This window comes from Eschrichtius robustus, chromosome 2 (assembly GCF_028021215.1).
Source record: "Eschrichtius robustus isolate mEscRob2 chromosome 2, mEscRob2.pri, whole genome shotgun sequence".
NCBI classification, from domain to species: domain Eukaryota; kingdom Metazoa; phylum Chordata; class Mammalia; order Artiodactyla; family Eschrichtiidae; genus Eschrichtius; species Eschrichtius robustus.
Window position 1 is genome coordinate 30,542,514 of NC_090825.1, and position 576,716 is coordinate 31,119,229.

Genomic DNA, 576,716 nt, shown 5'->3' on the forward strand with positions numbered 1-576,716 from the left:
TTTTAAAAAAAGAGTGACGTCCCACCCCAAAATTTAGTCTGTCAGTGTAAAATCATTTTAGGAATACGTTAACTGATTTATTTAGCTTCTATTTTCTTTTTTATGAATGCGCAAAAATGATATAAAACTCTATTTTATAAATCTAAAGATCTCTCAATAAACATAAAATAAAAATTCTAAGTGATGAGTCCATTATGTCAGTTTGATTGGCAATATTTTTTCCTTCTTGGTAGTATATTAAAAAATGATTAATTGATGACATTTGAGACTAAATGAAATATTTAATGTTTCCTATCATTAGGCATGTCATTACTTTCACTATAAACTATTTTTTATTACTGGAGTGTGGAAATACATTGTAGTCAATTTACCCTACGATGTTGCTAGCCCTCTTATTTTCTTATCACATTGTGTTTTTGATTCACTTGGTTTTTCAAGATATGTAATCCTGTTACCTTCACGTGGAATTATTTTGAGACTTTTACTTATATTTATCCTTTTACATTATGAAGTTTATAGAATTCTTTTTGCGTGTATCTTATTACAATTGCTAGCATCTGAATTATTGTGTTCACTAAAAATGGTGTCAGAATGGATGGACTCTAGTCCTTTTTCTTCAGGATATGAATTATACAAGAGAACAAATACACTGGCAAAACGTTAACTGTGACAATATGTGAAAACAACGGGTACTTTGATTTGATTTGCAAAATTCTTATGACTTATAAAAGATTGTGTTGTCCTGGTCTGGACATTGCTTTTAAACACATAGAATTTAGGAATTAATGTGTATTTAAGTCACTTCTCAGAAGTGACATAATCACATGGATATAGTCTCCATTAATCTGACCCAGTACATTATTAATTCTAAAGTTATCATGTAAAGTTATTTTTTATTATAAAATATGTATTAATTCAATTCAGCAAAAATTTGGTGAGGCTCCTACTACAATGTAGACCATTTGTTAGGCTGAGAAATAGATACAGAGGAGAATAAGACAGTCCTCCTTGTCCTTAAAAAGCTTGTGTGTTGTTTTTTTTTTAACATCTTTATTGGAGTATAATTGCTTTACAATGGTGTGTTAGTTTCTGCTGTATAACAAAGTGAATCAGCTATACATATACATATATCCCCATATCTCCTCCCTCTTGCATCTCCCTCCCACCCTCCCTGTCCCACCCCTCTAGGTGGTCACAAAGCACCAAGCTGATCTCCCTGTGCTATGCGGCTGCTTCCTACTAGCTATCTATTTTACATTTGGTAGTGTATATATGTCCATGCCACTCTCTCACTTCATCCCAGCTTACCCTTCTCCGTCCCCGTGTCCTCAAGTCCGTTCTCTATGTCTGTGTCTTTATTCCTCTCCTGCCCCTCGGTTCTTCAGAAACTTTTTCTTTTTTTCTTTTTGATTCCATATATATGTGTTAGTATACGGTATTTGTTTTTCTCTTTCTGACTTACTTCACTCTGCATTACAGTCTCTAGGTTCATCCACCTCACTACAAATAACTCAGTTTTGTTTCTTTTTATGGCTGAGTAATATTCCATTGTATATATGTGCCATATCTTCTTTATCCATTCATCTGTCAATGGACACTTAGGTTGCTTCCATGTCCTGGCTATTGTAAATAGAGCTGCAATGAACATTGTGGTACATGACTCTTTTTTTTTTTTAACATCTTTATTGGAGTATAATTGCTTTACAATGGTGTGTTAGTTTCTGCTTTATAATAAAGCGAATCAGCTATACATAAACATACATGCCCATATGTACTCCCTCTTGCATCTCCCTCCCACCCTCCCTATCCCACCCAACTAGGTGGTCACAAAACAACGAGTTGATGTCCCTGTGCTATGTGGCTGCTTCCTACTAGCTATCTATTTTACATTTGGTAGTGTATATATGTCCATGCCACTCTCTCACTTTGGCATGACTCTTTTTGAATTATGGTTTTCTCAGGGTATATGCACAGTAGTGGGATTGCTGGGTCATATGGTAGTTTTATTTTTACTTTTTTAAGGAACCTCCATACTGTTCTCCATAGTGGCTGTATCAATTTACATTCCCACCAACAGTGCAAAAGGGTTCCCTTTTCTCCACACCCTCTCCAGCATTTACTATTTGTAGAGTTTTTGATGATGGCCATTCTGACCAGTGTGAGGTGATACCTCATTGTAGTTTTGATTTGCATTTCTCTAATGGTTAGTGATGTTGAGCATCCTTTCATGTGTTTGTTGGCAATCTGTATATCTTCTATGGAGAAATGTCTATTTAGGTCTTCTGCCCATTTTTGGATTGGGTTGTTTGTTTTTTTGATATTGAGTTGCATGAGCTGCTTGTATATTTTGGAGATTAATCCTGTCTCAGTTGCTTTGTTTGCAAATATTTTCTCCCATTCTGAGGGTTGTCTTTTCATCTTGTTTATGGTTTCCTTTGCTGTGCAAAAGCTTTTAGGTTTCATTAGGTCCCATTTGTTTATTTTTGTTTTTATTTCTCTAGGAGGTGGGTCAAAAAGGATCTTGCTGTGATGTATGCCATAGAGTGTTCTGCCTATGTTTTCCTCTAAGAGTTTTATAGTGTCTGGCCTTACATTTAGGTCTTTAATCCATTTTCAGTTTATTTTTGTGTATGGTGTTAGGAGGTGTTCTAATTTCATTCTTTTACATGTAGCTGTCCAGTTTTACCAGCACCACTTATTGAGGAGGCTGTCTTTTCTCCACTGTATATTCTTGCCTCCTTTATCAAAGATAAGGTGACCATACGTGTGTGGGTTTATCTCTAGGCTTTCTATCCTGTTCCATTGATCTATATTTCTGTTTTTGTGCCAGTACCATACTCTCTTCATTACTGTAGCTTTGTAGTATAGTCTGAAGTCAGGGAGCTTGATTCCTCCAGCTCCGTTTTTCTTTCTCAAGATTGCTTTGGCTATTCGGGGTCTTTTGTGTTTCCATACAAATTTTGTTCTCCTTCTGTGAAAAATGCCAGTAGTAGTTTGATAGGGATGGCATTGAATCTGTAGATTTCTTTGGGTAGTACAGTCATTTTCACAATATTGATCCTTCCAATCCAAGAACATGGTATATCTCTCCATCTATTTGTATCATCTTTAATTTCTTTCATCAGTGTCTTACAGTTTTCTGCATACAGGGCTTTTGTCTCCTTAGGTAGGTTTATTCCTAGGTATTTTATTATTTTTGTTGCAATGGTAAATGGGAGTGTTTCCTTAATTTATCTTTCAGATTTTTCATCATTAGTATATAGGAATGCAAGAGATTTCTGTGCATTAATTTTGTATCTTGCTACTTTACCAAATTCATTGATTAGCTCTAGTAGTTTTCTGGTAGCCTCTTTAGGATTTTGTATGTATATAGTATCATGTCATCTGCAAACAGTGACAGTTTGACTTCTTCTTTTCCAATTTGGATTCCTTTTATTTCTTTTTCTTCTCTGATTGTTGTGGCTAAAACTTCCAAAACTATGTTGAACAGTACTGGTGAGAGTGGGCAACCTTGTCTTGCTCCTGAACTTAGTGGAAATGGTTTCAGTTTTTCACCATTGAGAACGATGTTGGCTGTGGGTTTGTCATATATGGCCTTTATTATGTTGAGGTAAGTTCCCTCTATGCCTACTTTCTGGAGGGTTTTTATCATAAATGGGTGTTGAATTTTGTCAAAATCTTTTTCTGCATCTATTGAGATGATCATATGGTTTTCCTCCTTCAATTTGTTAATATGGTTTATCACGTTGATTGCTTTGCGTATATTGAAGATTCCTTGCATTCCTGGGATTAACCCCACTTGATCATGGTGTATGATCCTTTTAATGTGCTGTTGGATTTTGTTTGCTAGTATTTTGTTGAAGATTTTTGCATCTATGTTCATCAGTGATATTGGCCTGTAGTTTTCTTTTTTTGTGACATCTTTGTCTGGTTTTGGTATCAGGATGATGGTGGCCTTGTAGAATGAGTTGGGGAGTGTTCCTTCCTCTGCTACATTTTGGAAGAGTTTGAGAAAGATAGGTGTTAGCTCTTCTCTAAATGTTTGATAGAATTCGCCTGTGAAGCCATCTGGTCCTGGGTTTTTGTCTGCTGGAAGATTTTTAGTCACAGTCTCAATTTCAGTGCTTGTGATTGGTCTGTTTATATTTTCTGTTTCTTCCTGGTTCAGTCTCTGAAAGTTGTGCTTTTCTAAGAATTTGTCCATTTCTTCCAGGTTGTCCATTTTATTGGCATATAGTTGCTTGTAGTAATCTCTCATGATCCTGTGTATTTCTGCAGTGTCAGTTGTTACTTCCCCTTTTTTCATTTATAATTCTACTGATTTCAGTCTTCTCCTTTTTTTCTTGATGATTCTTGCTAATGGTTTATCAATTTTGTTTATCTTCTCAAAGAACCAGCTTTTAGTTTTATTGATCTTCGCTATTGTTTTCTTCATTTCTTTTTCATTTATTTCTGATCTGATCTTTATGATTTCTTTCCTTCTGCTAACTTTGGGGTTTTTTTGTTCTTCTTTCTCTAATTGCTTTAGGTGTAAGGTTAGGGTGTTTATTTGAGATGTTTCTTGTTTCTTGAGGTAGGATTGTTTTGCTACAAACTTCCCTCTTAGAACTGCTTTTGCTGTATCCCATAGGTTTTGGGTCGTCGTGTTTTCATTGTCATTTGTTTCTAGGTATTTTTTGATTTCCTCTTTGATTACTTCAGTGATATCTTGGTTATTCAGTAGCATATTGTTTAGCCTCCATGTGTTTGTATTTTTTACAGATTTTTTTCCTGTAATTGATATATAGTCTCATAGCGTTGTGGATGGAAAAGATACTTGATATGATTTCAATTTTCTTAAATTTACCAAGGCTTGATTTGTGACCCAAGATATGATCTATCCTAGAGAATGTTCCATGAGCACTTGAGAAGAAAGTGTGTTCTGTTGTTTTTGAATGGAATGTCCTATAAATATCAATTAAGTCCATCTTGTTTAATGTATCATTTAAAGCTTGTGTTTCCTTATTTATTTTCATTTTGGATGATCTGTCCATTGGTGAAAGTGGGGTGTTAAAGTCCCCTACTATGATTGTGTTACTGTTGATTTCCCCTTTTATGGCTGTTGACATTTGCCTTATGTATTGAGGTGCTCCTATGTTGGGTGCATAAATATTTACAATTGTTATATCTTCTTCTTGGATTGATCCCTTGATCATTATGTAGTGTCCTTCTTTGTCTCTTGTAATTGTCTTTATTTTAAAGTCTATTTTGTCTGATATGAGAATTGCTACTCCAGCTATCTTTTGATTTCCATTTGCATGGAATATTTTTTTCCATCCCCTCACTTTCAGTCTGTATGTGTCCCTAGGTCTGAAATGGGTCTCTTGTAGACAGCATATATATGGGTCTTGTTTTTGTATCCATTCAGCCAGTCTATGTCTTTTGGTTGGAGCATTTAATCCATTTACATTTTAGGTAGTTATCAAAATGTATGTTCCTATTACCATTTTCTTAATTGTTTTGGGTTTGTTTTTGTAAGTCTTTTCCTTCTCTTGTGTTTCATGCCTAGAGAAGTTCCTTTAGCATATTTGTGAAACTGGTTTGGTGGTGCTGAATTCTCTTAGCTTTTGCTTGTCTGTAAATGTTTTAATTTCTCTGTGCAATCTGAATGAGATTCTTGATGGGTAGAGTAATCTTGGTTGTAGGTTTTTCCCTTTCATCACTTTAAATATGTCCTGCCACTCCGTTCTGGTTTGCAGAGTTTCTGCTGAAAGATCAGCTGTTAACCTTATGGGGATTCCCTTGTATGTTGTTGCTTTTCCCTTGCTGCGTTTAATATTTTTTCTTTGTATTTAATTTTTGATAGTTTGATTACTATGTGTCTTGGTGTGTTTCTCCTTGGATTTATCCTGTATGGGACTCTCTGTGCTTCCTGGACTTGATTGACAATTTCCTTACCCATATTAGGGAAGTTTTCAACTATAATCTCTTCAATATTTTCTCAGTCCCTTTATTTTCCTCTTCGTCTTCTGGGACTCCTATAATTCGAATGTTGGTGCCTTTAATATTGTCCCAGATGTCTCTGAGATTGTCCTCAATTCTTTTTTTTCTTTTTAATTATTTTATTTTTTAATTTATTTTTGGCTGTGTTGCGTCTTTGTTGCTGCACATGGGCTTTCTCTAGTTGCAGCGAGCGGGGGTTACTCTTCATTGCAGTGCACGGCTTCTCATTGTGGTGGCTTCTCTTATCGCAGAGCACGGGCTCTAGGCGCACGGGCTTCAGTAGTTGTGGCATGCAGGCTCAGTATTTGTGGCTTGGGGGCTGTAGAACACAGGCTCGGTAGCTGTGGTACACGGACTTAGTTGCTCCGTGGCATGTGGGATCTTCCCGGGCCAGGGCACGAACCTGTGTCCCCTGCATTGGCAGGTGGATTCTTAACCACTGTGCCACCAAGGAAGCCCTATCCTCAATTTTTTTCATTCTTTTTTCTTTATTCTGTTCTGTGGTAGTTATTTCCACTATTTTATCTTCCAGGTCACTTATCAGTTCTTCTGCCTCAGTTATTCTGCTACTGATTCCTTCTAGAGAATTCTTAATTTCATTTATTGTGTTGTTCATCGTTGTTTGTTTCCTCTTTAGTTCTAGGTCCTTGTTAAATGTTTCTTGTATTTTCTCCATTCTACTTCCAAGATTTTGGATCATCTTTACTATCATTACTCTCAATTCTTTTTCAGGTAGACTGCCTATTTCCTCTTCATTTGTTTGGTCTGGTGGGTTTTTATCTTGTTCCTTCATCTGCTGTGTATTTCTCTGTCTTCTCATTTTGCTTAACTTACTGTGTTTGGGGGTCTCCTTTTCACAGGGTGCAGGTTCATTGTTCCTGTTGTTTTTGTTATCTGCTCCCAGTGGGTAAGTTTGGTTCAGTGGGTTGTGTAGGCTTCCTGGTGGAGGGGACTGGTGCCTGTGTTCTGGTGGATGAGGCTGGATCTTGTCTTTCTGGTGGGCAGGACCACGTCCCGTGGTGTGTTTTGGGGTGTCAATGATCTTATTATGATTTTAGGCAGACTCTCTGCTAATGGGTGGGTTGTGTTCCTGTTTTGCTAGTTGTTTGGCATATGGTGTCCAGCACTGTAGCTTGCTGGTCATTCAGTGGAGCTGGGTTTAGCATTGAGATGGAGATCTCTGGGAGAGCTTTTGCCGTTTGATATTACATGGGGCCGGGAGGTCTCTGGTGGACCAATGTCCTGAACTCGGCTCTCTCACCTTAGAGGCTCAGGCCTGACACCCAGCCAAGAGCACCAAGACCCTGTCAGCCACACAGCTCAGAAGAAAAGGGAGAAAAAGACAGAAAGAAAGAAAATTAAAAATAAAGTTATTAAAATTAAAAAAATTATTAAAAATAAAAAAATAAAAAAGTATTAAAAAAAAAAGAAAGAGTGAAAGAAAGAAGAGAGCAACCACACCAAAAAACAAATCCACCAATGATAACAAGCACTAAAAACTATACTAAAAAGAAAAATGGACAGTCAGAGCCCTAGGACAAATGGTAAAAGCAAAGCTATACAGACAAAATCACACAAAGAAGCATACACATACACACTCACAGAAAGAGAAAAAGGAAAAAAAAAATATATATATATAAAAAGGAAGAGAGCAACCAAATCAATAAACAAATCTACTGATGATAATTAACTCTAAATACTAAACTAAGAGATACATAAAACCAGAAACAAATTAGATGCAGAAAGCAAACCCCAAGTCTACAGTTGCTCCCAAAGTCCACCGCCTCAATTTTGGGATGATTTGTTGTCTATTCAGGTATTCCACAATTGCAGGGTACATCAAGTTGATTGTGGAGGTTTAATCCGCTGCTCCTGAGGCTGCTGGGAGAGATTTCCCTTTCTCTTCTTTGTTCGCACAGCTCCCGGGGTTCAGCTTTCAATTGGCCCTGACTCTGTGTGTAGGTCGCCTGAGGGCATCTGTTCCTTTTGGGAAGTCTGAGGTCTTCTGCCAGCGTTCAGTAGGTGTTCTGTAGGAGTTGTTCCACATGTAGATGGAGTTTTGATGTATTTGTGGGGAGGAAGGTGATCTCCATGTCTTATTCCTCTGCCATCTTGAAGGCACCTCCAAAGCTCGTGTTTAAGTGCTTTATTTACAATGACTAAATGATTCATAATAATTCATTCAAATGTTTGTTTTCATTTAATTGTAAAATGTAGTATATACACAGAAATATATATAAAATACATATGTAAGATTTATAAAATATGGAGTAAATATCTATGACACATTACCAACCAGGTCAAGAAAGAACATTAACTTCCTAGAAGGCATGCACATCCCATACCCACAAAGTTCCCCTCTCTCCCCACAGCCATCTCTCTCCCTACTTTCTGGAAGTAACCATTAGACCAACTTTTATGATAACTTGGTTTCTTTAGGGTTTTGCCACCTATGTATACATATCTAAACAATCCAGGGCAGTTTTTTGTTATTGTCTGTTCTTGAACTTTGTGTAAATGGAATCATACTACATATATTCTTTTTGCTACTTAACTCTCTCTGAACACCATATTGTTGCTTATACTGGTATGGTACTTCATTGCATGACTATACTACAATTTATTATTTACTCAACTGTTATTGGAGATTTTGGTTGTTTCAGTTTCTGGCTATAATGAGTAAAGCTGTCATGAACATTCTTGTACAAGTTTTTCTGTGGACCTAAGTTTTTATTTCTCTTGAGTAAATATTTGGAGCAATAACTAGGATTACAGGGTCACAAGATTATATGGTTAACCTTAACAGAAACTGCCAGTTTTCCAAAGTGGCTATACTGTTTTGCATTCCTACTAATCATGTACAAGTTCCAGTTACTCTGCATCCTTGCCAATGGCCAAACTTTTAAAATTCTAGCCCTTTTTGTAGATGTGTAGTGGCATTTTATTATATTACATTTCCCTTGTAACAATGTTGAGCATGTTTTTGTGGGCTTATTTGCCATTCAGATATTTTCTTGGGTAAAGTATCCAAATCATTTTGCCCTCATTTATTTTTTGGGGGGTGGGGGTTGTCTCTTTATTGAGATCAAGTGTTTTATCAGACCTGTGGTTTGCAAATATTTATTCCAGTCTGTGGCCTGGCTTTTCATTTTCTTAATGTGTTTTTTTGAAGAGCAGATGTTTTAAATTACAGTAAAGTTCAATTTATCAGCTTTTTCTGATTTGGGGTTTTTTTTTTTTTTTTGTCCTAAGAATTCTGCCTAAAGTTACAAGATTTTTCTTCTCCAGTTTTCTTCCATTAGTTTCATAATTTTGCCTTTTATATTTAGGTCTGCGATGCATATTAAGGTAATTTTTGTGTATGTTATGAGGTAAGGGTTGAGGGTTTATTTCCATGTAGATATTCAATGGTTCCTGCACCATTTATTGAAAAGACTGTTCTTTCTCCTACTGAATTACCTTGCCACCTTTGTTGAAAATCCATTGTCCATATATGTGTGCATCTACTTCTGTACTCTTACTTTGTTCCATTGATGTGTATATCCTTATACCAATGCCACATTATCACAATTACTGTAGCTTTATAACAAAATCTTGAAATCAGAGTATATTCTCAAATTTTATTCTTTTTCAAAACTGTTTTGGCTATCCTAGGACCTCTGATTTCCATATAAATTTTAGAACCAACTTGTCAATTTCTACAAGAAAGTGTACTGGAAATCTGGTTGACAGTGCATCAAATCTATATATCCATTTGATGAGAATTCATGGTTAATAAGTTTAGTTTTCCAATCCATGAGTATTGTATATTTCTCATTTAGGGTTTCTTTAATTTCTTCCAGCACTATCTTATAGTTTCCAATGTATAGGTCTTATATATATTTGGTTAAAATTAACCTTATTTTATGGTTTTTCATGCTATTTTCAGTATTTAAAATTTTTTGATTACTTGCTGCTAGTATATTGAAATGCAATTGGTTTTTATACATTGACCTTATATCCTGTGATCTTGCTAAACTAATTAGTTCTAGCAGTTTGTTCTACTTAGTAGTTCTACTATTTTCTGTATATTCTATAGGATTTTTAACATAATTATGTTGTTTGTGAATAAGCACACCTCTAATTCTGCTTTTCCAATTCGTGTTTCATTTCCTTTGCCAAATTGCACTGATCAGGACCTCCAATCCTATGTTGAATAGAAACACTCGTATTTTATTCTCAACTTTAAGGAAAAAGTGTTTAGTCTTCCACCATTAAGTGTAATGTTAGCTGTACATTTTTTCATAGATGTCTTTTATCAGGCTGAGGAAGTTCTTTTATTCCTAGTTTGCTGAGAATTTGATTATATTGTGCTTAGGTGTGATTTTGTGTCTTTCCTACTCTGGGTTCATTGAGTTTCTTGGATCTACACTTTTATAGTTTTCATCAAAACACAAGGAATTTAGCGGTAAGTAAGGTAGGTGGACAGATACAGTGGACTGATGTGTGTCGAACATCCAGTTCTTTAGGAAAGCACTTCTTTCCTGTTACGTAGAGTTTGGGAATGATTCTGTACCCCAAAACTGAGTCCATAACTCAAGCTGGGTCAATCACCACCCTTCCTGGGACTTGTCTGTTGAATATACCTCTGGGTTAGATTAAACAGAATGAAGTAACTTGACACTGTCTGCACTCTCCCAGGGCTTATGGAGCAAACTGTAGAAAGACAAAAAAATAAAGATGGAAAGAAAAGCAGAACTGAACTAGAGACAGCCGTGAAGATATTGAGGTTCTGGATCTAGTCATGTGGAAGTAGCTCTATATTTGGACTTCTTAGTTTTGAGGGCCAATAAATTCTTCGTTTGCTTAAACTAACTTGAGATTCTTGTTATTTTTATTTTTGTCAACTTCAGTGGAGTCCTTGTACGTCACACCAGGAATCTGAAATTTCTTCTGAAGGAAAAGGTGGGGGTATAATATATTTAGGTTTACATTTTTAAAAGAAAACTCTGACTTTAGTGCAGGGAAAAAATGAAGACGGGGTCCAATTAGAGGCGGGAAAACCACTTAGACACCATTGTAAGCATCCAAGTGAAATAGGGTACCTGATTAAACTCTAAAAAACTAAAATAGTGAGGTAATTGGACAGATATTTCTTCATCAATAAATAGACTTGCTTAGAAATTGGTGACTAACTGGATTTGGAGGGAGGGGAAGGAATTTACAGATGAGACCTGTATTTCTGATTTGAGTAATTAGACGATAAAGACAGGTAGAAAATAGAGGAGGAAAAGGAGGAGGCAAAAGGCAGAGAGATAGAGGAATGAGTGCAGATTTGGTCACATTTTGAATGAGGATCTTTGGCAGTCATTCAAGTGGAAATGTTGATTACACAAGTAGACACTCAGCTGTGGGTTGCAGATATGAGAGTCCTAGTTCCCACATGGCAAACTGATTAAACTTAAAAAGAGTTATTCTTCCTGCTAATAGGAGCTGCCAAAATACAAGAAGCATAGCTGGGTTCTAAAACAAATGTTTAATTTCAAACATGCCATAATGCAGTAGAAATGTTTATTTGAAATGAAAAAGAGTAAAAACAATAGTATTTTAACTAATATGTGAAGCAGAACAACAAAACTGAATAAAAATAGATTACATTAGTTCTTACAAATTTTTGGATTAAAAAAAGTCTTATCATTTAGCTTCAATTTCCTTATGAGGAAACTTTCCTTATGAGGAAAATAAAACTTCAGAGTTTAAATGATTTACTAGAAGACTCAAAAATATTCTCCAAAATTTTTTTATTATTAAGAGAATTTAAATGAAAAAACTGATAGAAAATGAAAGGAAAGCATGTGCCTTTCAAGACCTTCAGATTCAATGTTCTATTTCTTTATTTTCCTGATACAACTGTATCACTATCATAATTTCCCCCTCATGAATAAGAGGAAAAAAGATGGAGGTGGGAAGCATCCTGAGGAAGAGAATGAGTAATATGTGAGTCCTGAGATGAAATCAACTATAAAACATTTAAGTGGAGGAAGTTTATGTGGTTAGCAGAGAGGTTTTCAATGAACAAGTCACTAGTAAGTCCAGGTATATTATACTAAAATGCTGAACATACATTTCATGAATTTCAGGATCAATATCCCATACCTTGTACAGTTAACTCAAAATAGATTTTTCTCTTTCCTAAACATTTTGCCATACTAAAAAGATCTGTCTAAAATATAAATATATGTCAAAACCAAGACTTTCAGTGACTTCTCACTGCCTACAATGAATGCACTGTTTCATATGTTTCACTTATTACTCATTGCCTGCATATGTTTAATAGTCACTATAAAGAAATAATGTGTTGAATGAACACCAAATACAAAGTGTATAAATGAAGTGGATGAATGTGCTAGAACAATGCTACTCCAAGTCTGATCCACTTACCAGTTTCACCATCACACTGAAGGTGGAATATCTGTTTTAACAGGCTTTCGAAGTGATTCTTATGAAAGTTAAAGTTTTAGAAACACTCTTCTAGACAACTAAAAAGAAGGAGGGGATCTTAATTTCTCTTAGGAATCTTACCACCCTCCAAAGGATACTGAAAACATCTGCTGTGTGGTTAGAATTCTTAAACCCTCTCAAAAGATGTTATGTAAATGAAAGAAACAGGGTTCAGATTTCTGATTCTTAAGGACCATTTAGCCACGTTAGCCATAATGAAAGATGTAGCTTCATTATTTTCAGTTCAGTATACTTAACATATATATTAATGTGCTTATAGGTAAATGTGCTAAAACAAAAACATGTAGCAGAACTGGAGTTGTGGCTAAGTACAGCATTTAAGCAAGACTTTCATTTTAAGTAGACATGACAGAATTTTAAATTTACAGAATTAACAATGTGTAGCATACATTCATTTTACATATTCAAAAAATCTAAACTTAGGGAACTGAAAAGCTGAAAAACATGAGAGGTAGTGGTACCTAATGAGTGGTATTTTGACATTCTATTAAATATTATAAATTAGAAGATTATAGGAGAAAGGGAGTTAAATTCTAAGAGAATACGGAAAGGGCAACCCATGGTCTTGGGAAAAAAATGAAAGTGGAAGGAAAAATATTTTCAAAATGTATTTTGAAAATTGTTAGACATACATTAGTGACAATAGGTAGAAGGTAATTACTCTTGGTAGCATAAAAGGTAAGAGGAAAGGAGTCCATGTTCTTGTTTTTTTGTTAGAACTGGTCATTCCCACTTTTTTCTCCCTCCCTGTTGCCATGACTTGGGGGCACTTGGTTTTGTCATCCTAATTTTGAAGATTAAAAACTATATTACTAACAATTTTGCTTCATATATGGTGTGTCTTGGGTGAAATGTGTGTTGTGGTTATTGATGGGGGAGGGAGGAGGAGGAATCAGATAGGGAGCTCAATCCATAAACTAGTTGTATCCTCTAATGCAATGGTTCTCAAACCTGACATGTACCAGAATGTCCTGAAGGGCTTATTAAAACAGAGTGCTGGGACTCATCCCAAAGTTTTGGGTTCAGTAGGTTTGGGACTGGGCTGGAGAATTTGAATTTCTAACAAATTCCCAGATGATGCTGATGTGATAGTTTGGTGCGTACACTTTGAGAACCACTGCTTTAAAGGAATCAGTAGTCCCAGGCCAAAGAAGAGCTAGGTGAACACTGAGGGAAAACAGTTATCTCCCTGCATAGGTTTTTAAGACATAGAACATTAGTTACAAGTTTATCACTTGCTCAAAAAACAACCAGGTGTGTATTACAAGGATTGTAACTGACCAAATCAGTAGTTGGAAGACATTTCTTTCCAAGGTTGAACCCAAAACCTAAATAACTTTTAAAAAGAGACAGTGTTTATTTGCCTATTTAGGAACTGCTGTAGAATCTAGTATTATGGGACTGGACCTGTTCAGCTAGCCTATTTAAGTTTTGATACTTGAACTAACTTGAAAATGAATACTATAAATTCAAAATAAGAGTTTTTTATTTTTTTATCTTTGTGTTAAAATCATAAATAATCTTATTTCATTTGTTTAACCTGATTATTAAAAAACAAAATAGTATTATGTAGTAAAAAAGAATTCACCTGCAAATGTACTCTCTGCTGATACCAGCCACTTATTAAAAACACGTTTCTACTAAAATTATTCTTAAATTCTTAGATTTATAGCACCTGAAATCTGGACCCAGCTGAGCTTTTATTTTACAGATCAAAATGCATGGATGAAAATACATTACAATAATTAATGAAGCCGTTCTAGTTTAGCCTGAAGAGATTTAAAATTCCCAGTGATGGCCTGTACTGCTGCTGAGGAGCTCATAGACTGGAGCTCAACCAGATAACCACAAACGGCATCCAGGCAGAGATTTGTGAATCTCCTCCTGAAATGAAAAAGACACCTGATCAACCATCTACATATTTAGAAACATTTCCTCCTATAGGACCTCCCTTCAACTTCTGCTAACCTTACTCATTATAGTCCCACATGAGAGCAAGGATCATGTGATTAAGTAAATGGCAAATAAATGAAAATAGAGAAGGAAACTCAGGGGGTAGGTGGATTACCACATCACCACCATTTCCCTTTTGAAGATTATTATAATGAGAAGGAGGCAGTAAGGGATGACTCCTTAAATTAATATTAAATTATTTACATTCATTTGGCCTTTTCAAACAAATATATCTTGAAATGGCCATTAATATCACAAATACATAATTGAACTTCCTAGGCCACTAATTCAAAGTGAAAGGAGTTTAGGAGCAATTCATTAATTTTATCCTGTCACCTTTAGAAAGACTTCAGGACAAGGGTTGAAAAATGGAAAAAACTCTAACCTTTCATAAATACTGACTGGTATCATTCAAATAGTTATTGCAAACATGCACAAGAGCTTAAATCTCCCATACTTCTTTTAGTTTCCATATCGTGCCCCATTGTCTCCAAATTTGTTACCCAGGTATTTATTAGGTGCATTTAAAAGCCTTTGGTATATAATAAAGCATATCTAATTCATACTTACCTCTCACAATTTAAAACTTGGCTAGGATTTTCAACATATCTTGTCAATAGTACATGTATACAATCCAAAAGGTGCAGTGGCTTCTTCATTCTGTTCCAGAATGGATCCTATAAAGAAAAAATACATCTTGAGTTGTAAGACAAATTGTGTCAACTGATTTTTTAATCATTTATGTTAGTTAAAATAGTCATCAGCGTTCAAAGCAAAATTTACTGATATTAAAATAAGTATTTAATATTATGTGGTTACTAAATTATATATCTGATTATGGTTAATAATGAATAGCACTGAAAACTTCATTGTGATGTTATTTAGGAAGAATATTTGATGTATCGATCCAGTGTGTAGAGCATATAAATTTCCTGTTTAGGAACCTGAGGTAAGAGAAGAAAATCCATCTCTTCCTATTGGCTGTGACACCATTTTTACTTTGAACTTATGCAGACTTAATCCGATAGTGTGAATAAGAGACTAAATCAGTAGTCAGAGAATCTTAATTCTAGTTCTGGCTTCATCATTACCAGCCATGTGACTTGGGCAGGTTATTTAACCTCTCTGCCCTTGTCAGATGTAGTAGAAGATGGGGATACTACTACTTGCTCATTTCCATCATGGGCTCATTGTGAGTTTTAATGAGATATATAAGTGCCTTGTAAAGCACTGTATGAATGTTTTGACGATGCTACTATAATCATGACTAGTATTAAACGCAATCCAGTTCAACAGGTTTTGTTTGGTTTTTGATCTCAGGATAAAAATTACAAAATATACAGTCCAATAAGGTTAAATATGGTGAGAAAGATCATTTAAAAAAAACTGAGGTATAATTGACATATAACATGTTAGTTTCAGGTGTACAATATAGTGATTCACTGTTTGCATTCACTGCAAAATGATCACCATAGTAAGTCTAGTTACCACCCGTCACCATACATAGTTAAATTTTCTTTTCTTGTGGAAAGATCTTTAAGCACTGATATTTTAGATGAGGTTACAGTGAATAAATACACTGATATTTTGTTCCTTTAAAGTAAATGATAATTCTTCATATATTTAGCCTGTTCCACTAAAAGTAAAGCATATATAATTATGTTTATTAATATTAAAAAATATTTGATTTTTATCATGATATATCGCAAAGCAACTCTCATTATTGGTTTTAAGTCTGAAGCATAATTTGCTTAACCAATGAAGCAAATTTCTGATACAACTGTATTAGATGAGATACTTACAAACACACAAGCAAAATACTCAGCTCCTGTATCTAGAAAGTTAATTGATTTAACTAAATAAATTATTTTATTCTATTTAATATTTTCCTTACCCGTGACTTGAACAAGTGATCATATACTTCCAGTAGTCTAGGTAATGGCACTCCAATTTCATTCATGGTCTGTATCACAAAACCCACATCCCAGTTCAAAGTACAAACTTGCTGCTCTAAGAACTGCACAATAAAATCTGGGGAGAGAAAAGGACCAGAAGTTGGGATTGTTAACTTGTTTTTTGCCCCCAGCATTATTGAGATATAATTGACATGTAACACTGTCTAAGTTTAAGGTATAAATGTGATAATTTGATACACATACATATTGCAAAACGTTTTCCACAATAAGGTTAGTTAACATGTCTTTCACCTCATATAATTAACATTTTTTTGTTGTTGTAGAATTGTTAACTCTTGATACTAAAAAGTAGGCCTTACTCATAATTGAACAGTTTCTACAGGAAAAACTTTTAAAAAACAATTTAAAAAATTCTTTTAATAAAAAATAAGGCATATACCAAAATATAAGCAAACCTATAGAGATAGAAAGTAGATCAATGGTTGCCTAGGGCTGAAGGTGGATATAATTTATTTTTTGGGGTGATGAAAATGGTCTAAATTTAATTGTGATGATGGTTGCACAACTCTGTAAATATGCTAAAACCATTCAACTGCACACTTTAAAGCTATTAGAGAAAAAACTTATTATAGTGAATTTGGAAAACAGCAAAAGAACAAGAAGAAAATAGAGACCATTCACAATTCCACTATTGGAGAGGATCCACTGATAATATTTAATATCTTGAAATACTATATCTTCAATTTAACAGCTTTTCAGAAAAGAAGCACTTACTGCATCTAGATTTTAGAAATATTAAATGTAATATTCATAAGATTCATAAGTTATTTATTTTGATGATTCTAATTGTGGTCCCATTCTCACTTTTTACTACCTGTTACATCGTAAATAAGATTTTTTGTTTTAAACTATCTATCTATCTATCTATCTATCTATCTATCTATCTATCTATCTATCTATTTATGGTTGCGTTGGGTCTTCGTTGCTACGCGTGGGCTTTCTCTAGTTGCGTCCAGTGGGGGCTACTCTTCGTTGCGGTGCACAGGCTTCTCATAGCAGTGGCTTCTCTTGTTGTGGCTCGCGGGCTCTAGAGCGCAGGCTCAGTAGTTGTGGCACACGGGCTTAGTTGCTCCGCGGCATGTGGGATCTTCCCGGACCAGGGATCGAACCCATGTCCCATGCATTGGCAGGCGGATTCTTAACCACTGTGCCACCAGGGAAGTCCCATAAATAAGATCTTAACAGTAACAATCAAATTCTTATTTATGGTACCTAAAATCTGAGACCGACCAATGTGAGTAACCATGGGCAAGAGGAGTCACTGAAAAAAGTGCCACTGAACCTGCATCTCCCCTACAAGTTATCATACAGAGATTGTGGAAAGGTAATAAAAATTCTAAAGACTCAATTTGTTCTAGTTTGAAGCCCCCTGGAACCTGTTTGCCATTGAGAGAGTGATAGAAAAAGGAAGGCCTCTTCTACCCTAAATTTTATTGGGCTCAACAATTAAAAATCTTAAGTCAAAGCAGAAATACCCTCAAAAGGGATTGTGTACAATGTGGCCTTTTTGCTATTAAAATTGTCAGGTTTCACATACTCATAAGACATATATATACAGTTGCTCTTTATTTTCCTGATCAATGAAATGGCATGGCAGTTATTTTGGCATGGCAGTTTTTAATACTGTACTTACAAGAAATAAGGGTATGATTATAATAGTTTTATTTCTTACCATGTCCAGGGAATAAACCCTAAATCAGAGAAGGTCTATAAACAAGTCTGGATCTTCATATTTTAAAAACAATTTGATGTTATAAGCATTTTCATGTTTCTCAACATTTTTCAAAAACACAAAGTGCTTATTTAACATTCTACTGTATGAATATATTTATGTTGAGTCTATCGTTTTACAACCGAAGAAGACATTATAGGTTGGCAAATGGCTTATAACAGAGTCTCCTACATAACAAAGAGTCAGTATATCTGGTTAAGAAAGGAGTTCACAAAAATTACATTTTTAACACAACTACTTGCTATTTTAAAGAAAAATATGCCCTCAATATAATAGGGGGTAGTTGAATCAATCACAGATCATCCATGCACAAAAACATCAGCTATTTTTCCCTTCTCTTCAAGCGTGTATAGGGTTACCAGTAATATAATCACTACGGTCTGTTAGTCAGACTATCCCAAGATAGATATATCAACTTGGAAGGTCAAGCAAAGAGAGTTTCATACCCAACTATTCATCAACAAATTCTGCTATTCTTTGGAGGTGTTTCTTTCTGGAGAGGTAGAATTAAATTGCAGAGCTAATAAATAGCAACAACAAAATGATTTTGCTCTACAAACCATTATTTTTCCATGTCAATGAAGAAAACCATCAAAACAAAAAGATAAAAGCCTCACGACCGTAGCTGAGGTTATGGCTTACCTAGAGGAAAGAAACGCGGTGTGCCGGCATACATCTTGCCAAGGAGCACAATCTTGAGACTAAGAGCATGCATCCTGTCTGGGGAGCTCAACGTCACACTTTCATTCAGTTCTGTAAGAAAGAGACATGTCATTAGAAACCCAAACTGTTTTTATTGTGAAAATTTTAAATTGACTATTTTATTCTGTTTCAAGGTACAAAATACTAGAACTTGTATGCACGTTAATATAATGAGCAGATTCTGTGTTTCTGTTACTGTCTGATATACTTTCCACTTACCAGGGCACTAGTTATGAGATTCCGAGCTAAGTGTCTCAGAATCCCTTATTAAGCAGTATAAACCACAAAAATGACACATCTTTTCTGAGGGTCCTCTCAAATATTTACTGGGATCATTCTCTACAGGATCGCCCTCCACCATATCAAGTACCCTCTACTTCCCTCTGTTTAGGTATATACAATTCTCATGAGCCCTAAATATATGACCATTAGCAGCTTGCATTCACTCTTCTACTAAGTCACTAAATAACGTACAGCTAATACACCTATAAATGAACACTTACCTTTCTCTATGATATCTTGCCAAAGTGTCTGCACCAGTATAGGGTCTGAATAACCGGCACAATGAATTATTGCAAGTTTACATTCTGCAAGTTTAAATGGGTCAGCAAATTCCCCATAAAGCTGTAGGAGAAAATGCCAACATCCAACCAGAGATTAGTATTCAGAAGTTAACAGTGAAGAACTCCCTGAAAGTTAAAAGTAACCAAAGATTTTATCTAAAGTTCCTAAAATATGATACAAAGATGTAATGACATGTAGGTAGTCGTAATGCCAGATTAAGAATGGTAAATGCATGGAAAACACATTTAAACAGATTTCAATATGTGTGCCTTTTTTTTTTCTTGGCTGATAGCAAGATACTGCAATGACATTTCTTTTAGAATTAGTGTTGTCTAAACTAAGGTTTGAAAAATCACGGAAATACTGACAAATCTAACGGTGCTTTCAGGGTACTTAGAGAAATGTCCATGAATAATTGAAAAAGAAACTGTTCAGAAGGGTACACAGAGTGGGAGAGGCTTGGAGAGTTAAGCAAAGATAAATTACTTTTTCAAGATAAGAAACAAGGCCATAAAATAGGTGGCAGGAGTTTTAACAAAGCCCCATGTGAGGCTGATAGATTCTTGATAGAAATTGGCCTGGAAAGAGATACATAGCTTTTTCTAAGAGTGAGATACCACAGTGGTGATGTGTCAGCCCAGTGATGTGCTTCCAAAGATGGCTTATCTTAAACACAAAATAAAATGCAAAAGAAACAAGATAATAGGTGACTACTATAGGAGTTTCACTTGCTTTTTTATTACCTTAGTTATGTCCATTAGCTCAGAGTCCAGCTGAGAAATTGCATCCTGTACAGAAGAATGATGGGAATATTGCCTTTGTAGTGTCTCTTGTATCTGAAGTTGGATCCTAGCAACCTAGTTTGCGTAGAAAAAAATCAAATCTTAAGTTCTTCATGATAAATCACCAGGTACTTGAAGGAATGACTCCTAGTATCTGACTTTAAGTTTGTTAAAATAAAAATAATATATAAATAACAGCATAGTGACTACAGTTAATCATACTGTGTTGCATATTTTGAAAGTTGCTAAGAGAGTAGGTCTTAAAAAGTCCTCATCACAAGAAAATAAATATTTTTGTAATCATTTATGGTGACAGATGCTAACTAGACTTACTGTGGGGATCATTTCTCAATATATAGAAAAATTTAATCATTATGTTGTATACCTTAGCAACTGTTATATGTCAAGTCTACCCGAATTTTAAAAAAATGTATAAATAAAGACTTCTTTCATAACAGACTAGCAACCTTTCATTACAACATAGAAGATTACACAGGGACTGTGCTGTGACAGAGAGCCTTTGCTACTCACCAACACATGTTTCGCCCATGATTAGAGCCAGACAAACTGGTCAGCCTCTACTTCCCGGCCTCCTCTGCTAGGAGTATGGCCGTAAGACTATGTTCTCTTCAAAGGAATGTGAACAGAAGTACAGTATGCCACTTCAGGGTTGAGGTTTTTTAAGAGTGAATGTGCTTCTTACATGCTCTTTTCACTCTTCCTCCCTTTGGTCAAAGAAAAAGGTAAGGCCATTGGAATGGTAGAGCCAGAAAATAGAACTTGGGAACTGACATCAACCAAGTGGAAGAAAGCCACATGCCAATCAGGAACACCAACTCTGGATTTTGTGAATGAGAAATAAGCTTTTGTATGTGGACCATTATACATTTTTGTGTCTCTTAGTAAAGGCAGTTTAGCCCACTCTACACAGCTACTTATTAGCCTCCAGAATAAACGGTGAATGTGACATAATCTGCTTGGTGTTAGAATAGTTAGGATAAATCTCTAGAAATGCCATAGAGAAAACTTTTAGATTACAGCAATGTCCTAGGACCCAAATGCTGTATCATTAAAATCTTTTAAAAGATTTATATATAAATATGAAAAGAAAAAAAGAAGGCATAAGAGATTAAAATTAATACTGACTGCTACAGACCTATTATTTACTAGGGGAAGAGAGGAAGTGGACTAACATGCAGCTACTAATCAATGTGGATAAGACTTAAGTGTCGTTAGCACTTACTTCCATTTTTTCTTCTAATTCATGAAGGAATTCACCATCTGCAGCTATTGATGAAATGGCAGTGGAACTTTTGGCACTAAGAATGGCACGAGCAATGTACTCTAGTCGCTGCTGAAGTGAAATTTCTGTGCTGGGGGGAAAATTCTTATTTTTATTCATGTGAATTCTTAAGGATCCAATATACATATATATCAGCTATGAGGTACGATTTATGCCAAATTAACATAAAAGGCCATTTGAAACTTGAAAAATTAGAGGATTTCTAATAAAAGAGATCCACAATTTAAGTCAACACATAAATACTTATGTTTACCTCCAAAAAGTAACTTCCTATTTTAATACTTCAGTATATTAAAACTTGGATTATTCTAAAATTAAACTAAACTTTTTATTATTCCTCATATTCTTCACTTCTCTACCTTAATGTGGCAAATACTACATTTCATTTTCCACACAGCAACTAGAGTGACCTCTTAAAGCCAAAAATCAGATCATGTCACATGCTTTCTTAAGACCCTCCAATCTCCTTTACCTACTCCTCCAACCTCATCTCATTCCTCCCTTGTTCACCATTTCCAACCCCACTGGCTTTCTTTTTTGTACCCTAAACATGATAAACTTAAATCTGATGCAGTGCCTCTTCAGAGACCATCGCTTCTGTGCTTAAACCACTTCCTCCATTTCTTTAATAGCTGCCTCTTCCTGTCATTTGAGAATCAATTTTAATGACAATTTGTCTGAGGCCTTCTCTGACCAATCTTAACTAAACCAGCTCCCCATTCCCCAAGGCACTTTCTACTGTAATATCCTGTGTTTATTGTATTTATAGAATATGAACTTGTCTGTCTATGGTCTTTGCCCACTAGAATGAAAGCTCCTTAGAAGCAGGGATGGTGTCTATCTTGTTCACTACTCCCTTCCTCAATGCCTTGAATTATCACTGGTACTCAAAATCTATTTGCTGGCTGATTGACTGACAGGTGTCAGAAAGCCCTAAGCATGTATCCACCTCCATGATTACCATCTTCAGTCCTTTCTAATCCCCTAAGTCCATCAGACCTGGTTCTTTGACATTATAAAGCAACTTGGCATTAAAGACAAACATACTAACTCATTTAGTTGTTGGCAACCCCTCAGATCAACCAGTATTAAATGAAACTTTTGATATCTCCATTAATGCCAATCTGAATCAGGAAAAAACTGGCTTTCTTTTACTTTCAGAGAAGGTCTTACTTAAAAAACTGTCCTTCTACATAGCTATGGCTCCTATAAGTTTTCCCCTTCCAAAAAGAAACCAAAAGGAAGAAAGGATTAACTCCTTTCTCCTATCTTGCAAAGTACGTGTGTGGATGACAGCACTGACCATCTCTTAAGATCAAATATGAAGGACTCTGTACCTTTAGGAGCTTTGCTTATAAAAGGCTTTCCTTTACCTCCCCTCTCATCTCTTAAAAAAAACCCACTTGAAACAAACATTTTAAACATGGGTAATATTTCCAAATTATTTAAAGTAGAACATTCTATAGCCGCCAACTTACTTGGTGCAGCCTACATATGTAAAAAGAGTGTCGTGAGGGCTTCCCTGGTGGCGCAGTGGTTAAGAATCCGCCTGCCAATGCAGAGGACAGGGATTCGAGCCCTGGTCTGGGAAGATCCCACATGCCGCGGAGCAACTAAGCCTGTGCACCACAACTACTGAACTTGTGCTCTAGAGCCCGTGAGGCACTACTGAAACCTGTGTGCCTAGAGCCCGTGCTCCACAACAAGAGAAGGCACTGAAATGAGAAGTCCGCACACTGCAACGAAGAGTATCACCCCGCTCGCCGCAACTAGAGAAAGCCCGCGCACAGCAACAAAGACCCAACGCAGCCAAAAATAAATAAATAAATAATAAATTAAAAAAAAAAGTGTAGTGAGAAAGAGAGTAACATAATAGTCGGAAAAAGATTTTATTGTGGAAAGAGATGGTAAGCTGAGAGCTGCTAAGACGTATAGGGTCTCTCACATGAGGAGGAAATTAGGTTATGTGTTTGTGTGTGAAGTAGATACGGACAATGGGCACTGTTCTTAAAAGTTAGAGGATTTCTGAATATTTTATAACAAGAATATAGTAACTGTTATAACAAGGAACAAGGTTAGTAAATATTAATGAAAGGGCAATTAAGAGCCACTCTAGGAGGCTTCCATGGTGGCACAGTGGTTAAGAATCCGCCTGCCAATGCAGGGGAAATGGGCTCGAGCCCTGGTCTGGGAAGATCCCACATGCCGCGGAGCAACTAAGCCCGAGCACCACAACTACTGAGCCTGCACTCTAGAGCCCGCAAGCCACAACTACTGAGCCTGCGTGCCACAACTACTGAAGCCCGTGCACCTAGAGCCTGTGCTCCACAACAAGAGAAGCCACCGCAATGAGAAGCCCACGCACCACAACAAAGAACAGCCCCCGCTCGCCGCAACTAGATAAAGCCTGTGTGCAGCAAAAAAGACCCAACGCAGCCAAAAATAAATAAATAAATAAGTGTGTGTGTGTGTGTGTGTGTGTGTGTGTGTGTGTATGTATATATAAAAAGAGCCACTCTAGGGTATTCCTTGGCGGTCCAGTGGTTAGGACTCTGCGCTTCCACTGCAGGGGGCCCAGGTTCGATCCTTGGTTGGGGAACTGGTATCCTGCAAGCCGCAAGGTGCGGCCAAAAAAAAAAAAAAGAGCCACTCTAACACTGAAAGCATTGAGCAGCATGACAGAAATGACTTACAAAGATTTGTATAGTAATGGTATCTAGGACGCACTAAGAAAAATGACAAGAGTAATCCAGAAATGAGATACTGAAGGCCTGGATAAGGGCACAGTCCACACGTGCCTCTGAGTACAGAAAATAATAGGCATTCAAACACTGGATAAAGGAATGAATTACATAACCTTAAGACAGAGCTACAGTGAATTAAATATTTAATAATGTTGTCAAATTTTTTTTTTCATTTGAACTTTTTTTTTTTCCCTTTTTTTTAACATCTTTATTGGAGTATAATTGCTTTGTTGTTTTAGTTTCTGCTGTATAACAAACTGAAGCAGCTATACGTATATTTATATCCCCATAGCCCCTCTCTCTTGCGTCTCCCTCTCAATTCTTAATTGTACAAAAACTATGAATTGACCGAGGCCTTTACTAGAAACTACCTTTTAGGCCTTTACTAGCTTAAATTCCTTTTCTTTCCTTTTATTAAATCAAAGACAAAGAAATTAAAGTCACTTCGATATATGTGACAGAAGATGTATATGAAGGGAACTTATAAAAACCAAATGACTGGGCTGCCCTCGTGGCACAGTGGTTAAGAATCCTCCTGCCAATGCAGGGGACACGGGTTCAAGTGCTGGTCCGGGAAGATCCCACAGGCCGTGGAGCAACTAAGCCCGTATGCCACAACTACTGAAGCCGCGAGCCTAGAGCCCATGCTCTGCAACAAGAGAAGCCACTGCAATAAGAAGCCCGTGCACTGCAATGAAGAGTAGCCCCCACTCGCCGCAACTAGAGAAAGCCCACGCACAGCAATGAAGACCCAACACAGCCAAAAATAAAACAAACAAACAAACAAACAAAAAAACCCAAATGACTATTATGACCAAAGACAACAAGAAGACCAAAAATGCCTTGGGCCCATACATGCAACAATTACAACTGCATGAGCACACACACACACAGATACACAAACCCTCACACTTGCTATTAGCCATATCTGGGTGATTTAAGTAACCATTCTGATTAACTTGGTTTAATAACAACCTTGTCTCAAACACCTCCTTGTCCTAACTTAACCAATCTCCAGATTTTAGAAATAGCACTGCACTATTGTGGCAAAGAAAATTCCAAATGAAAAGAGGGTCAAATTAATGATCTGTCCAAAATTTTAAGTTGTCTTTTGATACGACAATCTAATTAGAAATTTCAATGCACTCTTTAACAGGATTCTTAACAATCCTCAATACATATGCTCCAAGACCTATTCAGTAATTTAAAGAGAGTAGAGGAAATTAGCCTGGAATTTGTTGAACGTTTGAAATTATAAAGACTTAGAGAAGTATTTTTTGTCCTTTAGTTAAGAATAGTAATTAAGGGACTTCCCTGGTGATGCAGTGGTTAAGACTCCACGCTCCCAAGGCAGAGGGCCCAGGTTCAATCCCTGGTCAGGGAACTAGATCTCACATACATGTCAGAGCTAAAAGTTCACATGCCATAACTAAGGAGCCAGTGAGCCGAAACTAAGGAGCCCACATGCCGCAACTAAGCAGCTCGCCTGCCTCAACTAAGACCCAGCCCAACCAAATAAAAATAAATAAATAAATATTTAAAAAGAAAAAGAATAGTAATTAATTGCTGTTAATAGGAAAGAATCTAAAGACATACTTTAAAGAAAAGGATTTACAAGATAGTTTGAATAGAGAGTCTATTTAGTAGGAGGTATTTGGTACCTGCTACACATTATTAAAAACAAACAAAAAGAGAAAACTATAAACTTTAGGTAAATCCAAGCAAAAGCATAAAAATTCTATATATGTATAACCTGAATAAGGTTTTATTTAATATCTGAAATCTGGATGTAACTAGATATAGCCCAGTTATCAATTATTCGTCACAGTGAGAATATTAGGCCATACCTATGCATGTCAGCCAATTTGGATAGGACACGAGCAGCATTGTTAAAACTTCTGTTCTTCTCATAATACCTCCAGAGTAAATCCATGTAACGAACTTTGTTTTGATCAACTTTGGCCATTCGGACTAGATGTGGCTCCAGAAATGGAGAAGCAATCTGGAAATTGTAAAGTTACTCAGAAACATTTTCTGACTACCCACTTGCTCTTCAGATAGTAAATATATCATTTTATAGGTGTGCCTTGTTTTATGAATACATAAGCAATTTTATAATCCAGTAACAGATAAGAGAGGGCAATTTTTCTCATTATAAATGATTGTTTTACCACAGTTAATCAAAGAATTGCTATGATAGTTGCATTAGGTTGATAAAAACAATTTATTATAATCCAATTACAAATCTTTTAATAAACTTTGAGAACACAGCTATTGACTCCTAGATTCTGAGCTCAAAACCATTCTTGCAATTATCAAATGCCATATATTCATTTTACAGAATGAGGAACACTATGACTTAGGGTAGTGAAAGGACATTTATTTGTGAAGTGGCTTAATGGCAGAGCTAAGACAAAGTTCAGGTCTCCTAACTCATAATCCATTGATTTTCACCCCACAATATAAACAATCCCAATCAGCTTCTAAATAACAAGAAAACTAGACCAAAAGACTACCTTGCTCACTAGGAAAAGGCATTACATTACTTGGCTTTTCACTAACACCTAACGGTTGGTACAGGGTGAAAAACTGAATTTCCTTATGACTATATATGTGCTTAACCCACTGAGTTATGCTACTTAAAAATATAAATTAACAACATTGGTAGAAAAAATATTTTTTACCTGTAGCAGTTTATCTGCAAGGTCAGCTTGTATTAGCCAATTATAAAGGGCAATACTAAAGAGTTCATCTTTGGATCTTTGAGACAATTTAAGCATTTGTTCAAACTAAAATAAAGAAAACAGTAAAAATTAGCACAGTTAAAGGCTCAAAATGACTCCTTAGCCTTATAGGCTTCTGGTAAGAAATCAAGAATCCTTAAATGGTAAGTTCTAAGAGTTACTACCCTTTCCAAGATGGTTATGCTACCACCACCACACAGAACATCTAAACACAGTGTATTTTCAGAACGAAAACATGCTATGTCCCTTACATGATGGCCTGCTTCTTCATTACTCAGCATATTGGGATCAGATGACAACACTGGAGGTCCAGGTTTTTTGGGTACACTGGGAGACTGAGGAGCAGCCTTACTTTGATTTACCAGTTCTTGAAGTGTATCTGTAATACACTTGTAACTGTTTAATCTGAAAAAGAATGAAAAAGGAGCAATTACATGATTTAGTTATCAATTGGTTTATCTTATCTAATTGAAATATAAACTAAAGAGAATTTTGGAGAAAATACACACACACACACACAATTTGGTATTAAAAATAATACAAATCATTAGTTATCTATTTTATACATAGTATCCATAGTTGAGAACCTACTGTGTAGCACAGTGAACTCTACTCAATGCTCTGTAGTGACCTAAATGGGAAGGAAATCCAAAAAAGAGGGGATATATGTATACGTATAGCTGATGCACTTTGCTGTACAGTAGAGAGTAACACAACACTGTAAAGCAACTATACTCCAATAAAATTAAAAATAAATAAATAAAAATAAAAACAATACAAATCATATGCTTTTTCAATAGGTTTGAGAAGCACTTGTTTAAAAGGGTAAAGTCATAAAAATGAAACACATCTTAGATTGGTTATATATTTCCTTTATGGACATACTTTTTTTTTAAAGCAGTCTCTAATAATCTATGAACATTTAAAAATCATCCTTTAAAATACTAATCTTCATCCAGAACCAGACATTGGGGGTGGGGCGGGTGAAGCAGCAGTTTTGTTTCCAAAATCGTTATTGCATTTCAAATTGACATTAATACAATCTCAGGAAAACCAAAGAGGCAAGTTCAAAAACATTTAGGTCCTTAAGAATTCCCACCAGGCTATAATTTTATCCCTAGGCTAATAATTAGAATACTGCTTCACACCTTTGATAAAACAAGACATTTTTAGGTGAAAGCATAATTCAATTTTATGAGTTGTACTTGAAATATTATTTTCCTAATACCATCAGTCAAACTTTACACAAAGAACAGTCTATATCCATAAAGTTTCATCTGCTAAGGTGATAAAACTCACCTTTCTTGGAAAGCCTGAAGTCCCACGATGTCTTCTTCTGGTTCTCCATGTTTATAGAAATGAAGTCCAAGACCCTGAGGATCTTTTTTCTCTGCAGCAGTCAGAGAGAGCTCCACTACACCCTCATAAAAACGCACTAACAGGAAAGCCAAAGGACAAAGAGTTAAGGCATATTATTAAGTGGATACATTTTCCTTAGATGGCTTATAAAAATACTGACCAAGGTTATTATGTTTACTACTATGAGGTTTCTACTGTATATCAGTAACTCAGGTGACAGCATCATATAAAATATTTCTGATGAGTCTACTGAAGAACTAGGTTCCAACATGCTTAAAAGGCAGCTATTATATGTATTTTCTTCACTGCAAAAAAATTTCATACTTAAAATAGCAAAAAGGAGGGTTGCAGTTCCTTGATGGAAAAAAAATCTTAGGATTCAAAGTAGTACCTGTACTAACAGTTACTACATTATGTTAGATTTGATTTAAAGTAATTTTAAAGTGAGCAGACAGGTAGTATTTTTAAAATTAGTCAAAAGAGTCTAAAGCATCTGAAAAATAAATGTAACCCAGAAAGCAATCTAACACAGGTAGTAGTTTAACTGGAATAGGACTGAAACCCCAATGTTAAAAAGTTACACATTTCAAGATATAAAAAGAGCATTATAGCTTTTGTAGCCGCTGGTGCAGTCATCAAATACTAAGACATAAGAAATGAATTCCCTATGTCATATCACTTGGGCTACTGAAAGCTGAAGGAAGATCTCCCTCTGAGTTAAGCAGAAGGTATGAAGAACATTTTGTTTCTCACCTTGTCTATACTGAGCACAAACACTGGACAGGTCCACTTGATTGCTGATTTTTTGATACTCCTTTAATGATTCCCTTAACATTCTTTCCTTTTCAATCTTATTTTGAACTTGTCGGGAACGCTGGAGAAGCTCATTTGCCTAGAAGTAGAGATGACAAGAACTTAAAAAGATACAAGCACATGGATGATGCTGTCAATACAAGTTTTGTTTAGTCTACGTCTAAATTTACATCCGGTTTATTATCATCAAAGATAAAAACAACTCTACAAACTTACTTCTTCTTAATTTTAGGCAGAAAAGTTTTTGACCAAAAAATCCTAGCTATTCTTAATTCCTCTCACAAATATGTAAGCAAGACAGCTTTTGACTGGTAAATCTCTCGCCTAGTCAATACATTATTGGTCAGCAGGCAGTCCAAGCAACACTGATTTTTTAAATTTTTTTCACCTGTAGGAAAGGATCAATAAAAATTGCCCAATTAGCTCTAATTTATTACAGACAAAGTTTTAGTGATTTTTTTCTTAATTTTTAAGGAAAGGCATAGTTAACTATTTTAAAAATACAGTCTAGAAATACTATCAAAGATTCTTTATGAAAAATTTATATACGGATTTTAAGAAATAATATATTCCAACGTCTTTCTTACACAGATGAGGATCCTGACGCCATGGAAGGTTAAAAGACGTAACCAAGGTCGTATGTCAAACAAAAGACAACAGTTCCTGATTACAATTCTAGTGTGCTTTCATCATACCATGAAACCTCCTGTAAGAAACACTGAAATGAGTAACAAAGCATCATACCTTAGAACAAACTGCATCATCAGTGCTATACAGAAGTGGGCAGATGTCCTGTAAGTGTAAACTAATGCCATCAACAGCAGCATTATCTCTGATGTAGCAGTTGATTAGAGAAGCAATTAACGCCCCAGTCAGTTCCTTGTCCCTGATTACCAGATCTTTAAAGGTGGTGATTTTCAACTGTTCTTGAAATTCCTAGGAGTATAAAAGAAAATCCTCTTCTGATCAAAAATATAGAAAAATGTATCAAAAATGTATTTCCACACAGAATGAAATTTCTTTAATAATTTAAAATATCAAAACATTAATAGACTCTATAATTCAAAAGATAAAATATACTAAACTATAAAAAATAATAAAATTTTACAGATTTTCATAGAATCATTGAGAATTGTAAAAGAACCCACAGTATGCCTATTCCAAATCTCTCACTTTACCAATGAGGAAAGCAAAACCCAGGTGGAGTCAAAATTCGAGACAGGCTTCCTGACTTTAGTTATAATCAGGAAAAAACAATCAATTAGCTACATTAAAAAATCTTGGGCTTACATTTATTTTTCCAAAATAACATTTGAATTCTATTATTCAAGGACTTCTAACATTGGAGTTTGATCTTATTTAAACAAATCTGCTTGCTAAAATGGAGTTCTAAAGTACTGAGGTGATTTATACTATAGTAACATTCTGTTTAGTGATCTGACTGCTATTTCTTTTTCCTAAATTTCAGCAAATATACAATCTATGTTCAAATTTTTTGGATTAATATTTAATTTACATTCCTTGAGCATATAGGGAAGGAAAGTTTTGAAGATGGATCACAAAAAAGATACCTAGGCTAAAAATTGACCTACATTATTCTTACCAGCCAATAAAACTAAAAATCATTATTCTACCTGGCATGGAAAAGGAAGTAGCTTTCATAATTAAACATATTCACTTGAGTTTTTAAAAGAGGAAAAAAAAGTATGTGCTATTCTTTCTCAAATAAATGGACCTGGGGCTTCCCTGGTGGCGCAGTGGTTAAGAATCCGCCTGCCAATGCAGGGGGCATGGGTTCAAGCCCTGATCTGGGAAGATCCCACATGCCGCAGAGTGACTAAGCCCGTGTGCCACAACTGCTGAGCCTGTGATCTAGAGCCCATGAGCCACAACTACTGAGCCTGTGTGCCACAACTACTGAAGCCCATGCACCTAAAGCCTGTGCTCTGCAATAGAGAAGACACCACAATGAGAAGCCCGTGTACCGCAATGAAGAGTAGCTCTCACTTGCTGCAACTACAGAGACCCCGTGCGCAGCAACGAAGACCCAATGCAGCCAAAAATAAAATAAATAAAAAACAAACAAACAACAACAAAAAAACCTGAACTTATCAAGCCTCTGTAAACTTGACTTCCATTTCATAGAAAATTCAGGAAATAGATGAACAAGTTGACTACAAGGAAGGTAAAGACAACCTCAGAATGTTGGGATTCTACAAGATTGATGACCTGATGCCTACAAGGCAATAGCAACCCCCTCCCACCAAAGAGAGAGAGAGAGAGAGAGAAAATTGCTCTAGACTGAGAGATTTAAGAGAAAAAACAACCAAATTCAATGAGTGAACCAACTGTTTAGATTCTGATTAGAATGAACCAATCTATAAAAAGATATTTTTAAGACACAGAAATTTCATTATTTTAGATGTTACCCAAAAGAATTAGTGGCAATATTGCTAAATGTGATAATGACATTGGTATTCAAGAAAATGGCCAAAGGAATACATATTAAAATATAGAGGAATGAAAGGACATGATGTTAGGGATCTACTTTAAAATAATTCAGTAAAGAAAAAGAAAATAAGGGATAGATTAAGCAAAGTTGGTAAAATTGTGAAAATGTTGAATGCAAATAAATTGTGTATGGGGGATTAGTTGTTGTACTTGCTGTACTTTTGTGTACGTTTAGAAATGCTCCCAATTAAACTAATAGGTAGGAATACATTCCCCCTAAATGACCTAACATTTAGATAAATGCAAATTACCTTTATCCTTAAAAAGGATTCCAATGAGGACAGCAAACACCATTCATTTTCCACAGTGGCAAACATTTTTCTTTAAAGTAGGAATGTTTAATTTTAATTTAGGTCACTGGACTTCTTGAAATTACATGCAAAAATTTTATGTATGTGTCTGTATGCATTCTTTGAAGGTGGGGAGAAAGAGTTTTGATCAGATTCCCGAAGGGATCTGTAGCCCAAATAAAGGTTACAATCTACTGTTTGAAAAATATTTTTGGTAAAGTAAGAGTTCATTCACATATCACAACAAAGTTCTCATATACTGTAATAACTTGTGGTTTTGACAATGAATCCCTCAAGTTATCACGCTTTAGTGCAATTTTCTCATAACACATTAATTTGATCATAACCTAAATGCTTCCCAAAATAATCCTCTTCTGAACCTAAGTGAAAGATTACAGCTCACTCAAAAGCAAACAAACTAAGCACAGAATTAATAGCACGATCTTAGGGGGAAAAATATCCTACCTTCTGAAGTTCTCCTACAATGGCAGTGAACTGATGTTCACAAAGAAGTTTCCATAAGGCCAGAGCCTGGTATGATTTTCGAACCAACTGCTGGATTGCCTGAAGTGAAACCTTTTCACTCAGTTGAGCCTCTAATTACAAAACATAACTCATGAAGTTTTGAAAAATGACAGGTTAAGTTGTTTTAAGTAAAACAACACTTTATCTCAAATAACGACAACTATAGTTAAAGTTGAAATCCTCATTGTTCTCCTTCCTCCCCTCATAGGCAACCATGCTCATGAGTTGTTGAATTCACAGTTTTATCTTCTCACTATATATAAGTGCTTCTGTGTGTATGCATACATAAACAGTAAAAATGTTGCAGTTTTTAGACAATTTACACCATTGCTTTTTCTGCCCAGTTATATTTTCACAGGCTACCCATACTGATAAATAAAAATCTAGTATCAATACATTTATTTTAATTGCTGAGTGTTCCATTATGTAAGTATACCACAATTAGGTCCATTTTCCACATGAAGGACATTTCTGTTGTTTCCAATGTTTTGCTACTACAACAATAATGCAATAAATATCCTTAAAAAAGGTCTCCTCGAAAACACAGTCAGGTTTTGCTACGACTGTTTTTCAAATTAAGATGCATTGGCGAATCATGAAATCAATTCAGTCAGTCATGACAGCTTTATTTTTTTCCCCTTAAAAAGGAAAAAAAATATTAGAGTATAAAATAGGTATAGTTATTTCTTAAAATTCTGTTGCGTGTATATGCTTTTAAATATCTGGGTCATAATATAAAAATTATTACTTATTGTGGGAAAAATGTCTGATAAAGACTGTTCCTGAATATATACCTAGAAGTGAAACTGCTGGCTTTGAATGCATATGCATTTTTAGCTTTTAATATATATGATCAAATTGCTCTCCAAAGTGGTTATTTCAGTGCATACTGTCAGCAATTTGAATGCTCCCCTTTGTATAAATCCTTACCAATGCTTGTATTTTGTCAAGCTTACTTGAAAAGAAGTACTGAAAGAAGAATTTACAAAATAGTGAACAGAAAACTAGGTCCAGCAGGAAGGAAAGAAAGTACGTTGGGACAAAAGTAAATAGCTGAGTCTTAACTAGCAAAGTTCTATCAGCCAGAATAACTGGCTCAAACAATAGAAGGCAAAAGAACTTAAAAAAAAAATTGAATGGTAGGCAAAATTTAAACAATATTTTATTACTATGCCAGTTCACATCTGGAATAATTATTGGTTATAAGAACTTTTCAGTTCCCTTGCTGTTTCCTTAGTTGTTACTTTTTATAATAAATAAAAAAACACAACTTAACATTTGATTCATATTTTTAACTCTACAAGAAATACCACTTCACACACATTAGGATAGAAATGTTTTTAAAAAAAAAAAAAGAAAAATTATTGGTGACAATGTGGAGGAATTGGAATATTTTGTGTACTACCAGTGGAAATGTACCAATACAATGGTATAGTTGCTATGGAAAAGTTATGGTGGCTCCTCAAAAAATTAAAAACAGAAATACACATAATCCAGCAATTACAATTCTGGATATATAATAAAACAATTAAAAGTAGGGACTCAAATTTCACCATGTTCATAGCAGGATTATTCACAATACCCCAAAGATGAAGGCAACCTAAGTGTCCACCAACAAATGAAAGGATAAACAAAATGGGGTTGATACACACAATGGAGTACTATTCAGTCTCAGAAAGGAAGGAAATTCTGACACATGCCACTACACATGTGAACTCTGAAGACATTATATGCTAAGTGAAATAAGGCAGTCACAAAAAAACAAATACTACATGACTCCACTTACATGAGGTACACAGGGTAGTAAAATTCAAAGACAGGAAAAAAAAAAGGGTGACTGTCAGGGGTTGGGGGCAGGGGAAAACGGGGAGTTATTGTTTCATGGGTACAGAGTTTCAGACTAGAAAGATGAAAACGTTCTAGAGATGGATAGTGGTGATATTTGCAATCACCATGCTACCGTACAAAATGTGAACTTAACTTACTGAATGCCACTGAACTGTACACTTAAAAATGGTTAAAACGGTAAATTTTATGTTATGTATATTTTAGCACAATAAAAAAATTCATTAAAAAAAGGTGTGTATTGGGGAATTCCCTGGTGGTCCAGTGGTTAGGACTCCTCGCTTCCATTGCAGGGGGCCTGGGTTTGATCTCTCGTCGGGGAACTAAGATCCCACAGGCCACGGGATGCAGCACCCACCCCCGCCCCCAAAAAAAGTTAAAAAAAAAAAAAGTGTGTATCATGCTTTCTGGTGGAAGAAATGAAAACCTTTTATGAGCTGAAAGTTGTGGAAATACATGATGTCCATATCATCTTACTTTTCAAATCACACTAATATTATTTTAATAAAAATATTTGTTACCACAAACGATCTTATTAAGAGATGTCCACTGTTTTCTATTCACCTAATAAGATTCTTTACTGGGGTCATGTACATTTAACTGATCAGAAGCAATAATTTACCATGAAACTTCCTCTGCAGCTCCTGTTGCATTTGCTGGGTATTTCCATTTTCAGGGCGCATGAATCCTATCAGCCTCTGCTGCACTTTGGCAGTAGTACTGAAACAAAAATTCCAGAAAGTATATTCATAGGGTTGTGCAACTATCACCACAACTTAATTTTAGAACATTTTTACTCACTTTCCATTAGCAGTCTATTCTCATTTCCCCCGCCCTACGCTAAGCAACAGCTAATCTACTTTCTGATTCTATAAATTTGCCTATTCTGTATATAATGAACTGGAATATGTTGTAAATATTCTTTTCCTCTGTAGATTAGTGAAATAATCACTGACAAATCAATTCAACAATTTACACCTGGAGCATTTTAATCTCTCAGATGCTTAAATTTTCACTGAGAGTAAATGGATAATAACAATAGCTTCCATTTATCAAACCCTTGCTTTCTGTCCCCACCAATGATTTAACATAATACAACAACTCTGTAAGGTACGTACTATTAAGAATACCATTTTACAGATATGAAAACTTCAGGACAAAAGTGAAAAGCAAAGAACCTGCTGTCAGGAAATACTGGTCACTGAGAGAAATGAGCTAATAAAAGCATTTGGTGCTCATTTGGTGAAGAATCTGATTATTTCAGCTCTTAATGCAACTTCAGGGATGCAAAGAAAAGAGTGATGAACTTAAACAAAAAATGTATATGCAAAACAGAAACAGACTCACAGGCATAGAAAACAAACTAGTGGTTACTAAGTGGGAGAGGGAAGAGGGGAAGGGCAAATTAGAGGTATGAGATTAAGAGATACAAAATACTATGTAAAAAATAGATAAGCAAAAAGGATGTGCTGTATAGCACAGGGAATTATAGCCATTATCTTGTAATAACTTTCAATGGAGTATAATCTGTAAAAATACTGAATCACAATGCTGTACACCTGAAACCAATATAATACTGTAAATGGACTATACTTCCATTTAAAATAAAAAAGAGGGACTTCCCTGGTAGTCCAGTGGTTAAGACTCCATGCAGGGAGCACGGGTTCGATCCCTGATCAGGGAACTAAGATCCTGCAAGGCATGGAGCATGGCAAAAAAAAAAAGTATGACTACTGAAGCTATAATAGGTACACTGTCAGATGAAGTTCATAAGTGATTATGTCAATGTTGTTAGAAAACAAAATTTTTAGGGTAAAAGCAATACAACTATACTATAAAAGAAACTGAGCAAATTCCCTTTAATCTTAAATCTGAACTGAAAAACAATACAAACTCATAATTTTGTTGTATTAAAAAAAATAAAAAACAAAACAACATACAGCATGACCAGTAGGAATTAATACCTCTAGCTGTAGTCTCTAATACCCTTTCCTACCAAAAGAAACCAGGGCTCCCTAGAGAAATGGCCAAATCCATTTCTAGGGCAAGAATTGTACCAAATGAGCCTGAAATGTCCTGTCATGCTAGAAAGCAAAGATGCTACCAAATACTGTCAAAAAGGACTCCAGAGCAGTCTGAAGAGGCAAAAGGTTGGGATAATTTTCCACTGAAAAAACAACCTGCAATGGATTGAAACACATTAAATACGTTTGAAACCAGATTCACATAATGATACTAAATAAAAAACTCAACTGATGGTGCTGGCCAAGATGGAGTAAGCCTGCTACAGTCTCTCTCACTGACTACAACTGGGAACTTTGGACACTATACAAAAAGCAACTACTCACCTGAGGACTCTAATAGCACACAGATTGATGAGGGGAAGTCAAAACTCGAATGATAATCCATATGGAGGTGAGTATACTGGGTTCCCCCCCACTCCTTTATCTTCAGGCTTTGTCCAAAGGTGAACTGAGTCTCAAAACAGTATGGTGAGTAAAACTCCCAAGGAACATTCAGCAACGTCTGGAGACATTTTGAGTCATAACTGGGGAGAGCTACTGGTATCTAGTAGGCAGAGGCCAAGGATAATCCTAAACATACTGCAATGCACAAGACAGCCCCCAGCACGAAGAATTATCCAGTCTACAATGTCTACAGTGCCAAGGTTGAGAAACACTGGAGCAGAAGAACTGAGAAAAGGGGGCCCTGTGGTCCAAAAAGTTTGGAGGGAATCAGTTATTTCTCTTGATGCTTTGCCCCAAAGGCACCACCACTTCTCCAAAGCTGTATGACAAGACAGTGAAAACTGGGAGAAAACACTGACTTTCTATCCAGAGGACCAGTAAAAGAGGCCTCTGGGAGCTAGGGAATATATGGGAAATCAGAGCAAGAAGAGGCCGGAGGAGGAGATCCCCTAATTCTGAGGAAGATGAACACAACTTCTGGGCTCACCTCCCAGGCTGTATGTGCATGGAACATACCTGAAGAAGCAAAGCAAAGATACTAAGACTCTGAAGACCACACACTGTATGATTCCATTTATATGAAATATCAAGAATATGTAAATCTACAGAGATAGAATACATTAGTAATTGTTTGGGGCTGAAGGGTAGAAATGGGGAGTGACTGCAAATGAGCAAGACGGATGTGGCCTAAAAATGGATTGTTGTCATGACTGAAGAAATTCTATATATTTACTAAATCACTGAACCTATTTAAAACAAGTGAATTTTATGGTATGTAAGTTTTATCTCAAAAAGCTATTTAAAAATTCCCATACTCAGTGAGACTAATGTTGTGAGGGTTGGCTGAAATTAGGAAATCTCTTAATAAAGGTAAGGAAAAAAATTATACAATCATCTCTATAAGATGTAGACAACACATTTGACATACTTCAATACTCACTTTATAAAAATACTCAATAAAATAGAAATGGATGGATATTTTCTTATCATGTTAAACTATATCTAGGCATCTTCTTTAGTGGGGAAACACTATACACTTCCCCATTGAAGTCAGGAATAAGAGCAGGATGTGCACCATTATCTCCACTCTTTAACACCATGTTGGAGATATTAGCCTATGCAGACAGGAGAAAGCAACTAGAGTTAGAAAGAAAATGGTAGAACTATCTCTATTTGCAGATGACAGGATGACATATTTGAAAAATCCAAAAAACTCAATGAAAAAAACTACTAAAAACAGTAAAGAGAAATTAGCAAAGTAGTTGGTTACAAAATTGAAGGTTATAATTGAGGCTACAATTGTAAATTCAATAAATTGCTTAGAAACTATTAACAGAAGAATATAATGGTGGAAAAGAAAAAGAAAAAAAACACCTTCCAACTAAAATTCCAGCTATGTAGGAAGAAGAACAGTGGTAGAGGGCAGGGGAAGGAGGTAAGATAACAGATTCTGTTCAATTATTAATGATGACTGAGATGTATATTTTTCAGAATTTAAAACTATCAGAAGAAGAAAAGTCATATATAAAACTTTAAAATCAATCCAGTAAAACGGAAGGGGAGAAAAACAAACAAACAAACCCAAAACCACAACAAAGCCCACAAGTTCAGGATGGTGAGAAATATGTCAAACATTTAATTAACCCCAACAAAATGAGATGGGGTTATAAAGACAAAGATTCTTAAACTGAATAAAAAAGTGGCAGGGGCTAGAAATCAATATATACATGTTAAGATACACTTAAAAGAGTTCTCAAGGCTAAAAATAAAAATAATTGGTATAACCTTCACAGGGGACAACCAAATACTACATACCAACATTTTTAAAAGCTCTTGTACCCCAAATTTTACTTCTAAAGAAATTCATCTGAATATTACTGAACAAGTACACAAACATGTATAAAGAATACTCACTGAACCCTGTTTATACCATCAAGAAATAGAAACAACCTAATTACGAATAGAGTTATACCACTAATTGCTTGAATATAATGGAATAACATGTAGCCAATACAAACAAAATTTATTCTATTGATTTGGAATGCTCTAAAGAATATACTGAATGTAAACAATGTTTCACAAAACGTATGCCTACTTAGATCCTATTTTTACAGTGGACTACTACTCAGCCATAAAAAAGAAAGAAATTTTGTCATCTGCAGCAACATGGATGGACTTGCAGAGCATTATGCTAAGTGAAATAAAACAAAGAAAGACAAATACTGTATGATATCACTTATATGTGGAATCTAAAAAATACACAAGCTGGTGGATATAACAAAAAAGAAGCAGGCTCACAGATATAGAGAACAAACAAGTGGCCACCAGTGGGGAGGGGGTGGGGGGGGGTGGGCAATATAAGGGTAGGGGAGTGAGAGGTATAAACTTCTGGGTATAAGACAGGCTATGAGGATGTATTGTAAAACACAAGGAATATAGCGAATTATTTTTTAATAACTGTAAATGGAGTATAAGCTTTAAAAATTGTATTAAAAAAGAAGTGCATATTCATATATGAATATACATTCATATACGTATGTGTATATTCATATATTCATGTATGTTCACATATGATTTGAAAGTTTATATTGTCATACTTCAAATTAATTCATCAGGGGAGTGATGTGAATTTTTTACAAGTCCATATTACTTTTATAACAACAGCAACAAAAATTGCTCATCCTAAACATGTGTCCACACAAAAACTTTTACAGGAATGTGCATATCAGCATTATTCATAATAGCCAAAAAGCTGAAACACAACATTGTGAATCAACTATACTTCAATAAAAAACAAAAAATCAATTAAAAAAAAGAAAAAGAAAAAAAGGTGAAACAAGCCAAATGTGCATCAAACGATGAACTGAAAAATGAAACCAAGTACTGATATACACTACAATATATGAACATGACAATATTATGCTAAGAGAAAAGCCAGAAACAAAAGGCCACATACTATATATCTGCATTTACATAAAAGATCCAAAATATGGCAGGTCCATAGAAACAGAGAGTGGATTAGTATTTGCCAGGGACTAGGGGAAAGACAACTTTGCAGTGTTACCAACTGAATGTTTGTGTCCCACCAAATTCATAGTAATCCCCAAAGCGATGGTATTTTTGGAGGTATGGCCTTTGGGAGGTAATTAAGTTTAGGTGAGCTCACGAAGGTGGAGACCCATGATAAGATTACTACCCTTCTAAGAAGAAACCAGAGGACTTGCTGTCTGGTTTTCTCTCTGCCATGTAAGGACACAAAAAGAAAGCAGCTGTCTGCAAACCACGAAGAAGGTCCTCACCAGAACTTGACCATGCTGGCACCCTATCTCAGACTACCAGCCTCCAAAACTATGAAAAATAAATGTTTGTTGTCTAAGCCAGTCAGTTTATGGTATCTTTGTTATTTCAGCTTGAATTAAGACACAGAGTGACTGCTAATGGGCATAGGGTTTCTTTTTGGTGTGACGCAAATGTTCTGGAACTAGATAGTGGTGATGATAGTTTAACCTTATGAATATACTAAAAACCATGAAACTTTTTAAAAGGATGAATTTTATAACATGTAAATTAAATCTCAGAAAAAAAAAGGGAAATAAATCTTATTCCTACTTTGGATTTCCTAATGGTCCTCCTGTAAACTGGGAGTTTCTGTCTAGAAATTCTTGCAAACCTTTCAGTTCTTGTAGCACTGACTCCAGCAGCTGGGAGGGAACACTACTTTCAATCTGAAAGAAAGGATATATTTTCAAACATTTAAAAACAATGAAAAAAAAGTTTCTATAAAAAACACATATGCTGTATACCCATAATTGAACATGAAGTTTTAATTCTGAGGTACCCTATCTTCATAAACAGTAGTTATTTCTTTTATCAATTTATACTTGGTGACCAGAATAAAGGGCTAGACACCCACATCCCTCCCCGCCCTGCTGCTCTGGTTTTAATGAGGTATAATTTACAGACAGTAAAATACACAAATCTTAAGTGAATACCTTGATAACTTTTTACATCTTTATATAGTCAACACCCAGATCACAATATAGGGTATTTCCAACACCCAAAAAAGTTCCCTATTGCCCCTTTTCTAGTCATTAGTCATTCTACCTCCTAGGTAACCGACCACTTTTCTTACCTCTATCATAGAATATAGACTGGTTTTGCCTGTTCGAAATTCACACAAATGGAATCACATACTATGTTAAGTAAATACATTCTGATTCTGAGAAACTTTAAAACTTAGAACTTTAAAATAGAGTATCAGAGTTAAAAAGATATTTAGTATCTTTCCATTTTAAAAAGAAAAAAAGCTTAAAATAAATTGCATGCATACTTCACATTAAAAAAACCCCTTAATACCTGAATTTATGATAGTACAAATTTCTGTGTTTCTTAAAGCACTCTGGAAAGTACGCCAATACATGGAAATTAGTGCTAGGTTCTTGGAGTTTGGGGGCATATAAGCAAAACATTAAATCGTAACTTTGAGCAATATTAAGTATTAGGACTGATTCTATTTAGCCCTCATAACAATGTTATGAGGGAGATACATTCTCATTTTACTGTGAGATATCAGGCTCTGAAATGTTAAGAAATTTACTCATCATTAGTGAGTGACAGAGCTGAGATATAACTCAGGGGGTGAACAGTTTACTGGACAAGTACACAAACATGTATATAAAGGAATAATCATTGCATGTTGTTTATAACATCAAGAAATATGAAACAATCTACTTCTCCGTTAATAACATAAACTGGTTCCATAGAGATCATGGAATACTGTTATTTATATAACACACTTACTGCAGTGATCTCTCTGTTGCCACTCTTGAATACTCTCTCCACAACTAAACTAGCATCCCAGATGTTTCTGGAACAAAAAATGTTTTAATGATTGTGCTGTAGATGAATAAAAACAATTACAATATGTAGTAAATTCCTTTGTACGTGTTTATTTAGTTTTTAAAGTGTAGCAATGACTTTGTTTAACATTTTACTAAGTTATCTGAAAGAACAAAAAAACCAGGAAAATTTCCAAACCTGACAGATCTAAGTCATTTCACAAAATGAAATACTGTTGAAGAAAAATCAAAGACCCTGGGTAATAAATTGTAAACAAGGAAGCTTATAAAGTGAGTTCTGCACTGTTTCACATTTTTAAGCAAATGATTCATATGAAAGCATACATCACAAATCTAAGAAAAATACACACCAGACATGATAATTAAGTGGATCTGGTAGAATGATTGAAAAATGGCTGTAATTTTTTATCCCTCCCTACACCTATCCTCTTTACAATATGACTCTGATGCCTCCCTTATAACGAGGAGTCTATTTCCCACCTTTTGAATCTGGGCAGGCTTGGAGATGTCCCCCTGCCAAGTAAGTCAGGCAGAAGTGATAGTAGAGCAATTCTGAGCCTAGGCATCCTGAGGCTCTCCAAGTTTCTACTCTCTCTCATGGAACCTTGCCACCACCAAGTCTATGATCCCTGACTAGCCTGCTAGAGGATGACAGACCACGTGGAGAACAATCCAGCTGTCCCAGCTGAGGTCATTCTAGACCAACACACAAACATAACCCTAAACATGTGAGAGTCCAGCCAAGAGTGACAGAACTCTCTTCAACCTCAATGCTGATTTCAAATGCATTGTGAGCCTAGCCAAGACCAGAACTGCCTAACTGACTTGCAGACACATGTCACTGAGTTATGGGGTGGTTTGTTACACTACATATTAGTATATGTAGATATATTTTGAAGATATATATACATATATAAAACACAGTAACAAATATAGATGGTTAGACAATAAAAAAGCTGAATGACAGAAAACAATCTTATTAATGGACAAATGAGCTTAAACTATAAGTAAAATTTAGTAGGGACAAATGATGTCCCAAATTTAAAGTTAAAAATGTTCAACTATACACAATATAACAAGGTAAGCAATAGTTAATTATCCCATGAAAAACTTACCCCATGATTCGAGAAAAGTAAATGCAAATACCATTGTGTTTTCCAGAGTACACAATCTCTGGCCCAGCCATACAACTCATACTTGTGGCCTGAGTTGCTGGATTTCCCACAGCACACACTGGAGTTGACATGGCAGGAGGATGGACACCTTGTACACACGTAAGAAAAACAAATCTTAAAATTTAACCTTAAATATTCAGAATTCTCAATAATCCAAGTCAGTTGTCCCTAGACCCATAGGTAAAAACAATTACAAAAATACTGAAATAAATAGTTATTTAATTTGGTTTTCCTTGATAAGAAGAGAGATTTAGACTTGGAGAGGAACTCCCAAGTTGGCTTTCAAGTGTGGGCAATGCAGGATGAAAAGGAAAGCAAGCTTGCAATCACTGCACCTTAATGCTAGGAGTAAAACAGGACTAATTATACAGTTCAGAGCTGGTAATTAAGTCCTGATACTCAAAAAGGGGGCTTTCCAGGTACACTAAGTAAAGGCATTCATGGCCAAATGCCAATACTTGCTTGGATGCCACTTCTATTAAACAACATTATTTTCACGGGAATAGGACAAGTTAATCTTTCCCACTCTAAGCATTAAGAATAATAATTCACAATGTTAGCTCCTCAAAAAGTATAGTAGTAGCAACCTAAAACAAAGAAAAGAGGTACCTTGAGATGGTGTTCCCAAAAAGGATGGATTCAGGTATGTACTACCACTAGGAACAGGAGAACCTAAAAAGAAAGAAGAATATAAAGATTTATAAAATTATCTCCCAATTTTTTTGTATCTGATCAAAATTAGACACAGAAGCTGTTTCTAAGCATAAGAGTGAGGAGTGGCACCACCCATAATATATTCAAGAATTAGGGACTCATTTCCCAGCAACTTTCTAACAATCCCCACTTTGGAAAACATTGAGGTGGGAGTTTGTTATTAAATCACTCAACTCTTTCCTTTTGAATAAATAACAAATGAGTTCTGTAAATACTACTGGTTACATCTTATTTTGTTTCCCAGTATACACTAAAGATTCAATATTAATATATCATAACACTAAGAGTCAGACATCTATAGAATTATTCCCTAATAATGCAGTAGCAGTAAAGAAAATACAATGAAATTTTTTATCCATTAAAATATGCTACAAAGCTTCTAAAATTCAACTCTATTAGAGACAGTTTCATTTCAATGTTTCATACTCACCAGAGTAGACAGGAGACCCCAGGATGGGACCAACATTACTCGGAGTGGGGAGAGTGGCTGGAAATCTCATCTGTGCTTCACCACCATACCTATTTTTATGACAACAAGGGCTGAGTTTATTCAGTGAAACTATACATCTTAAAAGCTAGAACTGTTTCAAGTCCTGCTTAGCTTCAAAATAAACGCTTTAAACACTAGAGACTTTCCTGGTGGCACAGTGGTTAAGAATCTGCCTGCCAATGCAGGGGACATGTGTTCAATCCCTGGTCCAGGAAGATCCCACACGTCGCAGAGCAACTAAGCCCGTGTGCCAGAACTACTGAGCCTGTGCTCTAAAGCCCGCAAGCTACAACTACTGAGCCCGAGCGCCACAACTACTGAAGCCCACGCGCCTACAGCCCGTGCTCCGCAATAAGAGAATCCACTGCAATGAGAAGCCTGTGCACCTCAACAAAGAGTAGTCCCCTTTCGCCGCAACTAGAGAAAGCCCGCGTGCAGCGACAAAAACCCGACGCAGCCATAAATAAATAAATAAATAAATAAATTTATATTTAAAAAAAACATTAGAGACTTTAAATGCATTGTGTTGACAGTGAAATATACACAGATACATAATAAAATACTTATTTAGTAAATGTTGACTTCAAATTGCTAACAAGAAGAATCATAAGGGGCTCTGGCAATTTCTAAAAAAGAGTCTGCAATGCATAGAATGTATTTAATATGTATATGGTACTGTAATTTTCATACTAGATTATGGTTAGACTACTCAAAAAATTCTTTTAAACAAAATTGCATTTTAAATTTATTCTTAGCTAAATATTTTCCAAATAATATCTCTTTGATACCACGTTTTCTTAAAGTGACTCAATCTCTCAATGCAAATGATAGACATAAAGCAGAACTGGTAGTGTTTGAGGAAGTAGAAAAGATAGATGAGATAATAACTGAGGTAGAAGACTAGACAAAAGAAGTTGGAGAAGAGAATCCAGAGAAAGAGTAACAATGCGTAAATTATGCTAATCTAGTTGCTTCCAGTAGTATTATCACCTTTCCAATTTAAATTTTACTAACTTGCTTATATAGTTGCTCAACTGTTTTGCAAACCCTTAAACAACCACATTAGCCAATGCAACCATTAAAAAAAAGTGGCCAAGAACAAAAGAAAAGTGATATATACCTGAAGAAAGCCCGAGTGGCCCAAGCAGATACTTCTCTGTCACAGGCAGCAGTGGAACAAGCAAGAATAAGGCAAGTTGCACAGGCCTGGTCTTCCTGTAAAAAAAGAGTATCTTTCCTTATGTAAAACATAAACATTTCAAAAGAAGTTTTGTTTACTTCTGTATCCAGTGTTTCAACCGGTGCCTAGCACAGAGCAGGTACTTGATAAATATGTGCTGAATGAATGAAATAAGCTGGCATGAAAAAGGAGAAGTAAACACTATTGATTTTAAAGTTTATCATAGGCACTGTTATTAAAGGATGTTCTCTTTTTCTTTTTATCTAGATTCTACTTTAGTTTCTGGTTTAGTCTCCCCCCCACCCCCAGGTTTTTTTCTCATGGTGTTTTAACCTTTTAGAAAATAACAATAATAGCTAACATTTATTAAGTACTTGTCATGTGCCAGGCACTATTTTAGGAGGTTACAGCATATTAATCCTCACTCCACATATTATAATTTAATACACATTTTACACATGAGGAAATGGAAGCTCAGAGAATTCAAGTAATCTACTCTGATGGTGGAGCTGGTAGTTTGAATTCAGAGTGTGTATATTTAACTTTGATCTGATATTCCTGATTTTAAACTAAGCATTCCCAGTTTTACCTCATCATTTCTAGTTGTGGCTTTAAAATACTAAAGTCCCCATCATTACTGCCTCAAGTATTTTCCTCATGTCATTAAGCAAAAAAAAAAAAGTTTTTAATTAAAGAAGTTATTTATCTATAAATATCTTGTCCTTTTAATAAAAATACATTCATCATATAATTTGAACATCACACTCTTACTAGTACACTTTAATGATAAGAATTTATCAAAAACAGAACAAAAATCTGAGCATTTACCATAAACTCTTATAGCATATTAATACTGCTCCCAAGTACCAGTACACATACAGTGATTAAGGCAAAGAAAGGAAGACTGGTATTAATCACAGTATTTTGATCCTAACTTACATAATACCATCACAGTAAAAAAAAAAAGGTACAAATAATTACCTGATGTAATTTAAAGAATCTTTCAATCTCTTCTCCATCTCCACCCACATTACTCACAAGTAGATGCCTCAGTTGATCTACAGGTCTAAGTTTATGAAACATAAGACTCCCCTAAGAAGTTAAGAAAGAAAGAGGACGAATAATAGATTTATCAAGCATGGCTAGTAGCAACTGACCTTGCTACCTTATTTAATAAAAGCAATGAAACAAAAAAATAACTTAAAGAATAAGAAGTAAACTGGTCAAAAAGATCATCTACATTTCAATTCCTAACCTATACTAGATCTATATATCCATGCAGAAAACTTAATAAGAGAACACTGCCCCTCCCCCTTAAAAAAGTAAAGCAAAAGGGTGCAGGCTCTGTCAGACACAAACATATTATAAACCTTTATCTTATGCATGGTATTAGCACATGAATAAAGAGTCAGATAAGTGGAACAAAATAGAAGGTTCTGATATAGGCTCAAGTAAACACTAGAATTTAATATATGATAAAAGCTGCCCCTCAAACTAAAGGATCAAAGTTAGATTATTCATTAATCATGTTGGCACAAGTATGTCCACTTTGGAAAAAAATGAAGCTAGATCCATACTCATACCTAAAACAGGATAAATTCCAAACAGACAGGACAAAATAAAACTGTAACAGTACTGGAAGAAACTCTGGGTGAATTATTTTATGAACTTCAGAGTGCGGACGGTTTTTTTTTTTTTTTTTTTTAAACTTTAATAGAAATCCCCCCAAAAAACTGAATATTTCAACTACTTATAAACTTATCCACATGGAAAAAAAAATCTCAATAAATAAAATAAGATGGCAAACCAGGAAAAATGTTTGAGACTAAATCACAAAAAGTTAGTTTCCTTGACATATAAAGAGCCTCTATAAATAAAAAAGAAAAAGACAACTTAATAGAAAAGTGGATATATAATAGGAACAGATAATTCACAGAAAAATAAACACTAGAACAGACAGTCAATCTCACTCTTAATAAGATGGCATATTGTACTTGCACAAGATGTAAGGAAACAAGCACTCAACATTCACTGATAGTGAATGTATGTATACAGGGAACCTGGCAACATCTATCAAATTGATAAATACACATACTTTTTGATCCAGTAGATGTAATTCTACAGCTTTACTCACACACAGGCAAAACAATATATGCACAAGGTTGCAGCATTATTTTTAAAGGCAAAAGATGATCTATTAATAGGGGCCTAGTTAAATATGGTACATCCATATAAAGGAATGCCTTTCAAGTATAAAATAGAATGAGAGAGTTCTTTATATAGTAATATGGAAAGATATCTAAAATGTATCTTCGAAAAATAAAAAGCAAAGTATAAAACAGTGCATACAATATGCTATTGTTTGTTTATAAATATAGTTGTATTGTTTGTATATTGATATCATAACATATCTCTGGAAAGATACAGATTCTGATGACATGGGTGTCTGTAGGGAGGGGACCCAAACCAGAAGGGAGATATTATTGTGTATACCCCTCTGCTACCAGTGGAATTTTGTCAATGCATTGCTACTCAAAAAATAAATATTAAAAAATTATTTTTTTTAACAAGTGAGGACTACATGATAAGAAATAAACATAGCTTGTTTTACTAATTTTATGCTGAATACTGTTGATAGAAATGCTACTTTAGAAAAAGTATAATATCAATACTTTATAAACAGCAAGTTCTTGGGACTTCCCTGGTGGCGCAGTGGTTAAGAATCCACCCGCCAATGCAGTGGACACAGGTTTGAACCCTGGTCCAGGAAGATCCCACATGCCGCGGAGCAACTACTGAGCCTGCGCTCTAGAGCTCTAGAGCCCGCGAGCCACAACTACTGAGCCCGCATGCCACAACTACTGAAGCCCGTGCGCCTAGAGTCCGTGCTCCACAACAAAGAGAGGCCACCGCAATGAGAAGCCTGTGCACTGCAACGAAGAGTAGCCCCCCCTTGCCACAACTAGAGAAGGCCCGCATTTTTGGTATTTATAAACTATTCCTTAAGAATATTTTAAGAATAAACATTCCTAAGTACTTAGGTAAACGACTCTATTAAGCAACTACTGCAGAATACTTTGACCAAAATGTTAAATATGGCTTCTCTTCTTTTTCTCTCCACCTTAACAGATGATGTACATACCTGTGCTGAGAGGAGAACAAACTTCTTTGGAGGCAACATGTGCTGCTGTACAACAACTGGTGAGTCAGTTATGGGAATATGATCCTTATTTAAGGGTGTGATTATCTTATCTACTTTGAACTCATCTATTGCAGAAAGAGCCCAGGAATGACCATCAACACGAGTAGTCATCTATGTAGAAGAAATAAACGTTTTATACATATTATTAAAGTTACATGAGGCAAAACCTTCTAAAAAGAAAAAAAATACAATCTTTAAATAATGTAGGGTTTAACAGATTAATAATAATACATTAGCACGAATATTCTCAAAAGTCTGTATTTAATTTTCTAATGTCTATTCTTTTAATCAGGCATCTTCTATGATAGTAAATCTTTTCATACCAGAAGACAAAGGCAAAATTTTCTCAGGATGAACTATAAATAGTATTTACTAAAATTACAATTTTTTCAATAACTGAAGACTATACTTTCTACCCTCTTTCCAGGGTAAATTGATCTACACTGGTAGGTTCAGTGCTTAAATCTGCTGACATACAGTTTTTGTTTTCTTCTGAAGTTATATCTGCTTTCTAAACTAAGATACTCTCTAAAAAAAGTGTCTAGTCTTCTCAAATACTTTATTATAAAAAATTTTAAGCATTAATAAAATGTTGAAAGTACAATAAATGTCCATATGCCTGATACCTAGATTCAACAATTGATAGCATTTTGTCCTATTTGCTTTCTTCTTTCTATATTTTTTCATTTATTGAACCATTTGAAAGTTATGAATATCATGTCACCACTAAATACTTTTGCATGCACCTCTTAAAAATAAGGATGTTTTCTAACATAACCACTATACTATCCTAACATGTAAGAATATTAACATTTCTCTAATACAATCTAATGCCCAGTCAATACAGAATTTTTCCATTGACCTAACGTCTTTTATAGCTGTTTTTGGGAGACCAGAATTTGATTAAAGTTCATGAGCTATATTTTTATATATATATATATATATATATATATATATATATATATATTTAAAGTCCACATTTGTTTGAGAACTCAAGTATTATAGAGATGAAGTGATACGATGTATAGTATCTACTTTAAAAATAAAAACGATAGCTAACGTTTATCAAGTGCCTCCTGTGTGCCAGGTAGTGTTCTGAGCACCTTACACACATGAACTCATTTAATCCCACAACCACCCCACAGAGGTAGGTCCTATTAAAACTGCTATAGATTAGGAAATTGAGGACCAGAGACATGTTAGTCCTTTGAGTCACTGCTTTGAGGAAATAGAGCCAGATTTCAAACCTGCACCCCCTAACACTGTGCTCCCATCAAGACAGGGTTTATATCTTCCTGAGTTCTGAATCCTTACAGTCTGTCGCATAATGAGGCACACAGTATGTGCTCAGTAAAATTCAAAGGATAAAGAAAAGAATTTGAGAAAGGTGCTCCTTGCCTCCATACCTGCCTCCTGACTCTACCTCAGCTGCTTAGGCCATGTCAGAAACTTGGAAGAGCCCATTCAAACCATGCCCCCATTCCCAGGAATTGGTTCTTCCTGCTCCCATCTACACACACCTTTTCCCACTCCCCCTAACCAGAAGGGTTCACGTTTGAAAATAACCAGAAGCAGCTAGTGACACTAGAACCAAAATGCCTTTAAAGAGATGGCTCCAAAGAGAGTCTCAGACATTCACACCCTAGTGGGGGTTGGTCTATCTCGTTTGACCAGCAGCCTCTGGGGGCAGGTAACATGAGCTATGCTAGGGCATCTAGGAGGACAGATGGGAGTGGAGTAGGGGACAGCAAGGGGAGTGAGTAGAGATGGCCTCCTCTCAGCATCTCCTGGGCTGGGGGCTGGGGGGGGTGGCCTAGGTGTGGGATTGGGCCAGGATAGGCTGGGGCCGCACCTCTCACCCAGGACCTCTCCGCTGACTTCGTGGTATACGTGATATTTACTTTTAAAACACAATCATGTGTTTGTGTGTATACATTTATATATGTGGGGAAGAGATATGAAACAAGATGGAGAAATGGGTAATTTCTTAATGTGGGATTCAGTTTACCATTCTATTTTTTGCATATGTTTGAAATTTTCTATAATTAAAAGAAAAAATGTTAAATATTTAGGCGGAACTACAAATTAAAGAGATCATAAGAATAAAATTCTAAGTCATAACTATAATGGATGGCCTCAAAATAACTAAATATATAATATATTTAAGTGGGACAAAGATCATTTCAGAAAAGATATAGGCATTTTCAGGTACATTATGAAGAATATTCTAAAAGGGTTCCAATGTTTTTGTTAAAGGTTTTTTTAACGAGTACCATAATGACTTCTAATCTCACAGAGGAAAAACAAAAAATTAACAGTATATACTTCTTTTCAGTATGACTGCTAATCATATAAGATTATTAGAAGCAAACAGGAATAAATCAGAAGATAAAGTTTCTCATAATTTTATTCTTCACTTAAAATTATGTAAAAAATTCTTTATAATCTCTCAGGATAACTTACCTGGGTTTCCATCATTGGCTTTTGGAAAGGAAATGTATCATGGTTGACACACCACAAAATGTCATTATCTTCATTTTCTGAGGCTGCCATCAGTAGAATACCTAAAAGTTTAATATGTAAAATCTTATATGATGTCAAATAATATATATCCTCGATAATCATAATTATTATGATTATTAGTGACATTAATACAGATACATAGATATACAGCATTAATCTTTATAAACAAGTCGCAAAATAAACAAAAATAAATCCCCTAAAAGGATATATAATTAGTGCCAGGGTAGCATTATTAAGTGTTCTAGACCTTATACTGCACTTCTTTCAGGTAAACACAACTTTTTTTTTTCACATTTTAACATTTCTAAAGTTACTATATGATCCAGCATTCCATTCTTAGGTATATAGCCAAAAGAAATGAAAACGTGTCCACTCAAAAACTTGTACGTAAATGTTTATAACAACATCATTCATAATAGCCAAAAAATAGAAACAACCCAAATGCCCACCAAATTATAATGTGGTACACTCACACAATGAAATATTATTCAGCAAAAAAAAAAAAAAAAAAAAAAAGAACCTGCTACAATAGATAAACCTTGAAAGCATTATGCTAAGTGAAAGAAGCCAGTCCTGTATTTTCCAACTCCATTTAAATGAAATGTCCAAAAGAGGCAAATCCATAGAAACAGAAAGTAGACTAGTGATTTCCCAGGGCTGGGAGAAGGGGGAAATAGGGAGTGACAGCTAATGGGTACAGGGTTTCTTTCTGCAGTGATGAAAATGTTCCGAAATTAGATAGTAGTGATGGTTGTACAACTCCGTGAATAAACTAAACACTAACAGATTGTACATTTTAAAAGGTATGTAAATTATATCTCAATTAAAGCTGTTATTAAAAATGTTATGAAGGTACATGATACAATGTACTTGAAAAAATTCTATTTGTAAAGGAAAGTTTAATTTGGGTGTTGAAAAATAAAATATTAGAAGACACAGTAGAATAAGCAGAGAAAAGGCTTTAAAATGATTAGAAAATAAAAACAAATTGTTTTACAAATGCTTTCTCATATTGGGGAAAACCACATACAGATTTTTCAAGTTTTGATGTTTAACTAGAATCTCATTTTTTAAACTTAATTATGAATCCAAAAGAGTTTGTTATTAAAATTTCATATTTTGACAGGCAAAACTCTCCATATCCATAAAGACACTGACAAAGCAGGCGTGCTATCAGGAAAGTCATTTTAAGTTTGTAACAGTTTATAACTGTTTATAACAGTTTATAACACTGATTTTGACCAGTGAGTTCATGTACAAGGCTAATAAAACAATTTTAAAAGTACTTAGATATTTTAAAAAACTATATTTTTAATATATATGCCAATGAAAAATGTGAAATATAAGCTAATATAAAAAAAGAGTTCCTGGATTAAAAAACCCAAAACATCCTGAACTTCATTGGAAATCTCTGTTATTTTCAAATGCCTCAAAATGCATTCTAATTTTAATAATTTTAAGAATCTAATATTAAATCTGATAGTATTTCAGAATTTACCTTTACTATAAAGAGCTTTATGTACTTTTGAAGGCTTTTCCACCGTTGAAGATGCTGAGAATCCAGGAGGTAAGCGGATGTGGACCAGTGTCAATGTATTAGGGCGTGCCCATGGCTGTCTGAACGGACAAGTGCTGAAATATAGTCTTACACCTGATGATGGGGTAAAATTATCCATCATTAACAGGAAATAAAAGACATGAGGTACATGTGTTGTTGAAACAATTCCACAGAAAAACACAGAACTCTGTTAAAGCCATATATCACTTTCCTGACTGATCTTAAATCACCATGCGTACTACCAGCTGAAGTGGTTTCTAAGACATCACTTGGAATTGAGAGGTAAATCAACACATTTCAGTAGAAAGAACCTACAAGTATAAGACAAGGGAGCCTGCGTTCCAGTTCAGGCTCTGTCACTAAATGTTAGCCACTTTACCTTTCAGGCCTGGTTTTACATCTATAAAATGAGAAGACAGAGTGAGTGGAATCTTCTGATTTTTCAAAAGCCTTAATTTTATGAATTATTAATACAGCTTATAATTGATACAGAAGTAAAAACATATTTTCAGTCATAAATTTCCAAACCTTAAGATTATAAAAAGTTATCACAGTAATAGCACACATATAAATAAAACAACATACCTGCATGTGTGACAGCCAATAACTGACAGTCCAGTGATTCGGAGTTTTCAATCACTGCTATTTGAACAATTGGTTTAAAAACAGAACGATCTATGGTCCTAGAAGAAAGAAAAACTAAAGTTTATTTTTAAAATATATCTACTCACTTACAAGGAGTATATTCCACCAGGATTTTTACATGTTTAAATATGCTAAAATAGTTTAAGGCTACTTTTTAGGAAAGTAGTGCAAAAGCAGCAAGAACTGGCAAAAACCCTTGAATGTGTGTTCTTTACATTAATATTGTTAAGAGTAATCTTTTTTCAAAGACCATAAAAGAAAGCTAAATCCATTGGGTAAATGGTTAATGGGGAATAAGCTGTTCTTAGAGCATCAAAATATCATTGAAAAGATTACCACTAATGAAAAAGGGGGAAAAATGAACCTTCATAATGGTGAGATCTGGTGAATACCACCTTAACCAAGTGTTCATAATAGGAAAACTGGTACTATGGGCCTCTTAATGTAATACTGTAAGAAGTTCGCATCATGTATGTGATATTGGCTAAAAACAATATTATCCTGGGACTTCCCTGGTGGTGCAGTGGATAAGACTCTGTGCCCCCAAAGCTGGGGGCCTGGATTTGATCCCTGGTCAGGGAACTAGATCCCACACACATGCTGCAACTATGAGTTCTCATGCCACAACTAAGGAGGCCTCGTGCCACAACTAAGGAGCCCTGGAGCCGCAACTAAGACCTGGCAAAACCAAATAAATAAATAAATAAGTAAATAAATAAACAAAGAACAATATTACCCTGAATCTATAGATAAGGAAAAAAAAAATTCAGAAAATGGGATATTCTACAAATAACTCTCTTGCCCCTCCCCACTAAATGTCAACATTTGAAAAAGGCAGTAAGAGGTCTGTTTTATATTAAAGAGACTAATGACCAACGCAGCTCATGTGCTCTGGCTGAATGTGGAGAAAAATGTAAAGAAAAACAGCTATGAAAGATTTGGGGGACTACTGAGTAATTTTAATATGGACTATATAATTAGGATAACATTACAAAATTATTAATTTTTTAGGTGTGGTAATGATAATGTAGTATATGAGAGCTTAGGAGATAGAAGCTGAAGGGTTTAAGGGTGAAAGTCATGTCTGCAACTTACTTTCAAATAAGTCTTAAGAGTGAGCAAATAAGGCAAAATGTTAACAACTGGTGAATTTAGATAAAGGGTATATCAGATTTTATCATGCTATTCTTTTCATTTTTCTGCGGATTTGAAAAAATCTTTCCCAAAAAAATTAGGAGAAGAAAAAGGAAACTTTGTTTCAAATTGCTTGCCTTGAGAATTTTTTGGTCATTGAAGACCAAGGAAAACATGCTATCACTAGGATAGCTGATTGTAGCAGTGACCCAGGCACACAGAAAACAGAAACTGAAAATCTGAGGTCTTTGTTAGGTGAAGAGAATTTCTGCAGCTAAGTCACTTGTGACATATGCAAATAGCAGTGTATAGTGTCTGAAAACTTGGCTTTTAGGTTGGATATCAGCACTTACTTAGGAGTTAGACCTCAGGCAAATCATAACATCCCTTAGTTTTAGTTTCCTCAAGAATACAGTGAGGCTAATACAACTGTGAAATCCTGTATTTTCCGAAACGTACTTGTGTCCGTTATCAGACCAATGAAACTACCATGTAGACCTGTTAAAAGGGTGGAGTAGTTACAAAAGGGGAAACTTTGAGACTTGCAGTTTCCTAGTCATAATACCTATACTGCCTGCATAGACCACTTAGAGAATAATTTCAAACTCCAAGGAAAATCACAGGTCAAGCTGTCCTTTACACTGTAAAATCAGTCTGCCTTATGTTTCAAACCATCCAACATGAGAATAAAAGGAAGCATTGCTAGCAACTGTTTCAAACATAACCTACGATGTCACCTCCTTCAACGTTTCTTATTTTCTGGAGATATTTCGAGGAGGAAATAATTTTAGTATACTGCATATAAATAATATAATTATGCCTGCAAATGAAATGCCTGAGAATAAATTACATATTACCTAGCAATGTTTCCAGCAGCAGAAACAATAGAATTCTGTGACACTGAGGCAACTCTGTTCATTCCTTGTCCATCATGGCCCAAATCATACACCTGTGAATAAAAAATCATACCCACTTAAACATGATTATAAACTGTATATACTTTACAAAATAACCTTTTAAATAAACTTTTATTAAATAAACTTTTCCTTTTTAGGGATCCTTTAATTTTGGTACTTCATATAGGTATGAAAACATTCAGAGATTAACAATTTCATAAAAAGGGGGCCTTAAGAAGCGGTTTGGGTTTTTTTTGTTTTTTTTTGTTTTTAAAGCACACACTTCATAGGAAAAGCCCAAGAGTGACTAAATCTTGTTCCTTAAAAACAGGGATGTTCTTCCCCTCTTATACGGTGGTATAATATTAATACTTACTTGTATTACTCCTTTCTCCGATCGTGTATATAAAATATTTCTTGAATTATCAATTGCAATTTGAACAATAGGATCTAAGAATAAGACAGAAGAAGAAAAAAAAAAACAGAGGTTAACAAATCAAACACAGTAGCCACTTACAACACATTAAAATTGCTGATTTACATTCAGGGCTTTTCTTTTGTTTTATAGGTAAGTCTTAGGGTAGCTGCACAAGGACAAAGCCAAGAAGCATTCAGGTCAGACAACACGCGAAAAAAAGCAAACATCATATACTGTGACTGGGTTAAGAGCATCACGAATAAGTTATTCTGTCCTTTAAATTAATCTTAAGCCAAACCAAAAACAAGTTCCAAATTATTCCTTCATTCAACATTTAATGAATGTTTACTATATGCTAGAAACACATAAAATAATTACACCTGGTCCATTCCTTCAAGAAACTTCCAGCTTAGTTTAATAATTCATTGTGTAAAAGAAAATAATTAAAAAATTCAGTCATATTAACTTTTAGATATATTTATCTTACTTTACTGAAGCATTTTAAAATTACTTCACCTGCCTAAATCTCTCAATTAAAAACTCAGATATATTCATTTTATGCTGGGAATTTCTTTCAGACCAGGCAAAACATGTATTAAATGTCTGAATGTCTAACTCTCTCACAAACACAGACACGGGTGGTTTAAGTATATATAGCTGTTGTAGACACATGTTCTATGGTGCTACATTTATAGGAACTTGGGAATAAAACTCATGCTGTTTTATCATCTCTTCTCCCTTTAAAAGACGATATGAATATATAACAAATACTGTTTAGTAAGAAACTGTTTCAATTAAGAATGAGAATTTCTGAAGAAAATGTTAGGTCAGTGATTTGTTAAAATTTTTTGTTTGCCAAATTTGTTTTCTACTCACCATCTTCTGAGAATGTGAACTGTAGTAACGAAGGAACAAGGAAAGAAAGTGCACTCTTTGAGTGGTTTATTTTCCTACACCTCTGGCTAAACCAGCCTGCTTCTGCCTTAAAAGAAAAAATTGAAAGACATAAGACTTGTAAATGTAGGTACCTCCATCATAGCAACTATTATATACTCATGTTTATAAAGATTCTCAAATCTTAGTAAAATACCAATAATTGTAAACTAAGACATACTACTCAAAAATAAGTACTGAGAAGTACTAAGTTTAGTCCTGTAATTAAAAATAGAAAATGTATTTAATGAAAATCAAATCACTGCTCTCAATGAAATCGGCTATGTCTATTGCAGCAACCTCAGTAATGCTATGTTAGTGAACTCATTTTAATTATCTTAAAAACTCCTATTTGAAAGCAGTAAGGGAAATAATAAGCGTAGTTTATAAGTGTCAAAAGTACATAGGATAGAGGTATTTTTATCTCTTCCCACTACTGCTAAAAGGCAATTTAAAAAATAGTAGCCACCACCATCATAATCTACAGTCTGCCCCTCAATGATCGAGTTTTGCCATACTTAAATCTACAACAAAATCTTTTTTTTGTAGTTAACAAAACCAAGAGAAATTGGGTAAGTAAGAGATACAATATCATAAAAAAGCTAACCTCAGTTCTAATCCTATCTCTGCCACTAATTAGCTGTGTGCCTATGAGAATACTTGTCTTATCAGTTTCCTACTGTTTACCTTATGATAAAGGCAACAATACAGTAAAGGGGAAAAATAATGGAGCAAAGGATACAAAGACATTTCAGAGTAAACACAAATGACCAATAAATACATGAAAAGATGCGCAACCCAACTAGTAATAAAAAACAATTGTCTTCTATCTGACTGGTCAAAATTAATAAGTTATAAAATACCAGGGTTAGTGAGAGTGAGGAGGGAGAGGAAAGGGATACAATCACAGATGCCTGCTAAGAGTCTAAAACTCTTAAGAGGGCAAAATGAAAATAGAAAATTCAGTTTTAAATACACATATACTATAATACAACTATTAGAATTCTAAGTCTCCACACTAGAAAACCTCTACACGTGTGCACAAGGTAGCTTGCAAAAGAACACTTATCACGCCACCATTTCTGAAAGGTATAATAAAAACCTAGAAGTCTATCAAGAAAGGAATTGTTCAATCATGTATCAATACATCCATTTTATGGACAATCATGCAGCAATCACAAAACATAACACATAGTCTATCTATCAGATACTGACAAGGAAAGACTTTCAAGGCACAGCTAAATGAAAAAAAGCCAATTATGGGAATTCCCTGGTGGTCCATTGGTTAGGGCTCACCACTTTCACTGCCTTGGCCCAGTTTCAATCCCTGGTCGGTGAACTAAGATCCCGAAAGCCACACGGCGTGGGGGGGAAAAAAAAAAAAAGGCAGACAAAGGAAAAAAAAGCCAATATGAAACAAAACTTAAGTAATAATACAAGTAAAAAAATACATACACAGAAGTATACTATGTATTTGTACACGTGTATACACACAAATAAATACACATGTATTATCTATAGATATTTAAAGACATTTATAGGTATTTAGAAATGTATGCATCATGTTCTACAAGGACATACACAGAAATGACAATGGCTGTTACCTTTGGGGGAAGGACTGGGTTTTACACGTATGGTGTAGTCAGGAAGGACTACAACTTTAACTGTGTGTTTGACTACTTTCCATAAGAATATATTAACGTGCTATATAATTAGAAGATAAAGACTAAAGCTTATCAGAGACTAACACAACACTGTAAATCAACTATACTCTAATACAAAAATTAATTAAAAAAAAAAGACAAAAGCTTATGTATTCTTACTACATTAAGAGGGAGAGGGAGAGAGGAGAAGATGACGGAAGAGTAAGACGCGGATATCACCTTCCTCCCCACAGATACATCAGAAATACATCTACACGTGGAACTGCTCCTATAGAACACCCACTGAACGCTGGCAGAAGACCTCAGGCCTCCCAAAAGGCAAGAAACTCCCCACGTACCTGGGTAGGGCAAAAGAAAAAAGAAAAAACAGAGACAAAAGAATAGGGACGGGACCTGCACCAGTGGGAGGGAGCTGTGAAGGAGGAAAGGTTTCCACACACTAGGAAGCCCCTTCGCGGGCGGAGACTGCGGGTGGCGGAGGGGGGAAGCTTCGGAGCCGCGGAGGACAGCGCAGCCACAGTGGTGCAGAGGGCAAAGCGGAGAGATTCCCGCACAGAGGAGCGGTGCCGAGCACCACTCACCAGCCTGAGAGGTTCGTCTGCTCACCCACCAGGGTGGGTGGGGGCTGGGAGCCGAGACTCGGGCTTCGGTCGGATCCCAGGGAGAGGACTGGGGTTGGCGGCGTGAACACAGCCTGAAGGGGCTAGTGCACCACGGCTAGCCAGAAGGGAGTCCGGGAAAAGTCTGGACCTGCGGAAGAGGCAAGACTTTTTCTTGCCTCTTTGTTTCCTGGTGCTCGAGGAGAGGGGATTAAGAGCTCTGCTTAAAGGAGCTCCAGAGACAGGCGCAAGCCGCGGCAATCAGCATGGACCCCAGAGATGGGCATGAGACGCTAAGGCTGCTGCTGCCACCACCAAGAAGCCTGTGTGCAAGCACAGGTCACTATCCACACCGCCCCACCCGGGAGCCTGTGCAGCCCGCCACTGCCAGGCTCCCGTGATCCGGGGACAACTTCCCCGGGAGAATGCACAGCGCGCATCAGGCTGGTGCAACTTCACGCCGGCCTCTGCCGCACAGGCTCGACGCGCATCCGTACCCCTCCCTCCTCCCGGCCTGAGGGAGCCAGAGCCCCCGAAGCAGCTGCTCCTTTAACCCCGTCCTGTCTGGGCGGGGAATAGACGCCCTCAGGCGACCTACACGCAGAGGCGGGTCCAAATCCAAAGCTGAACCCCAGGAGCTGTGTGAACAAAGAAGAGAAAGGGAAATTTCTCCCAGCAGCCTCAGAAGCAGCGGATTAAAGCTCCACAATCAACTTGATGTACCCTGCATCTGTGGAATACCTGAATAGACAAAGAATCATCCCAAATTGAGGAGGTGGACTTTGGGAGCAAGATATTATCATTTTTTCCCCTCTTCCTCTTTTTGTGAGTGTGTATGTGTGTGCTTCTGTGTGAGATTTTGTCTGTATAGTTTTGCTTTCACCATTTGTCCTAGGGTTCTGTCTGCCCTTTTTTTTTTTTAATACTTAAAATTTTTTTTTCTTAATAATTATTTTTTATTTTAATAACTTTATTTTATTTTATCTTATTTTAATTTATTTTTTCCCTCTTTCTTTCTTTCTACTTTTTCTCCTTTTATTCTGAGCCGTGTGGATGAAAGGCTCTTGGTGCTCCAGCCAGGCATCAGGGCTGTGCCACTGAGGTGGGAGAGCCAACTTCAGGACACTGGTCCACAAGAGACCTCCCAGCTCCACATAATACCAAACGGCGAAAATCTCCCAGAGATCTCCATCTCAACACCAAGACCCAGCTTCACTCAACGACCAGCAAGCTACAGTGCTGGACACCCTATGCCAAACAACTAGCAAGACAGGAACACAGCCCCATCCATTAGCAGAGAGGCTGCCTAAAATCATAAGGCCACAGACACCCCAAAACACACCACCAGACGTGGACCTGCCCACCAGAAAGACAAGATCCAGCCTCATCCACCAGAACACAGGCACTAGTTCCCTCCACCAGGAAGCCTACACAACCCACTGAACCAAACTTAGCCACTGGGGACAGACACCAAAAACAACGGGAACTATGAACCTGCAGCCTGCGAAAAGGAGACCCCAAACACAGTGAGATAAGCAAAATGAGAAGACAGAAAAACACACAGCAGATGAAGGAGCAAGGTAAAAACACACCAGACCTAACAAATGAAGAGGAAACAGGCAGTCTACCTGAAAAAGAATTCAGAATAATGATAGTAAAGATGATCCAAAATCTTGGAAATAGAATAGACAAAATGCAAGAAACATTTAACAAGGATCTAGAAGAACTAAAGAGGAAACAAGCAACGATGAACAACACAATAAATGAAATTAAAAATACTCTAGAAGGGATCAATAGCAGAATAACTGAGGCAGAAGAACGGGTAAGTGACCTGGAAGATAAAATAGTGGAAATAACTACTGCAGAGCAGAATAAAGAAAAAAGAATGAAAAGAACTGAGGACAGTCTCAGAGACCTCTGGGACAACACTAAACGCAGCAACATTCGAATTATAGGGGCCCCAGAAGAAGAAGAGAAAAAGAAAGGGACTGAGAAAATATTTGGAGAGATTATAGTTGAAAACTTCCCTAATATGGGAAAGGAAATAGTTGATCAAGTCCTGGAAGCACAGAGAGTCCCATACAGGATAAATCCAAGAAGACACATGCCAAGACACATATTAATCAAACTATCAAAAACAAAATACAGAGAAAAAATATTAAAAGCAAAAAGGGAAAAGCAACAAATAACATAAAAGGGAATCCCCAGAAGGTTAACAGATGATCTTTCAGCAGAAACTCTGCAAGCCAGAAGGGAGTGGCAGGACATATTTAAAGTGATGAAGGAGAAAAACCTATAACCAAGATTACTCTACCCAGCAAGGATCTCATTCAGATTTGATGGAGAAATTAAAACCTATACAGACAAGCAAAAGCTGAGAGTTCAGCGCCACCAAACCAGCTTTACAACAAATGCTAAAGGAACTTCTCTAGGCAAGAAACACAAGAGAAGGAAAACACCTACAATAACAAACCCAAAACATTTAAGAAAATGGGAAGAACATACATATCAATAATTACCTTAAATGTAAATGGATTAAATGCTCCAACCAAAAGACACAGACTGGCTGAATGGATACAAAAACAAGACCCGTATATATGCTGTCTACAAGAGACCCACTTCAGACCATGGGACACATACAGACTGAAAGTGAGGGGATGGAAAAAGATATTCCAAGCAAATGGAAATCAAAAGAGAGCTGGAGCAGCAATTCTCATATCAGACAAAACAGGCTTTAAAATAAAGACTATTAAAGAGACAAAGAAGGACACGCCATAATGATCAAGGGGTCAATCCGAGAAGAAGATATAACAATTGTAAATATTTATGCACCCAACACAGGAGCACCTCAATACATAAGGCAAATACTAACAGCCATAAAAGGGGAAATCGACAGAAACACAATCATAGTAGGGGACTTTAACACCCCACTTTCACCAATGGACAAATCACCCAAAATGAAAATAAATAAGGAAACACAAGCTTTAAATGATACGTTAAACAAGATGGACTTAATTGATATTTATAGGATATTCCATCCAAAAACCACAGAATACACTTTCTTCTCAAGTGCCCATGGAACATTCTCCAGGATAGATCATATCTTGGGTCACAAATCAAGCCTTGGTAAATTTAAGAAAATCGAAATCATATCAAGTATCTTTTCCGAACACAATGCTATGAGACTAGATATCAATTACAGGAAAAGATCTGTAAAAAATACAAACAGCTTGATCTTTTGTTAGCACTTTTATGAGTTCATCAGTTTTATGAGTTCATCAATTTTCACTGCAAAGTAAAGGAGCTGTTACAGTGGAGGATTACTGGACTGAATGTCAATATTATGACATAGTATGAGTGTGTTTCATGTTTGGCAATTGCAATCATTGTTGCTTTTGTTGTGGTCATCCATGTACAATGCTTGGTGTCAGTCTATTTATCGCTTGTAAAAATAAAATACAGTGTGTGTGTGTGAAAAAAAAATACAAACACATGGAGGCTAAACAATACACTACTTAATAACCAAGTGATCACTGAAGAAATCAAAGGGGAAATCAAAAAATACCTAGAAACAAATGACAATGGAGACACGACGCCCCAAAACCTATGGGATGCAGCAAAAGCAGTTATAAGAGGGAAGTTTATAGCAATACAATCCTACCTTAAGAGACAGGAAACATCTCAAATAAACAACCTAACCTTGCACCTAAAGCAATTAGAGAAAGAAGAACAAAAAAACCCCAAAGTTAGCAGAAGGAAAGAAATCATAAAGATCAGATCAGAAATAAATGAAAAAGAAATGAAGGAAATGATAGCAAAGGTCAATGAAACTAAAAGCTGGTTCTTTGAGAAGATAAACAAAACTGATAAACCATTAGCCAGACTCATCAAGAAAAAAAAAGGGAGAAGACTCAAATCAATAGAATTAGAAATGAAAAAGGAGAAGTAACAACTGACACTGCAGAAATACAAACGCTTATGAGAGATTACTACAAGCAACTATATGCCAATAAAATGGACAACCTGGAAGAAATGGACAAATTCTTAGAAAAGCACAACCTGCTGAGACTGAACCAGGAGGAAACAGAAAATATGAACAGTCCAATCACAAGCACTGAAATTGAAACTGTGATTAAAAATCTTCCAACAAACAAAAGCCCAGGAGCAGATGGCTTCACAGGCGAATTCTATCAAACATTTAGAGAAGAGCTAACACCTATCCTTCTCAAACTCTTCCAAAATATTGCCGAGGGAGGAACACTCCCAAACTCATTCTACGAGGCCACCATCACCCTGATACCAAAACCAGACAAAGATGTCACAAAGAAAGAAAACTACAGGCCAATATCACTGATGAACATAGATGCAAAAATCCTCAACAAAATACTAGCAAACAGAATCCGACAGCACATTAAAAGGATCATACAACATGATCAAGAGGGGTTTATCCCAGGAATGCAAGGATTCTTCAATATACACAAAACAATCAACATGATACACCATGTTAACAAATTGAAGGAGAAAAACCATATGATCATCTCAATAGATGCCGAAAAAGCTTTCAACAAAATTCAACACCCATTAATGATAAAAACCCTCCAGAAAGTAGGCATAGAGGGAACTTTCCTCAACATAATAAAGGCCATATATGACAAACCCACAGCCAACATCGTCCTCATTGGTGAAAAACTGAAACCATTTCCACTAAGATCAGGAACAAGACAAGGTTGCCCACTCTCACCACTATTATTCAATATAGTTTTGGAAGTTTTAGCCCACAGCAATCAGAGAAGAAAAAGAAATAAAAGGAATCCAAATCAGAAAAGAAGAAGTAAAGCTGCCACTGTTTGCAGATGACATGATGCTATACATAGAGAATCCTAAAGATGCTACCAGAAAACTCCTAGAGCTAATCAATGAATTTGGTAAAGTAGCAGGATACAAAATTAATGCACAGAAATCTCTTGCATTCCTATACACTAATGATGAAAAATCTGAAAGTGAAATTAAGAAAACACTCCCATTTACCACTGCAACAAAAAGAATAAAATATCTAGGAATAAACCTACCTAAGGAGACAAAAGACCTGTATGCAGAAAATTATAGGACACTGATGAAAGAAATTAAAGATGATACAAATAGATGGAGAGATATACCATGTTCTTGGATTGGAAGAATCAACTTTGTGAAAATGACTCTACTACCCAAAGCAATCTACAGATTCAATGCAATCCCTATGAAACTACCACTGGCATTTTTCACAGAACTAGAATAAAAAATTTCACAATTTGTATGGAGACACAAAAGACCCCGAATAGCCAAAGCAATCTTGAGAACGAAAATTGGAGCTGGAGGAATCAGGCTCCCTGACTTCAGACTATATTACAAAGCTACAGTAATCAAGACAGTTTGGTACTGGCACAAAAACAGAAATATAGATCAATGGAACACGATAGAAAGCCCAGAGATAAACCCACACACATATGGTCACCTTATCTTTGATAAAGGAGGCAAGCATATACAGTGGAGAAAACACAGCCTCTTCAATAAGTGGTGCTGGGAAAATTGGACAGGTACATGTAAAAGTACGAAATTAGAACACTCCCTGACACCATGCACAAAAATAAACTCAAAATGGATTAAAGACCTAAATGTAAGGCCAGACACTATCAAACTCTTAGAGGAAAACATAGGCAGAACACTCTATGACATACATCACAGCAAGATCCTTTTTGACCCAGCCCCTAGAGAAATGGAAATAAAAACACAAATAAACAAATGGGACCTAATGAAACTTAAAAGCTTTTGCACAGCAAAGGAAACCGTAAACAAGACCAAAAGACAACCCTCAGAATGGGAGAAAATATTTGCAAATGAAGCAACTGACAAAGGATTAATCTCCAAGATTTACAAGCAGCTCATGCAGCTCAATAACAAAAAAACAAACAACCCAATCCAAAAATGGGCAGGAGACCTAAACAGACATTTCTCCAAAGAAGATATACAGGTGGCCAACAGACGCATGAAAGAATGCTCAACATCATTAATCATTAGAGAAATGCAAATCAAAACTACAATGAGGTATCATCTCACACCGGTCAGAATGGCCATCATCAAAAAATCTACAAACAATAAATGCTGGAGAGGGTGTGGAGAAAAGGGAACACTCTTGCACTGTTGGTGGGAATGTAAATTGATACAGCCACTATGGAGAACAGTATGGAGGTTCCTTAAAAAACTAAAAATAGAACTACCGTATGACCCAGCAATCCCACTACTGGGCATATACCCTGAGAAAACCATAATTCAAAAAGAGTCATGTACCAAAATGTTCATTGCAGCTCTATTTACAATAGCCAGGACATGGAAGCAACCTAAGTGTCCATCATCGGATGAATGGATAAAGAAGATGTGGCACATATATACAATGGAATATTAGTCAGCCATAAAAAGAAATGAAATGGAGGTATTTGTAATGAGGTGGATGGAGTTAGAGTCTGTCATATAGAGTGAAGTAAGTCAGAAAGAGAAAAACAAATACAGTATGCTAACACATATATATGGAATCTAAGGAAAAAAAAAAATGGTCATGAAGAACCTAGTGGCAAGAAGGGAATAAAGACACAGACCTACTAAAGAATGGACTTGAGGATATGGGGAGGGGGAGGGTGAGATGTGACAGGGTGAGAGAGTGTCATGGACATATATACACTACCAAATGTAAAATAGATAGCTAGTGGGAAGCAGCCGCATAGCACAGGGAGATCAGCTCAGTGCTTTGTGACCGCCTGGGGGGGTGGGATGGGGAGGGTGGGAGGGAGGGAGATGCAGGAGGGAGGAGATATGGGAACGTGTGTATATGTGTAGCTGATTCACTTTGTTATAAAGCAGAAACTAACACACCATTGTGAAGCAATTATACTTCAATAAAGATGTTTAAAAAAATAAATAAATTAATTAAAAAAACAAAAACCAAAAACCAAAAAAACAAAAAGAGTCATGTACCAAAATGTTCATTGCAGCTCTATTTACAATAGCCAGGACATGGAAGCAACCTACGTGTCCATCATCGGATGAAAGGATAAAGAAGATGTGGCACATATATACAATGGAATATTACTCAGCCATAAAAAGAAACGAAATTGAGTTATTTGTAGTGAGGTGGATGAAGTTAGAATCTGTCATACAGAGTGAAGTAAGTCAGAAAGAGAAAAGCAAATACAGTATGCTAACACATATATATGGAATCTAAGGAAAAAAAAAAAGGTCATGAAGAACCTAGTGGTAAGACGGGAATAAATACACAGACCTACTAGAAAATGGACTTGAGGATATGAGGAGGGGAAAGGGTAAGCTGTGACAAAGTGAGAGAGTGGCAAGGACATATATACACTACCAAACGTAAAATAGATAGCTAGTGGGAAGCATCCGAATAGCACAGGGAGATCAGCTCGGTGCTTTGTGACCACCTAGAGGGGTGGGATAGGGAGGGTAGGAGGGAGGGAGACGCAAGAGGGAAGAGATATGGGGATATATGTATATGTATAACTGATTCACTTTGTTATAAAGCAGAAACTAACACACCATTGTAAAGCAATTATACTCCAATAAAGATGTAAAAAAGAAAAAAAGAAGTATTCCCTACAGATAGGTGATCACAATGATTAGTTAGATGAAGAGCAGTATAAAAGTACTTTGGATATACCTCTTATGAGATAGACTTCCAGTGTTTATGCACTCAGATGCTTTCTTTAACATACACTTTAAAAATTTCTAATTATGAGGCATCTAAAATTTTACAAAGATAACATCACTGACACATATGTACCCATAACTAAGATTAAACATATGTTAACATTATGCTTTATTTACTTCCTATCATTCCTTTATTGAAAGAAATAAAACATACTCCTCTCAACACCCTCATCCCTCTTCCATTGCTTGATCCTTAGAGGTAAATTTTATGTTAAAATTGCTGCATGCCATACCTAATTACTTTTATATTTTTATTAATCAGGCATTTATTTGATCACCATAATGACTAAATTTTCTGTTTTAAAATGATAAATAGTATGATGATATACTTGTTATTTTGTAATGTAATTTTTGTAATGCAAATTTACTTAATTATATATACATAGTATGATTTCATGTTGTTTTAGAATGCCATTGTACATATATTCCACATTTATTTATTCTTTAGCTACAGAAAACATTTTTTTCTACTAGTTTTCTAATATGTCTTTGTACATGTCTCATCATGTATATGTGTTACAGTTTTTGGAGTTAAACTCCTAGTTATGGAATTTCTCATTCTTGGGATATGCACATCTTCAAGTTTTCTAGAAATGGGTAAAATTTTATCTAAGCTCCATGAATATGAATGAGTTTCTCTCTCTTACCTCTTCACCAAGGCTTGTTATTAACAGACTTATAAAAAATTTACCATGTTATGGATATGAAGTAGCATCTCATTATTGTTATAATTTATTTTTACCCAATGACTTATAAAAACAAACCTCTTTTGGTTTCTCGACCCTTAAAAAAAAAAAAGAGGGAGGAAAACGAAAATGTTTACAAATGCCAGACTTACTTGGTATGCTACTTCATATAAACAGCCATCCTTTCCAGCCAAGAAAATTCTGCCATTATCAGTGGAAGTTATTGCTAAAAGGTAAGTATTATCAGTAGGAAGAGAATATAAAGGATCTGGAAGTAACTGCATTCCACCACACATACTGTCATTGAGAACTCCAGAACCTATTTTTTTTAAAAGAAAGAATATAGGAATCACTTTAAGAGCTTTTTAAAAGTTTTAAAACAATCACTGTATTATCTTCAGAACTGATATTCTTACTGAATTCATGATACGCTCAAAAATTTCAAAAAAATTACGTAAAACATACATTTCAAAATTACTATAAAAAGTCTGATATGAACAGTTTTATAATTCATGTTAAATAGAACCTACAGTATGTATATATAAAATATGTAAAATATACAGCACACATATATATAATATAGTAAAACATCAAACAAAAAAACTAACCCGAAGTATTAAATTTTGGAAAAAAGCCTAGGGATATGGTAGTAATAATCATTAATTTTTTCTTTTTTCCCCCCACCCCACCCCAATAATCATCCATTTGAGGCTCTGAAATTCAACATTATTTTACTGGTAGAATGCAAAAGAAACCACTGAATGTGCATGTAATAAATTAATTGATGGCTTCTTACTTCAAGGGAAAGAATAATATATATTTCAATGTTCCATATGTTAAAATGGCCATTCAAAAAATCAAAAATAAAGAAATTGAAGGCATTATTTAAAAATTACTGGGGCAACTATTTCTCTTCTACTACCCTTCCTTTATATTGGACATTTAAGAAATGTAGACTGATATGGTAAATAAATCCAAAATAATTTCTGGTGGAGTTATTAACCTGAAAGATACCATACCTACAGGGAAATATTTTCCTATGAGCAAATAGCCCAGAAAGTTAACTTAATGAAAAAGATTAGTTTTCAATTATAATATTAAATTGGGCAACATATTTTTATTTTAAAAAACACAATATGTGGGGACTTCCCTGTGGTCCAGTGCTTAAGACTCCGGCTTCCACTTCAGGGGGTGCAGGTTCCATCCCTGGTCGGGGAAGTTCCACATGCCATGCAGGGTGTGGCCAAAAAAAACAAACCCTAAAACCCCCCACAACATGAGGGTTGCTATACCTGTTTGCAAATTAGTATAACTGAGTCCAAGAATCACTACATCCACAGGGGTTGCCAAAACCAGGAGATGTCGTACGTGAGGTTGAAAGATGCCTAAGATAAAGTAAATATGAGTTAGGCACTATTTTCTGGAAAACACCCATCATTTAAGCATTAACAGAACATGGTTACCTTTAATATGAGCTATGGGTTAACCAGCATATGAAAAGTGTGAAGCTAATTTAGTTAATGTTGATGCTAAAACATTACCACTTATGATCATTTAAATAGGTAGATATTAGTAAAAAACCAACCAAACAAACAAAAAACCCAAATCTTAGACACAAACACTTCAGTATTTAATGACATTTAAAATCAGTGTTACAACAATCACAGTAGGGGACTTTAACACCCCACTTTCACCAATGGACAGATCATCCAAAAAAGAAAATAAATAAGGAAACACAAGCTTTAAATGATACATTAAACAAGATGGACTTAATTGATATTTATAGGATATTCCATCCAAAAACCACAGAATACACTTTCTTCTCAAGTGCCCATGGAACATTCTCCAGGATAGATCATATCTTGGGTCACAAATCAAGCCTTGGTAAATTTAAGAAAATCGAAATGATATCAAGTATCTTTTCCGACCACAATGCTATGAGACTAAATATCAATTACAGGAAAAAAAATCTGTAAAAAATACAAACACAAGGAGGCTAAACAATACACTACTTAATAACCAAGAAATCACTGAAGAAATCAAAGAGGAAATCAAAAAATACCTAGAAACAAATGACAATGAAAACACAACGACCCAAAACATATGGGATGCAGCAAAAGCAGTTCTAAGAGGGAAGTTTATAGCAATACAATTCTACCCCAAGAAACAAGAAACATCTTAAATAAACAACCTAACCTTACACCGAAAACAATTAGAGAAAGAAGAACAAAAAAATCCCAAAGTTAGCAGAAGGAAAGAAATCATAAAGATCAGATCAGAAATAAATGAAAAAGAAATGAAGGAAACAATAGCGAAGATCAATAACACTAAAAGCTGGTTCTTTGAGAAGATAAATAAAATTGATAAACCATTAGCCAGACTCATCAAGAAAAAAAGGGAGAAGAATCAAGTCAATAGAATTAGAAATGAAAAGGTAGAAGTAACAACTGACACTGCAGAAATACACAGGATCATGAAAGATTACTACAAGCAACTATACGCCAATAAAATGGACAACCTGGAAGAAATGGACAAATTCTTAGAAAAGCACAACCTTCCGAGACTGAATCAGGAAGAAACAGAATATATAAACAGACCAATCACAAGCACTGAAATTGAGACTGTGACTAAAAATCTTCCAGCAAACAAAAGCCCAGGACCAGACGGCTTCACAGGCGAATTCTGTGAAACATTTAGAGAAGAGCTAACACCTATCCTTCTCAAATTCTTCCAAGATGTAGCAAAGGAAGGAACACTCCCAAACTCATTCTACAAGGCTATCGTCACCCTGATACGAAAACCAGGCAAAGATGTCACAAAAAAAGAAAATTACAGGCCAATATCACTGATGAACATAGATGCAAAAATCCTCAACAAAATACGAGCAAACAGAATCCAACAGCACATTAAAAGGATCATACACCATAATCAAATGGGGTTTATCCCAGGAATGCAAGGATTCTTCAACATATGCAAATCAATCAATGTGATAAACCATACTAACAAATTGAATGAGAAAAACCATATGATCATCTCAATAGATGCAGAAAAAGCTTTCGACAAAATTCAACACCCATTTATGATAAAAACTCTCCAGAGAGTAGGCACAGAGGGAACTTACCTCAACATAATAAAGGCCATATATGACAAACCCACAGCCAACATCATTCTCAATGGTAAAAAACTGAAATCATTTCCTCTAAGACCAGGAACAAGACAAGGCTGTCAAATCTCACCACTATTATTCAATATAGTTTTGGAAGTTTTAGCCACAGCAATCAGAGAAGAAAAAGAAATAAAAGGAATCTAAGTCAGAAAAGAAAAAGTAAAGCTGTCACTGTTTGCAGGTGACATGATACTATACATAGAGAACCCTAAAGATGATACCAGAAAACTACTAGAGCTAATCAATGAATTTGGTAAAGTAGCAGGATACAAAAGTAATGCACAGAAATCTCTTGCATTCCTATACACTAATGATGAAAAATCTGAAAGAGAAATTAAGGAAACACTCCCATTTACCAATGCAACAAAAATAATAAAATACCTAGGAATAAACCTACCTAAGAAGACAAAAGACCTGTATGCAGAAAACTATAAGACACTGATGAAAGAAATTAAAGATGATACAAAAGATGGAGAAATATACCATGTTCTTGGATTGGAAGAATCAACATTGTGAAAATGACTCTACTACCCAAAGCAATCTGCAGATTCAATGCAATCCCTATCAAACTACCAATGGCATTTTTCACAGAACTAAAACGAAAAATTTCACAATTTGTATGGAAACACAAAAGACCCCGAATAGCCAAAGGAATCTTGAGAAAGAAAAACGGAGCTGAAGGAATCAGGCTCCCAGACTTCAGACTATACAACAAAGCTACAGTAATCAGGACAGTATGGTAATGGCACAAAAACAGAAATATGGATCAATGGAACAGGATAGAAAGCCCAGAGGTAAACCCACACACATATGGTCACCTTATCTTTGATAAAGGAGGCAAGCATATACAGTGGAGAAAAGACAGCCTCTTCAATAAGTGGTGCTGGGAAAATTGGACAGGTACATGTAAAAGTATGAAATTAGAACACTCTCTGACACCATACACAAAAATAAACTCAAAATGGATTAAAGACCTAAGTGTAAGGGCAGACACTATAAAACTGTTAGAGGAAAACGTAGGCAGAACAGTCTATGACATACATCACAGCAAGATCCTTTTTGACCCACCTCCTAGAGAAATGGAAATAAAAACAAAAAAACCCAAATGGGACCTAATGAAACTTACAAGTTTTGCACAGCAAAGGGAACCATAAACAAGACCAAAAGACAACCCTCAGAATGGGAGAAAATATTTGCAAATGAAGCAACTGACAAAGGATTAATCTCCAAAATTTACAGGTAGCTCATGCAGCTCAATATCAAAAAAACAAACAACCGAATCCAAAGATGGGCAGAAGACCTAAATAGACATTTCTCCAAAGAAGATATACAGATTGCCAACAAACACATGAAAGGATGCTCAACATCACTAATCATTAGAGAAATGCAAATCAAAACTACAATGGTCAGAATGGCCATCATTAAAAAACCTACAAACAATAAATGCTGGAGAGGGTGTGGAGAAAAGGGAACCCTCTTGCACTGTTGGTGGGAATGTAAATTGATACAGCCACTATGGAGAACAGTATGGAGGTTCCTTTAAAAACTAAAAATAGAACTACCATACAACCCAGCAATCCCACTACTGGACCATAATTCAAAAAGAGAAAACCATAACTCAAAAAGAATCATGGACCACAATGTTCATTGCAGCTCTATTTACAATAGCCAGGACATGGAAGCAACCTAGGTGTCCATCAACACATGAATGGATAAAGAAGATGTGGCACATATATACAATGCAATATTACTCAGCCATAAAAAGAAACGAAATTGTAGTGAGTTGGATGGACCTAGAGTCTGTCATACAGAGTGAAGTAAGTCAGAAAGAGAAAAACAAATACTGTATGCTAACACATATATATGGAATCTTAAAAAAAAAAAAAAAGGTCATGAAGAACCTAGGGGCAGGACGGGAATAAAGACGCAGACCTACTAGAGAATGGACTTGAAGACACGGGGAGGGGGAAGGGTAAGCTGGGACAGAGTGAGAGAGTGGCGTGGAGATATATACACTACCAAATGTAAAACCGATAGCTAGTGGGAAGCAGCCGCATAGCACAGGGAGATCAACTAGGTGCTTTGTGACCACCTAGAGGGGTGGAATAGGGAGGGTGGGAGGGAGGGAGACACAAGAGGGAAGAGATATGGGGATATATGTGTATGTATAGCTGATTCACTTTGTTATAAAGCAGAAACTAACACATCATTGTAAAGCAATTATACTCTAATAAAGATGTTAAAAAAAAAATGGGTAGGCAAATGTAAAGTAGATAGCTAGTGGGAAGCAGCTGCATCGCACAGGGAGATCAGCTCGGTGCTTTGTGACCACCTAGAGGGGAGGGATAGGGAGGGTGGGAGGGAGACAAAAGAGGGAGGGGATACGGGGATATATGTATACATATAGCTGATTCACTTTGTTATACTGCAGAAACTAACACAACACTGTAAAGCAATTATACTCCAATAAAGATATTAAAGAAAAAAAAAGAAGATATGGCACATATATATAATGTTATATTACTCCGCCATAAAAAGAAACGTAACTGAGTTATTTGTAGTGAGGTGGATGGACTTAGAGACTGTCATACAGAGTGAAGTAAGTCAGAAAGAAAAACATAAATACCGTATGCTAACGCATATATATGGAATCTAAAAAAAAAAAAAAAATGGTTCTGAGGAACCTAGGGGCAGGACAAGAATAAAGATGCAGACGTAGAGAATGGACTTGAGGACACGGGGAGGGGGAAGGGTAAGCTGGGACAAAGTGAGAGAGTGGCATGGACTTATATACACTACCAAATGTAAAATAGATAGCTAGTGGGAAGCAGCCGCATAGCACAGGGAGATCAGCTCGGTGCTCTGTGATCACCTAGAGGGGTGGGATAGGGAGGGTGGGAGGGAGACGCAAGAGGTTGGAGATACGGGGATATACGTATATGTACAGCTGATTCACTTTGTTATAAAGCAGAAACTAACACACCATTGTAAAGCAATTATACTCCAATAAAGATGTTAAAAAAAATAAACAAAAATAAAATCAGTGTTACATTACAAAACAGTTTAGGTTTATTACAATATAAAAATTTCTATTTGTATACTCATGTTCATAGCATTATTCACAATACCCAAATGGTGGAAACAACTCAAGCGACCATCACTAGATAAATGGATAAACAAAATGTGGTATGTATATACATGGAATATTACTAGACCTTTAAAAAAAAAAGGAAATTCTGACATATCCTACAATAGCGATGAACCTTGAGGACATCATACTAGGTGAAACAAGCCAGTCACAAAAAGATAGTACTATATAATTCCACTTATATGAAGTTCCTGGAATAGTCAAATTCATAGACCCAGAAATGAGTTTATAGATCAAATGAGTTTATGTACCAAAGCTGGATAATTTACAGTTTCGAAGAGGGAATTAAACCAAGCACAAAATTTTTAAATGTTAATTCACTCTAAGGTATCATTTAACTTTAAAAAGTATGGAGTGGTATGAGGTTTTATGTGTAATTATGACTCTCTTCATGTTATAACATCCAAAAATAGTGTGTCACTGATAAGAATAAAAGGAAATATATCTTATCTTATGATAATGAACATCTCTTTATATGTATACGTTTGGGTGTTAAATGTCAGAAAATTCAACAAAGCTTCTATTATCACTTGGTTTTACTTTCACTGATGAATACCAAGGGGCACAAAGGCCACAATTTTTTGTTTCAAGGTTCAAGTCAATAAAGCTGAAGGCACAGACCTTCTACTTAATGACCTCAAAATATACCTGATATTTCAGGATTTGATTTTGAAAAACTTGAGCTTTATGAAAACTTATCAAAGATAACACCTTTGCTGCTAAATCAAAGACTATGCCATTTCAATACTGTACTGAAATTTACATTTGAATATAACAAAATTTTACTATTTGTTTCAGACGGACAATTAATATTTATTATGATAGAGAGCATGAACAGGTGTTGACTTGTATATGAATAAACTTTTAAATTAAGAAACAAGATAGAGAAACATACAGCTGGGTAAAGACTGCTTTAAAATTTTATGTAAAGGAAATACATTTCCAATGCAATCACATAAAAACAGTGTTTAAAACTGCATGTTTATATTTATGTGAATTAGCATAATTTCAAAATGGCTGTGACCTTCAAAATTCCTACTTAGGCCTTGTAAACAAGTAAATTTCATCTATTATTTCCTCTTGCAGGAAGTTGCATTCAAGGGATGTATATTAAATTTAAATCAATCAATTCTGCTTGTCAGTGGCTACGATAAAAGATCTAGTGTACTGAAGTTGAAACTGTAAGTTAAACAATGCTCGTGACTTCTCTTAGGATTTATTCTGAACTCTGTTCTCACTTCCATGGGCTATCAGGACTAAAAAAATAGAGACAAAAATGGTTTTAACATTAAATTCAGTAATTAGTGAAAAATGTATAATGCAAAAAACTTTAGGTAAATCAAGAAAGACTAACAAAAAGCAAGATAAAATTCAAGAATTATAGCTTAACAATTTTAAAGGCAGACTCACTTATACTATAAGGTGAGTAAATTGCTAAATATTCCTAATCACTTTTTATATTTCTAATTAGAAGTAATTTAGAACAAAACTTCAATAGGAAATTTAATTACTTAAAATATGATATCATTTAGTCCTAAAACATTTGGAATCTTATGTACAAACATAATTTAATCTTTATATTTTTATTTCTTACCAGCTTTTGGTTTCACAAGCCCCACAGCAAGAATAGTCTCACTAAGTCCATCAAAATAGGCAAGGTCTCCTCTGTCAACAGTTGAAGAAAAACATGTTATACATGTAAAGGAAAAAGTTTTATAATATTCTTCAAGACTATAGAATATAATGAACCAGCAAACAAAACTGTTTTAGTTCTAAGACTCAGGCACACAGGCCTACCTAAGGCTAAGCATAAACCAGGAAAAAGGGGAATGCTGGTCCCCATTCCAAACATCCCCCCACAAGGTTGCAAGTCTCAAGTAACAACTAACTACTGCTGCGGCAGGGGCAAGAGGACCCTCTCAGAAGAACAGGCTCACAGGAAGAGCCTATTGCTGGGGGAGAAACAGAAACACTGAGAAAAAATCCAGCAACCCAATCTGTACGCTAAGTGCAAAATAATTCTAAAGGAATTTGAAACCTGTGGTCCACTGAAGGTAACCTCTGCAACAACAAAACCAAACTCGGCTTAACTCCTGAATTGGAAAAAGTCAACTCCCTCGCAATAAAGGCCTACCTGCTAGGCTCTAGCAAAGGAAGAGACGTGCCCATTTCTAAGGATAAAGGGTATTTATTGCAGTATTCACTGTGCTATACGTGGTCTGGCTTTGAGTAACAAAACATGAGCAAAAAAGCAAGCAAAAAAAAAAGCCCCACTGTCAAGAAACAAAGCAATCAACAGAACCAGAGTCAGATGTCTGAACTATCAGACAGGAAATTTAAAATAATCAATATAGTATAGGCTCTAATAAAAAAGATGAGCAATATGTATAAACAGGTAAGGAATTTCAGCAGAGCAATGAAAATAATTAGAAATAAGTCAGTGAAAATGTTAGAAATAAAAAGCACAGCACAAAGAATGTCTTATATGGACTTTTCAGTAGACTTGACGAAAGCATCAGTAAACATGAAGTTAAAGGTGAATAGAAATTGTCCAAATTGAAATAAAAAGAGAAAAAAGAGTGGAGCATCCAAACAGAGCATCCAAAATTTGTTGGAAAACATCAAGCAGTCTAACAAAAGTATAACAAATCTCAGAAGAGAAAGGAAGACAACAGGAAAGAACAAATACTTTAATAAGACAATGGTTGAAAAATTTTCAAAAATAACAAAGACTTCAAACCTAGATCCAATAAGCTCAGAGAGCAGCAAGCAGGATAAGTACCAAGAAAAAAAAATGATCCAGACTTTGAGGAAAACTTCTGGTTGTCCTGCAAAGGGCCACACAAGTGGACAGAAAACACCTACATGGCAACCTATGTGGGGCCAGGTTTCCCCATTTTCCCAATGCTGTGGAATTACACAGGCTCCTTCAACAACTGACACAGCCCCCAGAACTAAGAACAATACTGGGAGAGCTGGGGATTAGAGAACAGTGAATTGAACAACATTACGTTTCTATCATCCAGATGGAATTGGGATTTATAATAGAAAGCTATCGGAATAATTGAAATTAAGGCTAAGGTTTTTACAGAATTGAATTTACGAAGTAAAGATTTATATCCAGTACCTGTGCCTTGATTTTTTTCAATAAACACAATGTTCAAATAATTTTTCTTTAAATGAGTTTACTTTGAACACACAATAAGGTTGAACCACACTTTCCATGTGGGCAGGGACTACGTTTATTCAGTACTGTTCAAGCACAGAAAGTGTCTGATACATGATAGGCTCAATGTGGTTGTTAAATGAATACATTAGAAGTCAATGGAAATATAAAAATTTCATTAAAGTGAAAACCCTTTTCAACAAAATGATTCTCACATTTATCTATTTTGTAATTTTCTTGCATTAGGTTTTCTTGAAGAGATCAATGCCTAAATGAACAGGTTCTACTCTTTAGTATAAAAATGACTATGTTATGTGTAATATAACAAACTGGGGCAACGTTCATGATACGTGAAGAACAATCACAAACTTATATCACTACTATTATGACTATATACCATTTCAACAATAAAAATAGCTAGGAAAATTTCTAATTAAAAAAAAATCAAACAAAAATGGTTTAAGCTACAAGTTCTCATATAGTGTCAATTTTGATCCAATGACACTGTGTGCGTTTCTAACAAGTATGTTAATTACTCAGGAGCAAGAATAACATCTTAATATGGATCTTCCTCTGGTTATCTCACCCCTCACCGGAAGATAATATGATGGAGAACTGGAAGGTAAAATTTTTCTCCAAATAGCCAAGAGTAAGATCATCAGATTAATAAACTTTATTTAAGCAAGAATGCCTTGGGCCTTCACTCAGACTCTTTTATACACATTTAATTTACACAAGGTCAAGCCCACAGAATAACAAAAAAACTGTTAAGATACTTCAATAAACTAACATCCTCCCGCTCCATGATATGCAGGGAAAACAGAGGTCTTTGAAAATCTCAAACCGTCCCTCAAAGAATTACTGATAGACTATCATTATTATAGGAGTTTGGGAAATAAGACTGTTGCTACTCAGAGTGGTACCCAGATCCCCAGCATCACCTGGGAGCTTGTTACAAATGCAGACTCCTGAGCCTTAATGACTAAAACATAATCCACATTTTAACCCCATCCCCAGGTTGGTATGTATACTGAGAAGCACTGACCCGGATGTTAGAAGAATGAAAGATAAACCAGGCAGCTTTTAATGAGCAGAATACTAGTTGCAATAAAGATAATTTAAATTCTAATCATGCTAAAGCAAACCAGTCATAAATACATACCCATCTTCGTAGTTCCACATGAATATGTCACTGTCGATTGTGAGCCAAGCTCTACTGATAGGAGGGAACACGCCCATCATGCAGTTACACTGCATATCTGAGGTAGTGTGGATGTAAGGTAGAAAGATTTCAATCTCATCTTTCTTAAACTTGTTTCAAAAGATTTTGATTTAAAATGTATGATTAAAAAATCATGACTTACTCACTCTTCAATCAAAAGAGCAAATGAAATATCTTTATTTCCAATGAGTTTAATGAAAGCCATAGTGTATGACAGAAATACTTATTATAATTTCTAAACAAAGCTATCTGACCATTTAAAATGTACTCTAAATAACAAATGTAATGTTTTTGCCGTTACTAACTTAAAAAAATATTGATTCTGAGTAATATCATTGGACTTTAACATTATAAACTGTTTTACTGGACCAGGTTTTCCAATGGTATAAAAGAGTGATTAAAAAAACCCAAAAAAACCAAAAAACAGGGACTTCCCTGGTGGTGCAGTGATTAAGAATCCGCCTGCCAATGCAGGGGACACGGGTTCGAGCCCTGGTCCGGGAAGATCCCACATGCCGCAGAGCAACGAAGCCCACGCGACGCAACTACTGAAGCCCGCAAGTCTAGAGCCTGTGCTCTGCAACAAGAGAAGCCCCCACTTGCCACAAGCAGAGAAAGCCCGCACCCAGCAACAAAGACCCAATGCAGCCAAAAATAAAAACAAATAAACAAATAAATTTATAAAAAAATGAAAAACAAAGAAAAACAGTTGGCATGCTAAAGTCACAGCCAGGTGACAATCTACAAGCCTCGTATAAACTGAAAAATAGACAAAGAATTATTTACGTAATTATAAGATAATGAAACAATTGTGAAAACAAAATAATTTGCTGCTTAAAGAAATATCTCTTGTAGAGTATAGTATTATCAGAGAATTAAAGAATATTAAGAAACTAAGCAAGGGTAGAGTATATGGTAAGGTGTATTATTTATTTAATAACACTATTTTACAAAGTCTCAGAGAAACAATGAAAATATAGATTAGATTTTACTAGTTTTTCTATTTATTTTACAAGCATTTTCCCTAATTTTTCACTTCTTTTCTTTTTCTAAATCACACTGTATTGAAATATGAAGCCCTTTACCATGAACAGATTAACATACTTTTAAAAGTCAGATTAAATTTTTATATAGCATCTTGATGTCTTTATTATGAGAGTTACAGACTGATTTTTATAAAAGCTTCCTAGCAAAGAACTATAAATATAGTCCTTTTATAGGGTATGCGACACTTTAAGAAAAACAAATAAAATCTTATTTTTAGAGGATAAGAAAACTCCTCTAACTTCTCAGTCTATGAAGATGGCATTAGTAGCAATACTTCAGTTTCTTATACCTTTAGATACAGATTCTTACTGTAATCCTTAGAAATACAATAAATTATAAACTTCAATTCTAAGACACCAGTAAGTGTAAAAACACACCAAAAACTTTTCGGGGGGTATTTCCAGGAGAAAATACCTTGCAGTTCTTTTTTTTTTTAAATTTATTTATTTTATTTTATTTACTTATTATTTTTTGGCTGCGTTGGGTCTTCGTTGCTGCACGTGGGCTTTCTCTAGTTGCGGCGAGCGGGGGCTACTCTTCGTTGTGGTGTGCAGGCTCCTCATTGTGGTGGCTTCTCTTGTTGCGGAGCATGGGCTCTAGGTGCGTGGGCTTCAGTAGTCGTGGCTCGCAGGCCCTAGAGCTCAGGCTCAGTAGTTGTGGCGCACGGGCTTAGTTGCTCCGTGGCATGTGGGATCTTCCCGGACCAGGGCTTGAACCCGTGTCTCCTGCATTGGCAGGCGGATTCTTAACCACTGCGCCACCGGGGAAGCCCCATACCTTGCAGTTTTATTTTAAACATTTTCAGAGCCACTTCCCAGTTTTAAAATGTTAACATACAGGAAAAAATAAAAACAAAAATCATGGGTCTTTGAACTGAAAAAGAGTGGTAGTAAAAAAATTCCCTGCATAGCACTTAATTGGAAAGTAATGCCTTGCCGTATATCATTCAAAAATGCAGAGTTGCTTGTAAACAATTTACTCTCCTCAATGTCCCCAAACAATTAAAATGACTCAATTTTCAACATTCAATTTTACATGAAATTTTCTAGGCACATGGCAAACTACCCACATACTTAAAATGTATTTTAAATAAAACCTTATATGAACTTATACACAATGTGCTAATTAAACACAAAACTAGAATTATAATAATGAGAATACCAATTTTTAAATTTTTTAAAGAGTTAAATACAAAGTAATAGGATACGTCCAAACTGTTCAACAAGTTCAGGTGGGAGAGGAACTCTTCGAATGGAACTGATCTCTGGCAGGTTGGGCACTGACAGCAAACCAGGTCCTTGTAGAGGATAATCCATATCTGACATGCCAGAAACAGTGGGATTATCTACAAAAAATAAAATTAAAAAAAAAAGCATTTATTTAAAATAATAATGTATTGGGCATCAAATGGGCATACAGAAGTATTGCAAGCTACAAAAATATTGTGCATCTGGTTCTAAAGGTATAGAGAGAATAAAGTAGTTCTGATCTGACACAAAGGAGGCCTGAGAAATTCCAATGTTAAGATGGGGTGCAATTACTGGTTTCAACACTGAACAGAAGGTTATCTTTCACAAAGACTTTCTCCATAAGAAAAGAAATGTTTAGTTCAACAATTTATAGTGTTTTCCTATTATTTTACTAATCTGAAATGGGAAAAAAATTGTAAAACCGCTTTGTTATTCTCAGATAAAAACAACTGTGGACAAACAAAATACTGACTGGGGAAAAAACAGCATTTCCTTTCCCACTTAAAAATTTAAAGATTAAAACAATCCATGCCTTTTCCCATTATGTACCCACCCCCCACCTTCACACCAACATACAAATAAAGGCATACCTCAGAGACATTGTGGGTTTGGTTCCAGACCACTGCAATAAAATGAACATGCCCAGAAGCGAGTCACATAAATCTTTTGGTTTTCCGGTGCATGTAAAAGTTATGTTTACACTATACTGACGTCTAAGTGTGCAATAGCATTATGTCTAAAAAAACAATGTGCACACCTTAATTTAAAATATATTACTAAAAAATGCTGTCACCTGACAAGGCAGGGGTGCCACAAATCTACTGTTAAAAAAACCAGTATCTGCAAAGCACAATAAAACAAAGCACAATAAAATGAGGTATGCCTGTAATACCACAAAAGCAATATTTTATTGGGGGGGGGAGTGGGAGAGAATCAGACTACTCTATAAACTGCTCTCAACTGGCAACCTTCTCCTCCTCTAAAGCCCAGACACTAAGGGCAAGAGCAGGCTGGTCTACAGCCTGTCCTTCCTAGTCCTGAACAAGGTGTTTTAGTTCTGACTATTTACTATTACTATTTACTCAGGCACCTTTTCAGCCTCTGTAAAGTACAAAGATGTTGGGGGAAACTGACATATAAAACAAATTTTTAAATGTATTATGAAGATTTTTAAAATTTATACAACTAGAGAACAAATGCAATCAATCCCTGTATATTGAGTATCCAGCTTCAAAAATTACCAGTAACATGCCCAGTCATGTTTCATATATGTCAGTCACCATCCACTTTTTCCCTAATGTATTTTTTGAAGCAAATCCCAGACGTTCCATTTAATCTTAAAACATAATTTTAATAGAACGTTACACATGTTAAACTGCAGTAGGAACACAAAGGATGGAATTAATAACTCTGGTGAGGATATAAACCTCACCAGAGTTATTTCTGGTTGAGAAAGCCTTCAAAGAGAAAGTGGTATTTAATGGAGTCTGGAAGAATAGCTTGTCAGGCAAAGAAGAACATTCTAGAAATCCTGAAGAGGGGGTTCTTATGGAAAACCTGTTAAATTCGGTATAACTGGAACAAGGAGGTCGAGAATAGGATGGAAGAGGGAAAGGAAATTTGGTTGAAGAGGCAGATGTGTGTAAAGGTGGATGAGTTGGACTGGGGTCAGATATGATGAGAAGACCAGAATGTATGGACTGCTTTTACACCTTGCTTTCAGAAATAAGGAGTACAAAGGGGAGAGTGCTATTCAGTTTGAGAGTTGCTAATAGGCCATTCAGTTCTTTTAAGACAAGCCGACTGGTAAGTAGCTGTCAGGAGTAAATACTCTTTGCTTTGTTTCTGTCTTTTCTCTGATTACATGTCAATTAATGACTTTCTATAAATCGTCAGAGCTGTCTTTTAGGTTTACATTGCAGATTAACCTGGTTAGATTATCTTGGTTCTTGTTTACCAAAAATCTTGTTTTTATCTTATTTACTCTTCTCCAATTTCCACCTCACAAAAGGGGTCACTTTTTTTCCAGCAACTTGTGTGATTCTATACGCCTTGAGGAGCCTGGCCTTAATTTAAAACCGATACACAGAATATTTTACGGACACCTCTCTTTGTTGGCACAAAAATCTGCTTTACCCTCCTTGTTCACCCATCATCAGTGCTGATTTCCCTGTCCCCTTCCTTCATTCCGCTGGTAGTTCTTTTTAACACCTTTAAGGACTTCATATTACACTAACTCCATACATAATAAAGCATATCTATGAGCGAACATAGTAAATTTCCAAATTAACTTCGTATGCTCTTCAATTTTACTCCAACATTAATATGAGGTATTAACAAGGATGAGAATTGGATCAGGTGATCCTTCTCATCTGGTCTTGGCGATACACACTTGGAGGCAATGAGAAGCTCATTAAGGTTGGAAACTGCCTCTTTCTGCTTCAAATGGGGGCTTGCTCCTCATTCCTATCCTCTCAAGTGCCTGTAACGAAGAAAGTGAGAGAAGGAAAAACATTGAAAATGGGCTCTTTTCCGCCCTTCAAAATGCAGCAAACAGCGTCCCAGATCTCAGGATATGTTCGCCGATTCACCCTGCGGATAAGGACCTATTTAGGGAGTCAGACGAGAGTCCTTTGGGCTGAGAAACAGTCACCAACTGGGCAACGATCACTCACTTGGGGCAGACACCATGAGCAGATCGGAAAGGTCCGGGTACATGCGGTCTTCTTGCAACTGACGGTCGATGAGCCGCCCCGCATTTTCCAAAGCTTCCTGCAGGGCTGCGGCCGACGTGGAGGCCGGCATTGCCGAGCCCAGCAAAGAAGACGGCATATCGAAAATCGGAGACAGCAGCGACCGGAGAAAGTCAAAAAGCAAGGAGAAATAAGAGAAAACCCAAGATGCTAGCTCAGCCCCAAAGCTTAGAGCGCGCGCGCCAAACAAGCGCCCCGGCGCCAGTGCATGACGCACTTCCGGTTCATAGGGTGGGGAATTTGAAGCCAGCTTTTCGGCGCTGGGAAGAGGAAGCTGTTAGAGGGGGCTGGACGTTGGGGGTGGAGCTAGAGAATGGGTGGTGCTCCGAAGGGGGCGGGCTGGTTGTTCTGGGCGGGAGGGGGAAATCGGTAGTGGGAGTGGAGGAAGGGAGGGAAGGAGGGAGGAAAGGGAAAGGGGAGGGACTGGGGAAGGGGAGGGACGGGAAGGGGTCGGTAGGGGTGGGGATGGAGGAGAGAGCGGGGTCCGGGTAAGTAGGAGCCGGTTAGTGCGGGGGCAGCGCAGGCTGCTCGGGTTCTGGTGGGTTTAGCGCGCGCTTGGATCTGAGTCCCTCGAGCTTCGGGGATCGGAAACCGGCAACTGCAACTATTTTGAGTATGCGTGTCAATTTGGTGCTGCAAATAACTTGTCTTCTGAGAGTGGATAGGAGTTGGTAGCTGTTAGAAAAAGTTTACATATAAACCAAAATTTCACTAGAAATATGGGCTTCGGTGTAAATTAAAATTCATCAGGTTTTCTATTTCTGTGTCGTTACCATTTGACTTTGTGGTACGTTACTGTGAAAAATTATGAAAAATTATGTTTATGGAATCTTAACAGCGTGCAGGGACCTGATGCCTTGCTTTATTTCCCATTTCAGAGGGGAAGCAGGTGGTTCTAATTCACTGCTTCATCCCCAGCACATAGTAGAGGGACTGGTATAGAGTAGGCCACCTAATATATCATCTTCTACAGCAACTGAATTCTGAATTTGTGTCAGGCATTGTACCTGTGCTGGGAATATCAAACTGAAACAACATTCCTCTTCTCAAGGTGCTTTATGCAGGGACACACAGGCAAAAAAAACAGAGTGCATCACCATATTTTGTCTATGGGGTATGTATTAACTGCAGTAAAAGGGTAAGAGAAATGAGTGAGGAGAGGCAGGATGGGCTTCATTTCATGCAGAAGGCAGCTGGAGTGGTTAAAACAAAGCAGTAGTCTTCAAAGAGCAGTCCTTATTTAGAATACTTAGAATTAGTCCTTATTTAGAATCTCACCTAAGTTACATCCGATTATATTCGTAGTTTAGCAAATCAATAGCTGAATTGCTCTGAATTGGTCTTTTGCTATTTGAATTACTTTTTACTGCCTCCAAGCGTTGACTAAATTTCTGAATATTAAAAATACTGTGATATTACAGATCTATACGTATAATTTAAGACTTCATAGCAGGTATACCAAGAAAAATTAGATTTGTATTACCGGTAGATAAATAGGCAGAGGGGTCGCCAGTTGTCAGTTTTCTTTTATTTGGTAGAGTACAGATTGAAAACTGACAGTCTGTCACAGGGTTGGTTTGTTTTTAATTTGAGACAAAAAATACAATAGAGAGTTTTCAACTCTACAAATTGGATATCTAACAATACTGGTCTAATAGTCCTGCACACAGCAACAGCATTTCCAAGGGTCTAAGTCCAAGACCCTCCATTCATTTCCATATTGCAATGGCTGCTCTGCAGCTGCAACTGTTGAGTTGAATAGTTGGTACACAGACCACATGGACTCAAAGCCTCAGATATTTACCATCCAGCCCTTTACGTGAAAATTTTGCTGAAGACGTCTCAAGAATAAAGATTCTAAAACTTTTGATACCTTTAAAAATTATTAAGGAGTCCAAAGAGGTTTGGTTTTGTGTGGATTGTTGATAAAAAATTAATCAGTCGATCTAAAAAAGAAATGGAAAATTTTATTTGTGCCAAGCCGAAGACTATAACCCGAAACAGCATCTCAGAAAGCTCTAAGGACTGTTCCGCTCATTAGAAGTCAAAACACAGTTATGTAAGTTTTTCGAAACAGAGGGCTGTACATTAAATGATGTATTACTGACAGTTTACACAATCCAGATCTAACCATCATCTTGGCCACTTTCAAGATCAAGAAGGAACGTTACCTTTTAGGGAGTTGTCTTGTTGATGCTAGGAGAATGTTGCTCTTTATGGTTGAGCAGGTATTTCCGCTGATGGAGGAGGTTTGGTTGATGCAAAATGCATATACACAATGCACAGTAGAGGGGAGAGAGGAGGTCAAAAGGCAGAGAAATGTTTTTGTGTTTGAATTTTTCTTGTCTTGCGATAAAATATGAATTTTATTTCACAGGGTTATTTTTGTTAATAATTGCTAATATCTCATAAGAATGAGAAATTAAAAAAAACTTATTTAAAAGAATAAGCCTAATCCTCGTTAATATAAATAACACATATTTTATGAAAAATCGCCATAGTTTCTAAAACTAAACCATTAGTGAGAAGAATGCTGTTATTTTACATTTTTGCAGATCTCTTAAATGTTTGGCTAAATAAGGGATAACCAGATTTCATATCTCTTGTTGTTACTTGTTTAGTTGAAGTACACGAAGAAAAGGGGGCCTCACAGAGTTATGTAGCTGGAAAAGGGAGTATTTTAATAACCTTTTTAGACACTTGTGACTATTTTCTGACAGCATACCAAAACTTACCAAATGGTAGTTTCTTAATGGTTACTTGTGATGTGGAATTTGAAACCATCTTTAGAATTCTGAGGATTAAGTGTCACCTTGGCAGTAAACGCGTCTGTTTTTTTTTTTTTCGGCTGCATTGGGTATTCCTTGCTGCGTGCGGGCTTTTCTCTGGTTGCAGCGAGTGGGGTCCACTCTTTGTTGCGGTGCGTGGGCTTCTCATTGCAGTGGCTTCTCTTGTGGGCTCAGTAGTTGTGGCTCGTGGGCTCTACAGAGCAGGCTCAGTAGTTGTGGCGCACGGGCTTGGTTGCTCTGCGGCATGTGGGATCTTCCCGGACCAGGGCTCGAACCGATGTCCCGAGTTGACAGGCGGATTCTTAACCGCTGCGCCACCAGGGAAGCCCCGATAAATGCGTCTTACAAAGTAAAAAGTGTTACAGAAACTCCAGCTAATATTCCCCTTCCCGTGGGTTCAATTCGAAGCCAGCTTCTGTGGCGCTTATACTCCGCCAGCCCGCTAGGGCGGCGCTGCTTAGGAGGCCTCTGTCCCTCCGCGGAAGGCGCCGCTCTTGGCCTTGGCGGCGAGGCTGACGCTCGGAGGCGATACTTCCTGCCTGGTTTGCCTCTAGTCTTTAGCAGCTGTTGGGGCTGCAGGTGTTGCTGTTTCTGGGGCGTGTGGCCGACCATGGAGCGCCCCGGACCCAGCGGCGGTGGGTTCAGTGGGGCGAGCGGCGGCGGGGTGGGTCGGGCAGGGCCGGCGGCGCTGTCGGCGCCGCACTAACAGGGCCTTTTCTCTTTTCTCAGTGACAGGTTCAGACGCATCAGGACCGGACCCGCAGCTGGCGGTCACCATGGGCTTCACGGGGTTCGGTGAGTGACTGCCCTAGGCATGGTCCCGTTTCATTTTGCAGAGATTTTAAGAGCCGCAGGTTGGGAGGGGGGCCCGAGCTGTCACCTGTGTTCCGCCCCTTCCGCAGTGCCAAGTCCTAATTACTTTAGCTCTAGTGTGTTTATCTTGCAATTTTTAGACACAGTCTTCCGCCTCCGTTTTCTAACTCCTGCCTATCTCTTGGGACCAGCTCAGGTGACACTTATGAGAAGGCTAGTGAGAAAGAAAGATTGCTTTGTGACCCACGCGGTGGAGGGTGTTGGTTGATGGAGGGAGTTGTCTCTTTGCGTCCTGAGACTGAGCGCTAACCACTGACTCTGGTCTGTAATAAGATGGCCCTTTTGGCAACAAATGGGCCATTAGGTGATGTTATAATAATAAATCTTTTATTTTATTAAATTATAGTTGATTTATACTGTCATGTTAGTTTTAGGTATACAGCACAGTGATTCAGTTATATATACTAACATATATGTATATTCTTTTCCCTTTTACGTTATTACAGAATATTGAGTATAGTTCCCTGTGCTATACAGTAGGTCCTTGTAGGTTAGTAAGTCTTTTTTGATTCAAGTTTTCCTACTCCAGAATCTTCATTTCAGTCTCTCGTTTGTTCATTCATACATTCATTTATTCTGGTAACGTCTTGAGCCACAAAACATATTTACTATCTCCTAGGTGGTCATGTCTACAAAAGTACTGTATACTTCTGTAGTATTTTGGTACTTATTTTTGTTTCAGTTCTTTTAAATAGCTTTCTCCCTCATTTCAAAAGGAACACATGTGAATAGCAGGAAAATATAAAGAACCCAATAAATAAGAAGGAAGAAAGTAACATCATTCATAATCTCATGATCTAGAAATCAAGACTTAAAAGTTAGTTTGTTTTCCAGTTTTTCCTGTTGTAAGATCGTATATATGTACAGTTTTATATTATTCTTAATTATATAGAATTTGTTTTAATTCTTAATATTTTGAGGATTTTCCCATATTATAAAATGCTTTTCCAAAACATGATTTTTAATGGTTGAATAGTAGATAGAAGTGCTACAATTTGTAAAATTTTTAACTTTACCCCACATAGTTTCTAACTTTTATCAGTAATACTAAAATAAACATTTTTATAAATAACTCTTTTATCTCCTTTTGTAAAAGGAGTTTTATGCATATTTCCGTAGGGTAGATTTCTAAAAGAGAGACTACTTTGATAAAAAATACAGATATTAAAAAGTAACAAAAAATTGGGCATATAGCTTTTAAAGCTTCTTGATATATAGTGTCATAATGCTGCTCAGAAAGGTGATTTCAGTTTATAACAAAGTCAGTAGTGTGTAAGAAAGCCATTTTTACCATATTCTGGCAAACACAGAATAGGTATTATTATTAAAAAAAAAAAAAAGGCAGTAAAAGCAAATACAACATTGCTTCCAAGCAGATTCAGGTTGTCAGAATGTCAGTTCCTTGTGGTTTCCTTATTTCCTTACTGGCTGTCTGGTGGGAGTTTCTTAGCTCTTTTATATACCTACATTACTTGTCTTCTTGCCCCCTTCATCTTCAAAGGAACTGTAGCCCTTCTCAAGTTTCAGGTCTCTCTGACTTTTGCTATATCTATTCTGCATCTTTGCTTGTAAGGGCTCCTATGATTAGATTGGGCTGGCCAGGATAATCTCCCAGTTTTTAAGTCCATAACCTTAATTAATCTGCAGAGTCCCTTTTACCCTGTAATGTATTATATTTACAGGTTTCAGGGATTAGGATATGAACATTCTCTATTCTGCGTAGCACACCAGTGTTGTAGTTTCAGGGAGTAGGGTCTAGATGAATTACAGGAGGATGGGAAAGTTGGCTGGTTAATGTTATTTAGCGATAAGATTGTAATTAAAAATTCCCTGAGAAGTAAACTCTTTCTTCATTGATATTTTATGGTTGTTTTGTAGCCCTGCTATAAATTAGATAGACTTAAGTGGTTATTGGTCAGTCAGTAAGTATTTATTGAGTACCTAAAGTTTGGCCAACTTAGTTCAGGAAAATCATAGTCTGCTACTTATTTCTGTTTTAGGGAAAAAAGCTCGCACATTTGATTTGGAAGCAATGTTTGAACAAACTCGAAGAACAGCAGTGGAAAGAAGTCGGAAAACACTGGGTAAGAAGTTCAGTTACTTGCTCTTTTATAGGATTAAATACTGTATCCAGCTTACACCAGTGTCCTACCAGTTAGAAAATTATAAGACTGAAAAAAATTTCAAAATTGTTAAGAGACCATATGTGCTGGTTCCTTTGGAAGCAGATGCTTTTTTGTCTTTGTTTTTTTAAACACGATTAAAGTTGCATCTAAACAGGATAAGGAGGTCTGAGAGCTAAAATCTTTTAGAAGTGTGAACTATGAACAAACAAGGATTCAAAATTAATTTATAAGAATCAGAGTAGTGGTTTCTTTATTACCTCTTCTCCCCCCCTCTATCTGATTCTCATTTCATTTTTTTCTTTCCTGCTTACAGCGGAACCAGTATTTGGAAGGCTGGGCAAGAGGTGGCTCTCAGAGCTGTGTACATCACTGACCGTTGACCCAGACAGTATAGAAAATTGAGACATACAGTGAATGTGGCTGCTGCTGTTGAATCTCTGCATTAATAAGTTGTATCAGACATTTAATGAAGGTGTTAACTTCCAGACTGTCTGGTTTGATACCAGGTGGTTAGCAATTCTAGGTACCACCTCAGGGCCTTAGAAGGAGACTGACTCCTCTACTGCTTTCTTTAGATCTGATTCAGATCATTCTTACACTAGAGAAGGGATAGATGTAACCTGATAGAGCAGAAGGGGCTAGAAGCCAGAGACAGGACTCCTGGAAAAATTTAAGTGAATGTTATTCCAGCACTTGTCATTGTTGGTTTTAAAATGATAAATTATATAGCAGTAATATCTCATATTTGGGAAGTGCACTTGACATGAAATGTTTTTGGTTTTTGGAAGAATAACAGTTTTTGTTGTGTATGTGTGGTGAAAAGACAGCTATCTACATATAGTATGTATTTTAAAAAAAAAACTTTCATTTCTACATGCAGTGTAACATAGTAATGAACTCCCATATGCCTATCACACAGATTTAACTACTGTAACAGTTCATGGCCAGTGTTAGTTCCATTTACTTCTCCTCTCAGATTACTTTGACACAAATCCTAGGTACATTATTTCACCCATAAATATTTTAGTATGTCTTTAAGAGATAAGGATTTGGAAAAATCTTAAACAAAAAACTGTTACTACACCTAAAAATATTAAATAATTTAATATCATCAAACAATACGTAAAGACATGCTATCTGCAGCATATACACGAATGCGTTATACACTTAATTTTTAAAGGTTTTAGTGAACGCTTATACTGTTGCAATATAACTTTCTTGTATTTACCTCTTTCAGTGTGTGATACAAAATGCTTTGAATAGGGATTGTCTTATTCCCCTACCTAAGTTTTATAACTTTCTTGTATTTACCTCTTTCAGTGTGTGATACAAAATGCTTTGGATAGGGATTGTCTTATTCCCCTACGTAAGTTTTATAGTCCCCAGTACTGTGCCTTCCAAGATAGGTTCTCAATATATATTTGTGAAGACTGAATTGAATTTAAAACTGCAATACTGCCTTTAAAAAAGTAAATCCTGCATCTTTGAAGAATGTCTTTAAATGGCATGATGAATAGTAAAGAGTTTGGGATTTGGAGTTGGAGGATGCAGGTTTAAGGGTTAGCCCCACATTCCACTAGATGAATGACATTGGATGGATTTTCAAATTTCAGATCCTTAATTTCCCCATCAGTTCGGTGGCAGTGATAGTAAGATCTCTCTTAGAAGATTCTTGAAGGAATTAAGATGTTGGGCATAGTACTTTTTAAACAGTAGTGTTATAAATATCACTTTTAATTCCTGTCATTTTTCTTAGTAAAGTATGTCTGCATTTAGCACCTAAGAGGAATTCTAGTAAAGAGTTATTAACATTTTTAAAATTTTGAAAAGTTATCTCAAGACCATGTACTCCTATTGACATTTGTGGATGAATTAAATGAGTTGAACTTTCTTGATTTAGTGTTACAGTCTTGGATATGGACTGCTGTTTCTACCCCTGATCTAAACACAAGAATCCAAAGTTTGACTTACTTTTCTTAAAAGAAAAGTTAAAAAATTCTGATATGGGCATATTTTATGTAATGATTGGTATTAGAGTCTTTTCCTGGGCTTTGACATCAGACTTGAGGAAAATAAGAACTTTGGTCCCTTTTAATGGCAAGTTTAATTGTCTGTGTATATGGACGTGAAATTTTGGTTGTTAAACGCTCTAACAGAAAGGGTGAGTTACTGTAAAACTTCAATAAAATATGTGTTATGTAAAATGTCAGGGAATAATGTTTCAAAGTTTTTTGTTGTTAATAATCTTTTACTTTTTACAAATTAATTAATTATATTTTTTGGCTGCATTGGGTCTTGGTTGCTGCACACAGGCTTTCTCTAGTTGCAGTGTGGGGGCTTCTCATTGCCGTGGCTTCTCTTGTTGCGGAGCACGGACTCTTGGCACGCGGGCTTCAGTAGTTGTGGCACATGGGCTCAGTAGTTGTGGCGCGTGGGCTCTAGAGCGCAGACTTAGTAGTTGTGGCGCATGGGCTTAGTTGCTCCACAGCATGTGGGATCTTCCTGGATCAGGGATCGAACCTGTGTCCCCTGCATTGGCAGGCGGATTCTTAACCACTGTGCCACCAGGGAAGTCCGTGGATAGTTTGCTGTTAACCTAAATAAGAGTTGCATACATCTGGGGTGCTTTTGCAGAAATGGCTATCCAAAATTGGTAACTATCTGAGAGTAGGGAATTAACAATGAAATGAGTTACTTGGAAGAAAAAAATGAGGTGTTGGGGGGTAGGTTAATTCACTTTTGTTAAGGGAACATATGGAGCATTTTTACAGTGTTTACAGTGTACTTGGTCCTATGTTCAGTAAAAATATATGAAAATGATCCCCTTGGTCAGGGAGCTACAGTTTATTGAATTACGTTTCATTTTGGTTTGTCCTCAGTCAACAATGAGGAAAAAAATTATTTTTTTCCTCAAAAATGTCTTTTCTTTTTTTTTCTTCTTGCTTTAATGAAGCAGCAGGTGACAGCAGAAGCCTTTCTGAATAGAAAATCCTTACTATTGTTAAAAAAAAAAGTTAAATTTTAAATTAAAAAGTTAGATCTTCACCAGGATGGGGCAAATAGTTTGGAGTATTCATCCACTGGGAAGGAACTCTAGGTGGGTGGGTCATACTTTCCAGATAGTCTGGTGACAAGTAAGCAGTAAAGGGCTGTACTTTATGGCCGTTTGGAGAGAGAGGCAGGCTCACTGTTTTATAAGGTGGGTAGTAGTCGTTGGATAATTTTACAGTCTCTAGAAAGTCTGGTCACATCAAGGAAAGTTGCAGTTGTGGAGCCTCAATTCACTGCTTTGAGGCTTAATAGCTCTGTTAATTCTCTGCCTTGGATTCGTCAACTATAAAGTGGGGATAGTAATATCTACTTCAACTGTATTGTATAATTGAAATTTGCTAGGATAGTAGAACTTAAATGTTATTACTCCCCCCCCCCAAAAAAGGTCAATATGTGGGGTGATGGTTGTGTTCATTGACTCCATGGGGAGAATTCTATCACAATGTATTTTTGTACCAAATCATCACATTGTGCACTTTACATATCTCACAGTTTTATTTGTCAATTATACTCCAATAAAGCTGAAGAAAAAAAGTTTCTACTTCAGGGATTGTTATGAAGATTAAAGGAGTTAATTTTTTTTTAACATCTTTATTGGAGTATAATTGCTTTACAATGGTGTGTTAGTTTCTGCTTTATAACAAAGTGAATCAGCTATACATATACATATATCCCCATATCTTCTCCCTCTTGAGTCTCCCTCCCATCCTCCATATCCCACTCCTCTAGGTGGTCACAAAGCACCGAGCTGATCTCCCTGTACTATGCGGCTGCTTCCAACTAGCTATCTATTTTACATTTGGTAGTATATATAAGTCCATGCTACTCTCTCACTTCGTCCCAGCTTACCCTTTCCCCTCATGTCCTCGAGTCCGTTCTCTACGTTTGCGTTAAAAGAGTAATTTACAGGAAATGCTTAAAACAATACCTAGTACATAGCATAGTAAGCTCCATGTATTAGTTGCTATTATTTTTGTTAAATTAGGGTTGATGTTAAGATGCTAATGGTTACTTTCAAAGAAGTCATAGAAGACCTAATAAAAAATTGCTTAAATAAGAAAGGTTTAGTATTGCACTATGACAAGAACTCTGGAATGGGGCTGGCCTGTCTTCTGAGTCCTGACATGAAGGACATGAAGTTTTTTCCCCTTTTTTCTGCTTTGCCAGCTTTAGAGTGTTGGCTTGTCCTAAGCAGACTGTCCTCTTGTCTCAAAATTTTGTCAGCTAAATTTTGTTACATGCAGGTGACCACCTCCACAGGCTGAAAGGAGACTTGTGTGTAACACTTTTTAGGAGCAAGAAAACCTTTCTCAAATGTACCTTCTGCTGACTTCCCCTCACATGTTATTAGCCGGTATTAGTGTGGCACATCAGTTGCAAAAACAGCCATTGCAAGAGCACTATGGTTGACTTGGAATCAAACTTCAACCCCTCTGGGCAGGGAGGGGCCCAGCAGCTCCTGAAACACAGTGTTGCTTCTTACCTAGGGAGAACTGTGGTTTTCTTAGCAAGGAGAAAGAGAGAAGTGGCTGTTGTGTAGGTGGCTAGTAATGTGTGCCTTAGTATCGTTTCCTGATTAGAGTCAGAACTGCCCCTAAGACCTGAGCCTACAGTCCAAGTGTGGCCTTCCCTGCTTCACTCCCCAATCCCCCCTCACCCTGGAGGGAATGGAGGGAATGTCTGGAGAAGCATGATGAAGGTAGGAGCCCAGCAGGCTCACTCTTAAATTTGGGCATTATCCTTCTCTTATTGTTTTCAGCCTCCTCCAGCATCAGAGTGCCGAATTGTTAACTCCTAACCCAGCCCAGTGGAGAGCACAAAAAAATTAATCTGAGCTATGCCTTACCTCTTCCTGGAGAGTTTTATCTTCCATGTTTGAAACAAAAGACTGGTGTTGACACTTGCTGCCTATCTCCTTGTTACTCATCCTCTACATCCTAGCAACAAAAGACCTAAAGAGTACCACATTCCAATTAATAAGTGCCCTTTGACACCGCTTAACTTTGGGTGTATTATTCTTCATTATTAACTTAAGAAATAAATGCTAAAGATTATCTCAGTTTATTGAGGATGGTGGCAATTGAGAACAAGCCTTATTCATATAATTAATTTCCTTCCTATGTGCTTCCCATCCTCCGCCCCAGTTGTTGAGTGAGATTATCAGAGGAGAAAGATTAGATTTCCTTGGATAAATTTTTTTTTTCTTTCCAAGGTAAACAATTCTGGAAACTAAATGTAATTCAACTTTCCTCATAATTTTGGTAGGAAGTCTCTGACCAAAAATCCAGTTTGGGAAATTCAGAAAGGAATGAAGTACTGAATTTTTGGTTTAAAACATTAAAACTAAAAGGTGAGATTACCTAAAATCTTACCTTTGAATGCTTTCTTCTGGTCACTTGCCACATCTTTTTACATAGTACAGTCATGGTTCATATACTGTTCACGTGCTAATTTTGCTTAGCATATCTGTTTATATTTTCTCAGATTTGTACATTTTCCATTACTATTTTTTTTTTGGCTGTGCTGTGTGGCTTGTAGGATCTTAGTTCCCTGACCAGGGATTGAACTCAGGCCACTGCAGTGAAAGCACTGAGTCTTAACCACTGGACTGCCAGGGATTTCTCTTCTATCACTATTTTTATTGGCTGTATTTTATATTATGTTGATACACAGTAAACTTCAATTATTTTTTCAGTGTTGGGCATTTAGATGGATAATTTTTTTGCTGTTACTGATAACACGTCTGTTACATCTTTGTAACTATGTTAATTTATAGCGTTTTAAATAATAACAAATTTTGAAGCCTAACTGTTGAAAAAATTTTATAATCTTTTCAGAAGCAAGAGAAAAAGAGGAAGAAATGAACAGAGAGAAAGAATTAAGAAGGCAAAGCGAAGATCTTGAACCAACATCTTCAAGCTCAAATGTGGCCAGAGATTGCTCTAAATCATCTTCCAGGTGCTTGTCTTTCTCAAAAGAATGCTATTAAACTACCTTTTTGTAGGCGTTCATAACACAATTTAGGCAAGTTCCTGATACTAAAAGCTTGCATAATTTCTCCCATTTCAGGCAATTGTGTATGTCTAGGACCAGGAAAAAGTCATTTGTCACATTGTAAATCAATTGACTTTTTCTAAAGTATTCCAGATGTAGTATTAAAATCTATGCCTTTTGACTGCAGAGCATAACTATGTAAAGTTGGAAAGATGTTGACAAGTTTATTATTTTTTTCATGTTTATTTTGTCATTTACATCTTTTGTCCCTTTCCCCTACCTTTTTTGGTAGGATCCTTTATGGAAATAGATAATAAGAAAGAATATAAATAGAGGCACATTATAAAGTTTATCGAGTTATAGGAGAAAGCAGCCATTAAAATTACTTTAAATTGAAATTTAATACTATGTAACTTAATTACTAAGAACTTTAAACAATATAAATAGGTATTTAGATATCAAATCTGGGTGGAATAATATGAGAATTCTAATGTTGTTTAGATATATTTTAAGTCATCAAATTGGTTACATAAACTATTCATGGCAAATTTCACCAGTGGATTTCACTATTTCCTCTTTTTACAGTAGAAAAACGTAAAATATCTAAATACACAAAATATCACTTATACTATGTAATTTCATTTTTTGTTCACCCAGAAGGTGCATTCTTTGGTATCTCAGTCTAGGCTCTTGAGCAGAATATCTCTCCATAATAGTGTTGGTTGGTCTTTTCTATAGCTTCTCTTTGTGGAGGGAGGGGATATCTATATAGGACTACAAGTCTGGTTCTCCCTTTTCATAACAGTGCAGCCTTAACATCTATTTAGTCTCTGAAGCATATGAGTATCTTTGCATATATTAGTAAAGAGCAGGGGTCAGCAAACTTTTTCTGTCAAGGACAGATAGTAAATATTTTAGGAATTGGGGTCCATGTGGTCTCTTTCTCAACTACTCAATTCTGCCATAGACGACGTGTAAATGAATGGGCTTATCTGTGTTCAGTAAATCTTTAAAAAACAAACACTGGGCCAAAGTTTGCCAACCCCTGCTATAGAGTGTCCTTTCTTTATATTAGTCAAAAAATTCAGTTTAGCATTGTCTATGGTTTTATATCAGTTGTCAGTCTCACAATGTCCTTGGGTTTCAATATGATAGGAAAAAAAACCCCTTTTTCCTAAGAGGAACATTTAATATTTACCTTTAGTTTCTTACTTTTGGGATGATTTAAGATGTCAAAAACCTACTGTTGTGTTTTTGGAAATTTATCTTATTGCTAAGGTTTTGACAAACAAATGATTCCATTAATTGAAAATTGTAAAAATTTCAGTAGTTTTGTTGATTCTGTTTTTTCTGCAATACTAACTTTAAAGTCCAAAGATAAAGAACGTGCAGTATTGGCATTGAGAATAAATTTTATTGATATAACAAAACCCAGCATTACTTTTGTCATTAGTGATTAAAATTACAGAACTACTGTTGAGATTATAATTACAGATCTTCTTGACTTATGATGGGGTTATGTCCAGATAAACCCATCATAAATTGCAAATATTTTAAGTTGAAAATGCATTTAATACACCTAACCTACTGAACATCAAAGCTTAGCCTAGTCTAGCTTAAACGTGCTTGGAACACTTATATTAGCCTACATCTGGGCAAAACCATAGAACACAAAGCCTATTTTATAATAAAGTATTGGCTATCTCATGTAATTTATTAAATACTATACTAAAGTGAAAAACAGAATGGTTGTATAGGTACAGAATGGTTGTAGGTGTACTGATTGTTTACCCTGATGATTGCGTGGCTGACTGGGAGCTGTGGCTTGCTGCCACTGCCCAGCATCATGAGTTTGGTACTGCTTATCGCCAGTCCTGGAAAAGGTCAAAATTCAAAATCCAGTGTATGGTTTCTACTGAATGCGTATTGCTTTCACATCATTGTAGAGTTGAAAAATCGTTAAGTCTAAATTTTAAGTGGGGACCATCTGTATCAAATATAAAGATAGAGATGATCATCAAGAAAAATAAAATAATACAACTTTATTACAGTATTTTGTTGATCAAAGAATGGAAGTTTACTTATCCCTGTTTCAGAAGGCCTCAAATGAATAATCCATGGCAGATGAATAAGCCTGTCAGAAGCTTAACTGAGACTATATTAATATCAGATATGTTTTATGTAGATTTTCTATCTCTATTATAGGAGTCTTTAAGCTATTTCTGCTTAAGCATTGAATCATGTTACTATGAAATAATTTCACTGTGGCTAAATAAAATTTGAAGTCCTTTTTAAAAAAATAGCCATTTTAAGAACATCTTTAGGGACTTCTCTGGTGGCGCAGTGGTTAGGAATCTGCCTGCCAATGCAGGGATGTGGGTTTGAGCCCTGGTCTGGGAAGATCCCACATGCCACTGAGAAACTAAGCCTGTGCGCCACAACTACTGAGCCTGTGCTCTAAAGCCCGCAAGCCACAACTACGGAAGCCCGCGTGCCTAGAGCCCGTGCTCCACAACAAGAGAAGCCACTGCAATGAGAAGCCCGTGCACTGCAACGAAGAGTAGCCCCCGCTCGCCGCAACTAGAGAAAGCCCACACGCAGCAACAAAGACCCAACGCAGCCCAAAATAAATAAATTAAAAAAGACCATCTTTATTCACTACAAGTTGTAGTCCAAGATATTTTCCACTATATTAGTGTGCATCCAATAAGTTATTTCTTGAATTTAGCACCAGGACGAAAAAATTCCTCTCTTCCCTAAGTGCTTTTTCTTCTTAGACACTTGGAACACCATTGCTATTTTTGCCATGGCTCCTCGAAAGTTTTTCACTCAATTTATTGTTCTGTGATTGTCTCATTCCACAACTCCAGTTTAGGGAACAGTGATTTTGTGCTGGGAACGAGCCTCATGTTATGGGAAATGTTGGAACCATCTGGCTATAACTGAGTGTTTAGTTAGTTATCTTAAATGTATTGCAACTTTTGCTTCCACTATTCAAAACATTAGTAAATCAGTGCCTCTAACATTTTTCATATTAAGGAAACACATGGAAACATCTAGAAATCAAGTAACTTTTACAAGGCCATTGAAATCAATGACTGAATTGGTAATGTATGCAAACAAAACATTGGTGACTGACCTTTTGCCTATGAATTGTTTTTAAGAAAATATTTTAAGTTCATCTATGGGCGAGGCAGAGTTCTATTCTATATTCTAAGAAGTAAAGACAGTTAAGATAGGTTCCTAGGACTTCCCTGTTGGCGCAGTGGTTGAGAATCCGCCTGCAAATGCAGGGGAGACAGGTTCGATCCCTGGTCCGGGAAGATCCCACGTGCTGCGGAGCAACTAAGCTCGTGCGCCACAACTACTGGTCCGGGAAGATCCCACGTGCTGCGGAGCAACTGAGCTCGTGTGCCACAACTACTGAGCCTGTGCTCTAGAGCCCATGAGCCACAGCTACTGAAGCATGTGTGCCCTAGAGCCCGTGCACTGCAACTGCTTAGCCCGCGTGCTGCAACTACTGAAGCCCGTGCGCCTAGAGCCCATGCTCCGCAACAAGAGAAGCCACTGCAGTGAGAAGCCCGCGCACCAGAACGAAGAGTAGCCCCCGCTCGCCGCAACTAGAGAAAGCCCGCATGCAGCAACGAAGACACAACACAGCCAAAAATAAAAATAAATAAATAATGTTTTGAAAAAAGAAAAAAGACAGGTCCCTATTCATAAGGACATAACAGGCTAGGAATTCTTTATAGCTATGATTAGATAACTTCTTTCACTCCCATTTAGGTGTTTAAGTTTACATTAGCTAGTGAAACTGTGTAGTTTTCTGTTAGAAAGAAAAGAAAGAGGATAAAGATAGTGATTTTGTTCTAAGGAGCTCATTTTTTCTTTTTAAAGACCTTCAGTTCTAACCAGAGATCAGCAAATAAATACTATCAGATTTTAGTTTTCCCAGAGATATAAAGGAAGTGGTAACTTCTATGGCTGATCACCACAAGTACTATGCATTGGCACTATATGAAGCAGTCTTTATTGGTCCTGAGAAGGGACATGGTGTCCTTTTCCGTTGGGGGAAGAAACCCATAATTAAAGGTAATTCTCTATTGAAGTTTTGTAAAACACATTTTTAATAAAAAATAGGAAAATTCACAGTCGTTAAGGACTTTTAAAGACCCTTTTGCCAGTGGCTTTCAAAATGCTTAAGGTATCTTAAAAATAATTCTCTCTCATATATTAGGAAAAAAGTAACAGTAAATTATACAGGCAGAGAAAAATGTTAAGTTTTCCTCAGTGAAGCATCTTAAAGTTTAATTTTTGCATATTCTAATTGCCTTGAAGTTATGCATTTTTTCTTGTGATTTTGATATATCTCCTTTTGAATAAATCTGATTACTTCTCCATTTATTTGAATTTTGACCTCATATTTTATATGTAAATAAACTTTTTAGATTTGATATTTTTTCTCATTCTCATGCTTTAAAAAATGTTCTATCACATTTCATCGTACAAACATTTTCCCATCTGTTTGATAATGTTTTAATGTATTTAAGATATATCTCTTAGGCAATCAGTTTTCTTCACATACACATAAGAGATTGTTGTGCTATTTTCTTTTTTCTAGATTTAATAAAAATTACCTTAAGAGTTTAAATGAGAAATTATTATGAAGTATTTAAGACTTTCAAAATGGTGATAAAGTACAATACCCACTAGACAAGAAGTAAACTTTTGCTATTAGGAGTGAACACTTCTGAGAACTATCTTCATTTGCATCCCCTTCCCTTCTTGTCAGAAGTAGCCAACCTTCTAAATTTGAATTTTTTCCATGTATCTCTTTATAATTTTATTGTGTATCTCTGTTTCCCTAAGACTTAAATAATATTGTTTTGCATATTTTAAAATCTTTCTCCCTAGTGTCTAGTGTGGCACTTAGCATGTTGTACACTTATCATGTACTGTTTCTGTAGTGTGTTCTTTTATATGATTGTGGATGCTGTAAGGTTAGGGATGTTTTTCCCCTTAATTAGACAAAAAATTTTTGTTACGAAGTTTGTCATACATATAAAACTTTAGATATCCTTCATTTAAAGTAAAGAGAACAATGAAACAAGCACCCAGCATGTGAGACAGTGTGTAGAGCTTTATCAGTGCTTTGAAATCCACTCCCTACTCCTTTGCTCCACAAGGGAAACCTTCCCTGTATTTATCTTTCCTTCCTGTTTTTAATAATTTTATTATATATGAGTGTATTCCTAAATACATGTTGTTTTGTATGATTTCTTATTTTATATGGATGTCATTAATGCTGTAACGAATGTATTTTTTCAGTTTGCTTTTTTTATTCAATAAGAGGTTTTTCACATTCATGTTGACAAGTGAATCTATAGTTCATTTCATTTTCAGTGCATTTTAGTTTTCTAAGTGCACTTAGAAATATACTACAGTTTATCCATTGTCTAGTCAATTTAGGTTGCTGTTTTTCTATACTATTATAAAATATGCTTTTAGAGGTCTCCTTATAGCCATCCTCTGTTTTACTGTACAAAAGTTTCTTTAGAGTATATACCTAGTAGTGGACTTGCTAGGTCTTTGAGTAAGTACACGTTTATCTTTAGATTTGGCTCAGTTGTTTTCTAAAGAGTTTGTACCCACTTACTTTCCCACCAGCAGAGTGTAAGAGTTCCCGTTGCTCCACATCCTCATCAACACTTGTTATTGTTAGACATTTTTATTTTTGCCAATCTGATTGTTGTGAGGTGGTATCCTTATAGTGTTCATTTGCATTTTGATGATTACCAGTGTGGTTGTACATCATCATTTCAAAAGTTTACTGGTCATATGTTTTTTCTTCTGAAGATATAGTAAGAACTATGTCTTCTGCAAGATTTTCTGTCGGGTTCCTTGTGTTCTCCCCTTAATTGGTGGTTTACTATTACTATTTTTTTGTTTTTCAGTGGTATTTTTTTAAAAATAAGTTTCAAATGTTAATATATTCTTATTTTAACCTTTTCTTTTGTGATGTGTGCTTTTGTGTTTTGTTTAAGAAATGAGTCCTTACTCTGAGGTCATAAAGATAACTTTCTATATTTTTATCTAAAGTTTTTAAGTTTTGTTTTCCATATTTAGGTCTTAAATCAACATAGGATTAACTTTTTGTGGGTAATGTAAAGATGTTATTCATTTTTATTTTTTGCTCCATATGAATAATCAATTTCCCCAGCCCCTTTATTTTTAATTAAAAAAAATTCAGTAGAATTTTTTTTAGAGCAGTTTTAGGTTCACAACAAAATTGAGCCGAAGGTACAGAGAGTTTTCCATATATCACCTGGCCCAGTACATGCATAGCCTCCTCCATTATCAACAGCCCCCACCAGAGTGGTATATTTGTTACAGTTGGTGAACCTACACTGACACATCTTCATCACTCAGAATCCAGAGTTTACACGAGGGTTCACTCTTTGATGTTGTACATTCTGTCAGTTTGCACAAATTTGTAATGACGTGTATCCACCACTGTGGTATCAATCAGAGTAGTTTCACTGCCTTCACCATCCTCTGTGTTCCACCTCTTCATCCCTCCCTCCCCACAAACCCTTAGCAACCACTGATCTTTTAAATTTTTATCGAAGTAAGGTATACACATTACAAAATCAAACATTATAAAGTCTCATTTCTCCCTGCTCATGATTCTTGCTTCCCAGAGGAAACGATTAAAATTTTTTTTTAGCATTTTTTTCTTCAATTTACCTCTGTATTTCTAAAGGTTTTCTTTTACTATGGTGTCTTGATTTTTTGAATTGGGGCAAAAATTTTTTTAACATAAGAATTTCCATTTTAAACAATTTATACAATTTAGAGGCATTAGTAATGTTTATAATGTTGTACAGCCATCATCACTATCTATTTCCAAAAATTTTATCACTCTAAACAGAAACTTTAGCCATTAAGCAGTAATTCCCCATCTTTCATTGATGAACACTTGGGTTTCCATCTTTTGGGTATTGTGAGTGCAGTGAACATTGGCATACAAGTATCTGAGGCTTTGATTTTAATTCTTTTGGGTATACGCCTATGAGTAAAATTTCTGGGTCGTATGGTAATTTTATGTTTAACTTTTTGAAAAACTGCCAAGCTGTTTTCCACCATGGCTGTGCCATTTTACATTCCCACCAGCAATGTGTGAGGGTTCCAATTTCTCCACGTTCTTGCCATCACTTGTTACTTTCCCTTTTGTTTTGTTTTGTTTTTATTATAGTCATCCTGGTAGGTGGGAAGTGGTATCTCCTTGTAGTTTTTTTTTTTTTTCAATATATTTATTTATTTTTGGCTGTGTCAGGTCTTGGTTGCCGCTTGTGGGACCTTTCGTTGCAGCATGCGGGCTTCTCTCTAGTTGTGGCGTGCAGGCTCCAGAGCACATGGGCTCTGTAGTTGGGGCATGCGGGCTCTCTAGGTGTGGTGCGTGGGCTTAGTTGTCCTGCCGCATGTGGGATCCTAGTTCTCCGACCAGGGATTGAACCCACGTCCCCTGCATTGGAAGACAGATTCTTAACCACTGGACCACCAAGAAAGTCCCTCCTTGTAGTTTTTATTTTCATTTCCCTAATGTCTAATGATGTTGAGCATTTTTTGATATGCTTATTGATCATTTGTATATCTTCTTTTGAGAAATGCATATTCAAGTCCTTTGCCCATTTAAAAATTGTGTTGTTTGTATTTCTGTTGTTAAGTTGTAGGAATTCTTTATACATTCTGATTATTAACTCATCAGATGTGTGATTTGCAAATATTTTATTCATTCTTTAGATTGTTTTTTTACTTTCTTAATAATATCCTTTGATGTATGAAAGCTTTTAATTTTGGTGAAGTCCAACTTACCTATTTTTTCTTTTTGTTGATCATGTTTTTCATGTCATATCTAAGAAGCCATTGCCAAATTATAGGTCATGAAGATTTCTCCTGCTTTCTTCTAAAAAACATAGCTTTGGCTCTTACATTTTGGTTATTTATCCATTTTGAGTTCATTATGTATATGATGTGAGGTAGGGGTCCAATTTTTTTGTTTTTGTTTTTTGTTTTGGTTTGATTTTTGACCCATCTTGGTGATTCTTTTTTTTTTTTTTTTTATAAATTTATTTATTTATTTTTGGCTGCATTGGGTCTTTGTTGCTGCGCGCGGGCTTTCTCTAGTTGTGGCGAGTGGGGACTACTCTTTGTTGCAGTGCATGGGCTTCTTATTGCGGTGGCTTCTCTTGTTGTGGAGCATGGGCTGTAGGGCGGGCGGGCTTCAGTAGTTGTGGCACGTGGGCTTCAGTAGTTGTGGCTTGTGGGCTCTAGAGCGCAGGCTCAGTAGTTGTGGCGCACGGGCTTAGTTGCTCCACGGCTTGTGGGATCTTCCCGGACCAGGGCTCGAACCTGTGTCCCCTGCGTTGGCAGGCAGATTCTTAACCACTACGCCACAGGGAAGTCCCATCTTGGTGATTCTAATGTGTAACGTAAGGTGTGATTCCAGAGTAGTTTTCTATTTTATTTTATGAATGTTCAGCATTCATTATATGGTGATCATTTTCTTCACTGTTTTTTTTAAAATGCACACTTATTATATATGTTATTTATTATGATAATTTGAATTCAGTTCTGGAATTGGTCTTCTGCTCTCTTGGCTGTATTTCATTTGGTCCTATATATTTTAAATATGTTTCATGTTAGTTTTTCTCCTTTGTAGCATGTTGAGAGTCTGTTTCACAATGCATACAGATAATTTAAAAAACGTCTACAACGCTGTTAAAATTTGGTTTAGAGAAAGACAGTAATCTAAAACTACCCTTCTTATTGGCTTAAAGAAATATTATATGGGTGTAAGTTATCATTCAGAAATCAAGTACTGAGAAGAAATACGTCATTTATCCTATGAAAAATAGCTGTAGGATAGTAGAGAAATACTGATATAGTCCAGATTTATAAGGTAGGACTCATTTAGACATTTGCACTTCCTTTTAAGAAAGTAGTACCAGAAACAATGAATTTTGCCTATGAATTTAATGAAATTGTACAACCATACATATTATTTAATGCTTAGCTAAAATCTCACTTAAAAAGTCAGCTGGAAAAAAAAGTCAGCTGAGGAAAACGTTAGGATTGACTCAGCTGTTTTCTCATCGAGTACATGTAGTTTCTCAGGCTCTGGTTCATATTTGGGTACCACATTGAATCAAGGCATATTTTTTTTTAAAATTAATTAATTTATTTATTTTTGGCTGTGTTGGGTCTTCATTTCTGTGCGAGGGCTTTCTCCAGTTGCGGCGAGTGGGGGCCACTCTTCATCGCGGTGCGCAGGCCTCTCACTGTCGCGGCCTCTCCCGTTGCGGAGCACAGGCTCCAGACGCGCAGGCTCAGTAGTTGTGGCTCGTGGGCTTAGTTGCTCCGCGGCATGTGGGATCTTCCGAGACCAGGGCTCGAACCCGTGTGCCCTGCATTGGCCGGCGGATTCTTAAACACTGCGCCACCAGGGAAGCCCAAGGCATATTTTAAACATGGAATGTATTCTGTTTTCAGTCAGGGACATTTTTGGACATAATTTCATGGACTTTGTTTTTCAGGATATTGAAAATATGTTAAAAATGGTTCATTTTTTTTGGCTTGTGCACATTAGCAGCAAAAAGCTAGAAGCAGAATTAGAAGCTGATACATTCTATCAAGTTTCATGTGGGTATTAGGCCTGCATAATCAGCCATGAAATCTATATGGTTCTGTTTAGTTCCCAGTTCAATGATTATTTTTGAACTAGTTACCTGGGTTAAAGCATGGGTGCTAAGGATTAACATTTCAGTTTAGAGCTCTCTGTGGCCTTAATTTTGCGTTAAGGAAGTCTGTGACTTGTAACCAGTACAGTCAGAAATTTGTGATCTGATCACAAGAGAGAAAATTTGGGAGCATGAATACTTTAATACAATTTTATTCAGTCATTCAAGTATTTATTGAACATCTGCTGTGGGTTAGGCACTGCTTTAGAAATTGGTGATACAGCATTTAGCAAGTCAGATGAGATCTCAGCTCATATTGCTGTGGGGACATTTGAGGGGATGGATAACAGATTACAAACAACTAAATAACTAATCAAACAATATAATTTAGCAATGTACATAATAAAGATCATCAAAGTAAGGTAATTAAGGTAATGGTGACTGATGGGGGTGTGTTTGAAAGTTTAGAAAGGACTGTGTGTCTGAAGGCCTCTTTGAGGAGATGACATTTGAGGAGACCTGAATGATGAGAAAGAGACCGTGTAACAAGTGTTTTAGCAGAGGGAACTGCAAGTGCAAAGACCCTCAGGCTGAACCGAGCTTCAGGTGTTCAGTTATGAAGAAGGCCTGTGGGGCTGGAGCACCTTGAGCTTAACTGTTGAAAAAAAGAGAAATTCTCTTTATGGAGGTTTGCTAGCTCCTGTCTTTGTATAAGGATAACATGTATGTGAGTATGTATTCCTTTTAATATTGAACCTAGATGAAAATAAAAAGAAAAATCCCATTTTTTTTTCTTCAGTAGTTATCGACTGCCTATGTCAGGCATCATTTAGGTGCTAGAGCCACAGCAATGAACATAACAGACAAATTTTTGCTTTCATTGAGCTTATATTCCAGAGATACTTCATTAGAAGGCAGTGACACTTTGAATCCTAGAAAATATTTGATAGATTAATTGATATAATTAGGAATGCAATTCTCAACCTTTTGGGATGGGGTGGGAGGTAGAGGGATGGTGGATGGTGGTGGCTTCGGAAGGTATAGAGGTGTTTGATAAAGACTTTAATGAGAGTGTGTGATAGTCCTCAGGTGTGTTGGGTAGAAAAACAGTTGAGAATCAATATGATACTCCCTAGGGTAAGGTATCTTTACAATTCAGGAAAGCTATCAACACGTTTAACATTTTAGCAACTCAGCAAACTTGAATTAGCACTGAGAAATAATTTGTATTTCAGAAAATATACTGAAACATTTTGAGAGTAATATTAACTTTCTTACATGACTGACTTTATTTGCTCCTATGGCAGACAGTGATCGTATTCACATATAGTGAATAGAAGCATTGGTTATCTCAGTAGTTTTCTTTCTTATGGTGTAGTATCTAGTAGTTTTTCTTCCACATTCCAGTTGTTCTGCTGGCTCTTTATGAATGAGGATTATCTAATGGGCCTCTAACATGTAATTGCTCTGAGCTTTTGTCTCTGACTTTATATTTAGGTAAGATAGATAAAAGAAGTTTTTTACTTTCTTTAGGTGAAATAATATTTGAGTCACACATTCAATGTTTGAATTACAAATTTAAAAACATTTAAAAAACTCAGTTGTTAAAAGGAGAGTCAGGGTTTCCTGAGGAATCAGTATTATCTCCAGAGTACGTTCTTTGTTTCAGCAAAGGCAATGAGTTTCTGTTTCTGTATTTTCAGGGATACAAGCAGCAGTGAAAGTGAAACGAGTTCTGAATCTTCTGATGATGAGTTAATTGGCCCCCCTTTACCCCTTAAAATGGCAGAAGAACCAGTTAATCATATGGAGGAAGATATCCTCGGTCCTTTACCTCCACCTCTTGGTGAAGATGTGGAAGATGATGATGATGATGATGATGATGATGATTCAGAAGAGGAGGAAGTAAGTATTTCAGTAGTAATTTAAGAATTCAGTGGAGTAGTGTCTTTTAGAGTAGTGTAGAGATCAGTTCCCTGCTAGACAGTTATTCATGAATGAGATCAACTTAAAAAAAAAGTCTGAGTTTACTACTGACAGCCCCTTGTTGAAAGAACTCTAAAGAATGTATTTCAGGAATAAGGAAGTAGAACTCAAAAACAATAAATGGACAGTAGGAAGCAATGTGTTAAAAAGTTAATAAACATTTTATTAAGTTTATGTAGCATTGAGTGTCATGTTGATGATGAATAAATCTGGGAAGATTTAAAAATAAAGTGGATCTAATATTTTGAACAATAATGTGGAAGATAGGAGAGTGGAATCAGTTCAGTCATTTTGAAGTCATATTATTTGGATGGAGGCTAGAGATGTTAGTTAATTTTAGATTAGCTTAAGTCAAGTTGCAAGTTACAATTTTAAGAGTAAATGCCCAAAAAATAGAAATTGTGTAACCTCCAAAATAGTAAAAGGAAAAACATATGAAGAAAACCGTTGATGTACTTTGTATTTTTGGTACCTAGAATGGATCATTTTTTAATACCACCTTTCTCTATGTGACAGATTATTTTCAGTCATAATTATGAGTTGAAACAAATAATAATGGTCAGAAGAGAAGCTGACAGCCTTTGCAGATCTATCAGTGACTTCATCAAAATGGGCATTCTTTGCTTATTTGTATTTACTACACAGTATACCAAAGTTGTCATTCTATGTCTATTCCTAGTTTATTAAAGAAAGCTTTTCATGCACACATGTGTATGTAAAATTAGGAAAAGAGGAACATAAGGATAAATCAGGCAGTTTCATTAAAAATTTTGTTTTACAATAAACTCCTGAAACTGCAGTGTTGGCCATATCATTTTTCTTTTGATGTCAGTCCTAGTGGCTTTTAAACATCTCTGTTCTTAAAACACTTTCACTAAAATCTCTTCTTCCAGAAAATCCATCATTTTCTAATATATTTGGTAAAAACTTCTAAAGTTTCCTCTGAAAAATCAGAGAAAATGGCTAAATAATGGCAGATGTTGTCATTAAATGATCCATTGCTTTAGAATGTTTTTGATGAAAACAATTGAGGTGTTTAAACATTCCCATTTTGAATTCTTCTGCCGACCTAGTCTACCATCTTTTGTCTTTTTCTCCTGGCATTGAAATTATAGCAGAATGGAAGACTCTTTTTGTTTCTTTGACTTTACAATCATTGTTTATTTTGAACTTACTGTTTAAATGCACAACATGAAGTACACCAGGGATTGGAGATATGAAACCACCCTTGAAGTAAGCTTGAATGATTCTGAACCATTAAAAATATTACCTGAACATGTGTGTAGCTGAGTATATTTGTGCATGTATGTGGTGCAGATAGTATAACTGGGAGTGCGCCAAACTAACTTCGTGTAGAATGCAATGGTTATTAAAAGATAAGTAATAAAAATATGCTAATTTGAAGCTTACGTATGTGTTATCAAAACTCAGCACTAATCATAGCAAAAAAAAAAAAAATTTCTAAACTGACAATTTTAGAATTGCCAGCACCTGGTGATAATAAAAAGTAGTCTCATCTTTAGTTGATTTTATTTTTGTTTTTAAATTCTCTAAAGAAAATGTACCCCCATATTGGTCTGCAATACTACCACTGAAATGCTTTTGATATGCCATTGAAGAAAGCACAATCATTCCAAAAAAAGACAGTAAAGGGGAAAAAAGAAGTAAATGAAAATCTTGGTAAATAGAGATCGCAAAATAAGATGGTAAGCATGAATACAAATACAGTTGACCCTTGAACAATGCAGGAATTAGGGGCACCGACTCTCTGAGCAGTCAAAAATCCGAGTATAATTTACAGTCAGCCCTCCATTTACATGGTTCCTCCACATCTGAGGCTCCACATCCTCAGATTCAACCAACTGTGGATCATGTAGTACTGTAGTATTTACTATTAAAAAAAAAATCTGCTTATAAGTGGACCTCTGCAGTTCAAAGTCATGTTGTTCAAAGGTCAGCTGTATATCATTATTCACAATAGATGTAAATGGACTAAACTTGCTACTTAAAAGACAGAAATTCTCAGATTGGATTAAAAAATTCAGGCATATTCTACTTATGAATGATACATCTAAAATGTAATGACATAGAAAGGTTGAAAGAAAAAGGAATAAAAGAGACTACAGCAGGAAAATGCTAACTGAAAGATAACCGATTAGTATTATAAAATTAATGTAAAGATAAAATGAGTGTCATTAGCTAATGGTAAAAGAAACAATTTATTCTCCAGGGAAATTTGATAGTCCTTAACCTGTGTGCATTTTAACACAATATAATCAAAGCAAAAATTGACAGAATTATAAGGAGAAATGGACAAACCTACAGTGATAATGGAAAATTGTTCAGAAACAATTCAGGAATTGTTAAGATGGCAATTAGAGTATAGATTTTAGCAATACAAATGCACAAGTTTTATCTATTGAACATATATAGAACCTTCATCCAACATTTTCTTTTCAAGCATACATGGGTAATCAGAAACAACAGCAACCACACGTCTAGGCCACAATGTGTGATGGACAAGGAAAAGATGTGTTTAATTATTTTGGGTAGTTCATAGAGTAGGTAATATTTAGGTTGAACTATCATATGTGAGAATGACTTATGTTTGTTTGTTATGAATGTTTGTGTGCCCCCCAAATTCATATGTTGAAGTCCTAACCTTCAGTGTGACTGTATTTGGAGATGAGCCTCTTTGGAAATAATCAAGGTTAAGTTAGGTCATAAGGGTGGGTCCTGATCCATATAGGATTAGCCTCCTTATAAGAAGAGAGATGCCAGAGAGCTAGGTCTGCACATAACAGCAAGAAGCTGGCTGTTTATAAGCCAGGAAGAAAGTCTGCAACAGAAACCAAATTTGCTGGCACTTGGTCATGGACTTCTAGCCTCCAAAACTGTGAGAAAATAAATTTTTAATCTTTAAGCCACCCAATCTGTGGTATTTTGTCTGAGCTGATGAATGCAGGTTTGCAATGCTGGCAAGGTACCGGGGAAGAGAGAATAGAAGTAAGAAGGGTGTTGTGAGGAGAAAAAAAGTTGCTATAGTGAGGAACTAAATGTGTGCAAGTACATGATAGTGTGGTGAAATGTCATGTGATTAGTGCATAGCTGTTTTTTCTTACTAGGGGGAAGTGGAAAGATGAGGCTGATGAGATCAGATCCAGAGAAGAAATACAGTAATCCCCCCTTATCCAGGGGGATATGTTTCAAGACCCCAGTAGATGCCTGAAACTGTGGATGGTACCAACCCTTACATATACACTATGTTTTTCCTATACATATATACCTGTGATAAAGTTTAATTTATAAATTAGGCACAGTAAGAGATTAACAATAGTAACTTATAATAGAACAATTATAACGATATACTGTAGTAAAAGTTACTGGCATACCTTGGAGGTATTGCTGGTTGGGTTCTAGACCACCACAATGAAGCAAATGTTGAAATAAAGCAAGTCACATGAATTTTTTGTCTTCCCAGTGCATATAAAAGTTACGTTTACACTGTTCTATACTCCATTAAGTGTGCAATATAGCATTATCTCTAAAAGAAAACAATGTACATACCTTAATTTAAAAATATGTTATCGCTAAAAAATGTTAACCATCATCTGAGCCTTCAGCGAGTTGTAATCATTTTGCTGGTGGAGGGTTTGAAATATTGAGATTTACCAGAACATGACCCAGAGACATGAAGTGAGCAAATGCATGGGAAAAATTGTGCCAATAGACTTGCTCCAAGCAGGGTTGCCACAAACCTTCAATTTGTAAAAAACGCAGTAAAGAGCAATAAAACAAGGTATGCCTGAATGTGAATGCGGTCTTTCCCTCTCTCTCAAAATATATTATTGGACAGGTATAATGCCTTTTCGATCTTAACTAAGCATTTATCATGCACTGTGGTCATAACTTTTTGCAGTTTGAGGTGTGATAGCAAAACTAGCATGAATTTCTTTTTGCTTCTTCATGATTTCACAGATAGGAGATTTGTTCTTACTGTAGATCCTAGGGACCTCTGCATACCATTTTTTTCCTTATCAAGTTGAGAACTTTTCAACTTTTCACTTAAAGGAAGCACTTTATAGCTTCTTTTTGGCATTTTCAAATTGCCAGCATCACTCTTGCGCTTTGGGGCCGTTATTAAGTAAAATAAGAATTACTTGAACACAAACACTGTGATATCTTGACAGATGACTACTAAGTGACTGCTGGGCAGGATACACTATACAAAGGGATGCTTTACTTGTTGGGCAGGAAGGAGCAGGATAGCTTGAGATTCTGTCATGTTACTCAGAAAGGCACACAATTTAAAACTTATGAATTATTTGTTTCTGGAACTTTTGATTTAATATTTTCATACCAAGGGTAACTGAAACTGCAGAAAGCAAAAACCAGGGATAAGAGGGGATGCCTGTACTTTGTGGAGGAGGTGGAATTTGAATGAGCCTTGTAGAGGGTAAAATTTTGATGGGCGAGGTAAGTGGAGGCCACCTCCTATCTAGGAAGAGTGAATGGCCGGAACAAAGGCACAGTGTACAAGATTAGATTTGGGAAGATGGGAAAATCAACTTTTCTAGAATAGAGGGTTAATGAAGATTGGACCTTTGACTTGGAACTGATAGGTGAGTAAACCCAAAGTGCAGCTATGCAGAGAAGGAAAAACATGCATGGGTGTGGGGCTCAGAAGTCCATTTGAAATCTTATCATGGCTGTAATTAAAGTGTATCAGGAGACTGAATAACTGCTTTCTGGTTTTTTATAAGATTATGTACTGGTTCTTTTTGGAAGTAAAACTTTAAGTCTTTTTATGGTGTGCCTTTCCTCTTGTAAACATAGTAAACAGAAAATGCTAATTAAATAACAGGCAGGTCAAAACAAGTCTGTTGGTGATTTGTGCCAGTAACAGCTTCAGTTTTAAAGTATGCACTAATTGATAATGCAATACTTGTTAGCATTGTTAATGGATTAACTCTGAAACTAGATTGGAGAGAAAACAAGAGTGGGAGATTCCTTATTTCCTCTCCATTTCTCCTTCTATTTTTCTTTCCAACATATATCACAACCAGCATTTTCAAGACTAGGGCAGAGGTGATAGATGAAGCAGATAGCTTGGAAATTTGGAAACATTGTGAATGTGGCTTTGCAGTAGCCTTCCTAGATTCAGGTAAATTATGTTGGCCTTGAATGGAGGCCTTTGATTTTCAGACTTTGTGGTTAGATAGTAGATGAGTGGCAACATCAGTCTGTTTTTTAAGTCTGAGTGAGAACAAACTTTTCTACTTTATTATATTTGGTAAGTGGGATATTGGCAGCCTTCTAGATCAAACAGTAGTAGAATTAGGGATCATAGGCAAAGGAAATCTGTTGATTACTATCTTGAATATGAATGTTATTGTGGAATCTAGACAAAGTAGCATGATTCATTTTATTTGCATTACAGTGTTGGGCCTGTGTTTCAACACTGAGTTTCAAATGTTTCTGGCCTTTGAAAGAATTTTGTTTTTGTGTTTGGTTGGACTTAGGGCCTAGTAATTCTTTGCTTGTTGATTCAGAAACTTAATTTAGTTCCTTCAGGAAATCAGTCTGAGGTAATGCTAAGCAAAATTATAAGAGATTGTTTTATATATCAGAATGCTAGTTGTATTTTTACAGTTTGGGATATGTCAGAATTGCCCCGTCTACTTATTAAGGCTTAACCATTTTGTAGGTGCCCTTGGTTTCCTTTCCTTTTTTCGCTCATACTTGGATTCATCACCATCAACCTTTTGTATTTTTTGTTTCCTTTTGTTTTAGCCTTTTTCTTTCTACTTGCTCTTGGCTCTAAGCTTGCAAACATACTGAAATCTTCCTTTAAGTCAGTTTCCCCTCCAACCTACTGTCCAATTTCCTCTTTTTCTTTATCAGCTAATGTCTCGAAAGCAGTATTTATATTTGCCACCTCTGTTTTGTCACTACACAGTTTCTCCTTAAATCTTTGTTGTCAGTTTCTGCTCTTACCATTTCATAGAGATCCCCAGTGACAAAATCCAAATATCCAAAGGCCCTTTCTCAGTTCTCATTTTGTACCTACCTCTGCATTATTGGACAATATTGACTTCTTCTTCCTTGAAACTCTTCCCTTGCCATTTCTCTGTACTGTTGGCTTGCTGCCTATCTCTTTGACTGTTTTTTCAGCAGATATTTATTGAGCACATCTTATGAGTCAGGTACTTTGCAGGTGTTAGGGATACAGCAGAAAATAATGCAGACAAATCCCTGCTCTGGTGGTGCTTACATTTCCGCTAGAGCCTCTTTTACTACTTCATATTTCCTTACATTTCTCCAACCATAAGCATTCCCTGAGGGTATGTCCTTGTGTACCTTAACATTTCATATTTGGCCTGGGTGGAGTTTCTTACATCTTCCTGTACTCATGACTCCTATTCACTCAGAGCAACTGGAGGCATACCTCATTTCATTTGAACTTCAGATTCAGCTTTCTAACCACTCATGAAACATGTCCATATTTAAGCTCCCACAAGATTCTAAATTCAGCATTTAAGATCAAACTCAGGCATTTGCTTTCCCACTTGAACTTTTGCTGTGGTCACTTAGCTTATCTCTTTGCCTCCAGGATCTTCAGTCCCTTTTCCTCACTGCTGCAAGATTAAACTATTGATAACACAAGTCATATTGCAAGTAATGGTACTCATTCCCTAGATGAGGGAAAATAAACTACCACAGCAAGTGGGCTTGACTCATGGGGATTCCTGAATACAATCTGATTTTTTTTGTTGCTCAGAAACTTGCAAAGCACTGTGACTTTTTAGAGAGACATTCTACTTGGTAGGAAAGCAGCCACATTTACATACTTGAGTGGCTAAATATTTCAGCAAGTATTATTGAAATTAATGGAAAAATATTTTTAATAACCCAGTGATTCTTAATCTGAACATAAGAATCATCTTTGGTACAATTAAAAAACATGTATTTGTAGGTTCTGTAATCCAGAGATCAATTAAGTAGGACTAGGGTGAACCTGCCTCAACTCCTGCAATCTTGTGTTGTAACAAAAGGCTTCATAGGTTATTCTGATGCACCTCTTCCCAAACCACTTGTGACTGCTCACTTAAATAGTCACAGTTGGGGTCATAGGTTAACTCAGTTAGGGTGCCTTCATAGGTTATGATCTGTATCATGCCTCATGGATGCCTAAGGACATGGGCTATTGCTTACAAAATAATGTTTCCTAAAAACAAGGATATGGAATTGCTGACCTGTTTCTCTGTGCTAATGAAGCCACTTTGAAGTTTTCATATAAAACATACAAGAATATTCTTTCTCCCAGATAGCTTAGAAGTAATACTTATTTTGATTTTTATTTTTTGAAAAATGTTTCTTTTATGATATGTGAAGGTTGATGTCTCTGAAAAGCATTAGTGTTTAATTGCTTCTGAAGATGACATGGGAGAGATGGTAAGTTCCTGGCCTTTTGAATCTCTCATTTTTATGTCTTTTTATGCCTATCTTGAATTATACCTATTAAATTATAATTGTCAGATTTTGTGAAGGGCTATGAAGAGGTAGGTATTCTAGGAATTGAGCCAATAGCTGTGTCAGTTATTGAGACTATATTACTAAATATCAGGAGCCTTAAAAATGTTCATTTCCTTTAAACTTAGTAATATCACTTCTTGGATTCTAGCCTAAGGAAATTTGGAAAAAACTTTATGCACATAGATGTTTATCATAGTACTGCATGTAGTAGTGGTTTTCAGAATGTGTTCCGTGGAATGCTGTTGGGGGGCAGTTGTGGTAGGGTTGGGTCCCTCCCCTACACTCAACAAGGTCAGCTCTGTTTTATGTTAGGCTTGCTCAGAGCTTTCTCTTGACAGTTTCCATGTCTAAAAAAGTTTGAAAATAACTGACATATTTAAAATATTAAAATAATTAGAAATAATGTAAAGAAATATCTAATAATGGAAGAAGGACCAGTAAATTGTTGTGTAGTCATATAAAAGCATTATGTAGTCATTAGACATGTTTAATAAGAGTTTTCAATAGCAATAGGAAAGGGCATAAAACTGTATAGACAGTATGATTTCAAAACTTTAAATATTGCATCGGTATGGAAAAAATCCCTCCCATTGCTTACTTCTGCATTATGGGAGTGAGGATAATGCTTATTTATGCCCTATACTTTTCTGTTCTTTTCCAGTTTCCACATTGATCATAAACTGTGCCTGTCATTAGAAACAAATGATGGGAGTACAAACAGCAGTCCTCTGTTATAAGGCAGTTATGATCTTAATTCAAAAATCTAGGACAGACAGAGAAAAAAACCCAAACAGAACAGTATTGAATATAAAATGTCTTAAGTACTGGTGAGTACACTTACTTTTTGTGTGTTTTACCTTGTTCCAAAAAGGATTTAATTAAGTGAAATGCTATAAGAAAGCAGAAGTTAGGAAGAATGAATGAAAAAAAGGAAAACCAAGGTACATAAATAAAGTGAATATAAAACACACAGGAAACAAAGTTCTGTATTTGCTATGGGTAAGCCACAAAACCTCATCACCATTATTGATTCCTTTCTTTCCTTCCTACCCTATATCCAATCTCTAATTCATTAACTAGTCTTACTAGCTCTGTCTTCAAAGTTTATACCAGATCTCTCCATTTCTGTCTCCATTACTACCACCTTAGTCTAATCTGGTATCACTTCAGTATCAGTAGCCATGTACGTCATCTGTCAGCTTCCGCTGTTGACTGGACCACTATGATGGTAATCCAGGCAATAAAAAGAGACAAAATATAGATATAGGGAGGCAATATAGAGTAGTGATTAAGGAAATGGACTTGGAAGACAGATGGAGCTCTTTCACTTTCAAGCTGTGTGACTTTGGGCATTACTTAACCTCTCTGTGTCTTTCTTTCCTCCTCTGTAAAATAGGGCTAACAAAACACCTAACTCGAGTTGTGTGGATGATTGAATAAGTGAATGAATATATATAGAACCCTTAGAACGGTGCCTGGTATTTATCATTATGATCATCTATTTTAATATATAACAAAAAGAGAATTAAAAAAACTAACATGATTCCTAATAAAAACATTTAAAAATGAAACTAAAAGGGAACTTTAATATTGTATTAAATGATTCATTCATGTTTCATACCACCAGTCAGCGTTATACATAATTAAGGAGCACTGGAGGTATTCCCTTTAAAATCAGAAATAAAAGATGGTAACTGTCACATTATTATATTATTCTAGACATTTTTGCTAATTAAACAAACTGAAATAATCAAGAGTATTAAAAGAAGTGAGAATATTGATGTATTTGATATGACTCTACCAAACAACAAAAAGGGGCTAATCAAAACAGATTAATAAGAGACTTCCCTGGCGGTCCAGTGGTTAAGACTTTACCTTCCAATGCAGCGGGCGCGGGTTCGATCCCTGGTTGGGAAGCTAAGATGCCACATGCCTTGCGGCCAAAAAACCAAAACGTAAAACAGAAGCAATATTCTAACAAATTCAATAAAGACTTAAAAAAAAAAAACTAAAAAAAACAGGTTAATAGTGTCTAGTTTAATAGTGTCTAGTTTAAAGGGTTAAAATTGAAAAAGAGATACCTGTTTTACAACAGGAACAACAACAAAAATTAGAAGTAAGCTTAGTGAGAGATGCATCTGAATATAAATATAATATAAACACTATAAAGCTTTTCAGTACAAAAAAGAAGTAAGAACCACTAAATAATCAGTAAATATTAAATTTTTTCCCACAGAGGTTAAATAATTTGCCCAATTTATTCATTTACTCACTTATCTCACTATTTAGTGGTAGAGTTGCTGTTCAAACCCAGGCTGTCTGTGCTTTTAACATTACTGTGCTGCCTCCCATACTTGGAAGGCAGTGGCATTGAGCTTTGAGCCTTTGTTAAGTGGTGAACCCATATATCAGTTAGTACATTATTGATTTGGCTGCCGGTGACAGAAAATAACAGTGACTTAAACAGATAGAAGTCTTTTTTTTTTTTCCTGTCTTACATAAATGAAATAAAGAATTAAATAGACCAGGGCTACTTTGCAGGTCCAGCATATCACAGATCTAAGCTGCTTCTGTCTTTTTGTTCTTCCATCATCAATGGGTGGGCTTCAACATGGACGCTCTAGCTGTAGCCATTATTTTTGCAGTTTTGTCAGCAGGAAGGCAGAAGGGATAAAGAAGGCAACTCATTTTGAACTTTATATCTTTCTGTCACATGAGAAATACAATATTTACTTTAGGGATCCAGGATTCTAGCTAAAATTCAATGCTTCCATTACAAAGGATGGATGATGGGGGCAGCCAACTAGCAACTATGTAGTGTGTATGAATTTATACTCAGTGCTTGGTACTTTCACTTATAGTAATGGCAAATTATTTATTTACTTTTTAAATCTTTTTAGGCATATTGAATAGTCCTTTAATATTGTATCGATATGACATACATATGTATACTCTATTTATTTGATTTCATTTTGCACATTGTGAACATATTAGCTGCCTTTCTCCAAAGTCTCAAAAGACATAGTTTATGTTTACTAATGCAATCTTTAAACTCCTAGGATTTGGTTACTATATTAGCATGTATGAATTTCATTTGAATTCCTGTCTGTTTCATCTTGCTATTTAGTTATTCTACTGTTTTTATTTCTTCTGGAATGAGGTGCAATCTTTATGGTTCATTTTGTTAAGGAGAGATTCCATAAAACTAGTCTTGGCTAAGATTTTAGTCAAGTTCGACTATATATGTCAAGTTCGTTTTTATAGAGGATCTTTGAAACGTTCATAAAAAAATGGAGGCATAGGAGTGGATTTTTGTTTTTAACTTTACAAAAGCATTCCCAGTAAGAGATCTTAACAAAGAAAGTACATTTTAAATGCTTTTACTTTAGGAGAATGTGCTTCTTCAGTGAAGCAAGTTAAAACTGTAAACAAAATAAGCAATTTTCCCTCAATTGAATTTATGATTGTCATTATTTTTAAAAAGAGTTTTACCTCCTCACCACTTTCTTTTATTATTTCCCACAACTGACATATAATTCATTGCTCATTTAGCACTGGCTCTATCAGTAATTCAAGATTTTTTTTAAGGACATGTCTAATCTCTCATTAGAATAGGATAATATAGAGAAGGCCTGATTTGTAAATGTATTAGACCTCACCAATTCCTCTTTGCCCATTAATTCTCTCTGACAAAAGAGTCTGTTAGTTTTGAGTGGACACTGATCCAAACTGTAATGCTTCCTTCCCATTCCTCCAGTTTCTGCTTGTTAAAATTCTGTCTAGCCTTTGGAGACCATTTCAAACGTGATTTCCTTCAAACAGCCTCTCCAGATGCCAGCTGCACGTGCTACTTCCCAGGCCTGTTTTCTCCCTTGTATAACAAACTTAAGCTATTTTTCCTGTGAAATCATTACTTGTATTCTTGTGTTAACTACTGTGCCTCTCCTTTGCAATCCTTTGTGATGACCTTAGGTACAGGGATTTGTATATAAATAGTACAGTAGTTTTTAAAAACTTGCAACCTCTGGTGTAGTGCCTTTAATGTAGTACATAGAGTAAATATTTGTCAGTTGGAATTGAATGTGTTTGGTTTTTATAATTGAAAACCTCATTTTATGACATTTGAGAGTGTTTTCTATTTTTGACATATAAATCCCTAGTTTTTACATGGAAAATGGAAGTTGGGATAGAGGACTGAACAGAAAACATGTGAGCATGAAAATGCAAAGAGACACCTGCTTTGTAAGAGCCATTATATATGCCTTGTCCTAAGCTTAAAATTTAGTTACATAATAGTTGAATAATTGTAAGAACTGCCCTACAGTTGAATGAGATTAGTTAATTTAATCGTATAGACTATAATTGCTTATGAACCTACCTTTTAAATGAGGCAAAAAAAAAGTTGTAGTTTTCTCTTCTGAAAACAGTCCCACAAAGCTTAAAATGTGATTGTTTTGATTGAGGTATAATTATATATAGTAATGTGCACAGATCTTAAGGTTTCAGTTTGAACAATTTTGACAGTTTTGTATACACCAGGTGTAGCCACCATCCTAAACAAGATACAGGACATTCCTGTCACCCAAATAGTTCTTTGTGCCCTCTTCTAGTCACAAACTTTTAAAAAATGAGCTCTTGATAGCACTAGAATTGGAAGGAAAATTACCAGAGAGCAATACTGATTGTTTTACGTTAAGAACTATGTGGATAGCTCCTGGTTGTGGTTAATTTTTTTAATATGCATTTTACTTTAGTTGCTGGTTAGTAGTTGTTTTAGTGTTGCTGCTGAAGTCACTGGATTGGAAGTGTTAATGTTGTTTGTTATAATTTTTTTTGATGACAAGCTTGCTTTTCACTCATTTTTCCTTTGTTCCATTTTACTCATCTACAGTGGTAATAAAATTGTTCTTTCAAATAGAATGCAAATGAAAATGGTATGCAAACCATAATTGAACTTTGCCAAACTATACCAACTGTTAAGTAATTAGAAGTATTTAGTGAGTATTTGAACTTATATTATTATTTTGCTTTGAACTGAATAAGTGAACAAAAATTCAAGAGGATAGAGTCAGGAAAGAGGTGAAAAATGCTTTTTAAACCATATCTATTATATGTACATAATTCTGATTTTTATTTTAAAGGTAAAGAAGGTTGTAACGTAATCAAATGGAAACTCTGGGATTATTGAGGATTTTCATTATCCTTGCTGTCCCATTTCCCGTTCCTACAGAGAACTGAAAGTTGCATTTTTATGACTGTAACTAAAGGCTAGATGTAGCAGTGACTTTTTAGCTGTGAGCACCTGTTTTCCATGAGCTTTCTCTGACTCCCTGGTTGGCACGTTCCGTGGTGGAGAGTCCAATTTGGGTCACCACTGTGCTTCCCTGACTTCTGGGCTGAGGCTTCTCATCTCTTGGCCTTGGTCATTGCCAACCACCTGTATCAGTCAGTCTCTTTCCCTCATGCATAGGCAAAGGTTGAAGAATTAAAAGTGGACAAAAACTCTCTTTTATTCTCAGGAGTTGATCTATGTGAGGAATGAGATGATGCCTGTAAACACTTAACATATGGACTGACACATACTGAGTACTCAAAATTGCTGGATTTTAACGTTGTTTTCATCATCATTACCAATATTTGATTAATGACCAATTTTAATTTAATTGCAGCTGACTGGAGAAAAAAGTTTTTAAAAAACAATGTGAGGAAACTTAATGATTTTAACTTCAGAGGAAAATCAGTGTTCTTTAAAACAGAGCAATTTAATTACACCAGCAAGATTCTGTCAGCAGAGGATGCTAGAAGCTCTATTCCAAAATCCAGTGAATGTGTTCATTACTATTTCCAAACTAATGTGGGAAGGTCTTCATTCTTTAAGATGGGCACCAGGGGGCAATAGAAGCATTTTAGCTTTTGGCGTGAATCCATTTTTTTCAACTGTCTCCTTTCTACAGTGGAAGGAAAAAAAGAATCTTATAAACAATGTCTTCTAAAAGTTGGAACAGGTGAGGTTTAGGTTGAGATTAATGTTGGAGTAATTACCTTTTTTTGTTTTTGAAGAATAATGTAGAAAAATTCTTTATTGTGATTTGAGAATATTATGACAGTAATATAAAGTTTGTTTTTTTATCTTTAAGCTTTTAAAATCACTAACAGATTCCTGTATAGAATAAGGCTTAATGGCAGGAATTTTAAGGATAGCTTCTTTATAATTTAAGTCTGTAAGGTCAAAGAAGAAGGTTTATTTCTCTGATCACCAGAGTAATCCAAACTTTAAAAAACACATATCAGATCTTGTCACGCCCCTGCTTTCTTTGTTACTTTCCTGTCAGTAAATGCTGCAATTTCTTCCTATCACATTGTTAAGAAATCCTCGTTCCTTGCCTTGATCTCTAAGGCCCTGCATGACTTGGCCTCTGCAGATCTCTCTGACTTGATCTCCTTCCACTCCTGTCTTACTCACTTTTCTCTACCCGTGTTGACTTTTCTGCTTTTCTTTGAACAGCTATGCTTGTTCCCTCATAGAGCCTTTCTATTTTGTCTTTCTTCTACTCGAAATAACACTCAGAGCTTCACATGACTCCCTCATTTCATTAGGATTTTTGTTCAAGTGTTACCTCTCTGACTACCTTATATAAGTACTCCACCTCCATCCCACTGCTTTATGGTGCTCCATTATAGGACATTTTTGTTTATTGGTTTATTGTCTTTCTTCTCACAGTAATTTAAGTTTCCTGAGGGCAGTAACAGTGTCTCTTTTACTGTTGTATCCCCAGTGGCTTGACCTGTACGTGGCACATAGTAGATACTCAAGGAATATTTGTTGAATGAATGGCCATCTTTGGCTCTGGTTATAGTTACTCTCTTTGCCCTGGACGTTTCATGGAATCAAAGCCAACTTCTGATATAATCACAGTTAACCTTTAGAAACTCAGGAGCAATATTCCACTCTTACACTTCCAGGCTAGTCCTACCACAGTTCCCTTGTCAAAACTCTGCAGACCTTTTTAAGCTCCCATTTCTAGGTGGGCTTTTGTATCCCCTCAGGTGGCTTCTGAGAATGGTCCGTAGTATGGGTCCTTTCTGCCTCTAATCAAGGGTTTTTATTTTGTGCACCTGCAATGTGAATGACTGCTAGTATGGACCATTTTCTTTATTTTCAGTAATTAGTGTATAGTGGGGACTATGCAGACAATATGCAGACAATACAAAGGACAGTTAAGTGCAATGAAGAAGGCAGGAGGGTACTTTTTATCTGACTGATTGTAGTCTCCTCAAATTACAAGTTGTTTTAATATTTAAGTATTCAGCATTAAATTCTGGTAAACTTCTATCAATATAATGGATATATAGTGAATTGCAAATCTTGCAGATGTAAAATTTCTTTAAGTCTATGGAAGTGATGTTAGGGATGTCCCTCACTCAAAGCCGTTTTCAAATGAGGATCTAGTTAAGTTAGACCAGTTCTTTTTTTTTTTTAAATTTATTTAATTAATTTATTCATTTTTGGCGCATTGGGTCATCGTTGCTGTGTGCCGGCTTTCTCTCTTTGTGGTGAGCGGGGGTTATTCTTCATTGCGGTGCATGGGCTTCTCGTTGTGGTGCCTTCTCTTGTTGCGGAGCACGGGCTCTAGGCAAGCGGGCTTCAGTAGTTGTGGCACACGGGCTCAGTAGTTGTGGGCTCGCAGGCTCTAGAGCGCAGGCTCAGTAGTTGTGGTGCACGTGCCTAGTTGCTCCGCAGCATGTGAGATCTTCCCAGATCAGGGTTTGAACCTGTGTCCCCTGCATTGGCAGGCGATTCTTAACCGCTGCGCCACTAGGGAAGTCCCAGACCGGTTCTTAATTGAAAAAGAGAAAATTTACAAGGATGATAAATGATTTGAATATTATGGGATTAAGAGCCTTGGAGAAAATTCACGAAGGTTTTGAATTTTTTTTGCAAAAACAGCCCCCTTGATGATGATGCCAAAGTTGATCCTGTAGTCTCTGATGCCATTTTAAAATAATTAATTAATTAATTAATTAATTAATGTTTGGCTGTGTTGGGTCTTCGTTGCTGTGCATGGGCTTTCTCTAGTTGCGGCGAGCAGGGGCTACTCAGTGTGATGCCATTTTATGTTGTCTAAATTTTAGTTGGAAAAATTGCTCCCTACTTCTTATAAAGTAATACCTGATTCATTCTTTGTGGATTGTAAGATTTAGTGTATTCTGAGATTTGATGTAGTTACGACTTAATTTTTGTTAAAGATTAAATAAACTATTTAAAAATTTAAATTTCATTTTAAGATAATTTAGTCAAACCTTTTAATGCCCCTTTTTAATGAAAATTTAGGTCTCCTTTTCAGTTGACTACTTATCTTGTAATCATGAAAAAAAGTTATGATGTTCTCCCTTGTATCCTTTATTATTTATTACAGCCATATACTTATCTTCTGGATTCACAGAACCCTTGTTCATTTCTGCAAACAATCCCTTGGACATCTTCTTTCTCAGAACTTCTTTTCCCCTTTACCCAAGGATTTTTACTATCATCAGTACTTTATATGAAGTAATGAAATCCTCTTCTTCTTTTATTCCCCCTGACTCTCTCTGCTTGTAACACCACAGTTTTTTTTCACACTTTGTATTTTTGATCTTACGTTCAGCGGGTTGCATTATTTACACTTCATAGTTCTATTAATACTGTTGTAATTGGCCCTGCCAAAGTCCTTCACTTGTTATTTATCTATGTGTAATCCTCCTCTTTTTATCTTTTGCTTTCATTGCTCTGTTTTTCCAGTTTCTTATGTCTTCCTACGTATGCTTCACCTCTTGGCTCTGTTTCATGTATGTTTCATTTTACCTTAAATTTTTTTTTTTGACATCTTTATTGAAGTATAACTGCTTTACAGTGTTGTGTTTCTGCTGTATAACAAAGTGAATAAGCTATATGCATACATATATCCCCATATCCCCTCCCTCTTGCGTCTCCCTCCCACCCTCCTTATCACACCCCTCTAGGTGGTCGCAAAGCCCCGAGCTGATCTCCCTGTGCCATGCAGCTGCTTCCCACTAGCTATCTATTTTACATTTGGTAGTGTATATATGTCAGTGCTGCTCTCTCACTCCGTCCCGGCTTACCCTTCTCCTTCCCCGTGCCCTCAAGTCCATTCTGTATGTCTGTGTCTTTATTCCTGTCCTGCCCCTAGGTTCATCAGAACCATTTTTTTTTTAGATTCCATATACATGTGTTAGCCTATGGTGTTTGTTTTTCTCTTTCTGACTTCACTCTGTATGACAGACTGTAGGTCCATCCACCTCACTACAAATAACTCAATTTCGTTTCTTTTTATGGCTGAGTAATATTCCATTGTATATATGTGCCACATCTTCTTTATCCATTTACCTTAAAATTTAAAAAAGAAATTGCATGCAGTGTAATTAAATTCCCCCCCCCCCCGCCATTTTTTACTCTCAGTTTATTACTTTAGAGTTTTACTTTGAGTTACTTTATTTATTGATCTCATTTTGTTTTCTTCTGTCTCCCAACTAGTAAGTATTCTTAAGAACAAAGGTCATGTAATTAATTTTTGCACTCCTCTAGATGTTAAAGAAGCTGTAAAAACAGACATCAGTTTTTCAGGTTAGTAGGTATAAACACAGTGTTTGAAAGTGAAACATCTCCGTTGATCTTTCACCCCTTCTATTTACATGGGTAAAAGTGGAAAATTTGCATATGTCAATTTTGAAAAAGATTTCTTAGTGCTTTAATTCAAAAAAGTGCTTTTAAAGAATCTTTACAAAATCATTAATATTTACCAGTATGGATATGTCTTTTAGTAGAATTGTACTTTCCTGTTACCAAGATTATAAAGTTTGCATTTGAATACATTTTATATTTTTAAGTGCCAAATTGATAAAATAGCATGTAAGTAAATATTAAAGCAGCACCAACAGAGCTTACTTAAAAAAAAAATTCTTCTATAGACCTTGATTCTTATTTGGAGGGACATTTTGTTCATACTGTTTGTGCTGAGTGCTGGAAGTGCAGCTAACTGTGAATTTGAAATAAGACCAAGACCACCAAGTTGATTCAGATAGCCTACCAGGCAGCTGTTGGATAGTAATTTTGCCATTTCTCTACTCGTCTGGGTTGGAATCAGGGAGTCTTTGTTCACCTCTGCATGCTGCAGAACCTTGAACACTACAAATGGTGTTTAAATTTTTTTTTTTTTTTGATTAAATGAAGGAGTTAATGGCATAGTGTTGATTTTTGCTCTCATAAAAAGTGTTGCTCGGGACTTCCCTGGTGGTCCAGTGGTTAAGACTCTGCACTTCCACTGCAAGGGGCACGGGTTCGATCCCCGGTCCAGGTAGTTCCAAATGCCACACAGTATTGCCAAAAAAAAAAAAAAAAAGTGATGCTCTAACAAACCAGGAATTCAGTGTTAAGCCACAGTTCAGTATCTGCAGTCCCCTTTTGTTTGATTTATGATAAAGAAATAAGCATATGCTCAAATCTAGAGCCCAGCAATAGTGCTGACAGTAAGTGGATACTTCCTTTGTACAGCAAAGTTCTAAGCACTTAAAGTGAAATAACTCATTTAATCCTCCTACTTCTATTATCCTCTTTTGAAGATGAGGAAACTGATACTCAGAGGCACTAACTTCCCCAAAGCCACAGTAAATGGTGGAGCCAGGTTTCAAATCTAGGGAAGTCTACTCCAGAATACATGTGTTTAACCAATATGCCTTCCTTTACCGCTGGTTGTGACCTATTCTCCTTCTCAAGGTCATCAGTTGTCTCTCCTACACTTGTCTCATACCCCAACCATACAAGCTATTAGCAGTCTTTGAATATGACTACTCTTTCATGCATTCCCGCATGCTTTTCCTTCTGTGTGGACCCTGGTCAATACTTAGTACAACTCCATTCTCTTGGTAGTCTATGTAAGTAGTGCCCCTGTGGGTTACATTGTGACAGACCTGTCTCCGTCAATGAAGAACCTTTTCATTTTGCAGGATCCAATTTTTCTCATTGTGAAAGGAGTGTATTTTCTCCTTTTAAAAGCGTTCACTGACAAAGGGAGAGTTGAATACCTCCTTCCTTATGCTACTTGTGTATTAGTTATATTCCTCTGTTATTTTAAAATTTTTATAACAGCTTTACTGAGATATAATTAATACCCTCAAATTCATAATTTTCAGATATGCAATTCAGTGCCTTTTAGTATAACCGTAGAGTTAGTTGTGCAACCATCACCGCTATCTAATTTTAAAACATTTAAATCCTTCCGAAAAGCAACCTTGTAGCCTTTTACTTTCATTCCCTATTCACCCTCTGCTAGCCTTCCTCCAACTCTTGGCAACCACTAATGTACTTTCTGTCTGTATGGATTTGCCTATTATGGACATTTCATATCAATGGAATAATACAGTAAGTAGTGTTTTGTGACTGATTTCTTTCACTTAGCATAGTGTTTTCAAGGTTCATCCATGTTGTAGCATGTATCAGTACTTCATTACTTTTTATTGCCAAATAAGATTCTATTATATGGACATACTACATTTAAAAAAATGTATTCACTAGTTGATGGGCATTGGGTGTTTACATTTTTTGGCGATTATGAATAATGTTACTTTGAATATTTGTCTAGAATTATTTGTATGGATGTATGTTTTTGGGTTTTTTTGGGGTGTATATGTAGGAGTAGAATTGCTAGGTCATATGATAACTCTATGTTTAACATATTGAGGAACTGCCAAACTGTTTTCCAGAGTAGTTGCACCATTTTACAATCCCATCAGTAGTCTGTGAGGGTTCAATTTCTCCACATCCTCACCAACACATTTTATTGTTTGTCTTTTTGATTATAGCCATCTTGGTGGATGTGATGTGGTATTTCATTGTGGTTTTGATTTGTATTTCCCTAAAGAATAATGATGTTGAACATTGTTTCATGTGCTTATGGGCCATTTGTATGTCTTATTTGGAGAAATGTCTCTTTAGCTCTTCTGCCTGTTTCAGTTGGGTTATTTGTTTATTTATTATTGAGTTATAAGGGTTCTTTACGTATTCTGGACACAAATTCCTTCTTAGATACCTGATTTGCAAATATTTTCTTTCATTCTGTGGGTTGTCCTGTCACCTTCTTTGATGGTGTACTTTGAAGTGTAATAATTTAAAACTTTGGTGGAGTCCAGTTTTTCTGGTTTTTCTATTGTTGCTTCTGCTTTTGGTGTCATATCTAAGTAGCCTAACCTAAGGTTGTGAACATTTACTCCTATGTGTTTTTTTTTTTTTTTTCCTGCGAGTTTTATAGTTTTAGTTCTTACATTTAGGTCTTTGGTATATTTTGAGTTAATTTTTGTGTATGATTTGACGTAGGACACTCTCCTATTGTTGTACTTGTCACAACTATGATAAAATGATCATTGTTGTGATAATTATTTGTTTACAAGTGTGCACCTTCTGTAGTTTCTGAGCTCCATGAAGACAGTGCCTGTGTCTTCCTTATTTTGGGTTTCCTGGTGTTTAGCATATAGTACCTGGCACTTAGGCTTTATTAGGTACAGCTTACAGTAAGTCTGTCTGTGGCCTTGAATGTTTTATCTTGAAGATACAGAGAAAAATTTTTAAGAGTAGATATAAAATATAAATAGTTAATAAATACGTCCCCATATTTTAGAAAGGATGGATAAACTCTACTTGTGTATTTTTTTTTCTCATGGATTTCATGTTTATTTTCTTTTAAAAACAAACTATCATTACTAGATAATTTATATCTTTAGTTAAGAATGAATATATTTGAGCATGTACTGTATGTCAGACACTGTGCTAAGTACTGAAGATGCAAATTAAATAAGACTTAGTATCTGTCCTCAAGGATTTTACAGACTAGTGAGGAGATGGCCAGTAAATAATCTGCTTTTGTTCTCTAGCAAGAAATGCCCAAGAGCAATTTAAAATATTTTGTTGTAGTAGTGGTGGCTTTAGACATTATGGAAAGTATGATGGAGTGTTAATAATTTATCTGTTCCATATTTGGTGGGATGAATAGGGTGTAGAATTGCTAGAGCTAGGACTGTAGAATGAATACAAGAGAATCTATACAGATTGACTTTGGGGATGCCTTTAATTTTCACTATACCTTTTACAGTTGTGAAGCATATACATGCTTTTGCATGTATGCAGAGTTACATTAAATAATATGTGGTGTCTATTCTGCAGTGTTAGTTTTCAAGAGAGCTATAGTAAGGGAGAAGGATTAAAATATATTTTTTCTCAGTACCAGGTGAATTTGATAAAAATTTATTATGTCTCAAGCTTCTTTTATTTTTCCAAATAAATTAATTCTCACTAATTTGACTGATACCTTGACATTTTTTATAGTCAAAATTAGTACAGTCTGTGCATCTTTAACTGAATATCAGAAGATTGCCCAAGTAATAACTCAATTTTTATAAAACACAGTTATGAAATCTTAAACATAACTCAAAATACTACAGTGTATAACCCATGTTGAACTAATTCTGCACTGCATATCTAAGATTCTGAAAGTTGGTGAAACTTTTCTATCTCAAGGCATTTTGTACCTGGTCTCAAACAATTTCTCAAATGTGTACTTTCAGGATAAAACCTTTATAGCCATAGGCTCGTAATAATGTCTTACTTATAATGGGGTTGTAGTTATAAAGTGTTTTGGCACATTAACTCATTTGGTCATCACGGCAACTCTGCGAAGCTAACAGGGTAAGTGTTACTATAGAGGAGACGTTATGTTGTAATGATTACGTGCACAGACTTTGGGGCCAGACTTCTAAGTTCAAATTCCCTCTCAGTCACTTACCAGTTATGTGACCGTGGACAAATTACTTAACCTCTCTTTGCCTCGGTGTCCTCATCTTTAAAATGGGGTGATAATAGGACCCATCAGAGAGTTGTTGTGAGGATTAAATTACTTAGTATATATGTGGTGCCTTGAGCAGTGCTTGGCCCATAGTATGCACGTATATGCTAGCTGTTAACTATTATTATTTATATACAGTAGATGGTTAAGGAAATAGAGGCTCTATGAAGAAGGGATTTTTTCATTCTTACCACTAGTAAGTAACAGAATCCAGATTCTTGTCCTGCTCTTGCCTTGACTCTTTAAAACAATATGAGTTTTATTAAGTACCTGTTGAATGAATGGTTGTATGAATTGGGAAAAAAAATCCCATGTTGCCTGGCAGTTTGGAAAATTGAATTATAGAGTAAGATTTTTGCTAAATTGAAAGTTAAATATGACTTCCAAGATTTTCCAATGAAAGAGAAAGACAAATACTATATGATATCACTTATATATGGAATCTAAAAAATAATACAAATGAATGTATATGCAAAAGAGAAACAGACTCATAGATACAGAAAACAAACTTGTGGTACTAAAGAGCAGAGGGAAAGGGGGAGGGACAAATAAGGGGTATGGGATTAACAAATACAAACTACTATATATAAAATAGATAAGCAACAAGTATATACTGTATAGCACAGAGAATTATACCTATTGTAATAACCTATAATGGAGTATAATCTGCAGAAATACTGAATCACTATGCTGTATACCTGAAACTAACACAATATTGTAAATCAACTATACTTCAATAAAATAAAATAAACATGTTACATGTTAGTCTTCCTATTCCAGGGTAATAAAAAATTAACAAATGGAAAAAAAAGATTTTCCAGTTGAATATCTTTTTTTAGGTTATAGAAATTATCTTAAGGTATAAAATGTAGCTCAGGCAATATACTATCAAGCTGTAATAGGACTGGTGAACTTTTGTTGCAGTAAAGTGGTAATCTCAGAAAACTTTTGCTTCTCATACTTTATTATTATTATTATTTTAGCCGTGCCACGCAGCTTGCAGGATCTCAGTTCCCTGACCAGGTCAGGGTGTTGAAGGCCTGGAATCCTCACCACTAGGCCACCAGGGAACTCCCTGCTTCTTGTGCTTTAATGTGCACATAAATCTCCTGGGGACCTTATTAAAAAGCAGATTCTGGTTTAGTAGGTCTGGGAGAGGTCCAGCATTCTGAATTTTAACAAGTTCCTGGGTGCTGCCCCTGGTGCTGCTCTGTGGACTGTACTTTGAGTAGCAAGGCATTAGAGAGGCTTCTATGAGAACCGTGGCACTCTCAGACTGAGGTTTGTATTAATCTTCACTCCACTTGTAAAAGTGCTTTGCTTCCCAAAAGAATCATTATAACAAATTCTTATTCTTTGTAGATAAGAGGCTAAGGGCTTGAAGTTTTGAGGGGATAATTAGTTCAGGTTGTGAAGATGTGAGAATGGTGTGTACATTGTTGCCACTGACATGGTGGAGGTGGGCCTTTTTAAGGAATAGGACAAATGGTAAAACTCAGGGACTCCAGTCTGAGCTGGTGAAATTTTCCCTCTTCCTTTATAGTTGTAAAGGAAAGCCTTCTCTTTTGGGTAGGGGTAAAGAAGTGGGAGAGGAGAGTTTCATTATAGGGGTCTTAGAAAGCCAGGTTGTTCCTTCTTAATTCTGGCAAGCTCAACCTCTGTTCTTCTATTCCTGCCTGGAGTGGTTAATTATGTGGGTAAGGGTGGGATCTTAATGCATACATTGATAAGTAATCATTGATAAATAAGTATCACTGCAAATGATAGGAATATTGATAGGCTCTTTAGAGATTAATGTCTTTTAAGAAATGATCTGCTTCTTGATTATGTATGAAACTTTTTTGTTGTTTTTTTTTTAAAGTGAATCTAGTTCTCTTTTTTTAAAAAAATTAATTAATTAATTAATTAATTAATTTTTGGCTGCGTTGGGTTTTCGTTTCTGTGCGAGGGCTTTCTCTAGTTGCAGCGAGCGGGGGCCACTCCTCATCGCGGTGCACGGGCCTCTCACTGTTGCGGCCTCTCCCGTTGCGGAGCACAGGCTCCAGATGCGCAGGCTCAGTAGTTGTGGCTCATGGGCCCAGTTGCTCCGCGGCATGTGGGATCCTCCCAGACTAGGGCGCGAACCCGTGTCCCCTGCATTGGCAGGCGGATTCTCAACCACTGTGCTACCAGGGAAGCCCTGTTGTTTTTTTTTAATGATATTTATTTCCTAGCTTTATTGAGGTATAACTGACAAATAAAAATTGTATGTATTGATACTTAACATGTATAATGTGATGGTTTGATATATGTATACATTGTGTAATGATTACCACAATCAACTTAATTAACACATCCGTCGCCTCACATAGTCACCTTTTTCTTTTTTTTGGTATGGCAAGAACACTTAAGATCTATTCTTTTAGCAAATTTCAAGTATACAGCACAGTGTTATTAACTGTAGTCACCATGCTGTACATTTGATCCTCAGAACTTATTTATCTTATAACTGAAAGTTTGTACCCTTTGACCAGAAACTTCTTAAAAACATTAATTTTTCTAAACGTAACCTGGAATAACATTCTACAAATGAAAATTTCTAAAACAATATGTGTGATGCTCTGAGAGGTTACAATTGGGACTAAAGGTGGTGGAGAAACATTGAAGGTTCTCAGTGAGAAATGCAGTAGGAAGAGTAATATCCTAGTAGTGAGCAGTGTGGAGTAAAGTAAAGAAGATGGAAGTCAGGGAAGGACATAGGGTAGTGTTCCTAGTTCCAGATGTGAGTTTAAGGTAGACCATGTCATCATAGAATGTCATGAATTACCTGGTCCAACTTTTTCACTTTTACAAGTTGAAAAGCTGAGGTTCTATACAGTTAGATGGCTGAGTGAAGATTACAAGTGGCAGTCAATGTCAGAGTCATGTCTAGATTTCAAGTCTTTGGACTTAGAGAGCAAATAAGAATAAAAGCTGACATATTCATAAAATTTTAGGGTGTTAGGAAATGACAGGGCGTATGTTCATGGTAGCTTTGAAAATAAATGTCATTTGATATAAATCCTGTTGGCTAATTACCTGCCATTGTTTTATGGTAAATAAACATAGAAAATTGTCATCTTTGCGTTTATTGCTAATGTCGTGTTTTTTTTAAAAAGTGATTTCTGATAAAATATAAGAATGAACTATCCTTTTTGAGTTTCTCGGCCCTCACACAGGTATAAAAATTATCTAACAGTGTGCTCTTAAGTCATGTTACTAAGAAATGTTCTCTAAGATTTCAGCTTGCAGTAGGGCATAAATGGTTTGAAGGAAATTTAGAAGTGGTTTGGGAATACTGCTAATTGAAGGATTGGAACCAGCTGTGAGATTTAGCTAGGAAATTGTCTTTCCTTCCTGCAATATTTTAGACATGTAACTTTACATTTTTGGAGGAAGATTTTAGACATTTGATAAATGATTTATTATGATGCTTACCTAACATTTATTAGAGTATTGAGAAGTATTCACGCATAAGAGTATGCATCTTTTAATCTTTTTTTGTTTGCTTATGTGTGTTGTATCTATTAAAATTTTTTTTAGTTTTGGCAAAATACACATAATGTAAAATTTACAGTCTTAATCATTTTTTAAAATTTATCTTATTTTTAAAAATTAATTAATTAATTAGCTTATTTTTGGCTGTGTTGGGTCTTCGTTGCTGCACTCGGGCTTTCTCTAGTTGCAGCAAGCGGGCATCTCACTGCGGTGGCTTCTCTTGCTGCAGAGCATGGACTTTAGGTGCGCAGGCTTCAGTAGGTGTGGTGTGTGGGCTCAGGAGTTGTGGCTCGCGGGCTCTAGAGTGCAGGCTCAGTAGTTGTGGTGCACAGGCTTAGTTGCTCCATGACACGTGGGATCTTCCCGGACCAGGGATTGAACCCGTGTCCCCTGCATTGGCAGGCGGATTCTTAACCACTGAGCCACCAGGGAAGTCCCAGTCTTAATCATTTAAAAATGTACAGCTCTGTAGTGTTACATTGTTGTGCAGCCAGTCTCCAGAACTTTTTCATTTTTGCAAAACAGAAACTCTATACCCATTAAACGACAACTTTCATTTCCATCTCTCCCCCCAACTCTGGCAACCACTGTGCGTTGTGTCTCTGTGAATTTGACTACTCTGTATACCTCAGATGAGTGCAATTATACAGTATTACTCTTTTTGTGAGTGGCTTATTTCACTTAGCATAATGTTCTCCAGGTTCATCCCTGTTGTAGCATGTGTCAGAATTTCCTTCCTCTTTAAGACTGAATAATATTCCACTGTATATTTATACCACTGTTCCTTCATCCATGGATGGACACTTGAGTTGCTCCCACCTTTTGACTATTGTGAATAAAGCTGCTTTGAACATGAGTGTACAAACATCTCTTTGAGACACTGCTTTTCAATTCTTTTGGGTATATACGCCAATGGAATTGCTGAATCACGAGGTAATTCTTGTTTAAGTTTTTTTAAGAACTACCATACTGTTTTACCTAGCAGCTGCACCATTTCCCTCCAGCAATGTATGTGTTCCAGTTTCTGTTCGTCTTTGCTAACACTTATTTTGTTTTTCTTTTTTTCCCTTAAATATTAGCTTTTGCATTGGGTGTGAAGTGGTATCTCATTGTGGGTTTTTTTTTTTTTAAATAAATTTATTTATTTATTTTTGGCTGCTTTGGGTCTTCGTTGCTGCACACAGGCTTTCTCTAGTTGTGGCGAGCGGGGGTATTCTTTGTTGCAGTGTGTGGGCTTCTCATTGCAGTGGCTTCTCGTTGTGGAGCACAGGCGCACGGGCTTCAGTAGTTGTGGCGCACGGGCTCAGTAGTTGTGGCACGTGGGCTCAGTAGTAGTGGCTCAAGGGCTCTAGAGCGCAGGCTCAGTAGTTGTGGCACACGGGCTTGGTCGCTCCGCGCATGTGGGATCTTCCCGGACCAGGGCTCGAACCCGTGTCCCCTGCATTGGCAGATGGATTCTTAACCACTGCTCCACAAGGGAAGCCCTTTCATTGTGGTTTTGATTTGCATTTCCCTAAGGATTAGTGATGTTGAGTATCGTTTCATATGCTTGTTGGTCATCTGTATAACTTCTTTGGAGAAATAAATATTGAAGTTCTTTGCCAAATTTTGAATTGGGTTTTTTTCGTTGTAGTTGTTGAGTCATAGGAGTTTTAAATATATTCTGGATATTAACACTGTATCAGATATATGATTTGCAGATATTTTCTCCTGTTGTGTAGGTTGCCTTTTCACCGTGTTAATTGTGTCTTTTGATGCCTCGGTGATTTTTTTGAAATCTCAAGTCTTATCAAATTACTCTACATGGCTCAGAGCTTAAATTTCAGATTCTTGGCATTGTATACAATCTGGCTCATAACGAACTCTCTGGGTTAACATTAAAAAAAAATACAACCCCCCCCCCCACACACACCACACATCCTTCTCCTTTTTCCTGCCCAGCAATTTAAACTCTAGCCAGGCAAAAATATTTGCTACTCAGAAAGTGTCAAGATTCATCTTATTCTCGCCTAGATGCCCTCCACATTCATCTAGGGAACTTCTGTTTTTCCAAAAGCATCTCAAACATCTCTTGTATGAAGCCTTTTCTAATCACTCTCTCCTTCCCCAGGCACAGTGGAATTGAGCGCTGAACCCTGTGTATCCTTCTGTCATAGCATCTGAAACATTTTAGTTTGCCTGTTTGTTTACCTGTCTGTTTTGCTTTGCTGGACTGATAGTTCTTCATGAGCAGAGTTTTTGTTATTGGTCTTTTTATCTTTAACTTAGTTCCTGGTATGTGGTATGTAGTATATAATTAAATACTCAATAAATGTTGTTAAGTGAATGTGTGATTAGTGAGTGAGTGAATAAATGAATTAATTTTAAGAGTTACACCAGAATGGACTCTAATTCTGGTTGCTTATGGTTCTGCACTGGTAACTATTTCCAAAGTGGTTTCTGGGAGAAAGTGGCACTCATTTTCAAACTCCTGGTTGGAAATCCCCATTCTCTGTCCCAACTGTTAGCCACTTGGCAGTAGATCTTTATTACTGAGTAGACTTTTTATTTTGGCTCATACTACTATACATATATAACTTTTAAAATTTATGACAAATTACCCCAGAAAGGTTGTAAATGATTTGCAAGTCTTTTGAAAAACATTACAAGGATGTATGTATAGTACATCAGATGGAATTGCTCATGTTATTCTAGATATGTTTGCTATCATTGTTCTTACTGGGGTAAACGAAAGAGCCTGGGAAAAATAATCCTTTGGTTGGCATTTAAAACCAAAACAAAACAAAAACTGGTATCTTTTCCCCTCTTCCATTAAGACTGTAGCTGTTGTTATGAATTTTGGTAATAAATGACTTCATTGAAGTCTTGTAGTTTATGATGTCCCCTGGCAGGGAAATCTTGAAAATATTTTACTGTTACAGCAAATTTCACACTAAGCCATATTTCAAAAAGTCATTAGTAAAAGTTCTGGAAAAAGAACAGTCACCATCAAGTGATATGCTACCAAAAGATGGATTGCTACTATTTTAGATGATTTAGTTGTGCCAATTACATGGGCTTTTTATGAGTTACGCCCTACATGATTTCCAGTAAAACTTTGATTTTAAATGTAAACAATACTTATTTAAACATTTAATTCATTCCTAATGTAAATACTGAGTTGTTCTGTATTCTTGTAAGTTTTTTCTTGAAATGTCAGAAATTGTCTGTATATAGGCACGTTCTGCATTGAATTCAGTGAAATAATTTTCATCCTTCCTTCTGGTGACAGTGTTTCTCTTTCCTGAGTGATGAAAAGGAATTGGTTATGAAATGATACTATAATAGATTCTTCTTTAAGTAAAACGTTTGAACTGTTCTCCTGTTTCTTTCAGGAGTACTTATCACCTTTACATGAGTTTTTATTACTTACAAATATTGTCAACTGCAAAGGGAGCAGTGGTTTACATAATTTAATGTAAGGGTAGTCCAGAATTCATTTGTTCAACTTTTAAATTATTTTGGAATTTGTGTTGGAATATTGGTATCTCCGATATTGGTGTGTGCAGGACTTTCCAAAACATAGTAAACCGTACTGTAATGTCTTTGTCTTGAAATAAACTGCAAACTCTCCAGCAGTTCCTTGGGTTACTATGAGGTGAGTGTTTTTGTTCAGTGCCTCTTGCTTCCTGATCTCCTTCTGTACTGATCTGTGGTGGTAATGAACTATAGCCACTTCTCAGATGCAAATAGTTTAAAACAAAATTGCCTTTATTTCTCTATACTTGCAACTTTACATGTGCTTTTAGTCTGGGATAGAATCATTTGGCCTTCAAAGGTTTTCACTTTTGGAAAATATGACTCTCACTCACCAGGCTCACCTGATGGATAGCACCTACCTGTTCTTCTTTATGGACATAAACATTAATGTTTGAGGTAAATTAAAAATTATCTAATGTGATTTACGAGGTAGACATTGTAAGGGCCATTAATACACTCCAAAACCTCTTGTGTCTGCCATACACCCGGTGTTTTGTGGATTGGGGACCCGGAGACGATATATATACACGGTCTTTGAGAAGCATCTCTTGAGTTTGGTTACGGAGTGTTGTGGAGGGAGACCGGTCAAAAATTACAATGTATTATGATAGGTTCTGTGATAGAGACAAGGAGAGGGTGTCATGGGAGTGCATGGAAGGGTATTTAACCCAGAGTTTGAAATGTTGAGAAATGCTTCCAGGAGCAGGTCACAGCTGAATTGAGTCTTAAAGGGTGAGTAGGAATTAGCCAAGTGAAAAGGAAGAGAAGCCTGGAAATAGACTAAGATAATATGACAAGAGAGACAGGAGGTAAGCCTTAGAATAAATGGTGGCTGTCATTTATTGGGTACCTACTTTGTGCCGAACTCTGTATTATGAGCTTTAAACCACTTACCTCACAGTAACCTAAGGGGCAGGTGCTATTATCCTGTTTGCAAATGAGGAAACTGAGAGTCATTACTCTCCTGAGGTTATGACAAGGTTAATGAGTATCAGAGCTTGATTTTAAAACCCTAGATTTTCTGGCTTTTTGTCAAGGCTGTTTCCTCCCAAGAAAGAATAGTTTCAAGTTGGAGGAAATAGTTAAGTAGTTATCATGCTGTTGAAAGGTCAGACGTGCAGATTAAGTTCTGAAAAGTGTCCTGGGGCATTTATAGTGACTTATTTATTCATTCAAGAAATATTTACTAAGAGTCCTTTAAGTACCAAGAACTGTGCTAGGTATTGGGAATTAAATGACAAGTGCCAAAGTGGTAGAGGTAGAGGGGTGAAAGAAAGTAGAGACGATGAGTGAAAACTGTAGTGTGAGGTAGCTTGATTGTAAAGGAAAAGATAGTGATACAACAGTAAACCTAGGCGAAATTGGGGTGTGTGTGTGTGTGTGTGTTTTAATATGGGATGCACTTTTTTTTAATATAAATTTATTTATTTATTTTTGGCTGTGTTGGGTCTTCGTTGCTGCGCACGGGCTTTCTCTAGTTGCGGCGAGTGGGGGCTACTCTTTGTTGCGGTGCACGGGCTTCTCATTGCAGTGGCTTCTCTTGTGGAGCACGGGCTCTAGGCACGCGGGCTTCAGTAGCTGTGGCGTGCGGCCTCAGAAGTTGTGGCCCATGGACTCTAGAGCGCAGGCTCAGTAGTTGTGGCTCACAGGGGCTTAGTTGCTCCACAGCATGTGGGATCTTCCCAGACCAGGGATCGAACCCGTGTCCCCTGCACTGACAGGCAGATTCGTAACGACTGCGCCACTAGGGAAGTCCCAATATGGGACGTACTTAAATTGTTCATATTCTGAGGAGAAAGAGCCATGGTAGGGGAAAGATTTAAGATAAAATAGAGCTGGTGATCGATTGGTTCATCAAGGATCCTAAAGAAGGAGGGAAATTAGGGACCAAAGTCTGTAGATTGCACGTTTTTGTTTGTTTGTTTATTTGTTTTGGGCATGCCACGTGGCTTGTGTTACATGGCTTGTGGGATCTTAGTTCCCCAACCAGGGGTTGAACTTGGGCCCTTGGCAGTGAAAGTGCAGAGTCCTAACCACTGGACCTCCAGGGAATTCCCTGAACATGTTTAATTAAGTAGATTGCAAGGTAATCCTAACATGAATTTGTAATGGCTGTAGAATTTTAGTATAACTACCCTGCTCTTGGATAATGGAGACTTGACTAAACAATGAAACTTCTTATTTAAATGATCAGTGCGACCTCTTATGTCTGATTTATGCATCCATCTTCTTCATCCCTCAGTTATTCTGTCCATACCCTTTCTAACATAGCATGTATTATATTGAAGTAGAGTCATTGATGTTTCCCTCTTAGAGCATATGCTTCTTGGGAGGAGAGAGGAGTAGAGGCTGTGTCTAACGCCACTTAGCATCTGGTATAATCTCACTTTAATAAAGCCTTATTGAATCGATGAATCAGTGAATGACTCTGTTCCTTATTTGTACCATTTGAATATCAGTTTTTTGTTTTTTGATCTTTTATGGGTTAAAAGGTATGTATCTATCCTGTGCAAATTTTGTTGTCTGTTATAAATTAAGTACTTTAAGGTATGCGCAAGTACCAGTGAAAAGAGGACTTAAAAAATTTTCCGTATGGGGAGGACCTTATGGTTTCATACAACCTAAAGAGTATCTTAGGTTTATCTTTTTAGAGATTTAAGATAAATTTATTATCAGCTCAAAGTGACCAACTGTAATCTATCTAGAAGTGCAGAAATAAGATACGCTCACACTTTAAAAAAATTTTTTTATTTTATTTTATTTTTATGTATATATTTTTGGTTGCATTGGGTCTTCGTTGCTGCACGTGGGCTTTCTCTAGTTGCGGCGAGCGGGGGCTACTCTTTGTTGTGGTGCGTGGGTTTCTCACTGCAGTGGCTTCTCTTGTTGCGGAGCACAGGTTCTAGGCGCGCGGACTTCAGTAGTTGTGGCACATGGGCTCAGTACTTGTGGCTCGCGGGCTCTAGAGCGCAGGCTCAGTAGTTGTGACGCACGGGCTTAGTTGCTCTGTGGCATGTGGGATCTTCCCGGACCAGGGCTCGGACCCGTGTCCCCTGCATTGGCAGGGGGATTCTTAACCACTGCGCCACCAGGGAAGTCCCACGCTCACACTTTTTACTTCCTATTTTTTAAAAGTTTTGTGTTAAAAAGTCAGTGATGCAATTTTTAAAAATTAAATTTCCTGTGAGTGTGGTATGTAGTTCCCCCAAATATGTTATCTTACTCATCAATGTCATGGAATTTTCTTTTTTCAGAATCCTGTCCAAAAGATCCCTGACTCGCATGAGATAACGCTAAAGCATGGCACTAAGACAGTAAGTTTTAAAAATTTAATTCTTTTCCCTCAATAACAGGGCTCTCATGGAAAAGTGAACTAATAAGATATATTTATATTAAGGCCAATTATACAATCAGCTGGTATCACAAAGCTATAGACATTAAGGAAAATAGATTACTTTTCTGTTCTTCTGTTCAGTCAAAATAACCATTGCATTTCATTTAAAATAAGAACACTTACTGCCATTGTTATTGTTGGCTTTAAAACCTCTTTCTTTGATATAGGAACATTACAAGTGAAAGAAAGAAAGGAAACTCAAATACTTTTTTTTGTTATGATGTGGGAAAAATTTTCATTACCCTTAGCTTCATTTCTATATCAGTAAGAGGCCTGAGTTCATTTTTTAGGTGGATGTTGAGATAAGAAATGAACATAAGATAGTTACTGTATGGCTCTAAGATTATATTACTTAGATTTATGGATTATATTTTTATATTGTCATATTTATTTATGTTATTTAAAAATTAATAATGTAAACATTTTGAGGTATAAGATTAAATCATTTTATTGTAAAAAAAGATTTAATAATATCTTATTAAAAAATGATAGTTGAATGAATGAAACTTGCTTATGAATGAATGAAAGGATAAAATTATCTTGCTTTCCCTTTATAATTAAGCTACCTTTTTCTAGAAGTCTGACATGTAAAGAAGTAGGAAAATACATCCCATAATGAGGGGGAAAACATCAATCAATAGATATAGGTCCAGAAATAACACAAATGATAGACTTAATAGCCAAGGATTTTAAAATAGTGATAGTCTTTCCACTAAATATTTTGCTTTTGAAAATATCATTTCCATAAAATATTTGTGTTAAATACATTGGGTTTATTATTATTTTAAATGAAGTAAACAGTGAATATTTTAAAATGTCTTAATTTTAATTTTTGCTATGGTAAATACTGACACAAATAACTCATATAAACAGACATTTTGGGGGTTCTCAAAAGATTTTGAGTGTAAAGGGTCTTGAAACCGAAATATCTGAGAACTGCTGCCTTAAGAAATCATTTCCATCTAATTCTTCATATTATACCTACTTTTTATTAAATCACACTTTTGATATTTGTATTCTGAAATCAGGAAAGAATTTTACTAATTTTCATGTTTTTAAGTAAATCAGAAAAAAAATTATAGACTGTAAATAGTTAAAAGGAAGCTTTCCTATCATTGAGTCCAGAGATTTTTACAGCTGAGAGATAGTTCATGTTTAACACATGTTTTATTTAGATATGCATATTTTTTCAAATCAAATTTTATCTTTAAAAATGTATATAATTAAAAAAATACTCCAAGTTATTTTACACATTAATAATCAGAGCTTCTAACTGTACTGTTAGGTTAACTAATTTTTTTTGCAGTCCTGCCTTTGCCCTGCATGTATTTCAACTTTTTGGAAATATGTCAGAGACTAAGAAGGTGACTGGCTCGTCTTTTTTGTTTGTTTGTTTGTTTTTAAACTAGTTATTGTAAAAATGTTTACACCTTCACAGAAGTATAGAGAATACTGAGAGGAATTCCCGTATATTTATCTCTGAACCTTACCAATTGTCTACATAAGGCCACTCTTATTTCCTATATACTTTACATTTCTAGTAAACCTCCTTCCCCCCATCCCATCTACCTACCTTGTGGGATTGTTTAAAAACAAATTCCAGACTTCATATGATTTCATCTGTAAATATTTCAGTATGAACCCGTAAGAGCTAAGATTGGTCTTTCTCTCTCTCTCTCTGCTCCTCTCCCTCTCCTTTTCTCTCTCTCTCTCTCATAATCAGAACGTCTTTATTACGTCTAAAGTTTTTTCAATAATTATTTAATATCATCTAATATCCCATTATTCAAATTTCTTCAATTGTCCCATACTTTTTTTTTTTTTTTTTTAATTTTTGGCTGCGTTGGGTCTTTGTTGCTGCGTGCGGGCTTTCTCTAGTTGCGGCGAGCAGGGGCTACTTTTCGTTGTGGTGCGCCGGCTTCTCATCGCGGTGCCTTCTCTTGTTGCGGAGCATGGGCTCAGTAGTTGTGGCTCGCAGGCTCTAGAGCACAGGTTCAGTAGTTGTGGCGCACGGGCTTAGTCGTTCCGCGACATGTGGGATCTTCCTGGACCAGGGCTCGAACCCATGTCCCTGCATCGGCAGGTGGATTCTTAACCACTGTGCCACCAGGGAAGCCCCCATACATATTTTTCCAGTTAGTTTGTTCAAATCAGTATCCAGACGGTATCTGACTCACTCTGAGGAGAGTCATCATTGTTTATTTGTTATGTCTCTTAATCTGTATGTTTTTCCTTTTCTTTTTTTCTCCTTGCCATTGAAGAAATATATCTATTTTGTCAGTATACTTACCGTTGACCTGAAACAAATACACTACCAGATATTTCTTCAGCAAAGATGGGTTTATCCGGGATCAGCAGAGAATTACAATTTGGGGTCTGCAACCATGGGGAGCCATGCTCAAGTTCCTGCATGGCAAGGGAAGGAGAACCTTTTTATGGGCGTGAAAAGGAAGTTTGGAGGGCTAAACAGAGTCCATGGCCTTTCACTGGCTGATGAGTCCTTGCCAGGAAAGAAGAGGAGTCTTTATTCTTCCTATTGAGCTCTACTATCATTGCAGGGTTTCCCTTTCTGGTATCCCAACTCTATTTAATTGAGGTTTCTGTTTATTAATTTTTTACATTTACCCCTTTGATCACAAGATTTTTCTCTGAAAGCATCACTGATTAAATGTCAGGTTGCCTAGTTTCAGCAGCCTTTTGTCCCTCAGTGTCAGGAAGGACCTTTCTTGGGTGTAGTGTCTCACATCAGAAGGAAATTGCATAGATTAGAAACTTATTAAGATCACACTCGAATAACAAGCAGAGGTAGGAGGGAGAACTTTCTGGTACTTTTTATCTAAAGTCCATATGTTATCAAGATCATAGATACTGGAGATCATCTGGAGCGTTATGTCATCATCAAAGGTTTGGTGACAAACTTCTAACAGGGTTTCTCTGGATATCTTGGGAAAGCTGTCTCATCAGATGTCATCTGCTTCAATTCCAGGAAATCTTTACTTTCAGGTCACCAGATGATGTGCAGGTCCAGTCAGGGTTCAGTGCTTTCTTTAGGTGTGTTATGTTACATGAATTCAAGAATCTATTCCTTGGAGTTTGGTGGCAAAAATATTGGTTAACAGTGCCTGATAGGGGCCTCTCCAGGGAGGTTGAAAAGAGTTTTTCTGGAGGTGTCTTTTCCAATAGATGAAATCTCCAGGTTGTAAGGTGTGATGGTTAAGGTCTAGATTCAGTTTGCTGATATTTTGTTGAGGATTTTTCTGTTTATATTCATAAGGGATATAGGTCAGTAGTTTTCTTGTGGTGACTTTGGTTTTGGCATCAGGGTAATATTTACCTCATAGAACGCTGAAAGCATTTATTTCTCCTATATTTTCTGGAAGAGTTTATGAAGGATTGATTAATTATTCTTTAAGTGTTTGATAGCATTTACCTTGAAGCCAAATAGATATAGACTTTTCTTTGTGGGAAGATTTTTTTGTTTTTTATAAATTTATTTATTTATTTGTCTGCGTTGGGTCTTCGTTGCTGCGCGCAGGCTTTCTCTAGTTGCGGCGAGTGGGGGCTACTCTTCGTTGTGGTGCGTGAGCTTCTCATTGCGGTGGCTTCTTTTGTTGTGGAGCACGGGCTCTAGGCGTGCAGGCTTCAGTAGTTGTGGCTCGTGAGCTCTAGAGTGCAGGCTCAGTAGTTGTGGCACATGGGCTTAGTTGCTCCACGGCATGTGGGATCTTCCTGGACCAGGGCTCGAACCTGTGTCCCCTGCATTGGCAGGCGGATTCTAAACCACTGGGCCACCAGGGAAGTCCTGTGGAAAGATTTTTGATTACTAATTTAAGCCCTAATTAAAAATCTATTCAGATTTTCTTTCTTTCTTTTTTTTGTTCATGAGTCCATTTTGGTAGTTTGTGTCTTTCTAATAATTTGTACGGTTCATCTAAGTTATATAACTGGTTGGCATGCAATTCATAGAATTTCCTTGTAATCCTCTTAATTTATGTTATCTTCTCTTTCCTTCCTGATTTTAGTAATTCTTTCTTTTTTTCTTGGCTAATCTAGCTAAAGTTTCTCAATTTTCTTGAAATTTTCAAAGGACCATTTTTTGGTGCCTTTGATTTTCTTTACTTTAAAAATTTCTCTTTTCTACTGAATTCTGCTCTAATCCTTATTTCCTTCCTGTTGCATGCTTTGGGTTTTGTTTCCTCTTCTTTGGTAGTTTTTTAAGGTGGAAGCTTAAGTTATTGATTTGAGATCTTTCTTCCTGTCTAACATAGGTGTCATAGCCATAAATTTCCCTCTAAAGCACTTCTATTTTTATATATTGCTTGAATGAATAATTTACTTCTTTTTTTTTAACATCTTTATTGGAGTATAATTGCTTTACAATGGTGCGTTAGTTTCTGCTTTATAACAAAGTGAATCAGCTATACATATACATATGTTCCCATATCTCTTCCCTCTTGCATCTCCCTCCCTCCCACCCTCCCTATCCCACCCCTCTAGGCGGTCACAAAGCACTGAGCTGATCTCCCTGTGCTATGCGGCTGCTTCCCATTAGCTATCTATTTTACGTTTGGTAGTGTATATATGTCCTTGCCACTCTCTCACTTTGTCACAGCTTACCCTTCCCCCTCCCCATATCCTCAAGTCCATTCTCTAGTAGGTCTGTGTCTTTATTCCCGTCTTGCCCCTAGGTTCGTCATGACCTTTTTTTTTTTTTTTTTTTAAGATTCCATATATATGTGTTAGCATACGGTATTTGTTTTTCTCTTTCTGACTTACTTCACTCTGTATGACAGACTCTAGGTCCATCCATCTCACTACAAATAACTCAATTTCGTTTCTTTTTATGGCTGAGTAATATTCCATTATATATATGTGCCACATCTTCTTTATCCATTCATCTGTTGATGGACACTTAGGTTGCTTCCATGTCCTGGCTATTGTAAATAGAGCTGCAATGAACATTTTGGTACATGACTCTTTTTGAACTATGGTTTTCTCAGGGTATATGCCCAGTAGTGGGATTGCTGGGTCATATGATAGTTCTGTTTTTAGATTTTTAAGGAACCTCCATACTGTTCTCCATAGTGGCTGTATCAATTTACATTCCCACTAACAGTGCAAGAGTGTTCCCTTTTCTCCACACCCTCTCCAGCATTTATTGTTTGTAGATTTTTTGATGATGGTCATTCTGACTGGTGTGAGATGATATCTCATTGTAGTTTTGATTTGCATTTCTCTAATGATTGATGATGTTGAGCATTCTTCCATGTGTTTGTTGGCAATCTGTGTATCTTCTTTCGAGAAATGTCTATTTAGGTCTTCTGCCCGTTTTTGGATTGGGTTGATTGTTCTTTTGATATTGAGCTGCATGAGCTGCTTGTAAATTTTGGAGATTAATCCTTTGTCAGTTGCTTCATTTGCAAATATTTTCTCCCATTCTGAGGGTTGTCTTTTGGTCTTGTTTATGGTTTCCTTTGCTGTGCAAAAGCTTTTAAATTTCATTAGGTCATATTTGTTTATTTTTCTTTTTATTTCCAGTTCTCTAAGAGGTGGGTCAAAAAGGATCTTGCTGTGATGTATGTCATAGAGTGTTCTGCCTATGTTTTCCTCTAAGAGTTTGATAGCGTCTGGCCTTACATTTAGGTCTTTAATCCATTTTGAGTTTATTTTTGTGTATGGTGTTAGGGAGTGTTCTAATTTCATTCTTTTACATGTAGCTGTCCAGTTTTCCCAGCACCACTTATTGAAGAGGCTGTCTTTTCTCCACTGTATATTCTTGCCTCCTTTATCAAAGATAAGGTGACCATATGTGCGTGGGTTTATCTCTGGGCTTTCTATCCTGTTCCATCGATCTATATTTCTGTTTTTGTGCCAGTACCATACTGTCTTGATTACTGTAACTTTGTAGTATAGTCTACAGGGAGCCTAATTCCTCCAGCTCCATTTTTCGTTCTCAAGATTGCTTTGGCTATTCGGGGTCTTTTGTGTTTCCATACAAATTGTGAAATTTTTTGTTCTTCTGTGAAAAATGCCAGTGGTAGTTTGATAGGGATTGCATTGAATCTGTAGGTTGCTTTGGGTAGTAGAGTCATTTTCGCAATGTTGATTCTTCCAATCCAAGAACATGGTATATCTCTCCATCTATTTGTATCATCTTTAATTTCTTTAATCAGTGTCTTATAATTTTCTGCATACAGGTCTTTTGTCTCCTTAGGTAGGTTTATTCCTAGATATTTTATTCATTTTGTTGCAGTGGTAAATGGGAGGGTTTTCTTAATTTCACTTTCAGATTTTTCATCATTAGTGTATAGGAATGCCAGAGATTTCTGTGCATTAATTTTGTATCCTGCTACTTTACCAAATTCATTGATTAGCTCTAGGAGTTTTCTGGTAGCATCTTTAGGATTCTCTATGTATAGTATCATGTCATCTGCAAACAGTGACAACTTTACTTCTTCTTTTCCAATTTGGATTCCTTTTATTTCTCTTTGTTCTCTGATTGTTGTGGCTAAAACTTCCAAAACTATGTTGAATAATAGTGGTGAGAGTGGGCAACCTTGTCTTGTTCCTGAACTTAGTGGAAATGGTTTCAGTTTTTCACCATTGAGGACAATGTTGGCTGTGGGTTTGTCATATATGGCCTTTATTATGTTGAGGAAAGTTCCATCTCTGCCTACTTTCTGGAGGGTTTTCGTCATAAATGGGTGTTGAATTTTGCCAAAAGCTTTCTCTGCATCGATTGAGATGATCATATGGTTTTTCTCCTTCAGTTTGTTAATATGGTTTATCACATTGATTGATTTGCGTATATTGAAGAATCCTTGCATTCCTGGGATAAACCCCACTTGATCATGGTGTATGATCTTTTTAATGTGCTGTTGGATTCTGTTTGCTAGTATTTTGTTGAGGATTTTTGCATCTGTGTTCATTACTGATATTGGCCTGTAGTTTTCTTTCTCTGTGACATATTTGTCTGGTTTTGGTATCAGGGTGATGGTGGCCTCGTCGAATGAGTTTGGGAGTGTTCCTCCCTCTGCTATGTTTTGGAAGAGTTTGAGAAGGATAGGTGTTAGCTCTTCTCTAAATGTTTGATAGAATTCGCCTGTGAAGCCATGTGGTCCTGGGCTTTTGTTTGTTGAAGATTTTTAATCACAGTTTCAATTTCAGTGCTTGTGATTGGTCTGTTCATATTTTCTGTTTCTTCCTGGTTCAGTCTCGGAGGTTGTGCATTTCTAAGAATTTGTCCATTTCTTCCAGGTTGTCTATTTTATTGGCATAGAGTTGCTTGTAGTAATCTCTCATGATCCTTTGCATTTCTGCCATGTCAGTTGGTACTTCTTTTTCCATTTTTAATTCTGTTGATTTGAGTCTTCTCCCTTTTTTTCTTGATGAGTCTGGCTAATGGTTTATCAGTTTTATTTATCTTCTCAAAGAAGCAGCTTTTAGTTTTATTGATCTTTGTTATCGTTTCCTTCATTTCTTTTTCATTTATTTCTGATCTGATCTTTATGATTTCTTTCCTTCTGCTAACTTGGGGTTTTTTTTGTTCGTCTTTCTCTAATTGCTTTAGGTGTAAGGTTAGGTTGTTTATTTGAGATGTTTCTCATTTCTTAAGGTAGGATTGTATTGCTATAAACTTCCCTCTTAGAACTGCTTTTGCTGCATGCCATAGGTTTTGGGTCATTGTGTTTTCATTGTCATTTGTTTCTAGGTATTTTTTGATTTCCTCTTTGATTTCTTCAGTGATCTCTTGGTTATTAAGTAGTGTATTGTTTAGCCTCCATGTGCTTGTATTTTTTTACAGATTTTTTCCTGTAATTGATATCTAGTCTCATAACGTTGTGGTCGGAAAAGATACTTGATACGATTTCAATTTTGTTAAATTTACCAAGGCTTGATTTGTGACCCAAGATATGATCTATCCTGGAGAATGTTCCATGAGCACTTGAGGAGAATGTGTATTCTGTTGTTTTTGGATGGTGTGTCCTATAAATATCAGTTAAGTCCATCTTGTTTAATGTATCATTTAAAGCTTGTGTTTCCTTATTTATTTTCTTTTTTGGATGATCTGTCCATTGGTGAACGTGGGGTATTAAAGTCCCCTACTATGATTGTGTTACTGTCGATTTCCCCTTTTATGGCTGTTAGTATTTGCCTTATGTATTGAGGTGCTCCTATGTTGGGTGCATAAATATTTACAATTGTTATATGTTCTTCTTGGATCGATCCCTTGATCATTATGTAGTGTCCTTCTTTGTCTCTTGTAATAGTCTGTATTTTAAAGTCTATTTTGTCTGATATGAGAATTGCTACTGCAGCTTTCTTTTGATTTCCATTTGCATGGAATATCTTTTTCCATCCTCTCACTTTCAGTCTGTATGTGTCCCTAGGTCCCTAGGTCTGTAGTGGGTCTCTTCTAGACAGCATATATATGGGTCTTGTTTTTGTATCCATTGAGCCAGTCTGTGTCTTTTGGTTGGAGCATTTAATCCACTTACATTTAAGGTAATTATCGATATGTATGTTCCTATTCCCATTTTCTTAATTCTTTTGCATTTGTTATTGTAGGTCTTTTCCTTCTCTTGTGTGTCCTGCCTAGAGAAGTTCCTTTAGCATTTGTTGTAAAGCTGATTTGGTGGTGCTGAATGCTCTTAGCTTTTGCTTTTCTGTTAAGGTTTTAATTTCTCCATCAAATCTGAATGAGATCCTTGCTGGGTAGAGTAATCTTGGTTGTAGGTTTTTCTCCTTCATCACTTTAAATTTGTCCTGCCACTCCCTTCTGGCTTGCAGAGTTTCTGCTGAAAGATCAGCTGTTAACCTTATGGGGATTCCCTTGTGTGTTATATGTTGTTTTTCCCCTGCTGCTTTTAATATATTTTTTTTGTATTTAATTTTTGATAGTTTGATTAATATGTGTCTTGGTGTGCTTCTCCTTGGATTTATCCTGTATGGGACTCTCTGTGCTTCCTGGACTTAAGTGTTTCCTTTCCCATATTAGGGAAGTTTTCAACTATAATCTCTTCATATATTTTCTCAGTCCCTTTCTTTTTCTCTTCTTCTTCTGGGACCCCTATAATTTGAATGTTGGTGCGTTCAGTGTTTTCCCAGAGGTCTCTGAGACTGTCCTCAGTTCTTTTCAATTTTTTTTCTTTATTCTGCTGTGCAGCAGGTATTACCACTATTTCATCTTGCAGGTCACTTATCCGTTCTTCTGCCTCAGTTATTCTGCTATTGATCCCTTCTAGAAGATTTTTAATTTCATTTATTGTGTTGTTCATCACTGTTTTTTTGCTCTTTAGTTCTTCTAGGTCCTTGTGAAACGGTTCTTGTATTTTCTCCATTCTATTTCCAAGATTTGGGATCATCTTTACTTCTGTTATTCTGAATTCTTTTTCAGGTAGAATGCCTATTTCCTCTTCATTTGTTAGGTCTGGTGAGTTTTTGCCTTGCTCCTTCATCTACTGTGTTTTTCTCTGTCTTCTCATTTTGCTCAACTTACTGTGTTTGGGGTCCCCTTTTTGCAGGCTGCAAGATCGTAGTTTCCCTTTTTTTTGGTGTCTGTCCCCAGTGGCTAAGGTTAGTTCAGTAGGTTGTGTAGGCTTCCTGGTGGAGGGGACTAGTGCCTGTTTTCTGGTGGATGAGGCTGGATCTTGTCTTTCTGGTGGGCAGGTCCACGTCTGGTGGTGTGTTTTGGGGTGTCTGTGGCCTTATTATGATTTTAGGCAGCCTCTCTGCTAATGGGTGGGGTTGTGTTCCTGTCTTGCTAGTTGTTTTGCATGGGGTGTCCTGCACTGTAGCTTGCTGTTCGTTGAGTGGAGCAGGGTCTTAGCATTGAGATAGAAATCTCTGGGAAATTTTCGCCTTTTGATATTACGTGGAGCTGGGAGGTCTCTTGTGGACCAGCGTCCTGAACTTGGCTCTCCCACCTCAGTGGCACAGCCCTGATGCCTGGCTGGAGCAGCAAGAGCCTGTCCTCCACACGGCTTAGAATAAAAGGGAGAAAAAAAAGAAAGAAAGAAAGAAAGAGGAAGATAAAATAAAATAAAATAATATTATAAAATAAAAAATAATTAAGAAAACAATTTTTTTAAATAATTAAAAAAACAAAAAACAACAAAAAAAAACCAGACAGACAGAACCCTAGGACAAATGGTAAAAGCAAAGCTATACAGTACAAAATCACATACAGAAGCATACACATACACACTCACAAAATGAGAAAAAGGGAAAAAAATTTATATATCATTGCTCCCAAAGTCCACCTCCTCAGTTTGGGATGATTCGTTGTCTATTCAGGTATTCCACAGATTTAGGGTACATCAAGTTGATTGTGGAGATTTAATCCGCTGCTCCTGAGGCTGCTGGGAGAGATTTCCCTTTCTCTTCTTTGTTCGCACAGCTCCCCAGGTTCAGCTTTGGATTTGGACCCGCCTCTGTGTGTAGGTCGCCTGAGGGCGTCTGTTCTTCGCTCAGACAGGACGGGGTTAAAGGAGCCGCTGATTCGGGGGCTCTGGCTCACTCAGGCCGGGGGTAGGGAGGGGTACGGATTGCGGGGCGAGCCTGCGGTGGCAGAGGCCGGCGTGACGTTGCACCAGCCTGAGGCGCGCAGTGTATTCTCCCGGGGAAGTTGTCCCTGGATCACGGGACTCTGGCAGTGGCGGGCTGCACAGGCTCCTGGGAGGGGAGGTGTTGAGAGTGACCTGTGCTTGCTCACAGGGTTCTTGGTGGCTGCAGCAGCAGCCTTAGTGTCTCATGCCCGTCTCTGGGGTCTGTGCTGATAGTCGCGGGCGCCAGCCCGTCTCTGGAGCTCCTTTAAGCAGAGCTCTTAATCCCCTCTCCTCGTGCAGCAGGAAAGAAAGAGGCAGGAAAAATTCTCTTGTCTCTTTGGCAGGTCCAGACCTTTTCCCGGACTCCCTCACAGCTAGCTGTGGCGCACTAGCCCCCTTCAGGCTGTGTTCACGCCGCCAACCCCAGTCCTCTCCCTGGGATCTGCCCTCCGAAGCCCGAGCCTCGGCTCCCAGCCCCCGCCCGCCCCGGCGGGTGAGCAGACAAGCCTCTCGGACTGGTGAGTGCTGGTCATCACCGGTCCTCCGTGCGGGAATCTCTCCGCTTTGCCCTCCGCACCCCTATTGCTGCGCTCTCCTCCGTGGCTCCGAATCTTCCCCCCTCCCCCACACGCAGTCTCCACCCGCGAACGGGCTCCCTATTGTGTGGAAACCTTTCCTCCTTCACAGCTCCCTCCCACTGGTGTAGGTCCTGTCCCTATTCTTTTGTCTCTGTTTTTTGTTTTTTTGCCCTACCCAGGTATGTGGGAAGTTTCTTGCCTTTTCGGAGGTCTGAGGTCTTCTGCCAGAGTTCAGTAGGTATTCTGTAGGAGCTGTTCCACATGTAGATGTATTTATGATGTATTTGTGGGGAGGAGGGTGATCTCCACGTCTTACTCTTCCGCCATCTTGAAGCTCCGCCAGAGCTTTGTTTTCTATGTTACTCATTACCTTTCATATCCTTTTGGTGGATGATAAGTGGAGTATATAAGCAGCCACAGAGATCCTGATACTTTGTTTGTTTGTTTATTTATTTTTGGCTGTATTGGGTCTTCATTGCTGCGCGCGGGCGTTTTCTAGTTGCGGTGAGCAGGAGCTACTCTTCGTTGTGGTGCGCGGCCTTCTCATTGCGGTGGCTTCTCTTGTTGCGGAGCATGGGCTCTAGGCGCACGGCCTTCAGTGGTTGTGGCACGTGGGCTCAGTAACTGTGGCTCGCTGGCTCTAGAGCACAGGCTCAGTAGCTTTGGCGCATGGGCTTAGTTGCTCTGCAGCATGTGGGATCTTCCTGGACCAGGTACTGAACCCATGTCCCCTGCATTGGCAGGTGGATTCTTAACCACTGAGCCACCAGGGAAGTCCAAGATCCTGATACTTCAGAATGCTAGCATTGAAAATCTCATTTCGGCACCTTGCCCTTTCTTCTTTTCCATCTTTCTTCTGTCCTTAGATAATGAAAAGTGAACTTTGTAGTTTATCCTGTTCTTTCCTGAGAGAGGGTAATTGATCTCATATTTGTCAAACTGCATAGCTGTTTGTTTTGTATGTGTTTATTTTATTTACAGTCCTCCTTCCTTTTTTAAAAGTGTTATTTATTGGGCTTCCCTGGTGGCGCAGTGGTTGAGAATCTGCCTGCCAATGCAGGGCACACGGGTTCGAGTCCTGGTCTGGGAAGATCCCACATGCCACGGAGCAACTGGGCCCGTGAGCCACAATTACTGAGCCTGCACGTCTGGAGCCTGTGCTCCGCAACAAGAGAGGCCGCGATAGTGAGAGGCCCGCGCACCGCGATGAAGAGTGGCCCCCGCTTGCCACAACTAGAGAAAGCCCTCGCACAGAAACGAAGACCCAACACAGCCATAAATAAAATAAATAAATAAAATTTGAAAAAAGAAAATGCTCCCTATTAAAAAAAAAAAAAAGAAAAAAAAAAGTGTTATTTATTAAGTGTCAGATTTGTGCCAGGCACTGTGCTGGGCACAAGGATGGTCTTTGTCCACATGGAATTTACACTCTTTTTTTTTCTTCTAGTTGTTAGAGTTTTTAACTCATTTACAAATAAGAAAAAGTGATACATGCTAACATAAATAATTTTTATGAAAAATTACTTTTTTGAAAGCAAAAAAACATTAATGAGGAGAGTGATATTATTTCACAGTTTTGCAAATCTCTTTAATGTCTGGCTTAATGGAAGAGGGCTGGATTTATCATACCTGCTTTTTTGCATTCAGTCTTTTACAATATCACACATCCTGTAGCCTCTGGAAAAAAGGCAAATGATGTCATAGTATTGTAAAAATAGCTTTGATCTTGAGTACACTTGAAAGGGTCTTGTAGATCCTCCAGATCACACTTTGAGAACCACTGCTGTATTCTAATCTCCTCATTTTACATGTGAAGGCACTGGATCTCAGAGAGATTAAGGGAGAAATCCAAGATTACGTGGCCTGTTCATGATAGGATACAGATCCTAGAGGTTTGTCTCACTTCTCTTGGTTTGGATTCTCAATCACAAACCTGGGAAATATACCCTAATGGCCTGTCCTGTTCTCTCTAGTTGTTGCCTCTAGCAAGGACTGTCACAGTATATTACTGCCCCCTACTCCCATTTTTTTAAATAAAAGAAAAGAGGAAAATCAACAAACATGATAAATTCTGCCATAGGCTTACTGTGTTAGTATTTGAATTAGAATTTCTATTTGAACTAAAATGCTAAGGCAAATTTTATTGCACTCTATTCCATGTAAGCTGCTGCTGATGAACTGCACAGTAAATATCACAGGGAGATATAGAAAGCAGATTAACCATATTCTCAACAATTATCACATATTCTTTGTCCGAATATAATGCAGGCACATATCCTCGGAAAATTTTCACAAGAAAAGGCTGAAAAGGTGGTGGGTATATTAAGAATTTGCAAATAAACTGGCAGTCTTTTGAAACTTTTTAGATAAAATGGGAGTTTTTCTGAAATTAGATATTTTCCACTCCTTAGCGAGACCTTATTTTGTCTTTTTTTAAAAAAATCAAAGAATCTTCTTGGCCACTTAAGAGATCATTTCCTTTGTATCCTACCAGATGATCCAGAGAAGGATCATAGCCTTGTTCCTTTAAACAACCTAATGCCCAGAAAAGCTGGTCCAGTACAGGAAATTCTTCCCAAGGAATACACTTCCTACTTTCATTTTTTTTTAGGTTCTACATTTTTTGGTTCTAAATTATGAATCACATCCATTTCTTTTTTCATTAATATAGTGACATAATGGTAATTCTCTTCCTCAGTGAAAGAATTCACAACAGGGAAATTCCTGGCAGTCCAGTGGTTAGGACTCTGCACTTACACTGCCGGGAGGCACGGTTTTGATCCTTGGTTGGGGAACTAAGATCCTGCATGCCGCGCAGCGCAGTGAAAAAATAAAAAAAGAATTCACAGCGGTGAACGTTTTTTAGGTGAAGAACTGCTTCTCCCCAGGTTTCCCTTTGGGCACATTCTTCCCAGTTTACCCTGAAGTCCAAATGACCACCAGGAAGTTGGAAACTGCAGGTTGCAAACAACACTGTCCTTTTCCCCAGAAGAAGAGTGAGGATGCCTGCAGCTGGTCACCATTCCTCCCACCCTGATTCAGGGCCTCGGCCCCTGTGGCTCCACACTGGTGGTCTTGGGGTAGGAGCGGAATTTACACTCTTGAGGGGAGGACAGGAATAGAATAGACAAGTCACAGATGAATTTGCAATTTCAAATTACATTGTAGGGAGATGAACACTGGTGGGGTCAGCTTTATGAGGAGGAGGGACACCTCTTTAATTTTCACAGGAGGGAAGAAGGATAGAGTGGGCATGGAGGCAAGTAAGTTTGTAGTTGGTGGTAGCAAGTCACTTCTTAGACTTTAAAAACTACTGTTTATTCAGTTTTATTTTCGATTGTTTTAAGACATATTGTTCAGGCATTCAAATGATAGCTCTCATTTGTATGCTTTCTTTAACCCATTTAGGGTACATATCTAATTTAAACATATAACAAGTTATTCGTTTTATTTGTATATAATTCCATTATATTCTGAAATCAGTATTCACAGGTAGTAATTGAAATGAGTATAAATTATTTTGTCAGTATCTGGTTTTGATTGCAGTAATTCTGTTATATTTAATTAACATTTCAAGTCTATTTGGAGGATTGATTTATAGTGCCTTTCTTTATATAAAACTATGACCCTTTTACTGTCTCATGTATATGATAATCACATTTAATATTTCTAATGCAGTCTTTCCTTCTGAGAGGTCAGTAGATCCAGGGACTAACCACTTTGACAAGAATGATAAATGTAGCTCAAGAACAGTGAGTTACACATTGGATATTTGTATGTGAATTGAACCTTGAAAAGTTCACAGGGAAAGCAAGTATTTTACAGAGCCAGTATAAGTGATATTATAATGTGGTTAGTTACTTACAAATTCAGCTTTAAAAATAATTGTTTAAGGTGACTAAACAATTAGCCAAATGCACAAGATAATAATTTCTACTTTGCTCTATTTTGTTAAATAGATTTATGGTTCCTATTGGCATTACTCATTTTGGGAATTTAGATTCATGTGTTACTCATTTAGTGATAGTCAAACAATCTTAAAAGGTTTCCTCAAAATTGTTTATTGAAAAAGCTTAATTGTTTGTAAGATTTCTACTTATATACTAAAGCAACTTAGTTTATCATATGACAGCTATTCTGAGTACATGGTAGATAAGTTGGGATGAAGCTAGTAATTAGATTAAACTAAAATATTTTCTTGTATTTCAAAGAAATAATACTCCTAATAACAAAGCCACATAATATAGAAGGTGCTTTCCATTTTCACTTTTCAGAAGTAACAGCAGTGGTGATCTATATTTACAGTGCCTGTAAGGTAGGAGGTAGGGTTAGAGAAAGGAAATGGGGTTATAATAGACAATAAGTAGCTTTTCTCCATTTTTTTTTTTTTTTTAAAACCAGGTTTCTGCCTTGGGTCTGGATCCCTCAGGTGCCCGTTTGGTGACTGGAGGATATGACTATGATGTTAAGTTTTGGGATTTTGCTGGAATGGATGCTTCTTTTAAGGCATTTCGATCCCTTCAGCCCTGTGAATGGTATGTATTATGCAACTTAATACCTTCATATTTGAAGACAGAGTCTCTTGTTATTTGAATTCCGTTTATGATGATTTTTACCAAAATACAATAAGTTTACATGACTATATACTACATTCATTATTCAGATGAAAGCGAAGTGTACCTTTTATGTTTCTTTTCTTTAGTAAATTTCCTTTAGTTTCATTAATTTATGTTTTAAAGACATTTTCTGTCTTTTGTTGTTTTTTAAAACATATTTTAATTTAGAAATTGTTACCTTGCCTAGTTTGTTTTAAAACACTTCATTAAATACCGTGTAATATGATATATGTGTGTACAACATATGTTAAGCCAAGTGCTAGTTGGTGCTGCACTGTGCAGGTATGGTCAGCTAGCATTATATTATAAAGGACTTTACACGTTGCTACCATAAGCCACCCTCTTATTTCTACTTTTGACCATCGTTGATCTTTTAGCATATTGGATATCAGAAATGGATTTTATTGGTGAAACTATCTTGTTAACTTGCATAATGTATGTTGGAAATGAGCTTTCAATGATGAGATTTAAAAATATTCAAGATATGTGGATTAGCTGAAATTACTCTGAGTCAGTTTCTTACTCTTGCATGAATGGGGTGTAAATCTAGTTTTGCCTTCAACCTGAACTCTTAAGGGTTTTGTTAATCTCCACTTGTAAACTCTGGGTTTCATCAACTATATGGAGAAAGTTCCTGTCTCTGGACTGTTGAGCGTTTGCTTCCAGTGAACCTTTTGTGAAAGTGGTGGTTGGAGCATCTAAACGAGATGCTGGGATTTTTCTCAATCTTGCAGAATAGATCATATGAATTGTTTGTGCTTACTTGCCAATAGACATTTACATAATAAATGTCTGTCTTATGTGGATCAGAATTGAGTCAGACCTCAAATTTCTCTGGCAGTTATATAGTTATCTAGCAAAATAACCTTGCTGACTAAAGTGGCTCTGGTCAGTGTTCTACAAATCATTATTGATTTGTAAAGTTTGAAGTCATAACTCTTAAGCTGTCTAGTAGTAAAGATTTGAGAATTCCCTAAATAGATCTTAACAGATATATGATCAATTGAAAGGAAAAAAAAAAACTGAGCATCTCCAATGATGGCTATATTTAAAATAGGTCTTATGATTTAAAATAGTGACATTTATCTTGAGTTAGTATGATGACCTTTTTTTTTAATAAATTTATTTATTTTATTTATTTATTTTTGGCTATGTTGGGTCTTCGTTGCTGTGTGCAAGCTTTCTCTAGTTGCGGCGAGCGGGGGCTACTCTTCGTTGCAGTGCTCGGGCTTCTCATTGTGGTGGCTTCTCTTGTTGTCGTGGATGGGCTCTAGGCACATGGGCTTCAATAGTTGTGGCTCGCGGGCTCAGTAGTTGTGGCTCGTGGGCTCTAGAGCACAGGCTCAGTAGTTGTGGTGCACGGGCTTAGTTGCTCCGCAGCATGTGGGATCTTCCCGGACCAGGGCTCGGACGCGTGTACCCTGCATTGGCAGGCGGATTCTTAACCACTGCACCACCAGGGAAGCCCCATGATGACCTTTTAAAAATGTACTTAAAATATGTTGTTTATATCCCTTTTCCCCACATGATAGATAGTCTCTTGATTCATATAGGGATTGTGCTCTCCTTCTACCTTTACAACTATAAGGTGACTTGTTCAGGACTATCCAGTGCTATATCAATGATCAGCTCTGAATGGAATACATATCTCATGAGTCTCAAGCCAGTGCTCTATTATTCACTAAACTGTGTCATTTGCTACACTGCTGTAATTGGAAATGCAGAAAAAACCAAGAGTAAGCTTATTTTCTCTTCTGTAATTAAATTGTTGCATCCTATATGTAATTGTGAACTATCAAACATTAGATAGATGGGAAGAAATAGGATTCTTGACAAGTCATATAAAATTAATATAAAACTCTAATGTTGCAAACATTATGTGAATGTGACTCCTTTAAATCAGGAGAACTATTTAACTTTGCCATCACTTGCCCCTAATCTCAAAGTAATGTGACTCTGTTTTTTATGATGTTTTTGTGACTCAGTGTGTATTTTATATCTATTTACATATTCATCTATAATTCCCTTTTTACTGTAAAAAAGATTTCAAATGGAGAGAAAAGCAGAGGGATTAGTATGAAGAGAAAAGCGGAGGGATTAGTATGATAGCCATCTACCATTTACCTAGATTTAAGTTATAAATATTTTTCTTTATTTGCTTCATCTCATTTTTGTAATTTTTGAATTATTTAAAAGTAAAGACACTGTTTGTATGTAACAAAACAGAAACAGACTCACAGATAGAGAGAATAAACCAGTGGTTACCAATGGGGAGAGGGAAGGGGAGAGGGGCAGGATAGGGGCATAGGATTAAGGAGATACAAACTACTATGTATAAAATAAATAAGCAACAAAGATATATTGTACAGCATAAGGAAATATAGCCATTAGTTTGCAGTAACTTTAAATGGAATATAATCTATAAAATTATTGAATTGCTCTGTTGCACACCTGAAACTAATAAAATATTATAAATCAACTATAATATAAGAAAAATAAAGGCAGACACACCTTTCACTTTTAAATACTTCAATGTGTTATCTTTGAGAAAGATAGACGCTTTCTTATATAAATGTAGTTCCATTATTATTTTTAACAAAATTCTTCAAAATTCCTTAATATTTCTAATAAACATTCTGTATTTAAATTTCCCCATTTGCCCTCAAAATGTGTTCTTTTTTAAAAAAAATTATTTATTTATTTTATTATTTATTTTGGCTGTGCTGGGTCTTAGTTGCGGCAGGCAGGATCTTTAGTTGCAGCATGTGGACTTAGTTGCAGCATGCATGTGGGATCTAGTTCCCTGACCAGGGATCAAACTCGTCCCCCTGCATTGGGAGCGTGGAGTCCTACCCAGTGGACCACCAGGGAAATCCCTGAAAATGTGTTTTAAAGCTGGTTTGTCAGACATGGATCCAATCAAGTAATACACATCACATCTATTTTGTATCTCTCTTACATCTCTTTTAATCTACACTGACCCTTCCTTAACCATTTTCTTTCCCATAACTTTGTTAAACAGACAGGTCTAGTTGTCCTCTATGAGATTCTTCCTTCCTGATTTTCTAATTGCTTCCTTTTGGTATTATTTAAGTTGTTTCTTTATCTCCAGTATTTCCTATAGAAGATCCAAAGGCTTGATTATAGTCCATATTGTTTCACATCAGATGGCGTGTATTGTCTGGTTGTTGTCACTATTAGTGACTAGCAATTAAGACTGATCCCTGGAGTAAGGTGGGACATCTGATTCCTCCACTGTAAAGTTAATATTACATACTTGAGATAGGCAAGAACTTTGGGGGGAAAATACCTTGGTACCATGTAAATATCCAGATTCTATTCATCCTTTCACTTAATAAGTTTAGCATCCATTGATTATTCATACCTGAATCATTTATTTCATCGAGGGCTGCAAGATAGTGGTTTTCTAATTCTGTTGTTTCATCTACTTTTACTTGCTGGCATTCTTCTAAGAGAAGTACTTTTCCTCATGCCTGATGTTATTTGGTTCCTCTGAAATACAGTTCCTACTCCAGAGTAAGGATAAATGCTTACTTATTTCCCTTTTTTTTTTTTTTTTAAATTTATTTATTTATTTATTTCTGGCTGTGTTGGGTCTTCGTTTCTGTGCAAGGGCTTTCCGTAGCTGCGGCCAGCGGGGGCCACTCCTCATCGCGGTGAGTGGGCCTCTCACCGCCGCGGCCCCTCCTGCTGCAGAGCACAAGCTCCGGACGCGCAGGCTCAGCAGTTGCGGCTCACGGGCCCAGCTGCTCCGTGGCATGCGGGATCCCCCCAGACCAGGGCTCGAACCCGTGTCCCCTGCATCGGCAGGCAGACTCCCAACCACTGCGCCACCAGGGAAGCCCCTATTTCCCTTTTATTACTCATTTTTAGCTTACGGGTTGGTGTTGATAAATGAATTGTTGCTGTTATTTGTGGTGATAGTTTTTAAAAAATTTTTTTTGCTTTTTCTTTTTGATTACTGGTATTTGTGATTTTAAAATTTTCATGTGTTTCAGTCAATTGCAGTCATTCTTCTTTTTTTAAAAAATTTTTTATTTATTTTTGGCTGCATTGGGTCTTTGTTGCTGCACTCAGGCTTTCTCTAGTTGTGGAGAGCGGGGGCTACTCTTTGTTGCCATGTGCGGGCTTCTCATTGCCGTGGGTTCTCTTGTTGCAGAATACGGGCTCTAGGCATGCGGGCTTCAGTAGTTGTGGTGTGCAGGCTCAGTAGTTGTGGCTCTTGGGCTCTAGAGTGCAGGCTCAGTAGTTGTGGTGCATGGGCTTAGTTGCTCCGCGGCATGTGGGATCTCCCCGGACCAGGGATTGAACCCATGTCCCCTGCATTGGCGGGCAGATTCTTAACAACTGTGCCATCAGGGAAGTCCCAGTCATTATTCTTTTTGATGTTTAAAGTGTCCCAGATTTGGCCATTGGGAGTCCCTGATTGCTATGTAGTTTTGACATGACCTCGTTAGTCTTTAAAAGCTTACTTATTTTCTGGAACAACATGTTGTAGGCTTCCCAGTACATGCCTTTCCAGGTCCCAGAGTGAGCATTTCCCCACAGACACCTGTTTTGTTAGTGGGAATGGTATTCAGAGACCAAATCTGGATGCTACACATGTTCATTGATATTGGGGTATCATTACTTCTTGACCTTTTCAGTGGAAAGAGGTGAAAAATATAGATACGTGTGTGTGTGCTTAAATGATGAGATCATATTGACATTTCCATTTCAAAATTTTAGTAAACTTTAAATTTCTGAATATTTTTTAATTTACTGAAAAGATGTACAGATAGTCCAGAGTTCAGGTATGCCCCTAACCCAGTTTCTCCTATTGTTAACATCTTACATTACCATGTCATGTTACATTTGTGATAATTAAACCAACATTGGTACATAATCATTAGCTAAATGCCAAACTTTATTTGGATTTCACTTTTTTTATAAACTAATATCCCTTCCAAGATACTACATTACATTTAGTCTTCACGTCTGTTTAGTCTCCTCTGGTTTATGATAGTTTCTCAGTTGTTCTTTGATTTTCATGACTTGACAGTTTCGAGGTGTATCGGTCAGGTATTTTGTAGACTATCCCTTGACTTATTTTTTAATGGTGTTTTTCTCATGGTTAGACTGAGGCTGTGGGTTTTTGGGCTGAATATCACAGAGGTGAAGTGCCCTTCTTATCACATATCAGGGGTACATGCTATCATGTTTTTAAGATTTCTCCACTACAGAGTTACTTTTTCCTCCCCTTTCCATATGCCATTCTTTGGAAGCAAGTCAACAAATGCTGCTCACACTTGGTAGAGTGGAAAAATTAAGCTCTACCTCCTGGAGGGGGTGATAATTACATAAACTACTTGGAATTCTTCTGCAAGGAAGACTGTTTGTTTGTTTATTTATTCATTTCTATTTATTTATACCTTGAATTATAAGTCAATACTGAGCTGTGGCCATTGTGAGCTCTTTCAGTTTGCCTCTTGTGTTCTTTTCTTTGACATGCCTTTTTGTTTGTCTGTTTGTTTATACTTCCTTACTTTTGGGTACTATGAGATGTTCCAAACTCATATTTTCTTTACCCCTGTGCTAGAATTAGTCATATTTCTTTGGAGAATGATATCAGAAAAAAAGGATCTAGGCTCTTCCTGTGCTTGTTGTCCCTGGGGTGTCACTGCTTCTAGGCCTTCTCAACAGAGCTAGGAAGTTTATGCCTGTGTACTAACCTATGTATGCGCTATATGTGTAATTGTTTCTGTATCCTTTTGCATTTATATTAAGCTAAACATGAGTCCATACTGAAGTCTCTGACTCTAATCCAGTACACATTGATTCATTCTAGCCTTCCCTCTTCTTCTGTCTTGGAAACTTACACTTTCCTCCAGTGAGAAACCTCACTTCTACCTCCCATCCATTTATATATTTGTTTAACCCCAGTATACATGTAAAATAATTTCAGAATTGTTAATCTGTATCCCCATTCCAATTTAAATTTAATATTACAGAATGTTTACTTAATGTCTTTGATTTTTATACTCAAATTCAAAGATAGAACATATTTTTGAGGAAGACTTACTAGTCAAGACCAGGAGTTGGCAAACATTTTCTGTAAAGGGTCAGATAGTGTTTTAGGCCTTACAGGCCACAAATGATCTTTGTTAAATTTATTTGTGTGTGTGGTGTGTCTATATTGTATAATAATAAATTTAAATTAAATTTTTAAATAAGGAAAAAAATGCAGTGCAGGTATTTACTTGTTTTCTTTTTCTTTTTTGCTTTCAATATCATTCTCTTTATTTTATTAGCTCATTGTTCCAGTTTTTGATGCTGACATCCAATATATTAATCATCAGACCCTTGGTTTTTGCCAATTGCAAATTTGATAAATGTGCAATAAGTTCTCATTCAATTGATAACTTGTTAAATACGGCAAGAGTCAGACTTTAGTATGCCGTTAGAAACCTTTCTTTGTTTTGACATTGATCTGTTAAACAATTTTTTAGATTAAGTGGTTCACTCATATGAGAATCCATGCATACCAATTACTCAGCTAAACTCTTCCATAACTTTTTTGTCACCCATCTACATTATTTCTATATCATCTACCAAGAAAACTTGAGGGAATTTGTTAACTGTCTTAAAGATATAAAAACACATTATACTGTTTTCAGACTATCTCCTCACCTGTAATAGCAGATGTCAGAATTTGGCTGATATTCAAGAGGCAACATTATGATGAATAAGTGGGTTTCAAAGAGGTATTCACACACAAAGGACCCCCATAGCCATTCAGGAGGGGAGGCAGAAGTTCTAAATTTACGGGTGAGACTGAGGTAAGGTATTCTGGATTTGGGGCACCTCTGATGAATTTCTCCAAAGGACTCTGATGCTGTAATATTCTTAGCCTCATTCTCACTCTCCTGGGCCACCTTGAAAAGACTGATGTTAAATGTTTCCTTGATCCACTAGTATAAAAATCAAATTTTAAAAAATGCTTTTCTTTTGTTGTTCAACTTCTTTTTGATGCATCTTTCATTTTTGGTATTTTGAAGTCTGTTTAGTAACTTGTTTGGACTTTTACCCAGTATCAATATTAGATTTATGGATCTCTGGTTTCTAAAGTCTTCCTTTGTCATTTAGTGAAAATCAGTACCACATTTTCTCTGATACAATCTGCTAGTCACTTTTTACTTTCTTTATGTTTCCTCATAGATTCTTAATAATTATATATATAGGTTTAAGAATTAGAATCCTTGGGATCACAAACCCTTTGGTTGTATCCTCTATGCAAAAAAAAAAAAAAAAATGTAGATGAAGTAAAACTTGTCATTAAATATTGTGAGTAGTTTTGGATCACTTAGGTAGCCCAAAATAAGAATTTCTTATCTCAGCCCTTTTAAAAATGACTAAATACTCTCTTTTCTTTTCTTTTTAAAAACACTTTAATTCATCAAGTACTACATAAGTAATGTTTTCATACAGAAATTAAAACATTTCAGATAAAACTAAAGTTCTTCCTTTATCATCTTCATTTTAATCTTTTTCTCAGATTTCATCACTGTTTTCATTATGGTGTATATTTTTTGAGGTTTTTCCATGCAGTTATCAACAAATATCAAATGTATCTATCAAAAAACTGTGTATTCTATATTTATTTTCATAAATTATGTCAGATCATGGTTATTCCATAATTTTTTTCTCACTCACAATATCGCTTGGAGATTTTTAATAAGACTACATGTATACTACTATATTCTTTCTAAGCGCTACATAGCATACTATGTATAATTTACCATAGTTAAGTGGTTTTAAAACTTTAATAGGCATCAGAACCATCTGAAGGGCTTGTTAAAATATTAAATGCTATACCTTACCTTTAGAGTTTCCAATTCTTTAGGTCTGGTGTGGCCAAGAATTTGCATCTCTAACAAGTTCCCACATGCTACTGGCGTACCTGATCTGAGAACATACTTTGAAAACCACTACACTGATTAGCTATTCTCCCCTTGATGGACTTGGGTTATGGCCACTTTTTCACTATTCTGAATAAATGATGAAATGATTGCCTCTATACTGCATTGGGCATATGTGTAAATTGCGTGTTTCTTAAGAATAGATAGCAAGAAATGAAATGCCTTTTGTGCACATTTAAAAATGTTGACATTGTCAAATAACCGTCTTTTGATTATCCGTTTTGTGAAATGTCACATGGGTTTATCCCTGGGAGACAAGGGAGGCAACACAATTATGTGCTTTGCTATCTGTGCATGAACTGAGTAACACATGCAAAGTGACCAATCAGGGACAGATTTTGGAGGAAGTGGTGTGATTGGTCATTGATCAGGATGCACAGCTGCTATTTATATAGTGATTTTTGGACTGAAGGGCTAGTAGCAAAATTTGTACTTTATGCAGTTACTCACTGTTAATATACCGTAGTAACTGAAAGTTGAACCATGTTGTTGGGGCCTGGTATTATTTATCTAAAGCATGGCGACTGAAATTCATGCATATCAGAACCATGCAAAGCAGGGATTGCCTGTATTCGATATGCAAAAGTAAAAGAGAAACTCAATGGGACATATAGAATGAATTTTTTTTAATTGTTGAAAATAAATTATATTCCTCTACTCTGATCTTCTGGTCTGCTAACAGACTAACAAGTTAATCATTAGTTTGGAAACTTATAAGCCTGGTTCTTGCTTTAAGTTCTGGGATAATTTAGTCAATAAAGTGTTTTTAGTCAGATGTAACACAATTTCATACGTAGTAAGTATTGATTTAAGTGGTTGTGTACTTACATTCACTTTTGAGAAATTTTTTTGCAGGTTTAATTACTATATGATAATGGTTTTCAGTAGTTTGTTCATCGTTTGTGTCAGATGTTCAGCCTTTTCAAGTGGATGAATGCTACTATTTTGCATTAGGTGTTTGTTGCTTTAAAAGCGCTATTCATATAAATGTTAAAAGAAGAGTCCACTTCAGAAGTCCACCAAAGATCCATAACTGAAGACACAGTTGTTTTGGGCCATGCATTATGGAGACTGTCTTCCCAAAGCATTCTGTGAATGGGCACTCACTGGAACTGCTCAACTCTGTGACTGTTCAGCATGAGGTCACTCAGCCCTGCATACTGCAGTAAATTCTGAGACTTGGCACATTACAGGTTTCTCAGACGGGGGTTTATGGGCATATTTTCAGGGGTTCATGAATTCTTTTTATTAATTTAGAAATTCTGTTTTTTTCATTTTGATAACCATTTGGCACAACGCTAATGCCTGCGTTTGTTTACCTTTGTGTTTAAAATCACCTGGGCTCAAATGCTCCGTTCACTTTCAGTTGCCATGGCCTCGTGAGAAGGGAGCAGAGACACCCTTCAAAATGCCAAGTGAAAGCCTGTTTTGTCATAAAGTGTTGTATGAACAAAGTTTTCATAGTAGTTATAATAGAGACACTTGGTGGGAAGACTGGATCATCGCTGTAACACAGCAAAATAGGCCTGTGCTAGTGCAGGCAACAGGTATTCATTAACTTGTTCAGCTGATGGCCGATTAAAGGACCGTGGCAGAGGGATATAATCAGTTTGTCTCACAATAAAGAAGTTGTTTCATTCTTTATAGTGTTGTGTCAGCAAACAACATCTTAAAATTAGTTTGAATTTCATTGGTTATTTTGTTTCAGTATTTGCTTTAAAAAAATCGCTTTATTGAGTTTAATTGATATACCATAAAATTCACTCATTTTAAGCGTGCAGTTCAATAGTTTTGAGTAAACTTACAGGGTTGTGCAACCATGACCACAATCTAATTATCATCACCCCAAAACAAACTTCATTCCCATTTGTGGTCACTCTCCATTTCTACCTCCGGCCTTAGGCAGCCACTACTCTGCTTTATAGGTGTGCTTTTACTGGATGTCTCATATAAATGGAATCATACACTATGTGGTCTCTTGTGTCTGGCCTCTTTCCCTTAGCATAGTATTTATGAGGTTCACCCATGTTGTAGCATACATCAGGACTTTTGTTCCTTCTTATGGTTGACTAGTATTCTGTTTTAGATAGATAGATAGATAGGTGGCATATGGCATATATATATATATGGCATATTTTGTTTATCCATTCACCATTTGGTGGACATTTGGGTTGTTTCCACTTTTTGGCTATTATGAATAATGCTGCTTGAACATTTGTGTACAAGTCTTTGGACATATGCTTCCATCTCTTTTAACCTAAACTGCAAATTGCTAGGTCATATAGTAAATTTATGTTTAACATATTAATAACTTGAAAGCTGTTTTCCCAAGTGGTTATACCATTTTACATTCCCACAAGCAATATATAAGGGTTCCAGTTTCTCTAAATTCTCACCAACAATTCCGCGTCCCCCCACCCCACTGTACCATGTGGCTCATGAGATCTTAGTTCCCCAATCAGGGATCGAACCCAGGCCCTTGGCAGTGAGAGCACAGAGCCCTAACCATTGGACCGCCAGGGAATTCCCTCACCAGCATTTGTTATTGTTTTTTTGATGATAATCATTCCTGTGGGAGTGGAGTAATAAGTGTTTACTTTTTTTTTTTTAAATTTCTTTTTATTTCTTTTTGACTGCATTGGGTCTTCGTTGCTGTGCACGGGCTTCTCATTGTGGTGGCTTCTCTTGTTGCAGAGCATGGGCTCTAGGTGTGTGGGCTTCAGTAGTTGTGGTGCACGGGCTCAGTAGTTGTGGCTTGCGGGCTCTAGAGCGCAGGCTCAGTAGTTGTGGCGCATGGGCTTAGTTGCTCTGCCGCATGTGGGATCTTCCCAGACCAGGGCTCGGACCTGTGTCCCCTGCATTGGCAGGTGGATTCTTAACCACTGCACTACCAGGGAAGTCCTGATCAGTGTTTTCTTTTAAATTCATTGCAAATCTATACTCTTGTAAGAGTTGTTAGTAAAAGGAGCCTAGTTATATGTTCATACTCAGTTAAATAATAATATAATAAAATTATTTATCATCACAAAGTGGTCTCTAAAGTACTTTCCCATCAAAAGGAAGGTATTATTACTGAAATTAAATGCACTACCTAAGGCATTGAGAAAGGGTTCAGTTGTGGAACAGTCTTCAAAATGTATTGAGTTAAAAAAGCACAGTATGGAATAGTACATAGTTTTTTAAAAAGCTTGGAAAAAATAATATAGACTATTTGCTTATATATGCATTAAATATTCTTGGAAAGGTACACAAGAAACCAATAACACTAGTCGTCTATAGGGAGAAGAACTGATTATCTGGGAGACTAGTCGTCTGTAGGGAGAAGAACTGATTATCTGGGAGGCCAAGGTGGAAGAAAAATGTGTTATTATTTACCCTTTTATATCTTTTGAGTTTTAGATACGAGATGTGTATATTACTTATTTAATACAGAGATAAGTTTTTTTTTTGCTAGAGAACAAAGATATGTTCTGTTTACCTAATAGTAATATTGTGTATCATTATCATAGCTAACATTTATTGAGCCTGGCTAAACTCTTTATATCAGTTAATTCTCCTAACTGCCCTATGTCATAGGTACGTTTATTATCTCCCTTTGACAGTGTGGAAATGGAGGCTTAAAAATTAATTAACCCAAGATCATACAGTAAGTGATAGAACAGAGATTTGAACGCATGCATTCTAATTGTAGAGTTTGTGCCATTAATCACTATGTTATGCATAGGCACAGAGGGATTAAAACCATTTAGAGTAAGTGCCATCAGAAATAGTCAAGGGTGTGGTGTGTGTGTTTGCTTAAGTTCATTTATCGGTAAGCCTTACTTATTTTAACACTTTATTTACTGCCTTTGCCAGATAACTGAAGTAATGCTATTTTAGCTTTTAGGTAAAGTTTTTAAAATTAGTTTACAGCTGATACTTATGCAGCATAATATTTAACATAATTGTGTGATAGATGAGTGTTTTTTTTCAGGCATTTATGCTTTCATTTTTCATGTTATCAGTTGTGAAAAAGAAACTGAAGATGGATAAAGGTTCCTCTTATAAAACTGGAATCATGATTTGTGTATGAGTTAATGTGTAAAGAAGCAGAGTTATATAAATTTCAGTAATCATATCATTGTAACTGTCTCATTTCTCCTGGCCAATAGCTCATTAATTGAATTAAGTTAATGACAAAATATTTTTGATTGAACTTTTTATAATTATTAGTGAATTGGTAAACTCACTTTATGAGTTTCCATAGTAATATTATTTTCAAAACTATTAGATTTTGCAACTTTTAGGGTAAGTAACCATAAGGCCAAATATGACTTTTTTCCCATAGATGTCACCGATCAGTGGTATCATTAATTAGGCTCTACTTGAGAAGAAAAGTATAATATCAAATCCATCTAGCTACTTCAATTTTGCATAGCAAGCTTTTTTTTGTTTGCAGCTAATCTTGGATATCATCAATAGGAAAGAAAAAGTTAGAAGATAACTTCATTTGTAAAGTTAGTAGGTTAATTAAATCACAAGTCATTCTTGGTATGTCAGGATAGTCCTAGGGATGACAGAACTTTCTTGTGGTTTACTAATTAGAAAGAAGGTTGTTGACATGGTCTGTATGGAAGTCGGTGTGGGATCATGTGCATCACCAGAAAGCTTTAATATGAGGTGAAAGGTGTGTGGGAAAGCACAGTTAATATTCTTTGAGATATATATATATATATATATATATATATATATATACTATGTACCTGAATATATTTTCTCCTTTGATATTTTCATTGTAAATTTATATAAGCTTAAGGGTTTTTGTTTTTTTTTTTTTACTTTATTTCCTGGGTTTCTTTTACCCTCTATAACTGTCATCAAGTTGCATAGTTTCTGTATTTTGTTTCATTAACTGAAAACCAGTGACCTCTTGAGTTGTGTCTCAGCTCAGATGTCAGCTCTTCAAAGAGACCTTTCCTAATAATCCTGTTAAAAGTAGCTTATCCTGTTCCATTGATCTATATTTCTGTTTTTGTGCCAGTACCATACTGTCTTGATTACTGTAGCTTTGTAGTATAGTCTGAAGACAGGGAGCCTGATTCCTCCAGCTCCGTTTTTCTTTCTCAAGATTGCTTTGGCTATTCGGGGTCTATTGTGTTTCCATACAAACTGTGAAGTATTTTGTTTTAGTTCTGTGAAAAATGCCAGTGGTAGTTTGATAAGGATTGCATTGAATCTGTAGATTGCTTTGGGTAGTATAGTCATTTTCACAATGTTGATTCTTCCAATCCAAGAACATGGTATATCTCTCCATCTATTTGTATCATCTTTGATTTCTTCTATTAGTGTCTTATAATTTTCTGCATACAGGATAGAAAGCCCAGAGATAAACCCACACACATATGGTCACCTTATCTTTGATAAAGGAGGCAAGAATATACAGTGGAGAAAAGACAGCCTCTTCAATAAGTGGTGCTGGGAAAACTGGACAGCTACATGTAAAAGAATGAAATTAGAACACTCCCTAACACCATACACACAAAAAAAACTCAAAATGGATTAAAGACCTAAATGTAAAGCCAGACACTATCAAACTCTTAGAGGAAAACATAGGCAGAACACTCTAGGACATAAATCACAGCAAGATCCTTTTTGACCCACCTCCTAGAGAAATGGAAATAAAAACACAAATAAACAAATGGGACCTAATGAAACTGAAAAGCTTTTACACAGCAAAGGAAACTGTAAACAAGATGAAAAGATAGCCCTCAGAATGGGAGAAAGTATTTGCAAATGAAGCAACTGACAAAGGATTAATCTCCAAAATTTACAGGCAGCTCATGCAGCTCAATATCAAAAAAACAAACAACCCAGTCCAAAAATGGGCAGAAGACCTAAATAGACATTTCTCCAAAGAAGATATACAGATTGCCAACAAACACATGAAAGAATGCTCAACATCATCAATCATTAGATAAATGCAAATCAAAACTACAATGAGATGTCATCTCACACCGGTCAGAATGGCCGTCATCAAAAAATCTACAAACAATAAGTGCTGGGGAGGGTGTGGAGAAAAGGGAACCCTCTTGCACTGTTGGTGGGAATGTAAATTGGTGCAGCCACTATGGAGAACAGTATGGAGGTTCCTTGAAAAACTAAAAATAGAACTACCATATGACCCAGCAATCCCACTACTGGGCATATACGTGAGAAAACCGTAATTCAAAAAGAGTCATGTACCAAAATGTTCATTGCAGCTCTCTTTACAATAGCCAGGACATGGAAGCAACCTAAGTGTCCATCGACAGATGACTGGTTAAAGAAGATGTGGCACATATATACAATGGAATATTACTCAGCCATAAAAAGAAACGAAATTGAGTTATTTGTAGTGAGGTGGATGGACCTAGAGTCTGTCATACAGAGTGAAGTAAGTCAGAAAGAGAAAAACAAATACCATATGCTAACACATATATATATGGAATCTAAAAAAAAAAAAAAAAAAGGTCACGAAGAACCTAGAGAGGCAAAGCGGGAATAAAGACACAGACCTACTAGAGAATGGACTTGAGGATATGGGGAGGGGGAAGGGGAAGCTGGGACAAAGTGAGAGAGTGGCATGGACATATATACACTACCAAATATAAAATAGATAGCTAGTGGGAAGCAGCCGAATAGCACAGGGAGATCAGCTCAGTGCTTTGTGACCACCTAGAGGGGTGAGATAGGGAGGGTGGGAGGGAGGGAGACGCAAGAGGGACGAGATATGGGGATATATGTATATGTATAGCTGATTCACTTTGTTATAAAGCAGAAACTAACACACCATTGTAAAGCAATTATACTCCAATAAAGGTGTTAAAAAAAAAAAAAGTAGCTTATCTCCCAATCTGTCTACGGCTACCCACTCTATGCATTGTTCTGGTTTGTTTTCTTTATAGCACTTATCATTATCGGGAATGATCATCTCTTTTTTATATTTTACTTGTATTCCAACACCTGGAATAGTGCCTGGCATATAGTAGGAACTTATTATTCACTAAATAAGCAATGAATAATGGAATCTTTTCATCCTTTTCCCCAAAAATTTCTTGTGTGGAATAAAAAAAACATTTTCATCAGGATGTACCTATTTTTTTTTTTTTTCAAAAAGAAAGGAAGTATAAAGATTCCTTTTCCTGGAAAATTAAAAAATTGTGGCTTAAACCATATTAGTTCAGGGCAAATAAAGAACAGGAAGATTTTGAAATCTCTGGCTCTGCATCATGATGCATTGGGCTTCAGGTCTCAGGTTGATATGTTTAGCTCTTTAAAAAACAAAAAATAGGACATGGAATCTCAAGGTAACTGATTCGAGAGTTTTATTGCATCTTACGATTTCCGTTCACTTTATGTTAAAATTGACTGCCACTGAGCTGTAATTTCTACTTTTTGAAATAGCATTTGTAGTCCTTGGCATATATCTGTTAGTTTCTTCTTTTGATTAAATAGTTCCGGAGTTCAAAGGAAAAAAAAAAAACAAAACCTTTACCCAGTATTTCATCTTCCTGAGTGAATCCTGGTTTCAGAAATTTAAAAATTTCTATTACTAGAAATAAGAATGGGTGAGTCATTGCTATAGCCATTGGGCATGATTCTCTGCTTAAGTGGCTGAACTTGTGTCATAACTGTCAGTTATAGTGGAGATGGAAGGAAATTTCATTACTCTCCCAGACTTCCATTGAAGTATTTTTCCCCCTGCTTTCTTTTCCATAGCAGACTGATTTATGTAAAATTCAGTTCTACAACTAAGTATTAGTCTAGGGTCCATGTGCATGATGGGTAAGAACATGGATTCCATGTCATATAAGTCTGAATTTTTTATAAATTTATTTATTTTATTTATTTATTTTTGGCTGTGTTGGGTCTTCGTTGCTGTGTGTGGGCTTTCTCTAGTTGTGTCGAGCAGGGGCTGCTCTTCGTTCCAGTGCGCGGGCTTCTCACTGCGGTGGCTTCTCTTGTTGCGGAGCACGGGCTCTAGGCTCGCGGGCTTCGGTACTTGTGGCTCGCGAGCTCTAGAGCGCAGGCTCAGTAGTTGTGGCGCACGGGCTTAGTTGCTCCGCGGCATGTGGGATCTTCCTGGACCAGGGCTCGAACCCGTGTCCCCTGCATTGGCAGGTGGATTCGTAACCACTGCACCACCAGGGAAGCCCCAAGTCTGAATTTGAATTCTGCTTTGACCAGTTCATTTTCTGTGTGACTAGGCAAGTTTAATCACTTTGACCCATGTTTTATTTCCCTGCAAAATAGAATGAATAATTCCATTTCTTTGGGTTGTAATAATGATTAATGGATAATATATGCAAAAGGTGTGGCACAATGCTTGGTGCTTAGTAAAGCACTGTAAATATTAGCTCTTATTATCTTAGTACTGTTTTAACATGAAGGAATTTCAGTACACAGACTCACAAATTGTTATCTTTAATGTATTACTTCCCATTACTAAGATTTTGTTAGTCTCATAAGATTGGATTGTAGCTCTAAAAATTCAGACTACTGTTGAAGCTATTATCTGTCCTGATTTCCTTTTTAGGAGTCCTGGCTATCCAGATTTGTTATTTCTTCTCCATTTCCCTTTTCTTCTTTCTGACCCAGTTCTCTTTATCTTTTTATTTATTTATTTATTTATTTATTTTTGCCACAATCTGTGAGAATCTCTTAAGTCAATCCACGTTACTAATTTTTTACCATTTTAATTCAGGTCTTTATTGCTTTTAATGAACTTTTTAAAACTCACATTTATTCAGGTATAATTTACATACACCCACCAGAATTCATCCTTTCAAGTGTACAGTACTGCGAGTTTTGAGAAATGCATAGTCATATTAACCACCACCACCACAATCAAGTTACAGAGCATTTACATTATCCTAGAGAGTTCCTTCTAGTCACTTTGCAGTCATTCCTTTCTCCTGACCCCCAGACAACCACTGTTCTGATTTTGTTGTTGCCTCTATCAGTAGTGTTTCCCCCTTTTTATTGTTGTGTAGTAGTCCCTTATACAACAGACAGCTTATCTGTTCACCAATTGATAGACATTTGGGTTGCTTCCAGTTTCTAGGTATTATGAATCAAGTTGCTATAAATGTTTCCATATAGGTCTTTTTGTAGATAGATGTTTTGATTTTCTTGGGTAAATACCTAAGAGAGAATTGCTGGGCTGTGTGGTATGTGTGTTAACTTTATAAGAAGTTTCCAAACTTTTCCAAAGTGCTGTACCATTTTGCTTTCTTAGGAGCAATATGTAAGGGTTTTAGTTACTTCATGCTTACCAAATACTTGGTATTTTCAATATTTTTAAATTTAGCCATTCTTTTCCATGTGTAGTGATATATACTTGGGTTTTAATTTAAATTTTCCTGATGAATAGTAATGTTGAGCATCCTTTTATGTTCTTATTTGTGTTACATCTGTCTTTGGTGAAGTGTCCAAATCTTTTGTCCATTTTTAAAATTGGGTTGCTTTTCTTGGGTTGGTTGATAAAGTTCTCTATAAGATATGTTTATCACAAATATTTCCTCTTAGTCTGTGTCTTGCTTTTCATTTACATGATAGTGTCTTTTGAAGAGCATATTTAACATGCTTTTAAATATTGTTCTCTATCCTTGCTTATTTTCTGCTTACGTTAGTGTAAGCCATATTTTCTTGAAACTTTTTTAAATAGAAAGATTTCCACAAACGTTTATTAAATGAAAAATAGTTTTCAAAAAGATCTTATTTTTGTAATATATAACTTACATATTTCTGTCTTTCAATTACTAGGGAGAGTTTAAGAGGTTTCATTTTGGGAATGGACATAAATTATGTAGGGGTAATGAAGAACTTCCACTTTCTATGATATGGCAAAACAGCATGAATTACTTTTATAATTAAAAAGCTATCTTATACTTTAGAAAACAAAAGATAACATAGGCAAAATTAAAAGACAAATTATAAGCTCATAAAAAGTTGAAATACATACTGAAAGTAATGGACTTCTAGCCATACATAATATATGAGTTTCTACAAATCAGTAAAGGGGGTTATTTGAAAATTAAAACTGTCAAAGAAAATGAATTGACAGATAACAGCAGAAGAAATGTAACTGGCCAATAAACATGAAAAATTATACTCAACTTCACTGACAATTGAAGAAAAAAATTAAAATGCCAATGATGTACTACCTGTCCCCTGTAAGACTGGCAAAGATGAAAAAGATCTCTACTATCCTATGTGGGAAGAAGGCAAATGTGGGGAGAAGGCAAAGGTGGGATATCAATTTCTAAGCTCTTTTTCTAAAGAATAATTTGATAATATCCATCAAGATGGAAAATGTGAACTGTGATAAGATTTGGAGAAATAAGCACTTTCAGGCATTGTTGGTGGGAGTGTAAATTGGTACCACCCTGTGGAGGGCAATTTGGCATTATCTTACAAATTATAAACACAGATAGATACTCTGACCAGTAACCCACTTTAAGGAACTTCTCTGACACATGTATCCACACATGGAAATGACCAAGGAACAAAGTTTATTTATTGCAGCATTGTATACAATAGCAACAGATATGCTTTCTTGAATTTTATTTTTAGCAGTGAAACAAGGACAGTCTGAATATGTCTTCTTTTTCCTTAAAAAAAAAAAAATTTCACAGCTATGTTCCTCATCTTTTTATGTTCTACAACAGAGATTAGCAAACTATGACCAGAGGGCCAAATCTAGTCCCTGGCCTGTTTTTGTTTTTGTTTTTAAAATTTAATTTAATTTTTATTTTATATTGGATTATAGTTGATCTTGGCCTGTTTTTTTTTTTATGGCATTTGAACTAAAAATTTTACAATGTTAAAGGATTGTAAAACAAAATACAGCAAAGAAGAATATGTGACAAAGATTATATATAGCCTGCAAACCTTAACATATTTCCTATCTGGCCCTTTACAAAGGGAAAGTTTGCTGACCCCTAGTCTAGAATCTCTTCCTTGTTATTTTACTCTCCTTGCCTGGTGACAAAGGCTGTGAATAGATTTCTTCTTGTATCTCCTCACTTCCTTAAAGATAATACCTTGTAGCTAGTGGAAGGAGCCTATGGTCTGAGGGAGTTTCAAGGGGCCTGCTTCTGGGAGTAATCCTTGCAAGGGAGTTTCCTCTTTATGTGATGCATATTCTGTTTTCCGGGAAGCTATTTTGTTAGGGTTCTGACTAGTTAGTGTATCTTTGTTTTGTTGACCCCTGTGTCATCTCTTAAACATCCTTTTTAGCTGCCAGCTGCCTAATGTGATAACTGTTTTCATAAGGGCAGCCTTTCTACTTTGAGAATGTGCTGCCCTAGGAATTCTTGGTTTGTGGGATATTTTCACATGAGGCTGTTGTACCCTTTTTTGGGAGGTATTTTTCTAATCACTCTAGTTTTTTTCTTATAGAAATTTCTGGGTAGTTTTTCCTTTCAGTTCTTTCAGTTTCTAATTCTGATACTTATCCCTATTGTTATGTTTTTCCAGGTTATTTCTTTTGATATTTGGACTAGGGAAATCTAATGCGTAACTCGCATTTTTTGTAGAAGTCTTCTATTATATTTCCTGTTTTTAAGTTCTTAAGGACCCTGTCTTTACATTCTTTTTGCACTGTCTTCAGGATCTCCCCTACATTGACTGACTACATTTTAACATTCTTGGGTGATCTTTCACAAGTCCTTAATTTCTAAAGTCTTATGTTTATATTCTTCTCCTAAACTTTGAAGGACTTTATAGTTGTCATCATCTTTCTGTCTGACTTCACAACATGAAGGTTTCATTGCAGTTAGTTCATTGTCCCCACTTCCTTCCTTCCCCAGTACTTGGTCCTTCTCTCCATCCTTACCTGTACTCCGTACAAGTATTCCCCCTGCCTCTCCAGTTTCTTCCAGATCCCTCCTTCAGAATTCAACTCAAGCATCTTCCTTGCTTAAATCTCAGAGTACTGAAGCAGTCTGTTTTCCCCCACTATTCATGCTAAATCCACTTAATACCTTCCTGATGCATTTTGACTAAAACTCAAATGCTTTGCTATGATTTGTAAAGTCCTATGTGATCTGGCCCCTGCCCGTTTCTTCTCTTTTCTTAGTATGCTCTAGCAAAACGGCTGAGGGATTTTACACAGTACTTTTCTCCTGCTTAGAATGCTCTTCCCTGTCCCTTGCTACCTGCTCCTGCCTCACAAACATGGTTAGCTTATTTTTATGCTTAGGTTACCACCGAAATACTGCCTTTCTAGAGAGGCTCTCCAAACTAGGGCTCTCCCCTTATTTGCTCCCTCAACACCTTTTATTCATTGTTAAATGCTGAGCTCCTGTTGTTCTGCTGTTAGAATTAAGACTTGAATTATTCCTAACTCAACATTATCGTAAAGGAAGCTATTGGGAATAATCAGAACAAGGACTTAGTTTTTGCTAATCATCCTTATTGGTTGGCTGTTCTTGATCATATTTCTCTAATCCTCAGAAGATATGAAAATGCACAGTTTAGATATTTAGGTTCATTGTCTTTTAGCATGGAACTTGTCTGTGAGATCATATAAAGTCATGAAGCTGATAATCTGCACTTGAGTGATAGAGTAATTTTATCACATTAATAAACAAAAATATACATTTTAATGGAAGGGAAGAGTTATTTGGCTTTAGTAAAATATGTAGTCCTGGATAGAAATTTTCTGTGGCTTTAGTTCTGTTTGACAGATACATTATTTTGTAAAGTTATTACTAGCTTCCAAACCTTTAGTATGTGAGTAGGTATAAAAAATCAGAAAAGGTGTAAGAATATTTCTCTTGAGTATTTTGGTTAGTAATAATTAAAACACATGCTAAACTTATACTAACTTAAATTGTAATGAATTTGAAATATTCAATGTATTCAATTCAAATGTATTTATTACAGTTAGCTATCAAGATTTTATACCCCTCAAATAATCTTAAACAGCCCTTGGACATAAAGAAGTAGTAATAATAGCAACTACGTATTTCACATACTGTGCTAGCTGCACATAGATCTGTATTGTTTTTAGTCTTCACCCCAATCCTATAAGTATTATTTCTCTGGGTTTTTCAGTGGAGGAAACCAGGACTCAGCAAAGGTATAAAGCTGGTACATGAACTCTGTCTCAGGAGCATCTCTGCATAGTGCTACCATCTAGTTCCATCTACTCATTTGGAAAAAAATGGGGAGACTGAGTCTAGTGAAGCCAAAGGGCTTGCTCGTCGTCACATAGCTAGTTAGCGGCAGAGTGAGGGCTTGGATCCCTGGCCTCCTGACTCACATTCCGGTGCGCTTTTCACTGTATCAGGACACCTTGGCTCCTGAGCCCCAAGTGACAGCCCCAAACAGCTGTGTTTATCTGTCTTGCATGTCCCAGCTTGTTTTGCTAGCAGAGCAAAAACTACTTAAAAGGATCCTCAATCTTCACCTTCCCACTCACCTCCACTTACACACATATACTCCCACTTGCCCCATGAATAACTTCACAGAAAGAATTGTGCAATGTCACTAAGCCTTCCTCTGGTGTCAGAGTTACTCCCTAAGAGAACATTCACTTCCTCATGACTCCAGTTTACTGTCAGATTGGCTTTCGCTCTCTTCTCTTTGATCGGAATCTTAGTTGTTTAGGCAGGAATTTGGGGAGCAGATGTTATACCCCTTGAACAAGCCCTTTAATTCTCCTTAGTACTGTGTCTAATGACTCTTAATCCTGTCCTTTTAACTCTGTGGCTAGCAGAATTAAGAGCAAAGTGGGACAGGAATGGTGAGCTTGATGCTGAACATTTCATTTTAATGTTGGCAAAGAGAGCACGTGAAATGAGACAGAGGGTAAACGTTAGGCTTTCCTGTAAAGCTAAAAAGCAAGATGAATATTAGTGTGGGATTGCTGAGATTTTGTATTTCCCTGCAAATGTAAATAGAGCAATTTGGTAGAGCAAAGAGCCAGAGAAATGGAGCCATTGAACTGTTGCTACTACCCAGTCTTCTTAAATTTTGCTGTGTTTTGTAAGATTTTCATTTCCCTTTGGAAATGAAAATGGTTTGCCAAAAAAAAAAAAAAGTTATTGCTTAAACTATTTGATCTTCCATGGTTATTGAAGAAAATTAAGACTTCCCCAAAATGGGAGTACTGTTAGCAAAGATACACCCTGTGAACTAATTGGTGCATTCTGTTCTTACTTTACAGACTTTGGTCTAGCAGTCTGAACTGACTATCAAAGATCTGATCTGTTTGTTCATATAGTTAAAAAATTGCACTAAACGGCCTATAATTTTTTCAGTTCCTAATTAATCGCTTGAGATATGGTATATCAGAGGCTGATGAGGAGAGCGAAATCACACAGTAATTTGAATAGGGAAAGCTTATTATAAAGAGTTACTACCTGTAACAGGGGATTGGCGTAATGAGGGATTGCTCCTAAAAAATAAAGTGAACTCTAAAGAATATAGGAATAGCAGATAAGAAGAGTAGCCTTACTCCTAGCATATAGATAGAATATTTAAGGAAGAGGCTTCCAGGATTGGGATCCAGACCTTATTTGCGAGGGCAAGACTGTGGCTCACTAAATGATAAAGAAGCTTCTGTGGTGCTGTGACAGGAGAACTTGCCAGAAACTTTTTTCACCAGTTCACTCTGGTACAAAACTGTCTGAGGGAGGTGCTGGGGAATCTACTGGGTGCTGCTGGCTACTGATTGCTGTACACACTTCAGGAGCCTGGTAGTGGAGAATCCGCACAAACTGTAGGAGTTGGACACTGGAGAAGCCACGTGTGGTGCAGGAACCTACCAAGAGGAGCACACAAGACCCAGGGAGGAATACCCCTTTCTCTTGCAGTGTCCCTCCAGCACTCTCTAACTTAACATCATGCCAGACTTAACATCATGCCACGTGGCCCAGGGAAAATATTTAAAGGACCCAAATCTATTTTTGCAGAGCAGGCAGTGAAGGGTGAATTTGGAAATGAGAGGCAGTAGATGGACAACTGACACATTTGATCAAACAAATAATTTTATATTTTATTATTATTGATGCCTCCTATGGACTTAATTTAAATTTGGGACCCTGGTCAGAATCTTGCCCAGGACCTCATTCCTTTCCAGTGTTTCAGAAAGGATGTCATGGGTCCAGAGAGACTTTTCTTTTTTAGGAAGGAAGGATCCTGGGCAGTAGCCCCACCTTTGCTTCCGTAGGTCCCTTTTTCATGAGCGTCTCGTTTGGGAGCTTCAGTTTCTCATCTATCTTGACACTTTGATTTTGGGCATTGTGGTGAAATTCCTCACATTTTCACACATTCTAACCTCAGAGCTCACTCAGATCTTTGTTTGAATTATCTTTGCCATTGGAAACAGTACTCTGAATTCGTACATTAAGAATGGCCTTTTCCAGAATAAATATTTCAAAAACTATCAGCTAGAATTTCAGCATTTTAGGAGAAACAGTCACTGTAAATTTTGAGCAGCAGTTTCTAGTTAGTGGTGGCTCTGCGTAAAGGCAGTTTCATTGGTAAGTATCCGATTTGGATCTGATAACCAACCAGGAAGAATAACTCTACCGAGGCCTAGTTAGACATACATAAATTTTAGCTTTTTGTATATATTCTATTTTTAGAAGACAAAATTATCATGAGTTAATAGTTTTTTTATGAAATACCAATTTATTTCTCAGCCTTAAAATTATAGACTTACAAGGTAAATTGGACTAAATGGCCTAACATTTTGTTAAAATTGTTTTATATTGTTGAAGTTAATTTTATTTTGAGTTTGGCCTGTTAGGATAAATTAAGGAATTTAATTAATTTTGTAAAAAGATTTTTATTTATTTAGGCTGAGCCGGGTCTTAATTACAGCATGTGAGATCTTCGTTGCAGCATGTGGGATCTTTTAGTTGCAGCATGCAGACTTCTTAGTTGCGGCATGCATGCAGCATCTAGTTCCTTGACCAGGGATCGAACCCGGGCCCCCTACATTGGGAGTGTGGAGTCCTACCCGCTGGACCACCAGGGAAGTCCCTTTAATTAATTTTTTGACAGCAGAATTACATTCATAAAGGACGCTATAGCTGAAGACAGCTTTAAAAAAAAGATGATCATTTTTATTTTTGATAGAGAAACTTTATGTTTTGGGCTTTGATTATTAAGTTGGTTCTCTACCAGAGTTTTTTTTTAGTTAAAGTATAGTTGATTTACAATATTAGTTTTAGTTGTATAACATAGTGATTCAATACTTTTATAGATTATACACCATTTAAAGTTGTTATAAAATATTGGCTATTTTTCCTATGCTGTACAATATATCCTTGTATCTTATTTATTTTATACATAGTAGTTTGTCCCTCTTAATCCCCTACCCCCATCTTGCCCCTTTCCCCATCCCTCCTCCCACTGGTAACCATTAGTTTGTTCTTTATATCTGTTAGTCTGTTTCTGTTTTGTTATGTTTGTTTGTTTTATTTTTAGATTCCACATGCAAGTGATAACATATAGTATTTGTCTTTCTCTGTCTGACTTATTTCACTAAGCATAATACCCTCTTGGTCCATTCATGTTGTTGCAAATGGCAAAATTTTATTCTTTTTTTATGGCTGAATAATATTCCATTGTGTGTCTGTGTGTATATGTATATATATTACAGAATTCTTTGAGTTTGTGTATTAATATCTATTTAAGGTGTTTAATTATTTGCTTTCCATTCATATTTGTTTAGGATTTCTTTTTTAAGATAATGACACCTGTGATAGCATACCTTTAAGATTGCTCTGATGTGAGATACTTTGCCATGTGTGAAAAATGTTAGAGACTATTTTTTAGCATGGTAATAAAATTTTTACCTGAGGAGTTTACTTCAGTAGTCATTTCTAAATTTGTGACTGAAAGTCACATTTAGGGAGCTGCACAGAGGCTTTTTTAATATTGGTAGGTATTATTGTCCAAGTGGACTTTTATAGATTTCATTAGGTTTTCTTTCGTTTTGTTTTTAAAGAACATTTTACATAGCTTAGTATTTCATTTTTCATCCATTTTATGAGGCAATGTGAATCTTCTGTTGTTCCAAACTTGATACTGTTTTATATTTATTTCATATGTAAACAGGTGCACTGTTCAGTTCATTAGCCACTAGCCACATGTGGCTATTTAAATTTAAATTAAATAAAATTAAAAATTAAGTTCCTTAGTTGCACTAGTGATATTTCAAGTGCTTGATAGACACTTGTGGTTAGTGGCTACCATAATGGACAGCATAGATATAGAATATTTCCATCATTACAGAAAGTTCTCTTGAACAGTCCTGGTCTTATAGGATGTGAGATGGTGACAGACTCACATGTAGTCATCTCTCTGTATCTGTGGGTTTCTAATCTGTGGATTCAGCCAACCGCGGATGGAATCCATGGATGTGGAACCTGCGGGTACAGAGGGCTGACTTACTATGCCGTTTTATATAGGTGACTTGACCATCTGCAGATTTTGGTATGTGGGTTGGTAGTCGTGGAACCGATCACCCTTGGATACTGACAGACGCGACTATATTGAAATTGTTGATGTGATAGCTTTCGTCCTCACAGAGGGTAGATTTTTTCATTTCACCATCCCAGTGATAATTTTCTTGGCTCTTTGAGAATTTTATAATTTACTCTTATTGGTTAAAATAATATATAATTTATTTTGCCCTAACACTTATATCTGTATATTTTTCAAACCCTATGTCGTGGAGGTAACTACTGTTAACATTGTGGTATTTATCCTTCTAGTCTTTTTTACTCATATATGTAAATATTTTTATTTTACAAAACTAGTACCATTCTGTACATACTGTTTTATAACCTACTTTTTAATGTTTATACATATCACAAACAGATATAGTTGGAATTATTCTAAAATTTATATCCATTTGACAAGCATTTATAGAACACTTCCTGTGTGCCAGGTATTGTTTTAGGTTTTGGGCATAGAACACTACATAAATATAGTCCTGTCCTCATGGAGCTTTTGTTCTAGTGAGGGAAGGCCAACTATAAACAAAACATATATAATAACAGATGGTGTTAAGTGCTATGGGGAAATAACAAACAGCTCCATGCTTAGAAACATTTATATACCTTTTTAATTTGTACTTCTGAGGATTTCCTTTAATAACATGTGACTGTCTGACATGTGGCCATAGCTGTGGTGGGTTCAGGATGTATCCCCAAAGCATCTTGCCTATAGACTGGCCTCAAGCCTATAAAGTAGTCTCATGGGCTTGTTCCGCCTAACTGTGGTCCCCTACACTGTCTGGTAATTGGCCATATTTTTAAATGTTTACATAGGACATTTGCATTTATTTTGTGAAGTGTCTATTCCCTTTGCACGCTTTTTAGTGGGTTGTTGGTCATTTTTTTTTTAAATTATTGTACTTTAGGAGTTCTTTACATATATTAGATAGGAATCCTTTGTCAGATACATGTTATGAATATTTTCTCCCAGTCTTTGACTTGGCCCATTCATATTCTTACTAATGTCTTTTAATAAGGTTTATGAAATACTTGAATTATTTTTCCTACTATATTCTGTAATTATAGAAAATCACATGAATCGACTGGATGTTAAACCCGTACTGCCTTCCTTAAATAACTCTTACTTGATTGTGATGTATTTACATATTGCTGGATTGAATTTGCTAGTATTTTGTTTAGAACTTTTTTTTGTATCTGTGTTCATAAGAGATATTGGCTATTGTATAGCACAGGGAACTATATTCAATATCCTGTGACAAACCATAATGGAAAAGAATATGAAAAAGAATATATGTATGTATAGCTGAGTCACTTTGCTGTACAGAAGAAATTAACACAACATTGTAAATCAACTATACTTCAATAAAATCTAAAAAAAAGGGACATTTTATAATGATAAAATGTGCAGTCCACCAAGATTTTTTTTTTATGTCAAGTGATGCTTTATTCCAAAGCAACAAAATGCATGTACCTAAAACATATATAAAAACATAAAAATATATTTTTTAAAAAGCAGCCTTTTCTCTGCTTACCCTCAGATTTATGTCAGAACACAGCTTACAATTGTTTTTTTTTTTTTTACACATCTTTCACAAAAATGTAGCCTTTTCCCTGCTACGAAGTTTTTAAACTCACAATATACTTTTCTATCTCAAAGACTTTTTAAAAATCCTTTTCCTTCTTTAGGGAAAGCTATATCATGAGAAAACAGCTCAGCAGAATCCCTGCAAATAATGCAGAGGTAAAATACACATTACTTTCTTCCAGCCAAAAGGACTAACAGGGGAAAATGAACATTTTCAAAAGCACTTTGGAACCTTATTCCAGCTACCTCTGTGCTCAGCTCTTTTTTTCCAAGAAGATGTTTTAAATGTACTTGCACCTAATGATATACCTCCAAATATATAAAGCAAAAACCAACAAAACTAAAGGAAGAAACAGGCAAATCCACAGTCATACTGGGAGTGTGACTTTCCCAGTAACTGATATTGCAAAAAAAAAAAAAAAAAAAAAAAAATCAGTACGGAAATAGAAGATTTGAACAACATAATTAATAAATGACTAATTTACATATGTTGTTCCAAAATACATTCAGGCATATAAATAATGCTTTTAAAATTGACATATACTGGTCTGTAAATCAAGTCTCAATAAATGCCCAAAGTCTAAATGTTCTCTAATCCTAGTGGAATTACGTGAGAAAGCAATTCTAAAAAATAATTTGAAAACCACCAAATGTTTGAAAATTAAGCAATAATTAAGTAAATAATCCCTAGGTCAAAGAAGAAAACACAAGAGAAATTAGAAAGTATTTTTAATTGGGTGATGATGAAAAGACAATGGATTAGAACTTGTGACATGCAGCCGAAGCCATATTTAGAAGAAAATTTACACACTTAAATGCATATATTACCAAAAAAACATTTTAATGATCTAAACATCCATTTCAAAAAGCTAGAAAAAATAATAAATTATATCCAAAGATCTCCAGAGAACAGAAAAAGTAGGAATGATTTCCAATTTTTTTCATGAGAACAGAAATACCTTGATACCAAAACCTGATAAGAAACTTTTGTTTATCCATTCTATATATGGTAGTTTGCCTTCGCTAATCTCAAACTCCCATTCCTTCCCTCCCCTACTCCACTTCCCCCTTGGCAACCACAAGTCTGTTCTCTATGTCTGTGAGTCTGTTTTTGTTTCATAGATACGTTGATTTGTGTTGTATTTTAGATTCCACATGTAAGTGATATCATATGGGATTTGTCTTTGACTTACTTCACTTAGTATGATAATCTCTAGGTCCATCCATGTTGCTGCAAATGGCATTATGAAATGTCCTTTTTACCTTCATTAACGTTCTTTGCTTTAAAGTCTACTCTGCCTGATATTAGTAAGATATACCAGCTTTCTTTTAGTCGGTATTTGTGAATTATGTTTTTACATCCTTTTGCTTTCACACTTTCCTCTCTGTATGATGTGTCTCTTTTAAGTGAAAGCTTATTTTTTAATCATTCTTACAAACTTTGCCTTTTAATTGTAATACTTAATTTAATTATATTTAATGTTATTGCTGATAAGTTTGAGCCTAAGTCATCCATCTCATTCATTGTTTTCTGTTTGTCCAGCCTGTTTGATTTCCCATTTACTGTCCTTTCCTTTGAATTAAATTTTTAAATTATTTATTTATTTATTTATTTATTTATGGCTGCATTGGACCTTTGTTGCTGCGCGGGGGCTTTCTTTAATTGCGTTCGTTGAGTGGGCTTCTTATTGTGGTGGCTTCTCTTGTTGCAGAGCGCAGGCTCTAGGCGTGCAAGCTTCAGTAGTTGTGGCATGTGGGCTCAGTAGTTGTGGCACGTGGGCTTCAGTAGTTGTGGCTCGCAGGCTGTAGAGCACAGACTCAGTAGTTGGGGCGCACAGGCTTAGTTGCTCCGCGGCATGTGGGATCTTCCTGGACCAGGGCTCGAATCCGTGTCCCCTGCATTGGCAGGTGGACTCCCAACCACTGCACCACCAGGGAAGTCCCTGCATTAATTTTTTAATACTATATATTCTCCTCTCAGTTGGCTTGTTAGTGTCTTTTACTGTTCCTTTAGTGGTTACCCTAAAGATTACATCATATATTCTAATAATAGACTGAAATTTTATTAAAAATTAGTACTTTTACCCCTTCCCAGTCAATACAAAGACTTTAGAACATTTACTATATGTAACTACATTTATCCTCTCCTACACTTTTGCAGTTCTTTTCATGTATTTCAATTTTATATATGGGTATGTGTGTATGTATACATTTTAAGTCCCATCAGATATATTATTGTTGTTTTATGAAGTCAGTAGTCATTGAGATTTACTTATATATCCTCCCTTTCTGTTATTTTTCATACCATTACTGTGTCTGTATGCTTTTATCTGGGATCATTTTCTTTCTGCCTGAGGGCTCTTTCCGTTAGTATAGTCAGCTGTTGACAAACTCTTTTGGCTTCTATTTTTCGGGAAATTATTTTGTCTTTATTTTTAGTGATCCTATAATTCCATATAGGCAGTTATTTTTATTCAGAACTTTGAAGATATCATTGCATTGTCCTCTGGCTTTTGTTGCTTCTTTGCAAAAGTCTTCCGTTTTATTTTTACCCTTTTGAAGGTATTTTTTTTCCCCACTCTGGCTGTTTTAAACGTTTTACTTTTGTCTTTAATTTTTCAGCAGTTTTACTACGATATGCCTGGGTGTGGTTTTCTACTATCCTACTGGTGTTTATAATACTTACTGAATCTCTGGTTTAGTGTCTTTTATCATTTTTCCAATTTTAACAGTCACCTCTTCACATTTTGCTTCTCACTCCTTCCATTCTGCAATTCCTGTATGAGACCTTTTTACCATATCTTATGTGTATCTTATGTTTTTTTCTGCATTTTCCATTTTTTCTCGCCATGCTTCAATCTAAAAGTGATCTTTTAACTGTTAATTCTCTGCTATTAAACCCATCTATTAGTTCTAAATTTCAGTTATGTATTTTTCATTCTAGAATTTCTTCATATTTCTTTTTTATGATTTTCAGTTCTACATATAAGATTTCTACTTTGTCACTTAATTTCTTAATTATGGTTATACAAAATTCTATGGCTCATGAGTTCAATATCTGGTTCTCCCAATTTCTGTGAACCTGGATAAGAATTTCTTTCCTTTCACTAACCTCTAACTGAAATTTAGCATTTCCTTTAATTATGAAAGTAGGCAACAAAGTCACAGGTGTACCTGCAAATTTCAGATGCTTTCATATCACATTACCATTGTTACAGGTATATTGAAAGATATATTGTATATGATCATCACTGCTTTGAAATTACAGAAGTTATCAGACCTGCCTCTAGGCCTAGTTACTTGATACATTAGTGTAGAAACTCCATATTATGTCACAAATTTAAAAATATATATATTTTTATAGTTATTTCTTTATGAATGATTTCCATGGTATGTCTGGTGTGTGTTTTTTAATGTGTTTAAAAACATGCTAAAAAGGGCTCCATAGACTTCAGACTATAAAATAGTCCAGGCCAAAAAAGTGGTTCTGTACAGAATAAGTCAGATTGTGTCATTTCTCAGCTCAAAATGCTCTAGTGGGTTTCCTCTCATTTCTTCTAGAGAGAGTAAAACCAAGGTCCTTTTGGTGCCTTACCTGGCCCTCCATGATCTGCACCACCCCACTGGCTGCATTCTGACCTTATCTCCAACTCCTGTTCTTTTTGCTCATTCTACAGCCACATTGGGAACATACCAAGTATTCTCTTGCTGCAGGTCCTTTCTAGTAACTGTTCCCTCTTCTTGGAATACTCTTCCTGAAAATATCTCCCTAACCTACTACCTCAGTTACCTGATAAACTATTCAGTCACTTACTTCCTGACCACTCCACTTAAAATATTTATTCCTGCCCCCTTGGTACCTACTATCTGCCTTCTCCATTCTGTTTTTCCCTGTACACTTATCACAGTCTTTCATATTATGTATTTTACATATTTATTAGCTTAGTATTGATTTTAGGAGGGGGTCTTACCATAGGCCTCTGTTACTGGCGGGCTGGACCTTCAGCAATAGTTAGGTCAACTTTGGAGAGTTGTTGTCATTCCCATGCATAACTTTCATCCCTGCTAGCACCACTGTTTCATGTATGAGCCTATTGCATTAAGAGTGGAGTGGACGATGACAAAAGCTAGCTAATGTCAACTGAACTGGCCAACTAACTTTGTCTGCATGGTTGTTCATTGCCTCTTTTAAGGTTGATGCTCTCTGGGGTTAACATGTGATACAAAGAGCTTCATTTTTGGTGTCCACTTTCATATGTCCGTCTATGTGGATCTTCCCCACATCTCCTTTTCTCAGTCTCCTGATCTTTTCTAGGTTTTATCTCTCATCTCCTGGAGAGAGTGTTTCTCACCAATGTAGTTTAGACATTTTGCTCACCTGATATAGTTAACATTCTGTCATGGAGATCATGGACCAGCATGAATTTCTTTGGATTGTCCAGGTGATCCAGGTCCCTTGGGACTATTTTAAGACAAAGGACTAGAAAATTAACATAGCCCTGGTTCAAGCATGTAAATGTATGCTGCTGTTGATTTACATATGAATGTCAACTGCTTTTGGTCTTCCTTCCTAATAGAAGTAGAAACACCTGCTTTACGGGATCAGTGACTGCATAGCACTTACCTGACAGAGAGCAATAACCCTGTCTTTATATGCTGCTAAATGGGCCCTCCGGCTTTCAGTCTGTAGTCTTTAATTAGTGATTAATCATCCTCAGCCTTTCATTGTCTTTCTTTTTTGCGCTGACTGCCCCTAGCAATAGCTACCCAGTTCCATAGTCCTTTCAATTACTTCTTTTCCTGTACCTCTCAAATGCCTGAAGTATTTCACCAGCCAGTGTCTTCCCTTTGACCAACAGTTTTAGCAGTTGCATTTGCACTGCTGCAGCTTATCAGGGACTATGTACCACCAGAGATGGGGTCCTCATTGCTAACCAGTCAGTGACTGACACCACTGGAGTGGACTTCTTAGGTCTACTTTTGCTACCAAGTCTCTCAGGTTAGGTTGCCGCAAAACATTTTGAAGCTTCAGGATTTGCATGTAGGAGGTTTGTTGAGGAGTGCTTCTGGGATCAACCCCTAGGAGAGAAGGTGCAGGGAAGCAGCATTAGGAAGATGGAGGAACTGAATTGCCAGGTAGTTGCAACAGCAGCCTCAGCTGATTCCCACAGGGAGATCTGAAGCTGGAGTAACCCTTCTGAGATATTCCCGATTGAAACAGAGGGCTGGACCATTTTACTGCACATTGACCAGTCATTGACTGTGGGATGCTTTGGGATGGTAACATAGCCTTGGATGAGGGAGTTCTCTGCAACTCAGGGAAATTCCTGAGGGTTTAGTTGTAAGCCACCAGCAGGCCAAATCCTGGAAGCTTGGGGGAATGAGTACTTCAGTCCTGAAAGGATCCATCTGGGTGGCACACCATTGCATTCACTACAGCCACAATGGCAAGATCACTTTCAGTGGGGTGGTGAGGGTGGAAAGGATACTACAGTGCTAGAGAAATAAGGAAGGAGATGAAAACTTGTTTAGATAGCTTAGCTGTGAAGGGGAGGAGAGAGAGGGAGAGTAGGCAGAAGTTACTGAGGAGACTGGAAAGGGGTGGGATCCAGAATATAGGTAGTAGATATGCCTGGGGCAGGAAGAGGTTCACTTTCACCGTTGTAATCAAACGGAAGAAGCAAGAGGCGTTCAGAAGCAGATACATTTATAACAGTAATCAGAGGATGTTGAGGCAGTTCTTATATGTTTCTTCTGGGAAAGAGCAGGAAGAATCAACAGCTACAGAGGGGGAGTTGTTTGGGTTGAAGATTTAAGGCGAGTAGAGAAGATTTTAATAGGTTGCTGTGGAGAGTGGGAGGAGAGCTTAACAGGGCAGGCACTGGTGTTGAGGGCCCATTTGAGGTTGATGTTCCTGATTTTGTAGAATTAACAATTTGTGGAGTTCTGTGACTTTTTTTCTGACAGTGCTTAATAAGTGAAAGTATAAACATGCTCAGTGTCTTACCAGACTGTCTTTTTTTTTTTTCATAGCCATCAGATCAAGTCATTACAGTACAGTAACACAGGAGACATGATTCTTGTTGTATCTGGAAGCTCTCAGGCCAAAGTGATTGACAGAGATGGTTTTGAAGTAATGGAGTGTATAAAAGGAGACCAGTATATTGTAGATATGGCCAACACCAAGGTAAGTATGACACAGAATATTTTAGTGAATTTAATTAATTCAGTACACATTTACTAACAACTTGTTGGTGCTGCCATAATTTACCCCAAAAGTTAATGCCTTTTTAAAAATAATTTATTATTTCTTGCAATTTTGTGCATTGACCAGGAAGTTCTTCTGCTTCGTAGTGTCAGCTGGGGCACTAGGATAGTTGTAAAGTCCAAAATGGCCTCACTCTGATGGTTTACAGCTGGTGCTCTCACCAGTGGCATTTCTTTCTCTCTTCCTCTTTCCCCTGCCCGTTCTGTTTCTCTCTCTCTCTCATACACACACACACACACACACACACACACACACACACACACACACACACACACACACACACACACACACACACACACACACACACACACACACACACACACACACACACGCGCGTTCTCTCCCTCCAACCCTGCCCCCTTTCTCCTTCCACGTGTCTAGTTTGGGCTTTCTCACAGTGTGGTAGACACTTAGTGTGGTTTGACTTGCTGCTTGGTGACTAGGTTCCATGAAGGATGAACATGGGAACTTCAGATTCCTTAAGGTATGGTGTTGAGTCTTAACACAGCATCATAGGACCAGCCCAAATTCGGGGAGAGAGGAGATAGACTTCACCCTTTGGTGGGTGAATGGCAAGATCACATTGTAAAGTATCATGTGGGTTGGGAGATATGAATGCAGCCATCTTTTGAAATACAGTCTACCACAAACCTACTATGTACTAGGCTTTAGTCCAAGAATGAAAGAGGGTCTCATCAATCTTTTTATGTAAAGGCTTTTAGTGGTATAATGATATTTTAAAATTAATGCATATTAAATATCAATTAACTATAGTCCCAATAATGCTATGAAACTTAATGGCTTATTTATAATTGCTAACATATATATGGGTTGGCTGCTCTTGCCTGGGCTTGGCTCCAAGCTGCAGGTAGAGTGTAGGTTTGTTCCATGTGACTCTGTTCCTCCTTGTACCAACAGACTACCTGAGGGCATGTTTTTCTTATGGTGATGGCAGAAATACAAGAAGGAAACTCCAACTCTGAAAGCATATTTCAAACCATTGCTCATATCATGCCCACGAACATTCCACTGACCAAAGCAAGTCACATGACCATGAGTAACATCTGGTCTGTAGTGAGAGGAACTGCAGTACCACATGTCAGAAGTTGTGGATACAGGGAGGGGTGATGGATTGGGAACAATAATGCAATTTCTAATTTAGTGACCACACTGTGCAGCACTTGGTGCATTCTGGATTTTAAAAGGTTTTTATTATGCATTATATCAAGTCTACCACTGTATGAGTGGAAATTAAGACTTTATGTAGTTTTTATATGTCATAATACTTCTCTAAGTAAATCTCTCCTATACATAAATACACACGATTTAAAGATATGTTAAAGTGTCAGGGCATATGGTTGATGTAGAATTTTGAGCCTTCATTTGAATTCTGATTTTCACTCTTTCTTCCCCTCCTATCTAGTACCTTCTTCTAGTACCTTTGGGTTGTGCCTAAGTCAACATCTTACATGAGATTTGATTGTCTAAGAAAATACACTCGATCCTCATTATTTGTGGTTTCTGTATTTGCAAGCTCACCTACTTGCTAGAACTTTTTTGTGACCCCAGAATCAATACTCACAGCACTTTTCATGGTAATTTCCAGACACGCGTCTGGCACAGAGTGGCAAAAAAGCATTTGAGCAAGGCGATGCTCCACCTTCTCGTTTCAGTTCTCATGCTGTAATCAAGTGTCCTTTTGGGTCCATTTAGTGCTACATGTTTCTTATTTTTGTGCTTTTTGTTGGTGATCTTGCTGTTTAAAATGGCCCCCAGGGCTGAATTGCTGTAGTCCTGTCAAGTGTTACCTAAGTTCAAGAAAGTCTTTGATGTGCCTTATAGAGAAAATACATGTGTTAGATAAGCTTCATTCAGGGAAGAGTTATAGTGCTGTTGGCTATGAGTTCATTGTTAATGACTCAACTATATATGTTCAATAAAAGATGTCCTTAAACACAAAGATGCATAAAACAAAGTTATGTATTGATTGGTTGACAAAAATGTGACCAGAGACTTGCAGTAATCTAATCCTGTATTTGATAATTCAGTGTTTGCAGAACTTTGTAGACCATAACTGCTGCGAGTAATGAGAATTGACTGTAATCTATTTTAGGTGCTGTAGTTGAGCTATTGGAATAAATTAATACAGTGTGTTTCAAACTGCCCTCTGCTGAAGCCTAGTGAAATGCCTCTTAATCCTAATGAGATCACAGTCTCATGCCTTTCCTTTTGTTTATTGACTGTTTATTGAGTGTCCAGTGTGTGTTAGACGATTCAAACAGCATTCAAATATAATTTAAACATAATGCTATATGCAATTATATTGTAGTGGTGGTTTGAATAGTGTTTTTTTCCCCCCACGTATTCCACTAGAGTTTCTCTCCCCTCATCTTAAAATCATTGCCCTGAGGATTCCACCAAAGATGTTGTTTTGAGGGTGATGGTGATAAGGAAATAAAGCAGATAGGGCTCCAGATCAATCTCCCTATCTTAAACTCAAATAGTTCTGTTTTTATCTGTTTTATTTGAAGATTTTGGGAATCTAAAACTTTATTTAAACAATGGGTTTGTGGAAATGAAAGCTTTAAAAACTCTTACTTAACTTATTCTTTTTTAGTTTATGGTTACCATAGACAATTTTGCTTAAATAATATGAGGAAGAGAAGTTTTTGCCAGTTTCTAAGCTCTTAATGATTTCAGCCGCTCAGGGCTTCTTACATTATAAAAAGACTAAGACTTTGTGGATTTAGGTTTTAGCCAAGAAAGTTTCAAGAAGAAAGAAATCTGGTTGGTTCTGTATCTGGCTGTTTCTGCAGTTTCAGAAATATATATATATTTATTTCAGAAATATATATATATATTTATATAAATACATATATATTACATATAGTAAGATTATTGGGAAAGTAGGACGAGGGTGGATAAACAAATCTATGTAGAAATGTAGGAAATTAAAGTATTAAGTTAATTACCAATATGCAAAAAACAACCATATATTGTAACTAAATATTATAACTCTCCCAATCTTGTCTAATATTATCTCTACTTTGATTTCAAAATCATGGTTAATATTTACGCTCTCCATTTTCCAGAAGCAAATATAATTAACTATTTGTTTAGGAAACATTACTTGTAACTTTATTGTAGTCTTTGGCTTGAGTGATGGGTTTTAGAAATGCAAGAATTATTATTTGAAAGAAGCAGATTTCATGGGATACTTTTTCTTAACTTCTAAGCTTCTTTTCTGATTCCAAGAGTAATTATTAACTTGTGGCTTTACTGGAAAGTTCAACAAGTAGGACATTAAAGGAAACTATTAAATATATCTAATCTATTATGATAAAATATTATGTACTTCAAACATAAACAGGCCTTTCTAATTATATTATTAAATTGTTATATCGTTAGATTTTTATCTCTAATCTTTGTGTCTCTGTGTGTATGTGTATATTTCTTTTTAATGTGTACCTATAGTGGTACAGAATTTTTTTTTCTGTTACATACTGCAACACAATGCATTACAGGGAGAGTATTTACATTTATACCTTTTAAAAATAGTTTATTGGGTTTCTAACAGTAATTCTTATTGACTATTAAAAATTTGGAAAATAAAGAAAGAAAAAATACTCATAATTCTACTACCCAAATATAATCACTATTAAGATGTCAATTTCTGTATTTTTTCCTTTATGCGTCTGAAAAACATTTTTTCTGATCACACCAGAACCTTTACATCAGTTATTGTTTGGAGGCACATTTTACATGTTCTGCAGTCTTGGGATTGTATGCCAGTGCCTCAGGGCCTGTAGTGGGGTGGAATGAGAGGCCTTAGAGTGTGAGTGAGGGGCAGCAGGCCTCCTCCTTCAGCCAGAGAAGTTCCAATGTTGTCTGTTTTATGTGTTGGAGTTCTCTATAAGTTATCCTTTGAAAATCAGGTTCTGCTATGTCTTTAAAATATGAAGGTCACTGATCTGGGGTTCATGGGATTTATTGGTTATATTATCTGGGAAAATGGGGCATTACTTCTTCAGGTTTAAGTCATTAGGAAAGTAGGACAAGGATAAACAGGAATCAGCCCTTAAACCGTTCAAAAGCATGCTTTAAAAACTGTAGTTACATTGTCATCTAAAACTTATTTATTCTAAACGAGAATGTTAGTACATTACTTCCAATCAGAGAGTGTTTTTCTTTTTTTTCTGTTCTTTTTTTTTTGACCGCGCCTTGCGGCATGTGGGATCTTAGTTCTCCACCAAGGATCAAACCTGCGCCCCCTGCAGTGGAAGTGCGGAGTCTTAACCACTGGACCGCCAGGGAAGTCCCAGAGAGTGTTTTTCTCTATTACTTTAAACTCCTAGACACATCCTTTGCCTTCAGCCTTTTTCTTTTTCAACACTAAAACAGTTCTGTGCCATTTATTTCATAATTACTTGGCTAAAGTGGGAGGGGACAGGCTCAGGGGACACCAGAATTCTTGAATATTTTAGTGGGCCATCTCTCTGTGAGTGTACTTTAATTATGGAGATTAGAAGCTTTATAAAGAATTCTGGGAAAAAGGTATTTTCAAATGCTGTATTTATATTTGAATAGTACATGTAGTTATTCTGATATCCAGCCACTCCAGAAAATTGCCCTTATTATTTGGAGATGAAGTATTTTAGGCATGTCCTTTTAATGGTAAATATTGTTTCGAGGAGTAAAATATTGTAAACTGTGAATTCTAGGTATATTTTTATTTCCTTAAGCATTTGTAACTGATGGTTTTAACTGCAAATATAAACTCTAAAAAATGCAATGATTTAAAGTACATTGTGTTTCTTTGCAATTTCTGAATATTTCCAGAGCTTTTTATCTAATAGAAACTCCATAACACTGGTTTATATCCTTTTGACATATCCCCATCATTTGGGGGGTACTTTCTTACATTCTGGCACAAGAAAAGTTCCTGGCTCACCTTGTACTTTTCTGTTCTGATTTCTCTAGCATTCCATGGCTCTTTTGAATAGGGAATTCTGTTTACAAATCAGCATCTGGGCACTGGATATGTTCATTGCTGCTGAGGTGTTAATGCTTCTAGACTCTTTCAGAAGACAGAGCTGGGGCTGGGAGGATAAACCAACCAACCAAAAAATAAAATATATTAAAAAATCATGAGTTCACCCTGATATATCCAATGCTAATCCAACTTCCTAGCCTTTCCCCATTCCATATTTGTATTTCACTTCTCCAGTGAGAAACTTGGCCTCCAACATCACCAGTATATTTTCTCATTTCTTCAATGGTATAGTCCATAGAAAGTAATTTCAAAATTGCTACACACACAGTCCTTGTAGGAAGAATTCTAAGAAGGCACCCAAGGTTCCCTGCCCCTCCCCTTGAGTGTGGATGTGACCAATGACTATGATGAGATACTTCTGTGATGAGGTTATATTGTCTGGCACAGTTGTCTTTAAGAAAGGAAGATTATCTTCAGTGCATCCTGCCTAATCAGATGAGCCCTTAAAAGGGATTGGGCTCTTCCTGGCAAAAAAGGATTTTAAAATTCGAGGGATTTGACTCAAGGGGGATTCTCTGTTCAAGGCTTTGAAGATGCAGGCAGAACCTGAGTGATGAAGTTGGATGCATAGCTATAGCCAAGGAGATTTCCAAGCAAAATGTTGAAAGTACTGCCTGGTTTCTTCTTGCTACTTATAATAAAATATGAGAGAAAAAAGGTAAACTGAGAGAAGTCTTGTCAAAAAGGAACGAGTACTAGATGATTTAGTTAATTTTGAACCTATCCAGATGGCAAAGAATGTTAAAATGAAGAAATTGCTTCTGAAAGTGTGGCATAGAGGAAGAAGCCCAGGGTGTGGCTATATAACCTTTTGCTAAAACCTCAGAAAGATCAAAAGGTCAGAATACTCAGTCACGCTAAAGACTCTTTCAAGAAATGAAGCATGTGCCTCACAGATTTTCTCAAACAAACTAGGTGACCTCTAGGAAGCTTAAGGAGGTTATTTCTTAGCCATTTCAGCAAGGGCTATGGATAAAGAAGGGATTTTTTTCCCCCCTATTCTTTTTTTTTAAATTTTTATTGGAGTATAGTTGACTTACAGTGTGTTAGTTTCAGGTGTACAGCAAAGTGAATCAGTTGCACATATACAATATCCACTCTTTTTTAGATTCTTTTCCCATATAGGCCATTACAGAGTATTGAGTAGAGTTCCCTGTGTTATATAGTAGGTCCTTATTAGTTATCTATTTTATATATGGTAGTGTGTATATGTCAAGAAGAGATTGTTTTTGCAGAGATTTTGGGGCATGGCTTTGTCTAATTCAGATTCAACAAGAGAAAGGTTTTCATTTGCTGGCTTTGAAGGTGAAGGAATCCATGTGGCAAGGACACAGCCTCTAGATGCTGAGAGCAGCCCCCAGCTGACAGATGCAATGAAGTAGGCATCTTAGTCCTGCACCCACAGGAAGTTGGATTCTGCCAGCAACCTGAATGAACTTGGAAACAAATGCTTCCCCAGAGCCTCCAGAAGGAAGCCCTACCGACATCCTGATTTTAGTCTATGAGACCCTGAGCAGAAAATTCAGACTTCTGGATTGTGACTGGACTTCTGACCCCCAAAACTGTTAGCTAATACATTGGAGTTGTTTTAAGCCCCCAAGTTTGTGGTAATTTGTTACACAGCAGTAGAAAACTAACACAGTTCTGCAAATACCAAACATACTAAGTAATTATGAAAGTCCCCAAGGAAGTGGTAGTGATAGAGATCAAACATAAGAGCAGGAATTAGCTTTGAGTGGGAGGAGGGAATTTATTTACACTGGGAATGGAGGGATAAGGATGGGCTCATGTGCAGGTACGTTTATAGGTGGTGAGCCTTAGGCAGTTGAAGGTATCACCATGTAGTCACAGGGTCATTTCCTAGTTTTGTGTTAGGAGATGTTGGGATGAGGCCTTATGTAGGACAGTGAAGGCTTAGAATAGCTATTGATGGCGTGAGAGAAAAATTGCTGGAAGAATTGTGGGAGCATTAATGGCCACCAAATCTAAATTTGTAGATAGTCATTCGGCATATTCGTATGATATCCCTGAGTCTATTCATGAGTCCGAGGTGTTTGAATGGAGTACAATGATGAGGAGGAGGGAGTTTTTCCATAATAAAAGTTGTTCATTATAAGTACAGCAAAAGGACACTCAGGTTTACGCTGAGTGATTGGTTGAAATTTAGGATGTTGAAAAGAAAGTTCTTGATTTCAGAAAAGGAACCATCTGTGGGCAGAGTTAGCCATAGTTGGGGCTGCTGAAATATCTTAGAAGAGGTCATTGGAGTTGAGTAGATCAAAGAAGAATGAATCGATCTCTTTGATATCTTCAAATGGATTTTAAAATTGCTCAGGAATTAGAAAGATTTGGACTTCAGAGTCCTTGATTCCTAGAAGTAAATGACTAAGAGTGTGATGGATTAAAACAGGGGTCAGCAGGCTGTAGCCTGTGGTCCAAATCTAGCCTGCAACCTGTTTTTTGTGAATAAAAGTTTTACTGAAACACAGCCATGCCCATTCATTTACTGTTGTCTGTGACTGCTTTGTGCTTAAAGTGGTAGAATTTGGGTAGTTGCCTCAAAGACCATGTGGCCAGAAAGCCTAAAATAGTTACTGTGTAGTCCATTGGAGAAGAAGTTTGCCACCTCTGCAAATCAAGCTATGAACGTTTTCTCCAGCAAAATATACAGACACAAAATCTTGCTGGCAACTTCAGGAAGTTTGGTGATTCCTGAAAGCCCATGAATAGACTTTGGTTAAGAAGAACTTTTGGGTTAAAGCTCAAGGTATATTCCCTGATGCATTTCATCTCTTCATACGAGTTGCTTCTGTTAGTTAGCTCACCATGCCAAAGACATGGGTACTTTCATTTTTGTGGGTCACAGAGCCTCACTTCATTCAGTGACTACAAATGGTGCTGCGGTGAGGCAGCTATTTTACAGCTTTTGTCGTGAGGCTGCCACGGGGGTATGGACTGACAAGTATTGATCAGCACACCTCTGTGTGTGTGTGTGTGTGTGTGCACGCGTGTGTGTTAGAGGAAACCAATAGTCGTCATGGTTTGATAACGTCCTCTCTGTATGCAAAGTTTAGCATATTATGAGAAACAAATAGATGTTTCATTCTTTCTACTAGGCTCTTTCCAGTTAAGGCTGTTAAATAAAGGAAAAAAAATTTTTTTTTCCAGGGGTGCCTGCCTATGTTTAGTTAAAGGGGAAAGAGAGAAAACCTAGTTTATTTGATGAAAAAGTGTTTTAGTCACTGACTCTTCTTGAATAGGTGTCACTTTAAAAATTTTTCCACTAATGTTAGCTGTGGTACTGAATCTGTTTAGTTCCATTTAAGAATCCTTAGCTGAACTTCATTTTTTGTTATGACTAGTTTTCGTCACTGTTTTAACACAAGGGTACTTAACATTCCCATTGCCTTTGTCATACTCTTGTCTTTACAAACAAGAAACAACATTCATAGTCTTTTAGATTTCTTCAGTTTAACTTACTATTTGTGTTCATATTCTGTGTATTCAACAACTAAGGTGACCACATTTTATAATAGTGTTCTATGTAATAGGGATCATCTTCTTTTGGTCCTCTTAGAACTATCCTTTATATTTCAAGATGCTATTTCAACTCTAATCAACAAATATCAGTAGAAGACCTGTTTTCTGGAGCCTGCCTTGAAGACCTGTACGGGCTGGGTCAGTTGTGGGGTGGTTGTTATGGCAAAGCATAGGAAGTGGGATTCTAAGAACTGGACTGAGCAGCACCCATTGCGCTGAGGATGGGTGAATCCCTGAGTCTGGGAGTGGGAGCGGAAGATGGTAAACTAGGAACTGACTGGGAGGTAAGCAGGCTCCACATTAGATTAAGAGGCCAGGCGGAGATGTCAGTGGAGGTGGAGCTGAGCTAAGCAGAGCGGGAGAATGAAGGTGTGGAGTAGTGTGCAAGATTGAGGAAGCCAAGGCAGTTTAGGATCTAAGTCCTTGAAGGTAGGGCATGTCTTGGGGTTATTGGGGTGTTCTGTTGCAAATCATGAGCTGTTTTCCCAGAGGCAGATATTTAATGGGGTGAAACTAGATCAGGTACCTATTTACTACTTGGTATTAGAAATTCTTTTTTTTTCTTAAATAAGCAAAGACTGGCAAATTTCTATTTTGGAAAGAGATTAATGGGATCCCTGACAGTCCTATGATTTGACCCTATGAGCCAGTTTAATTACTGTCTTTTAGTACCTTTGGTGCACAGAATTGAGGGGAACCTAACTCACTTATCTGTTCATGGCGCCCACCCATCATGCCATTCATATCTGGTGGTCAGTTCTCATAATACTGTAACTCTCAGCAGTGTTTGACACAGTTGATTATTCTCTCCTTCTTGAAATGTCTTCTTTACTTCCCCCTTTCCCTCTCATTGCACATCTGTTCCATTGGCAAAACATGTTTTACCTACAAAGCTTTATGAATAAAGCTGCTATTAACATTGACATGTAGATAATTTTGAAATTGGAAAGTGTGAATCCTTCAACTTTGTTCCTTCTTTTCATGATTATTTTTAAAAATTAATTTATTTATTTTTGGCTGCATTAGGTCTTCATTGCTGCGTGCAGGCTTTCTCTAGTTGTGGCAAGTGGGGGGCTACTCTTCATTGCGGTGCACGGGCTTCTCATTTCAGTGGCTTCTCTTGCTGCGGAGCACAGGCTCTAGGCACACGGGCTTCAGTAGTTGTGGCACACAGGCTCAGTAGTTGTGGCTCGCAGGCTCTAGAGCACAGGCTCAGTAGTTGTGGCACACGGGCTTAGTTGCTTTGTGCCATGTGGGATGTTCCCGGACCAGGGCTCGAACCCGTGTCCCCTGCGTTGGCAGGAGGATTCTTAACCACTGTGCCACCAGGAAGGTCCTCATGATTATTCTTAAATTAATATTTCTTGAAATAATAAAATAATAAGAATAAAATAATAATAAGTATTCTTGAAATAATAAAATGATTCTGAAATTTTTTGTTATTCTTTTAATTTCCATGTGAATTAGTTCTCTTAGTTTTCTTTCATCTTAGAATGTCTTTATTTCACCTTCACTTCTGAAGTACATTTTCTGTACATTTAACTTGACAGTATTTTTCTCTCAGTACTTTAAAAGTGTTGTTCCACTGTCTTCTGGCTTTCATTAGTTTGTTTTTTGTTTTTAGTTCATTTTGTTTGGCATTCACTGAGGTTCTTAGATCTGTAAGTTTACATTTTTCACCACTTTGGGGAAATTTTTAGCCATTATTTCTTCAAAAATTTTTTGCACCTGTCTCTCCTCTTTCTGAATCTTATATAACATGAATACTAAATCTTTTGATATTGTCTAATATTATTGTCTCTGCTCATTTTTTCCCTATTCTTTTTTCTTCCTATGGTTTAGATTGAATTATTTCTATTGACCTGTCTTCAAGTTCACTGACTCTGTCCTTTGATGTATCCATTCTGCTATTGGGCCCCTCCAGTGAATTTTTAATTTCCATTATTGTATTTTTCAGTACAACCATTTAAAAAAATTAGTCTGTTTTTCTTTGCTGAGCATGTCTATCTTTGCATTTGTTTCAAAAGTGTTTGCTTTCCCTTTGTGTATCATGATTGTAAACACTGATTTAAAGTAATTTTCTGAGAATTCTAACATTTGGATCATCTTGTGGTTGGCATCTTTTGTCTTATTTCTTGAGAGCTGGTTAGATTTTCCTGGTTCTTTGTATGTTAAATTTTGGATTGTATCCTTGACACTTTGAATACTGTGTTATGAGATTCTGACTCCTGTCTAAAACTTCTGGAGAATGCTAGAGATTTTTTTTGCTTATGTGAATATGTGGTTTCTTTTTAGCTGACAGTCAATTTGATTAGTTTTAGACTGTATGTCCTGACCTGACTTCTGTGAGCTGTTTTTACTTCCAGTATTGGTTTAATTTCCAAAGCCTTTATGCCTCTGTATGCTATTCTGGTTTGTCTCATGTGTGTTACCCAGGAGTCTGTGTGGAACCTTGATGGTAGTCTGCACCATCTTGAGATCTCAGTGCTTTTCTTCAGTTGATTCTCACAGGTTTTACATATATGTACCTCAGGAGTGAGCTCAGGACTTTTTGTACAGATTTAGATGATATTTTTCTCTAGCTTTCTTATTTCTTAAGCCCATAATTTTCCCTTTCCCCTCTGTTTTCGGAAGTTTTCTGTTCTGGTGTTCTTGCTGGAAAACCAGAGACTTACTCTTTTTGTGCTATGTAGCAGTTCCTATAACTGGGTATGCCTCTGGGCAAAGCTGGAATGGGATGGGGAAATCAAGTTTTACCTACCCCTCAGCAGCTGCTTCTATGAGTTGGTGGGAAAATAGAGTGCTGCTAGTCTGTGTTGGCATTATCCCAATGTAAAGCATAGAGTATCAGAAGGTTTCTGTCCTACAAATGCTACTGTCTGGTTGGAAGGCTTAGGCTTACTTTGTTGCTAATGTTGGCCTAGTAGAGGGCATGGAACATCAAAAGTGTTCTACCCCATTGAGGTTGCTGTCCTTGCGGCTTTTGGGTCAGGGGAGGAGATGCCATGCTTCTTTGTTGCTGGCCCTTCCCTGGTGTAGGGTCAGGAAAGCCAATAGGTATCCTCCCCGAAGGGCTTCTCCTGTCACTAGGGAGAGGGCAGTTACTGTTTTGTTGCTGGCAGTCATCTGCTGTAATCGCCTCACAGGGCCACTGCAGCTGATTGGGAGGATGAGAAGTGCCAGCTCAGAGCCACTGCTTGCCTGGTGTGAAAAGGAGGCAGTCAGTAGTTCTTTGGCCTGTAAAGGCTACTTCCATTTCTGGTACCAGCACTGAGGGGAGACCGGCAGCTTTGTTCCTTGTGCTTGCCTGGCATAGGGTAGGTCAGGTCACAAGAGCTTTGTCTCCCAGGTCCTTCACTACTCTCCCTACCCACCACCCCTACCCTCTGGAGATTGCAACCTTTTCTTGGAACCCCGTCTAGCTGCTCTTGCTCTCAGTTGTCAATGTGGGCTGCCCCAGAGCCTATGTTGGGAAGTGAGAAGGCAAAAAACATCCCCAGGAAACTCATCACCTCACTGCTCCTTGGGACCTGGGTTCTGTATCCTTTTTGCTTGATCTTATCTACTATTCAGTGTCTTCTGCCAGTAACTTTTAAAATTTTGTTCAGAACTTATTGTAATCAGATGGAGTGATAGGATGGAATGTGTATATTCCATCTGGAGTGAAACTGGAAACTCCTGTAAAATATATTTTAATTCACTGCAGTTCCCTGATAAAAATTATGAGCGAGGATTTCAGTACCTGTTCTTGCAGCAGAAGCTTACTCTATTTGATTGATGTGTAATGAGAATGCTGGAAGGGGTGAATGACACTTGATGTGAAATGCAGGAACAATGCCCCCAAACCATGCTACAAACCTGGTTTGCTGATAAAATCGTGATGGTCACTGCCAGACGTTGAATGTCACAGCTTGTACCACTGCTACTGAAGAGCAGGGAACTCTGTCTTGCGGGAGATGCAGTACTGCTGTCCTTAAGGAGAGTCCTCAGGTCTGAATGTTGTGTCTCCCCCAAGTTCATATGTTGAAATCCTAACCCCAACGTGATGTCACTAGGAGGTGGTGCCTTTAGGTGATTAGGTCATGAAGGCAGGACTCTCATGAATGGGTTTAGTGCCCTTATGAAAGTGGACAGAGAAACTTCTCTTTCTCCTTCACCATGTGAGGTTATAGCAGAAAGACCGCATCTGTGAATTAGGAAGTTCGGACACTAAAACTGCCTTGATCTTGAACTTCCCAGCCTCCAGCACTATGAGAAATAAATGTTTGTTGTTTATAAGCCACTCAGTTTATGGTATTTTTGTTGTAGCAGCCTGAACGGATGAGATAGAAAGAGGGTATCCTCATTGTCTTTGAGTCACAGCTCAAAATGAATGTCGTGGCTAGAGCTCAATTGCATTTCCTGTGTCATATCTGTAAGGGAGGCTGGCAAAGTCGGCATCTGACTTTTTGCTTCTCTATGAGAGGTAGCCTCTGTCTTCTACGAAGAGTCATTTTTGGGGCAAATTCCCTGAACACAGATTGAGGTTCATGTTCTCCATGGCCAGAAAGAATGGCATGTATTTATACAGTCACCCCATTCACACAGCTGCTCAGATCACAGGCACTGGCTTCATCTGTTATTATAGCCCAGATCCAATTCTTTAGGGAATCCTATTGTCTCTGTCTTTAAAATGTGTCCCAAATCTTCTCACTTCTGAACACTTTCTTGCTGTTCCCTAGTCCAGGCCACTGTCAATTTTCACATGAATCACATCAATATCTTCCCAGTTGACCCTCTTAATTCCTCTTTTGTTTTTGCAGCAGACTTTTCTTCACAGAGCAGCCAGAATATATTTTTTAAGGTATTTATTTTGATGTAATTTCAAATTTACAGAAAAGTTGTAAAATCAGTACACAGCTTCTTTATACCCCATTTTCAGATTTACCAATTGCTAACATTTCACCCCATTGCTTTATCTCCCCCTCATCTCTTCCTCCCTTCCTCCCTCAACTAATATACACTCTCCCTCCCCTCTCCCTCCTTTCCTCCCACCTCCCTTATACACCCCCCCAAACACTCACACACATATGTATACGCACATACATAAAAATTATGTATGTGTGTTTAATTTCCCCCAACTTTTGAAAAGAAGTTGCAAACATCATGCTCCTTTGCTCTTAAATTCTTTAGTGTGGTGTTCCTAATAACATTACATTTTCTTATATAACCATGAATTTAATGTTGATAAAATACTATTATCTAATCCATAGTCGATAGTTTCATCAGTTATCTTAATGATCTTGTTCCTAACTATTTTCTCACCAGTTCAGTCATCATGCCTTTTTGTCTCCTTTAATTCGGAATAGTTTCTCTGCCCCACCCCTTTTTTTACTTTGATATTTTTGAAGACTGTAAGCCTTCTACTTTGTAAAATGTAGAATTCAATTTTGCCTGTTTTTTCTCATAATTAGAGTCAGGGTATGCATTTCTAGAAAGATTGACCCACAAATGATATTGTACCCTCCTTACTTCCTCATATCAGAAAGTACATGATGTCAGTTGCATCCCAGTATTGATGATGTAAACTTGGATCACCTGTTAAGATGGAGCCTACCAGATTTCTTCTTCACTATAAAGTTACTATTATCTTTGTCATTATTAAGCCATTTGCAGGGAGATTTTGAGACCATGCAATTACCCTGTGTATTATCAGACTTTCCTCCATTAGTTTTAGCATCCATTGATGGTTCTTGTCTGAATCAGGTATTACTGTCATGATTGCAAACTGATGATTTTTCTAACTCTATAACTTATATTATATTTATTAGTATTCTGTAAGGAAGAGCTTTCTCTTATTTATTTCTTTATTATATTAATATGCATTCAAGGGTTCTTATTTTAGTCAGTGGTTTATAATCCATTACTTTATTTATTTTGATGCCCTAATTGTCCCAGGTTTAACTGGTGGAAGCCTCTCCAACCTGTATTTTATCTTTTTAGCATATCCCTGTCATTTTTGCAACACTTTCTTATTTTTTTAGCATAACCAAATATTCTATGTTCATCTTGTACTTTTCCTACCTCAGACCCCAAAGCAATAATTTCTCCAAGGAGCCCTGGTTCCTTTAGTGGAGAATGATATTTAGAAACCAGGATATCTGTGCTATGTTTGCTGAGGTGTCATTGTTTCTAGACATTTGCAGCATATAAAGCTAGAGAATAATTTACAAATGTACATTTACCCTTAAATTTACATCTACCTATTAAAAACCATGAGTTCATATTGATATCCCCAGTTTCAGTCAAACACCACAAAGTTCATTCTAGTCTTCCCCTTTTCCACTTTAGTAACTCCCTTCTCCAACAGTGAGAAACTCGACTCCCATTATCTTCAACATATTTCCTCAAATATTGCTTAAATCTTCATTGTACTGAAAGCAGTTTCAGAATTGTTAACGCATACCATTGCAAAAAAAGACGCAGATATATTAACTGGAATGCAGTATTTATTTACCGTGCTTTTGGTCTTTAGACTGAGAGTATATATTAGTAGTTTCCCAGGACTACTGTAACAGATTACCACACACCTGGTAGCTTAAAACAACGGAAATTTTTTCTTCCACAATTTTGGAGGCCAGAAGTCTGAAATCAAGGTATTGGCATGGCCACGCTCCCCCCAGCGGCTCTGGAGGAATCGTTCCTCGCCTCTTCTAGCCTCTGGTGACTCTAGGCATCCTTGTGGCTGCGAAACTCCAGTCTCTGCTTCCATCTTCGCAGAGCCTTCTCCTCTTTGTGTCTTCTCCTCTTCTGTCTCTTATAAGGATACTTGAGGATACTTGTTATCAAATTTAGGGCTGACCCAGATAATTCAGAGTGACCTTATCTTGAGATGCTTAATTAGATCTGAAAATATTCTTTTTCCAAATAAGGTCCATTCACAGGTTCCAGTGATTAGGACGTGGACATATCTTTTGGGGGGGCCACCGTTCAACCCACTACAGGGTGTATAGTTACTTGGGTTATTACCCGTTGTTTATTCTTTCAGTGTATTTGTTATTCATTTGAAATACAGTAGGGTTCATTTATTTCGGTTTATATTGTTTTAGGTTTTTTCCCATCCTTATTTGTTTATTTATGAATATGTAAAACATTAAAACAGCGTCAAGAATCAAATAGGAAGTTAATAGATATAGCATTACGAATTACGGTGACTATTATCAAGGAAATGGGCAGGTACTCTGGTAGAGAAGAACGGAATGGGCCATATTCACTTAGATAGAGGGCCAGGCAATACTCATTTGAATAAGTGGCATGTAAGCTGAGATTGAAAGAGTGAGAAGAAGCCAGTCACGTAAAAGTGGAAAAAGAGCTTTCCAGCAGATGGAAAAGCACGTGTAAAGGCCCCGATGTGGGGAAAGAGTCACATGTATGGGAGGAAATGAAAGAAGACCTGGGAGGTGTGTGCATCCTGGGCAAGAAGGAGCACAAAGTTAGTGAGGCTGTAAAGAAAGCAGGGGCTGGAAGATGTAAGCTTGTGTACAGTGTGGAAAGACATTGGAAAGCCAGTGGAAGATAAAAAGCAGTGGCATTTTTAGAAGTATATTTTTAAAGGATGATATTGATTGCTTTTTTGGGGGGGAGGAGAGGTTTACCTTAAACTTTATTTATTTATTTATTTATTTTTTAACTTTATTTTTTAAATTTTTTTGTATTTTATTTTATTTTTTTTTATACAGCAGGCTCTTATTAGTTATCTATTTTATACATATTAGTGTATATACGTCAATCCCAATCTCCCAATTTATCCCCCCTCCCCCCACTTTCCCCCCTTGGTGTCCATATGTTTGTCCTCTAAATTTGTGTCTCTATTTTATTGATTGCTTTGTGGAGCACATTACACAAGAGTAAAAGTAGAGAGACTAGTCACAGGCCTGTTGCAGTACATAATAACTGATGTAGAGACACGAGATAATGTTGGTTCATATAAGAGTTGTAGTAGTGAAAAAGGAGAAAAGTGGATAGATTTGAGATGTGTTTTGGGTTGAATTGACAGGACTAGCTAGTGGATTGAATCTGGGTGGGTAGAGAGAACAGAGTTTAGGGGTTATTGGAGTCTTTAAGGATTACTTCCATGTTTGTAGCTTTAGCAACTAGGAAAGAAGTTTATTGCAAATGAAGTGGGCAGTAAGAATCAAGATTTCCCTATTGGGCCTGTTATGTTTGAAATGCTTATGACATGCAAGTGGAGATGTCAATCAAGTTGATAGTTGAATATACAAGTCTTGAGCTCGGGAGAGGAAAGTGGAATCTCAAACTTCCTATCTAGTCCCTCCAGGCACTACTTCAGTCCATTCTTTCCTATTTCAGGAAGAGATTCCAGATCTCTGGTCCCTATTTGTACCTTTTTAACATGAACAGAATGTCAGGAGTTGGCCAGATACTATTTGAGGCATTGTGGGCAGCTGGGACTAGAGATGGGTCTCCAGGCCCATGTGTGGGTACTCCAGTTCCAATTCAGTCTTTCCAGAGAGCTACAGTTATTTTCCTTCTAAGTCATTTAAATATGCACATTTTACTACTTTTAGTTTAGCTTTATTCTGGACCCTTTCAGAATAAGAGGCCTTGCCATTATTATACTAAAAAGTATTAGGTTCTTTTCTGCCCCATCTGAACCTGACTTATAGTATGAGACCACTATAACTTACTTTGCTACCTAGGAGGGAATTGTGTGTGTGCGTGTATGTGTGTGTTTATGTTTGAAATATATACTCTGTGATTGATTTGGTATGTATGTCAGTTTTTATACCAACATCACAGTGTTTTTTTTTTTTCTATGACAACAGCCTTTATTTATTTATTTATTTATTTTAAAACATCTTTATTGGAGTATAATTGCTTTACAATGGTGTGTTAGTTTCTGCTTTATAACAAAGTGAATCAGTTATACATATACATATGTTCCCATATCTCTTCCCTCTTGCATCTCCCTCCCTCCCACCCTCCCTATCCCACCCCTCTAGGTGGTCACAAAGCACCGAGCTGATCTTCCTGTGCTATGCGGCTGAGAGAGTGGCATGGACATATATACACTACCAAATGTAAAATAGATAGCTAGTGGGAAGCAGCCGCATAGCACAGTGTTTTAATTGCAGTGTTTTTGCGGAGCCAGAGGAATCAGGCTCCCTGACTTCAGACTATACTACAAAGCTACAGTAATCAAGACAGTATGCTACTGGCACAAAAACAGAAATATAGATCAATGAAACAGGATAGAAAGCCCAGAGATAAACCCACACACATATGGTCACTTTATCTTTGACAAAGGAGGCAAGAATATACAAAGGAGGAAATTCAGCCTCTTCAATAAGTGGTGCTGGGAAAACTGGACAGCTACATGTAAAAGAATGAAATTAGAACACTTCCTAACACCATACACAAAAATAAACTCAAAATGGATTAAAGACCTAAATGTAAGGCCAGACACTATCAAACTCTTAGAGGAAAGCATAGGCAGAACACTCTATGACATACATCAGAGCAAGATCCTTTTTGACCCACCTCCTAGAGAAATGGAAATAAAAACAAAAATAAACAAATGGGAGCTTATGAAACTTAAAAGCTTTTGCACAGCAAAGGAAACTATGAACAAGATGAAAAGACAACCCTAAGAATGGGAGAAAATATTTGACCCAGCAATCCCACTACTGGGCATATACCCTGAGAAAACCATAATTCAAAAAGATACGTGCCACAATGTTCATTGAAGCACTATTTACAATAGCCAGGACATGGAAGCAACCTAAATGTCCATTGACAGATGAATGGATAAAGAAGAGGTGGCACATATATACAATGGAATATTACTCTGCCATAAAAAGGAACAAAATTGAGTTATTTGTAGTGAGGTGGATGGACCTAGGGTCTGTCATACGGAGTGAAGCAAGTCAGAAAGAGAAAAACAAATACTGTATGCTAATGCACATATATGGAATCTAAAAAAACGGTACTGATGAACCTAGTGGTAGGGCAGGAATAAAGATGCAGACGTTGAGAATGGACTTGAAGACACAGTGGGGGAAGGGGAGGCTGGGACATAGTGAGAAAGTAACATTGACATATATACGCTACCAAATGTAAAATAGCTAGCTAGTGGGAAGCAGCCACATAGCACAGGGAGATCAGCTCGGTGCTTTGTGACGACCTAGAGGGGTGGGATAGGGAGGGTGGGAGGGAGGCTCAAGAGGGAGGGCATATGGGGATATATGTATACGTATAGCTGATTCACTTTTTTATAAAGTAGAAACTAATACAACATTATAAAACAATTGTACTCCAATAAAGATAAAAATAAATAAATAAAATAAAATAATTACAGTGTTTTTGTATTATGCTCCATACTAAGTAGGGCTAATCTTCCTGAATCATTTTAAAGATGTTTTTATTTTCTCACCTATTTATTCTTACAGATGTATTGTAGAATTAAGATTGTTGACACATTTTAAAGAAGGGATTTTTTTCCCCCATCCTCTTGCTTTTGCCTTGGTTACTTGTAAGTACTTTCTATTCTCCTTAATTCTTTTACACTGATTTTTTTTCCCCATTGTCTTTCTTACTGTGGTTTTTCTTTTTACTTCGTTCCTAAAGAGAGGCTGTCATTTTCCCCTCTCTTTCTTTTTAAGCACCTGTTATATGTAAGCACTGTACTAATTCCTGGGCAGGAGGGGTTACACGGTGAATTAAAATTAAAATAAACAAAGTGAAATAAACAAAGCATATTATGAAATAAAACTGAAATAAAATAATATCAGTTTGTAATTAAAATAGTGTGCCTTGGGGAGAACTAAACAGTTTTACTTTTAAGCATAATATGTCAGCTTTTGGTCAGTTTGTTATTTTTACATTTTTAAAAGTTTTTTTTCCTTTTTTTTTTTTTTTTTTTAAGGGTCATACAGCAATGCTTCATACTGGCTCATGGCATCCCAAAATAAAGGGAGAATTTGTGACTTGCTCAAATGATGCGTGAGTATTGTTGATAATTCATCTAATACATTCATATATTTCAGTATTTTCTTTAACCTTTATATTGTAGCAATCTTGCCAGTAAAGTAAGAGATAGAATATTAGGAATCCTGATGTTTATATAGTCTTGTTCTGAACTTTACCTTGAATTTAGCTGACAGTATAAGGTTTGCTTAAATAAATATGGAAGCTATAAAAATGAGAGTTCGAAGAAATTCAAGTAGAGTTTATTAGGGAGCACAGTGGATCAGATTGATGCTGTTAAGTGGACTCAAATGACTTTAAACTTTGTTACTTTTTATAGTAAAGGCTGATTTCCATCTGAATCTAATACCTTATATAAATTTGTTGTTTAAATGATGGTTTTTTGGAAGTAACAACTGAAAAAATTGATTTAATGGTTATTCAGATTCTTTTTTTAAAAAATTAATTAATTTATGTATTTGTCTCTGTTGGGTCTTTGTTGTTGCGTGTGGGGTTTCTCTAGTTGTGGCGAGCGGGGGCTACTCTTCGTTGCAGTGCACGGTTTTCTCAGTGCAGTGGCTTCTCTTGTTGCGGAGCACGGGCTCTAGGTGCATGGGCTTCAGTAGTTGTGGCCTGCGGGCTCAGTAGTTGTGGCTCGTGGGCTCTATAGAGCGCAGGCTCAGTAGTTGTAGCACACGGGCTTTGTTGCTCCATGGCATGTGGGATCTTCCCGGATCAGGGCTCGAACCTGTGTCCCCTGCGTTGGCAGGCGGATTCTTAACCACTGCCCACCAGGGAAGTCTCTATTCAGATTCTTTTGCATTATATTTGTTGGCCTAGGATTCAAGAGTATTACAGGGAATATTTGAGCAGCTTTTTCCTGAATTGTTATATTGTATGATTCATTTTTAGTATTTACAGTAGTTCACAAGAATGAGTTATTTGTAATATTACAGAGAAAATTACAATGAAAAACCTTATAAATGAAAATATAAAGATGGTATTATTTAGGTGAAACACATTTTATTTTATTTATTTATTTATTTTTAATAGATCTTTATTGGAGTATAATTGTTTCACAGTACCATGTTAGTTTCTGTTGCACAACAAAGCAAATCAGCCATATGCATACCCGTGTCCCCATATCCCTTCCCCCTTGATCCTCCCTCCCATCCTCCCTATCCTACCCCTCTAGGTCATTGCAGAGCACCGAGCCGATCTCCCTGTGCTATGCTGCTGCTTCTCAACAGCCAGCTATTTCACGTTAGGTAGTGTATATATGTTGATGCTACTCTCACTTCGCCCCAGCTTCGCCCCCCCATCCCATGTCATCAAGTCCATTCTCTATGTCTACCTCTTTATTCCTTCCCTGCAACTAGGTTCATCAGTACCTTTTTCTTTTTTTTCAGGTTCCATATATATGTGTTAGCATACAGTATTTGTTTTTCTCTTTCTGACTTACTTAACTCTTTATGACAGACTCTAAGTCCATGCACCTCACTACAAATAACTCAATTTTGTTTCCTTTTATGGCTAATATTCCATTGTATATATGTGCCACATCTTCTTCATCCATTCATCTGTCGATGAACCCTTAGGTTGCTTCCATGTCCTGGCTATTGTAAAGAGAGCTGCAGTGAACATTGTGGTACATGACTCTTTGAATTATGGTTTTCTCAGGGTGTATGCCCAGTAGTGGGATTGCTGGGTCATATGGTAGTTGTATTTTTAGTTTTTTAAGGAACCTCCATACTGTTCTCCATAGTGGCTGTATCAACTTACATTCCCACCAACAGTGCAAGAGGGTTCCCTTTTCTCCACACCCTCTCCAGCATTTATTGTGTGTAGATTTTTTTGATGATGGCCATTCTGACTGGTGTGAGATGATATCTCATTGTAGTTTTGACTTGCATTTCTCTAATGATTAGTGATGTTGAGCTTCCTTTCAAGTGTTTGTTGGCAACCTGTAGGTCTTCTATGGAGAAATGTCCATTTAGGTCTTCTGCTCATTTTTGGATTGGGTTGTTTGTTTTTTTGATATTGAGCTGCATGAGTTGCTTGTACATTTTGGAGATTAATCCTTTGTCAGTTGCTTCGTTTGCAAATATTTTCTCCCATTCTGAGAGTTGTCTTTTCGTCTTGTTTATGGTTTCCTTTGCTGTGCAAAAGCTTTTAAGTTTCATTAGGTCACACTTATTTATTTTTGTTTTTATTTCCATTTCTCTAGGAGGTGGGTCAAAAAGGATCTTGTTGTGATGTATGTCATAGAGTGTTCTGCCTATGTTTTCCTCTAAGAGTTTGATAGTGTCTGGCCTTCCATTTAGGTCTTTAATCCATTTTGAGTTTATTTTTGTATATGGTGTTAGGGAGTGTTCTAATTTCATTCTTTTACATGTAGCTGTCCAGTTTTCCCAGCACCACTTATTGAAGAGGCTGTCTTTTCTCCATTGTACATTCTTGCTTCCTTTATCAAAGATAAGGTGATCATATGTACGTGGGTTTATCTCTGGGCTTCCTATCCTCTTCCATTGATCTATATTTCCGTTTTTGTGCCAATACCATACTGTCCTGATTAATGTAGCTTTGTAGTATAGTCTGGAGTCCAGGAGCCTGATTCCTCCAGCTCTGTTTTTCTTTCTCAAGACTGCTTTGGCTATTCGGGATCTTTTGTGTTTTCATACAAATTGTGAAATTTTTTCTTCTGGTTCTGTGAAAAATGCCATTGTTAGTTTGATAGGGATTGCATTGAATCTGTAGATTGCTTTGGGTGGTAGAGTCATTTTCACAATTTTGATTCTTCCAGTCCAAGAACATGGTATATCTCTCCATCTTTTGTATCATCTTTCATTTCTTTCATCAGTGTCTTATAGTTTTCTGCATACAGGTCTTTTGTCTCCTTAGGTAGGTTTATTCCTAGATATTTTATTCTTTTTGTTGCAGTGGTAAATGGGAGTGTTTCCTTAATTTCACTTTCAGATTTTTCATCATTAGTGTATAGGAATGCTAGAGATTTCTGTGCATTACTTTTGCATCCTGCTACTTTACCAGATTCTTTGATTAGCTCTAGTAGTTTTCTGGTAGCATCTTTAGGATTCTCTATGTATAGTATCATGTCATCTGCAAACAGTGAGAGCTTTACTTCTTCTTTTCTGATTTGGATTCCTTTTATTTCTTTTTCTTCTCTGACTGCTGTGGCTAAAACTTCCAAAACTATGTTGAATAATAGTGATGAGATTGGGCAACCTTGTCTTGTTCCTGATCCTAGTGGAAATGGTTTCTGTTTTTCACCATTGAGAACAATGTTGGCTGTGGGTTTGTCATATATGGCCTTTATTATGTTGAGGTGAGTTCCCTCTATGCCTACTTTCTAGAGAGTTTTTATCATAGATGGGTGTTGAATTTTGTCAGAAGCTTTTTCTGCATCTGTTGAGATGATCATATGGTTTTTCTCCTTCAATTTGTTAATATGGTATATCACATTGATTGATTTGCATATATTGAAGAATCCTTGCATTCCTGGGATAAACCCCACTTGATCATAGTGTATGATCCTTTTAATGTGCTGTTGGATTCTGTTTGCTAGTATTTTGTTGGGGATTTTTGCATCTGTGTTCATCAGTGATATTGGCCTGTAGTTTTCTTTTTTTGTGACATCTTTGTCTGGTTTTGGTATCAGGGTGGTGGTGGCCTCGTTGAATGAGTTTGGGAGTGTTCCTGCCCCTGCTGTATTTTGGAAGAGTTTGAGAAGGATAGGTGTTAGATCTTCTGTAAATGTTTGATAGAAGTCGCCTGTGTAGCCATCTGGTTCTGGGCTTTTGTTTGTTGAAAGATTTTTAATCACACTTTCAATTTGAGTGCTTGTGATTGGTCTGTTTATATTTTCTATTTCTTCCTGTTTCAGTCTCGGAAGGTTGTGCTTTTCTAAGAATGTGTCCATTTCTTCCAGGTTGTCCATTTTATTGGAATATAGTTGCTTGTAGTTAATCTCTCATGATCCTTTGTATTTCTGCAGTGTCAATTGTTACTTCTCCTTTTTTTATTTCTAATTCTGTTGATTTGAGTCTTCTCCCCTTTTTTCTTCATGAGTCTGGCTAATGGTTTATCAATTTTGTTTATCTTCTCAAAGAACCAGCTTTTAGTTTTATTGATCTTTGCTATCGTTTCCTTCATTTCTTTTTCATTTATTCCTGATCTGATATTTATGATTTCTTTCCTTCTGCTGACTTTGGGGTTTTTTTTTTTTTTTTGGTTCTTCTTTCTCTAATTGCTTTAGCTGTAAGTTTAGGTTGTTTATTTGAGATGTTTCTTGTTTCTTGAGATAGGATTGTATTGCTATAAACTTCCCTCTTAGAACTGCATCCTATAGGTGTTGGGTCGTTGTGTTTCGTTGTCATTTGTTTCTAGGTATTTTTTGATTTCGTCTTTGATTTCTTCTGTGATCTCTTGGTTATTTAGTAGCGTATTTTTTAACCTCCATGTGTTTGTATTTTTTATGGTTTTTTTCCTGTAATTGATATCTAGTCTCATACCATTGTGGTCGGAAAAGATACTTGATACCATTTCAGTTTCCTTATATGTACCAAGGGTTGATTTGTGACCCAAGATATGATGTATCCTGGGGAACATTGGTACAATTTGTGTCATAGAGTGCCTTGCCTGTGTTCTGTTCTAGGAGTTTTATCATGTCTTGCTTATATTTAAGTCTTTAAGCCATTTTGAGTTTATTTTTGTGTATGGTGTAAGGGAATGTTCTAACTTCATTGATTTACATACGGCTGTCCAGCTTTCTCAATACCACTTGCAGAAGAGACTGTATTTTCTTCATTGTATATTCTTGCCTCCTTTGTCGAAGATTAGTTGACCGTAGGTGTGTAGATTTATTTCTGGGCTCTCTAATCTGTTCCATTGATCTATATGTCGGTTTTTGTGCCAATACCATGATGTAGCTTTATAGTATTGTCCGAAGTCTGGGAGGGTTATGCCTCCAGGTTTGTTGTTTTTCCTCAGTATTGCTTTGTATGCCTGCTGTTTTAAACCATTAAATTTTCAAAATGTTGTGTTATGCACCAGTTGTTAACTGATACAGATGATATTATTGCTTCATGTTATGTGGAATCATGGTTATATAGAAGAATGTCTTTGTTCTTAGAAGATACCAGCTAGTGAATTTAGGTGTGAAGTATCATGAGATGTGCAACTTACTTTTAAATGGTATAACAAAAATAAAAAGTGCATTTGTGTATATTTTTGTGCATGTGTGTATGAATATATGTATGGAAAGAGAGAGACTGAGAATATAGATGTGACAAAATGAATGTTAGGGTATGTGGTGTTTATTGGAAAAGGTATATGGGTGTTTATTGTTCTATTCTTTTAACTTTTTTGTAGCTTTGAACCTTTTCCAAATAAAAAGTTGGGAGGATCTTCTTAATACTGGCTTATGTGGAAGTCATCCATTGCACCCCCAATCTAAAAGTTGAATATAAGATGGATAAAAAGGGTAGTGGGGATTATAGTTCATTGTACTCCACTTAAGTTTTCTCTTGGACATTTTTTCAGTGTGTTTTAATTTTCTGCGTATCAGTGCTGATTAAACTGTGAGAACCTAGTGATCAGGGATTGTAGCAGGATTTCCTAAGCTTGTTCCCAGTAATGCTAGTACCTGTAGGGTGTCCATAGAGAAAGGGTTCCTTTGTCTTTCCCTTGGAGAGTTATAGTGCCAAGGATGAAGTACAGTAGAGATCCTGAGAAATATATTAACGAAAGAAAACAGCATTTTCTGGGCTTCCCTGGTGGCACAGTGGTTAAGAATCTGCCTGCCAATGCAAGAGACACGGGTTTGAGCCCTGGCCCGGGAAGATCCCACATGCCGTGGAGCAACTAAGCCTGTGCGCCACAACTACTGAGCCTGAGCTCTAGAGCCCGCAAGCCACAACTACGAAAGCCCACGTGCCTAGAGCCTGTGCTCTGCAACAAGGGAAGCCACCGCAATGAGCAGCCCGCACACCACAAGGAAGAGTAGCCCCCACTCGCCCCAACTAGAGAAAACGCATGCGCAACAACGAAGACCCCACACAGCCACAAATAAATAAAATAAATAAATAAATTTATTAAAAAAAAAACAAACTCAAAAAGCTGTAATATAGGCCTACACGTGCGAAGACTTTCTGAGGAATGTTATACCATGGTGTAATAATGTATAAATTATGAAAATGTTAAATTATATTCAAAACATCAGAAATAAAAGGAAGCTAATATATTTTTTAAGTTTCCCCCAAAAATATTTAAAGAGAAAAAAAAAAACCTTTGGGCTATAGAAAAGTTTAATTTTCTGAGATCCATTTATGTAAATCATCATTCCTTGGAGAATTTTATAATTATATTTACATATGTTATTGATTATTAAAGTCAAGTCAAATATGCCTAGCAGCCTTCCAGCAAAAGCCTGTAAGACTCAGTGGTAAATTAGCAGCTCAAGGTCATGATGAGTGGTGGAGTACCCAAGTTCCTCTTGGTCTGGAAAGTGCATGCTCTTTCTATTATGCCATGCCAAAATTCGCCAGGAATTTTAATTGGTATAGTGCATCTTTATAAGCTGCAACGAAATAAAAAAAGATTTATAATTTACTGAATCCCACCATGAAAAGCATTTACTGGTGGCAACCTTCATTTCCCAAAGTATATTCCTGGGAACACTAGGCACAGAGTGTAACTGATGTTGTTGGCTGTAGGAGAGAGAGGAAGTTGTATCACTATGGATGGAAAATGCTGTTTTCGTTTTTTTATATATATAAATTTATTTATTTATTTATTTTTGGCTGTGTTGGGTCTTCGTTGCTGCGCGCGGGCTTTCTCTAGTTGTGGTGAGCAGGGGCTACTCTTTGTTGCAGTGTGCGGGCTTCTCATTGTCGTGGCTTCTCTTGTTGCGGAGCACGGGCTCTAGGCACACAGGCTTCAGTAGTTGTGGTGCACGGGCTTAGTTGTTCTGCAGCATGTGGGATCTTCCTGGACCAGGGCTCGAATCTGTGTCCCCTTCATTGGCAGGCAGATTCTTAACCACTGCGCCACCAGGGAAGTCCCAAGTTTTATTTTTTAAACAACATTAATTTTTGCCATCTCTGGCAGCTAGGAGACTTTTTCTTGCTTACTTTCTGATTCTGGGCAGAGTTTTATACTGTCCATGCTGCCACATAAGTAATGGTTCTTTTTTGGGTGATCCCGTTATAGAAACAGAAAGTGTCCTGTTTTCAGATTTTAACTAAAGTTACTGTGGTGATCATTTTGCAGTACATACAGATATTGAATCATTGTGTTGTACACTGGAAACTAATATAATGTTATATGTCCGTTATACCTCAATTAAAAAAGAAAATATACTGTTTAGATCTTGTTTTTACACTATCTGACATTGCTTTTATCTAACTTATTTCTTTGATCCTTTTATCTAACTCTAATTATTCTAATTATACCAGCATTTGTAAAATTAATAGCTATTATTTTATTTTCACTGTGTGGGTAATTAAAAATATGTCTATATATTTTAAAGCATTTGTTATAGAAATTTTACATGAAACAATAACTTCTTTGAACGATTAATGGGATTTAGGGTTTAGCTGTCAGTAGAACCTAAATGCTGAAAATGTTCCTATTCAAACTTTCTGATTATGGTGAAATATGCTTATAATAAAAGACATAATTTACTCAGACACTTTTTAAAGCTCTTTTTCTTCATGAGTTCTGAGAGTAATGAGAATCTATTCTGAAATTACTGCTGTAATTGAGATGTGCACATTTTGGTGTTAGTTTGATTTAGCTTCTATTGACAAGGTTTTTCTGTAGGCTTGAATGGAAAAAATGTAAATCTTTTAATTTTATCATAAATTCATTTGGTTCATATAAATTCATTCCTCTCAAGATAGTTTCCTTTTACTCATCTCTATTTTATTTCTATTTATATTGAGAAAACACACAGTAGGTAAAAAGTCTGTAAGATTTTAAAATAATAATAATAGCTCACTGCAGAGCTACCAGGACAAATTCTTTAAAAGGTTAGGTTTAGAACTTACAGTTAGGGTTTATGATTGTGGTTGGGCTGTAAATATCACCATTCACCATTTTATGTGGATTAATTTGTTACACAGACTGTGGTTGGATTTTTGTTTTTTGTTCGTAATCAATTGTATTTTAAACGGAAAACGTCAGTGTTCTCAGTTCCTATCATGAAACATAATACAATGAAACACAAAATCCTGGAAACGTATCTTAATTGGACAATGAAATTAACAGTTGTTGAGAACCATGCAGTATTTGGAGCTCTAGAACTAGTTTTCTGTTAGGAATTGGTAAGAGCATAAAATAGGGCATTAGTTAATCAGTTATTTTGAAGTGACTTGAAAACAACTCACCAAAAACAGTCTAGATATTTATTAAGTATATTTTGATCTTGTGGTGATTGAACGTAATTGGATGCTGGTCTGAAGGAGTCAGCACTAGACGCAGAGGAGAAGTTTCACACATGATTTTACAGATGAATTATATATTACTCTGTTAACTGGTGACATGGTTTGGTTCACTAAAAAACCCGATAATGTAATTTTTCAAAAAACTATAGCACAATATTTTAGTGTTATTAATAAACAGATGCAGAACTAAATAACCTTTTATATTCTTTTTTTAAAGCTCAGATATAATGTCATTTATATTTTGTAACTCAAAATAAGCTAATAAAATATTACTGGGGGAGTTAAACTTACTCAACAGTCAAGAGTTATTTATAATTAAGCATTTTAATTTTATGTACATTTTAATTTTTAAGCTCCTGTTAATGCTTGAAAAGCCTTTGTTTGATTTATAGTTTTCCTAGCACTTTCAAGTTACTTATATAATATTTTTGTCATACGTTTACAGTATAAAACTTCACCTTATATCTCTAGGAATTATACAAAAATTTAATGTCACATTATCCTTGATTTAAGTTTTATGTAATCTTTATACAAAATATTGCTCATGTGCACTGTATTGCCATACGTAAGAAGGGTAAGATGTTCATACCTTTAAAAATGTTGGCAGAAAGTTTGATAAAGTCCACGTTTATGTTTTACTTTATTTGCACACTTTTCACAGTTGTTAATCAGTAGCTTGTTGCTAAGGGAACATCAGTGCTGAACAATAATTTCTATGTGGGGATTATAAATGGTGAGGGATGCTTTTTAGTATTTTCTTTACCTTGAAATCCATAGGAAAAACATTGTTAATTTCATCAGTACATCTCTAAGTGTTACGTCAGTTCAATTTTTTAAATATTTGTTTATTTATTCACTTATATGTTTATTTTTAAAGGGAATATGGATGTTTCCAAATGTTGAAGAGTATACTTGTTTACTGGCATCCCTAGGTTAACTGAGGATTTTATAGAAGGTGGTTTGAATTTCTTCTGGGGATTTCTAGGCCAGGCAAGGTAGTGTCAGTACCACTGGTCCACTCCATGCGTGACTGAATGGATCTGTATGTATGACTAATGTACCAGTATTCTTACGGTATGTGGTGGCCCTCTTGGCCATTTATGGAGTAGTTGTTTATGAAGAATATGGTTCCTGTGAAAACTGATGAATTGAATTTAGTTGCAGGAATGGGAATAAAAGATGTTTCTGTAGCTTGCATTTTTGCTCTTCTTGAAACTCATAATTCAAATTAAAATGTTTCTTTCTTTGACTCTCTGACTTTTTCTGAAAGTCTTGGCTACAAGCGATTTTTCCTTTTTATATTATCCTTTCCATTTCTTTCCTAAGCTTCTGTGACTACATGGCAAATGTAGATGTATACTGTTTCTGAATCCCTTGTTTTCTCTTGTGTTATATAAGCCTGTTGAATCCATTCCCAACTTTGAAAAAATTGTCACCTCATCTTTTTAGTTTCATATTGACAGAGTTGATGAAGTTAGGATGGCATGTTATCAGGCACTTTGCTACGAGGTGTGAATAATGAGTTGCCTTTTTCTGTTGCTTCTTTTTAAGTCTTCTAAGTTTATATGACTTGTAAAACTATTTCTGTCTTATAAACTATCCTTTCTTGTGATGGTACTTCTAAAATTTGTCTTGATGAAAATGTTAAATTTGTTACTGCTTTTTAAAAAAGGCTCCAAGTGAAAATAGTTTATTCTTCTCTTGGTAACACTTTTCTGTTATTATAATAGTAATAAAATCAAGTAGAGTATAAAGTAGAAATATCTCATAAATTGTTAACTACAAGCTTCCCTTTGATACATGTTTCCTTAATGGGCTGTGTTCTATTAATTTGAATAAAACAAATGATATTGTTGGAAACTTGTACTAACTTATCTATAAATAGAGCTAGCACAGACTTGTTTAACTACACTTCACGCGGTCATTACATTCTTGCAATAACAGTCTGTGTTTTCATGGAGGAAATAAGGCTCACTAATGACATTTTTTCCAACAAAAACTTGGTTACATAGCTTTATCTCTGCATAGAATAACTGAAGAGGTAAAGCAGCTTCTGGTTTATATCACATAACTATGTTGTAGTTAGCATTCTTTATCTTTCCAAGGTGGTTTTACTTATATGCCCCAAATAGGCTGAAGATTATGATTCTTGTTCATAATGCATTACATAATTTATTTTTTCACAGAAAAATATATCCTTTGCAAACACAACTTTCAGCATTCTTAATTCCATTCTGCTCTTGTAAAATCATTTTGTCTATCAACCAGCAAATATTTATTGACAACCCACTGTGTGCTCAGGCTCACCTAAACTTTGTGGGTAAATAAAGCAGTTCCTGCTCTTGTAGAATTTAAAATACAGTGAGGAGATAGACATTTGAAAATACTTATGAATAGTTAAGTAAGTAATTTTGCATGTAAAATGCTGTGAAGGAACAATATATGGGAAGACCTAAAGCATACTGGAGAAAAAGCTTTTATGAGGTTGTGATGTTTAAACTGAGATGTGAAAGATGAATGGTCATTGAAAAGAGGGGGATGCCATCCCAGACAGAGGAAACATCATATTAAAATGCCTGTTATAGGAACTGAGAGAAATCCAACGTCAGTAAAGCACAGCGAGCAAGATGGAGAGCAGCATGAGATGAATTTGCTTAAGTAGGTGGGGACCAAATCATGCAGGGCCTTACAGATCATGTTGAACACATTTGGATTTTATTCCAAGGACAACTACAAGAGGTTAAAGGATTTTAAGCAGGGGAGTGACACAGTCAGATTTACATTAAAATGAATTACCCTAACATCTCTATGGAATAAATTGGATGGGTGAAGTTCAGGGCAGTTGTAACCATATTCTAAGAATTTTATAATGAGTGGCTTTCACTCTGTTAGGTCAGTGATTCTTTTTTATGCTTTTAGGGTTTTCATACATGAAACATACTCCCATCAGTAACACTGCTCATCATTTGTAGTGAATCTAATCTCCATCCATATGCTACCCACGCCTCAGGTGAGAATCACTGAGCTAGTCCAGCTCTTACCTGATAGGAAAACTGATGTTGAGAGAAGTGACTTAGACAAGGTCACATAGATAGTTAGCCAATGGTAGAGCAAGCACTTCAACCCACAGTTGAGAAACTCTTCCAGAGCCCTTTTCACATAATTTCTCTTAGATTTAGGAAACTAGCATCATCAATTAGAATGTATTTACTATGCACTGTGGATTGGCTATTGGACAGCAAAATATATGTAGCAAATTCTCTAATATGAAGATACAGTATAGGAGATATAATGATGAATGAAACAGTGGTTTGCAACAGCAGTTTCATAGTGTGATCCAGGGACCTTTGGAGGTCTCTGAGATCTTTTTGCTGCTCTACAAGGTCAGAACTATTTTCATAAAAATGGTAAGGCATAATTTGGCTTTATTCACTGGGTTGACATTTGCACTGATGACACCAAAGCAGTGGTGGGTAAAACCCCTGGTATCTTGGCCTTAATCAAGGCAGTGGTACCAAACTGCATGAGTATTCATTGTATTTACTGCCACACATTTATAATTTTTTAAAAAATGCCAGTTTTCCATAAGGATGTCCTTGATGAAGCAGTAAAAATCATTAGTTTTATGAAATCTTAACACTTGAGTACATGTCTTTACTGTTCTCTATGCCAAAATGGGAATGGCATATAAAGCACTTCTGCTGCATACCAAAACGTGATTGTTTGAAGGAAAAACACTTGCATGATTGAGTTGTGAGCCAGCTTTCTTTTTCATGGAACATCATTTTTACTTGTAAGAACTGTCAACAGACAAATTACGGTTATTCAGACTGGATATTTGGCAGACATTTTATTTAAAAAAAATGAACAAAGTCACTATTATTTTAATGAAAACAACTGACAGATTTGTGTCCAATGTTGAAATTTGAGTTTTCAGGTAAAATATAGAACTTTGGAAATTTAAAAATATTTCTTTGAGCTTGACAGCTTCTTAGTACTTAAAGGGTTTTTGTTTTGTTTTGTTTTGTTTTGTTTTTGATGAAATCAGTTATATTAATGAGTATGGTTTTTGGGGTTTCTTTTTACAATTGTTTAATGAAATATATCAACATTTTGAAGATTTGCATAGCCCAGCGACCAATATTTTTTAAGTGACCAGTGCATGATGTTACAGAAAGGATCTCTGCAAAGTTTAAGATAGACCTATAGATTTTAATGTAAGAGTGTGTAAAGTGTATTGACTTAGTTTCAGATTCCACATTGCAGCTAACTTTTAAGAAACTACCACTGGTTGAATTTTGGTGCAGTATTGAAGAATATCCACAACTATCTGAAAAGGCTATTAAAATACTCCTTTTCCCCACTGCATACCTGTGTGATGGATTTCCCTTCATGTAGTTTAACAAGAACAGCATATTGTAACAGATTGAATACAGAAGTACTCAGTACTCTCCTTTACTAAAGTCACACTTCAAAGTGATTTGCAAAAATGTAGAATAGTGCTACATTTCTTACTATTTTTGTTTGTTTCCTTTGGAAAGTAAGTTATATTTTCATGTGACATTTTTGTTTATATATATATTTTCATAAAAACATGCTAACATATGAGTTTGTTAATATTCTCTCTTTTTTTTTTTTGGCTGCACGGCTTGCGGGATCTCAGTTCAGTGACCAGGGATTGAACCCGGGCCAAGGCAGTGAAAGCCCGGAATCCTAACCACTAGGCCACCAGGGAACTCCCTGAGTTTGTTGATAGTCTTAATTGAGTCAATAGATAATTTAAAACTTTGTGCTGTTGTGGTAAACATCTATAGGTAGGACACATATAAAGAAAAGCTCCTTGGGGTGTGTGGACATTTTAATGTCTGTTAATGCAATTTTATTAAATTGCCATCCATACCAGCTTTTAAAGGATTTCTTTGTCATAACACTTAGCTTAATTCTACTTGTGGAATGCAGTTAAAAGTTCTGTATTTACTATATTTTTAAAAAATATGTAACTCAGCATTTTTGGCAGCTCATATTGAGCTTCTCCAATTAGTACAGTCTATCTTAGTATATCAGCATTGGCAGAGAAAGCTATGTGTATCTTCAAAGCTCAGTGTTTTTTCATGTCACCCAGAGAATTTACAAAATATATATTTGTGCAATTTCGTAGGCTTGTTGCAAGTTTTAAATGTGGTAATATATGGAAAGCATAGTTCTTGGCACATAGTTGGTGCTCAATACAAGTTTACTTCCATTCTGGGTTTTTTATTTTCTTCAACCAAATGTGTTTAAAATATACAAGGCCAAGTTTGCCATTACTGTAATGCAAAGCTTGGACCATAAATTAATTCAACATCTGTCATCTACTACCTGTGAGAGCTTGGGCAACATACTTGCCCTTCCTGGACCAATGTCTTTACCTGTAAAATAAAAGTCTTAGGCTGCATTAATTTAATTCTGCCCTTTCAATAAGCACCCGTTATCTATGTGAAGAACAATTCTAAAGCTAAGCTACAGAGAAGTAAGCCAATACTAAATAGGCTTTGAGTAGGAAAGAGGAGTGAAAGCAGTGGGTAGTGTAAAAATAGTTACCAACATGACTGTCCACTGTGGGAATGCACGAAGAAGAGGCAAAAAGGGAGTCACACAGAAATGAAACAGAAGATATCTTTTGCATTGGAGGATCTTTTCTCCACAGGCCAGAGCTAAGAAATTTTCTTCAGTTAAGCTCAGCAAATATTTATTTTATATCTATTGTTGTGGGTCAGGGGCTGCATTAGGCACTATGCTTTGAGCTGAATGCACAGAGATGAATACAACATGGTCCTTACTCTCCAGGGTGCTTCCCAGGCTCCCAGGATCGTTGGGCACCCATAACACTATGATTTGCAGCAAGGACATGGGAGTGGCTCATTCTGGATTGTTTCTTCAGAGGTACATGAAGCCCTGTTTGCTAGGAGACATGGATCCTATAATGGAAGAACATAGTTTTCCTCTAGTTACTTTTCAGCCTGGGCCTTAGTTCAGACTCACCTGGGAAAGAGAAAGTTTTTACCAGAGAGGATGGTGCTTGAGTCTTCAATAAGTTGTAGTATCAATCACTGGATCATTTCCTATTTCAAAATAACCCCAACCTCTGCTTTTATGAAAACTACTTCAAACCAACAGAGTAAACCCCAAGAGTTGGTGTTTCTTTATATGTGTTATGGGCCAGGAGCTTTATATACTCTGTCTCACTTAATCCTCACAGCACTGGCTCGAAGAAGGAAGTTACTCACTAGGTCACACATCTATTTAGAGGTGGAGTAGGGATTGGACCTCATGCCTGGGTCCATTATACCACATTCCCTCACTAGCTTTAGTTATCTTAAGCCCACAATCATCTGTATCCTGTTTACTATATCTTCCTTCAGAGTAGATGGTTGCATGGTAAAGCTGATCCTGGGGTAGTGCAGTGTGTTCCAGACTCCATTGTGAGACCCCTTTTGGGTCATGACCAGCATTTTTTACAAAATAAAATCAAGTAGAAATTGTTATACTGTGTCACGGTTAGTACTGTTTTGTTTCAGTTGTAGGTGTTGGAGGGTGAGTGGGTGTGTGAATGTGTGGGTCTTAGCATAAGGTATTTCCTGCTATGGGAAAATCACTCCCCATTTCAGTATAGGACATGATCACAACTTCACCATTGTGTCTTTTCTCCAGGTTTTGAAAATATTCCACATTCCTTTTAGTTACAAGGCAGTAAAATGTAGTTCTCAGCTTGGACCCTGGAGCCAGACTATGCAGGTTTGAATCCAGACTCTGCCATTTACAGTGACTCTTGGCAAGTTATTTCGTGTCTCCGTGCCTCTGCTTTGTCTTCTGTAAAATGGGGTTGTGTGAGCATTAAATGAATTTATATACCTAAAGTGCTTAGGATAGTGTTCATCTCATGGTAGCACTCCATAAGTTATCTGTTGTTATTACTGTTGTTATTGTTAGTGTTGTTGAAAGGTTTATATCTCTCTCAGAGGGATTATGGACATATTGACTTAACAACGGCTTTCCACAGCAGACAGTTGATTCATATGGTTAATTAATTTATTGCAAACTTTTCTTATGCTACAAGAATGCTAACTTTGCCACTGTTTTAGTACAATTCTCCCTTTGTTTATACACTTGGATTGTTTTTATTTGGCCAACACCACCAAAGACAGCTACTAAGTCATGTACCTGTTTAAGAGTTATTGTGGAAAATAGTGAGCATGACTGTACCAGATCTGGGCCTGTGAAGAACTGGCTGTCTTTATCGGCTGATTTAATCCTGGTCATAGTCCAGCATTGCTGGCTCATAAAATCTATGTTTATGCCTTGGCCCACTATGTTATAGAGGACTAAATAAGTACTGTACCTAGGCCCATCTGCCTCAAGCTCTGTGGCAGATTTGGAGTAAGATGTTTGGTGATCAGGGAAAGCTTCACAAAGGAAATAATGTTTGAGTTGAGGGTTGAATATTTTGAGTTGAAGTCTTCTAGGAAAGTAGTTAAAGGAAAATAATTCCAGGCACCAGTAAGATTTCATACCAAACTCTGAAGCCCAGAAGTCTTAAAATGGTCACAGAAAGGAAGAATAAGCAGAAGCAGTGAACAGAAGAAACTCTAGGCTGCTGTCTTCTAGGTTATCAATTACAGATTTTTATAAAAACTTACTGGAAAAAAATAACCAAAGGTTAAATATGTGTTATAGAATTATTTGTATTATTTCAAATTATATTTTTTATATAACCAACCTTATAGTGAACAGTTAGCGACATTTTATTATGATGATCATTGATAGAATATTCTTTTGTTTATAGAATTGTGTTGTGTGCTTTACCTCTTTTCTTCTTAGCTTCCATTAGCAGGTACCACCTAATGGCAGCCGGTAGAATTGCAGGCAATAAATGCATTGGAAAAATTCATGACTTAGCAGGAAAAGCCCAACCCAGTTCACGGGATAATTAGTACATATAATGTAGTGATATGAGTTAATCTTTTTTCATAGATCCCTGGGGTGAGCATGTTGTAGAGGATGGGAGCCAACTGCCAATATCTTTATATCCAAATTAGTGTTATATTAGGAAGTGTATATTGTTGAGGGATTACACAGGATTTAATATTTTTATTTTCTTTTTGAAATGGAATTATATATTAGAAATGAAATCATTGAGATTTTGTTTTTAGACACAATGTGAATAACTTCCAAAAGAAAAGATCAGTTAACTTAAATTGACTCGAAATATATGATCAGCCAGCATGAAAAGAAGTTAGCTATTGTTTCAAAACAGCAGAACTAGTGCTTGACATTTATAAAGTTCATTTTTAAAAAAGCTTAACAAAATCACTCATGTTAATGACCACCCAAGTAGCTTTTATAATTAATGCTGATGGGCCTTGAAGAGCATTGGCAAGGCACTGACCCTGAAGATCCACAATGAGTTTACCAAATATGGGTTATTTATTCTTCTTAGATAGTTTACAGAGACTAGGACTTCTGTAAAACACTATTTTTGTATGGGAATAATAGCCAATGTTACTGAATGCTTGCTATGTGCCAGATGCACTCTTCTAAACACTTTGTATGTATTAACTCATTTAATTCTCTTGCAACAAGACACATTGGGCAATTGCAAGATCCCTTCTTCCTTTTTTTCTTCTCTTACCTACTTTTTGCGTAGGAATATGAAATCATTGCTTTGTTCTGGAGATTCACTTTGACAAAGGCTGGGAGGTGCTATAGTCTTAGTGGTAAGAGGAATGTTTTGAATTTGTAATAGTGTCATTGGTGAGTCTTTGGTAGTTATATAGTTTCAACGTTAAGCATCTTCTAATAAGAATTTTATTTTGGTTTATGATAATTCTAAGTATTTTATTAAATAAACATATTTCCCATGAGTAATCCATACATTAAATAATCTACCCCACAAGAGTTGACTATATAATAAAAAATGAATTATTTACATTTCCGTTGGGTGAACATTTAATTTAGATTCCTTTTGGAATTTATTTTGAAATATATTATGTATATTAATTTATAATCATATTTATTTCTTAATATTAATAATATTCTTAATACAATTCCTATAAGAACTAGCATGACCTCTCTATTTCACTCTAAGTATGTCAAATGCATTGGCTATTCGAGTTCCATTAATAATAATATTCTATAAAAATTTCAGTCATTTTTAGTTGCAAAGAAATCCCTTTGGAATGTCAAATTTAAAATAGATATTAGACATTTATTTAGGAGTACTTACTATGATGTAACCCATCTAGATTTTCTGACAGCTTCCTGTTTACTTTTTAAAGCTACTGTATTGCATGTAGTTGCCATGTTAATATCTGTTGGCCCTAAATGTTTTGTTTTGAACTCAGCATATTTAATATTTTCCTTTGATTCTTAAATATCCCCTTCTTGGTGGAAGTTTATTTCCCTTTTCTTCCTTGTCTACCAGCCATCTGTGTTATTCATAGAGGTTAAGTTTAAATTCCTCTGTAGAGAAAAGTAGGTGGCTCCACAGTGATCTCATTCTTAGGCTAGTAAGCCTAGTTTTGTTGCTTCTTTTTTTTTTTCCTTATACCTGCCACCACCCTACCCTTAGCTAGAATATTAATAATTTATCTTCCTTTGATACTTATAATTATGTGTATTCTTACCCTATCTTCAAACAAGACATATTGAACTTTGGTGTGGCATCACTTACTCTTCCCCCTTCTCCACTCGTCCTCCCTCTCTCCTCCACTTCCTTCCCCTCCCCCCTTTTCTTCTCTTTCTCTTCTTCCATCAGCCATCCTCCTCCTCCTTCATCTCTCTCAACAACAAATATTAATCCAGAGCATACTGCTATAAAGTTGTATAGAAATATTGACTTATTTGGGTGTTATCTGATGGCTGGAAATGTGTTCATCAGTCGAAATAGAGAAAGCTTTTTGAAAGCCTTGGGAGATATGGATTGGCTCTCTTTATCCTTCAATAACACCAAGCTTATTTTGTTTTTCTTACATTAAAATAAAATTTCATTTCTTTCACTTACGTATTTAGTTTTGTTTTGACTGATGAACCTGTTTTTCACTGTATTTATTGCTTATGTCCATAACTTTTCAGAAGATAACTTTTACAGTTTTTTTAGTACTTCCCTTTTGATAGCAAAATTTTCATATTTTAATTAGCCAATTTAAGCAAAGCTAGCTATGGAGAGAATTAAAACCAAGAAAAGCCATTAATAACTGAGTTTTGCCAAAATAGCTTGAATTATGCATTTATATAATTCAAGATAGAAAGGTACAGTTACTACATTTATTTTTCATGTGATTAAAATAATAACATTGTAGTGGTTTGGGGGACTAGGTCAGAGCCAGCTATTCTTCAGAATCATTATGGATTAACCACTGCCTTTCGATGAACTATTATTATTTTTTAAAATAAATTTATTTATTTATTTGGCTGCATTGGGTCTTCGTTGCTGTGCGCGGGCTTTCTCTAGTTGCGGCGAGCGGGGGCTACTCTTCGATGTGGTGTGCGGGCTTCTCATGTGGTGGTTTCTCTTATTGTGGAGCGTGGGCTCTAGGCACGTGGACTTCAGTAGCTGTGGCTCGCGGGCTCTAGAGCACAGGCTCAGTAGTTGTGGCGCACGGGCTTAGTTGCTCCATGGCATGTAGGATCTTCCAGGACTAGGGCTCGAACCCGTGTCCCCTGCTTTGGCAGGCGGATTCTTAACCACTGTGCCACCAGGGAAGTCCCAGTGAATTATTTTCTTTCTACTGTATTCAAAGGCACTCTCTGACCTGTTGTGCCATGTATTTTTGCTGGTTAAAGTTATATAGTTTTAATGACAGCTAGATCATCTAGTTCAGTTCCTTCTGCTAAGATGTACAGTTTATAAGCTGCAGCTTATATCCCCTTTCCCAGAATTCTCAATTTAAAGTCAAATATGAGAGTCTGTCTGCTAAGCGAAACATTAGCTATTATCTGTCTGTATTAGATTAACACCTTTACTTTTCTTTTTTTTAATTAACATCTTTATTGGGGTATAAATGGTTTACAGTGTTCTGTTAGTTTCTGCTGAATAACAAAGTGAATCAGCTATATGCATACGAATATCCCCATATTCCCTCCCTCTTGCGTCTCCTTCCCACTAGGAAGTGGGAAGGTGGTCACAAAGCACAGAGCTGATCTCCCTGTGCTATGCAGCTGCTTCCCACTAGCTATCTGTTTTACATTTGGTAGTGTATATATGTCAATGCTACTCTCTCACTTCGTCTCAGCTTCCCCTTCCCCTTCCCCATGCTCTCAAGTCCATTCTCTACGTCTGTGTCTTTATTCCTGTCCTGCCCCTAGGTTCATCAGAACCATTTTTATTTTAGATTCCGTATACATGTGTCACCATATGGTATTTTTTTTTCTCTTTCTGACTTACTTCACTCTGTATGACAGACTCTAGGTCCATCCACCTCACTACAAATAACTCAATTTCGTTCCCTTTTATGGCTGAGTAATATTCCATGGTATACATGTGCCACATCTTCTTTATCCATTCATCTGTCGATGGGCACTTAGGTTGCTTCCATGTCCTGGCTACTGTAAATAGTGCTGCAATGAACATTGTGGTCCAAACTCTTTTTGAATTATGGTTTTCTCAGGATATATGCCCAGTAGTGGGATTGCTGGGTCATATGGTAGTTCTATTTTAGTTTTTTAAGGAACCTCCATACTGTTCTCCATAGTGGCTGTATCAACTTACATTCCCACCAACAGTGCAAGAGGGTTCCCTTTTCTCCACACCCTCTCCAGCATTTATTGTTTGTAGATTTTTTTGATGGTGGCCATTCTGACAGGTGTGAGGTGATACCTCATTGTAGTTTTGACTTGCATTTCTCTAATGATTAGTGATGTTGAGCATCCTTTCATGTGTTTGTTGGCCATCTGTATATCTTCTTTGGAGAAATGTCTATTTAGGTCTTCTGCCCATTTTTGGATTGGGTTGTTTGTTTTTTTTGATATTGAGCTGCATGAGCTGCTTGTAAATCTTGGAGATTAATCCTTTGTCAGTTGCTTCATTTGCAAATATTTTCCCCCATTCTGAGGGTTGTCTTTTCATCTTGTTTATGGTTTCCTTTGCTGTGCAAAAGCTTTTAAGTTTCATTAGGTCACACTTCTTTATTTTTGTTTTTATTTCCATTTCACTAGGAGGTGGGTCAAAAAGGATCTTGCTGTGATGTATGTCATAGACTGTTCTGCCTACGTTTTCCCCTAAGAGTTTGATAGTGTCTAGCCTTACATTTAGGTCTTTAATCCATTTTGAGTTTATTTTTGTGTATGGTGTTAGAGAGTGTTCTAATTTCATTCTTTTACATGTAGCTGTCCAGTTTTCCCAGCACCACTTATTGAAGAGGATCTCTTTTCTCCACTGTGTATTCTTGCCTCCTTTATCAAAGATAAGGTGACCATATGTGCGTGGGTTTATCACTGGGCTTTCTATCGTGTTCCATTGATCTATATTTCTGTTTTTGTGCCAGTACCATACTGTCGTGATTACTGTAGCTTTGTAGTATAGTCTGAAGTCAGGGAGCCTGATTCCTCCAGCTCCGTTTTTCTTTCTCAAGATTGCTTTGGCTATTCGGGGTCTTTTGTGTTTCCATACAAATTGTGAAATTTTTTGTCCTGGTTCTGTGAAAAATGCCATTGGTAGTTTGATAGAGATTGCATTGAATCTGTAGATTGCTTTGGGTAGTAGAGTCATTTTCACAGTGTTGATTCTTCCAATCCAGGAACATGGTATATCTCTCCATCTATTTGTATCATCTTTAATTTCTTTCATCAGTGTCTTATAATTTTCTGCATACAGGTCTTTTGTCTCCTTAGGTAGGTTTATTCCTAGATATTTTATTCTTTTTGTTGCAGTGGTAAATGGGAGTGTTTCCTTAATTTCACTTTCAGATTTTTCATCATTAGTGTATAGGAATGCTAGAGATTTCTGTGCATTACTTTTGCATCCTGCTACTTTACCAGATTCTTTGATTAGCTCTAGTAGTTTTCTGGTAGCATCTTTAGGATTCTCTACGTATAGTATCATGTCATCTGCAAACAGTGACAGCTTTACTTCTTCTTTTCTGATTTGGATTCCTTTTATTTCTTTTTCTTCTCTGATTGCTGTGGCTAAAACTTCCAAAACTATGTTGAATAATAGTGGTGAGAGTGGGCAACCTTGTCTTGTTCCTGACCCTAGTGGAAATGGTTTCAGATTTTCACCATTGAGAACGATGTTGGCTGTGGGTTTGTCATATATGACCTTTATTATGTTGAGGTAAGTTCCCTCTGTGCCTACTTTCTGGAGAGTTTTTATCATAGATGGGTGTTGAATTTTGTCAGAAGCTTTTTCTGCATCTATTGAGATTATCATATGGTTTTTCTCCTTCAATTTGTTATATGGTGTATCACATTGATTGCACATATTGAAGAATCCTTGCATTCCTGGGATTAACCCACTTGATCATGGTGTATGATCCTTTTAATGTGCTGTTGGATTCTGTTTGCTAGTATTTTGTTGAGGATTTTTGCATCTATGTTCATCAGTGATATTGGCCTGTAGTTTTCTTTTTTTGTGACATCTTTGTCTAGTTTGGGTATCAGGGTGGTGGTGGCCTCGTCGAATGAGTTTGGGAGTGTTCCTCCCTCTTGTATATTTCGGAAGAGTTTGAGAAGGATAGGTGTTAGCTCTTCTGTAAATGTTTGATAGAAGTCGCCTGTGTAGCCATGTGGTCCTGGGCTTTTGTTTGTTGGAAGATTTTTAATCACACTTTCAATTTGAGTGCTTGTGATTGGTCTGTTTATATTTTCTGTTTCTTCCTGTTTCAGTCTCGGAAGGTTGTGCTTTTCTAAGAATGTGTCCATTTCTTCCAGTTTGTGCATTTTATTGGCATATAGTTGCTTGTAGTAATCTCTCATGATCCTTTGTATTTCTGCCATCCAGTTGTTACTTCTTTTTCCATTTTTAATTCTGTTGATTTGAGTCTTCTCCCTTTTTTTCTTGATGAGTCTGGCTAATGGTTTATCAGTTTTATTTATCTTCTCAAAGAACCAGCTTTTAGTTTTATTGATCTTTGCTATTGTTTCCTTCATTTCTTTTTCATTTATTTCTGATCTGATCTTTATGATTTCTTTCCTTCTGCTAACTTTGGGATTTTTTTGTTCTTCTTTCTCGAATTGCTTTAGGTGTAAGGTTAGGGTGTTTATTTGAGATACTTCTTGTTTCTTGAGGTAGGATTGTAGTGCTGTAAACCTCCCCTTAGAACTACTTTGGCTGCATCCCATAGATTTTGGGTTGTCATGTTTTCGTTGTCATCTGTTTCTAGGTACTTTTTGCTTTCCTCTTCCATTTCTTCAGTGATCTCTTGGTTATTAAGTAGTGTATTGTTTATCTTCCATGTCTTTGTAGTTTTTACAATTTTTTTCTTGTAATTGATATCTAGTCTCATAGCGTTGTGGTCGGAAAAGATACTTGATATGATTTCACTTTTTAAAAATTCACCAAGGCTTGATTTGTGACTCAAGATATGGTGTATCCTGGAGAATGTTTCATGAGCACCTGAGAAGAAAGTGTATTCTGTTGATTTTGGATGGAATGTTCTATAAATATCAATTAAGTCCATCTTGTTTAATGTATCATTTAAAGCTTGTGTTTCCTTATTTATTTTCATTTTGGATGATCTGTCCATTGGTGAAAGTGGGCTGTTAAAGTCCTCTACTATGATTGTGTTACTGTCGATTTCCCCTTTTATGGCTGTTAGCATTTGCCTTATGTATTGAGGTGCTCCCATGTTGGCTGCATAAATATTTACAGTTGTTACATCTTCTTCTTGGATTGATCGCTTGATCATTATGCAGTGTCCTTCTTTGTCTCTTGCAGTAGTCTTTATTTTAAAGTCTATTTTGTCTGATATGAGAATTGCTACTTCAGCTTTCTTTTGATTTCCATTTGCATGGAATATCTTTTTCCATGCCCTCACTTTCAGTCTATATGTGTCCCTATGTCTGAAGTGGGTCTCTTGTAGACAGTGTATGTACGGGTCTGGTTTTTGTATCTATTCAGCCAGTCTGTGTCTTTTGGTTGGAGCATTTAATCTATTTACATTTATGGTAATTATCAGTATGTATATTCCTATTACCATTTTAAAAATTGTTTTGGGTTTGTTTTTGTAGGTTTTTTCCTTCTCTCGTGTTTCCTGGCTAGAGAAGTTCCTTTAGCATTTGTTGTGAAGTTGGTTTGGTCGTGCTGGATTATCTTAACTTTTGCTTATCTGTAAAGGTTTTAATTTCTCCATCGAATCAGAATGAGATCCTTGCTGAGTAGAGTAATCTTGGTTGTAGGTTCTTCCCTTTCATCACTTAAATATGTCCTGCCACTCCCTTCTGGCTTGCAGAGTTTCTGCTGATAAATCAGCTGTTAACCTTATGGGGATTCCCTTATATGTTATTTGTTGCTTTTCCCTTGCTGCTTTTAATATTTTTACTTTGTATTTAATTTTTGATAGTTTGATTAATAATTGTCTAGGCGTGTTTCTCTTTGGGTTTATCCTGTATGGTACTCTCTGTGCTTCCTGGATTGACTATTTCCTTTCCCATGTTAGGGAAGTTTTAGACTATAATCTCTTCAAGTATTTTCTCAGACCCTTTCTTTTTCTCTTCTTCTTCTGGGACCCCTATAATTCGAATGTTGGTGCGTTTAATGTTGTCCCAGAGGTCTCTGACTGTCCTCAATTCTTTTCATTCTTTTTTCTTTATTCTGCTTCCTGGGTATTATTTCCACCATTTTATCTTCCAGCTCACATATCCGTTCTTCTGCCTCAGTTATTCTATTATTGATTCCTTCTAGAGTATTTTTAATTTCAGTAATTGTGTTGTTCATCACTGTTTGCTCTTTAACTCTTCTAGATCCTTGTTAAATGTTTCTTGTATTTTCTCCGTTCTGTTTCTGAGATTTTGGATCATCTTTACCATCATTACTCTGAATTCTTTTTCAGGTAGGTTACCTATTTCATCTTCATTTATTTGGTCTTGTAGGTTTTTACCTTGCTCCTTCGTCTGTAACACAGTTTTTTGTCATTTCGTTTGTTTTTTTTGATGAGTGGTTCTGTATTCCTGTCTTACTGGTTGTTTGGCCTGAGACATCCAGCACTGGAATTTGTAGGCAGTTGGATAGAGCTGGGTCTTGGACCTGAGATGAGGACCTCTGGGAGACCTCACTCCGATCGATATTCCCTGGGGTCTGAGGTTCTCTGTTATTCCAGCAGTTTGGACTCGGAGCTCCTACCACAGGAGCTCAGAACCAGCCTCTGGCCTGGGAACCAATATCCCGCAAACTTTGTGGCACAGTTAAAAAAAAAAAAAAAGTAAGAAAGAAAGAAAACAAAGAGCAGTACAATATCAAAGAATAAAAAACAAAATAAAATTAGAAAGGTAAAAAATATATTAGGAAAAATAAAACTATAATTGAAACAACTGCAGCAAGGTAAAAAAAAAAAACCACAACAGAAAAAAGGAAAACAAAAGGGGGGGGGTGACAAGCCAAAAGGAGAGAACAATAACAAAGTATAAAGAATAAAATAAAGTTAACAACAATGAATCAACAAGGTAAAACAGAACCCCAATCTAAAAGGGTGGAGGGAGTCTTGGCTATGGGAGCGGAGTTTAAGGTGGGGGTGGAACTTAGGCAGGGGTGGGGTTTAGGTGGGGTGGGACCTAGGCAGGTGGGGGGGTGATGTTTGAGCATGGGGCGGGGCCTCTGCTTAGGACCTGGGCAGAAGGGGAGAGGCAGCACGTGGAAAGGAGGACGTCTGGAGTGTGGAGTTCTGGAGTTTGGAGGTAGGGCCCTGATGAGGGTGTGTGGGTGGGGTTTAGGCCCAGCACGTTGGAGGGTGTCTCTGAGCGTAGAGGTGGGGCCCTGGGTGGGCATGTAGGGGCGGGGCTTGGACTCTGAGCAGCAGGAGGGAGTCTCCGAGGGCAGAGCATTAGTCCCGGGAGCCCCGTGCCTACATGGACAGGGAAAGCGCCGGCCACGTTCTCCTCCGTTCCTTTGTGCCCCTCCCCCACCGTCTCCCCCAGGGTCTCCCCTATCCCCGCTGGACCCCTAACTGTGGGTGGATCCCACTGGGTGTAGGAACTCCTTCCCTCCCCCAGCCACCCCTCAGGGGTGCCGGTCCTGGAGGTCTGGCCTTTACTTTTGCTCCCCTCCCTCCCTCCCACTCCCTCAGGACCCGCACTGCTGGAGGGGGCCTAGGTGAGCAGAGGATCAGGCCCGGGATCTTAGCAGGTTCCTGGGAGTCCAAGTGGGCAGGGGAAGCCTGGCCATGGTCCCTTTTGATCCTCTGCCCTCCCAGTGGTTCCCCAATTTCCCCCTTCGGGCGTGGGATCCCTTCCCCTTCCCCAGCTGCCCCTCAGGGATGCCAGTCCCGTCCCTCCTCCACTTCTCCTCCCCTTTCACTGCCCCCATGCCACATGTCCTACCCAGTCACTGGGGGTTCCCCCCGTCCCCTTAGGGGTCCGTGTCCCCCACTGGTGCCTGGTAGGTGCCCGGTAGGTGCCCTAGTTGTGAGGAGACGCGAATTCCGCATCCTCCTAGTAAGCCATCTTGACTCCGTCCCCCCACCTTTCCTTTTTATCTTTTGTGCTATTTCAAATCTTGAAAATACATGCCCTTTGACAGAACATGCAGTTGTATGTCTTAGTTATTGCTGACTGCTGTAGTATTTTTTCAAACCAGGCTACTGCGTATCTCAAATTGTAAGTGAACCTGTCTGAGATGCTTTAATAGTTCCTAATAAAAAACAGGGACTAGTCCTATATATTAGAAGCTTTGCGACAGTTGGAGTCATTTGGGCCTTCCCAGGACACCCCACCAGCTACTCATCATTTATTTTATTACATGACCAAGGCTTACAGAAGTCAGTCTTGAGGGAAAAAATACAGGTCTAAGCAATTTATCTAGTCAGGCAGTGGCTTTAACTGAGTCAGCCATGTGGTACATGGTACCCATGACTGGTAGGCTCCTGCACATGTTCACTGTTACTGTATCAACCTCATACTTCCTTTAATTTCATGAGACAAGTTGTCTATTATACATACTGTTGGGGGAGATCTACTAAGAAGGATGTCTATGACTGGCTACTGCAGACCCATTATGTCTCACCTCATGGGTATTGCAGAGAAAGACCATTAGGAAATAAAGTCTGTAGTACCATCCACTTAAGTGTTTTCTAATTATTTTCAACTCTGTTAATATTATCTCTTTAAATATTACTTTAAGTGCCATGAAAGCAGGAATATTTTGTACTTCTTTTATCCTCTGTAGGCTCTCTCGAAGTTTTAGAAAGATAGAATTAACCAATCTAGAGAACAGAGAGATAAGATTATTTTGGTCGTCTTTAAAACCATATTTTTGAGTTCTTTTAGAAATAAAGTCTTTCTCACTAATTGATACCATAGAGACGGCATACACTGTGCTAACAAAACAACTGTTTAATTAAAGTTGTATAAGATACATAGTCAAAACACATGGTCATAACAGATAAGGTTAGCTACCTTGGTAGGAGGATGCAGTGACAGTTCTCCAGAATCAGGAAGAATTCATTTTTGGCAGCTGTTATGTTGGCATGGTGCTAAGGCTTGTTTTGTCCCCAACAGGGATAGGATTTACTGTAGGAGGGTCTCGGCAACCGGCCATATCATTATAAGGGTTATTTTTATAAAGCAAGTCTCATTGTATTTGCAAAGCTTAATCCTCTGGTGGGTGGAATTTTTTTATTATAGTTTATACTATGACATATTGCTTTTTTAGTAAAAACTAGAAAAGTTCTCTGTGTTGATTTAACATAAAGGTAGCATCTGAAGTTGTAAGTGCACTTGCTGTTTATATCTGTAAAAATTGTTTAATGTGTTAGTGTGGAAAAGGGAAAAAGAACTCATGGATTTAGAGAATTAAGGCTGAAGGGAACAGTGGCAAGGAAGAAAGAGGTATTTGAAGGGAATGGGTTAGGGCAATCACTATAAGTACCCCTTGTACTGTAGGCACCCAAGATGCACTCATAGTCCTGGGGTCTGCATATGAGTAGATGATGCCAAATGCATAATCAGATTTTGTGTAGTCAAGTGGTAGATTTTCTTTGTTCTTGTAATGACATTCTAGAAAAATCAGAAGACTTGGGTTTTAAACCTAGAAGCTGCTCAGTGGCTTTGAGGCTCCAGTTCCTCATCAGCCATTATGTGGGCATGGTAGATAGTTTTGGAGGAAGCTTAGCTCTTTAGACTGGAGATAGGAAAAAAGTTCCTTTTCCTCTCTTATAGTGAAATTTTGAGGCTACAGTTGGTATGACAACTGTATGAGATCTAATGGTGGTAAAACTTAAGATATAAAAAAGAATAAGGTTATCTGTTTTTACTGCTATTATAGTTTTTATTAATAACTCTTTACCTTTTTTCATTGGAGTGTTTCTGAATTATGGTTTTAGAAAAGATTTTTTCTATTGACATTGACATTTTTCTAATTGTGTCTGTTTTATTTCAAAGGCAGCGTAAGTGCAGATCATGTTTTTATGCATAAACATTTGCAGTAACTCATGTAGTTACAATTTAAATACAAAATAAACTATTTTAAACCTTTAGAAGGAGCATCACCACAAACCGAACTGCTTTATATGACAGTTATATGATGTGATAGCATAGACGGTAATCTTACAGATCCTGCTCTTTCTTGATGTCCCAGTTGTGGCAAATTAGCTCTGATATTATGTTATAAGGTAGCAATAAGAAGGAACTGTTAATATAGCTCGAGTTTTGGTGGGTTTGAAATATCTGCAAAGAGCTTAGAGGTTAAGGAAAAATTTGTTGTGATGTCAGCACAATTCAGATATATTCATCTTGATACACAAAACTCTAAAGTCTAAATAAAAGTTACAAAGCAATTTACAACCTCGGCAAATCAGGTCTTTTGCTAATCCCTTCTTTCTTCTTTTTGCTGCTTTGTGCAAGACTGCTTTTGTGTCGTTAGTAACTGAGCTGGTGAAATAGCTTAGCTGTTAGGCATATTTTGCTGCGAAAGTCATTCCCTTTTGATCTTAACAAGATGAGCTGGAGTCATTTATCGTTAGAGTCTGTTATCTTGTTGAAAGAAGAACCTTGAGTAGATTTATTTTATTACACATCAGCTTGATGTGTGAAATTACTTATGTTGTCTGTATTTACAACTGTTAATTCCCAGGAAAACAGGTGTCTTTATATTATGTAGCCCACTGGAATTTAAACCCTTTTAAATAAAATGCATTTGTCAAGATGTCGAAATCTTCAATGTTTAGTGTCATTTCTATGTTTTGAAGAGTTGTTTAGAAGCCTGTGGATATTTAGAGCACCAGAGTAACTGTTCAGGGAGATAATTTCCTAGAAAATAATAGACAAAGAAGTTTACAGATAAAAGATTTAAATATGTTCAGCATATTACCCTGGAATAAATAATTATTTTCTTTTCAGGAATTCACATAGGTAATGAAAATGTTTAGCATTGTTTGCTTTTTATGAAAAAAATTGTTATTGAGATATAATTCACATATCATAAAATCTACCCTTTTAAAGTGTACAGTTCAGTGGTTTTTAGTATATTTGAAGAGTTGTGCAACCATTTATCTAGTTTTTAAAATATTTTCATTGCTCCAAAATGAAACCCCATACCCATTGGCAGTTAACTGCCCATTTTTCCCATCCCTCAACCTGTGCTAACCACTAATCTACTTTTTGTTACTTTTTGACTAAAATGTTGCATTGAAGTTCAAGTAAATAATAGTTTAATACCAGTGATCTTTCATATTAATGAAATTATGTAATTAAGTTCTATTTTATTAAATATTGGTAGCAATGTTGCTAAGGTTTTACTTCCTTCATGTTGTTAACAATAGTTCATCATCATATGTTTTAATTAGGCATAGTAGTACATTGTTAATTACCTACTGTTATTTAGCAAAAGTTTGTTGAATCTACCTCTTTTTTTGTTTTTATTTCTGAAAATTTGAGGTAAATATTTCTTTCCTTTAACGCCCAAATTGGGATAAGTAAAATGACCTTGATTGTATTTATCTTTGCTTAGAATACCTTTCTCTCACAGTACAAATAAGTATTTACATAACAGTTATAATAGAATTTCTGTTTAAAATACTTTAAAATAAACTTTGCATTTTTTTCTCAGTCTTAGAAACATTCCTTTTTTGCACACAAACAGTTGACATTCTTTACTGATCATACTCATTTCTTCACTCATGCAAGCTCTTAAGGTCCTTGCTAGCTATGTGACTTTGGGCACCTGATTGTATGAATGACTAGTGGGTTAATTATCACAAATATGTGCCTATCATACAAGGTTAGTCTAGTTTTACCTGGTTTAAATACTGAGATTGATACTGAGAGGGTAAGGGAATAGTTTTTGAAGTTGGCAGGTATACTGAGGATTTTGTTCATGTAGAGATCTGCTTTATAGTTCATCTGGGATTTAGTTCAGCTGAGAACTGTCGGAATCATACAACGACTGTTATTGTATTAAACTCCAACGTGTATGGAGTGAAAAGATGTTGTGAAATTGATTATAAGAACTCTGAGAAAAAGACCTGTTTTAGGAACATCACTATAAGACTTCTCTGACTCTTTTTAGGAAGCAATGACAGAACCTGGGGTCTGCAAAAACAAATAATAGTAGTTTACTGTGACTATTCCTATGGTAGCTGTTTTTCACTGTCTCCGTGATAATAAGCAATGGCAAATACCTTCAACAGCCAAGATACTAGAAGAACCCACAGGCTGAACAAGACTCCATGCTTGAATTCATGCCTTAGGTTTCTCCTCTGAATAGAAAACCAAAACATTATTTTTGCATTGTAAATAAGTAAGAAGACTAAAACATTGCCATTGTTGGATGTTGACAAGAGATGCTTGGAACATAGATCAACTGGGCAGGTGGAAAATGAGGATCATCATAAAAGTAGACATCACACTACAACTTTATTGCGGTACACAAAAATATAACCTAAATCCATGGTCTTAGGAGTATGCTTATATATAGATACACATGTTGGATTTTATAATAGCTCTCAGAGGAAGAATGGGTTTCACTTTACAAAATTTTGTTCTGCCTACAGATTTTTAAGAATAAATCTCTTTAATAACTTGATGCTCTTATGTAAAAAAAAAAGAAAAAAGCTATGCTGTTTAAATAGTACAAAATAGGCCCCTGATAAGAAATGCTAATAATATAATTAGGTTCCAAGTTTTTTGTTTTATATTCAAAAAATTTCTTTTCATGCTAAATAAGCTACGCCATGTGCAGCCCCCAAAAGACGCATTTTATTGCTGTATCTCATGCATTTTTTTCACTTGAACAGGCAGTTTTGTCCATGCCTGTAGGAGACTTCTTTCACTGTTCCCAGTTATCATGCCTGGCTTGTGTAATTGGGTAGTCATCAGAAAAAAGGTGGGGGGGGGGAGAATTTTTTTAACCTTTGAAAGTGATATCCTTTTCAGCCTTGGCAGGTCTCAGTGTTCTATCTTTGTCTCTAAAATCCACATCGGAAATGCTAAGAGTTCCCGTGCTGGAGTTAAGAGAGGTCGTTGTCAGGAGGATCCTGTAGCACTTTTCAGAAATTAGAGGGTCATCCAGCAAAACTAGGCCACATAGTCTAAGGATCAAGTGCACCCAGTAATATCTTTGGATTTGAAGATCTGTATGCTTTCAAGCTTATCTGTAATTTGGTCTGGTTTCTATTTACCTAATCAAGGCCAGCATGGTTTTTGTGGTTGCTGAAAAATACCTTACTAATATCAGTTTGCACATATGAAAGTATTTTAATTTAATTTTCATTCTAGAAGGTTTCAAGGTTTACGTGAATTTGTCATAAGAACTCCTCATTTATCCCTACCCACCCAATCACCAGGCTTCTTATGGTACTAGGGTCTAGTGAGTGATTCTGTCAGTGTTCTTATAGAATTTTATCTCTGTGTGCAGGTGCTTAGGAATTCCTTTTCCTGAATTATATAAGTACACGTTTTTCTTTATATTAAAAGGATCTGACTTGGGCTTAGCCTTTGTTTAGTTTAATTGAATCCTTTCACCAGTGATACAATGGACTGTCCTATTACTTTCTCAAGCCTGTTGGTAGCACTCACAGTGAACAATTAATGCACTGTGGTAAAAACACTATTCTCTGAAATCAATGGGGAATGATACCACAATAAGTGAGTTATCTAGTGTAAATCTTTTAACTTTCATTCTGATCATGAAAAGCTTTTTATAGTATACTTCTCTGCCTATAATATACTGAGTGTTATTTAACTCCTTGCTGAATCAAAATCATCATTATGAATATCATATACTGAACTGTACCACCCACAGGTAGATACATATAGGGCCTAATAGTGTGGGGGGAGATCGATCGCAAAAAATGACCTTGATTTTTCTCTCTCTCTGTCTATGACCCTTGCAATGTGACTCTGCAGAGATAGAGTTCTTTTGCTTCTTGAGTCTGGGCTGGTCTTGTAACTTGCTTTGGCTAATAAATGTGGCAAAGGTGATTGTATATCAATTATGAAGCTAAGCCTTAAGACACCTTGTGCATTTCTGCCTATGGAACCCTGTCTAGCTGTTATGAGAATTAGCTTGAGCTAGCCTGCTGGATGTGTCCCCATCAAGCCTGCACTTCATCCAAGAGCCAGCCAACCTCAATATATGTGAGGGAGGCCATTCTAGATAAGCCAGTCTTAGCTAATTTATCAGACTATTACAGAATCATGAGAGAGCGCAGTCAAGATGGAATTGGCAACTGACCTGTAGATTTAAGAGCAAGAAATGTTCAATGTTTTAAGCCCTTGGATTTAGGGTAGTTTATTATGCAGCAGTGTCTTAACTTCTGTACAATGGTTGGTCTTAGAACATGTTTCTTTGGGGGAAAAAAAGCTTCAGACATCAGCTTGCTTTTTGGTCAGTTGTTGCTTTCTCAGAAAGTCATCCTGAATGATATTTCTGCAAAATTAGTGAATCAAAGACAAGAGCAGCTCATTTCCATTGTTGTTGGCCACCTCCAAGTGTTTGTTGAACTGAATTACCCTCTTTCGAATAATCTGTTTCAATGTCTTTGGTGTCCTTTTACCATAGTATTTCATATATTATTTGTCCTGTTGACCTTATTAGAAGTGGAACCACAGGAAGTCCCCTGTCATCCTGTACCATTTTAAAATCTTATGTGTGCTCAGTGTTTTGATGAAATGTGTTAAGGATTTCCTCATCATTTGTTTAGCCATAGCACAAATAGTTTTTGAGCTCTTACGGTATGCATAGGCACTGTGCCAAGGGCTTTTGTGAGCTTACAGTCTAGGAATATACTGATAAGTAACCAGCAAATTAAATTATAGTGGGATAGGAACACCTGTGACAGGAACACATAAGAGGAAGCGGTTGGGCAGGTACATTAAAAGGTGCACAACATCACTAATCACCAGGGAAATGCAAATCAAAACCACAATGCGATATCACCTCACACCTGTTAGGATGTCTGTTATCAAAAAGACAAGAGATAATAAATGCTGGAAAGGTTGTGGAGCAAAGGGAACCCTTGTGCACTGTTAGTGGGAATGTAAACTGGTGTAGCCACTATCGAAAACAGTATGGAGGTTCCTCAGGAAATTAGAAACAGGACTACGATATGATCCAGCATTCCCACTTCTGGTTATGTATTCAAAGGAAATGAAACCCTTATCTTGAAGAGATATCTGTACTCCCATGTTCAGTGCAGCATTATTCATAATAGCCAAGGTCTGGAAACTACCTAAGTGTCTGTCAACAGATGAATGTATAAAGAAAATGTGAGGTATGTATGTGTGTGTATGTATGTGTGTATATATATATATATGTACTTACATATATACATATATATGTATTTACATACATACATGTACACACAATAGAATATTATTCAGCCTTAAAAAAGAAGAAAATCTTGCCATTTTTGACAACATAGATGAACCTGGGAAGACATTAATAAGTGAAATAAGCCAGACGGAAAAAGACAAATACTGCATGTATCACTTACATGTGGACTCTTAAAAAAAAAAAATTGAACTCATAAAAACAGACAGTAGAATGGTGGTTACCAGGGGCTAGGAGGTGGGGGAAATAGGGAGAAGTTGGTAAAAGGGTACAAACTTACAGTTACAGGATGAATAAAGTCTGAGGATCCAATGTATAACATGGTGACTATAGTTGACAATACTGTATTGTATAACTGAAACTTGCTGAGAGAGTAGAACTTTGTTTTTTCCCTCTCTCTCTCTCTCTCTCTGTCACACACACACACACACAGTAAATATGTGGGATGATAATTAATTAACTCCATGGTGAGAATCTTTTTTACAGTGTATATTTATATCAAAGCATCACATTGTATACTTTATATTGCAGTTTTTTTTGTCAGTTATACCTCAATGAAAAAGAGAAACTTAAAAAAAATACCCCATTCAAAAAAGAAAGAAAAAAAGGGGGAAGCAGTTGGGGGATCAGTGGCTCCCCTGAAAAAGTGATGTGTAATTTTAGATCTAAAGAGAGAGCGGGAATTAGCCAGAAAATGAGAACAGAAATAGCATTTTATGCGTGGGAAATCTATATAGGAAAACCTAAAGGCAAGAGAAATGGTCAAATATGACTGGAAATATGGAATATGTAGGGGCTAGTGGCAAGAGATAAGTCCAGAATGTAATTAGGAACTGGATCACACAAGGTGCTATGAGACATTGTCATTGTGGAGGGTAGTTTGGAGGGAAGCAAGACCAGAGGCGAGGAAGTCTAGTTAGAAGGGTTTTGTAGTAATTTCATGCAAGAGATGATGGGACCATAAATCAGGACAATAGCAGTTGGGATGAAGAGAAGTAGGTGAATTCAAGTAAAAGGCAAAATTGACAGGACATAGGGACTGAATAAATGGCAAGTGTGATGGAGAGAGAGGAGTCAAGGATAATGTCCAAGTTTTTAGCTTGGAGGACTGACTGGCCAGTTCACTGAGGTGGAAGGTCAGCACAAGAAGAGCAGGGGGTTTGGGAGGAAGACAGTTTAATTTTGAAAGTGTTAAGTTTGAGGTACCTGTGAAATTTCAGAGAAGTACCCAGAAGACAGCAGTTATTTGGCTCTCAAACTCAGGAATTGCCTGTTCTGGAGATACAGCTTTGCAAGTCATGAGTATATGGTAATTGAAAACATGAGAGAGATGAGGCAACCAGGCAGAGGGCTTTTCATTTGTGAAAAAAAAAAAAAAAAGAAGGGCCTGGGACTAAACTCTGAGGACACTATGTAAGAGACAAAGAGGAGTCTTCAGACAATACTGAGTAAAATTAACCAGAGATAAGAGGAAAACAAAGAGAGTATAGTGTCCCAAAACTAGGAGAATGTGTCAAGGATATGAGAATGGTCATCAGGATCAAAAGTTGCTTTGAGATCAAGCAAAGTGAGATCTGAAGAATTGTCCTTTAGGACAGTTAGGAACATGGCCCCTGTTTCTAAGCACAAGGTGTTCCCTCCACTTACAATGTTCTTTATTTCTTTTTGTACTGGAGTTTTATTGAACTCTCAGTCCTCTTTCAAGATGTTTCTCAAATGTCCCCTCTTCTGTGAAGTCTTCTCCCAGCAAAATTATTTCCTTGCTGTAGTTTCACAGCTAGTGTAGCATATTTGAGCATTTTCACAGGTGATTTGGAGTTCATCTGTGTACCTTGACAAAGATAGTGAATTCCTGAACTCACCAAGTTTGTATTAGTTCTGTTAGGACTGGGGTCTTGTATTACTCATCTCTTGCTTCTTAACACTCTACACAGTACCTAGCAAATACGTATTGCTTGATAAATGCTTGTGGATTTGAATGCTTGATTTTGAATATAATCCTAGGCAAAAGCAGCATTTAAAATCATACATTAACAGTCACTTTAAAACCAGAATTTCAAATAGTGCTGCCTGTTGGATGAACTTTGTCATATGCTCTTTTCTCTAATAATACAATACAAATGAAATCCTGTTCTGTAATATGAATTATTGATATAACATTGAGTAAGGGGGTCGATAAGTAGCTTTCTATAATTGGCCAGGAATAGACTAATTGTTCTCTCTAATAAGCCCCTGGATCCCAAATGGTCTTTCACAACAGTGCCAGAATATGTAAGAGTCAGTGGAATAGTCTATTCTTTTTTTTTTTCCCCTCCTCTTTTTTTGGCTGCATCACGTGGCTTGCAGGATCTCAGTTCCCCTGCTAGGGACTGACCCTGGGCCATGACAGTGAAAGCCTGGAATCCTAACCACTAGGCCACCGGGGAACTCCCTGGAATATCTATTCTTTCCTAGAGGTTAGGAATAAATTTGGCAACTTCTAGTGGGTTATTTTAAGCCCATGTGTCCATTTGGAGTAAGTACATTGAACCATTTCCTGCTGAATAATTAAACTACCCCATGGATTTACTTCAGAAGAGAGTTACTCTTAAAATCCACTGGAGTATACTGGGGTAATAGTTACTTTTGACTCAGCATGCAACATTTAAATGTTTAATGTATATAAAAATATGTGCCTTGCATTGTTGATTGTCACTTTGAAAATTGGTAATATCCCTTCTTCCTTCCTCCTGGTAATTTAATTTACTCAAATTCTTCTTTTCTGTACTTTTTCTCATATTTTTGCAGGGATGATAGGGGCTTGATCATTTGTTGTATGTCTATGTAGAGGATATTCAGAGCTATAGGAGCAAAAAGAATGACCTCTGCGATTGAAAAAAAAAAAAAAAGACTAAGGAGTGTTAAGATCTGGTTTATGGAGTTTAATGGTTGTTTTAGATAAAAGGAGAAAGAAGGGACCAGCTCATGTTAAGCAAGGATTTCTAATTCCCAGGAAAATCCAGTAGGAGAAGCCAGTGATAACAGCTTCAAAAACTGCCCATAAATAAATTGCTGGACTGAGGGATTATGGCTGTTCCTGACATATGTGTAAAATTATATGTAAAGGTCAAGAGAGCATCATTAATATGTATGACCGGATTCCAACTCTAGTAGACAATCCATTCCCTCAGGCATAAAATGAGATAGTTGAGCGTTGAAGGAGAAACATGCTGTGTAAGCCTGTGTCGTGTAATGTATTTGTGTTACGCAGTTGTATCCTTTGGTGTTATGATGCTGGGGTGGGATTGGAAAGGCTTGGTGTACCACCAAAAAAGGGGCTACTGGATACATCTGGTCTGTGGGGCACCTGAGAAGCTGGTGTACCTCTGCTGGGCATCATAACCAGTTCTGCTCAGTTGGTTGAGCCAGAGTGCTAGGAATTATCCCTGATAACTCTCCTTCTTTGAACCCCATTTTCACCAGTTCTGTAGATTCTACCTCTGAAAATCCTTATTGAATCCATTTACTTCTCTCATTTATTAGATATTATTTGAATGAATTAATGCATTCAACTGCCCAAGTTCAAATCACCATCAGCTCTCAACAGGTCTTTCACTTCTGTTTTTTTCCCTACTGCCAACATAGTGATATTGTCTAAAAATCACAAAGTACCAGCTTAAAATGTCTAGGCTTTAGGCTAAGATCCAAAATATTTATCATTTCCCACATGACCTTGCATAACCTGGTTCTGGCTCTCTTTATTTCATCCACAGCAACTGGTTTTCTGGTCCTCCAATAACTCAGACTCTCTCCCACTCCTTGGCTTTAGCACCTGCTCTTCCTTCTTCTGGGAATGCTCCTATTTCCAGTATTCTGGTAAACTTTACCTCTTCAGATATACCTTCCGCAATCTAAATTAGGTTCCTCTGTTACACTCTTTTGAAATCCTAGTACTGTTCTTGCAGAGCACTTGTTATAGCTGGGAGTTATGTAAGCAAAACTTCAGAGAGAGTTAGTTGTCTGTAGTCTCTGCCCTATCCTCAGCTGTCATTTACCCTGCAGCCCGTTCCAGTTCAGTTTTGATTCACACTGCTCCACGGAAAATGTCCTCTTCAGGATCCTCAATGACTGTCATTTTGCCAAATTCACAGGTAGTTCTCTCTCCTTTCCTTAGTTGACTTCTCAGCAAACCTCATCACAGTGGACCATTTCCTTCTTGAAACATTCTTTCTTCTTGGTTTTTGTCGCTGTTTAACCTGGTCCTCCGGGATGCAGTTGCTGAGGTGGAGAGAGGTGTGCAAGAGGCTCGTTGGGAGGAGGGGCTTCCCTGTGAAAGATGCAAGAAGAAGGGAGCAAGATTGGATAGGTCAAGCCTTTAGACCAAGATTTAATAGCTTTGAAAGAAAGTGGGGAGGAAGCAGAATTGGTCAGGGAAAACTTCCAGCTGTGATGCAGATCTAACAAAGTCCTTGGCAACCCTACTGGGAGCTCTGGAGCAAAGGTTCTTTGAGAAGAGACCTGCATTAGGCAGACTTGGCCAGGCAATACTACCCATAGTGTGCTCAGCTATCAACTGGGGTGACCTGGGGAGAATGTGACTTTGGCTTAAAAGCTGAGCAGATCCTGAGGCTGTTAACAGCTGGAGGCTGTCAGTTAACTGCACTCCTTACAACTGAATGACAAGTGGTTTCTTGATGGGAGATCCTAGCAGCACACATCCACGACTTGCCACAGAGACACCTATACATTTCTCTGTTTCCCCCTACTTACTAATCACTTCTTCTCAATAGTCTTTGCTTTTTCTCTTCCTTTGCTCAACCCTTCTAAGTTTGAATGTGTCAGGGTTTGATCCTGGATGCTCCCCTCATTTGAACTCTTTTCCTAAATCATATGGCTTTAAATACCACCTCTATCACCTCTGCAGTGGAGGTCTGCCCTCTCCACTGAACTTCAGGCTCCTAAACTCAACAGCCTACTCGATAACTCCTTCTCGGATGTCTAATAGGCACCTCACTCTTTCTCACCAAAATAGAACCTCTTGGTTTTCTTCCCTAGACGTGTACCACTTCTGTTTTCCTCTATTTTAGTAAATAGCATTACACCCATCAAAGCAGTCGTCCAGACCGAGATGTGAGACTCATTCCCAGTTTCTCTTTCGTTTACCTTACTAATCCTATCTGTTGCATCTCTGAAATATAACCTGTATTTGTCCATTTCTTCTCCCTATCTTGTCCAAGCCAAGATTCCTCATGTGGGCTCTGCAGTGGTCTCTTAACTGGACTCCTTGCTTCTTTTTTGTCTTCACAGAATACTCTAAAATGAAAGCTCTGTGAAGGCAAGGGCTTTACCTCTCTTGTTCACCACTGTATCCACAGTGCCCAGAACAGTGTCTGGTACACAGCTGACACTTATTAAGTATTTGTTGAATGGAAGAATGAATGAATCAATTCTCCACTTCGAATTTATAATAAATCAGATGATGCCCTTTCCCTGCTTAAAATTCTCCAGTGGTTTTCCAGTTTAGAATAGAATCTAGACTAGAAGACTATGTATCTGGCTCCTGCCTGCTTCACTGACTTTATCTCACATCACACTATGCTCCAGCCACAGCACCCTTGTCTCCGTTCCTCACACCAAGCTCTTTCTCACATTAAGGCCTTTCACCTGCGGTTCTTCTTCCTGGTAAGCTGTAAGGCAAGATACAGTCCTTATCATTCAGATCTCACCTCCAGAAAGTCACAGTCTCAGAGATAACTTTCCTGGCCATTGTACGTAATTTAGTAACCACCGTCCCCCCAACCTCCATCCCAATTTTGTCACACAGTTGTGTTTTATTTCTTTATACCACTTAATTCTTCTAGCTGTTTAGTCTTTAAACTTTATTTTGACTTAGGGTACTAGAACAACTAGGTTCTTTTTTATTTTTAATTAGTTGCTAGCTAGCCCTTCCTTCCGGCTCTGTCTACCAAACAATCTCTTCTTACCCCCAGTGTATCAAACGTAAGTGGGCCGAAGTAACTGGACCAGAGCCTCGAAAGTCGAGTTTAGATTATGATCATTTTAGGAAGGCTCTTGGGTACTCTCTGGAACTTTTTTCTATAGCCTTCTGATCTGTCAGGCTTTTCCTCAGGAGAGTGACCTCATCAAATTTAACTTTTTTCCTGAAAAAAAAGCATCATTTTTATGACCGGGTAAAGAGAGCTAGGCTAAAGACAGAGAGCTTAGTCCCAAGGCTAGTTCTAGTGTAGACAATAGGTTATGATAGCCCAATCCAGGGCAGTGGTGACAATTTGGTGGAAAATAGGGAACAGATGTGAGGTGTGTTTCAGAATGAGATTCATCAGAACTTATGGATCAGATATTCATTCAGTCATGAGTTATTGGCACCTACTCTGTGCTCTGTGTCACACCATGGGCTAGGTTCTAGGGAACACTAGTGAACAAGATAGCTCACTAAAAAGCCCTACAAAGAAGCTGTGGAGGAGAAAGACACTCATGAATTCATAATTATGGTTTATAATCAGTCATTTGAAGCAAACTGACAGGGTCAAATGGTATGGCATGATGATGATGATGGTGATTAGAGAGATGTCAGGGAAGACTTCCAAGGAGATGCCATTTTAGTTGAGAACAGAGGAGAAGAGAGAAACAACTATGAAGCAAGAGGATGCTCTAGACAGAAGGAACCACACATGCATTGTAGGCATGGGGATGGAGAGGAAGGAGTTGAGAATGAATGAGACCACTACCTTGAGCAGTTGCATTAATGTTGATTCTCCCAAGTGAGGCTGGGAAGGTAGGAGGAGAAACCTGTCTGAGGGGGAAGATAGTACATTCTAATTTTGACATGTTCTAGATGCCTACAGGAAAACCACACGTCTGGGTGGTAGTTGGAAATGTAAAAATTGTGGCCCAGGCACTAGACAGATATGTGGATAGTAAACTTAGGCCTGAGATTCATTGTATAAGGGATGGTTGAAGCCATAGGGCTTTGTATAATTACCTCAGAACCCTAACAAATGCCAGCTTAAAAAAATTTTTTTAAAATTTTTTGTACATTTTTTAAAGGTTACTTTCCATTTATAGTTATTACAAAATATTGGCTATATTACCTGTGATGTACATCTTTGAGCCTATCTTTCACCTAGTAGTTTGTATCTCCCACTTCCCCACCCCTATATTGTCCACCTACCTTCCCCTCAGTGGTAACCACTAGTTTGTTCTCTGTATCTGTGAGTCTGCCTCTTTTTTGTTATATTCATTAGTTTGTTGTATTTTTCAGATTCCACATATAAGTGATATCTTACAGTTTTTGTTTCTCTCTGTCTGACTTATTTCACTTAGCATAATGCCCTCCAAGTCCATTCATATTGCTGCAAATGGCAAAATTTTCAAACACCAACTTTTTAAAGGCACAGGTCAGATGTGGTTCAGCAGAAGAGATAGGAAAACTTAAGGGCAGAGAAGGAAAAGCTTCAAGGAAAAGATAGATGTGCTTAAGTGTTGTATTTGGCAGCCAGGGAGTTAATGCTGGTCTCACAGAATTGAGTTTCAGAACATTGCCAGAGACAAAAAGCAAAGTTGCATGAAAAACGTGAAGGAGGTGTTGGTGTAGAAGGGAAGAGGTGTGGAGAGGCGGAATTAAGGGAGGTATCATTAAGGGTGGTGCGTTGATCAGTACAGGCAGAACGGAGAGGAAGAGTGAAGCTAATGATTTGAATAATTATAAACATACCAGGATTTTTGTTTTGCCTTTTTTTCAGGCTCTGTACCGGACCATTGTCATTTTATTTTATTTTATAGCTCTAAGTGTGACAAACCTACCGTTAGTGGAGACCATATAAATGTCAGAAAGTTGCGGAGTAACAGTGTTATCAACACGTGGAGCAGTCTTCCAGTAGTTAACCATTCAGCGCGAATTATACCCTATTTATGAAAATTTAAAAACTTACTGATTTCTTGCCTGTGTACCTCATGGTTCTTAGTTTTATTGAAGATCAAAATAAGTTTGTGTAACTCTTAGAAGAAAACATAGGCAGAACACTCTATGACATACATCACAGCAAGATTCTTTTTGACCCAGCTCCCAGAGAAATGGAAATAAGAACACAAATAAACAAATGGGACCTAATGAAACTTAAAAGCTTTTGCACAGCAAAGGAAACCATAAACAAGACCAAAAGACAACCATCAGAATGGGAGAAAATATTTGCAAATGAAGCAACTGACAAAGGATTAATCTCCAAGATTTACAAGCAGCTCATGCAGCTCAATAACAAAAAAACCAACAACCCAATCCAAAAATGGGCAGAAGACCTAAATAGACATTTCTCCAAAGAAGATATACAGATGGCCTACAGACACATGAAAGAATGCTCAACATCATTAATCATTAGAGAAATGCAAATCAAAACTACAATGAGATATCATCTCACACCGGTCAGAATGGCCATCATTCTAGAAACAATAAAATCTAGAAACAATAAATGCTGGAGAGGGTGTGGAGGAAAGGGAACACTCGTGCACTGTTGGTGGGAATGTAAATTGATACAGCCACTACGGAGAACAGTATGGAGGTTCCTTAAAAAACTACAAATAGGACTACCATATGACCCAGCAATCCCACTACTGGGCATATACCCTGAGAAAACCATAGGTCAAAAAGAGTCATGTACCAAAATGTTCATTGCAGCTCTATTTACAATAGCCAGGACATGGAAGCAACCTAAATGTCCATCGACAGATGAATGGATAAAGAAGATGTGGCACATATATACAATGGAATATTACTCAGCCATAAAAAGAAATGAAATGGAGGTATTTGTAATGAGGTGGATGGAGTTAGAGTCTGTCATACAGAGTGAAGTAAGTCAGAAAGAGAAAAACAAATACAGTATGCTAACACATATATACGGAATCTAAGGAAAAAAAAAAAAAAGGCCATGAAGAACCTAGTGGCAAGACGGGAATAAAGACACAGACCTACTAGAGAATGGACTTGAGGATATGGGGAGGGGGTGGGGTGAGATGTGACAGGGTAAGAGAGTGTCATGGACATATATACACTACCAAATGTAAAATAGATAACTAGTGGGAAGCAGCCGCATAGCACAGGGAGATCAGCTCGGTGCTTTGTGACCACCTAGAGGGGTGGGATGGGGAGGGTAGGAGGGAGGGAGATGCAAGAGGGAAGAGAGATGGGAACATATTGTATATGTATAACTGATTCACTTTGTTATAAAGCAGAAGCTAACACACTATTGTAAGGCAATTATACTTCAATAAAGATGTTTAAAAAAAAATGTTTGTGTGTTTCTAGAATGAGTGAGGTACAATATTTTGGGTAATTGTCTTTCTAGAATTACATGCCATAAATTCAATAAACTTATTTGAACTCATTTGCAAGGCACAGCTCTGGGTGCTAGGGACACAAAGATGTACAAAACTGGACTCTGTCTTTGAGGAGGTCTAATATGGGGGAGAAGAATGCATGGTGTAAAATATAACCTGATATGACAAGTTTTATACAAGAAGTGTAACATACTCAACCCTATAGAGGCACAGAAAAAGTGATAAATTTAGCCTGGAGAAGAGAGGGGAATCCTCCACAGGTGGGCCCTGACCTGAATCTGACCCATGTCTCTTCCACATGTTGTATTATCATTTAAATATAGTGTATTTGAAGTTTTATTTTTCCTTTCATAGTCTTAACCCTGATGTTGCTATTATATTTTGTTTCTCTAATTCCTAGTATAAGTGTTTCTCCAAGCTCCGTGTTCCTTGAAGGCACACAATAAAGAGATAGTGAAATGAGAAAATAAACAAATGAATCAATGTATGTAACTAGACTAATAGCTTCACAAGGACAGGGATGTTTGTCTGTTTTGTTCAGTGCTGTATTTCTAGCACTTAGAGAGGTGCTTAGTCTGTCAGTAGGTCCATAAATACTTTTTGACTGAATGGAAGGAAAAGGGAGAGAGAGAGAGAACAAAGGAAGGAAAATTTAAAATATATTCACTTCTAGAAGAGCAAAGAAAAGAGAAAGGACAAAAAATCCAACTCTGACAACAATTTTGGAAAAATTAAAATTTAGAACAGTCAGAGATTTGATTATAGTCTGAAAGAAATTTGAATTTCACTGTATTAACTTTTTTTTGTTTCATTATTGTGAATAATCCAACATGGTGTCCATCCAACATTTTCTTTCTTATAGCATTCAGCCCCTTTGGTGTCCCATCTGCTTAACACACAACAGCTATGGCACATTTCCATTCATCTGGGTCAGAAAATAAAGAGACCTTTACGTCGGCTTGGATATTACCTGCCACTGCTGTGGGTCCAATACAGTTAAAGACAGGAAACTTTTGTTTTTGTTTTCCCGAGAAATTGATGCAATCGAGCCCATTAGTGTGAATTTATAGCTTCTTTTTGAAATGCCCCTCATTGAATTCTAGAATTTAATTAACTTTCAGACATATAAGCATTCGCCTCAGAGGAACAGCATGTTGCTACACTCCTTCATTACTTCCTCACTCTTCGTATTAAGTTGTCATCACCATACCAGTCATTGGTTTTGCTTTTTGACTGATGACTCTTGATTCAGCTTTCCTTAGAGAGTCTAAACTGGTCTAGGGCAGATCCTACTTTTGGAAGTCCAAAGAATTAAATTTTTCTCCTGACTTTGTAGTCAATATACCCATGAATTAAGAAAGTAGCTTTTTATTTTAACCTAAATTATCACCAGCTCAAAAATAGCACTATGTATTTTTTCTATTGGTTTGTTAATTTATTTATTTTTATGCATCTTGTCTCATTCTAAGAAAGAATTCGGAGAAGCTCAAAATAATAATAGTAACACAACATTATAAAAAAGAAAGCATTCAGAGCCATGGGAAAGTAAGGGTAAAGGAATTAAGTTAGTTTACAAAAAATTGTTAGGAAGGTTTGGCTGCTCAGGGGGTAAAGTTAGGTTGTAGATTCAGCTCTAAACTTGCTAGTGACCAGAGCAAAGGTGGAGACACGCTCAGTTGAGAGTCCTAGGATCCCCAAGGTGAAAACATAGAGCTTTTCCTTTTAAAAGAGTATAAAAGAAAAATGTTTCCCGGGGGCCCTCATATAGGGAGCACTGGTCGATGTAGATAATATCCTCACAGTCAACACAACAGTAAACTTATAATAATTGGGCATTTACTGTGGACAAGGCATAAGTCCTTTATGTACACTTTCTCATTCAATTCCTTACAATAACCCTGTGAAGTAATTATTTTCAGATTAGGAAAGTTAGGCCCCAAGAGGTTTAGTGACTTGTCCAAGATCACATAGTAAGTGGGGAGAAAGGATTTAAAAACAGCTAAATCTGACTTTATTGTCCTCACCCTTAATCATTTTTTCTTTACTATATTCATGTTACTATTTTTTGTTGCACCTCTCAATGTTAGTCAAAAGCAGAACCAAAAACTGAAATTCAAGAAAAGCCATTCTAAGAGGGGATCAAAGCAATGCAGCCTAAATATACAGTCAGCTCTCTGAAGATCTTACTTGGCCAGGGGTACAATTTTGTTAACCTAGAGCTGTGTTCTTAACCTTTGTTGGATCTCTTTGATGATCTAGGGTAAGCTACAGACTTTTTTTCCCAAAAAGTATGCATAGGTACTATTTTAGGCAACTCAGAGACCTCCTCTCCCTCTTACCACCACCCCAAATTCACCCCCCAGAACTATACATGGATCTAGAGTTGGGCAGCAGAGTGTCTAAGGCAATAAACTGGTAAATATTAGGTGTGTCAAATGGGGACAGATCCTTTTGCATTAACTGGCTGTTGAATATTATATGGCTTGTCCCGTCTTAAGTCGCAAGCAAGGAGATATTTCACTAGATTCCAAATCCTACATCTCACAGTACTTTAGACAATTCCCAGGGGGTGGGGGAAGTGTATGAAAACTTTTATTATTTAAATTTATTAAAGCAGTATCTGCCTTATTAGGACCTTTGATGGTCTCGCTACTTAGTTATAGGATGGGTCATTTTAGCAGTTGTATTCTGGTCCTGTTGCTCCTGGAGTAAATTTAAGTGTTGTAGCAGACCATTTTACTCAGACTGATTAACTATAGGGACAGGTGAAAACCAAACTATGAAATCAAACCTTTTACTATTTTAGGAAGACGTGTAGTGATTGTCCCTGGAAAGTAGACTTAACAATCCTGTAAATAGTACTTTTCAAAGTCCCTATATTAGACACCTAGCAATATAACCCAAGAATTCTCTGCTTGCTTAGTAGTATCTGGCCCAACTTTATACAATGATTATACAATCAGAGGTCTACACACAGTTATCCTTTAGGTATCAAGGTACTTTTACAAGCAGGTTGACCTGGATTAGAATCCTAACTCTGCTACTAACTGTATGACTGTGGACAAATGACACAGCTTCTTGTACCTCATTTCTAACATAAGAGTGATAAAGGTACCTACTTCAGTGTTGAGCTTAAAATGAGATAACATGTGTAAAGCCCTTAGCCTAGTAGTAGTATAATGCAGACTTGATAGATGTTTAGCTTTTATTAATATTATTATACTTAAGTGGTAATGCGGCAGATGGTGAACATCTCTTTTTTTTTTTTCCGGCTATGTCGCGCAGCTTGCGGGATTTTAGTTCCCCAACCAGGGATCGAACCCAGGCCCAAGGCAGTGAAAGCACCGAGTGCTAACCACTGGACAGCCAGGGAGTTCCCGTGAACGTTTCTTTATGATGCCTCTTTATGTCACTGTAAAGGCATTAGGTCTGGAGAGCATTTGGAGAGTTTGCTGAGTTTCAGCCTGTTTTTATCATGGGCTGTCCTTGTGTATAGTACTTCTTCAGCGAGGCCTCCACCAGTGCCTTTTCTCCAACGACCTGTTTCTGATGGCAAAATGCTACCTGGGTGGTTCCCCCTGCTCTCTTGATCCTAGTAGTTCATAGCCTCTGTGCAAGGCTTTAAACTGTGTGTGGTGAGTTTTAAAACTTTTCTAGATTCACCTTGTTTATTTCCCCATTTGAACTCTGTGCATCAGCTGCTGCTAATTCTTCTCCAGGCTGTTCCTCCTCCCTTACACATGGAAAATTTATTCCCCCAAAGGTATTTTTAAAGAGTGTCTAACAGAGCTTATTCAGGGGGAAATGCCTGGCTTCTGAACAAATGTGTCACGGGTCTGGGAGGATGGGAAAGTGTTAAAGATGGGGGACAGAGAGAGGAAAGTATAGTAATTGGAATTTCTTATCCTTGTATCCTTTTGAAAGTGTTTTCTCATTGATTATCTTCATTGGAAGAGAAAAGTTGGTATTTATTTTGTTAAATAATAAGGACTACATTTCTGTAACGTAATATACTTTTTTTTGTAACGTAATATACTTTTTTTTTTTTAATAAAATTTATCTATTTATTTATTTTTGGCTGTGTTGGGTCTTCGTTTCTGTGCGAGGGCTTTCTCTAGTTGTGGCGAGCGGGGGCCACTCTTCATCGCGGTGCGCGGGCCTTTCACTGTCGCGGCCTCTCTTCTTGCGGAGCACAGGCTCCAGACGCGCAGGCTCAGTAGCTGTGGCTCACGGGCCCAGTTGCGCTGCGGCATGTGGGATCTTCCCAGACCAGGGCTCGAACCCGTGTCCCCTGCATTGGCAGGCAGATTCTCAACCACTGCGCCACCTAACGTAATATACTTTTGATAGACTTTCAAAGTCACCGCCTATTCTTAAAAGATGCAAAATACAAATAATATTCAGCTTTATTTTGCACTAGTTTTATAGGTATGGAAATTTTGCAGTATTCTTAAGTAAAATTATTACTTGAACCATCAGTATTTATGGCATATTAATCCAAAATTAATATGTGACCTTACCTGTCTTCAGTGGATCCATATAGATAACACTATGAAACAAGAATGGGCAGTAGGTACAGTAGTTGATTTTTCTGATTATCTGAATATTGACGTTAATTATTACTTAATCCTTTTGTGCCTTAGTTTTCCTCTGTAAAACAGGTAATAATAGTACCTGCTTCATAGAGTTGTGAAGATTAAGTGATAAAGTACTTAGAACAGTGCTTGCTTTGTTACGAGCGTGCAAATGTTATCTATCATGATTATTAGTCCAAATCTTAGCTTTTATGCAGATTATTAATTCAATATTCTGAATTCACTATCAAACACATTTTGGCATTCATGATTTCTGGAAATAACCCTTCAAGTACTGGAGTTCTGTTGTAGATTAATTTCTTAGAGATATTGAAAAGGTTCACTGTTTTTAGTGTAAACTTCTAAAGTAACATTGACTTCACTACTTAACTCTACAACTTGATTAAGCATTGTTGAACATTTCAGTCAGGAAAAACCATCCATTCCCTTTCAAAAGAAGAATATTTATCTCATTTTCAAATTTGCACTGACTCACTCTTTGGCATAAAATGTTACCTTTAGAATCTGTTTTGCAGATGTGGAGGCTGCTGCTTTTTTTTTTAACATCTTTATTGGAGTATAATTGCTTTACAATGGTGTGTTCGTTTCTGCTTTATAACAAAGTGTATCAGCTATACATATACATATGTCCCCATATCTCTTTCCTCTTGCGTCTCCCTCCCTCCCACCCTCCCTATCCCAGCCCTCTAGGTGGTCACAAAGCACCGAGCTGATCTCCTTGTGCTATGCGGCTGCTTCCCACTAGCTATCTATTTTATATTTGGTAGTGTATATATGTCCATGCCACTCTCTCACTTTGTCCTCAGTTCTGTTCCTTTTCATCCTAGTCAAGTTTTACTGATTCCTAGCTGTATTTTTTAATTTTAATTTTTCAATTTTATTATTTTTTAATTGAAGCATAGTTGATTTATAATATTGTGTTAGTTGCAGGTATACAGTGAAGTGCTTCGGTTATATTTATATTTATGTGTGTGTGTATTTTTTCAGATTTTCCGTTATAGTTTATTACAAGATACTCAGTATAGTTCCCTGTGCTATACAGTAAATCCTTGTTGCTTATCTATTTTATGTATAGTAGTTTGTTAATCCCATGCTCCTAATTTATCCCTCCCACCCGTGGATTCCTATCTGTATTTAAATAGCATTTTATGCAGGAGCACTCTCTGCCTGCTATCTCTACCTTATCACTTCCCACTCCTAACTCCATAGCATTGTGACTTCTGCCCCATCATTCTACTAAAATTGCTCTTGCAGGCCTCATCTATGACCTTTATCTGTTAAATCCAATGAAGACCTTTTAGTCGTTATCTTACTTAATATCTCTTGGGAATTGACATTCTTGATCATACCTTCCTTTTAAACTTTCTCCTTTGTCTTTCCTAACACTGTCCTCTTCTGCTTCCCATACCTCCTTCTTGTCTCCTGTCTCAGTGCTTTCCCTTTTTGCTGCCTATTCCTTAGGTGTCTGTTGCACAGAGGTCTGCCTTCTGCAGTTCCCACAGGTGTATGCCTGTCTGCATCCTAATGACTCCTAATTGTATTCCTTTCACCTGCCCTGCACAACAAGATTCTCCACCTGATTGCCACACAGATGTTTGAACTTTAACTTGTTCTTACTTCCTTTACTATTATTATCTTTCGTCTTACATCACCCCTTCCACAGCTCTGTTTCACTGAATGAATGAATGACACCACGTCCCTTTCCCTCCTCAAAGTTATTTTTCTTTTACACCCTCCCTACCTCATTGCCTTAGCCCAGGCCTAGATCATCTCTCACCTGGGCTATGCAACCTGCAGACTTGGCTCCAAACAGTCTTCTCCATTACCATTGCAAGTGGTTTTCTGAAACACAGGTCTGATTATATAATTTAAGTCATTCCTCTGTTTAGTGGCTCCATAGTCTCCTGGAGTGTAAAGCCTGTAATTCCAGTACAGCTTATAGGATACCCTTTGCAGTCTAGTAATTGCTGATGATTGTTGACAATCTCATCTTCTACTTATGCTCTCTGAGCACCTCATCCTCTTGTTAAAGCAAACTACTTGTTCCTAGAATAAGCTGTGCTTTTGCAAGCCCCCTTATGTTTGCATCTTCTAAACCAATTTCTAGGACTCAACCCTCTCCCCGAACTATGAATTTCACTTGCAGAATCTCAACTCTTCCCAAAAAACACACCTCTGAGGAATCCTTTCCAGATCTTTTCAAATGAGCTGCCTCTTTCCTTTATCTGGATGCTGCCTCATGATGTGATAACATCTTTTCCCTAGTTTTTCTCCTCCATTAGATTATATGTTCTTGAAGAACAGGCACCTTTGTATTCCCAGGTATCTAGCCTATAGAAAGTATTAATATATATTTGTTAAATTATGGCCCTGTGACTTATTGCTTGTACATTATTTCCACTAGCCAAGCTGTGATTTCCATGAAGGCTAAGGCCCCATCCTAGTCAATCCTTGTTTCTTCAGACCTAGAACAGTGCTCACGCCTCAACAAAAGTTAACTGGAGCAAGTTATGTTCAAGAACATTTCAGGAGAACTTGAGAGAAGAATAGTACTAAAAGGTAAATAGATAGATAATGACATATATTATAAATATGTATTATTTTACTATATAAATATGAATTAATTAGATACATCTGGTATAGGATTTTAATTTTATTGAAAGCCTATTATATGTACAAAATGATGCTAGATATTAGGAGAATAAACGGAGTTGAAATGGGTATCTATTTGGAAGATTTTTATTTGGCATATCAGAAGACGTATGAAAGTCTTCATATATTCTTCTGAAATACCTGTGAAGCATTTTTGTCATAAGTCTGAGCAGAGCAATTCTCAGCATCTACCTGTGAGTGTTGAGCTTCATGATAGGTTAAAGTAAAAGGTCTTAGAGGGAAAAAAGGAATCTACTGCTTTAACATATATGAATCTACATCTGAATATGTATTCATAGTTTTCCTTTCCCTTCTCCTTTTCCTTTTTCTCCTTCTCTCTTGTTATGTTTAATATTACTTATTCAGAAAAAGATATGAATTTCTCAATATATATTATATATAATTATACATCTATATTTTCCAATTGGTATACAAACCTTTAAGCAGTTGTTATTTGATATCTATAGGGTTTTAATTTAATGTTGGTAGGAAGCTGTTGAGTATCACTTCAGCTACAGTGATCCAGCAGGTCACTTGGACTAGAACTCTGTGTAATTCAGGATCCTTTGCTTCTTTTTTTTTCCCCCAACATCTTTATTGGAGTATAATTGCTTTACAATGGTGTGTTAGTTTCTGCTTTATAACAAAGTGAATCAGCTATACATATACATATATCCCCATATCTCCTCCCTCTTGCGCCTTCCTCCCACCCTCCCTATCCCACCCTCCCTATCCCACCCCTCTAGGTGGTCACAAAGCACTGAGCTGATCTCCCTGTGCTATGTGGCTACTTCCCACTAGCTATCTATTTCACATTTGGTAGTATATATAATTCCATGCCACTGTCTCACTTCGTCCCAGCTTACCCTTCCCCCTCCCCGTGTCCTCAAGTCCATTCTCTATGTCTGCGTCTTTATTCCTGTCCTGCCCCTAGGTTCCTCAGAACCATTTTTTTTGATTCCATATATGTATGTTAGCATATGGTATTTGTTTTTCTCTTTCTGACTTACTTCACTCTGTATGACAGACTCTGGGTTCATCCACCTCACTAAAAATAACACAGTTTTGTTACTTTTTATGGCTCAGTAGTATTCCATTGTGTATATGTGCCACACCTTCTTTATCCATTCATCTGTCGATGGACACTTAGGTTGCTTCCATGTCCTGACTATTGTAAATAGAGCTGCGATGAACACTGTGGTCCGTGACCCTTTTTGAATTATGGTTTTCTCTTTTTGAATTATGATCCAGTAGTGGGATTGCTGGGTCGTATGGCAGTTCTATTTTTAGTTTTTTAAGGAAGCTCCATACTGTTCTCCATAGTGGCTGTATCAATTTACATTCCCACCAACAGTGCAAGAGGGTTCCCTTTCTCCACACCCTCTCCAGCATTTATTGTTTGTAGATTTTTTGATGATGGCCATTCTGACCAGTGTGAGGTGATACCTCATTGCAGTTTTTATTTGCATTTCTCTAATGATTAGTGATGTTGAGCATCCTTTCATGTGTTTGTTGGCCATCTGTATATCTTCTTTGGAGAAATGTCTATTTAGGTCTTCTGCCCATTTTTGGATTGAGTTGTTTGTTTTTCTAATATTGAGCTGCATGAGCTACTTGTAAATTTTGCAGATTAATCCTTTGTCAGTTGGTTCGTTTGCAAATATTTTCTCCCATTCTGAGGGTTGTCTTTTGGTCTTGTTTATGGTTTCCTTTGCTGTGCAAAAGCTTTTAAGTTTCATTAGGTCCCATTTGTTTATTTTTGTTTTTATTTCCATTTCTCTAGGAAGTGGGTCAAAAAGGATCTTGCTCTGATGTATGTCATAGACTGTTCTGCCTACGTTTTCCTCTAAGAGTTTTATAGTGTCTGGCCTTACATTTAGGTCTTTAATCCATTTTGAGTTTATTTTTGTGTATGGTGTTAGGGAGTGTTCTAATTTCATTGTTTTACATGTAGCTGTCCAGTTTTCCCAGCACCACTTATTGAAGAGGCTGTCTTTTCTCCATTGTATATTCTTGCTTCCTTTATCAAAGATAAGGTGACCATATGTGCATGGGTTTATCTCTGAGCTTTCTATCCTGTTCCATTGATCTATATTTCTGTTTTTGTGCCAGTACCATACTGTCTTGATTACTGTGGCTTTGTAGTGTAGTCTGAAGTCCAGGAGCCTGATTCCTCCAGCTCTGTTTTTCTTTCTCAAGATTGCTTTGGCTATTCGGGGTCTTTTGTGTTTCCATACAAATTGTGAAACTTTTTGTTCTAGTTCTGTGAAAAATGCCATTGGTAGTTTGATAAGGATTGCATTGGATCTGTAGATTTCTTTGGGTAGTAGAGTCATTTTCACAATGTTGATTCTTCTAATCCAAGAACATGGTATATCTCTCCATCTTTTGTATCATCTTTAATTTCTTTCATCATTGTCTTATAGTTTTCTGCGTACAGGTCTTCTGTCTCCTTAGGTAGGATTATTCCTAGGTATTTTATTCTTTTTGTTGTAATGGTAAATGGGAGTGTTTCCTTAATTTCTCTTTCAGATTTTTCATCATTAGTGTATAGGGATGCAAGAGATTTCTGTGCATAAATTTTGTATCCTGCTACTTTACCAGATTCATTGATTAGCTCTAGCAGTTTTCTGGTAGCACCTTTAGGATTCTCTATGTATAGTATCATGTCATCTGCACACAGTGACAGCTTTACTTCTTTTCCGATTTGGATTCATTTTATTTCTATTTCTTCTCTGATTGCTGTGGGCTAAAACTTCCAAAACTATGTTGAATGATAGTGGTGAGAGTGGGCAACCTTGTCTTGTTACTGAACTTGGTGGAAATGGTTTCAGTTTTTCACCATTGAGGACGATGTTGGCTGTGGGTTTGTCATATATGGCCTTTATTATGTTGAGGTAAGTTCCCTCTGTGCCTACTTTCTGGAGGGTTTTTATCATAAATGGGTGTTGAATTTTGTCGAAAGCTTTTTCTGTATCTCTTGAGATGATCATATGGTTTTTCTCCTTCAATTTGTTAATATGGATTATCACATTGATTGATTTGCATATATTGAAGAATACTTGCATTCCTGGGTTAAACCCCAGTTGATCATGGTGTATGTGCCTTTCAATGTGCTGTTGCATTCTGTTTGCTAGTATTTTGTTGAGGACTTCTGCATATATGTTCATCAGTGATATGGGCCTATAGTTTTCTTTTTCTGTGACATATTTGTCTGGTTTTGATGGTGGCCTTGTCGAATGAGTTTGGGAGTGTTCCTCCCTCTGCTGTATTTTGGAAGAGTTTGAGAAGGATAGGTGTTAGCTCTTCTGTAAATGTTTGATAGAATTCGCCTGTGAAGCCATCTGGTTCTCAGCTTTTGTTTGTTGGAAGATTTTTAATCACAGTTTAAATTTCAGTGCTTGTGATTGGTCTGTTTATATTTTCTATTTCTTCCTGGTACAGTCTTGGAAGGTTGTGCTTCTCTAAGAATTTGTCCATTTCTTCCAGGTTGTCCATTTTATTGGCATATAGTTGCTTGTAGTAATCTCTCATGATCCTTTGTACTTCTGCAGTGTCAGTTGTTACTTCTCCTTTTTCATTTCTAATTCTATAGATTTGAGTCTTCTCCCTTTTTTTCTTGATAAGTCTGGGCTAATGGTTTATCAATTTTTTTCATCTTCTCAAAGAACCAGCTTTTAGTTTCATTGATCTTTGCTATTGTTTCCTTCATTTCTTTTTTTTTTTTTCCCTTCATTTCTTTTTCATTTATTTCTGATCTGATCTTTATGATTTCTTTCCTTCTGCTAACTTTGGGGTTTTTTTGTTCTTCTTTCTCTAATTGCTTTAGGTGGAAGGTTAGGTTGTTTATTTGAGATGTTTCTTGTTTCTTGGGGTAGGATTGTATTGCTATAAACTTCCCTCTTAGAACCGCTTTTGCTGCATCCCGTCGGTTTTGGGTCTTCGTGTTTTCATTGTCATTTGTTTCTAGGTATTTTTTGATTTCCTCTTTGATTTCTTCAGTGATCTCTTGGTTATTAAGTAGTGTATTGTTCAACCTCCATGTGTTTGTATTTTTTACAGATTTTTTCCTGTAATTGATATCTAGTCTGATTGTGTTGTGGTTGGAAAAGATACATGATACGATATCAATTTCCTTAAATTTACCAAGGCTTGATTTGTGTTGCAAGCTATGATCTATCCTGGAGAATGTTCCATGAGCACTTGAGAAGAAACTGTATTCTGTTGTTTTTGGATGGAATGTCCTATAAATATCCGTTAAGTCCATCTTGTTAAGTGTATCATTTAAAGCTTGTGTTTCCTTATTAATTTTCATTTTGGATGATATGTCCATTGATGAAAGTGGGGTGTTAAAGTCCCCTACTCTGATTGTGTTACTGTCGATTTCCCCCTTTATGGCTGTTAGCATTTGCCTTATGAATTGAGGTGTTCCTATGTTGGCTGCATAAATATTTACAATTGTTATATCTTCTTCTTGGATTGATCCCTTGATCATTATGCAGTGTCCTTCTTTGTCTCTTGTAATAGTCTTTATTTTAAAGTCTATTTTGTCTTATATGAGAATTGCTACTCCAGCTTTCTTTTGATTTCCATTTGCATGGAATATCTTTTTCCACCCCCTCACTTTCAGTCTGTATGTGTCCCATGGTCTGAAGTGGGCCTCTTGTAGACAGCATATGTATGGGTCTTCGTTTTGTATCCATTCAGCCAGTCTACGTCTTTTGGTTGGAGCATTTAACCCACTTATATTTAAGGTAATTATCGATATGTATGTTCCTATTCCCGTTTTCTTAATTGTTTTGGGTTTGTTATTGTAGGTCTTTTCCTTCTCTTGTGTTTCCTGCCTAGAGAAGTTCCTTTAGCATTTGTTGTAAAGCTGGTTTGGTGGTGTTGAATTCTCTTAGCTCTTGCTTGTTTATAAAGGTTTTAATTTCTCCGTCGAATCTGAATGAGATCCTTGCTGGGTAGAGTAATCTTGGTTGTAGGTTTTTCCCTTTCATCACTTTAAATATGTCCTGCCACTCCCTTCTGGCTTGCAGAATTTCTGCTGAAAGATCAGGTGTTAACCTTATGGGGATTCCATTATATGTTATTTGTTGCTTTTCCCTTGCTGCTTTTAATATCTTTTCTTTGTATTTAATTTTTGATAGTTTGATTAATATGTGTCTTGGCATGTTTCTTCTTGGATGGGACTCTCTGTGCTTCCTGGAGTTGATTGACTATTTCCTTTCCCATATTAGGGAAGGTTTAGACTATAATCTCTTCAAATATTTTCTCAGTCCCTTTCTTTTTCTCTTCCTCTTCTGGGACCCCTGTAATTTGAATGTTGATGCATTTAATGTTGTCCCAGAGGTCTCTATGACTGTCCTCAATTCTTTTCATTCTTTTTTCTTTATTATTCTCTGCAGTAGTTATTTCCAGTATTTTATCTTCCAGGTCACTTATCCGTTTTTCTGCCTCAGTTATTCTGCTATTGCTTCCTTGTAGAGAATTTTTAATTGCATTTATTGTGTTGTTCATCATTGTTTGTTTGCTTTTTAGTTCTTCTAGGTTCTTGTGAAACGTTTCTTGTATTTTCTCCATTCTATTTCCAGGATTTTGGATCATCTTTAGTATTGTTATTCTGCATTCTTTTTCAGGTAGACTGCCTATATCCTCCTCATTTGTTTTGTCTGGTGGGTTTTTACCTTGCTCCTTCATCTGCTGTGTGTTTCTCTGTCTTCTCATTTTGCTTAACTTACTGTGTTTGGGGTCTCCTTTTCACAGGCTGCAGGTTCGTAGTTCCCGTAGTTTTTGGTGTCTGCCCCGAGTGGGTAAGGTTGGTTCAGTGGTTTGTGTAGGTTTCCTGGGGGATGGGACTAGTGCCTGTGTTCTGGTGGATGAGGCTGGATCTTGTCTTTCCGGTGGGCATGACCGCGTCCGGTGGGTGTTTTGTGGTGTCTGTGACCTTATGATTTTAGGCAGCCTGTCTGCTAATGGGCGGGGTTGTGTTTCTGTCTTGCTAGTTGTTTGGCATACGGTGTCCACACTGTAGTTTGCTGGTCGTTGAGTGGAGCTGGGTGTTAGCGTTGAGATGGAGATCTCTGGAAGAGCTTTTGCCATTTGACATTAGGTGGAGCTGGGAGGTCTCTGGTAGACCAGTGTCCTGAACTCGTCTCTCCCACCTCAGAGGCACAGGCCTGAGACTGGCCAGAGCACCAAGATCCTGTCAGCCACACAGCTCAGAAGAAAAGGGAGAAAAAAAAGAAAGAAAGAAAGAAACATAAAATAAAGTTATTAAATTAAAAAATAAAAAATGATTATTAAAAATTAAAAAAAAATTTAAAAAGCTAATAAAAAAAAGAAAGAAGAGCCAAGAGTAACCAAACCAAAAAATAAATCCATCAATTATAACAAGCAGTAAAAACTATACTAAACAAACAAACAAAGAAACAAACAAAATGGACAGACAACCCTAGGACAATGGTAAAGCAAAGCTATACAGACAAAATCACACAAAGAATCATACTCACAAAAAGAAAAAGGAAGAAATATATATATATAAAAAAAAAGGAGGAAGAGAGCAGCCAAATCAATAAACAAATCTATCAATGATAATAAACTTTAAATACTAAACTAGGATAAACATAAAACCAAAAACAAATTAGATGCAGAAAGCAAACCCCAAGTCTATAGTTGCTCCCAAAGTCCACTGCCTCAATTTGGGATGATTCGTTGTCTATTCAGGTATTCCACAGATGCAGGGTACATCAAGTCGATTGTGGAGATTTAATCCACTGCTCCTGAGGCTGCTGGGAGAGATTTCCCTTTCTCTTCTTTGTTCGCACAGCTCCCGAGGTTCAGCTTTGGATTTGGCCTCGCCACTGTGTGTAGGTCGCCTGAGGGCGTCTGTTCCTGCCCAGACAGGACAGGGTTAAAGGAGCAGCTGATTAGGGGGCTCTGGCTCACTCAGGCCGGGGGGAGGGAGGGTAACGGTATGCGGGGCGAGCCTGCAGCGGCAGAGTCCGGCATGACATTGCAACAGCCTGAGGTGCACCGTGTGTTCTTCTGGGGAATTTGTCCCTGGATCACAGGACCCTGGCAGTGGCGGGCTGCACAGGCTCCTGGGAGGGGAGGTGTGGATAGTGACCTGTGCTTGCACACAGGCTTCTTGGTGGCTGCAGCAGCAGCCTTAGCGTTTCATGCCCATGTCTGGTGTCCGTGCTGATAGCCGTGGCTCGCGCCCATCTCTGGAGCTTGTTTAGGCGGTGCTCTGAATCCCCTCTCCTCGTGCACCCCCAAACAATGGCCTCTTGCCTCTTAGGCAGGTCCACAGTTTTTCCCGGACTCCCTCCCGCCTAACTGTGGCGCACTAGCCCCCTTCAGGCTGTGTTCACACAGCCAACCCCAGCCCTCTCCCTGGAATCTGACCTCCAAAGCCCCAGCCTCAGCTCCCAGCCCCCGCCCGTCCCGGCGGGTGAGCAGAGAAGCCTCTCAGGCTGGTGAGTGCTGGTCGGCCCCGATCCTCTGTGTGGGAATCTCTCCGCTTTGCCCTCTGCACGCCTATTGCTGTGCTCTCCTCCATGGCTCCGAAGCTTCCCCCCCACCACCCCTGTCTCCGCCAGTGAAGGGGCTTCCTAGTGTGTGGAAACTTTTCCTCCTTCACAGCTCCCTCCCCGAGGTGCAGGTCACGTCCCTATTCTTTTGTCTCTGTTTTTTCTTTTTTCTTTTGCCCTACCCAGGTACGTGGGGAGTTTCTTGCCTTTTGGGAGGTCTGAGGTCTTCTGCCAGCATTCACTAGGTGTTCTGTAAGAGTTGTTCCACATGTAGATGTATTTCTGATGTATTTGTGGGGAGGAAGGTGATCTCAACATCTTACTCCTCCCCCATCTCGAGGGTCTCTCTGAATTTTTGAATTTTATTTTATTTTTTATACAGCAGGTTCTTATTAGTTATCTATTTTATACTTATTAGTGTATATATGTCAGTCAAAATCTCCCAATTCATCCCACCACCACCACCCCAGGATCCTTTGCTTCTTATTTTATGTACTAGACCCTGATCTCTCTTGTTGTTTGATTTAATGAAATAAAAGATTTTTAAAATGCTTTGTAAAGAGCTTCAGGGTTATTTGGTTTGTAAGAACAGGGCATAATTTTTGGCCAATAAGTATTTTGGTATATATTTTTAATTGTGAATCTTCTAATTTCATTTGATTGACTTTCTCATCTGAGATTTCTGAAAGTGATTCTCAGAAATGTTTAATTTTTGGTGGTTTGACGTTCAGCAGCTGAAACTAGAAGAGGATGGGGCAATTAACTGATTTTTAGTATATTTATAGAGTTGGATAATCACCACAACAATCTAATTTATAATGTGTCCATCACCCTAAAAAGAATCTATGTTTAGTCATTCTGTATTCTTACCTCCAGACCTAGGCAACCTACTGATCTGCTTTCTGTCTATATACTGGCTTTTTATGGACATTTCATATAAATAGGATTATATGATGTATGATCTTTTGTGTCTAGCTTCTTTCACTTAGCATAATGTGTTTTGAGGTTCGTCCATATTACAGTGGGTAGTGGTTTGAGTGGTAGCTCACAGATATATTTCTATATCAAATTCCTGGAACTTGTAAATGTTATCGTACTTGGAAAAGGAATGTAATTGTTAAGCATTTTGAGATGAAATCATCCTGGATTATTCAGGTGGGCCCTAAATCCAGGGACGAGAATCCTTATAAGAGACAAAACAAGGAGAAGACATACAGAGGGGGAGGCTGTGTAAAGATAGAGGCAGAGATGGGACTGATGTGGTTATAAGCCAGTGAAGACAATCAGTGCTGACAGGCACCAGAAGCTGGAGGAGGCAAGAGGGAATTTTCCTGTAGAGCCTCCAGAGGGAGTAGACTTCTGGCCTCCAGAACTGTGAAAGGATATACTTCTGTTGTTTTAAGCTACCCAGTTTGTAGTTATTGTTATGGCAGCCTCAAGAAAGTCATATACTATAGTACGTATCACTCCTTTTTTATTGCCAAACAATTCGTTTTTCCATTGTACGACAATTTTATATTTTGTTTATCCATTCATCAGTTGATGGACATTGGGCTTGTTTCCAGTTTTTAGCTGTTATAAATAATGCTTCTATGAAGATTCATGTTAAAGTTGTTGCATAGGATATGTTTTCAGTTCTCTTGGGTGGATACCTAGGAGTGGAATTGCCGAGTTATGTGGTAAATCTCTGTTTAATATTTTACAAAACTGCCAAACTGTTTTCCAAACTGGCTCCACCATCTTACCTTCCTACCAGTAAAGTATGAAGGTTCCCATTTCTTTACTTCCTCACCAACACTTATTACTATGTGTCTTTTGATTATTGGGTATGAAATGGTATCTCACTGTGATTTTGATTTGCATTTTCTTAATAACAAATGATGTCAGGCTTCTTTTTATGTGCTTATTGGGCATTTGTATATATTCTTTAGTGAGATATGTACTCAAATCTTTTACCCATTAAAAAATGGGTCACTTATCTTTTTATTGAATTGTAAAAATTATTTAAGTATTCTCAATGCCAGTCTCTTATCAGATATATGATTTAGAAATATTTTCTCCAAGTCTATGGCTTGTTTGTAAACTTTCTTCATAGTATCTTTCGAAGCATGTAAATTTTTAATTTTGATGATGTCCATCTTATCTTTTTTTTCCTTTTATCATTTGTGCTTTTGGTGTCCATCTAAGAAGTCATGCCCTAATCCGATGTCATGTTTTAAGAGTTTTACATTTATGTCTATGATCCATTTTGAGCTAATTTTTCTATGATGTGAAGTAAAGGTCCAGAGTCATCTTTTTTGCATATGGATATCTAGCTGTCTTAGCATCATTTTTTGAAAAGACCATTCTTTTTCCATGAAATTGTTTTGGCATATTTATTGAAAATCAGTTGGCCATAAATGTAAGGGTATAACTGGTTATTTATTGTAGCATTTATTCCTTACTCTAAGTCTAGATTTTATAAGGCCTTATTTTAATAATTATAAGTATAGAACATTAACACAAAATACATTTCTCCTAAATGCAACTATATTTTTACTGCAATTACTTTGTGTGCATAATGTGGCTTATGTATGTTTATAAAGATTGTTGTGGGTTTATATAGAAAAGATATTTTCCCCATTTCTGTGGGATAATACCTTTAATATTTGGGCATTTTTGAAAAGAAGGTTTTTCTTGTTGGATTTGTTCTGCGAAGAGAGCCAGCAAGTTTCAGACTCTTACATCACTCAAGTTGCTTGTGTAGTCTTTCGAGAAAAATTAAACCAAGATCTCTTAAGTGATTTCCATGCAAAATTAATGCTTCCCTTGACTTCTGCCAAATGCTGTGATGCATTTATGCAGCAGATGCCAGAATGTTTAGAACTTGTATCTGGAAAGAATTCAAAATTTTAAGATAGAAAGCATTTGTGCCTGGGGCAATGTAATGACCCCACCTGCGTCTTTTTCTTGTCTTCTGGGTGTTTTCATTTTGTGTCCCGAAAGGCCCAGGCAGATCCTTCTTCTATTTTTAAATCTTTTTTATGAAACACAGTTTTAATTTTACAAGACCAGATCTCACTCCAAGTTTCAAAATATGTGTTCTTCAGCATAAAATGTTTTGACAGATACCTAATGGCCTAGCATTTTAGCATCCATCTTTTCAGGCGTAGATTCAGAGAATCAGATCCATAAAACCATAATGTTATTAGTCACCATCAGATGCTGTGTAAATTTATATTTCATACATCTATATGCTAGGCTAGCTGCTTTTTCTTGCTGTTATATTGATAACTAGCTTAACCTTTTAATATACCACTGAAATAAATGGAACGTACTTAGTTGTTGGGTTTATTAGCTTTAATGTTTTATTTATGGTCTAAGAGGAAGAGCAGAAAGAAACTAGTATTTATTGAGTGCCTACTGTATTCCAAGTACTGTCCTAGACATGTTTACATCCCTAATCTCATTTAATCCTCACAACCCCTCATTGTTGGTATTATTATCCCAGTTTTACAGATGAACTTTAAACAAACCAGATAATGATAATGATACTTTATAGTACTTGTGTGGGGCCTTTCATATCGTAGTTCTAAAGTATCATCTGACTTTTGCAGATGTTCAGTTGTAAAAAAAGAGGAACTATCATAATTTATCTCCAGTGTTGCAGAGCTGAGGATAGAAAGAAAAGGCACAGTAGGTATTTCTCAACTTTTTGTGCATATTAACTATGGAAAACATACCGAACAGAGACAAGTAAACAATACAGAATACATTCATTTGGGAGTATGGTTTTATAATGCTCAGGTACAAATGGTATTGGAATAATTGGATATCCATATGTTAAAAAAAACCATATATAAAACCTAATTCATACCACATATAAAACCTAATTCAAATAGATCATAGACCTAATTGTAAAACTTAAAACTGTAATATTTCTAGACGAAAACATAGGAGAATTTCTATGACCTTGGGTTAGGCAAAGATTTTTTAGATACAATATAAAAAAATTTGATAAATAGGACTTTATCAAAATTTAAAACATCTGCTGTTTGAAAGACTGTTTAAAAAAAAATGAAAAAGCAAGCTACAGACTTGGAAAATATTTGCCAAACACGTATCTAATGCAGAACTTGTAACTTGTACCCATAATACCTAAAGAACTCTCAAAAAATAGTAGTAGAAAATAAACAACTAAATATTGAAAACAGGCAAAAGATTTGAAGAGACACTTCACCGAAGAAGAGAAATGGTAGGCAAATAGTACATGGAAAGATCTTCAATATCATTAGTCATTTAGGAAATGTAAATTAAAATCACACTAACAATATGCACCTATTAGAATGGCTTAAAAAAAGCTGATACTACCAAGTGCTGACAAGGATGTGGAGTAATTGGAACTCTTATACATTGCTGGTGGGAATGCAAAATGGAACAACCACTTTGGAAAACAGGTTAGCAGTTTCTTATAAAGTTAAGCACATACTTCTCATCTGGCCAGCAATTCCATTTCTAAGTATTTAGCCAAGAGAAATGACAGCTTATTTTTACCAAGAAAAAAAAAAACCCCACAAAACTGTACGTGAATATTTGTAGTGGCTTTATTTATAATTACCTCAAACTGGAAACAACCCGCTATCCAGCATTTGGCGAATGGAAAACAAAATGTGGTATATCCATATAGTGGAATGTTATTCAGCAACAAAAAGGAATGGACTACTGATATACACAACAACTTAGATACATTATGCTAAGTTAAAGAAGCAAGGCTCAAAAGGCTACATACCGTGTGGTTCCTATTATATAATATTTGGGAAAGCTTAACTACAGGGAAACAAAACAGGTCAATAGTTGCCAACTTTGAAGCTGGGGATGTGAGGGGTTTTCTATAAAGAAGCAACATAAGGTAAGTTTTTGGAGTGGTAGAATTATGCATTTGTCAAAACTCACAGAACTGCACATTTAAAAGGATGAATTTCATTGGAAGTATGTTATACCCCAATAAACTTTACCTACCTATCTATCCATCCATCAGTAAGAGAAGTCTATCCATAGGCACTCCAGCATTGGTTTGGTGGCTTTAGTGTCGTCAAGGACCAGGGCCTTCTATTTGGTTGCTCTGAGATGCTGCTTGAGTCCAGAATCATATCCAAATTGCTGGCAGAGGAAGTAGTAAACAAGAAGGGGTGAAGAAGGGTCTGCAACCTTCTTTTAGAGACTTTCTCAGAGTTCTGTAATACCCTTCCATTTACACCACGTTGGTCAAAGCATAATTGCCATATTTCATCACATGTATCTGCAAGAGGCTGGGAAATACAGACTTAGAGAAGAAAAGAGAATGGATGTTGGAGTATGCTGCTAGCAGTATCTGTCACACTGCCGATTGCTTCTAGCTGTCACAGTGTTTTGTAACACTGAAGTTAAGTCTCCTGGATCTTCCACTAGGTTGCTTTATATCCTGAAGTTGCAAAGTGCCTTTCTGTTGTTCCTGTGTTCTGTTCCCAAACTCTTATTTGAGCTTACATTTTGCTAGTTAGTAGTTCCTAAAATGTAGTGAATGCATTTTTATATTAGGCACTGGGTTTGACAGCTCTGAAAACTAGGGTTTGGTAATGTTAAACAGCTGATTAAGTTCCCAAGCAAAGCTTAGGGAGAAGACATGCAAAGGTTATTTTAAAAAAAAAAACAAAAAACCTTCATTTGGAAAAAATCATAAATATTTGACAGCAAATGCTGGCTACTTTAAACCTATACATTTAGAAGTCAGTTACATTTCATTGTATGTTGGTTATATCTCAATAAAATTGATTTCTAGCTTAGATAGGCAGTGAATTTCTTTCATTCATTCAAAGCAATTATTGAGAACCTAGTATGTGTTATGTTCCTATTGGGTTCAAGAGATTTGGTAGAACCTCTTTGTGCATACAAAGATTTAAAAAAATAAAACAAAAACCAGACAGAGCTCTTGTTCTAATGGAGCTCTTCTTGTAGAAGAAATAGATGTCAGTATGTGTAATTACAACTTATGTGATTGGTGTTATAATGTGGGAGTTAGAAGGTAATCTGGAGTCTGGGTAGAATGAGTTTCGGTCTTTTCCAGAATTGTTTTAGGCTGTTCCAAGTTGTTTGCATTTCCATGTAAGTTTTAGAGTTAGCTTAATCAGTTTCTAACCCCCAAGGAGACTCTGCTAGAATTTTGATTGAGATTGCATTGAATTTAAAGATTAATTTGGGCAGAATTGAAATCTTAACAGTATTGACTCCATGAATACAGTGTATCTTCTCATTTGTGTTGATCTTCTTTTGTTTCTCTCCGAAATATTTTATGGTTTTTAGTGTACAGATACTACACATATCTTGAGATTCCATATTTATTCATGTTGTTATAAATGGTATTATTTTCATAATTTCAACATCCAGTTGTTTGTTGCTAGTCAATAGAAATAGAATTGATTTATGATTATTTACCTTGTATCCTGTGACACGCTAAACTCACTTATTAGTTCTACTAAGATTTTTGTAGATTCTTGGGATTATCTATATAGATGATCATGTGGTCTCTTAATAATGACAGTTTTATTTCTTGTTTCCAGTCTGTAAGCCTTTAATATTTTTTATTTGCCTTATTGCACTGGTGGGCAGCTCTAGTATAAAGAAAGGGTGAGGGTTTGAGATCATTGTCTTGTTCTCAAGCATAAGAGGAAAGCGTTCAGCCTTTCCCCATTAAGTATATTACCTGTAAGTTTTTCTTAGCTGTCCTCTGTCAGGTTGAGGAAGTTCCATCCTATTCCTAGAATGCTGAGAGTTTGTTTTGTTTTGTTTTTTAATCACGAGTGGGTGTTGAATTTTGTTTCAAATGCTTATTTTGCATCAATTGAGATGATCAGATATCTTTTTTAGTCTGTTGATATGGTGTATTATATTGTTTAATTTTCAGTCCTTTCAATCCTCCTTTGCATTCCTGGTTTAAATAACACTTAATCAGGTCATAGTATCATTTTTATATACTGCTAGTTTTATACACTGATATTTTGTTAAGGATTTTTGTGTCTGTGTTCATTGGGGATATGGATCCATAGTTTTGTTTTCTTGTAGTGATTTTGGTTTTGGCATCAGGGTAATGCTGGTCATATAGAATGAATTGAGACGTGTTCCCTTTTCTATTTTCTGGAAGGGTTTATATAGAGTTGGTTTCCTTCCTCCCCTCCCCTCCCCTCCCCTCCTCTTCCCCCTCCCCTCCCCTCCTCTTCCCCCTCCCCTCCTCTTCCCCCTCCCCTCCTCTTCCCCCTCCCCTCCTCTTCCCCCTCCCCTCCCCCTCCCCTCCCCCTCCCCTCCCCTCCCCTCCCCTCCCCCTCCCCCTCCCCTCCCCCTCCCCTCCCCCTCCCCTCCCCCTCCCCTCCCCCTCCCCTCCCCCTCCCCCCTCCCCTCCCCACCTCTCCCCCCCTTCCTTCCTTCAGATGGTTTTTTATTTTTTTTGGCTGTGTTGGGTTTTTGTTGCTGCATGCGGGTTTTCTCTAGTTGCAGCGAGTGGGGGCTACTCTTCGTCGCAGTGCGCAGGCTTCTCGTTGCGGTGGCTTCTCTTGTTGCGGAGCACGGGCTCTAGGCATGCGGGCTTCAGTAGTTGCAGCACGCGGGCTCAGTAGTTGCGGCACGTGAGCTCAGTAGTTGTGGCTCACGGGCTCTAGAGCACAGGCTCAGTAGTTGCGGCGCACACGCTTAGTTGCTCCATGGCATGTGGGATCTTCCTGGACCAGGGATCGAACCTGTGTCCTCTGCATTGGCAGGTGGATTTTTAACCACTGCGCCACCAGGGAAGTCCCCCAGATGTTTTTATTTTTATTTTTTTCTTCCAGTTTTGAGATATAATTGACATGAAACACTGTATAAGTAAGTCAAAGGAGTACAGCATAATGATTTGACTTACATACATCATGAAATGATTACTACAGTAAGTTCAGAGAACATCCATCATCTCATACAGATACAAAATTTAAGAAATCAAAAACACTTGTTTCCTTGTGATGAGAACTCTTAGGATTTACTCTCTTACCAACTTTCATACATAACATGAATTATATTTATATAATGTGTGTGAATTATATTTATCATGTTGTACATTGCATCCCTAGTCCTTATTTATCTCACAACTGGACGTTTGTACCTTTTGACTTCCTTCACCCAATTTCTCCACACACTGCCCCTTGGGCTCCCCATCAACACACACACCAGCCACCTCTGGTAACCACAAACTGATCTAGTTCTATGAGTTTGTTTGTTTATTTTTGAAGTATAATTGCTACAACACTATGTTAGTTCCTGTTACACAACATAGTGATTTAATATTTCTATACATTTCAAAATGATGACCAGGGTAAGTCTCGTTATCATCTGTCACTATACAAAGATATTATGTAATTATTGACTGTATTCCCCAGACTGTACATTTCATACTTATGACTCATTTATTTGGCAATTGGAAGTTTGTATCTTTAAAAAAATTTTTTTTAATTTATTTTATTGAAGTATAGTTGATTTATGTGTTAATTTCTGCTGTACAGCAAAATGATTCTGCTGTACATATACATATATATTCTTTTTCATATTTTTCCATTATTGTTTATCACAGGATATTGAGTATAGTTCCCTGTGCTATACAGTAGGACCTTACTGTTTATCCATTCTCGATATAATAGTTTGCATCTCCTAATCCCAAACCCCCAGTCCATCCCTCCCCCATGCCCCTGACCCCTTGACAACCACAAGTCTGTTCTCTGTGTCTGTGAGTCTGTTTCTGTTTTGTAGGTAAGTTCATTTGTGTCATATTTTAGATTCCACATATAAGTGGTAGCATATGGTTTTTTTCTTCTCTTTCTAATTTAGGAAGTTTATATCTCTTAATCTCCCTCACCTATTTCTCTCCTACCCCCACTTCCTCCCCTCTGGCAACCACCTGTTTGTTCTCTGTATCTATGACTCTGTTTCTGTTTTGTTATGTTTGTTCACTTGTTTTGTTTTTTAAGTTTGACATGTAAGTGAAATCATACAGTATTTGTCTTTCTCTGTCTAACTTATTTCACTTAGCATAATACCCCCAGGTCCATTCACGTTGTTGCAAATGGCAAGATTTCATTCTTTTTTATGGCTGAGTAATGTTCCATTGTATGTGTGTGTGTGTGTGTGTGTGTACACACCACATCTTCTTTATCCATTCATCTGTTGATGGGCACTTGGGTTGCTTCCATATCTTGGCAATTGTAAATAATGCTGCAGTGAACATATAGGGGTGCATATATCTTTTCAAATTAGTGTTTTCTTTTTCTTTGGATAAATACCTAGGAGTGGAATTGCTGGATTATATGGTAGTTCTGTTTTTAGTTTTTTGAGGAATCTCCATACTGTTTTCCATAGTGGCTGCACCAATTTATATTCCCACCAACAGTGCACAGGGTTCCTTTTTCTCCACATCCTTGCCAACACTTGTTATTTGTTGTCTTTTGATAATAGCCATTCTGACAGGTGTGAGGTAGTATCTCATTGTGGCTTTGATTTACATTTCCCTGATGTTGAGCATCTTTTCATTTGCCTGTTGGCCATCTATATGTTTTCTTTGGAAAAATGTCTATTCAGATCCTCTGCCCTTTTTTTTTTTTTTTTTTTTTTAATCTCTTGTAGTTTATTCTTGGTTTTTTGGGGTCTTTATAGTCCTGCATCTGGTCAGCCTGAGAGGTGTCAACTAGTGTCCATTCAAATGTGTCAAGTGGATAATTTGCCTTTCTGAGTCTTCCAGGGTCCCCAAATCTTGTTAAACTCCCTTCCTTTTGTTGACCTGAAACAAATAGACTGTCAGATATTTCTCCAGCAAAATGGGTTTATTCGGGATCAGCAGAGAATTGCAATTCAGGGTCTGCCACCATGGAGCCACGTGCAAGTCCCCAGAGGCTTGGGAAGGAGAACTCTTTTATAGAGGACAAAAGGAAGTTGGGAGGGCTGTAGTAAACAGAGTCCATGTCTTTTCATTGGCTGAGTCCTTGCCGGGAAAGAAGAGCAGTCTTTCTTCTTCCCGTTGGGCTCTGCTATTGTTGTAACTTCATCTGTCAAAGTCATCAGAGGCTTTCTACTGGGGCCACATGGGGCTACTCAAGAGCACTGTTGTGGGGAAGGCTGCTCTTTGTCTGGTGGAACTTTGTCCTGCCTCTGCCCATTTTTTTTTTTTTTAACATCTTTATTGGAGTATAATTGCTTTACAATGGTGTGTTAGTTTCTGCTTTATAACAAAGTGAATCAGCTATACATATACATATATCCCCATATCTCCTCCCATCAAGTTGTTTGTTTTTTTGATGTTGAGCAGTATGAGTTCTTTGTATATTTTGGATATTAACCCCTTATGAGATACATCTTTGCAAATATCTTTTCCCATTCAGTAGGCAGCCTTTTCTTTCTTAAGGTATTATTTCTTTCTTAAATGTTTGGTAGAATTCAACGGTGAAGTCATCCTTAGTGGGAGAATTTTAAACTATGTACTTAGTTTAAAATCATATAGGAATATTCTAGTTATTTATTTTTTATTGAGTGAGCTTTGGTAGTTTGTCTTTTAAGGAAATTTGTCCACTTGATCTAAATTATCAAATTTATTTATATAAATTCATTCATAAAATTTCCTTATTATTCTTTCAATGTCATTAAGCTCTATAGTGATATCTTCTCTTTCATTCAAGATACTGGTGTTTGACGTTGTCTCCAATTTCTGTTTTTTAATCAGTCCAGCTAGAAATTCATTAATTTTATTGATCTTCTCAAATAGCCAGCTTTTGGTTTCTCTATTGGTTTTCTGTTTTCTGTTTTATTCATTTGTATTCTCATTTCCCTCCTTCTGCTAGCTTTGGATTTAATATTCTCTCTTTTTTCTAGTTTGAATTTTAGGTCATTGATTTGAGGCCTTTCTTTTTTCTAACATATGTAGCTACTGCTAGATTTTTCCTCTGTGCCCAGCCTTAGTTGGACACCGTGAATTTTGATATATTGTATTTTCACGTTTTTTGGCTTCAGAGTTTTGTCTAATATCCCTTGTGATTTTTTTCTTTGACTCATGGATTATTTAGAATTGTATTTATTAATTGCTAAATGTTTTGGAAGAGATATATTTCCAGATACATTTCTGTTATTGATCATTTATTTAGTTTTATTTTTTGGACAGTGTACATACTTTGTATGATTTCTGTCATTTTAGTGTGTTTAGATTTGTTTTAATGGCCCAGGATGTGGTCTATCTTGGTGAATGTTCAATGTATAAAAGAATGCACATCCAATTGTTGTTGGGTGAAGTATTATATAAATGTTAATTACCTCAACTTGTTTGGTGCAGTTTTTGAGGTCTTCTATAGCCTTACTGATTTTTTTGGGGGGGCAGAGAGAGGTCTACTTGTTTTATTAGTTAATGAGAGAGGAGTGTTGAAGTATACAGCTATAAATATGGATTTGCATTAGAGAAATGCAAATCAAAATCACAATGAGGTATCACCTCACACCGGTCAGAATGGCCGTCATCAAAAAATGTACAAACAATAAATGCTGGAGAGGGTGTGGAGAAAAGGGAACCCTCCTGCACTGTTGGTGGGAGTGTAAATTGATACAGCCACTATGGAGAACAGTATGGAGGTTCCTTACAAAACTAAAAGTAGAACTACCATATGACCCAGCAGTCCCACTACTGGGCATATACCCTGAGAAAACCATAATTCAAAAAGAGTCATGTACCACAATGTTCACTGCAGCACTATTTACAATAGCCAGGACATGGAAGCCACCTAAATGTCCATTGACAGATGAATGGATAAAGAAGATGTGGCACATATATACAGTAGAATATTACTCAGCCATAAAAAGAAACGAAATTGAGTTATCTGTAGTGAGGTAGATGGACCTAGAGTCTGTCCTACAGAGTGAAGTGAGTCAGAAAGAGAAAAACAAATACCGTATGCTAACGCATATATATGGAATCTAAGAAAACAGTACTGCTGAACCTAGTGGCAGGGCAGGAATAAAGGCAGACATAGAGAATGGACTTGAGGACATGGGGGCAGGGAAGGGGAAGCTGGGACGAAGTGAGAGAGTGGCATGGACATATATACACTACCAAATGCAAAACAGATGGCTAGTGGGAAGCTGCTGCATGGCACAGGGAGATCAACTTGATGCTTTGTGACGACCTAGAGATGTGGGATAGGGAGGTGGGCGGGAGGCTCAAGAGAGAGGGGATATGGGGATATATGTATGCATATAGCTGATTCACTTTGTTGTACAACAGAAACTAACACAACATTGTAAAGTAATTATACTCCAATGAAGAAGTGAAAAAAAAAATAAAATCATATGAACCTATAAAAAAAAAGTATGGATTTGGTATTTCTTCTTTTATTTCTATTAAGTTTGCTTTCACATTTTGAAACTCTATTATTAGGGACGTATGCATTTAGGATTGTTATGTCTTCTTGATCATTTGACTCTATCATTATGAAATTCTCCTCTTTGTCTCTTGTTTTATTTCTTGTTTTGAAGTCCACTTTGACATTAATATAGTCACTCTAGCTTTCTTTTGATTATGTTATGGCACATCTTGTTTCCATCCTTTTACTGTTAGACGGTTTAGTCTTTTTATTTATTTATTTAAAGATTTATTTATTTATTTATTTTGGCTGCGTTGGGTCTTTGTTGCTGTGTGTGGGCTTTCTCTAGTTGTGGCGAGGGGCGCTACTCTCTGTTGCAGTGCGTGGGCTTCTCATTGTGGTGGCTTCTCTTGTTGCAGAGCACAGGCTCTAGGCACGCGGGCTTCAGTAGTTGTGGCTCGCGGGCTCAGTAGTTGTGGCTCACAGGCTCTAGAGCACAGGCTCAGTAGTTGTGGCACACGAGCTTAGTTGCTCCGCGGCATGTGGGATCTTCCCAGATCTGGGATCAAACCAGTGTACTCTACATTGGCAGGTGGATTCTTAACCACTGCGCCACCAGGGAAGTCCCAAGTCTTTATATTTAAAGGTTTTTGTGTGTTTTTTAGTACAGAATCTGTTGAATTTTGCTTTTATCTAATCTAATCTGCCAGTCTTTTCCTTTTAATTTAAGCTTTTATGCCTTTTCCAATTAATGTGATTACTGATGAGGTTGGATTTAAACCTACCGTATTGCTATTTGTTTTATATTAATCCCACTGTTCTTTTAAATTATCTTTTCCTATTTTTGATAGGATTAATTTTTGGTTTCCATTTTTTCTCCATTATTACATATTCATTATAAAAAATGTCTTAGTGATTGCTTGAGAGTTAGTAATATACATCTTTACTGTAGCAAAGTCTCTATTCAAATAATATTTTACCATTTCAAATATAGTATAAACTGTATACTTTCATTCCTCCCTCCCAACCTTTGTGCTATTTCTGTCACACCTTTTACTTGAACATATGTTACAAACCTCACAATATGTTATTATTTTTGCTTTATAGCCATTTATCTTTTAAGGAGATTTAAACATTTTAAATGTTTTACATTTAATGTCTTTTACATTACCCTCATTTTTACCATATGTGGCACTCTTCATTTCTTAGTGTAGATTCATATTTCCATTTGTGTCATATTTGTTCTTTCTGAAGAATTTCTTTTAACATTTCTTGTAGTACATATCTGATGGAAATGAATTATCTCAGCTTTTGTTCATCTGAAAAAGCGTTTATTTCACCTTCTTTTGAAATATGTTTTCTCTGGCTTTAGAATATTAGATTGACTTTTTTTTTTCTTTCAGAACTTTAGAGATGTTGTTCTGTAGTGGTTTAGCCTGGATAGTTTCTGCAAAGAAGTTGCTAGTCTGTTTTTTCTGTATTTTTTTTTTTTTTCTCATATAGATTTTATTCTAGCCTCCCTCAGTGGCAGTACTCCTTTGCCTGGGACTGTGAGCGGGAGGGTATTCGTTCTGTCTCTGCCCCAGCTCTAGACTATTAGTTGTTACTTGGTGGAAACTTGAGGCAGTCAGCCTCCCCCAGAGACATGAGATATTTGCCTGGGCCCTAGAGCCGGACATCATTCTTTCTTAGTGACCAGTTTTTTTCAGTGTGTTTTCTGGTATGTGTTATATAGCAGTACATTAACACATGTAATTTAGAAATTAATGTGTGTATGTAGGGGGTGTATTATGTTCAACAGTTTTACTGATCAGAGTGTATAGTCAGAATTGTTTGGAAGCTGCTGCTTTAGAGGGTCAGAACTAAGAACTCTGACAGATTTGAAGTGGAATTTGCCACTTGCTATTTGATTTCATGACAACACAATTTGGATGGTTCACTTTATTTTAGTGGGTAATCTCATTTATAAGTTTAGAATGTCTTACAATGCACATTTTATTTAAAATATTATTTAAATATTAAATAAAAATTTAAAAACATTAATTAGATTTATATGCTTAAAAGGTGAAGCAGTCTTTGTGAACTCTTTTGTATTTTAAAATCCTTTCTTTTTTATAAATGAAAATCTCATTTTTTTTTAGGACTGTGAGGACATGGGAAGTTGAAAATCCAAAGAAGCAAAAAAGTGTGTTTAAACCACGGACAATGCAGGGTAAAAAAGTAATTCCCACCACTTGTACATATAGTAGAGATGGAAACCTCATAGCAGCTGCCTGCCAGAATGGAAGCATACAGATCTGGGACCGAAATTTGACTGTAAGTTAAGGACATTTAAGTCCTCTTTTCTTAGAAGAAAACCACCTTACAAAGCCAAACATCATGTTAACATATTATGAAGGTCAATTTCCTGAGTTTAGCTCTAATTTAAACTTCAGTGTTAGTTGATAAAACATTGGGACTTTTGCAGTAAACAGCATTTTAGCAAACATTCCAGCTCAGTATTTTCCAATGCGTATTAGATTTTGTTTTTAAAATAAACTAAATCTTTTGGTATAAAATTTAAAAAGCATAATGCAGTTTATTACATGACATCTCAGTATACTTGATTTTGAAAGCAAAGGATTTGACAGTAATATAAAACAAGACTAAGCAGAGCACTAGAAAATACCCTTTAAAAGATTTGAGAAAACCATGAAATAGCAAGGACAATCCATCAGTTGTTATGCAATTATTTCTTTAGTAATTTAAATAATATTTTGTTTTGACATTCTATGACATTCCGTTTGAATAGGTTTCAGATTTTTTTTCTTTTCAGTTTTTGGTCATTATTAGAATAAATAAACTTTGGAATTGGAAGGGATCATAGAATTCTGTAACCACAGAAATAATGAATAAGATAATGAATAGCCTTTGGCTAATTTTGTGAATTACCAATAAGCTTTGAAAAGGGTTTTGTTGTATGCATAGATGGTAAAACAAGAATTGTTAAGTGGAATGATTCTAGATCACCAAAGTTAAAATGAAAATCTACACTAATGTCATAATTGGTTATCTTATTTTTTAAAAAAATTTATTTTATTTACTTATTTTTGACTGCATAGGATCTTCCTTGCTGTGCACAGGCTTTCTCTAGTTGCGGCGAGCGAGGGCTACTTTTCGTTGCGGTGCGCGGGCTTCTCATTGCGGTGGCTTCTCTTGTTGCGGAGAATGGGCTCTAGGTGCACGGGCTTCAGTAGTTGTGGCGCGTGGGCTCAGCAGTTGTGGCTCACGGGCTCTAGAGCACAGGCTCAGTAGTTGTGGCGCACAGGCTTAGTTGCTCCACGGCATGTGGGATCTTCCTGGATCAGGGCTTGAACCTGTGTCCCCTGCATTAGCAGGTGGATTCTTTTTTCTTGTTTTTTTTTTTTTAATTTTAATTAATTAATTTATTTATTTATGGCTGCGTTGGGTCTTCGTTTCTGTGCAAGGGCTTTTTCTAGTTGTGGCAAGCGGGGGCCACTCTTCATCGCGGTGCACGGGCCTTTCACTGTCGCGGCCTCTCTTGTTACAGGGCACAGGCTCCAGACGCGCAGGCTCAGTAGTTGTGGCTCACGGGCCTAGTTGCTCCGCGGCATGTGGGATCTTCCCAGACCAGGGCTCGAACCCGGGTCCCCTGCATTGGCAGGCAGATTCTCAACCACTGCACCACCAGGGAAGCCCATGCAGGCGGATTCTTAACCACTGAGCCACCAGGGAAGCCCCAGTTATCTTATTTTAATAAAAGGTGATGGTCAAATTATTAATTTAATAAATATTAAGTATGTACTATATGCAGGCACTATTCTGGGCACTGCAAATACTGTAGATTATCCAAAATTTCTGCCTTCATAGAGTTTACATTCTTGTTCTTTTTAACAATTATAAAAATAATTTTCTTTCAAATAAAATTGCCTATCAAATACTTACATTTTGAAAGGGGCCCCAGGAAACATAGTTGTCGTTTCAGGCAGATGAGTTAAAGTCAGTTTTCTTGGAATAAGGTAAAAAATAGTGATAGGAAAAAGGAGTCCATGTTAAGATTGCTGGAAATATCTTTGGCATTTTCTGTTTGTCAGATCTTTTTATTTCTGTTTTCATCTCCACTATAAACCACATAATGCTTCATAACAGCTCAGAGATTTAAAAAATCCTTTGAATTGTAAACTTAGTTTTTTAACAAAGCAATAAATTTTTTATTTCCTAGCTTTCATCGTCTCTGGGTGCTGTTGATTTAAACATAGAAATTCTAAAACATGAAGTTTTCTTATCTAGCTTTAATAGTGATGTGTTTGGTATATATATATATATTTACGTATATATATGCCTTTTCTTAGAAACCATATATTTTCATAAAGTTCAGTATAGTTTTTAGAGATGGGCCTTGCACATCTCTTGAAATAATTAGTATATCTCCTATTTCCCATTTTGTAGAAACCAAAGCTATTTGAATGCCAGTTCCCCCCTGCACCCAAAATCTTTTAAGCCATTCTTCTAATCACAGACTTTGATTTTGTTTATTTAATAATACATGAATGTAAAGCTAATTATACCACATCCTATTCATCATATTTCATTCATATTTTTAAACTTGCATGTGTGTGTGTGTCACCTGAAGACAAATCAAATTGAGAGGAAAAAACTTGCTAGCAGGAAACGCAGTTTGATTAAAAAACAGCTTAAAAAATGTTCTTAACTATTACTTTAGCAACAGTAAGTCATCTACAGGGAAACACTAAAGCTGAGATAAGAAACCCTAATAACAATGTTTTTTTCCACACAGTAGCCAAAGAATTACATGGCAAATAATGGTTAATACATATGTTTTGTGACAATTAAGTAAAGCTATCACAATTGCCATGTTTAGTCATAGAATTTTCATTAGACCAATTGAACTTCAGCAAATTAAATGAAATGTATTTCTTTTCTTAGAAGTAAAGTGTCTATCAGTGATAACTTCCTGTGTTCTCAAGACCTACCTTTATTCTAGAATTATGCTGGCTAGTATAGTAGCCACTAGCCACATCTGACTATTTCAATTTAAAATAATTAAAATAAAATATAATTAAAATTTCAGTTCCTTGGTCATACTAGCTACTTATTGGACAGCACAGATAGAGAACATTCTCATTGTTGCAGAGAGTTCTGTTGGACATTGCTGCTCAAGAGGAGTGTTTGTTTGCCCAGCATCCCTCTCAGTCCTATGATGCTGGGCTGTCTTTAAATTTGAGAGGAAGCCCAGTTCAGAGGAGCTTCTACAGGTCTGCGCTGCCTTCCTGCTCCCTCACTCCCCATTCAACAGCACTTATGTGAGCAGCAGCGAGGAGGCCAGTGCTTGGTTGGAGTAAAGTGAGGGAGGTGCAGAATATGGGGAGATGACGTTGGAGAGGTAACAGCATGCCCCCTGACTCAGGGCCTTTGCATATGCGGAACCCTTCAGCCTCCAACATTCTTCTCTTAGGTGTTCACATAGCTTTTCCCCCCTCACCTCTTGCAGTACTTTGCTCAGATTTTCGCTTCTCAGCAAGGCCTTCCCTGACTCCACACTATGTACAATTGCAACCTTCACCCCACCAGTGGCACTCTCTATCCCTCTTATTTTCTTCCATAGGGCTGATCGTCTTCTGACATACTATACTATATATTTTACTTGTTTATTGAGATTGTCAGTTTATTTCTAAGAAGTCATTAAAAAATAGTAGCATAAAGTACTATCCTTGTTATATGAAAGCATAACGAGATAGAGATATGACAGAGAGAGAGGGAGGGAGGGAGATAACTGATGTTATTTTTCATGTATCCTTAATGATGTAGAAACACATAATCTGTGTTAACATAGATGGATTTTTAAAAACTGTTTTCATGTCTCTCTCACGTATAATTTCTGGCTTTTAAAATATTCCAGCTTGTATAGTCTTATGAATACCCAATGACTTCTTCTGTTCAAATAAAAACACCTACCAAATTCTTTGGACATATTTTGCTCAAAGCAGCATTAGTGCTCTTTAATATCTACCAGGAGTCTACAATATGCTAGACTCTTTACTAAAAGAATATGCTGTACTTCCCTGTACTGCAGTCACTCTTTGTAGACTAAGATTTTGGCAGGAAAATGAGGACCCATCATCTTCATGGAGTTTTGCTTTCCCTAGATCCAGGTGATGGGAGGGAATAATATTTGAAGTTTGATTTGGCAATGGGGTACTACCAGCAACTTGACCCGCTCTCCACCTGACTGCCTCCTGCTGCTCCTTTGGCCTGCAACCCCAGCCCAGATTAGGAACATGACCACACGCTACAACCCCTTACCAGGAAAGCCTCAAGCCTGGGAGACACTGCAGAGACATTTCTCTAGCTCGGAGGTTGATCAGTGCCCACATTCTCTCAGCCATGCTAGAGAATGGTTGGTATGGTTCAGAGAAAGCTGGGGCAAGAACTAGTAATCACACCAGGAGATAAGCTTCTGGGCAAATAAGCCCCTGGTGAATAAGAGAACAGGTATGAAGGAGAAAGAATACAGCAAATGAAATCACCAGTAGTAGCTTGCATCCAGTGTTCCACAAATCTTTAAATGTCTCCAGTCACCTTCAGATAACCCAAGTTAAGATTAGGTTGATTTATGGCCTTCTATATCTTTCCCTTTATTTGTGTGTGTGTGTGTGTGTATATATACACACACACACACACGCACACACACACACACACATATACATATACGCACAGACACAGAGTAAAATGTTTTGTTTTTATAATGGAGAATTTACAATTTGCTTTTTTTATTTGAGACTGTAACATGGACAGCCTTGTAATAATAGATATAGTTCTAATTGGCTTTTTTCAAAATTTCTTTATTTAAATGGAATCATAATTTTACAAACATGAAATATACACTCTTCAAAAAATTATTATTACTATTACTGTTTTATTAATTGCCTCTACTCTTATTATCCTATCTGTAACTCATGATGCTTGTAAATTACCTGGTATGTAGCTTTCTGTACTTTTCTCCATAGCTCTATGTGTGTCCATATATCTAGCTATCTACCTAGATCAGGAACATTTCACCTGGTGGTAGTTTTGAGAACCTACCGTCTCACCGAGAATGAGACAAATGACAAAAAGGTGTCTTTTCCCTTCTTTTTGCAAAGACCAATCGCACGTAACAATAATTCACAGCTTTCACCCAGTATTACTTGTTTAAGTTAAAGCAGTGAAATATTGACTACTGGGGGGAGAGAAGTACATTATAGAGGAAAAAATGATATTCTTAAACAATTTTTAAAAATCAAGTGATGTATAAAATGGTTCTGATATCTTCCTTTGAGGAAAAAAATGGTGTGTCTCTGTAAAAAATATAAAGAGTCATGTTAAAAAATCGAATATAGATTTCTGTCTTTTCATTAGGCCTAATACTTGGAGTTTAGAAAATATATATGGATAGCTAAAAGTCTACCACATAGTTCTATAGCACATTTTTTTGTAAATGACACCTGAGACGTACAATTACACTGTACATTACTTGGGGCTTTCATTCCATCAGTCCTGAGTTTCCTAAGCTCTCTACACACTCGTTTTCCTTATTCATGAAATGAGGGCATGATCCCCACCTTGTCTGGTTATTTTGAGGATTATATTTGGCAATATATTTAAAGCACCCAGAACAGGACTGGCACATAGCAGGTTTTAATAACTGTTGGTCTTCTTCCTCTTTTCTTTTTAGCTCCTAGGCGATTTACAGTTTTTATAGAATGGTGAAGTTAGATCTCAGGATGCTATTTAATTATGGCTGTGAAAGTGTCATGAATTTGAATGTGACAGATGCTTTGGAGACTAAAAGTATGACTTAGGAAGATAAGAATGTAGATCCCTGCTAGAGCCAGTCATTCAATTATATGGAAATACAACCATCGTCAATAAAGAAGATCTTTATATATCCATTGGTTAGTGTGCCTCAGTAGATATGAATTATAATTATTTTTAAAATAAACATTCAAGAGAAAACATATGCATACAACTTTTATTCTATAGAGTTTTTAACATGTGTGTTTTTCAAAGCTCATTTTTCAAAAAAATATGTCATTGATTCAAAACACAAATAAACCATCAAAACTGTGTGAAATTACTTGCAGGCCCTGAAGTTAAGTTCTAATTTGTCAATTATTTTAATGAAAGCTTTGAAGTTTTACTTATAATGCTCTTGTAAAATGTCACATATTTTTGTAAGCAACATTTGTAAAAATGGGAATATACTGGTTTCGAAAAAATCAGGTTAAAAGTTTTTCTTTTAAATGTAGATGATTGTTATCCTTGTATTTTTTTGTTTGTTTTGGCCCTGCCGCAAGGCATGTGGGATCTTAGTTCCCTGACCAGGGATTAAACCCGTGCCCCCTGCATTGGAAGCATGGAGTCTTAACCCCTGGACTGCCAGGGAAGTCCCTGTTATCCTTGTTTTTTGAGGGCAGGAAAAATAATTGAATTTAAGACTTCCAGTTAAATATGGTAAGTTAAACACATTCATTCAGTTCTGTTCCCTCCTGAAACCCCACTAAAATGACGGAAAAGGCATTTTTAAAGCATAAATCCATACAGACAAAGAGAATTAGAGAGGAGATGACAGCAGAATAGAGAAGTCAAGACACTTTTGGAAGCTAGAAACCAGGTGATTGACTTAAAGTATTTTAAGTACTTTACATGTAATATTTTATTTAATCCTTACAAGAATCCTATGATAGAAGTAGTTACTATCATTATTTTACAGATGAGGAAACCAAGACAAAAAGAAGTTGTGTTGCCTACCCAAAATTACAGTTAGTAAGTGGCAGAACTGGGATCCAGTCCTAGGCAGTCTGGTGCAAGCGCTTACACAAGGCATCAGCAAACTGTGGCCCATGTGCCAAATCTAGCCCACCACCTGTTTTTGTATGACCTGCAAGCTAAGAATGGTTTTTACATTTTTAAATGATTCTATTGTTTTCCTGTGGTTGCTGTAACAAATTTGCCAAAAACTTAGTGGCTAAAAAAACACAGACTTCTTATACTTATGTAGGTTAAAAGTCTCATTGAACTAAATATCAAGGTGTTGGCAGGACTGTTTTCTCCTTTGGAGGCTTCAGGGGAGAATCCATTTCCTTGCCCTTTCCAGTTTCTAGAAGCTGCCCACGTTCCTTGGCTTATAGCCCCCTTCCTCCATCTTCAAGGCCAGCAACAGTGAGTTGAGTCCTTTTCACTTTGCAAAACCATGACCTTCTCTTCCGCTTCTGCCTTCCACTTTTAAAGACCCTTGTGCTTACATTGTGTCTACTCGAATAATTGCCCTATTTTAAGATCAGTTGATTATCAATGTTAATTCAATTTGAAATCTTAATTCCCCTTTGCCAGGTAAGGTAACATAGTCATAGGTTCCAGGGATTAGGAGGTTAGAAATCTTTGGGGGGGCATTACTCTGCCTACCACAATGGTTTATAAAAAAATCAAAATAAGAAAAAATATTTCATGACACATGAAAATGATGTGAAATTCAAATTTCAGTGTCTATGATGAAGTTTAATTAGAACACCCTTGCTCATTCATTTTTGTATTATCTATGGCTGCTTTTGCACTACAGTAGCAGAGTTGAGTAGTTACAACAGACTATATGGCCCTCAAAGCCTAAAATATTTTACTGTCTGGCCCTTTACAGAAGAAGATTTTGACCCCTGACATAGTGTTTCTAATCAGCTTTTTAGTACCTTACTCTTATATATTAATGAACAGACAAGGATCACCAGATATTTGAAGAAATCCCCTAACAAGAAATACAGAGACTAAAGCAATCTCAGAGGGGAGAGAGAGAGACAATGTAGGAAACAGAAAAATATTTCAAGAAAAAAATTCTATATTTAATATTCTCAGAGAGGAAAGAGAATATTGCAGACACGAAACTAAAGCAGAATACTACAAAAATTTTTTGAACACTTAGAGTTCAAGAAAGAGCTCTTGGAAAATAAATAGGTGACACTTGGGGGAAAATCCATGAGAGTATTGAAAGAAATAGTCAAGGAAATCTCCTGGAAAATAGCATAAAGCATAGTGAGAAAGAAAAGATGGACTTAAGGGTCAATTCAGGGCCCAATATTTGACCAGAAAGTTTTAGAAAGAGAAAATGTAGAGGAGAGAGCATACAATTAGGTAAGAAATAATTACTACTGCCCTTCTCCCACTGCCCGCCCCCCATTACCCCCAAAAGTCTCAGAACTGAAAAGATTTTTTTTCCAGGTAGGAATTGCTCATCAAGTGCTCAGCACAGTGAATGAAAAAGACATCAAACCATATGTCATGAAATGTCAGGACACCGGGGTTATAGAGAAGATCCTAAAACTCTGAGAGAGAGAGAGAAAAATAGGAAACATGTAATAGAAGGATGTTGGGGCCATCTAATTTAGGTTGTTGATAAGACAGTTGGTCAAGATGTGTGAGATCATGGACTCCTAGCTCAATAGGGAAGGAAATGAAGAACAGGAGGGGCTGATACGTGGAGGGAAAGTAGAGAGATCACGTCATTCACTCCACAAAAGTTAACGAGCACCTTCTCTCGTCCAAGTACTATTCTAGGTCCTGGGGATTCCACAGTGAACAAAACAAGAGACCCCATCCAGTTTGCTTTCAAAGGCTCTGAAGGAGCTGGAAAATCGGTATTTTGAGGATTTATCAGAAAACATGGTACAATCTCTTTTAGTGTTTTTAAGGATTTTTTAAAAAAGGCTTTCTAAGCACCAAATTCAGCTGTCTTTTTACAGTCTCTGTTCTCCTTATTGACAGTATCACTCTTTGAAACAACCTTTCTCCTGCCAACTTCCCTCTTGCCCTCTGAACTCCAGGTAACGAGGCAATCTTGACGCGTGTGACAATCACTACCTTCTTGTCCTTATTATTCTTAGCCTCCTTCACTGGCTGTGTTTCCCACCGTCTCCATACTAGAGTAAAAGAACATCATCTTTCCTAGTCTCCTGTCAAGCAGATGAACTATTTTAAGCTCAGTTATCATTACTTGCAGTGACTGCTGACTGAATCTGTGGCTCTTAATTCCATCCTACACGTTCTCCTACACTCCGGAGGCGCATTCACTTGCCTGTGAAAGAACCCCACCAGGATGTTAAGCTCAAAATACCAGGACACAACTCCTCATCTCCTTTAGAACTCACTCTTCCTTTTGACTTTGCTAGTTTTCTTAATTTATATTTCCATTTAGAACTTCAGAATATTCTCTATCTCCTATAAATTCTATGTTTTAGTGTCCCTCACACCTGCCCCCTCAGTTTCATCTCTTTTGCCTTCACTCTACTTCCGACTTTCATCACCTCTCACCTCTGTTGTTGGTTATCCTTTCCATTCTCTGTCCATCCTCTCTGTTTTACTCAGCCCCAATTTAAATCACGTTCAATACAATAATCACTGCTTCGGTGCTTACCACATTGAGGATAGTTCACATTTCTGCAGACTGACACCTACAGCCTTTCAGTTTGTGTTTAACCTGTCTTTGAGTATCTCCCGCAACTTTCTCCATAAATAGAAAACCTTCTTTTTAAAATCAGATTAGGTTATACTCTGTTCTCTCCTCATCGTCCTCTACTTTACTACTTTATGTGCCTGTCTCTATACTGACCACTCTGCCCTGTCTGTCTCTCCTGCAAGCCCCCCACTACTGGAGGAGATCTCACCCAGTGAAGAAGGCAAATCAGATGCCATTCTCTTCATGATGCTGTTGCACAGTCGTGATGCAGTATTTATGGACTAGAAGATTATGTATCTAGGAGTGTGAATCCTGAACACATTCAAATAACAGAATTAGGTCAAATGTTTAAAAAAAATTAATCTTCCACTTAAAAATCTCATCTTTTTAATAACATAGTTGCCGTAGTTTAACCCATGGTGATGGTGAATTTCCCCAGGCTGCAGAAATGTCCAGTTATTGACCTAACATTGCCTCACGCTATTGAATAGGGAATGGGTAATTCAAATAGTGAAATAAAGCAAGATTCTGGTGTCTGCCTGTCTCTTCAACCTCATCTTCTACCATTCTCCTTCATGCTCAGGAAACTCCAAGCTAGCTGGCCTCTTTCTGTTCTTCAAGTATTGTTAGGCCTTGTCTACCTTGTAGCCTTTGTACTTGTTATCCTTGCTGCCTGTAGGCCTTTGCCATAGTTATCGGCCTGAGTGTGGCGGCTAACCTCTCATTCTGGCCTCTGGTGAAATGTCATCTCAAAGAGCCATCAAGCAATGTAGTAGCTGAGAATATAGATTAAGAAGACTGGTTCTAGAGCCAGGCTAGACTACTGACTAGAGTAGTACTACTCTACTGGCTTTCTCCTGCTCCTGTTTCTCTGTCCCATTACTTTGTTTTATTGTCATTATAGCACTTAACACTGTGTAATTACTTTGTTTCATTTTTCATTTGCCTTCTCATTCATTTTGTCTCCCCCTAAGCTTCATAAGGTCAGGGACTTTTTGTCTTATTTGCTATTTCCCCGTGCCTAAGAACATGGCATAGAGTATGTGCTTCCAGTTAATGTTTGTTGACTAAATGGGTGAATGGATGCTATCAGAGCATCATAGGTTTTATCTAGGATTAGTTTCGTTTTTCGGTTGCTGTTATTCTTGTTTTCAAATTTTAAATTACTGTTAATCGAGCTTCATTGTTATCAAATGAATGTGTTGTTATAGGTTATTTGATTTAGCCTTCAGTATGGACCGATGCTTATTTGCATCAATAGTATTTTTAGCCTATTGTTTTCTAATAAGTAGATTTTAAAGTGTATGATACTAATAATAGCTAATATTTATTGAACACTTACTTTGTGCCAGCTGCTGTTTTAAGTGCTTTATATATATGTTAATTCATTTGACCCTGAGGACAACACTGTGAAGCAAGTACTACCATTAACCAAATATTTTAGATGAGAAAACTAAAGCACCACAGAGAAAGGTTTAACAACTTGTCAAGGTCATGCAGCTAGTAAGTTGTGGAGCCAGGCAGTCTGCACTAGAACCTTTACTCCTAATTGCTGTGTTGCACTGCTTTATGGTTCAAAAAATGAATGATCCTGATGGAGATATTCTAAAACTAGATTGTGGTGATGGTTGCACAACTCTGTAAATTTACTAAAAATTGTTGAATTGCACACTTAAAATGGGTGAATTTTATGGTATTAAGTTATGCTTTGATAAAGCTGTTTAAAAAGTAAATGATCCTTACTCTTATTGTTAAAATGGATTATAATCTTGTCAAAACTGTATCTACAGTAGAACTTTAAACCCTGTGTTCTCTTGCCACTGGAAATGGGAGTAGATGAAGTAGGTAAACTTTTATCCTGCCGAAGTTGACTAAGGACAAAAAAGTTTGTGTGTCACTGTCATGTGCTCTTTGCAGGCAAGGATTTTTTTCTTCCTTTCCTTTGGATTCACTGGGATGCAAAGCATATATAGGTATTTGTTGAATTAACTTTCAACGGTTTAATTTATCTGCACCCTAGGTATTTAAATTGTATCCAAAAGATCCTTGCTTTCATACTCTAATTTTGAAATACAGACCTTGTGCAGTATCCTGAAAAAGGCAAAACTTATGCACTATCTCAATGCATAGACATTAACATATAGAAGGAAAAAATGTAACTGATGAAAATAATGTGCGAAAAAATTCTTAGGTTTAGATACTGATCAAAGTTGCTTAGGGAAGCCTGAAGGAAAATTAAAATTGAGTTAACATAGAATTTACTTACAAAGATTTGCAAGTATTTTTAAAGCATTTTAACTTGTGAGTAAAAACAGAAGAATCTTCCCCTGAATGTGATAGAAGAAAACTTACATGAATATTTATGGATGTGTGTTGATATTTAGAAAAAAAAAAAAGGAAATCAGTCATGAACCAAAAACCTCCAGTTTAAAATATAAGACTGCTGTTACTGAGTCAAATGTATACACATCATAACTAAGCAGTTAGTATAATCTTATATTTTCATTATATTGAATAAATAGACCAGAGGGGCTATGTAGATTCAAGAGAGTGATGTAATTTTTGTCACTACTTGGTAACTTGTAGGTAGCCAGAATAGTAAAGTGAAAGTAATTATGAAATGTCTGAAAAAAGGTAAGACAATTTTATCTGCATTTTTGTAATCATGATTGGAGACAGTCATTTTGTAACTCTGTTTTTAATTTTGTTAGACATGTATCCAAAACATAGCTCATAATTTCCTCTGAAAACTTGGTCCCAGGAACCTCTTTAATTGCCCCCAAAGAAAGTTTATTTTGGTTAGTTTTTTTCTGATTTAAAAAAGTAATCCATATTTATTCATAAAAATATTCATCTGAAGTAGAAAAGCATAAGAAGAAAATAAGTCACCTGTAACTATACTAATCAGAGGTGAACATTTCTAGATTCTTTTCTATACTCACGTATAAGGTGTGTGTGTGCCTTGCATATGTGTTTGTTTCCGTATGCAGGGGTTTTTGGTAGCCCTAATAATTAATACTCCCTTCTCCCTACATGGGTTCTAAACAAATTAATAAATAAGACTAATCACTAAAGCATGACAGATGAAGGCCAGAATCCACCTTTGTTACAGATGGTAGAGGAGGATGAAAGCCAAAAGTCCCAGCTGACTAACTCCTGAATTGGATAGATTTGCCCAGCCAGGCTGGCCCCAGGAAGACTCAGGGCATGGAGATGCAGAGGATAATTACCCACTAAGGGCAGCTTGCACCCAGGAAGGAAAAGGAGAGAGCTGAGCCAAACACTCTCAGTGAATTCTTCCCACATTCGAGTCAGATTAATAAACTGCCTTCTTTTCTAGGGAAGAGTGAATGAGAAGTGGGGAGAGGTTGGGGTGAGAGGATATCAGGTCAAGTAGGGCCTTGGAGGCTCTGTAAAGGAGTTTGAACACACTCTTGTGAGGGTAATGAGAAGCCATTAGACAGATTTTAGGAGAAGAATGACATCATCTAAATTATATTTTTCAAGGAATCACTCTGCATGCAGTTATTCTCTGCACAGGGAATAACTACAGGGGGAGAAAGGTGGAGGCAAGGAGACTGGTTGGGGGCTGGCTGGTGCAGACATCCAGGTCATTTCTTGGACGAGGGTGGTAGTGGTGGAGGTGATGTTCAGTTTCTGAAGATTTTTTGAAACTAGAATTGACAAATGGGTAAAATTTAATGTAAAGGTAATTTTTTCACAGTATTTTACATGATGCCTTTTTAAATAGCTGTACACTGGTGTAATATAGATGATTTGGAAAATGATTCCATAAAACACATTTGATCATTTCCTTTCATGGTGCCTGATTTTCTAATAAGTAGGCTCTTTGAGAGTTGAGAATTTGGATTTCATGAAAACCTGCCTTGATTTTGTGTTATTTTAGTTAATTTTGAACAGCTAATTTTACTTTTATTATTATTTTATATCAATTGGCAATATGGAGTAAATGCTCCCTAATTCTTAAAAGAAAAAACAGAAGATTTTTAGTGTTTTCTGTAGCACAAGCAGAGCCCTTTGCAGTTGTCTAGATAGGGCTGTTATGTCATCTAAAATGGTCAGACTCTCTGTAGGGTGACTATACTCTCTAGAAAGCCTATATAAGGGATGCCTCTCTCTAGGAGAGATAATTCCTGAGCCATGTTTCTCAGCTACAGGACAGCTCTGATTTATTTTGTAAGCTGACGAGGCCAAACATTACTGTTTTAACCATTATAAACAAGATACTAAATGTTAAATGTTCACTCAATAGAGCCACTAGTAGTGCTTTTATATACAGAAAATAGTGTCTGAGCCAAAAATGCAAAACAGTTCTCTGGTCTACATGCGTTCTCTTTTAACTTACTCTTTGATTCATTGCAACTGGAGAAGTGATGTAACCAGTGATGATTTGAGCTCCAAAACTCTCGGTGCTACAGTGATTCTTCCTGTTTTGTTTTATTTTGTTTTTTCCGTCTTCTTTCTTCTATTAATTACCCAAGCCTTACCACATTTCTTAAAACTTCTCAGAAACTTTAATTTTTATAATGTGAGACCCAAATTAAAGAGCATTGCAAGATTCTGTTAAACCTCAGCAATTCAGAATATTTTAAATATTTACCAGTTTTGTTCCATATCAGAGTTTTTGTGGCTTTCAGCTCTATCCTACAAAGTAATGCAAGGATCAAATCTTAATTCAGAAGTATTTTTAAAGTTATTGCTCAAATTTATTTATAGTTCGTTTATAAAGAATTATTCTCACTCTAAACTGTCTGATAAAGAATTTGACTTTTTGCTGTAAACATTTTACCCTGGGTAGAAAACACAGATGCTCATGGGACAGGTGTTCAGGAAGCCAGTTGCTGTGTACATCATGTGGTAACCCTGTTTTATTCTGAAAAATAGTTTTTATACTCTCTCAATTGGAAAATATAATAGAGAAAGGACTTACTTGTCTTGTAAAGCTGTGTACTTTTTATCCACAGTAAATTACATTTTACATTGTGACCCACTACACACGTATCTTTGCACAGACTGACATACACACACACACACACACACAACTGAAATAGTTTACCATAACAGTTCGTAATCTTGCAGTGTACAGTGCACTCTGATGTTTTTTCATTCCATTTGATTTCATTTTTAAAAAGTACTGATCATAATCTATTAAATTGATTTTATGACCCACTAATGAGTTAGAATCCAGAGTTTGCCAAACACTTCTAAATCATGTCCCCAGTATAATTTGATCTTCACAGGTGAGGTAGGCAAGGCTAATATCCTTTAGAAACATAATTAAAGCCTGCACTTAAAAAACAGAAGCTTTGACTGAAGAAGAAGAAATGGTTTGGGGCATTGAGTGACCAGAGGTCATAGTAAACACAGTAGGCACTTGAATGGTGAGGGAGAGGAAGGGGAGCTGTAGAGATCTAGATCAGGAGGCACATGGATGCAAAAGATGCTTTCCCTGACTTGGCATTTTTGCCTAAGCCCCTGAAGACATCTGGCATGCCACCAGAAATCACCTGTGGTTGGAACGTACTCAGTTGCTGGTGTCTCAGAAGGCTGCCAGAATTAGTTTGCAGGGCTCTACCTCTCAGATTCCTGTAGTTCACCCCCAGAAATCCCATCCATACTAATCCAGTCTAGTTTCTCTAGTTAAGTCTGTTTCCCTAACTTCATCTGTTTGCATGCTACTCTCATAATTCTTTCCTTGTCTATACAGCACCTTATTGTTTACTTAGTTAAAAATTGATTTATTTTAAAATTATAAATACTTTTTAAATTGAGGTAAAATTCACATAACATACAATTAACTATTTTAAAATGCACAGTTCAGTGGTATTTAGTGGTTTCACAGTGCTGTGCAACCACCAGCTCTCTCTAGTTTCAAAACTTTTTCATCACCCCGTAAAAACACTCTGAGCATTAAGTGATCACTCATCATTCATTGAAGGAAATAATTCATTCTGTACTATATTTATGCTTTAATTACTGAGATAGTGAATCAAGATTATAGACATGGTATAAAATTAAAACATTTTGCTAAGTTTAAATGGCCATAGCTAAAATAGAATTCTTTGTCATTGACTAGATCTAGTAGCCAGAGGACATTTTGCTGTTTTATTTTTAAACTGAGGAAGATTTGCCTATAAACCATTTAGTAGCAGAGCAAACTTTCCAAGTGCTCTGAGTTAAAACATATGGAGGTACTGAAGATACTTGCATGAGGCTTGAATGTTTTCCCACACATAAAATGTGTATCTCAAAGAGGGGAAGATATTTTAGACATTTCACTAAAATACTAGTTTAAAATTATAGCAAAATACATGGTAGTTATTTTTATATTGATAAATTAAGCATGCTTTTGTTTAATAAGATATGATAAGCCAAAAAATAAAAAATTCTCTGCTGTATTCCTAAATCCACATTCTTAGAGAAAGTGACCCTCCTGTATAAATCTGAAACGGATACAGTGGTGTGTGTGTGTGTGTGTGTGTGTGTGTGTGTGAGAGAGAGAGAGAGAGAGAGAGAGAGAGAGAGAGATTTTGGTAGCAATTGCGTGTTTGTATGGCGTTTCCCCATTTACAAAGATACACTTGGACCAAATACTTCTGTTTTATCTTATAGGAGAGTATTTTTTTAATATTTTGAAAACCAATACATATTCTGTGTTTTTCAATTAGCTAAGAATATTTGCTAAACTTTACTTTCTGTACTCTCTGTGTTACAGAAACAGTGGATAGATTGAATATGCTGTTTAAAGAGAATCTCTAGCCTTATCCCACACAGTAGCTTGCCATGCCCCTCTTGGTGGCATTGGAGTGGGGTGATCTTGAGAGGGAGGCCTATTTTTTCTCTTTCAGTAAATGGCTGTAAGCAAGAGAAATGTACGATCAGACTTAAGTTTTTGAAGAATCTCTTTATTGTCTCTACGGAAGATAAATTGGAGGAAATTAAGGCAAGAGACAGTTAAGGCAAGGGGTCAGTTAAGAGGTCTCAGGTGAGTCCAGTCCCAAATGAGCGATAATGAGGAACTCAACCAAGTTTGTGGAGTGAGAATGGAGACCAGTCCAGAGAAGTGAATCAGAAAGGTACTTAGGATGTGTAGGACAGATATGACTTTAAATGTTTGTGGATGAGGAGTGAAGGCTGAGTGACTGACTAGAGTAACTGAAGACCCATGCCACCCATCAGGGCAGGGAGGTTTTCCTGAGGAAATGGAGAGAGAAGGAAAGGCTATAAGGGGTTTGGTTTGGGATGTGTCAAGTCACAAAATCCTGAAGTCCGTATCCAACTCAGTTGAATAAATGAATGAATTTGCTAATTCTTAGGGGTAATTTACTAATATCCACGTCCATTACTCTCTTTTCCTATATTTTGAAAAATGCCCTAACTTTTGGCCTGGGGCTGGATTTCTGTTTCCAAAATCTGACTGAGATCTGGTTCTTTCCTCCATGATCTAGCCTAATTTCTTTGTTTCTGCTGATTGAATTACTGTGCCTTGACCTATGCCTCTGTACCTGTATTACCACTTTGTTTAGCACCTCTGGCCCAAGTTTAATTATGATCCTTACCAACTCCCTTCCTGCCTTGCTCACCTTTGGCTCAGAATCCCTTCTGGATGCATATCCTTGAGAGAGATGGTGCAGTAAACTTTATTGGAGGTGTATTTTCTCAGTGTCCCTGTGCACTGATTTTGATAGGGCATAGGAGAGAACACAACACTGTAGCGTGGAGGAAGAGTACTGTATTAGGTCTTATGCCACTCACTGCTGCTTCAGAATTAGCTGTTTAAAGTAAACCACTCAACCCCTCCATGCCTCAGCCTCTTTTTCTGTGAAATGAGTAGGTTGGGCTAAAGGACCTTTGAAACTCTACCTTCAGTTGTAAAAATTTGTCACAAAATTTACATCTGTAATATTTGACTCCATAGAATTGGACTTGATAGAACTGTGTATCAAATACAGTGTATTTTAAAGAATAGATAAATTAAATCTCTTTATAGAAATTGAATGGGAAAATAAATCTCAGGAAAAATTATTTCAGTAAAATTAAATTGAAAAGGGGAAAAAAAAAACCCTGAAAAAGGAAAATGGTTTATTTGTGCTGCTAAGATAATTGATAAAGGAATTAAATTAGCCTAATGGAGCTCATTCTGAAATATATTTCCTCCATGAAATTAATTGAAGTTGAGATAATTTGATTAAAATATATTTGAGAAAATATATTTCAAATATATTTGAAATGATGGGGCCATTTCACAAGGACACAGGAGCCAAATTGAAGGAGCTCCTAATGTTCAAATCTGAGACAAGTCTATGAACTATATCTGGGACAAGTCTATGAACTATATCTGGGACAAGTCTATGAACTGTAATTCATGGAATAAAGTAAACATCCAGGAATATATATATATACACACACGTACAAACACATGCATACATAATTTCTTACAATAGAATTCCAATTAATAAATGTAGAAGGAAAGACCGAAATAGGAAATCACCATGGGGCAAATACCACAGTAATAATTATTGCAAGCAAGAATCATCAATGGATGCTAAAATTAGTAGGCAACAGTACGGAGAGAAACAGGATATTTACATAATCTCAAGACATTTCCTCACAAGGTACTAACTACACAGGGAACAATAATGACTTTACATTGGAGGAACCTGGTAGACACCACCTTAACCAAGTGATTAAAGACCACATCACCTGTAACAAGACATTGACACTGTGTAACTCCTGATATGGTGCATGAGAAGGTATAGCGTCACTGCTGTTGTATTCTTGGTAAGAATATATAACTTCTGTCTAATAATGAGGAAACATCAGATAAATCCAAATGGAGGGATAGTCTGTAAAATAACTGGCCAATACTCTTCCCAACTATCAAAGTAAACTATCCCAGATTGGAGGAGACTAAGAAGACACGACAACTAAATGCAATGTGGGAGCCTTGTTTCAGTCTGGACCAGAAAAAAAGATAGTAGTGGGAAAATTGGTGGAATTCGAATAAGGTCTATAGATTAGTTAATAGTATTCTGCACTGTTAATTTTCTGCTTTTTAAATAATTGTACCATGGTTATAGTAGATGATAACATTACGAGAAGCTGGGTAAAGGGTATATAGGTATAGGTGATATTTTTGTAATTTTTCTATAAGTTTAGAATTATTTTGAAATAAAGAGCTTAAAACATGTATTTTAACCTTAAAAATGATTTTGAAACAGCCTTGATGTCAACATGGCAAGGTTAAGTCAACTCATACACCCTTTCCCCTGCCTATACACTAAGCCTGAAAGTGCTAAAGTTAATAGATTTTGAAAAATTTGAAAGAGATAATTTTAGGGCAGCAGGAAGTTCTTTTTAATAAATGGAGAGGTAAATTTTTGGTCTTCAACATCCCTGAGGATTAGTTAAAGCCTAAAAAAGAATGTGTTCAAGAGCTTCCCTGGTGCCGCAGTGGTTAAGAATCCTCCTGCCACTGAAGGGGGCACGGGTTCGAGCCCTGTGCGGGGAAGTCCCGCATGCCGCGGAGCAACTAAGCCCGTGCGCCACAACTACTGAGCCTGCGCTCTAGAGCCCGCGAGCCACAGCTACTGAAGCCCACACGCATAGAGCTTGTGCTCTGCAACAAAAGAAGCCACTGCAATGAGAAGGCCACGCACCACAACGAAAGTAGCCCCTGCTCGCCGCAACTAGAGAAAGCCCACGTGCAGCAACAAAGACCCAACGCAGCCATAAATAAATAGATAGATAGATAGATAGCGCTAGCATATGTGCATATAAATGACTTATCTTTTGAGGGTGACCATCTGGAGGATGGATAATCATGTCTCCTGATGCCATTAAATGAACTGTGGATCACATGAGTCTTAGTGGGAAGTAGAGCACAGCCTCCACTCCAAAACCCCAAAATGCCAAATGCTCACTTTCCCAGCCTTCTTTGTGTTAATAGAATGCAGGTATTCAAAGTAGGCTTGGCCAATCAAATTCTCCCACTATGGCCTTTGATTCAGGAGCTAATGAGAGGGAAGAATTCATTCTTGTGTGGGAGTGGAAGTAGTGGCAACCATTTTAGGGGTAGCAGTGACCCTGATGGTGTCACATGCAACATTCTGAAGTGGTAATGGTGTCCTCTAGGCTTGTTCTGGGTCCTGAATCTGGTTGGGACCCTGGCTGTGCAATGCCTGCTAGTTCCCACACATTTTCTGAGCCTGGTTCTGTAGCCTCCCCAGCAATTTTAGGGTGCACTTTCTATTCTTTCAGTAAATTCATCTTCTGCTACAATTGAGAACTCTAACTGATAATGTATAGATCTGTTAATCAAAATATCAGGAGCAAGACAGAGCCCTTTAGCGTATGATTTTAATGGATTTAATAACTTTATCCTGTGATTTAGAGAGCTATCTGGAACTTTAAACTGTCTCCATCTTTCTTATTCTTTTAGGACACTAAAATGAGTGTATGTTGCAAGAGTTGTTTTAAGGCATGTATATTTTTCAGCTCTTCAAGGTTTAATATGCTTTTATATGTATTATATTGAGCTAGTAAGTTGAGTTTGAGAGTCATTATTATGTAATGGTTAACAGAGTAGACTGTGGAGGTATGCCTGGATTCAAATCCAGGCTCTGTCACTTACCTGAATAACAGTTTCTCCAGTTATGAGACAATAACGGCACCTACTTCTGGGCTTGTTAGGGGGACTAAATGACTCTGTGTGTGTGTGTGTGTGTGTGTGTGTGTAAGTGTGTAAATATATGTGTATATGTGTGTAATGCGTATATGTGTGTAGGCGTAGAGTAGTGCTTGGCAGGTAGTAAGCTCTCTATTTAGCTATTGTTGTTATTTTGATTCTCAGATCAGCTCAGAATTTATTTATGTTTGCTTTTCTGAATGATTTTAACGTGTCAAGTTCTTAAACCCATTTGTGTTTGTAGTACCTTTTCCTCTTGGTGAGCCTCTCTAGTATGTGTCTTAACAGAAGAAAGTTCACACTGTTGATGAGATCTGAGAACAGATTTTGTACATTGGTATGTTACAGAAGCAACTTGGTTCTTGACAGTTATTGGAATCTATTTAGCTGATTTGCTTCCAAGGGAAAGTGATAACTGACATCCCAACTTCAGACGGAAATGAATTGGTTGTTTTCAAGAGCAAGACTAAAATATTAGCTTCAATTAATTATCTTTAAATATTTCTAGGATAATTTAATATACATAGCACTCAAAAGAAAAAAATGTATCCAACTTAAATTAATGGAATTTTATAAGCCAGATGAACAAAATTAAGCTATTCACTGGCTGCCCAAGGGAGGGGTGAGTTAGAACATTCGGAAGAAATGGAGAACATACGAACAACCCCAGAGAGAGTATTCATTTGAATAATGAACAACAGCATCATTGTGTCAAGCCTTTGAAATTCTTTCCCCCGTTGCCTATTGGAGTTAAGTTTTCCTTAAACAATTATCATACCAAGATGATGGAAAAAAGCCTGAAAAACTTCCCTACAACTTCACACTTTCTGATCATGATTAAGACTTAGCAGTGCAATTTTAATCCTTTAAATATGACAATGATTCTTTTCCAGAGGATATGGACATCATTACCCACCTCTGAAGACTTGTCAAAACTTTCCTCAGAGTTTTATTGTGGTCAGTTAGCAGTTTATTAAAGGAAAGACAAGGTGCTCTCTGGGGCTGCTAGTGAGACAGGAGGAAGTTAAAAAACTACTCTCAAAATACTTTTCCTGCCTCATTTGCAGATCTAGGAACTCTGATCTGTGAACCTTCTTTATGCATGAATGTTGTTGTAAGTCTTAATTCCTTCACTTTCTTGGCTCTTCAGCTCTTTCTGGTCTGAGTTTGTTGTGCAGTTCTCTGTCAGTGGCTCTGGCCTTTTACATGTTAGTTGGTGCCAGTGTCATCTGTTTTGGATTATAAGCTCCTTGAGGGCAGTTACTCTCTTTGGGCTTGGGCTCTACGTCACTCTTTGATGGTGATCATGATGGTGAAGTGGTTTTCTCCTTTGATTTGAAATACACTCGACCTCTGGTTAGTATATTCCGAGAATTAATTATATTGCAATTATTTCTCAATATTTATATTGCAAATATCCCTCAATATTTATCTACTTTCCAAGTGCCTGTGTCATATCAAAACAAAAATAATAGCTATTTTTTGTTGATCATTTTCTGGGTACCAGAAAGTGTGTTTGAGCCCTTTACATTTATTATTTCATCTAATTCTCACCACAACTTACTGAGATTGCTATTATTTTCCCATTTTACACATGAGAAAACTACGACTTAAAAAGTTAAATAATTTGCCCGTTGTATGTATAACTAGAAATGTTAAAGCCTAGAAACTCAGGTCTGTCTGGTTCGAAAGGCACTGCTTTCAACCACTGTATCACAGTTTTCTTTGATACAGTGGTCTCTATGGACATTTGTATGTGATATTGATTCTATTATGTCTCTGAAATCTATATTTAAATGTTTTTCTTTTAGAATACTTATAGAGAGTTATGATTATAATGGCATACCCTTGAAAAACAAGGATTTTTTTTACTGATTTGTCTTCATTTATTAGGGGAAAATATCCTAAAAACATCTTAAATACCTATTCCATTTATCTAACACTGAAAAACCTGCATTAATAGCAGGTTAAATGCTTTAATGCTGTTTAGAATATGTGAGCGAACATTCCTCATAGTAGCTGTCAGTGTGGATACATTTTGTTTTTCCATGATAATTCTTCTATAGCTATGTCTTAGCCTTTCTGATGTGGTATTCAGTAGTCTCTGATAAATAGACTGTATTGTGTGGTTTTTTCATTGAGAGAATGATGGAGTTAAAAATAATCACAATAATAATTTTAAAAGAACATGCTGACATTTAGATCTAAAGACTTTCTCCTCTAGGCTATAAAGTCTTAAAAGTAGGTCACACTTTGGGTTTAAACTCTGAACAGATACTTGCTCTCTGTATTAGCTTACCTTTTGATCTTAAAGCAGCACTTATTCTTGACTTCAGTAAATTTTAAATTTTCCTTCCAAATTTGGAAATACTGTATGAAATGAAAAATCACCAGTCGTTTAAAGGAGACAATTAAAGAAACAAGTTTGTACTTTTCCGGTCTGTCCCCTTGAAGAATTAGAACTTTTCTTCAATCAGTGATTTAAGCTAGAAATATGAGGCACTTTAAAAGTCTGGAAGTTCATGCTCACATGGATAAATGAGGTGTAGGGTAGTGTCCTTAAAATTCTCTGTAATGTTACCAGAGGACAGTAGAATAAGAGTGTTTGTAGGCTATACCCTAAACATAGCCTGTTTCACTGAGTTAGCATGATTGTTAATTCACTTGTTTCCCAATAAGCTATTCATTGCAGCAGAATTGCTGTGGGTCTTTTGAACTATTTTCCTTCAGTTCCACCACCACCACAAACCACTGAAGACATGACCTTCAGCCTTTTCTCTTTTATTTCTCTTATTCACAGCATACTTTCTTATACTTAGAATTTCTCTTCTAGATTCTCCTGCCCAATACTGCCTAGTCCAGTAAGTATAAACTTCAGTCTCACTTCTCTCCTATAGTACTGATCATTGAAACACTTATTTTTGAAAACGGACTTCAGTTGTTCTATAGTAGCATTTAGATGTCAGCTATTTGAGAAAGGTCTATTCTACGGTCAGAGCAGTTTGGTAGGGATGGAGGTGTAATCAAAGCTTACTTTAAATGTTCTAGATCTAGTAACTCAATATAATACTTGATTTAAATATATTTACAGGAGTTTTGAAAGCATGATTGCTAAAAGTGTGGTACCTGTTTACTTGAAGTAGGTATCCCTTATTATAAACTCCCTATAGTTACAGCAAGGTAACAAGATGTTCAGAAAAACCCGAACGAACATTTTGGCCAACCCAATATTTATTTCAAGTTCTCCTAACTGGGGATGATTTATTTCATAGCCCACTGTTCCTACCTCCCCACAGTATCACCTCTTCTGTTCCTCCTTATATTAACGCTAGTTTCCCTCCCCAATGTGTTCTTTCTTTCTCCATCTCTTCATTGTCTTATTACTGAAAATAATAAACTAAATGAAGTTTAGAAAATCAGAATTATATTCTTCATCTTATTATTATTTATACTTGACGTTATAATCATGACGTCTCTTGCCAAGATTTATAATAGGAGCACTGAGAGAGTTGTAAATGAGCATGTAGGTTACAGTCCTATATCCAGATATTTAAGGGGTTCCATTTAAGATGGCCTAAAAGAGAATATTTCCAGCATGAAACTGTCCAGAGAAGACACATAACCGGTGCTTTTGACAACCAGGAAATGAGGGAGGTATAAGTAGAAAAGAGAACCCTGTTGGAGGCACAGTGCCTATGAGTACACAGTGAGCGTGTGGGGGGTTTTCTTTTTTTTTTTTTTTTTGGCTGCGTTGGACCTTTGTTGCTGTGCGCGGGCTTTCTTTAGTTGTGGCGAGCGGGGGCTACTCTTCGTCGTGGTGCGTGGTTTTCTCTTGTTGCGGAGCACTGGCTCTAGGTGCGTGGGCTTCAGTATTTGTGGCTCACAGGTTCTAGAGCACAGGCTCAGTAGTTGTGGCGCACGGGCTTAGTTGCTTCATGGCATGTGGGAATCTTCCCCAACCAGAGCTCGAACCCGTGTCCCCTGCATTGGCAGGCGGATTCTTAACCACTGTGCCACCAAGTCCCAAGCATGCGTTTTATACTGATTCACAAAGTACTGAAAGTGAAAAGGCTTTGTCCTGCTTATCTCAGGAATACAAAGGAAGTGAAAGGAAGGGTGGCATAGAAAAAAGAAGACCTTGCATAAGGAGAAAGAGCAATGAAAACTCAACCTATAGATGTTTTTATGTCTTCAGTTTTTTTACTGCCAGCTTCTAATTAATTTAATCAGATGTTCATAAATAGTGAAAATAACCCAGTGTTCTCAATTCAACTAATATTTATTGTGTAAATGCTGTTGCTAGGTCCATTATTTCATAACATTGTGGTCCAGATCAAAGTATGAAAACAATTCAATCATAGAGAAAATAACCGAGCATCCTCAGTTCAGCTAATAATTATTGCGTAAGTACTATTGCTAGGTCCATTATTTCATAAGATTATGATCCACATCAAAGTATGAAAATAATTCAGAACTGACCACAATTATGTATATGCATTTTTTGGGTTTGTTTGTTTGCTTTTTGGTAATCAATAAGTAAGTGATGTGTTTTCTTGAAGAGAATGAAATCTCATTTGCCAGTTAATTTGTAAACCCTGAAGTATTTTGAACTTCTAATGACAGTTCTTACTTCTACTAAACGTAGGATAAGTGGTAAAACATTATTGTTCTTCAGGAAATGAACATTATACTTTCAAAAAAATTGTCACCTTCAATTTTTCATGACTTCCTTGGGCATTTTGGGAAGTAATTTTTAGATTTTCTAAGGTATTTTAACCTTTACTCAAATGAAAAGACAAAATAAGAAATAATTCCCTTTCTCACGTTTTTAAATAGAAAAGGTAGAGCTTTGTTATTGTGATTGTTGCTACTAAACAGTTGCAGAAAATGTAGTGAAATAGGTGGGGTCCTTCCTAGTGGCGTTTTATATGATGTGTGATTATCGTGATATTACACATACTGTAATCAGATTCATCCAGCAGAAGGCTGCCTGAATCTTGTGAAATTTCTCTGAAACCTGAGTTGATCCTTGTTCTTCTAGGTAGCTCATAATTTGTAAGAGAAAAACAACAGCTCTGCCTTTCGATAATCTCTGATATTTCCAGCCTTACCAAACCATTCCCTAGGTTAACATGAATTTAGGCACAACTGAAATTTATTTTAAAAACCTTACTGATCAATAGAATAAATTTATTGTCTTTTATTCTGTGTTGTGTCTGTGACACTTGAACTCATTTGGCCATTTTTCCTAGTTCACACTTTCCTACAGCAGCTGTATCCAGATGTCTATATATTAACTGTGTGACATGATATGCTAAATGTCAATGCTTTTCTCATGAAAAGAGGTTATATTTTAGCTTTGAGTGCCTCAGACACAGGAGGCACTTAATAAATATTATTGACAGACTGAAATGTGTGTAAAAGAGAGGAGGTTTCAAAAATATAAAATAGTTCTATCTTGGAAACAAATTAGTTTTCCAGCTTTCTCCCCTCAACCTCCCAACCCCCAATACTGAAAAAAGGCTCACCAGTAAATATATAGAAAGATCAAATGAAAAATGTTTATTTTTCTAATAATAATAAATACTAATAAACAGTAAATAGTATTTACCTAATAAATACTATTCTTCAGTATCTTTACTTCTTTTGCTTGCTTGACTAAGGTGGTGATAATATCTGCAGTGTATGAAGAGCCCTTGGCTTCTATTCCTAAAAGACCATGTCTTTCAGGCATGTTGGATTTCCTTCTGTTTTCGTCTAAATTTATGAAGCCACTCCACTGTAAAGTGTGATGCCATAATTTAGAAACTCACTGTGATTAATCCCAATATTGACTTGAACTAGTTAATAACTCTTTTTTTAAAGAATAATATTTTTCAGAAAGAGAGAGCTATTCTTTTCAAGGTAATCTGTTGGTAGCTAAGTTGTCAGAAGTCACTATAAAATAAAACGTCAACAAACATGCTCAGTACTCTTCACCAATTTTTTTTTTTTATTGTAGTATGGTTGATTTACAGTGGTGTCTTCACCAATTTTTTGTCATCTGGAGTTTATGGACAAAAATAGTGGTTTGAGATATTTCTTTGGCTTTGAACAAAGCAACACAGTGAAGTTGAGTACTTCCTTCTTCTTTGTAATTTATTATTCATGGGATTTTGAATTATAGCTAAAATAAGTGTGTCTTCTTTTTATGGAGAGAAAAGTAAATGAATTTTTCAAATATTAAGATTTTATTTCATATATTTTATTCTTTTGATAAAGAAATTGTGGTGTATATATACAGTGGAGTATTATTCATCCATAAATAAGAATGAAATCTTGCCATTTGCAACAGTTGGATGGACCTCAAGGGCATTATGCTAAGTGAAATAAGTCAGAAAAAGACAAATACTGTATGATCTCTCTTATGTGTAGAAAAGCTCATAGATAGAGTACAGATTGGTGGTTGCCAGAGGTGGGCGGTAGGGGGCAGGGGGTGGGAGAAATGGGTGAAATTGCTTTTGTTTTTGTTTTAGTTTAATAAATTGAATAAAAATAAATAAATATGTTACAGCACATCTAAAAAAAAGAGGTCATTAAGAGCAAGAATTTTCTCTGTCATTTTAAATTTTTATCTCTTACAGATTACATTCATCGTATTGAATTTTGCTTTTCATTATCCTAATGAATTTTACTTTTAAGACATTAATTTGATTTTCATTATTAACATTGTCAGTGGATGAGAAATGATTTTTGAAATGATCTTTAGAAATGATTTAGATATGACATAAAACCAAACAATGTGAACTAAACAATGTGAATTTTCAGTGATAAACTCCCTAAAATCATATTCCTGTATCCAGCTTTATAAAAATCAAATCAAATCAAAATTTTAAAAAGGTATTTTGAAAAGAGTGCTGTGTGTACACTAGAAAAGCTTCATGAAGCAAAAGGTGCCTGGACTAAGATATACAGGATCACTACAGGGCAGGCAGAGAGGGGAGAGGCAGGCTTTCTAAGTAAAGCACAACATAGGCAAAGGTGTAAAGTGGAAAATGGATGTCTTTCCAAGTGATAGTGACCATTCGAGTTTATCCTGAGCAAAGGATTTTTTTTTTTTTAACATCTTTATTGGAGTATAATTGCTTTACAATGGTGTGTTAGTTTCTGCTTTATAACAAAGTGAATCAGTTATACGTATACCTATGTCCCCATATCTCTTCCCTCTTGCTGAGCAAAGGATTTTTATCGGGAGTTGTAGGGAGTAAGTTCAGGAAACTAGGTTAGGGCCAGACCGTAGAGGAACATGAATGTCTGGTTTTAGACCTTCATTCACTTGTTCGTTGGTTCACTTATTTATTTACTTACTTTCTTACTTACCTACTTACTTATTTTGCAGTGCCAATTTCTAAAAGTTTATGCACATGGAAGTAATATAATCAACAAAAAGTTTTAGAAAGATTAATTTGTTGGGGTTATACAAGATAGTTGGGATGAGAGAAAGGAAATCTCTCCTTACCATAGTTATTATAACAACTAGGATGAAGCAGGAAAGCATGATGGGAAGTCAAATTTGTGGTCTTGAGCAGGTTAGTTAGCCTTTCTGATCCTGTGTGCTTTTTGCATCTTGACAATGGATGTAATAAAAATATCTTTCCTAATTGTCTCACTGGGTTGTTGTGAGCAGAAAATGTGATGGCACACATAAAAATGCTTTTTATAAACTGTGAAGCTTGGATACATTTAGGCTGATATTACTTAGTAGTATCATTATCATTATCAACATTTATTGGCAGTTCAGGGGATGTAGGTCATTGTACTAGTTACTAAAAGGAGGCATTGGATGTGAGAGATGGATTTTATCAAGGGATACTCGGTAAGGGTCAGCGATGATGCTCAGTGACAGAAAAAAGTGTAGTAAGTAAAGTGAAATGAGGAAGTCAGGACTGGGAGCAGGTTTGGGGGTAAAAATGTACGGGTTTAGTTCTAGAAATATTGATTGGAGATGGTAATACATCTAAGTGGAAATGCCCGGTATCATTAGACATAAAAGGCTTTGCTTGAGAGAAAGTTATAGAACACAGTGAGATTAAAATGTGGGGATCATTTGCGTGGTAGATCATTGAAGCCCTGTGCATGCGTGAGCTCTTGGGCACTAGGTGTGGACAGGAGAGCAGACATTTAAGGGAAAACCATGCACATATTTGTTCCCTCCTGTTCTCCTATATTCTCTGCTCCGTATTTTGAGAAGGAAAAGAAATTGTCCTTTATAATTCCCTCCACTGCTCGTCAACCCGCTCTTTTTTTAATACTGTCTTGAAACAGCAACACTTCCTTCAGCAGAACTTCCTTGAGGGCTTTCAGAACATCAGTCAACAGAATGTGCTTTATTTTTATAGGGGCAGAGTGTTAAAGGAGTTAACTGGCTACTGACCACACTGGCTTTGAAAGGGGAAAGAGAGAGTCTTTTTATCTGTGGATAGATTCCTCTCCTGCTTCATTTCTTGTACTGCTTTGGAGATTCTGGTACTAAGGTTGGCGTAATAGTGAAAAAGGCTGAGAATGAATCAGCCGATGTGGCCCTGGGAACAAGATATTTATCGGAGTCCAAATCCCTTAATCTGGGCCATTGCAGCAGGGCCATCTGGTAGGATTGTTCAGGTTGTACCCTGCCTTTTAAGCCCTTGACAATCTGACCCCAGTAAGTTTACTCTGCCTTGTGCATTTCTGTATTCTAACCAACCAAATTTGTATAATGTTTCCAAAACATGCCATGTACTTTCCCACCTGACTGGACAGTTTCCTCAGCCTCAATATCTCCTCCCCGCCTCTGGCCATGGAAAGCCACTCTCTTTGAGGCCCAGCTCAAATGATGTTTCTCTGTGAAACCTTAACCAGTCGGCTGGGAGCAAAATAATTGTCCCTTTCTTTGCTTTCCCAGAACATTTTATATTAGGTATAGATAAGAGGTTAGGCTCCAGATTCAGACCTGGTAGATTTTTTTTTTTTTTTTAATTTTTGGCTGCGCTGTGGGCTTTCTCTAGTTGCTGTGTGTGGGCTTTCTCTAGTTGTGGCGAGCGGGGGGCTACTCTTTGCTGCGGTGCGCGGGCTTCTCATTGCGTGGGCTTCTCTTGCTGCGGAGCACGGGCTCTAGGTTGTGCGAGCTTCAGCAGCTGTGGTGCACGGGCCCAGTTGCTCTGCACCATGTGGGATCCTCCCGGACCAGGGCTCGAACCTGTGTCCCCTGCATTGGCAGGCGGATTCTTAACCACTGCGCCACCGGGGAAGTCCCAGACTTGGTAGATTTAAATCCCAACCCTAGTGAAGTATACATAACCTGTTTCCTCATTTGTAAAATGGAGAGTTTTATGAAGATAAAATAATGTAAATAAAGTGCTTACCCTGGGCATGGCACATAGTAAGTGCTTAATAAATGCTGTTTTATGGTGATTATTATAACTTGTAACCGTAACAGTGATTTCATTCTTTGTTATTCATAGTTGTATACGTTTTTATTTCCTTTGCAAGATTGGGAGAACTTGGGGGTCAGGAACCCTGTGGTAGTTATCTTGCTCCCCAGGGGGGCTAGTGCAGTATCTCATTTACAGTGGAAACTCAGTAATTGAGGAGCCACTTCAGTGTTGATATGGAGCAACAGCAACTGTCCGGTCTGTCTTACACTGAAAGCATTGCATCTTCAAATCCAAATTTAAAAGGATAACACTTCGTTTTATTTCCTTTATAAATTACTGCCTGTTTTCACTCTGACCCCTCTCTCTCACAAACACCATGGTATCTGCACCTTAATCATGTCACACACTGACTCCCCTGTGTCATTACATGATTGACGTGTTTACACCCAAGGGATAACTTTTCAGAAAGGAATTAGGACTAAAAATCATGTAGAGAAATGACAAGAAGCCTAAACGTGTTAACTTTTGTTGTATAGGTGATTCATTGTTTTTAATTAAACTTAGATAATAGTCTCCAAAATTATGAAAATTGATTACTGCGGTTACAGATTAGTGCTCACACACTATTTCTGTTTTACGATGAAAATGGAAAACATTTAGGTACGTGTGTTCTTACTTTCCTTTAAAATATTTCAGATGCTTGTCAAATACGATTTATATATTCACAGAGGATACCTTTTCAGTGGAAATTCAAATGGAACCAACTCTAATCCAAAATGATAGTGAGAAGGGACAGTACGAGTATTAGGCTACCATACCAAACATTTGCTTGTCAACTCTAAACATATGGTGCCCCTTCCCACTCTTTGCCTTAGGAAATAGTGTTCCTTCTTCCTAGAATATGCTTCGCCCATTTCTCTGCCTGGTGATCTCCTAGTTATCCTTCAAAACCCTCTTTACGTGTCGTTACTTCTGCAAAACATTCCTGCCCCTTCGGCTGAATTAGTCACTTCCTGCTCTTCATCTGCCTGTATGAAAACCCGTAGAGCTCTCCTCCCACACTGCAGTGAGCTCCCCTAAACACGTGCCATCTCTCTATCCCTAGCTTCACAATTAGGTGCTCCATAAGTGGTTAGAGAATGGATGAATTAATGAATGAGTTAATGAGTAATATAGAAATCCACAAGTAACCCAAAATCCAGGTTTTTGACAAGAGTGGTAGGCCAGCAACTGGCCCTCTCCCAACCATTTGCTAGGCATGTTTTTGTTTTAAGATAAAAAGAAACATTTGAGGTTTTATTTCCAGTATTTTTCTTCCCACATTCCACTGGAAGACCATTTGCTTAAAGGGAGAGACTGAAGAAGAGAACTAAACACTTTGCAATCAATTCTTTTTTTCTTTTTTTAAAAAAATCTTTATTGGAGTATAATTGCTTTACAATGTTGTGTTGGTTGCTGTTGTATAACAAAGTGAATCAGCTATATGTATACATGTATCCCCATATCTCCTCCCTCTTGCGTCTCCTTCCCACCCTCTCTAACGCACCCCTTTAGGTGGACACAAAGCACTGAGCTGATCTCCCTGTGCTATGCGGCTGCTTCCCACTAACTATCTAATTTACATTTGGTAGTGTATATATGTCCATGCCACTCTCTCACTTCATCTCAGCTTACCCTTCCCCCTCCCCATGTCCTCAGGTCCATTTTCTATGTCTCCATCTTTACTCCTGTCCTGCCCCTAGGTTCTTCAGAACCTTTTTTTTTAGATTCCATATATATGTGTTAGCATATGGTATTTGTTTTTCTCTTTCTGACTTACTTCACTCTGTATGACAGTCTCTAGGTCCATCTACCTCGCTACAGATAACTCAATTTCGTTTCTTTTTATGGCTGAGTAATATTCCATTGTATATATGTGCCACATATTCTTTATCAATTCATCTGTCAGTGGACACTTAGGTTATTTCCATGTCCTGGCTATTGTAGATAGAGCTGCAGTGAACATTTTGGTACATGACTCCTTTTGAGTTATGGTTTTCTCAGGGTATATGCCCAGTAGTGGGATTGCTGGGTCGTATGGTAGTTCTATTTTTAGTTTTTTAAGGAACTTCCATACTGTTCTCCATAGTGACTGTATCACTTTACATTCCCACCAACAGTGCAAGAAGATTCCCTTTTCTCCACACCCTCTCCAGCATTTATTGTTTTTAGATTTTTTGATGATGGCCATTCTGACTGGTGTGAGGTGATACTTCATTGTGGTTTTGATTTGCATTTCTCTAATGATTAGTGATGTTGAGAGCATCTTTTCATGTATTTGTTGGCCATCTGAACATTTTCTTTGGAGAAATGTCTGTTTAGGTCTTCTGCCCATCTTTGGATTGGGTCGTTTTTTTTAATATTGAGCTGCATGAGCTGCTTGTGTATTTTGTAGATTAATCCTTTGTCAGTTGCTTCCTTTGCAAATATTTTCTCCCATTCTGAGGGTTGTCTTTTCCTCTTGTTTATGGTTTCCTTTGCTGTGCAGAAACTTTGAAGTTTCTTTAGGTCCCATTTGTTTATTTTTGTTTTTATTTCCATTACTCTAGGAGGTGGATCAAAAAAGATCTTGCTGTGACTTACGTCAAAGAGTGTTCTTCCTATGTTTTCCTCTAAGAGTTTTATAGTGTCCGGTCTTCCATTTAGGTCTTTAATCCATTTTGAGTTGATTTTTGTGTATGGTGTTAGGGAGTGTTCTAATTTCATTCTTATACATGTAGCTGTCTAGTTTTCCCAGCACCACTTATTGAAGAGACTGTCTTTTCTCCATTGTCTGTCCTTGCCTCCTTTGTCATAGATTAGTTGACCATAGGTGTGTGGGTTTACCTCTGGGTTTTCTATCTTGTTCCATTGTCTGGAAGGTTTTAATCATGTATGGGTGTTGAATTTTGTAGAAAGCTTTTTCTGCATCTATTGAGATGATCATATGGTTTTTCTCCTTCAGTTTGTTAATATGGTGTATCACATTGATTGATTTGCATATATTGAAGAATGCTTGCATTCCTGGGATAAACCCCACTTGATCATGGTGTATGATCCTTTTAATGTGCTGTTGGATTCTGTTTGCTAGTATTTTGTTGAGGATTTTTGCATCCATGTTCATCAGAGATATTGGCCTGTATTTTTTGTGTGTGTGTGACACCTTTGTCTGATGATGGTATCAGGGTGATGGTGGCCTCGTAGAATGAGTTTTGCGAGTGTTCCTTTTACTGCTATATTTTGGAGGAGTTTGAGAAGGATAGGTGTTAGCTCTTCTGTAAATGTTTCATAGAGTTCGCCTGTGAAGCCATCTGGTCCTGGGCTTTTGTTTGTTGGAAGATTTTTAATCACGGTTTCAGTTTCAGTGCTTGTGATTGGTCTGTTTATATTTTCTATTTCTTCCGGGTTCACTCTCGGAAGGTTGTGCTTTTCTAAGAATTTGTCCACTTCTTCCAGGTTGTCCGTTTTATTGGCATATAGTTGCTTGTTGTAATCTCTCATGATCCTTTGTATTTCTGCAGTGTCTGTTGTTACTTCTCCTTTTTCATTTCTAATTCTATTGATTTCAGTCTTCTCCCTTTTTTTCTTGATGAGTCTGGCTAATGGTTTATCAGTTTTGTTTATCTTCTGAAAGAACCAGCTTTTCATTTTATTGATCTTTGCTGTTGTTTCCTTCATTTCTTTTTCATTTATTCCTGATCTGATCTTTATGATTTCTTTTCTTCTGCTAACTTTGGGGTTTTTTTGTTCTTCTTTCTCTAATTGCTTTAGGTGTAAGGTTAGGTTGTTTATTTGAGATGTTTCTTGTTTCTTGAGGTAGGATTGTATTGCTATAAACTTCCCTCTTAGAGTTGCTTTTGTTGGATCCCATAGGTTTTGGGCTGTCGTGTTTTCATTGTCATTTGTTTCTAGGTATTTTTTGATTTCCTCTTTGATTTCTTCAGTGATATCTTGGTTATTTAGTAGCGTATTGTTTAGCCTCCATGTGTTTGTATTTTTTACAGATCTTTTCCTGTAATTGATATCTAGTTTCATAGCGTTGTGTGGGAAAAGATACTTGATATGATTTCAATTTTCTTAAACTTACCAAAGCCTGATTTGTGATGCAAGATATAATCTATCCTGGAGAATGTTCCATGAGCACTTGAGAAGAAAGTGTATTCTGTTGTTTTTGGATGGAATGTCCTATAAATATCAATTAAGTCCATCTTGTTTAATGCATCATTTAAAGCTTGTGTTTCCTTATTTATTTTCATTTTGGATGATCTGTCCATTGGTGAAAGTGGGGTGTTAAAGTCCCCTACTATGATTGTGTTGCTGTCAATTTCCCCTTTTATGGCTGTTAGCATTTGCCTCAGGTATTGAGGTGCTCCTATGTTGGGTGCATAAATATTTACAATTGTTGTATGTTCTTCTTGGATTGATCCCTTGATCATTATGGAGTGTCCTTCTTTGTCTCTTGTAATAGTCTTTATTTTAAAGCCTGTTTTGTCTGGGCTTCCCTGGTGGCGCAGTGGTTGAGAATCTGCCTACCAATGCAGGGGACACGGGTTCGAGCCCTGGTCTGGGAAGATCCCACATGCTGCGGAGCAACTAGGCCCGTGAGCCACAACTACTGAGCCTGCACATCTGGAGCTTGTGCTCTGCAACAAGAGAGGCCGCGACAGTGAGAGGCCCACGCACCGTGATGAAGAGTGGCCCCCGCTCGCCACAACTAGAGAAAGCCCACGCACAGAAACGAAGACTCAACACAGCCAAAAATATATAAATAAATAAATAAAATTTAAAAATAAATAAATAAAATAAAGCCTGTTTTGTCTGATATGAGAATTGCTGCTCCAGCTATCTTTTGATTTCCATTTGCGTGGAATATCTTTTTCCATCCCCTCACTTTCAGTCTGTATGTGTCCGTAGGTCTGAAGTGGGTCTCTTGTAGACAGCATATGTACAGGTCTTGTTTTTGTATCCATTCAGCCAGTCTATGTCTTTTGGTTGGAGCATTTAATCCATTTACATTTAAGGTAGTTATCGATATGTATGTTCCTATTCCCATTTTCTTAATTCTTTTGGGTTTGTTATGGTAGGTGTTTTCCTTCTCTTGTGTTTCCTGCCTAGAGAAGTTCCTTCAACATTTGTTGTAAAGCTGGTTTGGTGGTGCTGAATTCTCTTAGCTTTTGCTTGTCTGTAAAGGTTTTAATTTCTCTGTCAAATCTGAATGAGATCCTTGCTGGGTAGAGTAATCTTGGTTGTAGGTTTTTCCCTTTCATCACTTTAAATATGTCCTGCCACTCCCTTCTGGCTTGCAGAGTTTCTGCTGAAAGATCAGGTGTTAACCTTATGGGGATTCCATTATATGTTATTTGTTGCTTTTCCCTTGCTGCTTTTAATATTTTTCCTTTGTCTTTAATTTTTGATAGTTTGATTAACATGTGTCTTGGCGTCTTTATCCCTGGATTTATCCTGTGTGGGACTCTCTGCGCTTCCTGGACTTGATTGACGATTTCCTTTCCCATATTAGGGAAGTTTTCAACTATAATCTCTTCCGATATTTTCTCAGTCCCTTTTTTTTTCTCTTCTTCTTCTGGGACCCCTATAATTCGAATGTTTGTGCGTTTAGTGTTGTCCCAGAGGTCTCTGAGACTCTCCTCAATTCTTTTCATTCTTTTTCCTTTTTTCTCCTCTGTGGTAGTTATTTCCACTATTTTATCTTCCAGGTCATTTATCTGTTCTTCTGCCTCAGTTGTTCTCCTTTGATTCCTTCTAGAGAATTTTTAATTTCATTTACTGTGTTGTTCTTCATTGTTTGTTTGCTCTTTAGTTCTTCTAGGTCCTTGTGAAACGTTTCTTGTATTTTCTCCATTCTATTTCCAAGATTTGGGATCATTGTTACTGTCATTACTCTGAATTCTTTTTCACGTAGACTGCCTATATCCTCTTTATTTGTTTGTCCTGGTCGGTTTTTACCTTGTTCCTTCATCTGCTGTGTATTTCTCTGTCTTCTCATTTTGCTTAACTTACTGTGTTTGGGGTCTCCTTTTCACAGGCTGCAGGTTCGTAGTTCCCATTGTTTTTGGTGTCTGCCCCCAGTGGGTAAGATTGGTTTAATGGTTTGTGTAGGCTTCCTGGTGGAGGGGACTAGTGCCTGTGTTCTGGTGGATGAGGCTGGATCTTGTCTTTCTGGTGAGCAGGACTGCGTCTGGTGGTGTGTTTTGGCGTGGCTGTGTTCTTATTATGCTTTTAGGCAGCCTCTCTGCTAATGGGTATGGTTGTGTTCCTGTCTTGCTAGTTGTTTCGCATAGAATGTCCAGCACTGTAGTTTGCTGGTCGTTGAGTGGAGCTGGGTCTTAGTGTTGAGATGGAGACTTCTGTGAGAGCTTTCACCATCTGATATTATGTGGGGCCGGGAGGTCTCTGGTGGACCAATGTCCTGAACTCGGCTCTCCCACATCAGAGGGTCAGGCCTGACACCCAGCTGGAGCACCAAGACCCTGTCAGCCACACGGCCAAGTATGTGGGGATTTTCTTGCCTTTTGGGAAGTCTGAGGTCTTCTGCCAGCGTTCAGTAGGTGTTCTGTTAGAGTTGTTCCACACGTAAATGTAATTTTGATGTGTTTGTGAGGAGGAAGGTGATCTCCATGTCTTACTCCCCCGCCATCTTGAAGGTCTCTCTTGCAGTCAGTTCTTGGTAGTAGAAGGTTCTCTTTAGTACTAATCATGTATTCTATCTGTAGGAGAAATCTTGATGATCTTTACATATTTCATTCCATTATTTTCCCTTTAGCTAGTTCTTAGAAAATAATTAGAAGTAGACAATTACTAGTTCAGTTTCTTGGGGTTTGGAAAAAAGTATGTTCTAATTCCTCAGTAGAATATATAGAGAGATTTTAAGGTAGATGATTCTATAGTTAGAAAACAGATTATTAATACTTCTTGGCCATTTGTAACCCTCTGCAATTAAGTAATAGCCCTAACATTTTGTTTTGATTAATCTCTCTGTTTTATTAACCACAGAGGTCATAGTTTGATATAGATTTCTGTTTGATTTTCATGTTTTTGATACTTTTATAAATATTTTTATTTTAATATCTAATTATTCATTGATTTTTCTCTATTTTTTTAGTTTATTGATTTCTGCTCTTTATTACTTTCTTCCTTATTTGCTCATCTTTTTCTAATTTCTTAATGTGGAAGATTTTATTTGAGACCTCTCTTCTTTTGAAGGGTTTACACATTTAACCCTTTAAATCCTTCTCTAAATACTGCTTTATTTGCAGTGTTTTAGTTGGCTCAGGCTGCCATAACAAAATACTATAGACTGAGTAGCTTAAACAACAGACATTCATTTCTCACAGTTCTGGAGACTTGGGAAGTGTAAGGTCAAGGTGCCAATAGATTCATTTCCTGGTGAGGACCTTCTTTCTGGTTTGCAGATGACAGCCTCTCATTAGTGTGTCCTCACCTCACATGGCTGAAAGAGGGAGGGAGGCAGGCAGCAAATTATGGTTACTGAACTGATCTCTCTCTCTCTTCTGATAAGGACACTAATCCCATCATTGGGGCCCCACTCCTCATGGCCTCATCTAAACCTAATTACCTTCCAAAGGCCTACCTCCAAATAACATCACATTGGAGGTTAGGTCTTCAACATATGAATCTTGAGGGGACACAAATATCAGTCCATGGCAATCTGCATCCCAAAACATTTGTTTTGTGTTTTCACTTTTAACAAATTAAAAATATTTTCTAATTTCCCCTTCTGATTTCTTTTTGGGGCCATGGATTATTTAGAAGCATATGGTATAATTTCCAAATATTTTGTTTTTCTGTTATGTTAATTGATTTCTACTTTAATTCCATGTGGTCTAAGAATATGCTTTGTAGGATTTTAGCACTTTACAATTTATAGTGTTTTTTTTTCTGGTCCAGAAAATAGTGTGTCTCAATAAATGTTCCATGTACACTTGAAAAGAATGTGTATTCTGCTCTTTGGGGAAGGAGTGTCTTATAGATGTCAATTAGGTCAAGTTGGTTGATAGTATTGATCATGTCACCTATATCTTTACTGATTATGTGTCTACTTATTTTATCAGTTACTAAGAGAGGAGTGTTGAAATCCGCAACTGTAATTATAGATATGTCTGTTTTTCTTTTCAGTTCTTTTTTTTCTTCCTTTTTGCATTTAAGGCTCTTTTTGGGGGGTATGTACACATTTATAATTATGTTTTCTTGCTGAATCGACCCCTTCACCATTATATAATGTATCTCTCTTTCTGACAATATTTCTTGTTCTTTAGAACATCTACTTTGTCTAATAGTAATATAACTACTCCAGGTTTCTTTCGATTTGTATTTGCTTACTGTATCTTTTTTCATTCTTTTACTTTTAAATTAAGCTATAGTGGATTTTTTATAGAGGACTAGAGTTGAATGTTTTTTTTAAATCTCATGTAACAATCTTTGCTTTTTACTGGAGCATTTAGGCCTGTACTATTCAATACATATGGCTATTTAAATTTAAACTAGTTAAAATTAAATTTAAAATTCAGTTCCTTAATCATAGCAGCCGTATTTCTTGATCTCAACAGCTGCATGTGCCAAGTGGCTTCCACGTTAGACAGTTTGGGTCTAGAACACGGGCAGGTTTCCTTTGTCTTGCCTTCATAGCAACCAAACACTGCTTTGTGTCTGTAAGGGGTCTTGGGTGTGAGCAAGTGACCTGTCCTTAGCTTTTCTCTGTGACATCTGACCTTTGCCTGGAAGGGCAGGGGCCAGGAGGTAGGAGGGTTCCCTACTCTCTGTCAGCAGTTGATTATTTTTGCCTTATGTCAAAGTAGTATCTGGCTGATGGCCCTGGGCCAAAGCTCATCATCTGTGCCGGCACCTACAGATTGTGGGAAGGGTCTTAGGAGCAAATGCACTTATGGATAGCCTTTCAGAACTCAACATACTGATAAATAGCAGGTCTTCAATATTTTTCCATTAAAAATCAGGTGAAAAGGAGCGTTTAAGAGAATATTTTGAGCTTATGGAGATAGCACAGTTTTACAGATAAGTAAATGTTTTCCAAGGTAAAGGTAAATGCTAAATACCTGGAAATTCTTTTTTAGATCTCAGTATTGGATCACTAATAAAGATTGGTTGTGTCCATTCCCAAAACATATTTCTCCACTTAAAGGAGGAAACTACCTGCCTTGATTAAAATGTTTTCAGTGCATCCCTGTGCTTATATTTAATGATACCTTACTAATAACTGAGTTACATCTTCTTTACTTCAAATGAGGACAATTTGTTTTGTCATGTTCCCTTAAGGCAGTCTTTTTCTCCTCTGTGATACTGTGATTTATAATAAGAAATATATATATATATATGTTTGGTTTTTGTCTCCAGTCCCTGACACAGGGCTCCTAAAACCCTTGTAAATTCCTAAGTGATAAGAGTACTGGTAATATCTTTTGTTCCAATGAGGTGACTTGGGTGGGCTCCTGGATGGCTCTTGGATGGGGTCTGGTCACCACAAAGACCAGGCCATGATTAGAAGCTTGGAATTTTCAGCCCTGCTCCCCACTTCTCTAGAGAGGGGCTAAAAATGGAGTTTATAATTGATCACACCTATGTGAGGAAGCCTCCATAAAAATCCCCATATCATAGAGCTGGGAAAGCTTCCAGATTGGTGAACACATTCATGTACTGGGAGGGTAATGCACTCCAACTCCATGGGGACAGAAGCTGCTGTGCTTGGGACCCTCCCAGACCTCACCCTGTGTGTCTGTATCCTTTATCATATCCTATAATAAATTGATAAATGTAAACAAGTATTTCCTAGGGTTCTGTGAGTTGCTCTACCAAATTAGTTGAACCCAAGGAGGTCAGAGACCTACTACTTGTGATTGGCGTCTGAAGTGGGAGTGGGGTGGGAGCAGACTTGTAGGGCTGAGACTTTGACCTCAATATTGTCAGAATTGAGTTACATTGTAGGACACTGGGCTGTTGTCATGGAGAATTGCTTGGTGTGGAGAAAATCCCCCACACATTTGGTGACCAGAAGTATCAAGTGACGTGTTCTGTGTGAATAGTAAAGGAAAAATACAGATGAAAACTGAGTGGTTTTTTCCATATACATCCTCCATCAGCCTGTTGCTGTAATGTGGAAATAAGGGGCGTTAGGTCTTTTAGTTTATTAAGAAAAGCTGGAAATCCCTAATTTCTTGAATGTGTGTAGGTTGTTATAAATTCCTGTTTGTTTCTTCCACATTCTCTCTTCTTCAAATTAAAATATAAATGAAGATACTTTTTAAAAATTTATTCTATTGAAGTATAGTTGATTTACAATGCTGTGTTAATTTCTGCTGTGCAGCAGTGTGATTCAGTTATACATCTATATACATTCTTTTTCATATTCTTTTCCATTACGGTTTGTCACAGGATATTAAATATAGCTCCCTGTGCTCTACAGTAGGACCTTGCTGCTTATCCATCCTCTATATACTAGTTTGCCTCTGCTGACCCCATACTCCCAACCCCTCCCTCCCCCACCCGCCCCCTTGGCAACCACAAGTCTGTTCTCTGTGTCTGTGGGTCTGTTTCTGTTTCGTAGGTAGGTTCATTTGTGTCATATTTTAGATTCCACATATAAGGGATAGCATATGGTTGAAAATAGTTTTTTAAAAAATCCTTTTTCTCTGACAGTTACTACTTGGTCAGTGTTCATTTTTGTGGTTTTATTTGAAAGAGTGGCATCACCAGGATCATTAACAAATGTAATGATCAAGGAAATGTAAGACATTTTAAAACAAGGAAATGTAAGTTTTTTAAACAGGTAAAAAAAAAAGTTATTTAAATACTTAGAATGTGAATTAGAAGATAATCATCTTGAAGGCAGGATTGTGTTTTTGTATCTGTTCCTACAAGCATGGCATAATGCCAGGGACCTTGAAGGCACCCAATAAATATTCACTTCAAATTGATTTCTCTGGTGAGTGAAATTGGAACTCCTGCTCTTTTGAGGAAGTTAATGCTATGCTCAGAATAAGTAAAATGTTGATACTATCGTTTTTAGTGGTTGTGAAGGCATTTTCTCTTAATAAAGTGTACATTTCAAAAAGGGCAAAAAGTTTTACTTTTGTAATTGAGCTGCCAAGTTAAAGTTGCATTACATTGACCTCAACTTTGATTTGGGGGTCCAAAACTGAAATTTAAATCAATTAACTCTGGGGCATAGTCCTTGGAGAAAAGGCAAAAAGATCATTTGACTTCTGCAATATACATTTTACCAGCATTGTTAACTGTGCTTTATTTTTTGTTTTCTACCTAGCAACCCCAGGAGTGTGTGTGGTTCCTTTGCTTCCTCACTCTAGCTCTAAGTCCAACCTGATAAAATCCACAATTTTTCAGGTTGCTACCATCCCAGATTTATGATATACATTTTCTTCTTGGCCCTCCTTGCCTTTGGTAATCTCTTCCTTTTTCCTGTCCAGTTATCTCTGTCATTTCATCTCATCGGGTATTTTCAAACTTTCCCAGCTCTTCTCTGGTCCATTTTATAACCCCCTGCTCCCTAGTCAGTCAACTCCCCTCCTTAACGTGGAAAAGTAAGGACACTAGGTTGGACTTCTGTTAGACTTTTCACCCTTATATGTATAAATGTGTCTCTGTGTTCAGACCTCCTTGGTCTCTCAGCCTCCTTCCTTGAAGTCTCCAAGGAAGAGGTCTTTCTCTTCTCGTTCCTCACTAATCCTTCCACCTGTGCACTTGATCACGTTCTTCCTGCTTCCTCTGAGACTTAATTCTATCAGTTACTCCCTTTCCTGTGTTTTTATCCTTTTCATCCCTACTGGCTCCTAGAAAATATGCTCAAGCTTCTGCTTCTTATTTATGTGATTTAACAAAAGCCTTCTCCAACTCTTCCTTCTTTCATTGTCAGTTTTCTACCCAGAGTACCCGATGTTTGCTGTGTCCACGTCACAGATTCACTGCAACTGCCCATATCAAAGTCACTGAATACAACTTAAATTATCCTCAGACATCTATACTCCTCCATCACTCAGCTGCAAGCCCCAGCTGTTCTCACCTGGACCACTGCAGGTGTTTCTTAACTCTTCTCCCTGCCCTCAGTCTTCCCTTTTCCAGTGTATCTTTCCCACTGCTGCAGGGCAATCTTTCAAAATACAGATATGATCATATTACCCCTCTCTCCTTAAAACCCTTCAGAGGTTCAACGTTGCCCATAGGTACAGATAAAAACTCCATAACACATATGAAGCCGCTAATGATTTGACCTCCTGCTCTCCAGTCTTACGTGCTACTGATCCCTTCGTAGTAGCACCTGTAGTTCCAGAAGTGATGTGCTGTTTCACACTTCTGAGCCTTTTATATTCTGAGCCCTCTAGGGGAGTAAAAAAAAATTTTTTTTGTATTACTAGTGATCTCCTCCTTAACCTTCTAAGAGCACAGTCAAGCATCCCCAGGCTTTACCTGATTTCTCCTTCCTCCACTTCCAACCCGTCACCATTATGCTATCATAGTAGAGTTAACCTTTATTTCATGGGTTTACTATATAGTTTGTGGATACTGCCATTATTTATTGCACAATGCAGTGCAAATATTTGTCTTTATGTTTATCTCCCTTTCTAGACAGATATCCTGGAGAGAAAGGAGCCATTTTACTAATCTGTTGCTCACCTGCAACACCTAGCGTAGTGCCTTGCACATGGCAAGGACGCCATAAATATTTGTAGAAAGAGTGAATAAACAGTTGGACTAATTTCAGCAAGTATTAATTGGGGCTTCTTCTAGAGGCTTAGTGTTATACTTTTAAAGTTAAATAATAAGTTTCAGATTGTATGTCTTTCATATCACTGTGCTTAATGCTGGCTGCTGTGTCACACAGTTTTAAAGAGATCTAGAGAGCAGGGCCGAGGATGTTTGCAGCTAATGACTTAATACAACAGCCTATGTGAACACTTAGATCTTTCCCTCGCGTTGTCATGGTGCACAGGACAAGCTCATCCACCCATTTCTTTCCTAACCAAACTGTACAAAGCTAGAGGAAAGATTTCAGGAAATTTATCATTATTCTTCCTCTGGCTTCCAGTCTTCCTCTCCTCCATCTCCATGTAGATCTGATGATTTACTCCTCTGTTCATGACCCTTCAATTCTTTTGTTTCCGTTTTTCTATATGTTAGTCACTTTCATAGCCTCCCGCTTTACCGAACTTAAGATCTTGTTCTTAGTTAGACTTCTTTCGAAAGTTTCTTGTCACCAGTAGAACTGTTCTACATTCCTTTTGTACCTGCAGCTGATAACACACACAATTCTCTATTTCAAGCATATGGTTCCAGAGGATAAACATAACAACACGCTGGTGATGTTTATGTCAAGTGAGCCAGTCTTCTCCAAGCGTCTGCTGCACAGGCGCAGAAACAGATAAGCGGTTTCAGTATTGGCTGCCAGGGGAACAGAAGGGTTGCCACAACAAACCCGGCAAACAACCCCAGAAGTCCCCAAGAAGCATAAACTCACACCGCTGGAAAGTCAAAATTAGTAAAGAACTGTGCATTTTTGATTCTTGACCTTAGCTTTGTCCCCTGCGTCCCTATGTAGAGATTGGACCGCTTTCTGCAACAACTGGGCCGTGTATAGGAGGGTACATTTGAGATTCGCTCAGCTTTTGAAGGAAAGCATTTGAAATTTCTCTGCTCACTTAAAAGTTGCTTTGTCGTGGCATTGGATTGTGCTCCCCTTGGAAGCTTGGTCTTTTGACTGACACTGGTAAGGTTGGCTCCAAGGAAACCCAGCATCCTCTTTGCCCTGGCGCCACTGGGCCCGCCACCCTCCTCCCCGCACCACTCCCTCTTCCTCCCCCTCCCTCCTGCACCACCTCTCTAGCCCTCTCTTGAACTGGCTGCCAGAGTTCACAGACAGCTGGGCAGAGAGTGGCTAAATCTGCCCAGCTGCCCGGGAAGCTTGGCGGCCAGGCTGAGGGAAGGAAGCATCGGCTCTCTTTGAAGGTTGGCTGCCAGTGAATCTCAGGCAGCTGGACTTCAAAGGGGGGACCGCTGGGCTTTCCCTCCTGTCTAGGCAGGTCATTCCACGGCACTGTGCTTCCGGTGCTGGCATAGTGGCTTTCAAGTTCCTCCTCAATTAAAGAGCTGAATTGAAAGCTGCACTTGTGTTCACATTTGTGTTTTTTATGTGTTACAGACAGTCTAAGATCCTAACTCCTGTTACCCCAAGCTTAAGAGTAAAGATGGAGGAGAAAAGGTGACATCATACAAAGGGCAGCTAAGGAGATCCACAACAGTTAGTAGGATTTCCTCATTGCTAGTTGTATCTTGTGTTATTTACCAAGTTTTAAATTACTTCAGGGACTCTTGGTGCGATCTTCTTGAGTAAAGGCTAATCAGCGTATGCTTATGGACCGAGTTGAGCTAGTGACCTGGAACTGGGTTTGGTCATGGACGGTGGTTTTATCTGTTTCCAGAAACTGGTGTAGTGCTCACCCACTAGCCTGTACTTCACTCTCTTGCTGCACTTTCCCACCTTTTGCCTTCAGATTCCCCTGGCGGTTGGGGAGAGGACTGGTTTAGTAAGGAAAGAGCGAGGGTGCTGCACAGAGTCCGGGTCCACCTTAGTTGCAAACGAGGGTCAGAGTGGAGGGAGCCTGAAGTCAGAAGAGCCGTGAGTATGTCTGAGTATAATGGTGGTTAAAAGTGCAGACCCTGGAGCTAGGCTGCTTGGGTTCAAATCCTGGCTCTGCCCGTTACTGACCACATGATCTACCTTTCTGCCCCACCATGCCCTCCCTGGAAAATGGGAATATAATAGTGCTTATCTCATAAGGCTGTTGGAGGATTCAAGGGGTTAATACATACCGTGCACTTAAGGACAGTATCTAGCCCAGAGTAAATGCCCGATAAATGTTAGCTAGTATTATCATGTGCCAGATCCCATTGACCAGGACTAGAGGAGGTGAAAAAATGACTGATTTGTGATTTTCACTGCCCCTGTATGGATAAAAGCCTCCCTTAGATGGAATTTGTAATAGAATTTTTCTTTTCGAGAAATCCGTAATAGTGTAAAAAAATGTATTATGTAGTTTGAAGGAGAAAAATGTTACTTTATGTTATCCATCTCTCTCCTTGCACTGTCCTTCCTAGGAGTATAAGGAGATGCAATTCATTTAGAGCCATTACTATAATAATCTACACACATCCAAAAGAAGCCTGGTTTAAAACATGGCTGTAAATGTAAATATAAATAAATAAATAAATAAATAAGAGGTGTTTTAGTAAAGAGTACAGGTTCTGGAGTTAGAATCAGGGTTTGAATTTTCGCTCTGACAGTTTATTAGTCATATCTCTTTGGGTAAGTTACCTTGCTAAGCCTCAGTTTTCTTGGTTGTAAAATGAGATAATAATGACATACACACATGACACGAGGCTTGTTTTAAGAATGAAATTAGAAAATGTTCTGTTTTACTGCGCTAAGTAGCAGCATGTTCAATAAATGTACCTGTTGTTACTATTACTATTGCCACCACCATTAGCATTACAAGTTAAAAGTATTATTGAATCACAAGGAAGCCTTCAGTTTATGCAACAATGATTTTACAAATAGAGTGCCTTTGCCTAAGATTTTTGTCCTCTCTAGATCAGAGGTCAGCAAACTACGGGCCAAATCCAGCCTGCCACCTCTTTTTGTAAATAAGGTTTTGTTGGAACACAGCCTAATCCATTTGTTTATTGTCTATGGCTGCTTTCATACTATAACAGCAGAAGTGAAGAGTTGCAACAGAGACTTTATAGTCGGCAAAGCCTAAAATATTTACTGTCTGGACTTTTCCAGAAAAAGTTTACTGATCCTTGCTCTAAATATATATTTCCCCAATTAAGGTCCAGAGAATGTTAATTCTATTAGTGTTAGTAAGTACTTTCTGAAAAGAAGACGGGAAAAAAAAAACTAGTTCCACAGTCAAATAAGCTTTGGAAATGTTAGAGAAGTTGATTTATTCTAGGACTACTACTTGAAAGACTGTGGCTTTTAATATACTAATGTGCATTGTGAATCTTCAAGACAAGGCCATGGTATACAAATAAACTCTAGTTTCCCAGGCTTGCTTGGCTGTAGAACGACCCGCACCCCTCCACCCCACCTCTGGATCTGATGATGTTACACAAAGCCTCCTCTGGGAAACCCTGCTTTGGTGCTGTCTCTCTAGAAGCACTTTCTTCTTAAATCATTCCTCTTGGTGATTTAGGTGATATCCTCATTTAGAGACCTATAAAATATCATATGAGATTCTGTATTGCCTCATTATTTTCCCCAGTAAAATTATACTTTGCCTAAAATCACAATAGTAAAATATACCAGATATTTAAATGCTCTCATAAGATAATATCCCCGTCTTTAAATGATTCTGTATGATGTCTCAAAGGTTAGAAATGGAGTCTCGAAGTCCAAAGTTTCATTTCATGCCTTCTTGAAATTCTGAAAGCTTGGGTTTTCTGTAGGGCTTTAACGTTTTTTTGCATCCAGATTTCTGAAGCATAAATCTCAAGTGCCTAACTGGGATACCAGCTGATCTCAGCTCGGGTTTATAAGAAGGGAGATTAATGTGAAGGTAACTTGTGCCTTAGCCATAAGGGGTTTGTTTTATAGACTAAAGTAAACACCTTGAATTTCAAGTTGCAAGCACAGAGGGAGCCAGAAGATTCCAGAGCAGTGGCATCATATTCTGCCTGTGACTCACACATCTCAGTGGCTGAGCTTTCTCCTGCAGCTGCAGCTTCCAGCTGGTCATCAGACAGAGCCCTAGGTAGTCACACACTGCAGTCACCTGGTTTGAGATGACCAAACAAGCATGTAATTGCAACATTGTCCAGTTATGAATGAAGGCTGGGCTATCTCTTTGCCAAATACAGTTGAAAAATAAATGCTAAGTCATAGCAGTTTTCTGAAATCATAGTGGTTGCAACAGTGAACCTGGACCAAGAGAGAATCCTGCTGAAGAGTTCACCTCTGGTCATAAATGCTCATTCTCGCCTCCCCCCTCCCTGTCCCTGAGCCCACCACCACCACCCCCGCCTTTCCCGTGAGCTTCCCCATTATGGCAGAGGCCAGTTCTTAGTCATTTTGATGCCCTTTAAACCTGGCTTATACTTGATGCAGTAAATGTTTTATGAAAGAATAAGAGGTCTTAAGTGTTTCTTCTCCTTTCCCAACTTGTGAATCATTTCAAGAAAATTCCACATCATCTCTTCATTTATGTATCTCTGTGTTGTGTGTATAATGAGTCCTCAGTAAATGTGGTTGACATTGTAAATGTGGATCCTAAAAATTTTATTATCACACTTTTATTTTATGGGGGATGATGAATGGACTTTTCAGAAACCTTTGTCAGATGTCATTTTCTTTTGTCTTTAAATTATTTATTTAAAAAAAATGAAGGGAGGGAGGGAGAGAGAGAAGAAGGGAATGAGGGAAGGAAAAAACATCTTGGCTGGAACATAATTATCTTTTTTAAAAAAGTTAGAAACTTGGAAACTGTCAACTTGCTATGAAATATGTTGTTTCCTTGAAACATGCTCAAAAGTTCAGAGTTTCATTTGCTATATTTATTATGTTCATCTTTTAAGCACCATGATTATGTGATACATAACATATTATACTGTACTCTAAGACTCATTGGGGTTCTTAGAGTTCAGATGATGTGCCTGGGAAAGAAATAATCTGAAGCTGACCTACTTGAAAGAAAGGATCAGAAATGTGGGGAAAGAGCTCTCATTTAGTAACATAAAGAAAAGCAGTTTAAACACACAACCCTCCCTTCTGTGTCCTCCAAGACTGAGCTGTTTCCCAGCATTCACTTCTCTAATATTGTCTTCTGGAATCATTGTCTTAGTGTCAAAGAATATATAGAAGAAATGGCTGCAACTAGTTGAAAACAGACTACAGCTACCTAGAGACAAGGGTTACCTGAAGCAAACCCAGCGAAGATTAAGAAACATTGCTAGAGAGAACTTTTGGTCTCACAGGCAAATGCAAAAAGGCAAGAGAGGAGCATAATAATTATATAAAGTACAAGACCTGATAAAGTTGAGTTAATTTTAATTATAGAGTTGCAGGACAGGTTTATGGTGGATATTATTTGGTAGAATGCTAAGGTTAGGGAGCGAGAATTAACCTTCTTAAAACGTTATTAATGCTTCTGTGGTATCGTCTGACTTATAATAATGACAAACACTTATACAATGTTTACTATCTGCCAGGCACTGTTCACATCCTTCGTGTGTTGCATTAGTTAACTTTTGCTGCATAACAAACTACCTTAGAACTTAGTAGCTTAAAACAACAAACATTAATTATTTCTCAAGATTCTCTGGGTCAGTGGGGCAGTATTTCTGGTCTGAACTGGCTTGGCTGATTTCTTCTGGGTTCTCTATTGCATCTGCAGTTAACTAACAGCTCAGTCAAGGTTGGATGGTCTAGAGTGGCCTCACCCACATGTCTGGCTGTTGGCCAGATGTCAGCTGGTGCTACGGGGATGACTGGACACATGTTTCTGGTCATCCGGAGAGCATCTTGTGCTTTTTCACAAGGTGGCTAGGTTCCAAAAGCAGCAAGAGAGCAAGTCCCAACATATATGCCTTTCCAGGTCTCTGCTTGTGTCTTGTTTGCTCATGTCCTCTGTTAGGGTTCTCTGAGAAGCAGATGCTAAGATGTGTGAAAGATTTATTGCTAAAACTCCTGTAAGGGAAAAGTGTGTGGGGAGCCAGAGGAGGCTAGAGAGTATCAGATGGTGATGCAGGTCTGACTCCTATGAAGGAAAGAGGGAAGGAACGAAAGAGGGTTGGCTAGGAAGAATCTCAGACTTCAGCGCAGTTCTAAGAAAGCTTTGGCCAGGCCAGTGGGAACTCCTTGAGCCTAAGTCAACCCAAGGCTTTATTAATCTGCTCTAGCTATGCTGATATCTCAGTTAGCATAGCAGCTACAGTCGGGACTACTACTTGATTAAGTCTGTAGTCAACAATCCCTTTGTGGAAGGACTAGGAGAAGAATTATTGCCCCACTGAGTAGCACTGTCCTTCCTCTTAGGAATCTGGCTGCCTCTATAGTCAATCAGTTCCTGATCTGAAAATAGAGTCAGATATGGGAACAGAGCCAGGGATCATGACTCTTTATTGGGGTGACCACCCTCAGCTTCCTGCTCCTCCATTTATCTCTCTTTTTGGTTGTAGATACTAAGCAGTACCTTTGCTGTCTGCCCATCTCTTCTGCCCCTAGGAATGCCATGTTCTATTAACCATTTCCACATTTTTCTGCACATCAAGCCCCCTTGGCTGCCTCTCTGATCTTGTCAGTCATTATATTGCAGCCTCTTGGCTTCTAGCAATTAAGCACTGCAACCTAGCTTTTATTACTTTGGACCTCATTATCCCCATGGATATTAATGGCCCAGCTCAGTGAGATTAGCCCTGGGCTGCAGAGGAGACCTTGGTGAATGGTACTTCTTGGTGATGCTGAACTGAACTCCTTGGTGATGCTGGCTCCCTCTCACCTGTGTATTCCTGGTGGCCTTGGTGAATGGTACTTCTTCTGGGCTCTCCCATGAAAAATAATATTCTGTATTGTCTGACTTGACACAATATATCCATCCCAGCATGCCCGCTTCCCCCAGCCCTCTTATTCTCTTCTCTGTTGTCTGCCAGGACAATTGGGGTGTTTTTATTTTACTCAACATTGGCCATCACTTTTCCAGGCCTCTATAGCATCCTTGCAGCAGGTTTGCCCCATCCCCTGGAGACCTTGTACAAAAATGTGCCCCAAATCAATGAATCCTGCTGATGAAAGCCCCCTTGATTAAGGATCCTCAGAATCCAAACTCAAGGTACTTCATGGCTCCTGCCAGCAGCTGCGAGCTAATTCTTGCGTCTCTTTTGGTGTGTAATCTCTTTCCAGCCGCTTCTCCAGCTGAGTAATACTGGGATTCGGCACTAGTTACTGACGTAGAAGCCAGAAGAGGAGGTAGGGGCAGTTCCTAAGAGAAGTTACTGCTGCCTTGTGGGGGAGGGGCAGTTGTAGCATCTTCCAACCCAAAGGAATTGCTAGCTCTTACTAGGCAAGGGTGGGCCACCTCCGTAGGCTGTGAGGGTTCAGGGGCGTCTGCAGATCTAGCATCTTATAGACATCCATCCAGATATCCTGTCCTTATGTTTCAGAGTCTCAGGTTTTCCCAGCTAGAGCCCTGCCTTAGAATAACAGACATGCCTTGGCTGAGCATTTAGATATCTCTGGAGCTCTATAAATCGAACTACCAGATCGCTTTTGTTTGTTGCTCAGCTGTGTCTGGTCTTCCACTGCAGGAGATGAGGGCTTCTTTGAAAGCTACTAAAGAGGCCCTCTGGCTCTTCCACTTAGTCTTTAACGGTGCTCAGTTTCTCATTGTCCCTCTGCAGGGATAATGACTTAGCACTAACCAGCCAACACTATTGTCTTTGTAGGTATCTTCCTCCCATATATTTTTAAATGCCTAAAATGTTTGTCCCGCAAGGACAGTCCCCTGTACTAGGAAGTTTTCCCAGCTCACCTCCAGTGAAATCTGTAGCAGTTGGACCGCAACTAAGCGCTCGAGTATATCTGTGCTCCACAGTTCACTCAGGACAGTGTCTTCTTTACCCACGAAGGAGGCAGTCCTAGATTTTTATCTTAACACCTGTGCTGTTGGATCACTCCAGGTACCACTTGTGATAGTCTGGTTCCTCTGAGAAACAGACACCAAGATAGGGTTAAACATACAAGAGAATTCTTGGGGAAAGGCCTGTCAAGGGAATGGGGGTGAGGGAGCCTGAGAAGGCTGGAGAAGAGAGCATGATGTAGGCCATACCCCTAAGAAAGAGAAAGGAAGGAAAGGAGTGTTACATGTCCATCAGCTGATAAATGGATAATAAAATGTGGTACATCCATACAATGGAGCATTACTTGACAATAAAAAGAAATGAAGTATTGAAACATACTGCAACATGGATGAACCTCAGAAACATTATGCCAAGTGAAAGAAGCCAATTACAAAAGATAGCATATTGTATGACTTCATTTATTTGAAATGTTCACATAGGCAAATATACAGAGACAGAAACTAGGTTAGTAGTCGCTTAGGGCTGACAGATTAGGGGAAAAGAGGGAGTGATTGCTAATGTGTATGGGGTTTCTTTCTGGGGTGAGCCTAACGTTCTAAAATTGACTGAGGTAATGATTGCTGAGTTCTCTGAAAATACTGAAAAACATTGAACTGCATACGTTAAGTGGACAGATTCCGTGGTGTGTGAATTATATCTCAATAAAACTGTTATATTAAAAGAAAAGAAAAAGAGGATTGTACAGAAAGAGTCTTAGACTGTAGCACAATGCCCAGAATGCTTCAGTCAGGCTAATCAGGAGTCCTTTCTCCCCTGTGCGCAATCGTTGGTGAGGAGGAGCCCGTGGAAAGCCTGGCCTTGTCACAGAGGTAGTGAGTGCTAGTCATTATGCTTTTCACAGTGGGAAGTCTGAGAGACACATTTTCTTGGCTACATGTCCTATAATCCCAAACAAGTCACCTGTCCATACCCAGACTCAAGGTGTAAAGAAATACATGCCACATATTGATGAAAAGCAAAGCAAAGTTGTATTGCAAAGGAGTGTGACACACTTGCATTACCTCATTAAATTCTCCTAGCAGCTTATGGAGTGGGTACTATTATTAATCTCGTTTAATAGATGGCATAGGGAGATTAGCCCAAGATGATAAGCGGTGAAGCCTGGATTTGAACTCACCAGTCTGATTCCACCCTCTGTGCTTTTTATCATTATACCATATTTTCATACAATATATTAATTTGATTATCACAGAATCTTTTGCAGAGGTTTTATTGTCTAATTTCCTTTTATTAAAATGAAGCCTTCATGGGCATAGGAAATTGCAAAGTACCTTTCTATGACAGTTCCTATATTTTTGTATACATTATTCTCATAATCCTTACTACAGATCTCCAAAATCAGAGGAACAGGAGGAAATTATATTCAGTCTTGACCTATATCTATTCTGTTTTTTAATCTTGGCATTTAAAAAAATCCTGGAATATTTTTAATCCTGGTATGGTAAGTAAACCTAACATGTGATTGAAAATAAAGAATTGATTGGAATTGCTTGATTATAACGAAGCTTGAAAATAGATTCTCAATGAAAAAGAAAATTTATATCTATTTAGGGAGACCTAAGAGTAGATTTGAGAGGACAGTTAAATGTTAGTACACCTAGTTTGTTAGATAGCCTAGCATTTGCTTCATCTTGCTCTCAGAGTTTGTGTTTCGGTAGCATAGTTGCATTTCAGCAACGTTCTGAGAGGAGGTGCCCGCTATAGACTGAATAAATAAATGTGTGGCATTGACGCAACGCAGGGAGATAGTAGGTCAAATGCAGCTCAGTTTCTTTGGGAGTTGGGGAAAAAGAGTAAGAGTGCGAAGATGTGTAGGGCATGTTATTTGAAAGATTAATAAACTGTGAGACAGAAAGATTAAGCCTCTTGGCCAGGGTCAAACTAAATGTAGTAAGCTGAAATTTTAGGTCAAGTTGGCTTGGCTCTAAGACCAGTATTCTTTCCACTAAATCGTCCCCTATTTTCAGCCCAGAAATTTATTTAAATTCTCTCTTTTTTAGAATAGTTTATCCCACTGTTTTATTGATTACAAAACATGTTTTGATCCTTTTGAGGGCTGTCTTTCCTCTTGCATTGATAGATACACACTAGAGCGATGGAAAGATATTGGGATCTAGCTAGCTGCTGGATGTAAACTCACTGACCTCTGTTACCACCATAGAATATTTGGCCTATTTAGAATTACAGAAAGTGGTATATTTAAGACTTTGGGCTAGGCATCATATTTTTCTTTGAGAATTTGGCATACTTCCTTAGAGAGGAAAAACTAGAATTAGCATAGCCACAGAAGGCAGGACCAGGACTCACAAGTAGATGTTAGAAGGAGGGAGGCTTGGACCCAGTTTAAGAAAGGTGTTGCCAATTAGAGCCACCCAGACAAATGCACTGTTGTTGCTTGTGATGTAATGAGTTCTGTACTGCTGGAGGCTCTATGACCATCTGCTGAGAAGGGACAGTTTTACCAGTTGGAAGTTTGTACTGTATGATCTCAGAGAGGGCCTTTAAAACTCTAGGTTTTTGTGCTTGCATTTCCCATCACTCTGAATATTTGAGACTTGATGTTCTCCAAATCTAACATAAGGCACTCCTAAGAACAGGAAACCTATATAAAGGAGTTAATAATCTCAACTTCCCTAAAGAATAATGTTCTTTGCCTAGGATGATTATAAAAGGAATTAAAGGAGAAGTTGCAGTTTTAGATTTCCCACATTATGCCAGAAGTGTTTTTCAGTCAGGTTGACTTTGTTTTCAAAATGTGAGGGTATTTTTCATCACAGACTGTCCAAATATTGATGTTTTATACAAATTTAAGATCTCCTCTGGCTATCCATTTTATTTCATTGGAATAAACTTTTGTTACTGGTTAAAGTGAAGTTAATAATTGAAGAGCACACTTGACATAAAATCTGTCGAAACAGAACTACCTGCTTGCTCTTGGGCTCATGAGGAAGTGTACGTGATATGATTGCTTTGGATTCTACACCTTTTAAGGTTCTTTATCCCACCTGACTGGTATATGATATGTACATATCTATATATATGTGTGTGTATTTATCTTTTAGAATATTGGTATTCATGATCTATTTTGCTCTATTAATAATAAAAAGTACATTTGATCAGTTAGTCGAATTATAAAATATTATGTATTTACCAGTTTTTGTCTTTTCCTAAAGAATCATAGAGCTGTAAGTGACTTTAGAAATCATCTAGTTCAATCCATTTATTTTACAGAAGATAAAATTGTGATCTGGAGAGGCTAAGTAATTTGTCCCCAGTCATACTGCTAGTTTTTGACTGAACTAAGTCCAGATTTCATATCTCCTGGTCCTGGACCAGTGCTCTTTTTGCTATACCACATTACCTTACTGATAATTCATGAAGTGATGGGTCTTCCTTCTGTTTAGATGTATATATGTATTTATTAGCATTAAAAATAAATAAAACATTTAAAACAAATAAAAAATTAATTTCACTGAGAGGCCACATGTAAGTATAGGACTTTCTGGTAAACTGTTACCGCTGTAGTATCTTTCAAAAGCTTTATTTAGAGTTTAGGAGTTGATAAGTTGTTGAAATATAACTAAGTGGCATATTTTCCTTATTGAGATTAGTAGCAGAGTTCTGCTTTTCTGAGGAACAAAAAAAATATGTTCAATCTACTCTCCACGTGTCCAAGAATGATCTTTTAAAGATAAGCAAACCTAGTCACACTACTACTCCTCTGTGTAAAATCCCTTAGCAACTCCTTTTACCTTCAGGATAAAGTTTAAGCCCTTAACATGGCCTGCAAGGCGTGATCTGGGCCCTGCTTATGTCACCTCTCACCTGTCCTTTCCCTCTTCGTCGTGATTAACTTCTTTTAGTTCTTTGAATCAACCAGCTCCTTTCCCTTCAGGCCTTCCAATATGCGTGTGTTGGTTTTCTATCGCTTAGTAACAGATTACTACCACAAATTTAGTGGCTTAAAAAACCACCAGTTTATCATTTCACAATTTCTGTAGGTAAGAAGCCTGACATGGTATGGTTGGATTCTCTTCTTAGGGTTTTAGGGTTTCACCAGGCTACACTCAAAGTACACTTGACCCTTGAACATGTGGGGAGGTTTGGGGTTAGGGGCACCAACACACGCTCCTCCCACCACCCTGCGAGCAGTTGAAAATCCACATGTAACTTTACAGTCTGCCCTCCATATCCATGGTTCCACATTTGTGGATTCAACCAACCACAGATCATGTAATACTGTACTATGTATTTATTGAAAAAAAATCTGTGTATAAGTGGACCTATGCAGTTAAAACCCATGTTCAGATCCCTGTTTCTTTGATACATCTTTTAAGTCTATAGTGGCATGTCAAACGTTTCTCATTCTTAAAATCTCTCTTACTCTTCTGGCACGTCTTTATGGCTTCCTTCTCTGTCCTCAGCCAGGAGAAAGCTCTGCTTTTCTTTTTTTTGGCTGTGTTGGGTCTTCGTTGCTGCGCGCGGGCTTTCTCTAGTTGCAGCGAGCAGGGGCTGCTCTTCGTCGCAGTGCGCCGGCTTCTTCTTGAGGTGGCTTCTCTTGTTGTGGAGCACAGGCTCTAGGCACCTGGGCTCGGTAGTTGCGGCACAGGGGCCCTAGAGCATGCGGGCTCAGTAGTTGTGGAACGGGGGCCCTGGAGCACGCGGGCTTCAGTAGTTGCGGAGCGTGGGCTCAGTAGCTGTGGCGTGTGGGCTCAGTAGCTGTGGCCTGCGGCCTCAGTAGCTGTGGCTCGCGGGCTCTAGAGCACAGGCTCAGTAGTTGTGGCACTTGGGCTTAGCTGCTCCGCGGCATGTGGGATCTTCTCGGACCAGGGCTCGAACCCGTGTCCCCTGCATTGGCAGGCGGATTCTTAACCACTGCGCCACCAGGGAAGTCCCGAAAACTCTGCTTTTAAGGACTCATGTGACTCTTCAGTCCCCCCTGGGTAATCCAGGATATAATCTCCCTATTTTAAGGTCGGCTAACTAGTAACCTTAATTATGCCTGCAAAGTCCCTTTTGCTAAGTAGAGTAACATATTCATGGGCATAACACCAGGGATTGCAGAGGTCATGGGGTTCAAAATTCTGCTACCACAATGCAGTGAGTACCCTCTGACTGGAATAGCCGTTCTAGACCCTGCATCCTGCTCCTTCGTCTGCTAACTTTTACTTTATCCACTGCACCTCTGATTTCTTTTTGTCCCTCTTTTTTTTCCTCTCTTCTCCTGCTCTGATTAAGAACCTCTCTTCAGTGTTCTCAAATTACTCTATACTTCCCCACTGTAGCACTTGTCACTCTGTATGCTTATCTGTGTCCTTTCAGGGGGACCGTCTATCACCTCTGAGGAGAGAAGCCATGTTTATCTCGGCACATTTGTGTTTCCCTGCTAACCCATGTATCTGCCATACAGTTGATTCCCAATATATAAAAAAAAAGATGAATCAATGAATTATTTATATCCATGAAAGGAGGAAGCATGATTACTGTCTTTAATATAAATTTCTAAGACTGTCACGTGGAGGAAGAGGGAAGACAATTTTATTATTTATTTATTTATTTTTTACCATTTAACCTTCTGAAAATTTATTTAAATTTAAATTGTGACAATGGGACACAAGAATCATTAGAACTAACCTAGGAATATAATGAAAAGAAATCTGAGTGTAACAGTTCCGCAAAAGGCCAAGGAAGCTCTGGTCCTTATTAAAACAGAAGGTCTGAGTTAAGTGATGTATTTGACAAGACAATTTTAACTCAATATATACAATTTTTTTTTGAAGGCTTGCTTTTGTGAGGTAGTGTGTCCTCGTTACTGGAAACTTTTTGGTGAAAGCTCAGTGATGGGAGTATCGGGGATATTATTGGGAGGCTAATGTACGTGAGCTCTGTTTTGTGACTCATTCTTTGTTATGGTTGCTGCATACTGATGGAGATGGGTCATTTGTATTCCTATACCTGTGGCTGCCAGGGGAGACCTACATGCTGTCATCACTAGTAATGTCCCTGGCCATTCACCGTGTAATTATCCAGCCTGGTGGATCTGGGATAATTGATTCCCTAGTACTTTGGCCTGTTCTGGTTACTGAATCATAAATGGGTGGCAAGATTAGTGTAGTAGAGTTACTTTTATAAGTCATTAACTGTTCAGAAGTGACATTGCAAGTAAAAAGACTAATAGCATACATCCGTAGAGAGGGGGTATAGGGTAGTGTTTAGGAGTAGGCTTTTTGGTTCAAACTCCTAGCTCGACCACTTACTAGCTCTGTGATTTTGGACAAGGTACTTAAGTCTCTGTGCTTAGTTTCCTAATCTGTAAAATGACGATAATCTTCTAGAGTGAACGTGAGCACCGTAGGCAAGTTAGTAAAAGAATATAGTGCCTAGGAGGGTATGGTAAGCATTGTGTAATGGCTAGCTGTCGTTATCATCATCAACAACAACATTATCCTACAGGCACACTAAAGATAGTTCAAGACTTACCACCATGTGCACAGTGTCTGGCATATACTAGGAATACAGTGATATTTTTGAGTTAATAATATGTTCATTTGTAATTTTTATTTATATTTATTCAGATAACTGTAGGAAATGGTCCCCAAAACTTTTTAAGTATAATGAGAAGAACTAAATGCGGTGCTAATCTTGTGTTGCTCAGAGCTTGCTAAGGCAATCTGAAAAATATCTCCTACTAGAACTTAACCTGGTCTCTTCTTTTCGCTTATTAAAGCAAATGGATGTTTTTAAAAGCCCTTTGAAATTTTTTCCAAAATAAGAAAACTATCATCAGGTGAAATTAATATTTTTCATGTAGCTATATATCATTTTTTGGATGATAAAGTAAAATATTTTTGCCACAAAAACGTTCTCATCTGAATTCAGATGAGATGTTAACACTTTGCTTGTCTTTGCAAACAGGTTCATCCTAAATTCCACTATAAACAAGCTCATGACCCGGGCACAGACACTTCTTCCGTGACTTTTTCCTATGATGGTAATGTCCTTGCCTCTCGTGGAGGTAGGTTAGAAGCTTTCTTTTTGATATGTTTCTATATATAAAATGATCGTATGTAACTCTAACGAATGTCACACTAATATCCTAGTGCTTAGTAAAGCTAGCTGTGCTTTTGTTAATGTACCTTTGCCAGTCTAGTTTTTTTCATTAAAATGCATTTCCAACTTGGCAACATTATTTTATTAAAATTTTCAAGTAAAATTTAGAAAATATGTACTTTTTTGCCTAAGTTTTCATTTTAGCTCCAAATTCCATCAGCATTTGGAGCCTGCAAGGATGACCATTGCCTCTACCTTATGGACTTTTGTAGATGATATTCTATATTCTTTCTATATCATTTTATAGTTCTGGGTCTGGTATTTCAAACTCTTCTATTTGCTGACCATTGATTTTTTTCCAGTTCAAACACTAACTCAGTTCAGTTAAAAAAAAATTTGTATACCTGGATGTTATTTTTTTAATAGCTATGTAATTGTATGTGGTCATATTGTAAGTTTACCTATCCACACTCATATGGTTGAATAGAGATTGTTTCTAACTTTTTGCTAAATCTTTCTCACGTGAATAAGTAGTATGCTGATAGAAGGAAATAATGAAATAGTGAGGGCAGCTTATGAACAAAGCATTAGGGGGAAGTATGGGGCGTGACTGAGGATCTTCCAGTAGGCCCATTTGTGGGGAGAGAAAAGAATCAAGGTAAGTAGGTTGGAGCCATGTTACAGATAGCCTTAAATATCACATAAAGGATTTAGTCTTTATTCCACAGGCCAAATTAATCTAGCAACACTGAGTTTAGTCATTCATTCACTCACTTTACTGTATATTGAGCAACTGATCTGAGCTAAGCATTATGCTAGGTGCTTGGCATAAACTGTGGACATCATAGCAGGGTTCCTTTCCTGAAAGAATTTACAGCCTGATGTAGAGGGTATGGAAGTGAGGAGGACATAGAGTTGGCACAGCTCTCCCCTCAGTTTAACTGGTCCGTGCCCGTTTACCCTTGGGAACTCCATCCAGATTCTCTTTCTTCCAGGGAAGCCTTATATTGATATATTATACCCAAACTACCCTCACTTACATAATTTTAAAAAAATCAAAGCACATGCACATGTATTTTCTATTTACGGTATACATGGCAAAGATGGATATGTATAAAATATATGTTTTGGTTCATCAATTCTAACCTGTTCTTTGAGTCCTAAGATGACTCTTAATTAAGACTATGTACTATACTCTGTACTTACATCAGTGATTCTTACCCCAAGAATGTATCTGAATTCCCTGGGAAGGTTTTCAAAATGATAAATCCTCCACTGGGAAATTCTCACATTCACTCTCGCACCTCTAGAGTGGTATACCCCAATCTCCGAGGTAGAGTGGGGAAAGAAGAGGGGAATAACAGAGGAGTGTACTTTGAAAATTCTTCCTGGAGGATTCTGAAATAGCCCAGCCCCACCCAGTTGATTATTACTGCCTTAGAAGTATAGGATTAACTCAATTTCAGTCAAGCCGTTTTAGTGATAATTTTTACCTTCCCCTTCCATCCTATACTAGTTGTTGGGTAACATGTCGTCAACAGAACATGTATACTGTATTCCACCATTCTCCTTCCTGGATGTATAGAATATACCAGATGGAAGTCTCTCTGTTCAGCAGAGTCCCCAGAGTGTTGTAAGGTGCTGCTGCTAGCTCCAGAACCTGCCAGGTTAACTAAACTGTTTAATACAGACTAATGTTTTCTTATTGTTTGAGGATTGTGGGGATGTGTAACCTTTTTTTAAAGACTAAAAGCAAAAAGGTGAGCCTTACAAAGTTCTTCCAGTATAAGCAGGTCTCCAATCCAGCCAGTTGTGGATTAGTGCACCTGCCAAAAGTTGGGTTTCAGAGTCAGGGTTGCTGGGGAGAGAATGGGGATTTTTATTGAACTCTCCACTCACCTCACTTGCATCTGGTACTGATTCCTTATTGGACCCAGGGGGTTGAGGCAGGTCTCAGCTGTGGACACTGGGGAAAAGGAACAGCAAAGATATTACTTATATGAGTTTTGGCTTTCATTATGAACAGGAATTAGTAGTCCTATAGAAATACTTCAAAAGTGATTCTTTAAAGAATATTAATTATACTTTGGCTTGGAAAAGCTATACTCCCCAGCAAGGTGAAGAATGATAGCCACAGATAGAGTTACACTGGAGGGAGAGGAATCACATTGGCTCACTCTCATTAATGTTAATGGATAGTTTCACCCACACACTAGTGGGAAAAAGAATCTGTTGTGAACTGAACTATTTTCAGTCCTGGTGGTTGCTAAATTAATATCTTCTTAAGAAGTCAAGTTATGCTCAAATATACCACAGGGAAACTACCATCTGCTCTAAAGTCACTCTTTAGAGAAGATTCTCCAGGGTTCCTTCTAGCCTGCAGATGCTACATCAATCTGGAAAGTAATTTCTAGGAAGCTAGTTCATTATCATGTATCCTTCTACCGTTCTCACAACTCCTGCTCTCAAGCTCCCTAGTTAAAAAGTAAAACGTGTCATGTGCATCCCCTTCCCTCCTTCCTTCCCTCCTGCCTCCTTCCTTTCTCTCTCTCTCCCTCCCTCCCCCGCCTCCCTCTCTCCCTTCCTTTTCTTATAGTTATACACTAAGTTTTGCAAACTCTAAACTTGGGACTGGTTCTTTTTTGCAAAATTTACTTTCTGCCTTTTTTTTTCCTTTCTCATTCCTCTATCAGGTGATGATACCTTAAAATTATGGGACATCCGACAGTTTAATAAGCCACTTTTTTCAGCCTCGGGTCTTCCCACCATGTTCCCAATGTAAGTAGCATATTTTTAATATTTGATAAGCACAAGAGAATGGAAAAGTAATTTTTTCATCTTCATGTTAATTTATAGTTTCTTAGATTTTCTAGAAAAGGGACTTGAAGAGTGATTGAAATAGGTTTTTTGAAAGATGAATTTTTATTTTTCCTTTCATTTTGTACATTCTTCAGAATATAAAATTTTATTTTTGAAGTTGAAATGATGGCTGTTCATGTATTTGTGTGTGTGTGAATATATATATTGTATGCATATGTAGGTCTTGGGGTAGTAAAAACATTTTAAAGGGTTGAGTTGTTCTTTTAATAGTGTATAAATGACAGAGTAGGCCTGTCTTTTATTTGTTTTCTTTTGAAATTTGAATCCTCATACCATTAAAGCAATTCTTCATAGTTACTGGATATTATATGTCATTTTCTCAATTTTTTCTTATCATCATTTCAATCAATAATTCGGTAACCGTCACTTATTCAAACTGTCTTGCTCTGGGTAGCTGAACACTGTTATCTGCATTCTACTAAGTTGGTAACTGAAGCTTTAAAGATTTTTCTGCAAACAGCTGAGGTTGGGATTTGATCTCTAAGTCCTACAATTGGTGCCTAAGCAAAAATTTCTATTTTGGTAGAAATAAAATTTCTCATCTGTATTAAATAATGACCAAGAAGGAGAGTGTGAAGGTAATGGAAGCAGCAAATGGAGGAAGCTGTATAATATCAGAGCACTAACTCTGACACAGTCTATTGCCCATGGCATTTATCTGTTAAAACAAACAGATGGATAAACAAACATGAATTTATAGCTGATACGAATTTTTTGAGCCTTGTGCCTGCTGCAAGTAATGCTAACTAGATAGCGTCTTTGGCTCATGTCTTAGATTATTCAGTCAGGTGGCCAGACCTCTCATCACAAGAGCTGTTGAATCACAGCCATCAATTAGGTTCCAGCCGTACAAGCTGCTCCTCATTTCATGGTGCTTGACTTGACAAAGCTCAAATTGTTTGAGAGGTAGTGCTGATAAAAATAATTCCAAAACTGATCAAAATAATCACTACTTAGACATTAGTCATATACTGTCTATTTGTGTATAGACAGGGTCAATGTCTATATTGAGTTTTTCCCACACGTTATTTACATTGAAAGATATTATAATGTATTGAAATTAGAGCACAGATTCTGGAGTCAGGCTGTCTAAGTTCGAATCCCAGCTGTACCACTTACTTTTGTGATCTTGGGCAAGGTTTATTTAACCTCTGCCTGCCTCAGTTTCCTAATCAGTAAAATGGGGATAATAGTATCTACTTCATAGGATTATTGTGAGTATTAAGTGAATTAATATAAGTGCCTGACTTACTATAAACCCTATGTAAGAGTTGTCTCTTATTACAGTGAGGTTGTTTATACTTTAACTCATTATCACTGCACTGTTGTGGCGCCATAAGCCTATACTTATAAACTCTTTTTGTCTGTAGGACTGACTGCTGTTTCAGTCCAGATGATAAACTCATAGTCACCGGTACATCTGTTCAAAGGGGATGTGGCAGCGGCAAACTTGTTTTCTTTGAGCGCAGGACTTTCCAAAGGGTGTATGAAATAGACATCACAGATGCGGTATGTGTGTTCTTTCCTCCCAGCCTTGAGAATGAAGTGAAGTTTGCCTCTTAGCCATTTTTGGTTTTGGTTTTGGTTTTGGTTTTGAAATAGAACGTAAGTTCTTGCCCTTACAGTACAGTGGTAGCTGCTTTTTTTCTCCAACACAGGAATTATTAGTACATTGCAGACTGGCTTATCTACACTTTTCCCTCCCCAACCCAATATTTCCTATAGGCCCACACTTTAGTCAGAATTTCAGCTGGGCCTGGGATGTTTACCCGCTCTGCCAACCAATTTGAGGAGAGAAGAAACTGATCTTCATGTAGCATACAGAAAGGAGCTTCCCACAGTGTGCATGTTTGTAAGGATTCAGGGGTTATGGACAGAAGTGAAACGTTATGCCCTCAGAATGTGATGAAGTATATCACTGTTTGAAAACTTTGACAGAATTCTCCTTGTTAGGCTTGTCATTAAGGTAAGACTCAGCTTCCACTGAGGTTAATATCTATTTAGTTATTAGAAGTTTAAAACATTTCAGATTTAACTTCCACATCCGAAAAACCCCCCCTTAGTTTTGTTTACATATTTATGTAAGCACTAAAACACCAGCATGCGTGCATTCATTCATTCATTCATTCATGTCTAGAGACTGGAGCTGTATGTAATACAATAATAGTGAAGATTCCCAGAGGAAAATCTGAGTTCCTTTAAAGTCTTTGAAAGTATGTATTATTATTTAGATGGTAAGGCAAATCATTGTTATTTTTCGAGTATGAAACAGGCCAATTAATGTCTGTGCAAATTTTCTTTGGCTCATAGTCAAATCCTTTAGTAATATCCTGTATCTTAAACAGTGCTCTTATGTAGGTTTCTCCGGTTGTTTCAGCTCTACATAAACAGTTGAGACATATTATGTACTTAAATGATTCAGACAATTGAACAACTGTTTTTAAATCACCAGCAAAAAGCTCCTGTCTCTAATGTTTTAATATTACTGTGGAGTCTTAAGTTGTAGGCGCTAAATTTGAAACCATGGTATAGAGACAATGAACTAACAATGAGACTAATTCTAGATGAGTACTTAAGTTTTATAGATTCTAATCTCATGACATAATTTGAAATGTGCCAACACTAATAATACTTTTTTTTGGGTGCATCCAGGAGCCAACTAAAACACTAGAATCAAAGAAAAACACTCTTGACTCTATCAACTTTAATCTCAAAAAATAAAATTATTATAATTGGTTGTTCCAGAAATAAGCTGGTTTTGTTTTTTTTTTTTTTTTTTTAATGCCTCTCAACGACTATACATCTCAGTATTACTCATGGGGTTGTGTTTTTAAATTATAATTTAAATTGAAATGTAATTAAATTAAGGGATATAGAAGTATGATTGTACTTTTATTAAAGACATGTGGATGTCATAAGTGTACAGAACACACTGTTTGTTGTGTTGCTCTGAATTGCTTTTCTAACTAGATGTTTTTCTCCATGGCACTTACCACCATCTCATCTATTATATATTTGTTTTTGTCTGTCTGCTTCCACCAGGATGTACGCCCATGAGGGCAGAAACTTTGTCTGTTTTGTTCACTGCAATATCCCCAATGCTCAGAACAGTGCCTGGCACATAGAAGGTGCTTGTTTATTGAATGAGTGAATGGTATAGTTGGGAAGTGCAAGTAATGCATACTGTAGAGCACAGGTGTGTCTTTGGAGAGTGAGGCAGGAGAGAAGTATCTAGAGATGACAGGGTAAACTGACTTTGTATACCATAATAAAGTGACTTTATCTTATGGTTTTTTGTTTTTTGTTTTTTTTTTAAAACAAAGGAATGACATATTCAGATCCCGGTCTTAGATGTTGATTTTTATTGAAGTGTGAAGGTTAGATTTACAAGACATAGTATTTATTTGTATATGTATAATTTAGGAGACTGGGTCAGTGTTCCCTGCAATTAAAGGAAAAAAAGAAAGCAGGTTTTAGAAGAAAGACAGCGAGTCTGTTGTTGGTATGTTGAACTTGAAGTACCTTTAGGACCTCTGTGTGGAGATGTTCAGTGGGCAGATGGGTAGATAACTTTGGTGCTTAGAAGAAAGAAGACACAGTTTTGGGAGGAGTATTTATAGTTCATAGTTGAAATGTTGGTTGCTGATTAGTTTGATCACAGAAAGGGCATGAAGGATAGAGAAGATGTGCCCTAGGAAACCAGAGCATTTAAGGGATGAGCAAGTGAAGAGATACAAAGAAAAGAGTGAGGTCATTAAGGAAACAGAGTTTATCATATATTGAATTATCTTAGAAAAGTCAGAAAACTGATTTTGAGATGCATTTTAATAGATGGATGAAGAGAGAACTTCAAATAGGGACAAAACCACACACCTTAAAGTGGCCTTTTAAATCATTGATTTAGGATTTGTTTGTCTTTTTTTGGTTGTTAACATCAGACAGCATTGTTTTCTGTTTATATTGTAGAACGATATGCTAAAGGGACTTTAAACTGCCCCTTTGATCCCTATTTTCGCAAGTTTTAAGTCTTCTTGGAATGTAGAAAAATAAACAGATTCATTCTTTGGGATGGATAAAGAGGGTGGACACTTTGCTAGAAGGGCCAAAAAACACCTCTTTTATTTAATTGTATTTTTGTCATTAAAAGCCAGGATTGTCATTTCTTTTGGAGATACCACACTCTGCTATAATAAGGTACTTACTGTATTGAGTTTTAATTTAGCTAAAAGGCAGCATCTCATATTCTTAATATCAACATTTAGCTGTTTGCTTGTTTGACTAGGCACAGGCAATGGTGCTGGTAGGTCTATCCTACAGCCATTTACTTCAGTAAAGTATGATTGACTGCATTTTCCCACACCCTTTTCTAAAACTAAATAAATCCCTAGATAGTTATATTCTGGAATGCCAAGCTCAATATATATATAGGGAGGCAAACATTGTTTTCAGTTAGGGAATGTTAACAATCTATACAATTAATTTCCTAATAACTAAAAACTGTCCTACAATCTTCACAATAAATAGCTTTTTAAAATATAATAATTATATTTTCCATATTTAGTTTTGAAACAAACTTTAAAAATGGTTTTAATTACACTCTGCATTGTCATATGCTCTGAAAATTTTTCTTTCTCTATTCAGTTTAGAGACTCTCAACACTCTTCGCTAGGAGATGACAAATGTTTAACATTTACTATTTTTACTGTGTGATGTTTGTACACATTTTAAAATTCTGCTGAAATTATTTTTAGGTGTTTCCTTTTCCTAGTCCAATTTTGTTTCCTCAAGTTTAAAAAAAATGCATATCCTCATTTATCATCTACTTCGTTGTAATTTGAATAATGTGCTTAGCCTCTTTTCTAAGATAAATTCCAGAATATAATTTGATCTTGAATTTAAAAGCTCACCTTTGTCTTTGTGTAGATGGGACCCTAGAATGTTTATATATTGTGTAAAAAGCTTCCATTACTCTATTTTATGTGAAAAAGCATAGGAGAGAAGGAATGGACTAAATGTAATTTGGAGATGACCTATCATTTTTTTAAAAGGTAATTATGTTTAGAAGAAACAGAGAAATTTTTAAGTCTTTTCAAAGTTCCAGTTATTTCAGGAAATGCTGTGAAAGAACACTTAAAACTATTATTAGCTTAGTGATTTTTCATCAAACTATACTTTGTTGCAAAATGATTAATAGAATTTCCTTCTTTACTAATATAAATCAAGGGACATGGTTTATGCAGTTGTACTAGTATATTACCATTTATACTCTTTAACCCAAGCATAGTGAAATGAAGTTGTTTTGACCTGGTATTAAGATGGTGGCCTCTTCACCTCAGTTGCTTTGGGCAGTAATTTAAGAAAGAACAGACATTCCCTTGTGTAGAGAGAAGAAAAAGGTGGAAAGGAAAACAGCCAGAAATTTCACACTTGGTCCCAACTTCTCTACTAATTTGTTTGTTTGTTTACGTAGTTTGGTGAGAGATCTGTGTTTCTGTAAACACTGAATGTACAAAGTGAAGAGAAGAAAGAGAAAAACTAAACCTTTATTTTTAAAACATAGCTATAGCATTTAGCACGGCTACTGAACGGAAGGGAAGGGAAATTTGCTTCGGCGTTTTCAACTAGACTGCCTTAGGCATTTCAAAGTTGATTGAGAATCCTGGTGCCCATATAAGAAAGGTAATAGTAAAGGTCTTTTAAGGAAGAAAAAAACTCCTTTGTGATCATCTAAAGAATATTCGATTATCTTTAGGAACGTTTTTTAACCGTTGAAGAGAATAGATAGCAAAGAACAAGGATTATCTTAGAGTTTTGTTTCTTTCTACCACTACTTGTTCTCTGCAATATCCCTCTCCTGTGGGAGATGAAATCTGGATTATGCACACTTACTTACTTACTGCCTAGCTACCTACAGGCTGTATCTCTGCCCCTTATTATCATAGGTATTGGTTGAAAAATACATAATTATTGTTAAAATTATGTTAATTAAGTAATAGTTTATATGTTTACCAAAAGGTGGGGAAAGTTTCTTATTTCAGACCTACTTATCCGATTACAGAGATAGCCTACTGCATATATTGAGAAGAAGGTAAGGTCCATATTGTGTAAAAAAAAGAGATTTCTTTAAAAGAACAAAAATTTCCATAAAAATACCAACTGTCTGTCCTTCTTTATATAGTTAGGTGAAGTTCTGAAGAGAACTTGAGTTCGCATTATTTTTCTAAACATCATATCTTATCACATTACCCATAGATTATACCCAGATATGACCTTTAAATTAATGAATTTTGATGTCCAAGAAAATTGCTGTATGTGTCAATATGTAAAATGACATATAACATATAAAATGAAAGAATTAGCACTTCCATTTCACATAAAAAGTTTTTGTGTTCTTATTAGGAGAGAATATTGATATTTTAAATCCAAAGAGATTGATTAAGTATAAATGGATATAATGGGGCCATGAAATAATAGACCCTTCGTGAATCTAGCTGTGTATCTTAATTAATAAGTGTAAGGGACATGCTGACTCTTCAGACTACAATCACCCCATGTTATTTGTACATGTGAATGAGAACAGAAAGGTCATTCAAATTAATGGATATTCCAAGGAGTCCTCAGAATTGGCTTTGGAATGTGTCTTTGTTCTTATATTTGAATACAGATAACGACTAACATGGGAATTTACTTCAAACTTAATGAATTAATGAAGCTGTGCCTGTGAAAGTTTGTCTCTGAAGGAGCTGAAGAACTCAACTGTTCTTCCATTTTGTACTGGGAATAGACTAATGATCTGTCTTTACTGATATAAAGTCCCAGCTCAGTCCGAATCACACGTCTTTAAGCGTTTTCTAGAAGTAAAGGAGTCAAGTGGTGTCTTTGCCCAGTCAGGATCACATAAGGAATAGTACACAGAGAGAACTTGAGCTATATGCAGTGCAAATGCCAACTGAAAATAAGCTTGAAAGAAAGACTATATTTGGCATTTATCTGCTTTCTAAAATATAGTGAAACCTTCTTAATGTGAAGCACAAGGGGATGGAAAAAAAATGGGCTTTGAGTTAACTAGCTTTCCATTATCTGACTTTTATTAAAGAGCAATCAGGCAGCTGGTTGGCTAGGGAATAGCAGTTGCTTTGAATTATGTATTATTTTGAATAAAGCAGTATCAGCTTAGTGAAATTTACTTTCTTGGGAGGATTAAACAATGTAGATTCTAGATGGGTTCTGACTAGTATGTTTGTATTTAGTAAAATATGTTTGTTTTCCCACTGCCAAATGATAAGACAATATACTCAATATAGGTTTATTGAGCATTTGCTCATCGGCAACTAAAAGGGTATGTGAGCACTGCGTGTTTCCTAGTCTTCTGAGATATATGAATATTTGATAGGGAACCTGGGAGTAAATAGATGATGATGGAGTTTTAGTGTAAATTTGCCAACACAGCAGTTACAAGGTTCTTTTTCTAGCACTACCTTTTCCCAGGGTCCTGTGCCTGGTTATTAGGACAATGTTTTACTGTCAAGAAGCACAACGGTCAGTGCTACTTTCTGTAAGAATATTTTCTTTTTTTAAAAAATTAATTTTTATTGGACTATAGTTGCTTTACAATGTTGTGTTAGCTTCTACTGCACGGCAAAATGAATCAGCCATAAATATACATATATCCCCTCCATTTTGGACACTACAGTGCATTAAGTAGACTTCCCTGTGCTATACAGTATGTTCCCATCAGTTGTCTATTTTATACATAGTATCAATAGTGTATATGTGTCAATCCCTATCTCCCAATTCCTCCCACCCCACCCCTTTCCCCCTTGGTATCCATACACTTGTTCTCTATGTCTGTGTCTCTGTGTCTGCTTGGCAATTAAGGTCATCTATACCATTTTTCTGGATTCCACATATATGTGTTAATATACGATATTTGTTTTTGTGACTTACTTCACTCTGTATAACACTCTCTAGGTCCATCCACGTCTCTACAGATGACCCAGTTTCGTTCCTTTTTGTGGCTGAGTAATATTCCGTTGTTTGTATGTACCACATCCATATCCATTCTTTTTTTTTTTTTTCATATCCATTCTTTATCCATTCCTTTGTTGATGGACATTTAGGTTTTCTTTAAGTAGCAAAGAAAAGACATGCCATTGGGCTATGATGGAAAAAAATATTGCATTTTTACCACTTTTGTGATTTGACTTACTAAACCCTTTCTTCAGATTCAGTAACTGGAACTCAGCTGGAATCCCCTGCTAAGTTAGCCTCACAGTGTCCAGGATGGGGCTAGTGTCCTTAAGATGTGATTAAATTACTTTTCATTGCACCTAAAGGTATCATGCTATGGATGTTCCAGGACAGTAGTTCTCAGGATTTAAAGAGTGCAGTTGAGTGTTCATCTGTAGGCACGTGAGAATAGAGAGGAAAGAAGCCACGAATTTCATGATGGTTTAACTGTTACTATGTACCTTATCAAGTCTTAAAATATTTTATGTAGGGAAAATGAAAGGAACAAGCTTAGGCTGATTATTTTTTATTATTTTTAAAGTGTACAGTTCTGTGATTTTTAACCCCTATACATTCCTGTAGTTCCATCAATACAATCAGGATACAGAACAGTTAGTTCCATCACCCCCTAAAAACTCCTTTGTGCCATCCCTCTATAGTCACCCTCTTACCCCCTCCCTCGCTGTCCACTCCTTATCCCTGGCATTCACTGGTCTGTTCTCCATCACTATAGTGTTGACTTTTCAAGAATGTCATACAAATGGACTCATATAGTGTGTAACCTTTTTAGATCAACTTCTTTCAGCAGACTCCTTTGAGACTCATCCAGGTTAGTTGTGTGTATCAATAACTTGTTGCATTTTATTGCTGAATAGTATTCCACTGTATGGATATAGCACAGTTTTTTTATCTACTAAAGGACATTTGATTATTTCTAATTTTTGGAGATTACAGATGGAGCTGCTGTAAGCATTCATATAGAGGTTTTTGTGTGAATGTAAGTTTTCTTTTCTCTAGGGCAAATACCTAAGAGTAGGCTCGCTGGGTCATATAGTGAGTGTATATTTATTTTTATAAGAAACTGCCAAGCCATCTTCAGATTAACAATGTCATTTTGTATTCCCACCAACAGTGTATGTGTTTTTTTTACTTGCTCTGCATCCTTACCAACACTTTGTATTGTAACATTTTTTATTTTATACATTCTAATAGGTGTGTGGAGTGGTTATAATTTGGATTTTCCTAATGGCCAGTGATGTTGAATATCTTCATGTGTCCATTTTCCATGGTTATATTCTCTTGGGTGAAATGCCTCTTCAAGTCTTTTGCACAGTTTTAAATCAGGGTGTTTGTTTCTTACTATTTATTTTGAGAGTCCTCTATATATTCTAGATACCAAGTTCTTGGGCTGTTTTCTCCCAGTCTGTTGCTTGTTTTTTTTCTTTTTCTTAATAAAGTCTTTTACAAGGCAAAATACTTTATTTTTTTTTAACATCTTTATTGGAGTATAATTGCTTTACAATGGTGTTACTTTCTGCTTTATAACAAAGTGAATCACTTATACATATACATATGTTCCCACATCTCTTCCCTCTTGCGTCTCCCTCCCTCCCACCCTCCCTATCCCACCCCTCTAGGTGGTCACAAAGCACCGAGCTGATCTCCCTGTGCTATGTGGCTGCTTCCCACTAGCTATCTGTTTTACGTTTGGTAGTGTATATACGTCCATGCCACTCTCTCACTTTGTCACAGCTTACCCTTCCCCATCCCCATATCCTCAAGTCCATTCTCTAGTAGGTCTGTGTCTTTATTCCCATCTTGCCCCTAGGTTCTTAATGACCTATTTTTTTTTTTTTAGATTCCATATATATGTGTTAACATACAGTATTTGTTTTTCTCTTTCTGACTTACTTCACTCTGTATGACAGACTCTAGGTCCATCCACCTCACTACAAATAACTCAATTTCGTTTCTTTTTATGGCTGAGTAATATTCCGTTGTATACATGTGCCACATCTTCTTCATCCATTCATCTGTTGATGGACACTTAGGTTGCTTCCATGTCCTGGCTATTGTAAATAGAGCTGCAGTGAACATTTTGTTACATGACTCTTTTTGAATTATGGTTTTCTCAGGGTATATGCCCAGTAGTGGGATTGCTGGGTCATATGGTAGTTCTATTTTTAGTTTTTTAGGGAAACTGCATAGTGGCTGCATAGTAGTTCTCCATAGTGGCTGTATCAATTTACATTCCCACCAACAGTGCAAGAGTGTTCCCTTTTCTCCACACCCTCTCCAGCATTTATTCTTTGCAGATTTTCTGATGATGGCCATTCTGACCAGTGTGAGATGATATCTCACTGTAGTGTTTTTTTTTTTTTTTCTCACTGTAGTTTTGATTTGCATTTCTCTAATGATTAATGATGTTGAGCATTCTTTCATGTGTTTGTTAGCAATCTGTATATTTTCTTTGGAGAAATGTCTATTTAGATCTTCTGCCCATTTTTGGAATGGGTTGTTTGTTTTTATTGATATTGAGCTGCATGAGCTGCTTGTAAATTTTGGAGATTAATCCTTTGTCAGTTGCTTCATTTGCAAATATTTTCTCCCATTCTGAGGGTTGTCCTTTCGTCTTGTTTGTGGTTTCCTTTGCTGTGCAAAAGCTTTGAAGTTTCATTAGGTCCCATTTGTTTATTTTTGTTTTTATTTCCACTTCTCTAGGAGGTGGGTCAAAAAGGATCTTGCTGTGATGTATGTCATAGACTGTTCTGCCTATGTTTTCCCATAAGAGTTTGATAGTGTCTAGCCTTACATTTAGGTCTTTAATCCATTTTGAGTTTATTTTTGTGTATGGTGTTAGGGAGTGTTCTAATTTCTTACTTTTACATGTACCTGTCCAGTTTTCCCAGCACTACTTATTGAAGAGGCTCTCTTTTCTCCATTGTATAGTCTTGCCTCCTTTATCAAAGATAAGGTGACCATATGTGCGTGGGTTTACCTCTGGGCTTTCTATCCTGTTCCATTGATCTATATTTCTGTTTTTGTGCCAGTACCATACTGTCTTGATTACTGTAGCTTTGTAGTATAGTCTGAAGTCAGGGAGCCTGATTCCTCCAGCTCCAATTTTCTTTCTCAAGATTGCTTTGGCTATTCGGGGTCTTTTGTGTTTCCATACAAATTGTGAAATTTTTTGTTCTAGTTCTGTGAAAAATGCCATTGGTAGTTTGATAGGGATTGCATTGAATCTGTAGATTGCTTTGGGTAGTAGAGTCATTTTCACAATGTTGATTCTTCCAATCCAAGAACATGGTGTATCTCTCCATCTATTTGTATCATCTTTAAATTCTTTCATCAGTGTCTTATAATTTTCTGCATACAGGTCTTTTGTCTCCTTAGGTAGGTTTATTCCTAGATATTTTATTGTTTTCGTTGCAGTGGTAAACGGGAGTGTTTCCTTAATTTCACTTTCAGATTTTTCATCATTAGTGTATAGGAGGGCTACAGATTTCTGTGCATTAATTTTGTATCCTGCTACTTTACCAAATTCATTGATTAGCTCTAGTACTTTTCTGGTAGCATCTTTAGGATTCTCTGTGTATAGTATCATATCATCTGCAAACAGTGACAGCTTTACTTCTTCTTTTCCGATTTGGATTCCTTTTATTTCTTTTTCTTCTCTGATTGCTGTGGCTAAAACTTCCAAAACTATGTTGAATAATAGTGGTGACAGTGGGCAACCTTGTCTTGTTCCTGATCTTAGTGGAAATGGTTTCAGTTTTTCACCATTGAGGATGATGTTGGCTGTGGGTTTGTCATATATGGCCTTTATTATGTTGAGGAAAGTTCCCTCTATGCCTACTTTCTGGAGGGTTTTAATCATAAATGGGTGTTGAATTTTGTCAAAAGCTTTCTCTGCATCTATTGAGATGATCGTTTGGTTTTTCTCCTTCAGTTTGTTAATATGGTGTATCACACTGATTGATTTGCGTATATTGAAGAATCCTTGCATTCCTGGTATAAACCCCACTTGATCATGGTGTATGATCCTTTTAATGTGCTGTTGGATTCTGTTTGTTAGTAGTTTGTTGAGGATTTTTGCATCTATGTTCATCAGTGATATCGGCCTATAGTTTTCTTTCTTTGTGACATGTTTGTCTGGTTTTGGTATCAGGGTGATGGTGGCCTCATAGAATGAGATTGGGAGTATTCCTCCCTCTGCTATATTTTGGAAGAGTTTGAGAAGGATAGGTGTTAGCTCTTCTCTAAATGTTTGATAGAATTCGCCTGTGAAGCCATCTGGTCCTGGGCTTTTGTTTGTTGGAAGATTTTTAATCACAGTTTCAATTTCAGTGCTTGTGATTGGTCTGTTCATTTTCTATTTCTTCCTGGTTCAGTCTCGGAGGTTGTGCATTTCTAAGAATTTGTCCATTTCTTCCAGGTTGTCTATTTTATTGGCATAGAGTTGCTTGTAGTAATCTCTCATGATCCTTTGTATTTTCTGCAGTGTCAGTTGTTACTTCTCCTTTTTCATTTCTAATTCTATTGATTTGAGTCTTCTCCCTTTTTTTCTTGATGAGTCTGGCTAATGGTTTATCAATTTTGTTTATCTTCTCAAAGAACTAGCTTTTACTTTTATTGATCTTTGCTATCGTTTCCTTCATTTCTTTTTCATTTGTTCCTGATCTGATCTTTATGATTTCTTTCCTTCTGCTAACTTTGGGGTTTTTTTGTTCTTCTTTCTCTAATTGCTTTAGGTGTAAGGTTAGGTTGTTTATTTGACATGTTTCTTGCTTCTTAAGATAGGATTGTATTGCTATAAACTTCCCTCTTAGAACTGCTTTTGTTGCATCCCATAGGTTTTGGGTCGTCATGTTTTCATTATCATTTGTTTCTAGGTATTTTTTGATTTCCTCTTTGATTTCTTCAGTAATCTCTTTATTATTAAGTAGTGTATTGTTTAGCCTCCATGTCTTTGTATTTTTTACAGATTTTTTCCTGTAATTGATATCTAGTCTCATAGCATTGTGGTCGGAAAAGATACTTGACACGATTTCAATTTTCTTAAATTTACCAAGGCTTGATTTGTGACCCAAGATATGATCTATCCTGGAGAATGTTCCATGAGCACTTGAGAAGAATGTGTATTCTGTTGTTTTTGGGTGGAATGTCCTATAAATATCAATTAAGTCCATCTTGTTTAATGTATCATTTAAAGCTTGTGTTTCCTTATTTATTTTCATTTTGGATGATCTGTCCATTGGTGAAAGTGGGGTGTTAAAGTCCCCTACTCTGATTGTGTTACTGGCGATTTCCCCCTTTATGGCTGTTCGTATTTGCCTTATGTATTGAGGTGCTCCTATGTTGAGTGCATATATATTTACAATTGCTATATCTTCTTCTTGGATCGATCCCTTGATCATTATGTAGTGTCCTTCTTTGTCTCTTGTAATAGTCTTTATATTAAAGTCTATTTTGTCTGATATGAGAATTGCTACTCCAGCTTTCTTTTGATTTCCATTTGCATGGAATATCTTTTTCCATCCCCTCACTTTCAGTCTGTATGTGTCCCATGGTCTGAAGTGGGTCTCTTCTAGACAGCATATATATGGGTCTTGTTTTTGTATCCATTCAGCCAGTCTGTGTCTTTTGGTTGGAGCATTTAATCCATTTACATTTAAGGTAATTATCGATATGTATGCTCCTATTACCATTTTCTTAATTGTTTTGGGTTTGTTATTGTAGGTCTTTTCCTTCTCTTGTGTTTCCTGCCTAGAGAAGTTTCTTTAGCATTTGTTGTAAAGCTGGTTTGGTGGTGCTGAATTCTCTTAGCTGTTGCTTGTTTATAAAGGTTTTAATTTCTCCATGAAATCTGTATGAGATCCTTGACGGGTAGAGTAATCTTGGTTGTAGGTTTTTCCCTTTCATCACTTTAAATATGTCCTGCCACTCCCTTCTGGCTACAGAGTTTCTGCTGAAAGATCAGCTGTTAACCTTATGGGGATTCCCTTGTGTGTTATATGTTGTTTTTCCCCTGCTGCTTTTAATATATTTTTTTTGTATTTAATTTTTGATAGTTTGATTAATATGTGTCTTGGCGTGTTTCTCTTTGGATTTATCCTGTTTGGAACTCTCTGTGCTTCCTGGACTTGATTAACTATTTCCTTTCCCATATTAGGGAAGTTTTCAACTATAATCTCTTCAAATATTTTCTCAGTCCCTTTCTTTTTCTCTTCTTCTTCTGAGAACCCTATAATTCGAATGTTGGTGCATTTAATGTTGTCCCAGAGGTCTCTGAGACTGTCCTCAGTTCTTTCCATTCTTTTTTCTTTATTCTGCTTTGCAGTAGTTATTTCCACTATTTTACCTTCCAGGTCACTTATCCGTTCTTCTGCCTCAGTTATTCTGCTATTGATCCCTTCTAGAGAATTTTTAATTTCATTTATTGTGTTGTTCATCACTGTTTGCTCTTTAGTTCTTCTAGGTCCTTGTTAAACGTTTCTTGTATTTTCTGTATTCTATTTCCAAGATTTTGGATCATCTTTTCTATTGTTATTCTGAATTCTTTTTCTGGTAGAGTGCCTATTTCCTCTTCATTTGTTAGGTCTGGTGGGTTTTTGCCTTGCTACTTCATCTGCTGTGTGTTTCTCTGTCTTCTCATTTTGCTTAACTTATTGTGTTTGGGGTCTCCTTTTCTCAGGCTGCAGGTTTGTAGTTCCCGTTGTTTTTGGTGTCTGTCCCCAGTGGGTAAGGTTGGTTCAGTGGGTTGTGTAGGCTTCCTGGCGGAGGGGACTAGTGCCTGTGTTCTGGTGGTTGAGGCTGGATCTTGTCTTTCTGGTGGGCAGGTCCACGTCTGGTGTTGTGTTGGGGTGTCTGTGGCTTTGTTAGGATTTTTGGCAGCCTCTCTGCTAATGGATGGGGTTGTGTTCCTGTCTTGCTAGTTGTTTGGCATAGGGTGTCCAGCACTGTAGCTTGCTGGTCGTTGAGTGAAGCTGCGTCTTGGCGTTGAGATGGAGATCTCTGGGAGATTTTCTCCGTTTGATATTACATGGAGCTGGGAGGTCTCTTGTGGATCAGTGTCCTGAACTTGGCTCTCCCACCTCAGAGGCACAGCCCTGACGCCTGGCTGGAGCACCAAGAGCCTTTCATCCACACGGCTCAGAATAAAAGGGAGAAAAAAAAATAAAGAAAGAAAGAATGAAGATAAAATAAAATAAAAGGAAAGTTATTAAAATAAAAAATAATTACTAAGAAAAAATTTTTAAAAGTAAAAAAGAAACAACGGACAGACAGAACCCTAAGACAAATGGTAAAAGCAAAGCTATACAGACAATATCACACCCAGAAGCATACACATACACACTCACAGAAAGAGAAAAAGGGAAAAATATATATATATCTTTGCTCCCAAAGTCCACCTCCTCAATTTGGGATGATTTGTTGTCTATTCAGGTATTCCACAGAGGCAGGGTACGTCACGTTGATTGTGGAGATTTAATCCTCTGCTCCTGAGGCTGCTGGGAGAAATTTCCCTTTCTCTTATTTGTTCACACAGCTCTGGGGGTTCAACTTTGGATTTGGACCCGCCTCTGCGTGTAGGTCGCCTGAGGGCGTCTGTTCTTTGCTCAGACAGGACGGGGTTAAAGGAGCAGCTGATTCGGGGGCTCTGGCTTACTCAGGCCGGGGGAGGGAGGGATACAGATGCGGGGCGAGCCTGCGGCGGCAGAGGCCAGTGTGACGTTGCACCAGCCTGAGGCGCGCCGTGCATTCTCCCAGGGAAGTTGTCCCTGGATCACGGGACCCTGGCAGTGGCGGGCTGCACAGGCTTCTGGGAGGGGCGGTGTGGATAGTGACCTGTGCTCGTACACAGGCTTCTTGGTGGCAGTAGCAGCAGCCTTAGCATCCCATGCCTGTCTCTGTGGTCCGCTCTGATAGCCGCGGCTCGCGCCCGTCTCTGGAGCTCCTTTAAGTGGCGCTCTGAATCCCCTCTCCTCGTGCACCGGGAAACAGTGGTCTCTTGCCTCTTCGGCAGGTCCAGACTTTTTCCCAGACTCCCTCCCGGCTAGCCGTGGCGCACTAGCCCCCTTCAGGCTGTGTTCACACAGCCAACGGCAGTCCTCTCCCTGGGATCCGACCTCCGAAGCCCAAGCCTCAGCTCCCAGCCCCCAGCTGCCCTGGCGTGTGAGCAGACAAGCCTCTCGGGCTGGTGAGAGCTGGTCGGCACCGATCCTGTGCGGGAATCTCTCCGCTTTGCCCTCCGCACCCCTGTTGCTGCGGTCTCACTCCTCCGTGACTTCGAAGCTCCGCCCTCCGCCACCCCCATCTCCGCCCGCGAAGGGGCTTCCTAGTGTGTGGAAACCTTTCCTCCTTCACAGCTCCCTCCCAAAGGTGCAGGTCCCGTCCCTATTCTTTGGTCTCTGTTTTTTCTTTTTTCTTTTGCCCTACCCAGGTACATGGGGAGTTTCTTGCCTTTTGGGAAGTCTGAGGTCTTCTGCCAGCGTTCAGTAGGTGTTCTGTAGGAGTTGTTCCACATGTAGATGTATTTCTGATGTATCTGTGGGGAGGAAGGTGATCTCCGTGTCTTACTCTTCCGCTGTCTTGAAGCTCCTCCAAAATACTTTAATTTTGATAAAGTCTAATTTATCAGTTTTTTATTTTGTAGAATGTAGCTTTGGTGTCACATCTAAGAACTCCTTGACTGACTCCAGGTTACACAGATTTTCTTCTGTGTTTTCTTCTAAAAGTTTTAAGGTTTAATGTGGTTCATTTTGGGTGTGTGGTTTATTTTGAGCTAATCTTTGTGTAATAGAGTGAGATATAGGTTGAATCAAGGCCAGGACTAGGGTCAGACTCAAGCACAAAATTGAAGGAGGTATCAAAAAACTCAGTAATCAAAGCAAATTAACATTTTAATGCAATATTATAAAAAATAAGAATTAATGCATAAAATTCATGATGAGTAAAATTCCAGTGCTTTAAATAAAAATGGGATCAGTAAACAGTGCTATGCCAAGCTGTACTGAAGCCCGAGGCAAAAGGAAAATTCAGTTGAACTGAGGCTGCCTTAATTTAAACTTTTGATCTTTTGTTCATTACAGGTTTTTTTGTTGGGGGCGGTTAGGGTGAAGTACCAGAGTGGGGAAATAGTAAACTCACTGCTGCTTCAGTGATACTTTGAATTCTGGGCTAATTCCCCAATCCACCTACTACTATTTAGTTTTCAGAATCCTGAAATTTAGGTTTTATAACTGCATTCAGAGGGAGAGACTGAGTGGAATGTGATCCCTCTCTCTCACCCAGCACCAGGAGATTTTTTTTTTAATTAAAAAAATCATAACTGTGGTGGAAAACTATATGAAATAAATAATGAAATAGTACAAATTGCAGCAAATGTGCCTAGGAGGAAACTTCTAAGATCACTGCACGTTTGCAGGGACGTTCATATTATAGGAAATAAAATAATGTCTTTGATCCTAGTGCGAGTCCCCTCTCCTACACTGGCGATAGGCTCCCTTCACATAACTATGCCACAGGCAAAGCTGCTGGCTTTTGCTTCATCAGCTGCCATCTGGCATCAGGCATACGTTGCTCCGTGTCTCAATATTATCTTCCAGAGTCCATCTTCTTGCCTACCTGAGGACTACGGCTCAACTCTCCTCTATGAAAATTAGACTTTTAACAGAAGAGTTTACAACCTCCCTAAGAGTTCATTTCTGTTTATGAAATCCCATACCATCGTATCTTTTTTTTTCATTACTTTTAGGCTCACATTCTCATGCTTAGAGCCCACATCCTTTACTCTAGTCCTCAAGGAATTGGAGAACAGCTGGTCAACATCCTCTATTTCCTTGAAGATTATAAAGTTGCTGTTCTGTCTTCTCTTGTCTAAGTGAACCAAACTTAGTTGTTGTTGTTTTAACATTTCCTTGTGGGTCATATTTTCTCAACACTTCTGTTATCTTTGGTACTCTTTTTCTCAGACATTTCTAGATTCTCCAGTGACCAAATTGGAGTAAGGGACTCCTTGGTGCCATGTGGGTGGGAAGGGCATTATATTCCTATGGTTAGAACAATATATGGCACATGGTAGGTGTTTGGTGAAAATGTATTTGTTAATTTTGCTTTACCTTTTGTTATATTTTATTATAGCATGTTCTTATTGGGACTCACTATAATGGCCTATTCTGTACCAGCTTCTCTTGTTTTTGTTTTTTGTTAATAGTTTTTTCTAATTAATTTGGAATTTCAGAGCATAAATATGTTTTCTTTTAGATTTGATGAAAGAAGTACAAATTTTAATTGTCTACTTCTTTAAAACTTGAGATGATCTTTTTTCAGACTTACTAAAAATAGCTATGTTTTGAGTTCAGTGGAGGAAGCAAGTTTACTGTGGATGCTTAAAATACTGGTAATCTAAAACTGTAATGAATATAATTTGTTTTGGTTGTTATACTGTTAGTGAATATGATCTGTCTCCTGGATCTATTTTGTAGAACACACTCTGCTTTGAAGTAAAAATTATTTGTTGGAATTTGTCACTATATTTTATCAAAATTCTAATCATTATTCTTCCTTAGAATAGAAGACAAATTCTGATGTGCTTATCATTTCATTTCTGTTCTCATTTCCAGTCTCTTTTAAAAGAACAATTTATAAATTTAACCAGTAGACTCTTAGTTCAGGAGCAGTTACTTGGATTCTCTATTCAACATTTTCTTCTTTGAAATAATGTTTACTGCAGGAATCCGGATTCAAAACCTATAGTGAGTTGTCTTTTCCTATAATTATCTATCTGACAGTGATCTCGTTTTGGGAGTTACAATTAGATGAAGAACCTATCACATCCTGCTTCAGGCTTCATAAATCATTGAAGGCTGAAGAATGAGGACTAAAAGCAGGGCTTGTCCAGTTTAATAGTTTATTCATTTTCTAGTGTCATGTAACCCTGCAACATGCTGTACTAAAAGGCATCTACTACTTATTTGGTGTCAGCAGTCTCACAGAAATGTTTTCTGTTTACTATTTTGCTTCTATTTCTAGTCCTTCAAAGCAATAGAAACAGTCAATGTTTCCCTTTTGATTAGTTAGAAACTTTTTTTTTCTTCTCTACACAAGAGTTTGGTGTTTTACTTAATTGGCATTTAAACATATCTATACTTCCTAGTATAGACATAATTGCCACGAATGGCAAAACTGGGTGAAGAATCACCTACTAGATAACACAAGCCTGAAGGAGAAACATACTTGACGCTATAAAATATCAAGAAAAGAGAACTTGATTTTGCAGATATGCAAATTTTGTAGGTGTTCAAAATGACACACGATTCTTTATAAAATGTATAAACATATAATACAGTAATGACTAGTGCTCTGTTGTCCAAACCCAGCACCATATTCCATCACACTGGTAGAAGACCAAGTGAAGGACTTATATGTCTTGTAGGATTTTCTACCACGGATTTTCCTCTCCCAACCAGAATTTGATGAACGATCTTTGGTAACAAGTTTTCCGGCTGTTCTATCAGAATTCTGGCCAGACTTTCACAATTTATATTAGTGTGGGGAAGAAAGACTTCTATAATTAACACATGTCCCAGGATAGTGTTTTTTCCTTTTTTGGAGTGATAGATAATGCTGTGTCTTGTATGATGAGGGGTTGTGAGACCCCCAAAGGGCTAAATAAAAGAGTATGATTTGTAAAACATCTTTACCTATACTATATTAAGGCAAATAGTGCTTTACATATCCTGTATAGTTCATCTTTGAAGATGCAGCTTTTTCTATAATTTTTTGGTTTTACATACTTGGTGATTTCCAAGATCTGATCATATATATTTCTTATCTAGTAGTTAGGGATTTCAAGCTTTATCCATTTGTGCTTTGTTTATTTATATAAAGAAAAGATTTATGGTTATTATCTTTATTCCCATCTCAAACTACTGATAAATGAAGAATGGTAAAGGGGTCTGGGTCTGTGTAGATTAGATCGAGAGAGATGGCCTTAGGTACTGCTTCCCAAGCTCTTTCACAAGCTGGTCCTCATAATAGATGATAATGTGTGATATAACAGACAAACCCACTCTTTGCTGGAACTGACTTGCCTGAGGCTCCAGTGCCCCAGGCCCCTCTCAAGCTTGCGTGGCTCCATATCTTGGCACGCTTGATCCATCCTGTGCCCACCAGTAGGAAGTTCTACAAGAATATTGGGAATGTGCCTCCAGTAAGCACTGCTTTTTTTTTTTAAAATTTTTTAATTTAATTTTATTTATTTTTTTATACAGGAGGTTCTTATTAGTGATCCGTTTTATACATATTAGTGTATACATGTCAATCCCAATCTCCCAATTCATCCCACCACCACCACCACCCCCAGTCACTTCCCCCCGCCCTTGTTGTATTTGCCTTGTGGGATCCACCACTGGTGTCACTCACCCTGTGGACTCCAGCTTCCAGCCTCTTATTTGTTTCCTGCTCCCAGACTGTCATTAATAAGAATAATTACCAGATTTTCTTTAATCCTTATTTGTGCTTTTTTTTTTTTTTTGCCTTTGTAAGTCCTTCTCAAATAGCAGATTGGAGCAAACTAACATTTAGTGTTTTGAATTAGAGGAAGAAAATTGTATTTAATTTTCTTACCCAAGAGACCTTCCATTTTCTCTGAGATCTTTTTCTTGTGATGAAGTTCTTTAGGCAAGTTTATTGTCAGATACCGATGTGATTCATTTTGTGCCAAGGACAATTACCAGGTTCCAGATTTTTGCTGCTTGAGCAGTTACCTTAATTTTAGAGCAGAGGCTGTAAATAAACTGATTTTAATAAATGCATTTTTCCATCCGTTTGATGGGACTTAATTTGTTAATTAGATACCAGTTTTTAAAGAGCATAATCTGTGCATCTGTACCAAATATTTATGGCAGGAATAGAGCAACACTTTTCCTTGTTTGTTTTTTTTTGCAGCAACCCATACATTTATAAGAGTGCCATGGCATTTTTTTCTTTTCACCATTGAGCTTCTATCTGGTTTATCGGAGAGAGAATTGTTTGGGGCAGGGAAGGGCGAAGATTAAGAAGATTTCCAGCAAAGAGTGATAATTGCTACAAGTCTGGCCCTATGGTGGAAGTTCCTTAGAGTTGGAGGAATGTGGAGGAGGAAAAAAGGATAGGCACGTGCTCACTTATAAGAGCAGAGAAAATGTCTTTAATCGTTTTTATTTGAGGGATGTCTCCATGGAGATCAGGTGGGTGTTGAGGAGTCTTATTTATTGTAGACTAAGGCTTACTCACTAGGTTTGCTTCCTGAACTTTAGAGGAATGAAACTAAGCCCGATGGCCCATGCATGCTGCAAAATCATCCAAGTTTGGGAAAAGCAAGGCTTTGGGAGGACAGGACAAATAGCCTGGAAGAGTTTAAAGATTTCCCATCTTACTCTTCTACCTCCCTGGCTCAGTATTTTAATGTGGAAAGCAGTTTTTCTTTCTCTGTGAAATAAAACTTGGGCTTGTGCAGATCCAAAGAAAATTCTTTCTCCGGGACCTTTCCATTTTCATCTGCCTTCTTTTTATTTGCTTTGGACTCGCATCTTGATCTGTGTTCTTAGTTTTGGGGATCAGCATATACATGCCCTTTCGAATGTATTGGGTAGTCCTGAGGGTGTCCATGACCGTAAGACTGCCTCTACACAACTGTGCAAAACTGTGTGACAAGTCTCCTCCCCAGACAGGTGTTAGACTCTTTGTTTGAAATTTTGGAAAATGCTTCTTCTCCCAAGGATTCACTGAGTTAGCTTAATCCATTCTTGTACTATGTGACAAAAACCAAACATGAAAAAACCAGACGGAGTTTCTTTTACAGTGTGGGTCAGCAGCTGCAAAGGATCAAGAAATCGTGCTTCATCATAATCATGATTAAGATATAAAATTATGAAGGATGTTAGGCTTCTTCTAGCATGTGAAGTAGAATAAGGGCGGTGTTTGGATATGTGCATCACGGATGCCTAAGATGTCATGCAGGCATTGATTTCTTTTATAGTACCATTTGTGAACTGGGGTAGTAGTTCCTTTTTCCTTTATGATTTTAGTAATACCATCTGCTTTTTAGTATAAACTTGCTAAGACTTCTCTTTCTGGGTCAGGTGGGTTTGGAGATGATTTTAAATCTGCCACATCCCTTCCTCCCCATCATCTTCTAAAACAGGCCTTTGCGTAATTAGGTGATATAAAGGAATGAGCACTGGAGTTGCGAAAACCTCCCTGCTGGTCCCAGCTCCTCTGGGTACAAGTTATGTGACCTTGGGAAAGTTACCCAGCCTCCTACAAGCCTCAGTTTCTTCTTGTGAAATGGGGGTGAGATAACTAATTTTGTAGTGTTGCTGTGAGGATTCAACTACTTTAAATAACGTAAAGTTGCAGATACCTAATAGTTCCTTTCCTACCATGTCCTAAGATATAAATTTATTTCTCTCATTGATTTCCTCCTCTTCTCCTTATTTGCTTCCATGATTTCACTTAAAGTAAGCAAAACAAAACCACAGAAATAAATTATTTGGAATTTTTTGTGGCCTTTTTACTTTTGCAGAGAGGTAATTCCAAAATTCCTGTTTTGGAATCTTGACACTGCCTTTTGTACACAAAGTGCTTTCTTCTTCTCTGCCCCCCACCCCCTCTTTTTTCTCTGGTCTTCACAGAGAAGAAAGATCTCTGTGTTGAGCACATGAAAGTCTTGTAACTCCTTGTCGTCTTGCTTATGATCTCCATCGCCGGTTACTGTCTCTTTGTGGCTGCCGCTAGAGCTGAGCACTTTTGGGGCAGACTGTGGTTCCTCTGCACTGCCAGATTATCTGAAATGACAGTAGGTTTTGGTTTAAAAGGCTAAACTGGGACTTCCCTGGTGGCGCAGTGGTTAAGAATCTGCCTGCCGATGCAGGGGACACGGGTTTGAGCCCTGGTTCGGGAAGATCCCACATGCCGCGGAGCAACTAAGCCCGTGCGCCACAACTACTGAGCCCGCATGCCACAACTACTGAACCCCACGTGCCTAGAGCCTGTGCTCCGCAACAAGAGAAGCCACCGCAGTGAGAAGCCCGCGCGCCTCAATGAAGAGTAGCCCCCGCTCACCGCAACTAGAGAAAGCCCGTGTGCAGCTACGAAGACCAAACACAGCCAAAAATAAAAAATAAATAAATTTTAAAAGACTAAACTTAATTTTTATGGTAACATGGGGTTCAGCTTAGGCAGCTAGGGGAAGCCAGTGGTGGTCCCACGTGCTTCGGTAAGATGAAGTAGATTAGTGTAAGAATAAAACCCTTTATCGATTTAATTAAGCAAATCAGTATATTAAAATATGCAGACTAATTTCAGAATCTAGTTCTTCGCACTACAGTGGCCTTCTGCTTTCTCTTTGGTCCGTGCAGATCTCCTGTCATGACATTTTCCTCTGCTCCTTTAATTCAGATGTGCTCTCTACCCTTCATTTGCTGTGTCACTCAGCAAATGTGTACGTCTGGATGTGGCAAGCCCCCAGCTACAGAAGTACCTCTTCAAGAACAGAGGATGGAAGATGTCTTTGGTGGATGGTTGACTGAGTGAATGCATTCCTTCTAAGTAGTTATAGCTCATCTGTCTTCTGATAGCTCCTTGGGCTTCTAGCAGGCACGTGTCCCACTGTTGTTAAGTAAAAGCCAGTATGTGTGTTTGACAAGTTAGCAGCGTGGCAGCTCTCCTTGCTCCCCAGCCTCGCTGCCGTCTCAGGGCTTGTTTGGTTTGGCAGATGGCCAGCTCTCTGCTATAAGATGCATTTCCTTGACAGGACAAAGTGTGGAGCCGCATTAGCTGCAAAGTTTACGAAGGTTAGCTAAACATACACAGTAAATATTAATAAACAAAAAAAGCCCACCCACCTTTGACTTTGAATTCTGTTTCTTCATTCCATGTTTTGGAATCCTTGTAATATTTGATTAATAGCCAGTCGTAGCGTAATTGAGCCTTAAGTATCTTTTGCTTAAGTCAGACTGCTCCCAGAGTCCTCATTGGCTGCTTTGGTGACTCACTGCCACAGTGGATGGAGCTCTGGAATGACTGTTTAGTTCAAGGGGTCTCATTTGCCTTCTCCTTGCTTCCATGTAAAAAGCCATGTGTGTGTCTAAGGGCATTAGAGGGTAAAAGCTGTGAACAGGAATAGAGGTGCAGTGCCCTGAGCTTGGACTCCCTGGAAAGCCGTTTGTTGGCCTGGGCCGTTGCCTCTCTCTAACGTTTACACCCTCAGCGTAGAGGGAGAGAGTAACAGTAACCTGCTGCCCCTGGAAACTGCCTGTTTGGCTGGGTGTCTTGGAATTTACCAGGCCTACACTGTGGATCTTTTCCAATTCTGCACCCTGCTCACTTGAAAACATATTTGAGAACCAGTAATCTTAGACTGCTTAGACAGATCTCTAGAGAACCAAGGAAGAGAAATAACTTTAATGCTATGTCCTTAAAGTTGTCCTGGGGCGATTTGTGGGTGCTGAGATTTCTGAAGGCCCTTGAAAGCCCCTCTCACTCTCCTCCCTTGCTCTCTGGTCCTTGCACATCCCTCTTTTTAGGCCCGCATTGGCAGGGAGCTAACCCTACTCTGTTTGTGGGGTACTTGAGTATAATAATGATCTGGAGAAATCAAATTATCCCTCCTAGGCAGTAGTGAGTTTAAGTTGAAAACTGTCTCTACCTCCACCTAGCAAAGCAATCCATTTAGGCTTGGGTGAACTGTAACTTTTAATTCATCCCTGCAGCAAACATTTATTGAGTTCCAGACACTGATCTAGGCACTTGGGATTCTTGGCTACGTAAAACAGACGAAGATCGGCCTGTGTGGAACATATATCCTAGTAGGGGAGGCAGACAATAAGCATAATTAACAGTAAACTATATAGTACTTTAAAATGGGATACATGCTATAAAAACAAGGAAAGTAAGGGGAGTTGTGTGATGCAGTTTTAAATAGGGTGGTCTGGGTAGTTATGACACTTAAGCCAAGACTTGAAGGAGATGAGTATTGGCTTGGATGAACTTATTCTAGGTAAGATATGAAGTTATGTGTGAGACTCTTTTCATGTTTCCACATGCCTGGCCTTGACCATCTGGAAATTCCCAGTGGTCTAGGCGTGCTTCTCAAATTAGTTTCAGTGGCGGAGAACCTGGTAGTCAGGTTGTGCTTTGCAGACCATGAACTATTGATATACTTAATTCCATCTTACCAACCAGGCACAGTTTTATTAGGAGAAAATGTGACTTTTTAGACACATGCATTATAAAGTAAGTTTCATGAGCATATGCACAAAGCAACAACAACCCCACACCCTAAGAGTCAAATTTTGATTTACTATTTTCATATTTTACTAAAAATATGATTTACTATTTTCAAGTTTTTCTGTTAATATTCCCTCACCATTATAAATGTTTTATCATCTTTTAGCACTTGCTAGTAGACATTGGGTAGCAGGCACCACAGGTTTAAGAAAAATTGTGGAAAGAAAACTTAAAACTGTGAAAACCTGCCCTTTGAACTTAGTTTTCCCCCGACAACAGGGGAAACACAACTCCTCTGATTTGGCTTTCTCAGTAGATCATCTCAACGCTCTTCAGTGGTGCAGAGCTTAAGAACCACTCTTCTCGAATATTGTCAGACATGAATTAGAAGTTCTGCAGACTCTTTTACATTTCCTCCTTAGTTTCTCAGGAATCTCAGAGTAGGAATTGTAGCCATTTAACTATATGCATTTTTTTTTGGCCAGTCAGGTGGGAGCCAGAGTTTCTATCAAAAGGGGTTGCAGGGATTCCCAGATATTCTGTCTTAAGAAAAGAGCTGGATGGCTGGGGAGAAGAAACCAAAGAAATGCAGCCCAAGGTAGATTATTTGGGAGACAGAAATTCCATGATTTGCATTTTAATATTAGAACAGAAAATGGCAATATCTAATTGTACCCTTTTTCCCTTAGTCCTTGTGCATTGCTTGGCACGTGAGAGGTTCCTGATAATCATTGAATTAATGTTTCCACTCATTTCTTGCTCTATCAGAGTGAGATCTGCAGAATCCGGCACATGCTGTTTCTGCCTACCAACCTTAGCTTCATTTTTTTCCCCCTTAATTCTATCCCTGCCATCTCTTCCACCTCTGCCCTCTTACTTCAGCAAAAATTAAAAGCAGTCTGTACTTCTCACTGAGAACTCGTGGTTCTTTCTGACCCCAGAGTACCATTATTTTCCTTACTAGTGATGAACTCACAGGATCATAACTTCCAGTGAACCTTCTCCTAAATAGCTTTTCATTCAGGTTAATGTCAAGGCTTTATATTCCATATCTCTGTTTTACTTCTGCTACTGACCTGCTGGTTTATCTCATAGATAGGGAGATATTATTCAGTGTTTGCAAACGTGTGTTGTTCCTGAAAAAGCTTTATGAGATTTCGATCTTTGTAAACTAAAAACAGTAGCTACCTGGCCTCAATATGCTGCCCAGAGGGGCATATTTATTGTGTGTATAAAAGCATGAAACACTGAGATCTAAATCTGCTTCGTGGTAGAATGAACTGAGTTATGTGGGTTCAACATTCTAAGATGCCAGCCTCATGTGGCAGCAGAGCTGGGAAAGCCCAACTTTGTGGTTTCAAGGCTGTCAGGAAAGGAGAGGAGAGATGTCAGGAAGGGAGCATCCTTTTTTATTTTTATAGAGTATCACACAGATAACAAGTGATAGAACAGAACTCAACCTCAGGAACACGACCCTATGGTTTAGAAGAAAACGCCCTAAAAGTTACAGGTAATCATCAGGGTGATACTCAGTTTCGTAAACAAGCCATCAAAGGACCAGCGGAATTTTTTCCCCATTTTTATGTGCCCTCTTTAGTTGACTACCATGCCTTTCCTTTACAGAGTGTTGTCCGCTGCCTGTGGCATCCAAAGCTGAACCAGATCATGGTGGGGACTGGAAACGGATTGGCTAAAGTCTATTATGACCCCAACAAGAGTCAGAGGTATTTCATAAGTATTGCCTGTTTTAGATGGATGACAGCAACTGCAGGAGGGTTTTCTTTTTCCACCCCCACTTTTATTTATTTCCCTCTTTGATGGGGATCCACCCTTTTAGAAAATGCAGCTGGCACAGAGTAAAGCCTCAAACTCCTAGTATTGTGCTTTAAAGAGGATTTGGATATCTCCCTTGATCCATACAGAATTCAAAGTGAAAGTTTCCTGGGGATTTGCGGTTCTTTAGCTGAAATGTTGAGTGCAAGGGGGGAAAAAGGCCTGCCCACTTTGCATACCACCCTGGACAGTGGCATTAGCAGTGATGCATGTAAGGGATTAACAAAGCAGGGAACGAACCACTTATAGGAAGTGGAAACGGCTAGTCCGTTTTGTTCTCTTTCTGTTTGGGCTTTTATCAGGTGCCGGCTTGGATGTTTGGCAGGGTTGTTCTCTGCCGGCAGAGGAGGACAGCACAGCTACTTTCCCCTTCAATCCCATGTCTGTCCCAAAATGCCAAATTTAAGCGTACCAATGTGCTTCAAGGATCCGAAAACTTAACTAGAGGCTCAGTCACTCTCTCAGTTACTTCTCTTTTCCTTGGGCACAAAGGTAAACATGTATCACCAACCCCCAAAAAAGATGGCTTTGTTTCTCTTTGTTAAGGTATAGTGAGTGATTAGCTCTTTCTTTAGAGTAAGCCTTGGCTAGCTAGTACTAAAATTCACATGCTGTATTTACTGGAGTCCCCCATAAACCTGTTTTGAGCTCCCACGTTCTTTCAGGGGAAAGGAAACCCATCCTCTATTAGTGAATATGTATTGACTATAATTTGGCTCTGAATAGAAGCAGACAGTCCTGTTTCCTTCAGAATTTTCTGGAGTTGGAACCTTTGCCCTATAAAATAAAGTTATATATTGTGGTCTTTAAGAACAAATAGGATTTTGTTTGTTTTTTAATAAAGAAATTGAAAATGCTAATGTAATTAAGATGAGAGGTGGGAGTCTCTTTTACTTGAGAAAATAATGAACCCCATTTGATAGCACCCTTTAGAAGATTCCTATCTTTGGAATCTTTACTTTAAGAAATTTGCTTCTTTGTTTTTGTTTCTCCTGAAACGGATGCTCATTATTGCTAAGGAGAAGTAAAGTGTTCTAAGCACACTTTTGGTTAATCCCACACATTCTTGGGCTGTAGCCCCTTGGCAACACTGCCAGGCTGACTCAGTTCCAGAACACTTGTACTCTTGTATTTGAGTTGTAGACAAATGCCACTTGGGCTGTAGACTACCTAGGTTGCTTTCATCTGAGACGTAAACTAAAATTTGAACCCTATGACCTTTAGGGTGAAAAGGTTGATTAATGTTATTAATATCTCTTTAAGATCTTAATTTTAGGTTATTTCTATAGATTTTTTAAACTGGCCTTTTGTTTTGCAGTGACCTTTCTAACCCTTTCACAGAGTAGTAACCACTGACTCAGACTTGCTTTCCCATACATTTAATCTCTTATCACCAAGGGCTCCATCTGTTGCCAGAAAGTCAAGGACTTGGTGAGGTGGTGTGTACAGAGCATGTTCCTGAAAGTATCTAATGCTTTTGACCTAGACTTTGTTTCTGAGACCAAATAAAGAAAATCGTTTGCTTTTACCCCTCTCAGGGGAGCAAAATTATGCGTGGTTAAAACCCAGCGGAAGGCGAAACAAGCGGAGACTCTAACCCAGGACTACATCATCACCCGTAAGTTGTTAGCATGGTTTCTCCATCATGCATCTGTTTCTGTTCTAGTGTGCTGTTGATCTCATGGCTTTAGAGACAGAAAAAGCCCTCCAAGTTCAGGCATATGTTACAAAATACCCCTTTCATGTGTTCGGGACTGGGGGTCATATAATAGCTAACCCCTTTAGCTTCTGTGCCCCATCACGGAGACAGGGTTACTTCATGTAACTTTCAACCCAAAAGGGAAAAGCCTAAATAAATTCTGTGACCATGTGATAGACTGATCCAGAGACCTTTAGATATAAAATGAACTACCTGGGGTATGATCAGAAATCTTACCAGGACAGAGCAGCTTCTCTCGGGTTTGTCGCACAACCTCGTTAATCTGGCAGGTTTTTGTTTCCCAGAGTCACAGTCTCAGACCTGTCACAGGTTGCGGCTAGGCAGGAGATCTTGGATGCAGTAGCAGTTGTCATTAGCAGATGCCCCTGTGGACTTTTATCAGTGGCTCCGTCTAAAGACCAGGGGGCGCTGCACTGCTGGGTTTTCTCCCTGGTGGTTGGTCTCATGTAAGACCATGTCCCTTGGAGCTGATGATCAGTAAAGAGATCCGGTGACATTTTTTGCAAGAGTAGAAGTGTTAAAGTCGGTGTCATAACCAGTCTAACTCATGTGATTACATGCGGCCTACTTAAATTCCTGCAGTCGTTTGAAGTGAAAAGCTATTTTTCCCCCTCCTAAAAATACTGTTGTGTCGTGTTGCCCGACAGAGTGACGGGTGGCTGTGTTTCAGCTCCCCTGACTCAACGTAGGCATATTTTACTAGTGAGTGATATGGCCCTGGCCTAGGCTGGAAGTATGGGTAGAGGATAGGAGGGGTACTGGAAGTGTTTTTTAGGTGTGAACAGACATTTCTGTCATTCAGACCATAAATTTACTTTAAACCCCTATTATTCCTTTAACTCCCCCAGTTTTCTCTTTTAAAGGGGTTTTAATTTGCACATAAACATTCGAAGAAATTATTCTGGTACTTTTTTTGGTCAAAAAAAGTTATTTAATTCTATCCCCAATAGTCTTCTCCCTCTCCACCAGAATATCACACTGTTTCCCTTTTTAATACATTTTTTCTTTAATATTCTGAAATTTAATTCTGACATTGAACAACAGCAATTGGACAAATATTACTTTGATTTTTATTCCTTTGTCGACCGTATTGAAGAAGGATTAAGTCCCCATCAAGTCACCACGTCAGGAGATTCAGGCACCTCCTTGCATTCAAGGCAACCTTTATCCCAGTTTCAGTGGGATAAGTGTTCCTCCCTTCTGGTTACTCAGTGCTGTCAACTCCTCCTGAGAGGTGGTCACATTTCAGAAATGTGTGAAGTGATTCCAGTGTTTATGAGGCATCTGAGGAAACTTCAGGGCTGACAGGCAAGCTGTTGGCATTATTCGCATTTGGGTCCTATAAGAAAAAACAAGAGGCAGTCCCATTAAGCGTTTCTTTTCAAAACCACAGAAATTAAGTTTAACTGCTGCCCATGGTTTGGGAGCTGGGGAGCCTCACCAATGTTTCTGTGACGGTATTTGAAGGCGTTTCCTGAGCGCCATTAGTTGCCAGGAGAGGTGAACAGTGAGCCTGGTCTCAAACGAAATTGGCTAATTGGTTGCAGTAAGACTGTCTTTTATTATTAGATGAAGGCTGTCATTATGACTTCCATTTCATCTTCATTTACTCATGCGTTAGCTATGTTTTTGGATGGAAGGGTTATTATCATAATGAAATTTTTCAAATGTGACTTCTCGTAGCTCATGCCTTGCCTATGTTCCGCGAGCCCCGCCAGCGGAGTACAAGGAAACAGCTGGAGAAGGACAGACTGGATCCCCTGAAGTCTCACAAACCCGAACCTCCTGTAGCAGGCCCAGGTGACCGTGATCTAACTAGTGACTTGCAAAGGGGGTTGCGGGGCAGGGTGGGGTAATAGATACAGAATTTGGAAGATCTTTTGGGCCTAGATGCCTGTCTTCAGAGATTTTACTAAATAGGGGTTTTCAAACGTCTTCTTTTAGCATCAGAACTTCTTGTGTAAAGATCTGATGCGGAAACCCAGTGCATAAACTGATAAAAATGGAGCTGCTGTGCTGAAGTAGAGAGGAAGCCCAGAGCCCTTTCTGCTTGGTCTCCAACTAGAGCCCTTTAGGTGACCTCGGTGGGACTCTGGGGCTCCTTGGGACCCAGTGTTAACACCACTGCTCTCAATATTGGCTTAATATGCAACACTGGGTACTTTGACCAGAATTTAGGCTGGATTAGGTTTCACACAAGGCAGAAAGTGAACATCATTTAGTTCTGTGTTAACAAAATAGAGCTGCCCATTTCCCTAGAAGATGAATAAAAATCCTTGGAGTTTATAAGAAAGTAGGTACCAGAAGAAAGCAAGGCAGCATTGGCTATCATATAGCACGTACCTTTACTAGAATCCCGTTTTCTGTTATCACCTGCATAGTTTCCATTTGTCCTATGTTCACATGCTTAAAGCTTATGACTTGTTCGTTCATGTGAACCTGAGTTCTGGACCTGTATCTGTTTGGCCTGACCCTTCAGCATTGAAAATATTTCATATACCAATCTCAATTTTTTTTTCCGTTTTCTCTGCCACCATCCTAATCAAAGTTCCTAAATAATATTCTTGCCTGGATTATTGAAAAGCCCTTCTAACTAGGCACCTTCTCAAGTCTCTCTCCTCACCACCCTACCTTCGTTCATCTCACACACAGCTTTTATTCCCAATTCCTGTAGCTTTCGTATTGCTACTGCCCCCAAATCTTCATAAGCTTTACACTGTCCAGTTGCATTTCCAGAGATTCAGAGTTCTCTTCAGTCTGAATCTAACGCACTTTTGAGCTTTACACCTCACCTCTCTCCTACTCTGATCTTCTCACATGACTGTTGGTTCATTCCTGCCCCCAAATGCCCAGTGAACTTCCCTCTTTCTGTACTTTTGTATTTAAACCATTCTGCTCATTGAAAATAACCTTCTCTGTCTTCTGAGTTCTCCCAAATTGGATTTATCTCTTCCTACAGACTCCCTCCCCCCACCAGATCAGCCTGGAGAGCTTTCTCCTTCCTCTCCTTCCACTTAGTTACTGGCCATACAGATTCTTTGGCAGTTATTTCCTGCCTTATAAAATTAATCTTTTAGTGCTACTTGACTTTTCATGTGGTGTGGTTTTTTGTTTTTGTTTTTGTTTTTCCTTTTTTTTTTTTTTCTTTTTAACCTTCCTAAAAAGTCATACGTCTTCTGAGTACTGGGAACCAGGCTGGCAGTTGGGGATCCAGTGGGGAACAAATTCCTGCCCATGTGGAGCTTCCTGTCTAGAGCAATTACAGTACAGTAAAATAATGTGAATCAGTCTGTTCATCTTGTTTTCTCTCCTACAAGGTACTTGGAAGATGGCAAGCCCTAAGATATGTTTGTTTAAATCTAAAATAGCACCTAATGATCATTGGTTGTTTTTATTAATTGAATTTCATGTGTTCATGCCTGAGGAATTTTTTAAGGCATACACATGGCAAACTATTTGTATTTCTTCCTACATGGGTGTCATTGTGTAAATTAAGCAACTAAGGCATAATAAAAAATGTCTCTATTTAAAAATGTTATGGGGCAGTTGAGGTTTGTTGATGTCCTACTTTGGTTTTGATTATCATAAACGAAAGCTGAAAGGACGATACTCAAGTACTCTTGAGATTTGTGTGCTTCAAACCAAGGTCTGTTAGAAGCCTCAGAGTGCTCAAAGCCTTGATTCTGTAGGGAATGACAAAAATCAGGTAAACCTGAATCCCTGACCCTACTCTGTCATTCATTTAACCGTCCGCCTCGGAAGCCAGCAGTGAGGGATTCTCAACCTTGTCAGATAAGCCCAGTGTACAAAAGGTATATGCTCACTCCATTTCTGGATTTGGTTTTTTTCCTTTGGAACAGGTCGTGGTGGCCGGGTTGGAACCCACGGGGGCACTCTGTCATCATACATTGTGAAGAACATTGCTTTGGACAAAACCGATGACAGCAATCCCCGGGAGGCCATTTTGCGGCACGCCAAAGCAGCCGAGGACAATCCATATTGGGTTTCTCCAGCATACTCCAAGTAAGGAAACAGCCTTTTAAAATATATTATGTTTAATGAATTGGGAAGAACATAACAATGGCTGCTTTGAGGTTCTAGTTTCTCCATTTCTTTTTTATTCCTAAGCGTGAAAAATGGCCAGGTACTCATGGTCCTGAAACCTAGGCATTTGTTTGTATCTGAGGACTCTAAACGGTAAATGTTTAAACCAGGCCAGTTCCATTAGATCTATAGCCTAGCATAAACCCATTATGTGAAACCCATTCTACCTGTGATAAAAAAAAAAGAAAGAAAATCACTGCCTGCCTGCATTATCTTAGTTAGGGAGGGTTAAAAGCAAATGAAAGGAAACAGTTTGTAGAATCTATTATTGAGGATTAACTTTTATTTGTAGAGCTGTGTTTGTAAGTAGCACTTAAACATAGGCAGAGTAGAGCCTGCCTGCTCAGATTCCCTCAACTAGCTTCGCATGTGTGAACATGTAGTCGTTCTTAAAAACACTAAACCAGCTACATTTACACTAAAGAACAGTAATATTGTAGAATTTTGGGGTTTTAAGTTTTTATTGTAAACTAACGTTAGACTTACAGAAAAATCGTAAAAGCAATGCAGAGAGTTCATGTATGCTATTCACCCAACTTCCCCTGATGTTAACACCTTACGTGGCCATAGTACAATTAATTGGCAACACCATGAAATTAACATGGGTACAGTACTGTTAACTGAGCTACAGACCTTATATGATTTCCCCAGTTTTTCCACTAATATCCTTTCTCTGTTCTACAGTCCTATCTAGGATCCCACGTTGCATTTAGTTGTTACTTTTCCTTTGTCTCCTCCAGTCATAACAGTTTCTCAGTCTTTCTCATCTTTCATGACCTTGATGCTTTCAACGAACACTGGTTTTTTATTTTGTACACTTTGTCTCAGTTTGTGTTTGTCTGATATTTTCTCATGATTGGAATAAAACTATGCATTTTTGGCAAAAATAACACGGGAGTGATGTCATATCCTTCTCAGTGCATCACATCAGGGGCTTCGTGTCCCTCAGTCTGATGACTGGCGATGATAAATTTGATCACTTGGTTAAGGTGATGTCTGCCAAGTTTCTCCACTGTCAAGTTACTATCATTCTATTTTGAGTTAATAACCTGCTTGGGAGTAATATTTTAAGACTAGGCAAATCCTGTCTCTCAAACTTTTGCTCTCTCATTTTATCATGCATGGATAGATTTGCCTGCAGCAGTTACTACTGTGGTGTTTCCCTAGTGGTGTTTTCTTTTTCCCTCTTTTTTTCTACATTTATTAATTGAACTTCTACTAAAAGGAAGAATTGCTCCTCTCACATTTCTTTATTTTTCAAGTTTTTAAGTATAAGTGTGGACTTTAAAATACTGTGGGTTAAAATCCAATACTATCATTATTTAGTTTGTCGCTCACATTGTTCCAGTTTTGGCCAATAGAATCTCCTTCAGAATGGCTCCTTTATTCTTTCAACAAGGTGTGTTTTTTTTGGTTTGTTAGTTTGTTTGTTTTTTAGCACATCCTTATTTTCTGGCACCACAAAATGTTCCAGGCTCATCTTTGTTTTTGTTTTTGTTTTGCCACAGTCCTAGAATCAACCACTTCTCCAAGGAGCCCTGGCTCCTTTAAGTTGGAGAATGATGTTTAGAAACCAAGAGGTTGGTGCTAGATGTGCTCATTGCTACTAAAATGTCATCGCTTCTAGGTCCTCTCAGCCAGCAAAGCTCAGAAATACATGTATGTATACTAACCTACACACATACACACATATATATTTCTGTATGTATCTATCTGTATGTATATTTTAAATAGTACGAGTTTAAACTGATGCCCCTGATTTCAAACCTGTACCACAGGGTTCATTTAACCTTTTCCCTTTGCACATTTGTAACTTCTTTCTCCAATAGTGAGAAACCCAGCTCATATTATCTACAATATATTTACTTATTTGTTCAATTCTAGTCTACACCTAAAATCGTTTTAGAATTGCTAACCGCCACCCGCCCATGAGAAGCGCTTTTCCTAACTGAATTACGGCATTTGTGTACAGTTCTTCTTGTCTTTTTTATCCTTACAGTGTCTAGTCAAGTTACTTAGCTCTTTTCTTCTCCACTCCCATCAGTGTGGTTATGTTATTCATTTGAAAATGAAGTTAGGCTTATTTTTAGTGTTTATATTCCTTTCTTTTTTAGGGTGTGGGTAGGGTATATGAACTGTCACTGTGGTGCTAGGGGTCAGAACTTTAAAAGAGATATACTCAGGGAAGTGTCACTCCCTCTTTGTCCCTGCCCCCCCATTCCAATACCCCTGCTTCTTTCAGTCCTTTTCCCACTCACCCCTATAGGTAACCACTCTCTTTTAAAGTTTCTGGTTTATCTTCTTTTGCACAAATGAGCAGATCTGTATTTTCTTATATTCCCTCCTTTCTTACATGAAGGTTAGCATGGTATAAATAGTCTTTTGGGTTTTGGGTTTTTTCGCTTAGCAGTATGCCCTGGAAGTCACTCTCCATCAGTTCATAGAGCTCATTCTCATTCTTTTTCACAGCTGTATAGTGCTCTGCTGCATGGATGTACCATGGTTTATTCCACCACTCTCCTACGTATGGATATTTAGATTGCACCCAGTATTTTGCAATTACTAACACAGTAAATAAATTTGTGTATGTGTATTTTTGTATTGTTGGAAGCATATTCAGCTTTTGTCTTGATGTTTTTATGTATTGCTAAAGTTTTCAATTACGAGAAAGCTGGACTCTGATTACTTTTCAAAACATTTTTATGCTAGAAGAAAACCAACTTTATAAACCAACTCAACTTACATGTTATATTGATATCGATCCCTTATCTGCTGATCATTATGAGCTACTTTGCATAAAAGTAAAACACACTGTCTTAGCTTGGGTTCCTTAAAAGCAGACCCTGAGATAAAGACTCTTACAAAGATGATTTAAGCCAAGAAAGTGCACAATATTAAACAGAGTTCCAGGGAGGGTCACTTTGGCTTAGTCCCACCAGGTGATCCTGGAGACCCCGGTCAGAGCACACAGTAACTGGAGTATTTCACTCCAACATCTGTTGGTCCTTGGTGATGGCTAGAGATGGGACCAGGGGAGACATTTCAGGCAGTTCCAGCTATCAGGGCTTTAGCAGCCTGCTGCAGCCCTCTGACAGAGAGAGGTCGGTGCTGCTGCTGCGAGTGAAAGCACCCTGCAGAAAAATGCTAAAGGGATTTGAGGGCCCCTGGTGGGGAGCACCGCATCCTTTGCTATATGTGTTGTAGCAGAACAGACTTTACTGTGTAACGTCAGTGGTGGATGTTTGCAACATGTATTAATAACCAGACAGTACAGATGGAACATCTCTGAAGAAGTAGTTGGATAATATTACAGCAGCTAAGAGGGTCATATCAAGGCTGGCCAGCTAAATAGTTTGCATGTAGCCTTCATTTGTATAGAATCTGTGTGTGTATAAGCTAATATATGTCAACACATCCTTGGCACTCAGATACGCTTATAGATTATGCCTCTGACACTTCTGTTTTTCATGGAGTAGTTATTTTCTGTTATTATTAGGGATCTTTTTATACTTCAGAAAACTTGTTTATAAGCATACCAAAAATTAGCTGAGGAAAGAAGAGTAAACAGAGCCATGGTTTAAAATTTGCCAAACATAATATGTATCATTTTGATAGCAAACTGCTCCAAATAGACGTGTGTACGTTTGTACACAAAGTAAATCATTGAGGTGTCTCCACAAATATTGAAATAACACTGTTTGCTGATTAATGATTGATATTAGCAACATATAATTCATAGAAAGGTGTCAGAATTACCACTGAAGGAAATGAGACACTGAGAAGGTAACTTTTAGAACCTACTGGATTGCAAGTTATTGCTAGAACCCAAACCAGGAACCTGGCCTTAGAACTTCCAGGTTATTGTTCTAACTTCTAACAACTAATTATTTTGATAAAAAAATTTTCACGTCTGAGATTTTAAGTAATACATGCACACAATTTTTTAAAAATCCAGCAATGCTGAAGCATAGACAGTGGAAATTTGAAAGCCTCCCTTTCACTTTAACCCCCAGTTCCTTCGTTCTACCACTTAGAGATACCCACTGCCGACAGGTTCTTGTATTTCCTGCCAGAGAGAGTCCATGTAAAAATGAGCAGACATATGTGTAGAAACATTTATTGTTTAAAAACAGGTATATAACATGTTTTACAAGCTGGTCTTTGTTTTTGATTGTTGGTTGGTTTTTTGCTGTATTTATTACTTGGGAGATTGGACTAGACCCATTCATGCATATCTAGCTCATGCTTTATACTTTCTTGATATTTTCCATTGTGTGATATATTATGCTTTTCTAAAACAGTACAGTATTGAAGGACATTTGCATTGCTTTCAGTCTGTTGTTATTATAAACAATACTGAAATTAATATCTTTGGACTCCTTGACCACATATGCAAAACTTCGAGAAATAGAATTGCCAAATCAAAAGATATTTGCATTTTAAATTTGTATAGATAGTGCCCAGATTTCCTCCAAAGAGACTTTTTAACCAACTTATTCAGTGTATCAGAGCTTCCTTCCCCTCATCCTTTTATCTTTGTCAATCTGATAGGTGAAACCTTGTATTCCATCGTAGTTTACACTTTCATTAAAAATTTTCTAGGCATCTTTTCATATGTTAAAAGCCTCTTTTTCCTGTGAACTTTCTATTTATGTCTTTTGCCCTTTTGTCTATTGGTTGATTGGTACTCTTCTTACTGATTTGTAAGAGTTCTTTATATTAAGGAGCTTAACCCTTTGTATGTCACGTATTGCAAATATTCCTACTAGTCAGTCATTTTTTTAAAATAAATTTATTTATTTATTTTTGGCTGCATTGGGTCTTCGTTGCTGAGCACAGGCTTTCTCTAGTTGCGGCGAGCGGGGGCTACTCTTCGTTGCAGTGCGCAGGCTTCTCATTGTGGTGGCTTCTCTTGTTGCAGAGCACGGGCTCTAGGTGCACGGGCTTCAGTAGTTGTGGCATGTGGGCTCAGTAGTCGTGGCTCGCAGGCTCTAGAGCGCAGGCTCAGTAGCTGTGGTGCACGGGCTTAGTTGCTCCGTGGCCTGTCGGATCTTCCCGGACCAGCGCTCGAACCCATGTCCCCTGCACTGGCAGGTGGATTCTTAACCGCTGCACCACCAGGGAAGTCCCGTCAGTCATTTTTATTTTTACTTTGTTTATGCCATTTTTCCCCCATGTGAAAAAAATTTATTTTAATGCGGTCGGATTTAGAGGGGTTTGCAGGCATAAAATTATATCATATGCAAATAATGATAAATTCACCTCCTCTTTTCCAATTTTTATACCTGCTATTTCTTTATCTTATCTAATTGTACTGACTGGTACTGCCAGAACAATATTAAATAATAACAGTGAGGGCTTCCCTGGTGGCGCAGTGGTTGAGAGTCTGCCTGCCAATGCAGGGGACACGGGTTCGAGCCCTGGTCTGGGAAGATCCCACATGCCGCGGAGCAACTAGCCCCGTGAGCCACAATTACTGAGCCTGCGCGTCTGGAGCCTGTGCTCCGCAACAAGAGAGGCCACGATAGTGAGAGGCCCGCGCACCGCGATGAAGAGTGGCCCCCGCTTGCTGCAACTAGAGAAAGCCCTCGCACAGAGACGAAGACCCAACACAGCCAAAAAATAAAAATAAGTAAAATAAATAATAACAGTGATAGTGCACATCCTTTTCTTACTTTGAACTTGAACAGGATTCGGTTAAAACATATGTAATTGCCCTTTCTGTAGATGAAAAAAAAAGTCAAATATCGGCAATTTCATATTGTTCAATTTAATGGTATTTCTCCATAAAGCATGACAGCTTTTGAAAACACACACATACAAGATGTTAAAGAAGAATTCATCTCTTTTTATTTTATTTATTCATTCAACAAAGATTTATTGAACACCTACAGTATGTCAGGTACTAAGTTGTGGTTTATGGAGCTTATATTCTAGTGGACAGAGACAGACAATAAGTAAATCTATACGTGTTAGATGGTAGCAAGTGCAGTGAAGAAAAATAAAATACGGATAAGGGGACATAGAGTAATCAGGGAGAAGGAGGGGCGCTATTTTTAGATATGGTGATCAGGATAGAACCTCTGCTAAAGTGATCTTTGACTTGAATGAAATGAGGGAATGAGCTGTGCAGATATCCAAAGGAAGAGCATCCTATACGAAGAAAACACTGTACAAAAATGAGAGGCATGTTCATCTGAAATAGATGCTGAATTTTATTGAATTCCTTTGTTGTATCTCTGTATTTCTGCTTTATTTTTGTTTTGTTTTGTTTTTGGGGGTTTTGTTTTGTTTTTGGCTGCACCTCATGGCTTGCGGGATCTTAGTTCCCTGACCAGGGGACCAGGGATCGAACCCATGCCCCCTGCAGTGGAAGCTCGGAGTCCTAACCACTGGAGTGCCAGGGAATTCCCTCTGTATTTCTACTTTGATCAATGAATATGATTATATTACAAAATTCTAGTATTGAATCATCCTCACTTCTTTGGTATGACCCTCACATGCTTATGGTTTGTTCTTTGTCAGGTGTTAGGTTGCCTTCATAAAAATTTTGTATGCTTTCCTTTTCTGTATGTACTCTCAAACTGTTTTGAATACCATTAAATCTACTTTGTAAAAATTTGATAGAATTTACCCATAAAACTGTCGAAGCCTGGTGCTTTTGTGGAGGGGAGGGTGAGTAGTAATTCCTTAATTTTTCTCTTTCTTTTCCACCCCCTCATGGTAAGTAGACTATCTGGATATTCTGACTCTTCTGAGTCTGCTTGGTAATTAATATTTTCTTGGAAAAGAATTCATCCAGATTTTCAACCTTCTTTAACTAGAATTAATTGAAGCAGAAATTGGTTTTGTTCATTGGTTTCTGCTACCTAATGACATTTTCCTGCATTGTAGGTGGTTTAGTGATATCTACAATTGAATAATATGCTAGTTTAATAGTAGCTCTGCAAAATGGGTAGAACAGGTATTGTCATATCCTTACCTTACATGTGAGTACACTGAAACTTAGAGACTTGCAATTCACAATGATTGCAGTTAGAATTAGACTTCATTTCTCTTGATCCCTAATTTAATGAGCTTTTCGGAGGACTGTGATCTCTCTTAATATACACCTTTCTGCTGCTGCATTTTGCTCCCATCTCTTTCCTTCCACTCAGTTTTGTCACCTCACATTTACTGCATACTAAGTTCATGGCACTGTCTGTGGCATGTGATTTGTTAGCCAGAATTGCAGTGCAGTTTCTCCTGTGTTCACCTGCTACAGTATACTGCTTACTGCCAAGTGGCAGTGTTTGAAGGGAAGCTAATATTTAAAAGGATCTTTTCATAAAGGTCACTGTAATCGAGAATGTGTGTCTGGTTGTTTTTCTTCCCTGCAGTTGACTTGTGTCAGTGATGAAATGAAGATTTACTGTATCTTGCTTTATCACAGGAAAGCACAACTAGATATTACACAAATCTGCCTGCTTGCACATGACACTCACCTTTATTCTCCAGTGATGAGAACAAAGAGTCATTTAACGCTGTACCTTTATTGTTGAGTGTTTTAAGTTTCATTCCTGGCACTCACAATGTAACCATGAAGGTTTTAAAACACAGCAGGATCACAGAGGACTCTTGTTTAGCTATACATGGGCAGATTCAGTTACAGTTTCTTGTCAAAAGATGTTGCTGGAGGGAGGGGAAAGGAGCTGGCTGGGGAGTGGGCAGGATAAAGATCCAGAATGCTATTAGCTTACACATCAACAGGGCTAGTTGTGTGTGGGAACCTGAACCCTGGCCAGTAGCCAGACAGCCTGACAGTTCTGTCAGCCATGGTCACTTTTCTTGCCAGATAAGCTGCCGTTATTGCTGGTTCAGTCAATTTAATTTTCAGTGTGCATGTCTTGTCTGATACGGGATACGTGGATATGTGTGTATATGCATTAAAATATCATTCCCGTCTATAAAGGGTACGTTTAAGTCATGTTGAGTTACTAGGCAATATTTAAAGAGATCACTCTGGGAGTGAGTAAAGATTTATATATTATTTGTGCCAGGAAGAGACAGAAACCCACAGAGAAAAATATTACTTTTTTTTGTGAGTTACGGTTACATGACTGATATCACTGACCGCCATATTCCTGTGGAAGGACCAGTGTTTCTCAAAGTGATTTTGTGGACTGTCTGTGTCAGAGTTGCGGGTAAGAGTGGGAAAGTTAAAAATTCAGATTTCTAGACTTCACCCCAGCTCAATTAGACTGAGAGAGTGGGGCTGGGAGTCTGCATCTAAAGAAGTTCTCCAGGTGATTATTTTGCACACTAAAGTCTGGTAATAATAAAAAAAAAGTTATTATTTAAAATAAACTACAAGTGATTAGCCCTTCTGAAAATTCAAATGTATGGAATAGATTATTTTGATTATAGAGATTCATACTGAAGACAGTTTATTTACATAGAAGAGTATTTCCCCCAGGGTTTTTAAAAAAACGGCAAGCTGCTATGTTGTATTTAATATGCAAATTATTTTATCAAATATATTCCACATATAACTTTTGAAAATATGAAGTGAGGAACATCTGATAGCCAAAAGCAAGGTATATGGTAATAATGACACTTTTATATGGTAATGTAAAAACTTTATATATTATTCATTTAATCCTCACAACAGTCCTATGAGGAAAGTGGTATTATTGCTCCAGTTTTACGTATGAGGAGGTTGAGGCTTATAACTTGACCAAAGCCATACAGATAGCAAGAGGCAGAATTGGGACTTGAACACAGGTGGTCTGGCTTCAAAGTCAAGCTTCTGCTTTTGACTACTACAGTGTACTGCTTCTCATCACAAAGTAACTGATAGTAGTTATAGGAAAAGTTGAATAATAGTGAAGCCGAAAAGATTATTGTGTGGCATAGTGGAAGAAAGCTAGACTAAGAATCAGAAGTCCTGGGGTTTAGTTCCTGCTCTGAGACTCACTTAACTTCACTGAGACTATTTCGCCATCTATGAAGTAAGAGAGTAGAGTTACACTAATGCCCAGCTTTCGTATGTGTTTTTGAGTAGAAATTGTGGCACACCGTTATATGTTTCATAAATGTGAGCTTAGAGAGGGCATTTTGACGATACCTGGGCTGCCTCAGGCCTGTGTGCTCTTCAAAGATTTAATCATTCTAACTTGTTTACCCACTTACTGATAAAGTAGCTAATGGTGATTTTAGAGGGTTCCTTTTGTTTTTCCCTCTTTTTCTTTTTTTTTCCCCCAGTTTCCACAGGTTTCATGCATGTCCCTTTCTCCACCCTCACCCAGTCTTTGAACTCTCACACAAGCATTATGAGTTAGTATGTCCTACTTAATGAGTCTGAGATGTGTTTAGCTATTTTCCAAAATATTATGTGTTCATTTCCTGAAGAAGATAGAACATTCTTAATCTAGAAATATCTTGTTGCCTCTCATCTTTTTATGCATCCCTAATATTTTTTATGTATAACTGAATCACTTTGCTGTACACCTGAAACTAACACAACATTGTTAATCAACTATGCTCCAATATAAAATAAAAATTAAAAATAAGTAAGTAAATAAATAAATAAATAAAAATTATCTTTGATTAGCTCTTCACCAGAAAGAAGGGACCATTTCAAGTGGAATCTTTTGGTCAAGCCTTTACTTAATCTTAATAATTCTGCAATTGTGATGACTGGGTCAGAGTTCATCTGGACCGCATTCATTCTAACAGGGTTAACAAGTGTGTCAGATTGTCAAGTCATGGCTATAATTGACTTTGGCTTTGAGGTTTTCCTTCATAATAAACAATGGGCTCTGAGCCAAAAAAGCTTGTGGTTGATAGTCACATACTGATGATTAAGTATTACAAGTGATTTCCCCTCATACTCATTCTGTTACCCTGGAGCTCACTTTATGCTTTTTGAATGAATCATATCAGGAGAATATCCATAACTAAAAAGAATTTGACCTGTGGACTTCCCATTGCAGCCAAAGACATTCTGAGACTTCTCTCTGGCCTGAGCACTCAAGGAGGAGTGTAGAAAGCCTAGGTTAGAGCTTAGAAGAGAAAGGACAGCCTTTGAATCTTTGAAAGGACACTTTGAATCTCTTACACAAACACTGTATCCAAAAAATGCCCTTCGAAAAGATTACAGAGGGAATTTTTATTCATTACTGACAGTTCTATGCAAAATTCCTCTGGATGGAAACATTGAAGGTGGTGGGATTCGGTTTCTGTTGGGCTTCTGTCATTTTTCTGTAACACACAGTTGCTGGAAAAGACTCCCTTTGTACAAATAACTTTGAGAATTCAGTTTAAAAAATGTTCCGAGGGGGAAATTAATCAGCACAAAGTATCAGCTATTCAGAATGTATAGATTTGAGAAAGACATTTGCTTAAGCTTTTATATGTACTTCATGAAATATTAACTATTAGCAAATGCAGAGTTTGCTGAAGCTAAAACAAAAAACCCGTCAGCCCTCCTCTGATTAGTTTATTTAATGGTTAGCAGTAAATAACTATGTTGCTATCTAATCTGCTCTCCTTTTCTTGGTAACTCTAGTAAACAAGATGACATATATAGTCAAGTGAAAAATGTTTACTATTTGTCAAGTGAGTTTAATCAAACTGGAAAATACAAGTTTCACATCAGCCTTCTGTAAGTTTAAGTTTTCGGTTAACACTTAGAAAAATGGGTAAATGTGGACAGTAAATCAATGAAATAAATAGTCTGGATAAAGCTGATTTCAATAAGGTGGATACTTTAATGGTTCTCAGCGAGGCTTACCTTATCCCCATTAACCTGTTGAGCACGCACAATGCTTTGGCTTAATGGAATGTTCCCCGTACCTTCTTCTTCTTCTTCAGGTCAGTCCCTTTGTAGGCTTTCGTTTTGGGCAACTGAGGTAAATCTGCCATGAGGTTGTAAATTTGAGTTGACAACTTCCTGTGTCTTGAGAAAGGAGGTAATAGAATTACTCAGGAACTGCTTAAGTAGGAGGAGACAGGGAATGACTGGTAATGGAAATGCTTTCTTGAAGCAGTAGAATTTGTTTTTTGCACATTATTTATTTATATGTGTATTTCTTGAGTTACTGCCATGTCTTCAGTGCCCATTTGGTTTGGTTTGTTCTACTTTTCCTCATGGAAGCACCCAAAAGAGTCTATGTTAAGATCAGTGTATAAATTCCATTTCTTCAAGCAGCCCAGAAAGGAATACATTTTATGTGGCCAGTGACAAGGTTAGAAGGGGCCTAGAGGGTTTTGTTGTTTATTTGTTGGTTTCCTATTGGTTTTAAAAGTAGGAATTTCTGGACCAGCTTTTAAGTGCTCTCAAAACATTTTATCTTTTTGTATGTGTCATTTTGCTCTTGCTTGACATTGTTGATTTATTTTTATAGTAGTTTTCTATGCCAAGGGCAAATTAGGCCACCCCCAAGGAAGAAATCTCCTGGTTCTGTTCCTAACTCTGCTGGAAGTTGTCTAATCATCTCTGTTCTTCATTGTCTTGAAAAGTGGTGACTAAAGAAGTCTGTTTTAAATGCCCTAAATAATCCTGAATTGATTTTTTTTTTTTTTTTTGGTCTTCCTCATATATGGATTTCCAAAAAATCTCAAAAGAAGAACTGCTGGAAATAAATTTAAAGATAAAAATTGCTGACAAGAAAGAATAGCTACAAATTTTAAAGTTGTAATTCTCTCACTTTGCTTCTATAAAACACTGGCATTTCCTAGACTAGACAGAGATATTCATTGTGCTAAAGTCAAATAATATTTTTTGAAGAACCTGGTCTTTATTACAGCTCTTATGGAAGGTGCTGAACTATGCTGTAAGAATGTTGGTTTTGGGGGCAGGATGGATTGGAATGGGGGAAACTTCCTTCTGTGGGCCACGTCTCCCTTCACCTCCCCATGCCATCCATACTCCTGAGAATGAAAGACTGCTCCTTAACGGGTGGCCCTGTGAGAGTGCAACCTCAGGCTTCATTCCTTCACCAAGCCTTCAGTAACATCATACAGGGCCAGCTTCTCTAGATGTGAAAAATATTTTCCTGCAGTTGGAGGAAGCTCATCATGTGTAAAAGTTTATGTTAAGAAGACAGATTCTCACTCCACAGTCTGGTTTCAGCTTCCTGCTTTCAGAGCCTTTCTTTCCCAAGCAAGGGGAGGGATGGAGCTGCCAGCAGACGCTACTCACAGCGTGCTTCACCAGCCAGGGCTGACAAGATAAGCTTAGAAAATTTTATAGCAATTTGATATATTTATCGAATCTAATAAAAATTTTGGATCTGTATTTTGTAGTCTTTTAATTTTTCTAGAAATATTTATCTGCAAGTGGTGGGAAATTAGAAAACAAAGTCTGGCCTTGCACCACAGATGGTTTGAGAAGCACTGCTTTAGGCATGGCCCCAAGTTGAAGGCTAAGGCCCTTTCCAAGGGGCCCCCTTTTTGTCCCAGGAAGGGGGTTCCTTATTCCTTATTCCCAAGTTCAGGAGCCTACTCTTTTCTCTTTTTAATTTTGGTAAAATACACATAACATAAAGTTTACCATCTTAACCATTATTAAGTGTACATTTCGGTGGTGTTAAATACATTCACATTGTTGTGCAATCTCCAGAACTCTCTTCATCTTGCAAAACCGAAATTCTATACCCACTAAATAACCAGTCTTCACTTTAATCTGTTGATTTTGTCTTTTGATGTACAGTTTTTAATTTTGATGCAGTCCAGTTTACCTATTTTTGTTGTTGCCTGTGCTGTTGGTGTCATGTCAAAAAAATCATGGCCAAATCCAATGTTATAAAATGTTTCCCCTATGTTTTCTTCTAAGAGTTTTATAGTTTTTGCTCTTAGGTTTAGGTCTTTGATCCATGATGATTTAATTTTTGTATATAGTGTAAGGTAAGGGTCCAATTTCATTGCATATGGATATACGATTTCCCCAACATTATTTGTTGAAAGGAGCCTAGTTCTTACACTCAATTATTATCTACCTGGGCAGCGAAATGAAAGGAAAAGTGGTATGCAAGCATGGCTGGGAAAATTTGGACACTGATTTATGCCTTGATTTTGACAGTTTGGGGAAGGGGAGCATGGCTATTGAATGCTAAGTGGAACATGAAAGCTAAGTGTCATGATTTGATGTTGTGTATACATAATATGGCTATTTTGCTGAAAACATTTTTATTTTTTATTTTAATTATTATTTTTTTATGATGACCATGTACTTTTTATTTATTTATTTATTTATTTAACATCTTTATTGGAGTATAATTGCTTTACAATGGTGTGTTAGTTTCTGCTTTATAACAAAGTGAATCAGTTCTACATATACATACGTTCCCATATCTCTTCCCTCTTGCATCTCCCTCCCTCCCACCCTCCCTATCCCACCCCTCTAGGTGATCACAAAGCACCGAGCTGATCTCCCTGTTCTATGCGGTTGCTTCCCACTAGCTATCTATTTTACGTTTGGTAGTGTATATATGTCCATGCCACTCTCTCCCTTTGTCACAGCTTACCCTTCCCCCTCCCCATATCCTCAAGTCCATTCTCTAGTAGGTCTGTGTCTTTATTCCCGTCTTACCACTAGGTTCTTCATGACCTTTATTTTCCCTTAGATTCCGTATATATGTGTTAGCATACTGTATTTGTTTTTCTCTTTCTGACTTACTTGACTCTGTATGACAGACTCTAACTCCATCCACCTCACTACAAATAACTCAATTTCGTTTCTATTTATGGCTGAGTAATATTCCATTGTATATATGTGCCACATCTTCTTTATCCATGCATCCAATGATGGACACTTAGGTTGCTTCCATGTCCTGGCTATTGTAAATAGAGCTGCAATGAATATTTTGGTACATGACTCTTTTTGAATTATGGTTTTCTCAGGGTATATGCCCAGTAGTGGGATTGCTGGGTCGTATGGTAGTTCTATTTTTAGTTTTTTAAGGAACCTCCATACTGTTCTCCATAGTGGCTGTATCAATTTACATTCCCACCAACAGTGCAAGAGTGTTCCCTTTTCTCCACACCCTCTCCAGCATTTATTGTTTGCAGATTTTCTGATGATGGCCATTCTGACCGGTGTGAGGTGATACCTTAATGTAGTTTTGATTTGCATTTCTCTAATGCTTAGTGATGTTGAGCATTCTTTCATGTGTTTGTTGGCAATCTGTATATCTTCTTTGGAGAAATGTCTATTTAGGTCTTCTGCCCATTTTTGGATTGGGTTTTTTTTTTTTTGTTATTGAGCTGCATGAGCTGCTTGTAAATCTTAGAGATTAATCCTTTGTCAGTTGCTTCATTTACAAATATTTTCTCCCATTCTGAGGGTTGTCTGTTGGTCTTGTTTATGGTTTCCTTTGCTGTGCAAAAGCTTTTAAGTTTCATTAGGTCCCATTTGTTTATTTGTGTTTTTACTTCCATTTCTCTAGGAGCTGGGTCAAAAAGGATCTTGCTGTGATGTATGTCATAGAGTGTTCTGCGTATGTTTTCCTCTAAGAGTTTGATATTGTCTGGCCTTCCATTTAGGTCTTTAATCCATTTTGAGTTTATTTTTGTGTATGGTGTTAGGGAATGTTCTAATTTCATTCTTTTACATGTAGCTGTCCAGTTTTCCCAGCACCACTTATTGAAGAGGCTGTCTTTTCTCCACTGTATATGCTTGCCTCCTTTATCAAAGATAAGGTGACCATATGTGTGTGGGTTTATCTCTGGGCTTTCTATCCTGTTCCATTGATCTATATTTCTTTTTTTTTTTTTTGCCAGTACCATACTGTCTTGATTACTGTAGCTTTGTAGTATAGTCTGAAGTCAGGGAGCCTGATTCCTCCAGCTCCAATTTTCGTTCTCAAGATTGCTTTGGCTATTCGGGGTCTTTTGTGTTTCCATACAAATTGTGAAATTTTTTGTTCTAGTTCTGTGAAAAATGCCAGTGGTAGTTTGATAGGGATTGCATTGAATCTGTAGATTGCTTTGGTTAGTAGAGTCATTTTCACAATGTTGATTCTTCCAATCCAAGAACATGGTGTATCTCTCCATCTATTTGTATCATCTTTAATTTCTTTCATCAGTGTCTTATAATTTTCTGCATACAGGTCTTTTGTCTCCTTGGGTAGGTTTATTCCTAGATATTTTATTCTTTTTGTTGCAGTGGTAAATGGGAGTGTTTTCTTAATTTCACTTTCAGGTTTTTCATCATTGGTGTATAGGAATGCCAGAGATTTCTGTGCATTAACTTTGTATCCTGCTACTTTACCAAATTCATTGATTAGCTCTAGGAGTTTTCTGGTAGCATCTTTAGGATTCTCTATGTATAGTATCATGTCGTCTGCAAACAGTGACAACTTTACTTCTTCTCTTCCGATTTGGATTCCTTTTATTTCTTTTTCTTCTCTGATTTCTGTGGCTAAAACTTCCGAAACTATGTTGAATAATAGTGGTGAGAGTGACAACATTTTTATTAGTTCAAAAGTGGAATTTAAAATAAATTCATGGAGTTTCACAAAGAAGACCATTCAACCTTCCAAACAAGTTGATATCCCTTAAGTTAAAATACCTGGAGAGGAAAAGGAAACTGTTGTGGTCTGGTAATTGAAAGTGACAGTCGAAGTGACCCTGGTATGAAAATTTTCTCAGTGAATTTTCCTGAGTTCAGTGCTCGGGGTGGGGGAACTTACCTCCTTTGCAAAACTAATCTCTTTCTTTTCCTTTTGCCTTGGCGTCTAGGAAATTTAGTGCTAAGTTTTATGCTCAGTTACATACCTTTTTGTTCTTTTGTTCTTGACCTTTGACTCATTTTTTTGTTTTGATTTTCTTTTTAAGTTAGTTACAATAAAATACAAAATGCACCCATTTCAAGTCTTGACAAATGCATACACCTGTGTAATCACCACTTCAATCAAGATTATAGAATGTCTCCGTTCCCCCAAAATGTTCTCCCATGCCTCTTTGCCAGCATTACTCCCTTTCTGCTCCTTGTTAAATAGTTCCATTGATTCTGTGCCCTTCAATGTTAGCCACCAACCTACTAAGAATACTTCTGGAAGTAGGTGGATTATAAAAAAAAGTGACTACATAAATGAAATAGCCTTTTCAAGCTCTAGGTTTTCTTCCCGTGACCTGTCATTCAGTTTCTTTTTTTATATCCAAAAAAAGCAGCACTACAACTTCTTAAGTACTTAAGTCTCGTTGCAGCTAACATTGATGAGCTATGAAGCATTGCCAGGTATCTTTAGAAGATCATGTTCTTTTTATTCCCTTAGAAATTAAATAGCTAATTCTAAGGATTGTTTTTTTTAAACTTCCAGCACATTTTATTACAAAATAGATAGAAGAACATTATCTCAGAATAAAGGACAGTCATTTAACTTAAACACATTTTAACTCACAGTAAAATTCACAGTATTGCCTTTGGGTTTTTTTTTGCATTTTTTGGAATGCATGGATACAAACATCCTTATTACACACAGCACTGTGGATGATGCTGAATGGAGGAAACCAGGCACAAAATAGTGAACACTCTAGGCATCCTACAGAGACAGGACAAACACAGGCGGGGCTGATCTTTGTGGCCAGAAGTCAGGATATGGTGACCCTGGGTCTGGGGTTAGTAACCGGAAGGGAGTATGAGGAGCTTCGGAGGTGTTCGTCATACTCTGTTTCTTCATCTGGGTGTCGGTTTCATGACACGTCCAGTTTGTGAAAATCCAGAAAACAGTACATTTATGAAATATGCACTTTTCTGTTTGTACTATACTTGAATTAATGTTAAAACACACACTTCGTCATTGTCTACCCTGGGCCTTTAGTCCTTTGGGACCCACTAATCAAGTTCAACCTCCACATTTGGTAGAGGAGGAAACTAAACCCCTGAGAGGGGAAACACCTGTTCCAGGTGACAGAGCAAGTCAGTGGCCAAACTGGGAATGAATCCCCCACCTGAGGCTTAGCTCAAGGACTCCTTACAGCTTCAGGCTTCCAGAGGATTTTTTAAACCAGACAAATTTGTTCCTGTACAGGTTTGTCTATACCCAAGGGCTTGACATCTTTGCCAGAAGATGAAATATGTCATGAGCACCAGTTGCCTTGTTGTAGCATGTTAGAAAGCCAGTGGTCCTGCTTTCTAGTAATTCAGCAACTCATGACCTATGAAAATCTGCAGCTGGTTTTGGAAATGTTAGGGCTATGACTTGTTTATAGATGTCATAACAGTGTCTTGAAGTGACAACAAGAAATTTAACCAACTGGATTGTGTTTGGGGACAGCTTGGGCTCTCTAGGCAGGTAACTGGAGAGACAGGAATTGTGACTGACTTATGCACGAGGAATTCTAGTACATGGCTTGCATCAGGACAACATCAGCATGGAATGTGGATGGTTTATACTTCTTCCCCAGGATAATAAAAGGAAGAGCAAGAAGTAATATAAGGGGTTTTTTTTTTCCTTCCAGTTTTATTGAGATATAATTGACATACAGCACTGTGTAAGTTTAAGGTGTACAGCATAATTATTTGACTTACATACATCATGAAATGATTACCGCAGTAAGTTTAATTAATGAACATCTCATACAGACACAAAATTAAATAGAAAGTTTTTTCCCTTGTGGTGAAGACACTTAGGATTTACTCTTAACAACTTTCATATATAGCATAAAGCAGGGTTAATTATATTTATCATGTTGTACATTACCTCCCTAGTACTTATTGTCTCATAACTGGAAGTTGGTACCTTTTGACTGCCTTCCTCCAATTCCCCCTCCCTCACCCCCCCGCCGCTGATAACCACAAATCTGATCTCTTTTTCTATGAAATTGTTTGTTTGTTTGTTTGTTTTGAAATACAACTGACCTAAAACACTGTGTTAGTTCCTGGTACACAACATAGTGATCTGATATTTCTATACATTTCACAGTGAGCATCGTGATAAGTCTAGTTACTATCTATCATCATACAAAGATATTACATAATTATCAACGCTATTCCCCACTCCGTACATTTCACACCAGTGTCTCATTTATTTTATAACTGTAAGTTTGTACCTCTTTATCTCCCTCACCTATTTCTCTCCTCCCTATACCTCCCCTCCGGCAACCACCTGTTTAGTAATATAAGGTTTTAACCCTGTTTCACTTGGCAAATAAAAGGAATTATTGACATTATTTTTACCATTCTGCAATTACCTTGCTATTATGAATTGAACTCTAAATGATGATGTAATCTAAAGTATTTCATCTTCAGATATCATGCTTTAATGTTTCTTCATAATGCAGTAGAGCTGTTTTTAAAAGGAAATCAGCAGTAGCATGACTGAAAGGGGCATAAATTATGACCATTTGATATTTTCCTGCAATTGTTTTCTGTGTGAACGATGTAAAAGGGAGTGTCATTGAACCAGGTATGTTTACAAAACACAGCAGGTCCTAATGCAAAGATTGCTTGATGTACTGTGTGCCAGTATTACAGCAGTGATATGCAGTGATATGTCCTAAAATGCTTGTCATTTCCATGCATTGATCTGGGTGTTTGGTGGAAGGAATGTTCATTTGTTTTGTTTTTTATTTTTGCTGACAGGCCCAAATTACTATATATGTTATCTATTATTTTAAACTCATTAAATAAGAAAACTGTTGACTCAGATTCTCCTATTTGTGTGCACCATAATCACGTGTATTTGGACTACTGTACTTAAGTCTAGGAACAGCCCAGGGAGTTATAAATAAAGACTGTGTAGATTCTTGCTTGGTGACTATAGTTTGGCCCCCCGAACAGTCCTGGTTAAACTGAGGGTGGTTAATGGATGTATGAGTTTCCACTGACTTTGATACATTTTCATTTTATTTAAGGAAAGGACAACATACATAGTCTGCCACAGAAGGAAAAACCTTTAAAAGAATCTGAACATAATTAAATTTCCATTATCCTTTTCTTTGGCAGAAGTTTAATGATTATCTACTAATTGAGATATAATTGATTCCCCAAATGTGCTTCCTTCCACTTGTTGAAAGTAGCAAAGTCTAATGCACACTTGCTGACTAAATTTTTCCTCTCCTCTTTAACTTTCTTTTAGGACTCAGCCCAAAACCATGTTTGCCCAAGTTGAATCTGACGATGAGGAAGCAAAGAATGAGCCAGAATGGAAAAAACGTAAAATTTGAAGAATCTGATGTGAGAGCTGTTTGCATGAGGGGGAAGGATATTGAACAGGTTTGGGTTTTTTTTTTAATGAAATAAAAATACATTTTTATGATCAGGTTTTTGTCCTTTGTGTTATTGAACCATTCAAAAGATTGGTAGCTACTCTTCACTAAAATTGTGCTTACATTTTCTTACCTACAACTATTAAACCGTATTATAAGTAAATAAGAAACAGATTCTTAGCTTATTACCAAGTACTTTAGGTATTTGGAAACTTTATTCAACAGTGATTGGTTTTGTACAGATTGTTATAACCTTGGGGGAGGGGAAGGGAAGGTACATTGAGATGTACGTCTGTCTTGAGCAATTCTAGGAGCACAATATGGAAATGGACATCAAAACGTTTAATATCTCTGTATAATTTCACAGCAGTTGTTTACATGACTAAATAATTAGGCTGAGTTCAAACTAAAAGTATTGCCATACTAGGAAAGAACGTGTATCTGATTATCCTTCAACATCAGAAAGCAGTGATTAGGACTTAGGAAGCAGGCTTTGAAGTCAGACCAATGTGGGTTCAAATCCAGGCTCTGTTCTTTACTGTGTGGGTCACCTTGGGAGAGTTATTAAGCTTCTCTCTTCTAGACTCAGGTGATAATAGTATAACCTTCATAGGTTTGTCAAAAGGATAAGACATCCTTGTACAGCGTTTAGTATAGTACCTGACACGCAGTAAATATACACTAAATATTTGCTCTTCTAAAATAGAGCTAATGATATTGACTTTGCCTGATTTTTATCAGTATTAATTTTAAAAGTATAGAAATGCTTTGTAAGTATAAAAGCTGTATAAGTAGAAGACATTAAAAATCATTCTGAATGGTCTTTGTGCTTTTGACTAGAAAACTAAAACAAAAGTTGGCAGTTTGTCCAAAGTAATAATGAGTCAGTAGAATAAAATCCTATTTCATTCTCAAGCATGAAGAGGGCCACTTGTGTTGTGAGTAACAGTAAGAAAATCATCTTCGTGCTAAATTTGCCTTTTTCTCCCCTGACTTCACATCGACCTGGGGTAGTTTTTGCATGTCAAATCATCTCCGCTAGACAACTCAGGTTTTTTAATACTCTTGCCTTCTGCCCTCCTGCTCTCATCTGTCCCAGTGAATTAAATAGTTATGAAAGTGAATGATGGCCCAAAATGTGTATCAGAAAGCTCCTGGTTCTACAAGCCTCACATACTACACTCCCTGACACCCTTCCCCCGAAATCTTTTTTAACACCCCTTGAACTCACACAGATTTTTTTGCGTCTACAGTTCTGAGGTGGCAGCGGGCATTCTTCATAGATAAATCCTAAAAACCTACATTCTTGTAAGCTATTTTCTGTCCTTTTCTTCTCCCATCCCCATCTTCATCCCATTCCTCTTCCCTTGTCACCTAGCTTAATAGGTAAGAAGAGGAAGAACTAACATTTGCTGAGTGCCTACTATCTGATGACTACTTTTTTAAGCTCTTTACCTGCGTTAGCTCATTTAATCCTCACAGAAAACCCCATGAATAGGTAAAATTGCTAAACCCACTTTATAGATGAGACAGAAGAAGTCCAGGATATCAAATAATCTGTCCAAGATTACATTTATGGAATACTATATGAAGATACCCAAGATCACTAGACATCAGTAATTAACAAGTTACTGCCCCAAATTTCCTATTCTTGTTGAAATACACTTCATCCAAAATCAATTACAGACTAATATTTTGTTCCAGCTGCTTAGGATTTGTAAATTTATTGCTTCTTGGATAAAATTTACTTAAAGCATTTCATGTTTTTTCCTGTCTTAACATAAACATTGCACCATATGGAAGTATTCGTCTTGCACGGCCAAAAGTTGCAGTGGAGGGCTGGAGGAAAGAACAGAAACTTGATCATAGTGGTCTTGGCAGAGTCTGCTATGAGGTAAGGGAAGGGAAAGGCAAATTTAGCACGAAGATGATTTTTCTCATTGTTACCCACAGCACAAGTGGCCCTTTTCATGCTTGAGATGATCTATCTCACTCGGGAGAGTTTTGTAAAAAATGATTTTTTCCACACGAGATTATCAAAATACACATAAGAATTTCCAGTCTCGATTTTGGTGACCAAGGACCTGAGAGCTGGGATTGGACAAAGAGTAGGTGCTCATTTCATCCATTGTTTCAGTGCCAGGATGGTGACCACCCCCCACCTCCAGGCCTAAATTCTCTGACCCCATATAACCTTGTATTCCTGATCCTGGTCAACTCCATTTCTGTTCGCTCAAATGAGGAACTCGAAAGTCATAATTATGACCCCTCCCTCACCCCCACTCCCACCTCATTTAATCACTTGCCAGTTTCTATCCGTGCTATCTTCTGAATCTCTGGTATTTGACCTCCATGTCTTTCCCTACTGCCCTGACTAGAACTGAGACCCCCTTTTATCCCTCACCAGGACCTCAGGAGCCTCACTTCCAACTCATCTCTCTGTTTTTCGTTTGGTCCTCATCTAATCCATCTATTTTTTTTTTTTTTAACTCTGCCATCAGAATTAGCTTTCTAAAACCAAACGCTATCATTTCGTTCCTCTGCTTAGAGCCTTCCAGAGGCTTCATGTTCTATCTCTAACCCATTTGTGTGGCTCTGAGGGCATCGACATCCAGGATTCGGCCTCTCGTGGTCTTTCTTCCTTTATCTCCTGCTGATCTTACACATGCTTCTGAGATCCACCGGCACTGAACCCAGAGGTACCGTGCTCTTTGGCACCTGGATGCCTTTGCACATGTCCCTTTGTTGTCTGCCTGTTTGTTTTTGAACATGGGAACCACTTCACCTTCTCTGACCAGTCTTCCATTACCCATCCAGGCCTACAATTATTTGCTCCTTCCTCTGCCCCCATAGTTGCTTACGTATCTCTCCACTACAGCCTTCTTTTATGTTGCATCGTAAATGTGTACATGTGTGTGGCTTGTGGGCCTGAGTGTGTCTGTTTCCCCCACTGGGAGGTAGATTGTAAGAACTAAAATACATTGGGTTCTGTGAATATTTAATGAGTTTGTTTCAAAAAATGAGAGGAGCCATATTTTATTCCCATTGGTATTTCTAGATCCTAGCCCTGTGAAAGGGCTTAAAAAGGTGCTCATTAAATATTTAGCAGAGGGAAAGGAGGGAAAAGGATGGGGAGAGAATGAGGTGTGAGAAGTGCTTCTGCCTTGCAGATGGGAAGGAGTAATTTTTTTTTTTAACATCTTTATTGGAGTATAATTGCTTTACAGTGTTGTGTTAGTTTCTGCTGTATAACAAAGTGAATCAGCTATATACATATACATATATCCCCATATCTCTTCCCTCTTGCGTCTCCCTCCCACCCTCCCTATCCCACCCCTCTAGGTGGACACAAAGCACAGAGCTGACCTCCCTGTGCTATGCGGCTGCTTCCCACTAGCTAGCTATTTTACATTTGGTAGTGTATATATGTCCATGCCACTCTCTCACTTCGTCCCAGCTTACCCTTCCCCCTCCCCATGTCCTCAAGTCCATTCTCTACATCTGTGTCTTTATTCCTGTCCTGCTCCTAGGTTCATCAGAACCTTTTATTTTTTTTAGATTCCATATATATGTGTTAGCATACGGTATTTGTTTTTCTCTTTCTGACTCACTTCACTCCGTATGACAGACTCTAGGTCCATCTACCTCACCACAAATAACTCAATTTCGTTTCTTTTTATGGCTGAGTAATATTCCATTGTATACATGCGCCACATCTTCTTTATCCATTCATCTGTCGATGGACAGTTAGGTTGCTTCCATGTCCTGGCTATTGTAAATAGTGCAGCAGTGAACATTGTGGTCCATGACTCTTTTTGAATTATGGTTTTCTCAGAGTATATGTCCAGTAGTGGGATTGCTGGGGCATATGGTAGTTCTGTTTTTAGTTTTTTAAGGAACCTCCATACTGTTCTCCATATTAATACCGAAGCTTGGTCCATATCCCAGCTGCCTGCTTTACCTTTCTGTGTTGGGATTTACACAGGTAACTGGGTTGTACACAGGTAACTGAGTTGTTCACAGGTAACTGTTGTTGGCTCGAGGAAGAAGCAGGATTGTAAACAGGTGTCAGTGCTGTTACGGGGTTGGCCCAACAAGACATAAGCCACCATGACGCTTGTGCTGAGTCACCAAAGATCTGAGATGCCGATAGCATGGGGTTCTTAACCTGGGCAGGGTGTCAGTGAACCCCCTCAAAAAACATAGCATATGTTGCCTTTGCTCATGTACATCTTTCTGTAGAGAGGATCTCTAGCATTAATTAAGACTCCGGGATATTAGGTATTGCTAGCAGCTCTTTCATCTCCCAAGAGGACTGTGTAGAACTGGGCCATTCTGACTTGAAAACCAGAACATAACTCTCATACACATTCACAAACACACAAAATACCAGACAAAACAAACTAAACTAAAAACTCTAACACACTGTTCTTAATCTTAGGCAGCTAATCTTATTGCTTTGTAGACCTTACCTTTATTCTTTGAAAGATTATTAGCCTTCTGTCCCACTAAAAACTAAAGAGTTCAGCTTCATGATTACATGAAGGCAGCATCCAAAGGTGAGCACTTCTTTATGTGATCTAAGAGCACATATTATGAGACTTGGGCCAATTTGGGAAAGATTTTAAGAATCAATATGACTGTATCAGGCAACTGTGAGCGCTTCTGTGTTTGATAACCCAAGACTCGGATATGGTAGGAGGAAGGGCAACCAGGTGCCTGCTTAGATGTATACATACAGCCTGGGTCAGAAGTCCTTTAGAGGTGATTATGTTTCATCCATTTATCAGCCTTCTTGTGTGGGAGGAGATCAGGAAATGGAGGGTTGTTAATAGACACTTTTGAAAAGTATCCATCTGGAATGGGGGATACCACAAGCCACCATGACCAGCACTCTAATTTTTACTTGATACCCTCACCAAAGAACGGGGAGAAGACCAGGCCAGGAGCACAGTGCCTAAAGATGAGATCGTGTGAGTGTGTGTGTGTGTGTGTGTGTGTGTGTGTGTGTGTGTGTGTTTAGAGGTCTATAGGTAGAGAAGGGGCTTTGAGGACAAAGAGAAGAGAAGTTTGCTATTCTAAGTAGTTTTCTGAATTATCAGAGAGTTTATATTAGGGGTCAAAATTGACTTGTAATGGTGATAAAAGATGGCCACAAGTTCTTTGACATTTCTCCCGTCAACAAGATCCCCTCCCCTTAAATCTGAGCAGGCTCTGTGATGACATGGCCAATAGAACATGGCAGAAGTGGTGCTGTTGCTAGCTACCAGGGCCAGGCATTAAGCAACTTGCAGTTTCTGCTTCTTTTCTCTTGGAGCACTTGTTCTTTTTTTTTTTTTTTTTTTTTTTTTAATAAATTTATTTATTTATTTATTTTTGGCTGTGTTGGGTCTTCGTTGCTGCGCATGGGCTTTCTCTAGTTGCGGCGAGCGGGGGCTACTTTTCGTTGTGGTGTGCGGGCTTCTCATTGTCGTGGCTTCTCTTGTTGCGGAGCACAGGCTCTAGGCACACAGGCTTCAGCAGTTGTGGCACGTGGGCTCAGTAGTTGTGGCTTGTGGGCTCTAGAGCACAGGCTCAGTAGCTGTGGCACACGGGCTTATTGGCTATGCGGCATGTGGGATCTTCCCGGGCCAGGGCTCGAACCTGTGTCCCCTGCATTGGCAGGCACATTCTTAACCACTGCGCCACCAGGGAAGCCCTGGAGCACTCGTTCTTGAAAGCCAGCTGCTATGCTGTTAGGAAGCCCGAGTAGTCCCATGGAGAGGCCCATGTGGAGAACTGAGGCCCCTGGCCAAGAACCCCAACTGAGCTGCCAGCCGACAGCCAGCACCAGCATGTTATTGCGCTATCTTAAAAAGCAGATCGATCCTTCAGTCCCAGTTGAATCACATCTGCTATTGTTGCATGAAGCAGAGATAAACCAACCTCTACTGAGCCTGGCCCAAAATGCAGATGAACGAGAAAAATGAATGATTATTATCATTTTAAGCAGTAAGTTGTGGGTTGGTTTGTTTGGCAGAAATATATAACTGGAACAACCTAAAAGAGAAAAAGAAATTCAACCATTCAAATACAAATAGTGCTAATATTTTGATGAATTACTTTCCAATATTTTTCTTTTATGTACAGTTTTGAGACTTATTTTCTCTTTTTCTTAAAACATAATTTTAATAATATTTATTAAATGGGGTATATTTTTTACTTTTTATATAAACATGTAAATTTTCTACATTATTACAAACCTCATGTATAATTTTAGAGTCTACTTAGTAGTCCATTATACAGATGTATCTGCTATACTTAATCATTCTCCTATTATTGGAAATACAGGTCATTTACAGATTTGCTATTATGAGCAGTGCTGCTTTGTCTTAAGATCTATGCCTAGAGTTTCTTTATGTACATAGGATTCTTTTCTTAAAATTGGTTACCAAAATGGAATTATGGGGTTCAAAAGAATGACTCATTTTTGCTATGAGAATGACTCACTGTAATCTTGGTAGTTACCTTATCAGTGGATGCCCAGTTGGAGAGGCCAAAGATAATTTTCAGAAATATTCCTAGTTACTGGGTTGAATAGTGCCCCCCCAAAATTCATGCACACCCAGAACCTCAGAATGTGGCCTTATTTGGGAATGTGGTCTTTGTAGATGCAATTAGTTAAAATTAAGATGAAGTCATAGTAGATTAGGGTGGGCCCTAAATCCAAAGGCTGGTGTCCTCATAAGGAGGTCATGTGAAGACCCAGAGAGACACACACACAGAGGAGAAAAGACCATGTGAAGATGGAGGCAGATATCGAAGTGATGTGGACAAGTGAAGGAACTCCAAGGATCACTGGCAACGAAGAGGCTAAGAAGGGGCAAGGAAGGATCCTTCCCCAGAGGCTTCAGAGGGAACATGGCCCAGCTGACACCTTGGTTTCAGACTTCTAGCCTCCAGAACTGTGAGAGACTAAATTTCTGTTGTTTTAAGCAACCCAGTTCGTGGTAATTCGCTAAGACAGCCGTAGGAAATGAATAACACCTAGCAATTAGATGTGAGGTACACTTGGTTCCAGGTGGGGGCTTTTCAAGTCTGCATTTCACAATCCATTAAGGGCCCAGGAAGAGAAAAAAGTTCACAAGTAGACTTTCAAGGTCTAACGTCAAAGTTTAGAGTCCTGTTTTCCTCCCTCTCACCGTACCCCTAGCCCCTGCAAGGCCCCAACTGTCAGTATGGACTTGACTTATGATGGTGGTTGTTTTAAGCCACTAAGTTTGGGGGTAATTTGTTACACAGCAATAGACAACTGATACAATTTCTAATGCAGCTAATTCAGCTTACATTTTGAGTATCTAGGGTGGGTTCATTAAGAATTTGTCTTAAAGCAGTGAGGTCTTGGCTCTTCTTGATGCGATGGGGGTGAGAGGACAGATTTTATTCTCTAGAATGGGAAGACTGTCAGGAACCACTTGGGACAAGCCCAGAGACTTTAGCTAAAGGGAATAATTATAATATTCTTTCGTTCAGTTCCCTTGAGTTAGTAGAGTGGCTGTTCCTTCCTCATTTTCGCCTCAGTCAACTTCGCTGGCAGGGTTTTCCTGAGCTGCTGTGGCTTCTGCACTTGGATCCTCGGGACAGACAGATGCCCAGTACTGTAGCCTCCTAATCTACGGTACCCATGAGGCTGTAAGCCTATGAATAAGCCTGTCTCACAGCCTTTTTATTCTGAGACACCAACGGCTGAATAAAGGTTGTTGGTTTTGCTGTTTACAAGTCAATTCAGAGCCTGGGTGGCTGACGACGAGACTCCCTGCTCAGATCTGCCCGACAGAGCTGATGTGACCAGATGTCTGGTGCCACTCCTCATATCTCGGGCGGCAATCAGCCATGGCAGAAGATAAACGTGTGATGGAAGAAAACTTACTCCATTAATCAAGGAGTCTTCATCAGTGGCTGGTATCATGGAAGTGACATGAAATATGAAGGCAAAAGTTTGGGTTCATGTTTCTCCTTTGCTATTTAGTAGTTTTGTGAGTTTAGGGAAATCAAACTGTGAGCCTCAGTTTCTTCATCAATGTAATGGGGATGATGTTAATCCCCCAGCCTGTATCCTGAGGGGTGTTTTATGGTTCAAATGCGGGGGGCTGGGGGTGCTTTGCAAACCATAATATGCTAATATAGTTGTTGGCTCTTGTGTTTATTTATTAGCAGTATCTCACTGAGTGTACATGAAGGGCATATTTTTAGAAAACAAGCCCAAATCCGTTATCAGCCCCATAATCAAGGAGAATGTCATCTGCATGTTTGAGAGGTTGCCGTCTAATGTGGAAGTTACCCAAGATTTGGCTAAGGCTGTCTTAGGGGGCCTCCGGTCCTGTTTGATTCAGCTTCTCATGGAGCCAGCGGGGACCCTGATCTGCCTCCTGTTGGCCTCACTGCTGGCCATGTTCAACTCAGTCAACAATCCTCATGGTGCTGGTGGTGACAGCATCTGAAAACCATCCAAATTTAGAAAAATGGGGAATTATCTTTTGCATTTCTCATAGGCTATTTTGTTTTTGTTTTTGTTTTTGTTTTCAGAAAGGGGAAGAAACATAGAATTGCCTTTATTTTTAAATTATAATTACAATCATATATCGGCAGCACATGTGAACAATTTAGTCGCAAAATTATGATGGAAAAAGCCTGCAACAAAGAGGAAGTTTGCCTAGACAATGATCCTCTGTCATAGGCTATTTTGATAGTGCTTTTTTTCTTCTTGTTTGTCCTTCTTTCTCGAAAGCATTAAAAAGTATCGTGTTCATTTTGTTGGGTATCGTGTGGTCTTTTCCTTTGACCCTACTGCCTCTTGTTTATGAAAAATAGCAAGTCAACTGTGACAAATGGCCAGCAGTCATCTTGCCTTCAAAGTACATAGACATTTTTCTTCTCCTTATTTTGTTTTAAAAATAACAAGTTATTTTTCCTTTGGGGAAAATATCTTATTATTCAGAGATACATAGCATAGAGAAAAGCTCTGAAGTCAGGAGACCTGGGTTCAAATCCCAGACTGAGCAAGTTACTTACATAAGTTCTTTGGAGCCTCAGTGACGCTTGGGGATGTTATGAGGACCAAAGTGTGAAAGCTCTTTGCAAACAATGAGATGCTCACAAATGTTCTTATTACTGCTGCTTTTTTCAGCAGCACCTTAGCAGGCAGACTTTTCGGAGATTCTGGTTCAGGATATTTCTTGGAAATGCTGTATCGTAGCATATGTGTATTTGATTTGAAACAAGAAAGTCCTGCAGAAAATGTGGCAGATCTGTTTCTTTACCTCAAAAATGTGGAACCCTATTTTTGAAATCCAGTCCCTACCTGCTCATTGCCCATCAACAATTAGGGTCCACCCTGAAGTTGGAAACTAGACTATAACCTGAGGCTTTCTTCTGCTGATCTGCCCCTGTGGCCATGTTCTTTATTTCATCCAGCTCCAAGGCTGGCTGAACCCCAAAAGTGTCATGCGTGATGACTCTCTTTCACCAGACAGTGTGTGACCTGGAGATGAGACTCATGAATCTCCTTGGGGCCAGATGTGTGGTCCTAACCCCATCCGTGCCTGGATTTCCTTGCATCTTCTAAGATCTTTGTCATTATAAACAGTCAACAGCAATCAACATTATTCTTACAATTTATGTGTAGTCAGCTTTCAGGTTTTCCCCTTTATGGAGGATCATAAGACTGTAAATTATGAGAAGACAGAACAGCACAACAGCAAATGTTACTGCTTTTATCTCTGGAGATTCTGACAGGCAGTCCCTCACCTTTGCCTCAGTGTGCCCTGGGAACTGCATCACAGCATGGGCTGCAGCAAAGCAGACACTGGTAAGGCAGATTGTATTTTACCCGTAAGAACAATGTTGTAATTGGGAGGCGGAGGAGATCAAGGACTGAGCATCCCATAAGTTATCGTTATGACTACCTATGTATCATAAAATCCAAAGAAAGTGGTAGAAGGCCGTTAATGTGATAATGTGATAGAGCGGAGCTGTAATTAGAGACTGTCAGACTTAGAAAGGATATTAGAGACCATCTACCGTGAGCCCCATATTTTACAGATGAGGAAACTAGAGCCCTGAGGACCAGCCACTTGTGCCAGGTCACAGTGTTAGTTAATGGTAGAGCTGGGACCATAACAAGGTCTTTGATAGACGTCCAGTGTTCCTTCAGCTCCACTATTCTTGAGGTCACTGATTAGAATGAGACAGACCCAGCCTGGAATCCCAGCTCTGCCATGTGTTGTGAACTTGGGCAAGTTATTTCACTTCTTTGACCCTCAATGCCCCCAACTATAAATCTGAGAAATTAATACTTAACTCATGGGGTTGTTGTCAAGATTAAACTAGATAATTAACGTAAGACTAAGACTTAACCAATGGCCAAGACAATGCTCAGTACATGACAGTTATTATGGTTTTGCAAAGGGCCAATATACCAGTAAGTACACATAAATCACTTTACCAAGACATAAATTTAACCTAACTGAAATTAATTCCTCATCAATTCTAATCTTCTCTCAGCTTGGTTTGCCTTTTATCAGCCTTTGAGTGGCTTTCAGAGGTAGATCTGGATTATCTACACATGTCTTTCAAATGCAATCCAGAGAAACTGATTTCAGTTTCTCCATTTTACCTTGCTAACTTTCTCAGCCATAATTAGTCATATGGGAGTCTTTCTATTAATCTGAGACTTCTACTTAAAATTCAGACATTGGAGAATCCAAATATTTAGAGACCTCACTAAAGACTTTAGATTCTGAGGATTTTGAGTATAGGTCTCTCTTGAATCTTCCTGATCTCTTTTTCTCTCTTGCCTCTTTTTTTAAGCCACTAAGAATTTCAAGGCTGCTTTGAAAGAAGTAAAGAAGAAATAAAGAAACAACCCAGGACCACGTGAGGGGGAAATGCTGAAGGCGGGAAGAAGGGGCGCGTTAGCTGGTTGCCTTGGGGGCAGGTACGGAGGCTCGGGTGGGTTGCAGCAGTGTTGGCAGTGGACCACCATGGGCTAAAGGCACCGAGTCGGGGGCAAGGCTGCAGAGTTGGAGTCTGATAAAGGAGGGGAGCAGCGAGAGGCCGAGTGCTGAAGCGCTGGAAGGTCTTGTGTAGGATTAGAAGGGGCAGCTGGCTTCCCTCCGGGTCTTTCCCTGGGTGTACTGCTCCGCAAGACCCAGAGTATGAGCGATGCTAGGTGAATCCATTTGAGATTCAGACAAGGGACGCACCTAAATCCCAGAGCGTGTGTTCACACGGGGGCATCTGAGGGTGGGCTGAGGTTTCTCCTCTGCACCACTCAGCTTTCTGCAAATCCTGCCTCTTTCTCCTGGCCATGCCCCTTAGAGGCAGGGCAGCGAGAGAGTTTCTGTTTTGCTCCTAAAGAAACCGAGGCACAGGGACTTAAATTAGCAGTGTGGCTAAGCTGACCCTGGGATCAAGAGTTTCTATACCCCGAGGTGGCATTTTATGGGCATTGTTTATAAATATCCCATTAACCCTCAGACACAGGGAAAGTGATCCGGTCTTAGAAAATGCCAGATCAGAGATCCCGCAAAAGTCAAACCCATGACTGGGGTGTAAGTCATGGGCTTGGGCAGCATCTGTCTGGCTGGAACATAATTGTGGCCATCGCTGCATTACTAACCTCTCGCTCAGCCCTTTGTTGAAGCAACCATTCTTTGGCAAATGGGGTTTGGACCCTTCCCCCCTTCTAAAATCCAAAATGCCATCAGTGACATCCTTCTCCATACTGCCCATTTTGACAGCTTGTGGTGTCTTACAAGCTGCTGAAAGAATGTTGCCCGGAGGGAGGTTTTCTGGGTTAAGACACGCTGTGGATTCAGCCTTCCGGTGTATGGTCTTGCCATAAAAGGGTGATCCAATATGAGGAGAAACTGATTCTAAAATGTTAGACTGCATCAGAGTCATCTGGGGGACAGTTATTAAAAATACCAAATCCCAGTCATTCAAGTTCAATATATTCCTGGGGCAGGGCCCAGGAATCTGCATTTGTAACTAGTGTCCTGAGTGACTCTGAAACAGGACATCATGGACTCTCCTCCATGAAGCACTTCTTTTTTTTTTTTTTTTTTTTTTTTGAGCTTGTTATTTATTTATTTATTTATTTATTTTTCACACACACACACACACACACACACACACACACACAGTGTATTTTATTTTTACAAGAGATAAATAGACTGACACCAAGCATTGTACATGGATGACCACAACAAAAGCAACAATGATTGCAATTACCAAACATGAAACACACTCATACTATGTCATAATATTGACATTCAGTCCAGTAATCCTCCACTGTAACAGCTCCTTTACTTTGCAGTGAAAATTGATTTGTATATTCTTTGCCTCTGAGTCCTTGTGGGATTTTTTTTTTTTTTAATTCAGACAGAAAGTCACAAAAATCATACTCATCCTCATCAGTTCACTCAGTCCCATGTAATTAATTTTTTTTTTTCATCTTGATCTTTTGTTAGCACTTTTATGAGTTCATCAGTTTTTCATTAGAGTTCTGAAAATGCTTATTCATTCAGTTCAGCAGTACAGTCAGTTACCAGAAACCTGTACTTGTCAGAGTCTTTTCCATGAATTTCTTGAAGATGTAACCCTTTTATAGGAACATATTTGCAAAATCATCAGAGTACACCCAGAACTGTCTGTAAATGACAAAAGACTTAAAAATGACCACGGTTAAAGATTTGATGAAAGTTCATAATAATGCAGTTGACAAGAAAATTAGTTATTTCTGAGATATACATTTTAAAGTAATAACTAGGATTATTACTTATAACATTATACCAGAACATATAAGATTTTTAGAAATTTCATGTAATGTCTGAAACATTTATATTAACATATTTCCATACATATTTCCATACAAATACAAATATAAGATTTTTAGAAATTTCATGTAATGTCTGAAACATTTATATTAACATATTTCCATACAAATAACCCAATGAAAGTTTAGTATTAGTTGTTTTGTTTGTTATTTTATACTGCAGGTTCTTATTAGGCATCAATTTTATACACATCAGTGTATACATGTCAATCCCAATCGCCCAATTCAGCACACCACCATCCCCACCCCACCGCAGTTTTCCCCCCTTGGTGTCCATATGTCCATTCTCTACATCTGTGTCTCAACTTCTGCCCTGCAAACTGGCTCATCTGTACCATTTTTCTAGGTTCCACATACATGCATTAATATACGATATTTGTTTTTCTCTTTCTGACTTACTTCACTCTGTATGACAGTCTCTAGATCCATCCACGTCTCAACAAATGACTCAATTTCGTTCCTTTTTATGGCTGAGTAATATTCCATTGTATATATGTACCACAACTTCTTTATCCATCCATGAAGCACTTCTGAGGAAGGAACACTTCACTTTCCTTCTGATTCTGAACTGGGGTAAATCTGGAGACTTGGTGCCTCAGGTGCCCTGAAGACCTTGACGGCAACCTGGCTGAGCTGAGAGGATGGCTGCCTGATCTGAGAAGCCCCAAGGAGTTTTCCAGTCTCAGCCCCACTGCAACCTCTTGATCCTCTATTTTTCTGCCTGCAAAATGAGGCACCTCATTTTTTTGTTTGTTTTTTTTAAATTGAAGTATATTTGATGTCCAATATTATATACAACATAGCGATTCACAATTTTTAAAGGTTATATTCCATTTATAGTTATTACAAAACACTGACTATATTCCCTGTGTTGTATAATACATCCTTGTAGCTTGTTTATTTTATACATAATAGTTAGTGTCTCTTAATCCCCTCCCCCTACCTTGCCCCTCTCCTTTCCCTCTCCCCACTGGTAACCACTAGTTTGTTCTCTTTATCTGTGAATCTGTATCTTTTTTGTCATATTCACTAGCTTGTTTCATTTTTTAGATTCCACGTATAAGTGATATCATACAGAAGCACCCCATACTTGGCGTTCTTAAGAGGAAAGGTACTCTATGACAATAATGTTGATAAAAAGTGTGTACCTTAAACCTAGATACAATGTAATAATAGCTTTCACTTTATCTTTTGATTTTCACAATAAACTTACTTGAATTTCACAATAAATTATTCCACTCATGAAGATGCTGAGGCACAGAGATGTCTTCTAGAGCCAACAGTGACATCCATCCTTCCCTCACCTTGCGAGCGGAACTTAAGGTTGGGGTCCTGCTTTTCCAACTGGCCATTGAAGAATCTGCATGGCTGATTGACCTCACCAAGGAGACGGGGTGTGGTGTTTGAATTTCTTCACTCTCTCGTCTGCCCAAGCTCTCACAGAACTAGATCTGGAACTGGAACATGAGCCAATCACCAGGGTGGCAGTCTTCCTGGTAGGCCCTCCTGCCTTTCTGTATTCAATCCACGGAGTATTATGTGGCTATTGATAATGATTATTGGGTATAGGTGTTGCCACTATTACCTTAATCCAGAGAGTTACCAAAAAAGAAGCTTAAAATGACCAGGAAAAACACAAAGCGGCCTGAACCAGGACAGGGGCTTTGAAGATGGAGAGAGATTTTGGCTTTTGGAACAATTTGGTGGGTTCATGTTTTTGTGGCGACCATGGATCCAGGTGGCCCTGACCGCCCCCCCACCCCACATCATTGTCCGCCAGGGGTTGTAAAATGGTCGCTTACCAACTTGTTTGGTTTGGTTCACATGGCACTTTTTTTTGTGTGTGTGTGTGAGCGGGACACTGAACTACACTCTCAATATGCATGATTTTATTACTCAGAGGAACATGGCATTATTTTTTATTGTGCATTACTTGCCAAAATAAAATACAGATTTTTAATATCTAGTGGGTACATACTGGTCCACCTGAACCAGTTGTTAAATTGGTGAAATCTTCCTGTTCTCTTTGGTAAATACTTTCCTGAGTACCCTTAGTGCCCCCCTTCCTCCGGGGGGGACATTCTCCGATAGCACCCTCAAGCCCACTTCCCTACAATCTGGCTATAAAGAGGTTCCATCTGGCATTAAGGGCTTCAGCTCCCCGCTCCAACGCAAGGTCTCACATCCATTTGCTGTCTAGTCCTTGCCCTGAGCCGTGATGGCAGTTAACTACTTTGACTGTCTCCCCTGCCTTTAGGTGACAGTCTGTGGCCTCTGGGCTGGACCATGCAATCTTGCCTCTGGAGCGGGGGATGTATTCCAACACAGATGGCTTTGGCGTTTGGGTTGATTTTGTTTTTAACTTTTAATTATAAATATAAGCTCTTTTATTTTTGGAAGTGTTTACATTTCCATAGCACAGTGCGAACCCTGATCAATCTGGAGAGGATTAGGTAAATTTTTATAACTTAAGGGAAACAGGAAATTATTTTTAATTTTTGCAGCTCCAACACATTAAAATAATGTGATTTTTTTTTTCGGTTATTGAATGCCATTCCAGAGACATGTCTAAGTTTTTTATAGTCAGCATCAGGTAGCAGTACAGCCTAAAAAAAACAAAGATAATAATAATAATAAAATACCTATTGTACTTTCTAAAGCCAGCCTGTTTGCCTTTCCTTCACAAACAGCCAATCTACGTGAGACTTAAAGGCCAACCTTAGAGGAACCTGCTGTTTCTCCTCCAAGAAATTGTTCTGCGTCTAGAGACACATGTGTTCCGTTTTAATTAGAAACCGGTGGGGCACTGGGCCGGCTGGCTGGCTGCTCAGGCCATGCTGGAAACCAGAGGGCTGAGTGGAGGCCAGGGCGTCTGAGCACATCTTCAGGGTAAGATATTTGGTTACATAAGGGAGGGGAGCTATGGCCAGTCCGCCCATCTGGAGAAAACTTTCTGGGTGGCAGGAGCTAAGGATAGGGTGAAAGAAAGTGATACACTGGGGAGAGAGGTGAGGTGAGGAGAAGAGGCCAGGCCCTGGCCGCCTGTGTCAGCCTGAGGAGGTCAGCTTCGCCTCTCCCCTGCGTCTACCCATCTACCCCAAATCGTGGTGGGACTAAATCGTGGTGGGGTTCACTTGGTGCCTGTTTCCACGGCTCTGCAGCTCTCCCTCCTCTCGATCACCCGGATAAACCCACTTCTTACCGCACTGGCTAACAGGCTGACCCACTGGCCCTCCCTCCAGGTTTTCCTGAGATGGTAGAATTGAGAGAAAGGCAGGCTCTTCTGAATTCCCCTCCCTCAGAAGCAGAGGGAGTAACTTCCCCGTCTCCTCCCCCCACAGTTGGACTTTCCTGCTTTTATAGCTCCTGTTCCATCCCATCCTAACTGGGGCTTCCAGACCTCTCTTCCCACTAGGATGTGAACCATGCGACGCTGATGACCAGACCTTCCACGTGCTTGTAGAGCCAGCCTCTGGTGCCACGTCTGCACAAACTAATTCAGTAAGTGGAATACATGTTTGTCAACCAAAGGCAGGCAAAATCCAGGCTCGATGGGAAACAGCACTGACATTATTGTGTGCGTTTGCCACAATCATGCCGCTTTCAAGGATGCAAAGCGTAGTTAAGACCTTGAGGTTCGTGGGGAATCAGGATTAATGCATCACACGGGACGGAAGATTGAAGCAAATAGGATCAGTAAACTTTCAGTCACTGAATGGTTTAAGAGCTGGGAAATTGGTTGTTGCTTGATGGTGAATAATCGCTCAGATATATGCGTGACCCTCAAATGTCAGTCTCAGACATTCTGGACAAATCAGTGTACCATTTGTGTAATTTATATTCATTTTGATTCCATGATACATTTTTTTGCACACCGTTGCCGCTCTGTTGGAATTAGTTGAGCTCATTTGTCGAGCTCTCGCGGCGAGCCCGGGCCTGTGGGAGACGCCTTGCGGGTATGAACCATCACAGTGGTGCTGGGACACGGAGAGTGTCCTCACTGCACACGTGAGGGTCCGGGGCTCAGACTGGACCCAAGGCAGCATGGCCCTGTGCTCAGAGAGACTCTGTTTCCAGGCTCTGCTGCTTATAATTATGGGACTTTGGGGAAGTTACCTAAGTGTAGTCATTAAAACCACAATATTTGGAAAGAAATCAATGTTTGTCTTGGCCAACCCATGCTGGGCCAGTGCAGTTAGAGGAGCAGTGGTATGTGAATGACTTGCTACGCGTCGGATGCACACATATTTACGAGAACTTTGTGACCTCTTTGTTCCCTTTCTCTGGGATGTGAGAAGGCTCTAAAGTCGGCATACTTTCAGCTGTGCTAGTTCCGGAGTTGGGAAGAGCCTGTACAACTAGCAAGCTGGGCAGGCCTTTCTCTTGGACCAGAAAGATTTATGACCTGATCAGCCAAAAGCCCCACCACAAAAACCTCATTGAGCTGGTTACGCATTATCTTCCGAATATCAGCTCAGATAAAAAGGACCGTCTGGCCCCCTGACAATCATCCATTGGCTTCTGCACAGTGTATTATTGTACAGCGCTTCCTCAGGAGCTATAATTAGGTGATGGTGTAAGGAGTCCACAGCGCACATTTGAATAGTGACTCTATTTGTTTCATGATGTCACTTGCTCACTCGAGTCCCTTCTCATCATATGGCCTTCGCCGGAGTGTGGTTGGAATTCAATACACATGAAATCAGACCTTCACTGAGTTTTCTGTGAAGTAATGATAGCACTTAGGAGGAATCATTTGGGACAAGAACCTTTACACACCTGAAACATTATGACTTAAGAGCCGAAGTTGTGGGAATGTCACTTTTTAGCTCTTTAATCTGGACAAGCCCCTCAGCCTCTCAGAGGCTTCCTTTGTTCATCTGGAACTTGGGATTCATGGTACTAGTTAGTTCAGTGGGTTATAATGTATAGTGTATAAAATACCTGCCTTTCTTCCGCCCAACCCCAATCAATGACCACGTCCTAAACATTCCACCTCTCAACTCCTTCCACGTTTCTCTGTATTCACGGCCACCATCCTGGGCCCAGCCGCTTTCCTCTCTTGCCTTAGACCGTTGCACTAGCCTCTTGGCTGGTGTCACTGCACCCACTCCTATATTCCTCTTATAGACTGGCTGCTTCCACAGTGATCTTTCAGGACAATTGCCTGGAACATAGCCTCTAGCTTAAAACTTTCCAGTGGCATCGCTGTGCTCTTAGGATAAAGCCCCAGTTCCTCATCTTGACCTGTAAGATGCTGCATGATCTGCCCTTGTCTGTATCACGAAGTTCATGTCACGCCACTCTTCCCCTACCACCAGCATTCCAGCCAAATCAGTTTATTTTCAGCAACTCAAATATATCAAGAGCTCTCCTCTTTAAAAGCACTCTGCACTGGATGTTCCTTCTGCCTGGCACATTCTCTACCCCTTCTTTATCCCCTCCCTGCCCTGCCAACTCCAGATGCTCCTTCAAGAACCAGTTTGAAATGCCACTTCCTAGGGAAATCCTCCTGAGACCTCCCCCGCCCCTCCCCCCCACATTATATAATCTCCTGATGAATAGTCAAACTCTTCTTCCCGGCATATGTCACAACTCCAATTAAATAATTACCTGGGAAGATATTTGTTTAAAGCTATCTCCCTCTCTGGACTGTTTCTAAAAGCCAGTCTTATTCCCAGTACACTAAGTGACACGTGACGCTCACCGATAAAACATTGTGGAGGGGATAAAGCTTGTTACTCCTCTCAGCACTTAATGCTGCCATTTTTGCAGTTGAATATTCTTGGGGCACCTTTGCTATTTAATCTCCAACCTCTTCTTGGTTGAGGACAGATGGCTCTGTGTGAGGGAACCCCATCTCTGGGTTTTCTTGGCCACTGAGGGCTGGGTGGAAAGCATGGCAGGAGTCAGGAAGAGTCACTGACCTGCTGAATGTCAGAGCTAGAAAGACGTTTAGGGTTCAACAAGCCCCATGGCCACATTTTACAGATGGGGAAACTGAGGCCAAGAGAAATTGAATGTTATGCCCAAGAGCAGAGCTAAGGAATGTATTCAGTGACCCTAAAGTATTGTTTTCTCAGGCATTAATACACCCATAGAAAAAAATATATTTATACATGATTTGTAGAACATTTTCTAATTTTCATTTCTATTACTCCATTGATCTTCATAGCAGCCTTGGGAAGAAGGAAGGGCAAGCATTGTTCATCGTCATTATACAGATGAGGAAACAAGGACAGAGGGTCTAGGTGATTTATACCTATACCCAAGGTCAAGCCAACTTACAAGTGCAAAACCTTGAGTCCCTGAGCCTCTGGTTCTTGGATGCATCTTCTCCCTCCTGTATTGCTCTGTTCCTCTCACAAATAAATACTTGGGTAACTCCATTTCTGGTAAGAAATACTTGGGCCGGGGAGCACCAGCTGGGAGCAAAGAAAAATTCTGTTTCATTCTCTTCCTTGCTTATTTAGCGGCTGTGATGTCTGTGACCCGGGCTTCCCTCTGTCAGGGTGACACCGCATAAAGTCAGAGGGTGTGATGGGAAGAGAGTGTAAGCGCTGCGGATTCAGCCTCATCTGGGCTTAAGCCCTGGCTCTGCTACTTACACCTGGGTGACCCTAACCAGCTGACCCTGAACAGGAACCTCTCTGAGCCTTAGGTGTCCGGCTATAAAATGCAGGTACTGGCTGCCTCTCCCTAGCTTTGTTTAGGATTAAATGAGGTAGTGCTTATAAGATACAGAGAAAACGGAAGGCACTCCATAAACACTATTTATCCTAACAACCAAGGCAGCCTGGAGCAACAAAGTTGAGAAGGAAAATGTCAGAAAAAGCCAGCCTTTGGGTTGAAGAGGCGTGGGGAGTTGTCAGAAGGGCAAAATGAACCCTGGAGGTGTGGTTGGAAGGGGAGCAGCTTGGCGGGCTGAGGCAGATTGTATTTTAGCTGCCATCTCGTTGACTGCCTCCTGATGTCATGAGCCCCGGCGTGTCCCGCTGCGTGAGGGTGTGCCTGCTCGCGGGGGCGGGGGGCTGGGGGGCGTGAGTGTGGGGTGGGGGCGAGCTGGGGGCGGGTGGTATCCCAGCTGCGCCCCCTCATCTTCAGCCTCATCAGCACATTTCCACGCAAGTTACGTTCCCTGTCTCTGCATTTGGAGGGTGAAAGTTAAAAAAGCAAATGGGAGAAATTCATCTGATTGTCAATCTGAAAATGGTTCCATTCTTAAAGCCATTTGGGAGCTTTTGTTTCTCTAAGCTGTGACTTCACAAAATGCAGCCAGAAATGGTGATTTAAGGAATCCACTAAACCGCACTAACACTGTTTTATGAGTACCTTTCTTCACAGTCTAGAAGTTGATGTCTAAAACACCATCCCTAATGGTTAAACTAGAAAATATAAATTGAGGATGGTTTTTCATTATCAACATTTAAATAAAAATTTCACAGCAGACTCAGGAGCAAGGTGGAAGGGTTGTGCAAAGAGGTGACAGGTGATCAATGTAGAGAGACCCACTCAGAGAAAAAAGAGCCCAGGTCATTCCTGGGGAGGGTGGCCTGCTTCTGAGGCAGAAGTCATGGCCTTGGGGAATTTACCAGGTCCAAGGGCTGTGCCTCAGCCCACAGGCTCTGTCACTGCATTTTGTCCACAGATCAAGGGCAAGTCCAGGGGCAGACCCATCCTCCCCAAGCTCCCAAGACTGAGATGAAAGCAGAAGCTGGATTAGTTAATTTCCGGCGCGAAATCACCATGGCAGAGGTCCAGAATCCCCCATTGGCATAGCGAGCTCATTCTCTCCTTGTAGCAGGCAGCCGTAGAACCGAGTCGAGTCAGAGGAATCGAATGTCTAATGGGGAGGGAGAGAGCATCTGAGTCAGCCCTGCCACCGGGGCTCAAGGGCACCAAGTCCCCAAGCCAAGGCTCCTCTTCCTGTGGGAGGACACTGCCCACATCTGCATCTGTGAGAGTTCTGTTCCCGTTGCCACCAAACCCCATTTTAAGGGGCATATCCTTTTTCTCTGAGGCGAAGACAAAGCTTTCTCTCCTCCACAGAGCTGTACAGTCATATATTTTCCAAAGATTGAAAATGATGAATCCAAGTTAATAAATGAGATATTCGGGATGGCAAGGAAATTGAGGCACGTGCATATTCCTTGAAGTGTCTCCTACGTGCAAAGGAAAAGAAAGCAAGTGATGATGTTACGACATGTGTGTGGGTGGGAGAGGAAGGTGGTCCCTGGACTGCTCTGACTACCTTAGGTTAGTTAAATTGTTGAGAATACGGAAGCAAGCATTAAGTGTCTAAGTGGTGGTGGTGGGTCAATATGATTCACTGTCTTCTCTGGGTCTGGCTCCCGGTCCCCATTCTCCTGCTTCCACCCACATCCCTGGGATCCATCCACCCAGTGGCATCAGTGATCACATGGGTGCTGGTGACCCTTACCTCTCTATCCCCTTCCCTTTTCTGCTGAGCTTGGGGCTCTACTTCAAGTCCATCTTCGCCTTCAAGTTCCATAGGCAGCCTAAGTGCACCACATCCAACGTGGTGAACTGGTCACCAAGCATCGGTGGGCACCTACTGTGCCCACCAGTGGCTCCGTCAATCCCATCATCCAAACATAAATGTGCGAATGAGTCACAATCCCACCTTCCCCCTCTGCCCTCAAATCTAACCTGTTACCACATCCAGTAGATTATTTCTTCTTTCCATTCATCACACTGGTCTCCTCCTCTCCTTCCCATCCCAAGTATTATTGCCTCGGTTCAGACCTTCAGCCACATCTTTCTCCTGGGCTGTTGCAGTTGCCTCCCAGCTTGTGTCACTGTCTCTCCTCGTATCTCCTCCAAGCCATACTCCACGCTGCTGCTGCAGGGATCTTTCTGCAGCTCACATGTAATTGCGATGTGACCCTCAAAGCTTTGTGTCACCTGCAAGATAAAGTCCAAACTGTTCACTGAGGCAGGTGAAGCTCACCTGGACCTGGACGATGTCCATCTCTCCAGCCTTCTCTTTTACTTCACTTCTCTAACCTCTTCACTCAGTACACGTTTATCACATACCTACTTTGTGCCAGGTACCGTGTAGGTGCTGGAGACACAGCAGTAAAAATAACTATCATCCTGTACCTTACAATCCATCTACACCAAGCACGTGTTTTTCCATCTTAATGCCTTCACTCACTCCTCTCTGCTGCTCCCCTGAGACCGCACATCTATTGGCAGGAACACTAATCCTTCAAGCCTTAGCTTAGGGCCCCTTCCTTAATGGAGACACCCCAGAACTCTCCTTCCTCTGTGCCCCAACTGCCTTGTATACACAGGTCTTTCCTGTGCTCAAAGTATTCCGAGGCAGGCCCCGCCCGCCACATCTGACCTGTGTGACCTTGGGCAAGTACTGGGCCGCGGTTTCCTCATCTGTGAAATGAAGACAATGATGATATTGCAGGAAAGGCAAAACTTTATCTCTCTTCGTCTTAGGTTTTCAGTTGGGACTCTTCAACAAAAAGATTAACAGGAGTAAAGCAGTTTACTAATGCGTGCAGCGCACATCCTTTGGGAGAAACCTGAATAAAAAGTAACTCAAAGCGTGGCTTAGAATTTCAGCTTACCTAGCATCTTCAACAAAGAACAATAAAGCTGGAGAGAAACGACAGGACAAAGGAAAGAAGCTGCAGGCTTCCAAGGGTGGCAAACTGTGGGAAGGTAAATAAATGGGAGGGAACTAATGGAGTGAGATTTGTTTGCAGATTCCTCTGGGGCTACCTCTGGTCTGATAAGAATCTGTCTCCAGAAAAGGAGAATTTATACTGTGCCTTTAGACAGAAAAATGGGAACTTTTTCTGAGTTTGTTGCTTCTTAATTGCCTTTAGCTCAAGATAATTTTTATATCAAAGAGGCATATTTTGGGGTGACATATTCTGGTTTCTTTCAATATCAACTTCATAATGTTGTTTTAAACATAGTCTGGCCCATTGTGCGCCCAATAAATATTAGCTGCTGTGATAACGATAATGATGATGGCAACAAGGGAGAGAAAAATGGTGCAGCCACTTTGGAAAACAGTTTGATGGTTTCTCACAGAGTTAAACATACAGTCATCACATGACCCAGCAGTTCCATTCCTAGGTATATACCCAAGAGAAGTGAAAACACATATCCACACAGAAACTTGTGCACACAGAAATTTGTACACAAGTGTTTACAGCAGAATTATTTGTAATAGCCCAAACCCAGAAACAACCCAAACGTCCATTGGCAGGCGAATGGATAAACAGATTGTGTATATAATACAAAGGAATATTATTCAGCCATGAAAAGGAAGTTCTGATACATGTTACAGCTTAGATGAATCTCCGAAACATTATCTGTCAGATGCCTAAGGGATGAGTTGGGGCTTGTAGAAAACAGCCTTCTAACAGCCTGATCCAAAGTGATTCTGTTAACAGAGACCTGAATTACTAGGATTTGGGTGGAAAAGGGGGGAAGTGGTCCCAAACAACAGGTAGTGTGAGAAGAGGATCAAGCAAATACCAAGGGAAGATGGTGGGTAGGTGGGATGGGGAGATTCTTGTCAGCACTGGTAAGAGGGTGGCAAGGAAGGAGGAGGTGGGCAAGGTGCTATGGCCACCACAAGGAGGGTGTGTGACCCACACTCTGGGGAGAGCCCTGAAACCAGGGTAGTGAATGAACAGTGAGACGTGGAGCAAAGGGATTTGGGAGGATTTTGTGGCTATGATTTAGAAGTCTGGAGAGAAATAAGGCAGCTGTGAGGAAAGACTTCAACTGTAGGGAATGCACAGGAGAGTGTGCCAGGTGAGGCTGAAATAGTCAGTCTGCGGGATTCAGTAGAGTCTGCACCTAATAGCAGGGGGAGCCCCACCAGCCCAGGTTGAGATGGTGGACGCTATGGTGTCCTGTAGGACAGAGATGAGGCTGTGAGAGGGGACCACAGACCCCCTTACTCAGCATGTATCTCCTAGTTCTCTAATTCCTAGAGTTCACTGGACATTATCTCCCTTGGGTTCCTGCAGCCTTTGGTACCTGCCTCAGTTTTACCTTGTTCTTCTTTCTTAGTAGGTTGAGAGCATCTTAAGGGCAGATGTCTTGGTTGCCACACAGTTCAGGCAGGAGGCACTCACTCTCTGCTCATTTGGTAGAATAGCATCTCATTATTTAGGGAATAAGCCTGCCTTCCAGATACCCTCAGAGAATGAAAATGCCTTCCCAATTGATGGTTACAGATGGCATTCCTAACTTGTTGTCTGGTGGGGACAGGAAGTAGAACTCATAACCATCCTCCAGAAGAGGAGTGAATAAGTCCCTAGGAGAGGTCAAAGGTCATCTCTTTTTTCTTTCCTTTCAGCGTCGGCATTTTTGCCTGCGGGGGTGCATTTTGGTGGGAAACTTGGAAGGGCTCTTCTTGGATAATGGTATGTTTGAGCTGGGAAGGGATGGAAGAACGTGAAGAGACTTGGTATGTGATGAAGGAGAAAAGAGCAAGGAAGAGCTTGGTTTATTGGACTTTACGGTGCAAACAGGCTGGGCCACAGGCATTGGTGGCAGTGAGGCTGTGATCAGGAAACCTTCACTTGGCTGGGTCTCTGCTGCTCCTGGGGGGCCCTGGGCCATGTGACTGCGTTTCGGGGCTGTGCTAAGTGGACTGGTTGCAATAGTCAGTGTTACAGATGCACTGCAGCTTCACTTCTGGGTTCTATGTTCCTGGGGGATTGGTGAGGGGTGGGCAGGATACCATCTGCTCTTCAAGCCTGTGTTACTTGCCTGATAGGGCTTTTCATACAAATTTTTCAGCTTTCAGCATTAAGTCTGCTTCTGACTATTTACCCTCACACTAAGGCCGGGAAGGTATTCAGAAGCAGCCTGGCCTCGTTGAACATAATCCCGGATTGATAGTCTTAAACTGCTGTCTTCACTGTGTCTCTCCACTGTAAACGTCTCCCATGGTCTGCATTGTTGCTACCCGGAGCATGGTTTGAGGACCAGCAGCACCTGTATCACCTGGGAGCTTGTTAAACATGCAGAATCTCAGGTTCCATCCCAGACCTGCTGAATCAGAATCTGCATTTTAACAAGCTCCCTGGGTGCTTTGCATGCACACTGAAGTTGGAGGAGGTCTGGTTGACATAGACTGAGATAAGCACAACTTCTTAGCTGACCCCATATTACTCATTGCCGCTCCAAATAAATATTCGCTCCAGGATATCTTGATCTAAATCAGCTTGGTGCCCTTAAAAGCTCTCTCTTAACATGTGTGCTTCTGGCTTTTAGTTTCAGACTTCGTTCTTATTTTTGTGTACAGAAATTTGTCCAGTACTTATTCTTCCATAACTGATTTCTCCTAAGATACTGCCTTTATTTCCCCATTATTCCATGTCCCACAATCAACCCCATGTCTTCCCCACTTCCACCTCAAGCCTAAAATTCCAGAATGCTACAACATATGAGAGCCCACTGTCCCTTTCTTTGCCTGGGCATGAGTTGCACAGCCTTCAGAACGTACCATGTTTTTTCATTCACACTTCTGTATCTTTGCTCAGCTGGGGTCACCTGTGGAAGTCCTTTTACCCCTTGGCTCATGCTTTCAAGGTCTAGCTGTAGCCACATGACTTGCTTGAAGCCCTTCCTAGAGACATCAAAAGTATCAAGGCCACACTGCTCCCTCCTTTTCTCCAGACTCAGATAATTTGTCTATACCTACGATTTGGGCAGTAAATCCTATGGACTTTGCATTGAGGTGGCAACTGGTTTATACGTTTACTAAGAAAGAAGACAATAGTTTTCTTTTTTACCTTAAATTTTGAAATAATTTTGGATATAAAAATTGTCAAAATAATAAGAGGAGAGCTCCCATATACCCTTCACTCGGCTTCCACTAATGCTAACATTTTCCATGACCACGTACAGTGATCAAAACCAGGAAATTAACTTTCTTACAATACTGTTAATGAAACTGCAGAACTTATTGAAAGAGATTTCTCCAGTTTTCCTACTAATGTTCTTTCCCTGTTCCAGGATCCCATCCAAGATCCCACCTTGATTTAGTTGTCATTGTCTCCTTAGTCTCCTCCAACCTGGGAATAAGTCTTCTGTCTTTCCTTTTCTTCCCATTCTTGACACTTTTGAATTTTGCTGGTCAGCTATTTTGTAGAATGTCCTTCAATTTGAGTTTGATGCTTTCTCAAGGCTAGTTTGAGGTTTTGCATTTTTGGCAAAAATTATACAAGGGTGATTTTGTGCCCTTCCCAGTACATCATTATATCAGGGGACATGATATCAATATGTCTTATTACTGATGATCTTAGCCTGCACCACTTGCTTAAGGTGGTTTCTGCCAAGTTTCTCTACTGTAAAGTTACAATTTTCCTCTTTGTAATTAATAGCTATCTTGGGAGAGATATTTTGAAATTATGCAAATATCCTTTTCTCCTCAAATATATGCCCACTATTTTTTTTTTAAAGAAATTCGCATTCTTATTGATTGATTGATTGATTGATTGCTGTGTTGGGTCTTCGTTTCTGTGCGAGGGCTTTCTCTAGTTGTGGCAAGCGGGGACCACTCTTCATCGCGTTGCGCGGGCCTCTCACTATCGCGGCCTCTCCTGTTGCGGAGCACAGGCTCCAGACGCGCAAGCTCAGTAATTGTGGCTCACGGGGCCCAGTCGCTCCGCGGCATGTGGGATCTTCCCAGACCAGGGCTCGAACCTGTGTCCCCTGCATTAGCAGGCAGACTCTCAACCACTGCGCCACCAGGGAAGCCCCCTATGCCCACTATTTTTAACATCCATTAGTGGATCTGCCAATAAAACATATCACTGTGGCATCCACTGTGTATATATATTCATAAACGCTCAGTTGTGTAAGACAAGTAAGCCCCTATTTAAATCACTGCAGTAGGGTTTTCTATTAATTGGACCTTCTTTGAATTGTCTTTCTAATGGGGTCCATCATAACAGGGTTTTAATCTTCTAGATGGCACAGTCAAATAAATAAGTCATCCATCCATCCATCCAATATTCCATTTTTTTTTTGTAAAAAAGTTGATTGCCCATCTTCATATTTCTCCCAGTTATGCCCTAACTGGTGTCCCCTACTCCCTACTGTTTTGTTTGAATTATTATGTGAAATGTTTTGTGCTGTTTTGGCCAAATGAGTAAGCCAAGGTAGGAACATTAATTTTTTTGAGTAGATTGTTGTCAAAATCAATCTGAAAAAAGAGGTGCCAAATTGTTTTGCTGGAATGTACCATCATAGAAAATGCCTCTGTCATGGACATCTGTTGTTTGTGCCTGCTGCGTGTCCCTCTTCCCTTCCTTAGGTCACAGCACACAACTTTCCTTTGCAGAATCTGCCCTTCCATGTTCTTAGTCCATGTGGTTTAGTGGAGCTGGCCCACCTGATGGCACCATTGGTGGGAACATTCCCTAGGCCGGGACAGAATTAGCCATCCCTCTGGCCATAGTAATTGACTGAGAAATTGGCGTCTGGCTCTAGCTGGCCAGTCAGAATCTCCTCCAAGATCTTTGGTGGCATTAATCACTGGGTATTTAAGAGAGTAGGATCAAAGCCTACAGCTTTCACTGGACATCTTTGCCACCATGTGGGGATAAACAGACTGAGAATAAGGCCAACACAGTGGAAGACAGTGAAGTGGGAGAGAGTGAGAGGGGCCTGTTCCTCATGATGTCAATTGATCACCTGGATCTAGCTTTTCCTGAAGCGATCCACCTCAGGACTTTGCAGTTACATGAGCCAATCAGTTCCCTTTCATTGTTTAAGACAGCTTGAGTTGAGTTTCTGTTGCTTGTAACTCAAAGTCCTGACAAATAAACATTCTTTTTGAGCATCTGCTACTTGTGAGGGCACATGCTTGGGGCTCTTCAGGATTCAAAGACGAGTCAGATGTGGCCCCTGCACTCAAGGGGCCCTCAACCTAGCACAGAACATAAGATCAGTGCACAAATATCCACAAATGAAGGGACCCATGCGGTCAGCCTGATCCACCCATGAAGAGCTTGGCTGTAGGACCACAGTGAAGTGAGTGATGAATACCAGCTGGGGGGAATTTGGAGCACTGAAGAGAAGAGGGACATTATTCCTGGCAGAGGGAAAGGCTTGGGCAAGGGTCCAATCATGGAAAGTGTAAACAGCTCAATGTGTATTTTGAGGTTCTATGGCGTCATCCATAATGACTGAAGGGTAAAGTTTAGGCTAAAAAGGAAGATTTGGGGGACAAAAAAAAAAAAAAACAACTAGAGAAAAGATTTGTTGGAAACAAGTTGAGGAGGCTCTGATTGGCAGTCTGAGGGGTCTGACTGGCAGCAGGAAGGTAGAGCTGGATTTTGAGTAGAGAAGTGAGGTGAGGAAGATGAACTTGGCAACAGCGAGCAGAGCTGGAGGGGCAGGGGACCAGGGAGGGGCCAGTGCAACCGGCCGGCTGCACCTCAGTACAGAGCTGGGAAGGACCAGACAGAAGAAGAAGGCTGGAGGTGGGTGGAATCCCAGCCTCTGAGAACATTCTGCCGAGAGGCTTTGGCCATATTTGCTCAAGAATCTTCCTCGTCGCATCATTTGAAAGCCACACTTTTTATTTCATGCTAAATGTTGTCAGAGGGAGCAGTGGCAGATTCCTTCTGAACGTGAGCCAGCTGGCCTGGCACGCACACGTTTAATGGCATTCCAGACCTCGGGGCCTGGCAGACGCCCTCGGAACCCTGCCCCGGCTCTGGCTCCTGCCTCACCCGGAGTTAGGACGCCAGGACCACCGTCCCTCTTCTCATGTGGCGACTTTCCGAGCAGAAAAGGTCCATCATGAGACTCCGACCCGCCCCCACATGAGCCGTGGACAGCTTGGCCTTCTTAGAGAGGCCGCTGCTTTGGCCTCAGACTCGGTGCCATCCTGTTCGCACCTTCACTCCTCTCGCTCTCCCGGCCTCCTCACCGCCTAGTCTTGAGCAAGCCCCATCTGCACCGCCATCGCTAACCCCCAAGCGATGGGGGATGATGGTCCAAGTCACCATCATCACACGTGTGGACTCCTGCCTCGACATGGCTGGCCTCCTCGCTTCCATGGTCTGTAACTTGACGAAGCAGCTAGAACAGTCCCTTATCATCACAAGCCAGATCCTGTCACCCCTCTTCTTAAAACCTTCTGATGGCTTTCTGCCTGAGTCAGAAGAAAATCCTAAATCCCTATGACAGCCCCAGGGACTCTACGTGATTTGACCCTTGGTTATCTCTTCAACTGTATTTCCTACCACTCCCCCTTCCCTTTGAGCCTTTCCGCCCGCTCCTCTGCCTGCCTCTGCTGACTGCTCTCTTTTTCTTCGTGACCCATAGTGTGCCTCATCATGACAGAAGCTTGTATCTGTCAGAATAGGCTAAGGCATGCTGCAGTAACAAATAGCCTCCACATTTCAGTGGTTCAGATAACACAGGGCTACTTCTCATTCGCCAGGCCATGTCTGCTGCAGGTTGGCGGAGTGGCCCTGTTAATCAGAGTCACTCCAAGCTGACTGAGCAGCCACCTTCTTGAACGTTTCTGGTGGCCATCCTATAGAAAAAGAAAGAGATTCTTGAGAGTCTCACAGTGGCAATTAAATGTTGGCTCAGGAGAAGCCCACGTCACCTCTGCTCATGCTCTCTGGTCAGTCACTGGCCTCAGTCAAGCACAAGAGAGCCCAGCTGTGTAATCTCACCACGTTGCCAGGGATGGAAGGGATCTGTCTATATCTGGTGAACAACACAAATGAAGGCCACGAGAGCTGATTTTTCTGTGTGCGTAGCATGGATTAGAACCCCTTGGAGTGTCTTCCAGCTCAGCAGTGGTGAACTATGGCAGGGTTGGCCAGCTGGGTGGAGAGTGAGGACAGGGGAGGAGGGTTGGTTACTTCTGTTCAAGCTCTGGGAGAAATGAGAACATGGCTGAATTTGGCTGCTCACTGGACCAGTAATGCATGTAAGAAAACGTGACGGTTATTTCTCAGGTCCTCCAGGCCAAGGGTGCCTGTATACCAGTGGTGGGGTGGAAAGATCCCCTTGCCCAGAAATAACTTACTACCGGTGTCTGCAGTTCTTCCATTAGACGTCCATTCCTTTGGTTCTAAAATAGCATTTCCCAAGTTGTGTCCAGCAAAACACTTACATTAGATGTCAACAGATGCTCCTTGGTCAAATAAGATTGTGAGATGCTGAGTTAAACAACATTAAACGTGTTTTTCCTCTGCAGGTCTTCTCAGGGCCTTGTTTGATATGTAACGTGTACTGTTTCTTCCTGAGATGGAATCAGACTATGCAGCATTTCTCCCATTTTTTAAATCAAGGAACTCTTGCCTCCATGGATGCTCCCCTAGTGTTCACCTAGACAGTTTGGGAAATGCTAGTCTGGGAGCCTTTTCATTCCTATGGAGTCCCCTGGGGAAAGTAGACATCCCCAGGAGAGGCTTTCTGTGGGAGAAGGAAAGCAGTGTGGACAAGATTTTGAGAGGATGGGACTCCAGAGGGGCCTGGGGGTGGGGGACAGAGGGTCTGAAGGGGAGAGGTCAGGCGCTAAGATTATAAGTGATCCTGTCTCCAGGGATGGATGCGGAGCTGGAGCCCACACCTCTCACCACCCCCAGCCTCTCTGCTCCCTTCCCTCTCCTGCCCAATGACGCTCACCCGTCCTGCTCTCCAAAGCTCCGGCCTTGCCCCATCTCCACCTTCTCCAGCCACCAACAAACCAGGCCGCCTCTAGTCTTGATGGCTTAGCACTCAAGTCCCTGCTGCCCGAAATGCCCTCTCCTCCTCAACTCCAGTCGGGGAAATTCCTATACTCTGGTTTCTCTTCAGATTTTATAAATCTTTCGCCTTTTAACTCTAGTCTGGGAAATTCCTTCTCTCCTTTAGTAGTCTGTCAGGCAGCCACCTCCAAGAAGCCATCCCTGATACCTTTCCTCACCCCACAGCCTCAGCTGGGTTTATTGTCCCTCCAAGCTCCCATAACACACGGCGACTCTTCATCACTGCCCTCGTCACTTTGTATTTTAATACTCTTATTTCTGTCCCTCTAATCTGGGAGCCCCTCAAGGGCTTTATCTTTATATCCTTATATCCTCCTCTGGTAGGAGATAGATACTCAATAATTAATTGAATGAATGAGGCCCAGGCACGTACAGGAAGTGTGTTAAAATCCCCTACATGTCCCACTTGAAAGAATTTCCGCAGTTAAAAGAATCTATTCTACATGTTTGAAAACCTCATCTCATGTGTCATGCGCACCTCTGCTGGTTCTCTGACCTCCTGGGGTCTGAAGTCTTCTCTCTTCCTTTCTCTCCATCCATCCTTCTGTCTACCTGTTCTTCCCTCCGTCATCATCCCCTCAACTACATCTGATCCAGGTCACCTGATTCATGTCCTTTTTCAAGAAGAGTGAATGAGTCTTGGACTGTTAATGGCTATCCTTAGGTTTATGTTTTCCTAAGCAGGAAGTAAATGCAAATATCTTAAGAAGACAATCTAACTTGAAAGGTGAGAAGAAGTTGTTTCTTTTTTTTAGTTCAAGGTCGGCTTTAATGATTGAACGAGAAAGGGAAAACTAGAAAAAACCTGCAGGTAGAGAACCTGGACAGGTTGTTGTTGGCAGCCCAGCCAGGGCTGAGTCACGACTTTTGTGGGTCGGAGACCCTTTTGCCTTTGTGGGTCCCTTCTGCATAAAAAATGTTAACAATTACCAATGACTGCACTGGTATATAAAGGCGAATATAACCCAGGCTGCTTTGTTATTCCATATTCGTTATTGTTACATTCACTTTTTCTTCTGATTTTAGAAATACTAAAAGTTAAACAGTTTTTGGATCTCTAAACATCTCGTGGCCCCTAGGCACAGTGTCTGCTGTGCCCTGTGTGATGAGGAAGTCAGCTCCAAGCCCACCACCCTGCCTGCTACACCCCGAACACACACTGCCCTTCCATCCTTTTGCATCACACTTTTCTTCCACCCGGAAAGCCTGGCCCTCATCCCGCCCCTGCCCTTTGCCCCGTCGTCTACCTGACAGATTCCTGCTCTCACACCAGTGCCAGCTTGAACATCGCTTTCTTTTGCCAGATTTAGCAAATTAAAATACAGGATGCCCCGCTGAACTTCAGATAAACAATGAGTAATCATTTTAGTAGGGTTAAGTCTCAAATAGCACATGCCCCAAATATTGCATGAGACATAATTATACTAAGAAATTATGCATGTTTATCTGAAATTCAAATTATCCGGGAACCCTACTCTGTAATTTTCCCTGACTCATTTTTTTTTTCTCAGGCTTTCTTCCCACCTGCTGCTTGTGGAGGCGTTCTGGCACTTTCCACACACCCATCACTGCACATCCTCTACCCCGTCTGCACTCCCATCGTCATTATCCTCACCTGCCACGGGGCCGGGACGTGGCAGTGTATTAGTTGTCACATATGAGTAAGTGGGTGCTTTCCTCTTATTTCCCCAACTCTCTATTTATTTTCAGGGATGACTTGGCAGGATCTGGTTTTGATTTCATTCAGGATGTCGTGTGGGGAGATAAGAGTCAAGTTAACTACTGTGTGGGATTGCAGTAATACCCTTTTAACAAAGATGTGTTCCAAGAAGGCACTTGGGGCTCAGACACTTCACAACCTGATGGCAAAAAGCCCGAGGCCTGCGGTGGGCTCTTATGTCCCCTCCCTGCCACCGTGCTCCGAGAAGGTAGAGGGTGTGAGGGCTCAGGCTCCCTCCTCCCCGTGATGCTGGGGTCAGGTAGCAAATCAGCTGTGGCCCAAGAGGGTCCCTGTGTGTGAAGGGGAGGGGGCTTTCTGTTTTTGAGACTTAGGTTCAGGGAATTCTGATATTCCATCTTAACTTTGGGAGTGGATTGATTCTTTTAAAAGTTCTTTTAAACTGTTACTTTGGCATCTGACACACAGGAGAAAACCGGCCCGCGATGACAGTGGGTACAGCCCCACAAGACCGTCGGAGCCTGGTGTCCGGGCTCCTGGTCCCGTGCTCTCACACCACCCTCAGCAGCAAGGACTCACAGTCAGACGCCCAAAGGGAGAAACATTCCTCTGAGGACCACTGTGAGGGGGCACCCATCCCCCCAAAACTATGGACCAGCCAAAGCACTGGTGGTTGCTAACAGCTTGAACTTGCTGAGCATTTGCGGTAAGCGTGGCGAGAGTTCCTTTTCTTATTGCTGCTAAGAACTTCCCAGCTTTCAACTCTCCCTTTCTCGGTTGAATGAAATTTCCAAAGTTGACCACTTGTTAATCATGCTGAACAAGAAACCCACAATGCCCAAATGTCCATGACATGTGTGTGTGTGTGTGTTTGTGCACGTGGGGAGCTGCCCGGTAGTTTCTGGCTCTTTATTAATCTCTAGTCCCCCGCTCTGCTCATCCCGATGCTTATAGGAGCAGGCAACATGGCCCAAGGTAGTTTCAAGGGACGGGCAACAGGTGTTATGAGAAAGAAAACAAAATCATGGGCAGTTTCATGGTGCCATCCATCTGGGGAAGTCTGCACGCTCTGCCCCTCCTGGACGGTCACAAGGTTCATTAGTTTAGTAAAGGCTCTGATAAGTTCTACACTTCTCTTTTTAACTTCAAAAAGACGTTGTTTAACTCAATGTTTTCCAAACTTGTTTGATCAGAGAACTACCCCATTTTTTACGAGTATCTCACCTGGTTCGTCATCCTGAGAACACGCTTTGGGGAGACGGTAAAAGGAGTGGAGGTAAGCAAGAGTTCGCATTCCTCTCCGAGCTTTGGACCAGAATTTGGCTTAGAGAAAGTGAGCTGGCCTCAGCACTGCCCTGGCAGAAGGACTCCAAGTGCCCACAGTGGGTACCAGCCACCCTACCCGGGGGATGGTGAGCGTCGGGAAGGGGAGGGCATTTCCTGTACTTCCCTGACTGCGGTCGGCTGGAAAGCCTAGGCTGGTGGCCACTTAGAAGAGTCTTAAGAGCGTCAGAGTTTCATTTTGGGTTTGAAACGCTGCACAAGGCCACCTTTTAATAGTCACAATGCCGCCTGTGACACAGCACGGGGTGTGTGTCATCTGAGGAGGAAGCATGCTCTCCCCCCCCAGTCCAGGGCCGTGGCATTTCCTCTCTTCAGTGAGTTTTTCTTGCCAGCAACAACTAAGCCCAAGGCCACCATTTGCACAATTCCAGGGATTCTGCTACTTTGCTGTGGAGAACCCACGTGAACGGCGTCACCCAGGGTTGTGCAAAGCAGTGGTGCCGTCCAAGTGCTTGCCTGCCACAGGGTTTTGCCAGGACAATCCTATCTATTTCGTAAGTCCCACCTCAATGTCACCTCTAGTTAGAGCTGGCCCCTGCTATTTACTATTATGATATCCTGTTTGTATTCTTTACAAATGGTGACTCATTTATCAACACCTGAATTCCTACATATTTTTACTTTTTTGAATATCGTCTGTCTCCCCCTCAAATAAAATATCAACTCCACAGGGTTGAGCAGAGTTTTGTTTGTTTGTTTGTTTTGGCCACTGTTGGATCCTTGGTGCCTTGGACAGTGCCTGGCATAGTGTCGCTCGCCCCAAGTATTTGTTGAATGAATAAATGAAGAACAGCTTTGCAAGTTCTTCCCCAGTTGGGTGGTGATTGGTTGTGGAGAGTTGATGGACAAGGCCACTGACCAACCAGTAGGCTGAGTGGTAGTGAAGGGCACGGCCTTCCAGCCTGGGCCAGTCATGGTCCGGGCAGGTGAGGAAGCACAGAAGTACAGAGAGCAATAGAAATGAGTTTTTATTTGTAAAAAGTTACAAAATAATATTGTACAAAAATAAAGTCTGTAGAGAACTTTGGTTGTATAACACAAACGACCGAGACAGATCAGAGAAGTCAAAACTTCCAAAGAAGTGCACTCCTTACTGGATCAGATGGTAATCACAATGATAGAGAAAAATCACAAACTTTACCCTTTTGTGGATTTGGTGGAGCGATTTGCTTCAGTTAAAACCTGCTTATGGTGTGTAGGTGATGCTGGGAACAAGCTGTCAGCACCCGTTGAATCCCACTGCCCCTGTGGGCAGAGGCTCTCCACGGGGAGCTGGGGCTGAGGCTGACCCCTGGGGACACCAGCCACCAGATCAGCCGGGACTCTCTGAATCGGACAGATGATCCTGGGGCTGCATCAGAGTGTGCTTCGTGAATGACTGGTCTGCTGGGTCCGTCCCTATTTTGAGCAGGCTGCTCCTCAGCAAGGTCCCTGCTTGGGCCCCAAGAAAGGACAAGAGGGAGGCCCTTTTCCTCTATTTCCGAGTCGTGCAAGGGGAGCAGAAAGGACAGAGGGGGCAGAACGATGGGCAGCTGGGGTCTTTTGGGGCAGGGGGGGAAGGGAACTTCTGGTAACAGGTGCTGCTTGGTTACTTTGTAAAATTAACATGATTATTTGAGGGAGGCCAGTAGGCTATTTAACGGCTAAATCTGTCATAGTTTGGGGCTAATAGCCACTACGGTAGTGATAGATGATCTCGCTGATAAAAATCCCTTTTATGAGATGTGTAACAAGCTCTACAGTAGGGCTCAGTGCGTTGAGCATGGGTCAGCTGCCAGACAAATCCATGATCTGGGGCGCTTAGGTGGTTGCTCTCACCCTCTACCTGCACCCCGTCAAGGGCTTTCAGCATCCAGGTGGCAGGGTGTGTGTGCTGAGGCTGGCCCAGGCCCATCCTGCTTGTCTACCCTTCCGGGGCACCTTCTCCCGAGGGAGGGGCAGCAACTGGTGGCTTTTTTGGCAACTGGCTGACCCCACTTCCGGAAGGCCTGGAGCACTCCTTGGCTGCACTGGGGCCCAGCACGTTTCTCAGGAAGGTGGTGGATGGAAGGATAGAGGAGGAGTCTCCACAGTCAGGGCAGAACCCTGGCTACCTGACAGGATTGTTACTTTGAGGTCTGCATTGAATCCAGGACTACCTACTAAGGGGACTTTAACCTTTGATATATATGGTTATGCACATGACAGACAGATACACGTGGAGGGGAGTGAGAGCTTAAATACAACAGGGAATGGAGCACACGGCCTGTCTGCTGGGAGACAGGACCGTGAAGAAATGAAGCCGAGTGCCCCAGTCTCTGTACTGCTCCCGAAAAGGGGGCCGGTCAGAAATGTTCCGTCTGACACGTTTCTTCTCTAGAATATGAAAACAGGTAAGACGCTGAGATCTGGGGGAATCACACAAGAGCTCTTCTTAAAAAAGGTAAAGTAAGTGATTTTTTGCCTAGCGGAAAAACTTTTTAATACTTTGAAAAGCATGGACCCTTGTTCCCAATTAAAATTTCCTTTGTCACCTTCTTTTGCATTTTGCGAGCACATATACTTTGGCACCTTTGAAAAGAAACTTTAATAAATAAGGGAAAAAAGAGAAACTCATTAGTGAACGGTAATAAATAACAATAACTTAAATCTCAATAAATATTTTCTCTATACTTCTGTATCTGAAACAGATGCATTGCATCGAGTAGCTTCTCTGGTCACTGGTGACCACGCATAACGGAGCTGGGGTGTATGTAACATCTGTCTCTCTGTAAACCGAGAGCCCGGCGGCCTCCCCACCCCGGTGCAGCTGGGGGCCTTCCCCGAACGCTCTCCTCCTGCAAGAATGCTGCCGAAAACCACAACTGGTTTCCTGTTTCCAAGGACAGAAAGGAAATACCTTCAGGTTTGGTTTTAGTCATGAGGACAGCCTTTTTGGTTCCTAGCCAACCTCTTCCCACCTCACACACCATGTTTGAAATCAATCACCCACTGTTCCCCAAAACGCTGGCTGGAGTAAACCTCAGGCCTGAACCTTCAAAAGCAAAGGTTACTACCTCTCGTGTGTGTCTTTGCTTTTTTTTTTTCCTCCTTGCCGGTGTATGTCTCCACTGAGTGACAGAAAAATAAACCTTTCTTGCTTTCAGCAGTAAAACGTAATGACAAGGAATGACACCAGGAGGACCATTTCCCTGGTGTCTCCAGACATGTGAAAACAAACCACAGGAGATACACTGGTTTGGTTTCAAGTGCATCCGCAACTGTACCCGTGACCGGCGACGGTGGACCGTATCGGATGAAACGATGGCAACACCCAAGCAGGGACACCGGCCCTGAGCTTCTGGTGACGCTGGCCGCCATCTGGGAGAATGCAGACAGCTGTTTTCTCTCTCTCCCGTCCAGTTTTCTGTAGCTGGATCTCCCTCTACCAGGCTCCCACAACGGCTGCCTGCCTCCTCCTCCTCGCCTCCTTGGTCCTTATCTTCCACTCCGGGCAAACATCTTCTGGGAACCTTGGTCCCTTTCTTTGCACTTTGTGGCAGGAATGCAATACACAGCGGTCTCTGGAGCGGGAGTCAGATACATCCACAGCGTTTAGCGGAATGCTTTCTCAGAATATGGTAAACCAGATTATCATCTAAAAAGGACAGGTCGTCATCGAAGGCGAGGGGTCTGCAACACGCCTGCCCGACTTTGTCACTCACCAGCCTTCTATTTTTGGACAAGTTTTTTAATATTTTGTCATACATTGTCTCGGCTGCATCGCATGAGCCGCTGCAGTACCTGAAAATGAGTTCCTCCTTGGTTTCGTAGCCCAAACCCAAGTCGGTGACATTCAGATGCACGGCAGTTAAGACGCACCCCCGATTTCGGCCCCTCTGGCCCCGCCGGCCTTTCCCTCGGGAACCCTCCGGGCTGGCGGCTGCAGCCTGCCGGTGCCGCTCTCTGCGAGGAAGCACGGCCATTTGTTTCTCTGGTGACCTTTTCAGTCTTCTAATGGTGGCTTGTATAAAATCCATGACATCATCAAACTGATCAGGATAATCCTCTGGCATATTTGCTGTGCAACAAGAAAACAGAAACGGTCACATGAGACGACAGCAACGACCATTCCGAGGAGGCTCCAAGATCACAGTCTCTCCTGAAGGCGGCCAAGCTCGGCCTCACGGTGAGACTACCAGCTCAGGGCCCACTGTCACCCCCTCCACCCCGACCCTGAGGACACAGGCCAAAAGGTACCCTCCAAGACTCCGCGGAAGGAAGTGCATTCACTCGGAAGAGGAGACTGACACGGGGGGGTGACACGCTTCCTTGCTGAAAACAAATCCTTAGAAGTGGAATTGCCATTTGAATAACATCTGCCATTTTGTTAACGCGTCTGTATGAGGGTGCTGATGCTGATGGAGGCCCCTTCTCGTTCTAATAACGTAACCTACAGTTGTGGTTCTCAGATGTGAGTGTGGATGGGACTACGCTGGGATGCTCAGGGAGATGCAGAGTCCTAGCCCGACCCTTAAGGGAAGCGTGGGGAGGGGCCGAGGAATCTGTATTTTTAACGAGCCCTGGAGAAATTCTGATGGGGGTGGTCCATGGAGCATACGTTGAGAAACCCTGTCTTAGAGGGTGAAAAAAGGATTAACTTTGGATTGGGCTTGGAAGACACTGCTACTTTCACCTGGAATACTGAGGAGTGCTCTTCCCTGAAATCCACCCCGACTTAACACCTCTGCTCAGCTGAGTGGGACGAGAACCATTTTGATAGATCACATGAAAAGCTCTTGAGCTCAGCTATATTTTAAAGCTTCCTTAAAAAACATTAAGCCTACTTTTCACTAACACAGAGACTAATTTACCACTTCTTTGGATTAGCATGACTTTAAAAGTATACGGTCATACTGTAAGATGACATTTTTTAAAAAAATTTTCATATATTTTATTTAACCTTATATTTCTTTTTTTTTTTTGAGTATTTACAGTTAATGTATTTTCTTTCTTTCTTTTTTTTTTAACATCTTCATTGGAGTACCATTGCTCCACAATGGTGGGTCAGCTTCTGCTCTACAACAAAGCAAATCAGTTATACATATACATATGTCCCCATATCTCTTCCCTCTTGTGTCTCCCTCCCTCCCACCCTCCCTATCCCTCCACCCTAGGTGGTCACAAAGCACAGAGCTGATCTCCCTGTGCTATGTGGCTGCTTCCCACTAGCTAGCTATTTTACGTTTGGTAGTGTATATATGTCCATGCCACCCTCTCACTTCGTCCCAGCTTACCCTTCCCCCTCCCCGTGTCCTCAAGTCCATTCTCTAGTAGGTCTGCATCTTTATTCCCGTCTTGCCCCTAGGTTCTTCATGACCACTTTTTTTTTTTTTTTTTAGATTCCATATATATGTGTTAGCATACGGTATTTGTTTTTCTCTTTCTGACTTACTTCACTCTATGACAGACTCTAGGTCCATCCACCTCACTACAAATAACTCAATTTCATTTCTTTTTATGGCTGAGTAATATTCCATTGTATATATGTGCCACATCTTCTTTATCCATCCATCTGTTGATGGACACTTGGAGATTCCTTAAAAAACTAAAAATAGAACTACCATACGACCCAGCAATCCCACTACTGGGCATATACCCTGAGAAAACCATAATTCAAAAAGAGTCATGTACCAAAATGTTCACTGCAGCTCTATTTACAATAGCCAGGACATGGAAGATGACATTTAAATGTGTCATAGCAGTACATGGACTGAGATGCTGTTTGTGGGCAGACGGTGGGAGGGGGGTGTCCAGCCTCTGCTGCAGGCTGTCACACGACTCCCACTGGCTTTGGTTGCAAAGAGGACAAGAGATGTGCATTTTAGGGAGATCACGTGGAGGAATGATTGACATCATCCTTCTACGATGTTTGAGACCTTTGGGCAAACGCATGAATTTGCAGTCTCTTGGCATTTTCTGCTGTGTTTCAAGCATTTGCTTTGGCTGATCAAGTAAGAGAAGAGTAACTTTGAACAACTGAATACATTTTTAAAAGAGGAAAGCAATTCAAACGCCCATTTATTAGGTACTAAACCTTTTATGCTCCCCATCCCATTTTCAGGTAATTTAGTATGTTTAGGGTTATATGTGGCTTAGGACAATATGCCACAAAAGAGTTGTTAGCAAGAGGGAATTTTTTTTGCCAAGCCCATGTTAAAGCAGAGAAGGATTACACTGTGCCTAACCCACGTCAAATTGTTTTGTTATGAACAAATTGTTAAAACAGATATCAGGTATCCTGTTGTGTAAAACATAATCCAGCTAAGGCAACTTAACCATATCTATTTCTGTTTCTCTCTCATCTCTGTGTGTGTGTGTATGCAAAACATATGACATATAGTAATGAAAAGAGTGGGGATGGTGTGGAATTTCCAGATCACCTTGTTGCCCTAAATCTAGAATCTAAAGTTTGGCACTGGATCGTTCTGTGCACAGAATTCTCGAAGCTGCTTCCACTGGTCTGTGTCCCATCGCCTCTTGCCCCCGAGCCCCTGCATTCCAGCCTTACCCTCCTTCAGTCTGTTTTCCACCTGGCAGCCAGAGCAACACTGTTAAAACTGTTAATGCAGCTCATGTCCCTCCTCTGCTCCAAGCCCTCCAATGCCTCCCCATTTCCCTTGGCATAAAAGCCAAAGTCCACACTGGCCCAAGGCCCCCCCTGACCTGGCCACCCACTCTGTCCCAGCCTTTGTTACCACTGACCTCGTATGCAACTTCTTTCTTCCTTACTGCCTCCCCCTCCAGCTTCTCTGGCCTCCTCACTGTTCCTCAAACACAAGGTGTCTCAACCTCAGCACTACTGACATTTTGGGCTGGAACATTCTTTGTTGTGGGAGCATTTGAGGATGTTTAGTTGCATCCCTGGCCTCTACCCAGGAGATGTCATTAGTATCCCCCAGCCCCATCCCAGCAGTGATGAACTAAAGTGTCTCCAGATATTGCCAAACGTCCCCTGGGGGCAAGATCATCGTGGTTGAGACCCACACAGATCAGAACACAAACAGGGACTCAGGGCCTTTGTGCTGGCTGTTCCCTCTCTGCCTGAAACACCATTCCTGCAGAGTACCCCGTGGCTGACGCCCACATCCCCTTCAAGTCTTTGCTCAAATGTCACCACCACCAAGCCCCACCTTGACCTCCCTGTTTCAAATGCAATCCCTCCCGAGCCCGAATCCAGACCCTCCTGCCCTCTTCCCTCCCCAGCATAATACTCACTACCTTCCAACACACTGTCTGACTAACTTTCCTTATGTTGACTGCTTGTTGTCTATCTTCTCTGAACGAATGTCACCTCCACGAGGCAGGGACCTTTGCTTGGCTTGCTCGCCAGTGGATCCCAGGTGCCTACAATAGGATCTGGTCCCTGGAGGCCCACAATGATTTCTGAACGAGTTAGGTCACTTTATGAGGGGAGAAAGAGAGAGTCCTTAATTTATCCAGGGGACACTTGGGCGTCAGCTGAGAACCGCACCATGATGAAATGAAAGGCTCCAAAATAAACAGCCTCCGTCACGCGGGCAGCTGCAGTGCGCCGATCAGCACCGTCATCTCCCTCCTGAGGGCGAGTAAGCAGCGAATAACCAAGCTCACTGCCTTGCCAGCTTCCGGCAGCTTTAAAGTGTCAGCTCTCAAAGCCCACTTCATCCTGAGGATTCAGAAAGGTTCTGGCTCCATGGGAGTAACGTTTTCTCAAGAAGGACTGGAAGAGTGGGAGAGTACTGGAACCTGAATTTGTCATTTCCTCTGAACCGCTTCTACTCGACTCCCTTAGGAAGTTTCCATCCTTCCTCCCTTCCTCCCTCCCCACCTTCCTTCGTCCTTTCCTTCCTTCCTCCCTCCCTCTCTCCCTTCCTTTCCTTCTCTGTTCTTAAAAAAAAAAAAAATGTTGAATGGATAAAGAAGATGTGGCACATATATACAATGGAATATTACTCAGCCATGAAAAGAAACGAAATTGAGTTATTTGTAGTGAGGTGGATGGACCTAGAGTCTGTCATACAGAGTGAAGTAAGTCAGAAAGAGAAAAACAAATACCGTATGCTAACACATATATATGGAATATAAATATAAATATATATGGAATATATATATGGAATCTAAAAAAAAAAAATGGTTCCGATGAACCTAGGGGCAGGACAGGAATAAAGACACAGACATAGAGAATGGACTTGAGGACATGGGGAGGGGAAAGGGTAAGCTGGGACAAAGTGAGAGAGTAGCTTTGACATATATACACTACCAAATGTAAAGTAGATAGCAAGTGGGAAGCAGCCGCATAGCACAGGGAGATCAGCTCTGTGCTTTGTGACCACCTAGAGGGGTGGGATAGGGAGGGTGGGAGGGAGACGCAAGAGGGAGGAGATATGGGGATATATGTATATGTATAGCTGATTCACTTTGTTATAAAGCAGAAATTAACACACCATTGTAAAGCAATTATACTCCAATAAAGATGTTAAAAAAATAAATTGTTTTTTTTTTTTTTGGCCACACCACACGGCTTGCAGGATTCTTAGTTCCCAGACCAGGGATTGAACCCAGGCCACAGCAGTGAAAGTGCCACTGGACCGCCAGGAAATTCCCTGAAAATTTTTTTAAAGCACTCTGCGTTAAAGACATGAACTACTTATTTCGGAAAATGAGTTGCTTATGCTATTTGTGACTTTTTTTTCAATAATAAGCTATAAAAGAGGAAATTAGGTGTGCTCAGTTTCAAAAACCCATGCTTGAATAGAAGTCTGAACTTCTAAACCTGGTATCTTAGGGGTGATTAGTCAAAATACAGGAAAAAAAAGTCTTCAAATTTCTAGAGACTCTTTGTTTTACAAAAGGATCCACATGATGGGGTCCCTGGCTCTTTTCAAGAACTCCTGAATAGATCATTAACTTAAGAACCTGGGAACATGGAAGTTAAAACTGATTGAGAATCAACTGAGGATTAATCAGAAATGAGGATGAAATATTACTAAAAGTTTAACATAAACGAATGGGAAAACATTTGACTTACAAAAGTTCAACTTACACTGGTTTATAGAGACTCATTAATTTATATAACATGATAAATTACATAATTTTATATTACTAGGGTTATAATGATGATTTGAATCAGCATTTATAATGTTCTTATTTATTGCCTGACACTTTCAAAGTTCTGGAAAAATGTTGTCCCTCCTTTTTAAGACATTTTGACCACATGACTCTGTCCACTGGCTTTGCTTGCCAGATAAAATACAGAATACCTAGTTAAATTTGAATTTCAGATAACTAGCAAATAAATTTTTAGTATAAGCAGTCCTCAATAATGTTTGGGACATACTTACCCTTTATTATGAGAACGTTTAGTTCCTTTTTCTTTATTTTAATTTCTGCTTGGCGTTTTTGGGGTGATGCGTGTAGCAGTGTGAATGCACCAACCACTTATGCTTTTGGGTGAGGTGGTGAATGGATCATTAAGCCTGAATTAAAAGGCTTCCAGGCACCTGGGAAGCAGTCAATCTGTGTTTGATGTGTTAAACTATACACTGTAGGGGCTTGCCTGGTGGCGCAGTGGTTAAGAATCCGCCTGCCAATGCAGGGGACACGGGTTCGAGCCCTGGTCCCAGAAGATCCCTACATGCCGCGGAGTAACTAAGCCCGTGCGCCACAACTACTGAGCCTGCGCTCTAGAGCCCGCGAGCCACAACTACTGAGCCTGCGTGCTACAACTACTGAAGCCCGTGCGCCTAGAGCCCGTGCTCCGCAACAAAGAGAAGGCACCGCAATGAGAAGCCTGCGCACCGCAACGAAGGGTAGCCCCCGCTCGCCGTACTAGAGAAAGCCCCCGCGCGGCAACGAAGACCCAATGCAGCCAAAAATAAAAATAAAAAATAAAAAGAGTGTAGCTAATGAGAACTGCTTTTGATGGGACATCTCCCTCATGCCTTGTCGTTAAGGTGGAAATGTTTATTTAAGCCTCAGGTTCAGGACATAGGTGATTCTTATTGAACTGAAGGGATTCCCCCCTGTCCCCTTTCTTCCCCTTGAACAGTAGACGAAAAAATAAATATTTATGCTGAAAGTTTTACATGGATATGAATTTTGGAAACTAGAAAAGGGCAACATTATATTTTCCAAACCATAGAGCAAATTGGCCTGTCTCTTCCAACTGAATTCCTAATCCCAGGCCTTTTGCTGCTGACTGAGTTCATTTCTAAAGAGACCTCAAGTTATCAACACTAGGCATTTGGCGGGGGCATTGTGAGCCATGCCCCCACTGAGCCAATCTTTAGGGTCTCTGCAGAGGCCTCACACCTGGCTCAGGCAAGTAAACTCCCTGGGGGACCAAGAAGCCCCCAGCCGCCTCCATGTTCCTGGAATTCACTGAGCCAGGGGCAGCAAAGGGGTTGGGTTTGGATTAGTTCCCCAAATTAAGACTTAATGGCGTATCACTTTCTTTATCCTATAAAGGGCTTGGCAGCATGTCAGCTACACAAATGGCCCTCATTAGTATGAGCTTTGATAGTAAAATACGTGCAAAGCACAAAAGAGGAGCATCGTTTTTAAAAAGTAAGTCAAACACTTGCCCATTTCCCAGACCCACTTGGAGGCTAGATCTGGGAAAACATGGACATGTAAAAGCTAAAGTTTTCGAAAAATCAAAACGCTCAGATGCATTTAAGTCATCCTTCAGGGTGCAACTAAATATTTTGGCATTATTCTATTTAAAATATTTTAACTTTGATGTGTCCTTTGTATAAACAATGTTATTTAAACAAATGAAACCTTGTACCGGGCCAGACTCTGGGAACAAACCAAACCATTCACTGCAGAGGCTTTGCCCCCCTCGATTGTGGGAAAACAGTAACATTACCTCAGGAACAAAGGCCTGGGATATTGACTATCTGGTAAAGTTAATTGAGTTTTTGTAGGAACAGTGGTGAGACCTCGGAGTACTCCTTGTAATAGCTGAACTAAGAAGCACAAAATTCAAAACATTATCTTGGCTAAGCTGGCATTTAGTGGACAAAGTATTCTTTCTTTTTTATTTTATTTTCTAATATGTATTTGTATACGTATAGTAACACTAATCTTCATTTATCAATTTCCCCCCTCCTTTCCTTTTAATTAATTAATTAATTAATTTTTGGGTGTGTTGGGTCTTCGTTTCTGTGCGAGGGCCTTCTCCAGTTCCAGCGAGCGGGGTCCACTCTTCATCGCGGTGCGCGGGCCTCTCACCGTCGCGGCCTCTCCCGTTGCGGAGCACGGGCTCCAGACGCACAGGCTCAGCAGTCGTGGCTCACGGGCCCAGCCGCTCCGCGGCATGTGGGATCTTCCCAGACCAGGACTGGAACCCGTGTCCCCTGCATTGGCAGGCAGACTCTCAACCACTGCGCCACCAGGGAAGCCCCAAAGTATTCTTTTAAATGTTAGATTTCTCTTCAAAAGAGTACAGGTTAATTATATATATATATATTTTCAGGTTAATTATATTTTAATCAAAGGGGTCACTTTATACTCGTATTGGGTTGTCCCCCTCCTCACCCGGCCTGGCTGGGTGTCTCAGCCGGTTTTCAGCCTGTCTTGGACCCGTGGGCCCATGAGGGAGGCAGCGCAAGGTTGTGTAGAAAGCAGTGAGGAGGTGACCCCTTACCCGGAGTGGGGTGGGCCCTGAGGGGCCCAGGAAGGAGAGGGCTGGACCCTCGCACCCACAGTGGGCCTCTCCTACAGGAGCCGTCTTCCAGGCCAGAACTAGCCTCAAGCATGCAGAGGCTCTGGAGAGAAGGCCCAGGTGTTTCTCGCTCTGGGGAGGGCCCACCTCTGTACTTCAGCGAAAAGCATCCAGCTTCTGTGTACTGGAAGGGCAAGGGTTAATACGCTGAGGTCCGCAGGGGTGACCTACTGCCTAGGTCAAGGCCACACAGGCGAGAGGCACATCTTCAATCAGCGCCCGGGTGCCCTCACTCCAGGTGGTGCCCAGTTCTGGGGTGGGCTGGACCCTGGGTGCGAGGCCAGAGATGCTGTGCCTGCGGGGCCTCTCCTGAAAGGCTATCTGCAAAAGGAGGCCCGTGAAACCCGCCCCGCCGGGGGGGAGGACATTTAATCTGATATTCGTTGCCTACCTGTACCCCAGGTAAAGTACAGATTGCTCTGTAGACCAAGTATATAAAAAAGAGAAGTTCTGTGTGTGTGTGTATACACACACACATATATACAAACATATATGTGTATATACACATATACACATGCAGGTTTACATGGAAAGATCAGCCTAAGATTTATGTAACCTCTCAAGAAAATTCCCAACTAATGTCATTCTTTAGAATGCTGTTTTTGCTTTTCAATAATGTACAAACATGATTTTCTTTCACTAATACTGCAGTATTATGAGAACTACATGATGCAGTCTTACCTTTAAAATTCCTCACATTACAAAAAAAATGCGTCATCCTCTATTTGAAATGACAGCTTCCTTGATGTACTTAGTATGACCAGTGTAAAGGTGGGATGGATGCCACCCAGCATGAATTTCAACCCTGACAACATCCCTGCAAGGCTTAAGTCGGGGTCGCATATTTATCCCTACTTTACAGATCAGGAAACTGAGGCTCAGAGAAGGTAAATATCTATCTGCCCAAGGCCACGTGGCTCATAAATGTAGACTCATCTGGTTTTGGTTTCAAAGCTCAGACTTGTTCTAGGGCTCCAAGCTGCCTATCTGTTTTTAAGTAAAAATTCCACGACGGTGAAGCTTGTCTAGTCTCGGGTGTGTGGTAACTTACTCTGGAAAGAGTGCAAGATATGCTGATTTCACCTGCAAGCATTTACCACATTCAGAACAGGAAGTGAGAAACACACTTTCTACTGGAAAGTTCAGCATGAACTGAGGTACATTAAGTAGATTCTAAAGTTAGGCTGCCATGGACCACAGAATACAGTAAATCGTCTCCAGAAAGGGAAAAGCATGCCGTTCAGGGGCATCTCTCCCACATCCTGGGTCTTGCGTATCACCCTAAGGCAGAACTGGCAATTTCCCAGTTAAAACCGGAAAACCGGCAGCCAAGGGCGGTGGCAGATTCAGACAGAGAGGCCCCGTCTCCGGAAGCTCCTCAAACTCACTCTGGCACCAAATGATAAAGTCTCACTGCAGAGCTGGAGAGGACAGAGCCTGGGATTCCAGTCCGGGGTCAGTCCCTGCCCAGCCTGTGACCTTGGACTAGTCACTGAACGCTTCTGAGGTCGGCTAGCCCCTCTCGGGGGCCTTCCCCAGTGCTAATGCCCTAAGATGCGGACAGTCTAAATCTTGGTGTCACCCCCGTCAGGGAGAGGACTGCCTCTGCTGATGCCCCAGCAGCATTCTGCTAACCGCCACCATCAGGGGCCCCAGGAGACCCCATAAGAGGTATTTTAGGTTCTAGCAGTTCTCAACCTTTTCCGTTTGCCTCTTGGTTCAACGTCTTGGTTACACCTGAAATAACCAAGTGCCTCTCAACTCATCAAGTCATCTTCCTATGTCCTATTTAGGAGAGGTGAAGAGATGTGTAGAAAGGGCCCTATACTTGTGTGTCAAAGTACCCAGGTTCTAGTGGGAGGTATCCTTACACCCCAGTCTCCATCTGTAAAGGTAGAGAAGGAGCCAGTGGCCTCTGAGAGGACACAGACACCAACATGCTATAATCCTGCAGTCTCCCTCACCCAAATGGCAAAATTGCCATTTTCTCAAAATCTCTGTTTTATTCATTTCTGGTTTTGCTGCTTGGTCTTAGGACTCTAAGGCTGGAATCATCCACGGCAACTGCTACCAAATGCACTGTAAGAGCCCCACAGCTTGTCTTGGGGGCCGTTGACGCTTGTTTTTTATTTGACCTTCAGCGACCTCTGAAACGTGTGGTGTTGGTTCAGGAGAGTGTTGCAGTTCCCTGAGAAATTCAAAGTTCTGTCATCTGCTACTATTTAAAAGTGTTGACTTTGCCACTTATTTGAACTACTTAAAATAAAGCACCCATGGGTCTCTAAGTACTGGAATGCTGAGGCATCTCACGTCACGTGACGACCACCCTTACTTTCCTATTTTGGACAGAGTATTCATCTAGCATTAGATAGACCATCCTGGTCAGAGTGGACTTGGGTTAACTTCAAGAGGGGTCCACAGCATCTATTCTCCCATGAACAATCACCAGCTGAGGCAATTTACGAAGTCACTGTGACCACTGCCAGAGCTACCAGGGCATTCTCTCCATGACCAGTGGTTTGCTGGCAATAAAACATGACATGGGTTTATTTGAAAAGTATTTGCGTTGTAGAAACACCAGTGTTTTGTTGTTTTAAAAAAGCATTTCTGGATCCTCTCAAGACAGAAGAAAAGACCAACCAGTTCAAAATACAGAAAAAGAAGCCTTGGGTATACTTTTAAAGGCCATTTGCCCACCAGAATGCCATTTTAGTTACCACCTCCACCTACTTTGACCAACATCGCGCACACTTATTAGCTATACCATATCTTGACTACTTATCCTACAATTTAACTAAGAAAACTTGTCATCACTGTAATGGAAATTACTCTATGAATACAAATAGCCAAAAACTTCACTCAGGAAAGATGGACTACATTCATTTTGTTACTCAGCTTCTAATTGCCCTGCTCTGATTTCCACCTATGTGGTCCATACTTTTATTATAGTGATGTTAATAATTTTATGGTAATACAGAATGGCTCCCCTGAGGGGAAAAGGTCCATTCTTCTGCTTTTAAGTCAGGAGAATACTCAATAGGGTGTCCATTTGTTAGCTAATCCATGAACACCTGGTGCGAGCTAAAAGCAGACCACAGCCAGCTGTAAACACCTCATGCTCAAGAGTGCACACCAGGAGCCCTGCTACTGCCCTTATAAAACACTTAACAGGGGAGGGAGAGAAAGTTACCCAATACAATGAAGCGTACAAAGCGCCCCTTGGGAAAATAATCCCTTGAGATGTTCTCAGAGGCAGGTGGTTTTTGAGGGGAAACCCCAAAGGAACCTGGAAAGCAAAAGAACCTGGCTCCTTCCTTCCCACAAAGCCCTGCCTGCAGCCTGAGAGGGCCCCATGGTTCCACTGGGTTCTGCATTCAACTTCCCTGAGGTAGTGGGTAGAAGGAACTCGAAGGGCCTGAGGGACCTGGGCAAGAAGAGGAGGGATTAAGAAGCTGAAAGGAGAATAAAGGGGGTGAAGGAAAAGTATTCTTTATCATTGGAGCCTGCCTGATGGATTCCTGTGGTCAGATGTGAGGAGGGACTTTCTACCCCTTGGTGGATGAATTTACTGGAATCTCAAAGACTCTTCAGGTAATTAGCTAGACGTATCATTGAAAAACAGCTGCATTTACAAAACCTCCACGCCTGACTTTTCTCCTCGCTGACGTAGCCAGAAGAGCTTCGTAGGAGAGTGGTGGGCTGGCAGGAAGTGGTCATGTGGGATGGTCAAAAGAGTGAGTGTTCCCTCAGGCTTTCCTGGGTCCAGTCTGGTTAAGTTGATTAACCCTGTGCAGCCCCGATCTCCCCTGAAAGTGGGGAGAGTTACACGGAATGGAAGAACATTTTCGGTTCAGCGCCTGAAAGTACTTAACAAATGGCACCAAAAGTAAGTCCCTATGGTTTTCACGTCTGTGCCCGTTCTTCACTGACATTACACTGGAGGCAGTGGCGTGAAGACCAACTCTGCCGGCTCCGGACAAAGGGGATGCAGACACTGGCCCCTTGTTTGTCCAGCATGTCCCATGGAGGAGAAGGCCTGGAGGCCCCGGCATGGTGGTCTGTGGGCAGAGGGAACAGGCCTGTCTTGGGAGTCTGGGCTGCCCCTTCTCTCTTCCTAGAAATGCCCCCAAATTAACCACACAAACATCAACTGACTCCACAGCCCATGAACAATATTTTGTGTCCACCATGGCATAGATCGGTGTCTTCAAACTGTGGCATGTATCCCTCTGGGGGTACATGAGGACTTTCGACAGAGTCTATGGGTAGTTTTAAGAGAATCAATGTCCAGATCCCCAAATTCCACATGTGCTGCGTCCTAAGACTGGTCCACCTACGAACACTCCTGCAGCCAGTTCTCCTTTCACAGTCATCCTTCTGCCTTCCTGCCCAGCTCACTCATTTTACCGCGAGGCACTGTCTGATGGATAGACACCTGTAAGGACAGTTCAGGCGTGCATGGCTCCTTGGGATAAACTGGTATCGGTGACTCATGATGTGAGGACACGTCATCATGAACTTAGGATTCCAAAGATGTGTACCTGAATCTAATCACGTGGAAACAATCACACAAATCCAAACCGAAGGGCAGTCTGCAGAACAGCAGGCAAGACAGTCTGGACTTCTCAAAATGTTGTGGGAAAAAAGGCTCGGGAGCTAATTCTAGATTAAAGGAGAATAAAGAGACATGACAATCAAATGCAAGTTGTGACCCTCAATTAAGGGAAAAAACTATGAAGAACATTATTGCCACAATTGGGGGCATCTGAATATGGACTATCTATTGGATAACAGTATTGTGTAAATGTTAAATTTCCTGAGACTGATAACTGAATTGTGGTTATATAAGGTAATGTCCTTGGCTCCTAGAAGGTTCATGCTGAACTACTTATTGTTATGTTTGCAAGTAATTCTCAAATGGTTTAGGAAAAAAAATGAAGCAAAATGCTAACGAGAGGTCAGTCTTGGTGAAAAGGGGATGTGAGTGTTCATTGTACCATGAACACTTACTGAAAAGTCCCATATGAATGAATCAGGACATACCAAAGTAGGTGGTTCCATATTTCATTCTGTCCAGGCACTCATGGCAAGGCATCGTGCTTTATTTGCCTGTCTGTCCATCCACCCATCCATCTATTCATCTTATAATTAGGATCCAGAGGAGTGGTGGTTGTCATGGATGTATACTAACACGTGCATTTGAAGTGAAAATGAAGTTGGACCTTTTCTGACCAAAAAATAAACTTATTTGAGCTGATCTGTTTGATAATTTTCCATGAATTGAATAAGTTACATTTGCAGCTCCAAGGTTTTGCCAAAAATAGATTTGAAGCACATATCTAGTTCCCAAATGGGCTGGAAATTACATCTGCTACAACTATTTAAACTTGTGATAAAATTGCAGATATCACTTTAGAAGTGTGCAATAGTTTTTCAATGTAATTTTGTAGGTTTGCAAGCAAAAAAGTCTGAAGACTTTAAAAACCATGCTCAGTTATACAATCATACAAAAGTGGGTTTTGTCTCTACTGAGCTAAGCAGTTGATTCCCAATAGTGACCCAAGATCTGTGTATGCAATCCCACTCCTGTTCCCACAGAGGCCATCACTCTGGCACGTGTGCAGTCACCCTTGGCTTCCCAAGTGGACGCTTCCTTCCCTGGGCGGAACAGAAGCCACCTGAGGACAAGTGCCTTCTCGAAGGCCTCCCAAATGCCATCAGCCTATCAAGCATTCTAGGAGACCTCACTTTGTCCCGAAGAGTTAGGGAGCCTTCTCTCACTGCAAAAAGCATTGATATTATAGGAGTGTGCAGAGAAATACATGTTTCTCTCCCTAAAATGTCCTGATTTAGACTTCGAAATAGCCATTAATAATATGAGCCTAGGCCCACTGCAGCCCAAACAGGGATCAAAGAAAGGGCCTCAAGGAAATATAATTTTCCTTGCTTCTTTCTATTAGTTTGCTCATTGATTTTCCTAGAAAGACGTGTTTCAGTTAGTGAATACATTTTTAGCAAGCCAGGGTTTGTGTTTTCTTAATCTACTAATATGAGAACAGTCTGTGTTAAGCCAGCATTATTGGCTTTGGGACTAGAAGTTTGAGGTTTGCTGGCTTCACCACTTATTGGATTTGTGACCTTGAGCAAATCTCTAGGTCTCATTGCTTCATCTGTACAACGGGGATAAATAACATCTCCTCTTGTCCAGTATAGCTCAAACATACTCGATTTTAGGACAATATGCAAAACCTATTTGTTAAAATAACAAATGCTGGAGAGGGTGTGGAGAAAAGAGAACCCTCCTACACTATTGGTGGGAATGTAAACTGGTGCAGCCGTTGTGGAAAACAGTATGGAATTTCCTCAAAAAACTAAAAATTGAATTGCCATATGATCCAGCAGTCCCACTCCTGGGCATATTTCTGGACAAAACTATAATTCAAAAAGATACATGCATCCCTATGTTCAAAGCAGCACTATTCACAATAGGCAAGACATGGAACAACCTAAATGTTCATCAACAAATGAATGGATAAAGAAGATGTGGTGTGTATATATATATATATATATATATATATATATATATATATATATATATATATATATATAATGGAATACTACTCAGCCATAAAAAAGTATGAGATAATGCCATTTGCAGCAACATGGATGGACCTAGAGATTATCATAAGAAGTGAAGTAAGTCAGAAAGAGAAAGACAAATACCATATGATATCACTTATATGTGGAATCTAATCTAATCTAAAATATGACACAAGTGAACTTATCTACGAAAGAGAAATAGACTCAGACATAGAGAACAGACTTGTGGTTACCAAGGGGGAAGGGGGGAGAGGGAGGGATGGATTGGGAGTTTGGTTTTAGCAGATGCAAACCATTATATATAGGATGGATAAACAACAAGGTCCTATTGTATAGCACAGGGAACTATATTCAATACCCTGTGATAAACCATAATGGAAAAGAATATGAAAAAGAATGTATATATATGTACAACTGAATCACTTTGTTGTACAGCAGAAATTAACACAACATTGTAAATCAACTATACTCAATAAAATAAATTTAAAAAACCTTATTTGTTAAAAAGTGGGTTACCACGTGGAGAGCTAAGATGTGCTCTGATACTAACTTTATTTTTCTTTAGCTTTTATTTTATTTATTTCTTTATTTTTAATTGAAGTATAGTTGGTTTACAATGTTGTGTCAGTTTCTGGTGCACAGCAAAGTGATTCAGATATATATATATGTATATATATATATATATACATATATATATATGTATATGTATATATATTCTTTTTCAGATTCTTTTCCATTATAGTTTATTACAAGATATTTTTTAACATCTTTATTGGAGTATAATTGCTTTACAATGGTGTGTTAGTTTCTGCTTTATAACAAAGTGAATCAGTTATACATATACATATGTTCCCATATCTCTTCCCTCTTGCATCTCCCTCCCTCCCACCCTCCAGGTGGTCACAAAGCACCGAGCTGATCTCCCTGTGCTATGCGGCTGCTTCCAACTAGCTATCTATTTTACATTTGGTAGTGTATATATGTCCATGCCACTCTCACTTCATCCCAGCTTACCCTTCCCACTTCCCGTGTCTATTACAAGATATTGAATATAGTTCCCTGTGCTATACAGTAGGTCTTTGTTGTTTATCTATCCTATATATAATAGTTTGCATCTGCTAGTACCAAGCTCCCAATCCATCCCTCTCCCCCACCTTTCCCCTTTGGTAACCATAAGTTTGTTTTCTATGTCTGTGAGTCTATTTCTGTTTTGTAAATACGTTCAGCTGTATGATACTAACTTAAGTTTTTATTCGTAGCTCTTCACTTATTTGAGGATTAACAGGTTGATTCAATTGTGCTTATGCCTAGACACTTTAAAAATAAGGGCACACTTCAAAATGAAAAATATGCCTATGCTATAGACTCATGAAGCTTGGGACTTGTAAGTTTTGCAGCAAGAAGGCTTTGCAGTGAGATCCCGCTTGCTGCCACCTGCTTGCTTGAGACACTCCAGTGGCACCCTGCTGCCATCAGAAACAGAGCAAGCACCTTCTTTTCCTGGATTTTACAGTATCTCATAATCTGGGTATCACCTACAGAGATATCCTAAATTTCACACTACTTCCCGCCACCTGTTCTCAGTACTTGGCGACTAGTCTGGCCTCCTCCTTGTATCCACCACCTGCCCCTTCCCCATATCGTGATCACAAATTTGCCTATGCTTCTCCTTGGTCTGGAATGTGCCCTTTTCCTTTTCCCTTCCTTTCCTAATACCCATCTTTCAAGTACCAGCTCAAATCCCCCCTCTCCCCCAAATTCTTTCCTGCTATAATCTCCAAATCCCAGTGACTTCATTGCTAGGAATTCTTACCATGACCACAGCTAACAGACATGCCTTGGTAGACATAGCTATCTGTCGGAATGACAATCCACCCACCCACCCACCCACCCATCAGCCTATCCATAGTTTACAACTAGATCATAAGCTATTTAAGTTCACAATTTTGCCTTTTAGATGCCCACACAGCACCTAGAGCATGAAAGCTATTTAATACTTGCTTCCTGATTGACCTCAAGTGATTAATTAAAGAATATGTGTTTTAATTGAATAAAGGGGCTATGGACCATTAAGTGCTAAAGAAACAAAGATGAAAGGGGACATTAGGAGGGGAAAATGCCAGGTAGCTTTTATTTTTCTATCAGTGAAAGTAGAATCTTTTGAGAATAATTATTTGGCTGTTGGATCGGCCTAAGGTCCTAAGACTGGCCAATTCAAATTAAGCCTGAAATAGATTTCTCTAAACAGCAACAGTTTGAAATAGGTTTTCAGACTGAGGCCAGAATGAGATGTTGGTCTCAGATCTCAAGTGAGAAATCAATGCTTCCTAAAAGCCTGACATGCAATTTCCTGATTCCAGGAGCCCCATCCCAAGTGGCACAGCCCTTTTCCAGCTTAGGGACTTTATTACAGTATCATCTATTCATACAGTCCCTAAAATAATAAGAAGCAATAGATGGACGGCACTTATTTATTCTGAACTCTGAACCCACAACATTAGATTTGAAAGCTTAAAATTTAACCAGCTTATTGCACTAGAAGCTTTCTTAGCCGAATAACAATGGGCTGAAAGTTTACTAAATTCACTAACAGTTTTTTTGCTGGGTTTGTGAACCAGCTTAAATATCCAGGTGGGATCACTTAAAACAGAAATACTCTATCTGAAGACAGGGAGCCTCCAACTCACAGCCACCTTATCACCTACCTGTAAGGATCTTAGTGTGCCCTGGCCCCCTTCTTCCCATGGGGAAGAGGGTCTCCCTAACATGGGAATCTGGTGGGAACAATTCCATAGGAACTATGTGGACTCAGAGAATGGGGAAGGGAAGGAGCTGTGAAACCTGGGAAGAGCCAGGGGGAGCTGACCCGGGGGCAGAATCCCAGGCAAGACTGGCCCGCCTACGTGCTGACCAACTGACTGTCTCTGGGGCCCAAAATAGCCTCCCTGCAAGGCCTGCATTTCTTTCACTCTCCATGCTTTGTCAGGCTGCTTGAAATTCCACCAGTTAGAGCAATGGCTTGGCAGGGGCTGAAGTGAAAGTCTGTGGCGGGAGAAAAGGCATTCACTGGGTGCATGCTGCAAGGAGGAGGGTGGCAAGTACAATAGTTGTTTATGGGGCACAGGTTTTACAAAGCATTATCTCTTTTAACTCTCACAGCAGCCCCAGGAGGCAGGATGAATAGTATTCCTATTTTACAGATGAGGAAACTGCGCTTTCAGAGCTGTTAAGTAACAGCTGGGTAAGCGGCAAGGCTGGGATCCAAACCATAGACTGATCTGAATGTGTGAACGTGAGCTCTTGCTTGTTGAAACTCCATGATTTGCTCTATGCCCTCCTTCTGCAGATTATGGGACCTGGCAACCTGGGAAGAGACTCTAGCCCAATAATATTGTGAATTATATCTCAGTTCTATCACGGTTTACATAGATTTTTGTGGGCTAGTCTGGGAACTTGATAGCTTGATTTGTAAGATGGTTTCTCTAGGAAAATTTGTGACTTGCTAGCAAACTGGTGGAATATAACCCCATTAGATTACAATAAATTGTGGATTACCTGCAATTACAATTTAAGAATGCTCAGGGTTTCTTCTAGTTGGTTTCCGGTCACATAGAAAGCCCACCTTTTCAGCGCAAGGTTCTTCATGTTTAGTTTTAGTTTACAATGCTACCAAATTGCACCACACACTGCACCTTTACTAGAGAGTACGTTTCATGAGGACAGGGGCGTTTGTCTGTGCACCAAGGATTCCCTAGCACCTAGGACAGTGCCTGGCACATACAGGCACACATTAATTACTTGTTGAATGAATATGTGCTTTTAGATCTCAAATTTTTAAAAACCACGTGCATTTTGTGCTTTCATTTATGAAACACATTTAGAGTTATCATAAACAGCTGAGATCTGGTATGTGACTACGATTAACTAACCTTTAATAAGTTCAGGCAACCTTGTGCAACACGGTTTTAGTCATTAGCTGAAAACCTTCCTCCCACATAAAGTGTTTTCCCCTAGGTAGCAAAACTGAACGCTCTGCATTTCAGTGGTTTAGAGAAACTCTGGTCCCGGCTTCAGCAGATCTTCCTCCTGCCATCATGGAACTCTGGCACTTTGGACAAGCTGCTTTACATCTTTAGGCTTGGGGACCATAGAGTACCTTTGGGCTCTAAAATGCTATGACATCTGTGCGTATCACCTTCTAGTTTCGCTTTCTAGATGCCTCAGGCCTGCTCTAATCGCCCTTTGGAGAAGATATGGGTAAAAAGCAAAATAAAAAAAAAAGCCAAAGATGGTGAAAGGGAAAAGTCTTGGATGCCCCAAAAGGAAAATCACAAGTCTTTGCGTTTAGACAAGTTCAAAGTCGCTACAGGAGGCAGCCACAGCCCATGAACTTTATTGTCAACCTCTAGGCAAACGAGTGAGCCAGTTATGAATTCTACTTGGTTGGTTCAGCTCATGATAATGGTAGGAACAGAATTCTGGCTGTTTCATTTATATTGGAACCAGCAAAATACATGCAACCTCAAGGGTGTGTGTGTGGACAGGGTGCAGTCCAGCCCCCTTTAAACAGCACAGAATGACTCAAGGTGGCATGAAAGAGCCTTTGCTCAATCACTAAGTTACAAGCATTTGAAAAGAAGAGGGACCAGTATTTACGGTACTTTCTATTTCCAAATGAAACGAGTGACTGAATGTTTTTCTACATAAGCCTTAACCAGTTGCATGGCGTACAGTGCAGGATATAAATGTCAGCGCTGTGACAGGAGCATGTTGACACTGGTTGAGTGTTCAAAGTCTGCACATTGTCATTATTCCACCTTCCCCGCACTGACAGCTTGCTCCCGAATTGAACATACCTGGAAGGAAGTCAATTTGGCTTAGAATGCAGCTCATTTTCTCTTTGGGAACATTTCTCTTTCAAGGATCTATTGGGTCTTCCGATAGATAAAACAGAATCAGGTGTGTTCTGCTGGTTCTAATGTAAACACAGTGGTCAGAATCTTGTCCATTGATGATTTAGCGTCAGTCTTGGAAAAGGGAAGTGATCTCCCTTTCCCCAGAACCCCCAGCTACCGCCATCCATCAGTAGGATTACGGCTACCTTGCTTGCTTTGTGACTGCCTGTACCTTACATGAGGCACGGATTTTCTTAGGGTATTATCAAGCCATAGGGATTCAACCCTGACTACACATTAGACTCACTTGGGGAATATCTAAATATCTAGATGCCCAGGCCACGCCCCAAACCAATGAGATCAGAATCTCTCCTGGTGAAGCCCAGCATCAGCAGTCATTAAAGTTCCCCAGGTGAGTCCAGTGAGCAGGGGTCTTTTGTTATGAGTCTTTTCCCAAAGGAAGGTTAGGGTGGAGTGTGCAGGTGGGGGAGGGGGTCTTCCGGGGGGGGGGCCAATCTCACGATCATTGGCATTTTGGAGTGGAAAGGCCTTCCTTTACTGTATAGTTGTAAACTGTTCATTGAGTTCTGTAGTAAGTAATTTGTCCAAGGTCACAGAATTAGCCAAAAGCAGAGCCAGCACCAGGAGCCAGCATTAAATAAGCCTAAGTAGACAAGATACTAATATGCTAATTAAACCTCCATGAATTAATCAGCTTCATAATCAGGCACAGTCATTTTTCTCTCCAGAATGTCTTGGTTAGAAAACTATTACCTTCCACTGTGTTCCTGTTCCTCTGACCTAGGCTGCTTGAACCAATGAAAAGCCACTTACTCAGCCCTCATGGGTACAGTTCTGAAGACAATGGCACTAAAGGGCATTTTAAGTTTCTACTGCAGAAACATTGTATACGCTAAGATGGAAACTCATGGTGGAAACCAAAGCCTTTAAAAACAGGTTTATACAACTAATGGACAAAAACTCTTGGAACAGTTCCTTCAATTTCAAGGGATCAACTGTGTTCTCTTTCTAACCCTAAGTCACTCTTGAAGTCTTAATTTGCCTTAGAAAAATGCACTTTTTCTTTTCCCTGGGACTTCTGGAAGACGATGCTTTAATTGTTGTAATTAAGCATAAGATAAGCACATCACATTTCCTGGGCGATTTTTAGCCCAAGGCCATAGGTTTGGGGGACTCTAGCATACAGCTGACTCTGGGACCCTTTCTACTGTGCATGTTTCAAATGCAAAACAGCTTGAAGGGTAACGGGAGTGGTGAGTGGTTATGGTGACCGTTCACTATTGCTTTAGTTTGGGGTTATGCAAATTCTCTGCTGCTACCTTTGTTAGCTGCATACCTCCCCAATAATCTCTAACTTGTGTTGAAGCATACTCTGCTTTATGCAATAGATAGCTTCTCAAGAGCGGAGGGTAAATTATATCAAATCATAGTTGACGTGCCCTGATAAACTGCTAAGACACTTTTGAGAGGCAAATCACAGACTCATTTTCTAATATTAATAACCTGGTCTTTTCTTAAGCGTTAACATTGTCATGTGTGGAGTGAACGATGGTTTGTTTGTTTCTTTTCCCCCTAGCCCCAGCTAGCACTAAGTATCGTTGTCTTTCTAGAACTGGAACTTTTCTGAACAGATTTGACACTGCCCAGATGCTTGTTCTGGAAATCAAGGCCCTTCTGCGTTTTCTCTGACTCTGGCTTGGTTTTGTGAAACCTCAGCCTCTTCCCTTGCAAGGGCAGTTTAGGATGGAAATGCAATTGTTTTCAGAATTCAGCAAAGCCAGGCACACCCAAACAGAGAAAGAGGGCTTGGGAAGAAAAAACGGGGGTGTATGTATGTGTGATGGGGAAGCAGAGGAGGAAAGGGGACAACTGCGTGTTTTCCTACGGTGGTGGTGGTGGTGGTACCGCTGGGGAAAACAGCTGTTCCTCGGAACCCTAAATGAGCAGCAGGAAAACTGTGTTACCCCCTGTGCCGGGCAAAACCAGCGCGTGCCACATGCAGACTAGGTGGTGGGGTCCTGGGGCACCAGCCGGTGGCTACGAACCGCGAGGGGGCGTCGGCGCCAGCGCGGCTCTGCCCTGGGTCGGGAGGCCACACTGCGGTCGGGGCTGACTTGGGGTGCGTGCGAGCGGCGGGTGGGGTGACCCCCGCGGGGAGGGAGCGGTTCTTACAGTCACTGCTCGGCGCGAAGGGCGCGCGGCGGCGGCCGAGGGATCGGTCTTCGGCGGGCGCCTCGGGAGGCCTCTTACCGGCGGGCAGCGGGAAGGCGGACGCGGTGTGGAGCACCACCAGGCAGACAGCCACGACATCCCATAACTTCATCTTAGAGTCCCGTCCGGCGGCGGCACCTGGGCGGGCGGGCGGGCGGGCGAGAGAACCGGGGAGAGCGCGTTAGGCCTGGACGCCGAGGGCCGCCGCGCTGCCCGGGGCGCCTCGGCCCCGCGGGTCCTCGGGGCTCCCCGCCAGACTCGGCACCGCCCTCCTCCCGGACCGCGGCAGCGCGGCGGTTCCCCGGGCACCCCCCCCCACCCCCCACCCTCCTTCCTTCCCAGCCGCCTGCTCGTCCCCGCTCCTGGGTGCGCCTCCCTGGCGGCCGTCCCACAAGTGCCCTTCTCTTCCGCCACCGGATCCCAGGGGTCGGATTTTCGAGCAGGGCCGCTGCCCCCGCCGGTACCAACACGACGACACCGGACGCGTGGCCAACACGACGACACCAGCACTGGCGCGCAACACCCCCCCCCCCACCCCGCTTCCTGGGGGGCGACTGGGCAACCCTCACCCTGTGCTTCCCGCCCCGTCCAGCAGCTCCCACAGGCCCCGGGGAAGAGCCCTGGACCCAAGCAAGAGACTAGCCTTTTATTTCAGGAATAAAATCAAGTGCGGGACCGCCCGGGGTCCTGATCCTGCCCTCAGCTAGGCGGGGGCAGGCTCAGTGGCACCACTAACCTCGCCCAAGCTTTACTCCTCCCACTTAAATTAGTATTTTGTCGTCGGAACAAGAAGTTAGTAGGGACTTGGAGACTTTGGGGCTGTCCGGGGAATATCTGCATTAAGTTACTTCACTTCCCAAAGCTTCAACTCGGTTTAAAATACTACTTCCACTTCCTAAGGCTATGAATATTAACACATGGAAAGGCCTAGCCAAGCATAAAGGAAGCGCTCAATAAGTGTTTTAGCATTACTGTTAGGTAGGGATTGCCTTTGTCTTGAAATGTTCGTGGTGTCCCCGAACGCCCTCCTTATTTTTGCAGTTTTGCGAGATTCTGGCCTCAAATCCCTTCCCCTCGCAGAGGAGTTGCGAGCTCCCCACGCCCGGTCACGGTCACTCCTGGACAACTGTACCCGGTCCGGGACCCTACAGAGGAGCACGGGCGCCAGGAGGTCTAGACCAGGAAAGGGCGCGCGGTGGGGCTCAGGTCCTCTGAGTCACGGGCCTCCGTTTGGTCTGTCACTCCGCACACCCCTAGAAAGGAGGGTCACGCAGCAGGGGGCTGGTGAGAAAAAGGCCCCCTCAACTCGGGGCCAAGCCCCACACAATTAGGAGGTGGCGGGAGACCCGGGCGCCTTGGGGTGCGGTGTTACCCAGTGCCTTCCCAATGCCAGTGTTCAGTTTCCAAGGGCTACGAGACTCATACAGTTGATTATCCTCTTTCCTCCAAATAAAAGGGATTCTTAGGAAAAATCTCCTTGAACTTTTTCCGTGGGAGAGAGTAAGAGTTTCCAGGTAAAAACAAAAACCTCGGCCCCTTTCCTCTCCATTAGCGGCCAGGAGCGCCCGCCTCCCTTCCAGCAACCTCCCCCCATCTCCACCCAGAACTCCCGCCCGGCTTCCGGTGCAGGCCACCCGGGGAAGCGTTTCATTCGACCGCCACCTCCCACCGCTGCGGAGACGAATGCATTTTCCATCCCTCGGGCGTCTGTTTGTTCGCTATGCAGCTGTTGGGCTCGGGGAGTCTGTAGGGACTAGGAACTCCGAAAACCTGCAGCTCCGGGCGCCCCATGCCCCGCTGGCTGATTTACAAACCCGGGGAAAAGCAAAGGCTCTGGGTTGGGGCGCGGGGGCCCAGGCAACACCTCACCCAGGCCATGCAAAACTAGCCCAGCGAGGCGCTCGAGCAGAGAGGAACGGGGGAACGCGAGGCCTCCCGCCCCCTCGCCCAGGGCCCGCTCGCGGGTGCGTGCGAACTGGCTGGCGGCCCTGAGGGGCGGGGAGGCGCGGGATTAACGCGCTATCCCAAATCGCGGTGGCCGCCAGCAGGAAGCGACAGAGGCACCAGATTTCCCTTCCGCATTAAGAAGGTTTTTCCTTTTTTTCCTGCTTGGCCGACGGAGGGCTTTTTAAATTGGACGTGGAGATCCTCAATTAGAAGTGTGGCGAAGCTGGCAGAAGAGTTCAGCGGAAAACTCCCCGCCTCGCCAAAGGAGGCTCCCGGCCCCGGTTCCCGCCCTCCGCCGGGTGCGGCGCAGGCCACGAAAAGAGCTCTCCCACCTCCCCCGGACGGGGAGGGCGCATTCTTCCTTCTGCGCACCGCCGGGGCAGGCTGCAGCCGGAGCGGCTCTTTAGTCCCCGGTATTTGCCTGGCGGAGCCAGAGGAGGGAATCCGGCGGCTCGCATTCACAGCGGTCCACGCAGAGGTTTTTCCCACACCCCCCCCCACACCCCACGGGTTCCCTAATGGTCTCTTTATCGCTTTCTTAAAGCACATCTGTCCGAAGTGTTTCTGCCGCAACCGTCCGCCTTTGCTACGAGCGCGAATTGCGGAACGCGCTGCCACGTGCGGTAACCAAGCTCTCCTCCCGAAGTCGGCTCCGCCAGGTGCCCCCGCACCCGTCCTCGTACCCTGCAGGCTGGTTCCCCTCTGCGCCCAGGACTTACGCGCCCGGGAGGGCAAAAGGGGAACGTCGCGGGCGCCGGCACCTGGTGGTCCCCAAGTCCAGGGCGGAAAGGACGTCCCAAGAGCCAAAAGTGCCGGCAGAAGCCGCCGCTCGCCGCGGGGCGCTTCTGGGTTCCCAGCACCAGAGGGCACCAGAAACCGCCGGAGTCCTGGAGCGCCCACGCGGCTGGGGCTGCGTTGTCATTTTAAGCATAGAACCGAGGAACGAGCGCTCCCCCTACAATCCTTCCTCAAATGCAAATTACCACCCCCCCCGGAACTTCCGGATGTCCTCACGAACATCCCTGGTTTTCAGGCTCCTACCCCTCTTCATCCTCACTCCCTAATTTTTCTCTACCCACCTCACTTAAGCTGGTTTCTCGGCAACCTGCGTTTTGAACTCTCCCCCTCCCCCGCGTCACGGTGACAGCTTCAGCGCGTGTGAGCGCTCCCGCCGCCAGTGCCCCCGCGCCTTCTTGTATCTGGCAGGCTGGGAGGTGTGTTTGGGCTTTGCCTTCGAGATCCAGGTCTCAGGAGGAGAAAAGGGAGGCGGGGGTGGGTAGCGGCGTGCTGTAACTCGGGGGCTTTCTTTTGGGATAGGGACAGAAGTTGCTGAAAAGATGAATTGCTTTTCTTAACTGTGTCTTGCGTCCTGGACGGACGGAGGGCCCAAGACCAGAGCAGGAAAAAGAATGAGCGCCGCCTTCTGCAGACAGTCTGGGAAGGGGTCTGTCTGTTAAAGGGCCCGAAGCCGGGTGCCAGACCCAGGGGCACCCGAACCCCTTGCGAGAGTGGGCTGGGGACGCAGCGGGCTCCCCGAACACCTGACACTTGTTGAAAAGGCGACACTGTCCCTGAGCCCTGCCGAAGCGAAGACGTGGCGAAACTGTGAGGGCGAGACGTGGTCGCGGCTGGGAGGAAGCCCCGCAGCTCCCTGTTCCGGGCTTTGCGGGAGGAGGCGCGTGCGGCAGGTTGGCAGCAGCACCTCCTCCTTGGGATGCTTAAGTGTATGTTCAAGATGGCCTAGATGGGTGGGATGGGGGCGGGGAGGGAGGGCCAAGAGGGAGGGGATATATGTATACATATAGCTGATTCACTTCACTGTACAGCAGAAACTCACACAACATTGTAAACCACTTATACTCCCCCCCAAATATGCTGTGGAGGAGTGGAGTGCGCTCTAACCCATCCGCGGCAGGGCTCGGAAGAGTTGTGTTTGTCCCCACCAATGAGCAAAAGTGTTGCGAGCGCGGGGCTGGGCAGCTCCCCCGGGGCGCTCACGTCGGCTCCGCGGGCGCGTGTGCCAGCCCCGAAACTAGGGAGGCGTCAGGAGGCTGGGGGTTCCGGCGACAGTCATTCCCCGCCCCAAAGAGGGTTCGTTTTCACCCGGTGGGTCTGGAAACCAAACGACAGCGAAATCAGCCCTGAGGCTGTGCCAGGGTGGTGGCGGGGGTGTTACTGGGGGAGGTGGCATAGAGTACAGACGAAAGTCATTCAACCCATCACTGAGATGGCTTAGGGGAGACCTTGAGAAGGTTCAAGAGTCTGCTCGAGGCGGAGGCCCTGGTCCGGGACTGTTCAGGAAGCCCATCTCTTAAGCTTGACGGGGATGGTGAGGTGGGATTTCGGGCATTAGGAAAGTGCCAGCAACCGGGTTCCGACCAGGGCTAGGAATGTGGATTTGCAAGACCGCGCCGGAGGAGGTGAGCTCTCTATTTTTAGGTTCTCAGCACCTTTGCAGCAGTCCCTCCCGGGGCCTACACTTTCCCTTGGAACAGACCAAACCAAGTTACGCTCCCGGTAATGGTATCTATGCAGCTGCGCGTCCACAGAGAACCCGACTCTGGTCGTGGTAGGTTCAAAGGCGAGTCCAGTCCCGCACCTTCCCGGGACTTGACGGAAGAGCACCTCGTCGAGTCGGGGAGGGAAACTGCCCCTGTCGGATATGCCCGGGTCCAGAGGCAGCAGGGGCACCAGAGATTTTTGCCCACGAGGAAAGGCAACCTGCCCCTCCGCAAACGCAGCCTCTCCCCGGTTCCACTTCTCTCTCTCTCTTCTGTCCTCCCGGCGCTTCGGTTCCCTCTCGTGTCCCCTCTTTCTAGTCTCACCGCCTGCTCTGGGGTCCAGCCGCGCCCCCTCTGTCTCCAGCGCCGCACAGCCCGACGCACCCGCTGGCGACTCAGGCGTCCCCCGCTCGCTCCCCCCAGGCCCGCTCCCCCGCTTACCTCGGATCCGGTCTCCGCAGACCTCCAGTTGGACATTAACTCCAGGAGCCCCAAGTCCCAGCCAGGAGACCCATCCGGGCCGAGGGCAGGAGCGCGGAGCCCCGCCCGATAAGTCAGGGGCACGAGTTCGCAATCCTGGGGCTGCTCGGGGCAGCAGGGGCGCGCAGGAGGCGGCGGCCAAGGCTCCCGCCGCCGCCGCCGCCGCCGCCGCCGCCGCCGCGAGAAGGGCGAGGGATGCAGACAGCTCCCCCGCCGGCTCCCCGCACCCCCAGAAGCCGAGGTCCGAGCAGCCGCCGCTGCCTTGGGTGGGGGGTGACGGGGCTGCGCGCGCCGCGCTTTTAGCCCGGGCTGCACGGGCGCGGGGCGCGGCGGCCGGTTCAGCGGCGGCGGCCGCGCTCTGCGCCTTCTCGGGGCGCAGCGCCTGGGAGGACGAGACGCGCCGGGCTGATGCTGCCGCCGGAGCTGAGGTCTGGCCTGGAAATCCGAACGAGACACCACGTCAACCGGCGCCGAGAGTCCCGTGAAGACATGAGGGCGCCAGGAGCGCAGGCTGGTCCTTGAGAGCCCGGTCCGGGGGGCCGGGGTGGGGGAGGGGAAGCGCGGGGCCCCGTGAGGGGAGGGGTCTAGAGTCAGCGGTGGCGGGGAGGGAACGGAGAACAGTGAGGAGGCGCCCGAGCTCCCGAGGCGGGGGCTCGGGGTGCGAGTGGGTGACGCGAGGCGCCCCTCCCCGGGGTGCAGGGAGAGAGCGCTCAGCGCGTGGAGACGCTGCCGGGCTCGCGCCTCCTCCTCGCCGGGTAGATCCGGAGGAATGTGCGGAGCTCTGCGCAGACGAACCGAAGGGAGCAATCCGAACTTGACCGCGGCGCCCGCGCCCGGCTTGGCCCTCGCGCCTCGCTCTCTCAGCCGGGGCTCTGTCGGGTAGAGGGCTACCCTGGGCTTTCCTCGCGCCCGTCGAAGCCTCTCCTTCCTCCTCGGGTGTCTAGCCCTCTGGCTTTTCTGCAGGGCAGAAGGCAGTGGCGAGGAGAACAGCTGCTGGCCGGAGTTCTAGCACTGCGAAGGAGAGATGTGCAGCGGCCCAGGGAGGGAAGCCGAGTGTTTGCCAGGGCACGCTGAGAGTGGGGAAGAATTTATAGGGCTCTCACTCCGTGACGTGCCCTCCAGTGGCTTTTCTGATTCGCTTTCTGACCTAAACACACATTAGTTTAGTCCCCATGCTAGGGCCAACACGGTCTCCAAATATCTGCTGGCTGAAGTCAGAGGCTTTGCATATCATGTATTACATGGCAGGCAATGAAGAAGGCTTCTGAGGCTGGCCCGCTCCTCAGTCCTAGGCTCCATTTTCATGCGGTTGTAATATAATACCAGACGTGGGGTAGGCACATACATTCAGAATCCCAATTCCAGAGGCGTAAGATCACTTTATCAGGAACAGGTCGGGGGAGGTTGGACTGAAACCTGCTTTCATCCAAATTTTCGAAAATGCAGATGGGAAGCCTAAGCAAGCACTCCCTTGGGTGCCGCGTTTCCAGTGAGCAGGGGCCCAGCGCCTATTCCTGATCTTTGTGAGACCTTTTAGGAATTCCTTTTGTTGGTTTGCTTACCACCAGAAGCGCCAGAGCCTTCTTTCGTAGAGGACATGAGGAGGGCAAGTCCTTACACACCCTGCATATGACTCTCCCCATAAAGCCGTTTCATTCACCCAGGGCATGAAACTAGCTTTACCTTTAAAATAATGTACTGAGTAAGGTATGTCTTTGCTAAGCAGAAACCTGTTTTCCGGAAGCCACTGGACCTGGATTCAGTGGGATCGCTTTTATTTTATTAGTTGGGGCCAGGGAGAGCGTAAACAGGCTCAGTTTACATCCATGTACCTCTTATTTTATGACTCATCCGGTTGTTGGGGAGTACATGTCCCTTGGGTAGCTGATACAGAAGATAGACAGGGGGAATGTGTGTGGCAATGTGGGGGGAAGATCCTATATTATTAAACTTCTTAAAAGTCAAAGAGCAGCTACTTTGGAGGTTTGTCAGTGAAGCTAGTGTGGGAGGGAAATTGTTCTTACTAAGGTTACTGTGATTTAAGATTAAGCGGAGTGAAAAGTCTTCCAAACATACCTTAGCTGAAATGAGGATGCCTACTGTAGTTCTGCAGAATGTGACATTTCCTTCTTTGGTAGATTACAGTAGAAATGTAGATGGACTTGGAAGTGGCATGAGCTTAATATTTGTATCCTAGTTTAACATTGTTTTTGGAATTCGAAGGCGACCGTAGTCCGTGTTCTTACCATGAATGATTTCTTCATTTTCAGAAGGCTTTTCGCCCTGGATGGTCATGCCTTCCAATCACCTGCAATGATTTAGTGCTCATTATGTGCCAGGCAAAGTGCTAGACCCTGGAAATTGTGCTTGACTGGGCTTTTGGGGGGTTGCAAAGCACAAATACCACTGAGTTTACCCTATGCAATGGGAGTTCCCTGTGGAAGGAAGGCTGACCGGAATCGCCACCACTCAGCCACGTGTCTCCGAAAAGCCTTCCGGAAAGGCCACCCGGCCAGGCCTCACGAAAACTGGATTGAAGTTCAGGAACTGGAAGGTCATTCAGGGTCCGGCTCTGTGACTGGGATATCTTGCTGCCCCTTGAGCCGTAGGCATCTGCCGTCCCTTCTAACAGGCTTAGCCGCCAAGGTGATTCAGCTCCTCTCTCTCTGTTTTTCTCTGGGTGTCTCTTGGCTTCTGCTCCTGTTACCAACTGCTCAGCTCTCTGTTGATCTCACATTTAAACTCCTTTAGTGAAAGGATCTAATTGGCCCTGCTGGGCACTAACTAGGTGCTTGAGATGGACTGAGCTTTTGGGTCAGGACATACGGGTTACTGGATACCCTGCAGCTCAGCAGCCCTAGGTCAGGTGCTTATTCCCGGGCTAATCACCCATGTTCACGTTGTTGGGTTACGTGGTTCAGAGACTGGCCACCTTCGCTTAAGAACCTTCCTAGAGTTCCTTCTTGCCTTCGCTCCACAGGAGTTGGGCCCCCAGAAGAAGCCGTGTTAATGGCAGGCACTTGGAGTTTAACAAACCTCTGTCTACTACAGGACTGAAGGATGAATAAGATACAACTCCTGGCTCTCCGTCCGCTTACCATCTCTAAGGAGAGGGGCTCCCTCCCACAAGTAATCATAGTATAAAGTGGTAAATGCTGTGATAGAGGTATATATGAGGTGCTCAGGTCTGATCTTTACATGGCCAGTGAAACCCTGGAGAATTGCAAACACATACCCATGCCTAGGCCCTATTCCTGGGCAGTTAAATGAGAATTTCTTGGGTAGTGGAGCCCAGGAATTGGTATTTTGTTTTAAGTTGTTCCAAGTGCAGCCAGGGTTGAGGGATTAATTAGCTTTTTTTTTTTTTTCAGTGATTGTCATCATTATCATTATTATGATTCTTTTTGAGAGCAAAACTAAGAGGCTCACCTATTTTGATAGGTTCTAGGACTAAGACTCTTCCAAAATAGTAAATCCTTTTGAAATACTACTAATTATCTTAAATAGTAATATAAAGGAAAGTATAAAATTAATTTAGAGTTAAAGAAAATACTCCTAGTTTTGAAAGAACATTTATTTGCGTGATTACAACATTTAGGTGACTGCAGAAGAGGGGAAAAAGTCTAAAATTTTTCAAGATCCCTGACCGCAAAGCCCAACATTTAAAAGTACTATAATTGATGTTGACAAAAATCTCCTCAGACCTTCACAGACAATGAAAAACAAAGCTGCTTCCAAAGCGAGTGCCAGGAAGCAAGCATTTGGTGTCTTGGGGACAAGGGGATGGCCTGATGTCACCATCTCAAAGCCCCCAAATGCTGGAAGTAGGGACCCCACCCCCAATAGCTCTGTGGCTCCATCTTCTCCTTTTTCAAGGAAACAAAGATATGTTTGATTTGAAGCTGTTCCTCAACAAAGTCCAGAAGAGAACCACTTTCGCTCTGAATAGATGGATTGTCCCCTGATAGAGTAACAACAACACACTGCTAAGAATTCTCACAGGGTCCCTAGGTCTCGGCCTCTCGTCTGGAAAACCCTGCCAGAGAATCAGGAGGAGAGAAACAAGTATTGTTCAAGCATCTCATCTCCTCTTTGAGAAAAAAGTTTCATAACCTTACTAATTTCCCATTTCACTGTCATCCTCTTCATCAGAACTTATTGTGGATCTTTAACTGAAAGATGTCAGAATGATGGGTGCTCTCTGTGCCCCAGGATCTTACAGTCCGGGGGAAGAGAAAACACAAACATAAAATGATAAAAAAAAAAAAAAACACAGGGTATCCTGAGGCTGTGGGCCTCGAGTATGACCATATTTGGAACTCAAACTGGGCCTTGATTGGGGTAGGTAAGCAGAGAGGCGGGGGAGCTGAGGGGGGCATTCCAGGCTAGGTGGGGGAGTCTCTGGGGACTCAGTGCTGAGTGCTGCGGGTCAGCCTTTGGCCATTCACAGAGCATCTTCCCGGAGCTCCCAGTGGAGCTTTGCAGCTGCTTTGCCTAGAAGGGCCAGGACCCGGGTCCCTGGACTCCCTCATAACATGGGTCATGACGGCTGAAACCGAATCCATCACTTGAGCAGGGCAATTTCCTTTTCAAAGTCACCACTTTATTGGGCAGGGATTTGTTTCATGCTTGCTCACTCTTTCACAGTCATTTTCACCAATGATACGATTACTCATAAGGGAAAGATAAACGTGCTATCCTTCAGACCACTTAGAAAAAGAGAAAAGAAAAAAAAGAACAAGGGAAGAATGGACTATTGGCCTCTTTGTAAAGAGTAAATTGTAAAGTAGCTAAATTCTTTGGAGTAAATTGTTTCTCATAAGAAATCAATTCTGACATTGACATGGTAGATTTATCAATGATTTCCAGCAGTTTCTTTTATAGGGATCAGATTGTCTAATTATCCATAACTTTGTTTTTGGTTCTTAGGATTACTTTATGGGACTCTTTGGGTAATAAAACTTTACTCAGGTAAGAGGGTTACAGCAGACTTTGTTACTCGGCACATGGTCTAGTGGCTTAGATCTAGGGTTGGCAAACTTTTTCTGTAAAGGGCAAGCGTTTTCTGTAGATATAGTAAATATTTTAGGCTTTGCAGGCTACACAGTTTCTCTTGCAGCCACTCAACTCTACCCTTGTATTGAAGAAGCAGCCATAGATAATATATAAATGAACGGGCACAGCTGTGTTCCCATACAGCTTTATTTATGGACACTGAGATTTGAATTTTATGTAATTTTCACGTCATGAAATACTATTCTTTTGGGTTTTTTTCTGCAGCCATTTAAAATGTGAAAACTACCCTTAGCTCTGGGACCATATGAAAGCAGGTGGTGGGCAGGATTTGGCCCGAGGGCTATAGTTTGCTCACTCCAGTTAGGTTGAAGTTGTAACTCTGAGGAGATGTATCTCCTCTAGAATTATGGAATTCCAGAGCTGGAAAGCCTCTGAGGTTTCTAGTCTAATCTCCTCATTTTGCCAGGAGAGAAAACTGAGTCAGGGAGGGTTAAGTGACTTATCCAAGGTCACTCTTTGAGTGAGTGACACACCCTTACTATCGAGAAAACATGGGATCAAATGACTTCACTAGTGTGTGTGTGTGCGCGCGTGTGCGTGCGTGCGTGCTCCAGTGGCAGTAATGGGGAGTACATGGGGGATGTGTTGTATCATTTTTCTTTCAAATTGGGATTTAGTATTTTTTGTTGAGGCAAGAAATGAGTCCAAATACAGGGAAATCAATTGGACTCTTTACTGGTGGCAGAGGTTGATGTCTGGCTGAATGGGGAGCTATGCTCTAAAAGGCGGCAATTGACTTCTTTTCAACTTTGAAAAGAAGTCAATTGCCGCCTTTTAGAGCATAGCAGAGTTCCCAGGCAGAGCACAGTGCTAAATAGATTTCCCCCCCCTCCCCAAAAGGCCTTTATATTTCTGTGATTGGCTCTTAGCAGATACACAGGGTCTCATCACAAAGGCACAGAGATGTGTTGAGAAAGAGAGATTTGAGTGGGGAATCAAGACCCCTGCTTCCTAATCCTTTTGTAGACCACCTAGTGCTTGTTGCAGAGCTTCTGGAGGCTTCCTAAAGATGTGAAATCACAGGCAATAGCTAGAGATACTGCCAAAGTGGATGGTTGACGCTGGGGCAAGGACTCAGCGTTTGGACCTTCAAGCCAAAACATTCCAAGGGACCACTTTGCCATGTATTAATTGCATAACACAGACTTCAATCTAGAGTCTTCTCCTTTTGCCTAAAATAGACCAACTATTTGAAACATTTCCAACTTTGGCAACAAAACAAGAAGACAGCCTTCTCTTCTCTGCCATCCTATCCCCGCCCCCATTGCCTTCTCCACTTTTCCTCAGTGTGGGAAAACAAATTAATCAACTAATGAAGCCTCATCAATATTTACGGATTTAGTAGAAGCAAGTAGTAAGTCAGTGCGAATTTTGTGGTTTCTTAGGTGTTTTAAGCCACTACGCAAAGCAAATATCCTTCGTGGAATTAGCAGCAGGGCCAAGACTGGGAGGTGGCTAATTTTGCATCCTAGGCACCTCGCTAGCCTCACCTCCTCCCAATTAGCAGAAGTTTCAAGTTGAGAGCCCCAAATCCTGGGGCCTAGTTACGAGGAAGTCAGGCCAAGGATCAGGCAAATCGAGTTGGAGCTCCGTCCCTGACAGGCTGTGGGAGCTTAGGAACCTTCTAGCATGGCTCACCTATTTTTCTCTTCTTGCTTGTTGTCTCCGTCACCGGGATACTGTGTGAATAGATGAGATGATAAACCAGATTTTCTGAGTTCATTAATGACTCCCTGGGAATAATTTATATTACATGTATACTTTCCGGCCCCCGGGGTGCTGTTTGGTAAATGACTGCCCTCCTGCAGTGCTCTAAGTGGAACCCTAGTGACCCGAAAGTGTTAACACCTCCCTCCAAGCAATTCGCTTACTCCTGGGGCATAATTTACACTCTGATCTGGCCGACCATATGTGAAGTGCTTGGCATTCTTTGAGAGAAAGTCAGCTTGAGAAATGTAAAGAATTAATATTACAAAAAGCACATTTGCAAACCATTCTTTGAAGGATCCATCATGTAACTTTTTGCAGAACAACCCCATAAGTTAGGTCATTGTTATCCTTTTCAGAGTCATTCTCTATCCAGTGCAGGATCAGTGCATAATATACCCAACATGAATTTAGGGAAGCATGTATTTGTAGAATGACTTCACTCTTCGAAAAATAATGGATGAAAGGTTGGAAAGTGCATTTTAGACATCCGAGTGAAAAACAAAAGGTAAAAGTAAGGTAAATGTAATGAAGCATCTGCTTGACGTTGTTGAGTAGTAGCAATATTACCTAAATGAAATGGATCACTTTTTTATACAAACACAGGAGCACTGACATATTAGGATGTGGCATCCATTTCAAAATGGTCATCTGAGGAGATTATCTGTATATTCTGATAAGAAGCTATTGCTCAAAACACTTTTATGACATATGAATGTGTTTGTTCATTCATCCAACATAAATCGTTTAGGCATCTCTCTTCATAAGGCCTTGTGTTGGCAGTTGTCAAGGGACCTAAAAAGGCATGAGATAGCATCACCATATTCAGTGGTGGCAATTAACTGGATTTTGAAGATGGGTTTAATCTGGGGCAAAGACCAAACCATCTGAAATAAATTCTAGTGATAGAGGTGGGCTAAAACCAAGAGAAGGTAATTTAGAGACTGCTCTTCTGGTATGGCCTGATGGTTAATTGCAGTGATGGGCTCTCTGTAGCCATGCTGTTTGTCATGTGACTTTGCAGATGCTCTTTTACTATAAAGGTGGTGTCCATTTCCCCATCCCTTGAATCTGAACCGGCACTGTGACTTGTTTTGGCCAGTAAAATGCAGTGGTAGTGAAGGTGTGCCACTTTTGAGCGTAGGACCCAAGAGGCTAATATGTTTCCACTTACTCTCTCAAACCTCTGCCATTACTGTGAGAACATGCTTGGGCTAGCCTAATGTAGGATGGGAGACAGGTGACAGCTAAGGTCAGCTGAGAGCCAGCTGACTCCTACCCCTACTGCCCCCACCCATGTAAGTGAGCCTAGTAAAGATCAACAGAGCTGCCTTTCTGACCCCTCCAGAGAGATGGGCAATAAGTACTTCCTGTTGTATGCTACTGGGATTTTGTGGTTGTTACACAGCATTGTTATGGCAATAGATAACTGATACAGCTTGCAAACTGATTCCAAAAGAGGAACTCACAGGGTTGAACAGGAACAGCAATGTTCCTGGATTTAAGTGGTGTCTCCAGGTGACTGTAGGGGACAGTCACCTGGAGATACCACCTTTAGTTTTGGACGGTTGGGCCTATTAGATGTAGCCTTTAGGTTCTTTGTTAGAATTTTGGAAGAGCTATTACCCCCTAGTTTGCTCCATTTTGATTCAGCAACTTTCCCTCAGCTTGTTTAAGGTTTGAACATTGCTGGAATTAACACAGCTGTTTGTGTTTACTTCTTTGCTTGTCTACTTCTATCACATGAGATGTCAGCCCAGCTCTTGGAGCCTGGTAATTACCATGGAACCAGACAGCAGAAGGAGCAGATAAACTTAAAACATTGAGTTCTTTGGGTGACAGGGAGCCAGGAGCTCTGAAGTCCTAAAAAGAACCTTTTATCATGGAGCACCCATGCCTTTATTTGATGATGATAGTGGGGTGAGTATAATTTTAATTTAGAACTCTTAAAGGAATCTTTATAGGCCAGCATCTTGCCTCTGCTTTGTAACAATGCAGAGATTTATGAACATGGCAAAACCACGTTGTCATACCCATGTTGGCTGGAATAAAGTTGGCATTGTATCTTTTAAGGCATGTTTTTGGGGTTCTATGAAGCGGTTTAAACCAAAGCCACAAAAATGGGAAAAAATTTATTTTCAGATGGATTTTAGTAGACTGCCAACTCCTCGCATTTATATGCTAAAGATGCATATTTTTAAAAAAATCCATTTTAACAATTAAGTGGTTTAAAAATTTTCCAACTCATGATTCATGGAGTTTCAGGTTCAACTAGTTTTTGAGCACAAAATATGTACTAGGTATTGTATTAAATGTTTGTATATATATTTTCTCACTTAGAAATATATTGTTCATTAAATATTATGATACAAAGATCAAAACAAGAAAACTCGTAAGAAATAAAATGATGTGTTTGTTTTATATCTGCTTTTTATATTTGCATAACCTTGGTTTACATAATATGGTTGCCCATAATCTCTCTATAGAGGAAGTCTTTGTATGTTTAGCACCAAATTTAGCATGATTCATTGACACGTCTGTGATGGCCACTCTCAGAAGAAAATCTCCTGCAGCCTGGCATGACTGGGATGTTAGTTTTTTCTTTATGATTGAGGGACTGTTTCATCAAAACATTGTTTTAAACAGATGTGTTCTGGTGTTTACAGAAGGGAGAATTTAAGCCAGACTGATTAATTAGCAGTTAGTCAAGATGTTTCCCTGCTCCTATCTGGGTAGTCTGGGGATTATGAAGCTGTCAGTAGGTTATATTCAGATGAAGAAAAAAATGACAAACAGCAAACCAAAGTAAACCAAACCTCAGATCACTGTGCTGGGATATAAAATATGGTGTCCTAAATGCTCAACGTGGTTTTTATTGGAACATGAGGGGTTTTTTTTGTTTCTTTTGTTTTTCTTTTGAGTGGGCGTGATAGGACTAACACAGGGGAGAGCAAACTTTTTCTGTAAAGGGCCAGGTAGTAAACATTTTAGGCTTTTTGGGCCATAGGGTCTGTCACAGTGACTCAACTCTGCAATTGAAGCATTAAAGACAATAGTGTAGACAATAGGTAAATGAATGAGCATGACTGTATTACAATAAAACTTTACTTATGGACATTAAAATGTGAATTTCACATAGTTTTCATGTGTCACAAAATATTACTGTTCTTTTGGGGTTTTTTCCAACCATTTAAAAATGCAAAAAATGTTCTTGGCATGCTGGTTGTACATTTGGACCATGGATTGCCAACCTTTGGACTAAAGTGAAGAGTCTTGAATCCATTTTAATTTTGGTTCTCTTTGTTTTTTCACACAAGACTAATTCTTTTAAAATCTTAGTTTCTATATTTGTAAAATGAAGGATAATAGTTGCGCTATTTCTTTCCAGGATTGTTGGCAGGATTGAAAGAGGTAATGGATATGAAAGTATTTTGAAGAATGTGACGTGCCATGCTAATCTAACATACTATGTTGTGATTTATATCAGGAATGCGTTTGGTTACAAGTAGCTGAGAGCTGGATTAACAGTGGCTTAAGCTATAAAGACATTTAACATGCACTTACCTGGACGTGCAAGGCCCTGGGATTGGTGCAGTGGCTCCATGATGTCATCCGAGACGTAATGTTTGTGTTCTACATTCTGCTAATATCTATGTGTGAGCAATACCTCCTTTCATAGTGCAACACGGATGTCCTAACTCCAAAAGTCGTGTTCTCACAGGACAGTGTCCCAAACAAGAAGGACGAAGGGAATGGAGAGAAAGGACCAGCCATTTCTCCTTTTATCAAGGAGGAAAATCTTTGCTAGGACTCTACCAGCAGCCTTCCCTTCACATCTCATTGGTCAGAACTGGCTCATATGTCCAAACTAGCCCAACCTCTAGCAAAGGGGAAGAGGACTGATATACTCAGGTTGTAGACCAACCATGAAATCAGCTTTGGGGATTGAGTACAATGCTGCCTGAATGAATAGTCAGGGTCCTGCTAGCAAGGAAGATGAGGGGGCAACTCATGGTTTGTACTGCATTACTTTCTTCCCTATTACAAGTGGTGTGGCTGGCATCAGGTGGGGGAGTAGCTGATGAGCTCATTCCTTAAGAATGCTCAGATGAATCCTCCAGGTGCCGTACAAGCTGTCCTCATAGGCATCTACAGATGGAGGGAGGGCTTCTTTGAGGAAGCAATGTTTCGTCTGAGAACTGACATGTAAATAGGAGTTAATTAGGTGAAAGGTAGAGTGGGATGGAAAAGGCATTCCTGACAGAGGTACAGCGTGTGTGTTGACATGTCCATCTGTTCAGTCTGACCATCTACCCATCCATCCATCCATCTTTACAAAACAATATAGTAAGAAGTGATCACAGGGTTGCCAACAAGTAGAAATCAGCTGTTTTCTAAGTCTATAAGGAGTTAGTCTTCTAACTCCTCTGGGAGACCAGAGGATTATGTTTTAAAAAAATCCTCAGAGAACGTTAAGAGGTTATTTTAAGTAACAAAGACATGAGACAATTTCAGCCCTTCCTCTTGCTCTCGCTGGAATGGGATTTGCATGTGTGAACACCTAGAGGCAGCTCTCCCAGGTATCGGCTGTGCTCTATGTTCCCCTCCCCCCCCCCACCGTGGAGAAGGTGCAGATTGAAGAGGGTAAGACACATGCCTAGCACTGCTTCCATGGGAACTGCAATTTGCAGTTAAAAAGTGAAGCAAAATCCTGCGTTAACAGGGGAATTTATCTAATTTTACATGGAATTACTTTTTCCTAGTGCTTTTAGGATCCACCAAAAAGTAAAATTCAATATGAAAAAGTGGGAATTAATTGGTATCTATTTTACATAAAGAGACTTTACCATCTCATTGTAACCTTCGAGAATAGTTGCTTGTACTGAAATCAGGGGTAGTTTGTGGGCTCGTTTTTAGTGATTAGAAAACTATCCATTTACAGCTGTTGTCAGATTAATGGTAAGAGTTCTACTGAGTTCACAGAACCTTAGTATTAAATTTATACCTGGAATGAGCTTAGAGATCCAATGTGGCTCTCATTTTACACAAGAAGAAATTGAAAGCCAGATAGGTTAAATGACTTTTTTCAAGCCATTTAAAAATTTATGCCCCAACTCACTCCCCAGGCTTCTGTGATGGCTGTGCCAGTAGAGGACATGCCAGACCTGGGGTCTTCTAACTCCTGGTTCACTATGAGGGACTTTGGAGGGTGACTCTCTGCACTCAAATCCTTGATATTTACCAGCTCCATGACCCTGGAAAAATTGTTTAACTTTCCTTAGTCTCACTTTCTTCATCTATCAATATAAAAGAGGATAATAATTGTATCCACCTCATTGCATTGTTGTAAATGTTACAATGCCTGAGAAGAGTCAAACCTGTAGTAAATGCTCAGTAAATGCTTTGCCAACAGAAGGAGGACAGAAGTGACTGTAGGTCAGTCCTGAATGGGACTTCAAGAGGCGTGGAAAACTTCTTCTGCTTTCTTATGCCCCTGGACTCTACCATGAGAAAACCATGTCCTGGGCAGCCAGTCGTCCCAGAGAAAGGAGACAGATGGGACACATCTGAACTATTATGACTAATGTCACCATGCACGTTCTTCTACAAGTCTCTTTGTGGGCATCTCATTTATTTCTTTTAAGTGTGTACCTAGGAGTAGAATTATATTAAAAGCAACCAAACAGCTTTCCAAAATGGTTGCACCACTTTACACTCTCACTAGCAATGAATGAAACTTCCAGTTGACCTGCATCCTCGTCAACATTTGATATTGTCAGTCTTTAATTGTAGCCATTCTAGGGGGTGTGTGATGGTATCTCATTGCTGGTAGCCTACTGAGTTGAGAAAAGTTTCTGGCTTGTTTGAAGACTTCTTCTAATACTAACATCTGAGTCCTCTGTTTCACTCTCAAGGATGGAGCTCAAAAAGTCTGACTAAGCCCAGACCCAGACTTGACACTCAGCCTTGCTCATTGACACCGCCAACTGGAGATTGGCCAGACCAAGCACCACATACCCCAGAAACACTCAGCCAGGTCACTGGGTAGTTGGTGAACCTTCCAGGTGGCCACGCTACTTAGATGCTAGAGCTCCTTCTCCTAAGTAGCAGGTGTATCTGTGAATGTGATGTGGAGGTATTGAAGATCTTTTCTCTACCTTCTGTGTATTTAGTGAACAGCAAAAATTCACACTTTCTGGTGGACTAAATCACAGTGCACGTGTGTAGCTGGCAGAGGAGACGCCTGCTCAGGGTTTTGCGGGGGGGTGGCGAGCACAGGATGCTCTGACAGTCACTGCAATCATCTTCCTCTCCCTCTGCTCCCCTTTCTATTTGTCCTTTCTATCTCTGCTGTCTCCCGTTCTTTCTCCTCTCTCTCCCTTTTCTCCTCTTCCTCCTTGTTTTTCCTCCTTTCATCAACTGAACAAGAGTTGAATAAAATATCTGAACACAAATTTGCAATCACCAGAAAAACTCAAACCCCTGAAATGTCATGTGTATACCCTAATCCTGGATTTGATAACAGACCTGCTTTATTTCATAGATAATTTTAATACGTATATTATTGAGTTCTCTTTTGTCCTGTTATTACTTCATGCAGTTATTTCCGTATTTCTAGATAACCCTCATAATTGTGATTCTTAATGTCAATAGTCCATTGTATTAACACACCAGCCTGCTGAGCCATTTCATCTAGTAGCTACACAATATTACAGCATATGGATATTGCAGAATTTATTGGACCAGTCCCCTTTCATTGGACATTTCTATTACTTTCAGTTTGGAGCATTAGTGATAATGCTATAGAAAATATCTTTTTTACGTAATCTTTATCTGCATTTCTACTTATTCCTAAGGACTAAGTTCTAGATGTGGAATTACAGGGTCAAAGGGGAATGAACCTCTTAAAATGTTCTTTCCACACACAACAAACAATATTCCACAAAGACCCGACATAACTTTGCTACTAAAATTAATATACGAGAATGTCTATTTCATGGCAAATGAAAACTTAAAAAAACTGTGTAATTAAAACAAAGATCTTTTTTTAAAATTACCAGCTTTGCAGGATGTTCCAGGCAGTGGTAGATGCTGTTGAGTCAGGACTAGGGTTCAGTCGGTGACAGTAGGTAAGATTTCTCAGTGTGCCTTTCTCAGCAGCAGGCAGTTGCTGGCTTCTTCTCCCTTCCTTCCTACCATCCTGGTGGTCATTAGTGCCGCTCCCCAAATCTTTCTGGCTTTGTGACTTCTGGGCGCAGGGTTACGTTTTCATTTCCTGGCCCCCTTGTAGCTGGGTGACTGTGGTTGGGTCACCTGACTAGCTCTGGGCCGTAAGATGTGAGTGGAGGTGATGTGTGTCACCACCAGTGCAAGTGTGTAATTGCTGGCGTGAGGTTGTGCAGATCTTTCCTCTCCCATGTGCCTGGCTGCAGATGATGAGGATGTAGTGGAGTGAGAAAGATGCCTTTTTCTTGACTTTGAAATTTTGGTAGTATTGCTACCACAGCATAGACTAGCCGGTTCTCAATGCAGTACCTTCTCCTCCCTCTCTTCCTCCTGACATCATTTATGAGTAACTCACCCATATCCATCATATCGTCATAAGGCCTTTGCCATGAGCGTAAGGGTTGGGAGTCAATAGAAATGGATTTGAATTTCATATGTTGGAGAATTGACATAAAGTGCTCATATACAATTATTACTTAATTTTTTAAAAACCCTATTTGATGGCAAGTAAACCAAAAATAAGCACCTTTATTTACTCAGAGAGGTTCAAGATCAAATAGATTGATGGTTGCAGGGTGAGAAGGTAGTAGGAAGGGAAGAGATATTGATGACCAGCTCAGCAAGAGATGGAAGCCTGACCAGTTGGTACCATAGAGGCACCAGTCTAGTCTGTAGCTTTGTTTCCCAAGGTAATACAAAAAGGCTAAGCCCTTTATTACTCAAGAACCTGCCCAAAGAGTTTTATGCTGTGTGCACAGATAGGGTGTGTGTGTGTGTGTGTGTGTGTGTGTGTGTGTGTGTGTGTGTGTGAAATTGTGAAGAAACCACACGTGCAGTGGAAAATAATGCCCCTTTTAAACAGGCTGAGCAGGTCTTGATACAAGGCAGGTACCTCTCTGTTTACAGAGATACAAATGCTCCTCTGTTTACAGCGGAGCCCTTTCATGCGGGCGTGATATATGGAGGATTTAAACCATTGAGATCCTTTGTGCTAACAGACCATTCATCTTGGATTTTCCAGGTTTCCAGGTTGTCTTCAAGGAGTATACCATTGGCTCTGAAATTGGCTGATGTGTGGACAGATACATTACAAGTCCCTAAATTATCAAGTTGCAGGAACTAGCCATTCCAGTGCTCTAGTGGAGTCTAGTTCTGCCCCAGCCCTGCTCCCGTCCTGAGACGCTGTCACACGGTCAGTGTCAGAGCTCTTTTGCTTCCAGATGTCAGAGCCTCTGCTCCTCCTATTTGCTTCTTTAGCATCAACATTTTCAACTACTCTTTCCTACTTCTCTTTCTTTTTGTTTCTGTGCTACATCCAAACCTCGGCTTTTCCCTAGAGGGCAAAGTGGGTCTTCTACATAGAAGTGCATGCTTCCCAAATTGTGCTCGGGGGCTCTTTCCTTAGTGTTTAGACTTCTGGGGAGCTCAGACACTTTGATTGTTGGATTGTGTGTGTGTGTATGTGTGTGTGTCCCCTACCACCACAGAAAAGACAGAATATATGTTACAGCATTCTCTTTTAAATTAAAGTAAGTTAAAGTCTCGTTTAGAGAATGCCTGAGAATTTCCCTGAAGAGATGTCCCAGGATGGCATCAGACATCCAGATGTGGGAATTATTTTCCTGGAGGCGCTCTGGGACGAAACTTTTCCTCCTTCCAGAATTCTTTCTTTCTAGCCCTGTCTCTAACAGTTTATCATCCACACCATAGTCACCAGGGTGGTAGTTACTATGCAGATTCCCGGGTCACACCCCAGATCCACCGAGTCGGAGCTTTGGAGCCCCTTCTGGTCAGAGGCGATGGAACCAAGCGCCATTTAGTGTTTTCACTCATTAGTCCTCACATATTTATTTAGTGCTAATTGCCATGTGCCACGTATCAGTCTAGGGGCACTCTACCAAACTTTGCATTCCTCAGCTTTTTGTCAGATATGAAAAATGAAGCAGAGGTTTAACTCCCAAATTATCCCCAAATAGGCAGCACCAGCAAAATAATTAGGAGAATTAAGGCAGCTCTCCCCCCTTTCTCTGAGTATGTGTGTGCCTTTGTGTCACATATGCATGTATGTGGGTTAAGGACTTTAGCTTGTGTTTTCCAAACACATGTATATGACATTTATTTCTTTATTTCACTTATGCATTTGCTTATTCATTCAGTAAACATTCATCCATTCATTCAGTCAGTCAACTAATATTTATTGTAGGCCTGCTGTGTGCCAGTCTAGGTGGTAGGGATACAGTGATAAACGAGACAAAGTTCTTGTTCTCACGGAGCTTTTAATTCGGAGTAGACAGTGTTTTTATGTGCTTATTAAACGAATAACTATGATTTTACAATTTACGTTTCTGGTAGAGATCGGCAATTCAACAGCACGCAAATTAGAGCACAGGAGCTCAGCCCCTTGCTTTCCTCTTCCTGGCTTTACAAACGAGGAAGGCATTCTTTTCAGCAAAGATGCCTTCCCAGACATTTCATTACGTGTTTGAAATATTTATACACATAACTGGGGAAAATGAATTAAAACTGTGAATTCTATGTGGCACTTAAGTCAAAATAGGAAGTTAAGTTGCTCAGCTGTGGATTTTGCCTGCTTCCCATTAGGAAACCCCTTTCAAGAAAAACCTTCCCAGAGCACACACTTCAAAGAGATTCCCAGTAATGCTGTGTTTAAAATGTGTTAATTGGACCTAATTGCAAACAGCTGACAGTTTAGCCACTGTTTGGGTTGGCTTTCACCCACTCTAGACCTAGGTCATCTTTTTGGTTACATTATATTCATATTGGGACCTTAATATATTTGTTGTAATCTCAGAATGTGTCGCCATTCAAAGGATTATGAGATAAATAAAAACATGGGGACAACATATTTGTCAAGCCCTGCGGTCACTGCCAAGTACAAAAGTATTTGAAAGCAGATGCCCTATATGACACACTGTGTAGGGTCATGGTACCTCACTTAAATATATGGGAAATTTTCCAACCACAACCAAAAAAAAAAAAAAATCCATGGTGTTTGCTGGTTTTTGTATGTAGGTGGAAGCACTGAACGATCTTTTATTGTCTATTCTCCACCACTTAACTACTGAATTTTAATGCCATTGTAGGAAGGAGGGAAAAATAACAAATACTTATTATTTTATCAGGTGAAGTTGCTGTTGGATCTAGTTTTATAGAACATTGACATTTCTCAAGAAGCACTTGTGGTAGCAACTTACTGGTTAAATGTGAAGAGGTGGTTTTCAAAGTATTTAACAAGTAGTAAGGAATGAACACTGAGCAATTAAAAGGAACACTCACTGGCCATAATAAGTGGCATGACTGTACTGATGCATAGTTGCGTAGCAACCAAAGGTTCATTATCCAGCGAGCTATTACTGAGGGTAAGTGGAACGTGATCCTGCTGGGATTCAGTATAGAACATGCACCTCGGAGCTCTCTCGCCCTGGGAGTGAGAGAGCTGGGGTATCTCTACCCACTCCCATTGGACACTGGTTGAAGTTTGCTTCCTGGGCATTAATTCTCGGACATTTCCGTCCTGCCGTTCAAGTGGCAAAGTGGGCTCTGGAGAACTTTGCCCTTATGCAAAGAAATGCTGGTGCTGGCCATTGGAAGTCAGGCTGCTGAGTACTGAAATGGTATGGGCCCAGGGGTATGGGTGGTCCACCAGCTGCATCTACTATGGGGGTAGGTGGGCATTTGAGGATGTTGGTGGGGCTGAAATGGGGACCATGAAATATTTCTGTCTCTGTATTGGGCACATCAGTAGCAGTAGCCTTCCTGAGACTTTGAAACAAATTGGTCCTCAGAATGTGACATAAGTTAAATGGGACTGAGGGATGGAGTATATAATGAAAATGATGATGAGAAGGAGAATAATATAAGTAGCTCTTACTTATTTTTAGGTGTTCTCACTGTATGATAGGCACGGCTTCCCCATTTTCCAGGTGAGGAAACTGAGGATTAGAGGTGTCGAATAACTTGTCTGGGGACACACAGGTAGAACAGTATAGACAGGATTTGAATTCTGGCTTTTCTGACTGTATATCACAAACTCCTGAAAGTATGAAAGGTTTAACACAAAACCCTTCCCTTTCTCTTTCCTTCTCTTCTTCTCTCTCTTCTGACAAATATTTTGAGTACTTACTAGGTGCTAGACGCTGTTTTAAGCACCACACAGCACAGAAACAATTTTGGTCCTTTTTGATCCAGAGAGTTCCCCCATTTTCCCTTCCCCAGGCCCTCCACTAACTTTTGTGAGGCCCTGGCAAGTGTAAAAATGGAGGCTCATGTACCGTGTCGAAATATTTAAAAGTTGTCAATCAAGCTGACCGACTGTGAAATATGTTCCATCCTCCTGCCTCGACAAATACACCCGCACAGAGGCCAGGCTGGAATTAAAATCTGTGGACTCCTGGGGTGCCATGCAGGAATGTGGTGGCTCAGGGGGCGTGGACTCCCTGCCCTGGCCCGCTGCCTGCTCCACATCTCTTCCTCCCCTGGAAGCCCCAGCCTGCACATCCCAGCTCCATCCCTGCAAAGGCCACCCTGTGGCTACTTCTTAGGGGTGTGATTGCTGGAGGCGTGGCCTGCCCTTGGGAGATCGGGCCTGGAGAAGGCCCTGGAAATGGGCTCGGGACCAGGCAGGGCATTCTGGGGTCTCTGGTACCCAAGGTGTGGTCTGGAAAAGGAGGTGTAGGTGCCAGGTGGGCATGTCTTCATGGAATGGGAGCACAGCCAGGGGAGGAGCCGTAGTGCCAGGCCCAGGGGCCCCTGTCTACTGGGCCTAAGAGCGGTCCTGCTCCCTGTTCCATTCACTCTTCTGAAACTCACTTTCACCTGCCTTTTTTTGTTTTTTTTAAGATTTGGCCTTCTGAGGATTTTCTTTTAAGATAAAACGTGGAATTCAAATGCTCCACTTGTTGAACAGAGGGACGGTCCGCTGAGCTGGACAGAGGGTAGATGTTGGGGAAGGAGGAAGGCGGGGACTGTGGAACGAGACCCGCTGGCCTGGCTCCCTGGGGCCTTGACCAAGCCCGCACCCAGCGGCTCCCATCTGCAGAGGGCGAAGATAGGCAGCCCGGCCCTCTGTCCTGAGATCTGATGGGTTCATCCCAGACTTCTGGAAGTAGCATCAGCTCTTCAGCCTATTTACTTCTCCAGCTGTAATGATCCAAAGTTCTGGATAAACTCCTGAAACACTCACATAAGCAGTGCTTGCCTTTACTGGGTCAGATTATCCTGGGGGAGTCAGATAGAAGGGTGTCTGACCCGAACAGTACGTGTTCACGCTAGCGTGTGTTCCCCTCTCACTCCTGGGGAAGATAGGTAATATTTACTAGAACTAGGACTGGGACACACGCTGTTGTGTTCAGTAGGTGATAATAATCTTTTTTTTAAATTAATTTTTACTGGAGTATAGTTGATTTACAATGTTGTGTTAGTTTCTGGTGTACAGCAAAGTGAATCAGTTATCCATATACATATATCCACTCTTTTTTAGGTTCTATTCCCATATAGGTTATTACAGAGTATTGAGTAGAGTTCCCTGTGCTATATGGTAGGTCCTTATTAGTTATCTATTTTACATATAGTAGTGTATATGTGTCAATCCCAATCTCCCAATTTATCCCTCCCACCCTTTCCCCCTTGGTAACCGTAAGTTTGTTTTCTACGTCTGTGACTCTATTTCTGTTTTGTAAATAGGTTCATTTGTACCATTTATTTTTAGATTCCACATATAAGCGATTGATAATGATCTTTATTAATTCAGTTAGTACTAATTGCAGGTCTATATATTTGTTTGGGTTTCCACTTCGGGTGGTTATTATCTTCTGGGCACAGGTAACTAACTACCAACAGGTGTGCCTCTTAGGGAATCACTAGGAGATCCAGGAAGGCAAGAGCTTATTTAATATGCCAACTTCAGTGTGGTGGCTGGCAGGGCACTGTGATGGGCACGATTCTGCAGTCACACCCGGGCTCATTGGGCAAGAGTTCTATGAGTGCCATGCTGATGAACTTACTAGTGGCTTGCCCTGTGGGGACTGCCCAGGATGGAGATCAAATAGGAGGCATAGCCAGACCTCAGGGGTCCATGACTCCTGTGAGGGCCTGAGTGGAGCTTAGTCAGCGGAGCCCTGGCCAAGCCAAGAGAGCTCATAGCAGACCTTGATCAGCTGCAGACTTCAGCACTGAGGCCTTCCGGGGAGGACCCAGAGGACGTGAAGGATGGTACAGGACCTGCACATATGAATCATGGGGGCCAAGGACCTCCCTTCCGTTTCGTGCCATCACCAGGTAAAGCTAAACTCTTCCCCCAGAGGTCATCTTGGAGAAGAAGAGAAAGTTGGGGAGGAAAATTGCAAGACTGAAATATCCAGGAGACTGTTTTAATTATTGGGTGGGCTGACGTTTTTCTGTCTCTACATAGTAAGGTGAAGGGCTCAGGAGAAAGATTAGATCAATTATAGAAAATAAGCTGCATTTTCTTTGTGTAACTAACTGTAGGGGACTTTTGAACTTGCTAAAATTGTCTTTGCTCTGCACCTGTTCACCCATGCCTGCATGGATGAGTGAGTGTGCACGCGCGCACAAATGGCACTTCTGTAAGTTCTCTCCCACCACCATCTCCCCCCAAGAATCTATACCCACAAAAGCATCGGTGAGGAATGTAGGATTTCACTCAGGAATTCCAAGGGGAGATGAGGTTTCATTGCACAACCCACAGCAAACAGGCTCATTACCCCCCTTCAGTGCTGTATATTTCATAATTTCTAAGATGCGCCTTTTTCATATTTGAATAATTGCTATCTCTGAAACCACTTACTGTCTTAGTGTGATGGTGTGTCATAGTATAATTGGCAGCATTTTCGTAGCAATCCATAAGATTATGGTGTATCTTACATTAGCATCTTCTTATGTTTGATAAAATTCTTCTGCTTTGCTGTCCCTCCTCAGCTACTCCCAGAGGTTTACCCACAGAGGGAGTTGAGTAGAGTGGTACAAAGAACAGATTCTAGGGTCAGACCGTTGCTCACTAGCTCCACCATTCCCTAGCCAGTATCCTTGGGCAAGTTGTTGAGCCACTCTGGACCATTGTTTCCCCATTTGTGAAATGGGGATAATAGTACTGACCGCTTCATGGGGTTGTAAGCGTTAAATGAGTTGATACATATAGAGAGATTGGAACAGTGCCCGATAGTGGTAAATACTAGATAAGGAGCTACTCTTATAGTTGTTACCTCTTTAGGCCCCTCCCACACAGGCCCAGCCTCCAGTGGCCTGTTGCTTTTTCCTTCCTTTCTTATTTTATGAATAGTAGTTCAGTGACTACTGTTTGCTATTTGAACACCTCTTGAGATCTTGCCTCTCCTCCCCGAGTGGCTTACTTGAATATCTCCTCCAAACAAATCTGTTCTCTCTTTTGAGCAATAATGAGAGAGAAAAATTGCTCGATGTGGAACATATTTTTGTCATTATTTGTGAGGCATCTATGTTGGGTGTAAAACATAGTGAGGTATGAGCTTGACGGGAGTGGAGGAGGTTTGTTTGGGAGCAGGAGGGGATAGGATGGGAAAGATAGGTTGGAGCCATGGAGCCAGATGGCCATTTGAAGGATCAATAGGATATTTCCCCAGTACATCTCCTGTAGCCTTTGTGTTTGACAACAGCTGTCCATGCTGTGGACCCCCAGTCACACTGGCTGGCCCATGTAGGTGGAGAGCCTTTCCCATTCTTCAGATCACTCTCTCGGGGTGACAACTGCTTCTTCCCACATATAAGGCTGGTCTTAGAAGACAAGTCAGTGGATGTGAACTGGGAGATTAATTTGGGCTTAGGTGAAAGGTGGAGATTCAGGAACAAAATTTCCGATATCCTGGCCTCACAGAAAGACAGAAAAAAACAGAGACACCCTGGCACATCTGGGTCTGAGGTGTGGCCTAGGCCTGAATGCCCTTGTAAGATTTTCCAGACTCTTGGTGCTGGAGTTTGCATGGCTGCAGCCCTGGTTTTCTCTTCAGTGAAAAATAATCACTGGACCCAATAATCAGCTCTAGTAAGTGGAAAATTTCTGCTGTCGGGTTAGTACTCCCAGCTCCGGAAATCAAACACTCTAGAAGCAGAGGGTGTCTTAGCACAGGATGACTAGTACCCCAGCTGGTCAGTGCTCCACCCTGTTCGTTCATTTTGCTGGTGACCTTGTTCGTTCATTTTGCTGGTGACCTTGTCAAGAACAAATAGCTTTCTAGCGGGTCACCTCTGGAACACAGAGTTTTTGAATGGGGATTAAAAAAATACTTTTTGGTTTCGTTTTGGGTTTAATGAGTCAATGCTTTATTTTACAATGAGTGTTTATAACCAAACCTAAATGTGCGTAGGGTCTTGAACTCCGCCCCCCCCAACTATTTCCTATTTGTTCCCAGAAAAATTCCAAAGCCGGATTTTGTTATAGCAACCAGAGGCAAATATCAAGACAGTAATGAAGAGCAAACTCGGGGAAAGGCTTTCCCTCCAATGTGGCTTGAGTTTCTGTAGGGCATCCATCGTCTGTGTGAAGCCCTGAAAGGCACGAGTGGTCCCTGCAGTCCGTCGTCAGGGATCTAGTGGGGTCCAGCTCTGCCCACTTCTGGGACCCGTGCTCTTCTAGGAAGCGCATTTCTCAGGTGCCCGGGCCAGGTGCCGAAAGGCTGACTTCTCGGCTTTGCTCCTCAGGCTTCGCAACCTGTCGTGTGTTGATCTTTATTTTTGTATGCCAAGTTTTCAAAATTAAATATATTGAATTATTATCATTCCATCATGCTTTTCCTCTGAGGAGTTTAATAAATAAGCCTGTTGTCCCCTCAAATGCTCTTTGGAAGGAGGCAAGGTACATATGAGTAAGCAAACAAAACAACAAGACGAGCGTCTTCAAGTATCTGTCCACAGCGTCCCTCGTACTGTTCCTTTCCTCTTTGTCCTCGTTGTCACGATGCTGCTATGAGGTCAGACTTCTTGCTCATTGGTAAAATCGTCTCTAGTTTCCCTACAATCCAGCCTTCTTGCTAAAAGCACTTTTGAGTTTCGAATCAGTTATTTTAGGTGTTGGCTCTGAGTAGCAGTGCGTTGGCTAATGTTTCACAGCGAGCTCTCAGAAATAAAATTGCCGTGGGAATTCCCTTGCGGTCCAGTGGTTAGGACTCCATGCTTCCACTGCAAGGGGCGTGGGTTCCATCCCTGGTTGGGGAGCTAAGATCCCCCATGCCATGTGGCACAGCCAAAAAAAAAAGAAAAAAAGAAAAAAAATTGCCTTGGTTTGTAGAGTGTGCCAATATCTGTGGTGTAAATACTTCCACAATGGCCAATTTCTAGCTCTCAGAGTAACCTTATGAACGTGGAATTGAAGAGAGATGCACACAGACAACTCTAGGGGGATAGAGTAGCTGGCTGCACCATCCCACTCATTCTGTGGACTGGCCAGGCTTCTCAACCTCGGTACTGTCGACACTTTGGGCTGGATAATTGTTGTTGGTAGCTGTCCTGTACATTGTAGGATGTTTAGCCGCATCTTTGCCTTCTACCCACTAGATGTCAAGAGTGTTATACCCTTCCCCCCAGGATGTGGCAGAAATACCTCCAGACATTGCCAGATGTACCCTGAAAATCTACCTCTAGCTCTGGGTCATTCTGTATGGATGGTGTTCAGAAGGTCCATCAACAGACAGTAGGCTTTTTCCAACTCTTCTCCACGAACCACTCTTAACACGCACCTGAAGAGGTTCTCTTGGCATTTTGGACATGGTGTTGAAAAAAATCAGAATTCACTTCCTTGAGGAGTCTTGGGCAGAGTGATATCATAAAGGATTAAGGCACCAAGACAAAGCACGGCCACCAGGGGAGCATCAAGGTAATTCTGTGGACTGGATTCTAGAACAGAATAGATCATGAGGGACAGTAGCGGTCCCCTAGTCCAGACTTGTCTTTGTGTGGATGAGAGATGAGACTCAGAGGCAAGGAGGCACTTGTCCGAGGGCACAGAGCAAGCTGTAGACGTGCCCGGGAGGTGATGTTGTAAATGTAGTGAAATGTCTCTGTGACATACTGCGGATGGGACTGACTCCAGCTTGTAGCTATGAGTGTTTTGTAAGCTTTGCAATGTTAGGTTTTGATAGCCATATTTTGACATCTCCCTGTCCTTAACTTGCCTCCTCTCCCCCCAGAAATATCTGCTCATGAAAACCACATGATAATGAGGGACTTCTTTTTCTGACAGAATTATTTCCAAGAGTTTCAGGAGTGAGTAGTTTACTCAAATGATCTATTCAGGAGGGTCAAGCTACTTGTCATTAAAGAACAAATGTTGAAGATTGTCACTGGTTCCCCTCTCCTTCCTGCCACGTCTGCTCTGGGCCTTCTCATGGACGAGCTATCTCAGGCTATCCTCAAATGATTTAAGAAAAGGACTTCTGGAAGAAACTGACTTTCCAGTCGAAAAGTTAAAACCACAAAATTAATGTGATAAGAACTAAGGAAGTCCTTCCTAGTTTGCATTGAAATGTGTTTTCAGTCCACAGAGGTGCCCAGTCAGAAAGCAGATACTTGGGAGGGATTATTTTCATCAGCAGAGTTCCTTGGCTTTGGAAGTTCCAGTGTAATTAGGGCAATCACATACTAGTAAGTCAGTACACTTCGAATGCCAATAAATTGGGCTTAAGGAGGAGAGCAAATCTGCTTTTATTAGGGGATTGAGTAAAAGTGAAAGGAGTGCTTTGAATCATGGATCTTTAAAAACACATCAACATTTGAAAAGAATTAAGATTTGGTAATTTTATATGGAATAATTCATCACTTTATTCCAGATTATTTTTTTACAATAAGAAGGACTGGCTCTTGAGAAAATTTTCCATAACGAGAGTTCACTGCCTCGTGCATCTCACACGGTCCTTTGTCACACCCGCACCAGGTCCACAGCGATCATGCAGAACAACCCCAGGGGGTTACCTTACAACAGTCCTTCAGGGCTCTCTGGGTAAAGGGGGTCAGTTGGATTTTTGCTTTCTTTTCCCAGAGGACAATCCAGGCTCAGCATCTTAATCAATAATACAGGGGTGTCAGGTATGGGTAAGGATAACAGGGGGGAGGTATTTTGGGTTGTGGGGAGCATTTGATGCAACTGTGTATGACACGCCCTACTCAGTGATGTTCAGGCCACACAAGGAAAGGCCTCATGGGTGACTGGAAAAAAGTTTTTTCTTTTTTTTGACATGGATTTTGAATTGACCTAATCTTGTTGCTTTTTTACATTGAAGCTATCTACACAGCAACTAATGCCTTTCTTAAAAGGAGTTAACACTTTATTGTGTAATCTTGTGGAACTGTTTCTGCATACATTGTCAAGAACTCTTCAAAAGGATCATTATGCCTCTTACCGAATTACTGTCCAGAGGAACACACCAATATATGCCCCTACCTTCTGTGTATGAGCACCTTATTACTGTAGTAATTTAAAAGGTCACTATGTTGGGGAATAATATCTCATTATTATTTTTAATGATGATTTCTAGTACCTGTTTTTTAAAAAATTAATTTATTTTTGGCTGCGTTGGGTCTTCGTTGCTGCTTGTGGGCTTTCTCTAGTTGCGGCGAATGGGGACTACTCTTCGTTGCGGTGCGCGGGCCGCTCATTGCGGTGGCTTCTCTTGTTGCGGAGCACGGGCTCTAGGAGCGAGGGCTTCAGTGGTTGTGGCACGTGGGCTCAGTAGTTGTGGCTCACGGGCTCTAGAGCGCAGGCTCAGTAGTTGTGGCTCACGGGCTTAGTTGCTCTCCGGCATGTGGGATCTTCCCGGACCAGGGCACAAACCTGTGTCCCCTGCACTGGCAGGCAGATTCTTAACCACTGCGCCACCAGGGAAGTCCAATCTCATTATTATTTTTATTAGAATTTACATAATTCTAATGAGATTGATTATCATTTTGCATGCCAATTTTTTAAATTAAGACTTTTTTTCGGGCAATTTTAGGTTCACAATGAAATTGAGGGGAAGGTACAGAGGTTTCCTGTGTGCCCTTATCCCAACACATGCATAGTCCCCCCATTATCCATAGCCCCCACCAGAGTGGTCGATTTGTTACAATTGATGACACATCCTCATCAGCCATCATCCACGGTTTACATTAGGGTTCACTCTTGATGTTGTACATTCTATAGATTTGGACAAATGTCTAATGACACGTATCAACCATTATGATATCGTACAGAGTATTTTCACTGCCCTGAAAATCCTCTGCATTCTGCCTATTCATCTCTCCCTCCTCCTCCCAACCTCTGACAACCATTGTCCTTTTATGATTTTTTTTTTCAAAGTGGAAGAGGTAGGCGTAACAGCTTTCAGTTCTAAGGAAATGTTCTATTAACCTTCATAAGCCCTAGGAAGTAGGGGGCAAAATTGAGGATCAAATAGAGTCAGGAATTTGATCTGTAGTATTTGCCCTTGAGCCGACATCGGAGATTTCCAGAGCTTAGCACTGCACCCTTGCAACATTGCCCACACTACAAGAGCAGTGCCCAGAGATGCCAAGACATGAGCAGTACTGGTCCTTGGAAATAGCAGATTCCAAATAGCTGTCTTACTAGACTATTCCTTCTGAAGATCTGTTTGTGCCAACTTCTTGGCTTTGTCATATGATCCTCTCTGGCTCTGCAACACAGATGTGAAAAGTGAAGGGAGCATGCCATTGAATTTCATTTCTAAAAGGGAAAATACACAGTTAACTTTGGGACTTTATTTTATTTTTTCTTTTTTTGGTATTTTTTAAATTGGAGTATAGTTGATTTACAATGCTATGTTAGTTACAGGTGTATAGCAAAGTGAATCAGTTATACATATATATATATCGCCACTCTTTTTTAGATTCTTTTCCCATATAGGCCATTATAGAGTATTGAGTAGAGTTCCCTGTGCTATAGAGTAGGTCCTTATTAGTTATCTATTTTATATATAGTAGTGTGTATATGTCAATCCCAGTCTCCCAATTTATCCCTCCCCAACTTTGGGACTTTTAAAGTAGTAATATTATTCCCCATATGTATCCATAGCCATATGTAAAAATAGATCTACAGTGTGGTGTATACATGTGTGTTGCTTCTCACTGTAAAATGGTTAAGCCTGATGGGCTGTTTCAGGCTACATTTGGGGGGTTGGCTGGATGCATCAGCCAGGATCTGGTCCTCAGTTTGTAGACTGTACTGGGGGTGCTCAGTGTTGGGGGATCCATTCATCCCATCTAAACTCATAAACCTGTTTTATTCATCAGAACAACTTACCGGACTGTGAGGCCCTTGGAGATAGGACTCATAGCTTATTTTGTATCCTTAGTGCCTAGCATAGTGCCAGGTATGTAATAGGTTCTTTTTTTAAAAAAGTGTTTTACAGCTTTATTGAAGGATAAATGATGAGAATCAATTACACATTTTTAAAGTTTTCCATTTGATGAGTTTTGATATATGCATACACCCCTCAAACCATCACCACAATCAAGATAACGAACGTATCCATCACCTCCAAAGTCCCCTTGCGTTCCTTTGCAGTATTTCTCCTCTTTTCCATTGTTTCCAGACAACCATGGTTCTGCTTTCTGTCACTATAAATTAGCTTGAATTTTCTAGAATTTTATTTAAATGGAATTATACGACACATACTCTTTTTTTTTTTTTTTGTAGTTGGGGGAGGTTCTGGCTGTGTTCACTTAATGTAATTATTTTGAGATTCATCAATGTTGTTCTATATATTAATAATTTGTTCCTTTTTATTGCTGAATAGTATTCCATTGCGTGAATCATAATAGGTACTTAACAAATAATAGGTACTTAAAAATTATGTTTTAAAAATATAATTAGGGGAAGAGTGGATAATGGGGATACCACTGTATTTCCACTGACCATGTTCATTTAGGAAGTCAAAATAGAAATCGGGAGATGACTTGGCATGGTAGAGACTTTTGTTATCATTCAATATCTGTTCTCCCTTCTCTCACAGTATACAATGCCTGAGTTTTGGCTGGGCACAGAACTGTCTGGAATAAAGTTTACATTTCCCAGCCAGCCTTCTGTGCAGCTAAGTGTGGCCATGTGACTAAGTTGTGACCAATATGATGTAAACAGAAAGGGTGTGTGAAAGTTTTAAGAAGTCTCCTTAAAAGAAGGGGGATTTCCTTTGCCTCCTCTTCCTCCTTCCTGCCACCTGGAATGTAGTCATAATGTCTGGAGCTCTAGCAGCCATTTTGGATCAGAAGGGACCTTGAGAATGGAAGCCACTCATGGCAGAGCAATAAGGTAGAAGAAGCCTGGATTCCTGAGATCATATGTGCTGACCCAGCTCTGGACTAACTACTTCCAGACTCCATGACTGTGAGAGAGAAATAAACTTTGATCTTGTTTAAGCTTTTTTGAAGACACTTTTGTGTCATTCTGTTTATTGAAGCCAAAACAATACTTGTTAATACAGTGGTAAGGGTAGAATTAGAACAAAAGGGAGTTTGATGTTGCTGAAAGGTAATTGTATCATGCTCATGTGTCCATCTTCACTCAAAGGATGTTTCTGAGTAGAAACTTGACATCAGCTACTGGAATCTCTTTTGGTGAATTCTGGAAAAACACTGACAAATCATTGTTAACAATTCTCCTTTTCCCAACCATGCAATTCACTCCCATCTATTTATAACCATCATTGACATTAGACTTCTCAAAATTATAACTTATTTTAGATTTATTTACTTTTAACTTGGTGGCTCTCTGCTGGGTTATGGGCTTAGCCTAATCTCATTAAAATTTTTTATAAATAATAGTTACGGTGACTTATTTGGAAATGCTCTCTATAGATGTCTGGTCTCATTTATCGTGTATGAATTCTTATGTTTAATTCCTAGTGATGGTTTAGACTGTGATTCTCTCTCTCTTTTTAATTTGAAATATTTCAAACATACAGAGAAGAGCATATGTCCAGATGTCAAATAGCTGGCAAACATGACAATGTAGAACTGTAGCTGTCAACTTTATTGATTTAGCAGTGGAATCCTTTTTTCAAATGGCACTGTATGCAGAATCCCATTATATAAAATATCAGAGCTTCCCTGGTTGAAGCGGAAGTGGAGGGCTTGGAGCCTCCCTGGATAAACCTTTCTCTTTCCCTTCTCCACCGTGGAGGTCTTTGAGATGTGCTCACAGAGCATGAAGGCCCCGTGAATGTAGCTGAAAACCACATTTAGAATATGTTCAAGATCCAGAAAGCAAGCTAAACACTGTTCTATTCAATCAAAATAGGTGACACAATGCCCAAATGTTTAAGCCCATTCGTTGAATTCATAACGGAGCCTGTAAGACTCTCATTCAGATCTCTGTGCTCTTGTTCTGGTCACTGTTCTAGCAAGCTTTGTACTCTGGTTTCCCAGTCATAGAAGAATAGAAGAACAACTCAGAGGGGGAAGACACAAGCATAGCCAGACATGACTGGTAGCAGTTAGACCAATGAGAGGGGAGGCTAGGATGTTAAAAAAAGACAAACACAAGTCATTAAAAACCACCTTCTGAGGTCATTTAGGGTAGATGTACCCTTCCTAATTGATTCCAGTGGGTCAAAAAGGCATGATTTTATGTATTTTTATATGCATGCATGTGTGTGTGTGTGTGTGTATTTAGTGAGAGTGGGTGTATCGTAGTATATAATATATGGTATGTACATATGCCTACAGTATTTTGCTTGGTGTTTATGACAATGACCCTGAGAAGAAAAGTCCCTCTTATCTTTTATATTTTATATTCTGTTCTATCATAATATCCATAATACTTATTGAAATGATTATTATATGCCAGGTACTGTTCTAGTATTTTATGTTGTTAACTTATTTAACCCTCAGCACTAGTTTATGAAGTAGAGACTATCCCCAGAGACACAGAGACGTGAAGTCCCTTGGCCAGTGTCACGCAGTGAGCATGTGTTGGAGCTGGGATTCAAACCCAGACATCCTGGCCCCAGGGCCCATCTCTTAATATGTACCATATCTTAGGAGAATTTCCCATGTTTAAACAATAAAGTGCAAACATCTTGTAGCTAGCAAGTTTTTCTGTTGTCTGGAAAACTCACTTATCCAGTAAGTGGGAAACTCACTTGTCCTCCAACAATCCTGGGAAAATGAAAGAAAAAATTGAATTGAGTTGAATCTGGAACCCAGGTCTCCTAATGTCATATCTAAAGTGCTTTCCCCTCTGCTTTGTGGCTTGTCAGGAGGGCCCCAGAGAGACAGGCTAACTTGAGCAGGTCTGAGTAATCAGAAAATACCCCACAGTCAGACTTGGTGGTGGAAGTGAGACACGTGGACCTAAAATGCCTGCAGGATGATTGCGTTTTCATTTATAGTACTGTCATCTTCCTAGTGGTTCAAGAGGTGTTTTGGAGTTGCCATAAAGGCTACTGTAATTTTTAGAGGCATTTTCTTTCTGGCCTGTGTTTATTATATATTGTGGTGGAAGAGTCAGAAGGCTTCAAGCTTCAAAAGTGAATCCTGTTTCAAGTTACGAAAGTGCCAGGATGTGGGCTGCAGTTCAGCATGTGTCGCCTCAGGCACTGGGATTGGCCTGGCTTTATGTCCAACTTTGGTTGCTGTTCTTTGTGCTCGGGGTACAGAAATTGCCTTGGCTTTTCCTATTGCTATGCATGTAGGTACGGACTCATTTCCACCTTTCTGGAATGAAACGTTATTTCAAGGGAAGCTTCTGACTGTAAAAGGTCCACATATTCTGAAGGAGACACAGGAGCACATTTTCTCATAGGGCTGATGTCTTAATCAGTTTGGGCTGCTATAATTAGATACCATAGACTGGGTGGCTTAAACAACAGTAATTTCTATAGTTCTGGAGTTTGGAAGTCTGAGATAGGGTGCCGGCATGGTCAGGTTCTGGTGAGGACCTCTTCCTGGTTTACAGATGGCCGCTTCCTTGCTGTATCCGCACATGGCAGAGAGAGATCATTTCTCTTATGTTTCTTTTTATAAGGGCACTAATACCACTATGAGGGTTCTACCCTCATGACCTAATTACTTCTCAGAGACCACTTCCAAATACAGTCTCACGGGGGATTAGGGCTTCAGTATATGAATTTTGAAGGGACACAAATATTCAGTCCATAGCAGCTGGGGTGTTAATTTATTATACATTTTCCCTTCAGTGTTATTCTCATGATTGCTGTAAGTGGATGGGTCACATGCAACATATCACATACACATACACATGGTCCATCAACCAGGGTTTAAGGCAATTAATTTTCTTACTTTTTTTAAAGAAGATAAGTAAGTCAAAATAAAACAAATAAAAATGCTCAGCACATTTGCTGAGCTCTTAGGAAAATCAAATTCCTGATAATTTCTTAATCACACCACACTGTTTCAGCCCAATCCTACTTAATACCCTCTTCCCCATACGTGCTTGCCTGCTGAACTTCTAGTCAACTTACAAATCCCAGCTTCTATATGACCACTTTTGTGTTGTTTCTGAACATTGAACATATCTCTATTACAAAACATATCTCAGGGAGTAGGCATTATTTGTTGCATGTCCACTGCCCTTATTTAGGTGTGAGTTTTGTGAAGGTAGGATTCATACCTTATGTATCACCATACCTTTGCACATAGTAGGTGTGGTGTGCAGAAATCTAAGGTGGCCTCCAAGATTCCTACCCTCCGGCATACACACTTCTCCTTGCGTGTGGATGGAGCCTTTTAATATGACAGGTGTCATGCCCCCCCTAGGTTATATTATGTGGCTAAGGTAAGGGGTTTTGAAAATGTAATTTAAGTCCCAAATCAGTTGATTCTGAGTTAATCAAAAGGGAGATATATACAGGGTTGGCCTGTCCTAATCAGGTGAAGGCCCTTGAAGACGGACTGGGCCCTTCCTGAAGGAAGAGATTCTCCTGCTGGCTTTGAAGAAATAATTAGCCACGTTTTAAGAACATGGGTCCGCATGGCAAGGACCCAAGGGTGGCCTCAAGGAGTTGAGAACAGTTCATGGCCAACAGCTATCAAGAAAATGGGGATACCTACAGTTACAAGGAAGTGAACTCTGCCAACAACCTGAATGAACTTGGAAGAGGATCCTTCCCCTGTCAAGCCTCTGGATGGGGATGTAGACTGGCTGACACCTTAACTCCAACTTTTTGAGAGCCTGAGTAGAGACCCAGTTTAGCCACGCCCGGACTCCTGACCCGTGGAGACTTTGGGATGGCAAATGTATGTTGTGTTAAGCCACTAAAGTTGTGGTGATTTATTACACAATACTAGAAGACTCATACAGTTGGCATTTCTTAAATGTTGGTCATATTTAATTTAATCAGGGGCTTAGAGTATTTAAAATGAATCTTCACTAACGTTTTGGTCAACTTTGAGAATGTGGACATCTTAGAGAGTTGCTATGTCCCTTTGAGCCTTCCACCCACTCAATCAACTTCACACACTGCCAGGGTTCCCATAAATACCAGCTTCTGATCGTCTGGAAATAGAAGTGAGATTCTCTCCAGCCATCATTAGTATTCTTGGGAGATAGGAAGGATAAAAAGTGATGTTGAAATGAGATCACCATCATTTTCTCAGTCTGCTCACTACATACAGAGCTCAGGATGATTAGAAAATGTAAAATACATGTGAATGGCTAGAGCCTCTTTAGTTAAAAATCCTATCTACATAGATCGGTTTTCCCAAAGGACAAAAGTTAGCTAAACTTAGGCAATGAAAAAAAACCCAACAACCAAACACAAACCTAGAACCTTTGGCAAAAGCCAAAAAACATGGATGAGTTAAACCATATCAGATGTAATGGTTTGTTTTAAGAAGTGTTTGGTTTGTTGTCTATATGTATGGGTGTTTTTTTAAGGCAGATGTAAAAGCAGAACTTGCAAGATCTTTAGCTACCGAGATAGAAGTCCAGTATGTGGGGTTTAGTTCCACCAAAGCAGTCGATACCATCAGATCACTGATGACCCAGGTCAGGGACGCACCGCCAGTTCTCTGTTCCATTCCAGAGCCAACTCAGGGGCTGTGGCAACAGAGGGGCTGTGAATGTGGCTGAAGACAAAATTGGACCAACCCTGGCCTTGATGTTTCACCAAGAGCAAGTACGCAGGACCTTGAAATACCTCCTTAGGGGGACCCTCCTTGCTGTTCTGCCATGGGAGCGAAGAACAAACTTTTTGGTCCTGGAGCTTCTTTCCTCCTGTTGCCAACATTTTCAATTTCGTTTGCCCTTGGCTAAATGTAGCTTCCTGTTTCTAAGAAAAGAGGCCGAAAGAGCCTTTTGAAGGCCTCACAGACAGTCTCAGAAGGCTTCATGGGCAGCAAACAACTCTGAGCGAACAACAATTTGATGAGTTAAGTGTAAACGGATCAGAGACATATGGATTACATTTTTGGGGAAATACACATGGGCTTACAGTGCAAAGCAGGGCAGCAAGGGAGAGAGTGGAGAAGAGAATGCTTTGAAAAATGTGGTTTGGGTCTTGCCAATTGCAAAATGTTTGAAACAAATAATCTGAGATGTTTTGCCCAGCCTAGAGCATGGCTGGATTCACCCTTTCCTTCTACTTAGGTGTCATTTTCAGACTCAGCACACACGCCGGTGTTGGTTTGGGTCTTGGGTAGATTTTTTAAAATGCAGTTATTTAGAAGTATCATTGCATGTGATTTCTGTGTATTCTCTGAGTGTGAAGGGTGGGGTGGTGTTGGGGAAGAACTGGGCATTTATAAACATTTCTCTGCCTCTAGGCTAAACTGCTTCTGAACCCATCTGGTATATTTCTACTTGTGGAGGGTCCCAATCCAGGCTGTGCTAGTGAGGTGATGTGGCAGCTTGAGAAAGTTACTTAACCTCAGTCTTTCCACCTGTAAAATGGGGATAATATTACCCACCACAGGGCCCATGGGGGTTGACATGCTGGATGGTGTAGTGTTAGGAGTACAGATTTAGGAGGCATATTCCTGGGATGCCATCACAGCTCTGACCCTTGTGTGAACTTGGGCAAGTTCTTTGGGCTCTCTGTGCTTCAGTTTCTTCATCTGTATCATGGGGAAAATGTTAGCATCCACCACATAGGGTTACCTTGAGAATTAAGAGTTATCATACGTAAAGAACTTAGCACAGTACCTGGCCCATAATAAGTGTTTGGCAAATGCTAACAGTCACTAGTTGTTTATAATTTCTCTTGTTCCATGAAGCCTTTGGATATTGTAGAAAATAAGGCAACTTCACGTTGAGTCGGGGGACAGGGCAGCACCTCACTCCATCTGCAGGGCTCCCCTCCAGCCCACGTACCTTTTCTTACTGCTTCAGCTTGTAGATTAATTCTTGATTTCTTTCACCCCCAGTTAAAAAGCAGGTAGATGCCTCGGTCTAAAATTAGGCTTATCTTTTTCTCCCTTCTGGTATAGAACATTTCTCTCACCTCCTTTACCACCATCTAATACCCAGAGTCACTTTGTTCAAGAGTCCAACTAAATCGTACTAGAGTGTGAGAGAATTCTGGGGACTCAAGTGGAAGAAAATCATGAGCTCAGAGTTGTGTTGCTTCAACACATTGCTTCTCAGTCCTTCTTGCACGTTAGGATGAACTGGGGAATGTTAAAAAGGTAAGAGAGGTTTTGAGGGTGGAGCTTGGGCAGTAGTAAGTTTTAGAACTCTCTAGATGCTTCTAAGGTGTAGTCAGGGCTGAGAACCACTCTGGCTAAGGCATTCAGTGGGCATTGCAGGTGCTTCTCGTGGTCATTTATGACCCCTGCCCCTTTGAACTCATTGGCTCTTCCTTTGGAGGCCAGAAAAGACCTGATTTCTGTCCTCCATGCAGTGGGCAAGCTTTCCTCTGGGGCTCTGTCTTTGGGTCGGCAAAAGCAAGGCCACTTCCTTTTGGAACCTCAGGCAGGCTCCAGGTCAGAGCTGCTGCTACCAGGTGGTTGGTGTTTCCCACCCGTGCCCCAGCTCTGCTCTGAGAGACTTGTCTGAATCCATCCCTTCTGTGCCTGCCTCATGCCTTCTAGCTGCTGTTTCTCTTGATCAGCCCAGTTTTGCTTCGTCCTGTCCTTTTTGCTTCTTGGCCACTACCCTCTTCTGCTCTGTTAAACATAGTCTTGGAGGCTGTGCAGTGGAGTGAAGGAAGAGGGGACTTGGAATCGGAGCTGGGTTTAAATCTCTCCTTGGGGACTTCCCTGGTGGTCCAGCGGTAAAGAGTCCGCCTTACAATTCAGGGGACACGGGTTCGAGCCCTGGTCAGGGAACTAAGATCCCACATGCTGCGGGGCAACGAAGCCCACGCACCACAACTACTGAGCCCGCGCGCCTCAACAAGAGAGCCCGCGTGCCACAAACTACAGAGCCCACGTGCCCTGGAGCCCACGTGCCACAACTACAGAGCCCACGTGCCCTGGAGCCTGGGTGCCACAACTAGAGAAGAGAGAACCCACACGCCACAACTAGAGAAAAGCCTGCGCACCACAAGGAAGAGCCCCCACGCCGCAACGAAAGATCCCACAGGCCTCAACGAAGATCCTGCGTGCTGCCACTAAGACCCGACACAGCCAAAAATAAATTAAATAAATAAATCTTAAAAAAAAAAAATCTCCCTTTGGCTGCTGTCAAGTTACTTAATCTCCCTGGGCCTCAGCTCCTCATTTGTAAAATAGCAATAATGTTATCTAGATGATTCTATTGCTGTGAAAATTAAGGGAGATGAGGCAGGGGTATTTGTTGTGGTGGTGGCAGCAGGTGCCTGCAGTGGTGACAGTGGTGGTGGTGGTGATGATGGTGGCGATGGTGGTGACGGTGGTACTGGTGGTTTTGGTAATGGTGATGGTGGTTTGGTAGTGGTTGTAGTGGTGACCATGACAGTAGTGTTGGTGGTAGTAGTGGTGATAGAGATGTTTGTGATTGATGGTGATGGTGGTGATCAAAGTTCAGTCAAGAAAGCAGAAACGGGGAGGAAAAGCTGTTCAGAGTAACCACATGGGAAGCAAAGACAGAAGGGTCTTTGCTTGCATTGCTTGAGGCCATGGGAATCGCTGGTTGTATTAGTTAGCATTTGATCAAGAAAGCACAGCTACTCTGAGTGACGTGGAATAAGGGATTCACTATAGAGGGTAGAAGCTTCCCCAGCACTGTAACTCCTAAGCACTAGAGGCGCTAGAGGGAGCACGTATGGCCTGAGGATGCTGACCACCAAAGAGACCTATAGGTCCAGCTGGAGGATTTAGCAGGAGTAGATACCAGGAGCAGAGAGTAGGGTCAGCGCCAAGAAAAGAAGCCATTTAATGGGACACCAGAGTGAAGCCAGAGGTACACCAGGATCCCAAAGAAGGCCAGGTGTTTGCAGCCTTACCCAGCCCATGATTGTGAAATCAAGGATGAGTACGAGAGACGTCCAGTCTTTGGCATGCCCTCAGCTTGTCTCTAGTTATGCAGTTATCAGGCCACCCTCTTCCTAATACTCTGGCTTCTGAAGCCATCATTTACCAACAGATAGAATTATGATCTTATTTTTATTTTGTAATTTGCAAATTTTCTTTATCAAAGATGCATTTAGAATTTGGCTTGACTATATGCTCTCCCATTGGTCTGTCACTGCTCTAATCTATATCACATATACATGGGTGGCGGGAAAAGAAGTAGCTGGGTTTGAGTTTTGTGCTGTGAAATGAGTGGTTGGAGATTTGGTAGTCAGAATCATATTCTCCACTCCCTCTTTTTCTTTATTTACTATGCTACCTGGTTTGTGAATATTTTCTCCAGTTGCAAGCAATTTACACAAATTGTAAACTATGTAACTGCTGTAATCTCTGTAACTATGACTAGAAACTGAAAAATGACCAGTTGTCATCAGATTTGAAAACTTGTAGAAAGGGTCCTCTTGCTGGTGGCCTCATGCCTGACACTTCTCAGATGGTGGACAAGTTATTGTAATTATTTGCACCTCAGCTTTCTCATCTGTAAAATGAGCAGGTTGCCTTACATTTCATGCTGTGTTCCTTGAAGCCCTAGGTGTTGCTAGAGGACTTGTTGGGAGTTTGGGGTTGCGAAGGGCATGGGGTCCAGGCTCCCCACATCTCTAACTCAACTAGCAAAGAGCCACTTATGTCTACTTTATATATTTGGTTCCTGTGATAGATTGGATTACTGGTCAGCAAATAAGTCACTCCCTTTCTCTCTCCCTTGGAGCAGACCACATTCTCCTGTCCTACTGGTTTGGGGCTTGGCCATGTGACTTACTTTGACTTACTTTTGAATTATTTATGGAATGTGAGAGGATGTGATGTTAGCAGAGACTTTAAACATGTACTTGCCTGGTTTGGCTTGCCTCTCGTGCTCTTCTGTTTACTATGAGAATGTGCCCACAGGTAGCCACTGGGCAAAGAAAATGAGAGATGTGTGGAGCAGACCTAAACCCAACCCATAGCCTGAAGCAGAACTTCCCCAGCCAAGTCCCATCCAGACCAGCTTACCATCAACCTGCAGATCTGTAGGCAGAGAATAAATGTTGTTAAAAGCATTCTATTTGGGGATGGTTTGTTACACAGCATCATTGCAGCCATAGCTTTGTTACACAGCATCATTGCAGCCATAGCTAATACAGCTTATAAATATGTTTTAGTCAATAATCAGATCCATTGGTTTAAAACAAGTTTGAAAATCACTGGCTTTGCTGATTCTCCAGCACCTCCATTCAGTTCTAACATCTTATGGTTCTTTCTCTGTGTGTATATAGGAGAGAGAGGGAGAATGAAAGGGTTTTGGAAATAAGAAAAATCTTGTGGAAAAAAAGAAAAGAGAAACTGTTTTTCTTTTTGAGGGATGAGGAGGTTGTTAGGGAGTAGAGGTAGGTACATCCACAGTTTACGTATGTTTTATTTCTTCTTTGAATCCTCCAGTAAACAGATTTCTCCCCTGGCATTATTTCACACTGTTACATTATTTCGTCCTTTTTTGTGTTCCATTTGTACACTCTCTGAAGTCCCAGGAGGAAGGTGAAAGAATAACATTGCACATAGCCCTGGGTTGTGTTGTGTTTATTTCAGTTCAGGATGGGCCATTCGCTTGGGCTTTACCTTGTACTGACCTTCTTGATTCCAGACAATATGGCAAAGCTTTGCTAACAGATTCAAAATCATACTCTTAAGGAACAGAAACAATTTACTTTCCCAGCCAAAGACGTTTTCCATTCTCATTATTTGTGTTCGTGGTCACAAATGAGGTTCCAGGGAGATAATTTTGAGGAATTCGTAGACTACTTTACTGCTGAAGTGCATGCATAGATACCCTGGGGTCTTAAACAGTTGGCATCCCACCCCAAACTCTGGATAGATTTAACAGCAGTTTGGAGGGAGGAGGAAGGTTTTAGACTATTTTCAGGCTCATTTTTGCTCCAGCCCTTTGCACCATGGTTTCATTTTACTCCTAAAGTTTTGAGAACATCTCAAATGTACATGTAAAACCATTGTCCAAAGCCAAGAAAAAGCGATATTTGTATGCCCTCTGTTCTAATGAATAATTAAAGGGTTACTATATCATGTTTGAAGGTAGGTTGCACAACATTTTGGATCAGATCATGGAAGGATGGTTCTATTTCCCAGAAAGAGTCTTTGTGGGGTTTGGGACCCCAGCACGAGGCAGGATAGGCTGGGTTTGAGGCCATCTCTGCCATCAGCCTGTGCTCAGGTTGTGTCTTACACTGATGGCCATCTGAATCTGGGTATCAAGTGATTCGCTTGCTTGTTTATACTTTGAGGACAACAGAAACTGCTTAATATTTAATGCCAGAAATTGGCACTGCCTGTGCATAAGGAATTCTGCGGTCGTGCTCTGGAGGACCTGAGTCTATGACCCACAGTGCCATGTAGGACTTGAGGAGACAATTTATTTTAGGTTGACTAATGAGTATCTAGCAAAAAAATGTGCCAATAATTGTATTTATTGAGTGCCAGGAGATTTAAAAATAAAAGCCCTTTTCTGGTAACCTCTAAAAAGAATAAAAGAATATATACCTACCCAACTAATAGAAAGGGAAGATGGAATTAAAAAAGATAAAATCAATTTAGATAAAGGCAAGCAAATAGTTAGGTGGGATATTTAAATCCAAATGAGTCAATTACTACATTAAATGTTAATGAACTAAATATTACAATTGAAAGGTAAAAGTTGTCGGACTGAATAAGAAAACAAAACCCAAGTATATGCCCCTTACAAGTGACATACTTCAAAATAAGGTGTCTATAAAGGGCCACAGCTTTTTCTGAAAGCAGCATGGTGGTATGTACCAAGAGTCATAAGCTTGTTCACACTCTTTCATCTTTTAAGTCCTTATAATAGTTAAGACCTCAGAGTCTAGAGTGGGATAGACCTTAGTTCAAATCCCATCTCTGCCCTGTACAAGCTGTGTGATCTTGGGCAAATGATAATCTTTGCATTTTCCATCTGTAAAAGGAGGGTAATTAGTACTTTTCCCAAAGGGATATTTTGAGGAGTCAGTGATATTTGGGGTAAAAAGTGCTTAGCCCAGAGCCTGGCATGTGGTAACTGCTCAATAAATATTAGCTGTTATAATCACCGCTACTGCTGTTTTTATTGTCAGGGAAATAATTATATCAGGGATATAATTAAGCTAAAGGAAAGTGTTGTACGCATAAAGATGTTTATGGCATCATCTCTATAAAAATAAGAAATTAGATGGGGATTCCCTGGCGGTCCAGTGGTGAGCATTCTGTGCTTTCTTTGCCGTGGGCCTGGGTTCAATCCCTGATCAAGGAACTAAGATCTTGCAAGCTGTGCAGCGTGGCCAAAAAAAAAAAAAAAAAAAAAAAATAGAAACAATCCGAAAGTCTCATTCACTTATTCAGTCATTCAATTCAACAAACATTTATCGAGATCCTGTTATGTGCCAAGCATCGTTTCCCACTGTTTGGGAAAGATCCCTGTTTTTGTGATGGGGAACGTATAGCTAACCTGTGGGACAATAAGTCAATGGAATGTTCTGCAGCTATTAAAACAATAGCAATGAAGACATGGAAAGTTGTTTGTAGTATCAGTAAAATCAAAAAGTAGAAGAGGAAAACATGGATACCTTAAAATATGTGTGGGTGGAGCATTTGAAAATGAAAATGGTTGAAAGAGTGATGGGATCATGTGTTTTGTTTTGCAATAATATATGAAATGTTTTTACAGTATTATGAAAAAATATATGTAAGTAATTGAGAAGAGCAAATTGGCACAAGAAAAGCCTCTTATGGTTTAGGAATCAAAGTGAGGCCTGTAGGCAGAAGAGGAAATTGCCTAGATATCAGGGAAGGAAAATTTGCTATTTCAAAACAGGAATGACTGTTGCAGCTTCTCTGTGCGCTGGGATCAGTGGGTTTCATGCCAGGGGAAGGTGTTTTTTTTGTTAAGGAAACCTTATTAAGCAGATGAGAAAAAGAGGCCCCAAAGCCACTAGGAAGGGAATGTTCAGACTTAAACATGTCTATATAATAAAGTAACAGAAATTTTCCATCTTCGCTTGGCAGTTTGTGGGTAGAGGGAGACAGAGGGATTTAGAGCCTGGAAAACTGGGAGAAGATGAGCAAGAAAAGATCCAGCTAGAGAGGGAGAGAGGGGTGGGAACAGAATAGCAACTTTAACAACACTGATGACCAATATTCAATTTTAAGCTATTTTCTGTTATGTTTTCCCCAAACTTCAGTCAAAATATGATTATGCACAAAAGTGATTCTCCATTCATTTGGGGAATGAATCGGGGGAGGGGGTAGCGTCCGAGGGGAGGGGAACACACACAGGTGCACAGAGAAAACCATAAACGCAGGACGCAAGATGGTAAACACGGACCAAGAAGTCCCTGCAAGGGAAGATCTGTGTGAGGTGGCCAGGAGGCCATGAGTGCCCCTGCCATGCCCCCGCTTAGGAGTCTGGAGGAAAGCACTCTACTCCCATGGGATGGGGGCTCAGGCCATTTGTTTGGATATTAAAAGAAGGCTGGTGCCATAGGATGGACATTGAGAGTTCACATACACAGCTGATCTGAGGGGTCCTGGCTAGAGGTTACCTTTTTCACGTTGACCCTTCTTGGAGCCTTGAACTACTTCATCGCCATCATTAGCAATACAATCTTTTGGAAATGGACACCACTCAACCTAGAAATCCTGCTGTTTTAGGTGTGGCAAGGTCTGGGAGAAGTCCTGACTTTCCATGAAGGCCTTAGGGAGAATGGGTTTGGCAGATCACTTAGCCATTTAGGCAGGAGATTGGGCAGGTTTTGATGGATGGTGGCGTGGGGGAGTGAAGGAACAACAAACGGACATGAGTAAGAGTGATTCTAGGGTCCCAAGGCTGGACAGTGTAGGGTGGAGGTGGAGATGGAGGTGGTGGAAGGGACAAAAAAAGGGGAATGGGGTCTAGACCTGCTCCCAGGGGACCTTGTGACAATGGCTCTTTTAGGAATGGTGCTCAAATTCAAGGCTTCTAGAATAGCAACCCTGTGTGGCCTCGGTGGACCAAGGTGGGGCTGGGTGGGAGCCGTCTGCCCCAGGTGCAGGGCACGGGGGAAGGGGAGGGGGAGAAGGAGGGGGGGAAGGGGGGTACAGTGTCTGTAGAGAATTCAAAAACAGTAAGAAAACAAACCACATTTTATTATCATCATGTGTCAACAGTTCCAGACACTGTGGTGATAAATACCCCTCCCTGCTGGGACAGCCGGTTCGGGCCATCCCTGCTCCCTGGTCCACTGCCTCTGCTGTGGGATGGGGAGCAGCCGAAGAGGGGAATCCAGAAGGGGCACGTGCAGGAGAGAAGCCCAGATTCCTCCACCTGGTAAATGAGAGACTTCTCAGGACTGAACTTGAAAAACATGAGCCTGGTCAAGGGCGGGACAAGAAAATCCTCAGAAGACGGCAGCTGAGCAGAGGTTAAGCAAACTTCGGTGCCAAGCCGGTGGCAGCTTGGTATACAGGTGGCTCACATCCTCTGCCAGCACTCAAGATTCGTGTCTTTTCAGAGAAAACAAAAGATGTAATCTCAGCTGCGATGGCAGGCTAGTGCCTCTTCGGTGAAAGATCACAGCCCCAGCAAGATTTGGAGAGACTATTCTAAGAAAAGCTGGAAAAGGAGCACTTGGTCATCCTATAGACCCTGGGGCACACCTCAGGGCTGGGAGGAAGCCTAGATCCCTTCTTAATCCAACTGTGTGTAAGGACGGAGGCCGATGAAGCCTAGACGGGCAGTTACCAGAGTGTGGTCCTCCAGCCGGCAGCCTCGGCACCACCTGGGCACTTGTTAGCAAAGCAGATTCTCAGACCCCACCTCACACCTACCGAGTCAGAAACTCTGGGGCTGGGGCCAGCAATCTCCATTTTCATAAGCCCTCCTAGTGAATCTGATGCCTGCTAAAGTTTGAGAGCCACAGATTCACGGTGGACTCTGGGGTTTGTTTTCCCCTGAGAGGTGGTGACAGTTAACCTCCCCCTCCTCGTCCTCAATCCGGGCACCTGGGACTTGTGGGGCTTCGAGGGTGAATGATAGGACAGGGTTAGGGAAGAAGACACAGGTGGGTTTTTGTCTGTTTGTTTGTTTTTTGTTTTTATTCGTGAACAGTGTTAGTTAGCTACTGGATCTGTGGACTGTATTGTGAAAGATTCCAAAGACACCTCAATAATCCCATTCCAGTGTCTCATTCTTCTTATGTTTGGAAAATTTTAATCCAATGGTCTTACCCAGTCCTTAGTGTTTGGGCAAGTTCTTCCAATTGTCTAACGAAATCCCTTCTACTGTACGTGCAAATCTTGAGGGAATGCGACCCTAGAAATGACAGCTTTCATCACAAGGTTTTTGATCCTAATATTCAAAGCTGGGCCCAGGCAGCCCTGTGTGTAGTGGACACTCCTGGTCACCTGGTGAGGCCCTGGGGCATGAATAGTGGCCAGGATCCTCACACCGTGTTGGGAGGCTGTGTAATGAGGTAGAGAGCACATCAGTTTTGAGAGTCAGATAGGGTTAACACTGGGCTCTCCTGTTTATAAGCTAGATGACCTTGGGCAAGTTCTTAGTCTGTCCCGAGGCTCAGTTTGCTCATCTCAAAATTGGGGCAAAATCTTGGGGGTAAGGGTGTGATGTGTTTGTTCATTATGATTGGAAGGTGCCAGAGGAGATGCTAGAGAAGAGTGCAGGGGGTACTGCATCCCTCCCTTTACAAAACCACTTGCCAGGCTTATTCTGTACTTTGAACATTTTGAATTTTACCCTGAGGGCCTTTACATGTAGAGCCATCCCAATGCTCACAGGGTGGAGAGATACTTCATGTGTTGATTTAAGCATGTGAGATGCTGGGGTGAGACAGCATCATGTCTCTGAGGCTTTCTCAGAGTCTTCCAGGGCAATATCTCAGCTTTTGCAAACTTGTCACCACAAATGGCATTGCCCCTACCGAAGGCTGAGAGACTCTGGTGGGTGAATGCAGCCCACGCTCTGTGCTGATGCGGAGTCACGGTCAGGATGGCTGTGTCTAAGAGTGAGCGGTCAGACAGGAGGCAGATGTGAGTCATCTAAGGTCACTGGGTTTAAAGGCAACTGGGAGAGGCTGGTTTGTTGGCCATGGTGGGCACTTCTTCCTGCATCAGATCCCACGGACTGCCTTCCATGTGTCAGGCGCTGGTTAATAAGACAGGAGAGGTCCCATCCTCAACTTGTTCACAATCCAAGGTGGCCCCGGGCAAGAGCTGTCAAAATGTCTGCACTCCGTGTGTGAAAATGACCTGAGGAGAGTTTTTTGGGCTTATGGGGTATGCCCACTCCCCAAAGGTGTCTGCGTCCTAATCTCTGGAACCTGTTATATTACTTTTCGTGGCAAAAGGGACTTTGCAGAAGTGATTAAGTTAAGGACCTTGAGACGGGGAGATGATTATCCTGAGTTTTCTGTGTGGACCCAATTGAATCACAAAGGTCCTTCAAAGTGGAAGAGGGAGACAGAAGAGATTCAGAAGGTGGTGTTTCTGTGGAAGAAGAGGGATGCCGTGTGACAAGGATTCAGCCTGCTGTGGCTGACGCTGAAGGTGAGCTGAGGAATGGGGCCAACAGCCAAGGAATGCAGGCAGCTTCCAGAAGCTGCAAAAGGCAAGGAAACAGATTCTCTGCTAGAGCCTCCACGAAGGAATGCAACCCTGCTGACACCTTGATTTTAGCCCAGTGAGACCCATGTCCACTTCTCACCTACAGACATGTAAGATAATAAATCTGTGCTGTTTTAAGTCACTAGATTGGTGGTAATTTGTTAGAGAAACCATAGGAAACATAAATGAAGCTCTCTGCACCAGTAGTTAGGCTAAGGCTACCTGTTTGTCCCCAACTCTAAGAAGGGGCCCACAGTCTCTGTATGTGAGGTCTTGTGAGGTCTTGTGTTGGGATGTGGGGCTGACTGGCTGCCTTGAATCTCTGGAGGGCCCGGGTTGCATGCGGTGGGAAGTCCAGATCCAGAGGGCAGCAATGCTCATAGCCACTTTTGAGGTGCTCTCGGGGTGCCACAGGAACCACCATGTGGCAGGTGGCATGGAGAGATGCAGCCCCAGTGGAATTTTCCAGGTCTGTCCCAGAACAAGTCAGGCAGGAGAGGCTCAGTCTTGACCTAAACACTGCATCTTTCTTGGGTCTTAGACATCCTTTGCTGTCATGGAGAGAGCCCAGGACTTAGGCTTGGTTCTATCCCAGCCAGATCGCTTATGTGTTGGTGCAACCTTGGACAAATTACTTTCCTTCTCCTAACCCTAGTTTTCTCACTTATAAATGTGCACTTTGCCATGTCGTTATGAGGAAGGCTGTTACAACATATAAATAAGACAATACATAAAGCACCTGGTACATCATGGAAGGGCGAACTTTTCCGAAGAAGGACAACTGTGGGGTTCTGTCCAGCTTGGTGACTGGGGGTAGAACCAAGTGTGAATACCTTCTTGCTGGCTCATGTGGGAGCCACGGTTTGTCAGAGATTTGGAGCTGCTGGGAGTGCCTCCAAGCAGGCAGTCCACTCCCTAGCCCCTTTGAAATAAGATATGCAGCTGGTCTCTTCCTCCAGGTTTTAGGGAAGGAACGTGTGACGGGAAATCGCACAGCCCAGGGCATTGCTGGGTCTGGCTTCTTTGGGCCTCAGTGCTAGCACGAGCGGGGAAGGAGATCAGAACAGCTTGATGAGCCTTGGAAAGCACAGCCATCGCCCTGGCCAATGAGTCTTCAGGAGAACAGGCATCTTTTGGCCTCCTTCTAAGCCCCTAGAGTGACACTGCCAGGCCTCTCCATGTCGGGTCTATTTTTCTGACATTAGCATCCTTCCATAGCCGATGTGCTTCTATGGGGCCAGACAGAACACCTGATGTCCATCCCTGACTCTAGGCAGCTCTTTGGTACCCGACACCCTAGAGTTAAGCGAGAGCTGCTTGGGAAGGCAGCGCTGGAAAGGCAGTCGCCAAGCAAACCTCTTTCTGGGACTTCCAACCACTGTCTCTCCCACCCACCACCCAGCCCGCGGCGTCAGAGCCCCTCAGGCTGGACCCTCACTCACGTGCTCCTGGGTAAGTGAGAGTTTACAGTAGACAACCCAGAGGACTGTGCTCCAGAACTTTCTGACTCCCTAAATTTGAGAATAACGTGAGAATAAGAGAATGTTTGTACAACTTCTTGATTTCCTCTTAATTCTCATTTCCCTTGAGATGCCAGTGTTTCTGTGCTTGCCCTTGCTCATTAACTGCAGGTAACTGCCTTTCCAACTTTCCCTGAGGTTTGATCCCTCACTTGATAGCAATTGTTCACAGAGAAACAAGTTTTTAAAAATCACCTACCAGAATCATGTCGTACGTGTCGTCTGTGAGTAATGGAGCCGAGTCCAGTGTGGGCCTGGTCAGCTGGCCGGGCTCCTTTCACCAGTTCCTCAGACACGCCAGCCTCACATTGGTACCGCAACCAAGTTATAGGTCACTACATGCCCTAGGGCTTTGGAGTTGCTTCATACTGGGGGTTTGAAATGAAATGAAACTGGTACTCTGCAGTGCCCACATCCCATCCTTCCTCTCTACCCCTTTTAACCACTTCTGTCCTTATTACCTAGGGGCTGGGTGGTAGGAAAGTAATCTGATTGCCCTAATGCAAGCTAATCTACCTCAGATGTTTGCTCATTTATCCAAGTGAATTTTGATTTAGTAAAGGATCAAATGTGGATGAGATTTTTTTTAGAATTGTGATTTGGGGGATTATTTTTACTCTATATTTGTGTACTTTGTATACTCTTTGGTCTATGATTTTTTTAAAAGAAGAACTGCAATGGCCATTAGGAAAAGAATACCCACTGTACATTAGGAGTAAGAAAAATGAAAGAAAATTATTTGAATGTAAACTTTAAGCATTCAGAAGATTTTTATTAATAAGTGAACATGTATTATTAATAGTAAAAACAATCGTTAACACTTATTATTAATAATAAATAATAATTATTAATTTCTAAGAAGATGGAATGTAAGTTTTTTGTACCAAGCATAGTTCTAGGCACTGGAGCATACTATGATGATATCAAGTCTTCCTCTTTAGCTCTCTAGGTCTTTCTACCTTCCTCACCATTCATACAAATATATCATTCAGCTCAATGATGCTTATGTGGAGCCTTGAACAGGTGTCAGATTAATTCTTCTGTAAATCAGTGGTTCTAAACTGGGGCAATTTTGGTCCTTAGGGGACATTTGACAGTGTCTGGAGAACCAAACTAGATGCTACTGGCATCTAGTGGGTAGAGGCTAGGGATACTGCAAGACGTTTTATAATGCACAGGACAGCCCCAGACCCCTACCCAACAATGAATTATCTGGGCCAAAATGTCAATAGTGCTGAGGGTGAGAACCCTTGCTCTAAATCGTGAGTTCTTCACTGCTGGGAGCTAATGTATAATGAGAAATGCTACTGGTATGAGTGCACTGAGTTTGGCCCCAGAGGTAAGAACATTTGAGATTCTGTACTCTGGCTTGTAACTACAATATCAAACCCTGTAATACTGCCCTGTCTTTGTAGATGGTACTCATGGTTATTTGCTGAAAAAAATCTATCTTGAGTCTTCCCGACCTGCTGTGTGACCTTGGGTAGATCACTTAAACTCTCTGGTCCTTAATTTCCTCATATAAAATGCAAAGTTTGCAATATATGATCTCTAAGGTACTTTTCAGTTTTCACATGCTATGCCCGTAACAGTGAATGAAGCATGCAAAAGCTGCCCTTCCTGTCCTCTAGGTGCTTATACTCCAAGCTCCCTGGTCTGCCATTCCTTCAAATCAGGGTGACCTTCCCTCTTGCTCCTCCTATTACTTGATCAATTTCTGAGCCAATTTTTATAAAAATGATGTAATCTTAAGCCCCCGGGGTTTCAAATAGCTCTTGGTAATTTAGAACTCAATAAATATTTCATAGTTAAACCCAAAATAGCAACCTGGCTCCTCCCTCGTATTAAACAGATTGAAAAATTCTCCTCAGTGAAGTGGTGGGAAAAGAATAGTTCAGCAATTGAAGACATATGTGGATATGGCGGTTTTATCCTCTGGCTATATCAAAGAGACATATTCCTAAAGTGTCTTCAAGGATGACCTGCCAATATCAGCACTTTGGTCCAGATAAATGGAGTCAGAGGTAAAGCACATGTATATGTTTGCATTTTGGGAAGGAGAGGGTGTGGCTTCCCAGTCTTTGTTATGACTGTGTCTAAATGAACATGTTAATAAATCAGAACTCAGTAATAAGCCCTGTCTACATAAGTTTAATAATCCTCTCTGACTTGAAGCCAAGTATCAGGACTGGAAACAGTTGATTGAAACTGGTCCCTTCTGTGAAAGATAAAATGGGTGAAATAAAAATATCCTTCTGAGAAGTTAAAAGACTTCTCATTTACAACTAGCCACTGGAGACATTAATAAAGACAGAACTCCAAAAGCCAAACAATTACTAACCTTGTCCATAGAAATTTGTTCTTCTATTATGGATTTGCTAATAGTTGGTTAGTCCTGGCCCTTAATAGTGATCAAAGCTGGACAGAGAAGTAATGAGCCATGAACTAGGAGAAGAGGATTTGGAAAGTACGGGCTGGGCCTGCTCCCACTGGCCATTGACCATTCAGAAGCCCATTCTCCTGCCCATCAGATTATTCTGGGCAGCCTTCCCCAAATCCAGCCCATTGTGTAGAACTCTAAGGCAAAGCTGGCACTTGGAAACCCCAGTTTTATGAATGTCTCAGTTACAGATTTCTGGTCTTAATTATGGGGTTGGAGAAGTGATGTGTGTTTTCTAAGACTAGCTTTTATACCAGCTACTGTAACTGGCTAGGCTCTAGTCTTGCAGAAGCAGCCTGGCAGCTGGAGAGAAATGACTTTACGTGATGAGGCAAAGAGTCATCGGCGTGTTTGGGAAAAGCCTTTTACAGAAACTCTTTTTGGTTTATGTGCGCTAGCTGGGGATTTTGACTTGGAAAGGAAAAAAGGTAAGCAAATGATAGTAGTGGGTCAGTTATATTTTTAAAAGTTTGGAAGTTAATGATTTTATGACCAATCTGAGAACTGTTACAGCATAGGATCCATTACTACCAGATGTTTTCCTCATCCAGCGTATGTTATTGAGCACCTATAACTGTTCCTGGGCTGTGCGAAGGGGATGCAGTGGTGAAACACCCAGCGTAGTCCCTGCCCCCATGGGTCTTGCAGTCTCGTCTTTGCCCAGTTGTTTTCACTTAAATTTTCACTATACAGTTTTCAGTATAGTGCTTGTACCATTTATCGATTGCCACAATAATATGTGTAACAAACCATCCTGAAACTCAGGGACTGAAAACAATTGGTTATTTATTAAGTCTGTCAGTTAGCAAGATGGCAGTTTAGGCTGGGTTTGTTTGGGCAGTTCTTCTGGTCTTGGGCTGTCTAGTATGATGGTCTCAAGGGTTGGCTGATCTAGGATGGACTCAGCTGGGAGGTTCTTCTGGTCTCAGCTGAGTTCACTCACTTACAAGTCTGGCAGTTGATTGGCTGGGGCCTTTGGGGTCATTGGGCCATGTGTTTCTCATCCTCCAATGGGCTAGCCCTGGCATTTTCTCCAAGCAATTGCAGACGAACACAAGCAAAAGTAGAAACACTTGAGTGCTTCTTTTTAAGCTTTGGCTTGTATCAGGTCTGCCCAATGTTCCAAGCAAGTCACAAACTGAGAATGAAGGAGTGGGGAAATATGTGCCCCCTTTTGGTTGGTAAAGCAGCCAAGTCACATTGCAAAGGCCGAGGATGCAGAGAGGGGTGAAGGGTTGGAGCCATAGTGGGATGAGTCTCTCCCTGTGCTTGTTGATGATATGGTCAGCGTTGTCTTTTAATTAGTAGAAAAGGCAAGTATATATGTTTATTTAAATACGTTTTTGCTTCAGTTTAAGATGAAACACTACTATCTTCAGTAGGAAAAAATAATTAGTTAAAAATACTTTTTAATGAAAAGAAAGTACACGGAAGAAAAAAAAAAAGGTGGCTTTAGGAAGTTTGGGATAGTGAGTGGACTTACTGGCTGTGAAAGATAATTTGTTCTGGAGTAGGATGGGGAGAGGGAGGTAAAGGTCGAAAGTTAGGAGGGATATAGATTGTGAAGGACCTTAACCTTCAAGCGGAGGAATCTGGACCTTTCCTTTTAATGTGAGTAATAGGCACATGTTAATATTCAAACAGGGGGTGGAAGTTGAAAGTGACATTGGAGTGAAATAACGTGAAAGTGTAGACTTGTCTGCTTGTTTTCTGCTTTTATTGAAACGCTAATGTCGGTGGGTGGATGGAAACGCTGTACCGTGGGGTCTGGCTGGTTCTAGAGAGTTTACATGAAACAAAGTACCCCAGCCACTCACTCGGTGAGTCTAATGGCTTTGCTCTTTTTTGTAACTTCTTGCACACTTAAATATTGTACAGCTGCTATGTAAACGTGTGTGTTTTTTTAGAAGGGGGACCAGGTAAGTGTAGATAAGATGAACTGATGATCATCTCCTCCAAATGCAGGAAAAACACTTTTAAATAAATAAAAAATAAATTTTACCACTAGCACAGGAAGATAGATCAATCTCTATCTCTCTGTCTCTAAACTTATACCTAGTAAATGATGCTATGCCTGAATGTTCATTAGTATGTTTATATTTCGTACAAGTTACTTTTCAGGGTTGAGGTTCATGCTCAGCCAAACCTTTCTGGAGTTGACATTTGTAATCGAGACAAAACGTTTTCCTTTTCCTTTTTTTTCTCCCAAACTGAAGCAACAAAATCCATTGCAGTCAAGCCGCGGTTCTCAACCTGGGCTGCACATTAGAATCATCCAGGGAGCTTAAAAAAAAAAAAAATTCCAGTGTCTATAGAGTCTCTGAGTTTAGGGCCCAGGCATCAGGATTTTAAAGAGCTCCCAGGTGATTCTAGCGTACCAGCAAGATTAAGAACCACTGCAGTGGGTGAATAAACAGAATCTTGGTGGCGTGGGCTTTTCTCTGCTGGGCTTTCAGCTTTCACGGTATGTTTTCTGCCAGTGCGTCTGCGCTAACCACCCCATCCCTGATTGCTAATCCTCCCTGGAGCTGTGGTTTTCCCGGGAAGCCGCTACACAGCAAAGCAAATTCTCTGCAACCGTGCTTTGCAATATCCTCCCTTGGTTTCTGCTGCCCACCTGCCGGCTTGCCTGTTGGTGTCCGCTCACTCGTTAGCCACATGTGAAGCGGTGGTGCAGAGCAATGCCAGGGGCTCTGGGAAGGCTGGCACACTGGGTGCTGTGACTTGGTACCCACGAGGCTGCACTCAGTCCCTTTCAGTCGGGCTTGCAGTGAAGGCCACCCTCCTTGGGTCTCGTGAGGACTCAGCAGGATAACGCATGTGTAATGGAGGATTGAATGGGCTGGACTCACTCGTTATTCCTGCTCGCCATTGCTTTTCTGTTCGGCTTTTCCTTCCCTGTCCCTGGAAGATTCCGTAGGTGTTTGGTCACTTTCAGGTATTTTAGTCTTGCTTTCTGGTATTAAAATATTATGATCCAAATCAAAATTTCAAGTTTTCTTCCAATTCAGAACTTCGAGGTCTGATCCAACCTTGGGAACTTGCAGTAGGGAAGGGTAGAGTGTCCTTTGTTCTATGATTTCTCTCTCTTGCTGTTTCTTTCCTCTTCTGCCACTTATGGTGCTGCTGCTGGTTCTTTGTGGTTTTAATCTGATGTTGATGCAGTTGAATTCTGGGGCTGATGCCCTCTGGGTGTCAATACTCAAATACTGGTGCGCGCTCTCTCTTTCTCTCTCAGTGCTTTTGTAGATCTTAAGAGATATCCTTTCCCTAAAGGGGTGTCAGGCACTGCCCCCTGTCTCATTCCCTGACTTAGGGCTCACCCTCCTATTGACCACCTATGGTTCCCCTCTCCCTCCTTCCGATCTCCTCCTACCTCTGAGCTTCTGGTTATGGGATCACTTTACCTTTGGGGTTGCATCCTTTCAAGGTGGCTCAAGAATACCTGTCCTCCATGATGCTAACTGATCCTGGGAGATATTTTGTATTCTTTGCCCACCCAACTCTGGAAGGACAGGCTGCACTCAAACTCTTTCATGTCCTGCTCTGGTTGTAGTGTTCAATGGCTCTGTGTCTGCAGCTTCTTGAGCATCACGCTGGGGGACAAGGGTTAATCTCTCTTTCAGGCAGTTTTATCCACCCTCTCTAAGGTTTGGTGGCAGTGGAGAATGTCTCTCCCTGCCTCTCAACTGAAATGAATGGGTTTCTCTAAGTATAAGGTCACAACTCTATTCCAAGAAGTCCGTGCTCCCCAGTCTTCCTTTGATTATTTTTATTTCCTCTTATGCACTGGCTGAAGGTAAATGGGTCACAGAATTAGCCTTTCCTCCTCTTTTTATATCTTGAAACAATCTCAAACTTTCAAAAACAATTGGAAAGATAGTAAGTACAAAGAACGTTTTTTTCCTCTGAACCTTTTAAGAATAGATTTCCAACTTGTATCCTATCACCCTGGAATATTTTAGAGGATGGTTTCTACAAAAGACATTTTCCTGTGTAACCACAATTCAAGCATCAAAATAGGGAAATGAATACTGATACCTTGCTATCATCTAATCCTCACACCCTCTTCAAGTTTTGCCAATTGTCCTGATAATGTCCTCAGAGCAAAAGGGTGCAGTACAGAATCACAGGCTGCATTTGGTTGTCATGTCTCTCAGGCCTCCTTCAGTCTGGAGGCCTGAGAGACATGACAAGACATACCTTGATTTTTATCACCTTGACACTTTGAAGTTCACAGGCCAATATTTTGTAGTACATCCCTCAATTTAGATGTTTGATGTTTCCTTGTGATTATATTCAGATTAGGCGTTTTTTGGCAGGAACACCACAGCAGTTGGGTTATGCACTTTTCATTGCATCTTACCAAGTGGCACAGATGCCTCTTTATGTTATTACTGGTGTTGTTACCTTTGATTACTTGATTAAGTTAATGTCTTCTAGGCTTTCCCACTGAAAAGGTACTCTTTTTCCCTGTGTAATTAATACGTATTTTGTGGGGAGGTGTTTTGAAACTGTATAAAGATCTCATTCCTAATCAAACAGTCAATAGATTCATCTATTTATTTACATTTGTACAGACTCATAGTTTCTCATTATATTGAACACATTTTAATTCTTCTTCTTATTTATTTTGATGCTCAAATTGTCCCTGTTTTGGCCAGTGGGATCACGTTCAAGCTGACTTCTATATTCCTTTCACATAAACCCTGTCGTTCTTTGAGTGCTTTCTGGCACAGTAAGATGCTCTAGGCTTGTTTGTACTTTCTGCCCCCCGGTCCTGGAATCAGCCATTTCCCCAAGGAGCCCTGGTCTCTTTTAGTAGAAAATTGTATTTAGAAGCCAAGATCTGAGGGCTAGGTGTGCTCATTGTTATTGGGGTATTTCTGCTCCCAGGCCCTCTCTATGGCCAGAGCTAGAGTCTACATATACACATTTCTCTCTCTATTGAAAACCGTAAATTCACACAGATGTCTCCAGTAGGAATCCAACCCCAGGGTTCATTCTAGCTTTCCCCCTCTCTGTATTTGTAACTGTCTTTTCTGACAATGAGAAACCTTGCTTTCATTAGTAATTCATTTATTGATTTGATCAATGCCCTTGTATATCTCCCATGTCTGCTGCCATCCCCTCCCCGATGGGGCCACCCTCTTCACTCTGTTTCAACGCTGATACCCTACTGTGGGCCAGTGTGGCTTCCTCCGTCTCTGCTGAAGAACCTTGCTCTGCCCCAACGAATGGCCGTAGGACTGAATTATTCAGAAAGGGAGTGGAAGTTCAAGGGGCATTGAACCAGTTTTGAGTCACCAGTTAGCAAGTCACATAGATATTCCTGCACAGGGTTCCTAACCTCTCTGGTAGACCCCAGAGGGTCCATGTAGAGAATTCAGGGGGTCTGTGAAATTGGATGGAAAAGTTTTAACTTTGATGGGGAATAACTACATCTTTATTTTTTAACTTCTAACTGAACGTTACCATTTCCATCAATTATGAATGTAGGCAACACCACAGTAGTATCAGCAGTGCCTGTGAGTTTGTCAACAACGGGAATCACACATATTTTCATGTCACATTGCAGGTGGTGCAGAAACTATTATTTATGCTCATTGCTACTTTCAAATTATGTTAATTATGAGACTCTCCTTTCAGTCTTATTATTTGTTGTGCTAAAATGAAGACATCTACATATTATGATATCCCAAACTTATTTTAAAAATATTTTGATAATTGTCTTTTAACATATTTAGTGTCCTTTATAATCCTATATATTTTATTTTGTGCATTAAAAATAATTATCCTGAGGAGAAGCCCACAGTCTCCACCAGATTGCCAAAGGAGTCCAAGGGAACAAAAATGGTTAGAACCTCCAGCTTAGCACTTCTTGTTTGAATATGAAAGTATTTTCCCTGATTATTTTAACATTTGGGGCCTGAACTGGATGAGAAAATGTCCCTCTAAGAAACCGTGTGGCACACCTTGAAATCATTCCCTTGGTAGGTGGAGGGTCACTTCTAAGTATTAACAGTATTAACCTCCTGGCACCTGTGGCCTGTTGTGCCTGTCAGCTGCGCGTGTTTCTGAGGCCAGAGGCCACGCTCGGGCAGGGAGGTGTGGGAAGCCATTGCTGGGTAAGAGGCTGTCTGCAGGTGACCTTGGGGATGGGCTGAAGGGTTATAGATGGGCCACCAGTTGGGTCGGCCAACCCCATACTCTTCTCTCTGGGCCTCAGCTTCTTCCTCTGTAAGTCTCCAAGGTCCTCCTTGAGTCTCGAACGCAATTTGAAGCATATGCTTAGCCCTGGAGAGGGCCAGAGGGCACAGCTGGAATGGAAGAGCCCGAGACTTTACGTCTTCTCAGGTGGCAGGTTGAGTGTGTCTCTCTGGCCCTCCACTGTATCCTCCCGCCTCCCCCCTGAGGTACCAGAGTTGAGGAGAGGAGAAGGAAGGCCACAGAGCTGTAATGGGGTGGCTGATGATCAGCCCTTTGGGGGGTGAGTCTGCCCCTTCTTCCCTTCCTCAGGGCCCCAGAGAGACTCTTCTGCAAATGAGCTGTCCCATCTCTGATCACTCTTCCCCAGATTGGGTTTCTAGACCTTCCCAACACTCAGGTTACTGCTTGGTCTGGTTCAGGGTATCACTTTCTGTGACATCCTCTCTGTAAAGCCTCTTGGGCATTCTCTCCCCAGAGGTTCTTGACCTACATACTCAGAGAACAGTTGGCCCTCCTGGGCAGAAAAGCAACATAAAGTGAGTGGGTGAAGCAGGAGGTACAGCAGAGGACCTCTAGGGCCTCCATTTCTACTGTTTCTATTTCTATTACTGGGACTCCGTGGGACTAGCAAATACATCAGACCTGATGCAGCCAAATGGGTGTTGTCCTTCCAAGTGGCCACACTGGGAGTACCATCGCTGAAAACATGAGTTGCTTTTTTTCTTCCTTTCCCAGAATTGTTTTATAGAGCTGGTGTATTAACCCCAAAAGAGAGCTACTCATATTGCCTTATCTTCCCATCTTGCTTGAGCAGAGACACTATTACTTTATTTACCAGGCTTCAGTCCAGGTGGCTTTTTGATGATTTCCAAAAGTCTAATTCACCCACCAGCGTTGAAGATAATAAATACCTTCCACAGAGTTCTGTCTGTATTCCAGGCACCGTGCTAAGCATACTTCATGAATTTTCCCATTGACAGTCCTGTGAAGTAGTTGGCAATTACTTTTTTTTTCATTTTTGCATATGGATAAACTGAGGTATAAAATAGTTAAGAAGCTTCTTGAAGTCACATAGCTATTAGAAGTAGAAAATCTGAGATTCAAACCTGGCAGTAAGACCAGAGTTAGGACCCTTAACTACTGATGAGTTTCTTATTAATTAATGGATTAATTAATCCATTCAATAATATTATGTGTCAGGCACTGTTCGAGACACTGAGGATTCATCACTGAACAAGACAGACAAAAATTCCTGCCCTCTGGGAGCTTAAATTCTAGTGGAGGAGACAGAAATAAAGAATTACATACTAGGTAAGAGAATTACATGGTATAATAGACTGCAATTTAGAAAAATAAAAGCAGGGTAAGGGGGAATAGGATGGCTAGGTGGAGGCTGAAATTGTAAATGAGGTGGGCTGCATATATCATTTGAGAAAAGATTTGAAGTAGTGGAAGGAGTGAGTGAGCCATGCTATCCAGAGAAAACTATTTCAGGCAGAGGAACAGCCAGTGCAAAGGCACTGAGGCAGGAGCATGCCTGGTATCTTTGAGAAACAATTTGGGTACACCTCCAATTTTGAAGGGACTTCTAGACCGTTGTGAAGACTTCGGCTTTTACCCTGAGATTACTGGGAGGAAAATTGCAGGATTTTGAGCACAGGTGTGACATGATCAGATTTCTACTTCTACAGGATCACAGTTTAGAGAATAACTGTAGAAGGACAAGGGCAGTTGTCTGTTATTACAGATAGACATAACCAGACCCTGTTGCAGATACGGCCAAGACATGATGGTGGTTCAGACCAGACCTGGAAGGCATGTCTATGCAGCCAGCAGTTGCTACCAGGTGTGTTAATTTTTCTTCAAATTGGGTGAGGCCTGAGTAAAGAGAATTTGGAGGGCCTGGCCATGTCTCGCTATAACAAAAGATTTAGAAGCAGCAGGATAAGCAAGAGACTGTGGCAGAGGAAACAGTCACCAGTGTGGCTGCTCGCAGAGCTCCCAAAGGAACCTGGGAACAGGAGTTCCATAAGAGGAGGCTCCAGCCTAAGAAGAGACTCAGACGAGCCTAAGAAAGGTCAAGAGAGGACCCGAAACAGGTTATAAGCTGCAAATCGGGAAGGTAGAGAAACATGCAAAGAGGAGAGCTGGTAAACCTGTGAAGATTTGGCTCCTTTGATTCTGAAGGGCACTAGTGTCAATGTTCATACAAAGTAGGTGAGGGCCCATGTCAGGCACGGGGCCCAGGCAGAGTGTGGCCAGAGATCGGTGGTCAAAGGTCCATTTACAGTCAGGACGGTGGAGCGGAAGAGTCCCTGTGGTTGAGCATGGGCTGGGGCTTGGGATCCATGGTTTGGAGAAGCAGGTGGACAGGAGCCACCAGCAGTACATCTGGCTGTGATGATTGAGCTCAGGGCACTGGCCTCTGTCTTGGTGTTCTGGAGCTTTTTTCTGAGCCTGGTCTAACTGTTGGCATGAGCTACAGTGGATAGTGTTGCAACGCGACACCAACCTAGCCTGAATGCAGAGGTTTTGAAATATTCCAGGGATGAGTTCTGGTTCTTGTTAGTGGCTCAGGAAGTTTTAACTAATGACTAACATGGGGTTTTGGGTTATCCGTCGGTTTCTTTTATCCATGCACTCTCTTTCCTGTTGGCAAGGAGAGAGGGGAAAGGTCAGAGGGAAGCTGGTGGGTTCAGGAATGCCAAATGTGGAATCAGGGAGACCCAGAGATCACAGAGCTGCTGGCAGAGCAACAGCTTTTGTGGGCCTCATTCCAAAGTTCCCTCGTGGACGTGGGGCTGGAAAAAGGAAGGAGGAAACAAGGAAATAAAATCATGCCTTGTATTTCACAGGGTAGCAGACTTGGTCATTTTTTTGAAAATTGAAGTATAGTTGATTTACAATGTTGGGCCAATCTCTGCTGTACAGCAAAGTGACTCAGTTATACACATATAGACATTTTTTTAATATTCTTTTCCATATGGTTTATCACAGGATATTGAATACTGTTCACTGTGCTACACACTAGGACCTTGTTGTTTATCCATTCTAAAGGTAATAGTTTGCATCTACCAACGCCAAACTCCCAGTCCATCCCTCTCCCTCCCCCCTCCCCCTTGGCAACCACAGGTCTGTTCTCTATGTCTATGAGTCTGTTTCTGTTTTGTAGATAGGTTCATTTGTGCCATGTTTTAGATTCCACATATAAGTGATACCACATGGTATTTGTCTTTCTCTTTCTGACTTACTTCACTTAGTATGATTATCTCTAGTTACATCCTTGTTGCTGCAGATGGCATTATTTTGTTCTTTTTTTGTGGCTGAGTAGTTTTCCATTGTGTATATGTACCACATCTTCTTTATCCATTCATCTGTCGATGGACATTTAGGTTGTTTCCATGTTTTGGTTATTGTGAACAGTGCAGCTATGAACATAGGGGTGCATGTATCTTTTTTAAAAAAAAAATATTTATTTATTTTTGGCTGAGGTGGGTCTTTTTTGCTCCACGCAGGCTTTCTCTACTTGCGACGAGCGGGGGCTACTCTTCGTTGCGGTGCACGGGCTTCTCTTTGTGGTGGTTTCTCTTGGTGCAGAGCATGGGCTCTAGGCACGTGGGCTTCAGTTAGTTGTGGCACGTGGGCTCTAGAGCACAGGCTCAGTAGTTGTGGCGCACGGGCTAAGTTGCTCCGCGGCATGTGGGATCTTCCTGGACAAGGGCTCAAACCCGTGTCCCCTGCACTGGCAGGTGGATTCTTAACCACTGCACCACCAGGGAAGTCCCAAGGGGTGCATGTATCTTTTTGAATTATAGTTTTGTCTGGGTATATTCCCAGGAGTGGGATTGTTGGATCATATGGTAGCTCTATTTTTAGTTTTTTTTTTTTTAATTTATTTATTTGTTTATTTATTTATGGCTGTGTTGGGTCTTCGTTTCTGTGCGAGGGCTTTCTCTAGTTGTGGCAAGCGGGGGCCACTCTTCATCGCAGTGCGCGGGCCTCTCACTATCGTGGCCTCTCTTGTTGTGGAGCGCAGGCTCCAGACGCGCAGGCTCAGTAATTGTGGCTCACGGGTCCAGTCGCTCCGCGGCATGTGGGATCTTCCCAGACCAGGGCTCGAACCCGTGTGCCCTGCATTGGCAGGCAGATTCTCAACCACTGCGCCACCAGGGAAGCCCTATTTTTAGTTTTTGAAGGACCCTCCATACTGTTCTCCATAGTGGCTGTACCAAGTTACATTCCCACCAACAGTGTAAGAGGGTTCCCTTTTCTCCACACCTTCTCCAGCATTTGTTATTTGTAGACTTTTTAATGATGGCCATTCTGACTGGTGTGAGGTGATACCTCATTGTAGTTTTGCAGACTTAGTCATTTTTAATACAAAGATGATCTGGCTTATTGCATGTAAACCACACACCAAACTTTGAATAATGGGAACAGACAGGAAAGAAAAGAAAGGGGGGCACTGATGATGACTCACAGAGTGGTAGGACCCCAACCTACAGCCCTGGAGAAATGGGGACCTTGGGCACATGCTCAGTGCTAGTAATGGGGATGATGTGCTATCTGCCTCCTTAAGGACCAAGGGAACGAGCCCAGCCTGCTCTACCTAACGTGCTGCTTCCCTATGATGTTGATATATCTCCACTTGCTGGTGTGAGGGCTTGGGCACTGGGGAAAACCTCCCTCCTCAACTCTAGGTCAACAATATTTCTTCGGTTCAGAGGACTTTGGACACCATCTTCCGATTTTGCTGATTCTAGCTCACCTGGGAGCATCAAGGAACATAACCATGGTCCCCGAATGTTTGAGGTGGAAAGGACCTTGGCAGGCGCCTCATGCAAACTGTCATTGTAATGATGAGAGTCAAGAATCAGCAAGGCCCAATGGCTTGACCAAGGTTCTGAAGCTCACTGGTCCCAGAACTTGTACTAGAACTCAAGTTTAGCATTTTAAAAAACTTATCTTGGTTTTCCTTTCAGCAAATATTTATTGAGCACATATTGGATCCTAGAATATTGGTGAACAAGACACAGTCCCTTCTCTCAAGGGGCCAACGGTCTGGCAGGGGAGATCATCATTAACCGAATAAACCCATATATAAAACAAGTATAGATGGTGATAAGAGCCAAGGGAGATAAACATGGGGGAGACACAGGGACTAGATGAGGGTTTCAGGGTAACTCGTTTTTAGACGGAGGTCAGTGAAGTCCTTGTAAGACTACTGACCTCCCCTCGCTTCCATCTAGACAAAGGACATCACCATCTACCCAGCTGGTGGCTCAACCTCTGAACCTAGGAATCATCCTTGATGCCTCTCTCTTTTTGTTTTAATTTTAATTTTATTAGAGTATAGTTGATTTACAATGTTGTGTTAGTTTCAGGTGTACAGCAAAGTGATTCAGTTATACATATACATAAATTCACTCTTTTTTAGATTCTTTTCTCATAGAGGTTATCCCAGAATATTGAGTAGAGTTCCCTGTGCTCTACAGTAGGTCCTTGTTGGTTGTCTATCTTATATATAATAGTGTGTATATGTTCATTCCAAGCTCCTGGTTTATCCCTCCCCTCCCCAATGCCTCTCTTAACTCACTTCCCACGTCCATTGCATCAGTAACTCAATGTAGACCAGTTGTCCTAAAACCGTCCCTTTCTTTCCACCTCCTCGGCACCCACCACCCCCAGGACAAGCCACCATTCCCTTGCACTTGGACAACCACGATGGCCTGATGCTCCTCTTCCCCCTACAATTCATTCTCCATATTACAGCCAGACAGATCTTTTAAAACATAAATCACAACTTGTCACTCACCCAGGCAAACTCCCCAACCGCCTACCACCCATGGCACCTCATCACACCTGGAATGAAGTCCAAGTCCTGCCTCATTCTCCCACTCTTCCTTCCCTCTCTCAGCTCCAGCTGCACTGAGCTTCTTGCTATTTCTTCTGCACTGCAAGCTTGTCTAACTTATAGTGTTTGGAAAATAACAACAAAGGCAGTTCCTTCCTAATGCTTCATCTTCCATATGTAACCAGCCATTAAGTAGGGAGACCATATGGCTTGGGTCAATGTTAGCAACGACTTTTACTCTCAGAATTGTCCCAGTTTGGGCAATGAGTTATGTGGTCATCCTGTCATTAAGGATTTGGGGGTAGTCTGTACATGGCTTCCTCCTTCCCCCCTTCTCTCTTCCCCTTCCTCAAACATATGTCGAGTAGCTACCTGGTACGAGACATGTACTAAATGCTGGAAGGTGGAGATACCTGAAAATAAATAAGCCTTGGTTATGCCCTCAAGGAACTTTCAAACATCTGCACAAACACTGAAAAAGAAAACAAAGCAAAATGACAATGATATGACCTAGACATTTTCAGATTCGATGTTTGCTATTCTATAGACAAAATGGCTCGATATTGGCTTGAACATTTTACAGTTTACCCAGATGTTTGGTACCACCTAGACATGGCCTGATTTCCCCCTCCCCACCAGTCACTCTCAGCTTCCCCCCCGCCCCCTTTTCTCTCTCGTTTGTTCCCATTACTCAAGGCTTGGCAGGTTTCACTCATGCATCATGCCAGAACTTCTTCACATGGAATGTGAGTAAGACCAAGGCCCTGGGTTTTTCCTGCCTTCTGACAATTCACTACATAATTTTCTTGTTCTTCCTCTGTTCCTTCCAGGCCCAAGTCAGCCAAGCGGGATCTAAATTAGCTTCTTGATGGCTCTTGTATTCCTGCCAAAAGTGTTTTTGATAGCTTGGCCTTTGAGTTCCTTGTATTTTAGCCTCTCCATGGTGCCCTTGGGGAAGCACACTGAGGCTGCCCTACCCCTGGAGTGCTGTTTGTCTGCCGGACTCCCCCTACCACAGGGTGAGGAAGCCCACCCTCCACGTGGGAGCCCAGAGAGGCTCCATGTGTGGTTCTGAGAGAGGTTGGGGCGGGGTGAGGATCGGAAACACTTAACCTAGTCTTTTCAGAGAAGTGCTTTCCGGTGGCCTCCTGTCCCTCCTCTTGCCTTTGCTCTCTGTGTCGAGTTGGTGACTGTTTACACAGGATGGCATGAGATGGCCAAAATCTCACTCGTCCCTCAAGTGACTCCTCGTTAGCCTACGTTGAATTCTTAGAATCCCACCTCTAGTTTTACTGTCTATTGATCTTGATAAGGGATAACCCGTTAGCTGGCAAATGATCAGGTGATAATTAAATTAACGGAGTGATGCATCATCTCCTGTCACCTTTAGGGACAAAGGACACAGAAGACTGGTATGTTTTTGATGAGAATAGAGGAGGTTTAAGGGGAATTCATGATTATGGGGCTCCATTGGGCACGGGGAGGACCTCTGGGCCAAGATCAGGTATTTGAGCATATGAGGGAGGGTCCTAGAGGAGAGGCAGGCATGCGGATGGAATGGTGGAGGCATTTTAAGGACAGACTGACTAGGGTGAAGCCTGGTACCCTGCTGGCTCTACTCATAGCATGGCTGGGAATGGGGTCGTAATGCTGTGGGCAGGAAAATGCTTCCTTCCCTTTGCCTCTCAAGAGGCTGTGGAAGTGGGGTGGTGGAGCACTCTGTGCTCAGGAGGGATCCCCCAGGTTAAGGGAGATGGAGAACTGGGACATGGCAGACAATGCATCTGGCCTCAGGAGAGTGGGAACATATAATGACTCAGGCCCTGCAGCAGATAGAGAATTTCCCACATGTTCTTAAGGGCAGCAGGTCATATTTATATAAAAGTCAGAGCTTATGGGCTTCCCTGGTGGCTCAGTGGTTCAGAATCCTCCTGCCAATGCAGGGGACACGGGTTTGAGCCCTGGTCCAGGAAGATCCCACGTACCGAGGAGCAACTAAGCCTGTGCGCTGAGCCTGCACTCTAGAGCCCACAAGTCACAGCTACTGAGCCCGCGTGCCACAACTACTGAAGCCCGCGCGCCTAGAGCCCGTGCTCCGTAACAAGAGAAGCCACTGCAATGAGACGCCCACGCACCACAACGAAGAGTAGCCCCCACTCGCCGCAACTAGAGAAAGCCTGCATGCAGCAACAAAGACCCAACGCAGCCAAAAATAAATAAGTAAATAAATAAATATATATATATATAAAAGTCACAGCTTACATCCATGCCCTCTTAAGAGACTATAACACAGGGAGACATGACTTTCACCGAGAACATAGGGGATGAGACTTGAATCTGGCTACAGGAAGTACTTTATTCCAAGGTGTTATTGGATCCAGATGTCCCTTGTCCCATAGAGGCTGCCTGGACGAGCCTTCCCACCAAAATCTGTACTCTCCTAGGGCAGACAAAGGCCCTTGGGAGAAAGAGTTGGGATTGATAGAGACAGTCACCTAGGATAAGGATGGGCTGCCCTGGGCTGTCCACAGGGTGAGATGGAGTGAGCCACAGTCCTGCAAGAGTGTGAAGGACTTGGCTTTTCCCAGTGGGGGCAGGTGATCTGGACAGGAGGAGGGAAGAAGATGTAGGTTCAGCATTACTTTACTGGAGGAAGGGAACAACCACGGAATAATAAACCATATAAATGGAAAGCATGTTTCCTAAAACGAGGCTGTACGTCAGCTATAGACAGGGCTCATGAGACAAATTCTTTTGTGAGGATGAAGCTTCACAAGAACACACACATACACTGTTTACACACATGAATTGTGCAATGCCTGCATGTGTACGTGTGCTCACATATATACACCCTTATACACACAAATATATACGTGTCAACCCCACGTTTATATATACACATGAATGTATACACACATATATAATATTGGTGTTAATTTGCTACATATATATGATATACATGCTCGTATATCTAATATGGAGATACGTGATAAGCCAACTCCTAATTATCTACCATTACCCACTCTTTTATCCAGGTTTTTCATCCAAGAATGGCTTCTTCCTCTTACCGAGTGTAATTCTGCAATCACCACTTGGTCTGTGTTTATGGAAAGTAATTATATCGTAATTGCCATTCTCCTCAACCGAAATGCTAAAAATTAATTGCAAAAGAAAAGAACAAAAATTTCTAACACAAATGCCAAATTATTTATTCTAAAGTCAGATAAAAATGAAGCTTTTAGAAATGTGCCATTTGAATTTATTTGCATCTTCTTGATTATTGGTGCTTGCTATAGACTAAATGTTTGTGTTCCCTCAAAATTCGTATGTTGAAACCCTGACCCCCAATGTGATGGTACTAGAAGGCAGGGCCTTTGGAAGGTAATTAGGTCATGAGAGTGGAGCCCCCGAGAATGGAATTAGTGCCCTTACAAAAGAGACCCCAGAGAGCTCATGTGAAGACACAGTGAGAAGATGGCTGTCTACGAATCAGGAAGTGGGTTCTCACCAGACACCGAATCTGCCAGGGCCTTTTTCTTGGACTTCCCAGGCTGCAGGAGTGTGAGAAATAAATTTCTGTTGTTTATAAGTCACCTAGTCTATGGCATTCTGTTATAGCGGCCCAAATGGAGTACGATAGTGCTGATACTTGTAAGTTGGCTGGGTTTCATTGGTGCTCTAAGATCTCTCTTTTTTCTTGCCTTTTCTGGCGTAGATGAACTGACTTGTGCTAGTTGGGAACATCGTCAACATGACAGGAAGAGTCAGGTGTGAGGCATGGCTCACAATCCTCAAACCTGTTTTTGTTGCGTGCACACATGTGCACGCGCACACATGCGTACATAAAACCATACACTTGTGTTTAAATGTCTGGTCTTTAGCCCTTGAAAACTTATAATAAAATTGAGGACAGCTTTGTTCTGCTGAGTCTTTCAAGCCTCTGGTGATAAAGTGCTGTTTTCAGCAATTGCGTCTATTATTACAATGTCCACAGACTTGGGATTGGGTAGGGGCTTCACTTTTAATGCCAAAAAAGGCCTCCTCTTGGGGTATGTATTCAGTTGCTCCAAACTGTTGGGGACATAACAAGTGGAAACTCTCTGGTGTGACTTCTAGAAGGAAATTTGTATTTAGGCAGCCTCTCAGACCTCTGGGACCAATGAACAATTCAAACTTAGGAGAACTAGGCTCCTAGGGTGTGGGGTTTTCTTGGAAGTTGAATGTTTAGAGAAGAAACCCTTTTGTCTCAACTATTTGATTGAAAAGCTTGATCAAATGTATTAATATCCTTCCTGGTTAATTCTGTGACTGGAATTGGATCTTTCCATCATTCTTGGGGATTCTACAGAGAGACCAATGCATTTGATAAAGAGATGAAGCTATAGAAGAAAGTTCAGAACCTTTTCCTTTCTTCCTAAAGTCCTGACATCCATTTCATTTCTTGTTACTGTGATGATTGTCATAACAACTCTGAGAACCTCTACTACTAACACTGCCACTTACCACTTCCTGAGCCCTTTATTCGTCCTGCCACTGTGCTGAGACCATTTACATGCAGCAGCTCAGGAAGCCTCACAACAACCCATTTTACAGCTAAAGAAACTGAGGCTCAGGGGGCTTGAGTAACTTGCCCAAGGTCTTGCAGCTGGAGGACTGTGAGATTCAGTTCAGGTCTGACACCTAAACGTGTGCTCTTAGTCACTGTAGCTTTTGCTTCTTTTCCTAAAAGAGATCAAAATGAGATTTTAGCAAGTGAGGTTAATAGTTGCTGTACTATATACATGTATGTGTGTATTTGTTTTTAGGTTCATTAAGGATAAGCCTAAGTATTTTACTGAACTCTTTTTTTTTGCCCGATTACACAGTTAAAATACTTGGATCGGATGGTGACTCTATATCACCATCCCTTAAATTTCATGCTCTCTTAGAGACTCTTTCAGTTTTACTCTTATTTATTTATTTATTTATTTATTTATTTATTTATTTATTGCTGTTCCCTTTCCAGTAACCTGAACGTTTTTTTGCATCAGCAACTTTTGCAATGCCGAAAGTCTTTTTGCTTAAGGGTGAATTTTGGCGCCTTCAGGACTACCAAGCAGATATTTAAAGTTTCTGTCAATTTCTTTGGAAATAGCAGAAGAATTAGAAAACTGGAATTTCCCTCTCTCAGTAGTTTCTTTCTAAAGGAAACCTAACCTCTGGGGATCTTTGCCAAGAATAAATACAGAGAAGGTATTGCTTGCGGAACATTGTCCTTGAGTTCAGACAGCCTCCTTCTGTCTCCTGGCCCCAGGGTATAAATAGAGGGAGACACAGAGGAGACTGGCAGAGATCTTGCTGACAGCCCTTCCAAACTTCCAGAAAAGATGACTCGCTGCCTATCGAAAAGCCTGCCTCGTGATTGTGCAGCTCCCCTGTCCCCTGTGGATGAAGATTCTTTTTTAGAGCAGAGACTTCTCTGAATTCCCCTGGTGTCTTTGTGTCCATCCATCCGTTCCCTTAGTAAGCATTTACTAGGCACTGGGGATGAGGAAGTGAAAGGGCTAGCTTTTACCCCTGGGAGCTCCTACTTTACTGGGGGAGACAGAACATAGCCAGATGACAGCATGACAGTATGTCCTTGGAGTATGTGGAGGAAGGCCTTGGGAACAAAGGAGAAAGAGCCATAGGCTCTACCTGGGGGAGTCCAGGGAGGCCTCACAGAGGAGGTGACATTTGAGCTGGGTCCTGAGGGTTAAGAAGGAGCTTATCAGGCAGAGGGACCAGCAGAGACAAGAGACCTGATTTGCTAAACCGGTGATTGTATTTGGAAAAGGGTGACCTGGTGAGTGTAACAGATTCATTCCACCATCCATTTCCATGAAAGTCATAATTTGTGTTCTTGGGTGAGAAGAGAGAGAAGCACACCAGAGAATCCCCTCCCCTGCCTCATTTGGCAGCTTCGCCCTGCTCTCTTGTTGAAAGCGTTGAATTTATTTGCTTCCCGCATCTGGCCTTCCAGGCTGAAGCCCTGAGCATTTCTGCTCCCCTTCTTTTCCTATCTACATTTTCTTTGGAAACTGTTTTGAGGGATTTAAAAGATGAAGCTTCCATTCCACTGACTTCCCTTAATCAAAAGCCTCTGTAGCCACTGGCAGTGGAGCGTGTCTTCCTCTCGGCCTCCCCCGGAGCTACACTAGGAGGTGGGAGATGGGCCGGAAGTGTCTGTAGTGTGGTAAGTGGAGGCTGACTTTGCCTGTCCTGAGCCAGTTCTGACTCCTCCGGTGGCTGTGTCCCTCGAGCTACCCCAGGCCCTCCATCCTTGGGGGCTTGCCCTTGGCTGGGGCTCTGCTCTCTAGTGGAGATTTTCCTCGTTCTCCTTGGAAACAGTCATTTTCTGGGCCTTTGTCCTTGGACCGCCATCCCTTACCATCCGTTCTCCATCCACTCTGCTGTGTTTGCTGTTGTCTTCTCTCTGATCCTTTGGGTCCCAAGTTGGTGTCTCTGTGCGAGTGGGGGAGTATGTGCATGGGGGCAGGGCAGGGGGATGGGATCGTTCTGGACTGGGGAGACAGGACAGGAGGGAGAATATATAGACTTACACTATAATGAGTTTGGTGCGAATGGCCTTTAACTGCCAGTGTGCATGGAAGGGGGCCCTGCTGTTAATAACGCCAAAGATTAGGCAGTTAAGCCCTGCTTGATTTTAGAATGAATTTCTTCATTGAACTCTGACTGCTTTCTTGTCTGGTCAGGAACCACGTGAAATTTCAGTGTTTTGGGCGTACTCTGATGCTTTTGCAAAAATGTTCCTGTAAAAGGGTTTCATCTTCAAGGAATTCATGGGAAAGACTCTGACAAGTACAGGTTTCTGGTAACTGACTATACTGCTGAACTGAATGAATAAGCATTTTCAGATCTCTAATGGAAAGCTGATGAATTCATAAAAGTGCTAACAAACGATCAAGATAAAAAAAAAATTAATTACATGGGACTGAGTGAACTGATGAGGATGATTATAATTTTTGTGACTTTCTGTTTGAATAATAAAAAAAAAAAATCCCACAAGGACCCAGAGGCAAAAAATATACAAATCAATTTTCACTGCAAAGTAAAGGAGCTGTTACAGTGGAGGATTACTGGACTGAATGTCAATATTATGACATAGTATGAGTGTGTTTCGTGTTTGGTAATTGCAATCATTGTTGCTTTTGTTGTGGTCCTCCATTTACAATGCTTGGTGTCAGTTTATTTATCTCTTGTAAAAATAAAATACAGTGTGTGTGTGTGTGTGTGAAAAAAAAGAATAAAATGCAAAAGAATAAAAGAGAAAAAAAAAATTTCAGTGTTTTGAAGAGTGCTGGGTTTCCATTAGTCCTGCTGCATCCTTGTGAGGCTGTAAAACCAGGAAACTAAACTCAGGTGCGAGAGTTAGGAAAGGTTAGGATTGTATCAGCCTGACCCTCCATCCCAGACAAGATGCTTTATTTTTGGGCAAATCCAATGTCCAGCCTTGTTTTGCTCAGGTATTCCTTATCAAGACGTTTTACCAGCTCTTGGAGTAGTTGAAAGCAACAACAGCCCTGGCTGTCATTCTCTTGAAAACATGCCCTCACGCCAGGCAGGGGACTTCCTTGGTAGGAGCCAAAGTGAACCACCTATGCTACAGCGCCCCTATCTGAGCCAAAATGAATGTCAGGTGGACGAGTGAGCCTAGAGCCAGGACCATCTGTCCTAACCTCTGGAGCCCACATTGGTCAACAGCCTTTCCAAGGACATATGCTAAATGGCAGAAATAGGACTAGACCCCTGGGCTCGCTAATTCCTGGCCCTGTGCTTATTCGGCTCACTGAGCGGCTACTGTATGTAGGGGAGTGCTTTCTCAGCTACCACAAAGTGATTAGGTTGATTCTAACCAACCACTCATTACTTGAACTTGCAGTGGTTCTCAGCCCTGGCTACACATTAGAATCACCTGGGGAGCATTTAAAAAAAGGCCCACAGGTCTCACTTGACCAGTTGGATCTGAATCTCTGCACGTGGGTGACCCACCTACCCCTGCCGGGCATGAGTACTCTAAAATAATTTTCCAGCTGATTCTAAAAATGCAGAGAGGATTAAGAATCCCTGTTCTAGAGTGGAGATGGAAATAAAGAATCTTTAGTTTGCTAACTGGACAACAGTTTACTAAAGCAAATTTAATGTCATTCATTGCCCTGAGAAAATAGTTCTCTCCAGGAGCTGGTTAAAGCCTAGAGCAAATTTTTTTCTCACCCCCAATTTGAAAATGATCCAAGTATTTCCTGACTATTTCAGAAAGGGATCCTGGGCTCAGAAACCAGAAACAAATATAGAGGATGGAGCTTTCCTTCCTTTCAAAATGACTTGGGGACCATCCACGGGACCTGGGACTATGTCCTGCTCTACCCCCCATTGAAACTTGAGAGTAAATTTGTTTTACCTGAGAGATAATTAATGTCAGATCTTGGATCAGTGTGTTACAACAGTAAGGCAGCTGTTTATAGTACAAATGCCTCAGGCTTTCTCACAACCTGTTTTGTCGAACCCCCTGCAAAGGTGATTAAAGGGTAACGGCCTAAAGCCATTACCTCCCCACCTGAGATTGTCCCTGCTTTGCCTTCTGAGGAGTGTGCGGGCCTGGGGACGGGGTCCCTGCTGCGGCGCTGTGCTGGGTCCTGCTGCCCTTATGGGTGTGGGAGAGCCGCTGTGCTCCGCCTTCCCCTCTCTGCATTCAGTGACCTCATATTGCTAGCTTGAAATTGGCCAGGGTGGAGTATTTACACAGTGGAAATCTGTAAATTGCTACAAATGAAGAATTTTTTTTCCCCTGGAGAACATGTTGTTAAACATTTACCGGCAAACCCCTGGTCACAGGTATTCTCAGGACAGTTCCCAAGTAGAAGATGTGGGTGTTGTCATTGGGGATTATGTTTTAAATTCTCCAAGGAAGATTCTAGAAGTCTGTGGTAATTCTATCACAATTTCATAAGATATCTAAAAGGCATCTCAGATTTCTCATGCCTGAGATGCAACATGCAGATTTCTATCTCCCACCAGCCCAAGTACATTCCCTCCCTCGTCTTTCCCAGGCCAGTAAAGGGAGACTCCATCATTTCACTTATTCAAGCCTAAATGCTGGGAGTCATTTCTGAGTCCTCTTTTTCCCACTCCCCATACTGTAAGTTAGCAAATCCTACTGACTTTACCTTCACAGTATATCCAGTTCTTACTAGCTCCATTGTTGCCACCTGGTCCAAGCCACCCTCATTCCTCATTTGGATTACTGCAATGGCCTCCTAACTGGTCCCCTGCTTAGAGTGAGACCTTTGTCCTTCTAAGTCTATTTGTCACATACAGCAGTGAGGATAATCTTTTAAGCACATATAATAGATTACACCATTCTAAAGCTCAAAACCCTCCAGTGGATTCCCGTCTCACTCAGAGTGAGACTTTGCCAGACCTTGATGATCTTTCTGACTTCACCTCGTTCCACTGTACCCCTTGGTCACTCTCTTTCTCAGCCATACTAATTTCTTGGCTGTTCTTTGACTGTTGAATAGGTCAAGATGGTTCCCTCTCAGGGCCTTTGCACATGGTATGGCTTCTACCTGGAACCTCCTTGCTGTGACTATCCAATGGCTCACTCCTTTACTGTACATCTTTCAGAGCTCTGCCCAAATGGCATCTTTTTAAAATATATATATGTTTCAGGTGTCAAATATAGTGATTCCTAATTTTTAAAGGTTTTACTCCATTTATAGTTATTATAAACTATTGGCTATATTCCCTGTGCTGTACAATATATCTTTGTAGCTTATTTTATACCTAATAATTTGTACCTCTTACTTCTCTACCCCTATCATTCCCCTCCCCGCTTCCCTCTCCCCACTGGGAACCACTAGTTTGTTCTCTTTATCTGTGAGTCTGTTCCTTTTTTGTTATATTCACTGATCTGTTTTATTTTTTAGATTCCACACCAAATGTCATCTTATTCAGAGGGGACTTTCCTAATCATATTTCAGATAGAACATTCTACCCAACTCTGACAGTCTCTATCCATTTTTATTTTACTCCATGGCAGTTATCACTACCTGACACATATTTTTTGATTATTTTGCTTCTGGCCAGTCCTGGAAAGTAAGCTCCAAGTAAGCAGGGCTTTGTTTGTTTGCTGCTATATCGTCAGTGCCCAGAAGAGTGCTTGGCATCTGGCAGGCAATACATTTTTACCAAATGAATGCGTAAATGTCTGTAAGGGTGGATGCATAGTGAGTGTGTGTGTGTGTGTGTGTGTGTGTGTGTGTGTGTGTGTGTATGCTATGTTGAGCCATATGTAGTTGTAAGTATTTGACCACTTTTGACATTTGTCATTACTAGACAATATGGCACCTCGATGATCATTTATAATTCAACTCTTTATTTTACGATGAGATCCTTTGAGACTGTGGAAGGGCAGATGACTTGCTCTGGGGACAGTTAGTGATAGGAACGTGCTTTTCTTTTATGAGCAAAAGGTTTTTGAAAGCAGAGCACCCAGATAATATCAATCAGCAGTGCATGGGATATTTGTCCTTCCCATGTGTTATGGTTTTTGTCTTCATCTCTGAGCAGGCTAGGCGAAATGCTTTCAAAGAGATTTTCACCCCCTTTGGGTAAGATAATACTTTCCAGAGCACTCTTAGAGAAGGCTCAGAGCTGCTCCTGCACCACTGTCAACATGGGGTCCTTCCATACTGGCTGAGTTAGAGCCAGGAAGTACCTTGAACTTACTGCTTTGGCCTTTGGCAAGAAAGCTTGCAGCTGGGTGCCTTCACGAGTCAGCCGTGAAGTCTGGACTTAACCACAGGTCTTGAGCTAGCAATACTTAGTGCATTGCTGGAGCCACATGGCTTTTTAATGCAGAAGTCTCAGCTCTGCAAGCCTTTCACTCCCCATCTGTGCCAACACCCCTTCCTGGGAGTCATGCCCTGTATGGGGGGCAGGGGGAAGATCTCAGTGGCCTTCCCTATGAAAAAAATGTGAGGCAGGAATGTTGAATTCCTTGGAGCGTCCACTGTATAGTGAATTTGACTAGTTTCATCTGAAGTTTCTCAATGAATAGTGTTTGATGTGAATTTATTGCTTAATGAAATTTACTAGAGGGGAATGGGGCTGGTGGGGAGACATTTGGATTGATTTTCAAACAAATCAGGATTTTAGAACAATTCAAGATGAGGGCTCTCATGCTGATGCTGAACAAGCAGTGAGAGTTCTTTTCAACAAAGCTTGCAGTTCTTTTTACATGAACTGTTTCTCTGAATTATCTAAGGATACATCTGGCTTCCCCTGGAAAGCTTTTTGCCCCGTGGAGTAAAATTTTGCTACAGACTAGCATGCTCAGATTTGGGTCCTTGTATTAATAATTTCTCTTAAAGCCCCCTAAATGACAGGCTCCGTTTGATGGAATATAGTTCACAAATTTTCTCCCTGAATTTTGTACCATTGGACTTTTACACTGGCATACATAACTTTTCAGGATGTCAGTACTGGAAACCCAGAGCTCTGTCTGCTGAGGTGCAGAAAGGTTCGCTAAACTCATTCTGTGCCCACAGAGTTAGTGGTAAGAGTTAGATTTTCTTAAGTCTTACTCAGTAGCTGCCTATACTTGGATATCTGACTACAGAATTTCCTGTCAGGATTTCACTCTCTGTAGGAGATCGGAACCTGTGTATGGGTTCACTTCTTTGGTCAGCTCCCATATCCTCTGTTATGAGCTCTATAATGTGCTCCTTACAGAGGCGGGACTGCTTTCCAGTCTGGAAATATGTCCAGAGCATGTGATCTGTGTTCTTCACGCTACAGTTTAAGCTTGGGAGGGTGTTTCTAGACTGTACTGCCTGGGTTCAAACCCCACCTCTGTCAGTTGTGGGACTAGGGGCAAGTTAGGTTCTTGCCTCAGTTTCCTCATCTGTGAAGTGGGAATAATAACAATCATAATAGTGACCTACAGTGTTTTTGTGGGGATTAAGTGAGCTAATAGAGGTAAAGTGTTTATAGCCCAGCACACAGCAAGTGCTCAATAAATACCATTTTTTAAAATTAATTTACTTTTAAATATTTATTTATTTGGTTGCGTCGGGTCTTAGTTGAGGCAGGTGGGCTCCTTAGTTGCGGCACATGGGCTCCTTAGTTGTGGCATGCGAACCTTAGTTGCGGCATGCATGTGGGATCTAGTTTCCGGACCAGGGATTGAACCTGGACCCGCTGCATTGGGAGCACGGAGCCTTAACCACTGCGCCACCAGGGCAGTCCCAATAAATACCATTATGATTGTAATAATATCCCAACCTGCCTACAGTTACCCAGCTTCCCTTGGTCATTGGTGACTGTCTCCATTCCATCTGCTTCTCTGAGACAACTACATGCCTGTTCAAGTCATCTCTCAGGTTGGATCATCCACATGTGCCTTTGGTATATCCTTCATTTCATAGGTGCTATGTGATGGAGCTTTCCTTGAGTGTCCTTACTTTCTGTACTTCCAGAACATTCTGGCTTATTCAGTTGTCAGCCTAGAAGTACCGTTATGGCCACCTTCCTACTCTAAAAAATTAATGCTGTTATTGATAATATCAAATTAGAGAATTTAGTATATCTATAAACAACCCATGGCCACATTATCCAGCCATAAAGCAGTTTAACTAGAGGATGCTCAGTGAAAAGCCCTCCAAGTGCTGGGCTGCTGTTACCGCAGGAAAAGCGAAGCTCTATCTGCTCCATGAATTATTCCTGTCACATGTGGCAGGAGGTGGGAGCAACAGGCCCCAGCAACCCCAGGAGCAGGTGGGGGGGGCGCTTGGACAGCACCTAGTGAATTCAGATCCAGTCCAAGAGGCAAAGGACAGAGTCTCAGGATGAAGTAAGCGTTAGGATATCTGAATGGAAGCCACAGAGAGTCCCAGAATCCTACCTTCGAAACAGGACCCCAAGGTCCTGTCCTACAAGGTAGGGGAGGCCAGGCAGATGGCGGGGGCAGGCAGCTCAGGGAGGGGTGCAGGGCAGTGGAGCAATTTCTGAGAGACTTCATTGGCTCCAGCTGCTTTCCCAGGGCCAGGTGTGCATTCAGGTGCTCTGGTAGGACAGCAACAAGGGCTGCTGCTCTGTACCTTGCAATTCCAGAGCCTCTTTTAGGGCCTGGCCCACCTGTGTAAAGGATAACTACAAGTGGATTTAAGCGTGAGTAATTCCTCAGTAAAAGTCTCAATCTACCTGTGACTCCACAGCAGGTAGGAACTCAGTTAACGCCGTCCCTCTGGTTTCCGTGGGACGCTTTCTTCTGGTTCCCCTCCCACCTCTTCGGTGTCGCCTTCTCAGTCTTTATGCAGGCTCCTCCTCCTTTTAAATGTCAGTGTTCCTCAGACTCTTTAGGGTCCTTTGCTTCTCACTCTTCCCCTCCTTGCATAAGCTTCTATATGTCTCTCTTTTCTCTTAAAAATTCTATTAAAAATTGTTCTGAGAGACTTAAAATGCAAAAAGCAGCGTGCTACACCTTCTACCCCTACCCTATGTGCATTTCCACTCTGTGCAGACAATACTTTAAAATTCTGTTGGCAGTTTCTTTCCATAGTTGTCTCCTTATTCCTGTAATATTTTAGACCACTAGTTCTTCATTCATCAATTTCAGGCACGGTCTGAAATTAACAAATTCCTTCCAATGTAGATGAAGATGTAGCTCCAGTGCATCTACCTGCACTTCCCTTTCTGATTCCCTAAGACAGTTATATGTCTCGTTAAACCAACTATCAGCATTTAAGTGTTACTACATTAATATTATTCATTTTTGACCCAAGAGGAGGATTGTTTCAAGTGTTTCTGTTTATTTTATTTAAAACATTTTTATCGGCGTATAGCTCATCGACGATGTTGGGTTAGTTTCTGCTGTACAGCAAAGTGGATCAGCTATACATATATCCCCTCTTTTTTAGATTCTTTTCCCATATAGGTCATTACAGAGTATTGAGCAGAATTCCCTGTGCTATACAGTAGGTCCTTATTGGTAATCTATTTTATACGTAGTAGTGTGTATATGTCAATCCCAGTCTCCCAATTTATCCCTCCCTGCACCCCTAAATGGTACAAGAGAATTATTTACAAAACAGAAATAGAGTCACAGATGTAGAAAACAAACTCATGTTTACCAGGGAGGAGGATTATTGATAATATTTACTTTCTAGTATCATTTTTATTTCTCCTAGTGTCAATAATTGCCCCTAAGTCTCACTTGCAGATTCTTCAGTACAGGTATTCATTATTTCTTTTTTTTTTCCTTGAGTGCTACATTATATCTGTCACAAACCTATCAGTTTTTCCCAAATGCTCAATTATATCTGGTCACATTTCAATTCTCCCTTTTTCCTTTTCCTCAATATACCTTCCACCATATTTCTCCTTTCTTCTACTCTGGTCGGACCCCTTGTTCTCTTGATCCACTGGGTATTCCCATGTTTGGTGGATAAATTTTTGAAAGCTTCTAAAGAAAGAGTGCATGGGAGTTAAATTGTTTTGAGTCCTTGCTCAACTAAATGTTTTAAATTTACCCTCACACTTGATTGGAAGTTTGGATGAGTCTGGAATTCTAGATTCAAAGCTGTTTTCTCTTGGAATTTTGAAGGCATTCTTTCATGGTCTTCTACATTCCTGCATTGCATTTGATAAGTCTGATGCCATGTGTTTCCTTAATTCTTTTTCTTTTTTAAAAAAACAGGTATAATCTTATAAACTGTAAGATTTCCATTTCTTATCAAAATGGAAAAATATTGAATGTATAGCTGTATTTACAGATACATTTGCCCATGTAACCCCATCCAGGTCTTGAGAGGGAGAGAAGACATACACTTGCCATCGATCTAGATTCTCCCCCATGGTTTCTGTTCCCCTCTGTTTATCCCCAGATATATATATATTTTTCAGTGTATAGCTATCTCTTGAGTCCCAGACACATCAAAATTCCTGTGTGAAAAACCACCTCAAAGTCAATACACCCACGACAAAACTCATCACCTCTTCCTAACCTGTTCTTCCTTCTGAGTTCTCAGCCTTGATGAAGGGCATTGACGTTCATCTAGTTGTTCAAACAGGAACACAGAGAGTCATTCTTAACCCCTCCCACTTCTTTACTCTTACATAACATCATCCCCAAGTCCTGTTCATTCTTTCAGTGTCTCTCATCTGTCCCCATCTCTTCACTCTCACTGGTAGATTTTAGACACGTTATTATTTATCTCTACTATTGCAGTAACCTCCTTCCTGTTTTCTCTGCTTCTCTTCTCAACCAACCGCTTCTGATCCATCCCCCTTACTGCTGCCACAGTGCCTTTTCTGACATTGGCATTTGAGCTCCAGGAGGGCAGGAACTTTGTTCACCAGTATATCCCCAACTCCTTGAACAGTGCTTTGCTCTTACTAGGTACTCAGTATATATGTGTTGACTGAAAAGATGAGTAAATAAATCTGATCCTGGCACTCCCTTGTCAGAACCTTCCAATGCTTCTGCCCCTCCCCCCATCACCTCTATGGTAAACTCTCAACTCCTTATCATGACATGATCTAGCACGGGTCCAAGCTCAGTTCCCACTTCTTCCCAAATCGCCCTTCTTTTCCTGTGAACACTGAGTAACTTGTTCTCAGAGAGCATCCTGCTCTCTCAGGCCTCCAAGCCATTGCACATGTCAGTCCCTCTGTCTGGGACACCTCCTGTTCCTTTGCCTATCTGTCAAGTTGTAATTCATTACTAAAGTTTCTTCACAAGAGTTCTCTCCCTGACAGAGGCTCTTCTGGAAACGTAAGGCAACCTCAGACTTTTCTTTTTTTATGACCTCGTCATACATTGTATACCTTCTGTGGAAGAAATGAGTACTTTTATCAATCTCCAGTTCCACTGTACTTCTGAGCCTTCAGGAAGCTTACACTTCCCTGTCCCTCTGAAATTATGTATAGCCAGGGACTCTCTCTGGCTAACGATATATGAATAGAGTTGTGCTGAAGTATATTTAAGAGCTGGAGTAGGATTCTCCATCTCCCTCTCCCTCTGCCAAGACAACCAACTACACTGCATACAGTGGAGTCTCTGTTAGCCTGTGTGTCTGAATGAGGATGAAGTGGAGCAGACCCCCACTCCCCCGCCCACCTGCTCCTGATGGACATACATAATACGAGCAAGAAATAAACCTTTTTTGTTTTAAGCCACTGACATGTTGGGGTTGTTTGTTACTGCAGCATAACCTAATCTATCTCAACTAGTACACTTTCATATAGCCATTACCCTAGCTCTCAACATTAGTTTACCTTATCTTTGAGGTCAAGGACTTTATCATTATATCCTGTTTTATAGCCACGTAAAAACATTTGTTAGCTAGCACTTGGCTAGAAAACTTACTATTTTTTGTAATGTACATGGCCCTGTGCTAAGGATTTTACCCATGTTATTTCATTTAATCTTCACAACAATGCTTTGAGGTAGGTATGACTATTAACATTCTTCTGAAAAGGAAAGAGGCTCAGAGGGGTTTAGTGACTTGCTTGGTGTCACACAGCTGGTGAGAGGCCATCAGACCCAAGCAGATCTGATTCTGAAGCCCACACTCGTTCCATCGCCTGCCGCCTTAGGAGTAACAGAGGGGGAACACACTGCCTGCTTGGGGGTTCCTGTCAAAGTAGACATTCCTGTCATGAGCCTTGTAAAGGACAACTAAACAAGCATTGAACAAATGCAAAAGTCGAGTAACTAAATAAACAAAATTGGAAACATGTTTTTAGCATCGAATGGGAAATGGAGAATTCGTCAGATAACTCTCCAGTTCTTGAGGAAGAGCCAATCACATACTGTACATTCACCAAAAACACCATCAGTGGTTCAGAATGAAAGCTAACCCAGAGCACTGCTTGCTTGGCCCAGGTCTGGTTGGCATGGCTGACATCTGGACCAGTTTCCTCAGTGGCCTCTGTGAACTTGAACTAATGACCAACGACAAGGCACAGTCCCATGGCCCAACCTCTAGCCTTAGAAGTGCATCCTCAGAAACACATTCCCGCAAGAATGAGTCAGCTGCCAGCTGACTCAGGCAGCTCTTAGATGATGTGCTGAAGTGGATCGACAGTGGAATGAAGACATGCTCAAAGCCCCACAGAAGCATGGGTGGCACCGTGGCCCACTGAAGGAACAGCCACAGCTAAGGAGCTGTTGCCTCAGGCCAGAGAGCATTCCAAGAAGGAGGCACTAGCAGCCTGGGAGGCAAAGGGGCTGAATGCCAATGACCGTGAAGTGGATGGTTTCCCACGTGTGTAGGAAAACCACAGGAGTGAACCTCAGAGTTGGACTTGGACCAGAATATTTCTCCTTTCCTTTAAACTGTTATGCTTGGCTCTCCATTGTCTTTTATTTGTATTATGGGTGCTTTCTTGCTAGTCTGAGCTTTGATAGTATATAAATTTCATTTGGTATTTTTCAGGTATTACTATATATATTTGAAGGCAAAGAGCAGGGCTTATGTAGCTTTGTAACTTTCTAGCAGGGGGCTTCACACATTTGTAGCTGTTGGCTTATCTAGCTTGTGTCTCCTATTTGGGGAACAGCTACTGGTCATGAATAGCATCTTTGATCTTGAGAATATTAAGGACTCCCTGGTGGCGCAGTGGTTAAGAATCTGCCTGCCAATTCAGGGGACACAGGTTCGATCGCTGGTCTGGGAAGATCCCACATGCTGCGGAGAAACTAAGCCCGTGCGCCATAACTACTGAGCCTGTGCTCTAGAGCCCACGAGCCACAACTACTGAGCCCGCGAGCCACAACTACTGAAGCCCGCATGCTCTCGGGCCTGTGCTCCGCAACAAGAGAAGCCAGCACAATGAGAAGCCCGTGCACTGCAACGAAGAGTATCCCCCGCTCACCACAACTAGAGAAAGCCCACGTGCAGCAACGAAGACCTGACACAGCCAAAAAAAAAAAAAAAAAAAAAAATGTTTAAAAAAAAAGAATACATAATACAGGTATCCTTTGCTAATCAAATTTACTTGGATCCTAGTTTGAACAGTAAGTTTTCTAAAGTTATTTGGTTCCTGGGTTTTGACAGTGAATAGTAAGAGTTTGGATAGCAAGGGTGTTTTGACTGTACCCAGGAATTTTATTTATAGAGGTGACTGAGTGATGACACACAGAGGTCAACGCTGTTGAAAGAAGTTTATTACTTATAGTTTTCAAGAGGAGGGGACATACCATGCCATGCAGGGCCACATGGGAAGCACCAGGGCTGGTCCAAAGGCAGAAGGAGCAAGGAGAAAGCATGGGCAGGAGTCTTTATTGTGATTCCTGCAGGAAAGGCATGGCAGGGAGGGATAAATATTTTAGGACTGGGTAGTTTGAATAATTATGGCAGACTCTGTGCTATGGGGTGATCTCTAGTTGTCCAGTACCAGGCCCTGGGGTGATTTAGGGCAGAGGAAAGATTGGCTTGGTGTGTGTGAATTAGGTAAAGGAGTTGGTTGATGACCTGGGCTCTGGATTGATTTGTTTGCATATGAAAGGCATATTCACAGGTAAGTTATTTTCTATCTCTGGAAACTAGCTAACCCTGGAGGGGCAGTCTCTCCCCAGCCAGCCAGGTCCTCAAGGTATCAAAGCATTATAAAATATAGAAAATTCAAAACATGATTAATACAAAGGGCCCCCGACATTTACTACTGTAGGGACTGGTCTACAGAAAATTCTGAGAGCCCTTTCTTCTACACTGTGCCTGCAGTTATTCCTCCCAGCAATAGCACGAGTGGGTGTGATCATCCGCATTTTATGGATGAGGAAACGAACAGTGTGCCCCAGGTCAGGCAGCTGGCAGAGGATGGATTAAGATTTAAACTTCGGTTCTGCCACTGCACTGTGAGGGTTTATCACACCTCAGCAAAGGAGACAATTTTGCTCCATCTCTGCTTGAGGCAGCATTGAGATTGTTCAGGAGCTTCGGATGTGAATGATGGTAATTAGGCCTCTGAGGTTAGCGCAGGCTAAGGAGGAAAGGAAGTTCTTATCTGGGCTAGTGCTCATAGCCTCTGCCCTTCCTTTTTTTTGGCTTTGGTGTCAGCTGGAAGGGTTGACTTTTTTTTCCCCTTAAACCAAACTTCCAATTTGGACATACATCAGAATCCAAGTCAAGGCCTGAAACCCAGGGATTCTGTAGATTGAGCATGTCTATGGCTACTTGGAGCTGCCTGTAGGGGAGCAGATAGTGTTAGGGGGGTGGTCAAGCTGTGCCCACTGAAGTGTGCCCATAGCTGAACACTTGAACCAAGCCCAGTGGAGAGGGGCCCAGGATGGGGAGGCAGCTCCCCTGTGAGGTGTTTGGCTTGGGAGGGAGGGAGCCTCAATGAAATCTCTGTGTTTCTTTCCTTCCCCAAAAGGACACTTCCCAGCTTTTTCTGTGTTGGTGACATACTGGTGACTTAAAACTTCGGCATCTATTTGTTTTAGATGCTGTGTGAAAGCAGGCATCTATTTGTTTTAGATGCTGTGTTTGCTTAAATAACTGCCCAGAGGGCACTTTTAAATTCCAAATAGGGTGCCTTTGGGTACATTACAAGGGCCAGCTGAGGGAGGCTGCTCTTTAGGAGCTAGATAGGCCATGTTGCCCAAAGTAGAGTAGATTTTGGGTGTGGAGGCTCTGGGGTGACACTGTTGGCCTTCAGATCTTGACACTGCCACTTTCTGCCTGTGTGACCCTGGGAAAATGACATAACAATAAGAGCTAACACTTGACAGCTTTTGTCATGTGCCAGGTACTATTTCTAAGCCCTTTGCGTAGATGACCTCATTTGGTCCTCAGAAATCGTCTGGTGAGGAAGGTACAGGTATTGTCCCCATTTTGCCAGTGGAGACACTGAGGCACAGGAGGTTCTGTAACACACCAAAGTCGGACTCCTTAGTCAGTGGCGGAACCAGGATTCAAATCCATGTGGTCTGGCTCCAGAGCCCGTGGTCTTAACCACTGTGCTCCGCTATTGAACTTGAGCTTGTAGAACTTTTGTTTCCTTATCCGTAGTGCGTATTATCATAATCTCTGCTGCGTGGGGTTGCTGAGGGATTAACTGAGATAATATATAGAAAGAGTTTGGCACATAGTAAGTGCTCAGTAAGTGTTTGCTCTTGTTCATCATAAAGCAGTGTGTCCCCTTCTCTTTTTGCCAGCTGTCTTTCCTTGTGTCCCCTCTTTGTGGACATAGGAAGTGGGTGGGACTAGAGGGCTTATTTTCCAAAATACATTTAGAAAAGAAAAATATCCCAGAGCACATAATAACTGCATGAATGTGCTGTCATCCCTGGTGCCTCCTGACCCTGGTAAACCTCCGATGCAGATCACATACCACCTTTCAACCATACGTGATCCACCCATGTGTTAAAACCAGCACAAGTCTGTCCCCTGCACAGTTTCGCCAGCCACGCTCTCTGCCCAGCTGACGGGGTACATCCACAGCACTGTGTACAGAAGCCCTGGCTGCACCTGGCGTGACTTGACCTGGGATGGCACCCAGGCTTGGAGGGGGAGGGCCTTCTCATGGGGCAGGGTTACTCTACACTCTCTGCTCACCTGCGACCTGCCCCACCTCCAGGTGTCCAGATGGATGACATTAGTCTATTAGGGAGAAGGGGGTCTGAACACTTTCCCTGGGTGGGTTCTATGTAGTCAAAAGAGGAGTCGGAGAATTGAAACAATGATCTTGGCTAATTTTCCAGGACTGTTCCAGTCATCTAAGCAGACACCTTACCTCTCTTAACTCCATCCCCATCTTTTTTCTCCCCTCGGTTATCCAGACAGGATGAAACAGATTTCTATCACACTGTAAAAAAGAGTTTAATGAGATGTAAGGGAAGATTCTTGTCTGTAACACTGATTAAAAGGTAACGAGAAGATGAAAAATCTCTATCCATGAGGACTTTAAAAACCTTTAAAGAGTTTTCCTAGTTGAAAGAACATACACGCATTCCTATTTTGAAAACATAAGAAAATATCAGTCAATTCTTCCATCCTCCAGAAACAATCCTCTATCACCATGAAGTACTTTTTAGACCCATTAAAAGTTATGCCTATGAATATTTTGTTTCACAAAATTGAGATTATTCTGTATTACAGGACATTGTCTTATTTACATATTATATTTTATCAAAAAATTCTCTCATATCCTTAGCTGTATTTTTTTAGAAGCATGTGGACAGTTTATTAGGGCAGACAGCCACTGGTCTTGAGTGGTTTGCACTGAGAAGCTAGGGCTTTGGATCAGGTAACCGATGAGGATATAATCCTCCTTCACTTTAGCAGACACTGTCTATTAATACTGTTTGTGTAAAGCATGTTTCCATGATAAAATTCTAGTATCAACTTTGGAAGGTTATTTCTGAGTGTGGGAGGTATAGGAAAGGCAGAGAAACTGAGAGAAGTGAATGCAGAGGGAAGGTTTGGGTGCGTCTGATGGAGACCCACGAGGAGCTGGGAGAGTGAGGATTAGGGGCTGGGGGTCTGATCCAGACAAGGATGGACAGCTCACTGGGCCTGAGGCATATCCATCAGCCCTGTGGTGAGCAGAGGGGTCTGGTGGTACCGGTCAGCGCTGATTACCATGCATTTCCAGATCTCTTTCCAGGCACATGATGGGGTGGAACTTCCCTGCTCCCTTGCGGTTTGTATGGCCACGGGACATGCTTTGGCCAATGAAATATGAGTAGAAGGGACGTGTGTCCCTTTTAGGTGGAAGCTTTAAGAGCTAGTATACGGTTTCCCATGTTCCTTCTGCCCCAGTGACTGGCAATTCTCCAAAGGGTGGCAGACCCATCCGGGTCCCAGAGCAAGGATGACACAGACCAGAGCCCACAACTGACCTATAATGGACACTCTTCCTTTGAAGGAGGAAGCAGAGTATGCTTGTGGGTCCTTTCAGGGGGCTGACATGATGCAGACAGATGCTCTGGGTAATGGCATTTGCCCCTGTGGACCCAGATATTAATTTAGAACAAAAGATGAAAGAGGCTGAGCCTCAAGAGGGGCTAGAGTGATCCTTCCCAACAGAACATATCAAAGAGAAGAGGACCAGAGGGTCATAGGGGCTTCTAGGAGCCACAGAGAACAGACCTGATGTGGGCCCCAGTCGTAACTACCACATCAATGCAACTGTGGATGCTGGGTGTGGAACCCCAGAGTACTAGAGCGGCATTGGAGAAGAAATTCCAGCCTGGGGCCAGAGAGGGTGAGCCAGAATCCCACCTGTGACGGTTAACTTCACGTGGCTATGGTACCCAGTTGTTTGGTCAAACGGTAGTCTAGATGTTGCTGTAAAGATATTTTATAGATGTGATTAACATCTGCAACCAGTAATCCTTAATCCTGCAATCCTTACTTTAAGTAAAGATTACTCTTGAAAATGTGAGGTGGTCACAGCTAATCAGTTGAATGCCTTAAGAGCAGAAACTGAGGTTTTCCAGGGAGGAAGAAATTCTGTCTCAAGATTGCAAAGTTAACTCCTGCTGAGTTTCCAGCTTGCTGGCTGGCCTGACAAATTTTAGACTTGCCAGCCCTCACCATCATGTGAGCCAATTTAGAGCCAATTTATATTCCTTAATATAAATCCCCTTATATATACATATATGTATGTATTTATTTATATTTTTTATTTATTTCATAACTATATATCTATATATCATCCCTATTTATATCATCTATCTATCTATCTATCATCTATCTACCCTTGAGCCTTTATGGTTCTTAAAGAGACTTGCATAAATTCCACCAGGCCTGGCCATAGTACAGGCCTGAATCTACCTCAGATTAAAATTTTAGCAGTTCTCAATACCCAGTCAGTGTGGGAGGTGGTGGATTCCCAAGAGAAGGAGTAAGGAAGGTACCTGAGGAACTGGGCAGAGGGAGGCCTAGTGCTTGACAAGCACGTCTGCTTGTTGGTCTGTCTATTTATCTACTTTATTTATCTATCTATCTACCTACCTACCTATCTGTCCATTCATTCCATTGAATCAAAAATTTTTTATTTAAAATTTTTATATTAAAAACAATCTAATTAATAGCTTTAACAGGCCCAGGAGATCCACCCTCTGGCTACCGAATGATAAAGCCCTGTTCCCAAACCAGAGCAACTCAGTATTTCAAAAACTTCATTTTGCCACAGTTCTCATCCCCCTCAAATTGTTCATCAGTCCCATTAACCAAGAGCCAAAGTTGCTCTTCAGGGATTTTTTTTTCAGTCTTTTAAAAAATCTTTTCCCATCCCAAAGCTGTTCCATATGTATAGAAAGGAGCTATCAACTTGAGTTCACATTCTTGCAATCAGGTTCCTGGGGAGACAAACCACAGGACAGAAAGCCATATCTTCATGGCTGTTTTCCTTGGAAACCGAGTGGAACTTTTCAGGGAACTCAGTTCTGCAAACACGTCGGTTGAAGGTAAAGTTGTGAAATGGGCCTGTTTTGTACTTCGCTTCTTTTTTCAGAAATCCTTCTGTGTCATCTTCCCTTCACCTCTACCCCAGGTCCCCCCCTCCCCTAACCCTCTTTCATGTCCCTTTGTGCCCTCAGCTTGCTGGTAATCAAACCTTCTCTGCCTACCATTGTCTAGACCATGCCTGCCTGAGCTCAGGCATTTCCTCCCTGAACCATCAACCTTTCCCATTGCAGTTGGGTCCCATTTTCAAGTTCATAACAACAATGAATAAACTTACCCTTGCTAAGGTGCTAGCTTGTTCCCACCTAACTCAAGGAGTTAGCCCCACTAAAGAGCCTTGTTCCATATCAACTACAAAGAGAACAACTCTACTGCGCAATATCCACCCAAGGGTATAGTCAGGGAGCTGTATGTTCCCTAAGCTCCCTTAATGGGACACTATCTCCCAGACTCTGCAAGTCCCAAGTGATATGGGACACAGTGTATTGGTTACTGATTGCTGTATAACAAATGAACACAAACATAGTGTCTTAAAACTACACAAGTTTATTTATTCATAGTTCTATAGGTCAGAATTCTGGGATGTTGTGGCTGGGCTCTTAGCTGAGGGTCTGTGATGATTAATTCTCCATGTCAACTTGACTGGGCTAAGGGATGCCCGCATAGATGGTAAAAGATGATTTCTGGGTGTGTCTGTGAGGGTGTTCCTGGAAGATATTAGCATTTGAATCAGTAAAGAAGATGACCCTCCCCAGAGTGGCTGGGCATCATCCAAATGAGGGCCCGAATAGCATAAAAAGATGGAGGAATGGACCAGGAAGCCTACACAAGCCACTGAACCAACCTCATTCACTGGGGGCAGACAACAAAAACAATGGGAACTACAAACCTGCAGCTTGCAAGAAGGAGACCCCGAACACAGTAAGTTAAGGAAAATGAGAAGACAGAGAAATATGCAGCAGATGAAGGAGCAAGGTAAAAACCCACCAGACCAAAACAAATGAAGAGGAAATAGGCAATCTACCTGAAAAAGAATTCAGAGTAATGATAGTAAAGATGGTCCAAAATCATGGAAATAGAATGGAGACAATACAAGAAACGTTTAACAAGGACCTAGAAGAACTAAAGAGCAAACAAACAATGATGAACAACACAATAAATGAAATTAAAAATTTTCTAGAAGGAATCAATAGCAGAAAAACTGAAACAGAAGATTGGATAAGTGACCTGGAAGATAAAATGGTGGAAATAACTACTGCAGAGCAGAATAAAGAAAAAAGAATGAGAAGAATTGAGGGCAGTCTCAGAGACTTCTGGGACAACATTAAACACACCAACATTCGAATTATAGGGGTCCCAGAGGAAGAAGAGAAAAAGAAAGGGTCTGAGAAAATATTTGAAGAGATTATAGTGGAAAACTTCCTTAACATGGGAAAGGAAATAGTCAGTCAATTCCAGGAAGCGCAGAGAGTCCCATACAGGATAAATCCAAGGAGAAACATGCCAAGACACATGTTAATCAAACTATCAAAAATTAAATACAAAGAAAGTATATTAAAAGCAGCAAGGGAAAAGCAACAAATAACATACAAGGGAACCCCTGTAAGGTAAACAGCTGATCTTTCAGCACAAACTCTGCAAACCAGGAGGGAGTGGCAGGACATATTTAAAGTGATGAAAGGGAAAAACCTACAACCAAGATTACTCTAGCCAGCAAGGATCTCATTCAGATTCAACAGAGAAATTAAAACCTTTACAGACAAGCAAAAGTTAAGAGAATTCAGCACCATCAAACCTGCTTTACAACAAACGCTAAAGGAACTTCTCTAGGCAGGAAACACAGACAAGGAAAAGACCTACAAAAACAAACCCAAAACAATTAAGAAAATGGTAATAGGAACATACATATTGATAATTACCTTAAATGTAAATGGATTAAATGCTCCAACCAAAAGACATAGACTGCTCAATGGTTACAAAAACAAGACCCGTATATATGCTGTCTACAAGAGACCCACTTCAGGCCTAGGGACACATGCAGACTGAAAGTGAGGGGATGGAAAAAGATATTCCATGCAAATGGAAATCAGAAGAAAGGTGGAGTAGCAATTCTCATATCAGACAAAATAGACTTTAATATAAAGACTATTGCAAGAGACAAAGAAGGACACTACATAATGATCAAGGGATCAATCCAAGAAGAAGATATAACAATGGTAAATATTTATGCACCCAGCATAGGAGCACCTCAATACATAAGGCAAATGCTGACAGCCATAAAAGGGGAAATTGACAGTAACACAATAATAGTAGGGGACTTAAACACCCCACTTTCAACAATGGACAGATCATCCAAAATGAAAATAAATAAGGAAACACAGGCTTTAAATGACACTTTAGACAAGATGGACTTAATTGATATTTACAGGACATTACATCCAAAAACAACAGAATACACTTTCTTCTCAAGTGCTCATGGAACGTTCTCCAGGATAGATCATATCTTGGGTCACAAATCAAGCCTTGGTAAATTTTTAAAAATTGAAATCGTATCAAGTATCTTTTCCGACCACAACGCTATGAGACTAGATATCAATTACAGCAAAAAAAAAAAAAACTGTAAAAAATACAAATACATGGAGGCTAAACAGTGTGCTACTAAATAACCAAGGGATCACTGAAGAAATCAAAGAAGAAATAAAAAAATTCACAGAAACAAATGACAATGAAAACATGACGGCCCCAAACCTATGAGACACAGCAAAAGCAGTTCTAAGAGGGAAGTTTATAGCAATTCAATCTCACCTCAAGAAACAAGAAAAGTCTCAAATAAACAATCTAACCCTACACTTAAAACAGCTAGAGGAAGAAGAACAAAGAAAACCCAAAGTCAGTAGAAGGAAAGTAATCATAAACATCAGAGCAGAAGTACATGAAATAGAAATGAAGAAAACAATAGCTAAGATTAATAAAACTAAAGGCAGGTTCTTTGAGAAGATAAACAAAATTGATAAACCCTTAGCCAGACTCATCAAGAAAAGAAGGGAGAGGACGCAAAGCAATAAAATAGAAATGAAAAAGGAGAAATCACAACTGACACTGCAGAAATACAAAGGATTATAAGAGACTACTACAAACAACTATATGCCCATAAAATGGGCAACCACAAAGAAATGGACAAATTCTTGGAAAGGTACAATTTTCCAAGACTGAACCAGGAAGAATTAGAAAATATAAACAGACCTATCACAAGTAATGAAATTGAAACTGTAATTAAAAATCTTCCAACAAACAGAAGTCCAGGACCAGATGGCTTCACAGGCATATTCTATCAAACATTTAAGGAAAAGCTAACACCCATCCTTCTCACACTCTTCCAAAAAAATTGCAGAGGGAGAAACACTCCCAAATTCATTCTATGAAGCCACCATCACCGTGATACCAAAACCAGAAAAAGATACCACAAAAAAAGAAAATTATAGATGAATATCACTGATGAACATAGATGCAAAAATCCTGAAGAAAACACTAGCAAACAGAATCCAACAGCACATTAAAAGGATCATACTCTATGATCAAGTGGGATTTATCCCAGGGCTGCAAGGATTCTTCAATATATGCAAATCAATCAATGTGATACACCACATTAACAAATTAAGGAATGAAAACCATATGATCATCTCAATAGATGCAGAAAAAGCTTTTGACAAAATTCGACACCCATTTATGATAAAAACTCTCCAGAAATGGGCATAGAGGGAACCTACTCAACATAATAAAGGCCATATATGACAAACCCATAGCAAGCATCATACTCAATGGTGAAAAACTGAAATCACTTCCACTAAGATCAGGAACAAGACAAGGATAGCCATTGTCACCTCTCTCATTCAACATAGTTTTGAAAGTCCTAGCCACAGTAATCAGAGAAGAAAAAGAAATAAAAGGAATACAAATTGGAGAAGAAGAAGTAAAGTTGTCACTGTTTGCAGATGCCATGATACTATACATAGAAAATCCTAAAGATGCCACCAGAAAACTACTAGAACTAACCAATGAATTTGGTAAGGTTGCAGGATACGAAATTAATGCACAGAAATCTCTGGCATCCCTGTACATCAACAACAAAAAATCAGAAAGAGAAATTAAGGAAACACTCCCATCTACCACTGCAACAAAAAGAATAAAATACCTAGGAATAAACCTGCCTAAAGAAGCGAAAGACTTGTACTCAGAAAACTATAAAATACTGATGAAAGAAATCAAATGACATAAACAGATGGAGAAATATACCATGTACTTGGATTGGAAGAATCAATATTGTGAAAATGACTATACCACCCAAAGCAATCTACAGATTCAATGCAATCCCTATCAGACTACCAATGGCATTCTTCACAGAATTAGAACAAAAAATCTTACAATTCGTATAGAAACACAAAAGACCCTGAATATCCAAAGCACTCTTGAGAAAGAAAAACAGAGTTGGAGGAATCAGGCTCCCCAACTTCAAACTATACCACAAAGCTACAGTAATCAAGACAGTATGGTACTGGCACAAAAACAGAAATATAGATCAATGGAACAGGATAGAATGCCCAGAGATAAACCCACGCACATATGGTTACCTAATTTACGACATGGGAGGCAAGAACATACAATGGAGAAAGGACAGCCTCTTCAATAAGTGGTGCTGGGAAAACTGGACAGCTACATGTCAAAGAATGAAATTAGAACACTCCCTAACACCATACACAAAAATAAACTGCAAATGGATTAAAGACCTAAATGTAAGACCAGACACTATAAAACTCTTAGAGGAAAACACAGGAAAAACACTCCTTGACATAAACCACAGCAAGATCTTTTTAGACCCATCTCCTAGAGTAATGAAAATAAAAACAGAAATAAACAAATGGGACCTAATTACACTTAAAAGCTTTTGCACAGCAAAGGGAACCATAAACAAGACAAAAAGACAACCCTCAGAATGGGAGAAAATATTTGCAGTTGAAACAACAGACCAAGGATTAATCTCCAAAATATACAAACAGCTCATGGAGCTCAATATCAAAAAAACAATCCAGTTAAAAAATGGACAGAAGACTTAAATAGACATTTCACCAAGGAAGACATACAGATGGCCAAGAGGCACATGAAAAGATGCTCAACATCACTAATTATTAGAGAAATGCAAATCAAAACTACAATGAGGTATCACCTCACGCCAGTCAGAATGGCCATTATCAAAAAATCTAGAAACAATAAATGCTGGAAAGGGTGTGGTGAAAAGGGAACCCTCTTGCACTGTTGGTGGGAATGTAAATTGACACAACCACTATGGAAAATAGTATGGAGGTTCCTTAAAAAACTAAAAATAGAACTACCATATGACCCAGCAATCCCACTACGGGGCATATACCCTGAGAAAACCATAATTCAAAAAGAGACATGTACCACAATGTTTCATTGCAGCACTATTTACAATAGCCAGGACATGGAACCAACCTAAATGTCCATCGACAGATGAATGAATAAAGAAGATGTGGCACATATATACAATGGAATATTACTCAGCCATAAAAGGAAACGAAATTGAGTTATTTGTAGTGAGGTGGATGGAGCTAGAGTCTGTCATACAGAGTGAAGTAAGTCAGAAAGAGAAAAACAAATACCATATGCTAACACATATTTATGGAATCTAAAAAAAAAAAGGTACTGATGAACCTAGTTGCAGGGCAGGAATAAAGATGTAGACATTGAGAATGGACTTGAGGACATGGGGTGGGAGGGGGAAGCTGGGGCAAAGTGAGAGTAACATCGACATATATACACTACCGAACGTAAAATAGTTAGCTAGTGGGAAGCAGCAGCAGAGCACAGGGAGATCAGCTTGGTGCTTTGAGGTGACCTAGAGGGGTGGGATAGGGAGGATGGGAGGGAGGCTCAAGAGGGAGGGGATATGGGGACATATGTATGCATATGGCTGATTAACTTTGTTGTACAACAGAAACTAACACAATATTGTGAAGCAATTATACTCCAATAAAGATCTATTAAAAAAAAAAAGACTATAGGGGGCCTGCAAAGACTAAAATATTTACTGTCCATCCCTTTATAGAAAGAGTTAGCCAACCCAATTTTTAGTGGATTCTTTTTAAAATGCAATATGCACATTTAACCTATCAAATTCTTAAACTAATCAAAACCTTTGTCTTCTTTACGGATAAATCAAGGCCCTTAGGATATTATAACTCTACTTACCCCTTGCCACATACATGTTACTGTAGTCGGAAATTTTAATTTTATTTTTAAAAAAACTTTATTTTGAAAGCTACCATATGATCCAGCAATCCCACTCCCAGGCATATATCCAGAGAAAAACATGGTTTGAAAGGATACGTGCACCCCAGTGTTCATTGCAGCGCTGCTTAAAATAACCAAGACGTGGAAGCAACCTAAACGTCCATCAACAGAGGAATGGGTAAAGAAGTGGGGTACATATATAGAGTGGAATATTACTCAGCCATTAAAAAGAATGAAATAATGCCATTTGCAGCAACATGGATGGACCTGGAGATTATCAAACTAAGTGAAGTAAATCAGACAGAGAAAGACAAATATCATAGGATATCACTTATATGTGAAGTCTAAAAAATATTGATACAAATGAACTTAATACAAAACAGAAACAGACTCACAGACTTAGAGAATGAATTTATGGTTACCAGGGGGAAGAGTTGGGAGGAGGGATAGATTGGGAGTTTGGGATTTACATGTACACACTGCTATATTTAAAATAGATAACCAACAAGGAAAAAGATAATAATGTATTATGAATAACTTTATGACAATACATTTGACCTTAAAAGAAAAAAGAACTACTATTTCCTTTTGCTATTTTGTAGAGCTGCAACTGGCATGTTTTATTTGAAAATTAGAACAAATTGAAGCAGAGAGTGAAGCTCAAAGTGGGATTCACCCCAAAGTGGGGTGATGATTCAATGGCTAATCCTTTATTAAGACAATAATGTTGAGCTCTTGGCCAGGGGACAGATCTCCCATGCTGTCCTGGCAAGCGCTGTTGAGTATGAGGGGCTGACTGGCCACAGGCAGAGCTGACTTTGCACAAAGATGGAAAGAATGTTGTGCCAGGCAGGCAGCTTTACCAGGTGCCTGAAATTCATCATGCCCAGAAGATTGGGGTTTAGATGACAATGTTTGATCTGGAACCCAATGTTCAACTGGACACGTGCTTGACCAAGCAGAGTGTAAGAAAAACACAAGAAGAATGGGTGGAGGACAGAGGAGGAAGACCCTGAGGACAGCATGGCTGATGGGCCTGAGGGCTAAAGACATAAGAGGGATGGACAAGGACAGACAAGAGAGCTGTGGGCCCCCAGGAACTCTTGTGAAAGTTCCCATGCAAATCTCTCCCTTGCAGAGAACGCCCCTCATCTACAGCCCCTCTCCCATGATCTCTCTCGAATAGTGATTCAATGAGTTCGCCAGATTTGCTGTCAGATTCCCAGTAGGATAAGGGTCAGGTAGGTTCTGAAGGGGAAACAAGGAAGTGAAGCCTGAGTTGCCTTGCTAGAGAACTTCTGGAATAATCCATTGTTGTTGGCCCAAAATATTTAGACTTTTTCTAGAAGAAGCCAACTTTGTGACCTAGTTGTAAGTACCCTTTTGATCAGCCCTTCTGACAAAGTGCCAGGTGCAGTAACATGGCTTTGACAAAGCACAGAATTCTAAAATGTTAGAGCAAGAAAATATTAGGGATCATTCAGTCTAGAGGTTTTTGAACTTTTTCTCTTTTTAAAGCAGTGCAATCTTTTCTTCAAAAGGAATCAAACCAAGAAGTCCAACATGAAATAATTTATAAATCGAGCAGCTCTGGTTATCCCTAGTGGCTCTTCTGAAGCAGCCGGGTAGAGAGGTGAACTGATTTTGCCAAAGTCATCCAGGCTGGGGAGGGATTTGGCAGGCCCCAGAGTTCTGGTTTCTCATACTCAATCCAATATTCTGTTCACTGCACCATGTATCATTAAATACTGACCTGACAACCCACAAAGCTGAGCTGCAGAACTACTGGCATAAAGGTGTAATGCGGTGCTGCTATTGTAAAGTTATGGAATAAACATGTGGGTTTTTTTTTTTCTTTTTGTATTCCGAGGAGCAAAGATAAAACATGGGTTACGGGGGTTTCTTGCAGACCTGATTCTGGGGACATTGAAAGGACAAGGCGTTCAACGTGCTAGAAGGAAATTCTGCTGCTTGAGTCCTTTCATGTGATGTTAAGTCCCTGTTTTGTTGCTTTACATCCATATCTTTATTTTTAAAATTCATGGTACATATAGTGTGTACAACATCTACACACAGTTTAATAATAAAAATTATGAACACCTGTGGATCTCTCCCCAACCTTGCTTAAGAATGAGAATATTTCCAATACTATTGAATCTCCCATGTGTGCCCTGCTCCTATTGAATCTCCCTGTCTCCCCAGCCACCAGTCTGAATCTTACCTATTTTCTTGCTTTTCACTGTGGTTTTACAACCATAGATTCATCTCTAATCAGTATATTGTTTATTTTTGTCTGTGCTTTAACTTCATAGAAATGGAATCATCTCTTGTCTTGCTTCTTTTGCTTAACGTCATGCTCTAGAACATTATTATCATTGCAGAAAGCCATATATTTAGATATTTATCTAGATATTTATCCCTGAAGTTGAGTGGAGATTCACCCATGCTGTTTATCATTAGTATTCATTGCTGTGTAATGTTCTACTCTCTGAATAACCACCATGCGTTTATTCATTTTACAATTGCTGGATATTTGGTATATTTCTAGTTTTTTGCTTCTATAAAATGCTTCTGTGAATATTATACATATTCTCTTGTGTAAGAGCTGCTCTAGGGTATACACCCAAGAGTAGACATGTTGGATGAAGGGTGGAAACATTTTCAAATTTTACCAGGTAAGAACTAATAACTTCACTTTCTCCTCCCTCTCTCCCTCCTTCCCTCCCTTCCTTCCTCTCTTCCTTCCTTCTTCACTTCTCCTTTCTCTTCCCTCTCTTCTCTTCTTTCCTTATCATTGGATCTCAGGTGTTTAAATTGTATTAAACACAATCCTTGGCTCATGACACACTCTCATCATTGGACCATACAAGGTCGTCCCTATCTATCTATCTATCTATCTATCTATCTATCTATCTATCTATCTATCTATCTATCTATCTATCTAGACATCCATCCATCTGTCTAGCCAGCCATTCATCTATTTACCTATTAAAAACACACCATCCAACCAATAGGCAAATCTTTACCAATTATTTAGCAATTACTTGTGTCCTCTTATCCTATCCTGGTCTTTTGCCTTCCCTGCAGAGGTAGCCACTATATTGAATTTTGAACTGTAATTTTTTTTTTGCTTTTTAGGAAAAGTTATTTTTGCATACATATACACCGTGATATAGTTATCAACCATGGTGTAGAAAATTACCCCCAAATGCTAGTATCTTAAAACAACAATTATCATTTATTATCTTAGAGTTACTGTGGGTCAGGAATTCAGAGAGAGCATAGTATGGGTGGCTTGTCTCTGCTCCATGACGTTTTCTGTGATTTCAGCTGGAAGACTCAGATCCTGGGGGGCTGGAACCACCTGAAGGCTTGGCAGGGGCTGGAGGACCCACTTCTAAGGTGGCTCACCCACATGGCTGGCAAGAGGGGACTGGCAAGATGTTGGGCCTCTCTACATGCTGCCTTCTCCCAGGGCTGTTGCTGTCCCCATGACATGGCAGCTTGCTTTAGTGAGCATATCAGCCATTGTTTCTTCTAGCCTAGATGCCAGCTCAAACAATAACGTGATGAAAATCATAACATTTCTCCATTTTCTTGTTCAAAAATAGATAAAGATCTTGAATTCGTGGGAAAATGATCCAAACTATTCAGGTGGAATGATAGACTCTGGATTACCAGGTACAATCTAGAAAAGGGCATGTGAGCCAATGAAGACACTGGCTGCAAAAAGCCAACGAATTCTGGATGTCATTTAAGGGTGTCGGAAACTAAACAGCATTGTCTTACCATCATGGAAGAGAAAGGTGGGTTCACCCCAGCAACCGCGGTGCTGTTTTGAGCCCAGGCACTGTGCCGCAAGAAAGAAAAATTGCATCTGCAAGAGAATGGTTATGGGGAGATAAATGAGATCTAAGCATGAATATGGGAGAGTGAAGAGACGGAAGTGGGTAGGGAGAGGCAGGAGCTGGTTTTATGAAAACAGAGTGAAAAGGTCAGTATTATTCAGCCCAGAAAGGTAAAGTCTTAGAGGATGCCATAATGAAGAGGACACAGATGTCCTGAGTTTCTAAAGAAGTCGTCTTTGAAAGGTAAACTTTGCATAATATAAGGAAGTCCCACTTCATATAGTGGATAATGCACTTTTGTTTCTCACTACTCAAGAATTGAGGCGATCTCTGAAAATATAAATCTATAAGGCTTATATGTTTATGGTTGATAGAGCTGGCTGTGGAGGGAAGAGGTTTTTTGTTTCGTTTTGTTTTTGAGTTCTGATCTGACTTTTTGAGTTCACAACAAAGAGGACAACTCTGACCTTCCATAAGATGCTTTTTGGGGTCTCTGTCACTGCTAGTATCCTGATCCAGAAGAGCAGCTTTTCTGTTTTTATAGAAGAATTCACAAGTCTCAAGCATCTTCTGATCTCTCAGGATTAGGTGTGTAGGAGAATCCACAGATGATGTAGCACTTCGGGGTGGTGATGTGAGGGCTAGTGCTTTGACAGCAGTTGGTAGTTCATACATTTTTTTTTTTTTTTTTGTAAAAAGTGGAATGAGGGGAGCTAGGCCCCAGTGATTGGCAGGGGTCACAGGGAATACTGTGGGCTCACAAATTACTGCTGATATCCAGCAACACTGGCTAGCAAGTTTGAACTCTGTGTGGATGGAATAAACATTGGGACAGAGTAAGAAAGAAAAAACCCAATGAATTCTGTTAAATAAGCCTCTCTTGGACCCTAGTGCAGTTGTTTTCATAAAGAAACCCATATAGCAATGGACAAAAATGAGATTCTTTTATGTATTTAACATGCAGCATCCAGAAAAATCCAAGGACTATTTAATCTTGGGTTTCTAGCTTCCTTCTCTAAAAATAATACATCACATCATTTAGCCATCTGAATCAAGTATCCAGGGGCATCCCGATCCAACAACCACATTTCCCTGAATTATTTTATAAATGGTAGAAGTGTCTGGAAGTTTAATGCCACAGGATCATGTGAATATAGACGGGTTGGTGTTTAAATGGATCTCCAAGCCTCAGGAGGGAAGGTACAGTGTCTAGTTCGTCATTGTGTTCTGGTACCTATCTTAGTGACTGGCACATAATAGATGCACAAAATAATTGGATTAATAATTAATAAGTAAAGCAGGGATGACTTGGGGTTTTCTTTCTATTTATAGTTATGTGTATTAAGTAGAGCTATTGGGCTTTTATATCTTAATTTGTCCCATCTAATGGTTATTTAATTCTGAGATATTTTCAACATGGTTTAGTTTATTTCTTAAAACAAAAATGAAAAAAAAAAAAATCCAAGTAGGTAATTTTGGTGGAAATGAGCATCTGAGGGAGATGGAATTGGATTCTTAATTGGTGGCTCTAAGAAAATTCATGCTTGAATTCTTCTGGGGTGAGAGAGTATCACCCTCCAGATCTTAAGAGTTCTCAAATGGGAGGTGTAGTATTTCAGAAACAACCCTTTCAAGCCGTAATGCCTTTCATCAAAGGCTTTTAAAGCACTTTGTCTTTAACAGGGCCCACCTCTACCTCCTGCCCAGCTCACACACATGCCTCCCTTTGAGGTCAGCAGAGGCTAATAGTGCTGAGAAAACAAGCCAATGTATGTAGTGGAGGTTGCAATCTAGTCTTATTTCAGTCTTGCATGTGAATGTGTACCTGAGACTTCAAAGAAGTCTGTGTAGGCCAAAATGAAATCAAGCATGAGGTCCAAAGAACAGCAGCTGTCACATGAAGGGAACTTAGGTCTCACATTAGAGCCCTCTCAGAATGGAATAGTTTACCACAGACGGTAGTGAGTTCCTCATCATGGGAGATATTCAAGCTGAGGCTGACTGACCACTTGATGGCAATGCTGTGGTTGTGGGGCGAGCAGGGCCTACACTCTAGGTGGAGAAACCAGCTTCATGGTCTATAAGAATCCCCATCCCTCCATGACTAAGAGTCTATGAAATCAAGTCTACCTCTTCTTCCTGGAATAGGCCATCATAAATCCATGATTTACTGGGACCCTCATCCACCCACATTTCCCCCCCGTTACTCAAGTTTAGTGAGAAAGAGGCAAGTGACTCCACCTCCAATAACAGTCTATTTGGCATCCAAAATGAATTAAAAATGGAGCTCCCAGGGACTAGGGCACATCTATTACTGGTATTCCAAATGAAGACCCTGGGTTGGGAAGGATTCTGAATCACCAATGATTTGGTTGGATTTCCTATTCTATACTTGTCAAGGCAGGACATGGCACCGGTAGATTTTATCATGGTTAATCAAGTCATTAATTGTCAGTGTTGAGTTTTCATGGGGATGTGTGTCAGAGTGTGTTTGCTTCAGGGAAATAATTGTGATTGTTTAGTCTAGTGCGCGGTTCTGAAACCTCAGCATGCATTAGAATTACTTCCAGGCTTGTTTAAAGACAGGCTACTGAGCCCCACCCTCAGATTTTCTGATTCAGTAAGCCTGGAATGTGGCCAGAGAATGTGCCTTTTTAGCAACTTTCCAGGTGTATTAGTTTTCTAATGCTGCTGTAACAAATTATCACAAACTCAGTGGCTTAAAACAACACAAATTTATTATCTTAGAGCTCTGGAGTGACAGAAGTCCAAAATGGGTCTCACTGGGCTAAAATCAAGGTGGCGGTAGGGTTTTGTGGAGGCTCTGGGGGAGAATCCATTTCCTTGCACTTTCCAGCTTCTAGAGGCTGCCTGCCTTCCCATGGCTCCCTTCCATCTTCAAAGCCAGCAATTGAGTTGAGTCTTTCTCACCACGTCGTCTCTCTGGTTCTTAACTCTTCTGCTCTCCTCTTCCCTTGTATAAGGATCCTTGTGATGACATTGGACTCACCTGGGTAATCTCCTTATTTTAAAGCAAGCTGATTCGCAGCCTTAATTTCATCTCCAAACTTAATTCCTCCTTGCTGTGAAACATGAGGTATTCACAGGTCCCAGGGGTTAGGACATGGACATCTTTGAGGAACATTATTCTGCCTACACTGTAACAGGTGATGTTGGTGCTACTGGCCTGAGGTCCATGCTTTGAGAACCTCTGGTTTAGTGACTCAAGGGACTAATCAAAGGCTGCAGAGTGATGGGGAAGATTGCTTGTCGATAAAATTGTGTAGGAACATGCATGTCTTATGGAAAACTAGCATTTTGTGTGGTTTAAGATTTTCTGAAACTTTTATGCAAAATAATACTTTGTAAAATATTAATCCCAAGATTCCTGTGGACATCCAAATAGGAGGCCTATTTCCCAGGACTCCAGTACTCTGCCCTGCCCCCATGAGTCTAGTTCACCCCTTGTACTTATATTGTCTTTGCTGCTGTCATGATCATTACCTGTCACATTGTTCCCCTTCTTTTTACCTGTTGAGACCCTGTTCCTTTTTAAAACTCTGGAGAATCCCTCTGCCATGATGCCTTCCCTAATTGCTGAATGTTATCTTGCTAGTTTACTAGATGCCCTCACACATGAAATCATTTGTTCCCGTAACAGTGCTGTGATGTGGGTAGTTTCTCCATTTCGTAGATGGAGAGAACAAGGCAGCAGCAAGTTTTAGTAAGCTGCTCAAGTTCACTCAGCACTGGCAGGTCTGGGGACTCAGTTTCTGCAATGGACTAAATGTTTGTGTCCCTCAAATTCATATGTTAAAGCCTAACCCCCAATGTGATGGTATTTGGAGGTGGGGCCTTTGGGAGGTGATTAGGTCATGAGGGTGGAGTCCTCATGAATGGGATTAGTGCCCTTTAGAAGAGTCCCTAGAGAGCTCTTTGGCCATTCTGCCATGTGAGGACACAGTGAAAAGATGGTGCTCTATGAAACAGGAAGCAGGTTCTCACCAAACATCAAATCTGCAGATGCTGTGATATTGGACTTCCCAGCCTCCAGAACTGTGAGAAATAAGTGTCTGTTGTTTGAGTTGCCCAGTTTATTGTATTTCTGTTACAACAGCCTGAACAGACTAAGACAGTCCCTCAAGCTGTGACTCAGGATCTGAGCTTATCCAGCACTGTGAAGGATGGGCATTTTTTTGAGGAATACCTAGCTAGTGAATTCCAGGTTGACTGACCAAATCTCAGCCTCAGGTGAGCAGGATATCCTCTGGAGTCTGTGACTTCCTCTTTAAGCTCCTTCCTTGTCAGTCTATGTCAAAGGAAAACTGTTGCTTGTTATACTGCTCTTTATTAGGTAGTGGTTTTTTTACTCTTGTAAATGGATGTAGAGTTCCTTGCTTGTGAATTTAACTTGTCAAATAGGAGTGCTGTCATTATAATTATTATGTGTAGTTGAGATGAGCTGCTGTGGTTCAGAGCTTCATTCCTGGAGTTTCGAAGAAAGACTGTTGTAATGATGAGTATCACCAATTTGGAGAAAGGTTTATTACAATCAAACACTAACAGTAATGTGTTTTCTGCAATCTGTAAACTTTGTGTACCACGACATAGGTGGTCATTATTTTTTTCTTTCACTTAAAATATATCTTGATCATCAGGCCCATGATTCTGATCTGGGTGAAAGGTTATAAGATTAGACTAGCTCCATGGGATAGGAGAGGGAAGAGGAGGGCCAAAGACCTATAAAAAATAACCCCAGGGTAGTAATTTTGTAAAACCTTTGTATGAGTAGATGGTGATTCAACACCAGTCTTTTTTTTTAGCAAGTGTATATTTTATTTTTGGGTGGGTGAACGGGAGAAAAAGAAAAAACAATGGATGAGCATGGAATTAAGACATCCTGATGCCTCCTCTGGTCTTTCTCACCTCTGGTCTTTCTTAGAAAGGATCCCTCTGCATTCATTTCCTTGAGAATGTGAATGAATAGGCTGAGATCAATAAACATTTTCCTGCTGGTTGGGAAATCTTGTTGGGTCAGTTCCCCTGAGTGGTCATGAGACAGTGTCCTGCCCAGCAGGTGTGTCCCTGAAGTGCATCTGTCATCAAAAAGGGAATTCCTCCTCATTGCAAATGAGGTGTGATTGCTTGTCAGGTGAGTGAGTGCCCGTGAGCCCTGGATCCCTGCCAACCTTGTGCGGGTTTGGCTGTTGGAAGTATACTGGGATTTAAGGGAACATACCATTGTAAACCCAGGGAGTGAAATTCACTGTAATGTGATTACTGCCATGATGAAAGATTCATTCACTTCAAATTCTTAGGTTATGCTTTGAACATTCAGAAGAAATGTTAAATTAATTGACTAAAATATGAAAATTCAACAGAAGTTTTTAATGTTCTCCTCTATGTCCTGAAGCACTGTCAGAACATGAAATTAATATGGTAAATTTCCTTCTGAGTAACAGCCAGTGAGTATCGACAAAACCGACAAACAGACTTCTTAATTTTTCACTGGTTACCAAATCAAGGTATTTCTAGAAGAAGAGAACCAGTTTCAAGATCAATGGGTAATGGTGACTTTAGGAGATGCCATGATAATGATGGTGATGAAGAAAAGAATAGTAATTAACATTTATGGAGTGTTCTTTACATGTATTACTACATTTAATCCTTGAACAACCCAGTGAGGTAGGTGCTATAATCTCATTTCACTGATGAGGAAATTGAGGCTTTCAAAGCTTAACAAACTTGCCCAAGGTGACACAGCTAGTGAGTTTCAGAATTGAAATTTAAGCCCGTCATTCTGGCTCCAGAAACTGTGCTTTATTTACTATCTCCTCATATTACCAGGAATAAGTTAATTCTTTCTTTCTCTCTCTTTCTCCAGACTTCATTCTTTTCCATTCCTGTTCATTTTCTTTATATTATTTAATTTTTCAAGCATTGAATAAGCACTTGCAAGGTGCTAGGCATGATGTTAAGAGGCAAAGATTCAAAGAGGAACAAGGCTCAGATGCTACCTGCAAGAAACTTGCAGGTATCTTGGCTTCTTTGCTGACACTTTCTCCTCCTCCTCATCTTCCTCTCTCTCCTTTCTCCTCCTCCTCACCTTCATCCTCAATGGCAGACATAACAGATGACTGGGGCTACTCTACCAAGACTTAAGAATTTTTCCTCTGAATGAATGTTAACTGCTGAAGGTAGAAAAAGCTAGAAGGCATCTATCCCTTTGCCAGGGAATTCTGACAGGAGAAAGGCAGATCTGAAGGGAAATGGTGCTAAAAATACCACCAAGTTGTGAAGGACAGACTGATAGCCAGAGTCTTCAGAATGAGACAGTGTGAAGCTGGAGAAGGTGAAAATAACATTTGGTCCATGATTACTCCCAGAGTGATAGTGATCTGCTTGTATGTGTCTACAGGGTGTGTGCACACAGGAAATGAGATGGTTGGGCAGAGTTCTTCAGATTAATCTGCCAGAAAGATTAAGGAGGGCAGGGAGGGGAGGAAGGAAAATGATTGATTGTAATTCCTAAATAGATCTTTTTTTTTTTGGTAGACCTTACATGCAATTTCATACTCTGGGCCTGCTCATAAAAATCAAGGGAAGGTGTTCTTACTTGAACTATTTTTGGATGTTCCCTTTGCTTTTAAAATGCAGACTTCCCAGGGATCTAGGGAAACCCCTATGGAATCATATGGCCTCCAGTGGCAGAACACTATCTTTTTCTCCAAATGTTTTATTCCATTTGTCTCAAATGACCAGAATTTAATGAGATTTGAGTTCATGACTTTATTCCTGAGATGTACTGCCAGATCAACTGAAAGCATGCATGTAAAATCACTTTCTAAAGGATTAAAAATGGTCATGAAATCACTTTATGACACTGACCCCCAAAGCCTTACCCTTCCTGCTTGGATATTTTCTTTAAATGATCTATTCTGAGATTGTATTTGTTATTAGAAGCTTTGCAAAGGCCTCTAAAATGAGTGTTAAAATGGGGTTCCTGCATTTGTAGGTTTCTACTTTTTTGGATTGCAATGAATCACTGTGCTCCTGGCCACTTCTTCCAATGAGAGGTCTCCTGAGAATGTGGAGGTTTCTCAGTGGGCCTTGCTCCACTGGAGAGGCTGCAGTTCGCAGATGCTATATTAGTCAATGTTCTCCAGAGAACAGAATTAATAGGATACATGTGTATCCTATTGATATATATCTCCGTGTGTGTGTGTGTGTGTGTGTGTGTGTGTGTGTGTGTGAGAGAGAGAGAGAGAGAGAGAGAGGGATTTATTAGTTTATTGTTTTACTGATTTATTAATCATGAGATTGCAGTGGCTAGCAAGTCTGAAATCTGTAGGGAGGCCACCAGGCTAGAAACTCATGCAGAATTTCTATATTGCAGTCTGGAGGCAGAATTTCTTCTTCAGGAAACCTCGGTCTTTTCTCTTGAGCCCTTCAACTGATTGGATGAGGCCCACCCACATTATAGAGGGCAATCTGCTTTACTTAAAGTCTACTGATCTTAAATGTTAATCACATTCTAAAAATACCTCCATAGCAATATCTAGATTAGTGTTTGACCAAACAGTTGGGCACCATAGTTTATTTAAGTTGACACATAAAATCAGCCATCACAGATGTCCAGGCAGAGCCCAGGGTCTCTGGGGATCATGTTCAGAGCAGGAGGATGACAGGGCTTGTCTTAGCACTAAGGTTAAACCCATGTTGTATTGTTGTGACCTCTTACCTAACTAATACACACTGTATGTCATGGCGGATCAATCTAGTCTATCTACAGGGCCTGGCCTGAAAGTGAGGGAGATGGAGGATGCCAGGGGGCAGCATAGATTCATGTACCTAAATCACAGAAAGTTAAGGTGAGGGGACTCCGAGGCAGAACCTCTGGTAGCCCGTTTGGCATCTTTGTCTAAGTTAGAAAAAGGTCCCCCTTCCTCTGAGTGGGTGTAGCCTCTAACCAGGATGCATGGTGAGTACTGGAAGTCACCCCTCACCAGACACCTTAGCCAGGTGTCCTTTTGTTGTAAGCAACCTTCCCAACCTTAGGGATTGGCTTTGTTCACTGTTTTATAGGTGAGAAACTGACTCCGGATATTGATGATCTTGCCAAAGGGTGTGCCCTTTCTGAATTTAGAATTCTGGATTCTAAACACTGAATTTAGAATTCTGGATTTGGAATTCTAGATTCTAAAACTAGAGTCTGAGTGGACTGATGACATGTACTTATTCTGTGGGAGAGGGAGCCAGAGGAAGTGTGGACAGGAAAGAACCCTCTTCAAAAGTTCTGTCACCCTACCTATTAACTCACCGATTTCAGAATCACTTAAGTTGACTACAAAATAAAAATGCCTTCTGAGAGTATTGCCTTATTCATGTTTTAGCATTGAATGACTTCACTCGTGTGATGATAGTGGTAATTCTTTACATATAAAAAATACCTAATGGTTTTCAAATACACACAGTATTTTATTCCCAAGATTGCAAGGATTTCATGGCAGCTGAGGACTTTCTTGAGGAAATTCATAGTTAATGACTCCAAGAAGCATTAAAAATTTTTTTCTAAGCATACTTTCTATTGAAGTATAACACATATCCATAAAAGTATACAAATTGTAGGTGTAGAGCTCAATGAATTTTTATAAACTGAATACAACTATGTAACCCCCACCAGATCAAGAAAGAGAATATCAGCAGTACCCCAGGAATCCCCTTTCTCTAAAAATGTCATTGCTAAACTCTTCTTAAAGACTCAGTTCAAAGAGATCATAACTCTAGTATAGGTCTCAAGGTGAAGAAGAAGAATTCAGTCAAATCTGTGCCTCACCCCAGGATTAGGTTAATTTGTGCTCAGCAAGTTAAGGATGAATGAGACAAGTACTAAATAATTCCTGGCTTTAATTGCTTTTAAACCTTCTCTAAACCTTAAAAATGTTTATTTCCTTTGACTCAATGATTTTGTTTCTTGGAATCTATCAGAGACTCAGAGAGATTTCTATACAAGTTGAGAAATAGGATTCAACCTAAGCATTAGTAATAAGGGCTCAGTTAAATCAATTTGTCATTGACTGGTAAATGGAATATTATGCAATGATTAAACAAATAGGAATCTTTGCTTAAATGCTCATGATACAGTGAGAAGTGAAAAGGGCAAGATACAGGAAGTGTATGTATATTAGACAATAATTATCTCAATTTTCATTAAAAATGTCTGAACAGTTGGAAGAAAATTACATGAAAACATAAACAATGGTGGTCTCTAGGTGTGAAATTGTAGGTAATTTTATTTTCATGTATTTTGTTTTATGTACTTTGTTATAAATTAAATATTTCTAAATGAGTATATTACTTTAGTAATAAAGTATTTAGAACTTTTTTATAAAACCATTTACCTTTTTAAAAAAATTTTTATTTTATTTTTAAATTTTTTTTAACATTTTCATTGGAGTATAATTGCTTTACAATGGTGTGTTAGTTTCTGCTTTATAACAAAATGAATCAGTTATACATATACATATATCTCCATATCTCTTCCCTCTTGCGTCTCCCTCCCTCCAACCCACCCTCCCTATCCCACCCTTCTAGCTGGTCACAAAGCACCGAGCTGATCTCTCTGTGCTATGCGACTGCTTCCCACTAGCTACCTATTTTACATTTGGTAGTGTGTATATGTCCATGCCACTCTTTCACTTTGTCCCAGCTTACCCTTCCCCCTCCCTGTGTCCTCAAGTCCATTCTCTAGTAAGTCTGCGTCTTTATTCCCGGCTTGCCCCTAGGTTCTTCGTGTCCTTTTTTTTTTTTTCTTTTTAGATTCCATATATATGTGTTAGCATATGGTATTTGTTTTTCTCTTTCTGACTTACTTCACTCTGTATGACAGACTCTAGGTCCATCCACCTCACTACAAATAACTCAATTTCGTTTCTTTTTATGGCTGAGTAATATTCCATTGTATATATGTGCCGCATCTTCTTTATCCATTCATCTGTTGATGGACACTTAGGTTGTTTCCATGTCCTGGCTATTGTAAATAGAGCTGTAATGAGCATTGTGGTACATGTCTCTTTTTGAATTATGGTTTTCTCAGGGTGTATGCCCCGTAGTGGGATTGCTGGGTCATATGGTAGTTCTAGTTTTAGTTTTTTAAGGAACCTCCATACTGTTCTCCATAGTGGCTGTGATGCAAACCTTTTGAAAACTGAGACTATAAATGACATGGAGCCAAACCAATGGTAGGCATTCTTAATATTTTTGTCATCTTGAAACACCTTTGGAACCATTAAGAAAATATATACTTATCTGTAGTGTGGGTTTCAAAGTAGGTGGGCTTTTGTTTTCTAATTCTTCAAAACTTGATCATCTATACAGCACATGCTTGGTAATTCTCAGTCAGAATACTCTATCCCCTAACTATTTTCATTAAGTAGGAGAAAGGGTTTAAGTTATTTTTCCCTTTGCCCTTGAAACCCCACACCCAATATATAACAAGCGCATGCTCAGGCGTATTTGTCCAGTTGTTCAAGTGAGGGTGGGGTGGAGGTGGGATCATGGACTTGGAATGAGTTTTGTAATTTTGCAACCTTGAGAAAGTGAACAAATGTCTTTGTGCCTTGGTTTGCCTCTAGGAAAAGAAGCCCAGAGACGTGCCGATTTTTAAGAGTTGAACTGAACTGCAAGCTTGTGGGGGCGATCAGCGTTAACAGAAGAGGAGAGGGGAAGAGAGGCCTGGCACCTGTAGTGCTGCCCTGGGAGAGCATGGTTGGTCGAGAAGGGAAGAGGCCTCTGGGCAGAGCAGACAGTGCTCGCGCCATGGTGGAGGGGGCATGGAAGGTGAGTGATTTTCTTTGCAATTGTAGAATGCTAGGGCTCAAAGAATCCTCAGTGATCATCCCACCCAGCAAACTCATTTTAAGATGGGCAAACTGAATATAAGACAAGTTAGCCATGTGGCCAGGAGAGGGATCTAATTAGCAACAGAGGCAGGATTTAAACCAGGTCTTTGATCTCCTGCTCCAGCATTCTTTCTCCTTTCACAGTCTTATGCCAGGTAACTATCTAAATGGAGTGACTCTCCAGGGATACCTGTGGGAAAAGAGTGTCTTTTCCAAACCAGACACTTTATCAAGTGGCACAGCCTTTCCTTAAGAGCTGCAGCCCATCTGCTGCCATCTTCAGAAGCCAATATCACTTGCTTATTCCTTGGGTTTCCTAGGCCAGCCCCATGGCTTATTACATAGCCAAAGGGTAGGAGAGACTGGTTGCTGAGAAATACAATGTCTGAGGAATATTTTATGGTTTGGGTTTGGCCAGAAGCTAAACCCGAAACAGTGATTTGCGGGCAAGTAGTTGGTTTGGGAGGTGATCTGGGAAACACCACTAGGGGACCGGGAAGTAAGACAGGGAAGGGAAGAAAGCCAGTAAGTGGTGTGTGATCACACCAGCTACCACTGTGGGCAACCGGAGCTCGGCTCTTCGGGAGACTGTGTAGAATATATTTCCTTAGAGTAGGCTTTCTCAACCTCAGCACTGTTGACATTTTGGGCTGGATCATTTTTTGTTGTAGGGGGCGTGTTGTCAGATGTTTAAGCAGCATCCCTGGCCTCTACCCACTGAATGCCAGTAGCATCTTCCTGTTCCCACTACCCCCACCCCCCTCCAGGGTTGTGACAACCCAAAAGGTCTCCAGACATTGCCAAATGTCCCCTAGGGGGCAAAATTGCCCAGGGCTGAGAACCATTGCCTAAGAGTTATTCCATTCAAGGGGTGAGAAAACTTGTACATATTTATCCTCTGACCCCCATCCAGCTTTGGTAGAGTGTTGTTTCTGGGGACATTATCTCTCTCAAACTCATTGGCCAAACATGCTATCTTGGTCAGAATAAAAGTCCACAGGCAGAGATTTGCCAAGTAAATAGCTCTTGGAATTTATAGTAAGTTCTGAGGGTATATGGGTGGGGCACAGGCAACACCTACTTTTTGTGGCCATCTAGGGATCTGCTTCATCATTCATTCATTTTGTCTTCATTTCTTCATTCATTCTACGAATGTTTATCAAAGATCTATTATGTTCTGGGCAGCAGGCAAGACACAGGAGATCCTATGTTCAATGGTGAGCAAAAAAAATGGACACAGTTCCTATCCTATGTCATTAGAAGTAACAGTCTAGAAGAGCAATGAGCATTAATCAGATAATACAAATGTTTTTAATAACAACTGTGATAAGTGCTAAGACAAGATACACAGCATGGAGATAAATCATAACCTGTGGCTGTTCCTCTGACACTCTACCTTTAGGAACTTGTCACTCATCGTGCCCTCTCCCTGGAACTTTTTTCTTCCAGAAAGCATTGCATGGTCCTTCACTGCATTTGGAGCTTTGTTAGTTGTCTCCTCTTTAGAAGAGAATTCCCTGACCACTTTATCTAAGATAGTGCCCCTGTTCTTTTGCCTTTTACCCTATTTATTTGTGGTCCTTGCACTTATCATACCCATAGAAGATTTATATTTATTGTTTATTGTCCCTGCTGCCACACTGACTGTTGTGTTTCCTTTATGCTCCCAGCAAGTAGGATAATGCCTGGCACTTAGTAGGTGTTAAAAAAGATTTGTTGTATGAGTAATCTAGAGAGATTGACTTGTTTGGGGAGACCAAGGAAAACTTTCAGAAGAGAACAGCAATAAGCCAAGATCTAAAAAAGGTAGGAATTATCTGGATGAAGAGGGTAGGGAAGAGCATTCCAGAAAGTGGAAGTGGTATGTAGAATGGCTCTGTGGATGGAAGAAGCATGGTCATCTTGAGGAACTAAAGGAAGGCCAGTGTGCCTGGGACAGAGAGAGCAGGAAACCATTAGTTAAGATTTTAATCTTTAGAGTAAACATATGAAGAAGTTATGGACGTGTGTTGATCAATGGAAAGTTGGGCATGGGAAGGTGGATGATGGGGTGGGAAAATACAACCAGATTTCTTTTTTTAAAAAAAATCTTGGGGCTTCCCTGGTGGCGCAGTGGTTGAGAATCTGCCTGCCAATGCAGGGGACACGGGTTCGAGCCCTGGTCTGGGAAGATCCCACATGCCACGGAGCAACTGGGCCCGTGAGCCACAATTACTGAGCCTGCGCGTCTGGAGCCTGCGCGTCTGGAGCCTGTGCTCCGCAGCAAGAGAGGCCGCGATGGTGAGAGGCCCGCGCACCGCGATGAAGAGTGGTCCCCACTTGCCGCAACTAGAGAAAGCCCTCGCACAGAAACGAAGACTCAACACAGTCATAAATAAATAAATAAATAAATAAATAAATAAAAGAACGTGAATTTCTTTAAAAAAAAAATCTTTATTGGAGTATAATTGCTTTACAATGGTGTGTTAGTTTCTGCTGTATAACAAAGTGAATCAGCTATACATATACATATATCCCCATATCTCCTCCCTCTTACGTCTCCCTCCCACCCTCCCTATCCCACCCCTCTAGGTGGTCGCAAAGCACCGAGCTGACCTCCCTGTGCTATGAGGCTGCTTCCCACTAGCTATCCATTTTACATTTGGTAGTGTATATATGTCCATGCCACTCTCTCACTTCGTCCCAGCTTACCCATCCCACTCCCCGTGTCCTCAAGTCCATTCTCTACATCTGCATCCAGATTTCTATTTTAAAATGATCATTCTGGCTCCAGGGTCTAGAATATTGGAGAGGGACAAGACTGGACGCCATCCTGGTGGTATGTTTCATCCACACAACTTTGTACCCATCTGGTTGAATAGTTGTGTATACATGGAAAATTTCAGGTCATGTGTCAGGGGCTCATGTATGTATGTCCTCGAATTCCCAGGAATGGAAAAAGCATTCTTCTCCCCAAAGAGCTTCCAGAGAACTCTTCCTCCCTGTGCTCCTCATTGGTGTCCATGCCTTCAGAATGTCTCTAGTTTGGGTTGAGGAAGGAAGAGTTGTCATTGCCCCCATTTTAGTGGATGATTCATCTCCTGGGGTCCTAGCTCCTTATCTAGTCTGCATGAAATCAAGCCTTGTCCTGGATCTCAGGATCTTGTGGAGGACTATCTTACTGTTAACAAATTTGATGCCTTTTCCAGGGGAGGTTAATCTATCCCTGACTGTTGCAATTGGCCAGTGACTTGCTTTGTCACATGAAATGTGAGCAGAAAGGATGTGTGCCACTTCTGAGACAGGAGTTTTCAGAGTCAGAGCATGGTTGTCTGTGTTACCTTTTGCCTTTGTAGGCACGCAATAAATGTTTGTTGAGAAAAGATGAATGAAAGGAAAAAGCCCCAGTTAAACTGGGATAGCCAAGGCCTATTACCAGTTTCCACTAACAAGCTGTGGCATAGCTGTTTTGCTATTCTAGTGGCCACACATGTTTCTTAAGGTTCCTTTCATTTCTAAGACCCTGTCCAGATACGGTAGAAGTATAAAATGACGATTTTTGGATGCTTTTTGGAAGTGTTGCCCCTGCTGGCTAATGGGGAATAGACTTGATGGAGGGATGGAAGCGCTGGTAGACAAGTTATTTTGGAAAAAATCGCTCTTCAGGGTGGTCGCCTGAATAGTAGGTTTTCTCTGGAAACTGTATTCCGTCGCTCTTTCTCAGACTTTACCCCTACTGAGATCACAAGAAGGGCCAGCGAATATTAATTCACTGAGGAGCCTCAGGACTCTTCCCTGAGACCAGGAAAGGAGGGAAATGTTCCTTCCAATTGCTGTCAAAATTTATTCTTAATAGTTGTTCCTTGTAATCATTGTTTTGGTGACCTCAATCCCTGGAGTCACCTCCTTGGGGCAAAAGGATGCCTTAAGCGGGGAGTTGACAGGCCTGGGTTGTGTCTGAGGTTGGTAGGGGGCCGTCGCTGTCTCCACTGGAGTCAGATGTTTCCCAGCCTTTAACCTATGGTGATCTTCAATAAGAGTCTCGGACAACACCATCTTGCAGATGTACTGATGCTTCAGCCCCCATGGGTGCCCCACCTGGAAGAGTCTTATGCAGAAGAAGAAGTAAACTTCACACTTAATTCAGGTTAAAACTGCGCTGTGGTGAAAGCAATGGGATGGGGTGAAAGGGACCCGCACACGCCCCCAGAAGACCCCAGTGCTCTCTGCCTTTCACATCTCTTGTGCTTTCTGCAGCTCGTGTCAGATTCCTTGGACCCTCAGCTCTGTGCACGTGTACCTGGGCTGCCCCTCCACTGCCAGGGGTGTGTTACCTAAAACCAGGCGCTGACCTGAGGTCAGGAGCTCTTGAGTGTTTAATCTCTCTGCTGTTCATGCCTAGCTGGGTGGCCTCTGAAATATTATTTAATTTCTCTGGGTTCTGATTTCCCCAATTGTGTGGTACCGAGTGACCGCTCCGTGGCATTTCATTGCCTATGAAAAATGGTGTCATTCGAATGTTTAGTCTTTACCTAGAAGAATATATAGAAGTGTTACTTGCTGGGGGATGATTCTGTGAATCTAGGGTCACAGTTTATCTTCTCAACTAGGGCAAGAATTATAACCATAGAAGATTACACCTTAAGAAAAAGGAAAGTTTCTCCCTTTCTAAAAATGAAAGTTGTGATACTTACGTTTATAATTTTGCCCTAATGGCTCAGAGCCAATATAAATTTAATTGCCAATTGTGTTAACCTGATTGTTAGCATATTTTCATTTTCCTTTTGCCCTTTAGTCCTACTTTTCTATTTTATTAACCTTATTGATTTGACAGGGTGTAAGTAAATGCAAAAACTAAATGAAATTACGCATAACTTGAAGGGACCTTATGGATTGTTAAATCCAACTATGCAGTTTACAGACTAAGCAGTAAAGATCTGGACAGAAGGGCTGGAACAGGTAGCCTCAGCTTGTGAGTTCCAGAGCCCTGACTTCCGATTCGAGGCGAATACTTGTTCCTCTATTCCATGATGACTGCCCTTCTTAGAGAGTGGAGTTTACTTATGACAATGGGGACAAAGCAACAGTCTTTGCTTGAGTTGCAGGAGCAGGATTTTTTTTTCCTTCAGCTAAGACAGCAAAAGAGATGATTTATTGTATACGTGTTACATTCAGCCACAACTGAGAACAGAACTAGTCCAGAAAGTCACAGGTCCAGGGCAAAGGACCAAGAGGGACTGTTTTGATACGAGCAAGGTGGTCAAGGTGATCCAAGTGGCCATAGATGTTCTAGATCCATTGAGACAAGTTCTAGACAGTAGGCGTGCAGTCCAGCAACTTTTACCAGCGTCCTTGGCCTCTGGCTTCCCTTGTTTCTGCTTCTGTGGCTTCCATGGGTGTACAAGTTTACGTGGACCTTTGTCTCACTTTTCTTCTTTTGTGCTTCAGGCTGCGCATTCACTTCTTCCTCCACTTCGCTCTCATGGCACGGAGGTTTCTCAGAAGATGACGCTAAGGTCCAGGAGCAGGATTTTTAGAATTAAACAGATTCTGGTACATGTTACAGAAAAATCAGTTAATTTGTGCTGATTAGGTCACACTTGGTTATACTTGTGACTCTAGGTTATAGGTTCCTCTGGAGTCTTCTGAACCTGGTGGGCCATTTCTAACTGGATGAAAATTACCAACTGTTTGTCTTCATCCTGATGAAAATTAGCAGTTCATCTTAGTTTCACAGCCACAGTGTACAGCTATGGCGGTAAGTATATTTTCATTTATCTAGTTGAAATATTAGGGAGTACCTATTATAGGTCTGGTACAGGGGCTCAATCAATTTTTACATATAATATATATGTGCTAAATATTTTTATGGGTAAGTGTAATATATTGTGTTTATGCAGGTAAATGTAATATATTCTGGTGAATGTAGAATATATAACAGAGCTATTATCTGTGTATGCATATTTTTTGGAGGAATTCTGTTGCCTGGCTTCCTCATATTCCTTATTTCCTCAATTCCCATATTCTCTTCCTTGACTCACTGTTTTCCTCTAATACTAAAGTAGCATAAAGGAAACCATGTGTGATGGAGAAAGTTGTACACAGCACAGTTCTCAAGGGCTTATTTATACCTGGTCAGCTATAACGAGCAATCTTGCAGTTCAAATCAAGTCACTACCCACCTAATGACATCTTGCCATCCTAAACTGAAGGCATCCTAAAGCTTTAGGTGAAACAAACCATCTTCTGAGTGCTGAATTTGCAAACAAATATATATGAAAAATAACAATAAGATCACAAAGATGAATCAAACAAATTGGTAATTTTTACCTCTAGTGTGGGGTGAAATGATAAGACTGAATCATCAAGAAAGATGCTTAACTCTCCTTATTGCTGTTGTCTCCTAGGACGTATGGCATGGGAATGCTATGTTATATTGAAATTCTTTCAGCTCTCACTGATACAGAAAGGGTTCTAAATGTATCTCAGTAGATTATAATATAGCAAGCATCCAGAGTAATTAACTTCTCTATCATTTGGAAAATTAATTGGAAAAGACACTACTGATTTTGCAGATAATCCCTCTCAATGGTAATATTATAAATATTTAAGTATGGTTAACATAATAGTAATACCACATATTTATGTATCATCCTATCTCCAAGGAGCTCTAAGTGATTTACAAATTATTATTAAATCCACTTGTAGCTCCCAGATTCTCTGGGAAGCAAGCAGGGACAGGTTCTATGAACACTGTTGAAAGACAAGGAATTTGAGGTTCATTGAGTGGCAAATCCAGACTCATCCAGGATGTCAGTGTCTGAGTTAGACCCTCTCGGTACCCATGTCCTTCCTCTTTTGTTGTTTTCAGTGGGGGCCTAGAGCCTTCATTTTTATTTGATCAACTTTCTTCCTTCTAGCGTGCTTCCTAAACACTGTCAGGCTACACTCTATGGCATGAAGTTCAAGGCAAAAATGGAATCTGTACTCTTTAGTGAGGGATTAAGACTATTTTGTGCTCACAGGGAATTGCCAACAATCACAAACACATTGTTCTGGGTCAGTCTCTTTTTAAATATTTGGTGGATAGCAAGAATAAGGATTCATTGGATTCTAGAATTTCACCAATGGAAGGGAGGTGATGGGGTAGAGTGGACAGAAGACCACTTACCTGGGATTCAGGGATCTGGGTTCTAGTTTCAGGAGAGATCTGTGAGTTGATCTGGAGCCATGAGAGCCTTCCCCAGGAGATGGGGATTCAGGAAATGAACTTGATTTGTAAGGAAAGGCATAACTGGGCCCTTTAGCACTGGATCCTTTCTGGAAACTCATGGTTTTCCCCTCCTCTCTAGCCACTATTACAGGCTTTTGGAATTTTTAAAATACAAAAACAGACCTAGTAATAATTGCTGCCATTCTTGAGGCCTTTACTCATGTGCAGTCATTATTCCCTTTTAACCTATGACCTAGGTTTTAGCTGTGTGACCTTGGGCAAGTGATGTAATCATTCTGGGTCTAAGTTCCATTAAATATAAAAAGGAGCAGTTTGACTAGATCTAGTGGTTTTTAACTGGATCCTGTGAGTCTCTAAGCATCAGGGGAGACTCCTTAGGAGCTTCTGAGAGCATCAAAGAAGAAGCTACATCAGCAGATTTCCTCAGGCCATCAATCCTTTACCTCATTTTCAATCATAGGAGCTTTGCTTTTAATCTGTGTTAAATAGGGCATTATTTGAAAAAAGACTTCTCACACAAAAAAGTTTAGTTTTACTTCTGTCAAAATAGATTAAAAGAGATTGGATTTGCCATTCCACCTGAAACAAAGGTATAACATATGAAACAATAGTTTTCAAGACAGTGGACTTCAGCCCATGCGTGTGTGGAAATTACCTGAGTCCAAAGAAAGAACCATCCTAAAGGATTAGGAGGAAAAATCTCTGGTGCTGACACAGGACCAGAAATAATGCCTGTTCCCACCAGCCAGATTGGAGAGCCTTACAATTCATGGAGCATTGGGTAAAGTACTCAGAGAAGTCTTGTCTCAGTAGTGGGAAATAACTGGCCCTAGGGTAAGCGCTGCTCTGGTGCTGTTAACAAGTCTTGAAAGCAAGAATAAAAGGCCAAATTGTTTCCTTGTAATTTAGTTGTATCCCTGAATAAGCGCAAAAATATTTATAGGGATACAAAAGTATCTAACACCAAAGTAAAATTCACAATGACTGGAATCCAATAAAAAATTACCAAGCATGCAAAAAAGCAGGAAAATACAACCCATAATGGGGAGAAAAATAAATCAAAACTGACCTAGAATTGGCACAAATGTCAGAACTAGCAGACAAGGGCATTAAAACAATTATTATAACTACGTTCCACATGTTCAAAAAGTAAACTAGAGACATAGAAGATATTTTTTTAAAAGCCCAAATCAAACTTCTAGATATGAAAGCTATAATGTCTGAGGTGAAAAATACACTGGATGGAATTAATAGCAGGCTAGACATTGCAGAAGAAAAGACTGGTGAATTTGAAGACATAACAATAGAAACTATCAAAAATGAAACAGAAACACACAGAGAAAAAAGAATTAAAAAAATAAAGAGCATCAGTGTGCTGTGGGGCAACTTCAAGATGATGTGTGTGTGTGTGTGTGTGTGTGTGTAAGTATATTTGGAGTCTCTGAAGGAGAGGAAGGGGAAGGACAAAAAATATTTGAAGAAACAGTTTGATGAAACCTATAAACCCTAATATATTACTTTTCTCTTGTTGTAATAACTAATTACCACAAACTTAGTGGCTTAAAAATGACATAAATTATCTTATCCAGGCACCTTAGAGATGTTACAGGTTCAGTTCCAGACCACTGCAATAAAGCAAATATCACAATAAAGTGAGTCACACAAATTTTTCAGTTTTTCAGTGTGTATAAAAGTTATATTTATATTATACTGTCTAAAAAAACAATGTACACACCTTAATTTAAAAATAATGCTGTTAGACAAATGGTGCTGATAGACTTGATCCATCACAAATCTTCAATTTGTAAAAAATGCAGTAGCTATGAAGCACAGTAAAATGAGGTATGCCTACAGTTCTAGAGGTCAGAAGTCTGAAATGGATCTTAGGGACTAAAATAGAGGTATCAGCAGAGCCACATTCCTTCTGGAGGCTCTAGAGGAGAACCTGTTCCTTGTTTATTGCAGCTTCTAGAGGGTTTGCAATCCTTGGCTTGTGTTTGCATCACTGCAGCTTCTTCCATTGTCACATCTTCTCTGACTCTGGCTCTCCTGTATTCTTCTTATAAGGGCCCTTGTGATTATATCATGTCCGCTTGTATCATTCAGGACAATATTCCCATATAAAATCCTTAATTTAATTACCTATGCAGGTCCATTTTGCAGTTTACGATTACATAATCACAGGTATTATGGTGTGAATTGTGTCCCTGCAAAAGGTATGTTGAAGTCCTAACCCATGGTAACTCTGAATGTGACCTTATTTGGAAATAGGGTCTTTGAGGGTGTAGATAAGATACAAATTAGAACGAGGTCATACTGGAGTAGGGTTGGCTCTTAATCCAATATGACTTGTAGGTAAGATGTAAAGAAAGGGGGACACAATGTTAAAACACAGACACAGAGGACAGATGACCATGTGAAGACAGCTAGAGATTGGAGTTAAACTGCCACAAGCCAAAGAACACCTGGGGCTACCAGAAGCTGGAAGAGGCAAGGGAGTGTCCTCCCGTAGGTTTTGGAGGGAGCATGGCCCTGCCAGCATCTTGATTTTGGGCTTCTAGCCTCCAGAACTATGAAAGAATAAACTTCTGTTGTTTGAGCCACCTAGTCTCTGGCAGCCCTAACAAACTAATACAATAGGTTTCAAGAATTAGAATGTGGGTATTCTTCGGGGGCTATTATTCTACCAAGAAGCTCAGGAGACCCCAAGCCCAAGAAACAGGAAGAAAATTACACCAAGGCATATCAGGATTATGTTGTCAAAAATCACTGATAAAGAGAAAAATCCTAAAAGCAGCCAGAGGAAAAAAGACACCTTAAGTACAGAGGAACAAAGATAAAAAAGCAGATTTCTAATCAGAAACAACGTAAGTGAGAAGACAGTGGATCAACATCTTTAAAGTACTGAAAGATAAAATCTGTCAACCTCGACTATACCCAGCAAAAATATCCTTTGAAAATGAAGGCAAATAGGCATTTTCAGACCTACAAAAGCTGAAAGCATGCATCACCAGCAGACCATAACTACAAGAAATGTTTAAAGTCCTTCAAGCAGAAGGAGAAAGATCCCAGATGGAAATCTGGATCTACACCAGGGACAGAAGAACAACAGCAGAAATGGTAACTACATGGGTCAATAGTAAGATTTTGCTCCTTATTAGTAATCTTTTAAAAATATAATTGACTGTCAAATATAATAGCTACGTAGTTATTACCTTATAAAATATGTAAAAGGAAAATGTGTGATGACAATACCACAGAGACCAGGAAGGGAGAAGTAGAAGAATGCTATTGTCAAGGTTCTTATACTATACATAATGAGGTATAATATAACATGAAGGTAGACTGTGATAAGTTAAAGATATACACAATATCCTAAAGCAACCACTAAAATAACAAAACAAAGAATTATAGCTGAAAGACCAATAAAGAAGATAAAATGGAATCATTAAAAATAATTAATCCAAGTCAGACAAAGAAGAATGAATAAATAAATTGTGGTTTAACTTCATAGTGGAATACTACTCAGCAATGAACAGGAGTAAACTGGTGACACATGCAATTATATGGATAAATCTTAAAATAATTATGCTGAGTGAAGGACCAGAGAAAAATGTGTACATAGTTATGATTCTGTTTATATAAAATTCTAGAAAATGTAAATTAATCAACAGTGACAGAAACCAGATCATCGGTTACTTGGGGATGGGAGAGTGAGGCAGGTAAAAGTGGGAGAGAGAGACTGCAAAAGGGTATTAGGAGATTTTGGGGATCGTTGGGTGTGTTTACTCTCTTGATTGTGGTGATGGTTTCACAGGTGGATGCATATGTCAAAAGTTATCAAATTATGTACTTTAAATATGCGCACTTTATTGTATATCAATTAAACCTTGGTAAAGCTGTTTCAAAAAAACTAATCATCAGACTACTTGATATCTAATTTCTCTTTTTGTTCTAAACAATGAACAAAATTTCTAATGAGGGAATTACTGATGGTAGTGTAAATTATTATACTCCTTCTAGAATGCAGTTGGAATTATGTATCAAGGTCTGTAAAAACGTTCATATGCTTTGCCTCAAAATCCCATGTTTGGTAAACTGGCCTAAAGAAATAATGGAAAAGACAGAACAAGTATTATGGAAATCCTTGCAACCTCTCCTTCCCACTCCAAATCTTCAGAAATGGCAAAAATCTTGTTTTAAAAACTACGCTTGAAAACAAGAGTCTTCAACTGGCCAAAATGTACTTGTTGAATTTCAGAAAGATGGAAGATATTTGGGATCAGATTGAAGAAGGAAATTACAGCCCAAAACCCGTGCAGGAGAGAACTCCCGTAAAGGTGCGTGTGGCTCCAAGGATGCTTCTAGCTGAAAATTTGGTGACTTTCAGAGGTCTGGGAAGCAGTCCCCCGGGGCAACTGATAGGGTGATCAGTTGGGGTTCTGCAGCAGAAGCCATCAGGTCTGTTGACCATCTGCAGTCTCCCTCTCCCTTGCCTCTACCACTCCCAGGCAATGAGCAACCCATATGTCTGTGCCCTTAGGCAGGAACAGTGAGTGAGAGGCTGAGTGGGGGCTTTGGTGGCTGTGACATGCAGGTGAATCAGTGAGCTCCCACATCAGGAGATAACTGAACATCTGTCCCCGGACAGCACATACTGTTCCTCATCCAGGTCACAGGAGATGGGCTAGAGGTCACACTGCACAGAATGGCATGTCCGGCTCTCTCCCACAAGCAGGCTAAAGACACACAAAGGCTGAAACGAAAGGAATGGAAAAAAAATATAAAGGGAAAACGTTAACCAGAATAGAGCAAATTTGGCAATACTAAGATCAGACAAAAGAAAATTCAAGGTAGATATTATTAAAATAGCCAAAGAGGACTATTTCAGAATAATAAAAGTTATAAAAGTTATCAAATAAACCTTTATAACCCTGACAACATTGCTTCTAAATATATAAAACCAAAGCAAAATGAAATGACAGGATAGACAGATCCACAATCACAATAGACTTTAACATATGTTTTTTAGAAATTCAGAAATCAAATACACTAAAAATAAGTGAGGTTATAAAAGATTTGAATAACACAGTGAATAAATTTTACGTATATATCTCCAATGAACAGCATTCCCTTTCTTCACAAGAACATTAAACTTTCAGAAAAAAGTGACATGGATTAGAAAATGTTAACAAATTAAAAGATAGAAATCACATAGGCCACATTCACTGATCATGATGCATTAAAATTGGAAATTGAGAAGGAAGAAAACAACAACCCCCCCAAACCAAAAACCAAACTATATTTCTTAAATATAAAACTATACTATACAAAGCCCATGTCTTTGTAACATCTGAGTTAAAGAGGAAATAAAAACTATTTAGAAATGCAATATAACAAAATACAATGTGTTAAAACCATTGATATGGCCAAGACAGCACTTGGATAAACATTTGTCATAATTGTACTTATTAGGAAAAACAAGGAAGACCCAAAAATGAATGAACTAATCTTTGAAATCAAGAAGCTGGATACATACGAGAAAAATAAACTCAAAGAATGTGAAGTGAAGGAATTGATAAAGATTAAGGGAGAAATTATTTACACAGAAATTAACAAATAAGAAGTTAGTAGAGTTGCCCTGTAAAAAACAAAAGCTGATTCTTTACAAAGGCCTGTGCATTCTGGTCTCATATCCTCATCCCATTGTTCCTCCTTCCACCTCCATCAAACCCAGTGGGCATCCTACTACATCGCTACTCAGAGGCCCTGAATATCGAATATAAAGTGCTACTTTACTGTGGCAGGTGGCATTTATCTGTTTGTTCTATTGAAGTCTACAGATGGTATGTTAGAAAATTTGAATACGGCCTGTAGAATTGTACACTTGGAAGTGTGTGCAAACCTCAGCACTCTTGAATGTACTGTCAAAAATCTGGTACTTATAAACCCATGGGTTTCTTTCTTAGGGCTGAAATCCTTCTTTTGTGAGTGAGCCCTGCAGGAGGAGAGGAATGTGCATTCACTTCAGAATCTATGAAGCCCTGCCCAAGGGGCTGTAAGGGTTTAGGTGAGGTGGGCACTCCTGCTTTTCTTTTGATTCCTGTGCTTGGCTTCTCACCTCCACTTCATGCTCTACAAAATGGGTGGCCCTGGGAAAATTTGCAAAGGTCAGTTTTTGCATATGTTGTCACATTCCTAACCCTTTTCAGCACCATCGAAGTGCCTAGTGCGTTCCACTTTGGATCCCACTGAGCTAGAATGGGACCCTAAATTCTAACCACTTCTTCCTCCATCCAGCTTATTAGTCCCATGTCTCATGCATGACCTTATATCTCTACTCTATCCCAAAAGCAGATAACTAATTAGATAAATGATTCGAATTTAGAATTCCGGGATCTAAAAGCAGTCTGAGAAATCGTCACATTCACTGTCCTCAACACTTTAGATCCGTGCCGCCCACAGAGAGCTTTCTGACTTTCATCTTTTGAATATTCCTACCAGCCAAGTGTTTTTTGTTTGCCTTTCATTGTGTAATATTTGCGATTAAAACAATGAGAACGTTGACGTGCCCCTACCCCCATTCTGATGTGCTTCTCCTATGGGGATGTAGTCTACTAGGGAGAATAACTGATACCTAGTGCACGAATTGAGTTTGCATTTGGCTGTATGTAACAGAAGCATAAATGCAATGGCCTAACCCAATAAGGTTCTGCTGAATTCCCAAGTAATAAGAAGTCCAGAGGCAGAGAGTCAGGCTGGGGCTGCTGCTCAGGGAAGTCACCAGAGTCAAGTTCCTCACCTGGGTACATGGCTTCCCTGATAAATAGGAGCTCTGCTAGTATGGAAGACGGGAAGAATAGGTATCTGCATCGGAATCAGCATAGTCCAATCCCCCCATTTCATAGATGAAGAAACTGAGATCCATAAAATTTCAGTGACTTGTCCAAGGTCATGAAGCTATTCAGTAACAAAGTTTAGATTAGAACTCAAGACCCAAGACTTCTTACTTGACGTTCTCAAAATTCCCCTAAATTGGACATGCTGGCACATGCTTCTGTATTTTGCAGATGCCATTCCCCTTTCTTGGGACCACAGGCCAACATGCCTGCCCACTTCAACCATTTTGAAGCGTCCGCACCCTCACTTGACCCTACTCATCTGATCTGATGCTTTCCTTGACTTGAAAGTAGCAATTTCAAGAACTTGGGGAAAGTGGTGTTGGATTTGTGTTTGACCTGAGGGTTAAGTCTTCAAATCATAAAATTTTTTTATTGAAGTATATTTGGTTTACAATGTTGTTAGTTACTGGTGTACAGCAAAGTGATTCAGTTATACATATATTATATATATATTCTTTTAAAGATTCTTTTCTATTATAGGTTATTATAAGATACTGAATATAGTTCCCTGTGCTATACAGTAGGTCCTTGTTGTTCATCTATTTTATATGTAGGAGTGTGTATTTGTTAATCCCAAGCTCCTAATTTAGCTCCTTCCCCCCAATCATATAATTTTTAAGCCTCTTCATAATCTGCATTAACCTAGTGACAACTCCTCCTCACCCACCTCACTGTCTCCTTCTGTCCATCTACCATTTCCTTCCCACCGCTCACCGAGATCTGCTCTGCACTTGAGCTCCATGGGGCAGGGCTGCCTTTGGAGCCCAGTTCCCACTACACTCTCTGTTCTTATACCTCAGCCTCCAGCAGGTGAATTAGAGGAGTTTTGGGGGGTCGTTATTCTTGTGGGACTCACAAGTCCCTCATGGGAATTGAGCATTGCCAGGACAAGGCCCCTCATTTTTCTCATCTTTGGATTTCTCACAGCACTTTGCACAGGTACTCACATGCAGTAATTCCTCAAAAAAATATTTGCTTGGTGAATGGCTCCTCAGAAAACTTCTAAGAGTGAGATCTGGGGGCTTGTAGAGATGTGCCTTGCCTAGTGCCTGGTACCTGGTAAACCTCCTGGTGTGATGTCTGCAACTTACTTTCAACTATTTCAGCATTGATATTATGGTATTTTCTGAGTGTTGGTTTAAGCTACAGTCTAGAGATGATCAGTTGCTCTAATCAGGAATATATACTCCGGGGTAGTCAGCTTGTATTTAATCAGAAAAACCACACTTCAAAGGCCCCTTCAATAAGCCATCTCCTATTAGAAGCATTACTAATTCTCATAATGATTATTATGTTAGTAACGATAGTGGTATTCAAGAGAAGTGGGTGGCCTAAGTATTTTTTGATGTATTTCCCTCTCTTGTATAAAAAGGCTATGAGAAATTAGTACGGTCTCAGGGATGGTTTTGTTGGTGTGCTGGTAAATGTTTAACAACAGGCTCTTTGGGGAAATGTGTAGTGTTTGCTGATTATTGTGGTGTGAATACTCCTACCATGGTCCAACTACCAACATGAAGCCATTAAACAAGGAGTTGGGAAGAAATGTGTTCATCATACATTTGCCTGTCCAGGTTTCAAACAACTGGCCACTTACAAAGATTTTTAACCCAGATATGGCAGCTCTTCAGCTATTCTCATTAACCTAGACATTAAGAGGACCGGCCTCTGAAATCATTCAACTTCAGGTGCTGCCCCTCTTGTGATAAACTTGACTCAAAACTATGTACTACAAAACTCTGAAAAAGCAAGTCAAAGGGACATTAATGGGTACATTACCTCTGGGGACAGCTAATCCTTTTGCAGACCTTCTGAGAGGCTGGATAGGACACACCTAAGAATTGTCTCACCAAGGGACATGAAAGCTGAGGTATTCATTCATGAGTTGGTGAATGAATACCTCACTGGTTGCAAGGGCCAGGCATGCTCCTGAGTCTAGAGAAAAACCATAGGCAGAGAGAGATGCAGGTCCTTGAGGGAGGAAGGCTTCGGCATGTTTGAGAACTGTCTGCTGGAGCCACAGATGCCCTCCAAGTAAGCTCAGGGAATATGGCCGGGGCTGGACCTACAGCAGGGCAGACTGGCCAGCTCGCAGTGGAAGAGCCTCCCCAACATCCTGGCAGAGCACAAGGATGCCACTCCTGCCAGGGCTGTATGGGAGGCAATGAACAGGAGGTCAGCACCCCTACTCTACCCTGTTCTCCGGTGACTGGTCTTGTACTGGAGTGGGGGTGGGAGCTGCAGCCCAGGGTGCGGGGGAACTGAAGGGAAATAGTCTTAACCATTGACTAGTTCCCTGGAATATTGACTAGTGATTTGGGAGAATGTCTGCCTATTGGGTCCTCACCACTCCCCACTTTCACTCCGTGGGAAAGAGGGACCCAACTGTGTTCCCAGAAATCTCCCCAAACTCTCACACATTCTTCTTTGAAACAAGGAAGCCGTGTCTCCTCTAAATCCCAAGCATTGCCACTGTAACCCCTTACACCACATCAGCAACAGGAAAGAACGTCAGACTTTACAAGGAGCA

General features: G+C 39.4%; 3 protein-coding genes, 1 long non-coding RNA gene and 1 pseudogene across 8 annotated transcripts; 2 read left to right on the forward strand and 3 right to left on the reverse strand.

The window, feature by feature from the left end:
* Positions 1–14,129: 14,129 nt before the first annotated feature.
* Positions 14,130–83,170, reverse strand: NUP155 (nucleoporin 155). The gene is made up of 35 exons (XM_068535254.1): positions 82,900–83,170; positions 80,182–80,319; positions 77,868–77,964; positions 75,134–75,204; positions 68,518–68,610; positions 67,378–67,544; positions 56,465–56,570; positions 55,547–55,620; positions 55,132–55,223; positions 53,081–53,178; positions 52,436–52,588; positions 50,878–50,978; positions 48,355–48,525; positions 46,194–46,304; positions 45,153–45,247; positions 43,973–44,061; positions 43,438–43,500; positions 42,769–42,916; positions 41,595–41,661; positions 40,404–40,519; positions 34,949–35,046; positions 32,422–32,552; positions 29,900–30,091; positions 29,096–29,234; positions 28,283–28,418; positions 27,235–27,388; positions 26,924–27,028; positions 26,087–26,241; positions 21,436–21,565; positions 20,154–20,267; positions 19,350–19,470; positions 18,787–18,897; positions 16,331–16,467; positions 15,007–15,113; positions 14,130–14,367 (listed from the first exon to the last, which is right to left on the reverse strand). The coding sequence occupies exons 1-35, from the start codon at positions 83,054–83,056 to the stop codon at positions 14,229–14,231; spliced, it is 4,176 nt and encodes a 1,391-aa protein (XP_068391355.1). The 5' UTR covers positions 83,057–83,170; the 3' UTR covers positions 14,130–14,228.
* Positions 83,171–83,443: 273 nt separating this feature from the next.
* Positions 83,444–391,352, forward strand: WDR70 (WD repeat domain 70). 2 transcript variants are annotated; one of them, XM_068535256.1, is made up of 18 exons: positions 83,444–83,465; positions 86,496–86,561; positions 88,640–88,723; positions 94,654–94,774; positions 106,254–106,455; positions 138,251–138,310; positions 153,917–154,050; positions 187,230–187,383; positions 206,982–207,058; positions 279,061–279,235; positions 336,150–336,249; positions 338,978–339,062; positions 340,535–340,673; positions 366,075–366,175; positions 367,823–367,902; positions 369,688–369,804; positions 371,865–372,027; positions 391,173–391,352. In XM_068535256.1, exons 2-18 carry the CDS (start codon positions 86,543–86,545, stop codon positions 391,258–391,260), a joined length of 1,899 nt encoding a protein of 632 aa, XP_068391357.1. In that variant the 5' UTR covers positions 83,444–83,465; positions 86,496–86,542; the 3' UTR covers positions 391,261–391,352. The 2 variants fall into 2 exon arrangements, with proteins under 2 accessions (XP_068391357.1, XP_068391356.1); XM_068535255.1 differs by lacking the exon at positions 83,444–83,465 and adding an exon at positions 86,294–86,401.
* Positions 151,923–153,502, reverse strand: LOC137755097 (nucleotide triphosphate diphosphatase NUDT15 pseudogene; annotated as a pseudogene).
* Positions 391,353–426,043: 34,691 nt separating the features above from the next.
* Positions 426,044–455,462, reverse strand: GDNF (glial cell derived neurotrophic factor). Of its 4 annotated transcripts, none has more exons than XM_068532426.1 (3): positions 455,338–455,462; positions 450,410–450,586; positions 426,044–429,032 (listed from the first exon to the last, which is right to left on the reverse strand). In XM_068532426.1, the coding sequence occupies exons 2-3, from the start codon at positions 450,558–450,560 to the stop codon at positions 428,548–428,550; spliced, it is 636 nt and encodes a 211-aa protein (XP_068388527.1). In that variant the 5' UTR covers positions 450,561–450,586; positions 455,338–455,462; the 3' UTR covers positions 426,044–428,547. The 4 variants fall into 4 exon arrangements, with proteins under 4 accessions (XP_068388527.1, XP_068388499.1, XP_068388508.1 ...); XM_068532398.1 differs by lacking the exon at positions 455,338–455,462 and adding an exon at positions 453,115–453,182; XM_068532407.1 differs by lacking the exon at positions 450,410–450,586 and having other exon boundaries at positions 455,338–455,372.
* Positions 454,589–562,432, forward strand: LOC137756163 (uncharacterized). Its single transcript, XR_011072196.1, has 3 exons — positions 454,589–454,815; positions 559,808–560,012; positions 562,215–562,432. It is a non-coding gene; the product is annotated as an uncharacterized lncRNA (long non-coding RNA).
* Positions 562,433–576,716: the final 14,284 nt, after the last annotated feature.

Bases quoted from the DNA above. Each gene is read 5' to 3' on its own strand.
- WDR70 (XM_068535255.1), top strand. From the start codon at position 86,377: ATGGAGCGCCCCGGACCCAGCGGCG. The intron at 154,051-187,229 runs GTATGTATTATG...TTTTTTTCATAG, and splicing joins TCCCTTCAGCCCTGTGAATG to CCATCAGATCAAGTCATTAC. The intron at 366,176-367,822 runs GTATTTCATAAG...TACCCCTCTCAG, and splicing joins GACCCCAACAAGAGTCAGAG to GGGAGCAAAATTATGCGTGG.
- NUP155 (XM_068535254.1), bottom strand. From the start codon at position 83,056: ATGCCGTCTTCTTTGCTGGGCTCGGCAATGCCGGCCTCCACGTCGGCC. The intron at 53,179-55,131 runs GTAATATGTAAT...TCTTTCTTCTAG, and splicing joins GCTGCTGGAAACATTGCTAG to GACCATAGATCGTTCTGTTT. The intron at 52,589-53,080 runs GTATGTTGTTTT...CCCCATCATCAG, and splicing joins ATTGGCTGTCACACATGCAG to GTGTAAGACTATATTTCAGC.
- GDNF (XM_068532426.1), bottom strand. From the start codon at position 450,560: ATGAAGTTATGGGATGTCGTGGCTGTCTGCCTGGTGGTGCTCCACACC. The intron at 429,033-450,409 runs GTAAGAACCGCT...CTTGTTGCACAG, and splicing joins CTTCGCGCCGAGCAGTGACT to CAAATATGCCAGAGGATTAT.